At 46.0% G+C, this 576,716-nt stretch overlaps 1 protein-coding gene across 1 annotated transcript; it reads left to right on the forward strand.

Moving 5' to 3' along the window:
- The first annotated feature begins 4,993 nt into the window (after positions 1 to 4,993).
- MRPL3 (mitochondrial ribosomal protein L3) lies at positions 4,994 to 445,954 on the forward strand. Its single transcript, XM_069648722.1, has 10 exons — positions 4,994 to 5,250; positions 45,441 to 45,619; positions 83,986 to 84,077; positions 108,788 to 108,886; positions 139,439 to 139,538; positions 155,558 to 155,618; positions 248,133 to 248,244; positions 292,474 to 292,551; positions 317,806 to 317,883; positions 445,499 to 445,954. Exons 1-10 carry the CDS (start codon positions 5,168 to 5,170, stop codon positions 445,646 to 445,648), a joined length of 1,032 nt encoding a protein of 343 aa, XP_069504823.1. The 5' UTR covers positions 4,994 to 5,167; the 3' UTR covers positions 445,649 to 445,954.
- The last annotated feature ends 130,762 nt before the right edge of the window (positions 445,955 to 576,716 follow it).

Genomic DNA, 576,716 nt, shown 5'->3' on the forward strand with positions numbered 1-576,716 from the left:
GCTTTAATGACCTGGAACTTGATGCACTTGTGTCCTATGTGCGGGCACATAGCCACGAAATCCTGGTGACTGCAGGGTCCAAGACCATAACTGGTCAACGTAAGGCACACTGGCAGACCATCGCCGACCGCATAAGTGCCCTTGGATTTGTGAGGCGCACAGCTGATGATTGCTACAAGCGGTGGAATGACCTGAAACGCAGAGCAAAGAACAAGCTGGCCTGAAATCATGCCGCTACTCTGGTGACTGGCGGTGGATCTCTACCAGAGGGCAACAAACTCAATGAACATGAGTCTGTTGCTGGGGCCTTCGTCACAGGACGGCAGCCTGCCTTTCTGTAGGTGTTCTGGGCTGGTATATGTGCCTGCGGACTGATGGGCATGCAGTCATGATGGCCAACACCTGGTGTAGGCAGCGTGACTGCGTGGCCTGTGACACCCCCCCCCCCACTATAGCAGTTGTCCGCTGAAATGATCCAGTGGCCAAGAAGTGCAGTACATTGAGGACCTTCTCTAGGGGGCTGAGCGCTTGGGAGCACAGGGTGGGTGATGTGAGGTCATCCTCCCACTCACTGACCAGGTCGAGTATTATGTGAAGTGGAAACCTGTACCTCCCATACACCTGGTCACCAGGCATCCCAAAAAGGCTGGTTCTGGGTGTAAAAATTCTGGGCCTGACTATCCTCCTCCTCCTCCTGTGGTATGCCACGACCACTGCTGCTAGGAACGGTATAGTCATCCTGGCGTCTGAGCTTGTTTTTGGTTTGCGCGCACTTTTATGCTGCGCGGGTCCACGTACGCCTGCTTCCTGCTGGCATACGTGTTTCCGGATTAGCGCGTGTTTTTTTGGCGCATGCGTTAGCCCCGTTCGGTTCCATGAATACGTGTTTTGAATGTGCGTGTGGGCGTTCCGCGCATTTGCCTCCTGTACTTCCCCTGTGACGCCCACATTTTTACGCGTTGTTCCCCATTCCGCGTGTCACGCCCCCTGTTCTGCCTACTTTTGTTGTGTGGGCCGCGCAATGTGCGATTTCGCTGTGCGCGTAGCGCACGCTGTTTGAAGACGTGTGCGCCAGTGTACACCACGCAGAATTTTGGCGCAAATCCTGGGATTTACACGTGCACTGACTTCCATGAATCGCTGCGTGCGGGTTTCGCCGCGATTTTTGCACTTGGGCTGCGATTCGCACGCTTTCGCACGCTTGCGCCGAAAATGTCAGCGCACATTAATTCCATGAATCGGCCTGCAAAATTTTATTATAGACCAAGGGGCCCCTTGACTTCTATGACTTCCAACTGTGTGCAAAAACAGTTGGAAGTCATAGAAGACATTGCCTTCATTATGAAACAATTTTTCTGTATCCGTGGACATTCTTTAAATTACAGATTTCTTTAGACTATTTTAGAGGATGTAAACACAGTTTATGGTGATGTTCTGTCATCACAGAGATGTCCGTTGGAGTAGCCATGGCAATATTCTGAAGCAACTCTTTGCTTTACAACAGGAAATAATTATTCCTTGACAAGAAGGGGATGAACACTTCTATCATTCAAGTTATAAATGGGGTAATTGACTTTGCGTTTTAACAGACCTTATAGACCATCTCAATTTATTGTATTTAAAGTTGCAAGAAAGACACAATCTCATCTCGGATATTACAGAAGAGTTTGTTCTTTTGGAATCAAGTTACAATTCATGACAGCTTCGCTGGAAAAAGGCATACCAGCACATTTTTCAGCATGGGACTAGGCGTTGCCTCATGGTAAAAAGTACTTCAAATGGCACCTGACCGAAGTCCAAGTTGTGCTTGGAAATAGATTCACAAAATTCAAACGCCAACGAGCCTCACTTAAACACATTTTCATACCCTTTTCCAGCTGCTGTTGGAAACTTTCCACCTAGTCTTTACCTCGATGTGATTGACTGGCAGTGCTCTAGTGTTCTTAAAAATTAAAACATATAGATGTAACAGTCTCTGAACACCCTTCAATTTCCTAATCTATGCCATTAAATATAGTGTCAATATTTTGCAGCACCTACAACAGATTTATTCTCAAATGAATTTGAATAAATCTAGTCTAAATAAAAAGAATGACTGGCCACCATCTCCATGCTCATTTTAGAGTAGCCACAACTGCACTGGAGCAAGAAATCGAGAAACTGGCATGCAAGAAACACTGAAACATTTATCACTGAACAACTTTTATGTCTTTTTATTGCTCTCTTTCTCAGTCATATATAGCACCTGCATTTCCTAGTCCAGGTGATTCATTGCTCACTTTGTAGCTTAAAGCACTGTAGAGAAGCTAAGCGATTGGCAGATATATATGTAAATCCCAGGTAACATGACCTGTGAAATCCGTTTGCCTGAAGTGTGCTCAATGTGAACGCAATGCCCACTACTGCAACAGAAGACAGGTAAGGATGGCAATATGTTCCTATGAAACAAAGTAGTCTCCCAAGAAATTATAAAAATGCAAAATATGTACTTCAGAATTTCAAGTATATAACAGCAATAAAGACAAGAAGTACAACTCAAAATACACATTCTTTTGTATCTGTTTAGAAATAATGCCTGTGGGCCTTCAAAATGTGCCCCTGCCGGCATCCCCACATTAACAGTCTGGGCCGCTGTCCAAGGTAAATTCAGTCCTGCGGCAAAACCATTAGTACACCGCTGGGATAGGCAGTGGGCAGCCTCTCTCTAGCGCTCCTCTTCTACCGGTTACAGGAGAATGGGGCGGGATGGGGCACCACAACTCATCCTAAACTCTGGATGCATTACTGGGACACTGAAATCCTTACACGGTCTCAAACTTCCAACTCCTCCCCCAGTCTAGAAGCCCTACAAAAATAACTCTGAGGGACAGGGGGTGGAGAACTGAAGCCCCATGCCCCATTTGTCACACCTCATTTTCCATCCGAAGGAAGAGTTTTGTGGTTCCAGTATGAAAGGAGGGACATGGGATGCACCGAGAATAATAGGAAAACCACCCCCTGATTTTAATAGGCCTGGCATCCATGCCCCACCTCGATGAGGGGGGAGGTGGACACAGGGGAGCTGAGGGTTTTCAAGAGACATAGAACTTAGTCACTACAACAGTGGGTTGCAAGCCCTGGGCCTGATGATCCAGCAGATTATTTGACACCTATGTTTGCAAGCTGTTGTTAGCCCTGATCCTACCTAGTTGCCATTAGCCCTGGAAAATGTGCTCTCGTCCAACTGCCCTTTATATTTGAGACCTTCTGATAGGACCAACCACTAAATTAGCCTCATCACACCACCCTTCATTAACCTCCATCTTCTACACACACCATCCCGTGCCCCATCAGACCCACTCTCCAGTGTCCTTTGCAATGCATACACCCCTCCCTCACAAAACACACCCATATGTCCCGCCCTTCCTCCAGACCCACATGTCCTACCTTCCCTCCGACCCATGACCAATGGCCTCCCTACAGACCCCTGCCAAGTTGCCCCCTTGCCCACCCCTCCAGACCTATGCCCAGATGTCCCATACTCTTCCTTCTAGCCCATCCACAGAAGGGCCCTACCTTTCCTCCTGACTCCTGCCCCAATGCCCCTTACCCAACCTCCAGACCGGGTTTCGAAATTGAGATTCAACGAGCAGGAGCTAAAACCAGCTCCTAGGTGTCGGGCATCACCCAGTAGGCAGGAGCTACCAGGGGGAACCAGGAGCTACTAGAGATGCTCCTTTAACTTTTTGTCCATTTTGTATGAACCATTGTGTTTAAATGTGTATCAGATGTGTTCTACTTCTTTATTAACATTCTCAAATACTCAAAGTTAATGTCACATTAACATGTTTGGAAGGCACCAGTTGGCCCTAAGAGCCAAAAGTATCTACTGGTAGCTTTTGATTAATCTAACCAGGCTCTACTATGCTAGAAGCAGGAGAAGCTAAATCAATCCCTGCTCCCCTCAATTTCGAACCTTGCATATGCACTATACTTTTCCTCCTGACCGACCCAGCCCACTACCCTCCCTCCTGACCCATGCCCAGACGTTCCACACATTCATCCGGATGAACTCTCACTCCAGACCCCACTCGCACAATCCCCTCTGCAGAGCCATTCTCTGATGCCCACTTTCATCCAGACCCAGACCGATCCAACCACTTTAAACCCATCCTATTCCTACCCACTTGTTAGTCCACATGAATACACCGTCCAGACTTGCCTACCTTTGAAAATCATAAACCCTGATATTTCTGTCCCCCCCCTCCCAGAAGCGTGCATTCCTCACAACAAGTACTGTACATTCTCCTTTTCCCCACCCTAGGCTAAAAATGGTATATATTACAGGGCTGGCAATAGCGACCCTTTAGTTATGGTGATGGTATTGCATTTATATCAGCATCTCTAATTATTTACAATGGGTAAACCTCAATATTCCCGTTGTATTAATAATGAAAAACAATTGCACAGGTCTATTCTATTTAATTACTATAACATCATGCATTCAGGGAGAACGCAAGACACGGGGTTTTTTTCAAAATTAAAACTCCAAATATAAGGCACAGTGAGAAGTATTTGCCAAGGATCGTTCACTTTTTAAGTGCTGGTGCCAGGATTTGAAATCAACCAGACACTGCTGACAAAACCGTAGAGTCGTACCAAACCTGAGGTTTCGCAGCCATGACCCTCTCCTCAGGTTACACTGGTGATCCCTGTTGTAAACCAGGTCCCATCTGACCACCTGCTTCATTAGCCCGAGGCCCCTTCTACCTTAGCACCGTTGATAGTGTTGCACCACAGTTCAAACTAAACCCGCCACTCTTTGAAATGACGACGCTCAAGTATAAATCTCAGCCGGTCAGGTGCACACTGCAAAGTGTGAACCTTGGCTTCTTTAGGAACGTTCCCCGAAACGAGTGCAATACCAGTGGATGTTTGTCATGTGTAATTGTTAGGTAAGGTGCTGCAGCTAAGTACCAGGGAGAGTGACTTCCCCCTTGCAGATGGTAAAGGAATAGCGTTGAAGCAGATGCTGCGGCAGGCAACGTAACGTGCCGAAAGTCACGTGATCGCGAGGGCACGTCGCTAGGGTCCGTTTTTCTAATGGGAACTTGCTCCGAGTTTCTGGTGCAGCAGCAGCAGCAGGACGGTGCACGCGGAGAAGTGACAGCAGCAAGGTCGGGAGAGCATGGCACGCGCAGGTGGCTGCAGGCTTCTAGCTGGGCTGAGTGCACAGCTGCTGGCCAAGGGCGTACCCGCTGCCACTCAAAGGTACGCGCTCTACACAGCAAATATCTCACGAACCCATAACATATACCTAAGCACAACTCACTGGGGCATCGCTTTTCCAATCCTTTACTTTCTGCAACAGCTCGTCTACTGACGTACTCAATTGAAGTCAACGAAGAGTGTGCACCCACCAGAATCTTTTTGTTGAATGAAAGACCAGGACGGGAAAAGTGGTGTCATCAATCCTATGTTGTTGCATGCAGTCCCCCCCTTTCAGTGTTAGACATTCATTTACAAAATGAACGCATTCTACAAGTTGTCGTTTTCAGTAGCTTCAGTTGTTCGCATGCAGCTTTCTCAACTGGCACTGTTCATTTAAATAAAATAAAAAAAACTACATGTTGGGAAGGGGATCTCCAAATGACAGTGAGGTACCTTCATCCGCGAGATCTGCACGATTTACAAAGTGTAGAAGCCAATGTTGGGCAAGGCTTTTTTTTTTAGATGTATTGCAGTACTGTTGGCAGAAGAGTGGATACACGTGGCTATTCCAGAGCAGGTGTATGATAGGTTGCTCCAAACCTGCAGCAGGATGGTAACCTTTTGATGTATTTGTAATGGAGGTGTGACAGTCTCCAGAGGTGTGGGGTTTAGCGGTCAGGAATGTCTGTGTGTTGTTCAAGACCACTTTCTAGATCACGCAAGCAATTTTGAATAGGATGCTGGCGGGCAGGGAACGCCAGTGAAGCTTGTGCCGGGGTGGAGAGTTGTGGGTGGTGGTGGACAGACTTGAGCGGCCCAGATGTGTGGGTGTGAGCCCATTTAGAAAGGCAGTTTCCCAATCATTGTGGGAGGTCAAAAGAGCCTGAATCACTGCATACAAGTCATACGGGGGAAGGGCAGGCTTGAAGGCTTTGATTTTTGCAAAGTTTGGTGATCTGTAGCCAGGCCGCTTGGTCTTCCTTGGCTATGTATTTTTGAAAGGAGGGGCTGCTATTGACAATGAATTCTAGGAATGGCTGAATCTGACAACTGAAGGTTGAATACTTCCAATTGCATAACATCAAGTCATTTTTTAATGTGCTGTTTATCCTCAGGGTTGCGATGAGTTCCAATTAATTCTCGGTGGGGTGAAGCTTAAGGTAGTTCGGCATCCAGGTTTGGAGGGTGGCTAGGCACTCACAAAGGCGTCTCGTGGGGGCTTTTGACCTTGAGGTACAGCTTGGTGTTTTTGGCATATTGACGAATGGCCATGTTGGGGTCTTTTATTCCCAGGTGTTCTATATAGATGTTTGGGGAGAGGATGGAACCTCGGAGGATCACACATGACACTAAGAGTTGTTTGGATCTGAACAGAACTATCTGTACAGCTTGGTGTCTGCCGAATAGGTAGAAAGCAAACTGTTTTAGGATGGTATTGGGGATGTCCATTATGTCTGTGCAGAAGGCGATTAGTGTCTGTGTGTAGACTGTGTCGAATGCAGCTGAGAGGTCTAAGAGGATTGGGAGGCAGGAGTCGCAATTGGGGCGGACACCAGGTTGGTAGTCACAGGGCTGAGTTATTTAGGTTGTAATAAGGTGACAGAGAGTTCACAAATGTAAGAACAATGATGTGTCGTTTTGAAAGTTAGCCCCATGGAAAGTCTCCAGGCGCTACTTTTTATCATGGCACGGACCGCTTTACAGGCTGAATCATGGAATTATTTGCGCTGAAAAATGGGGATTTGTGCGCCATTCTGCCCGCAAATCCCTGTTTAACAAATGGGGATTTGTGGGCAGAATGGAGCACAAATCCTCGTTTTTCGGCGCAAATAATTCCATGAATCAGCCCTTCAATGTTTATAGAATGAGCACCATGAATTTAAAACCCAACTGCCAACCCGACCTCGCTTCCTGCCTCCTCAACATTGATCACTGGATGACCACAAACAACCTCTGCTAAACCCCTCCAAAACTGAAATCATGGTATGTGGCAACACCGAACTTCTTCCTCACCCGCTACCCTGGCCATCTGCAATTGGCAATTCCCCGACACCCTCAAATTCAGTAAAAAACCTTGGATGCACCCTAGACTCAGACCTAACCCTCTCACTCCAAGTCAACGTCCCTATGTCCTGCCACTACCACCTTAAAACTCTTAGGCGCATTTTTCCATACCTCTCCTTTTCCAACAGACTCTCCGCGGTCCAATCAATTATGTCAAGACTGGACTATGCTAATCCACTCTACCTTGGAGTCCACGCGTACCAACTGACTAAACTACAAAGAGTACAAAACGCTGCAGCCAAACTACTACTAGCACGTAGCCCAAGAGATCACATCTCTCCAGCCCTCAAAACTCTGCACTGGCTTCCAGTTGCCTGAAGGGTGACCTTCAAAACCTCATGCATCTCTCACCGAGCAATGCATAAAATCGAACCTCAATATCTTCAAGACAAACTAAAACCCTACCATCCTCCACCCACTCTGAGATCAAGCTCTGCTGGCCTCCTAGTCATACCAAAAACCAACTCAGCCAGGTTAGGTGGATCATCATTCTCAGCCCTGGCCCCCTCTCTGTTGAATGCAATTTCACCCCACATACGACTCACCGAGGACCTCGTGTCTTTCCGCAAATTACTGAAAACATGGCTCGTCCCCTAAAATCGACTCTTAACTCAAACCGTATAACAGCAATCAATGACCTTAGCCCAAAGCTGCTTTATCATAAATAACATTCCAGCATCATGATCCGAGCGAGAAATCGGAAACTAATAACTGCCAATGTAAATTAAAACGGATAAACTGAATAGAACGAGTGAAGTTGGATGAATATAGTGAAGTAGATGAAGGGGATAAACTGGAGGAAAGCAGTGAAGTGGATAAAATTCAGGAAATGGATGAAACTAATGAAATGGACGAGAGGATTAAAGTGGACGAAAGGATGGAAAGGACAAATACATGATACGGATGGATTGCACAGAATAGATAGAGCATGAAATGGATAGATGGCATGCAATGACAGTGACGGAACAAATGGAATAGATGAATCCAGTGCATGGGACGGATGGAGTGCATGGGACGGATGGAGTGCATGGGACGGATGGAGGGCGTGCAACCGATGATGTGGGTGGAGCGGGTGAAGAGTGCATGGAATAGTTGTAGTGCATGGAATGCATGGAGCATGGAGGCGCTCGATCTCGAGCACCTACTGAAAACCACCATATCACATCTCCACGCTTAATCTCTTCTATACACCACCACTCAACCAGAACACAGCGATACTATGAAAACATTCGGTATAGCTGTTCTCATACTAACACCTGCCACATACCCACCCCCATCATCCTAACTAAAAACACCTGGCTGCACCCCCGCCAGCGTAGGCGTTCTCCTGAGGCTAACACAGCCAGAATCAGTCTGGTTCCCCCTGCCAGAACGAACACATACTCCTGATCTCCCAATGACTACACCTACCGTTAAGAAGCAGCTATCACACGAGTGCCACACCTGCTGCACACAAATCCGGTGCACATACGCACCTTCTCTCTTATATACAAGTCCAGTTTTCGAATGGTGAACCTTATATTTGTCGATATTACACACCTCCCTTCACTCATTCCATTCGGAATCCTCCCTTTCTTCCAAGGATGAAAAACAATCGAACCTTATACTGTGTACGAAGCGTGGGTGTGTTCAGCTCATGAGCAAAATTCAAAGGCGCTGATCTTCACTCCCAATGGGAGCTAATAGACTTTCAGACCATAGTGGCATTTGAAATATTTTTGAAAAACAAATGAATTGTTTGCTGCCATCCACCAATGCCGCGTGAATTTTCTAGTGATTTACATTTTTAAAATGAAAACAGTTGCAGTTAGTTTACTTCTAAATGCCTTATTTTTAATGTCCCTCTGGAGAACTTCACACTCTCCCAGCGACTCGCACAGCCAGCCCACACCACCTGTCAGTTTAGCCCGTCTCCTGTTCACACGGCAAATCACGTAAACATTTTTCGCAAGTAGCGAGTCTCGAGGCCTGACAAAATGTGCTCGTACGAGAGTGTCAGAGCAAGCCCTGCTGCAACCCTCTCCTGCCAAGCCGCGGTCCCCTGAACCCATGACCCATGTTCCCTTTGAACGAATCTGGTTGCCAGACCCTAATGCCGCACCACCTCAACTTCACCTCCCATATACCTAATCAGGATTGGTCATATATTTTGGGAACGCTGACACCTACCCCCACTGCGTTTGAAATTGTAAGACTCTGAGGGCCGCAAATCAAAGATCGGCCCCTGTGATAAGGCATCCGATAGCAACGACCCCTAACACCTGCCCCCATAAAAATATAGGTCAGAATGCACCCATTTCTTACCAACAACCCTCTTTGATGCGTTGTTTTGCTTAGTCAGTAGTTCTTGCGTGTCAAGTATCTTATCTAGCCTAGGCCTCATTCCTTTTGTGGGATGCATATTTATTCAGCTGTTTGGACACGTGTTTGGTAAGGCAACTGAAGAACCCCAAAGCTGCTTCCATTCTGATATCCATCTGATCCTCCCCCCCCCCCGATCAGTGAAGGACCCACAAGAGCTTGACGAAAGCAGGAAGTGTGAAAGCACAGCGTTACACTCTATGGCATCCTCCAAAAGGCACTTCTTTAAAAAGAAATTGATAAAGAGGATACATTTCAGAAGACAATTTGGACGCTTTATTTGGACACTTTTTATATAAACATTGTTAAACAAATAAATAGCTGGTAATCATTTGTACTGGGAAGTGAACTGTTCCTCAAGGTCTGCTTTTGGTGGACAGGGCATGTTGCAATGTTTTGTGGCAATGTATGTGTCCTCGGAACAAAATCATGAGCGATTCCATGAGTATTTGTCCAACACAGTCAAAATGAGATCTTTCACAAAATCAAATTCTATTTCTTGGTATATTGCCTGGACCACCCATTTTTTTTTTCTTCTTTTCGTGAAGGCCATTGTGTAACAAAGCATCCCAAAGTTTACCACAGTCCTCGATTGTTCTCTCCCTACGTTCTCGTCATGCGCTAAAGACCGCTAGTAATGTACTATATTGCATCCCGTCTATGCCGAAATGCAATCTCTTGGGCCTGTATTTTAGGCACCTATTGTGGAACACCTCCAAATCTCCCGTGTGACAGAATTCTGTGAGTCCCTTCAGATCTCTTGATAGTTTTATCAAACACGATCTTCTCAAGAGCTTTGTGTGGAGGTGAAGATGGAACCGACCACTTCTTGCGTTCCTGTTCCTCCGATAAAGGTCCACGTGCACATTGGTGAAAATGTAGGTTTTTTTGTACAAGAGTGAACGTTGGAACAGTGGTGCATTAGTGAGCGCCATTTTCCAAGTAGAATTTCCACAGACCCAACACAAGTTTGGAGCTTGACCAGAGATGGTTGCTGAAAGACTGGGACCACTGTAAAACATTTCAGAACCTTGTTTTTTCCAGCAGCCGTGATTCTTTTATTGATTGATTTGGCAACGTGCCATATATCAAATTGATGGCGAATATTTGGAAACTGCTCTCTCATGATCTTGGCTATTGAAACATGTCTGTCAGTGGCTATTTGCATTCCCCTCGATTGGAGATCTTCCAGGGATTTGATAAAACCATGTTTCTCCATGGCCACTGAGGATTTACATTCGGACATCTGCACGACCACCGAACTCGCAATTTATTTTTAGTTTCCATGTCCTGAAAGTGGTATGTGCAGTACTTTGCTGAAAATCCGGGGCTGTCACACTGTCCAATCGCCAGGTAGCCTGAACCGTATGTCAGAGAATGTCCTTTCAGTTGACATTTGTTCAATTTTCCAAGCTTCACTAATAGCAGGGAATAAATAGTCTCGTTGATATTTGTAGTACTGCGTTTTAGAAAGGAACTGGAGTCCCACAAATTGACAGAAACTGCACACAGTAGATTTCCAGTTGGCACTTTTCCCAGCATCGGTTGAGCGGACCATGAAAATTTAGCATGGAGCAGATCACAGGTGGCTTGTATTTTCAGGTTAGTGCCTTGTGATACACGAGTCGCATTCAACAATGGCTTACTGCATACTTTCCCCCTCCCCCTCACTGGATGGACACATTTCAGCATCAGTATAACCTCTACCAGGCAGCAGTCAAATACAATGTGTTTGGGCTCCTTTATTAGACTATCATCCGGCATGAATGTGGTTTGTAACTCAACTTTGGTGGACATATCGGCCGAACAGGACACACTGAAGTCGAGATCTTTGGCTAGTTCCTCGGTCAATTGCGTTGAGGCTTCAGACTCTGTTATTTCAGCTTGTGTTATTTGAACAGGAATAGGAGAAACCATCAATGTAGATTGTTTGTTGGGTGGCCCATTTTTTGCGGGTGTAGATTGTGTTAAGTGGCCTTTGAGTACTTCAAAAGCATATTCCTTATATTCAGTGTTTTCTTCTTCACCTTGTCTAGTTCTCACATTGTAGCATTGGTCCAAAAACACTTTGCTTGCATTTTCTGGCTATTGGGCATCAGCATCTCGAGTCTGCTTATTGACAGGACTACGCAGCGCCTCAAATAATAGTTGCTCCATGGTGAAATCTGTTTGGCAAGCAGCATCTCTGGTTTCATTTGTTGTCTGTGTCTTCATACTTCGTTTTCTTCTGGGCATCTAGGAGATGGGTTGTAAATACATGTTCAATGTAAATCCAACATACAGTATATAGCACTTTAGATTTAAAAAAAAAAAAAGCAAGTATTGAAGACACCATCCCAAAACACTTTTTGTAATCGAAATTGTTTGTTAGTTTCCCTTGCTTGCTTGATTTTCTGTGAAACTGTGTTCTTCACTGTAACGACTGCACCAGCAAGCTGGTCCGCCACCTCGGATCCACGTGCCTCCTCTTCTATTTCCCGATATTGAATACATCCCTTGAATAGAATATTCATTAAAAAAGTCAATCGTGTTTGAAATCAAATTCTTTCCCCGCACACATGGCTTACATAAATACCCTTGTGCACTGTCTACGTCATTTAGTCAAAATATACATTTCGAATTTCACCTGATTGATGGCTAGTGTACTCGATCAGAGATCACGTATGAAACCAACTGATTGTAATGTTGCACTCAAGCATTGTATTTGGCATTAGGGTAGAAATTGTAACGTTGGAACTGAAATGGTAAAAGTTTGAAAAGATGCTTGTTTATAATAATATCAATGTCTGATAGTATCAGATGTAGGATATACTTTCTTTCGTTCAAGGGAACTGTCGGTACGCATACCTGATGATCTGGACCAGCTCCAAAGGATGATGTAATTGTAGTCGAAGTACCAGCATCCCCCTGTAACACAGTACTTGTTTTAGTATGGTTGAAAAAAATGAAATTGAACAGACCCAGTGGGATGCAGACAATGGTACATATGAATAAAAACCCATAAATGAAACATTATGTAAACAAACGGCTGGATACGTAAACTATTTCAAATTATCTAAAATTCCATGCATAATACATTTCCGTAATCGAATAGCGAAATAAAACTACCTGATAGGCGCTCGAAGTTGTTGTTGACTCCGGCAAAGAAATGGATGCAGAATCCCGCTCCTTCAATATCAGCGCATTGTCACAGAGTTGTAAAGGGAAAATTAGAAATGTGGGAAGGTCCAACTCTGAAGAATATGAATTTCAGCAAGTGTGTATGGCTCACCATTGGTATACTGGACGTGTTGGTGATGTTGTCACTACCGATAGTCTGTGCTTAAGTCAATCTGCTAACCTAAAAAATTGACATGTAAAGCAACCAATTACAAAAAGATTATGCTTATTTCCAAGAGCACCATAGCATAGTTTTCTGTGCCCATAAATAGTTTTCTATGATTCTCCTAAAACCAGGGACAGATGTCTAGCAAAATGATGTGTAGTTATAAAGCAATACAATCTAGTAAATATGCAAAGTTTTGTATGTTTAAACAAAAACACCAATCTGTCCATGTAGTTACCTGTTCAGTAACCCAAGGCCTACAGCTAATTCATGAACCGGGACTCGCCTGAGGCAGCGTGTGCATTGAGTTGCAATTGCATTTGGAAGCAATTTACGAAACGTTCTGAGTCCATGCTTCTTTGTGTACTGCGATACGTTGTAAATATTCGTGGTAAAGTGCAGTCTGCAGATGCGGAATCGATCTCCACTCAAGTCCCCCCAAGACTTCCTGGGCTTGACCTTCTTCAAGCTCGTCCGGCGCAAATCCGCAATATCTGACCTCTTCTCTTATTAAATCTATATTCCTCAGGAATATGTATTATTGTGCCCTTAGGTTTTTTTATGGGTCTTAGAACGGCAACCGTAAACCATACAAGCAGGCATTGTTAAAAAATCTGTAAAAATAAAAAAAATAAAGTCCACATCGTTTAAAAAGTATGTTGCTTGAATGCGTGAGAAAGATGGAATTATATCATAATTTTTCTATGCAATGTTTCTTTTGGTCACAGAGGCAAATTGTGTAACGTAGTCGAATATACACTAGGATAACTTTCATACACAATTGACTGATGTGACACAAATTGTAACGTGTTACTCGTCCATTGAATGTACTTTCATGCATCAAAAGGAAACATGCTTATAGACATGATCCGCGAAGGATGCAATTCTATCCCAATTGACGTTGATGACAATTGCTATATATCGCGAACAGAACAAATTAAACAGATGGTAATGGTAATGGCAATGAGATGAATGAACATTACTCCACTGGCTACATTTGTTCGAAATAGATAGAAATTTAGAGATCAGGAAGAGATGATTAGGTGACCTGCCCTTACCTTGACCAACAAACAGTTAGATTCAGCAAGCAGGATAGTTAGTAGCAGGATAATAGGTAGCGTGATCACGAGCTGACTTCCACTGCTCAGAGATGTTCACAGGTAGCACGATGATGAGTTGATTTTACCAGTGGTCACAGATGTTCTCAGGTAGCGCGATCACAAGTTGACTTGCAGTGCTCACAGATGTTCTCATGATAAATATCAAGGGGTTTATAAAGAATTAGAAATTTCGGTGTGTATGTGAATGAGTGACGTGTATATGGCATGGTCTTTGTGGTTAGCAGGGGCGCGGCCTGCTTCAAGGGGAGCATGCCTGGAGACACTTGGTCTGGCTAGGCCATGTGTTCAATGGCCCCTGCGCGAAAGATAACTTTGAACTTTACATGGTGTTTGGCACCTTGGCCGTTCCCACCCTGAGAGCCCCCTTGGTAGTGCACGAACACAGGTCTGAACTGCTGTTGATAATGGAAGGGGAATGGATGGGCATGAGGTGTGCAGACAAGGCCCGGAACACCGCTGAAGGGAGAGACACACTTATGTGGATTGCAGGGGCACAGTCTGCTTCAGGGGAGCCTGCTTGCAGACACTGGATCTGGGGAGGCCATGTGAACAATGGCCCCTGCGCGGAAGATACCTTTGAAGTGTACATGGTGTTTGGCACCTCGGCTGTTCCCACCCTGAGAGCCCCCTTGGGACGGTAAGGACACAGGTGCGAACAGCCATTGATGGGGAAGGGCGGGATGGACGGCCAAGAGGCATGCAGGAAAGGGCCGGAACACTGCTGAATGGAGACACACTTATGTGGATTGCAGAGGCGCGGCCTGATCAGGGGAGCCTGCCTGGAGACACTGGGGAGGCCATGTGAACAATGGCCCCTGCGCGTTAGATACATTTGAAGTATACATGGTGTTTGGCAGCTCGGCCGTTCCCACCCAGTCAGCCCTGCTAGGACAAGTGAACGTGTCCTTGATTCACTGAAAAATTGACACAACCATTCATTAAAGTTCAGTTGTATTTTATTGCTGATGTTGATCGCACAAATGTACTACACATTATATACTTCGGGTTACAGCACAGTGTGGGAAAATCCCCTGTACTTACCGCTGTCACTGGGGAATGTCTCTCTAATGGCACCAACGACAAACGTCGAACGCGGTGTCCCAGCCTCCTATGAAGCCACCATGTAAACGCACGATAGGCCACCAGCCTGTACCACCTGTGGAAGGGAAAGATACAAACTGTGTTTAAATGAACAAGATAAGTATATCAAACCTTTGTTGAAAATGCAATCTTTTATCCTATGGCATTGTTGCCAGTACAAACGTTGCTTCACTGATCAATCAACTTGGGCTTTAAAGTGTAGACACATTACAGAAGTGAACAACTATGCATTCCATTACATATGGGACACAGAGAAATATTGTTTCTTGGTTGTACGTGAATGAAACATAAGATGACCACTATGATTTCTCCAAAACGCGAGTGATGTATAGAATTGCAAGACTACATTCATTTGGCAGTGATAGATCAAAGTTACGACAATATAGGAGACAAACATGAAATGTTGGTAGCCTAAGTGACATCACATCTAAAGTACACTTACTCGTTACTTGGATTGCGAGGGCGAACTGTTGCGCGAAGTTCGTGCATAAGCATTATTCGACAAAATTAAAATAGATAATAATGATAGTACTAGTATCTGTTCGCACGGGCTACAAGCAATGAAGATGGCTGAACAGAGCAGAAACGAGCCACAGGATACACACAAAAAAAAGACAGTGAAACCATTGGAAAAGCAAATCTGATATTTGTTGAGAATCGGTCTGTTTATACTTATTGAGGAAAGAGGCGTCCTGCCATTTCCATGGAGACACGTCATCAGCTGAATCGCAGACGTGCATTGGCGTTGTGAAATGGGCTGTACACGTCTAGTGATGTCAACCTCAGTGGCGGGGATATAATTTAGTGCCGCCAGGGCAGTTCACCTTAGGGCGATGCGGCAACGGATAAGATTAGCACAAGATGGCCACGCCCTGCTTCCTGATTTTCGCATGTGTAAAAGTGTGGAAAACTATGGTAAGGTGCATAGGAAATGTTTGTATGATCGATCAACGTATGCTTAAAAATACATGCCCGAACGTTCGGGAACAATAATACTTTTGAGCGCACTATTCCTTTTAAATAAACCTTTTGTGGCCAATTTAATGAGAGAGGCAGGAATGGTCAAAACATTACATTATTGAAAGCTTGTGTGTGTGTTTTAATGTGCCGTCATCCGGTTCCAAAGCACTACTCTTTCACATTATTGATGCTCATACCATATTTATTTCTGGACTAAAGCCTTATTTTTTTATTTCTAAATAGTCACAGCAAACCTGAAAGTTCATTGTAAATCCAGAGAATTGGCAAAGTAGTGAGTTAGGAACATACAGCGATGTGTGCTGGGATGCATATCTGGGAAATCCTTTGTTTGTGGTCTCAAGCAGAGCTCTGTTTGTCCCATGTTTGTGTCCGTAGCCCATATAATCATTGTGTTTTCCTTTCTAGTAGGGTATTTACTTGAATAGTTCATTTAGTTTGTTTTGTGTGATTAAACATGGATTATGTAAGTGTCTAGCTTTGTGTCTGTCCATAGAATGATGATGCATGGGATTTGACTGACTGTTTTGGGAGTTAGGTGAGACTTGGGAAGCTATAGGATTCGCATGGTGGGTGTGTGGATATGTGCACACTATAGCTACAATCTGAATTTGTTACTGTTATTAAGAAAGTTCCTTTTCTATAACAGCCTTAAGTCATCATTGAGGAATAGTACCTGCTGATACTAAGTCTACTTGTCCCAAAACGCAAATACATTTGACTTTCTTCTAAACGACATGAGACAGTTAAAATGTGTGCACATCCATGCTTGGAAGATTCAATTTCTAGACATTTCTTGCAGAGTTTGTGATTGCCTTTCACATACGTCTACCTTTTAAACGAGTACGCAGGGAATTTGAGCGAGAACATGACTTGCTCAGCGTACACAGAATCAGCTTAAGTGGGAGATATGTCATATAAACGGACCTCTAATCTGTTACTGAGGTACAAGGGCAGGGTTTTAAATGTAAGTTTTGAGGAGTAGGAGCTAAACCCAGCTCCTGGGTGTTGGGCATCAGCCAATAGGCTGGAGCTACCGCTAGGGGTACCCAAAGTCAGTACAAAGCACACCACAAATCTAACTTCTATAGAAAGGCAAACTCACTTTTCCCATATAGTACACATTTAAACATAATGGATCATACACATAATGTCACATATATATGTTTGTAAGGCACCAGTTGACCTCGGCAGCCAAAAGTGGCTACTGGTAGCTGTTGGTTTCAAGCTACCCAGGCTCTTCTAGGCTGGAGCTAAATTGTTGTCAGCAATTTCGAAACCCGTAGGGAAATTAGGAGCGTTGGGCACCCTATTCAAATCAAGATCCACACTTTGGTGATTTTTTGATAAGGCCAGACTAGACTTGGTGGATGAACTCCAAATTACACAATTGATTAATTGCTTTTCATTTTATAAATCATGTCTCAGTAACTGCGGTGTGATTTCAGAGATGATGAGCACATGTATTCTGTGCACCAAGTTCCAGGACAGCACAGACCTATACGAAGGAAAGCAGAGATCCAGGCTACAGACTGACCCCAATGCGTACTTTTAATGAGCACTTTGGCAGATGGAAACTGCAGATAAGAGTGACGGCTGTGTGTGAGCGTGTCTCTCTGTCTGGCTGTAAATAGTAAGAGGGTGTCAGAATGGTACTAAATGAGTTAGCCCTTCTCTCTTCTGTTGTTCCTCCCTCTGATTTACCCCATCATTTTTCTATTTCATTACTTTTTTACTCACCTTTGCAGTTTTTGATTTTCTTCCTCTTTATTTTGTTCACTTCTCTCATTTATCCACCAGACCCGAGAACATTCTCTTACCCATCTCCCCTAATCTCTTCTCAGCTGCTCTTCTTTTATCTATTCCTTTCTCATGCATCTTGCTTCCCAAATCAATTGTCTTGCCATTTACCTCCCTTCTCTGCCCACATTTACTGAGCTCTACTTTCCGCTCAGACTGCAATGTTCTTAGGTATGATAAGCTTTCATGTGCGCATGCAAAAGGCTAATGTGTGGATGCATATGAAAGGATGTGGAGTGCATGTATGTGAAAGGCTGAGTGTACAAATGTGAATCCTTGGTGCTCATGCATGTAAAAGACATTGGGTTTGTCTGTGTGAAAAGCTATGTGTGAATGGCTGGTTGTGCACATATAAGGCTGAAGTCTGTGTGCATGTGAAAGTCTGCATAGCTCGTGCAAAGCTGCAGTGCCCTGGTATGTGTTGCTGCATTATTTGTACATGTTACCATTCGAGTAGCATCTGCATTCAATGACGGCACCAAAAGCTAAGATTATGGTTACTCCTGCTACTAGCAGGTTCTATAGTCAGAACGAGCGTGCAAAGCATTGAATAGTCTTCGACATGCCATATGGTAGAAACTTGATAGAAAATGTGCATGCTGACATCCGACTTTCATGCCAAACGTGAACTTTAGGTTAAAAGTTGCCAGGTTTTATAATTTGCATGGCTCTGCGAAAGACACAAAACCTCCCTTAATTTGAATATGTATTGAGAACACAGGAACCGATACAGAAAATCACCTCATGTAGTCTTTGTTACTTAACTGGATGATGGTAAATTACATTACAAAGAGTTTATATAGGTAAAACAAGAGATGATTTGCATACTAACAAGTGGCATTATCATTATTATATATGAAGTAATACCTTGAGTGAGCTTTTTGTGTAATGTACATATGTGAGCTGAATAGCTCGTGGGCACTTCTCATTTTGGCAGATAACACACAGTGAAATAAAATGATCTGCCAAGGATCACACTTTAGTTAATTGTAAAGCTGGGATTTGAGACCAGTCTGTAACATGAGGTACATAACCAAATACCTTCTGAGCTTTAGTTGGTAGAAATAGTTGTTTGGTTTTAAATACTCTGTTTTCTTAGAGATTACTTTAAACTTTCAAAAAACCATTACCGAAGCTGACAAATATATAAATACTAGCGGTACCACTCTGCTTTACATGGGTCTGTAGCTAACATGCAAGTAGCGGTCTGCTATAGCCTTGTGTATGTTTCATTGTTATAACGTCCCATTGTTGAAAAATCACAAAATCAGCAATCTCCCAAAATCGCCTATATTGATAGCACAGGGCTGCTCCCCGCCCTCTGCCGGGCGAATGGGTAGGGTTGGTCAGATTTCACTATCGGCAGTACATCCTAGACTGGCATGCCGACCGTGGGCCAACATTTCAGCTCACCAACTGTGGTGCTGGAGCCAACCCCAAACATACACCACACTTCCCAAAATATGTATATATTTTGGGCGGCTTATAACTTCACTCCCCATGGACACAAATCCTCGGCAAACTTTGCAAAAAAAAGTATATGCCCGCTCTGAATTGTTTTGGACAGTTTGGTGAGGTTTCATCAAGTGTGGGGTGGGGGGAATTTATAAGGGGGTCACAAAAAAACTTTTCTCACACCTACAGCCCAAACCGCTTGATGGATTTTCACCAAATCTGCAGCAGGAGCAGCGGCTTGGTCCCGAAATCATGCTTTTATAAATTTGGTTTAAATCTGTCCAGTAGTTTTTATTTTTAAAACAACCAAAAAGTAGGTCCAAAAAAATGTGTGACTTCTGACTCCGCTCCGCGGACCCATTTCTATGTTCGATCTGCGGACAGGCATCTGATTGGTCTATCGGGCCACGTGAAGTCCGTGGGGGGGGGGGGGGGAAGCGTGAAATGCGTCCGTTTTCTGGAGATGCCTGCCAGGTTGGATTCGCAGAGTTTTGCCAGTGTCTGCGGACACCGCGGTAGAAACCCCCCAAAAAAACGCAACATTGAACTTCTCAAACTCAACAATCTATCTCTGGGGAGGTGGGGGGTGATGAGGATGGGATATGGCAATGAGGAGCCAAAAAACAGGTGTTTTTCATCCCCGAAGACCACGAACACTCCAAATTCCCTAGGACAGTCTTGTGGTGTCTCCGGACACTTCACTTTGTCTGCATTACAGGGCTGGTGAAACACAGTTTTTGGATGGCTTATAACTTTGGCGTCACTCAATGACACTGCATGTTATACATATAGATAGATATATATATATATATATATCTATCCAAATAGTATGGTCATAGCTTTATTTTGGCATTCTTGAATGGAAAACTACAAGAATTAGAATGCAAAGTAACGTAAAGCAAAATAAACGTCCTGCGAGTTTGGGAAATTTATGTTCAAGGCTTGGTGTGACACGTCGAACAATACGAGACCAGGAACAGTGGTCTTTCTTTTACTGTGTTTATGTATATAGATTTCCAGCCAACGGTTTAAAATCTTTCATAACCTCTGCATTACTCTGGTACTCTGTCTTTTATTTCCATGTATTTCGGCTTCGAGTTTAATGGGGTTTCTCCTTTCTTAGTATGCCCACGTATATTCCCGTGCTTCATCCAGGTCCTCTTCTCTTGAGTTCTTCAGAGGAAATGAACAACATGATGTTTCCCCAGGCTTTCTTTTTATGTCCCCTTCCTACCCAATCCGCTTCCTGGTTGGGCTAGCAAGAGGAGAGCTGGTGATCCATTTCCTCCTTTCAAGTGTACCATCCTCTTACTAATGAGAGTGTCTCCCTCCCCCAGCTACAGCCCTTCTTGGCTTGCCAGGTCCCCCGGTGTTGTCTCGGGGTCTCAGAGTGCAGGTGAGTGGTTGTTGCTAACAGCCTGCTCAGGCTGTGTTCCTGCTTCCTGGGGTTGCCGTGTTCCTGGGCCGCTGTGACTCACTTTAAAGGTATTGTTTAGTAGGGTCTTGGTTTATCAACATCAAATGCCCAACGCTATTTACAGTGTCGCATGCTAGTGAAGTTACGGAGAATGGTTGCAGCGCCACACAACGATTCCCTCCCCCCCCCCCCAAAAAACAGTGTGGTTATATTTGTATTCCAAAATTTATTGGGTTTGGTGAAATTACTAGATAATTAAATGCCTTTTGTGAGACACGTGTTTCGGCAAATGAATGCCTTTTTCAATCGGGGCTTTAAATCATAATTTACAATAAAGAAAAAAGTACACATATAATGATATAACATTGCTCAATCAGATAGTACATGTCCAACGTGTAGATTTAAACCAGTAGTAAATGAATATTGAAGACAAAACATGGTGAAAAACAAAATCGGTGTTACCCAACAAAAAGCAAAAAAATGTGTCACACAGAGAAACCGGGGGTGGGAGGATTGGGTAGGATTGGTTGGGGAAGAGAAAATGCAAACAAATAAAGGGATGGAGAAAAAAGAATAATGAAAACCGATTACATATGTTGGTCATGAGTATATTCACTGTTTATATAGGTTGCATAATTTACCATTTGTTAATCCTCTAGGTGAATTTACCCAGTCATAGTTTTGAAAATGCTTGCTTTTAATATGAGTATTCACGCATGAATTTACGGGTTTTAATCCCACCTGCAAGGTAATCAGTAAACGTGGAGTACCATTTCCATATTGCAAAGGTAAGTTGCTGACTAATTTTGCATTCATTGTGTGGTGTCAATACCATGCGTTAGTGTGCATGCTTGCTACAATATGTCATATTCCCAATATTAGCACACTGCCATGTATGCAAAATTCCATGCCGTGCTGCATTTCCACAAAAAATAATTATATGTGGAAATGCTCTTTAGAAATATAGTCCGTCTGTCGTGCATGATTTTTGTATTACTCGAAATGGCACATCTTAGGGGCGCAATAACGGTATACACGCATTTCGTCGACCACTTTTTCATCGTGGGACTTTTCATCGCCGACCCTTTCATCGCCAACATTTTTTTGTTTACAATTTTTTTTTGGGGGGGGCTATGATTATTTAAAAAAGGGGGGGCGCAGCCCCCCATAAATAATAAAAAAAATAATAAAAATGTTGGCGATGAAAGGGTCGGCGATGAAAAGTCCCACGATGAAATTTTGTTCGGCGAAATAACATAGAACCGCAATAACCATATGATTACTTATACTTCACAGTTACATCACTGAGCTGGTTCACATAAAAAAATCCGCCTATTGAGCGCCGTTAAGCCACAATGTATATTATATTTCCTAATGTGCGCGTTGCTTGAAAAGCAGATCATGCGCAAGGCTATCTTGTGCTACGTTTCATCTTAATACGAACAGAGTGGTTATGAACGTTGGTAGTAGAAAGTTCATGATTTATATAGTTTTTCAAATTCCATACATTCTTAGGATCACACGGTGCTGACCGCTAGTATTGAATTATCATAGTATGGAAAAAGAGGGGCTTACCATACAGAAAGAACTGTCTGTCTCCTCGCGTCGGCTACTAGACTGCCGCAAACGTGCATTTTTGTTGTGCTAAACGTTACTTGGGTGAAGGTAGTCCTTCTACTATTACCACTATGTTTAGAAGTCAATGGCTGCCATCTTTAAATATGTTTTAGCCATAGCGTTGGTGGTTGTTATATCCTCAGGGACTCACTCTGCCTCTGTGAAATCTGAGGGATAGAGTAAAATATTGTTATTTGGATATTTAAGTTACCTCCCGTTGGTTCAAGCGGTTTATTATGTTACAAAAATCACGTATGTTAAACAGGTAAGTGTCAAGTCTGTTTACTATTTCTATTGCTGTGTATCAATCAGAGTTTTCTAGTCACCTGAAAAATAGGGATTTACAAATACTTGGCTATCAAGTGAAAATTAAAATGATGGTCAGAAACTGCTGCCAGAAAGCGTTAGAAATGCTGATCTATGTCAGTATCTAGTAGAGTGCATGGGTCGGGGAGTGTTAATTATAGTTGTATATGTTGTTTCAAAAGATGAAAATGATGTGAGACACTATCCTTATGTCTCTCAGATCAAGAAAATGCATACAAAAGAATAAGGTGGTGAATGCTTGCATGTGTCATATATTAATACCATTAGGTTAAAAGCTTTTCATTGACCTAATGTGTATTTCAAATGGTCAAAGTCCCTCAGAGGCATGTTCATCAATTTACAGAAACGCCCCCATTTTTGGGCGGCTTATAACTTCACTCCCCCTGGACACAAATCCTCGCAATAGAAATAGTAAACAGACTTGACACTTACCTGTTTAACATACGTTAAACAGGTAAGTTTGGCGAGGAAAAAAGTTACCAGCAGAGGAAAAAAGGATCCAGATAACGTGGTTACAAGACGCAACAACTGGTTTCAGGAAATGTGGTGTATGTACTATGTGCCAGTATTCACATAAACCAACCAATAAATTCAGGGACAAAGATGGAACAATTGCCATTATCAAAGAAAATATTAATTGCAAATCTAAGTATATAATACATGCCATCATCTGTGTATGTGAAAAAATATACATTGGAAGCACAATCCGAGAACTCCGGATACGAGAACACCTATCCTTGATCGCCAGCCAAGATGGAACACTGCCCTTAGCAGTACATTGGCAGACTTTCCACCAAATGGATGACAAGCAAAACATTAGATTCATTGGCCTGAAAAAAGTCATATTAGGCAGACGCAGAGGAAACAGGGAAAATATTTTAAGACAAGAAGAAGCACGGACAATCTGTAAATTCAGATCGACGGTGGTTGGATTGAACACGGACAATGAAATGGGGGTGTTTCTGTAAAGTGATGCCTCTGAGGGACTGTGACCATTTGAAATACAAATTTTCAATGAAAAGCTTTTTACCTGATGGTATTAATATATGACACATGAATGCACTCACTACCTTATTCTTTTGTATGTATTTCCTTTGATCCGAGAGATAGTGTCTCACATAATTTTCATCTTTTGGAACAACGTATACAACTATAATTAACACTCCCCGACCCATGCACTCTACTAGATACTAACCTAGATCAGCATTTCTAACGTTTTCTGGCAACAGTTTCTGAAAATCATTTTAATTTTCACTTGATGGCCAAGTATTTGTAAATCCATATTTTTCAGGTGACTAGAAAAAGCTGATTGATACACAGCAACAGAAATAGTAAAAAAACTTGATACTTACAAAAATCACGTATGTCAAACAGGTAACCTAATAAACCGCTTGAACCAACACAAGATAACTTAAATATCCAAATAACAATAATATTTGACTCTCTCCCTCAGATTCCACAGAGGCAGAGTGAGTATCTGAGGATATAATAACAACCAACGCTATGGCTAACACATCTTTAAAGATGGCAGCCATTGACTTCTAAGCATAGTGGTAATAGTAGAAGGACTACAGTTACCTAGGTAACGTTTAGCACAACAAAAATGTGCGTTCGCGGCAGTCTAGTAGCCGACGCTTTAAAAGAAATCCACCAGTTCCTCTGGGCCAGCCAGGATGACTGGGATGACCTGTCCAGTAAGCCAAGAGAAAAGAAACACCCCAATTGTGATAACAGAATGGCAATTTGTAATTCTGGGCACATAGGCAGAGTCTGTTCACCGGAAAGTTCTACTGCCACCAACTTGCCCAGCACTTCAGGCAGATGCAGTTGCTGCAAGGTGGATTGTGGGGGTCCACAATGCCTGGGGACCAACTCCGTTGGTGACTGCACGGTAAAAATACCTTTAACATTTATGGAACCTCTCTGACTAATCAGATCATTGAGGACTCATTTCCAAATAAACTTGCAGCCACCTGCGCTGCTTACACCAGTGACCCTTAAATTCTCTGGGACCTGAACAAACACAAAGGCAAGCGAGGACCTGTGCAAGTGCTGGGTACCAAAGGTCTGTCCCTCAGAACTAGTCAACCTTCAATTTGATTACTACGGTGGGGAGAGAAAACCAAGAAAAGCTCAGTGAGTAATTACAAGGGCTATGAGATTCCGAACCTATTTGGTGTTACCCCACAAATTGTTATCTTGGTACTGCCTGCAGAGCCTAAGAGACTCCTGGATTCTACAGAATGGGCGGAACTAGATGCTGTGGATGTAATTCCCGAAAACCGACACCATTGTACTGCCACAGCTTAGAAAAATATGTTGGATGTGCACCTTGGGAGCAGCCCCCTGCCTATTTCCACCTTTCAAAGCGCCCCTAGCCCCCCAGGACTATGTACTCTGTTCCCTGTTGAACTAGCTACGAAGGAGGCGCCCATGGATGTAAATGCAAGCAAGTATTGTGTGAATTTGCAGACATAAAGAGGTTGCTTTTGGCCCTGTTGGAATCCCAAGGAAGAGGGGGAGGTGGAGGGGGAGGCATGGGGGTTTTCCACCCTGGCCCCAGGGATGCTATGGGGCTCTATAAACCACCTGAGGAGCCAACAAACTATACCACAAAGGCCCCCCAGCTACAATAAGTACTAGCATGATGGGGCAGGTGCCTAGACTCTCCGTGACTCCCATGTACCAACTGTAAAGCCAGGGATCCGAGTTGAGCAACTCATCCAGCAGTCCATAATCAAGCAAACTGCTAAAAGAGCCAGTACAAGCATAACAAATTTAGGATGACAGTCGCTAATATAGCGGGAAACCATGGCCTCAATATTGTCCACTCCAGGGAATGCAGTCTATATAAAAGGAAAGGTACGACTAGTAGTAAGGTAAATGAGGGCTCTAGGAGGGGCACATTATTCCTGCGTAGGATCCCCAAATGATCTCCTAATCAACGGCAACCAAGGGCCGCTCTCATTAACAAATGCATGCACTGGCTTTGCACCATAAGGGGCTGTCCTCTTGGAACCCGGGAGATATTGAACTGTGCCAGATGGCACTATGAGGGTCATAGTACATGTGACTTTGTGCAGATGGAATTTAGGGACCAGAGAGTGGCCAACAGTGTTCTGTGTACCAACATGTATCCTAGCAGAACCCAAATAGCACAATTGTAACTAGCCCCTATCCTTACTATATTACTGTATTCCCTCCTCCCACAGAACAAACTCACAAGATTCTGTTTTATCTACCACGGACACTATTGTACTGGGAAAAGGTCCACGGTAATCGTAGCGGGCTCCTAATAGATTCGTGAAAAAGACGACTGAGTACAGGGGTTGAGTTGTTATTAGTGAGACTTAGAGACCAAAGTAAATGCCATTATGCTTTATGGAAGGCTGTGCTGTTATTGTAAATTACGTGATTTTTGTTATATCAGGATGTACTTTGATGGCTTCATGGCCGAATAAAGTTATTTGATGATGATGCTGATATTTAGTGTGAAATGTGGCTATCGAAGTTTTACATGGATTAATGCATAACTCGGCTTTTTGCAGTGTCTTCAACACCTCATCTAAATGTTGTAAGTGTCCAGCCCATATCCTGCTGTGCACTACTATATCGTCCAAATATGCAGCTGAAAATCTTTTCTTAGTAGTTTGTCCACAAAGTTCTGAAACGTTGTCGATGCCCCATGTAACCCAAAAAGTAAGATGCTAGATGTAGCAAACGCTGTATTTTCCTAGTCTTTTTTTCTGCAGGAGAATTTGCCAGTATCCTTTTGGTTAGGTCAATTGTAGTTTGGTATCTGGCTTGACCCAAACAATTAACAGGTCCATGATACGCGGCATTGGGTACGCATCGAATAGTGATAAGTTGTTGAAACGGCGGAAATGTATCCAAAATCATATTGGTGCCTCTGGCTTTGGCATTAGAATTCTAGGAGAACATCAGTGACTGGTGGAGGGTTCAATGACTCCTAGTTTTAACATGGATTCTACTTCTTTCTCGACGGCTTGGACTCGGCCTCCGGGATACGGAATGGACGTTGCCGAACAATCTGGTGGGGCTGGGTTTGTATGAAGTGTGATGTTTCTGTGGTTTTTCCGATACGGGCAGATATACAGGTTTTGAATCGACACATTAGGTGCTCCAGCTCCTGGCATTGATGTGCTGTCAATTTCGAATTGATCTGAAACTTGTCAAGGTCAGGGAACATCTCCGACATGTCTTTGTTTTCTGAAGTTATGGGCGCCACCACTGGGTTAGGTACATCCTATTCTTTTTTAAAAAAACAGTTTCACATGATATGTCTGCACTGGGGGTCGCCGTTCATTCTGACACACTTTATATATGACTGGTCCCACCACCTGTTCCACTGAATAGGCTCCATTCCAGGTAGCCAACAGTTTGTCTGAGGTGGGTAGTAGAACAAGCACCTTGTCACCTGGTTGAAATTAGCGCATTCGTGTTCCTTGGCTATGGTATTTATCTTATACCTTTTGGGCATTTTGGAGGTTTTTCTGGGCTATCTCCTGTAATGCCTTGACATCTCTTGCCAGGTGGGCTGCGTATTTGGTCATAGTGATTTCCTGCAAAGGTTGTTCCTCTCAGAGAAGATCTAATAAGGTTTTTGGTCTTCTTGCAAACAATAGTTCAAAAGGTTTGAAACTCAGGGACGATTGTTCTTTAGTGTCTTTAGGATTAAAGGAATCGGCCTACCCTAATCGCGACTGCCGGGATCCAAGGTCTTGCGTAACATTTGCTTGATCATCTGGTTATAGCACTCTACCAGACTGTCCGTTTGAGGGTGGTAAACCGCCGTACTTGGTTGGGCAATGTGAAGGGCTTGACTCACTTGTTGCAAAAGTTTGTATGTAAAGTTAGTGACTTGGTCAGTTACAATCTCTTTTGATATCCCAACTCTTACCATGAACAGTATAAGGACATCACACACTTGGATAGCTGTTGAATACCCTGCTTCAGGGTATCTAGTTGCTTAGTCTACTAGAGGTGTCTAATGGCCCCCACAATGTCCATGCCGATATAGTGTAAGGGTTTACTGGATCAACAGCATCAGTTGTAGAGGTGCTTTTGGGACCTTAGCTCAGTTCTTTAGCTGACATTCTGGACACTTTACAGAACTGGACCATTTCTCTGTATATTCCTGGCCAGTAAAACCTCTAAAGGACTTTCTGAATAGATTTGTCCGCTCCTTGATGTCCTTCCCCCCACTTGGTTATGGATCGCTTCCATCACGGTTTTCCAAAATGGGGACTAACAGCTGACGTACGGGCTCCTTCTCTCTGTCTAATCGAACTCAATATAGGAGTCCCTTTTCCTTAAAGAAATGGCTTCCTTTGGAGTGTGGACACAGACTGGCAGCAGTCTCCCTGACTTGGCAGAGGGTAGGATCTAGTTCTTGGACATCCGAAAGTGGTTCTCTCTGTCTATGCTCCAGTCTATGTTCGTTGGGCACATGATTTTCTCGGTCAGTGGATATTTCTGTCATTTATTTCTCTTGGCTGGACTTTTCCTTGATTCTGTACACCATCCATCCTTCCTCTATCTCCCTAATGATCTCCTTAAAACCATGAACATCGTAACCCAGGACCAGAGGCACGGGTAGGTGGGGCAAGATTGCTGCTTTATAAACCTATGTCTCTAGCCTTGATTTTGATCTATACCCCCTTATAATACAGATTTGTGATACCCTTGGCATCACAGACCTGGCTCTGGACTGGTTGACAACCTTCCTCTCTGACCGACCTTCCCAGGTTCAACTGGGCCCTTTTCCCTACTCCTTCTCCCTCTCCACCTGCAGTGTCCCTCAGGGCTCCATCCTCTCGCCTTGGCTCTTCAATATCTACCTGCCCCTAAAGCCCATTTGATCTCCACCTTCTCCCCCAATGTCCAGTGTTATGCGTATTACGAACAGCTCTCCTTCAAACGTACCTCCTTTGGCGCATCCTCTTCCTCTTTCATTCCTGATTGCCTGTCTGCTATTCAGGTTTGGTACACTGCAAACTATCTCTTCCTTAATGTCAGTAAGACAGACATCCTTCTCATTGGGACCCTGCTCCCTCCTTCCCTCCCACACTCTGGCTGCCCTCCATGGGCCCCCTCCCCTATCCCTCCTATGATGCAAAAAATACTTCGACTCCTCGCTCTCCTTCTCTCCTCACATCATGGACCTTGCCAAAAAGGCCCACTTTCAGATGCACCTCCTCGGAGGTATTATCCCTTTCCTCGCCTTCCCCAAGAAACTCAATTTCTGCAGACCTCTGGTCCTCTCCAGGCTTGACTACTGCAACAGCCTGTTCCTCAATCTGCCCAACTTCTCTTATTGCCCCCTTCAACTAATCCAGAATGTATCTCCCCAGCCCTAAAATCTCTCCACTGGCATCATCCAGAAGGCTTTCTAGGGCCTGGGACCCGCTACATCCAACTCCTTCTCCCTAAATACCTTCCTGTTATAGCCCTTTGGTCTTCTAGCTCCAACTCTCGGCAGATCAGAAACATTGCAAAGCAGAGATATGGGTTAGATCACTCCGCCCGCTTGTGCCTCTGTCTGGAATGACCTCCCTGCCCCTTTCAGACTTGGACCGGATCGCCTTAAGTTGTGGACACTTCTCAACAACTTCCTTTTCTCTTCCTCCTTCCTTCTCCGCCTCCCCAGCTAATCTCTCTGCCTGCCTCTTGAACTGACTGCCTTGTTTCTTCAGATTCTTACAGGGCACCAGACCCTCCTCAACCAGGCAGTCTACCCCCTGCACTTGGTCTCCCCTGGCCCCCCCCCTGCACCCTTTTCAACCTGCACTTGCCCTTCCGACCCCCTCCTCCTGCACTATCCTGGCTGGACCTGCATCCCTTCCACCTTCAACCTGGGCCTTCCACTCTGACTGCACGCCCCGTACCCCTGTGCTTCTTGTTACTGCACTTGCACGATCTGAATGTCACAAGGCACAGTAGGACAATTGTTGTTTGGCATCCCTGTTCCCCACCTGCCATGTTGCGCCTTGAAAGACATCGTGTATAGGCGTATTATAAATGGCCAATAAATAAATTCACATCACCATGTAAACCTACCGAAGGCATATTGTGGGCTGAAGGTACCACCACTCACGGGCGTCTGTACATTTCCAGAATCTATCAAGTCTCTGGTGAGTTGTCCGTCGACCTTGAAGATGTATGGATATTTGGGTTCTTCCCATGCTCCTGTTACCAATTCATTTGGCTTCTCTGCTGCACTTTCAAAGTGTTTGATGTCCATTGGTTCTAGCTTGTACAATTGCGTGCTATATGCCCCCACTCTCCGCAGTCGTAGTATTGCAGGGCCCTGGGAGCAGGACCAAGTCAGGGTTGAATCAGTGCTCCAAGGTGTAGATTGCTCATAGGTTTCTAGGTTTCGCCTTGGGTTGGTACTCGACGTATTTCATGTTGGTGGAGTCCTTGCATTAGTAGGCACTACAAGGTATCTTGATTGATTCACTGATATGGCGGTTAGACAGCCTATCCCGTACTTTTGGTAGGCCGAAGCAATATTGATCGCTTCGACCAAACTGGGTCGATGGTGTTGTTTGACCCAGCATTGGTGTCACGTCCCCCAGTATAGCTGCTCCTCCCTCCTCACACTTACCTGCAAAGTCAGTCACGGCACACACATCAAGGCGGCAACATCCTACCCAACGAGTGAAAACACTAGCATGCAATCCAGGTGTTTTCCGTCCCTCATTTCGTTGGCAGTTGCCATGGAGACTTTCCCACAACTGGAAACGTCCCCGGTCTTTATGATCATCCTGGCGACACATAGAGAGACTCCCACAGCAACCTCGACCATCCTGCATCACGTGATCAAGATCACTTGACAATCCTCACACTGCACGCTTCCGTGATTCACATCACATGACTGCCTCAAACGAGTTCAAAAGCATCCAAAACACGGAAGCAGTGCTTCACAGCTGTTCTCGTGAGGATATTTGGTGTTTCTTGTTTTTCCTTTCAAATCACGTTTACTTTGACCTCGGATTGTTCAACGGACCTGATTTTTCTCTTCTCCTTGGATTTTGGAACTGTATCCTGTACGACCTCGGATTGCCTTACAGACTCTCTTTGTCTACTCCCCGGAATTAGGAACTCCTGTCCTTTATGACCTCGGACTGCTCAACGGACCTGATTTTTTTTGCCCATCCCCTGGATTGCTTCCGAAACTTTGGATCTTTGAATTCTGTATCTTGGAACTGTGCTTTCGGGTCTTTGCCATCTGACCCAGGTGTTATCCTCCTACAAGCCATGCGGAACGCCTGGTCTTCCAGCCCGCGACCTCCTGCTATCCACTACATTCAAGGCACTGCTGTCATACACTGGGGTAAGCCCTATTCCAGTTGGTTTTTCCATTGTATTTCCCTAGTACTGCACCTGTTTAAATAATCACCCATTGCCTTACAGTGGTCTGGGGTTCTTCCGGTGTTCCTGGTTCCTGATTGACGGCTCACAACACCTGTGGCCTCAAAGATTGCACAGGCAGTTTATTTGTCCTGCCTGTGCGGTACTTGGGGACGGAGGTACGATAATCTGCACGATCATCAAGATCAGAACAATTGGATAGGAATCAGTAAAGCCTCTGTATATTGTTCTAGGACTTTTGTCTCAGCTATTTCTACTGAGGTCGCTTGGCTGGACTGTAGCCATTTGTCTGCCAGGTCTTTGAATAACTGTCTAGGGATTTCTCCAGGGTTCAGACGTGTCACTCGAAACTTGATGCAATAAGATTCTTCATCATGTCCCATACGCTGCAGTATGGCTTTTTCTATGTCCATGAAAAGGTTGTCTCCCTTCGGGTTGGCTGCCTGGTCAGCACTTTGCAGTCATGAGTGGGGCGATGTACTGTCCCACTTGTCCTGTGGGCAAGCTGCATTGTGAGCTACCCATTCAAAATTGACAAAAAAGTGGTCTTCTGCAAGCAGTTACTTGGGTTGTTTGTCTCACTGTTGCTGCGTCGATCAACTGTGCCTGCTGGACCTGTAACCTGTGTATCCTGTTGAAAAGCCTGTCTGTCGGCTTGTGCTTGTTGATTCTGTAGGTGCAGGCCCTGCTGCAATTGTTGTTTTCCCTCTGTCAGTTCCTTCAGTAGGTTTACTATGGTGTTTGTCGGTATCCCACCACTGCCACCCTTTGTGACACGTCGTACAATAACACGACCAGAACACTGGTGTTTCTTCTCATGTGTTTATTTATATAGGTTCCGGCCAATGGTTTACAATCTTTCATAACAGTTTTCAGTCTCTGGAGGTCCTCTTCTCTCGAGTTCTGCCCAGAAAATTAACAACATGATGGTTCCCCAGTCTTTCTTTTTATATCCCCAACGCCCTCCTGCTTGGTTAAGGGCTATAACCAATCTGCTTTCTGGGTAGGCTAGAACAAGGAGAGCTGGTGACCCATTTCCTCCTTTCCGGTGTACCATGCTTTTCCTGATGAGAGAGGCCCCCTTCCTCAGTCTGCCTGACCGAGCCCCCGGGTGTTGCCTCAGGGCCACAGAATGAAGGCGAGTGCCTGTTGCTAACAGCCTTCCTGGAGACTCTAGTGGCGGCTCCCCGGCCTCCGTGTACCCACTTTCTGGGGTTGCCGTGTCCCTGGGGCCACTGCGGGAACCCAAGCCATCATGACTTCCTTTGGCGGGTGAACCGTGACCTGGATCGCCAACGCGTCTGGGGCTTTATGTATGTCTCCCCGTGTAAGCACGCTATCCCGGGCCCCTGTGTCTCTACCCAGCGGCAGTGCTGCAACCTGGTCCGCTGCTTCGCCCCACGCTGGCTGGATTGCCTCCTGCGGTAGCACAGCGTCCTGGACTGCTGTCGACTCCCAGGCCTATTTGACCCCTCGCCCTCCCCCCCCCACCTCGTGGGAGTGTGTGCCCCAGTCTGGCTTGAGCCCCTGCTGCATTGCTGCCTCCTGGGCTGTTGATGCTGCGGCGTCACCCTTAGACACACATCAAAAGATATTGTATGATGGGGTCATCTTGTAGTCATTGTTTGACCTAATCCTGCTTATTACATATCATGTGAAGGGAAAGTGAACAATGGTTTGTCAGTGAACCATCACTTATAAGAAGCTTGCCATTTAAATGCTACGTGTATGTTAACTATTTGCGAGGCCTTAGTGGGAAGCCCTGTTGAATTTGCAAGGGTACAGCTGTCCGATCACATGTCCAACCAAAGTAATCCTCTAATCATCGCACCACTGGCAAAGCAAACCTGTAAAGCCCCTAGACCTTCTGCTGCCATACAGGGGACACTTATCTTGCACTGGCCCTGATTGATATATAAAATTTGCTGATCGTATACATTGGATTGCTAATTAAAATATTTGTATTCAGCAGTCTCAACTAATGAACTGTGGAAGACTAATTTATTCCTTGAAGTGACCTCCCCACACTTTGGATCAATTTGTAGAAACGCACAGGACAATGTAAATGTTAAAGCGATTTGTCCCGCGCACCGTCGCCACCAAAGTGGTCCCCAGGCGCTCTGGCGGTTCTGAAAAGGAGAGTGTAGTAAAAAGAGGGGTTTAGTGAAGGGTTCGCAGGGTGTAGTTGGAATAGGAATTATTTTTTTAATATTTATTTTATTGTTTTTTCGTCTCTCTGCCTCTTACGTCTTTGTCCTCATCCTGGGCCATTGATGTTTATGTTAGATGACTCCATTCCCTCTCTACTTACCCTACCCGCCCTGTGTGGTGATCTTACCTAGCTAGGCTTCTTCTGTGGGTTATCTAAGGAACTCTTTGTGGCAACAGTAAAGACAGACACAAGTGATCACAGTTCAAGTGTGTTTATTGAACTATAAATGCAGCGTGGAAAAACGCCTAACCTAAATCTAAGATGGGAGCAAGCTTTGACCATCAAATGAAAGACAGTACTTGTGGTGTTGTGTCAAAATAAAAAGGCTATGCTAAAAAAAAATAAAAAAAAATAAAACTATTGCCAATTCCTCAAAACTAATTACAGAAAGAGTGTGGGATAGGGTTTCAATAAAAGTAGTGTCAGGATGTGATTGCCAGGGGTCTCGCTTTGCCACGTTTTGAGCATGGGACAAAGCGGATCTCCTGGGCACAGCACACGCTCGAGCTTTCCCAGCACGAGCCGACAGTTCCGTACCAGCTATCAGGTTCCTCGGTGGTTAAGTCTCTTTTCAATAAAAAGTCTCTTGCCTTCGACACCGGATGTATCCAACAAACAAACACAAACGGCCCAATTAAAGATCAAGCCAAATCAGCCCTGTCTAACTCCTAATACCTATCCACAACCCATATATTTTATATATCTATCACTCCTTATTTTCCATCAATGTTTCATTAAGCTTCTCAAAAGTTCAAATTAGCTGTTGGCTATTTATTGTTCAACACAGTTTGGTTTCTTATCGGCTCTTCCCTCAACTCAACGGCTTTGATGAACTGCTTGGCTTTCTTCTCCTTCGAGTCAAGCTTGGTACCACAGAGACCCGCGTCTCACCCTAACTTGCTTATCAGCGTAGGAGGGTCTCATCTACCGTAGACCTCTGTTGCAACACACGCTCGCTATTGTTCGTGGACTTTCTGCAGAGGTTTCACAGGCCTTGGTCAGAAAGGGTAAGGTTGCTTCTCTCCTTGTCACCCTTACGGTCTGTGCTGTCTTTCTTCTCCTCTTGAACTGCTGTGTTGAGTTGGCTCTCGCGTCTTTCGGTCTGCTTTGCTCGTATTGTGCTTTCTTGCTCTACCTTTTGTCCCTGCAGAGAAAGGAAAGGGTCGTCGGGTGATTTTGGCCAATTGCCTGACTCTGCCTGGCCCCTGGGTTGGGGCATATCAGATAAACCGCTTTGGACTTAGTCCGTTGTCTGTCGTGGTGTGTGAAGTGCTTGTGCTGGGAAAGTAGGGGAGGTGGTGAGGTATCTGAGTATCCTGCATGGTAAGATGGGGAAAAAGGTATTACAAGACTTGGGCTGGTTGGTTAACTTGGAAGGATGAGATGGATAGGATTTGTGAAACGGACAGGTCTGAGAGTTCGCAACATGAAACAGGACGGGATTGGTGGGGTTTTGTCAACGTAGATTGGGTGTTTTGTAAAGAATAACCATAGGGACGTGTAGAAGAATGATTCGGAATATCCAGGTAGAAGACAGGATAGCAGGTATTCTGGGAGTTGTGGTTTTTGATGGGTTTATCAGATGCAGAGGGGTTGTTGGGATTCTAGTAAGGGAGATTCAATGGGCAGAAGGGAGGTAGATGTAGAGCAGCCTATAAAAGCCATATGGACTTCGTCCTCCTCACCTTCTTCCCCAGTATAATACAGCATTTCACCTTGGATATTCCCCCCAAGTATAACCCTGGGCTTCCCTACCCAGGTGATGCTCCCTCGCTCGTCCACCCCCAGGGTTGGGACTTGAGAGCACCATCCCTTCCCTGGCCACCTGAATAAGGGATTGTTGAGGTCTACTCAGGAGAATATCCTCAGGTTTCTCACAGTTAGCGTTATGGTCGATGGGTGGTCGGGGCGTCCCTTCCGTCTTATGCTTCAGCGAGGAGTTGATTTAGGGGTTGTGATTTTCTCCCTTGGAATCCTGATGGGTCTGTTTCCTAGTCGTTTCCTCTTGTTTCCAGAGCAAAGAGCCAGGTTTTGAGTCGTTTTCTGAATTCCAGGTGATCCTTTGTGTTGCAAATGTTTTTTGGTAGGTGATTCCAGGATTTTGCTGCTAGGTGAAAGAACGATTATCCTCTGAATGTTCTTTTATTGTATGGTTTTGGTTCTAAGCTAATGTCGGTGCTTGATCTGAGTGGTCTTGTTGAATGGTAGACAGTTATTTTCTCCTTTTAGGAACTCTGCTCCTTGGCCATGGATTGCCCTGTGTGTTCTGCACATCATTTTGCACATTATTCAGTGTTTTATTGGAAGCGAGCGTAGCGGTTTCAGCGCTGGGATAATGTGTTCTCTTTGCGGTAGTTTGGGCAGAACTCTGACTGGAGTGTTTTGGATGCACTGCAGTTTTTTTAATAGTCATTCTGGCATTCCTATGTATAGGCTGTTGGCATACTCTATTCTATACATGATGGGTGCGATGATGGTGAGTGGTTTGTGGGTGAAAGAGTGGAATGGTATGATCCTTTTTACTGCGTGTAGGAGGAAGAAACATTTCTTGATTATGGCGTTTATTTTTGGCTTCAGTGTCAGTCCATTGTCCATTAAAACTCCCAAGTTCTTTGCTGTCGTTGAAGGAGTTGGCTCTGATCCCAGTTTCGTCAGCCATGAGATGTAGAGATTGTTTTCCCCCGTTTTTAGATATGATCATTATTTCTGTTTTGTCCGGGTTGAATTAGAGGCTGTTAGTGTTCATCCAGCAATAGAGTTCTTGTAGGCATTCTTCCAGTGTTGTTTCCTTCTTGTGTGTCTTGTATTTTGTAAACGATCTGTGTATCATCAGCGTAATTGTAGCAAGTTAGACCATGCTTTTTATTGAACTTGATTAGAGGCATCGGGTATATATAGAAGAGCGTTGGGGAGAAGGAGGATCCTTGTGGTACTCCACATGTGGATTGCCTTATAGCGGATTTGAAAGGCTTGATCCATACGGTTTCTGTTCTGTTTGCTAAGAAGGATTTAATCCATAGTAGGGCTAGGTTGGTGATTCCTATTTCTTCCAATCTCTTGATCAGGATTTCATGGTTGACTGTTTCAAATGCTGCTGAGAGATCCAGGAGTATTAGAGCTGTGTTTTTGTCAATGTCTGCGTTAGTCTTAAGATCGTCCCAGAATGAAAGCAGCATGGTTTCCGGTCCTCATCGGTCTGAAGCCTACTTGTGCTTGGTCCAGGCTATGAATTATTGTGTTATTCTATAGACTCGTATTTCAACTATCTTCGCTGTGTAGGGGATGCTGGAGATGGGTCTACGGTTGGCGAGGTCCTCCACATATCCTGCTGTGTCCTTCAGGAGTGGTTTGATGAATGCCGATTTGAAGGATTGCAGTACTTTCCCTGTTGAAAGTGATTGGTTGAAGAGGTTTCCTGTAGTATTCCATTGGCTTTCTTTGTTTTGTATGAGGATTGACTTCTGTATGTCCGGGGGGCATGGATCCATGGGGGAGCCTGATTTGTTGCTATTGCTTACCAGCTTGACAAATGTCTCCACTGATATTTGGGTGAATCTTTGGAGTTTGTTCTGGCATTCCTCAGGTGGCTGGATGGGTTGCATGTTGTAGTTGCTTGGTCTGTTTTGTATGATCTTTTGTATGGTGCAGATTTTGTTTTTGAAGTGGTCTGTGAGGTCGTTGCATAGTTTCATCAAGAGTATTGGTGTGTGTTTCCATCCGGGTGGGTTCCTCATTTCATTTATGATATTAAATATTTCTTTTAGGTGTTGGCGGCTTTGGTGATTCTCTAATCATAGTATTTCTTTTTGGCCTTATGGATTGCCTTTTTGTATGAGCGGATTTGTCATTGGAGTTGTAATTTCTTCGCCTGATCGTTATTTTTCCTCCATTCTAGTTCAAGTTTTCTGCTCTTTCTTTCCATGGTGTTGAGTCTGGTTAACCATTTTGCTGTAGCTCATTTGCGCGATGGGATGAACGGTTTTTCCTTGGAGATTTCGACGATTGTTCCAGTGATCCAGTTATGAAGTAGTTCTGTTTTGCTGTGGACGTCTGCTTTGTCCAGGGTCGGTGTAGGAGGTTTGTTGATTTCTAGTTCTGCTGAATTGCTATCTTTGATGGCCCTCCAGCTCCTTTTCAAGGTGGTTGGCAGTTTATCGGTTTGTTTGTCTATCATCGTGGGTAGCGTGATTAGAAAGGGGATGATGAGATGGTAGCTCCAAAGTATCTGTAGTGGAGGCTTCAGGGTGATGAGGTTTTTTTGGCAAAGATTGTGTCTAGCGTGTCTCCCGCCATGTGGGTTGCTCCTGTGACTATCTGGTATAGTTTCATTGTCTTCAGTTGTTTAGCTAGTGATTTTTGTGAGCTAGCCGATTGTTCTTCAAACCAGATGTTGAAGTCTCCTAGGATTATCAGGTTTTCTTGCTCGATGGCGAGATTGGTGATGGCTTTAGTGAAGGCTTCAGTGAAGGCATCGACAAAGGTTGCATTGTATGTTGGTGGTCAGTATACCAGAAAAACAGATTTTTTGTGGGGGTTATTTGGCAGGTGAATGATTAGGGATTCACAGTTTTTGATGTTTAGCGGTTCATCGGTTTTGATTTTTAGGTGTTCCTTGTATGCTGCCGCCAGTCCTCCTCCTCTTTTTTGTGTTTCCTGTTTGCTTGTGACCACTTGAAGTTCAGGGATGCAGGTATATAGTGTGTTTTTGTAATTGTCGTCTAGCCATGTTTCGGTTATGAATAAGATGTTGATACCCCTGTCGGACAGGAGGTCAAAGATCCCTGTGGCATGTTTGGACATTGATCTAGCATTAATTAGGTTGCAATGGATCTTTCCTACGTGGTTGGCATTGTTTCTTTTTTGTTTTGTCTTGTGGTTGTTCTGTTGAAGTTCTTCTGTGATGTCAAAAATTGGTAAGTGGTCTGTGTAACCAACTTCCTCGCTGAAGCGGTCTGTTAGATTGATTCTTCGGTTGATTAATTCTTCAGATTCTTCATTCTTCTGTGTTTTGATGTGGTTGCTGTCGCTGCTCTTGTGTTTTTGTGATATAGGGGGTGAGGGCGTTGGTTTCGTTCCTTTCTGTTCTCTGGAATTCTCTTCTTATTTTTGGGCGGTGGGGTTCTACTGTGTTCTTGGGGTGCCTGGACAAGAGGTTGGTGTTGAGGTGTTGAAGCGGTGAGGCATTTCAAAGATACAGTGTTATCTATAAGGATTTTTCTCATCTTGTGATGTTTGTTCTGTTTGCTGGAGTGTTTTTAGGTGTGTGTTCTGTATTTGTGGGCGTTTCTGCAGGTTGAGGGGGTGTATCCGCTTGGATTGTTCTTGTTCCGTTTCTCTTCATCAGTGTCCATCTCTGTTATGGTGCATCTTGCGGTTCTTTGTGGTTGGACAGTTTTGAAATTTCGGTTACAGGGGCTATAGCCCGCCTGTAGGACCTTGTATGTTTTGGGTGGTGTTGATTCTTATCCTCTTCTGTCTTTTCCGTTGCTTATGATCTAGAGGTGGTGGCGAATGTGGACCTTACATGCTTTGGGTGGTGTTGATTCGTATCCTCTTGCGATGTGATAGTGTAGTGAACTTCTGCGGTCTTCTATCTTGTATGTTGGTTATGATCCGGAGCTGGTGATGAATATTGAGGCTGCTGATGTGGGTTGGCTGAGATGTCTGCGTAAGAATGAGTTTCAGATGTTGGAGTGGTTCTGGTTTGGGTTGTTCTATGCTGCGGGTAGTTCGCTCAGGGTTCCGGGTGTAGGGCAATCAGTGGATTACATTCCTGGCCTTCTTCCGACCGGGGGTGGACGGTCTAAGCCGGGCAGTGTCTATGTACTAATCGTTGGTGTAGAGTAGTGCAGTAGGTATGAACTCTGGGTTTCCTTAGTTGTAGGATGGGTTTGTATTTAACTGGGACAGTGCCTCAGCTGTAGGTAGTTATTTCCAGCAGTTAGCTGGGTGAACCAGGACAGTCGGAGGACTACAACTCCCCCCTCCCCCCACCAAACCCCTGTTTTTTTAACCTTTAAAATGCACCTGAACAAAAGTTAACCCTGTACCCCACCCAAAAATATGCATTTGATGGACATTTTTTTAGATGGAAATGGTTTTCGATGCAAAGACCAGATACCTTGTCTTCGCAGTGCATAATGGTGGTACGAGTTATGGTTGCTTAGCTTACCATAACTAGTGGATTTCAGGGTTTTTTCAGTTTTACTTGTAACCATAACGTCCCTTTTTAACAAAGATTTTTCTGTGAATTTCATGGGTTTTTTAGAATAATTTTCTCCAATTTAGAAAGTTTCACCTTCAACCTCTGCCATTCCCCATGTTTTAGCATCATTTCCAACACTTCTATACACTTTTTGCAACTTTTTCCAGTGTTTTGTTTTTGGACAGTGTGACGGCATGGTGACGGCATGGTGACGTGTTCGCAAACGCACTTTACGAACTGGTCCGTGCTTTGCAAACAGTTCAGAGCTGCATTTTCTGCTAATCTAGGAACTTTTAAGCTCAAAATTATACAGAAAATACTTTGAAGAATATCGGGAAAACTGCTATTTATCTTAAAAATGCTTCAAAAGACAATCAAGAAGACAAGGAAGATGAGGTAGAAATTCCTCCCTCTAACACCCAGAGAGAATCATGGATGTGGCAGTTCTTCACCACTGTTGGAAATGTACCAAATGCTAAAGCTGCCAAGTGAAATGCACGGAGTGTCGTGGACAACATTGGCAGTACTCCTACGGGATCACCTCCGTGCGGCGCCACACCAAATCCGACCACTGCAATGCTCTGAGAAAGGCTGTTCCTTTCTTAGGAAGTAGTAGGCTGTCTTGCTCTACCTCATCTTCCTCAACCAATGCTGTAACCACCAGCCTACTTCTGTGGGACACGAAATCCCACCCGCTACCTTGCAAGCGATCAAAGAGGCTGTTGATCCATATCTTTCAAAAACAACTGTACTGTGTATGTCCTGCAACACACCACTCAGCACGGGGTAGCAATTTCAAAGTGCTTTTGAAGCTGTAATCGAGGAGCATGAGAAACACTGCCAACACGCGTGCAACATCTTCCCCTGTCCACCTGACCCTTCATATGTGTGGTAAGTGCACCTTCCCTCATTTCCATCCCCACCTTACTTTCTGGCGTCTACTACATAAAAAATAAAAAACAAAGAAAATTGAAAAAACGTATAAAAAAAAGGTTCCTTTAGGAACGAATCACAGTTAAAAAAAAAATAGGAAAAAAAGAAGCTTATAGAATCCACCTACCTTTAAATATTTCAGTAAAGTAGTTAGATTCAATAAGATTCTCCAACATTCCCATTAGAATGTCCTACTATGCTAATGGTATACTAGAGAAAAAGAAAAAAACACAGAAACAAATTTCTGTCTGAATTCTTCTGTCTAGTATACATTGAACACCATAATCCATTGTCGTTTATAACTAGCCACGGTTTCTGCATTCCCTTTTATAGCCCATGCCTTATTAGAAAACCGGATTGCACATAAACACCATCACACAAAACAGCCCTTCTACTCTTTTTACTGTTATGTTTGTAACACTCCCTCATTACATGTTTTAAACCATTCACACATATATCCACCAATCACTTAAAAAATCTCTACATATAGCCTATCAACATGTTAAAATTCCAACTGCTACTTAATGTTCCGCACCTCTTTTGCATCTACATTTCCCATACGTATATCAAAAAAACTGTATGTACATAGGGCTCATAAAGGCACATATGCATTGCCAAGTGACAGAAGTGCTTAAATAAAAGGAGCAGTACGGAGGGACAAGTGTTCATGGGAGCCCAGGAGGGAAGTGCCAAGGATCACAAGATGGGAGGCCACTAGTTAACTGCTGGGGCAGAGGAGGCCCAAGGGTGGGGTACATCTTAACCGTAACGTCCCTTTATTTTCTGTCAATTGAATAGGTTTTTATAAGTGAAAATGTTTCATAATGTTACATCACTGTTTATAAGTTATTAATAATTCCTCTTTTAACATATATGAAAGAACTATTAACCTCCTTTAACAAACATATTTCTTGCAATGCATACTTAGTGAGTCGTTATCAGCAGACTATACCCCAATAGGCAAATCAGAGAAGACATTTGTCCTTGCCGAAGGCCAGGCCCTCTGCCCACGGCAGAAAAGTTCTATCACTATTTTTTGTACTTAAGTTTCGACAAGTTAAACATGAGACAGATTTCCAATAGCATCGTTTCAGGAAATTGATGATGCTCCGCTCACAATTTTGCTGCAATCCTCTTCAGCACGCCGGCCCTGCAGCCGTAAGGAGATTTTCTTTTCCCCATTTAAACCTACAGCTTCGGCCATGCCGCATGCCCGCAACTTTGCTGTAAACCCACCCAGCACTCCGGGCTGCAGTCTCGAGCATATTTATTTTTCCCATTTAAACCTACAGCTTCATCCATGCCGCATGCCCCAATAAGTAAATCAAAGTAGGCATTCATCCTTGCCAAAGGTCAAGCCCATTGTCCATTCACCAAACTTATATCACTATTCTTTTGTGCCACTGCCCACGGAAGAAAAGTTATCACTATTTTGTGTACTTGCGTTTCCACACTTTCCAAAAAATAAAACGCAGGACAGATTTGCAAAAGCATACTTTTAGGGTCCTTGCTGATGCTCCTTGCGCAAGTTTACTTCAGTCCTGTCCAGCACTCCGGACTGCAGCCGCAATCAAAATTCCTTTTTCCATTTCAACCTTTTTCCATTTCAAGCTAAAGCTTCAGCCATGCCGCATGCCTCAATAAGTAACACAACATAGGCATTCGTCCTTGCTGAGGGTCAGGTCCCTTGTCCATACACCAAATTTATATCACTATTTTTTGTACTTACATTTGGACACTTTGGAAAAATAAAACACAAAACATATTTGCAAAGCCATGTTTTCAGGTCCTTGATGATGCTCCTCACGCAGGTTTGTTTTCATTCAGTACAGCACTTCAAGCTGTAGCCGCAAGCAAAATATTTCTTCCCATTCAAACCTAGGGTTTGGTCATGCTTTATGCCCCAATAATCAAAGTTCACGATTAATTGCAGTGTTAGGTAATAAAGCCGTCTTCAAAACCATTCTTGATGCAATATTTATTGTTAGAACTCAGCCGACACGTAATTAAGGCATATGGATTGTGGGCCAGTCATTGCTGTGTGGTTGTGGAAGTCCAGCATCCAATCCCAATAAATTGTATCCCTATGGTCGCAAATCAGGGTGATTTCAAGGGGTGGCATGGTGACCGCGTGGTTCGGCGTGCTTGGTAAATCTGCGAGAGTCACAGTGATCTGTTGATGCAATCCTGTGCAGCAATTCAGGCTGTAGTCACGGACAGAATTAATTGTCCCATTCCAACCTATCCCGATTTTCAAAAACCTCATCACATAGCCAGTACCTGGTGGCATGCCCACCTTAACCCCATTGCCAGTCTTTCATGGTTATGGGCAGTAGCCAGATTATCCTAGTCATGGTCATGACTCAGACAATCTGGCCACTGCCCATGGCCACCGGCTATACCTCAGTCACCAATGGTATACCGCTATTTTGTGTACCTACATTATGACACTTAAAAAAAAAAATAAGAGACAGACACATTTGCAAAACCCTGCTTTCAAGTCCCTGCCAATGCTCCTTGCACAACTTTCCTACAAATCCATTCATGTTTTATTTTTTGTAAAGTATCAAAATGTACATGCATAAAATAATCATATAACTTGGCTCCCAGTTGGCAAAACCCATTCAGACTTTGTAGAAGAATTTGAGGTAGGGTCTATAATCTTTCTAAAATCTATTGTGCACATTCGTCAAATGGCAACATAGTTTTAACCCATCTTAAAATGTTAAACCCCCCCTCTAATTTTACCCCTCTAAACAAAATCTTACCAAACTTTGCAAAAACATTCAAATATGGGTGTTAAATCTTTTTGCAAACTTCTGTGCAGATTCATTAAACGGCACCAAATCTATAAGCCTTTCAAATATTTGAGGACCCCCCCCTCTAATTTTGTTAGTTCTTGGCCAAACAGCACCAAACATTGTCTAGCATAATATCACAGTTTCATTTAGTCGCGTCTAAGTTATACGCCATGCCAAAACTGCCTTTCACCAACCCTGTCATGCAAAGATGTGTATGGATGACCACATTACAGAGCTGTCCCCGAACTGTTCGCGGACATCGGAGATGAAAAACAGCTGTTTTTGTGGCTTTTTATGCCCATATCCAATCCCATCCTCATCACCTCTCACGTCTCCAGAGATTGTTTCATTAGTTTGACAATTGCTTTTTAATGTTTATACTGAGCCGTCCGTGGATCTGACATGGCAACCATTTCAAAAATATGACGCACCTCATGCTTTTCACTATCCAATCAGTGGGTGTGTCCAATGTACGCAAACCTCACGCCGCCCTCTGGACCAATCAGAGGCCTGCCCGTGGACCGAACAGGGAAGTAGGTCCACGTACTGAACGCAGATATCCCCAATTTCTTTTTACCTACTTTTTGGCTGCTACTGGACAGATTTACATCAATTTACAAAAGCATGCTTTCCTGCCTCAAATTTAGGGAAAATCCATCCAGCGGTTTGGGCTATAGGCATGAGCAAATTCTTTTTCCATTGCATCTATGTGAAAACCACACATTTTGTGACCCCCCCCTATAACTTTGCCCCCTCCCTCCATGGAACCTCACCAAACTCTGCAGAAACATTCAGACGGGGCCATATACCCTTTCTGCAGAGGTCCGTGAGGATTCATCCAGGGGGAGCAAAGATCTAAGCCTCCCAAAAAGTGCTCTTCCTATGGGTTGAGCAACTTAACCATAACTACACAGCCGCTACCGCAGGCCGTGTAATATATAGGAAAGCCAATTTGAGCCAAGTCACACATTCCACAACGCCACCTAGTAGCCATTGCTAGAAGTTCACCCCTAGTTCTAAGCCACAACAGCAAGGCATTGTGGGTAGGCAAATTAGCTTGTATGCAAACCTTTTTCTCCAGGAAATTGTCTTTGTCTAAGAGGGCAGGGCTACTTTTAATGAACCCAAGATGGACATTTGCAAGAATGCCAGGACAGTTGCATACCTGGCGTCACCCTTATTATGGATCATCAGTGCAGTATAATCCTGACAGCCCTGTGATTGGAGCATTTGACCATGTTTTCACAACACCAAGAAAGTTTATGGTGGGTTTAAAAAGGTTTGAAAAGACCCCTTTCACCTGAAATGTGAAAGTAGAAAAGTACATTTGAGCCAAGTCAAACATTCCACAATGCCACCTAGTAGCCATCGCTGGAAGCTCGCCTCCATTTCTGAGCCACAACAGCAAGGTATTGTGGGTATGCAAATTAGTTCAAATGCCAACTTTTTTTCTCCAGAAATTGTCTTTGTCTTAGAGGGCAGTGCTACTTTATACATAGCGTAATCAACCCAAGACAGACATTTTGCAAGTCTTGAAGTTCAAACCTTTTTAGAGCCACCATAACTTTCTTGGTGTTGTGTGTTTGTGCGTGACTTATATACATATATATTAGATTCTACTGCATCTTGAGAACAGCTAAAGTCTAATTCTCTGTTCATTCCTTTCAAAAATAATGTTACCGTTTTATCAATCCAGTACATTTCGCTTTCATCTAATCTTTGCAAAAGGTCTCCACCTCTCTCTGGGATCTTTACTACTTCTAATAGCACACATTTTAGTTGAGACACTGTACTGCTGCTGGTGCTTTCCCATGTGGATGTTCAAATATTTGACCTGTGTGTCGTCCACCTCTGCTTTTGCTTTCCTAGCATTTTTGCCGATTTGAAAAATACAACAAGGGCATTGTATTCTGTAAATCTAAGATCAAACATTCAAATTGCAACCTACTAGCCGGGCCATAAAAAAGTCGCTTGCAACCTTACTTCTATACATGCACCGAGCACATAATATCTTACTCTCCAAGAGTCAATTATCACTAGCCAGTGGCAAGTGTAAATTATATGTCCATTTGAACACTTGTTTACACTTTATTGAAACTAAGTAATTGTTAATTTGTATTTATCTTTACTTTTCAGGGGCTCATGTGTACTGCTTGTCAGACACGTGCAGACCAGCACGTGGTGGGACGAGCACTTATCAGAAGAGAGCAAAAACTTTCTCAAACAGTGCACAGCAGAAGAATACAGAGCGCTCACAGCCAGTAAACTCAACCCATTGAAGGATGAGTCATGGCCACTTCAGGAGTGGCAGCCAGGTTTGTTTTGAGGAGTTGTCAGACTTTGCCAGTTTTGATATAAACTGTTTTATACTGATTTGGTAACATTCAATCTCATAGAGAATTACTGCCAAGCCCATCTAATTTGTGCCTGCTCTATGCTCACAGAACCGGTGTGGTCTCCATAATATCTCTTGTTTTCTAATTATTGCTCCCATTTCCACCTAAGGCCATTTTATCATGCAGTGAGTGTTCAAAAGAAGACTCTGCGGAGTAGCTAAAATTGCTATGTTTTTACTGTTTTTCTAACCACTGCTGCTGGAAAGCTTTTCCATTTACTTCTATAAGAAAATATTTTCCTCTGTTACCGATCAACCCTGCACCACTTTCCAGTAGTTTATCATGTATTTTTGTTCTAGGACTGCTCTTCGACTAAGACATGTTTGTCTCTTGCCCTGCTGAAACACTTCACATTGCCCATTTCCCTTGAACACCAACCTCCACTAAGCCCTGCGAAGGATTGTCATCTGGCAAGAGTGTAGATGCCCTTCATTTTTTTATTTTTATTAATAATAAAATGATGCAGGTAATTCCTCCCAGAAAAGGTGGTCGGCTAAACAGACACCCCTACAAGAAAGCTCCATGGCAAAATCACAGTGAACTCCTTTCCCTCCATCTCCTGATATGCTTCTCCTGCTCGCCATTGGCATAGAGCAGGTCCAAAACTCGCAGGTGCCCTTTTGACTTCTGTTGTGGTACAACGTCATTGTAGACAAAGTCTGTATTTGAATCTGCACCACTGATACAAAATACATAATCATAAATAATAGGATAATCTCTAATAGTAATCCATAACTGGGTTTTAGTACTGTGACTGATAGTTCACACAATTATTAAAGGCACATCCTATTTGTATCGTACTCGTGTCAGCATGTGTGCTCAGGCAACTATGAAAAGGCTATCTGTATTCTAGCCAGACTGCCTGTCTCTGTTCAGCCAGCAGGACAATAGACAGGAAAGCTGTGTATATTTCTTTGATCTCTTGGGAGGTTGGACCATACATCGCTAGCTGACGAAAGTCTCAGCAGGAGGCCTTGTGGGAACCATGCTTCAAAGTGTCACTCCCATTAAAAAAAAAAAAGGGCCAGCCTCACACTGAGATGAATGTCCTTTGATGCTGCAAGCAGAGGAGCAGCATTAGAGCAGTCCGACTGCAAGCAGGGGAGCAGCATTAGAGTAGTCCGACCGCAAGCAGGCGAGCAGCATTAGAGCAGTCCGACAGAAGAGAAGGAACTGGAGGAAAAGTTCTGTGGATTTCTCTTTCCTTCCTGTCTCCTCCACTTCCTGCAGAGCAAAGAACTTTGGGTATGATGCAAGAAGGCTAAAGACACTTGTCACCTTGCCAGGCGTTGGACCCCTGAAAGCAGGTTTGCTTTTGTTGGACCCCTCAAAGCAGGTTTGCTTTTATCCAATCTCATGTGACCTTTTATAAGGAAGATGTCGCCCACGCTTTCTTTATTCATCTTGGACTCTTAAGGGTTCGTTTGGAACCTGTTGGGAGAGCTGTCCTTTTCAAAGCCCTCTGCCATTGATGAAGATGGGTGTTTCAAGGCAGAGAAAGCTCTGCTCCCTACCCATCCCCACTGAACATTGGGGTTTACTGCTGTTGGACCAAGACCCGCACTCTCTGCCAGCTACACCATTCCCCAGTCTCCTTACTGGATGTAAAGGTTTCCTGCAGGATCCGGCCTCTGGAGACCTGGAGTGAAGAGGAAAATTACTAATCTTGTCCCAGAGCTCCTAGATTGGGACTTGCAGCACCAAAAGGAGCCAAGTAGAAAATTCCTATGTTCTGCATCTTTGAACTGTCCTTGCACGAGTCGACTGTGTTTGTATGCCTTCAAATCACTGGGGCGCTTTGTGCTGCATTTGGCACTCTTTTTGAACTTCTTTGAACTGCTGTTATGTATTTATTGAACCGGCTCAAATTTGCATCGTACGAGCAGAGCACACACCTGTTCAGCTCGAAGACCAGCTTGTCTCTGCCGACGACTTTGAACTATCGCCTCTTTGAACGATGGATCGAACCACAGGGATCACCACATCGAATCACTCCGCACCCTGACTGAAACCTCTGGAAGCATCATGTCAACTCAACCCAGCGATAACCATTGTTTCGAACTGGCTCAACATTTGAACAGACCTTGGTGGGCTCACTGAACTTCATGGCTCAAGTGCCGCCTTTAAACTGCATGGAGCTATGCTTCAAACCCGACTACTCTGATGTAATGATTTTGACTAAAACATATCGCCTATCTGCGCTTTTCACTAAAATATAGCTTGTGTGCAGTGCACCCAGAGCTATAATGGACATTTGCTTCAGGTCTCAGTGGAAGCTGCACTTGATGCAAACTCTTTTCGATTTATTCTATTGGTAAACATGATTTCAGTGCTGTCTAGCGCCAATGTTATTTTGTAATGCTTCAAGGACACGTTAGAGAGAAGCTACATGCATAGACAGCTAAGACTGAGCCTGGTGCTGTCTGGTAATTGATAACGTTGTTGTGGAATGTAGTTATTTTTGCTACTTTCATGAGAAAGGGAAAGCTTTGCCTTTTTGGGTTGCTATGGGTCACTCCGGCCAGGTGCCCATGGAAACTTTTACATCGACAGGGACTTGGAAAAAGCCAGAAAGGTTTGTAAAATGCAATCATGCGTTTAAAATGGCTTAAAAATGGGGGCGCCCAGACAGTCAGACAGAGAAAGCTTTGCTGGTAGATGAACGCACCATGCCAGGCCTGTTGATATCAAGATCTCTCTGCCTGCCCGTGGGGGAGCTTTCCAGTGCAGTTTTTCTGGCGAGATGAAGGCATTCTTTAATGCTGTATCACCGGTGATGTAATTTTTCTAAACTGCTTTTATTACTCCTGATTCTAATTGTTGTTTTTATGCATTCATGCATGCTTTTGATGAATAAGTAGGCCATGTAGGAGCCATAATCTAATTTGAGTGTATCTGTGTGAATAATTGTCTCCCTTGGTGTTATGATTCCCGGCTGGGCGAAGGGCCCTTACGATGAATTAGCGAAAGAATGGCCATTCGGCACTGAGCTGTGCGAGCCATGGGATGAAGCTTCGGGCATGGTAAGGCCTGCAGAGGTAGTGTTTTATCAGGTTCCAGTGGAGAAGGGAAAGGAATGTGCTGCTCTGAGGAGGTGTGGGTGGATTCTGTTGTATGCTTTCAGAAAGAGAAATGGGGAACTGGAGGCAGATGTTTTGCACTTGGAAAAGGAGTTAGCTGCTGAGGAGCACATTTCACTGATGCAACAATTACCATTGAAAATCTGTCATGACAAAGCATAGAAATATAAGGAAGTTGCTGAACAGCCGGCTGTCATTGTTGCTTGATATAAATATAAGAAACTCTGTGGCAGTGTCAACAAAAGGAAAGTTGCGGCCGTGACTTCCACTGCAGGGGCAGATTGAGATCCTGATAAATGGGATGGTGATATTTGAAATTCTACTGACTCTGAGTGAAGCCCAGAGGTAGGAGCAGAATCTGAATAAAAAATGGGATGGAAAGGCTATAACTGCTAAGCCAGTAACTAGGTGCAGGGCTGACTCCAATCCCCATAATCTGGGGTTGGAGGAGGGAGTGTTGTAGATTGGACCACACTGGAAGATTACACACAACAGGAGCTAAGTGAGACTATTACTCATCTGCAGCAGAAGTCTGGGCAACCTCTACTCACTTGGATGGTGCAAATGGATGACAGGGCTGCTGGGGGCCTGTTAGCTGATTTCACATATTCCCCACACTTCCTGCCTCTGTCCAGTGACACTTATCTACAAGAGGCATTGCAGGCTGGGCCTCCTCCAGATGCGAATGGACAAGCTTCACAGGTATCTCTGTTGCACCTCACGGCCCAAGGGTCAACCGCAAATATCCTATCACCATGGATTGGCCCACTGAGGAAAAGAAGTGTTATACATTGAAGGAGGCAGTTAAAACAATCAGATAACATGCTAGGAAGGAAGCAGTTCATGTAGATGAACCGGGACATATGGGGGTGGTGCCATTGGCAGTGTCAACCAGAAATGTGGTCATAAGAACTGCCCCACCCGCATATAAGTGTGTCATTATGACTTTGTTATTGGGCATGACTGGGAAGCCAACTGATGAAGTCGTGGATGCTATTCAGCAATTGTCAGATCTGGGTGAATGGGACAAAGGTGAGGACAGACCGCAAGAGAGAGAGGGGCACAGTGCGAGAAGAACAGAGGGCCGTAGACAAGCTAGTAGAGACTGAGTGTTAAGAAAGGACATGTTATTGGCATTGTTGAAAGATTGTGTGCCAGGGGAGGAGTTTGATGGTATTGAAACCAGGGAAAAGTATGAGTTATACAAAAAGAGAGGACTTTCTCAGAAAGAGCGCTATAAACAAGTTAAGAGAACAGGTGGTGACCAAGCAAAAAAGAGACACTTCACCTTCAGCGCCTCCTGAGGAGGAGCCGGGAGAAAGGTCAATAGGGATCGCTTCCCAGTACTAGCCAACATATGCTGATTTGATAAAAGTGGTGAGTGCAGTGAGAGTGCGAGTCTGGATACACTAATTCCAAATTTGACTAGGATTATGGCCAAGTCACAGCGATTTCAGCTCGTATAAAAGTTGACAGACCTCATGTTAATGTTAAGATATTTTGGAAAACTGGAAACTCACAAGAGGTCTGAGCTTTGATAGACACTGGGGTGGAGGCCTCTTTGATTCATGGAAATTCTTCAAGATTTAAAGGTTGACACTTTACCATTACTGGGCTAGAGGAAAGGAAATGCCTGCAGTACAGACAGGAGTGGAAATGAAGATAGGCAATTTATCAAAGCAGAAATATCAAGTGTTGATTGTCCTGATGCCTGAGTATATAATTGGTTTAAACATTTTGAAGGGTTTGACTTTGGGACTATGAGGTAAAACATATCAATTTGGAGTAAAGGCATTGACTTGTACACCAGTTCCTGTAGACAAATTGAAAATCCCTCCAGTGCATGTGCCTTTGGCCATGAAGCATGTATCTATGAAGCAATACCACATTCCTGGGGGACATAAGGACATTTCAGACACCATTAAGGGATATGTAGAAGCAGGAATGTTACGTCCTGTTACTACTACTTGGAATAATCTGATCTGGCCTCTTCAAAAAGTGGATGGGACCTGGATGATGACGATGGTTTATAGAGAATTGAACAAACGCACTCCTCCTTTGGTCCTGCAAATCCCATACGCTATCGCTTTAATTGAGAACGTACACAAATTTGAGATAACCTGGTATGCAGTGGTTTATTTTAGCCAATGTGGGAGTATCGGGAGCAGTTTTAATTTTCTTCGAATGGGTGTCAGTACACCTTCACGAGGTTGCCTATGGGGTACTTGCACAGTCAAACCATTTGTCACCGACTGGTGGCAGAACATTTGGACAGAATACCATGAAAACCTCGTATACAGATTTCACATTACATTGATGATATTCTGATCCAGGGCAAGGATGAGTGAAGTGTGTGAAATCAGTTGGAAGCCTTCATTGTCGGGTTGAAGAAGGAAGAGTGGGAGATTAAGCCTAACAACATTCAAGGGCTAGCTGAGACTGTGGTATTGCTGGGAATTCAGTGGCATAATGGGCATCGAGAGATGGTGTCGGAACCCTGGCAAAAGATACTTGAGTTTACCACACCTGTGAACAAGAAACAAGCTGAGCAGTTCATAGGGCTGTTTGGGTTTTGGAGACAGCATATCCCACATTTAGGGCAAATATTGGCACCACTTTACAAAGTGACACAAAAAGAAATATGAATTTGAGTGGGTGAGGAGCAGCAAAGGGCATTTAACTCGGCAAAAGACACTGTGCAGCCTGTGCTTGATTTGTGGCCTTTGAAATCAGGAGAAGTGGCATTGACTGTGTCAGTGCAAGAGAATTATGCCAATTGGAGCTGGTGGCAAAACAAAATAAGAAACAGGTTCCTTTTGGAATTTTTGGAGACGTAAATGCTTGCATGTTATTGGGCTCTTGTTGATATTGAGCAAATGACAGTGCGTGATGATGTATTGATCAGGCTCGAAATCCCGATTATGCAGTGAGTGTTGAGCTTTCCTAAAACACAAAGGATAGGACACGCTTAAGAAGCCAATGTAATCAAATGGAAATGTTATGTCCAACAAAGAGCAAAATCAGGAAAGGGTGGAGTTGCCAAATGACATAAGCAAGTGGCTAGTGGGCCCCTGTAGATTATATACCGCAGGAATCGACAGAATGGTGCGAGTCTCCAAGGAAATGTGGCAAGATAAATGGGAAATGCTCTCCCAAAGTGAAGTATACGCACTGCACTACTGACTTATTAGAACGCTGGTTCAATTCTTTTGCAGACGAACGCACCTAGATTTTCTGTGGACGCAGAGGTTCAGGATGACGATTTTGAGGGTTTGGCCAAGTGGGCACACCAGAAATGTGAACACATGGGAGAGAAAACTACTTTTCATGTGGGCACAAGCTCGAGGGATTAGTATCCCTTTTAAAAGCATAGACCTTTCCCTAACATTGTCCATGGTACTTTTCGAAGAGGCAAGTTGCCGGGGCAAATCTGGCAGATAGATTATATCGGTCCTATGCCATTTATGAAAGGTTGCCAGTATGCATGCAAAAATGTGGGCATACATTCTGGATATTTCATGGTATTACCATGTTAGAGAGCCACACAATGGAACACTGTTACATTGTTACATCAGATGACCTTGTGTTACGGCGTTCCATTGCAAATTCAGAGCGACAATGGCTCACACTTTAAAGCAAGTTGATTCAGGAATATTGTCAGGAAAAGAACATTGAGTGGCTCTCTCATGAACCATATCACCCAGAAGAATCGGGTTTGTTAGAAAGAATGAATGGTTTGCTGAAAGAACAGTTGCACAAATCAGGCAATGGCAGCCTGACAGGTTGGCGTGATTGTGTGTTTGATGCTGTACAAATTGTAAACAGACCATTGACTGAAAATTAAACTACCTTAATGTGAATGGTAACACCTGCATTACAGATGCTTTCTCAATCAGCTGTAGAGACTCGATTATACTGGGAGATCACACCAGGTGCTTTATCTTCATACCGTACAACCCCGGAATCTGCAGGGGTAGGCTTATATCCTCACCAAGAGTTCAGAATAGAAACCAGAGGTATACTAGTAATTGGAATCGGAGTACAGATTCCACCAGAACACATGGGATTGATTGCCCCTAGATCTGGATTAGCATTGAAGGGCATCCAAGTACTGAGAGGAGTGATGGATGCTGATTATCAAGCAAAAAAAATGAGTCATTTTAATGAAGAGTAAAGTCTTAATACTACCTATCCATGTGGGAGACAGGATAGCCCAGCTGAGTGTCATACCTGTACAACTATCCATGATCAGAAAGGTGGAGCCTTCTACAGTGTTAACTACTTGTGGGGACCATGGTTTTGACTCATCCAGCTGTGTGGTACTGGGTGCAAAGGTGTGGATAGAGAAGTGGCTCACCCGTATCCACAGATGCCATGGTGTCTGGCAGGGACCAAGTAGTCCTGGTGATTGAGCCTGGCCAAAGGAAGTGGATTTATCAACACTGACGTCCTTTTTCGGATTTTGTGTTTGTTTTGGGATTTTTTTTTGTGTGTGTGTAGAATCTGTGTCTGTCTGGTGTAATTGTGATACTAAATGGACTCCATTTGGAAGGGTGAAATGACACACTGCAACAAGCACAAAATGTGGTATTTGCACAACCGACCAATGTAAGTCTGTGTAACGCTCACCAGGTCTGTGCTGAGGCGTTGGGGCACAATTGCAGCCCTCCCGGGGGTGAGGTCGCTCAGGTCCGACTTCGCCCTCTGCACTTATGTGGTGACTGGTGGTAATAGGTGATGCTGCTTGGGACTGCTCCTGCATGGAGAATAGGGGGCGTGAGTATGCCAGCTTGTGTGCCCGATTCTCCCAAACCGTGCTACCCACGGGATGCGCTGTCTCTGGAAAGCTCACCTGTTGATTAGTTTTGGCGAGCACTCTGTCCTGCTGCTTCTGGCAGGGGCGCTTGTATGATCTGGACCGAGTTCCTTCACTGGTCCCTTGCACGTGGTAGTCCAGTCATGCTGCGACTAAGCCACTATACTTCAGGTAAGTGTTCCTGTTTGCCTTTGTCTTTCCTCGTCTGTTTTTGTTGTATTGTAAAGTTTGTTGTCTTGTATTGCTGTCCGTTTCACTTTTGATGTTTGCTCTTTTGCTTTCTTCCTTTGCAGGTGATGTTGTCGGCCCGGCAGAAGCTGCAGAGCTCGAGGCGGCAGCCAGAGGGAATGAGGAACGAAGCTGCAGCGGTACAGTAGCTGGTAAATTGTTAACTAGGGGGCGCGCAGGGTTCAAATGCGGTGCGGCCCTAGGACGGATGTTCTAACCTTGTCTTTCTTCTTCTTCACAGGGTCAGAACTCGTGGATGCGGAGTGCGGTGCTGCAGTGTCGGGATCAAGGTCACTGGATGTCCAGAGATGAGTCTGCAGATGAAGCGATGAAGCACCGGTTTCCTGGAGGTGAATATGCAGGAGAATGCCTGGTTTCAAAGGTAAGTAAACTGGTCCAAGCAGCGGTGAGCGTCACGTTGCACGCGAGTGCACAGGAACGTGAAACCCCGGCCTTAAGGATGGAGCAGCTTATATAGCTGAGCTTCTGAAGTCACGCTCACCAGGTTCAGCCTGCCTGCCACACCCTGCCACGCCCGATGAGGCATCACATGAAGACCAGGCCTAGGGAGCCACACCCGATGAGTCAGCACATGATGATGTTCTCTGGAATAAAGGCTTTCAGCTCCTGGAAAGTTCTTGTAAAATAAAATCACCCCTGCACTGAAATAGTGTTCCCGCTCACATCTCTATATGAGCCTGGCGCCAAAGGCGCCAGGATTGAGTCCAGCCAGGGCCCCTGTGTTTATGGGTCCCAAAGGGACATAAGTGAGTCAAGTGACCTATTGCCTCCATCAGTAGATGGTGTGGTTTTTGTGCTCTGGGGCCTGTGGCCATGACAGCCTGATGACGATGAGAAATAACGTCCAGAGTCTGCCTGGTGCCGCCACCAATGAACTAGTAGCAGCAGGCATGGAGAACTAGATTAGTAAAGAGTTAAGAATATTCGATAAAAGAGCTAAAAAAAAACTCTGCCAGCTAGACAAGAGACAGCACAGCAAAGGTATTCACCAATGATGGCCCAAACTGGGAACATGTGGGCATATCTCACATAAAGTGTTTTAAACATTTCCAATTTATGTTTGACTGACGTAAACAATGCCGAAGACCTGTTGACCACGTCTAGTAGCGCTGCCAACACCTGCTTCAATTTTAAGAGAGACATTTGGAATTGTGCACAATGATTCTTTGGTGGAGGATTCTGATGTGCAGTAATTATTCTCTGTTTATGAATATTTCAGATTTGGCCAAGAAGGAAAGCAAAAATGGAGAAACCTAATGCAGATAGTGACTTACCATATCACCCAAGGGGGATATCTTTTGAATGATGTCCTGTAACCCTAAAGAGGTTAGCAAATATCAACAATTGAACATTGCCAAACAGGACAACCAAACAGTGTTTGAGAAGCAGTTGTGTTCACATACTTCAAGCACAGGCACCAACATTAACAATACCATGCTATGTAATCATACAGTTATAGCTGCAAGTCATTTCAATCATGTGAAACCTCTGGTAGTATGGCTTTTTATGTCTGGTAACACTACTTACACATACATTCCAGCTAACATTTCTGGAGGACCATGTTCTTTAACACAACTGGGTTTAATGATGTTTCTGTTGCAGCCAGCACTACATGGCATCAAAAGATGATTTTATGACTCTATAGGGTTATCCCCAGACTGTGATTCAAATGTACACCGGTTATCAGAAACCAAAGTCTTAGCCTTTGCTTGTATTAGTGTGATTGTCATGATTATAATTTTGTGCTGTTTTTAATGTATTTCTAACCTAGTTATATTTCGTCGGTGTCCGAGTTATGTTAATCAAATGTTCAAGGGTGGATTGTAATGATTTTGACTAAATCATAGCGTCTATGTGCGCTTTTTACTAAAATATAGCGCTTGTGTGTAGTGCACCCAGAGGTATAATGGACATTTGCTTCAGGCCTCAGTGGAAGCTGCACTTTATGCAAACTCTTTTCATTGTATGCCATTGGTAAACATGATTTCAGTGCTGTCTAGTGCTTGTTATTTTGCAATGCTTCAAGGATACGTTGGAGAGAAGCCGTCACAAACCCCATCCAGAAGACCCCCTGGCAAGCCCATGGGCCAGTAATGGTCTTGACTCGGGTCTCCAGTAAAACCAGGCATCCTTGGCCTAGGCCTTCTTGGGCCAGTCCTGGCGCCTTTGGCCTTTGGCGCCAGGCTCATACTTGATAAACGACTTGTATTGGGAACTACTTTATTAAAGTGCCAATCAACGTGGAGGCATCCACATAGCTTGGCTCCTTGGAACCAAGCTATGCGGTATAGTATTTTTGGGTGTGGTACCATAGGAACTATTTTACCTGGACTACTTTCTTGAAGCTATTTAAACCACACCCGACTGGGATGACACGCTTCGCGTTACTTTGCAATTCTGCAACGTGACGCTCACCGTGTTCAGCTGCACCCGCGATCCTCGGAAGAACAGCATTTGTCAAGGAGGAAAATGACATTGTTAGCAGCAGCAGCTTACCTGTAATTTCATTGTTAGCTGTCCACGGCTCTTCTGATCAGCATCCCGGAACCAGCGCTCCTCCCGAACCGACGGATCTGCAAAAAAGGAAGAAACAAGGCATTGGACATTTTTACAATTTAACGAACTGTGCCGAAAAGCTTACCTCGCAAGCCGCTCCTCGACCAACATCGCCTCAGGAATTCCATGCACCGGGTAAGCACCGCGACCTGTGGGGAAGACAAGACAACAGGTTAGCAAAAGGCAAGGCATCATAGCGCTGTGCTTAGCGCCTACTCACCACATTAAGGCGCTCTAAAAACGCCATTACTTACTGGCGAGACCCAATTCAGTCTATGCCACATATTGGACTTCCGCGCACCTAAGGAAGAGAAAAGGCATTAGTTAAACCAAAAAGGCATGCAAGGTCAACAATATACCACAGCAATAAGACCTACCTGAAAGACTCAAAGCGGGCCGGCATCCGTGAAGTAACTTAATCGCAATCGCCCACCAAGCACAACGCGCCCCTGCCACGAAGGCAGGACTGAGAAGACGCCTGCATTAAAAACAAGGCAGAACCCTCCCGCTGGTCACACCCGGGAACCGCAGAGAAGGATACCAGAGTACCAACTGCTGGGTGGCGTCCCCGTGGAACCAGGTGAGCGTAACAGAACGCGAAGCATGCCAAACCAATCCACCTGGGCGCCATGGAGACCTCGGAATTAGACCAATTGGCCCAATTATACTGCGCGCTGAGGTTCATTCTGCCCGACAGGAGACTAACGCTCTCCGAAGAGATTTAATAGTGACCAAGGAGCGCACTGAAGACATTAGCAGACAATACTTGCAATCACAAGCAGGACAGACACCTCTGCCTGGAAGCAACCCAACGATGCAGAATCCTACCCTGCCATCCACTTCCTCTCCTCTGGTACAAATTATGCTACCAGCAACAGTTCTTTGGCACCGCCGGAGCGGTTTACAGGTGATCCACGGAAATACGCAGCTTTCATGAATCAGTGTCGCCTTTACTTTCTTTGCAGGCCAGGAGCATTCCCAAACAACCAAGCTCGGGTAGCCTTTGTTTTATCACACCTGAGAGGTAGCGCAGCAGATTGGTCTGTACCATTGGTGACCCATGATGATCCTTTATTACATGACTTTGGGGGATTTCAGAGGGAAATGGAGAAACATTTTGCTCGCCATACCCGAGAGCAAGCAGTGGACAATGAACTCCTTTCCCTCCGACCGGGGAATCAGGACTTGTTAACGTACCTTGCTACTTTCAACAGATTGGTTGCCGAAGCTAGGTGGCCTGAAAACAAAAGAACCACGTTTCATCGGGGCTTACAAAGCGAATTAAAAGACGTTCTAGCTCAAGTAGTTGATCCTCCTCGAGACTGTTCTGAGTTCATAATTCTGGTCGTACAACTAGACTACTGGTTGCAAGACCGAAAAGCAGATCATTCTAAAATGGATCCTCGGGCTGTGTATGTTCGGTCTAGAGACAATGTAACCGGAGCACAAGAAAGCACTGTGGAGCCCATGCAAATTGGGGGGAGGGTGCGACCTCCATTAACAAAACAAGAGCGAGATAATGGAAGGCAACAACAGTTATATCTGTATTTTGGAAAACCTGGGCATTTCCTGAAGGACTGCCCGGTGAAACCTCCAAGGAAGATCGTCGGACCACGGAAAAAGATGAAGAGAAGGAAACTAAATTGGAAAACTACCCAGCTCGGCAAACGTAGAGTGAGAGGAAAGAGCCACCGACCTCACACTTTGCAATACCAGTGATCTTACTCAATAACCAACGGTTGTCAAGAATGCATGCTATTGAGGCATACATCGGCAGTGGGGCAGTCGGGAATTATATAGATCAAGACCTGGCTGCAGAGATGGGGCTTCCCTTATGTTCTAAGCCGACTACAGACAAGGTGACTACGGTAGATGGGACAGAAATCGCTTCCACACCCGTAACCCAATGCACAGCCGAGATCACCTTGCTGTGCCAGGACGGGCATCGGGAACTCATCTCGTTCAATCTCATCAAGGCACCTCAATTCCGGCTTATACTAGGGATGCCATGGTTAGTCGCTCACAACCCTTTGATCGACTGGCGGGCCAGGAAATTAACCTTCCCCAGTGACTGCTCTCCAGCCTGTTATTATCAAGAATAGAAACCAGCTTTCAGTATTTCAACAAATCCCGGAGCGACAACATCCACCCTGGGTGTAACTAATACCTTGCTAGAGGAATACTGCAATTTCCAGGATGTATTCCAGAAGGACCAAGCAAACACCCTGCCACCGCACCGGTCTTATGACTGTCAAATCAACCTTGTTCCTGGTGCTCAAGTCCCTTGTGGTAGAATCTATGCTCTTACGGAACCTGAAAATCTTCATCTGAAGTCTTACTTAGACCAATACCTTGCAAATGGATTCATCCATCCATCGAAGTCCCCTGCAGCCTGTCCTTTGTTCTGCGTGCCAAAAAAAGAAGGGGACTTAAGGACCTGTATTGACTACCACGCATTAAACCAGATCACTGTAAAGAACCCTTATCCCTTGCCACTTATCCCAGAAATGCTGGACCAGGTCAAAGATGCTCAGATTTACACCAAATTGGATCTTCGGGGAGCGTACCACCTGGTCCGGGTCAGAAGCGGAGACGAATGGAAAACTGCTTTCCGTACCAAATATGGTTTATTCGAATATCAAGTCATGCCCTTTGGGTTATGCAACGCTCCGGCAGCATTCCAATATTTAATGAATGACGCCTTGAGAGAGTTAATTGATGTCTGTGCCCTAGTGTACATAGATGATATCCTAGTGTACTCAACCTCAAAACAGGATAATATCAAGCACGTCTGTTCATTCCTCGCCAAGTTCCGTGAACATCGTTTATATGCAAAGCTTGAAAAGTGTTTCTTTCACGTAACCGAAGTAGAATTTCTAGGCTTGGGGAAGACAAGACAACAGGTTAGTGTTAGGCAGAAACCTGTGCAGTTCCCTTAGGGAACACTGCAAAAGATTTAGGACTACAGGTGTTAGCAGTAAACCCACTTGGTAGCAGTCTGCACCACCCAGATTTACCTGGTAGCTGTGGCTGAGCAGTCGGACTTCTCTCAAGAAGATAACACAATAGGCACTCAGACACACCAATACAAGCAAACACTGACCAGAGCTTTGGTATCAAAGTATATAATTATTTATTTAAAAACACACTGTTTGAAACACTCCAGCACTCTTCTTGTAAAATATTCTAAACACAGTTACTATTGTAATATATACACCCCTTTTTCCTTATCAGATAAGTCTTAGTAAAACACCACTTATTTTCATACAGAGGTGAGCACTTAACTAGATGGCACTCCAATAAGTTTGTGAAAAAGGGAGGGAAAAAGACAGAATATGGAAAGGTACACCACTCTAAGATTTAGGAACACTGTTAGCAAGGCAGAAGAGCAAAAGTCACTGGTGAGCCAAAGTCCAAAGGCTGGGCCAACTCTTAGAGAGAGCAGAGCACAAATGCGCCCAAGATCACACAGTTACACTAGGCTTAAAGTATTGCAGAGAGTTCAAAAAGAGTTTAGAGAGGCTCAGGAAAGTTTAGCGAGGGTGTCCCAGGCTAACCCAGGTTCGAAAGCCGGGGGCTAAATCTACCCCGTACAGTCGGTGGCAAGGGAAGCCAGGCGGGACACGGTACCTTAAGTGGGAAGGATCCTCCAGCGGTGGCAGTTCCTGGCAGTGAGTGCAAGTCGCGTCGTCGTCCAGGGGAAGAGAAGATCTCTACTTGGAGGAAAGATGGTCGTTGCACTGCCAGGGAAGAAACCAGCCGCTGAGTTTTCCGGTTAAAGGTGGTACCTTTTTTCGCGGCCGTGGTAAAACATGGTATCCCAGTTGCCGGGGTGCTTGGCACAGGCAAGGCGGCCACGAGGTACGTCGGGAAGGCGAAAAGACGGTGAAACTGGTTATCCCCACCAGTCAAAGGAAGAAGAGACTCCGGCGGGAGATCTCTTCTGTCGTTGGGAAAAGTGGTGAGACGGTCCAGCAGGGCTCCACCGGTGGTGTCGTTGTGGCAGGTCGGCTCAGCTTCGCCCTCGTCGGATTCTTAGGTCCTGTGGCGACTTCTGAAGTTCCAGTCCCCAAAGCCCTGCTTTTATGCAGAAAACCCCCAGACACTCAGCCTAGCTGTCACTCAAACATGCTAAGGGGCCAATCGGGATTGAGTGCGACTTGAGTTGCCTAGGCAACTCAGTCCAGGGTGCCTAAATCCCCCTCCACCCCTCCTAAGTACCCCATACAGAGTGGCACCACTTTGGAGGGCTTCTGTGGAGAAGCCTGCCAAAAAGTGGAACAAAGGGCTCGACTTGGGTTGGAGTCACAGAAGAGAACACAAATGCCATTTTAGAATCAAGTTTTGGCAAAAAATACCAACCGGAGAATTTATATTAATTAAATAAACCGGCGGTAGGTTCGAGGCTACCGTAAATAATTAAATAAAGATAGTAGCCTAAAACAATGTGAAATCCCATTGGAAAATATTCGCGGTTGAATATAAAAAGTAGTATCCACTGCCACCAGCCAAAACTCGATCAGGGAGGACAGAGACGTGCCCCCTCGACTAACAGACCCCGGGGCAATTGAATTGCCCCAGCCAGTACGTCCACAATATGATGGTTTGTACTGGTTCTGGTCAGAATTTAAGACTAGTAAAGTCAATGGTGACTTTACATTCCCTGGGAGACAGTAGTCAGTCCCACGGTATGGAGTCTATACTGGGGGGTCACTATGACACCCCTGTGTTATTGCACTGAGGGTGCTGTGTAACACACATCACAAAAACACATGAAGCCCTATGGGGTAAAATACCCCATAGCCCATTAAACACATCTAGATTCAAAGAAACGCACTCAAATCATGCCCAAGAGTGAGGGTAAAAGAGTCTCACTCTTGGCAGGAGAAAAAAATAAACCCCAAAAATCCAGCAAAGCTGCTGGGGGGGACTCACTAGGTTAGGAAATTCAGCCTAAACAGAGAATTCTCCCTAACACTCGCCCCCCCCAGACTAAGGGACAGGAGGATTTAATCCACTCCTGGATGAACCTCATACCTCTAGTCGATGACATACATCCTAGAGTCCATCAGCATTTTGATGCTGACACCCTGACCTGTGCTCAATGGTGAACACCCTTGCAGGCAGATTGACCATCTCAATAGTTTTGGATTTTCTCCCTTCATTTGCATTAACCATCTCAAGGGTTGGTGGTCAGTCTGAATGACAAAAGTAGAACCATACAAGTATGGCCTAAACTTCCTCAGTGCCCACACAATAGCAAAGCATTCTCTTTCAATTGTTGCCCACCTTGTTTCAGGATCCTTCAGCTTACGGCTGATGAAGCAAATGGGGTGCTCCCTACCCTTCTCATTCAGTTGGCTTAGAACTGCACCTATACCTACATTGGAAGCATCAGTTTGTACAATGGAAGTTTGGTGGTAGTCAGGAGCTCTCAGTACTGGAGCTTGGCAAAGAGCTTTCTTCAGTTTTTCAAAGGCCTGATTGCACTCCTCATTCCATTTGACCTTTTTAGGGAATTTTGGAGAGGAGATTACATTCAGTTGAGAAGCTATGGTCCCATAGTTCTCAATGAAATTCCTGTAATACCCAGTGAGGCCTAGGAAGGCTCTTGCTTGGGTTTGAGTAGTAGGTGTTGTCCAATTTTGCACAGCTTCAATCTTGCTGAGCAAAGGCCTTATTTCTCCACCTCCTACCTCATGCCCAAGGTAGACCACCTTACTTTGACCTATCTGGCATTTACTTGCCTTGATAGTCAAATTGGCCTGTCCAAGAGCCTGCAAAACATGCCCTAGGTGGTTCACATGGTCCTCCCAGGAGTGGCTGAAGACTGCAATGTCACCCAAGTATGCCATGCAGAAGTCCTCCATCCCAGCTAGAACTTGGTTCACCATCCTTTGGAATGTAGCAGGTGCATTTTTTAATCCAAAAGGCATGACCTTAAACTAGTACAAGCCAACTGGGGTGGAAAATGCAGTTTTCTCCTTGGATTGGTCTGTCAAGGCTATTTGCCAATAGCCTGACGTAAGGTCAAATGTGCTGAGGTACTTGGCTGCACCAAGTTTATCTACCAACTCATCTGTCCTTGGTAAAGGGTGGGCATCAGTCTTTGTGACTGCATTGAGCTCTATAGTCCACACAGAATCTCAAGTCTTTGGATCCTGCCTTTGGTACTAACACAACTGGGCTAGACCATGGACTAGTAGAGGGTTCTATTACCCCGAGATCAAGCATCTTCTTGACCTCCCCCTTGATATGGGTTCTCACATTTTCTGACATTCTGTATCCTCTGCTTTTGACTGGCAGACAGTCACCAGTGAGTATCTCGTGCTGTCCCCAGGGGGTCAAGCATGGTGAGAGTTAGAACAGGGAGGCAAACTGATTTAACATAGATTTGCACTCCTCTTGTTGCTCAGGTATCAGATCTGAAGAGAGATGGACTCCTTCAATTTTTTCATCTAAAGGTACACCTCGGAGGAGATCAGGGAGAGTCTCACTCTATTCTTCCTCTGCTGCTGAAGCTAGAAGCAAGGCCCCTACTTCAGGTCTGGAGACGTACGCTTTCAGTCGGTTGGTGTGGAAGACTCTAGGAGCTTCCCTGGGTCTGCCCAGATCCACCAGATAGTTGACCTCTCCAAGTTTTCCCACAACTTTGAAGGGTCCCATCCATTTGTCTTGCAAGCCCCTCTGCCTTGTTTGGAGCATAACGAGAACTAGCTGGTCTTGAGTGAACTCAGCCATGTTAGCCTTTTGATCATGCCAATGCTTGACCAAAGCTTGTCCAACTTTCAGGTTATCACTAGCTTCGGCCATCATGTGTGACATTCTCCTCTGGAGACCTATCACATAGTCAGTCACTCTGACTGGCTTGAGGGGAGGAGTACCTTCCAGTCCCTCCTTAATCGGGGCCAATGAACCTCTGACTGGATGGCCATAGAGAAGTTCAAAGGGAGAATAACCTACTCCCTCCTGAGGGACTTCTCTATAAGCAAAGAGAAGGCATGGCAGTAGAAGGTCCCACTTTCTTTTCAGAGGTTCCTCTAAAGCACCTATCATGCTCTTCATGGTTCTTGAAAACCTTTCTACCAACCCATTGGTCTGGGGTGGTATGCGGTTGAGAACTTGTAAGTAACTCCACAGGTTTTCCACATGGCTTTCATGTAGTGGGACATAAAGTTTGACCCCCTGTCGGATATTACTTCCTTAGGAAACCCAACCCTGGTAAAAATACCAAGGAGGGCCTTAGCCACAGCCAGAGCTGTAACAGTCCTCATAGGAATTGCCTCAGGGTATCTAGTAGCATGGTCTACTACAACAAGGATATACCTGTTGCCTGAAAAGGTTGGGGGATCAAGGGGACCAACAATGTCAATCCCTACCCTCTCAAATGGGACTCCCACAACTGGGAGAGGCACTAAAGGTGCCACATTCTTGGAGCCAACCTTACCAGAAGTTTGGCAGGTATGGCAGCTCTTGCAAAACTTATCTACTTCTGCCCCCATTTTTGGCCAATAGAAGTAGAGTGAGAGCCTTTCCTTGGTGGTCTTGAAACTCAAGTGACCAGCCAAAGGAATCTCGTAGGCTAAGTGCAAGAACTGTTGTCTGTTTTCTTGAGGTACTACAAGGCGTTTGTAGTCTCCAGGTTCAGACTCAGTTGGTTCACTGTAGAAGAGGCCATCTTCCCAGTGCAACCTATACTTCCCAGGCTCTTGCCCATCAGCCTGAGCAGCTGCCTGGTGGCGCAGACCCTCCAGAGTTGGACATTCTCTTTGTCCCTTACGGAAAGCTGCCCTGCTGGACCCACCTTCTGCCAGTAAAGACTGCAGCTCAGGATGGTCCTCAGGGTCTAGATCTCCAATAAGTTCTTGGCCTCCCACTAGCTCTTCTTCAGAGTCTAGTCCAACCACACAGGGTTGTACCTCCCTCTCAGCCTCAGCTGGAGGTGGAGTTACAGGTGTAACTGTTGGAAGCACTGGAGTGCTTGCTGCTGACTTTTTCCTAGGAGTCTTGGGTTGCCCCTTTGCTCCTGATCTGGTAGTTACTGCAGTGAGTTGCTCCAGTGGTAAAGGAGTGATCTCTGTCATCATCTCCTGAGATAACCCTCGCAGGGTTTTCTCTCTTGCAGGTTTTGTGAGCTCCTGTAACCTTTTACTAGGTGGTCTGGTGGTATGTGACACAACTCCAAGAGCTTTCAGGTCATTACCCAACAGAACCCTCCCTGGTACTTCACATTGTATACTGACAGGTATCTTTACAGCCATATCATTACACTGGATGAGAACTGGTAACTGAGGACACATCTGCACAGGCCCTCCAGCTAACTTGGTGAGGCATTTGGGTGCCTTAGCAACATCCTCTGCCTTGAAACATGATCCATCAACCACAGTTATGCTGGCCCCAGTGTCTCTAATGGCAGGAGTCTCCTGACCATTCACCTGGACACTGTCGTTATAATACTCTTTAGTATTATCTGGGATAGAATTATACACATCTAAGTTCGGTTGTTCCCACAACCCCAGAGAGACTAAAGATCACTGGCTGAGACACCAATGGGTTCATAGGCAAGCAATAGAAAGTTTCCACTTGCCATTGGGACTTCCTCTTCTGGAGCGAAGGCTAAGGAGGCAAGTTGGATCCCTGAAGGTTTACCCTTGCATCTGTGATCTCCTTTCACATGGTCAGTAGAGCCACAGACAAAGCATTTACCAAATGCCTTCTGGAATGGGGGTTTGTTCTGACCTCCCTCTGGTGTGGCACCAGAGGAGACACTATTCTGCTGTGGTTTCCCTGGTGGCTTACCCTTCTGGTTTTGTTTGGGGCCCTCTTTGGAATTTGCAGTATTAGAATTCTCTTTGGAGTCCTTTTTAGGCTGTTTTCCCCTCATCCTTTTTCTGAGTTACCCCAGAATCCTTGTGAGTGGCCCTGTTGGCAACCCACAAGTCAGCAGCCTTAGCTAGGTTTCGGGAATCTAATTCCTTTGAATCAGCCAAGTGCTCTCTGAGCTCAGGAGAGCAGGTATCATAAATTGACTCCAACATAAAAAGATTCTTCATACCTTCATAAGTGTTCACCTTGTAACCCTTAATCTATCCCTCTAAGTTTTTCAACCCTTCACTCACCCAGGTTGCCCAAGGGGTACTATCATGCTTTTTGAGGGTCCTAAACCTCTTAAGATACTGTGAAGGGGTCTTCCCAAATCTAGCTATCAGAGCTAGTTTCACACATTCATACTCTTTCCTATCCTCCTCCCCCAACTCCATTACCACATCAGTTGCAACAGGGGGAAGCCTAGAGAACAACCAGGTGAGTAAGTCATTTTCTGTGATGTTCTGGAGCCCATGATTATATTCGAACAGAGACAACCAATCCAACACATCCAACTTAGGCTCATACATACCAACCAATTCTTTAGGCATCCGGGGTCTTTTAGGACTGGAACTTCTAGAGGAGCCAGAGAGAAGCATTTTCAAAAGATAATTTCTTCATTTCTAGCTCATGCTTGAGCTCCATTTCCCTTAGCCTTAGTTCTTGATTCAGTTCCTGGTGTCTCTGTTCAGCCTGAGTATTCAGTCTCTTGAACTCTAGTTCAAGTTTCATTTTCTCTAATTCAAGATATTGAGGACTAAGTGTGGGACTTGGCAAAGGCCCAGTAGGTACAGCAGGTATAGCAGACAGAGGCCTAGGGGGGACAGTCACAGCAGCCTCACCCTCCTCTTCTGACTCTTCCTCAAGATTGTCAACATTTTGATCAACATCAATCTCTATCCTGTTATCTACATTTCCTGGCATGGTAGGTTCCTCTGAACCATCATCCAGACTTTGGTTAGCTAACAACCTTTCTATCAATTCCATTTTTTTGCCTTTAGTCAGGAGATTCTTATGCTTACATAGAACTCTTAAACAATCAGCAGTTTTTGTAGCAAGGAACTCTTGACTATAATTTTCATAGTTAACATGTTAGAAAGATTACTTTTTCAGTGCTAAGCTTTGTGGTTAGTTGTATTAAGGTATCCTAAAGCACTCTAAAATGTATACTCGATACAAATCCCACCGCTGCACACCAGTGTTAGGCAGACCCTGTGCAGTTCCCTTAGGGAACACTGCAAAGGATTTAGGACTACAGGTGTTCGCAGTAAACCCACTTGGTCGCAGTCTGTAGCACCCAGATTTACCTGGTAGCTGTGGCTGAGCAGTCGGACTTCTCTCAAGAAGATAACACAATAGGCACTCAGACACACCAATACAAGCAAACACTGACCAGAGCTTTGGTATCAAAGTATATAATTATTTATTTAAAAACACACTGTTTGAAACACTCCAGCACTCTTCTTGTAAAATATTCTAAACACAGTTACTATTGTAATATATACACCCCTTTTTCCTTATCAGATAAGTCTTAGTAAACCACTTATTTTCATACAGAGGTGAGCGCTGAACTAGATGGCACTCCAATAAGTTTGTGAAAAAGGGAGGGAAAAAGACAGAATATGGAAAGGTACACCACTCTAAGATTTAGGAACAATGTTAGCAAGGCAGAAGAGCAAAAGTCACTGGTGAGCCAAAGTCCAAAGGCTGGGCCCACTCTTAGAGAGAGCAGAGCACAAATGCGCCCAAGATCACACAATTACACTAGGCTTAGAAAGTCTTGCAGAGTGTTCAAAAAGAGTTTAGAGAGGCTCAGGAAAGTTTAGCCAGGGTGTCCGAGGCTAACCCAGGTTCGAATGCCGGGGGCTAAATCTACCCCGTACAGTTGGTGGCAGGGGAAGCCAGGCGGGACACGGTACCTTAAGTGGGAAGGATCCTCCAGTGGTGGCAGTTGTTCCTGGCAGTGGGTGCAAGTCGCGTCGTCGTCCAGGGGAAGAGAAGATCTCGACTTGGAGGAAAGATGAAGGTCGTTGCACTGCCAGGGAAGAAACCAGCCGCAGAGTTTTCCGGTTAAAGGTGGTACCTTTTTTCACGGTCGTGGTAAAACGTCGTATCCCGGTTTCTGGGGTGCTTGGCACAGGCAAGGCGGCCACGAGGTATGTCAGGAAGGCGAAAAGATGGTGAAACTGGTTATCCCCACCAGTCAAAGGAAGAAGACTCTCCGGCGGGAGATCTCTCCTGTCGTTGGGAAAAGTGGTGAGACGGTCCAGTAGGGCTCCACCGGTGGTGTCGTCGTGGCTGGTCGGCTCAGCTTCTCCCTCGTCGGATTCTTAGGTCCTGTGGTGACTTCTGAAGTTCCAGTCCCCAAAGCCCTGCTTTTATGCAGAAAACTCCCATTCACTCAGCCTAGCTGTCACTCAAACATGCTTAGTGGTGAGCCGGCCGGCTCACCACTTGGGCCAATCAGGACGGAGTGCGACTTGGGTTGACTAGGCAACTCAGTCCAGGATGTCTAAATCCCCCTCCACCCCTCCTAAGTACCCCAGACAGAGTGGCACCACTTTGGAAGGCTTCTGTGGAGAAGCCCGCCAAAAAGTGTAACAAAGGGCTCGACTTGGGTTGGAGTCACAGAAGAGAACACAAACGCCATTTTAGAATCAAGTTTTGGCAAAAAATACCAACCGGAGAATTAATATTAATTAAATAAACCGGCGGTAGGTTCGAGGCTACCGTAAATAATTAAATAAAGATAGTAGCCTAAAACAATGGGAAATCCCATAGGAAAATATTTGCGGTTGAATATAAAAAGTAGTATCCACTGCCACCAGCCAAAACTCGATCAGGGGGGACGGAGACGTGCCCCCTCGACTAACAGACCCCGGGGCAATTGAATTGCCCCAGCCAGTACGTCCACAATAATGATGGTTTGTACTGGTTCTGTTCAGAATTTAAGACTAGTAAAGTCAATGGTGACTTTACATGCCCTGGAGACAGTAGTCAGTCCCTGGGTATGGAGTTTATACTGGGGGGGTCACTATGACACCCCTGTGTTATTGCACTGAGGGTGCTGTGTAACACACATCACAAAAACACATGAAGCCCTATGGGGTAAAAGACCCCATAGCCCATTAAACACATCTAGATTCAAAGAAACACACTCAAATCATGCCCAAGGGTGAGGGTAAAAGAGTCTCACTCTTGGCAGGAGAAAAAAAATAAACCCCAAAAATCCAGAAAAGCTGCTGGGGGACTCACTAGGTTAGGAAATTCAGCCTAAACAGAGAATTCTCCCTAACAGTTAGCAAAAGGCAAGGCATCATAGTGCTGCGCTTAGCGCCTACTCACCACATTAAGGCGCTCTAAAAACGCCATTACTTACCGGCGAGACCCAAGTAATTCAGTCTAGGCCACATATTGGACTTCCGCGCACCTAAGGAAGAGAAAAGACATTAGTTAAACCAAAAAGGCATGCAAGGACAACAATATACCACAGCAATAAGACTTACCTGAAAGACTCAAAGCTGGCCGGCATCAGTGAAGTAACTTGATCGCATTCGCCCACCAAGCACAACGCGCTCCTGCCACGAAGGCAGGACGGAGAACACTCCTGCATTAAAAACAAGGCAGAACTCTCCCGCTGGTCACACCTGGGAACCGCAGAGAAGGATACCTAAGTCCCAACTGCTGGGTGGTGTCCCCGTGGAACCAGGTGAGGGTAACAGAAGCTACACACAGACGGCTAAGACTGTGCCAGTTTCCATCTGGTAATTGATAACGTTGGCATGGAATGTAGTAATTTTTGCTGCTTTCATGACAAAGGGAAAATCATAGCTTTTTTGGGTTGCTATGGGTCACTCTGGCCGGGAGCCTATGGGAACATTTGAATTGGTATAGACTAGGAAAAAGCCCAAAGGTTTTGGAAACTGCCATCATACATTTCACATGTCTTAAAAAGGGGGTTGCCCAGACAGTCAGACAGAGATAGGTTCGCTGGTAAATGGACGCATCGTGCCAGGCCTGTTATAATGTTAACGATGTGTTATTTATATAGCACCTTAATCCAAAGTGCTTTACATAGCATATATTTACATACAATATCAACCAACCGAAATTGGTACTCCTTTATCGACCTCGGAAGGATGAAAGGCTGAGTTGGCCTTGCTGGGATTTGAACCTGCGACCTGCAGATCACGCTCAGATCGCAGCAGCAAGTGCTCAACCTGCTGAGCCATCGTACCGGCGCCTGTACACAAGTGTTTCTAGACACAAGACAAGGAGGGGGAAGCAAGGGAGGACAAAATAACAATCTTACTAGGCCTTGTGTCATTCAGACCATGTAAGTGCGGGGAAGAGAGAAGGGGTGAAGTGCCAGGGGGGAGTGGGAATGGGAAGTGCAGTTAACTCACAAGTGCAGCCAGCGGGTGTCTAGTCTCATAAGTGTAGGGAGAAGGGACTGGTGGGTTGTAGATACAGACCCTTAAGTGTTGGGGAGACCAGAGACAGTGCAAGGGCAAGTGGACATGCAGGATCCTGGGCCCGAGTTCAGAGGGTGACCAGTGTGTGGAGCAGTCAGGTGCATCGGCCAGGGAGAGAAAGAGACAGCGGAAGTGAAAAGGAAGGTCTTGAGTTGCTTCCAGAACTGGAGGTGGTTCTGCTGAAGTTTGAGAGAGGCAGGGAGGCTGTTCCAGAGGGAGGCCCCAGTCGAGGATATGGATCTGCCCACAACTCTCTACTTGGAGAAGCGTCTGACCCTCAGAGAGTTGGAGGTGGATGAGCGGAGAGAGCAAGAAGGAAGATGTTTTGCAAGAGAAAGTTGGAGGTAGAGCGGATACAGGCCCCATAAACCCTTGTGGACAATGCAGAGGTCTTTAAGTTGATCCTTGTAGCCACAGGGAGCCAGTGAAGAGATTTCAGAGCTGGAGAGATACGATCCCTGGGCTTGAGGCCAAGGGCAAATCTCGCAGTCCTGTTCTGGATAAGTTGTAAAGATCAAAGAGTAGAGGCAAGAAGATTCAGAAAGAGACTGTTGCACTGGTCTAGCCTAGAGGGGACAAGAGCTCTGGAGACTGAGTTTATGGGGTGGAAAGTGAGAAAAGGAAGAATTCCTCTGGGGAGGTGCAGCTGATAGTTTGACTTCTTAGAGATGTCAGAGATCTGAGCAGAGAAAGAGAGGGTGCAGTCTAAGTTGACTCCATGGATCTTAGCCTCACAGGAAGGAGCAGGAAGAGGTCCCACAGTGGGCTGCCAGAGGGAGAGGAAAGGAGGGAGCGGGTGTCCCAATGAAAAGGCTCTCATTCTTACTGGCATTAAGGCAGAGATCATTGGCGGCACACCATTCCTGAATTGCGGGCAGCCAGTCTGGTACGAGAGACGAAGCAGAGGTGGCTGAGGGGAATCTGAAAGAGAGCTCGGTGTCATCCACATAACATTGACAATTTGAGTAGAAAGTAGCGATGCGTTGGACAAGAGGTGCCAGCTAGTGGTTGAAGAGCCAGGAAGAGAGGTTAGAGGTTAGACCCCTGGGACCTCAGAGGGTCGGTCGGTGAGAAAGGAGGTCAACCCGGCCACGGTCTGATCAGTAATACCAAGGTTGTCCCAGAGACGATTGAGCAGCATGGCATGGTTGACTGTGTCAAAAGCAGAGGATAGATCAAGGAGAATGAGGACAGAAGAGAGAATAGAGTCAGGATTGGAGAGCAAGTCTTCACGGGTGTTCAGGAGAGCAGTTTTCGTGCTTCTGGCAGCTCTGAAACCAGACTGGTGGTCATTGAGGCAACCAATATCGCTCTGCCTGCCTGTGGGGGAGCGTTCCAGTGTATTTTTTTTGGCGAGATGAAGGCATTCTTAACGCTGTATCAACGGTGATGTATTTTTTCGAAACATATTTTATTACTTCTTATTCTTGTTTTATTGATGCTTTTGTTGAATAAATAGCCAATTTTAGAGCCATTTTATAATCTGAGTGTGTTTCTCTGTGAATAATTGTCTCCCAGCGTACAACGTGTTTTTCAGTTAGTGTACTGGGGAGAAAAATAAGCAATATATCTGTGCACATTTTGGAAAGCAAATCAGCCGACTCACTGCTTGGTGCAGCACAACTCAACACCTCCAAACCTGGCTGGACCCCCAAAGGCAGCATATCCAAGCCTGGTTCAACATTTTCGAACTGCTCCGGAACAGATTAATGGATTTTGTTGAGGTACAGCTCTGATGCTCCAGATTTGGGACCTTGAATACTGATGAGCAAACCTTTTGGACCATTTCTACCGAGACATATATCCGTTTGAGTGACATTGTTGCCTTTCATCCCTTCTACAGTACTCTGAGTGCTTGCTACATCTACATTCTGCATGCCTATGTTCTTTCGACAGGGGTTGGGTTTGCTAGGGTTTTTTGCGGTTATATTGCATATTGGGGCATAAAAAGGATATATCTTATAGAACCTTGATTATAGATTCCTTTATTTTGGTCAATTGTACTTTTGCTGTTAGGGTTTCTACTGTACTCCTATTCTCACCCTCAAGAGTATAGCCTGCCCTCTGCCCACTTTACCACAAAAGACAAAGGAGGTATATGTCTTGACTGTACCCGTTTCACCTTTATGATTAAGATCACTGTTGGTTTGTAGTAGTGTGAGGGTCAAGTAGGCGGTTTAGCCAATACTCCTCCCTGTACTTGTTCATAGTAGTAGTAATTTTGTCAGAAGACCATTGCTGGTACATGCGTTTCTGCCAGGTTTATGAAGAATGTCTGTATATACAAGCCATACTTGGAGACCGGTTCCCTAAAATGTGTGGGGGAATAGCCACATCCACACAGGCAATCACATTAGTCAAGCTGTGAACCAATCTGAAGCCTCTTAATACAACAGGAAGTTCCTAATCTGATCACAATGCACAGTGCTTCTTTTATCTACCCCGAATGCACTGAATGCAGGACTAAACATTATCATTTGTGCTCAAGCAAGTGTTACTTTTTGAAATGAGTAATAGGGGCAGAGGGAGGGGCAGTTTTGTTGACCATTAGTTCTTATACAACAATCCCCCAAAAAATGAAATAAGTGGCCTAAAATCCCACAAGGAGAAGTACTTCGGAAAAGCGGGGTGTGAGAGTCCGGCACTCTTAAGAAACCTGCAAATCAAGGGATTGCTCTTCCTTTGTAGTTGCAGAGACGGTGATGCCACACAGAACTGGAAATGATAATGGTTCTATTTCTAAAACTGCACTAAAGCCTCGAAAATGTGCAACCTCTACCACAGCACCAACCAGTGGATCCAGGTACCTTCCCAGGCACCAGTGCACCCAGGTTGGCCAGACTGATGTATGCCGTTTTTTCATTCCTGCAGTACAATCAAGTCCAACACATCTTGTAAAGGCCATAGCTGCTGCATGTTTCCCAGATATCCTCTGAGCAAGAATCTGAAAGTGCCTTATTACGGCAGGTTGTGGTGCAATACTCCTGAAGATCTGTGAGGGAGAGGATTAGAAAAAGGTGCTGTCATGGTGAGTTCTGAAAGAGAACCTGTTCTGGATAAAAAGGGATAGATCAAAAATAGTGGCCCCCTATACGTGTTCAATCTAATAAAACTATTAAAAAGTAACAACCTAGCAATGCAGAAACGATTGATTCCTTGCTACATTTCATCACCAGACTAGTACTCCTTTTACAGGCAATATGATTTAAGGCACTTAAAGGTATGATATTGAAGAGACCCAGAGAATATAGCTTGAATACAACTGACAAAAAGGCTTACCCACTTTGTTAAAAGTCTCAGGATTGGTTACTGATGATTAAGGGGAGACTGAATCTACCTCTGAATTGGTGGCACCTCTACTAATACATCCATGGCTCTCTCTGCCATGTGAAAGGTTTGTGCAAATTTCCTTGACATTTCAGGAGACTCTCCTGTTAGTTCTTCAAAGAGCAGTTCAAGCCACTTCGTCTGTCTTAAGTAGAACAGAACATCTATCTGGTCACAGGTCAATTTATGTAATTTGTAAAGGTGTCGAAGAAGGAAGCTGACACAAAGGTGGCATGGTTTTGTAATACACTTTTATTTGTATAAGAAAAATCCTTCACTATCCCTATTTCTAAGAGAGGTTTCTCTGCCTCAAAACTAAAATTAAAGGGTCTTTCAGAATGTCTGTCAAATCAAATATCGCCCTCCTGTGTCATAACCTACTTCTATCCCTCACATTATAACCAAAGGATGGTCTAACAAAAAGTTCCTTCTGAAGGAGAATGTCTCCCTTCTCCTGATGCTTGGACAATATTCAAAAGAATGTTCTCTTACAACAGAAATCTGCCAAGCGGAATGAGTCCCTCTCCCTGGCTTACAGGTTTCAAACAGTCTTTCCAAATCCAGGGGAATGGCTCCATTCTCCTGGTGCAGCTCGGTGCAGTTTCCTATAGAACCAGGGGGAATAATTCCCTTCCACTGGCGTATATCCAACTCTGTTTGGTACAAGGAGAATAACTCCCTTCTCCTGTTATGGCTTAGCACCATTCAGAATAAGGGCGGGGGAATGACTCCCTTTCCCCAGGCATCTTTAGGACGGCTCATAATTCGTAACAAGGACTCCCTTGCCCTGGTCTTCCTTGACACAGTTTACAACAAGTTCAGGCGGAACGGCTTCATTTCCCCTGGCATTTTTAGAATATATTTTAAGAGCTTTGGCACCTTCTCCAGGAGAATGACACCCTTCTCCTATTGTCCCAAAAGTTATTTCTCACAACCCTCAGCTTGATTCACACTTTGCCATTCTATTTGATTGTTAGTCAAGTTCAAAATCCTACTCTGCTGATCACTGGCCTCAATGTCACCAATGCGATGAGGGGATTCTCTTGGCTTGCTCATTTTACTTTTGTTGTGATCCCAGACCCTTCTCTCGTGGTCAGCGGGTAGAATACAGCCACTGCGATGAGGAAGCACTCCTCGCCTGCTTGGTTTATGCTGGTTAAGGTTCCCGCCCCTTCTCTGGTGGTCAGTGGGCATATGATCGGTATTGTGTTGAGGCAGCGCTCCTCTGATGCTTGGCTTTTCAGTTTTGGGTTCCCTGACCCTTCTAGTTTCCACCCCTATGTCTCCTCCAGGTCTCTCGCACTTCCCGTTACCTTCAAAGGGATTTTGGCATGCCACTGGGGCTTCCTGGGACTGGGGTTCTTCTCTTTGCTGCACCAGTGTCCTCTCTTTGATTCCCACAGCACTGCGGCGGCTGCGTGCTCCGGTCTGCTGCTCGGTTCTTCATTCCTGCTTTGCTTTCAGGTCTGCATCATCTGGACCTACAGAGAATTTCTTCATTGCCTCGCCGGCCTCCTCTGCTCTTCTAAGACTCTGGTCTCCCCAAAGCTTTTAAAACTCCTATGTTTCCATGCTTGTTGCCAGTCCCGCCCTGGCGGATTGTAAAAGTCCTTTGTCCTTTGTTCTCAACTTAATCTGCATGCCACCTCTGGGCCACCTCTCACCAGTACTAGCCCAGTCACTGACCTTCATGTCGCCTGTGATCTTCTTTGTCCTAGTACCTTTTGGTTTTGGCTTTATCCCTTCTATTACAGAAGTACATGGGCTTACTTTCTACAATGGTTCGGAACAGTGGGGAATGCTGTGGAATGTTGGGGAGTGATAATATTAAATGGACTGTACCCCAGCTGAGCGTCCATGTCCCCAGAGGGGGAGGCCCTCCCCCATGAGGTCCTCGCGCATTAATCCACCCCTAAAGGGCCTATTGAGTAGCTGCTGCACCTCCCAAGCCTCATGGAAAAGGCTCCCCCTTGGGGAGAAGTGAAGACATCTTGTGAATCGTCATACATGGCACACATCTTGTGGGCAACCATGGGATAAAAGCAAGTCGGCAATGGAGCACTGCAACCTTCTTAATTAATTGTTCCCTGCAATGCGAAAAATGTTATGTTTTCTAAAGAATTCAAACCTCACTTTGCTTTAAATATGGGAGCCAAGCACTGTGCATTCTTTGCACAAATATCAAGATATTCTTCTTGGAATGAGTGCCCCATTGTGGAAACCACCTCTGCAGTTCCCTTCCACACTAGGGACTGAGCAGGGCAACGATCCTGGGGAATTCTCAAATTACATGTGGGGGCATTTTTTGACTCACTTTGGAATAATTCTTTAAGGCGGTGAGTCAGGATGGACCTCATGAGTTTTCAAGAGAGTCTCAGTCAGATTTTGCACCCTCTTGAAAAGCAGGCCTGCCCCCCGGTAAGTGCCTCCTCATGGACAGGGCCTCATCCTCCACATAATCCCCAGGGTCAGCTACCAGGATTAGCTACCATCCATTTGGATCAAGTGTCATCCATTGTATGCAGCATTTGATTCCAAAGAGGGATCCCTGTTGCCTGTGGGTTTCTGCTTTTATCATGGGTGGTATCATGCTTTGTCATGATTGTCACATTTTGTGAATGGTCAGATCTTTCCATTGGTTTATTTAATAGTCTGCGAATACACCCCCCAATCTTTATAGGCGGCTCATAATTTCAATTATGAGAAAGCTGGGGACTGGCCATTTTTTTTTTTAATGCACAATTATTTTTAATCCATATTTCATCAGAGCACCATGCTGTGAAATATGGATTAATGGGATCCCCCCGATCTAGACGGATGTCCATAGTTTTTAATAAAATGATATAAATCATTTTACAAAAATTAGGCAATTCGAATTTGGATTAATTTGATAGAAGTATGTCATGATTGTACTGCATTTTTCCATTTTTGGAGTTTTAAGCAACATTTGTTTTTAAATGCATTAATAGTGTTGATTCAAATAGCCTATAATATTCTTGCAACAGAGTTCCAGCCTTACGTTTCATTTCTTCGCATTGTGAAACACTCAGCCAGCAAGCCTTTCAGTTAATGATTAGTTAGCCCGAACACCACATTACGGCCAATGCTGGAGTTTTAAAATATGTATTAAAAATACTTCTTGAAATTGGCATGGTCTATCTCATTAACTGAGGCCTAATCCAAATGGCCCTTGGTGTTCCTGTGATCCTAATGTGTTTTCATGGTAACGGATAATGCATCTTTCCACTCTAAAAGGCCATGGCAGGCCTCCCGGTACACTTATATCCACCCCGTAGCAGGGCTGAGTTGAACACAAGTTAAGCTTAAAGTCAGCTTACCATGAAGACAGCAAAACCAGCATTTGCAGAGACCGCCAGGAGACGCAGAGCATGTTGGACGTGTGAGACCAGCACTCCTCCACCACCGCAGGGCCTAGCAATCTGAGCCAATCCCCGGCCGGGAGTTTTGAATAAACCCGACGGGAATGTGCACTTCCGCGGCAGCGGCCCAACGAATCGAGCGCTCCTCGGAAAGTGGATATAGCCTGGCCCCGATCTGAGGCCCCGCTCGCCGAGCAACAGAGAGGACACCTTCTCGGAGGCCGGGCAGCGGAGCCACAGAGGGCGTCACCTCTCGCGGTGCCCCAGGCCTCGGCCGGACCTGCCGCGGAACCCAGAGTAGCCGGTCGTCATCTCTGCAGCCGTGGCCCGCGCCCATAACACCGAGGCAGACGCCGGAGCACGCCCCCGCCGTGCGCGGACGCTGAGCGGGCCCTGGAGCTCTGCCCCGGTGGTGTGTGGACATCACACGGGGCCAGGGACGAGTGGGGAGTCCTGGTGGGAGCCCCACACCACCAAGAACCGATCCGGTGCGGACCACCAGCAGCAAATCAGGACTCCGGAAGCCTCCCGACCCATCCCCCGCGCACGGAGGCCTACTTGAAAAGGAGCCCCCAGTGAAGGGGTCTGAGCCCACAATGGACGTGTGGTGGCCCTCGACGGCCCGAAGAAGGTGAGGAGCGCAGGGGGGAGGACTGATACTCGGCAGACTGGGTTTGGCCCCCCCTGGGCACGGACCAGCGCAACTCACCCCATAAAAGCTGGCACGGCCTCCCCCCCACCCTCCTCGGAGCACAGGGGTCCCCCCGGAACATCTCAGCTGTGACGCATCGGGGGAAACAGGCCCCAATCACAATCCTAGCCTCCCTCGTGACGACCGGAGCCATCACCAGGGTCCCCCTCACTCCCACATGCAAGCCTGCCTCCGCGGAAGCGGGGAGGGCCCAAGACGACCAGAGGAAACCACAAGGCATTAAGGCAGGGTGAGAGGCGCCCCCCGCCCCACCCAAAGGGCACCCAGAGACCGGAGCCCTGGAATCAACCCAGCCCACGTGCGCAATCCGCTCCCTCTAACGATTCCGCCGGTCCAACGCACCCCTCGGTGATCCACACAGAGGCACCATGCCTTCAAGTGCCGACCCCCCCCCCCCTGCAGTGCTAATGAAGGATGACCTCAAGGACATCCTCCAGGAGATAAAAGCGATTCGAACGGACATACAAGCCTCTATAGTTGATCTCAGGGGGAGAGTGGAGATGCTCGAGGACAAAATGGAGGGTATGGAAAACAACCACCTCCAAATGGACCTGTTAGACATGAAATACGAAGCGAGGCTAACAGACCTAGAAATCAGAGAGGAGGACATAGCCCTGAAAATGGACGACCTAGAGAATAGAGAACGCTGAAACAACCTGCGCATCATGGGTGTGACTCAACAGAGAGGCGAGACTGCCGCAGACGTGGGGAGAAGGGTTCAGGGCCTCATCAACCAACTCTTCACACTCGAGGGTGGCAAGGAAGTCCAGCTGGAAAGAGCCCACCGAGGGGGAGGTGGAGCGAGGGGCGGCCCAAGGTCCATAGTTGTGCGCTTCCTCCGCTACAGAGATAAAATCGAGGTCCTCGAGAAAGCGAGAAGGCTGGAGAGTTTCTTGTTCGAAGGAGACACAGTGAGGATTTACCAGGACCTCTCGGCTTTCACTCTTACCCGCAGAAGAGAGTGCCGGCCACTCACCCAGTGGCTCACCAGCCAAGACCTAAGATACAGGTGGTCCTTCCCATTCGCCTTGTTTTTCAAACGCTCAGAAGTGGGCTATAGAGTAACCAGCGGAAAGGAGGCATCCCAAGTGCTGCAGATACTCGAGGGGGAGACCCCAGAGGAAGGAAACGAGATGGAGGTGCAAGAGCCTCGGAGCGCTGCGAGGGAGCCGGAGGGCCCCTGGTCCACAAAGAAGATGATAAAGGGCTGAAGGAAATTCAAGAAACTTAACACCCCCACAACGGAAGCCGAAGGGGACTAAGTGGTCAAAGGCTCGCTACTAGTGAAATGGAAAGATTGAATCAAACGGCCTCGCCGGGGACGCTGAGCTTAACAAGGGGACTGCGGTGGATGGTCTTGCATTCACCCTGGTGGCTTGCCCATTGGCAGGCGTCATGATAAAGAGGGGAAGGAAGGGAGGGAGTTGGGGTTGGGGATTTTGGGGACCCACACAGTCTCAAAACTACATTGGAAGGTGGCAGCAAGCACAGATCCGGGAAGACGGTACATACAAGACAAGGACCCAATGGAGGACAATGAGAATAGGGGCCGGGCCGAGTCACTGAGAATTGGCTCACTCAATGTAAAGGGTTTGAACTCCCCAGCAAAGCGCTCCCTCTTGGGGAGGGAATTGAAGAACGCTAAAATAGATATCCTCTTCGTACAGGAAACTAGACGGTTACGGGTGAGGAGAGGGCCATCCCGGGAGCACACATGGGCCAGTCCTTCTGGGCATCCGCTCCCGCGAAACGGAGTGGAGTCGGGATCATCCTGCAGAGAAACCAGAGACTCACAGAGGTAACCAGGTTGGGGAGGGAAGACGGTAGAGCCATGATTATATCAGGTGACGGTTGCACAACTCCAGGGTCTCCCTAGCGGCGATCTATTGCCCTAATGTGGGCCAGGTTGAATTTCTCAAAGAGGTGATGGGAGAGATAATGGCCAGGACAGAGGGGCTCCTTATACTGGGTGGAGACTTTAACATGTGGGCAAATGGGGAACTAGATCATAGTGGAGGGGCCATCCCGCCAGGCAGCCGAGGGGGTAGACCCCAGGGGAAATTCCGGGAGCTGATGTGGGGCTATGGGCTCGTGGACACATGGAGGGAATTGCATCCGGGGGGAAAGAGATACACCTTCTACTCAGCGGTCCATGGCACCAGAGCGAGAATAGATTACCTTTTCATGGGGCACAAGAACATGAGCCGAGTGGAGTCGTGCATCATCTGCCCGGTTAGCTGGTCGGACCACGATATGGTCTGGGCAGAAATTAGTGTATCGGGTCTGAAACCCAGAGAATCCCTGTGGAAATGCAATGACTTCCTGCTAAGGGATGTGGTTTTTAAGGAGGAGATGGAGAAGGCGATCAATGAATATTTTGAACTGAACAACACGGGTGAAGTCAACATGGAGACAGTCTGGGAGGCAGCAAAGGCGACCTGGAGGGGTGTTCTGATTAGAGAGGGGGCTTACAAAAAAAGGACCAGGACTCTCCTAGCTCATAGGCTATGGGCGGAGATAATAGCATTGGAGGGATCTGAAGGAAAGAGGGATGAGGAGAGGGAAAGGGACTTGGGGGAGGCAAGAGAGAAAAGGCAAGAGCTGAGAGCATTGGAGAGGGGGAAAATTGTAGCGGGCCTCCAACACCTGCGCCAAAGGTATTATGAGAAAGGGGATAAGGCTGACACCATGCTGGCGGCCAAACTCCGGGGCCAACGGAGAGATAGATGGGTGTCAAGGATCTCATGCAGGGATGAGGGGACAAAAACGGATCCCGAGGGAATAGTGGAGGAATTTGCGGGGTTCTATGAGACTCTCTACGGGATTGATGTTGTAGGCCGGTACTTCAAGCTCGGCCTCTATACAGATGACATACTGCTCCACCTGAGGGAACCCACTCGGTCCCGGCGGCCGTTCGGGTTATTGAATGGTTTTGCCAATTCTCAGGCTTCAGGATGAACATAGGGAAGTCAATGATCTTCCCCTTTGCCCCAGATGCAGACAGGGACCTTACGGAACTGTCCCCCCTGGGGTTTCAAATTCGTACCGAAGGGATTAAATACCTGGGGATCAACATCGTCCAGCCCCACGAAGATCTAAGCCAGGCAAATTACCCCCCGCTGTTTGACAACTTATTTAAAGATAGGGAGACATGGGGTAAGGGGCAAATCTCGTGGATGGAAAGGATAAACGCTGTAAAGATGAACCTCCTCCCCAGGGTCCTGTATGTTTTCCAGATGCTCCCTTTGGAAGCCCCAGAAGCACTTATTAAAGAAGCCAAAAAACGCATAACGAGATTTATATGGCAAGGCCAGAGACCCAGAATAGGTTATGAAACACTCACCCTCCCCAAGGATAGAGCGGGGGGTCGGCCTCCCAGACTTACGAACTTACCACAGAGCGGCTCAGCTCAGAACCCTGGCCCCCCACCTCAGAGAGGACCCCAACAAAAAATGGGTCTTTCTTGAAAACTCCCTCCTGAGCCCTGTCACAGTGGGTGAGTGGTTATGGTTCCCGATGAAAAAGCTGCCAAGGAGAATCGGGGATCACCCAATACTAGTAACAATGTTGGAGGGTAAGGGACACTGTGAGAAGGTGACCACTTGGCCCTCCCCCATGAGCCACATCTGGTCCACACCAGTTTTAGAGGAAATCCCAGGCCACAAACACGATCAACCCTGGTTTGACGCGGGCCTATGCAGAGTTGGTCAGTTGGTCAGGGAGGAGTCCTTTATAAGTATCCAGGAGCTTGAAGAATCCTTGGGAATAGGTAGGCTCTCCCCACTCCTCTACCTGAGACTTAAGGGAATCCTAATGAAACCAAAACTAAAGCCCAAATTACAAAGAAAACTCACCCCAGTTGAAATTTTTTTAGATGCCCATGTAGAAATGAGAGGCCTCATCTCACTCCTTTCTCCGCCCTTTTAACCCCCCGGGAGGGAACCACCAAAAGTCTCAGGGGGAAATGAGAAAGAGACTTGGGTTGTAGGATCGGAGACGGTCTCTGGGGGCGACTCTGTAGTAGATCATTTAAGACCTCGATCTCCTGCCAATACAAAACCCATGCTGTCAAACTCCTGCACAGATGGCAGTATGACCCGATCACACTTTCTAGGATGTTCCCAGACGTAATCCCCCTTTGCTGGCATGGGTGTGGGGAGAGGGCAAACTATTGGCACATGTGGTGGACATGCGGGAAGGTTCAAACTTATTGGGCCGAAGTCCTTAGCTGGCTGAAAGAGGCGGGAGAAGGTCTGCTCCCACTGGACCCGATGTTGGTACTGTTTGGCCTTCAGCATAAGGATGACCACTGGGAAAAATTACCGGACCTCTCGCACTCCCTACTGTTGGCAGCCAGAGCACGTGGAAGAGGCCCGGCCTCCCCTCGAGGAAAGAATGGGTGATGATTGCCAAAGACATATTCCTTATGGAAAGACTTACTGCGGCTTTACATGGTTCAAGCACCCAAATAGAGACAGACTGGCTGAAATTTCAAGAGGTGTTTGGCAATGCACAGGCCACGTCCTGAGACCCTCAAGTGACCTTGGCCCGGCCCAAAAACAAGCCCCGACATGGAACGAATGCCCTTGGAACTCGGAAAGCCGGTCGACCACTGGCGGAGAAAACCCGGATTGATGCTGCCCTATGCTGCATCATTCCTATAAGCAGACAGCAGCGCTCGAGATACTGTGTGGGGTGGGTGGGAGAGGGCGGGAGGGGAACAAACGCAGGGTATAATGGCTTATAGTTTCAATTGTTGAGGGCGATTGCCCAAATCTTGTAATTTGCGTACCTATGCTGTTGTTTGCCAAAAATCAATAAAAATTGAATTAAAAAAAAACTGCATTTGCTAAAGCCAAGTTAGAGAACCATTGATTCCTGCACTTATACATAATAATGTATTCCCTATTTTAAAATATTGTATTAAAAATTCTTGTGTAATCACCATAGGCTTCTACGTGCATTTATAACGATGTCACTTATCTTTTAGGTATACTTCAAGGAGTAAACTAAGGTTTCACTTGCTGTTGAAAGAATTTAATACACTGTTTACATTGGAACATTGGAGACCCACTCGGACATTTCACATGTTAAGATATCCTATTCCGTGATTTATAAGGAATATGGTGATTATTGATGAAATAGAATGCTGCTCTGCCCTTCACCAACATTTCTTGTTTGCAGATTCCGGTAATAAATTGTTTTAGTGCAACAAAGGCACAGTTTTTCTATAGTGCAACAAGTTCACTGTTTTTCGTGACTGCAGAGTTTCCTTTTTAAATTGGGACTTTCAGGATTTCAGGTTGTAAATTTGCAATCCTTCAGAACTAAGTTTGTGGGCTTTGAACATATTTTTGCCTTCGAATTCGGCAATGTTGCTAATGTGTGGCAGAATCCATGTTTTATGTTGCATGCTGTCCATTAAATGGTCCGATAATGATCTGCTTGTTTTTTCGGCACATGATTTCTCTATACATTTAAATCATATGCACCACCTTTAAAAGAAACAGCACGTTATTTCACAGCATCTCCTGCTTTAGTTGAATACTGTTGGGTTATGTTTTATCCTTTCATCTTTTATTTGTCTTAAACATAAATATCTGCCTTGACACAGATTTCCTGGATGCCTTCTTTCTGGCTTTACATTTCTTCCTCTTGATTGAGTTTCTCACCTCATGAGAAGGAGCGCAGGTCTCTTGATCAGACAGATGCTTGTGTAGTGTTAGGTTTGCTGTGGTACCTCTTATAGCCCTCCTCACTCCATATTATCATTTACTCCTTTTGGAGACTCATGTAGAACTATCCTGGTCAGACCACCACTTACTTATTAATGAATGCTACTGTTCAAACCTATCCACACACAACCAAAATGTAAAGAACCCTAAAATTCTGATAGGATCAATGAATAAAGTCAACAAAAAATGTCTCCCTCCAAAGAACCCCCTAACTACTTTAAAGAATCCCTCCTTATTGGACAATTTGATCAAGGACTGGATGGCCCGGAACATCATTGCCCAAAAGAAGCACCAAAGAAAATAATAAAATCTGGCACCCTAAATAATAATACATGGTTTGATGAGCAATTAGCCTCCTTGAAAAGGAGACACAATCTAGAACATACATGGAGAAAATACAAATCTAATAACATATTGGTTTGTAGAAGAACCACTGAAAGAAAGAACATTGTTTTACTAAAATTGCATTTCAACTACCCGGAAGAAAACTAGTGTGTTTTAAGATTTACAATCTAACAAACCCCCATCAAATAACAAATCACTCTAAACTGCCGGAAGAAATTACTAACATTCTACCAAAGGCCTACCAGGATACCATCACAAAAGTCCAAAGAATCTACAAATCCAGACAAGAACAAATATCACAGTTGCCCTCTTCCAACCACTACATGTAAGGAGGTCAACCTCATCAGACCGGAGAACCTTATCCAAACTACTACGAAATGAAAGGCATCTTCTGAACAATGCAACCCATGTCCAGGCACGCTGATCGAGGGTCACATAGTCACACTAGCCGTACCAATGACAGTATTTTGTGACTCCCTGCTCGCAGCAGGAATTACCACAACCTCCTTTAAAACGGTTATTAATCCCCTGTTAAAAACCGCCAACACTGACCCATATAGTCTTGATAATGTTTACTCCGATTCCAACATCCCCTTCATTCAGAAAGGTAGGCATTTAGTTGAAAAAATGTTTTTTGAAAGCAGTGATGCATTTAGAAGGTGTAGGTTAATGTTTGTCTTTTCCATGTGGAACTTCTCCTTTTAAAATATATATTGACAACTCTGTTTTGTGTTCTGAACGGCAGGTTCCCGTCGAGTTGGCCTTGTTGCAATAAAACTGGGAATGATACCATTGTGGACCAAGGATGGTGAAAAACATGCTGTCACAATTCTCAAGGTAAGGCGCGTCTCCCATTCATTCCGCACGCTGGTATACATCCTTACCCTCTGATCCCCCCCACTGCACGTGCACACATAATCTTATGCAAAAATGACCTGCCCTGCACATATACCCTGTCATGATGTCTTTGACATTGAATTTCCACTCAAAGTTGTGTTTTTTTTAAAGTGTTCCCTGGGTTCGGAATTGCTTGGACCTGGTGGCTATTTAGCTCCTGTTTCTGGTGAGCTTAAAACCAACAGTTACCAGGAGCTAATTTTGACTTCCCTGACCAACTCAGGGTACCTCACAGATATGCACGTTACATTAAATTGAGTGTTTTAGAATGTAAATTAAACCGAAGTAGGACACATTTTTTTAAACTCACTTTTTATTGACATATTCATGTTCTCAGACAGAACTGTGTTACAAATGGTTTATGGTCATAATCTCGAGAAAAAAAAATCTCGGGGAAAAAAAAGGCCGAAAAAAAAGTCGCATTTTTTTTTGGGATGTTTTTTATTCGAAATGGGGGGGGTTTCCCCCCAACCCCCTTTTTTTTAATTGTTTTTGTTTTTACCATTTTTTTTAAATCCCGGACCCCAAAATAAATATATAATTAAAAAGAGAAATTCTACTTTTTTTTTTTTTGGTCTTTTTTTTCGACCTTATTGTTAGTCGAGATTTTTTTTCTCGATATTTTGACTGACCACCGTTACAAATATAAGATTCCCTAGGGTCCACCCTGCAGCTAGGACCGTCACATTGTTCCAGAAGATATGTCTTCCAGTAGACCCACCCTGAGATCATGGCCCATACTAATAATAATTCCACGGTGTGCCCCACAAATTAAGCAAAGTAACAAACAGAACAAAACCCAAATAACCCTTAAACCAGACCTAAACTGTAGATGACCACGCCTAAACCAGGAGTACTCACATTGTATATCACGGCAAAAGGACACATTTAAATATAATGAATCATACATAATGGGCAAAAGGTTTGTGTGCATCTATGTGAAAGTTAGATTTTCAGTGCTGTGAGTACTCCGTTTCCCAGAGTTGTTCCTGCCTTCTGCGTGATGGCTGATACCCAGGAGCTAGTTTTAGCTCCTATTCCTTAAATCTTAATTCAAACCCTGCTTTCGTGAACCTACACGCTCTTTAACCGTTTTCCTGGAAGTCTGGGCCATTGTTTGCCTAATGGTATCTTGGTTTTAGAAATGTAAAGTATAGCATAATACGATTTCAAAAACATGGAGACAATACTGAGTGGAGAAGTTATAATATTGAGGTGAATAAGCTGCTACAGGAGGTGTCCACTGAAGGCACCCTGAACACTGCCTAGTATTTCTTCAGAACCTGTTACAACTGGTTAAAGATATTGAATATATTATATTGAATTGTATCACGTATAGCATACATGCTGTCTCCTAAAGGCCAACAAGCCCTTATAATAAATGACTGAAATCCAGATGAACAACAAATATGTTGACATTTTAACCTAACGCCACACATGTATAGTTATTTATTTAATGTGTTATGGTTTAACATAAACTTTACATATGTAATATAATATGAAATAAAACAAATTATTTTAGAACATAAAGTTTATAGTTCTATGAAGTCCATGCAAGCAACTAGCTCATGCGAAAGGACTACACGATGAATCCTTACCTTTCGCAGAAACATTACTTCATATCAGCCCAACCTGGCGATTACTCGGATCTATATATTTACTAACAGTTTAAGTAACAATGAAACTCCTTACCTCAGTGGCATCACTGGTCAGCTATGTCAGTCAACTCGAACTTTGAATTAAAAGCCTGAAAAAGCTTGCTTAGAACGAAACACACTTTGTCCAGGCAGCCTATATAACCATCCTAAAGAAATAACAATAACCATTATAAGGATTTTCAGCAAAGGTCTTTTCTGTACAATTTGGATGATTTTTTAAATTCTAAAATAATATATCCAGTATCTCTAACCAGCATGAGAGTAGGTCCCCAACCATTAGAATCATTTCAAGAATGACGGACTTTTCGATTTGCGATGAAAAATAATCACACACTAATATTATTTGTTATGCTTTGTGAAATGATCAAGAAATACCTTTTCTGTGCTCTCATTTGTTATTGTTTATTCTTTCTGCAAGGAAATGCATATATACCTTAGCCTGTACAGTATAATTGCCCTTTGAAAACTGGTGAGATGAAAAAGTTGAGTACAGTGCAATGAAACCTTGGCTTACTTATTTCATGATACCGATGTCCTGTTTCTAAACAATGGCGGCTCCGCCTGCATTCTATTTACTACTTATAGCTAGCCTATATGATGACTTCATATATCATGCGTTTCAGCGTCTGTACATTCTTCATGCTTCAGATTTCTGCAGAACCTATTATTGTGTAATCTTCTTTTACTCTTTAAGGTTCACGTGATTCTTTACTTCGCCATTTCTCCTCTAGTATCCACGTAGGCTACAAGAGAGCCGAGTTGTCCTCCTTTTTTGGGGGGCTGTGTGGATGAGGACATATATATGAAAAAGAGACCAATTCCACTGAAACAGCTATCCTTCCTAATACACTTGGGCATAGAACAGCCACATAACGCAGACTTGGAGACCTGTCATACTATATTTAGACAGAGGTACAAAGACTTTAAAAAATATACATATTTTTATCTTTACATACAAAGAATAGCATTCATTGACATACTAAAACACATAAAACACATGAAAATTAATCAGTCTCAATTACAAAAACAACAGCATTGTTACCTCAATTGTATTCATAGAGTTATGAGGATAGAAGTGAGGTTAGTAAAGAAAAAGTGAGAGGTATAGTAATGCATGTATGTTATCTCTCTCAATTATTTCAAAACTCGTGTGTCAACAGTGTGTTTCTGGATCCAACAAGAAGGAACACGTGCTTGAATGGATCTAATTAACCTGTTCTATTGGACCCGTCTGCAGGACACTTCTTAATCATACAACATGGTTGCATCTAGCCTGTTGTTTGACATGACTTCTATTTTCCATAACATATTCTTCAATTTCTTTTCCGCGTGTGCGCAAACATTTCTTGATTTATTATAGCTGCAATTATCCAATTTTAGGCGATTTTTGTAAACTTGATAATCTTTGGTTTGCATTCAATGCTGCCTTCTCGTTCTTTTCACAGTGTTTAGGGGGCAGGCTAATGGTTCCGTCTATTTCATTGCATCATCACTTAGTTTTAGCTGAGACTTTTCTGAGGAGAGGGTCCACGTCCGTATATATTCGGTAAAGCAATTCCATAAGTTTCGCTGTTTTACGGCTGAGGCTAAAGGTGGCCTTATGTTTGTAACTGTTCTGTTTTCAATTTTAGTTCCTTCGCGCCAAGGTTTGCTTGGGAGTAGTTTTGTGTGTATCCACCGCATTTTCACAGACAGGAAACTTCCTCTAGGATCCATACATTTTGTTAATTTAGTGCTTTTGGACGTCGTGCGCTATTTCTTACAACGTCATCAGTGCCTTTTCTTAGCTCTTTTTCATATTTCTTCAGGGAGCTCCTCCTGTAGGCTGTCGGCAACTCGAGGGTACGTTGATATGGTTGTCTCAATGGATACCGTCTTCCATATGCTCACTGTACTATTGGTACAGTAGCTTAGGTTAGACAGGGCATGATCTCATTGATCCAATACAGGGGAGGGAAAGGGGTTGAATCTCCTGTGGATGTGTACGTCTGCTCCTCTACATTCCCCACTCTGGTCGAGTCCTCGATCACCTCCTCGAATTTTCCTGCTTCTTTGAATCTGCTCTTGAAGAAAAGTTTCTTTGGTATCCATATCTTCGTCACACCCTCAGGGTGGCTGCATTTTTAATATGTTCATCCACACTCCAGGTCCTATAACTACATTCTCCACTTGGGGTACAGAAGACCCTACATCCCATGTCATTTTTAGGATCCCTTGGATACAGGAGCTTCGTTCCCTCAGGTGCCACAATACTTGCTTTTATGCAGTCTGATGGTACTTTCAGACTGAGCGTTGTCTTCTGTTTCACCCTTCACATCGATCATGATCTTCATTCCTACTGCTATCTTTGCTGTTTTCTGACATTGTCCAATTATTATGCTTTTAACACAGAATCCAAACATCATCTTCACCAATATTGCTCCAAGGAACTTGATTAAACTCGCCATCCAATCAGAAATCCATGAAAACGGTTATGAGAACCAATCGTCGTCTCCAATAGCCTCTGTCTCCTCCTCCGTTTTCGTGTGCAATTCTGTCAACATGGTTATAGCATCCGTCGGAGTCCTGTTCTCCCCATCATCAGATGGTATGAAGGCCCGACCTTGGCGCAAACACCTTCTGCCATTGCTGAAATCATGTCAAGGACATAACTGTTCTGGAGGGTCTTTAACCTTGTAGCCCTCAATTCTTCTTTTATGGTGTTCAATCCTTTTAGAATGGCATTGGTTGTCTGTAACATCTCCCGCCTGGTAATCTGTAGTCATTTGGCGTTCACTACTCATTGAAAATCAGGCATGAAAATAGATGTCATTATCATAGCAGTCTTGCTGAACAACTTGTGTTCATCAGGAATGTCTTCATAAGCCTTCAATGATTTTGATGAGAAATAGTTCTCTCTTTTCATCCACCATAGTGCAAGCGACCTTCTTTTTAGCAAGTGCTCATCCACTTTTGGAAATCCCTCGATATTCAGGTCACTCTGGGGAATCACCAAGGCTGAAACATAGTGAGTACAATGGAGCACACTTCTCCCCAGTTCCTGGGAAACTTAATATATGCTCTGGATCAACAAGCCCAATATCGATCCATTAGGACAGCAGTCCCTCTCCTCATTCCTGGGATGTCAATTATGCTCTTGCACCCTTTATTTTCTTCAACTTGGACTTTACTACTGCTTTGAACGCACATTGTCACGTTAATCAATGGAACTACTACAGCCATTGGTCCTGATTCGTCTTACACATATGTCAGCAGTTTAGAGTTCTTGGCCCATGACTTTAGGCACTCTTCGTTCACTTTCTGCACCTTGTACGCTGGTTCCTTTCTTAGTAGATGAGCTGCACAGGACATTTCATTTCTTCCATTATCACTTTGTCTTGTCCCATTGACGGATACACAAGCATCTTTTCTGTTAATCCAGGTTTCTTTTCCATTTGTGTTGTCTTGATATAATCATCCTGGTACGTGAATGACGGTCTTGATCGCCATTGCAGGGTTGTTTGGAACTGTCGTCTGTAGTACATGCTGCTAGATGGATGAGCCATTTCGCATCATGTGCCAACATCTCTTTTGAAATGTTCTTACTGTACTCATGACATAGGGGATGAGAACAGACATATCAGCTCTCATCATGCTCGCTCCCCCACCATTTTTATGTGCTGATACCACATATTATTCCCCAAGTGCGCCGAATGATCAAGATGGGTATTTATACCCTGGTTATCTTCTTCTGCATCCCTCCTATGCCGTTTTACATGCCCAAATAGGTGAAAAAAATTATCATCATTTGTACTTATATTGGAAAAGATCACAGGTGTCGTGTTTTGAATTGAACCATCAGCATGATCAAGATTTCGAAATGTAAGATACAGAAAGATAAAGAGAAAGCACACACATGTAGAACAAGCGTAAGAGTCTAGAAAATTATTTTGTGTGCCATGTCATTCCTTTTTTAATTACTAGTCTTCGTTCAACTGCATTTCCTTCCTCCTGAATCATGTTTATTTCAATTTTCTCAATCTCATGCGTAGTTGAACAATCTGCTCAATTATAGCAATTCTCCAGCATGGGGTCTGGCATGGATTCACATGCTCATGAATATTCCCCGTAGTCAGACTGGGAATCCTCGGTAAAGAAAAAATCAGTATCAGTTTCGTTTCTGATCTGTCTTTCATAGTAGTAACCAATCACTGATCTCTGCGTCATACTGACCACAGCCAATGACTGCCCTCTACCTAAGCCCCGCCTCTGGCAGCCATCTTCAGATTTTTACCGCACGTTCAAGTGTTGGGAGTCCTCGTGCTTAGCTCTCGAGCTTTTACTGCGTGTGTCGCGCTTTTTCAGGTGAATTTTCACATTTTTTCGGTTAATCGAGCCTCAAGCTCCACCGTTTCTACTCCCGTTAACGGCTACCCGTTGCGGGATTTTCCTACGCCCCTCAAGGGTGAAGATTTCGTCGAATCAACTTCTTGGAGGATTCCAGAAGATTTGCGGCCTACTTCGAGATGGCCCAGGATGCGAGTTCGTCGCCCGGACCCAAACTATTTCGCAGCTGCCCTGGATGCGAGCTGCAGAATGTGTTTAAGGAAGACGAACATTTGCGATGCCTCTACTGTCTTCATGGGGACAAGACTCATGTAGAGAAGGACTGCCGGTTCTGCAAGAACTTGTCGGAGCGGACCATGAGGGACCGTCGATCCCGTCTCGCCAGCTGGTTGGAGAAGGGCTCAACGGGTGAGAAGAAGAAGAAAGGGTCCGAGCGGGCTTCTAAGTCCTGTGCGGGCGCCCCGGCGACGGGGGCCCAACACCAAACCAAGCGCCGCGAGTCCGCTGGCTCCGGGAGCGCCGAAAGGTCGGGCTCTTCGGTTGCCAGGCAGGGCGCACCTTCCCTGGCACCGTCAACCACGAGCCAGCGCTCCGGTTCGGGGAAGAGGAAGTCCGAGACCCCGGGTAAGCTTCGGGAGAAGCCCCGTCCGATCTCGGAAGAGGGGGAGCGAGGCGTCGCCCCTCCCCCGAAGGAGAAGGCCCGGGACGCACCTAAGGTGGTGAAGGCCCCTACCCAGCAGGCAAAGGCCTCTATCGAGGCGATCGCAGCGACTCTGGCCAAGCCGGCAGAGACCCCGCCAGCGGAGACTGCCTCCGGGACTAGAGTTTCCCTGCCGCCAAGGAGGGAATCCTCTTTTCAGACCATCGTCGTGGCCGCCATGGTGGAAGAAGCGAGGGGGGGCACGGTAGCCTCCTCGAGCTCGGAGTCAGCCTCGGAGGAGGAACTGACCGAGGCCGTGAGGAACCTCGAAGTTCAATTCGAGAAGGTTCGATCCCGTAAGGAAGATCCGCGGGAGCTAACCGAGGAAGACGACGATGGTGAGGAAGAGCAGCCTTCCCTTCCGGCGCGGCCGGAACCTAGGCCTCAGGATGGCTCGGCGGCCATTTTGTCTGCGATCCAGTCCTTATGCTCTGAGATAAGGACGAGATTCCCACGGCCCAGGCCGGAGGACCCGCAACCTGGCCCGTCGGGAAGTTCTCAGAACAAACGACGGAGGACCCAACCCTCTCCTCCGCTCGCCCCCGTAAGGCCTACAGTTCCCTCCTCATCCTCCCACGAGTCGGGAGATGACGGTGCGTTGGGCTCGACGACGGGTTCTGAGGGCGACGACGACGGAACGGGTCTCCCGTCGCACGGGCCTCGCCGCCCGACGAGATTGGCTCATTCCACGCCATGATCGCCAGGGCGTCCGAATTGTTCCAGCTCTGCCCGGAGGAGCAGAAAAAGGAAGGTTCCCTCTATCGGCGCCGGGAGGCCAAGAGGAAGACTGTCATCGCGGTGCCTCTAATCAATGACATCTGGGAGGAGGACCTATCGGTTCTCAAAAACCCCTCCACGGCACCAGCCAAACGGGACCGGTACGAGAAGAAGTACCGGGTCCCCGAAACCGCTCCCCTGTACCTCAGGGCCGAGCCAACGCCAGACTCGGTCGTCTCGGCAGCGGCGAAGAAGAAAGCGGCGGGGTCAGGAGCCTCGACGTCAAATTCCCCGCCGGACGGCGAGGGAAAGAAGTTGGACGCCATGGGGCGGCGGGTCATATCGTCGGCGGCGACGACGATCAAAGCGGCCAACGCCCTGGCGATCGTGGCGCGTTACGACAGGGAGCTCTGGTTTAAGATGGCCCCCATATTGGATTTCCTGCCGGACGACAAGAGGTCCGAGGCCCTGGAAATACTGCAAGAGGGCGAGGTGGCGTCGGACCACGCCATAACGGTGGCAACCGATATTGCCGATACCGGGTTCCGCCAGCTGGGCAACGGTGTTTGCCTACGACGACGGGGTTGGCTCCGGGCGACCGACTTCCGTCAGGACGTCCAGACCAGGGTGTTGGACATGCCGTTCGACGGCAGCAACTTGTTCGGGAAGGCGGTGGACGAATCCCTCCAAGCCATAAAAACGGACACAGAGACGGCCCGCGCCCTAGGAGCCCTTCAGCAACGACGGCCCTTTCGGAGCTCCGGAGGCAGACGGGGTACCTCCAAAGGATCCAGCGGTGGCTCGTCGTCCTACCGCCAGGCGGCACGCTCCTCGTCTCAGGAGGCCTACAGGGGTCGCGGCAAGCAGGGAGCCCCTCGTCGGCAAGGTGGCCAGGGCGGCAAGGCCACCACCTCCAAGCAGGACTGACCCGGCCATGGTCTCGGGCCCCCACCGAAGCACCCTGCTGGGAGGCCGGCTGACGAATTTCGTCGGCGTGTGGAAGTCCATCTCCACCGACCGTTGGGTGCTGGATGCTCTGGCAAGAGGACACTCTATCGAATTCCTGAAGAAGTGCCCTGACGTTCCACCTGTGGCCAGGAAGGAAAGTCACGTCCCGCAACTGCTGTTGGAAGTACGGGCGATGCTCAGGAAAGGCGCCATCAAGCTTGTCCCGAAGAGGCTCTGGGGCTCCGGGGTGTACTCAAGGTACTTCCTCGTCAGGAAGAAGACAGGTGGCTGGCGCCCCATCCTGGACCTTCGTCGTTTGAACAAATACATCAGATTACAAAGGTTCAGGATGGTCACCCTCCATCACGTACTGGGACAGCTGGAGGAAGGCGACTTTCTATCGTCGTTGGACCTGGAGGATGCATACTTCCACGTTCCCATCCCCAAAAGTCACCGAAATTTCCTCAGGTTCGTCGTCCAGGGACGCCACTACCAATTCAGAGCACTGCCGTTCGGATTGAAGTCGGCCCCCAGGGTCTTTACCAAGTGCCTAGCACCAGTGGCGGCGCGGCTGCGCTTGCAGGGGATTCACGTCTACCCCTACCTGGACGACTGGCTCATCCGCTCAAGGACGAGGGAACTCGCCGTCGAACACACTGCGAGGACCGTCCAGCTACTCACAGACCTGGGATTCGCCATAAACTACCCAAAGTCCCACCTGGTGCCGTCGCAGGTGGCCCTGTTTCTGGGAGCGAAGCTCGATACAGTGAGGCGCCTGGCGGCCCCGTCGGAAGAACGGACGAAGACCATTCTAGGCAAAGTGCAGCGCCTGCTAGCCACGGACGTGGCCAGGGTGAGGTCCATCAAGTCCCTCCTGGGGATGATGTCCTCTTGCATCTACCTGGTGCGCCTCTGCAGACTACGGATGCGCCCTCTTCAAGAATTTCTCGACGCCCGTTGGATGCAGGCGACGGGCACCTCCGAAGACAGGGTCCCACTCAACGAGGTGTTCCGGTGGGCGATTCAGTGGTGGGGCGTTCGAGCACACCTCACGGCGGGCAAGGACTTTCAGACGCCGGCGTACCAGGAGACGGTGACGACGGACGCCTCCCTGGAAGGTTGGGGCGCCCACACCGGAGATCTCCATGCAAGAGGCCTCTGGCTCCCGGAGGAGAGGCCTCTGCACATCAACGTCCTGGAACTCCGAGCCGTGTTCTGGGCTCTCAAATCATTCCTCCCGTCGCTCAAGGGCAAGGTGGTGCGGATCTTCACGGACAACACCACGACAATGTTTTACATACGGAAGCAGGGAGGCACCAGATCCCCAGCCCTATCCAAGGAGGCACAGGATCTGTGGCACTGGGCGGTCGCCCAGGGGATGTTCCTGGTTCCCTTCCATCTGGCAAGAGAAAGCAACACCATCGCCGACTCGCTCAGCAGGGAGCTGCGCGCGTGTCACGAGTGGGAACTGCGCCAGGATCAGGTGGATCAACTCTTCCGACGATGGGGCAAACCCCAAATCGACCTGTTCGCAACGGCGACGAACTCGAAGTGCAAGAGGTTCGCCAGCAGGTTTCCGCAGCCGAGAAGCATGGGCGATGCGTTCTCGTTCCCCTGGGACGGCCTATACCTGTATGCGTTCCCTCCGTTGCCATTGCTGCTTCGACTCATCAGCCAACTCGAGAGGTCCCGGTGCAGGATGATCCTCGTCGCACCGGCGTGGCCGAGGCAGATCTGGTTCCCGGACCTTCTGGACTTGTCAACGTCCCCTCCCATCAAGCTGTCGGCGGACGCGGACCTTCTCTCCAGAGAAGTAGGCGCCATCTTCCACCACGACCAGGCGTCGCTGAACCTGCAGGCTTGGCTCCTGCAGCGGTAGAGTTTGGAGGCTACGATATACCGGCCGATTGCAGAGAGGTTCTTGCAAAGGCCAGGGCGTCCTCGACTCTCAAATGCTACGGTCATAAGTGGAAGAGGTTCTCTATCTGGTGCCGAGCACAGAAGATCCAACCCCCTACGGATTACGGCCCCTCAAGTACTGCCGTACCTGCTATCGCTGGCAAAGGCTGGGCTAGCCCATGCCTCCATTAAGATTCATCTGGCGGCGATCTCCAGATATACCAGAACCACAGGACGGACGTCCCTGTGGTCCCATCGACTGGTAAAAGAGTTTATGAAAGGACTGTTCCGGTCGTTCCCGCCGGTGAAGGCCCCGGCCCCGGCGTGGGAACTTAACGTGGTGCTGACCAGGCTCATGGGGCCCCCATTCGAGCCGATGCACTCCGCACCGATGAAGTTTGTGTCATGGAAGACTGCATTCCTGGTGGCCATTACCTCCGCACGACGAGTGGGAGAGTTCCAGGCCCTATCCTGCAAAGCACTGTACTTGACTTTCCATGCCTCGAGGGTGGTGCTTAGGACGCACCCCTCCTTTATGCCTAAGGTGCCGTCGGACTTCCATCTTAACGAGCCCTTGGTGTTACCCGTTTTCTTCCCGTCTCCTTCGTCGCCAGCCGAGAGGACTTTGCACTCGCTGGATGTGGCTAGAGCGCTGAAGTTCTACGTGGACCGCACTAAGAGTTTCCGGAGGACATCACAGCTGTTCGTGAACTTTGGACCTGTGAATCAAGGGAAGGCTCTCTCGAAGTCTTCTATTTCTAGATGGCTCTCCGGCTGCATCATGCACTGCCACCGGTTGGCTAACCGACCGCTGCCAGGCCGTCCGAGAGCCCATTCGACCAGAGCGATCGCTGCTACTGCGGCGTTCTTATCTGGTGTGCCCCTGCTGGACATCTGCAGGGCTGCTACGTGGAGGTCGACGCACACCTTCACGAGATTCTACTGCGTCGATCGGGATTGCAGGGAGGAGTCCAGGGTCGGCCAAGCAGTGCTGCGCAACCTGTTCGCTTAAGGTGAGCCTGGTGAGGAGGTAAGAGATGCTTAATGTTGAGTTTTTTGTATTGCTTAATGTTGAGCCTTTTGCCACCCCCCGTGGTTGCATGTGTGTACTGCTATTTATTCTTATATTCATGAGCATGTGAATCCATGCCAGACCCCATGCTGGAGAAGGAACAAGTTACTTACCTGTAACTGTTGTTCTCCAGCATGGGTCTGGCATGGATTCATGCGAACCCTCCCGCCTACCCCTCTGTGGCTCTTCACTTGGTCATACTGCCTCTTCACGTGCTACCAAATCTGAAGATGGCTGCCAGAGGCGGGGCTTAGGTAGAGGGCTGTCATTGGCTGTGGTCAGTATGACGCAGAGATCAGTGATTGGTTACTACTACGAAAGACAGATCAGAAACGAAACTGATACTGATTTTTTCTTTACCGAGGATTCCCAGCCTGACGACGGGGAATATTCATGAGCATGTGAATCCGTGCCAGACCCATGCTGGAGAACAACAGTTACAGGTAAGTAACTTGTTCCTTAAAAGCCTTCTTATAACTGGGCCGTTCTTTGGGTCATGAAGAAACGTGAGAATATTAAAAGCCTTCTTATAACTGGGCCGTTCTTTGGGTCATGAAGAAACGTGAGAATATTAACATCTCTTCTAACAAGGGTAGGGTATGACTATGGTATAAATACAAAAACTACAACTACAAGCCTGTGTGTGTCACTATCGGCTGGTGTCATGTATTATTCTTAAAATAGATATGGTCCCAGAAATGAATTTGGGTATTGATCTGTCTTCCAGTTTTTAATACGGAATTGGCGCTTGGGCATAGCATCAATATGATTTTATTTTTTTAAAGAATCTCGAAAAAAGTATGTTTAAGCTCTGGAATTCTCTGCAAATCCATGCACGTCTTGCAACATTTTTAATGAGTATCCAATGAATTCTTGTCCACAAGAAATATCTTAGTCGCACACTGTATTATCGTCCTCCTTCCGGGTCATCGAACGAGTCTGCACAAGCAGCAATTCTTCTTGTCTTGCTTCCTGGTCAGCGGGTACTGCCTTTATAGAGGTTTACATCGCCCAAATGTAACGAAGCTCTTGACACCCTAACTGCACTAAGGGAATCATTTTATACACAAAATGGTCCGTTAAATCTTGGCTCATGCCACCTGCGGGTACAGTTCTTAATAAGCACAGGTCACCAACATATAACTTCAGTCTTAGTAATAATTTGCTCTGATTGGTTACTGGACTGTTCTTTTCCTTATTCCCTGACTTCCTTCCTCCAATGCTTGACTTGATCTGAAATGAAAGAAACACTGGTAGTCATACATGTCAAATAATCATGCTTCTCATCACCTAGAGTTTGCGCTACACTCTGGGCATCATTCCTGACACTAGATGGGGGCGTAAGGGGCGTCCTCATGCAGTGCCCTGTTACTAGTTCATGGAACGTAAGGCGATGGTCCGAACCTAGCTGATTTAGAAGGGCATACAAGGCTAACTGTAGGCAATATAGCCATCCTTCATTCAAAGTTAATCTGATGTGTGTGATAAGCAGAAGAAAATATATGCTTTATGCTCAACAGAAGCCCTATTTTTTGAAACCGCTCATTGGCAAAATTTGGCCCATTGTCTGACCTCAATACTGTGCACACACCCTATTTTGGAAATACTTCACACACTAGAAACTTCGCTGCGGAGGTGGCATCAGGATGTGTACAAGGACCGCCTCGTTCCACCGAGAAACCTATACTTATATCCATTACATGTCTGCAGCATATCGACAGTCGATATGCAAATGCTGAAACGGGCCATTTGGGTGGGGTGTTATTCCTCTGATTGTTCTTAGTGTATGCCCAGCCGTGAACTTCTGACACACGATGCAATTCACACTGAACTGTGCAACGTGTTCCAATCAATTGGGAACAAACCAGTTCTCTGCAATGGTGTCTGCAAGACTTTCTCGGGTTATATGCCCGGGGTAATGCAGCTGCTCAAGTGCGACTTTCAGTAATGTCACTGGCATCACTGGCTTTCCAGTGCTTTCCTGTCTCCATAGTGCTTCCGTGGGGGATAGCGAACACCCCCTACGTCTCCATAGCCCCTGCTCTTCTTGTGGAGCTCTACCCTGTATCTCTATTAGTTGCGTAATTCACAGCATATTAAATCCCTCTCATACCAGCATGCTTCTACTCCATACTTCAACATTTTCAGTGTCGAAACTCAAGATTTCTGAGGAATATGCAACTCTTTTGGCTTCTACGTCTGCAGCTTTGTTTCTACGAAAGTCTGTCTGTTTAGTATATGCTGCGCATTTTACGACCGCCGTGGATACTGGGAGTTTTAGTGCCTTAATAAGCCTGTCCAATAAGGATGCATGTTGCACTGGATATCGATAGCCATGCATGTACGGCTGATGTCACATAGGCAGAGTCACTGTACACGGTCACTTCGTAATCGTTATGTTCCCCGAGCTCAACAATAAGCACTACCAATTCTGCCACCTGTGCTGAAAAATGGGATGGTAGTCTTGCACTTGCCACTAACTCAAATTCACCATTTAATGTGTCTTAAAACTGTGGATTCTGAATGCCTTTCCCCGCTAGTTTGGTCAATTTTTGAAGAACCATTAATAAAGAGAATCTCTCCTCTCGCTGAAGCATTTTCTTTCACACGTGGTATATCATCCTACAATTCCACATAATTGGCACATTCATGCACATGGTCACCTTCTTTTACAGGTTCAGCTATAAATGTGGCTGGGTTCACTATTTTACACCTGGATTAGAAATCGTCACTTATGCAGAAGCTCTTTGTGTCGTCAATCTACCTTTTGGGTTTGTCTCAAATGGCAAATAGGACATGCTCCACCTATAACGCCATGGCACAGCCCATGGTAATACTTGTGGGATTCTCAGTTGCGAAGACTGCAGCAGCCAAAGATTGTTCGCATGAAGGGTCTAAAATCCCACTGTAATATGCCAAAGGTTTATACCCTAATTTTGTTCTTTGTGTGAGTACTGCTGTCATTACTGTCCCATTAGTGTGTGAAAACACAATTCTTCACTATAATTGGGGATTCCCAAAATTGGAACTGTACAGATTGCTCTTTTTAATTCCTCAAATCCTTCCTCAATTTCTTCAGTCCATTCTATCTTTTCCTTACCAACTTGTGCTTGCAGCAGCGATTTTGAGTATTTGCTGTATTCAAACACCCAGGCCCTGCAATAATTGCATAAACCCAGAAATTGCTGCATTTGCCTTGCTGTATTTGACTTTGGTGTCTTCATGATAGGCTCAGCTCTCTCAGGTGTCACTTTCTTTCCATCATGTGAAATGTACTGTCCTATGTACAACACCTCTTTCAGGCAATACTTTAATTTCTCTTTATCTACTTATTATCCTTTGTTTGCCAGTATAATCATTAAATGAACAGAGTCCTGCCTACATTCATTCTCCGTTTCACTACAGATTAACATGTCATCTACGTACTGAATCGCAGCTCTTTTGAGCTCAATGTTACCGAAAATCCATCTGTAGGACCCTATTAAAGATTGACAGGGACTCGCAGCACAGTTGAGGTAAACAAGTATGTTTTAGTCTCTTTTGTCTGAATGAAGTAAGGTCTTGTGAGTCTTTGTGCAACGGAATCGAGAAAAGCATTTTTCAAATCGATCACCTTGACGTACTTAGCTTCAACTGGGATGCAACACAATATTCTTGCAGGATTCGGAACTAATGGAAACTCTGCTTCTACTATCGGATTAAGAGGGCGCAAGTCCTGGATAAATCTCCACGACCCTCCTTTAGATTGCTTAATCGGATGCACCACAGTATTGCACGGGGACTCCAATGGCACTAGGATTCCCTGATTCATTAACGCTAAATAGTCTTACATATACCTTAATCAGCTTATCGAGACCTGGGGCACTGGTTGCTCGGGGTAAAATTACTTGTGGCTTAAGTTTTATTTTGACCTCTTCTGTTTCCTTCAATAGGCCTACGTCATATGGGCCTATAGTCAAAAGGACACTTGGCACCTATTCTAGGTCCTCCTGAAAGAACGCTGGTCTTTGCCGCATCAGTGCCATTTGCGGTGGCATTTCCCTTTTCTCAATTCTTATCCAATATGTAATGCTTATTAAAAACACTATCTCATCATCTATACGTTTATCTCTGAACATATCTTCATTGGTTAGGTCAGTCAATCTGTATCCCTCCTCAAGAGCTATCACTGTCCTCCATGCTCTACCTTCGCTATTTATTCCCTCATGCATTGCTATTTCCCCTCCTACAATAGCTGCTTCCAATTCTATAGGAATAGTCTACCCTTCTTCCTCATCCATAGGAACTTGTGGTCTAAATAAAAATTACTCGGGTATCCGCACAATCCTCCCTACTAATCCAGGTAGCCATGTTAATAAAATGCTCACCCCATACATGAAGATTTCTGGTTCTACCGAACTCCTCGTAGAGCCACTTGTCCTGTAAATGCCAGTATAAACTCTACTACACTTAAATAGTGTATTCCTGGAGTAGAGCACACTATTCCTTGATCAGTAAATGAAATCGGCACATTAAGTTTTGTCATTAAATCTCTTCCCAGAGTGGTAACTGGCATTTATCACAAATATAACAAGGGGACAACAATATCACATCCACCTATAGAAACAGGCAGTTTATCAGTAAAAGGAACTAAATTCATAGCTCCAGAGATTGCGCATTCATGGCAATACCTGACATTGAGTATTTTCTCTCCGTTATACAAGAGCGAGTCGCCCCAGTGTCTACAAGAAAAAAACAGATTTGCCAACTATCGTCACATCGACCTTTGGTTCCTCTTGGGGATCTGGTGTTACTGATGGTACTGAACACATGAAGTCACCCTGTGAGCTGTCCTATTGAGGGTACAAATGTATCCCTGTGCATGTAAAAGGGTCCCCTCTTATCACAGTAAGACCCCCTATCTGTGTGTTGGTGTTTGTCCTTTGTTCGCATTCCTTTGTGTCTGCATGATTGCTTGTTGTGATTGCCCATGTGGTGGGTACATTTGCACTGACTCCTGCTGCTATGCCTCTTGTGCTTGTGGCACCTGTGTCTGATAAGATGTGTGATCCTAGGCAAAGCCCTCTCGTGTTTGTGTACTGTATGGCGGTGGATAAGCTGCCCGTTCCCCCTTGAAGATTGTCTATTTTGTTGCATGTTTCCTCTGCTTCTACATACATGCGCAATGTGCCCTATTATCCCACAATTCCAACACGCTGGGGGTGGCCCTCTGGCAAACCCACCATTATATCCTCCCTGAGTATTCGGACTTCCACCCTGGGTGTTCTGAAATCCACCTCGCCTTCCTCTGAGCTTCTGGAACCCCTTCTTCGTGGCCAAGACCAATACCCACTTTGATCCACTGGGTGTACATTTTTCACCTGTGATATACCCATTATTTCTTGCATTCCTCCTCTTTCTCCACTTGTCAAGACTGCCCCTGCTCTAGCTAATTTTGACGATTTCTTCTGAACTAACTTAGCTTCCTCAATTCTTCTATTCTCATCTTTTTTCTGTTCTTCTTTTGTAGTAATCATCAATGATGCACAGTAGTCGACTTTATCTGAGCCCACGACTTCGCTTCCATTCCAACTTGTTTATTTGTTTGTCTCTGTACTTGTTCTGGCAATCCCTGACACAAGATATGATAAAACAGGGCCACTGTCTTTTGCCACAGCTTGCGCATCTCAAGCTGCCATTTCTCTTGAATATCCTGAATATAAGCAATAGGGCCTTTCATTTTACGTGTCATTATTGCACTCATATCCAATGTATCAGGATATTATACCCTGAGGGCCCTCCAAACATCTGCCCTACTGTTATTAAATGGTGCTCCATCATGCGCTGTATTTTGTGCTGTCACACCCGCATATCCCGCTCGTCTTCAAACATCGTCAGCTCTCTCTCCAAGAATAGCTGCCAATAGACCTTTTATATCCCCTATGGCCAAGGATTTCCCCGTGTCATTTTCTTTAATTCATATATCCATTTCCCAGCCCCTGAAGCCGAAATAGGTAACTTGCATTTTAAATTATCCACCTGAGGCCATGGAATATACCGCGGTGTTGCTCCTCCTTCTCTAGCAAGGGGAACTGTGAGAACCCCATCCCGGTGGAGATTCTCCTCTCTCCCTACACAATCATCTTTGGGGAAGTTCGGTATATGGTATAGGATCTGGTGTTCTCTTCTTATGGTGTTCCAGATCTGACCATCTCACTTCTTTATCCATGGTTTGAGTTCCTAAGCGTACCCTCTGCTTGTGTTTTGCAACCTGACCCCCTTTCTTCATCTGACATGGCTCTACCTCAACTGGTGCGACTATCATCTTCTCTGTCTAAATTTAATCTACTCAAAGACATTGCTCTTCGTTCATCACTGAGCATGTTTCCATCCTCATCCCGTGGTTTAGGTATCAGGATCGTTTGCCGCTCCCTTGAGTCCCATACTCACTGTTCTGCCTCATCTGCTGATATATCTTATGTATCCTCTCTCTAATACTCTCTGCATCATATCTTTCCTCTTCTTGTGCTACTTTAGATATTTCTTGAGTTATTTCTCTCATAGGGAAAACATTGCTTACCGTTTCCCATTGCCCCAGTATTTTCTCGCTTGGTCTTATTCTTTCTTTAAGAACGAAAATGGCATCAAGATCTCGCCGCCTTTTGATTCTGTTTTATTTCTTCTTCCATTCGCTTTCTCGCATCCCTTCTTGTTTTCGTGCTTTCCTTCTTACTTTTGTCTTTGTTCGTCTTCCCTTCGTTCTTCTCTCCTCTATAATCTTGTTTCCTTCACTACTTCTTCTCTCTACCTTTCTTTCCTATCCCTTTCTTCTATTTCTTTTTTCCGACTGTCATATTTCCATTGTTTCTCCGCCTGTTTGTCTCTCTTCTTCTTCTCTATATATCTGTTCCCATCGTTCCCTGCTTTTCCTTCCTTGCTCGTCCTCCCTCAACTGCTTTTCTCATTCCCTATACTTCTTTTCTTGGTCGTCTTTGTCATCCTTTTGCCTAACTTCCTCGATACTTTTCCCATCTAACTTGAGTAATATCGGTGTTCCCATTGATTTGTTCTGTACAAGCATTAAATCAATGAACCTATCCTTTTTCTCCTTTCCGTCTCTTAATTTATCTATATCTGTTGATATTAGATCTCTCACCTCGTTCCTCTTTATCTCGTTTGAACTTGCAGACATCTTCCTTCCTTTTACTCTCTTCTAGACTGTCATCACTACTACAAGTGGAGGGTTCATACGTCTGGTTACTATACCCCGCTGTAGCTTTTAATTTTTTTAACAGAAAAAATCCTGTCTCCTCTACATTTAAGCTTTTAGTCTTGGGCAGAGTAAGAGGAGCCGAGGGCTCAATGCCCTCCCCTTTATGCTGATTTAAGCATCCACTCCTCCTGTAATGGATCTTCTTTCTCCTCTTGGTACATTTTCCAAAGTTCTAAAACTGCCAGTCTTTTCTCTAATTTCTTTCCTGTGTATGCAACTGCACATATGTGGTTGTGTTGTAATACTGCCTTTGACAATGATCCCCCCCCTTGTGGCCATGGCATAAAAATGTTATCAGCTGTGCCCTTTACCCATTCTGCATTGTACTCTTTAAGCTTGGGCGCATGTCACGGTCATGTTTTACAAAGGTGCATAAGAGGAGTGTCCGCCATAATGGCAAGTCTCAATTAACTGTCGATACTTACCAGGTCGTTACCTTATTTATATTTCACTCTCTACTTATCTCAAAGCTTATTGCTCAAGACTTTTAATCTTATGAGCAAGCACCATCAATCGCAGCTCAATCCTCTTTTGTCTCAACAACCTATCTGTCTATCTGTCTTCTGACTGGTGCCAATCGTTTACTACACTTAACTCAAACCAACGTTGTTTAAAATTTTCAGTTTCTCTTTTTCAAAACTTTATACATAGCATAACAATTCTAATAATAACACAATACACATGAACACCCCCTGTGATAACCTTCTCTGTACCCTATAATCATTTATAGTAAGAGGTATTCTCTCTTCGTCTCCAATGATATTACCCCATACCAAGTTTAAGACGGCACCTTAGATGGCCCTGACCGTGCATATTCTCTCTTAATATTCCGACTGGAATTTGAGATGTCTTCTTTCATCTCTCTTGAAATAGGATTACCTATGTGTACCTGTATCCACACAAAATTTACCGCTACGCAAAAATATCACAATCCTGCCCCTTTATATTGCCGTTTCCCTTAGTCTTCTTACATCCGTTCAATCAACTCGAGGCAGGGATTTCTTCAAAGTGGGACCTGCCCACCATCTCAATTCTTCTTGCAAGTTTATTTCTGTCGGCCGCTCTCCACAGGAAACTCCTCGATCTTCCAGCTGATGGCGTAGGATGCCCGATCGTTCGAAACTCTGAAGTCAAACTAGTCTAGTTCTGAAACCATCCGCACCGCTACCACATGAGTTTATGGCCCGTGGAACGTGCATCTATTGCTGGATAGAATTACACCAGAGTAATTCTGAGTCAAAATAACCGTACAAACTCCAGAAGATGGCAAGTTGCTGTTTTCCACAAAAAATATAGTTATATACTTCTTTATGCATCAGAGTGACATCACACTACGTGGCAATGGTGAAAAACCTATCAAGGTTTGGGATTGGTTAAGGGACACATCTAGATATACAATCACATAGGAGCTAGGTTTGTTTTTGACTGTTCGATATCGGGTGGACAACTTATGGCTACCTCTTCATACGTGTCATTTAAAAAAAATCAGTTAGTCTTTCATTGGTTTCTTAAGCTATAAGGTCCTTCGTCCTTCGTTCTACGGACTAATTCAATTGGTTTGGCACCCGAGTGCCATGTCTGGAACATTCGGTTCAATTAGCAGCATGTAAGCCAAGACTCAGGTGCAAGTAGATAGGACATGAGACTGCCTTACCACCCAAGTAGCCAATCATCTCTCATCACCCATTCCTTCTGCCATGAAATTCTGTTTGTACTTGACCTTGCAGAGTATTCTCGTCCTGGGAATGCAACGGGAGTGAGGGCATTATCTGGAACTTCAAGTTCAAGCCCTATTTTCATCCTCGACTCAAGTGACAAGAGACCACGATTCTGCTCATTCTGCAGGCTTTTAAATGAATAAAGACTTGGCATCCTTTGTGTTCTTTCTTGCACCTTAACGTGAGAGGATTCATCCTCCGCACACACGTTCCTCTTCAGCATAGATAGCTGATTTTGACTACTCGGTTCTTGACTTCAGGCCAGACAGCCTCCCAATACAGCTTCAATAACCTGCTATTCTACTGCGACATTCATTCTCCTTGATTCTTTGGCTTACTTATTTCTTGATAGCAATGTCCAGGTTCTATATAATGACGGCTCCGCCTGCATTCTATTTACTGTTTATAGCTAGCCTATATGATGACTTGATCTGTCTTGCGTTTCAACGTCTGTACATTCTTCATGCTTCTGATTTCTGCAGAACATTTTACTGTGTAATCCCTCTTCTTTTACACTTTAAGGTTCACATGATTCTTTACTTCGCATTTTGCCTCTAGGATCCATACATTGTGTTCATTTAGTGCTTTAGGAAGTTGTGCTCTCTTTCTTATGATACCATCGGTCAATTTTCTTGGCTCTTTCTGATATACCTTCAGGGAGCTCCTCCTGTAGGCTGTCGTCAACTCGAGGTTACATCCAATTTGGTCGTCTCTATCGATACTGTCTTCCATATACTCGCTGTACTATTGGTACAATAGCTGAAGTTAGACAGGGTATGGTCTCATGGCTCCAATAAAGGGGAGGTAGGGGCGTAGGATCTCTGACAGATATGTACGTCTGCTCCTCTACATTCGTTTTCAGAAGTCTGTTATTTGGTGGCGATAGGCGCATTATTGTTACTACACTACGTTTCATAATGCTCTCTCTGCACTCATCCCGTAATGCACCCTGGTACGACAGTTGATGAGGTTTTAAGCTTAAGACATCATTAACTATTGAGAAAGCACCAACTTTTATTGGCTACCCTTAGCATCAGCTGATCACTCTCTGCAAGGATGACAAAGTCTGTAGGGCATGCCAAAGCTTTTAAAGATGTACAGTCTCTCTATGGAATCTATATCAAAAGAGAATTGATGGGGAAGACATTAATAGATTCTGTCTCTCTTATTAACGGGAATAGCACCAAGGCTTTGACTGTCATAACTTGATTGCAAGTAAGGAACAATGGCATCTGCACAAAGGCCAAAAGATTAAAAAACAATTCTAGCTCTGATTACGTTTACAGGGACTGTTGTGCATCGAAAAGATTGGCCATGTTCTTGATAGTAAGACCTAGCACAGAACCAACACTCTTGGAATTCAAGATCTCTGTCTAGAGTTAAAGCAGACCTATCATTCTAGCAGCTGTTTCCTACAGAAAAATCAGCACAATGCACTGTCCTGCATGCCTTATGTCTGTGTTGGCTGGCAATGAATGCTTAGTTCTTTTGAACATAAATGTATCCCAATGCATGTCCAGATTCCTCCCATAGAGGCTATTCATAAGAAGCACCTCAGCTTTGCACCCCTCGAAGGTTAGAACCTTCTGGTTGGTCAGGCGAAAAACCTTTATCTCAACACTGATCTGCGGGTTCATTGTCACTTTATATCATCTGTTTTTGGAACCAAGAATAGCTAGTTAATTCACCCTCTGTAATGCATCCTTGTCAACCAATTTGCCAGTACAGATGCAGATCTCATGTGGAAAGCCTTATAATGGCCCTATTCGAAATTCAAGATGTTTCAAAATGAGGGTGGATTACAAGCTGCCATACCTAGATCCACGTGGCCCAAATTTGCACTGATATCTTCCATCCAATTAAGCTATTGGTGACATTTACAGATATATTTGATTCAGGCCCTTGTCCACAACACTTTATAGTGTTAAGGGCTCCTTATAAATCTCTATACCCAGTGGGTTTTTAAAATGTGCTTTGTTTCTTATGTTTCTGTCTTTCCGGCCACAGCACACAGTAAAATTGAATTTCTGCTGACACGGGGAAACAGCGCATCAGCTCACCAAGGTTGAGAGATGATGGAGCCCACAGAAGCTAATTTGTTGCCAAGGGAAATCTTTCTCATGGGTGGAAAGCTACAGCCAGAACCCAGGTGCTGTCTTGCACGATAGGTTTCAAGGGCACTGCGCTGGGTACTGAGGGTCTGGCCAGCATATACAATAGTAAAAGAGGATTAAATAGGAGAAATGGAAATTCACCAATGGTTTCCCGCAAATAATTTTCAAACTATAGTTGGCACGATGCAAGGGAAGAGACTGGGAGGGATGGCACATGCACAAGGCGAAGGAGGAGGAGGGGAACCAATCCTGAAACTGGGATATGATGTTCCAGGCGCTGTAACAATGCCGGTGCTCGGTGCAAAACAGGGTCCAATTAGCTTGGAGCTATTATCTATTTGTGTGTCGAACTGTGCCAGCCAATTACAGCTAAGAGTTGTTTTGCTGGTCAGCTTAAGGGATGTAATGAAGGGGCAGGATATTTTACATCATGATGTCATGAAGGGGTCGTAGAGTGTTCTGTTCCAGGAAGTGTTTTCACCAATTAGCATTAAGTAATGTATAGGGTCCCTTAGAGGCTCAGTAATGCTGGCCAAACATTTATTTTGACCGGACCAAACTGCAATTCAGGTTTTGCTGCATAAACGGTGCCTCAGCAATGGGCATGGTTGAGAACCATTCACCCAGTTCATTCACGGGACTGTCTGAACGTATCCTCCCAGCTGTTTGGGGGGGTGGGGGGAGCGGGCAATAAAGGTGTGTTGTTCTTGCACAGTGTGTACTACTCTTCTTGCTAGTACTTTTTGTCCCTTTTGGATTACTTATCAAAAGAAGCCCCACTTTACACCAGGCAAGTTATTCTTACTCCTTGTGACCCATTTCTCTGGTTATCTGCCAGATATTTACAGTGCTTGAATAGGACAATGAAGCTCTAAAAATAAACATTTACATTGACATTAAACTTGAACGTTCTATGTTTATATCAGACATCCATAGGAAGTTGATCTATCTTCAAATCAGGTTTGAAGACATTTGAGAACATTCAGCCAAAAGATACCACATTAAACGCTAACTAATATACCAATTGAATGTTGTAGTGAAGAAATAAATATGTGGCTGTGTGCAGAAATGCAGCAGAATTTTGCTTGAATGTTTCAGCCTTGACTTTTTAAATAAGCCTTATTGACTCGTCCAGATTTTGAAGTGAATCGAGATGACAGAATAACGAATATGTTTGTTATTCGGCTGAAAAAGGTTTCGCTAGTAGGGCATGAGTTTCTAAATCGTTTTTCCAAGCCATTCCTGAGAAAGAAATGATCCCTATGATCACGAGTCAGGTTTTTTTTGTTTTTGTTATTTATACATTTCCCATTTTGCAGGGGAGTACTATCCTCTTCAGAGCCTTAATTAATACATGTTTTTTATTATAAGCCAGGAAAACTTCTGTATAGCCAAGGTTTGCCTTCTATTCTCATATTCAGCCATCAAATGCTTGAAACATCTTAATTTGCATAGGTTCTCTATTTCATGCCCAGTACCACCACCTCACAATGCAGGAAAAGGTTTGTGTAAGAAGGTTCCTCTCACTGATCTTATGTGTACACCAACCTGAGCCTGCTCTCGCACCCAAAGTGCCTGCACTACTGAACGGTTCTGAGCGAAAGGCACATGCAAGACACTCTGCACATTCCAAACAAGGCTGCCACTGGGTCATCTTCTGGCACATGGATGCCAGTGTCTGAAACAAACAGTTCTATGGCCCGTTCCCTGCTTCTTCCCCACTGCTGCCCCTCATTCAAGGCTGTTGGTGTTAGTGGGGTGCACAGAGTGTGTATTACTCATGTGTTTATGTACATGAAAACAAATGTTCTGACAGCCTTTTAGATGATGTTTCCCACACATTAGGTCGGATCTACAGTGCAAGAATATTAGTGCAACACGCCCACTCTGCAAATTCCTAATGTGAATATTTTAGGTTCATAGGTATACTTGGCTGCAGTTCACTTTAACTGTCTGCTGGAGTACTCCTATGATATTAAAACATGTTGTTTAATGTAAATGAAGAATTGTGTATTGATGGAATTTGGTACATCCGAGTAAAAACAGGTAGTTGCAATTAAGAGAACATATCTACATTATGTTACAGGCGTAAAGTGATGCTGGTATGCGAATGTGTCTTGGGATATGAGAAACCGAATTGTGCCTAATGTTTGATCATCAAACAGATGTTTACATGATGTACAAACATTTCACTTTTTTAATCGAAATAAAGCATAATGCAGTTTTGGCTAATATCTTTTTTCCAGGTACAAGACTGTCATGTTATCAGCTACATCCCAAAAGAGGAATCCAAGGAAAGCAGTGCTGTCCTAACAGTCGGAGGAAAAAACGTATCACCATTTTATGTAAGCTCTCTATTTCATTTAGAATGTTTTTCTAGTATTGTTGATGAGGGGAGAGGGGGGAGGGGTATCCTTGTAGCATTTTTACCACCTTGTGTGGCCCTTGCACATTTAAGTGGTAGAAAAAACAAAGTTTGTCAGATGCCACTTCTGCATGTGCACTTGTCTTTACCAGTGCAGTTTTGGCCCTCGTGCGCAATGTCCACGTGCTTCCTCACTGGTTGTTTCCCTTATGTGTAGCCTATCCAGGACATGGTGGGTGAAGGGTAGGTTTCTTTTCAAACCTATGCCTCATGAGCACTGCATACCATAAGCATTGCCCGTTTGCTTTTTTTCTTTTTTCAATTTCTACCCTTAAAAGAGGGTGGAAATGTGTTCAAATGGAATGCAAGACATATGCCCTTACAATGGCCCTCTGTCCCTTGCTCTGCAGAGAGAAGCACCCACACGGTTGGGGGAGGGAGAGGGAGACGGCCGCTTTCTGCGTCAGAAGAGGCATTCGCCAAAATTGAAAAGCTGCATGAAGAGGCATCCATGGAAATGGAAATGTTGCGTGCCTGGCCACACCCCAGGCAATGGCCTTTGAATTGCCCCAGTAGATGAGAATGGCTAAACCATGCAGTGCCCTGTTTACAAGCAGTATTCATGCATAGGGTTTGTTTTTCAATGAGTATTCATACTTTTCTGACTAGATGCAGCGTGCTTCTTTTAAATCCCTGCAGATTCACAATATGCATGATAAATTACATCAATTTAGCATATTTCATTTTAAACATGCAGCTTTCTGAAATGTCATACGTCAATTCTGCAACACAGTGCTATTTCACGTGTGATTTGCGTGATTCAGGGGGTCTGTAAAATATTGCTTTATCATTCACGCATGGAAAATGTTAAAGCATCTTCATCTAGTCTTTGACTGCCAGTCTGGGCTCACAAATGTTACTGCAGACTTTCCTTTTTGTCATCTGACGGGGAAGCATGTGAAATCTTGATAACTAATGTGGCAGCTTGACCAATGTTTGTCCTAAAAATGTTTTCATTTTGAGTTGGCACATGGTCGCTGGGAATTATTAACATACCGATGAAGGTACGTTAGAATATTGTACAGAAAGACGAGCTCAGAGAAAGCATACACGCAAATGAAATAGGGCAAAAAGAGAATTCCTGAATCGATTAAAATTGTGTTAACGTTTGGGTATATTTACATTTTTTGTTCAACATCTGTTAATGTTAGCGCCTCCATACCTGTGGGCTGTAGTGCGCTCTACAAATCCCAAAAATAAATAAATAACATAAATATTAATGGGTTATTGCATACAGTTACAAGTTACTTCATAAAATGAGCCTAACCCCCTTCTCTCATCATCATCATCCTCCTCCATCTCATGCTCACCAACACTCAATACTAATTGCAGCTTTATTTATTTATTTATTTATTTATTTATAGAGCGCACCAAGCCCTGTGGCACCTGGGCTCATCATCACATGAGAATCGTTTACAGGTTACGATAATTAACAAGTGGTTATATGCAGTGAGGGTTACAACAGTATATACATTGAGTTACAAGAAGTGAAAATGAAGTGACTGAAGTTACAAATGTAGGTACATAAGATAGAGTAATACAGTAGAAATTACAATAATACATACATTAAATTAGAACAGTGATGTGTGTGCAGTTGCAAGAGGTTACGTATGATGCAAAGTACAAGAGTAAGGTCATCAGGGTGACAGGTTGGTAATTCTCTTGCGTGGAGAGCCAGATTTTGGCATTTTTTCTGAGTGTGGGAAAGGATAGTTCAGATCTAATCATTAAAGGTAGTGAGTCCCATAGCCTGGTTGCTAATACCGGGAAGCTACTACCTCCTGCCTTCTGCTGTTTGAATCGTGGGATTTTAAGACAGTGTGACTGTGCAGCTCTGGTGGAGCGCTCTGAGATATTTCGAGAGATGTTTTTGGCAAGGTAACTGGGTGCTTTATTAGAGAGACACTTGTGTGTCAAGAATATGGTTTTGAGGGCAATTCTTTGACCGCAAGCCAGTTCAGGTTCTGTCTTGATGAGGAGATGTGTTCTGACCTGGCAATGTTAAGTGCTGATCTGATGGCGTTATTTTGTATTACCTGCATCTTATTCAGATTTTGTTGGTTAGTTCCCAGGTAGAGCGCATTGCAGTAGTCGATCTTGCATAAGACCAGTGCTCTGGCTAGTGTTATGCGGTTGGCAGTCGTGAGATATGATTTGCAGGCTGTAATTTACTTACAGATGTAGGCTGTTGAGGAAGCTATCACATTGGTTTGTCTAGAAAGACTCAGAGTAGAGTCAATGTAGATGCCTAATGTTTGTACAACCTTTGAGACATTGATGTTGTTGCCATCAATGTTAAATTAACTGAACTGATCATTAAGGTTATTAAGTTTGGATGGTGAGCCCAAGATGAGTAGTTCCGTCTTTTCATCATTTAGACAAAGACCATGCTTGGGCATCCAGGCCTGGATGATGCTAGAAATGTTATTCAGAGCTTTAGAGTCAGTAGCATAGTCACAAGTAAGAGGGATGAGTATCTGGGTGTCTTTGGCATAATTAGTGTTGGTGACACCCAAATAGTCAAGATCATCAAACTGTGGTTTCATGAACACATTATAGAGCGTGGGGGAGATGCACAATCTTTGAGGGACTCTGCATGTGACTGGTGCTGGTTGTGCGGAGGCCGAGGGTGTGAAGACCCTCATTGTTCTGTTGTTGAGAAATGATTGGATCCAGCTGTTAGCTTTGTCTGAAACGTGTGCTGCTGAGGTGAGGTGGATGCAGAGGACCTTGTGGTTGACTAAGTCAAATGCAGCTGACAAGTCTAATAGTATAAGGAGGGCTAGTTTGCCTTTGTCCTTGGCCGGTCAGCGCCGTTTTGCCGGATTGCCTATGTCTGAAGTGGTTATTTACTTCTAGGTGATCTTGGATCTGCAGGTAAGCTGCTCTGTCCAAGAGTTTCAGAAGAAACGGCACAGTGGTGATGGGTCTATAGTTTGCAGCTGTTCAATATTTAGCCACACTTAGCAGTCACCTTGATCAAACCATCACAATGTTCGTAGTCTGGTAGGACACATTAGATGAAGGCATTCCTTAATTTCTTCCATAAGAAAGTGAGACCAGATTCCATAAAATATTGCTTCAACTCTTTGAAATACACATGTTATTGATTTTAACGGCAAAGTACCACAACCTCTTCATCAGCGTCATTTTAGATGGAGGATCATGCTTGCGCCATAGCTTGGTAGCTTGGCGATATACCATTTCAATGCTAACAGCAATTTCAATATCTTGTTCAAATCTGGTGCATCATCTAAAGTGTGCTACGCCCCCTCATGCCCTCCGATTCCCAGGAGAAGAAAAGTGGGGGTGATCAGGTATGGGATACTCCACTATGACGTGTATGGCGGACCCAGCCCCCAAGCAGAAATCTTTGAGAGCTGTATACTATCACCAAATGTGGACGTACAACCCCTTTTCATTTTCATTGAAGTCCTTCCAACATTCCCATAATCTAGCTTGAAATATTTTAGGGGAGCACTTCCCCCTAGAACACAAACACGTATAATCTGGGGCAGCTAATCCAAAATGTCAGAAGTGCAAGAGATAAGGTACTGTGTTGGATGTACTGTGTGAAACGGTGAATGCTGGGATCCGGAGTGGGAGAGAGGAGCTATGGAAACGAGGTGAAATCATCCTCCAAGAACCATACAAGCATTGCCACTTAATGAGGCCACATCAAAAAAGTTAGCTGCGAGAGAGCCATGGAGAGAAAATCCAGACACATAAGAGAACCACCATATGGTGCATCATGTGAATGAATTATAGACATTCAGACAAAAGGGCAGTGCATCAAGGCACTTCCTAAAGGAGTCACAGAAAAGGTCGTGAACAAAGAACATCAAGCAGTTATTGAGGCGTTCTAGCCTTTCCAAACAGGAAACCTTTGTATGAAAGGGTTCTTAACATGCTTAACTTAAGCAATCTGGAAGCAAAGGTAAGCCACTAGCTATAGTGTGCTTTCTCATAAGTGCAGCTGCCCAGGCATATGGCTGTTATTGACAAAAGCAGTTGATGAAACAGACTAACAAGACTATAAACATTTGACAACCAGATAGCGGTGAAATAATCCATTCACGTGTAAAGCAAGATTGTGCACGTTTATTTTAACTATGATAAAATGCAAAGGGTATAATAGCATTAATATTGTCAAGTATAGACTACATATTTAATGGTCACTTATTTAAAATGCATTAATTGAATTGGCTAGCTCCCTATTGTGCAGTAATGATGTACAACTGAGGCCAGAGGCAAGTCTGGTGTCAAACGTTCCAATGGTCTCGTACCTACCCGCAAAAACAAATATTCGGATACAAATATTGTATCCTTACTAGAGCTCTATTGGGAAAGGATATATTTACTTGCAGGAAAGGAATATTCGGTTGTGGCAGAGCAGGCCCCATTAGGCAACCACATGAGCTTGATTAAAAAGGAAAACGCATGGCAGGGTAGCATGTCTTGCCTGGTGATTTAAGTCCTGTATATGTCTTGCCTGGTGGTTTAAGTCCAGTGCGAGTTGGTGTGAGTTAAGCAAATGTTAAACTTCAGTTGTCACTCCTGCAACCTAAAAGAAGTCCTTGGGTGCCGTGTTGTTTTACAGGGTTCATAGTAATGATTTCCCCACCCACCCCCAATCACTTTTCATCTAGGAAGGGCACATGGTAGGGCAGCTTGAGTGACTTGCACCCTTTCTTGTTCTTATGCTTGGCAGAGGAAAACACCCTCCATGACTTCAATCACTCTCCCCACCAAGTATGAGATGAATACTTGAACATGAAGAGCAATTGCAATTTTTACCCACTTCTTCATTTAATGCCTTATTCTCTTCCATTCACTTGTTGATGGGCATTGCCCGGGCTAATGTAAGAATTCTGTCATGTGAGAGAATAGGCAAATTTGCAAGACCGTGTGAGGGCCGTAGGGTGGCAAAATGCTGCTCAATGGTTTCACTCTTGTTGATACCTGTAGAATTTGTGCCTCTCCCTGACAGCAGTCATTTGGGAGCAAAATGTTTTTGGATGTAAGCCATTGCTTCATTGTGCACATTAAGTTCCTTTTTAGCACCAGTTAAAATGGGGGGCAAAGTGTGAAACATGCTCCGAGCTTTGGCGGGACGTACTGCATTTTCTGGATTCAATATAGTGTCTTGGCCCCAAGGCAACCATTTAGGTAACAACTTCTTGCTCCCTTTGTTTCCAGGGCTCCCCTGGGTGCGAAAGAAATTTTGGGCAGAGATTCCATCTGATGCTTGGATAATGTGATGGGTGGTGACGAGTGATCACACTGGACACCGTAGTGAAGATATTCAGAGTATTAGTGTGATTGAAATTTGGGTCAAATTACTCCCCTTTCCTTCTTTTGGTTCAAACACTTTATACTTAAGAGATGGTCTACTTATGAACTGCTCTCACAACACCGTGTCACAGTGCCCACCTTTTACTTGGGGAGCACACATGGTCTGTGGTGGAAAGCAGGTCTCTGAGGCATTGGCTCTGCGTGGTAGTGTTGGGTTGCTAGGCAGCCATGCACTGTTTCTTGTCGGGGTGCCAGAAAGCATCTGATGCATATACATCAGACAAAGATGTCTGGGTGCTCAGCACTGCTGCATGGAAAAGCATGCATTGACTCACTACATGGTAGGGCTGATGCGCCAGTCCAAATTAGTTGCCCTCCTTTGGACATTTAGTCACACATGCAAAGTACTCACCCCCAAAGTCCACTGACCGGGCTCCTGGGGGTTGAAACACTCCACATTTAAACATGTCATTCTTTTAACTTGACCGTGTTTTACTGCCAAAATTGTCCAAATTTTTCATTTTAAATTAGCTCGATCTTTGTAGCAGGTCTACCTTTTATTGTCTGTCCATTGATATGGGGTTCTTTTGATGTAGATCAAAAGACATACAGCCATATCTGGCTGCTCAAAGGCAGGCCCCTTTTCCCTATCTTGAGATGGCTGCACGAGAATTCGTCCTTGCGTTAAAAATAAATAACTGAGGCAAGTTACCTGGTGGGCAAATATTAGTATTACTCCCTGGTCACGAATGTCCTTCTCCCCATCCAGCTCACCAGTTACACTAAGGAAAGCCGTCACCGTTGACTGGAGACCCTGTAAATTGAGGATGAAAGGTTACTAGATTTTACTCCTTTCTCTGACAGCCACTCACCTGTTTTCTACTCCCACAGACACTCACCGCGCTCATCACCATTCATTCTCTAGCTTCCTGCTACCCACCTGCTCAGCAGAGTCTGGACATTCCCTTGCACCATTTCTGAAATGTCTGGTGACCTAAGCAAAAACCAGGTAAAATATAGAAAATGCTGCAAGAAGTAAAGCATAATGCAGTATAAAAGGCTATGAGGAGAATGGATCGCCCAAAATGTCTATAAAACACAGATTGCAAGCTCGGAGCTTCAATTAACACAGCTTCATTGGCATCCATTCTTGATAGTATTTAATTAGCACATTCTTTACTTTGAGGCTCTCCGTAATGTCTTGAAATTGGGGCATTTCTGTTTGTGGTGTTCCTGCTTCCATAATAACTTAACCTTTGGCTTACGCTTTTGTATTACTATCTAGTTTTTGTAATGTGTGGAATTTAAAAACAATCCTTTTCAATTTTGTGCCAAGCTAGTTTTGTACCCAGCAGTTGTTGAATCGGGGACTGACCTGGGAGGTAAAATCTGTGGGCAAAGATTGTTTGATTGCTCTCGCATCCCTGCACTTACAGACTGCTGTACTTGAATTGCTGAATTGACCCCATTGTTTTATCATCTGCAAATCCAGCTTGTGTTAGTTGAGGTGGTGCAAAAGAAGACTAACAGCAGAGTGCCTGAATTACAGGTACCAGAAGCCACTGAAATTATGATACTAGGTTTAGCTAATGTTAATCCGGATTCTGGCAAATAAGCGCCGGATATCCATTTTCACCAGCTGGGCTAGTAAACCTAAGAGTAATTCCCTCAGCACAGCAACATAATGACACTCCTCCAAAAGAGAAGCATGATGGCAGCCAACTGAGAAGGTAAATATTAAACCACAATAAATATGCTGCAAGAGAAAGACACATGCATCGGGCAATTATGGTACTCCTCATTGTGTAGTCTCTCATGCACCAAAAACACATAGCTGTAAAACTTGCTTGTTGTAGATCATAAGAGAAAGTCTTCATCTGAAGCTAAACCCATTAAATAATTTGACCTTATAATATGCATAAAGATTTTTTTATCAGAGAGACTTGGAAACATTTAAAGGTTTCTAAATGTACTCTGAGATAAAGCGCGCTTATTTGGGCATAGAATGTTAAAGGCATCCGCTTAACGATGAAAGGGAGTGAGCATGTCGTAATTGTAAAAGGGGCCAGCACACTGACTTAATAAGACATAAATGTGGAGAGTCCGGAGAGCAGCAACAATAGTGGAGGGAAAGATTGCGTGAACGAAAAATGCCAGACATCAAATCCCAATGATGAATGAGGAACACTTGGCAAATCTTATCTAGCAACAAAGGGAAGTAATACATGACACAATAACATAGTAGTTATAGGGGGCCCCTTTTTCCAATGAACATTTGACAGGTCGTAACGCCCCCTTGTTGTCCTTGTTCCTGCCCCCTTTGGATATGGGTTTGATTTCGCTTTGATATGGAATTTGATATCGAAACATTTTGATATCAAAATTAATTGATATCAAATTTTATATTGATTTGATATCCGTTTGATATAAACGGCTACATAAAGTGTTTTTGTGTACTTTGATATGGTTTCATATAATGTTTATATCAAATTGTTTTTAATATGGGAGAGCGCGGTGTGCTGTTGCTTGGTTGAGGGCAAAGTGATTGGTGTGGAGTTAGACAGCGAGTGTTAGGGTTTGGTGACGCGACGATGATGTGGGAGTGGGTGGTGCTGCGTGTGTGATAAGATAAGCTGGACCTCGGGCAGTGTCTTCCTGCTCCGGCCGAGATATCTGCCTTCTGAGTAGGTTTCCAAAGGTCTCCGGCGCCAGCCCTCTCCCGCTCACTGCCTGCCCGGTAAACCGCCTCCCACTGAGAGCAGTGCCTGGGGGGTGGGCTGTCTGTGTTATCTATTCACCTTCACAGGGGTGGCTGCACCTCACACATCAATTTGTGCAAGCCCTGCATTGTAACAATGGTTAAGGAGACCCCTCTTTAATAGAACAAGTAGAAGGGGCTTTGTAGTTCTTTTTCCCCTCATGATACTCATCTGACACCATTAATGATACGTAACTTTTAATGTCCCAAATTGTCGCCTTAGATTGTGTGAGCACTCGATACTCACCCCTGGATCTTTTGGCATTGCCATTTTGTCACGGCTAGTCTAATAGCTATTTAAAGTGTTTATCAGGATCTGTGCAAGTTCGGGGTCCTTGGGCATTATGGTAATGATAATGTTTATTTATATAGCGCCTATACACAGGCAAGTGTTTCAAATCGCTTGATATAATCATAAATTCCCCGTCATTTTAAATATTTGATATTATCTCTTTAGATTGTGTGAGCCCGCAATACTCGACCGTGGGTCTCCTGACATTGTTATTTCGTCACACCTAATTAAAATACTTGGTTAAACCCCTTGGGCATAACAAGAGCCCAGATTCATGGGCTGTCCTCTCAGCCCTGGATCTCTTGACATTGCCTATTCTAATAGCTATTTACATTTCTGGGTTTATCAGGAGATGTACACGTTCAGGGTCCTGGGGCATTATCAAATACTTGGTCAAACCCTCCCGGGCATCTCAAGAGCCCCAATCCACAGGCTGTCCCCAGTCTCCTAAGCTCAAATTCCATGGGGGGGGGGGGAGGAGAGTACGCTGTATTTCAGCTCGGCACAGAAGCATTCAATGAAACATTTTACGAAACACTTGGAGTTTTTTTTATATGAGGGAAAGGCATTGCCTGCAGCCATGCATAGACCTTAGATTTCGTGGGGGGGGGTGGGGGGGGTGTGTGTGTGTGTGTGTCAGTCAGTGTGTCAGAGTCGGCTATTTTCATGTGTCTCACACACACACCCTTCTCCTCAGCCCCACATGTTTTATAAACCCATTTCGTTCTAAAAACAAACATGCCTGTGTTTAAGACAGCACACAAGTTTTACAGGCCCATTTAACTATAGAAACTTTAGAAGCGCTTGAAACACATTGTGTATAGGCGCTATATAAATAAACTATCATATCAAGCGCTCTATAAGGCTCTACTAGCCTATTTTAAAAATAACAAAAGGTCACAATTGCACCCACACATTCACATTTCCCATCAGCGCTGGAACATTACACTTCTTTTGCCAGCTTCTATTTTCAATGGTTTCATGGGCCTTACATACATACATTCCTGGGCATGTCTGCCCCCACCGCAACCCCATGGCGTGCCTAAAACCATTCTTCTTATATTGAATCCAAATAAAAATATGTTGGCGATTTCCCCCTAGAATTATAGTCAAACTCTCTAAAACCCCTATCAAGTCGTGATGTAATTTAGTGCACCAGATTTATATTCATAAAAGTCTTAGCACCGCGTGACGTCGCCCAATCTGCATAGCTTTATATTCCATCGCTATCACTAACCCACACGCAGCACCACCCACTCCTGCATCCCAGCTGCTTCACCAAACCCTAACACTCTCCGTCTTACTCCTCACAACTAACTGTGCTCTCGATCAAGCAACAGTGCACACATGCTCTCCCATATTAAAAACATTTTGATATACACTTTATATCAAACTGTGTCAAAGTACACATACTTTAAATAGATGTTTATATAAAACGGATATCAAATTGAAATACAATTTGATATCGAAACATTTTGATATAAACAATTTATATCAAATTCCATATCAAAAAGAAATCAAACCCATATCAAAAGGGGGTGGGAATAAGGACAACTAGGGGGCGCTCCCACCTGTCAAAAATTTTACATTAGAAAAAAAACAGTCCAGTGCCCCTCCTGTAAGTGTCTCAGCTTGTATACACTTCTCAAAACATTGAAACCTATGAGAGAGAAATGGATTTACAAACCAACGATTTCCTCTTAAGGAGGCATTTTGGTTTCTGGCTTCTCCAAGAACTTCAAACACATTCTATCGCTCTCTCACTTTCACAGGATCCTCAATCCTACGGTTATAGGTCATTAAATCGATGTAAAAAACACCCATAACGTTTAGATGAACAAAGTTTAGACATTTACATCGTATATTGTTTCCCTGGCATGTTCTGCCTTCTACAGCACTTTTATGGCATAACAAGACATTCCGACAATATAAAGAAACTCATTTCCCACACCCATCATTATTAAATGCATCTAATGTATTTCATATTGTTTTTTATTTATGGAGGACACCCCCTTCCCCCAAACTCCTTTTCCTGACCCTTCGGGCCTCCCACCTCTTTAAACAACCCCGAATCCTCCTCTCAACGCCTTGGTATCCAGTCATATTATCGTTGCTAATCACAATATGAAGATGTTTTTTCAAAAGATATTTTAAAAAAACAATATTTTTTACAGGAAATATCACCAGATGAATTTCAATTGAAGAACAAGCAAGGCCTTTTTCCCAAACATACAAGAATCTGACGGCACCCATTCTATCCCGCTACACAAGCCAGCCCGCATAGGCCGGCCTTCTGCCTCACCTTTTTATAGTTCCCAGAAGCTCGACCCCCTCCACCCAGCAATCCTATACCTCTTTGCCTATTTTTTACCTGACGCCATGAGACAATAAACACTTTCATATTTTTACTTGGTTCGTCGTTGACCTATAGTGCACGCCAGTCATCTTGCGGATGACTTCTTCCTCATCCTCCTCAGGGGAGGGTGGCCCAACACCTTCTGACACACATCCACTCTAAGAGAAGGCTCTTGTTATAACTGGATATACGCGGTACAGTGCAAAGTTAGCGGCTGTCACTCAGTGATCCTAAACGTCCCAAAAGTGCTGAGCCTAGCACTCCCTATAGGGCATGATTTAGCATCAGGTCTCAGAATGTGCTGTTGCAATAGACTAGCCCAGGGAATACCTTCAATCAATGTCTGGTAAGATTTACAGAACAATAAAAAAAATAATGGGCTCAGTCCCGGAATTGGCATCACAGAGGCATCCTAAAACAGAATGCACGATAATACAGCATGAAACTTTCCTATTTCACTCATTTATTTTCCCTGCACTCGGTGGACGCAAAGAGATGACATCCCATGTATCACCAATCCTAACCCACAGGCATCACTGTTGGCATGGAGGATTTATAATTGTTTATCCAGTTTCGGCTACAAGTGGTGTCAGCCAGTATTTGGCGGTGCAACTAGACATGGACATAGCAACTGCACGGTGGACTGTTTTGTTAAAGTGCGTGATGCAAAACGAATATTCTTTCTTTAGCGTGCCAAAGGGAAGCCCATCTTGTAGGCAAGCATGTATAGTTTCAAGGTGGAGTCTTCTACCCAACCAGACCAGTGCAGTGTTATATGGCCTAGTGTAAACTAATATAACACCATCATTATTATAGTTTGTCTTTTGAGTTTGTAGCGCTACACATTATATTAGCGTTTTGTTTACAGCACATACACGATTGCTAAGGACTCTGCTGCCTGAATTCCTCTGATAAACTTAAACCAGACAAATCTTGTAAAATCCATTCCGCCTTGGAGCCAGAAAGGGAACACAACCAATAAAACGCAGAAGGTGTGTTCATTGATATACCTCCAGCAGCAGATCGATTTTCCATAATCATAGTGCAAGTCCCTGGACTGAAGGAGTTAAAGATGGAATCGTCTGTCATCAATTCACGAAGCCATGCAATAGATAAATACCACCAGAAAAGGCTCAACGATTAACCCACATCTTTTGTTGATGGCCGGATGGTTGAATTGGCAGATTGGTTGAATTGGAAAACTGTTAGTGGAGACTGTGTACTAGTATCTTTTAACAACCCAAGAGTGGTCGTTTCCTAATAAATAACAACTTGTCAGCAAATATTCATATTTCTAAAGCATTTCTTTTACGATTAAGCTCATATCCACGTGTTTGTTCTAACAAAACGGGTATCCTTTAGCCTCTGCATAAACTGGATAGACCACTGCTGGTCAACTCAGTAATGCTCATACACCTTTTTTCTCATTGAAATTGGTCTGAAATATTGAGCTACTTGGCGGATGTCGATAGACAACAAATACAATTAGGAGGGCACATGGGCCTTTGCACTGATTCTAGATCACTGGCTCCTGATCAATGTATCACATTTGGAGCATGTGAGGCTCCTTTTGAACAGTCAAAGATTATTGCCAATCTAGAAAAGTTTTGGAAGGTTGAGATAGAAGATGCAGTGCTAGAAAAGCCTCTTAATGAGGTGATTGTGGCAATATCGACTGTAGAGTGGTCCACAACTCTATTTAACATAGAGCTCTATTTGAATGGCAGGTGTTAGATCACAAGATTAGTATGTTTTAATTGTCCAAACACTAATATTATGAGAATCAAGTTACTTGGGGCAAGTTCACCATATATCTTTGCAGCTCTTATTCAATTTCTTAAATGATCCATGATAATAAGGAAGAGAAGTTTGCTTGAGATGGACATTTTATAAACTGGACTATTAAATGAGTGGACATTTCTTTTTTGGTACATGCTTTGTCTCGGGAGGATAGCTCAGGGGGCCATGAGCTCGCCTTGGAAACCAGACGATGCAGAGCAACACAGGTCAGCGATTAGAAACCTCTGGATATTAAGCGCGTTATCAATAACCAATTATAATTATGATTTACAGGGGAGAACTGAATTATGTCCTTTTGTATTTTGGGGCGATTATTTTATTGGATATTAATTGTTTTTGTGTGATGAATAATAATGGTGTGATTTTATCCTATGTACATTTATAGGATTGATATTAATTAATCTTTTATAATGCGCTCAATACCCGAAACCAGTTTCTAAATGTGGGACTGCGAATCAAATGTCTTGCTTCCAAGACAAGCGCGTTGCCCCCGACCTATACTCCCGGGCCCGAATATCCCGAATAAAGGATATACTGACTTCTACCATTTTTCTTATTATCCTCAACAGTGTCTGTTGGTGACAGTGTGATCATTACAGTTTTTACATGTTGAGTCGTGGTATAGATTTGTTTTGAATGGGGTTGCAGGGCTTGTTTTCATGTACCATTAATTTTACCATCGATACTTACGTAAAATGGCTGCCAAGAGCTCAGTCGCATGATGAGGGAATAGAATGTGCGCTCACATTTCTTGCATAGGCACTTGCCTGTATACTATAGAGATTCAATTTTGCCATTTTCTTGTGGGGGTTCATCCCCTAGGTGCACTTTATGACTGTTAGCAGGCACAAAATGAGGCTAATGCACTTAACACGTGCACATTTATAGTTTGGGGAAAGGGACCCCGACCGTGATTTAAAATGCATACTCTGCTACTTCAGTTGAATCTGGGCTGGTTGCACACTTGGCCTGTGCCACTTCCATTATCGGGAAAACGTTTCCCCATCGTGATCCTCCACATAATGTACAAATTGCTTTGTGCCTCTTATAACCTTGCACTAAATAGACCTTAGGCAAGGTGGTAGGCTATGCTGAAGGGGTTTTTTGTTTGTCAATGCAGGAGAATCCATATGAAATAGCCCACTGTTAGAAAGTTAACTCCTGGTTTTATTTGCAGTCTCTATAGTTGGCCAAAGCACAGTATGTTTGAGAAAAGAAAAGTAAATTAGACTGAAGATAGCTTGTCGCCACCAGCTCAAAGAATGGCTACACAGCGGTTTTCCAAGTTAGGAGGCTCATTTTAAAGAACAGTTTTATTTTCCTTCTGGCCGACTGATAGATAGATTGGATTATCGAAGTGTGACACTCGTGGCAGGCTTCTAAATGGCTTTCCAGGAACATCCATTTGAGGGAGGAAAATCTCGCCAGACTGCTGGTGATTGATCTATTAGTTTGCATTGGTGAAAGATGCCACCTCTCCAATTTTGGGTTTAAATGTTGCTCTGGGTTTTGTTGCTTGACTTAATTTCAATTGATTAATGTTTAAGATTCATACCCTTCAATTTGCCGAGATGAATAGCATTGTTGAATATTGTAACAATACAGTGTGATTTTCTGCACTGCTCGCTCTGCACATTCTGCATATTCTCTTATATTGAGTGTGATGCAGCCTGTTTTTACATAAAATGCTTTCTAAACTGTAATTGAATGTTTTGAATTTATTGGAACATATTTTTGATCCCTGCTTCATAAACTTGATTTTCTCCCTCGTTTTAATTGTAACAATTTTTTAAATCCCCCGGATATTTGTTCTGTATTTATTAGAAATTTAAGGACCAGTGCTTCTAGCGCAAACTCTTCGCAGTCACAGCACACAGAAAAAAGCATTTGCATGAACAGGAGTTTGCCATTTATAGGGGTAGAAGTCGTAATGGCAAATGGCCCAGGTAATTAAGGAGGAACATTAGTACATATAGTAGGAATTATAAAATAGGGACGTTACGGACTTCTTGATTTTGTCTGTTGCTAAGTAATCTTATAACTTACCATGAAATAACCCGACCTCAATCATCATTGATAACCCAACTCCTAAATTTGAGTTCAACCCGTAAACTGCCATGGGACCCCGCCCCGCCAATGCCTTTTTTTTGTGCTTTCGGTATGTCACCATTCAATTCCCTTGTAACTTTTTTGTTACATGAAATACCTCAACCAAATTGGGCCCCTTTTTTCCCCACATGTAGGCGGTCGTAACGCCACCAAGGAATCCTAGTTTGCTGTAGGAGGTGAGAGAAACAACCAAAAAAGAGAACATTTTGGGTTTTTCAAAAAATGCCAAAAAAATGATGTACAAAGAAGCCTGTGGTTTTTCCTTGTAAGTGCTAGGAACAAATGGTTTGCTGTGCAGAATTCCCCATTTTCCAGGCTTTCAAGAACAGGTTGAGTGGAAACCAAAAAAAACATATTTTGATATGGTTACCGGCCGTTTTGTGAAAGGTAGGGGATTTTGGCCTTTTTTTCCAATAAGACATGTGAGGACGGAATGGAAGAGAGGGTAGGAAAGCTGAATGGGAAGACAGAAAGGCATATATTTCTGAAAAGTAGACAGATTTCCAAGTTTAGGAAGTGGTGAATTACGCAGGTCAGGCAACAACTATGTAGGAAAAAAATTCCATAGTTTGGACAGAAAAAAATGGTATATGGTGGGCATGGTTGACCCGGTAAGGCAATGGCTTCTGTGAATTTTTAGAAAAACACTGCTCCACTACATTCCCCAACTCTTCCAGTTAGGAAACATACATTTTTCGTAATGTTTCACAAAAAAAGCAATACCACAAGCCAAAAACTGAGCCATAGTACACAGGAGTTTTATGCTTACCGCCTAAACAGACATACTTAGCATGTGTAAATAAGGAAAACAAATGTGGTGAGGAAGGGCAAGCATACATTTTTTGAAAGAGCACAGGAAGACCTTTTGGAGGGTAGGTGAATTGTGCAGGTTACAAAAGTGTATGGTGCATAAAGCAGCGACTAAATGTAGGTCACATTGGGGAAATTAGAGCATTGTGTGACAAAGGGCAGCAGCAAATGGGTCGAAACGTTATGAATACCAGGCGAACACAACAAATGCCGTACCTTCCGGCGTTCCCACAGGTGTCCCGACGAAAACGGTACCTCACGTGTGTGGGGGCACCTACACAGGCGCAAAGGGAAACGGTACCTCACATGTGTGGGTGCACCTACCCGGGCGCAAAGGGAAATGGTACCTCACATGTGTGGGTGCACCTACCCGGGCGCAAAGGGAAAAGGCTAAACCACTTGTAACCCCAAGTCTTTTGGTAGAGCAGATTTTGCTCATGTGGACAACCTACAGATTTGGGCCTAGGTTGTCGAAGCCACCAAGGAAAACAGGGAACCCCATGAACTTCCGAAAATAAGACACCCGTGGGCACCTCCCTTTGCACTAAAAACATCCATGGTGGTTTAGTGGCCCCCCCCCCCCACACCCCCTCAAAACACGTTATAATTTTTGTGTATTTTTCTTTTTGTTTTGCCCCTTTCTTAGAGGCAGATGGGGACATTAGTGTGCCCATCTGCCCCCAGGGTGGGTAAAACGTACTTCCCCATGCATTGGGGGGGCCATTCCAATGTTTTATGGTGGACCTCTTCTTCCCCCCACCCCCCCCCCAGGGAGGGCTACATGAGATGCCCCCCATCCATTTGGGGTGGGGGGGAGAGGGCCAACCCCCTTTCCATTAAAAACATCCATGGTGGTTTAGTGCCCCCTCACACCCACCCAAAACAAGTTATAATGATTTTAAAAAAAAAACATTTTTTGCCCCTTTCCTAGGGGCAGAAGGGCACATTAGTGTGCCTATTTGCCCCCAAGGTGGGGAAACGTACTGCCCCAGGCTTGAGGGTGGGGGGCTGTGGCAAGATTTCTGGTGGCCCTCTCCCCCACCCCAAAAGGATGGGTGGGCATCTCATGTAGCCCTCCTTGGGGCCAGATAGGAGCAGATATCTGCCCCCAGGGAGGGCTACTTGAGGTGCCCCCATCCATCTAGGTTGGAGGGAGGAGAGGACCATCCCCCTTTCATGATAAAAAAGAATCCTGGTGGTCTAGTGGCCTTGCCCCCCCCCCCATGCCCCTAACCCCCATCTAAAATCATTTTTTTGTTATTGTTTTGTTTGGGACACCATCTGCCCCCATGGGGCCCAAACCTGCAGCCCGATGCTTGGTGGCAGGGGAGGGGGCTGCACCAACATTTCTGGTGGTGCTCTTCCCCCTCACCCCAAATGGATGGCGGGGCATCTCATGTAGCCCTCCCTGAGGGAAGATGCCACTTCCTAGGGGCAGAAATCTGCCCCCAGGGAGGGCTACATGAGGTGTCCCCCATCAACCTGGTTGGGGGGAGGGAGCCACCCCCCTTTCATCACAAAAACAATCCTGGTGGTCTAGTGGCCCCCCACCTCCCCAAAACAAAACTTGTGTTTATTCATTTTGTTTCCCTAGGGGCAAATGGGCACCCATCTGCCCCCAGGGGGGCCCAAACCTGCAGCCCCATGCTTGGGGGTGGGGGGGCCTGCACCAACATTTCTGGTGTCCGTCTCCCCCCACCCCAAATGGATGGGGGGCATCTCATGTAGCCCTCCCTGGGGGAAGATTGGGGCAGAAATCTGTCCTCTGGGAGGGCTACATGAGGTGCCCCCATCCACTTAGGGTGGGGGGGCACTCCCAACATTTGGCAATAAATTCCTGGTGACTAGTGGCCCCCACCCCCACCCAAAACTTCGTTTATTTTGGCTAGTGGCCCCCACCCAAAACTTAGTTTATTTTTTTACATTTTATTTTTGTTTTGCCACTTCCCTAGGGGCAGATGGGCACATGAGTGTGCCCATCTGCCCCCAGGGGGTGGGGGGAGGCGGTTCTGCCAATGTTTCCAGTGGCCTCTCCCACCACCCCAAATGGAAGGGGGGGCATCTCATGTACCCCTTCCTAGGGGCAGAAATCTGCCCCCAGAGAGGGCTACACGAGTTCCCCCCCATACACTTAGGGTGGGGGGGGAGAGGGCCACCCCCTTTCATTTTTCCCAATAATTCCTGGTGGCTCATGGCCCCCACACCCACCCAAAACCTTTCTTTTTTTTGTTTTCTTTTTTTGTTGTTGATTGTTTGCCCCCTTCCCTGGGGGCAGATGATCACCCATCTGCCCCCAGGGTATTGGCCCTATTTTTAGAGCAAGGGGTGGGGGAGCATAGTAAGCAGCCCCTCCCCCACTTCAGAAACAGATCCCTGGTGGTCTAGTGGGCATTACTGGGCTAAGATCGAGTGCTCTGCACCTGATCCGCACGCAGCAATGCTTCAAAAAAGGTGTTGTTGGAAAGGGGAGAGTCTCCCCTTTCCAACAAAACCTCCCTCGATCTGAACTGCTCAATAGTGCCGCAGATCGAGGGGGTGAAAGGTGGAGACTCACCTTTCATTTTCACCGTGGCACAAAACAGAATGCCAAAAAGGACAAGCTATCTCGTCCTTGGCACTGTGAACGTAATGTCAAGGACGAGATACATCTTCCTTGTCATTTAAAAGGTTAAAGCCTATACTGAATCCAAAATCCGTACCATAATCCTGAAACTAAAACCCACAGCATGCCTAAGGGATACCTGCCCCGTTAGTATACTAAAGGACTCAATGGGGTTACTGCTACCATGGATCACCAAAATGGTTAATATGTCCTTTGCAATCACTGAAAGAGGCATGGATCACCCCTCTGATTAAGAAGAGTACCCTGGACCCAGCTCCCCCAAGAATTACAGACCTATTACCAACGTAATACCAAAAAAGAAATATTACTCACGAAACATGAGACCTACAACAAAAGGATTAACAAAGCTAGTTCAGTCCAAGAAGCTCTTTGTTATCCTTAGAGAGCACCCATCCTCCTGACAGATAACTGTTTGACGGACAAACTCTGGTGTGCCAACATCCAGAATGCTTTAGCCAACAAAATTGCTCTCCTCCAAAACAGAATCGCGGACAAAAGACTGAACCTCCCCAACATAGGTACACATCAGAAAACTCCAGTGCATTCCGCGAAACCACCTCAATGCTTCAAATTCTCGAAAGTTGCTACCCATTCGGTAGAAAACATTATTACTTCCCTCAAACCTTTAAGATGCCAGGGCGATAGTTGCTCTCCTCAGAAAATCAAAGATGCCGCCAGACACCTAGTACCCTTTATCTCAAAATGTATCAATGCCTCTTTTTCAGCTGGTCCTGTCCCTTGTAACCTAAAAGAATCATGGGTCCTAAAAAAATAAAAAAAATAAAAAATAAAAAAAATCCCTGGTCCCTACTATCCCCACAAACTATAGGCAGATTACCACTGTCCCGTTCTTACTAAAGATATTAGACAGGGGTGCCTATCTTCCGATCCAGGAATACCTAGACACCAATCACCTCCTAAGGACTCGACAATCCGGCTTCAAGCCACAATATGGCACTGATTGATCTAAAAACCCAGATCGATGAACTGGAAGACAAAGGGAAAACTGCACTGCTGTTACCAGTAGATTTATCTGCCGCTTTTGACTTGGTGGATCACAAAGTGTTATGTAATCACCTTGCTTCAGCAGCTCATTTCTCCCAAGATGTGATAACCTGTGCCAATCCTTTCTGAGCAATAGAACCATGAGAGTCTTCTCATCTTCTTCAGCAGACCCCATCCCCATAACTTGTGGTTTACCGCAAGGCTCCTGTGTTTCACCAACAATGTACAATATCTTCACGAAGCCTCCGTTAGATGATCTCAACCATCTGGTTGTCACCTACACTATTTATGCACATGACACCCACATCCTCAAACCTCTCGAAGGTGACTATGATACCATTGTGGCTCTAGTGAATAAAATGAATGTAATCATGAAGGCATGGATGGCATCCCATGGCCTCTGCCTGAATGATGATAAAACTGAGCGCCTGATACTAGGCACCCCGGCTAACCTTAACAAACGTAGCAACAAATACGCCTCATTGAACATTGACAGAAATAACATCACAGTAGCAGAAGAGGTGAACATGCTAGGTTTCTACCTAGATTCAGCATTCAACCTAGTCAAACAAGTCAATGCCACGGCCTCTGCAACAGCCTATACCTGCAAGTTGATACGGGCCTGCAAACCCATCCTCGCTAAAGAAAGCTGTATTATCTTAGCCAGAGCCCTCCTCCTTTCAAAACTGGACTATTGCAATGCCCTTTACCAAGGGGCAAGTAAGTTCATTGTCAATAAACTCAAAATTCTCCAAAACAATGCACTCAGAACTGCTCTAAGCATATCCAGGAGAGAACACATTTCATAGACGAGCAGACAGTATAAATGGCTCTCCATCAAAGACAAAATTCAGTTTAAGACAGTCACAAATGTCTCAATTAGCCTGCCCCACTATACCTAACCGAGAAAATGTGCCTAAAATCCTCATCACGTCCTACTAGGTCGGCAAACTCTTTCAGCCTGGTAGTTCCCAGGTACAAACTACAAAAGACAGGGGGGAGCAGCTTCCCTGTCATGGTGGCTCAGCTTTGGAACGCCCTCCCACCCTTCCTAAGATCGGACCACTCCTTCACCAACTTAAGGAGAAATACCATAATTTGGCTCTCGGCTAAGGACCAATGTTTGGCCTAGGCTAGCCTCTTCTGTCAACTACTCTATATTGCTGCTCTACGCTTAACATCAATTGCTGTTATTATGCTTTCTCTATCTTACTGTATTATACTATGCCTCTTCCTTTTATATATGATTCGTATTGTCTGTAACTACCCAAATTTAAATTGTGAATTTATGAACCCATGTAACCATGCCAATGCAGATCTGTAACTCTATGCGATGCGCCCAGATACCTTCGCGTTCGGTGCGCTATATAAATCAATAAACAAACGAACAAACGTCCCATACCTCATCAAGATACTAGACAGAGCAGCCTACATACAGCCACAGACGTTAATAGAGGACGAGAACATCATAGGGTTATTTCAATCCAGATTTAGAACTCCACATGGGACTGAGACTGCTCAAATACAACATTATTGAAATCGTGGGGAAGGGTCACCCGACACTCCTGATGTTGTTGGACCTTTCAGCAGCTTTTGATCTTCTAGACCATGAATTGCTACAAAAGAGAATCGAAGAAATTGCTAACTTCTCCAAGAAAACCACCCAATGGATCATGTCATTTCTAGTTCCAAGAACCCTGAGAGTAGCTGTAGAGGATGCCCAGGCTACTCCCCATTATCACCACATGTGGAGTACCATAGGGCTCATGCCTATCACCCATTATTTTTAACATCTACATCAAGCCCTTCTTTGACCTTCTTGATGGCCTGGGAAATCGCTATGCTAATTATGCTGTCGACACCAAGGTACTCTTGGAATTTTCAGGTGATCACATAGAAGACAACATAGTCCTGAGCGGGGGTATACATGGCTGTACAATCATGGATGGCAACCAATATATTTTTCCCTCAATAGTGGAAAAACGGAACTCCTCATTATAGCTACAGGAGCACGGCTGAAGAAACTAGATCCACTTTACGCTAACTTCTAACTTGTCAATCCTTGGTGATCTTATACCAGTTTCCAAATGCGTCAAAACATTTTCTCGACTCTGAACTCTCCATGAAACACCAAATTTCCCACATACGTTCAACCTGTCGATGCATCAATAAACTACTACACCAGAATAGATCCTTTCTATGCATCAAGAATAGAAATCCTCTGGCTACCGCTATGATAAATTCCCTACTATACTATTGTAATAGTTTATAGATCTGTACATCTCAAGCAAATTTGAATCATCTGCAAACACAGAAAGGTGCAGTCAGAGCGATTTACAGGCTTTATAAACATGAGCATGTTACATCATACAAGAAATCCTTCCATTGGCTACCGATCAAACGGAGAATTATTCACAAGACACTGACCCTCACCTACAAATGTAGGAGCAACACAGCCCCCAATACCTAACTGACCATCTAAATGCCAAGCAATCCGTACATATGCTATGGGACGATGACAACCTCACATTAAGTCAACCTTGCTTTAAACTCACCAAATTTGTCGGAACAAGTTTTAAAACACGTACACGACGTGGATGGAATTGCCTCCCCCTCAACATAGGAACCGCTCCCTCTCTGGCTAACTTTAAAAAGGCTATAAAAACCGTCCTTTTCAACTCCACCGACCAAGCACCTCTCCTTAACCACCTTACCTGACCCTTGTTGTCTATTGTGTTTTATGTGTGCTCTGAGGCCCGTGGGCATGCAGCGCTATATAAACATTTAAACAAATAAAATAAATGTACACTAGTTGCAGGAAATATCCCACTTGGCATTACATTCCAGTGTATTGCTTGCTTCAAACTCCTGAATGTTTCAGATGCTACCTTCTGTACTTTTCTTCACACTTCGTTTCAATCCATCCACCTTGAACAACTGCCTCTGACCAATAGTATAGGCTTCCTCTGTGATACAAGCATGGCATCAAGAGAGACACAGACACAAAAGTATTTATTTTCAAACCTTTATTTACTAAGGTTGCTGGGTTGGTGGAATGCCTGACTGGCCATAACTCTAAAGGGATGTTCCCTTCCCTTCCCTTCACTGATGTTTCCAGTGGCCGTCGCTGTCTAATAGTCCAAAATAAAAGTCTGCCAGGAGGTGGTTTCAGGTGGTCTTCTCATCAGGTGCTATTCGGTCAATGTCACAAAGATGTATTCATTGAACAGGGCGGTTTGCAAGACCTTACAGTGAATTTCAATACATTCAATGTCTTTGAGTTCCTTTTGGATTCCCTTCCCCAAACGTCAACTTGTTAACTTTACTTTCCTCAATGGGCCTCTCAGGGTCTGCTTCCCCAAGCCCAGGCTTCCAGCTCTCAACACAAAACACAGTGTCTACTTTTCTCAATAGGCCTCTCATGGTTCCCTTCCCCAAGCTCAGGCCTCTTCCCGCTTTCAAAACACAAAGCAATATGTATCACAGTCCCTTTTTGATCTCTCAGGGCACCCTTCCTTAAACTTAGGCCCCTCTAGTTTCAAACACCAAATCAGTGGTCCAGGATGTGCCTTTTCCATATATATTCTTTCTGACATGCCATCCTCTCATGGGGTAAAATCAGAGGCTTTCAAAAACGCCAGGCTCTTTGCTTTTCCTCAGTGATCACTCTGACCTTCTTGCCCCTCTTTGCTTTTGTGTGTTCCTTTCCCTTTTGTCGTGCACACCTGCACTGTCCTTTGTTCCGTTTTCTTTGTAGTGCCTCTTGCGCGCTTCTTTCACTCAGTCAAGCACCCCTGCGCTTGTTTCTATCGGTATGACGTTCATTCATAGCCCATTTTCTTCCGCTGCACTTTTTGGCTAAAAAAAAACTTTGAAAAATATGGGGTGAGGGAGGGCATATAAGGGTTAGAGTGGGGTGGTGTTTAGAGAATAAATAATAGGGCAGAGCGTGTTTGGGGGAATTCCCCCAAATAAAATAAAAAATAGAGGATTTATTTTCAGCAAAACATTTGCAGCAAAAAGTGCTGCAAAATCAAAACGGGCGATGAGTGAACATAGAATCGTGTCTATCTTTCCGGGTCAACCGAACCATTTGCATTATCCTTTCCTTTCGTGCCTCATTTCATGGGCTTCTTGCCTCCTTTCCATTCGCATTGCTTCATTGTCCAATCGTATTTTCTTTATGCTTGCACACACGCACGTCTCCCCAGTTTCACGCTCACACTGTACACTGTTACTTGTATCAATGTCTTTATACTCTTGACATCTTCCTATTAACTTCAATTGAACACTCCCACAAATGTGGTCCTCTTTCTTACGCGTTTCCAGTGTTATTATGTATCATGCTCTTCACATCCCGGCTTTTCAATGCTTTCAGACTCACCAGGCTGACTTCTGCACTTTGGCTCCATGGGGTACTTCGTCCGAAGTCGGGGTCTAACCGCCTGCCCCTCAGACACTTCTGGGCTAACTGGCCCAGGGGAACGAGCATCCACCCACACAGGTTCTTCAGGGGACCAACACGCCTCTCAGCTTTCTTACCCAGGCCCTTCTTGGCTCCCTGGAGACACGGCTCCTTCGCCATGCTTCTGCTCTCTCGCGCTGCTGTCTCTCCGCTTTCTCGGCTTCCTGGTTTCTGGCTTCCAGTCCTGGGCAGCTCTGGCGTGTCGGTTCTCCTCTCAGCACGCTCTCCTGCTTGTTCTTCTACTTGCTCATACATCTGTGGCAGATCACACCTTTTATAGTGAAAAGATAAGTCAGGTGTGATTGTTTACTATGAAATGCCTGACCCTGCCTGACTCTATTAATGGGACAACTTGAGGTGCAAGATAAGTTTCCCTTATTTACCCCATGTTATTCCTATGGGTAGTCCTTACTAACGTTAGTCTCCTTCATCGTCTCAGTATTTGTTGGAAATGGGGAGGGGGAGCTGGGGTGAGATTGAAGATACCCCATAAAGGCTGAGGGAGAGTAGGTTGGAGTGTTAGTGGGACTGGGGAAATACCATGTCTCGTCCTTGGGTATCCTCCTCCCAATCCCTCATCACTCCACTCAGGTGACCCTCCCTCGCTTGTCCATCCCCATTGTCGGGATCCAAAAGTGATGGCCCCTCCCTAGCCACCTGAATGGAAGATCCTCAGGGAGTGGGTGTGAGAATACTGTCAGGTTTCTCACTGCTGGAATTGCCTTGTCTTTAGTGTGGTAAAACAACTCTGCTGTTTTCACTCCATTCAGGGGCTATCTTCATTGTACAATCGTGATTTCCTCCCACACCGTGTGGTGGAAATGCACTGTCTGCTGCATGCCGCTAGGTTGTTCTGGTACCAAAAGACCTCTCAAGTGTGTACGTCCTACATTGTAGTGCACTGCTCTACTGTCCATCTACGATTTGGCAACTTCTTATTTTCTTTTTTGTGCTTTCATCAATTTTACTAGACATGTAACTTCCCTTAAGAGGACTAAAAAAAAAAAAAGAGTCCAGCAACAACATGAAGTCATTTAAACTGGGTGCATAGAGTGCAATGCAAACTGGGGAAAAGTGCTCATCAGATTCTTCGTCTCCATCTTCTGCGTGCAACTCGCCTAAATCACTAAAGTCGCTTGTGTACAGGGGGAGTGACAGGCCCGAGGGACAGGCCCTTTGCACAAGGGCCCTTCAATGAATGTCTCTGGTGCATGGTGGACGCTCATTTATGTATTGACCCCTGTATTTACAGGGGTCAGTCCCTTCCTCAACATGGTTACCAGTGTATATTGGCTGTGTAGGCATTTACTTTTCCACTAGGGTTTCAAGTGCATAACTGTAACAAAAAAGGTTGGAACGTTCTTACTCTGCATAAGCATTTCCATGCAGGGCTGAGAAGTGCTGGTACGGGTCTGTACAGATCCCTTTCTGCATAGTACTTGCCCTGTGACCGCCAACAGGGGAGACAACGCGCAAAGGAAACCACCTTGGCTATGTGTTTCCTCGTGTGTGTCGGGGAGATGTTTCTCTGGTGAAGGACACAAGATCTATCCTAACAGTAAGACGGCCTGTACACCAATGATTACTCAAACTCTATAGGTAAAGTAGTTGCAAGAATTCTGGTAAGCAGGCACAACTATGCCAAATAAATTACACAAAATGGGACACTACACAGGTATACTGATAGATACATTTCATGACCTAATCGTTACGTAAATTCAGTTAATTATTTTAGGATCCCTAGTCACCTGTAATAGGCATCACTTAGTCATGTCCAGAAACCACATTACCATTACATGAACCTGTTAGAGGCAGTGAAGGAGTTAAACACAGTGCAACTAATCGCCAGAGGGCCCCCAAAAGTTTAGATACAATTAGTGTAACAGTACTGGGCCTGAACAGGCTCAAGGTCACCCTGGCACCACCAGTGCTTACTATTGCACCATACTATCGTATGGCAGTGGTCTGTCTTTATATCTCCAGGTGTTTTGTACTCCACCTCCCTTTAACACGAGCTGGAATATCAATGGTGAGGGATCATGGGAGTCAAAGCCCAAAACACATGGAGAGCCACAGGTTTCAGACCCTTGCCCTATGGTAATGGAGTGAAATGCAGTGATTTATTATATTTTTTTTTTTTTAATTGTTTTAGCTGACATTAGAACTTCACAATATATTTTTTTTTATACAAATATTCAACACATAGTAAATACATAAGAACAAATTGACACATTAAAACATCCCAACCTTTAGGTTAAATACAACTTAAAAAGGAAAACCACAAACATACTCATACTCGTACACCATTCTTACATTTTCATAAATTCAATTTCATTGATCAGCTGAAGCAGATGGTTTACCAACGTGTAGGAACCTGAATTTTACGTACGCCATACCTAATAAATTGCATGGAAGTACCAAAACGTTTTTGGAAGCCAGTTTCGGTTAACTTTTCAGGAGTTTTAAAGTTGATAAAGTTCCCTATCGCCAAGCCCCAGTTTTGGGTGATGGCTAAGTATGTACCAATCCTACACTGCAGGTGCAGCCAAATGAGCAACCAACCCAAGGGAACATCTGAGGGCACACCCTTCAAGCACTCTACCTCAAGTGTTCACGAAGGTTGGAAGTAGAGCAGGAGGAACACCAAAGAAAATCAATGGTAATACACCCCACTATTTCTGGACTCCGGAGACCACTGATGACTCCAGTGAATATATCAGGACCTGGTGACAAATACCCACATTGGTAGTCGCTGCGTATTCGATCTAGAACAGTGGGAAAATCCAGAAAGTACAGGACTCCTTTATAGATCTGATGAAGTGCTCTGGTGCCAAGGGACTTGAACCACTCGCTCAATAGGGCAGGAGGGGGCAGCCAGCTATCAAATAATTGTTTAACAACAGGACCAATAAATAGAGGCGACCTAGGACATGCCAAGAAGGAGCTGAGGTGGAGTCATAGTGACCCACCACTCGTCCTGGCTAGTGAGACTCCCCACATTGCAGAACTTAGTCCACAGGGATTTCCACCAGAAGATCACATGGGAGTCTGCACTTTCAAGACTGCACTGACATAACAAAGGCATACATACTCTAGGGTGCTGACCACTGGAGTCCCTTTGAACTGAGCGGACATGTGAAGCGCTGCAGTAAGAGTAGCCCGAAGTGTGTGAGAGGGGATCCACCATCTTGAATTTGGGTAAGTAAAATATGTATTACGCGAAAAAAGCGTCTCACTGGGAAGCCAGTATCCAGGCACTATAAAAAAACATCTCAAACAATCTAACACATTACATAACCAAAAGGATAGTATCAACAAATCGTACCATAGTAAAAAAAAAATATAAAACAGGGCAATAACACTGCAGTTTGTGCTAAGATCTAAATTGAAACTTTAGCAGACATCCATAGCGAGAATATATTGTTTAATCTTATATTTAAATGTCAGCAGCGACACACTGTTTTTAATGGATGCTGGCAATTTGTTCCATAGTTGGCATCCAAGGGAGCCCAACATTCTACCTCCATAGCGAGCTGTATTGTACCTGCCCACCACTAGCAGTTCCTTTGGGATTGATCCAAGTGTGCGAATCAGAGCATAGTGCTAAACCGCAGGGGAAAGATACCTTGGCGCTAATCCGCTGTAGAATTTTCCAGATTAGGGCAAGAGCACACATTTGCTTCTTAATCGGTAGCCAATGACCTGCGTGCACATGAGATATGATGAAACTTCTTCAGATTAAAGATCCTGATTCCGCAGTTTTGAACAGCCTCAAGTTTGAGATGTCGTTTTTTGGTTAATCCAAGATATACTACTAGCCAATATTTACTCCAGATACTAATACTCCTTGAACTCCTACTTTTAGGCGTTCCTGCGTTAGCAAGATATTGCACCTACCAAAGGAGTACAAGTAGAAATGTGCACTTTTGGCTACCACATCCACTTGTCTACAGAAATCCATGTGGTTATGCTATCAAATAGTATACCCAAACACCCAGCAGATTCCACAGGATTGGGTTGTGCTCCCAGACAAGACTGGCAGACAAAATGGTAACAGGGACTCGGTTGGGAGACCAAACAGGATTTTTTCGGTCCCTTTTGAGCTGTAGGTAATTTTCCTGTATCCAATGTTCAACCTTAGCTAGACATTCTCCCACCACTCTAACATTGTTAGCAGTACATTGGAGGTCAACCAAGAGTTGGGTGACGCCTGCATAAAGCTGGCAAACAAGATCCATTTTCTCAATCTGCTGGACCAAAGGATACATGTACACCTTAAAAGGAAGGGGAGACAAAGCAGAGACGTGCGGTACTTCGCAGGATAATTGATGCTTGATGAAATAACTGTTCTACTTGTACCCTCTGCAGCATATGTTTGAGAGATGAATTCAAGCATGCCGGTGCTGATCCAGTTATATGCATGGAGGATTCTAAATGTTTGACTGTGCTCGACAGTGTCAAACGCTGCTGGTAGATCTAAAAGGATAAGTGCTGCTGGGTGGCAATTATCCCTTAAGCTAAGCAGTTTTTGCCACATAAACATTACTGTGGTTTCAGTACTATCTAAAGGGCGAAGCCTGATTAGGGACCTGCCAAAACTTTTTTATGTTCCAGGTATTTCAAAAGTTCAGCAGTTACTTCACGTTCCATCATTTTGCTTATGAAGGGGAGATTTGAAATATGCTTACAATTCGATAGATTATTAAAGCCTAGTGATTTGAGCTCCTTTCAGAAAACCAGAAAAATATACCTCTCTGATGCCCTCCCCATTTCCTGTAGGACAAAGCACTCTGGGTATGATGTCAGAAGTCAAACATCACTTGTTGTGACAGGGGATTGGTCCAAAGCAAGCTTGCTGTAAGGGGTCCAATCCAGGCTGTTACATTTAGCCTTCATAAGGAAGGGGGACCCTCCATCTTTTTTTAAAATTCATCTTTGGAGTCTCAAAACAAGAAGGTTTCACTGGACCTCTTTTGAGGATACAGCCTATAGTTCTCCAACAGGGAGGTGAATATAGAAGGGATCCAAGGAAGATGCAAGCTATCTTCCCTAAATACCCCTGGGGAACAGTGGGTGTGACATCCTGTGGACCAAGGGAAGGGGGCATGGACCTTGTCCTGGAAACTCTGGATTGGGCCTTGAAGGAACCCAGAAGCAGTTCCGTCACCCTGAGACATTGTTGATCTGGATTAATCATGCTCAATGCCCTTCGAGCTGCCTCAGGACCAATGGTGCTGCTTTTCGTACTCTATGTAAACTTGGAACCACTTTCTGTATCCCATCAGACTGCGGCTTCACCCCTGGAAGCGGCTGTGACAGAATGCCATCTCGTGAAGGTGATATAGCCCTAGCTTCATTTTTAATAGAAAATGAATGCTGGGAATTCTATTTTTGAAAGCAAGATCTTCTAATCAAACCCCTTTTCATAAATGCTTCATGGCAAATTGGGTGCTTTTGCTGGAACCAATCTCCTGATAGCTATAGCTCCAGCTCTGCAGTGTCACAGAGCAGGTGGAAAGGTCCCATGTGCATCTCTGACAGCAGCTGGAACACAAAGTTTCATAAGCACTGATGGTGTTTTTACATTTTGCACCGCTGTTCTTAATTATAATAATTGTATGCCTTAGCCAGTTTGGGGACACGTACATCTGTAAATAGAAGCCATGCCTGGATGTGGCCCACAATTGTATAGCCACAGCAGGTGGATATCATACTAGTGTCGGCTCTGGAAATGGGCCCAGTTATGACGGTAATAATAGGAGTAATGTATATTGATGCCTGGCCTGACTGTCCTCACAGCTCCTTTGTTGAATAATGGCCAGGATGCTGTCTCTTTAATCCTTATGCAGGAAGAGCAACACTTCCCCTCAGGGCATAGGAACCTAGCTCAAGGTGTCTACTGGAAACCAGTGTTGAAAAGGGTACCACTAACATAACAAAACCACTCTGACACAAGAGTGCTGACCACTGAAGTCTCTTTGAAGTCAGCAGGCATGGGAAGAGGGTGGAGTTGGAGTAGCTGGAGAGGAATGGTCGGCTGAGGAAAGGTGCCACCATCTCGTTTCTCTTAGGGCTCTCTTCCTTTCCCTTTCTCCTGCATTTCCTGCAAACAGGGTACCCTGGGTGTGATGTCATAAGGCACAGATCCTTTGTAACCGAAGCCTGGATTGGACCCCTTACAACGGGCTTGCTTTGGACCAATTCCCTGTGACCTTTTGCTTTTATAAGGAAAGCGGCACCACATCATTCTTTGACTCTTCTTTGGAACATCATGAGAAGGATATACTTTCAAACCTCTGTTTGGAGTGCAGTCCATTCCAAAGTCCTACACCAGTAAAGTGAAGACCTAAGGCAGCAAGGGCAGAGGCGATATATATCCACAGGGAACAGTAGGGACGGAACTGCTGCTGGTCCAAGACCTCTCTGCTGACTTGTACTGGAACAAGGCTCCTGTTCAATTTTTTGTTTAAAACACTAATTTAGAAACCTCTGTGTCTGCTTACAAACCTCTGCATTTTACTCTGCTCGTGGTCTCTCCCTACTTGAGGTACATCCTGTTCATTTTCTTGGGGGATATTTCTAATGCCACAGAGGGGCTCCTACTGAGATCATGAATACACAGTACAGTGGCTATGACAGTGTAACAGACCTCTGGCCGTACAATCACCCATAAGTGCTATCTGTTTGGAAAGGAAGTCTGAAAAATATTTTAGCAATTTATTTGCAATGCAGACTGAGATTGAGGCATCACCCCTTCTGTTTGCCAAAACAAATTAGTCAACACTCTGAACTTGGTAAATTGTAATTCGAAGCGACTTTCATATTAATTACTGTATATTTTTTAATTGCTTTATTGTTGTATGCATTTATATTGTGTTGCTTTTATGGTGCAATGCCAAAATAAAGTATCTATTGAAATATACATTTCTTTGCTGAAATGTTTTGCTCCTATTTTCTAGAGGTCAGAGACTGCGCTGGATCTATATAGAGAGGCTGGAGTGCCACCCAAGCAGAAACTCACCCATTTTAAAGTGTCAGACAATGCTATCCTCAAACCAGGTAATTAATCTAATAAATGTTAATGGGAAAGGGGAGAGGTTCACTGTGAAAAACTGTTCGTGTGAAGCATCACTGGGAGGAACAGTTGTATATTATGGACAAGCTTGGCTCATGTTTCTGTTACACTGCCCCATTCTGAATGTTATATGCAAAACCTGAAGGAGCATCTCTAGGAGCATCTTACTTAACTTCTCTGTTACTTTCTATTGTACAGGAAGCACACAAAGTGCTAACACGTAGTTACTTTTTGATTGTGTAATCTCAGGAAATAGTCTCGTTGCATTTATTTTATCTACCTTGGAGCTTTTGGAACCAAATTGTTGGTTAAAGGAAAATAACTCTGCCCAATTATGCTAAATCCATCTCTTATAACATTTGTATGTGAATGATAGGAGCTCCAGTGAATGAGATCTGCATGAAAGTGAGGACTGCCAAACCGCCTCAGTTTCATAAATGCCCTTTTCCTTAAAATGTTGTGACCGCGGTTTCTATCCAGAACGACCTACCAGCTCATAGGGTGTTTAACTGGATAACTGATACTCGTAGAGAGACTCGCGCACCAGTAGCTATTTGCCAAACTCACCACCTCTCTGGAATTAAAGTACAGACAGTTGCAAAATATACACGTGGCATGCTGAAAGGGTGTCAATGTTCTTTCCTTTACTCACCTACTGCTTGAGAAAAGCAATTCGTTTTCAATTGTCTCCTCTGACCTTAGTAGCACCAAAGCTGTGAATCATACAACGTAAACTATTCATTCAGATGAATGCTTGTCCAAAAACTCTGTCTAAGCATATTGAGGTTTATTTTAAAAGTATAGCCAAATAGTAAAGATATGTTGGAATCACTTTTATTCCGTTACATCTGGTGTCTGTGCACCAGCAGCCTCACAGTTGGATGCTAGGCAGATATAAAGCATCTTAGCTGTCAACGATTTAACTGTGGTCTGTACAGTTACAGTAATTTCTAGCCAATCTGGTTGATATCTTGTGCAAAACCTCTCTGCAGTTGACGTGGGGTTAGTTTACGAATGTGTCATGCTCTGCCTTTTCTTCGCCAGGGAAACATTTCACACCGCGTTCTTATGAGAAGTGGAGATTTTCAAAGATTGGTTAAACCCACAACAGGCCATTAGATTATAGTTACCAGCAGGTGACGTAAGTAAGGCATTTTCACTCAGTCTATTTCTCTAGGGGACAGTAGATGATGGGTCGAGCTTAGTCAGCCTTGGTGCTCCTGGTCAGTAAAGCTCCCTTCCATCATTTTGGATTATTCAACATACTTCGGTTTTTCCCCAAAACAAACCTTATAGAAAGAAGCAATGTACCCTGGCCCATGATGTGAAAGAAGGAGGGTACTCCACTCCCTATGATTCCCATTGATCATAGTAGGGGCCTTGAAATGCACCATTCCACCGCTAGGATTTACTTTTAAATGAAGTTCAGAGCCCAGGACTATGTTTACCTCTTATAGTGTAGCTGAAGATACTTTAGTATCTATTACCAAAGAGGTCAAAATAGCTGCTCCAAGGAAAGAGACCTTTCCTTTAACATCCAGGAACATAACGGACATTGCTAGAAAAGCTTTGGCACTTGGTGACACCGAGAACAAGAGAAGAGGTCACCAGGACTCCATGGGGGTGAGTGTGCCCAGTGGTCCCTCAGCATGCTTCCTTCGTGGTAGAGTCCAACTTGGTGTCTTTCGCTCAAGTAAACCTTCTGAACTCTTAAATCTGATGGCATAAACTGGCACTTGCTTATGCTCACAAATCTACATCTGATTTGAAACCTTTTTCTAGACATTGAGATGTGAGTTTTGGGTTCATTTTATACTCGAGCCGCCTATTGCACTGTGCTGGCTCCAACCACTGCCACAGTGCCGGATGCCGTTGAGCGGTCCTGTTTGTTGGTAGGCACCTCGTATGAAAAGCCAAGGAAACCTGCATGGTGCCGTTGAAATTTTCTAAACAAAGAAACCTGTAGTTTTCATGTGTTCTAGGTGGCATTGCCAGTACCCTGACCCTTTGGGCTTATCCTGCACAATAATAGCTGGTAAGGTCTCATTTCCCTGACTTACTCGAAGACATTCAAGTCATTGCTTTATTTTTGGCGTTTCCCTTTTCTTTCAAGTATTTGCCTATTTTTGATCTCTTCTGCAGTACATTACCCAATTGACCTGCCTTTTGTGTATAGTGTGCTTTGCACTTTTGAGTGATTAGTGTGTTTAGTCATTCTCCTGTTTTTAATAAACACTGCTATTTTTTAAAGCGCCTTGTTTGGACATTTACTACACTGTTGTGTTAGAATCTTCCACTGCAAATCCACTTCCCTGCTCCTGCTCTGGGCCCAAGCCAATATCATACAGACTAAGACGTGATTTGATTTGGGCATGTCATTGATGCTGATGACCAGATAGGTATCTGAGCGCACTTCCACAGTGCATTTTAAGGTGATGGCCAGTAGGAATGGTCAAGGACCGAACCAATCATCTAAGAGGAGAAGATGGAAAATAGAAAAGGCATGTCTTTAGCTTTCATCTGAAAGTAGGAAGATTTTTGGTAAGGCGAATATCAACTGGAAGAGAGTTCTACAGTAAACCAGCCTGAACAAAAAAAGAACATACTATGGCTTGGGAGCAACGAAATATATAACACGTTTATAGGTTTTACCCTCGACCAAAACACCTCTAAGCCAAGGTGACCTACAAGTTTGGGCATAGCACCAAGAAAAATGTTCTTTTCCTTGTACATCTTCTGGTCAGACTAGGATTGTGTTGCAACTGATCTTGCTAAACATGCTCACTTCTGCTCCGTGCACATCTGCGGGGACTTCCAGCCATTATGTTGAAGCGTATTCATGCTCCCAGACTGATAGGGTTGACTAACCAGGGAGTCTTCATTGACCGTCTTTATTGGAATACCAGTCAGCAATGGCTGAGTGTGCAGCCTACATACTGCAGCATGTTTAAAACTGGCTGCTGTTTCTGGTATTATCAGCGAGTGTTGAAAAGCCCAGTAGCCAAAATAGTGAGATACCACAGGAGAACATCAACATCGATTGAATTAGAAAATGTGGAAGGGTACAAAATTCACATGTAGAATTATTAGATCAATGCCAGATGGCTAAAACTGTGTGCACCCAGGACAATCGCAGACCTGCCATTGTGCAAAGTTACATCTAAATTCATGAGTACATGTGCATACCCTCCTAATAATGGAGTTCATTTAAACTTGATAAACCATGATTATTTTAATGATTTGTGTCTCTATTTTTCTTAATCATTGTAGTTCAATCATAAAAGTACAACATTCTTGACCTGTACTTAGGTCCTTCTTTACATTCTTATCACCCTCTCCTGCAGACTATTCACCAAGTGTACAGTCTCTAAAACAACTTTTACCAAATCTTTTCTCTTTTCTTTAGGTTCAGTCTCCTACCATGATCTCTCACTTGTCTCTAGCTTTCTTCCCAGAGTACTTCTTTCTCGCACAGTCCCAAACATGACAGTTGTATTTAGCTCTACCAATGAGACCTAGGAAATCACATGAATGATAATAATGTATTATATAGCTTTTCGCTGAAGTGCTGTACTTCGAATGTGTGATAAGTGTGTAACTTGTTCAAAGTCGGGACTCATTTATTATTTATTAACTTAGAAAGGCTGAGTTGGCCTTGCTGGGATTCCAATCTGCGACCTGCAGATCATGCACAAACACAGCAGAAAGTGCTCAACTCACTGAGCTGTCTTACAGGTTATACATTGCTGATGTTAACCAGCCTCTTCTCTGTATTCTAGTTGCTACAATAATATTTAAATACATCAATAGGTAGCCCCTTTGTATCTTTCTAAGACTTGTGAAACAGCTTTACCAATTCGCACTCTGTATTGTTCGTTTTAAGTTATCTCTCTAACATATTTTCAATATTAATGTAATGGGCAAAACTCCTTTTCCAGTAAGAGAGCTGAGCAAGTTAGGCATTCCAGGCTGATATCTGCAAGTCACAGGGCCAAACCCCAGCAAGGACAACTTATGCTTTGATCCTTCCAAGGTCATTAAACAAATACCAACCTCGATTGGGTACCAATAATCTCATACAAAACAATTTTTATGTAGAGATCTTCTGTGAAAGCACTATATAAATAAGAAGGTATTATTATTGTTATTTAAATTGAAGTTCTCTGACTTTTACATCTTTTCAAGACCACATCTGAAACTAAATTGCTTCTCTTCATGAATAGTGCAAAATGTTGTTGTCACATTTGTTGTCCTGCTCTCATTAAACATTACAAAGGGCATAGTGGCTGATATACTCTAGATGTTCTCGTCTGTTTCAACAGGTAGGTCTTGCATACATTTCCTGACTTGTACAAACTCCTCCAGTGTTTACCTCTTAGAACTATTTAGGATGGTGAACCCAGCAAATAGTCTGAGCTCTGTAAATGTAGGGATTTGAACGTACATTTTTCTTTTATATCTTAACTGGCTGAACTACCCGACTTCCCCCGGGATTTCAATTCTCAGATTTTTAGAATCGCTGATCAGTAAGTCTCACTTCAGTTTCTTCAGCAGTTTCATTGCTTTGTTTTTTAGCAGCACACATTCTCAGATGTAAGTCTTGCTTGAGTTTCTTCAGCAGTTTCATTCCTTCGTTGTTCAGCAGCACTAATTCTCTTAACAGCAAGTTGTGTTTCAGTTTCTACAGCAGTTTTGTTGCTTTGTTTTTAGCAACACAAATTCTTGAGCACTTTCATTGTTCTGTCTGAAAGCATGTTGAATTCTATCAGCTTCATGGTCTTGCGATCTACCTTCTTCAGATTGTTGATAGTGTTTCAGCTTTCAATGTTTTGTTTTGATTCGGGTGGGATTAAATATTGCTCTCTTTGGAAATAACTACAGGAGTCTAGGATAGGCCCCCTGCATCACCGTGCAGCAGATGTATGTTCTTAACTGGAAAACTGATCCATCAAAATCCACCTTTGCTTTTTGAAGCCTATAAGCAATTCAGCATACCCTCTGTCATATAAGGTGCTTCATCAAGGAACTAAAGCATTCTCCACAGCCCTCTTAAATAGTTCCTGGGCACATCTCTGCACAGCCGTCATACCGTCTCGTTTCCTTGTTCATCAAAGGCTAATTACACCAAAACCATGGTCTAACTTAATTCAGTGTGCTCGGCTCTAAATCAATCTCGCTGATCTAAATGAACGGGAATGATATGTGCATTCATGTTAGATGCTTCTCAGTGTTACATAGAACTATCCTGGTTGAGCTGGGGGTCTCAATTCATATGAGTAAGGAACAATTTGGGATACAGGCATTGGAGAGGAGCATAGCAGATGCATAAACCAGAACATTTGGATGCAATAATCTTCACTAACTTCAGCCTGAGGTTAATTCAACATCATTCATCATGATACTCTCCAAAGAATCTACCACACACATTTGGTTATGCTTCAGCTGAACCCTCTGAGATGTTGCCCGGGAGGCTTTTGGAGGGTCTGTAGCGCTGTTTAAAAAATGTTACAGTGCTGTCTGGAGTGCCGTGCCCCAAGGTGTGTTTAGGTTTGGGTACAAAGAAGAGAAGATATTACACCCAAGAGGAGGATGCACCTGTCTTGAAAAGCAAGTAATGTCTCATTGCAACTGGGTTGGGAATGTTCTCAAATGCATATCTGCTCAACTAAACGTTAAGTGAATTGAATATAGCAGCTAATTAGTGGTGGAAACACTGGAATGTGATGCGATCTTAAATGGACTTCTGAACGTGCCAGCGTAAGGAAGGGTTAAGTTGAACTAGATTACAGACTGTATATTTCAGCTGATGAACTGCTTCCTTTATGCGCAGAACACATTCAATATTACGGTGGGTTTGAAAAATGCACTGAAAAAAAACTTCTGCCATGTCATGCTTGAGCAGAATATCCCCTTACAGTTAATTTGCAACTCAGGATTTGTATTCAAACACAGTGTATGCCAATCACTGAATAGCCCGGGGGTAGGAAAAATAATGAAGACAATAAAACAAGCATTGTCAAAGCAATTAGTGTTAGCGTTTATTGCTGTTCTTTGTACTTTTATAGGCCCCAGGTGCAAGGAGGAGAGTGCAATGTTTCAAAGGAGGATCCGATGAAGGGTGTGGGTGTGCAAGCAAATGAGAAGGAAGTAGAATAGAGCAAGGGAGGAAACAATTGACAGAGGGTGCCATCGATGATGAGCAAGAGGAAATATGAGCGAGAAAGGTTGAAAGGGTAAGAAATAAAGCGAGTGTGAGAGAGGAAGGATGAGAGGGGGTAGAGCATGGGGGTGGGTGGTTGTAGGGAGAGTGGGGGTAGAGATTTGTAGAGAGAGAGTGTGAGGGTAGGGTGTTTGGGGATAGAGGGAGGGAGTGGGAGGTAGGGTGGGTGGTTGGGGAAAAGGTGTGGGAGGATAAGGTGGATAGGTGGGGGTACAGTGGATAGGTGGGTTAGAGGCAGTGGAGGTAGGCTGGGCAGAGGTAGGGTGGGTGTGGGTAGGGAGATGTGCGGTAGGTAGGGAGGTTGGGGTTGGAGAGAGTGGGGGTGGGTGGGGTAGGTGGTGGGTACAGTGTGGGGATAGGGTGGGTGGTGGTAGAAAGTGTGGAGATTGGGTGGGCGGGCGGGATGTATATTGTGGGGTAGGGCGGGTTGTGTACAGGGAGTGGGCGTAGGGGTGGGAAGGGATGGACAGAGTGGGGGTAGGGTGGTGGGTGGGTGTAGAGAGTGGAGGTAAGGTGGGTTTGTGGGAGTAGAGAAAGTGAGGGTAGGGTGGGTTTGTGGGAGTGAGGGTAGGGTGGATGAGTACATTTGGGACAGTGGGAGTAGAGAGGGGGAAGTATGGTGGGTGCAGGTAGATGTAGCGGGTGTAGGGTGGAATGCGACTGTAGAGAGAGTGGGGGTAGGGTGGGTGGCCGGGTAAAGTGAGCAGAGGTAGGGTGGGTGGAGGTAGCAAGAGTAGACTCTCTATAGGGCAAGTATCTGATACTGCCTTGTCCGTGTGTTTCTAGAGTACTGGAAAGTCGGCAGAGGCGATAGTACATATTGCTATCGGTGATGTCATCAAGGTAGTTCTGCAAAGTTTGGACTCCATGCAAACAAGCGCTTTGGCACCAAGGGATCTGAAAGGCTAATGCATTTTACAGAAAGTCTCCCCGTCACTGTGACCCTGAGCTTACCAGTTGGTGTTGCCAGATAGATCCAACGAGATGCTGACCATTGAAGGAGGCATAGCCCAAGAGTCTTGCCTCTTTTAGATGCCTATTCATTAGTAATGGTTGTTGCTCTTCATGGGTTGCGTATCTTAAGACTTCCTGAACAAACATGGGTCGCTGATGGTTTTGGTGCATAGCAGTTGAGTACACTGGTCTCTTCAGGTTAGTCACTTTCTTTGTTCGTATTTGAGCTTCCAGGACTATCCAGATTTGTTACTTGAACTTTGTTGAGATGGTCCCATAAAAGAAAGATGAGTAAACAAAAATATGTTATGTCACGTGAGATCCAGGTTGTGGTATTGGACTATTGTGTATGATGGTTTCAGCAGGGTTGGGTTAGGTGAGTTTTCAAAAAACTTTTATTTTTTTAAATGCTTGATGGACTCCTTTCAGTTTTCTTAAACCATTTCATTTAAAATTTTAATTTCATTGCACTTATAATGTAATAGGCAGATATTTTATTGCTTGAAATTTCACTTTTAGAACCCCACAAAACCTCAATGTCAGACTTGCTTTGTTTCTTTGTTGGCTTTGCCATTCACTATACTTATCCGCGTAGGCTCTTTGTGACTAGTGCAAATGCTGTCAAAAACAAATTAGCCATGGTCTGTTTGCTGATGTTGTGTTTTCTGTGCATTTTCTATTTTATACGTTGGAGGGTGGTGTTTGGGGGCAGCGTGTCAAGCGCAATGAAGCATATTGTGGCAGCCATTAGTGATCAAAGACATATTCTATGGTCTACCAAAAAGGGGTCTCCATTACTGGTATAGCCCATCAATCTTGCAAAGTACTTGCAGTTGAGTTCGAGAGTAGTGCTGCATTATAGCGCTACATCCCCAGTGTGCTTCTGGGACACAGTGCATGCAGGAGCATCATCCCTCAGCTTGCCGTGCATGCATTCCCCCCAATATCAAGATGGCTGCCACCGTGACTATAGCTACAGGCAAGATGTCACTTGATACCAACACCAGCTCCCATTGGCTGGAGCCAGCACTAATGATGACTCCCACAATGTGAATCGAGGTCAAATGAGCTCTCTGGAGCTCTCCGCTGCTCGTCGCTGCAGGCACTACCTTGAATTAAGATAGCCGACGCAAAGCCCCCTGATCACAAAGGTAAGACCCATGTGCTTCCTTGCACTGCAGGCGCTTATGTGGAATTTCGTAATGGCGTGGGGTGACTATTTTGCCCAAGACACTCCCCCGTCCCCTGCCCGACTCCCTTTCTCCCACCTGGAGTTGTTTGGCACGGTCAAGCTCAATTTGCACTCCGCAACTGAAGCCCCAGTAAGAGACCTTTAACTACTAGCGCACAGAGCCATTAGCCTTCTCCAAATCCACGGCTCATCCCATGTACCAGAAGTTTGCACTTCTGTTTGGTCATTCCAACCGACTAACATCATTGCAGCACAGGAACTTGCCTTCCACTACGGCCGGCACGCCCCATTATGTCAGTAAGCTTGATAAGCCTACTGCCCTTGCAAATGCCATCATACCAACCTACCGTGATGCACCTAGGTTAGGTGGAGCTAGTGACTGTATCCACAGCATGAGCAGTCTACCTACCTTTCCTCCACCCTTCAGGGGTTTATCACTCCGAGGAAAGAATATCCATACGCTACCATTTCAAGTGAACCCTATTGGTCCAACCTCTAAGGCCACCCCTGAGATTCAGTCCCTGCTCCCTCCTGACGCTCGCCATCCACCTCTTCCAGAACTCTAAGATCAAAAGCTTCCACCATTGTCATAGCCAGAAATGCTGGATTAGGCATGAGGATCAAAAGATTATTCCCTGCACACCTCCCGTCTTTTACACAAGAGGTTTAACCAATTGAGCATTCAAACCTACAACAGATACCCCCCTTCAGCCACCAATACATGTAATACTAATGATGTCCCGAAGTTTTTGCCTATCCCCCCAGTTGAGGAACCCTCACGTATGCAAGGAACCTACCCCCTTCCTCCGCCATCCCACCGAACAGCAGCCGAGTCTGACCCTCTCTCAGCTCTCCTTCTGCCCACAGGTTCACACGGCTAACTTCAGCCTGAAAGGGACTGACCTTCAAATTATAATCTGAATGCAGCCAAGATGCGTGACACACATAGCACACCCTCACCCTCACCCTCCACTAACCAACAAGGACTCCCTCAATGCCATATGCTTCAAGGATCGCTCATCAATGCCAGATCACTGCCAGCACACACTTAGACATCAATTACCTTATCTCGTCTCAACAACTAGACCTACTAGCAATCACAGAAACTTGGCTCTGCCAAGCCGCAGGCCCAGCACTGTCTCTAGCTCTTCCTGAAGGCTATACTATATTAAGATGTGATACATTGGATTCCAGATGTGGAGGAGTGACTCTTCTTTATAAGGAATCGCTCTCAATAAGACCTTTCAATCCTTCTACAGAAGGGCACTGTGAGCACGTTTCCATTAAACTGGCAACCTCCCCCTCAGACTCTATCACTACGCACATCCTATACCGCCTGGGACCATAGCTGGATTGTAAGAAGACCATCCATGCCCCCTCCCACCCCCCCTTGGCTGACTCTCACCCTGACCCAGCCCACTCCAAGCTCCACTCTGCTATCTCCGATAATCTTGATATCCTTGCCCTTGTCATGAGAATCTGCCTGAAGCCCAAAGCCAAGTGCAACTCCTGGTACGACTCAGACCTCGTCACCCTAAAACGAAATTGCAGGGTGGCCGAAAGGAAATGGCGTGCGTCATGTACATCCTCTGACAAACTGACCTGCCGCCTGCTGCAAAGGCAATACCGCTCTCTGTCTTAACCAAGAAGAGAGCTCATATCCAAGCCTGCATCTCTGCGGCATCTAACATCTCGGCCGAACTCTTTCAAATCTGCAAGGAACTGGCCAATCCTGACGCAGTCTCTACCTCTCTTGTCCCTTCCCAGGCTCTCTGTGCGGCACTGGCCTCTCGTCTCGTCTCAAAAACTCAGGACATCCTGTCTGCACTCTCCTCCTATCCTCTCCCTTACCCCTACTCCTCGCTCCTCCTCTGGCCTTTTTACAGCCACCCCTCCTCCCTCCTTCTCTTCCTTTCCCCTTTTCTTCACAGACACGGTTTCTAGACAAGTCCAATCTATGAAAGTCTCGTCAAAACAGGTTTACCCCTGTTCTTCCAAAACTATCAAGGACCACATTGTCTCCCTGGCTCCTGCCCTGGCTGATCTCTGCAACAACTCCTTCCCCACTGGAGTCTTCCCATCCCCCCTGAAGCACTCCCTTGTGCACCCCATTTTTAAGAAACCTTCTGCTGACCCCACTTGCCCGGCTAACTTATCGCCCAATCTCTATCACTCCCTTCCTGGGCAAGCTCCTGGAGAAACTGGCCATCTCCCAGCTGAATCTCCATAGTGAATGTGTTGGTTGTCTTCATGACCATCAGTCTGGCTTCAGAGCTGCCAGAAGCACGGAAACTGCTCTCCTGAGCATCTGTGAAGACCTGCTCTCCAACCTTGATTCTAACACCTCTTGCGTCCTCATCCTGCTTGATCTCTCTTCTGCCTTTGATACTAACCATCATGCTATCCTGATCAACCGTCTCCGTGATAACCTGGGTATCGCTGGTCAGGCTCTGGCGTGGCTGACCTCTTTCCTCTCTGACCGACCCTCCCAGGTCCAACATGGGTCCTTCCTCTCCTCTATCTTCTACTCTACCTGCGGTGTCCCCCAGGGGTCTAACCTCTCTCCCTGGCTTTTCAACCAATACCTGGCACTCCTTGCTCACCACATCGCCACTCTCTGGCCCAACTTCCAATGCTATGCGGATGACACCCAGCTCATTTTCAGGCTACCCTCTGCCTCCTCCTCCCCGTCCCTCATCTCTGACTGTCTGCTATCCAGGAGTGGTGTGCCGCCAATGACCTCTGCCTTAATGCCAGCAAGACTGAGATTCTCCTCATCGGCAAACCGACTCCTTCCTTCCCTGTAGCTCTCTGGCGGGCTTCTCTTGGTCCTCCTCCTGCTCCCACCTTTGAGGCTAAAAACCTCGGGGTCATCTTCGACTCCACACCCTCCTTCTCTCCTCACATCTCTGACGTCTCTAAGAAGTCACACTACCAGCTGCACCTCTTCCTTTCCTCTCCTTCCCCGAGAAGCTCACTGTCTCCAGAGCCCTGGTTCTCTCTAGGCTGGACTATTGTAACAGCCTCTATCTAAATCTGCCTGCCTCTACTCTCTGCCCTCTGCAACTTACCCAGAACAGGACTGCGAGACTTCTCCTTGGCCTCAAGCCCAGGGATCGTATCTCTCCAGGACTGAAATCTCTGCACTGGCTCCAAGTGGCTGCGAGGATTATGTTTGAAACCCTCCGCATTGTCCACAAGGCCTTCTGGGGCCTGGGGCCGCAATACCTTCAACTCTCTCTTCCTAAATACCTTCCTTCCCGAGCCCTTCGCTCATCCGCCTCAAACTCCCTCAGGGTCAGTCGCTTCTCCAAGCAACAAGTTGGTGGTAGATCTCTCTCTTCGGCAGGGGCCCCCCTCTGGAACAGCCTTCCTACCTCCCTGAAACTTGTGGAGAACCATCTCCGGTTCCGGAAGCACCTTCTAACCTTCCTGTGGGCTTCTCCTTTGTCTCCCCCTTTCCCCTGCTGAATTCCTGGGTGAAACTGCACCGGGTACCTAGCCACCCTGCCTGATCTCGGGGCCCAGGCACCGCCAGCTGCACACCTGCACTGCCTCCCTGGCAACCCCTGCACCTGGGGACTGTTTTCTGTATCCCTTCAGTCCCCGTACCAGCACTTATGTCTGCACTTACCTTGCACTTGCCACCTCTGGCTGTTTATTATCTTATTTTTTCTACTACCCCTTGTACTGCAAATTCCCCTCTCCTTTCCCCCACGCACTTTTCCCTTTTCCCCCTTCCCATGCACTTGCGCGATCTGAATGACACCTGGCCTAGTAAGATCGTTGTCTTTCTTCCCGTTGTTCCCCCTCCCTTGCCTCGTCGCGCCTCGAAACACTTGTGTATAGGTGCGTTATAAATGCCATATCATATTATATATCATATATATCACGGTTGGGGATAACATAAAGCCAACTTCGAGAGTTATACTTCTTGGGGACTTCAATCTAGGCCTCTAACCCTATAGACTCGGGAGCCACAGCAATAGCCAATACTCTCTCGGACATCGGATTTAAGCATTGCGTGTCTCCTCTACCCACAATAAAGGCAGAACCTTGGACTGAGTAGCTGACATGAATAGCCATATCTCTATCACGTCTAACACCCCATGTCCTTGGTCTGACCATCACATCTTGGTCTTCAGCTTCCCATCTCAGAAACAAATGGGACCACCTTTGCCCATGCTACCACCTTCACTTGCCCGCAGTTCTCGGAAAATCTCCAAAGAATCGATTTCCCCCTCCTCCTGCCCCTCAGCCCAGCACACCTAGACTATTCCGACCCGTAAATTCTAGTAGAGCTTTACATAAGCACCCTTACGAATGCAATTAACACAGTGGCCCTGCTCCTGACAAGAAAGCTAAGTGGACAGGGCACTCCAACCCTTGGTTCACCCCAGTTCTCCATTCCTTGAGGGCAAAGAAGAGATGAGTGGAGGCCATGTGGAAGAAAGACCCATCTGAACGCCTTAAAAAGGCCTTCAACAAGACTTCGATAGAATACAAACAGGCCATCGTAGCTGCCAAAGCAGAAGTCCACAACATAAGAATCTCCAGAGCTAACTCCAATTCACAAGAAGACCAGACCTGGTGCTCTAATATTCAGACCGCCATGTGAGCAAAAATACTATCACTACAACAAAAAATAGAACATAAACAAGTATTGACCTGCTCATTGCTCTCTTGACCTCCCTCCCATCACTAAAACTCACGCTGCACCCCCTTCCAATTCAGAGAGGTCTCAGAAATAGAAAGTGCTAACCATCTCAGCAAGCCCAAACCTTCGAGATGCAAAGGGGATATATGCCCAGCATCTATCATCAAAGACTGCGCTGAAGAATTACTTCCTTTCATTACAAAGTTTATCAACGCTTCATTTTCCTCTAACTCAGTCCCGGCTAACCTAATAGAATCTTGGGTCCTGCCCCTATTGAAGGAACCCCTACTTGACCCAGCTGCTCCAAATAATTACCATCCCATCACAACGGTATCATTCTTGCTGAGGATCTTGGCTAGAGAAACCTACAACTAGATCAAACACCACCTCGAAACAAATCACATTCTAGGGACACAGCAATCAGGCTTCCGGCCAGGTCATGTCACTGTCGGCCCTATAAGAACTAAAAATCCAACTTGATGCCCTCAGACGAAGGCAAACCAGCACTTCTCCTCTTTCTTGACCTATCGGCCGCCTTTGACTTGTAAATAACAAAACCCTGTACCACCACTTGACCACATTTACCAATTTCTCACTTGAAGCAGCTTCCTGGATATTCTCCTTCCTTGAAGGTAGGACAATGCAAGTCTTCTCAGACATAGCAAGTGCCCCCCCCCATACCCATTCCATGGGGGTCCCACAAGGTTCATGTGTGTCCCCTTCCTTGTACAACATTTTCACCAAACCCTTATTTGACCTCTTGGATAACATCGGCATCTCTCAAACCAACTATGCTGAGGACACCCAAATCATCCTACCCCTGTCAGGCTTTTATGAGGAAGACTTCCGCCTGGTCAACAAAATCTACTCCATAATTCAGGCTTGGATGGCCGCTAACCACCTCTGCTTGAATGACGAAAATACAGTGATCCTGCTGGTTTGCTCACCTGGCACGCTCTGAAAACTCCCCCCTCAATTCACCTTCTCAATTGATGGTACCCCCATCTCTGTCTCAACGTCGGTAAAAACACTAGGCGACCACTGGATGCTGCCCTCTCGCTCACTAAACAAGAAAGCGCAGTCGCTTCCTGTGCAGCTTACACCACCAGGCTGATCAATGCAGCTACAGAATTCCTGACCCCAGAGAGCTGCCTGACTATTGCCAGAGCCATCACTGGCAAAGACTGGATTAATGTAATGTCCTTTTCAACGGGACATCCAATCAGAACATCAACAAATCACAGATAATCCAGAACAATGCTCTCAGGGCAGCACTGAACATTCCCAAAAGAGACCACATCTCAGCTGCGAGGAAGAAGGCTCATTGGCTACCAATCAGGGAAAGGATTGTCTTCAAAACTGTGTCACCCACAAATGCTTGAGTAACACAGCCCCACAATACCTGGCGTAGAAAATTTAAATGGCCAAATTCATCAGACCGGTAAGGTCCTTCTTGCTCATTGTCTGGTCCCGCCTAAAGTAAAAAAAAGCTAAAGGAGGAGTACGTTTCCCTACAGTAGCGGTAAACCATTGGACTGCCCTCCCCAAGACACTAAGAGCAGAAGAATCATATTGGGCCTTCCGGAAAGACCTGAAAATGTGGCTCTTCGCATAAAGGGCGAGGTACCGCACCTTCCATCCTCTGATCACAGCCATCTTTCCCTTGCGTAATTTCATGCTCTATGGTTCCGTCTCCATGTGTGTATTGGTGCGATTTGTCTCCACTGTTATAAGATTGTATCAAGTAACTGGTTGCAACAGCGCCCTGATGCCCCTGGGCTGAGGCGCTTTACAAATAAAATAAATAAATACCATACAGTCCTTGGAAGCAGGATTTGCTTATGTCTGCCAAGTCCAAACGAGTCGCTGTTCTTGGTTTAGCATTCTGTTTCTAAATAGCTGTTGCAACAACTGAGTGCTTGTTTAGTTTGGTTCTCATCCCAAGTAACTCTTGATCCAAATGTCATCTTCTGTGTCCGACTTCTGCCTCTAATTCAGGTTCTAATATCACAGGAACAATTGCACTGAAAATGAAGCAATACAAATAAAGAGGTAAATTACCTAATTTTACAAGTAATGTAAACAGTAAAACATACGAAATTATAAACGATGAATGACAAAAGTTTTTTTTTTTATAAATAAAATCCAGAATTCTGTGCAAATGTGTTTGTTTTAAGAATATTTTTAATTCCTTTTTGATTCAGCTGTACCCGTGAAACCCTATAAGGCATCCCCTCCCTGCTAAACCTATTATCCCAATATTTTCACTTGCAGTATTTCTTTCTATCCCGACATGCCACCCCAAGAATAATTTCAAACCTCATCTACCCTCTGCACCTGATCTAAATCATACTGATCCCAACCCGGAGTGCTTTTCTTTTTCTTTTGAACTTTACATTGTTCTTTTTTAAATATTAAAGTAGTGATATTTGTGGTTCCTTTATTTTTACCTATGTTATTTTCAATACGTTTTTTGATTGTTTTCTGTATTCATTTTTGCAGTTTATTTTTTTTCTGGGTACCATAACTCCTGACATTAGTGGATGTTGGGCTCTGTGTGAACAAGGAAGCATGGGGGCATTGGTAATGAACTTTTAAAGTCTTGGTTCAGAAAATCCTTTGCACGCTTGGGTGTGGACTCTACCTACAGACGTAGGTGGACAAAACACCTTGACACTGTTACCTTCACATTATATTTTCACACAATGCTTTTTTGTGGGAGATTCAGTTTTGTATTGTCCCATAGTGGACCCAGAGTTCTTAGTCGCTTTGTTGACTAGGAGAACTGATTCAAACTGTTGATTCTAAAATAACAGGATGCAAAACGTAATTATCCAGGTTGATACATATGGCTCCATGCCTGTTGCTTTGGTAACCAACAGAACCCAATAGTCACACATGCATCCTTCAAATCAATCTTACACAAACACAGCAACATTTGTTTACAAATATCTAATTTGATACCTTTTTTGTTTTCTAGGAACTCCTCTGTATGCTGCTCACTTCCGTCCAGGACAGTTTGTTGATGTCACTGCAAAAACGTAGGTCCATTTTTTTTATTTTTCTTCTCATGAAATGTCTAGGTTATTTCTTAGCTGCTCACTTTTAAGCAGCACTTATTCTCTGTGCACCATAGATGCAGCATATTTAGGATCTTTGGTACAGTTATAATGTGGGACCCATGAAATGAATGCATTCAAATAAAGAACCTCCTTTTATTACTTGCTCAGTTTGGGGCTCAAGTTGCCAGGGACACTGAGCAGCTTCTGCAGCCATATTTGTGAGTTCTCATATAGTGCTAGAGCAGCGAGGCAAACCAGCAATCTATTACTATTGTTAAAGTATCTCTCTCTTTATCAAGAGCTGCTGCCATATATTTGTATGGTACGCATATATGCATAAAATAGAGACTCTTCATCATGCAAAGGGGGTTGTCTGCACCATTAAGGTGGATCCATATTTGAAACCAGCTGCTGCCATTATTTGTTTTTTGAGCTTTATGAAAAGACATTTTAGTAAATGATGGTTGTGATTATGTTTAATATACAGTTTTATGATTTGTTTCTCAGTTTTTAAGCAGTCTCTTCAGAGCTTGTATACGTTTGGAGACATGATGTGGCATTACAATATGCACACTAATGCAGCAAGAGAACAATTCACAGTACATACTTTCATACACATTAAAGTAAATTGAAAGGCTGAGGACAAGTGATGCAACATTCCCTTTGGAAACCGATTATTATGCAAGAATCTGCCACTCAGTAGTGAACCTTTTTAAACCTAGATTATTTTGTGATGGGTGTAAACATTAGCATGTCCCTCAGAGGCAACAGAATGTGATTCATAGTGCCACTGTGGCACCCATAGTCTATTAAACCATTATACTAAGATTCAAAAAGCAATATATTTAGTTTTCTGTAGTTCCACCTTAAAAAGGAATATGTTTGTCTTATCAAATTCTCTGATCTTAATGCGTAGGTTCTGTCATAATGTCATGTAATGGAATACAAACTACTTCTTAAATTTGTTGTATTGAAACTTCATCATGTGCTCAGTACCAAGCCTGCATCCTTTCTGCACTTGCTACTTCTTTGTCTGCACAAGCATACTGTGAATGCCACACTGTCTGTTTCAGATATTTGCTTGTCAGAGTGTGAGTAAACCTACAGTACACATTATTTTGTTGCTTTTCTAGTAAGAGGTTACTCATATGTGCAATTTCATTTCCATTATACATTTGTCTCCAAAAGGGACTGGAGTACTTGCACTGTGTAATGGCTGCACATGGGAGACTTCAGCTGGAATACATGAGGGGTTATATCCCTGCAGGGCATTCTCTCCACATGTGTCCTCAAACGTTTTCCCTTCTCTCCGGTTTTATCTCACAGGATTTTAATTCTGTCACTGAAGGGGAGGTCTGCTATTCAGACCCCTCTTTCATAAAATTACAAAAACATGGTCTGCATGTGCCATGGTGGCTGCTAGAGTTGCACAATTTTAAAACCACAGCAATTTGATATTGTACTAGTGTCGGCCTTGTGAGCAGGACTGCAGCTATTACAAGACTGATTTGGATTGTCTGACCTAACTGTGGAACAATGTCCAGGATGCTGCCTCTTTGATTCTCTTGCAGAAATGTTAATAACTTCCCCCAAGTTCCCTGAAATACTGCCTAAGGGACCTTTTGGGTACTGATGACTCAAAGGCAGCACAGACATAACAAAGGCACTCTCATACCTGGGTGCTGACTACTGGAGTAACATTGAAATTAGCAGGCATGAGAAGGAGGCAAGGTTGTTGTAGCCAGATGGGAGAGGTGGGCTGAGAGAAGGATCCAACCATCTTGGTTTCTATTGGGACTCTCTTCCTTTTCCTGTACCCCCCATTTCCTGAAGGCAAGTGTGTGATGTCATAAGTCAAAGGGCACTTGTTACAACAACAGGAATTGGACTCCTAACAGCAGGCTTGCGCTGGGCCAATCCCCTGTGTCAATGTGCCTTTAAAATGAGAGGGACATCCCCTAATTGTTAGATTCATCTTTCGACTGTCAAGAGGAGGATACACTTTTGTACCGCTGTTGGTAGTGCAGTGCATTCCAAAGTCCTCTGCCATAGAGATGAAAACAAAAGAAAGGCATCTACGGCAGAGGGGGGAGCTCTGTTACCTAATCATTCCCAGGAAACCGTGGGGGATGACTAATGCTGGACCGCAGAATTTATACTGGCATCCCTCGAACTGGCTCTTTTTCACTGGAAGTGAAGAATCCCCTATAGGTGTAACCCACAGGATACAGAAGGCCTCAGCTTGGAGCCCCTGGATTGAGACTCCAGCTATCCCTGCATCTCTCAGAACCACAATTACGCTTATTTGGGCACCTACAATGCTGTCGAAGCTGCTGCCTGGGAACCACAGGAGTCCTCCCCGACCCTGATGCCCAACTCCCTTCATATCTCAGAGTTATGCATGAATCTGAAGCTTTCCCATCTCCGCATCTGAGACACTCTGAGCCTTCTAGCATCCCCAACTCTACACCACTGCCTGGTCACAAGCTCCTCCCAGCCCGATGATGAGGATGAGGCTGCTGCTGCTGCTGCACCCCGACACTCTGTTGAGCAAGCCAAGCCTGCTTGCTGCCAAAGGCAAGTCCCTGCTCCTCTAGACGGAAGCCATAGAGTGTAATTCCATCGCCACTGACCCGACATGGCCTGCCGTCCCAAGCGTCTGACCTGCTTCCGCTGCTGAAAAGCACTGGATCGTGGGACCCATTGCCGTTTCTTCTGGACTCTACTCCAGCCCAGCACCGAAAATGTCCAGGCTCCCGGGTTCAATGCTGAAAGAAGGTACTCTAAAGAGGCTGGATCTCCCGTCCCACAATTGGGAGCATAGTGACATTTAATCCCTGCGTCGCTACCTTTTTTTCCAAGGCAATTGACATTCTTGCCTATTCTTATTGCCTGAACAACCCTGCTCATCTACCCATAATGCCCTTTCACAAAGGTCTGCATTCTCTGTTTCTTCTGCAAGGGTGGGTTTTCTCAGTGTTTTCTGATTAGTTGTCTGCATTTAATTGTTTAATTAAAGTATGTAAATAATTATAGAGCGTTGATAGGAAATTCTTTTATTTTGGAATCATTGTACTAACATGGTCTAGGTTGCACATCCCTCCTGAAGATAAAAACTGCGTTCCAACAAAAGGTGAAGGAGTTTTACCTTTGGAGCTGTGCCTGTTTAACCTTTGAGTGGAATAACTGCTGGTTTACTAGTAGTATGGGGCTGCTTAGGCTGTATAGCCACTACTCATGCCTTTAATCCTTCAGAGCAGCAGTCATTTCGTCACAACTTGTGTCACACTCTGTATGTTCTGTGTGTCACTTCCATTTAGGGACCTCCAGGCATGTGTGTCACTCGAGGGCCTACTTTAATACATCCACTAGAGTTTCTTGTAGTAAAAGGTGGGTGTGTTATTCATTTGTATTACAGGCACACTCTGCTGGACTGTTTTGCAACATTGGCTGAAGTCAGACAAGACACAATCAATTGTCAAAAACCATTTTCCATCTGGCAGAGGAGAACCCAGAGAGCCCTTTTTTAAGTCTATTTCCAGTAATCTAACTGTGAAGGCCAGGAGCATGCTACCCAGCATGCTACCAGGTCATCCGTCTGCCTTGGCGCATGCAGACTGAGGGACTCCCATTCTTCAGAAGTTTGGTCTTGGTGAAAACATATTTAAATGGCTGGCGTTTACCAGTTAATTTTACACCATGGCTTGCTTCTGTGAGTTTCAATGTTGCAATGCCACTAGACTCGAGTATGAAAACATTTTATTGGGAGGCCTCCCCTCCTACAAATAACCCTAAATGTAGTGAATACTAGTGCTGCCCCCTTTACCTGACCTACACAGTCCGGCAACCCTCAAAGGGCAGAAGTGGGTTGGTTCTATGGGACCAGTAAAAAACAGAGCAAAGCTTTGTTAAGCCCTTAGGTCCCACTGGCAGATAGCACAGTATGCAGTTACGCCAATAGAAACAACACCACACAATCAGAATTCAAAATCTCTTGAAGAGAAAGGTACTCGACTTGCTGCTCAAGCGTCAAAGAAAAAGTAGGAAGATCGATTCTCAGAAGACTATGCGCTTGAGCTGTGGTGTTATTGATGGATTAGACTAGTGACGGAAATCTAAGTAACTTAGTTTGAACTACACGTTATTCCCAGGCATGATAGGATTGATCGTTTATCATGTTTATGTGTAAGTATTGCTGCTTGAGCGTTTTCAGTTTGGTGATTAAAGGATAGTAAAGCAATATGCTCTCGATACAAAATTGTTGTTCTGCTTCATGTTGAAGTCATGGTGTATGATCCCTTCCCTTATTGCTGCATTTGAGTGTGCCCTTCTCCAGTGTTACCTCCTTCTTATTCTTGAACTGGCACTTGTTTGAACCTTTGTGAGGAGGATTATAGCACACCTGCTTATTAGCTTTTAAACGGTAGCTGCAAGTTGAGCGCCAGAGGTTCGCCAGCAAGTTCCTTCAACCGATGATCTTGGGGGACACGTTCTCGTTGCTGTGGGAGGGACCAGTCCTAAACCCCCCCCCTCCGTTTCCAATCCTTTTAAGTGTGATCAACACACTGACTCTGCCACTGCAGGATGATACTCATTGGCCGGGCATGGCCAAGGCAGATCTGGTATCCAGACTTACTACAGCTGTCAGTGGCCTAGTCCATAAAGCTATTGCTGTCCCCGGACCTTCTCGTCAGAGAAGGGGGGGCAATTCTGCATCACGACCCAGAGTCTCTGAACCTGAGGGCATGGCTCCTGCAGCCCTAGAGTTTGGAGGTTATGGTTTACCCGCAGAATGTAAGGACATCCTTGCCAGAGCCATAGCCTCATCAACGTTGAAGTGCTATGGACATATCCAGGTACACCAGGTCCCCGGGCAGACCTTTGCTGTGGTCTCACAGGCTTGCTCGTCAAGGAGTTCCTCAAGGAGCTCTTCAGGACTTTCCCACTGGTGGAGGCTCCTGCCCCGACTTGGGAGCTCAATGTTCTGCTAAATAAGCTCATGGAGGCTCCTTCAAACCTATGCATCAAGCTCCGCTCAAGTTTCTCTCGTGGAAGACTGCTTTCCTCGTGGCAATCAACTCGGCCAGGCATTTTGGGGAGATTCAGGCCCTGTTTTACAAGCAGCCTTACTTGTCTTTCCACGCTTCAATGGTGGTACTGCGTACACAGCCCACCTTTATGCCAAAGGAATTCCACCTCAACGAACCTTTTGTGTTACCCGTCTTCTTTCCGAATCAGTCGTCGCCAACGGAGAGGGGCTTGCATTTCCTGGACGTTACTTGTAATTCTATGTGGCGCGTACAAAGGATTTTCTGAAGACTTCTCAGTTGTTTGTCAACTTTTGACCTGTAAATTGGGGAAAGGTCTTGTCGAAGGGTTCCATCTCCTGGTGGCTCTCCGGCTGCATCATGCACTGTCACCAACTGGCTAGCAGGCCACTGCCTGTCCATCCGAGAGCCCAGTCCACCAGAGCCATCGCAGCAACAACAGCATTTCTCTCTGGTGTGCCCCTGCTTGACATCTGCAGGGCTGCTATGTGGAGGTCCATGCACGCCTTCACGAGATTCTACTGAATCGACAGGATTCCAGAGAGGAGTCCCGAGTCGGCCAAGCGGAGCTACACAACCTGTTTGTTTGAGGTGAGTCTATTCCAGAGGTGAATGTTTATTGCTTCTGTTGAGCCTTGCCACCTCCTGTGGTTGTGTATATGTATTGCTGTATAAATGTTATTAATGAGTATGTGAATCCCTGCCAGACCCCATACAGGAGAATGTTTAGGTTACTTACTTTTAACTATTGTTCTCCAGCATGGGTCTGGCATGGATTTAGATGCAAATCCTCCCTCCTTCCCCTCTGTGGCTCTTCTTGGTTCATAGTGCCACTTTACATATTCTACTAAATCTGAAGATGGCCACCAGGGGTGGGGCCTAGGGAGAGGACTGCCATTGGCTGGAGGCAGTATGACCCAGAAGACAGTGATTGGTTTAGAGGAGAAATACTGTCTTAAACTGAAACTTTTTTTTTTTTTTTCTCCTTCTTTTCTTTTGCCAGGGATCCCCAGCCTGACGATGGGGAATATTCATGAGCATGTGAATCCATGCCAGACCCATGCTGGAGAACAATAGTTACAGGTAAGTAACTCAAACCTTACTTCGGGTATGGGGAATCGCTCAAATGTCCATCACATCCATCTCCATTCCTCTCTCCACGCTGCTCATTGTTGGTACCATCGCCTTCGACGCGGTGTTAACACTTCACCACGCAACGTCCCACACTATATAGGCTTTGCGTTTTGATGATCATTGTTGCCTTGTGCTCTCAGGCAGATCTTATTCTGTACACAACGGACACAGTAGACACAGCGGACCACAGCAGACCGCACTCGTCTGCACACCCAACGCGCGCTTTCCGCAAAGGGGTGATTTTGTAAACGCTGATCAGTAGAAATGAGGGAAATGATAGAAAGACTTAGGTTTTTTTTTCTTTTATCAGCACCAGCAGCAGGTAACTGGTCACTACGGCTGACCACACTCGTCTGCACACACTGCCTTTTAATATCACGCATCATGCCATCAGTGTTCATATTTATATCCTCGTATGTACATTCAATGGACTCTGGCCACAGAGATTTGTTTTCCAATGTGTATATTGTTCTTAGCTGCAAAAGTGCCAATGTTCCACTTCACATTATACTATACCTTTAAAAGGTTTAAGCCAGGGAGTTTCACTTGTACAAAGTTATTTTCCTTCCAAGACATAAATCTCTTTATTTTCCATGCTGTTCTTGGTTGTGAAAAGTGCCTTTCATTTTTTTTAAACCATAGTAAAAATGTTGGCTTCTGATTTTAGCTCTTTGTCACTCCGTTTGCACGGCCCTTTGTGTACTCTTTACTTTCAATGAAAACCTGCATTTTATTGTGTTTTTCAATTTGTAGAAGGACCACTTTTCCATGACCTCTCTGCTTTATAGAAGGACACAGGATTGTGGGCATAACTTGGCCTTTTAGTTAATTTGATCCTGCTGCCATTACACACCACATGAGCACAAAGGAAGGCTAACAAAATTATTCGTACAAAAGTCCTGAATCGTCACAGAGAAGGAATGGGTGATGTATGTGTGATTGCTATTGGCCAGAGCGCCAACATACTTATAAGGGTTCAAGTGTGGATGCAGGTTTTTGCATATTTCCAATCAAATTTAGGACAAAATGAGAGAGGTATGGTGAAAATATGTTCTTGAAAAGAAGCTGTCACCAATGTAGGGTGTAGTACTAGGTTACCTTTGCAAAGACTGGCATTGTGCACGGCAATGGATAAGCAGAGTGCAAACATGTGAGCCCTAAATATACAGAAGCTCATGAAGCATGGTGGTCTGTCAATTCAAGTAATCTGGTATGTGTTCAACACAATAGCTTTTACAAACAACTAACACAAGTTAAAATTCTTAAAACAAATACAATTCTGGATCAAAACACACCTCTAACAGCCACATAGTAGCCTCACCTCCAAACCCCACTACTGGCTCTGTCTATCCATGCTTTTACAGTGTAGCGGGCTACTACAAACACAATCCCCTCACTGGCTGAACTGCTGGTCCACTCTTTGCTTCATTCAAGTGCCTAATACTGGCATTAAGTACAGGTTTCGTCCATTATTCCTCGATGCAGAGGGCATAAATACAGGAAGTAGATAATTGGCTCACTTGTGAGTCCCCAAGCACAATGGAAATTGCACATATCAGATCCGTTTCACCTCCTCACAACCTTGGCTAAAGATAATGTGCCAATACTAAATCTGATCTTAACAGGACCTCTTGTCGGGATTTTGGATTCAGTCTAAGAATGATTCATAACCTCCACAATGTTTAAGTTCCAAATATTTGAAAAGTATCTGAACTTTCACTGCCTTTTCAAATCGTTTATTCGCCATACTCTCATTTGTCAGCTCTCTCATGTCTGCTTTTGTTATAATAACAGGACTATCCCACAAAGGACCCAGCCCTAAGTCAATGAGACCTGGCCAAACCATTCTAAACCAAGATCTTCATATTCTGCTTGGGTGGTGCAGCGCTGTGACAGGTGAACTTTTCTATATTGATGGACTGGAATAGGTTTTGATGCCAGCTCCTCCATTCTAGGTCTAACTCCCAGTTCTTTCTGGGTAAAAGTGGCAGAGGGATGCTTTAGTAAAGATTTCCAGAAAGTCTCAGCGTGACCCCAAAGCTTTCCGGCATACAGGGCTCCAGTTTACAGCTTTAGCTCTGTAAACCTCTAATGGAGGGCTAACAGTGTGGCTACAAAAGCGATGAGAAAAATAGGGTATCCCTCCAGTAACCTGATTTAAGATTGTGTTGCTTTTCTCAACATGGACCTTTCATGATCCAGTACATGAAAATCTAATCCTTAGGTAATCAAATGTTTTAATTTGCTTTGAAGTAACTCCTCAGAGTACTCGGAGCGCAACTGATGTTGCTTTCCTAGTGTCATATCTGTAGTTGTTCCCCATCAATGGTAAGAGCTTTAGATGACAATTCTCTTCAAAGCCCTGATAAAGTTGCCTGAAACCCTGTAGAAGTTGACTGATACCGTTCTCAGGTTGGAAAAGGGTTACGGCATGGCCGCAAAAAGTAAAATCTGAACTAGCGCACCACCAATACTTTGAGGATCCCTGCCTCTGCATTGAAGCCAGCTGACAACGTTGTTAATAAAAATGATTAAATATAGTCTGGGCAAAGATGCAGCTTTACCGCACACCTCTATCGATTACATAGTTTTTCAAAACCATACCCCCACGAACCAGACCGACCTTGCCTCTTGAACCCTGGTGCAGGTCCCTAATTAAATCAAGTGCTAGATCCATGTCTTCTGACCTCCGTTGGTAGTCCTGTTGGCAAGATCAAACACAGCGTTAAGGTCAACAAACCCCATAAATAAGGAGCCCTTTCGAAGAGGCCCATATTTTTTAATTGGGAGCAATAGGTGGAAACTCTTGCTCAATAGTGCCAGCCCCCCCGGCAAAATCCCCCTTGAGCTGGAGTCATGATGTTACTGTTGGACTCCCGCTCCTGAACTCTGGCCAGGACAAGCTTGAAGAAAACCTTTCCCGAAGCATCTGTGCCTGAAGTTTGCAGAATCACATCTATTCCCTTTTTAAGGATTTGTACTATTTCTGGCTTCCAGAAAAGGGGAATTGGCCCTGTTAATAAGAATGAATTGAAGCAGGAGTATACAGTAGGAACCCAGACAATTCAATTGGATTTAAATAAGTTTAAGAATGCTCCATTCAGACTGGGGTCATTTTCCTGGGGCCTGACATTTCAGAGTCTTATTATCCTCCTCTAAAGAGAAGAGAGAGACCGTAAAAGGAACAGCATTGGGAGTACATCCTCCCAGGTTGGCGCTGCATGTTTTGGTAACAGAGTGTAAGAAACTGCTTCTTCCAAGAAACACTGCAGATGTTACTCCCGATACTCGGAATGCAACCCTTCATTCCCCAGGTTTTCAGGGCCCTAAAGGCATGACTATCCTTAGATAAAATCGCCTGGGCCAATTCATCCCAAACCCTTTCCACGCACTGTTTCTTTTTGGAGTGAATGAGCTTTTTCTACTGCCTTCTGATCAAATGCACAGCAGGATAAAATACTTCCTTCCCCTACCTTTTCATCTTCCTGACTACATGGACAATTCTCTTTCTTTACTCCGGCATTCCTTGTCAAACCACAAAGGGGGCCCGAATTCTTACAGGGGCTAGTTGACCAGATCAAAAGCTGAATAATAACATTCAAAACCTTGGACGTTACATTGGGTTTTGCTGATCTGTCAAAGACAAATTCATAATCTTTATTGACGTCATGATGAAAAGAAAGTAAAGTTATTCTCCATTTGCCCCACGTTTCCAAAGATGGATAACTCTTTCCACCACCTTTTGGTGCTGCAATCCTTTTTTATGCCAATAAATTGTAAAATGTTCAATCATTTTGATGTTCATCAGTGTTAGAACTGAATGCTTTACAAGGTGTTGCGAATTTCATGCAAATGTTCATCACTAGGTCTTCAAAGAGAGACTTGTGCTGATAATGTAAATTTGTGAGCAAAGATGTTCCAGTACATACTGTTGGCAAAGCAATTCATGAAGGAGTTGATACTATATGTGAAAGAAACAGTCTAGTCAAAAGATGTAATTGTGCAGTTTACACAGATTCAAGTTTTGCATTTTAAACAATTGTAAAAGCCACTAGGCAGTGAAGAAAGCCTGGGAGAGCAACTTACACAGTTGTGTGGCAAGATTTTCACAAAGACTGATTGTAAAATGTGCCATATCTGTCCAGCCCTTTGTAAATAATTTAATCTGAGTGTCACATGGTGAGGTGGTTGAGTTCCTGGGTGCAGTAAATGTGCATCTGTCTCCATGTTTGACTTGTAGATTACATGCAGGGATACATTTAGTGAAAATAATCTATATATTATATTACGGATGGTCTGATCAAAAGTGTCATCTTAACTACAAATGCATCTGATATGAATACAAATGTGATAGAAATCGTATACTCAGCACAAACTAGGGTCTGAACTTGTAACATGTAACACATCTTGCCATAGTTGGATTTGCATAAAGCCTGCTGCTGTCTAGGGTACCATTTGCCACATACAATGTGATGTTCACAAATGTAACATTAATCGCACTATTTCTAACTATAAAATCGATACTGTAGAGGGCATTCTCAGATGGATTGAAGATGTCAGTGATAATCATCAACATGTTAAGCATGCGTGTTTGTTCCAGAAATCAAGCAGATCATGTCTGCAGGAATTACTTAATAGGTCCACTATGTAGCTTGCACGTCATTGAGATGTGCTAAGGTTAGTTTATTGGTTGTAAGCAGTTGGGAATGTCCATGCTGTCACTGATGGGCGGTTGCTTATATATGAGGAAGCTCTGATGCGGGGACATGTTGGGCTGTTTGAATTAACAATCCATTGCTGATTTTGGAGTAGTTACTTGCTATGGGGTAGAAGGCTCACTCAAGGATCCCTCTCAGCAAACGTGTTTATAGGGAGTGAGATGAGGATTAAGCTAGCAGACACTAAAGGCAGCTCCTGGGTATTTGGCATCTCCCAGTGAGCAGGAGCTACTTCTGTGCAACTAGGAGCAATTATGTTACAGGTCACAAATGTACCTCCCATAAGAGATGCAAACTATAACTTTTTGTCCAATATATATGGCACATTAGGCATTAAATATTTTTTCCAAATGTGTCCTAATACTCATTAATACACCTTTCAAACACAGAGTTAATCCCACAAAGGTATATTTGTATGTCACCAGTTGGCCTAGAGAGCAGGAAGAAGCTGCTGGTCGCTGTTGGTGTCAAGCTAGTGAGGCTCTCCTTGGCTATAACTAGGAGCTAAATGGCTCCTTGCAATTTCAAACCCTTTTTAGGGTCTTCCCTCCATCATCCGACATCGCTGAATAGATTGTAAGAGGTTTTGACAAAATTCCAATTGCATTAGTTGGATTGTCATTGGTGGATCGCAATTGATCAACCTACCCACATCCATGATACGTAGCATTTTTCTTTCGAGCTTCCCACTTATTCAAACCGGTCTTCGCTTAGCAATAGGCAAGCGTTCATCCTTCAAGGTTTCTACAGTTACTTTAGCCCACAAATATAGCAACCATTTTTACTCACAGAATCATTCTATAAGGCCCCTCCTCTGCCCCTGTATCCAGCTGGTTAAAGCAAAACTGCATAAATGATTGCTGTGTTGAGTGGCGGGGGAGGTCTTTGATTAGAATCATATGTTCTGTAACAAGAGTTATTAATATCCAAATATGTACTCATGCTCGAGCCTGTACTATAAGATCTGTATTTTGGCCTTAAATGCATTACGCCATCTATCCTGCATTATCTTAGTATCGATAAATACAAGGGCTACAATAGTCCAAAATAACTGGTGCCTTTGCTAGTATTTAAGCTGCCATTTTCTAAATGTACTCATTTCTGCAACACATCCTCTGCAGTAACTAAACAGATTAATCCTCTTGGTTGAAAGGCATCAATTCACTTAATCCTTTTTATTAGTTTTTTTACCTATAACTCACAAACAGCTGGACAAAGATCAATCACACTATTCTCTGCCCATCTCTGAGTACATAAACAGAAAAATGTTGAACCGTGGCTGATGGTCCAGGGTGCTGGCTGCTCCTAGGAGGCTCCTTGTTCGCTCCAATACACAAACGTTGACATGGTAAGTAGTGCGTGCAGAGGCATTGATACTAATTAGCATTAGTGCAACACAAGCTACCAGTCTAAGCCAGTTGAGAGCATGATCCAAACAAACTTTAAGGAAAGCCACATAAGCATGAAAAGCAAATGTATTTTGTGGAACAAAAGTCAAGTCTAGATCATGACATAGCTAGCAGAAATCAATTGCTGGAATCCTGGAGCTAAAAGATGAATCCAGACGATGAAAACATGGTATGCCCCTGAGATCAATAATTCACTTTATAACACACATTTGTAGTGGCGTAGAATTCTGTTTCACGTTGCAGTCTAATGACCTTGAGAAGGTTGTGTTTCATTGCTATGGACACAGTCCTGGCAACAGTTGGGAGTGAATTCAGAACACCTCGATTGCATGGGAAGTGAGAGGCATCTGGTCTGCCCAACACAGGATTACCTCTCTTCTGTGTAACAGTTGTGACGCATTTGGACAATTTGTCCGTTCTCCCCAGAGGGGGAGCTACCCCTTTGAGACTAGGGAGGAGACTGCTAAGCAAGACCCTCCACAGGAGTCTTGGTAAGTGGAACCTCACTAGGAGTGACTCTCCTCTCAGGGACAAGGACTCCCATTCCGCGATGGACCTACCAGCCCAAACCACCTTGACCTCTTAAATGGATGTTGAGAAGACTTTGACATCTCCTGTAGAGACTATATTCAACAAAGATGCCTCTTTGTTTCTATTAGCTTCAGGTAATGCTGAAGATCATCGTCAAGGAAGACAGGACACAATTCTTGTTGTTACAAGAACGTTTATAAACTGAAGGCGAATTGTGAATGGAGCAGAGGATACTCACATGGAGGGAGAACAACAACCATTACACATAGGCGAGCCCCTGTAGAAATGCCATCACGGAGCCAAATCAAGTCGTGGAGCCAACGGAGGCGTGTGTGCAGGGAGACCCGCTAGCTGGAGGCTGGACGGCAGGGGTTTTGACCGAGAAAGAGGCTCCGGTCAAGGAATGAGATTCAATGGGAAGACGAACAGCTTCTCTGGTGGTGCTACCACTTACAAAGAGTGGTGGGCCTGGGCCTTGCAACGGGTGCCGAGACTAGAGACTGGACTGGAGAGAAGCTTGGATTGCCAATCTCTGCCCGACAAGTGCCTGTTAAAGCCTATGTTGAAGTGAGGACGACAGGAATCCTGAAACGGTTGGTTTTCACAGAGTACTGAAACCAACACAGGTACGGAACACCGTGGCAAGACGTTACGCCAAAAGTATGAGAGTTTAAGCAAGTTTATGGGGCATACAGCACCACAAAAACAAAGCAGCAACGCTTCGAACATTGTATGTCACGGCTGGAAGAGCCATAAAGATTGGGAGATGTTGAGAAAGCTTATCGGGCACAAGAGCCACTGAAAGCAGAGTGAAAGAGATTGGCTATTCCAGCCTTGGAATACAATATTCAATAAGGCTAGTGAATATTGCATTTGTAACATAAATACATCCAGAAGAGGACCACAGGAGTGTGGGGGAATCCCAATACTCGATGGTGGGAAAACGAGTTGTCTTGCCAAGTGATCCTGAAGGGATATGCATATTTGAAAATAAGTCTGAGAAGGAACAGTTTTCTTTAATCAGGGGGAAATGTGAAACCCATTACAAAAGTTAATTATAATAATAAAGACTCTATCTGAACATTGTGAGGACACTGACAATTGTGAGAAATATACTGTTGTACACTCACGAACTTTGAGACAGTGGGCCTCATTACGAGTTTGGAGGTAGCCATGGTGCTATTACCGCCATGGCTGCCTCCAAACTCGGGTCTGGGTAGTTGGAATGGGGACTACCTGGTCATTCCAACCTTGGAGGACCCGTTAAGTCCCCATTCTGAAAATCATTCCTATTCGAGCCCCCATAGAGCTCAATGGGAATGGAGAAGGAGCTAATAACGGGCCCGCAAAAGGACCTCGGAATGCGGCAGTAGGGGGTTAACGGCACCGGCATCCTTACCGGTGCCGTTAACCCCCTACCGCTTTACTCGTAATGAGGACCAGTGTGCTAATATGCTACCAGTGGGCTAGGCAGAAGTGCACACTGAGGCTGTTGTGCTAGCCTCCCCTTTAGTTAGCTTTTTTCAAATGTGGTAGGGCCCGTTAGTGATTGGGTCTCGGACAGGAGACTTTTACTTTGGACTTGACGTGCACACTTCGTTTTGCTTTGGCAGGTAGGGCACTCCCCTCATAGCGATAGGGCTAGTTAGGCATTTTTTTTTTGTATTTTGAATCAAACCCATTGAACATGTCAGTAACAGGTCCGACTCCTTCTTCTGGTTCGCCACACAGTATTAGAAACTCCCATCTTTGGGGCTGATGGGAGATTTTATTTTTGCGGATCATAGTTGCATTTTTAAGCGAACTATGAAGAAGTTATTTTCCCCCTTTATTCTTTATTTAAAAACCAGCAGTGCAGCCACAGGTCCACATGGGGAATATTGAATATTGCTGGGCCTAGGAGCGATTTGAAATCTCTTAAATGTCTGTATTTTCTTCCAATTGGGGAGTGGGGTAGCTTTAGTGCGACATTCTCTAAAAGTATACATGTAAAGCCTTCTGAGAAGTTCGGTAACCGCAGGGTCGTGCAGTTTCTTGTTTTCCTGCCCACTGCACCTCTCACTCTGGCCTCGTTATAAACCTAGCAAAGGTGCGATCTTCTGCTTAGGCTGCAGTATATAGATAACAGGCAGTGCCCTTTCTTGCAAGGCAACTTAAAATAAAGTCTCACTTATATTTACTCCCAAAGTATGTTTTTTTTTTTCTGCGTGTATCACACACTTTGCAGAAGGACCGGTGCTGCAGGCTAGCTTTGAATATTTAAGCAAGGCTGCTTTTTTAATTTCAGGTGGTCTATAGAATTCACATGCTCTACTCAAACTTTTCACAAACTAATATCTGAGCACATATATATCTACCTGCACAATCCCGTCTATCAGCATTCTGACTTTTTAATTGTGGTAGCCTCTCTAAACCCCATATTTCCTTTCTACCCTCCTATGCTCTACTGTTCCCTACACCATAGCCCTGCGTCCCTTTGCTGTTTGTAGGAACTGTTGGTGTTTTGCATGGATTGAGTCATTCGGTCAAGATAATGTGCATTCATGATTTTGTTTGGCGAGCAACGTGCATGCTGCCAATTGAACTTCATTTCGAATGTTTATAGAAGTGTTTTAAAACATTTTGGGCTCATCTGCCCATTTCCCCTCCTAAAGAAATGGAAAAATAATCCGACCTTGCCCCACATGAGCTTGCCCTCCCCCAAACAGAGCTTTAAAAATATTTTTAAAGTTGTGCACCTGAATGTTCCCCAATGTATGATGAAAGATTCTCGATCGCTAGTTGACTTGATTGCATACCAATCGTCTAGGGAGACCCATGAGAATATTAGCAGTTTTAGAGATTTAATCTGGCCTGCCCAAGACATTTAACAATTTTGTTATGTTATGTGTATGGGATTTATACTGCACACTGCTGCCATTTGCATGTTCTCCAGGTGCTCTGGCAGATCTGAAATTAAGAGTTGGTGTGGGCTTTGTTCGTGAGAGGGGAAGGAGAGTGCAAGGGTGTGTTTGCTGTAGTGTTGGTTGGTGCAGTTCTGATAAAAGTTTGCTTATAGGTGGTGTGGGCGTGTAGGTGGTTGAGTCCATGTGTAGGCGATTGAGTCCATACAGGAGTCCTTGTGCCCGTGGTTCAAGGATGCATTGCCCAAGTTGGTATTCTGCAATTTATTGGAGGAGGTGTGTGGAACTCTGCTGTTTCGTGTCAGTGGGGGAGGTGTGTGGCATAGTTGGTTTGTGGGTGGCATGTTTACAAGAGTATGGAGAGCTTTAGTTCAGATTAGTGAGGGTAAGAGGGTGATCCTTATGGCGTAGGACTGAATCAGTCACACGGGTAGCTTGTTGAGTAAACAAACCCATTGTGCTGTGTTTAACTAAGTTTAGCCTCTCTTATACAATGGCCCATGGTTTGACATGTTGAGTCTTGTTTTTACTCTTTTCCTGATGGTCAGCTGTTCCTCTATTGTGTGTAAGCCCTAGGGCAGCGAGATCCAGATTTTCATCAAGATGTTGGAAACAGCTGATTGACTGTATTTCTTTTTGCAATAATGTTTGGTTTCAAGGAGCATGTCATTGATAGACAGAACTTAGAGTTTTGTTTGGTCTGTAGATGTAGACATTTCCTTGCAGGAATTCTTCTGCTTGGCTGTAAATTGTGGTGTGAACAATGCAGAAAATGTAATGGACCCTTTTCATGACTGGTAGACAGTGTAGAGATGGGTTTTCTCTTGCTGAGTTTTAGAGGGAGTCTTGTTGCAGCATTCTAAATCTGTTGTAGATTTTTGGAGAGGTAGACAGACATGCCAAGGTAGATGCTGTTGGCATAGTCGATTTCGGACATGCCAAGTGAGATAATGGCGAGGGTTCTGTGTGGAAAGCAAGGGCAGATCCCTGTGATAGAATGTAGGTCGAACAAACATTTCTTTACGACTGTGTTAACTTGAGATTCCAGTGCTGGCTTGTTGTCCACCAGAGTTCTGAGATTTCTTACCACATTGGAGGGTCCCGGTCTAGTTCCTGTTTTTGTCAGGCATGGTATAGGTGGTCGCATAGATGGGGTGGAGAGGTGTGATGATGATTTCAGTTTTATCTGGGTTGAGTTTAAGATTGTTGTTGCTCACCTATGCATTGATTTGTGAGGGGCAATTGATGAGGGTTTGGTTTTGTCCTTCCTCATGATAATGATGTAGAGGTTACCAGACATTTGGTCGAAAAAAATTGGTCGACCAGACAAATGGTCGAACCAATTTGGTCGAAAAACAAATGGTCGAATGTTTTATTTTTTTTATTTTCACTTTTTTTTTTTTTTTTTTGGGGGGGCCCCCCCACCCCCTTTTTTTCTAAAAACCCATTTTTGTAAAAAACGAAAACCCGAAAAATAAATATATAATTAAAAAAAGAAATCGACCATTTGGTTTTCGACCAAATTGCGTCGACCAAATGTCATTCGACCAGTTTTAGGTCGACCAAATGTCTGGACACCGATGTAGATGGTTTGTGTATCATCTGCGTAGTTTCAGCATTTAAGTCTTTGTCGCGTGATGAGTTTAATGAGTGGAGCCATGTAACTGTTGACGAGTAGTGGTGAGAGGATTTAGCCTTGTGGAACACCACACATAAATATGCATGAGTTTAAGCCGAAACAAAAGGGAGCCAGGTGGTTTCCTTTCTTTCAGTCCGGAAGGATTATATCCATAATAGCGAGATGTTGCTTAACCCTGTTTCTTCTATTATTTTATTTTTATTTATTTGACATTTGTATGGCACCTATACACAGGTGTTTCCAGTCGCCATAAGGCAAGATTGGTAGGTTTGGGGATTAGGGGGTGGGGACATGGGAATCAAAAGATAGAACAACAAAAACCGTTATATTGGCTTTGTGACAGTCCTACCGTGCAAGTGAAGGCAAGGTGATAAGTGCAAGAGGCAGGGGGTAGAGGGAGAAGTGCTGTAGTGGGGTACCCCTGGGGTGGGGGCGGGAAAGTGCTGGGTGAGCCAAGGCAGCAAGTGCCAGGGGAAGAGAGGGGCGGTGAGTGCGGTGAATAGGGAGGACCAGAGTTGGGGTAGTCCGGAAAAGGGAGCCCGAGGGCAAGTGCTGGCAATGGATGCTGTGGGGACTGGTAGGGGTGGTCTGGGCCCTGTATGACTCTGAAGGGACCAGGCACCAGTCACAGTGGCAGATGGAGAGTTTAGCACGGGGGGGGGGGAGAGGGAAGGAAGAGGAGTAAAGGAAAGTCTTGACAAGTTTCCGGGAATTTAAAAAGATTGGACTTAAGTGTGGGGGGGGCGTTCCAGAGGGAGGAGCCAACCGAGGAAAAGGATCTGTGTTTCAGTTCAGATGACATTTGCATGGGTGAGTGTCAAAAGCGGCTGAAGGGTCTAATAGTATCAGGGTCGGGGTAGTTGTGGTGGTGGAGTCTGAATTAATGTTAAGGTCATCCCAGATGGAGAATAGTGCTGATTCAGTCCCTCTCATTGCCTGAAACCGCCTTGCTCCTAGCCCAGAAGGTAGTTGCCCAAATAATGCATTGTCAATTTCCGAATGAATAAATACATGTGCAGTCATGGAGGGAATTCTTGCATACATTGATTTGCATGGATGCCCTTTTCGCGTGTCCTGTTCCATTATAGAACAGTAATTTCACTAAAACCCTCTTGTGGACCCAACTTTTTTAAAATCTAATTTCTTCATAAATCAATATATTTATCTTAGTAAGCCAGATGAAGAAAAATAAGCTATGTCCTTATTTCCCATTAACCTGCAACCTAACGTTCTGGTATATATTTGATGATCTTGCTATTGTCAATTTCTGTATGTTTCCAATGTCGCATAGTACCTCGTAACAGACCTCAGAAAGCAGCAATTTGCATCTTTAACTACGCACGAAGGTAAGAGGGAGCAATGAGTAGTGAGGATAGCAAATGTGAGTAAAAGGTGGCAGAGGATGGTGGATTGTACATCGGGAAGAAGGTCTGAGAAGTTTCATTCCTCGAATGAGCTGGAGTACATGCCCGATGTCGTGACGCTTTTCTTCTTGCGGGCGCCATCATTGGGAGTCTTAGGGGCACCCCTTAGGTGCACTTCCATATAATTAAGGCATAGTTGTATGGGTCCAACATGTCTGCCACCGCCTTTGTAATTTGGGTTTCCACTGAGGACACCAGGGCTCTCTTGAAGCTGGCTGCGAGGGCCAAATCTTGCTCAGGGCACATCCCCTCATCTGACCATTCCTGGCCAGCTTGGGAGCCAGCCTCTGCCATATTGGATCTGCTTCCTGCCTCTTTGCTTTCAATAGCCTTTTTTTTTTTTTTTTTTTTTTGCTTTGGGTTTTTGTTTACTGTGCCTTCTCAGAGCAGTGTGTGTATATATATCTCAAAAGAAGGGAAAAAATATTTCTTCTTTTCCCCCAGAGGGGATGGCACTCCAAACAATGAAATACGCTATATATATATGGTGCGTATATATACGCAGTGAAAAAACTTTGTTAAAGGGACGAAAAACCCCTGAAATTCGTCAGTTATGGTAAGCTAAGCAACCATAACTCGCACCACCACCGTGCACTGCTAAGACTAACACTCAGGACATCAAAGATGACATCACAAATATCATTCATAACATCACTGATGACATCACATGTGCATTTACTTTTCATACAAGGGGTTATGAATGTAATCTTGGCAAAAAAGTATCAGGGATTATCGGGAAATGTGTAATAAACTACATACTTCATTACGCAACGTAGTGTTCTAAAGAACATTCCATTGCAGTGTTCTTTCTAGTACAGGAACCTACTCGTACAGAAATGTAGGTATTGGCTGCAGCATACACCACAGAGGTGCTATATTTGTAATTTTCCAAAGTTATTTAATAAAACGGAGAATGTTTCCTTATCAGACTTCTCCGTACTGTGAAACATGTACTAAGTAGCTAATAATGCATCACTTACTACATATTTCTACTAATACACACACAACATAAATAGACTAAAATGCATACAAATATGGGTCTTATATATGGAGAGTAAAGTAAGCAAACAAGAGGCAGTACCATTAGCAACTGTGTGTAATCTACATGATTGTATTCACGCACAAAAATGATTGCTGTGTTTCAGGCCTGCTTCTTCCCCTATATGTGTACATAATAAGATGTGATTAAATTCTAAGGAAAGTAGTGTAAGAACATGTGAGAATAGCAATATCTATAAATGTAATACCTTTTGAAAGTTTCTGACTGTCAGCAATTACAACCACCTAGCCTAGATATGGCAGTGAACAAAAAAGAAGGGGCTAGACGTGATGTCATCAATGATATTTGTGATGTCATCTTTGATGTCCTGGGTGTTAGTCCAAGCAGTGCACGGTGGTGGCACGAGTTATGGTTGCTTAGCTTGCCAAACTGGCGAATTTCTGGGGTTTTTCGGTTTTACTTGGAACCATAACGTCCCTTTAACAAAGTTTTTTCACTGAATTTCATAGGTTTTTAGTAGCGCAACTTAACCATAATACATACAAACAGCTGACTTCATTGCACACCTTCCGGACGATGCCACATGACCATATGCTGGCGCACAGCATCATGACATGTCTGAAAACCCGTACGCACTTCATAATAAGTTCTGTGCTTGGCGGACAGTGTGGGACTACATTTTCTACTGATGTAGGAACTTGCAACTTAAACATTTCCCTTGCACAGCTCCCACTCAGCCATTAACAACAATCTAGTACACAGTACATGCTTTTAGCAAAACTATTTATTTTAAAATGACATCAGCTAAGGCCATCCCTCCTCCCCAAGAGACGGCACCACTGCTGTAATGAACGAGCATGAGAAACACTGCCCCCTACCTTAGAAATAACACAAGCGCAACATTTTCCCCCATCCACCTGCCCCTCAATATTACTGTTTGGTGCCTCTTCTTTCAGTTAGCTTCGCAACTTTCGTTCTTAGCTCTCCTGCCAAAGAAAACCCATCCATAAACAAAATAAATGTTCCTTTAGGAACCACCTTTCACAGTTAACAAATAGAACTAAAAAAAACTGCACAGACTCCTTCGAAGGGATTGTGTCCTCCGACGTATTCCTTATCTTAGATAGAAATCCTTCAGCTTTGCTGGCCTCGGAAAATTTTTTCGCCAGAGGGCGCTGCGCGTCGATGATCGCCGAGTCGATGACCCTCGACGGCCTCCGTGCCGACGTCGACGTCATCCTGCCTATAAAGGCCGCGCGCAGCGTCCGTTGCTCAGTTCCGTTTTTCCGCGCTTCGTTGTGCCTCGGAACACCGTTGCTCAGTTCTCGTCAAGATAACGTATATAATAACTACTATTTACCTCGATATCGATGGCATCCTCCTCCGACCCGACGACCCCTCGGTCCGGTTTCAAAAAGTGCCGAGACTGCGGGAAGAAAATGTCGTTGACGGACCCTCACAGGGTCTGTTTGTGGTGTCTGGGAATCACGCACCAGAGTTCGGAGTGTGAGGAATGCCTTTCCATGACGGCGAAAGCCTTGAAGGAGCGTAGGGGGAAGCTCGAGAGAGGTAGGTCAACTTTAACTTCCTCGAAAGCTTCTTCGGTAGAGTCGAGACGTTCGTCTCCTCACCATAAAAAACACTCTCGATCTAGATCACGAAGTGGCTCCCACCACTCGTCGACATCGAGACACTCGAAGAAGAGACGTAGGAGATCCCCTTCGTCATCTTCGTCGAGTTCTCCTGAGAGAGTTCATTGCCCCACAAAACGCAGCTCGCAAGCTGAGTGGGAGGAATTCAGGAAAAAGATGCTAAGCGTCTTCGAGAAAGCGGCCTCGTCCCCCTCGAAGACAGCTGAGGGTGATACCCCGGGTAAAAAACCCAAAAAATCTAAACGCCGCGAGTCGCAGTACCCGGCGGAAAAGTCAACCCGAAAGCGCCTCGAGCCATCGGGAGATAAAGCATCATCGACGCCATCGTCGAAAACTCCTTCGAAACAGAGGTCGGCGCCATCGACGCCGTTGTCGAAGGATTCATCGGCGCATCAGTCGATCGAGTCGACGCCGACGTCGACGCCGATATCGACGCCGGTGAAGGAAAGAACCACGGCTACTCCACAGCCAACGGTTAGACAAAAGACCTCCGACTCGACGCCGAGAACGTCGACGTCGTTCTCGAGCAGGACTCCGATCCTTTCGAGTTCTTCGAGGCCTAGTACACATTTCTCGACGCTTTTCACGGCGCCTTCGAGTACTTTCACGTCGGTGTCGACGACATCGACGTTTTCAAGGCCTGTGATGATGGCTCCTTCTGCATTGGAAATGGGGTTTATACCATTCCAAAAACCAATGTATCCCCCTTTAACCTCGATTTTTGAGGAAAGGGAGGATTCAGACCAAGATATTGATTTACAGAGGACCACATCACCAGAGCCAGAGACTTTCGCCTCTGAGGAAGGAAGATTAAAAAATCTTCAGGATGCACTTCAGGAAGCTAGTGGCTTGGACACTTCTCCTGAAGCAGAATTTATCAAACCAGACCCAGGAGAACATGCGGAGACTCCATATAGAGCTCTGATGTCTAGAATCATAGAATTTATGGGTTGGTCTGCACCTTCTCCTGCCTTTCAGCAGGATGACCTCACTGACATACTGGACAAGGGCCCACAGGAGGATCCTGTGGTTCCATTTCACTCTGCTCTACAGAGAAGGATTTTGACAAACTGGGAAACGCCAGAAATTATCCCGGCAGTAAATAAAAAACTGTCAACAAAATACAGGGTGGCTAGTTCTGACCCTGAATATTTGTCAAAACACCCTACTCCTGAGAGCTTGGTTGTACAGGCTGCAACCTCATCAGGCAGCACATCTGCATACCCCACTGCTCCGCAGGATAGGGATGACAAAAAGTATGATGCCATGGCTAAGAAGGTTTTTTCTGCCTGTAGCATGGCGTTAAAGTCTATTAACGCGACCTGTACGCTCGCTAGGTTCAGCCACACCCTTTGGGAGTGCGCTTCATCAGCGGCTGACTGCCTCCAAGAAGGAGAGGAAAGGGACGCATTTTTAAACATCATCAGGGATGGTAAAGATGCGATGTGCGAGACCCTACAAACTGGCCTAGATTCTGCTGACAGTATCAGCAGGGCCATGGCGGCAAGTACCACAATCCGCAGGCATGCGTGGTTGAGGAAGTCTGGTTTTGCCTCTGACGTGCAGACCAGGCTTTTGAATATGCCCTTTGACGGTTCTACCCTCTTTGGAAAGAAGGCGGATGACAGTTTGGAGAAACTGCAAACGTCCAAGGCAGCAGCCAAGTCATTGGGAGCTGCTATCCGTCAGAATACCTTTCGTCCTTCGGGATCATCGTGGAGAGGACGGTCCTTTCGTTACTATTCCTCATATGGAAGGGGCAGGGGACGACCGGCTCAAAGAGGCCAAGGAAGATTTACCCGTGGTGGACGGGGTAGGGGAAAGAAAGCCGCACCCGCAGGAGCAGGAGCCACTTTACCTTCGGCAACTGCATCAGCCGCTTCAAAACCACTCTGAGGTCTCCCCTCACAGAACACCAGTAGGGGGCAGGTTAACTCACCATCTGACGGAATGGCAGGCTATTACGTCAGATGCTTGGGCTCTGGAGACAGTGGCCCAAGGTTACTGCCTGCCCTTCCTACATATCCCTCAGAGTCATCCACCGGGGAACAACCCTTTGAAGCTTCCAGATCCGCTCCTCTTGCAGGAGGTTTTAGACCTGCTAGAGAAAGGTGCCATAGAACTGGTACCTGTAGCGGAAAGGAACAAGGGTTGGTACTCCCCCTACTTCATAATACCGAAGAAGGACGGAGGACTGAGACCCATCTTAGACTTACGGGAATTGAACAAATTCCTCCGAAAGGACAAGTTCAAGATGGTGACTCTCTCTCAGATCCTTCAGGCCCTCCAGCTTCAGGACTGGTTGGTATCTCTAGACCTCCAGGACGCTTATTTCCATGTGCCGATCCATCCCAGGCACAGGAGATACCTGAGGTTCGCAATTGGCAGCTCTCATTATCAATTTCGAGTTCTGCCATTTGGGCTAACCTCCGCCCCGAGGGTCTTTACCAAGCTAATGTCGGTTGTGGCTGCAAGTCTAAGGAGGGAAGGGATTCATGTCTACCCTTACCTAGACGATTGGTTGATCAGAGCTGTATCTTCGGAACAGGCTCAGAGACAACTAGATTATGTTTGCCACTTCCTTCACAAGCTGGGCTTCTCCCTCAATTTAAAGAAGTCACAGATGATACCATCACAGAGACTCCAATTCATTGGAGCAGTCCTGGACACTTCCCTGGGAAAAGCCTTGCCACCAGAGGTGAGGGCTCGAGATATTCTGCAGATGGTCATCAGATTTCAGAATGCCCAATATCTCCCAGCCTACGACTTTCTGAGGTTGCTAGGCCTCATGGCATCCTGCATATTCCTCGTGCCGGAGGCTCGCCTGAGAATGAGATCCCTCCAGTGGGCACTGAGAACTCAGTGGTCACAGTTCTCAGGAAGGATGACAGATCTCCTTCGGATCCCGGTCAAAGTAGCCCGAGACCTTCAGTGGTGGGCCTGTCGGGAGAACATCCTGAAAGGAGAAATGTTTTGGCAACCATGGCCGGAGATAACAGTAGTCACGGATGCCTCACTCACGGGGTGGGGAGCTCACGCCAACGACTTGACCATCAGCGGTCGTTGGTCTCCATCGGAGTCCAGACTACATATCAACCTGTTGGAGCTGAGAGCCATCAGACTAGCGCTGAAGGCTTTTCTGCCGTCTGTACGGGGAAGAAACGTCCTAATAATGACGGACAATACAGTGGCCATGCACTACCTCAACAAAAGAGGAGGCGTAGGCTCACTACCACTGTGCAGAGAGGCGATGCAGCTCTGGTTTTGGGCAATTCAGGAAGGAATCTCTCTATCGGCAATTCACCTAGCCGGAGAGAAGAACTTGACAGCGGACGCTCTGAGCAGGCAGAGCACAGTCTCTCACGAGTGGGAGATAGCTCAGGAAGTCCTTCAAGAGATCTTCGCCCTTTGGGGAACCCCTCAAGTGGATCTGTTCGCCACCAGTATCAACAGGAAGTGCGACAGATTTTGCTCAAGGGAATTTCCCCCGAGAGGAGCTCTAGGAGATGCGTTCGTAGTGGACTGGGAGTTCCCACTTCTGTACGCGTTCCCTCCGGTCCCTGTCATTCCTCAAATGATCAGGAGGTTGAGAAGGTTTCGGAAGACCATGATCCTAATTGCCCCGGATTGGGCCAGGAGAACGTGGTACCCGGACCTTCTAGACATGTCCATCTGCCCTCCAATTCGACTGCCATACAGAGAGGATCTTCTCTCGCAGAAGGAAGGTCAGGTTCTCCATCCAGCCATCAAGACCCTCAACCTTCACGCTTGGTGTCTGAAAGGTTGAGGTACAAGGATTGGGACCTTCCGGATGATGTTATGGAGGTGTTGCTTTCGGCCAGAAGGCCGGCAACTAAAACTCTATACCGCTGCCGTTGGAACAAATTTTGCAGCTGGTGCAGAGAAAAGAATATTGAACCCTTTTCTTGTGGTACACCTATGGTGTTGTCATTCTTACTTTACCTGGCTAATTCAGGCCTACAGGTTGGCACAATTAAGGGCTATCTCGCAGCGCTATCAATCTTTAAGCGCACTGCAGAGGAGCCTTCATACTTCAAAATTCCATTGGTAATACAATACCTAAAAGGATTAACTAATGTTTATCCCCCGAAACCTTTTCAAGTTCCCTTATGGGATTTAAACCTAATTTTAAACTTCCTAAAGGGTGCCCCTTTTGAACCACTACACTCTTGTTCATTGAAGCTTCTCACCCTCAAAACTGTTTTGCTAATAGCATTGACATCTGCTAGAAGGGTTAGCGAGTTGCAAGCCTTATCGTGTAAACCTCCACATACAATCTTTTACAAGGACAAAGTTGTTCTTCAGGTGAAGCCTAACTTCCTCCCGAAGGTAGTCTCGGAGTTTCACATCACTCAGAAGATTATATTACCTTCTTTCTACCCTCCTCCTCATCCGGGGAAGGAGGAAGAGAGACTGCACAGGCTGGACCCTAAGCGAGCCTTGAGCTTCTATATCAGCAGATTGGCTAAGATCAGACAAGCAGACCAACTCTTTGTAGGTTATGCAGGACATAAGTTGGGCCTTCCAATAACAAAACAAACCATCTCCAGATGGATTATTTTAGCCATTCTGGAGTGCTACAAATTGGCAGGAAAGGAGCCTCCTCAAAATCTAAGGGCTCATTCTACCAGGGGTATCGCAACATCCTCAGCCCTTCAAAGAGGGGTGCCAATTCGAGATATATGTGCGGCTGCCACATGGTCGTCCGCACATACATTTACCAAATTCTATAGCCTGGATTCCTCCTCTAGTCAAGAAACTAGATTCGGCAAGGCTGTGTTACACTCTGTCCATTCTGGAAGGGTAACATAACTTTTATTACTCCCGCCTCCAGTCACAATACCACTGCTATGGGAGTCTATCTAAGATAAGGAATACGTCGGAGGACACAATCCCTTCGAAGAACTAGTTACTCTTACCTTGTAACGTTCTTTCGATGGGATGTTCCTCCGACGTATTCCTTATCGACCCTCCCATCCATCCCCGCAGTATGACTTCCTGTGGGTTTGCAGCCTATGCTCCTTCAAGGTGATTAGTCTAATCCAAAAACATTACTGGGGACTACAAAACGGAACTGAGCAACGGACGCTGCGCGCGGCCTTTATAGGCAGGATGACGTCGACGTCGGCACGGAGGCCGTCGAGGGTCATCGACTCGGCGATCATCGACGCGCAGCGCCCTCTGGCGAAAAAATTTTCCGAGGCCAGCAAAGCTGAAGGATTTCTATCTAAGATAAGGAATACGTCGGAGGAACATCCCATCGAAAGAACGTTACAAGGTAAGAGTAACTAGTTCATCTACTTTATATTTCTCAGTAAAGTACATAGACGCAATAAGATTTTCCAACATTTCCATTTGCATTTTGTGTTATGCCAATGGGAATATTGTGGCGTTCAACCTCCGTTCCAGGGACTGGAAAGGTGGCTAAAGGGACAGCAGCTGAAGTTATCAGCCCAATCGCAGTGAGAATGGATAACGAGGTCTCTGGATCATTACCCCCATTCCAGCCCCTAAAATGGGGGATGAATACCATTAGCAATCTAGTTTTCCAAAGCCGTAACCCGGGCTACTATAAAAGAGGATTTTTAGTCCTATACTGGGAGGAAAGGAAATCCTTTTCCAAGATGGCCACCATGGGAAGGGAATGCGGGGGTTTCATACAGAGCCCCTCTTCGCTTTCCATGTCAGCCTGCAAAAGACAAAAACTAAACCCTGTGAGCATATTACCATGAGCACAGTTTTCTCCCGTTTCAAATCTATCCTAATTTCGAATAACTTTACCACAAAGCCAGTCCCAGGTGGCCATGGCCACTTTAATCCTATGTATTGTCCCTTGCGGTCATGGCCAGTAGTCACATTGTCCGGATCATGATATTATACCATGAGTCCGACATTCTGCCCACTGCCCATGGCCACATCCTACCCCTCAGTCACTGAAACTGTACCGCTATTTTTTTTAAAACACTGCCACATTTGCAACACCATGCTTTTCGATCGTTGCCAATAACCCTTACGCAAATGTACTGTAAATCCACCCACGTTTTATTTTTTCAAAACTGTCACAAGAATACACAAATGATTAATCTTAAAAGGTGTACACAAAATCCCTACAAACTTTGTAAACTCATTCGAAATCGCGTCATAAATATCCCACCCATCATCACCCCTCACCTCCCCAAACATTATTTCATAAGTTTCACAAGTGCAGCGTTCAGAAAATATTATAGTCCAGAGAGTTCGACCATGTATTTTTGTACATACGTTGTTCTATCGCAAACATTTCCAATGCACCTTACCTCAGTTTTCCTCTTTTAGAAACATACGAAATCTGACAGCAGGGTGCGTCCATCTTGTGCTATTCTTATCCATGGCTGCATCTCCTTAAGGTAAAATGCTCTGACGTCACTAAATCATATGCTCCGTCCCTGTCCCTCACATAACCAACCCTAGTAGTATTCAACACCTTTCTCTGTGACGTTCCTCTTCAGCGTAGACAAATGCATTCATAATCGCGTACGTGCCGTGACGCAGAACCCGAAAATCAACACACATCGACTAACAACGTAGCATGTCACAATTTCAAATATTAAATCCGTCTTTAAAAGAAAACAATAACACTGTACAATTTGTAAAGTACTTTTATTTCACAATAAACTCTCCGAGAACATCCGACTATTCCCATATTCAATCAAATTGCAAATTTGTTTCTTCGCTCGTGATGGAAAATGTTAATTGTCAGGCACATGTTGTTTTTTTCCCATACACAAAGTGTTCGTTTTCGATAAAGGAACCGCTTGGGTGGCACAGTGAATTCCATGGCGTCGGCATGAACTTGGGCCTAGACCACCATAAAAGATGTAATGTTACTCCTAATCGCTAGGGCAGCGTACGGGCACAAGGGCCCTGGGCGATTGTCCCACAAAACAGTCACAGTGATCCAGCCGTTTACGACTACGTGCACCTGGCGAATGAAGAATCCATCACTTGGCATCTGGAATCCATGACAATCGCGGTAAGGCAGCATGTAGCTATTTGGAAAACATAACAGAAAATACGTATGAATATCCAACCTTTAATAGAATACATCTATTGATTTCTTAAATCCGCATACAGTTTAAACTAACGATTAGCACACACAGCAAACAATCCCAAAAAAGACAAAAAGAACGTGGAAACTGATGCACAAATCGATATGGTCATACATGACATTCCAAATAAATATTAGCGTTGAACCTGGGTCAATGTATGGCCTCATTCCGAGATTGGTGGTAGTCATGTCGCTATTTGCGCCATGACTGCCACCAATAAAGGTTCCGACACTGGTCTAGTTCAATGGGGACTTACCGGTGTAGTCCGATCTTTGCTGGACCGGTAAGTCCCAATTGAAAATGCCATTCCCCATTCCCATTTGAGCCCCCATAGGGCTCAATGGGGAGGGCGCAAATAACCGGCTCGCGTATGTCAAGTCCGTTATTTGCGCCCTGGTCCCTTAACGGGTGCTGTCCATAACGCCTGGTCAGATCAGGTGTTACTGGAGGGAGCCGCTAAGGGACCTTGTAGTAGGGCGGTAAGGGATTACCGGCACCGGTCTCCTTACCGGTGCCCGGTATCCCTTACCGCCCACCTTACAATGACCCCAGTCTACATACACCGAGATTCTGCATTCCCCATAACCACAAAAAAATGACACCCACACAGAAAGACAGTTCTTCAGTTACGTTGCCAAAATTATTGTTCAGATAATAATAAACTTGTTCCGGTGTACAGTCGTCAAAAGCAAACATACATGATATTGACCGTCTCCATTGTCTTCGTGTAACTCAGACTGCAATGCTCAATGTGCTCGCACCAAAGAATCTTCATGAACTGAATTTACATGTGCCTTACAAACTTTTGGAATGCATAACCTTATCAAAAGTTCCTTATTTCCAACCTCCTCTCCCTGCATTCTTACTGAATATTCCCTTTCCGTCAAGGTCAAAACAATTGACCCTTATAGTTTCAGTGCCATGCGTGGGCTTCCTTAGCTCGCAACCAAAAAATCAAAGCTGGTGACCTTCACTCAGAATCCAAATACATTCTCACTTGGCAACAACAAAGCGCAATGCATTAATGAGAACTGGTACTCGCATACACATGCAAAGCCGCTGTTTTATTCAAACACTGCAGGTGCCTACCTCAGAGGCCAAACTCTAGGGGGCGCCAGTCTGACTCCAATATTATTTTAAATGCATTGTAACACAGACACATTAGTTCTTCGCCTGTACTTTACGCACATTATGTTGAGGAACATCTCCAAATGTACCGTATGACTTTCATGACAAAAAAACACCACTTTTTTACTTCTTGCTGCCACATCCCATCCCAGCCTCATCAACCCTCACCTTCCGAGACTGTATTTGATAAGTTTAACAAGTGCAATGTTGTGGTTTTTTATATGGTTTTGCGGCGATGTCCGCAGACACCAAAACACGGATAAAAAATGGTGGGTGCATCGGAAAAATCTGACGCACTTCATGCTCTTCACCATCCAATGAGCGAATGCGGCACATGTCCGCAGACATGACGCGCCCGATTAGCCAATCGTTATCTTGTCCGCGGAGCAAACATGGAAGTGTGACCGCAGAGCGGACACAGATATCACACGTTTTTTCAGACCTACTTTTTGATCATTTAAAAAAAAAAGTACTGGACGAATTTTCACCAAATTTGCAAAAGCACGCTTTCGGGACCATTTGATGAAAATCTGTCCCGCGGTTTGATCTGTAGCCGTGCGCAAAGTTTTTCCCCCAATCAGTCTATAGGGACCCCCCCTATAACTTTTCCCCCGCCTGGACCAAACCTCACCAAACTTTGCAAAAAAATTCAGGAAAGAGACACGTTTAATTCATTCCAGGTTATTCTGCCTTTAGGTTAAAAATAGGACACCAGAGAATAATTAGGGTAGGAGGGTCTCGAGTGGAGTAATGTGAGCCTCTACTAAATTCACTTGCAGCATTTGACGTTTGAAGCATTGAACTACTTGTATCCAGTTAACAAGCAATGAAGATTCACTTCATTCAATTAAACCACAACTGAATCTTCCACATGGGTGCCGCTAGACCCAGTAGAATTGTATCAAATACACTTCAGCCAAATTACACCCCTTCAGTGAGTTTTTGATCCTGTATCACTTCTTTCCTGGCACCTAAGGAAGCAAGCTGTACAATGGGCTTACCATGCCTGGCCTGCAGGGGTGCTCCAACATGCTACCATGGGCCAATATGATCCAGTCTGATGCTGCTGTTACTTTTGCCCAGCGGGACACGCCTATAGTGCTTTGAAATGCGCCATCCCAGACAAAGCTTTTTCATCAATGGCATTTCAAAAATGGTTGCCCACACTGTTCCATAAAACGAAAACATGTGTTCGGTTTCACATTAAATATGACACTCATATCAATGTTCTAGGAAGAAACCATCTTAAATGTTTTGTTTATCCTTTCAAATCTTGGAGAGCACTCCCTTCATGGATTTGTGTTTAAATGGCTATGTTCACACTGCAGTGAGTTTGGGGGAAGCAGTTTTCAACTTTAGAAATGTTGGACAATGTTGTATTGATCTTGTTCTTTTCATTCCTCCTTGGAAGCCACAATCAGAAGCTACAGGAACACTTCTCTTAATAGAGTAGCTATTGATTAAACTGAAAAATGTATTTCAGAGAGAAATGTTTCCATTGATGGTGATATAACTCTGGGTCTGCTGTAAGTTCCCCAGGTGTCCGTATTACAATGACAGATTGTGTGTCTCTGGCGGGCAGCCTAGCCGTTCTGAACATATGTATATATCTACCAAAAGGAGATCTAAAGCGAGAATACATCTTTTTCTAATGTGTGTTCAACTATTTCCTTATCTCCAGGTGCTCCATTTGATTTCACTCCCGATCTCCTCAAATCTCTGCGCTGATGTGTCCTTAAATCATTGTTAGTTGTGCTTCTAATTGAATAGCCTAGTGTGCTATCGAGTCACTGCAAAAGGCTCCACGAGAATCACAATTGCTAAAATGCATGTATGTTATCAAGATAGTGTGCAACCCATTGTTTCCTCTCACTGGGAGTGATTGGACTAATACAGGGTTGAATAGCAAGCACCAGCTTGTCTTTCAAAAGTGTTTTGTTCCCACAATTCCTAAGCATGCAGTATAAGGGTTTACCGTCAATAGCGTTACTACTTGCGCTGTGCGTCACACAGGTTCTCTTTGAGTTAAGACCCCACATGTGATTCGTTCCTTGACTTTAAAGACCAGTGACCACACTGGTGTATCTTTCCTCAATTTGGAACTAGTCAGTTGATGATGTTTTTATTTGAAATGGTTAAAAGAAGTTGCACATTTAAGAGTGTGCTCTACATACAGAATGTCAACCCATTAAACTGGACAATTGAATACTTTTTCCAAATCAAATATAGTTGATCTTTTATAAGCAAAGACATTTTCAAATGGTTCCTCAAATCTTAACATATCCAGAAAATTCACAGTGAATTGTAACCACCTTCTGCAGGGCGGGCCTGTCATTAAAACCTGTGCCACAAGGTTGTAGAGTTCCAAGTCCTCAGAAATTCATATATTTTATGGAGACATGCAATTAAGCGATTAAAAGGACCCAGTACAATATCACTTTTATCATACAATAAAAACTTTTTCTAGATTTATACAAGCTAGCAAACTATATATAGATACACAACCTCTTATTTATTTCAATATCCGAATGGCAGCCATCCGTTATTGATTGAATTTAGATTTTGAAATCATTTTATGAAATTAATATCATAAAATTGAGCTAGTACTTGAAGTTATTCCAAGATTGACGAGTAGAATGTCAAAGCTACTAAGTAGACGCTCTCTTCCAATACTGATCGGCTGGAAACCTATCATCCAATCACATGAAAGCTTCTTTGTCTCCACGAAGTAAGAACTGAATTGTCAAATATCTGCTTCATCTAACACTGCTGTTTGTACGACCCTACACTAGGTCTGGTCATGGAAAAACATTACCAATTACAGTAGAGATGTGCCCACCCACAGACTCTACAGGGTTGGCCGATGTACTCTGTCAACCAGTATTCTGTTTTTCGTTAATTTTTTTCCCAGCAAAACAAAAGTCCAGGTTTTGTCTCCTTTTAATTAACGTGTGTGTGCGAGGAGCAGCGATTTTGTGTTGACAACCCATATAGAATCTAGCCCCTAGCGCTAAAAGGGCACCCCTGTAGTTTATCCGCAGTTGTAATTGATCCAAAATAGTCCTGCCAAAAAAAGAAAGTGAGTCCCTTTATTCTACCTCAGACTGGTCGTCCAATCTATTGAGGTGGACAGCGTGTGTACGGGTGCGTGCAGGACCTACTTGCACAGCTACTTCCCTACTCCTCATCTAACTACCTTTCCCTTGCTCTGTACCTAGCATTGTTTTTTCCTTTGCAGCCTTCCATGCTGGGAATATGCATCAATGCATGGGAGGCATCCTTCGGGACAGGCCACCTAGTTCCTCACTCTAAATGGAGCCTGCAGACTACGGCATGTGTTGTGAGCGCTCAATCTACCACTACACAAAAAGTGAAGACAATATTTTCTATGGTATCATAATCTAATATAAACTTATTCACACATTAACCACCCTAAACGCCCATATGCAACAACTGGACTGATTCTAACTCACTAGCATGAGCTACTTGCATCTGGCACTGAACAACCTGATCTATCGCTTCCCTGCCGTAACTGCTTCAGCTCACTGTTGTTTTTTACTTGCAAGCAATGTATCCCGGCCAAAATTCCACTTAATATTTTCCAAATGGTTTTTATTGGATTTAGTAGTTGATTCCCCGAGTGTTTTTTAACATCTTCTGAACCACTATGACGAGAGATTCAATAGTGATTTCTGTCCTCCCTTTCACTGCTCCTTCTTCGTGCATCTGCAGACAGCACCTGCTCCACTCATTCTCTCAATCCTCACTGCTCTTTTACTTGCTACTCACTGTCTGTCTTTCCCTTGCTTTTTGTTTTATGTATGGGCAGCCTGCTGCTGTCTTGGGGCTTCTTCAAAGTGCTCTGTGACACTTGGTAAAGGGTAGAAATTGAAAACGAGAATAGCGACAATGTAAAACACACAAACAAGGAGTTTGTTTTGTAGGTCGGTGGGCAAAAATGGTCCTGTCATGCTTATTTTGCTAAAGTGTTCTAATGTATCAAAAAAGATTTGAAAGCACATTCAAACATTAATTTCATCATCCAACACAGAGTCAATATGTTGTAATTCAAAAATGGTACAATAGGCATCTAGAGTAAAGTGCACTTGTGTCACTCACTTTTTAATGAAGGATCCCTTGCATGAGTTTGTGTATGTATATATCTAGTTGCAAGTGATATATTGTGCGTTAGAGCCTGTGAATTGTATATGAAGACAGAAGCTGAACATGTGAGCTTATTCCTTACTATCTGGTGACTATGCCATGCAAATGGAAATATTTTGCCATTTCAGTCTCTGCTTGACATATGATATCCAATTTGTGTTGCCTTTAATAAATTCCTCTGCGTCTTTTTCTTAATACTCCATCTATAATTCCCTTAGACTGTTCAGAAACTGGGCAATATCATCTACATTAGTTTTCATTTCTTCTTAAACCACAGGTGTTCTTGTGAATGCATTATTTCCTTTTAAAGTAACTTACCAACTCCCAGATTAATCCTGATGCGGGGACATATCACTGTATTTGTCTCCCCATGAAGCATCATTGACTGGCTCCCCTTCTGAAAATGTTAAGGAGTGAATACTGTATAGTGCATGTCACTCCTAAAATGTATAGTGCTTGTCTCTCTGCAAAATCTGACATTACTTTTTGATAAGCCTTCTATTGATGAAAAGGAATGTTTAATCAGGATAAGAAGGCCCCTTCACAAGAAGGTGGGAGCTGTTGGTTGATTCATTTTGGAATAGTCGATTCCTACTACTGTGACAAATTGACCATGGGATGAACATAACCAGACATGTGCCTCAAGTTCTCACAACACCTTTACTAAAAATTAAATACCAAAAGACAGTGGGGTGGAGGGAAAACAGTTAGACAAACCTAAATGTAAACAGATGTATTTTCTTGCTAATATCAGTCGGTTCCTTCCCTGCACCAGGTGATGCTCCCTAGGGTGTTAGGTTTAAACACTATGTGACTGTGTTTAATACCTCGAAGTTCGACAAGATTCTTGGTCACAAATCTACACCTCTAGATCAAAATGCAACATCAATGCCTTGGGACACTCCTGGGATCAGTTCCTCTTGGTCCTTTGCTTTAGAAACGTTCCAGAATCTAAGAAACTCACAATGTTCACAAACCACAAATAGACCTTCAGGGGCTGCGGTTGGGTAGCAGTGGGTTGGGTGAACTGCTCTTATACCTGTCCTACTTCTTTAAGACAGTAGTCCACCAAGAGTTTTTAATCAAGTAGGAAGAGGTCGCAAATCTGATAACTGGTGAGGCAGACTTCAGTAGCTTTGTGTTGACCTGCCTTTCCACGGGTCCTCATCCCCCGAAGCCTCGCCTTCCCCTTGACCTCTACTCATAAATTAGGGCTATATGCTAATCCTGATCAATATTCTCTGTCTACCTTTCTAGATCCACTTCCTCAAAGCTACACCATGTGCGAGTATCTTCATCCTTTTAAAAGGATACCAGTGGATGTAGGGATCCTCCTTCTTTCTCCACCCCAGCTCTTAGACTCCTTATTCTACACTCTCTCCTTTCTTCTTTTGCTGTTAGTCACATCCTTCCCCTCCCTCTCTACCACACTTTGCTTGTTATCCCTCATCCCTCTCCAGCTGGCACATGGGTCTCCTTTCTCTTCTTCCTACCTTCCCTCCTCTGTAACTTGACCTTTCTCCACCAATTCACCTTCCTGCTTCTCTACTTCCTTCACTTAATGTCATGTTTACCTTTGACCTCTTCCCAACTACCTCTCTCTCTTTACTGGACCTCTTCTCTCTCCCCAAACTCTCTGCCTTCACCTCTTCCTTCTTCTCATGTTTTCCAGCTTTACCTTCTTGCTCTCGCTGCAGATCTTTTCTGCTTCTTCCTCTCTTCACTCTCCCCTCCACCTCCTTTCTTGCTCCAAATCACCCTACCTCGGGTCCACTGTTGTCCTTTTCTCTTGCCTTTGTGTCTGTCTCAAACAACCCACACTGATGGCCTGTTTTCCATTTTACACTTTAGCGTCCCCTCCCCTAAAGCTTAGGGTAATAGTCTGCGGCTTTGTGCCCCGAGTGTCTTATGATTGCTGCAGGTTTAATACTTGTTGGGTTTCCAGCTGTGTCAGAAATTAGTGTATGGAGAACTTGTAAAGGTTGGACAATGGCTTTATAAATCGCGTCTGCTGCTTTGGAATTCCTGCTATGGAGTCATTGTGCTTGTGCGTAAACCCGGAGGCTTCCCGCCGCAGCCTATCTCTTGACCTCTTTAAGGAAACAGGCAGTTTGTTTGCCTGCATGTTGGGGTTATGGAGGGCTTTTATTTGTTCTGAGCAAGATCTGCTCAGTGCTGGAAATCGCAGACTTATTTGTTTGCTCTTTAAGGGTTAGGGCAAAGATTTTGGATCATTTGGCACTCGCCAGCGTCCCGTCTGTAGGGGAAAGAAGGTATTCAGGGAAACCGCCCCATGCCACCCGTGGGTCCACCTCCGCATGGCGGGTTGTGGCACTGTACCACTTTGGCACCCTCTTTCATGTTGGGAACTGCATCAAAAGTCTTTGTTATAAGTAATTCAAATTAAGTAACATCTTCCCAGCTTCTGTAATTGCCTTGAAATAAAGTGTCTGGCGTCTCCCATAGTTTGTATGTTTCGACTAAATCATACACTCTGTGATTTCCAGGTGACAATTGATAGTTAAAATCACCCAATAAAATAGTTTTTCTCCCAATCGCCTAAACTGATCAGTTTTGCCCATGCCTGCCCGACTATCATATTTTTGTGTCATATATTCCATGCCATGTTCATCATGATCCATTTTATTCTATTATGTTCCAGTTGGGATGCTGCTATTAACAGTAAATCAAAATTAGGTTGGAAACGGAAATTGATTGAGCAATGGTCCAACCTCTATGCTCTTTTACAATTTTAAGAAGACCTCCACTCTAGTGTGCTCTTGCTCTTTTTGTTTGGTTTGAGTGAATTAAGTAATATCACCTGATTGATCATATTACCATCAAATTTCCAAACTTGGTCTATCAAATGATAACTCACACCTACTATATCGCAGGCTAACCAACACAGTAACTGCTCTGTCCGTTCATGCTACAGTATGCATGGAACCCCCTGTGAAGGGCCATCTAATGACCTCTGTCTTTTTAGCATGCATTGACTGGCTCGGTGATTTCCATCTTGTGGGAGAGCCCTGTCATAGTGTTTGTCCTGATTCTGTTACCTGTGGGAAGGTGAGTTCTAAGGCAACTCCTCCCGTCTTTATCCACAGAGGTCCTTTTTTATGAATTGTTCATCTCGGGATTGAAATTGACTTCATTATCTTTCCTTCCCACACTTGGTCTTGGTGTAGTGGTGACTGATTCCTTTTACTCTTCGTTGTACCAAGGTGAGGAGTTGAGGTTGATAATTATTTTATAAGACACTAGAAAATGTGCCCCTCCAACCACAAGTCCCCATCTCACATGATGTAACCACAGCAGTACCCAAATAATCAACATTTTTAAATGCACCTGCATTACCAGACTCCAAAAGCACACCATGGAAACTTATTGGAGGCATGAAACAAGTTAACGTCATATAAACCTTTTGAAACTGAGCAGAGGATGATGGATTAAAATGAAGAGGGAAAATGTATGGAATGTTTTAAAGGTATCCAGGCATTGTTTCGAAAAAATAGTTTTGAATGTAAAAGTTTTGAAAAATAATGCATTGAAAAAAAAGCATTTTTTTTTTTTTGCAGGTAAATTTTTTTTTTTTTTAAACTAAAATGGGTGTTAAGGGGTAAAACAAAAAGTGGGTTGGGGACGACCCCCATTAAAAAAAAAAAATACATTTTTTCGATGCAGTTTTTGTCGAAACTTTTGCATTCGAAACTTTTGTAGTCGATACAATCACTATAAACCGTTTTGAATCGAGTGTGATTAATTTCTATACAGCCATTGTCCTTGACCTATTCCATAATAATCCCCAATTGACTTCTGGTGATAAGGTGTTTGGGTAAGGTATTAATGTCGTGTGTCTCCTCTAACAAAATGAAAACATGAATACATTCCATGAGTGCCTTCTCACCAGAAGCCATAACATGCAATTGAGGACTATTATGGAATAGCTCAAGGACTGTGGCTGTATAGAAATGAATCGTCCTCTGCTCAGTTACAAACGCCTATCAAGTGGATCTATGTTATGCCTCCATTTAGCATCCATGGTGTACCTTCGTGGTCTGCATGGGCCATGGCCTCCAATATATGCGTTCTTAGAGGATGCAATCAATTCAAAATGAGTGGTCTGGTCCATGTGTACTTAGTACCTTCACCAGTGCACTATAGACGTGTTCTTTCTTCTTTCTTAAATACTATTAAGGTGTTGTCATCCATTTGGTTTCTTGTTTTTGACAAGAACTTTTTATTACAGTAGGATCTATTGAGGAAAGCTCATTTTCATTTTTGTTTTTCAATTGAATAAAGATGAATGCTAATTTGATCATCCTACTCCATGAACTCAAAACCATTCATTTCAGAGTTTTTTTTTCTTTTTGTTTGTTTCCCCAGTACTTTTATGAGCATGAAGCATGGGAATGTTAAATATTTAGGCAATAAGTCCCGAGATTGCGGTCCATTACCGCATAAGGTAATGCCCCGGGGGCCCATACTTAACAAAGGACACGGGGGCATTACCGTATGCAGTAATGGTCCGCAGTAGAGGGGCTTATTGCCATTAGTACATTTTTTTTCTGCTCTGAAACGCTCTGTCGTAGAAGACTTACCTGATTCCCCGGCGGGGGGAGATGGCGCCCGCCAGCTGTGATGAGGCGCAGGGCAGCCGGATTACCATGTGGTAATGCCCGCATTGTGATCCTCCCCATTGGCTGGGAGGCTGCCACACCCCCTCGCCGGGTACTAATTTAATTTAGGTAACCCATTGTTTTTTTTTTCCTTCGCAAAGTTTTGCAACCTCCTTTTCCCAAGTTGATGCCTCCTGCTTTATTGGCTCATCTTTGTATGAGGTTTGAGCCAATTTTTATTCCATGACATTTGTTGTCATTTATCTAGTACTGGGAAGTAGCTATTTTCCCCACGTTTTATAGTAGTGCATTACCTCTCTAATTTCCCATTGAACAAGTCTCTTCGGTTAGGAGAATCTAACCGAAGAGAGAACCAGGGTTTGGCAACCAATGTTGGCCTTGAAAACTTTCATAGCATCAACAATGCAATATAAAAGCTTTTGAAAAAACTGATGCCTATCTTTCTTGCCATTCATTTATTTTTCTGGTACGTCAGTTTCTTTCCTAATTGATTCCCTTGGGTTTCTGAATGAGTATGACCTCTTTGGCTCCTTCTAGGTGTATGTTTTGAGGCAATTGACTTGCTCAACATAAATAGGAATGTGAGGATTGGAGGGTGCGGGGAGGGGTTGGGGGTCATTGAAGAAATAGCTTGTAGCATGAGAAAATAGAAATATGAATCATTCCAACATTCAGTATTGATTGGTGCTTGATGTTCTCTAGTGTTCAGTATTTTGGATTTTGGACATTGACTAGCCATAGGATTTTCCGTCAAACCAAATGTAATAATGTCATTTTGAATTCTGTTCTTTTTTTCCAATTGTTGGCCAGTCTACATTGTAGCTCCTCCGATCCCAGATTTCACACGCTGCAGCTCCAACCTCTGCTCTCTTGCAATGATGTAACTGCCAGGCACACTTATGGAATAAGCCCTTAAAGCTAGCACCTCTTCAAAACCGCAATTTCCATTCCCTGAAAAGCAATTTGCTCTGCAGTGATAAAATAACAGTACTCATTGTAAGGGGGCTTTTTTTTGTGCACAGTAGAAGTGGAGAGTTTTTAAAAAACTTTTCTAGATGAGCGATAATAAACCCCACGAGTGAAAGTTTTAACCTTGAAAACTAATACGGTGGTTTGATGGGGTCATTGGCCATTACCGTTTTACACTTGGTGAACATTGCTTGCTTCTGGAAAAATCGCTACCTGAATGCTTTAGAATATACTCCAGTAAAGGTATCTATGAATGGAGGGAGTTAAGGTTATGCAATCAACATCGTCTGCAGTCGGAAGGAAGGATGCATTGAATTTAAATGAAACCGCAAAAAGGCTCTGCTCTGCCTTCCTTGCTTAAATGGAGAACCCAATTGCCCTTTAAAAGATCCTGGCGTTTCGCATTTAAGAAAACGGGGCCGTTAAACCACTTGAATCACTGGTACGAGTAAAAAGGATGCAAACGATATCTCTTCTAGTTGAACTTAAAAAAATAATAACTGTGATTGGAAAAAGTAAAAAGTTGAAATGTAATTTCTAAAAAGTGATAGCGAGCGTGAAAGAGAGAGAGCGAATACAGTTGAAACTACCATCTGCCAATGAAAACGTTTCACTCTGAAGCAAGTTTACTGATATTTTACTTTGCAGTCCTGCCCTTGATAGGTCCTCTATGTTCTGTTGTTTACTGCCGTTCTTATTGTGAACGACTGGTACGTAGAAAGTGAGAGGCATTAGTGGCTGAGTTTGGTACTGCAATATATGGAAAAATAGAACGTTGGCAGATGGTTAAGACACAAATAGCCTTGGGCCCTGGTTAGCAGGTCTTCCTTTCCAACTTTCTGATCTGAGGGAAATTCTTTTTGGGTTTGGGATACCTTGTTCACTCACCATTTTCAGCATGTTAGTTCTATTCTATTTGGCAGTGGCGCCCATTTGCCCTTTTCGATCCTTTGGGGGGGCTGCTTTACTTGGATGTTTCATGCCAGAGTTGAATAGTGTACTGCTACACCCCACCCCCTTCCTCCAGACTTGTGGGATATCTGTCCAGACAGGACTGCACAAGAGCGTTTTGCACAACAAACTCCCTCCACTTTCACTGGAGCAAAGCCAGTTTGCATGTGCCGGACCAGGCCCCACCTCACGATGATATGCCCTTGGTCTTGTCCCTTTTCTTTGCACTGAGGGGCTGGACACCTAGTAGAGGTGGGAAACCTTATACTTTCATGTTGCAGATCATGTGAGCGGCTATTCCTGGCTTCTCTTGGATAGCATGTTCAACACCAGACTCACATCCTTAATTTTCACTTGCTCTTTGCAGGTTCTATGAGCGTCAGTTCAAACACATTTTTCATCAAGTTTAGTTTTCTTTTTTTTTTCTTTATTTGAAGCTTACAAATAACAATAAACTAACAGTCATCATGTTCCACCGGTAATTAGGTTACAAGGCATCAGCAGCAACACAGCAATCCTTATAGCGTCAAGGTAAGGATAACTCATTGCAAACCAACATTTCATCCGGGGGTAAAGCTTGAACACCTTTCTAGTCGGCGTGTCTAGTTCACCCATCTTTTGCAATGCTTTCCATCCCCACTATCAGGTTCAGCTGGCATAAATGTATACTCTTCTGTTGTATGTGAAACGAGGTTGCCCAACAGTGCCCATACCCAGCACAGATATATATACACTTAGATTGGGTATCTCGCTATATGGGATGGAAGGCAATGGCTATTGCTCACAGTGGTTTATCATCCGTCACACAGTTCAGTCCTGCATATTCTGTGACATACCACCTGTCAAGTGTGCAATGTGTTCAGTTCAGCTCTGCCCCACTTATACACATCTTTAAGCCAGACTAGTGACCAACTAAAAATCCTGCCTGATTGTTCTTCTTGTTCTTTGAGAAAAAACACCTAAGTATGCTTCAGTTGTCGGTGAAGCATGTTCTATTTCAAGATAGGTCTGCTGATTTTTGACATTTTCCTAATATTGTGAGATTTTTGGGACGTTCCAGAACATATGTATCAAGTCGGCATTTAGCAGCTGACATTTAGGGCAGCAATGAGTGTCCTTAGGGAAAATTTGTGTCAATTTCTTGTGGGTCAAGTACACCCTATGTAACACATTAAATTGTATTAGTAAATCATTGATTTCTGGAAACTGTTTTTGTATAGGTAAGGATTGATTCCTGCTTTTCATCGCCAAAGCCCCGCTGATTCTCAGCTCAGTCTGGGATTCTCCATCTATTAGTGTTTATATATCAGTGTTATGTTCTTCCAGCCGTCACTGCAGCCTAGAGTGTGCAAAGGATGGTATTGTGGGATATCAAAAGTTTATTTGAACACAACTTTTTCTCAGGACCATGCCCTGGTGGTACTCTTCAGTGTCCCTGGCCACAGTAGTGAAACATATGTTCTGTGGCAGCACGGCCCTCCCTTACCAGTGGCAATTTGGAGGATTCCAGTACCGGACTTGCACCAGTACAGGGATCCTTTTATCAGGGATCACTTGGAGGCATTGTATTCGCTGTGTAAGGCAGCACCATAGACTAACTCCGGAGACTGACTCTCCATAGCCATTACACTTGTTATTGGTGTTTACCTCGAAGATCCATGCTCTGGTTCTACCAGTGTGCAAACTGTGGTGCCTAAAACCAGGCACTGGAGAGGTGAATGGGTAATGATTGCATGGCAGTATCAGAGCTCTGTGCAAAATTGCAGTCTGTGCCAATACAGTGCAGTGGTTGTTGAGCACCATTTTAGAGACACACAAGGCTGGCATGTTTGATCCCCTCAGGCCTGTCCAGGGCACAACTGATGGCACTAAGAGTACTTTCCATTCCCCAGTCACATGAAGCTAATGTCTGTTCTTGCGTGGAATCAGATTTTACATGTCAGCAACTACATAGTCACTGGTTAGGACTTCCCTTACTCTGAGTTGACTGGGCTCGCCGCTGCCAGCTAGGTTGGAGATCACCTCACCCAGCATTTCCACATGGCTCAAGTACATAGAGCTGAGGAACAAAGGACTTGAAATGTGGTTCTTCTCTTAAAAGAAGAAACATTTATAGCTCAGTGGATAGATCACTATTCTTCTAATCTCAAAATGAGGACTAAAGCCCAAGTCAGAATGAGATGTTATATTCTAAACCCCCTAGGTTGATTGAGTTGCCATACATTAGGGAATAATTACATTTTAGGGTATGTCAAGGAGGGTATTGTTGCTGCAGTACCAACCCATTTCCTCTTCCAGTTTCACAGCTACCTGTACTCATGCCCTGTTCACCATCACTGCTATGTCAGGAATCACTTCCAGAACTTCCTTCGGTACGCCCCACCGGTGCCTCAACCACCTTCTTCCAAAGCCACAATCTCCTTCAGACTGAATATTGGCGTCTCCACTGGTGATTAAAATGAAATCCTCAGGATGAAGAAAAGGTTCTGTTGTCAGTGCAGACGCTTTATGACCGCAATAGGGCCTGATTGATTGACTTCCTGTGGGGGCTCAAGCTGAAACAGTGGTCGTTCACACATACAAGCAGAATGACTTTTAATGACGTAGATGTCCAGACGATATTGATATGGCATATATCGACTGGTCCCTTTCGAAAAGGTATGCCTAGCAAAGCAATGACAGACGCAATCCTACATAGTGGCAGCATAGTGGCAGCTCTCTTGTTATAGGACAATTTACCGTCCAATTTACTGTCCATCGCTACCTCACCAATATCAGTCCTAAATGAAGCACTAGATGTCCTAAGATTTTAAGCCTACCAATTCCTGGCTCTCACCAGGCATACTCTGCTTGTAACAGGCAACCAATATTTTGAAAGTCCTAAGATAATGATGCTCTTGCTCGTTGTGGTTTAACTGAAGAAAAACTGTCACGATGAAAGCCTCTGTCCTCCAACATGTTCAGCAGACAGTATAGGTGGACAGCTTGGTAGTAGCACTGGAGTTCATTACTGACATGCTGGGCAAAATCCTTGAATTCCCCTTTGCTGGGCTAGATTCGTGGTAGTCAAGAGGGAAGAGCAGGCTTCATACTTGGCAGATTAGGGCAATAACTCCTATGTTTAAAGGACCCGTTGGTGCTTTTATTTTATGGCCATGGCTTTTTGTCTGCAGCTTCCTCACTACCCCTCACTCCCTTCCAAAAGCAATCCACTGCCCCTTTTTCTGGGGTGACTTTGCTCCTCTCTATTGGAGAGATGGGAAGATGTTTGACGCTTGGGCATCAGGTTCTTCTCCAGACTATTTATATTACAGGAATAGTTTTGGAATGTTCTAGGTACTGTCTAGGATCTTTTACCACTAAACCTTTACTTTCCCCAAAAATGGTTCAAGATTCTTGGTGCTGATTTTAGTCGGCCCTTCGTCAGGAAACTGGGTTTGTGCCATGCTTAACTGAAAATTACAATCTGACTGCATTATCCTCTTTTTTTTTTTCCTTCTTTCCGGTCTCACTTGTGAATATTGTGACTACAATACAGACTGACCAGTGCTTCCTATCAAGTAAGCTAGTGATCATAATGCCTATAAATAGGATAGAATTTTGACTACCTAAATACTTACCTTCCATAACATTTAGATACTAGGATAGACATGGTGTACCAGGAAGCATTATCATATGTGCCCTTCATGTTGACCAGAACATAGTGAAGCAGCAGGCTACACTGAAGGACACCTTTGGCTAATCTAGTTCCCAATTGCTTTAAAGTATAGTAAGTCAATCATTCTCTGATATATCAAGAGGCTTTGTAAAGACTTCAGCACAATGACCTGAATTGACCACAGATAGGCTATAGCCACAAGGTCCTTACTACTTTAGTAAGAACATGTTTATCTTTTTTTATTTTTCTCATAATTTTAATGATTAGTGCACAATACCAGTTTGATTTAATGTAAAAACTCATGAGTCCAGAGATCTGGGTGACAACCCACTAAATTATGATTTGAAGTTGGGACAGTAAGGGTAATGGAGACATGTTTGTCATTAACCTAATACAGTATGCATTTTTTTGAAATGTGGAGGCAAGTGCCTTGAGCCACTGAATTATATTATCACAAAAATGTCGAGATTAATCTATGTATGGACGTAATACGGATTGAAATATGTAATTAATATCCGAATATTTTCTTCTTTTATAGAACTTTGTAAGAAAAATGTTTGCCCCTGATGAAGAGTATAAGTAAACTCTAAATGCGCTGGGACTGTCAAACAAAATGTGTTATAACAATAAATACTTGTTTTAGATCAAATTTGAATTGTCATCTACTAATTGTGCTGTTTTTTGAAAATCACTTTGGTGTAATAAGGTCAAACATACAAGAATTGCTAAACAAATTGGCTTCAAACAAAGAGGCAAGGCCTGGACTTCAACTCCATTTGTGGAGACTAGAACAACAGACCCTGCCTCTAACAGTAAAATATATACAGACTTTTGCCTTAGAGATAGTGTGCAGGGGACGTGGGTTTCCGTAATTAGGAAACAATCTTTCCCTTGTTATATTGTCCAGCCTAGGTACCAAGGCTGAGTACCTCTCCCCTGCACCTCAAATAACACTAACCCTACTACTAAACAGATTGAAAAATAACTTTAATCAACTTAACTATTTCTTTGAATAGATGTGCTTGATGGTTTCTAGCCTTGTTCTAATATTGTGACCATTGGCCAGGTCTCGACACTTCTCCCCAAGACATCCTTTCCTCTCTCTCTCCTCCACACCACCTCATTCACTAACAGCTCTGGATCCTCCCTTTGCCTTTCCTCTCTCTCTCCTCCACACCACCTCATTCACTAACAGCTCTGGATCCTCCCTTTGCCTCTCCACCACTTCTCCTCTTTTCTCTCATTCCCGTCCCACCTGATGAGGTCACCAGACAAGTCTGTCCGTTCTATGAAGTCTTCATCCAAACAGGTGGACCCCAGCCACTCCAAAACCATTAAGGACAACATTGACTCTCTCCACCAGACTTGGCTGATCTCTGCAATCTCTCTTTTGCTACTGGAGTTTTCCCAACTTCTCTTAAGCACTCCCTTGTGCACCCTCTACTTAAGAAATCATCTGCCGACCCCTCCATTCCGTAAAACTACCGCCCTATCTCTATCACCCATTTCCTTGGCAAACACCTGGAGAAGCTGACTATCTCTCAGCTCACCCTTAACAGTGAAACTGCTGGTTGCTTCCACAACCATCTGTCTGGTTTTAGAGCATCCAGAGGCACGGAAACTGCTCTTCTGAACACCCGTGAAGACCTGCTCTCAAATCTCAACACTTGCACTCCCTCTGTCCTCATTCTTCTTGACCTCTTGGCTTGGCTTGTCTTGGCTTTGACACGGTAAACCACAACAACCTGATCACACGTCTGCATGACACCCTGGGAATCATTGGTCAGGCTTTGGCATGGTTAACTTCCTTCATTTCCGACTGCCCTCCCAGATGGAGCTTGGGTCCTTTTTCTCTACTATTATTCTTTCAACCTGTGGCGGTCCGCAGGGTTCTAACCTATCCCCCTGGTTTTCAATGTCTACATGGCTGCCCTTGCACATGTTATTGCCACTTTCACCTCTAACTTCCATTGTTCTTCGGATGACACACAACTCTCCTTCAGGCGACCCTCAGCCTCCTCCTCTACCTCACTCATATTCGACTGTCTGCCCGCAATTCAGTCATGGTGCGCTGCAAACCACCTCTGCCTCAATGCCGTTAAGACTGAGATCGTTTGCATTGGGACTCCTGCTCCCTCTTTCCCACTTCCACTCTCCCTCTGGCCGGTCTCCTTTGGCCCTGCGCTCACACCCGCCTGCGAGCTAAAAAACCTTGGGATCATCTTCGGCTCCACTCTCTCCTTCTCCACTCACATTTTGGAAATCTCTAAAAAGTTCAACTACCAGCTACACCTCCTCTCACCTTCCCCCAGCGGCTCACTGTCTCCAGAGCCCTGGTTCTCTCAAGGCTGGGCTACTGCAACAGCCTCTTTCTCAACCTCCAAGCCTCTGCTCTGCACCCTCTGCAACTCATCCAGAACGGAAATGCGAGACTTATCCTTGGCCTTAAGCCCAGGGACCACATCTCTCTGGTGCTGGAATACCTCCACTGGCTCCCTGTGGCTGCAAGGATCAAGTTCGAGACCCTCTGCATTGTCCACAAGGCTTTCTGGGGCCTAGGACCTAGCTATCTGCAACGTTGCCTACCTAAATACTGTCCTTCCCGAGCCCTCCACTCATCTACCTCCAACATTCTGCGAGTGAGCCGGTTCTCCAAGCAAAGATTCAGAGGGAGATCTTTATTCTCCGCAAGGACCTCCCTCTGGAATAGCCTCCCTGCTGCACTCTATCTCGAACCTGATCTCCTTAAATTCCGGAAACTCCTTAACACCTTCCTTTCTCCTCTTCCTTCTCTCTCCCTCTACCCTGCTAACCTTTCTCTCCACTCTATCCCCCTCTCCCTACTTTTCCGCGCAGCATGCTGACTGGCCGCCTGGTGCACCTCAGGGTCTCACAGGTCCCCCGGCACCCTTGCCAGTCCTCCCACACTTACCTCCGGGCCTTGTACTTGCCTCATCGCTACTGCACTTGGTCAGTGACCCATGAGAGTGGCATTTCTCAGCCCCTACCTCAGCTTCTGACTGACTGGGTGCACTTGTTCCTCCCTCCCCTCTCCTGCATCTGTCTGCGCACTTGCACAATCTGAATGCACAATGCCTTTAAGATCGTCTTGTTTTTCCTTTGTCTCCCCTCCTTGCATGGTGGTGCCTCAATGCACTTGGAAAAACTGCATAATCCCATTCGGACCTATTTGCTGTTATCTACACCATTAATTGTAGTATATGCACTTGTTCCATTCACCCACTCTGCCCGTGCAGACTTGTATCGTTCAGAAATTGAAGGGTCTAAATGACTGTTGTTTTTTTCTCTTGTTCCCTCCCTCCTTGAGCGCATTGAAACACTTGCTTTGTGTATAAGCGCTTTACAAATAAACAATATCATACCAATACCAAAGGGGAGCCCTTTCCTATGGGGCTAGGGAGGTGAGACTGCTACCCAATAGTCCCCCTAAGGGTGGTAATGTGCCCTCCTGGGGCCAAGGACATCCACCTGGGGAAAAGCCTCCCTAAAACTCTGCCACATAATCCCATACCCTCATGGCCATCCTTTTCTCTCACCATTGATAGTCGAACCATGTGTTTTTGTAAAACCATGACTGTGACAAATGTAAAACATACTGGGACGAAGAAGAACATGAAAAGCATATGGAATAACCATATGCAAAGTAGCCAAGTACTGTAACAAGATGCCTCACTGGAGGCATGAAGAGTGCCAAAGAGACTTTCCAAGATGGAGGTGACTTTACGTCAGGGCGGAGCCAACAGCAGAAAGTAGAAAGCAAGAACAGACTAAGGAGATCTCGCCTCCGACGCCATGAGTACGCAAGCGAGACCCGGAAAGTTCAAACTCTAAACGCTGCAGCTGAAGTAGTCACATCTTTCCAGGAGGGGGACAAGAAAATGACATTGCTGGAATCCTGGGAGCCAGCCGGGAGCTGACTCACTTGGTGCTGGCTTGACCGCAGAAAGACGGACTGTCCCTCGCGTCCAGAAACAACGCAGAGACCACCAGCCTGCCATGCAAGAAGGAGGAGAGTCCCCCGTGACCCTATGAAGAACTGGAGCCATGCCCCATGATACTTCAGGTAACAGGAATAGTGCGCAGACTGGGTGGGGTCCGGTAACATGCCCAAACTCAAGCAGACTGCATTGGGAGTCACCTCGCTAGTAGCAGTGGGCAATCCAATACCGCTGCTCAAGCAGAGTGCACCAGGAGCCATCTCCCTAGTCGTAGTGGCCAATCCAATACCACTGATCAAGCAGACTGTGTCGGGAGTCATCTCCCTTGTTGCAGTGGTCCACCCAATACTGCTCGCCGAGCGGAAGCCATCTTCCCTCATCACAGGGATTCACCAAATACCTCGGTTGAAACGGAGGGCACCGGGAGTTGTCTTCCTTGTTGTTGTGGCCCAACAAACGTCATTGGAAAGTCTGCAACTTTTGGGAAACAACCCCTTCATTTTGATAAAGAAACCAGTGGAGAGAGGTACAAGAAAGATATAGAGAACCCTGGAAAATGTATGTCATCAGAATGTTAAATGGAAGCCAAATACGGCTATGTGTTTTTATACTTCCTGGAAGGAGTTAGAGACTAATCCAAGTTTTCTGCAAGAGTGCTTAAAGTCCATTGCGGAGAACTTTTATAGAAGGACTAAGGAGACCTTCCCCTGGTCCCTTATTATGGGACATTGAAGGAGTTACTTCTAGTAGAAGACTGAAGCAGCCAGGAGAAGGTAGTCATTCTCCTGGAGAAGGAAACACGAAATGCACTTTAGTTAAATACTTAGGTTTATAGTGGTATGGTTTGATTAGTTGGTTTCTGCCGAAGGACGGAGAACATTTTCTTTTGACGAATATTCTGACTGCTCACTAATGTTTTTGAAGATTGAGGCAGGCAGCCCCTTTAGAGGTAGGTTTTCTTGAGTTGCACAATAAAAGTGCATAGCCCACAAAATGTCCCCTCCTTGTCAGTCTCCTTCTACACCCTCACACAATGTAGAAGTAATACATTATCCTCTGCTTTGGGCTACACGCGTCCACTCCATTTTTAAAGAAACTCCTAGCTAGAGTGCCTGCTCATAACAGGATGCAGGGACATTCAGATACACTCCTATCTGGACTACTCAGTCATTCAGGCATCCGCACCACGTTTAGACAGCCCTGGGCCGGCTGAGCGTGTACCCTTGGCACTGATCATTTCTATTAACAAGAAGTCCTTCATGAAGCTTTCTGAAAGACTGCCCTGCATTGGCGTCTACTCCGAGGCCGACATACATTGGTTTTGTCAGTCACATCAAAATCAAGGTTCTTAATTTTACAGTGCCACACTTTTTTGTCAGGCAATACACCATGGTCTGGTGGTTTTAGGTTCTGCCAGGATTCATAATTTCAGTCTTTACTATAACCCTGCAGCCAGACTGAAGATGCAAAGAGTTAAACTGCATTTAGTGTTAGAATGGAAAGTGCCAACACAGCCTCACACTATGAGCCTTTGCATCCCTTTACACAAATGAGAAGACATTTTTGCAGGATATCGAGATAAAAATGTCACTGTTGGCCCTTTGCTCCGACCCAAATTCAGGCTGTATCAATCACAACGGTCGCTGGCAAGTTTGGCTTCATAGTGTCTCTGGGAAAGCTAGTACTTTATAGTGTCTGGAGCTCTCGGGAATAGAGGAAACATCAATATGCCAGCACTCAAGGGTGTTTTATTAAACCTAAACATCTTTTTTTTCTCATTACCATAGTTGCACTTTTTAGTCTTTAGATTATTGCACAGCAGTTTTGTATATAAACCAGTGGGGGTGCATGCAATACACTAGCGGCTGCAATCTCATGGGGTTCTATGTTGTTACATTGCCAGTTGTTTAGATGATTTTTTTGCTGAATTCGTTTTCTTCAAAAACACTCGGGTCCCCCAAACCCACCTCTCATATTATTTACTCCCGCATTGATAAATATACTGACGATGTAACAACGGTTTACCTCTCATGGTTCAGCTGTGTGTGTCTGCTTCAAGAGCAGGCCGTTCACACCTCTTACCTGAGGGTGCAATAAAATACAAATGGATTTGCTCGGCACTCTATCTCCGGATCTAGTAGGAAGTGGTTCTGTAGTTAGTCCCACACGTTAAATATGTTGTGCTCTGTCAGCCGATAGTTCTAATGTGATGCATCACAACCTGGAGTACCCACTGTGCGCACTTTGGAGCACAGGATATGATGCTGGACTGGAACTGTGATGGCTTCGGTCTTCAGGTCTATACCGTTGGTTCACAAGAGGCATGAGCAGGAGAAACTGTGTTGTGTGCACTGTTCCACACTGATGAAGTTTCTGGTTAACGGACCTCAAGATCCCAGCATCTGTCTGCCATCATGACCAGATCTGTTGCAGCAGTAGGAGGGTCATATGATCCACCTGACCTCGATCACACAGTAAAGCTACTTGGTAACTAAGCAACCGTCACTTGCCCTTTTGGGAATGTCTATTATAAACTAGGCTATTATTGAAGTAACCATTACTTTAGAAATATGACCCTAGCATTCATAGAGAACACCCGTTACTAACCTTTACTTCTAGTGGTTTCTTAGGAAAACAAATATACCTCCAGACACTTAAAATTGCTATTAAAGTAACCTCATAGTCCCTGCCAGGTTTGGGATGGTCTGAGGCAAACCGTGCTAGTTTTTCAAGTTGCCAAAATGCCCTCTAACGGAACCCTATTGCCAAGCTATTGACTGTTCTACATTTTGGTTAAACAGATAAAAGTTTAGGGTTTCAAGCAGACCTGTTTGTGTCCATGGGAGGAGGCCAATTGAATACAGATGGCAGGTTACGCTCTGCGGATCAGTAAAGAAAGACGTTGTTCCCATCACATCCGAACGGGCATTTCTCTAATATTAAAGAAAGGGGACTATGGACCAGGGGTATAGTTACCACTACCTGAATGGCTTATTTTTTCAGTTACTTGTCCAATTTATTTGGGCTTTTTTTCTGACAAGCCAAGGAACTGTACCTTGTTTACCCGCTCAACATTGGGTAGACCGAATAGTGTTTGTCTCTACTATTGCTAAAGCAATCATTAGAGAAACTTCACCTTCTTTAAATACAAGAGACCCCCGAAGATTGTTTGCATCAGCAAGTGTGAAACACGTGTAGGCTCATACTAACGCAAGACTCAGACTTGCTGGATATAATCTAAAAGAAATATTATATGAAGTACAATAATTGATAGTTTGTATATTTTTACCATTGTCTGTCTCTAGGATTGTAAGTATTGTAGTAACCACTTTATTTGACTCTCCTCTTTTGGAAGTACAGACTCTGCAAACTAAAGTTTTCTATTTAATTATTGAAGTGGAACGCTCATAATTGCAAACCTCAGTAAAGAGACTCCTGTGGTAGAGGCTGAATCTTAGAAATTGTGTTCCACAAGTCGCCGTTTAGTATTTATATATGTGGGCCAGTTACTGGTCAAGTTTGTGCGACTGAAAGGCAGTGAGAGGACATTTTATCGTTTATTCATGTGTGCTGTTAGTCAGGGAGTCACTTTTCTAATGTATAATCTGCACTGTCTTTCGTAGTGATTGGCATGCCTTTATAATAGTAACCAACCCAAATGGCATCAAATCAGTAGAACTATAAATCCATCAATAAGAAAGGTTGAATGATCAAAATGACCATTATCAGCCCATTTGTCTGATTGGCGCCCTATATACGTTGTCTGGGAATGTCCTGCTCGAAAGGCTGTGGGCTAGGGTTGCCAAGGAGCAATTGGTCATAGATGTCCAGCGTGGTCTTCTGCCAGAATTCTGGTGCTATCAAAAAAGTGACTTAGCTGCTCATCTGCCTTTGACCATGGTCGCTTGTGGGATGCGATGCATGAGGGAGGGTTTGGATGGCGAGACAATTAACTTTTACGTTTACTTTTACGAAGCCGGCCCACTCTACAAAGGCCCATTTCTAGCGCCCTGATCATTTGTTTTCCTGGCCTCTTTGCTGCGTCCTACTGCCATTGCGCTCTACGCACACATTTCTCTCTGAAATTAGCTGTTCCCTAATCACGCGCTCTATGCCTGATCCTTGCGTTTTCCGCATGCACCATCACTTCTGGATAAGCTGTTTTCCTGAACACGCAGCTTTGAACTACAGCTGCACTCCAGCTTGCAAGTCCAACATTGCCTTTCTGCAGCTACGAAAAACGTTGACTGCAAACTGTTTCCTCATGTACTTTCATACTTGGGCATTATACCTGCCTTGCACCTCCTTATTGTCTGCCATATACTTGTTTGAAGCACGTGCTGCAAACCACGTGTATTTGAAATTCATTGCGCTGCATTTGGGCCGTATTGTGGAAGTTACATGAGGCTATTTGCATTCATGAGGAAACCATCACCCCCCTCCAAGATGGCTGCAGGTCTGTGATGCAGCCTGCATAGCCCTTCACAGACCCCCCTCCATTGGTTTCCTGTGACTACTTAAGCCAATCGGTGGGACCGGGAGGCGGGAGCTGGCCCACTCTACAAAGGCCCACTTTTAAAGCCCCTGTCAGCTACAGTTATGCTCTGGACGCCTGTGTGCTGAATGCCCCCCCTCCCCTTCCCTCTGGTCGCCTCTGTGCTGAATGCCCCCTCCCCTTCCCTCTGGTTGCCTGTGTGCTGAATGCCCCTCCCTCCCCTTCCCTCTGGTCGCCTGTGTGCTGAATGCCCCTCGTCCCCTTACCTCTGGTTGCCTGTGTGGTAAATGCCCCCCTCCCCTTCCCTCTGGTCGCCTGTGTGCTGAATGCCCCCCTTCCCCTTCCCTCTGGTCGCCTGTGTGCTGAATGCCCCCCTTCCCTCTGGTCGCCTGTGTGCTGAATGCCCCCCTTCCCTCTGGTCGCCTGTGTGCTGAATGCCCCCCTCGCCTTCCCTCCGGTCGCCTGTGTGCTGAATGCCCCCCCTCGCCTTCCCTCCGGTCGCCTGTGTGCTGAATGCCCCTCCCTCCCCTTCCCTCTGGTCGCCTGTGTGCTGAATGCCCCTCGTCCCCTTACCTCTGGTTGCCTGTGTGGTAAATGCCCCCCTCCCCTTCCCTCTGGTCGCCTGTGTGCTGAATGCCCCCCTTCCCCTTCCCTCTGGTCGCCTGTGTGCTGAATGCCCCCCTTCCCCTTCCCTCTGGTCGCCTGTGTGCTGAATGCCCCCCTTCCCTCTGGTCGCCTGTGTGCTGAATGCCCCCCTTCCCTCTGGTCGCCTGTGTGCTGAATGCCCCCCTCGCCTTCCCTCTGGTCGCCTGTGTGCTGAATGCCCCCCCTCGCCTTCCCTCCGGTCGCCTGTGTGCTGAATGCCCTTCCTCCCCTTCCCTCTGGTCACCTGTGTGCTGAAGGCCCCCCTCCCCTTCCCTCTGGTCGCCTGTGTGCTGAATGTCCCCCCTCCCCTTCCCTCTGGTCGCCTGTGTGCTGAATGTCCCCCCCCCCCTCCCCTTTCCTCTGGTCGCCTGTGTGCTGAATGCCCCCCTTCCCTCTGGTCACCTGTGTGCTGAATGCCCCCATCCCCTTCCCTGGTGGCCTGTGTGCTGAATGCCCACACCTCCTCTCCCCTTCCCTCTGGTCACCTGTGTGCTGAATGCCCTCCCTCCGATTCCCTCTGGTCACCTGTGTGCTGAATGCCCCCGTCCCCTTCCCTGGTGGCCTGTGGGCTGAATGCCCACCCCTCCCCTTCCCTCTGGTCACCTGTGTGCTGAATGCCCCCCTCCCGTTCCCTCTGGTTGCCTGTGTGCTGAATGCCCCCCTTCCCTCTGGTCACCTGTGTGCTGAATGCCCCCCTCCCCTTCCCTCTGGTCGCCTGTGTGCTGATTGCCCCCCTCCCCTTCCCACTGGTCGCCTGTGTGCTGAATGCTCCCCTCCCCTCTGGTCGCCTGTGTGCTGAATGCTCCCCTCCCCTTCCCTCCGGTTGCCTGTGTGCTGAATGCCCCCATCCCCTCCCCTTCCCTCTGGTCGCCTGTGTGCTGAATGCCCCCCCTCGCCTTCCCTCCGGTCGCTTGTGTGCTGAATGCCCCCCCTCGCCTTCCCTCCGGTCGCTTGTGTGCTGAATGCCTCCCCTTCCCTCTGGTCCCCTGTGTGCTGAATGTCCCCCCCGTCCCCTTCCCTCTGGTCGCCTGTGTGCTGAATGTCCCCCCCTCCCCTTCCCTCTGGTCGCCTGTGTGCTGAATGCCCCCCACCCCTTCCCTCTGGTCACCTGTGTGCTGAATGCACCCATCCCCTTCCCTGGTGGCCTGTGTGCTGAATGCCCACCCCTCCTCTCCCCTTCCCTCTGGTCACCTGTGTGCTGTATGCCGCCCCTCCCCTTCCCTCTGGTTGCCTGTGTGCTAAATGACCCCCCTTCCCTCTGGTCACCTGTGTGCTGAATGCCCCCCCTCCCCTTCCCTCTGGTCGCCTGTGTGCTGAATGCCCCCCCTCCGCTTCCCTCTGGTCGCCTGTGTGCTGAATGCCCCTTCCCCTTCCCTCTGGTCACCTGTTTGCTGAATGCCCCCGTCCCCTTCCCTGGTGGCCTGTGTGCTGAATGCCCACCCCTCCCCTCCCCTTCCCTCTGGTCACCTGTGTGCTGAATGCCCCCCCTCCCGTTCCCTCTGGTTGCCTGTGTGCTGAATGCCCCCCTCCCCTCTGGTCACCTGTGTGCTGAATGCCCCCCTCCCCTTCCCTCTGGTCGCCTGTTTGCTGAATGCTCCCCTCCCCTTCCCTCTGGTCGCCTGTGTGCTGAATGCTCCCCTCCCCTTCCCTCCGGTTGCCTGTGTGCTGAATGCCCCCATCCCCTCCCTTTCCCCTCTCCCTCTGGTCACCTGTGTGCTGAATGCCCCCCTCCCCTTCCCTCTGGTCGCCTGTTTGCTGAATGCTCCCCTCCCCTTCCCTCTGGTCGCCTGTGTGCTGAATGCTCCCCTCCCCTTCCCTCCGGTTGCCTGTGTGCTGAATGCCCCCATCCCCTCCCTTTCCCCTCTCCCTCTGGTCGCCTGTGTGCTGAATGCTCCCCTCCCCTTCCCTCCGGTTGCCTGTGTGCTGAATGCCCCCATCCCCTCCCTTTCCCCTCTCCCTCTGGTCGCCTGTGTGCTGAACATGCCCCTTCCCCTTCTCTCGAAAAATGAGATGTGGGCTATCAGGATTTCACAATAGGTTCTAGGAATATTGTCTTCCTAATGAACTTTCTCATACTTAAAACAAAGATAATGGTTGTGTCTCGCATACATGAGCTAGACCTAGAGAAAGGTTAGTATGTGTCAGTTGGAATATAGTTTATTGGTTTTGTTACCTGGGTGCTATTTTTGCCTTAGGAGGACTCCAAAGCTGTTTTTTTTTTTTTGCCATTCACACCGTTCTGAAGTTTCACAAGGATTTTCCAATCCATATGTACCACACCAGTGTGGTATTCCACTGTGGGATATGCAGCTTGTATTAACTTTCATATGGTGGCACTGTTTCAGCCTTTGCGTTCATGCCATTTGAGGATAATCATCCTTAAGGTGATTTTCCTGATCACCATTGTATCTGCTAGATAGGTGAGTGAACTCCAGGCTATGTTAAGCCTCCATACCTTGTGTTTTCCAAGGACAAGAGGACTCTGAGGAAGAGGCCAACATTCCTTCCTCAAGTGTGTCAGTTTCACATCTCGCAACAGTTTAATCTTCCTGTTTTCTACGCCAAACTCATTTATCTAAGGCAGAGGAGAGGAGTGCCAAGGGGGCTTTAATCTACTATGCCATTTGTACAAGAGACTTTAGAGAGGATGGGCAGTTATTGAGTAGTTACACTGGGGCTCAAACTGACCAGGCTGCTCCCAAACGGACCCTGTCCAGATTAATTGATGCTTGTTACTTGGAGCGACAAGCGCCCTGTTTGCAGTACTCACTGGCAAATTTGCTCGCTCATAACCGCGGGAGCGCTTCATTGACAATTTGTGGCCGGAGTATGTGTTATCTACTACAAAGTCCATTTGGGCTGTTTTTGATTTCTGGCCCAGCCTCCCCTCCAATATGGCTGCTGCCCAGTGCGTGCAACGGAGTGCCTGCACAACACCTCTGCCTCATCGCTGATTGGGCCATCTTCTTTCATCTTGCCGAATCACGGGAGCTGGCAGGCGAATGCCGGCCCCCTCCAAAGCCCACAAGAAGGCCCCTGTCTGTAGCCGGAGGAAGCACCTCTCCCTGCAGCCATTCGGCATCTCTGACCTTGACTCAAAACCCTGACTTCAATTGCCCTGGTAAACAATCATCGATCGCATTGGCCCTCCCTCTTCCCTTGTGCACTATGACTACTCATACTGCTCCTTGCCTAATCTGCTAACTCTAATCTCTGCACCAACAGTTCTACGCATCATGCTGTGCCTCATACCGACTGCTTCTCTTTTAATTCCCTGTTCCATATGAAAGAAGAAAACAAACAACTTTTAACTCTTTTCTGTTTTCTGATGTGCTTCCAACTGTGAATCTACCTCTTTGGGCTGTTTTTGAGTGCTTTCTGGCTAAAATTGATTTTAGGCGTTTACTTACCAAGTTGCTAATGTTCTGTAGACCTGGGCACTTCCAATGTACTCACTGATTTCTGTCTGCTTGGTCGCTTGGTGCGATTCTTTCATTGGCATAGCGCTCTGACCCTCACCCCTGCTATCCTCTGACTCCCCTCAGCCCCCCATCCTTTCGCTGCCCCCATGGTGCTCTGTTTCCTCTGTCTTTTCTAACTGCGTCTCCATCTCTTATCCTCCCTCTCTCTGTCTGGCAGGAAGAAACTAAAAAAGGCACTCCTGAGTTCCAACCCTGGGCTGCCCATCGCAGACACCTACATCAATGCTTCCTCCAGACAGACGATCACTGACATTCTCTTTGCTGTTCCTTCTTCTCACCTATGGACCCCTAATATGGTCTCTGTCCTCTCCCCTTTCTCCTCCTCACCCATCACTGCTGGCACCAGATAAGAAGTGTTTCTGGCTCACTTCACATCTTCCAATTGCACCATCAATGTCTATCATAATGGTACTATCATGGCCCAGGGTTCTCAGCCCAACCTTCTCCTTCTTGACGGGTGTCTTCCTTCTCTCTTCAACTTCTCCCCTCCTTCCACCCCCCACCCCCTTCCTCCATCCCCCCTCACCCCAGCGGTGGCACCGCACCCTTGTGCACCCCTTGCAGATCTTTTAAAGGGTGCAACAAGATTCACTTAGCTACCCTAACTATGCGCTCTGCTATGAAACACTCCTCAGACATCCGTCACCTCCTTGAAGACCTTGACCTTGACATCCTTGCGCTCACTGAGACGTGGTTCAAAGCCAGCTTTGTCACTGCTTTTGACACTCTACTCCCTGAGGGCTACAAGATCCTTTCCAGCCCCAGGACCTCACAATCTGGTGGTGGTGTGGCTCTGATTCCCCCCCACCCCCCGAGTGGGTTCCCGCCTCCATCATCCCCACTCAAACCTACTCATCCTTTGAAAGCCTAGTCTGCATGTTGTCTGTCTCGCCTACTTTCTCTCTTACTCTAGCTAACATCTACAGACCGGCCCGCTGACCTCCCACTTACTGTCAGTGGGCCAACCTGTCCACCTCTCTTCTCACCTCCCTCCCCAAACTTATCCTTCTTGGGAATTTCAATATCCATCTCGACTCTCCTGATGCAGCCACAGTTCTTTTCCGAAACCTCTGCGACATTCATTCACTCACTATCCTCCCCTCTGTCCCAACCCACTCTGCTGGACACATCTGAAATGCTCTCATCTCAACAGACATCCCTCTCTCTAACCATTTCACTAGCCCTCTCTCCTGGTCTGATCACTCTTTCCACCTTGATCTCGCTTGTCTCCTGTCGCTTCAACCCGCACTGGCAGTCTCCTTCTCCGTGTCCAAGCCCCCATCTCTAGTGTTACAAATAACATGGCTGAACTCTTTAAAATCTGCAATTAACTTGTCAATCCTCCTGCAGGCATACTCCTCCTCTCCTCCTCCCTCCCAGGCCCGATCCTCCTCACTGGCTGTCCACTTTTCCTCCAAAACTCTGGACATCCTGTCCTCTCTGTCATCTGCTCCCCTGCCCCCTCCTTCTCCCGCCTCCCTTGCCCCCCCTCTTTTCCCTCCTATACTCTCCTCTTTCTCTCCCATTGCTCCTGATGAGATCTCTAGAGTTGTCCGCTCTGTGAAACAAGTGTTCCCCTGCTCCTTCAGAACCATCAAGGACAACATCTCCTATCTCGCCCCAGCCTTGGCTGACCCCTGCAACCACTCATTTGCCACTGGCTTCTTCTCTCAACTCCTTAAGCACTTTCTTGTGCACCCTCTCTTAAAAAAAAAAAAGGAAAAAGCCTGCGGACCCTTCCTGCCCAGATAACTATCACCCTATCTCTATCACCCCTTTTTTGGGAAAACTCATGGAGAAAGCTGGTCATCCCCCAGCTGACTCTCCACACCGAAATGGCCGGTTGCCTCCATGACCACCAGTATGGTTTCAGGGCAGCCAGAGGCACGGAAACTGCTCTCCTGATCACCTGTGAAGACCTACTCACTAACCTGGACTCGAATACTCCCTCTGTCCTGATCTTCCTTGATCTTTCTTCTGCTTTTGACACAGTCAACCACTCCACCCTCATAAACCGTCTCCAAGATAACCTTGGCATCACGGGCAGGGCATTGGCGTGGCTGACCTCCTTAATGTCTAATTTTCAAGCGCTTTTGAAGCAGCCATAAGACACCAGGTAACAACCCCCCTGAACACAAAAAAAAAAAAAAAAAAAAAACAGAAGGTAAACCTGGAACTCTAATCCCGTCAACTTGACCATACACCCCTGTTTTGACCCAACATTTGCATGATGCCCTCTATTAACAATACGCCGTAACTGCAGCCCAGGGTGAGAAGGCTAGTCAAAAGCTGTTTTAAAAAAAAATATTGATGTGATGCAGTCAGTCATAAAAAGAAATGACTTTTCACATAAAATTACAAAACATTTATACAGAATTTCATAACATTTACTTAATTTACTTTAATTGATATTAAAACAAAACATATGTTCCTAACCATGCCCCTGAGAATATTAGTCGTTTACAATGTACAATTGAAGAGATCAAATTCGTTTAACAAATTGATAATCTCCAGTGCCAAGAGTTTCATGCCAAGAGGACAATCTCAACCAGAATTTCTCAGTTTCCAACCATTCAGCATCGTCCACAATGCGTTTTAGCAACCTTTTCCCAAGTGAAGATGGGTCCTTTTTTTCCCCCTCCACCCCACTCTCTACCTGTGGCATCCCTGCAGGCTCTTCCCCATTGCCTTGGCTCTTTAACATCTACCTGCCACCTGTGGCCCACCTGATCTCCACTCTTTCCCCTCATTTCCAGTGTTACGCAGACAACACATAGCTCTCTTTCAAGCTGCCTTCCCCTACCACCTCCTCATCCCTCATACCTGATTGCCTGGCTGCTATTCAGGCATGGGACTCTGCCGATGATCTCTGCCTGAATGCCCGTAAGACAGAGATCCTTCTCATTGGGACGCCAGCTCCTTGTTCCCCCCCCCCCCACTCGCTGGCCAGTCTCCTTGGGTCCTCTCCCCTCACTCATTTGTTATGTTATTTTGCACTTATATAGCGCCTTATATACCATTGGTATGGTCTGGAGGCGCTGGTAGGTTGAACGCCCTTGGGAACCGAAGTTCAGATCAGTAGAGAGAGTAGGGAGAGTCAAAAGGTGCGTGTGAGCACCAGATGTGTGCAGCTCGTGCGGTACTCGTGTAATAGCTGCTTCTTATCGGTAGGTGTGGTGGTTGAGAGATCAGGAGAATGTGTTTGTTCTGGCAGGATTTATCCGGAACGGATGTGGCTGCGTTAGGCCTGAGGAAAACGCCTGGCTGGGGGTGTGAGACCAGCAGTGTTTACATAGAATGATGTGGAGTAAGCGGCGGATGTTCGTATGAGAACAGTTATACCGAATGTTGTCATAGTATCTCTGTGTTCTAGTTGAGTGGTGATGTAAAGGAGAGAGTAAGCATGGTGGTGAGATATTATGGGTTATATGCTTTTCAGTGTGCAAACTTCTAAATGCAACTTTCCCAGAGAGGCTACTGGGCGAACTTCTAAGTACAATTTTCCACACAGAGGCTATTGGGTACACTTCTAAATTCAATTTATCAGAGAGGCTATTTGGCACACTTCTAAATGTAACTCTCACAGAGGCTATTGGGTACACTTCTAAATGCAATTTTCACAGAGCGTCTACTGGGCACACTTCTAAATTCAAGTTTCCAGAGAGGCTATTGGGCAAACTTCTAAATGCAACTTTCCAGAGTGTCTATTGGATACACTTCTATAATCAACTTTCACAGATGCTATTGGTAGCACTTCTAAATGCAACTTTCCAGAGTGTCTATTGGATACACTTCTATAATCAACTTTCACAGATGCTATTGGTAGCACTTCTAAATGCAACTTTCACAGCGTGGCTGTGAGGCATAAAACCTTGGGATCATCTTTGACTCTTCTCCTACTTTCTCTCCACACATCACCGACCATGCCAAGAAGTCAAAATTTCAGCTTCATCTCCTCAGGGGCATTCTACCATTCCTCACCTTCCTGTAGAAGCTCAATGTCTCCAGAGCCGTGGTTCTCCCTAGGCTTGACTACTGCAATAACCTCTTCCTCAACCTGCCTCTTTCCTCCCTTCAGCCACTTCAACTAATCCAGAATTGGACTGTGAGACTTATCCTTGACCTCAAGCCCAGGGACTGCATCTCTCCAGCTCTAAAATCTCTCCACTGGCTTCCGGTGACCGCAAGGATCAAATTCAAGACCCTTTGCATCCCACTCAATGTTGTCTGGGGCCTGGAACTTCTTTATATCCAACTTTCTCTCCCAAAATACCTCCCGGCCAGAGTCCTTCGGTCTTCTGGCTCCAACTCTCTGCAGGCCAAAGGTTTCTCCAAGCAGAGTGGGAGGTAGATCTCTTTCCTTGGCTGGGTCCTCCCACTCAGACTTGAGCCAGATCTTCTTAAGTTCTGGAAAGCTCTCAAGACCTTACTTTTCTCGTCCTTCCCTCTCCTCCTTCTGTGTTAAACTCTCCTTCTGCCTCTGTGACTGGGGCCTGGTCCTTTCTGGTCATACAGGGACCAGACTACCCTCTACCAATCCCCCCAGCCTCCTGTGCCAGCACTTGCCTTCGGTCTCCCTTTCCTGGCCTAGCCCATCTTGGTCCTCCCCGTCCATCGCACTCACCCACCCTCTTTTTCCCCTGGCACTTGCTGCCTTGACCTGCCTAACACCCTCCCCACTTCTAGGGGTACCCCACTATGGCACTTATCCCTTTACTCCCTCCCCTTGCACTTATCACCTTGTCATGCAATGCACTTGCATGGTAGGATTGTCACAAAGCCAACATAACCGTTTTCTGTTGTTGTACTTTATGATTTCCATGTCCTCCTCCTCTCTCCCCCACTTCATGTCTTGTTGAGCCTGGAAACACCTGTGTATAGGCGCCATACAAATGTCCAATAAATAAATAAATAAATTTCTCCAGCATGTGGTCTGGCATGGATTCATATGCTCATGAATTTTCCCCGTCGTCAGGCCGGGAATCCTTGGTAAAAGAAAGAACAGTTCAACTTTCTCTTACAAACTGTCTTTCTTCTCTGCCTTTGTCTGGCCCGACTCCCCCTCCCATTGGTTGCCTTGGCCTATATAGGCCTATCATAGCAACCGAGAGGCAGGAGCCGGCCCACAATGAAGGCTCCTGTCTGCTCGCTGTCCGCTACCAAAATGCTACCCCTTTGCCCTGCCCCCCATGGTTGCCTGTGGTGTTGTATGTCTTTCCCTTGCCACCCCCCTCTTGTATGCATTTGTTTCCTGCCTTGCTTATTCCTGTCTCCTACCGCCCATTCCCCTTAGCCTTATCCCTCTGCCCCCCTTCATCATTCCACTCCAGGAGTTGTCTTGAAACACTATTGCTCTACCATCACTGTGTTGTTGCAAATGCTTGTCTTGGACTTTATGGACTCGTTTGACCCTTGGTGCTTCTCCAGTCTCTATTCTCATTCCGTACTCCTCTGCATCACGTACTCATGGTGATCCTGTATCATGCTGTGCCCATCTTCTTGAATCCTGTCTTGCAGCTGCTGTTTCACTGCAACACTCTGTGTATTACTGACTCCTGCAGCTGTATTGTCTCTCCCCTCTTGCTTCTCCATTCTTTTCACTGCTTACTCTTGTTCTCTCCTTTCTCCCTTCTTATTTCTCCCTCTCTTCTTCCCCCCTCCATTTCTTACTCTATCAGAGTTATCCTTGTCCCCCCTCTCGTTTTTCCTCCTCTCTCTCCCTCCCTCTCCAGAAATGTCACTAGGCCTAGTATGATAGTCGCTTGTTTTGTCCCTTCTCCTCCCCCTCCCTCTGGCCATCTTCTCTTGTAATCTTCCGGCTCTATCAGAAATGTCATCAGGCCTAATATGTTACTTGCCTGTCTGTTCCAATTCCCTTCCCGTTCACCTCGTCCTTTCTTTTGTGTCTTAGATCTTGCACTATGTGAAATGTCGCCAGGCCGAGTATGATAGTTAATTTCACATTCTTATTGTTCAAGGCCATGTAAGAATGTTCACTTTTCGTATTTTTCCCTTGTTCCCTACCTTGCCTTGAAGGGCTTTGAAACACATTGTGTATAGGCGCTATACAAATAAACTATCATATCAAACCTATCACTGTACTCTGGGTCATACTGCCCCCAGCCAATGACTTCCCTCTCCCTAAGCTCCTTCTCTGGCAGCCATCTTCAGATCTGTACCGCACGTTCAAGTGATGGGAGTCCCTGTGTTTTGCTTCGTGAGCTTTTTCTATGATTTCACGCTTTTTAGATACAAAGTTCTATTTTTGTCAGATAGAGCCTGTGTGCTCTTTCGCTTCTTTAGCCGACAAGCAGGGATCCGTTTGTCGATGAATTTCTATGCCCCTCAATGGTAAGAATCACCCAAGTTTCATTGAAGATTCTAAAAGGGCATCAGGTCTACTCCGCACACCAGATCATGTCGGAGGAGAAGAGAATGGGGGATCTCCCTCTTCAAGCTCTGCTCCAGCTGCGGACTGTGGAACGTGTTTGTAGTGGACAAACACCTCCAGTGCCTCTGTCTTCATCCGGATGACAGGGAAGTGGATTGTGAAATCTGCCTTGGGTTCTCCATGCGAACCGTCAAGGATTGTCACAGTAGACTGGTGGCGTGGTGCAATGCCAAGGCCTCTGCCCCATGCGGCAAGCAGGTGCATGCCTCACTCAGGACCAGCCGGTCCGAGGTGCGGCCTTCTAAGTCCTTTGAGGGTGCTCCATCCGTTGGGGCCCAAGACAAGGCCAAGCACCGCAAGTCTGTTTCCGTTGGGGTCGCCACGCAAGAAGGTCCCGCGACAGGCGCGCTCATCTTCTGCCTCCATCTCCAGCCATCGCTCCAGTTCCTCCTCAAAGAGGAAATTGGCTAACCTGGGGGAAGCTGCGAGAAAAGCCTGAGAAGACAAAGGCGCAGAAAAAGGTGACTGACCTGCCCCAGAAGGCCCAGGCGAAGCGCACTACCAATTCAAGGCCCTCCCATTCGGTCTGAAGTCCAGCGCCCAGGGTGTTTACGAAGTGCCTGGCACCAGTGGCGGTCCATCTGCGTCTACAGGGGATACACGTGTACCCGTACCTCGACGACTCGCTCATCCAGGCCAAGTCGAGAGGAGATGGCCGTCGGACACATGGAGAGGACCGTCCGGCTGCTGACAGATCTGGGGTTCTCTGTCAACTATCCAAAATCCTGCTTGATACCATTGCAGAATGTGCTGTTCCTGGGGGCCAGACTCAACACGGTCTCCTGCCTGGCTGCTCCCTCGGAGGAGCAGATAGCGGCCCTGGTGGGCAAGGTGCAACGGCTGTTGGTACCGAAGAGCACTGCAGTGCGGACCATCAAGTTGCTACTCGGCATGATGTCATTGTGCATCTTCCTGATGCGGCTCTGCAGGTTGCGGATCCAGGTGTCAGGAAGCTTTGCAGACCAGAATGTCCTTGATGAGGAGTTCCATTGAGCGATAAGGTGATGGGGCGTATTCTCCAACATCACCAGGGGCACAAGATTTCAGAGCCTCCTGTGCCAGGAGACGGTGACCACGGATGCTTCCCTGCAGGAGTATAGAGCCCACACTGGACGTCTGCACGCCAGAGACCTGTGGCTGCCAGAGGAGAGGGATCGCCACATCAATATCCTGTAGCTCCAAGCAGTGTTTTGGGCCCTCTAGCCATTCCTCCCATCCCTCAAGGGCAAAATGGTGGGGGTCTTCACGGACAACATCACCTCAATATTCTACATCGGGAAGCAGGGGGGGGCACCAGATCCCCAGCACTCACCAGAGAGACCCCTGGGTTGTCGAACTTGGCTGTCGCCCAAGAGATGTTCCTCATCCCTTTTCAACTGGCAGGAGCCAAGAACACCATTGCTGACTCCCTCAGCAGGGAACTGCACTCCTACCATGAGTGGGAGCTTTTACAGGACCAAGTGGACCACCTCTTCCGCAAGTGGGGCAGACCCCAGATTGATCTGTTTACGAAGGCGACAAACTCCAAATGCCAGCAGCTTCCACTAGCTGAGGAGCATGGGGGAACGTGTTCTCCTTCCTGTGGGAAGGTCTGTTCCTATACGCGGTCCCTCTGTTGCGAGTCATCAGTCAACTGAAACGGTGCTGATGCAGGATGATCTTCGTTGCACCGGCGTGGCAGAGGCAGATTTGGTACCCGGACGTTCTCAGCCTTGCAATGTCACCTCCGGTCAAGCTTTCAGTGGTCACGGATTTGCTCACCAGAGAAGGAGGCACAATCCTGCATCACGACCCAGGATCATTGAACCTGAGGGCTTGGCTCCTGCAGCCTTTAGAGTTCGGAGGGTATGAGTTGCCGGCGTACTGCAAGGAGGTCATTGGCAGTGCCAGAGCGTCCTCGACCCTTAAGTGCTACGGACACAAGTGGAAGTGTTACGCTACGTGGTGCTGGGAGCTGAAGATAACCCTCCGAGGGTCACAGCCCCGCAGATTCTTCTGTACTTGTTGTCCTTGGCCAAGGCGGGGCTGGCACACATCTCTATCAAGGTGCATCTGGCGGCTATCTCCCGCTACACCAGGTCAATGTTCTCTTTGGTCCCACCATCTTGTCAAGGAGATCCTCAAAAGAATGTTTCGATCGTTGCTCCAGGTGAAGGCTCCTGTCTCGGTGTGAGAACTCAACGTGGTGCTGACGAGGCCCATGGGGGGGGGGGAGCCCTTCGAGCCTATGCAGCAGGCTCCTCTCAAGTTCCTATCTTGAAAAATGACTTTCCTCATGGCCGTGCCTCTGCCAGGAGGGTAGGTGCGATCCAAGACCTTTCCTGCAAACACCCATAGCTAACTTTTCATGAATCGAGGGTGGTGCTGTGTACGTACCCCTCCTTCATGCCAAAGGTTTGGTCAGAATTCCACCTCAACAAGCCTTTGGTGTTGCCTGTGTTCTTTCCAAAACCTTTGTCACCGGATGAGAGGGCTTTGCACTCACTGGACGTGGCTCGTGCTCTGAAGTTCTACGTGGCATGCACAAATAGTTTTCGGAAGACGTCTCAACTGTTTGTGAACTTTGCTCCTGTGAACCATGGGAAGGCCTTGTCCAAGGCTTCCATTTCCAGGTGACTCGCCAGATGCATTACACACTGCCCGGCCGTCTTTGAGAGCTCATTCCACCAGAGCGATCGCTGCAACAACGGCATTCCTGTCTGGACCTCTCAACCGGTGACATTGCAGAAGTGTATTGCGTTCAGGAGAATGACCGATTGGCTGAGGCACGTGAATATCTGATATAGATGGACCTTTCCATTTGGTCTTGCCTTTGCGGGGATGGCAAGAACCACAGGGTCATGACGATCGCAGAGGCAACTTCCCTATTGGCTCTACAACCGGTCCCTGAATCAGCAGAGGAGGAAAGCCAATCCTCCTGGTCGACGAGGGGAGGAGGAAGAATCAGTCATGCTGGTCTCCTGTGGCCATCACTTGTGGACCTTTACCTCGGGCAGCCTTTTTCTTCTGCCTTCGCGCTGACCTTCACTAGAGCTGCCGAACTGCGGGGCACAGGGTCATGGCCTTGATGTAGTTTTGGAGGCGGCATTTGAGGTGGCATGGCCCGGAACCGTGCAAGTGAACTTGAGTGGGCTGCAGGGAATGATGCTCTTGGGTGGCGAGGTCTCCGAATGTCAATCATATTACCTATAGGAGTGTCCGGGGGGTGCAACCCGGAAGTGAGAGTGCACTTGATGTCCCCTCTTGGGGGCTGTGGCTCTCTTGGGACGCCCTACGTACGGAGACCTGGTTGGCTCGGTGCGGGGTTATCATCTGGGGAGAGGGGAACCAATTGGGGGGGTGGATATAGGGGGAGGGGTTTGGGAGGGAATTTAGTTGGGGGACTCGTGGGGGGACAATGGCTGCTTGTAATCACAGCATAGAGGAGATGGGCATCAGGATCACAGGTCAGGAGTTGGTAGGAATTTGCACTTGTGGGGCTGGGAGCATGACGGGCACATGTATCGCTCTTAGGATGAACTCAATCATGCATCCTATTCAAGTTCACCTTGATTAATATCAGGGGTCTAAACTCCCGCACAAGAAGCTGAAACTGTTGAAGCTCCTGAAAGACCATGGAGCCCAGATGGTGGTGATTCCAGTTACATCCGTCATAAATCGCTCTTTTTATGAAGGGGCAATTCCCGAAGGTATTAAGGAAGCTTGGATCACCCCCCTTTAAAAAAAGGAAGGGTTAGATCCACAGGATCCCTTAAATTATCGCCCCATAACTAATGTGCCCTTTCCTTAAGATTATGGAAAAAATTGCTTGCACACAATACAACACTTTCATTGAGGAGAAAAGCATCCAGTTTTCGGAAAAACCATGGTACAGAGACTGCACTTATAGATGTTAAATCTATGTTAACTGGAATTGTAGATCATGGCAGAGGAGCTATGCTGCTGTTGTTGGACCTGTCCGCCACATTTGATCTTGTTGATCATGATATATTGACCGTCTCATCGAGGTGGGCAGATGTTCCAAAGCAGCTGTAAACTGGTTCAGATCTTTCTTGGAGTCCAGGAGGGGTAGGGTAGCCCATTGGTAGTTTAGGTCAGATGAGGCTCTCCTTGACTGTGGAGTGCTCCAGTGTGTCTCCATTACTTTACAATATCTATTCTAAGCTCTTCTTTGACCTCCTGGACGGCATGGTTGTCAATTATGCAAATTAAGCAGACTACACCCAGATCTCCCTGGAACTAACAGGTTCCTACAAGGCTGATTCCTTGCTGGTCTCCAGAGTTTTTAATGCTATTAAGACCTGGATGAGAGACAACTGGCGGAGATCCTGATCGTAGGCAGTGCGGCTAAACTTAAATCTTTGGACCCCCAATACAGAGCATATCAGTTTGGAGGGGCCACTGTCCAGTTATCTAGCCATGTCAAGACATTGGGAGTGGTCTTTGACCCCAACCTCAATTTTGATAAACATGTTGCTCATATAAGCTCCAGCTGCACTTAGACAATTCATTTGCTATCGCAGATTCGACCCTATCTCTTAGAAGGGAATCGAGCCCTAATAGCTACAGCGACCGTCAACTCCAAGCTTGATTACTGTAATGGATTACTGGCTGGAACTTCAATGACCAATATAAAGAAATTGCAAACATTCCAGAATGGAGCGGTCAGGGCTGTCTGTGGCATAGGAGGCAGGGTCCATGTGTCCAATGCCGGGAGGAAGCTGCATTGGCTCCCTGTTTCTCAAAGGATCCAGTTTAAAGCTTCCTGCCTGGTTTATAAGTGCCTTGCTGGCACGGCACCCAGGTACTTACAAGCTCATATCAAGAGACTGCCACACAGACGAACCCTTCGTTCCAATGAAAAGGATCTTCTGCTACAACCACGTTTTAAATTAAAGACATATGGTGATCAGAGTTTCAACGCTTGGGGTCCAAGGGTTTGGAATTACCTTCCTTTCTCAATCAGTCAACTGCCGTCTTGCACTCAATTTAGAAGGTCTCTCAAAACCTGCCTGTTTGATGGTGGTGGCAGCTAGATTGATTCCACTGACTTACCCCCTGTAAACCACAGACCTGACAGCATTTTAATCTATTTCTCCCTTCCCTGCTAACGGTTTATCGGTCTGTATTGTCTGTCAGCGCTCATAGGCCTGTGGGTGAGATAGCACTTTACAAAAATTAAATGGAATAGAATAGTTGAAAGTCTGAAATACCTAGGCGTAAGAATTTCGGCCAAGCTGGAAGATCTGTATGACCCTTACATCCCGAGTGCATTCGCCAAATTTAAGGAGGCCCTTCGGTCCTGGCATCACCTCAGCTCGGAAAATATCATTCTGCCTAGGCTTTTATATATTTTCCAAACCCTTCCTGTTTTAGTCCCGGACCAAGTTCTTGTGACTCTCCAAGAGGACATAATGCCTTTAGAATGTCACACAAGGTTCTATACCGGGCTTCGAAGGGGGGCATGGATTGCCATGACCTGGGCTGCTACTGTTTGGCCACCCAGCTGTGCTTCTTAAATTAAGTGGATCTATCCCTGAAATCAATTAGGTGTGGAAGACAATAGAGGAAGATGTAGTGGGGCAGCCTCTGAGGTGGGTCATATGGAGGGCCACAAAGGATAGACCGGTAGCAGTGAGGGAATTACCGGTTTTAGCTACAACTATGCAGATCTGGGATAAAATAGCGACAAGGCGGTGGCTTAACTCGTTCCCTGGGCCGGCCACCCCAATAATGGGGAAACCCTGAATTCTCCCCAGCATATCAAAGTCAGGGGTTTCATAAATTGGAACAGGGCGGATGCGAGTTTGTGGGACATTTGGCAAGGGGCGCAAAGCTGCTCACATTTAAGGAATGCAAGGCATTGTTCGATGTAGATGAAAAGGAATGGGTCAGGTACTGGCAGCTGAGGCATTGCGTGCGCACTGCTGAAATGCGCACGGCGGCTTACCATAACTTCACAGCTTTGAGACGTTGATATACACGGCGTCCTCATCTAAAGCCTTGATCTCAATGATCTATGATATTCATCTAACTCTGTGCACGGCCCAGGAAGCCGCGCATATTCGAGCATGGCAAAGGGACTTTGGGCTGATGCTGAGAAACCTCAGGGTATTCTCCCAAGTAGACCTCGGGAAACACTTTTTCAGGTGGCCAGGGCAGGGTTGGCGCTCACAGATCCCAACCCTGGGGGCGGACAAGCGAGGGAGGATCATCTTGATAAGGGAACCTAGGGTTATACTCGGGGGAGGGCCACAGGTGAGATGCGGTACTATTCCGAGGAAGAAGGGGAGGCTACTTTATAGGCTACAACACATCTGCCTCGCCTTCTCTCATTAAATCTCTTACCTAGATCCAATGACCCCCTCCGTACAGAATCAATTCCCTAAGATGTCAAACCCCCTTTCACCCGAAGATTATCTATCCCAGAATCCCTGTTTCCATGTTCTCTACCCGGCTACTCCCAGTCATTGCCCTTCCCATTCTTCTTCACGTCCCTCTAATTAATGATTCTTTCCCGAAACCCCAGTATACTGCATTGGCAACACACTTCCATTCCCACAATCCCCCCTGTTCAAGTCCCAATAAAAACTTCAATCATTTTTGTTCACTCCCCAACCCTTACCAGTCTCACTCTTCTGAATTTACCAAAACCCCTAGGACGAATGCTAGAATTACATATAACACCTCTTCCCCTTCCTACCACGCAGAATACTCAAACCTTTACTTCTCCCCTGTCTAGACTCGAACACTTTTCCCTGACATAAACCACCATGGACCAATTCGAAAACTGTTTACCTGACATGTCCCGAAATGAGGGTCAGGCAAAGTCAGGCAATTAACTTAAATCACATGCACCTGATGGCCCTTCCTTTTCCCCGCAGGGATAAAAGGTGGAGCAAGAGAGCACAGTACGAGCAAGGCAGACTGCACGACGAGACAGCTATCCAGGTCCGGCAGTTCAAGAGGAGGTGATAGGCGGCGAATATCGAGAGGCTGAAAAGGAGAGACGCAACCTTGCCCTTTCTGACGCAGACCCGTGAAACCGTAAAACCGAGGACAATAGCCCAAGTGTGCTGCAACAGATGTCAATGGTACACAGAGCGTGTCCACGCCGATGAATGAGGGAAACTCCTGCTACCATTGTACCGGCCTTGACTCCAGTTACGAGGAAAGCCAAGCGGTTCATAACAGCTGTTGAGTCGAGGGAAGAGCAGATAAGATCTGGGCTCTGGTAAATGAAAGACGCAAAGTGGCAAGTTGAATTAAGTTTAAAGAACTGAGAGACCAGATGCAGAGGGAACCGGCACCATGTGGGTGCCAACTCCAGAGACTCTGGTCAATCTCCGTCTGAGTGAAACTACAGTTAGCAGATGGCCATAGGGGAGCCGCCAAATTAGGTCAAAGTGGTCATACAGGAGGTCAAGCAAAATCCCTGTACAGTCGAAAGCCTTTGATCTACCAACTGGAGAAAGCAAGGGAAGTAAATTCCGCAAACCATTGTGAATGTGAAGTTGGCAAGAGTGAACCCGACGGAGGGATGCTGATGAGAAGGTGGCAGGTCTAAAGTCTCAAGAATCATTGTGTCGACAAACGTGATCCTGGCCGAGGGATGTCCACTATGAACTGTTCAAAAAGACATTGACGTTTAAGAAGGGTCCGAGCCTGTACGAGGTAGATCCAGGGGTGAATCCATCACCAGAGAAAAGCCAGAGTGGACCCTAGTGGAGGGAGGCTGAAAGTAGAGAAGAGGTCTGTGCCCAGAAGAGGGGCACCCCTAGGGTGAACCCATTACCTGAGAAATTCGTAAAAAAGAACTTTGTGTTTGTTAGGTCGTTTTTCGTATGGTAAACATATTCGACCCTTGGGACCAGGAAACCGTCCACCAAAGGCCTTGACATTCAAAGGAACTGTTTTAGGTTTCAGGTCCGCAAGAGGCAGATCTAAGGGGTCAAAAGCAATCACCCAACACTACGCGGAACAGCGTCAGCGCCCGAAGAGGGGTACCCATTGGTGGAGAGCCCTCTCCCTAAGTAAACCAGGAAACAAACTTTCATTTGTTGAAGAAACTTGTTTATTTTTTGAGTCCTGGAAGCCCTCGAAGACAAGATACTTTCAAGAGAAACGAAACTTAGCCATCGAGGCTCCTGATAAACTGGAACAGAACTGTGGGCTGGCGCTGGAGAATCTCGAGTGTGTGCTGTGCTCCTAGATCCCACCTTACCCTGTGCTCAAAACTTGGGAAAGGAGATGCAAGCCACTGCATCCTGACATATTATAGTTGAACACTTCTTTCTTTTCTTGAAAACCATCCCACACCCTTTTTGTATTAGTTGTAAGATTTGGCAATAGGTTTCTTAGTATAGGCCCTTTTTATTTTACACAACGCCACAAGGACTGCCTTATTTTCATTTGATGGTCGATGATTGCTCCCATCTTAGATTTAGGTTTAGATTAGGCGTTTTTCCAACCTGCATACAGTTTAATAAACACCCCTGAACTGTGATCACTTGTGTCTGTCTTTACTGTTGCCACCATGAGTTAATTATAGGACATTGCATCCTAGGGAACGGGAGCGTGTTTGGAAGAGGCTTCATCACACCACAAACTGCATGCAACACAGGAAACAAGCTTACAAAATGCTATACAGGTGGTACTGGTCCCCACTTGTTATGAGTAAATACTGTAGAGGGTAAGTAGGGCTATGCCGAAGGGAATGCAGAGGCTTGGGCACATTCATACACTCATGATGGAAGTGTCTGAAGCTTATGCCCCTTTAGGAGGAGGTCCTTCGGGAGGGTAGCGAAATTAACCAAGCAGCGATACTGGGTTTGTTGGGTGCTTCATTGGAGATGCCTGGGTTTCCACAGGGCTCAGCTGACAACGTGGGTAAGGCGTTCCTGGCCACCAGGGTGTGACAGACGAGTATGGTAAGGTATGGGACATGGCAATGAATGAAAAATCCTCCCATGCAGTGAGGGCGTATGTATAGTGGTGCCTCTATTTGGAGTCCAATGTTAGAACATGTCAAGAAACGCAACAAAGTCTACACATGTCCCACCAGATTCCATCTTCTGAGGCTTTTCGAAGTTTGGTCTGAGTTCGGACAGAGACTTGCTCTCTGGGGGATACATGAGACGCTGTAAGAGGCTAGGGCACGCTAAGGTTGGAGGGAAGGCATATATTGAAGATGTGCTTGTAGCGGTGACTGCTGAGCAAAAGTTGTGTAGGTGGGGAAGGCAAATGAGGGGGTGTGGATGAAGACAGTGGGGTGGGGGAGGTAAGGTAAGTGGGGAGAGGGGGGTGGGTAAGGGGGTTAACAGAAGTTGTTGCTGTTTCTCTAAGTATGGGCAGTGTAACAAGTGTTTCCGCATATGCGGTATGTTGGTGATATGTTTGAAACCAAAGTGTTAAATACTAACAAAGTTTTCACACAAAAAAAGAAGAGTGATAAAAACTCTGAAACTCAGCCTCCTCGTCCCAGGGAGTGGCCCAAGGTTAAGAAGAGTGGTAAAGATTCTGGGACTCAGACGAATTGTCCCAGTGACTAGTATAAGGTGAAGAAGAGTTATTAATACTCTGGCATTCAGACTACCTGTCCCAGGGTGTAGTCGGAGGTTAAGAAATATTGTGAAGTCCATCCTGCTCATCTCAGTGAAAATAGAACTTGTTGTTTTCTATTAGTGGTAGGACTAGAGCAGATTAGATTTGGACGGAAGATAGACTGTTTACTTATGGACTTCACAAGAGATGAGCACCTTAGTTTGGTTAGGCAAGGAAACCCATGGATTATGGATTGTGAAGACTTTACCGTTTATTATTTTAATAAAGAAAAACATTTGTCTCCTCCTTCTGACCTACCACACCACCCAAATTCCACATAGCCCAAACTCTATCCCATCACACTGAGTGATTGTTTTTCTCCTCTCCCGCGCTCAACACTCTTGAAAATCCACGTGATGTAATGAAAAGATGTTAACAAATAATGAAACTGAAATCAGTGCTAATTTATTAGAAATGTCCTTGATTGACAGGGTTCTTTAGTACACATTATTTTTCTTGTGTTAACAATTGGTGAATTCAACAAAACATTTAAGCATGTTTCACATTCAATGACTTATTGCCTTGAAATTACCTATTGCCGTTTTACACAAAAACATTGAAGCATGTTTCACATTCAGCCAGGCATAAATTCGTTTTCAAAAATTGGTCAGCGGAATTTGCTAATTAACACTTTTTTGATTAGCAAACAAACTTATTTGAGTAGCAATTTTGTACTAACATTTAATTTCACCATAATTAGTTGTACCCCAAGACATAACATTAGCAAGAATGCAGAAATTATTTCTATGTACCTCTGAAGTATAACATTAGTGCAATGGCTGTAAAATGGAAAGGTCTGCTGCATGAATGGACAAACAAATGATAAAGAAAACTCCCAAAAAATGTTCAGTTCAAGGCTCTGCGTGGCTGGGTCATGCAGTCAGTGTTGCAGCACATTGCTGTTTTAACTGGAAAATGAAATGGTCTTGGTAATACTGTTTCTTTGCACCTAGTTATTAATGCACAATAAAAGCTACAGCTTTACTTCTGATCAGGCAGTTATAATAACAGTAGTTTCTTCCTGTGGTACTACTTGCATTACTGGTCCAAACATATCCATGGAGCTGCGTTGGTGAAAGCAGGGGCTGGCACAAGGTCGGTTTCCTATTCTTTCATTGGGAGTTAGTATTTGTACTCTCTATTTTTATTTTTTTGATTATTTGCCTTTCTTTAGGGAGTAAAAGTGGCTGATGCACCCCTTATCTGTAGGGCTGAGGCCACCGATACTGCCTAAGGATAAAATGCACAGTTCTATTCTTGGGTTGGATCAAATGATTTGCCCAGGATCACATACTTTAGTTAAGCAGTGAAGCCAGAATTTGCCAGCAATTTAAGCAACATTACCTGCCACAAACTTCCAAGCTCTAATTAGTACACATTTGTTTTTTAGTTTCAAGAACCACAATGGTCTTGTGTATTTACAAAGTACACTCAAAGCAACCTCCTTGGAGTATTTTCAGCACCCTGAACAAAAGACTACAAATTTCAGAATGCAAAACCATGTTTGACCTCATGGATGAACTCCGCTTTAAAAAAATAGCTTCGAGTCACTTTCTGTGCAAATGTGGTGTTTTAAGGCATCTAGCTTGTTTACACATTGAGAGTCTTCACAGTTAGCTGTAACGTTAAATCAGCATGAATTTGCTGGTCTCCCGTTTCCCCTTGCTTCTAAGCACTATAGTGATGCAAGTGCTAACATCCCTGATCACAAATCAAATATTGCAAGTCGTAGTTGCTGCTGAAAGTTTACAGCAGAAATCACCATGCCTTTATCTGTGCAGCGAGCCAACAGGAAAGAATACATTATTTAGCCTTCTGCAGGCTTTATCAGTGCAGAGCTGCGTGCTAGCAAAGGGCTCTGGGCCTAATATTTCGCCACCCAATGGGGTCAAACAGCCCTGCAGTTTTAACACAGTCTGGTGGCAGAAAGCATTCTAAATATTCTTTCAATTGTGATTTGAAAGAATATTTAGAAGGCTTTCAGCCAGCACTGGCTGTGGTTTTAGTGTGGGGGTGAGTGCAAGCAAGTGGCTGGAATTTATTTCTCCCACCCCCGAATGGGTGGTAGAAAATTAACTCCGAGTGCAGCCACTTGCTAACAGCTATGCAGCAATAACACATCCTGCTTGCAGAAGGCCTTTGAATAGTCTTCCATTCTCGTGATTAAAGCGCTACCTGTGGCACCAAAAACTAAAGATCAATTCTTTAGAATAAGAAGTTAGGCTAGGCTCCTTACCTCTCGGGCCTGTGTTATCAAAGTCACAGTGGGAAGGTCCACTCTGCCAAATCTTCCTCAACAGACAAATTCCAATTCCTACAAAATAGGCAAAAAGCAATTGATTACCCACAGCAATGCACACGTTCATGATGATGATGATGATGGGGGAGGGGAGGAACTCGAGAATCGACAGGACCACCCAGCATCCGCTATGGAATGGAAATAATATTTCTCCCACCTGAACGGGCGGGAGAAATATTATTGCCAGTGCAGCCACCGGCTACCATCCAGCCCTGCATCGGGGACAGCGTCGGGACCTTTCAACCCTTACAAACAAAAGAGGCCTCGATCCTCTGGGGGAGGAGGGCCAGCAACTGCCCCCAATGTTTCCAGTCACTTAAGCAAAGCAAAAAAGTCTCCATTTTCGTTCTGGGACTTAACATATGCACTTTGTAGTGCTTGCATTAAAGCTGTTGCCAGTTTGTAATGCTCCCTGCTGGCTGGCTGCCTGCCTCGTGATGGTCATCAGCTATTAACCTCCCACAGGTGCCTTGCACTGTTTTTGCTCTCAGCAGGGAGGGCCGGGGGACACACATTTTCAGCCGGGCCTGTTTGCACATAACGGCCTGCTCGCAGAAGCCCTTTTGAAAGGCCTTCTGCAAGCAGCAGGCTGTGTTATTACTGCGGGGCTTGGGTGTTAGAAAGTGGCTGGAAATAATATTTCTCACACCCAGCCACTTGCTAACACCCAGCCCCACATTCGGGTAGAGCATCAAGGCCTTTCGACCCTTACAAACAAGAGTTCTCAAGCCTCTGGGGGCCCAGCAACTGCCCCCATGTTTCCAATCTGCAAAGCACAGCAAGTAAAGTCTCCATTTCAATTCTAAGGATGTTAATATGCGCTTTGCAGTGCTTGTATTAAAGTTATGGCCAGTTAGTGTAAAACTTCCCCGCTGGCTCTGACCGCTGCCTGCCTTGTGACAAATTCGGCAGTTAACCTCAAGTGTTCTCCATGGGGTATTGAGTCTTGGCTATGGTAATCCTGACCTGACATGTTTACTGCCCCAATTGTGTGTGGCAAGACTGACTGCATTCTTCTTTTTTATTGACATTGGGCTTGTTTTCGCCAGTTCCTCTCCTTTGCTGAAGGACAAGGATATGGATACTATCACCCTGTGTTAAATAGCCCTATCTGGTTTCCCCACACTTGGGGAGAGAGCTTCTCTAACACGGGTGGCTTGGCAGCAAAACCTGAGGGGTGAAGGACCGCTAAGGGAAAACAATGAAAGACTGCAAACTGCTATGCAGAACCGAGAAGGTGCTTAGTATCGGTATGGAGGAGTGCAAGAGCTTTACCCTCTTCCATTGCATCCAAAATCTGTGCAGCTCGAAGACCGGTGTATTCCTCAAACTATATCAACGCTGCACCTACATGGTTTTATGTTTTTAATGCAATTTTTGGGTTTAAGACTGACGGATGCCTGGATGTGTAATTTAAAAAAATAAAAGTGACACTGTCCGCTGTTTTCGCTCTCAGCTGGCAGGCTCGGACTGTCCTAATAGGGCAATAGGCCCATGGCCGAACTAAAAACACAAAATGCTGGTGTGGTCCAATTTTTGTGGTCAAAGTGGGCCACTGATTTGGCCAGTATGATGAGTTAATTCACTCTGCGGCTAGTCGTTTTGACCAGTGTTGCCGAATACATATTCTTTCAAATGCACACTTTGCATTACAATTGATCAGAAAACTCCCCCTTTGTTATTCAAACAGTGTTACAAAAGCAATACATAGCCATTTGCAACAGTGGGACACTTTTTCATTGGTGCCTGAGACAAGGTGATGGTCCAGTCCGACCCTGGCCGGGGGCCACACTTCTACAGCCGTGCCTTTTCGCTACTTGCAGAAGCCCTTTTAAAAGCACTTCTGCAAGCAGTAGGCTGTGTTATTACTGTGGGGCCTGAGTGTTAGCAGCGACTTGCTAATACCCAGCGCCCACAGTAATAACAGTGTGCTTGCAGAAACCCTTTTGAAAGGCCTACTGCAAGCATATATTTTCAAGTGTAGCTGAATTGTAATGAAATGTAAACACAATGTCTATACTTCATACATAGCTTGTATGCAGAGTCAAGTAACGAAAATAATATTTCAAGATTTCAGGAATCAGTTTCTTAATGTGTATTTATTCAACAGGCAGTGCAATCAACAACGTTGAATTAAGTGGAATTATTTGCAAAAAATTCTATTGGTACAACCATTACAAACACAAATAGGACGTCATCACAGTCTTTGCAAGCAAACCAACAGGTACATTTTTAAAAATGTACAGACTTGTTCAATTTCAAACAAAGTAAGGTACAAAGCGGAAATACCGCTTGATAAAGTCTTTCAGGGCCCCCTCCCCCCGGTTTAACAAACAGGAAATGTAGAATCGTATCTAATCATGAGAGAAGTATTATTACTCCGAAACAAAGAGATGCATCTCTATATAAAACATGAAGTTGGAGATAATTTCTACTTTCTAAACAACCCTCTTTTGTTTCGTCTTTCCTCTCTCCTGACAGGGACACCCCAATTGATTATTATTTGAGCCAAATTTCAAACCTTTTGGATTTTTAATTGTGTATTAATATCAGCCCTGATGATGATCCCAATCGGCCGAAACACATGTCGGCAATAAAGAAATCGCATGGCAAATAAGTAATACAATGTGAAATATGCTAAAATGAATTGTTGAACTTGCTGAGTGTTACCACAAGAAGTTATTGTGTAAAACGGCAATAGGTAATTTCAAGGCAATAAGTCACTGAATGTGAAACATGCTTAAATGTTTTGTTGAATTCGCCAATTGTTAACACAAGAAAAATATTGAGTACTAAATCACCCTGTCAATCAAGGAAATTTCTAATAAATTAGCACTGATTTCATGTAAATTATTTGTTAACATCTTTTCATTACATCACGTGGATTTTCAAGGGTGTTGAGCGCGGCAGAGGAAAAAATCAATCACTCAGTATTATTAGACAGGTGGGTAGGGGTAAGTCACCTTTCTACCTCCACCTCAGTACAAGGACCATATTTAGAGTGTCAAATCACATCGATCTAAACCACAAGTGAGTACCAACGCACTCTGCACTAGGTACCCTGAATATCTTACATCTGTCTCTCCCATCCCATGTTCCACCTCTACATGAAGTCTTGGTAGCCTCCAGGCTTTCCCTAGTCCAAGCAACACAAAATCCAACTTTCTGGACAACGGAAAGGTCTACAACATATCATTATATTGTCTAACTTTAATCTAACAAAACAATTCCCCAAAATGTGTGGTTTGGTGTCCTTTCAGGAGTACTCTCAGAACTAAGGGTTTGCTCTGCTGTTTGGCTTCTTCTCGGCTTCCTGCTGCCTTTTCCACCAGGTGTCACCTCCTTCCTCTCACGGATTCACTGAGGTCTCTGCCACCAGCCTTTTAATCACCCCAAATTGCAGGAGTTTTCCTGTTTCCTTTTCATCAGTTTTTCTCATTCACACATCTTTGGGATTCCCTTGACATCCTTTTGGCCAAGTATCAGAAATCTCAGTATTCCCCAGACGTCTTTGTTTTTTTTGTTTTTTTTTATACCAGGAATCACTTTTGCAAATCTTCAGGTTTTTCCACTGCTTTCTAGTGCATTCATGTAACACGAAGTCCGAGAATGCAACTCCCTTATAGCCTTCCTTTCCAGTCCTCCATTGCAAAACTCTTGTATTCACAAGCTCCAGCAAAATGTCCACCCTTTCCTAGGTGGAATCTACCCCTTCTTTCAGATGCATAGAAGAAGGAACATCCAATTCCTCTGAAGCAGCAACCCTCCACTGCTTCCTTACTTCAGCCGTTAGTCTCCCTTGACCAAGAGATCAAATGACTGCCTGTAGACTCTTTTATACCCATAAGGCTTTGGACTTTCTTGTAAGCTGTTTTTGGTTATATTCTCTTTCCTTCTTCATAATCGGCCCTTGGATAGGGGGACAATAATCCCTTCTCTTGTGATTATTAAATGAATTCTGGGATTGGATGATTGGGGAAACGGGGCCTGCAGGCACTTACTTGCCATGTTTAACGGTGAGATTCTAAAGACACTCACGGTGTTCTGCGCCACCCTTGGAATGCTGTGATGGCATCCTGTGGCACAGCAGCACTCTATGGACACAAGTTGCCTTCTGGTGTAGGCTACTGCAGTGTTTGAAATTGAGGGGAGCTGGGAGGTAATTGGCTCCTGCTTGCAGCCAAGAAGACTCTGGTTAGCTTGACACCCCCACTACCCGGAGCTACATTTGATCCCCAGGCCAACTGATGCAGAATAAACATATCTATGTGAAACTAATGCTGTGTGCTTGGGACGATCCATAAATAGACATTAGGACACCTGTATATGACGCTCAAAGCGTTAAGGGTGATCGTGGACAAAATGTTACATGTGCATCTTATGTAGAAGTTAGATTTGTGGAACACAATGTACCAGCTCCAAGTTCCCCAATGGTAGCTCTTGCTCAGTGGTCTATGCCAGATGCCCAGGAGCTGCTTTCAGCTCCTGCTTATCCAATCTTAATTTGGATCCCTGCTACTGATGAATGGAGGTAGTCTCTGCTGCGTCTATACCTTTCTGATATGCCAACCTTTTCGTTCATGGTTTCTATTGCAGAAATATTGGGATTTGTAGTCCCTTTCAGATATCTCTGGCCAGGGTCTCAGCCTAGTGTTTGGAGCTATTCCGCTACTCACACGTAGTAGGGAACGGACCACCTGAGTCCCCCATGACTAAGTCTCCCTCATATAAACTGTGGTGAGCGCCTCCAACTCGTCGCAATACTCTCCTGTTTACTAAATTAATATTTTGCGTTTTCTGGCAATGTTCAAAATGTGTCTGTGAAATGCTGTATCACGTAGTCCATTGTCATTTTAATACTGCACGCTGCAGCTGTCTGCCAGCTTCATGCCTTCTCGAATTTCACAATCTCTATTCTGCATAAGCACAATGGCTTCTATGAACAGTTAATTTGATAGAATTGTGTGGCCAGAATGTTTTTAATGTTTCTTTGAATTAAATCATAGCAGACTAGAGCCCCTCCTCTCCAGTGACCTATCAAAAAGAATAGTGTATGTCAGATGATGGCACGCCCTATGTAGGTCTTGTCAAGGCCTTCATATAGGTTGTGGGCCTTCCAACAATTATCATCAGTAACTGGAAATAACTTTGCAGCAATGGATTCTGAATGACAGGAAATAACGTTGTAGCTATTGTGTTCTGCAAGTCTTTGAGAGGTTATGTGCTGCAACATCTTCTTGCCACATATTACAACTTCTGTTTTGGAACAAGAGGACTGTGGGCCTCATTACAAGTTTGGCAGTATTTGATATTTGATATGATATGATTTATAACGCGCCTGTACACAGGTGTTTCTAGGCGCAACAAGACAGGGGGTGGGGCTGAGGAAGGACAAAACAATGGTCTTACTAGGACTTGTGTCTGCAGATTGTGCAAGTGCAGGGATATGGAAGGGAAGAGGTGCCAATGGGGACTTAGGGGTGGAGGGGGAGAGAAGTGCAGGTAGTCAAAAAGTGAAGCCAGCCCGTGGCTCAGTGCAGGTAAATCAGAAAGTGCAGCCAACGGGTGGCTCCTAAGTGCAGAGATAAGGAACTGTAGGGTTACAGATACAGACTACCCCTGCTGGGAGAGCTAAGAGGCAGTGCGAGGTGCAACTGGACATGCATGGACCTGGGCCCAGGTTCAGAGGGTGGCCAGTGCGTGTAGCAGACTGGTCATCGGCAGGGGAAGAGGAAGAGAGAAAGCGGAAGCAAAGAGGAAGGTCTTGAGTTGCTTCCGGAAGCAAGGTGGTTCTGCTCAAGTTTGAGAGAGGTAGGGAGGCTGTTCCAGTGGGAGGCCCCAGCCTAAGATAGAGATCTGCCCCCAACTCTCTGCTTGGAAAAGTGACTGGCCCTCAGAGAGTTGGAGGTGGGTGAGCGGACAGCTGGAGTAGGGAGATGTTTTGGAGGTAGTATGGTTCCAGTCTTGTTCTGGATAAGTTGTAGAGGACGGAGAGTAGAGGCAGGAAGCCTGTTGCAATAGTCCAGCCTGGAGAGGACCAGAGCTCTGGCGACAGTGAGCTTCTGGGGGAAAGGGAGGAAAGGAAGAATACCTATGAAGAGGTGCTGCTGATAGTTTGACTTCTAAGAGACGTCAGAGATGTGAGGAGAGAAGGAGAGGGTGGAGTCGAAGAGGACCCCAAGGTTCTTAGCCTCACGAGTAGAAGGAAGAAGAGGGCCGAGAGTGGGCGGCCATAGAGAGAGAGGGAAGGAGGAAGCTGGTGTTCCAATGAGGAGGATCTCTGTCTTACTGGCATTAAGGCAGAGATCATTGGCGGCACACCACTCCTGAACTGCGGACAGAAAGTCTGGAATGAGAGAAGGAGTAGAGGCGGCCAAGAGGAGCCTGAGAGAGATCTGGGTGTCATCTGTATAATACTGAAAGTTAGAGCAGAAAGTAGCGATGCAGTGGGCAAGAGGAGCCAGGTATTGGTTGAACAGCCAGGGAGAAATGAGAAATGAGAGAGAGACAGACAGTCAGACAGACAGACAGACACCCAGACACCACCGGAATACCACCAAAGTACTTTGCCGCCATTATCGCCACTTGGACCCACGGATTTACCCCAGGATTACAAGTGGTGGTAAGTGTAAATTCCTATTTCTTGGAGTCTGCAGATTTTATTTGCCGTAAGGTAGTGTATTTCCCTCCAGCTTTTTGCTGGAGGAAAATCCTCCACCTTACTGCCAGACCTGCAATATGGCGGTGCAGTAATGCAGCGATAGTGGAATTACCGCCACATTAACATTATTTTACTGCACCACTGTACTTTTAAGAAGCCCTGTGTTTTGTATTCACCTACTTTCAGTATGTTCATCACACTTTAAAATGGTATTGTGCTTTTCCAGGACTTTTTGTGTCCTACATTATTTTTGTATGCATCTACATTGCCTTTTTTTTAGTGTGCATCATATGTCTTGTCTGTGAGATATTAAGCGTGTCAAATGAACAATGAAATGTACATTTGACATTTCATGTTTGATTTTGTTCTTGCACCAAGAAGGAGCAGTCAAATATGAATGGACGAATCATAGGTTCTGTTCCTCCACTATTTGCTGTTATTCAAAGCTCTCCGGGCACATGATATGGCACCCGTCCAGCTACAGATGAGCAGAGCTCGGGCTGAGCAGTATGACTTCCTTTTGCAGGGATACTTTTGTCAGATTGTTTTAATGGATTTATGAAGAGGAAATCCTTCTGAAAGGACTTACTATAATTAGATGGATTTTTAAAGAGTGGCAGTGTGGATTTTAATGGTAGTCATACATATTTTAATGAGCTCTCTCCTTTAGAAGCAGCTTTAGAAAATGCCATCAAAGCGAATTTCGAATCCTATCATGCAGTATTGTGTGCAGGAATTAGGTTCCGGTGATCTTGCCAGTGCCTCTGTAAACATGCAAGTTTAGGGACGCTTGATGTGGCAATTCTTCAAGGTTGATGTTGGATGCGAGTGAGTTCCTGATCATTATATTCTTATAAAGCACCAGCAATACCGTCACATTTTTCCTTACTTTGATTCACTGATACTTTTCTCTTAAAGGTATGGTTAGTAGAGGATGGGGATGCCGTATTTGCAAAGAAATGCATGTCTTTATCGAAGATACTTTGATTGTGTAGTTTAGTATTGTGATTATACTTGTATCTCTATCAGCAGCAGTGAGCGAAAATTGGCATTGAAATGATGTAGGTGGCATAGAGTACAAAGTTAACCTTCCTGTTGACAGTCCTCAAATGCAAACCAAATCATGCAAGGAGAGAGGCAATAGTTATGGGAAGTCTTCATTGGATAATAGAACATTAACTAAATTGAGAGGATGTAGAAGGTTTATTGTACTGAGTTTGAGCACACTGACAATGTGTCATTTCAGTCATTTTATGGTAATGTTGTCTTAAATGATAAGCGATTACCCCTTTATACAATGCACATTTGCCTACCATTTAACATGAAAAATAATGGTGTGAAATGAACAATTTTACAACGTACATTCTCCAATTACTTGACTGATTTGACCCTGCAAAATTCATTACAAGCAAGGCGTTATTTATTGTTCATGCTCCCACCCCGCTCCTTCTTTATTTTAATTTTGAAGCGCAGACCTAGCTTGAGAGCTAGGTCTGTATAGCGTGTGGTTAGTCAGAGTTTGGGCTGGCATCTTTTAACACTAGTGCAGTACTGTGAGTTGCAGTCTGTACCTCAGTCTCTGCATTCCTTCTTTTACACAGCGGTGTGTCATTGATAGTGTAGTTCTTTACCACCAACATCAGCCCTGCCCAATCATTCAGGGAGTGGAACTCTACATCTTCAATAATAGATTCCCAGGGAGACACAAATGCCAAGACTTCTGCCAGTCTTCCAACCTTCATGCCAGCCCTCCTCTGTGGGCTGATTGAGTGGCCTCCAGTGAGTGTTCCTGTGCATTTCTGGGTACTACTGGGAATCTGTTATCCTCATCACCAACCCCCTGTCCCAGCAACCCATCTGGTCTTCAGAAGTCTGCTAGAGGAAGCAGACACGAGGACTGTCCTTGAGCCTTTGCTATAGGATGGCGTACTTGGTGGACGTGGTGAATTTGCAGGTATTTTCTGTATGCCTATCTGTGGTGCCTTCTCCCAAGGACCCACCTGCCTGAAAACCTGACAAGATGTGTGGGGCCTGCCATGCCCACCCAGGCTCCCACGCAATAGAAAGGGGCCTCTTCACATCTCCACATCACAATGGGTGAAGATGGGCTTACCTCAAACATCTGATCTGCACTCCTTCTCCCCCAAAACAGACTCCAGAACTCCCTACCGCATAGACTGACTAATCTGTGTACCTAAGGGTGAAAGGACCTTTGCACATTAGGATAGCTCAATGTTCCACTTGTAAAATGCTGAAATGGCGCCTTGCTGTGTTTAAATATGGTGGGACGTTTTCTCTGAACAGAAGGTGTGGTACTTTACTGCACTAAAATATAATGCACTTTACTGAACTCTTCTAACAATAAATATCGAGCCTGTATAAAGCAGCCCAATACTTCCTAAGGACAATATATAATGTCATTGCATAAAAGTAGTGTGGAGCAAAATGGGAGTAGGCAAAAGGACTGGCATTCTGTTGCACACAACCTAGAAATGTTGCCATGTAGTTGCAATGATTGGGCCACATTCTACATTAAACATACAATGTATCCGAATCCTATTCTTATGAAACTGAACATTTAAAAATTGAAATGCATTCAACCTCATAAGTGTATCTCATTCAAAATATGAGCCGAAATGTAATGTTATATAACTAAATACAACATAATTATACACTTCAGTTCAACTCACTTGGAATGAATTGGCTCAGCCAACTAGCAGATGAGAGCCACCCACATTGATTAATTGTAAGATAAATATCCTTAAAAATGCATTGAAATTCATACCCATAGTGCCTAAATGTGGTCATTAGAGCTGATAAGAATCTGTGTTGGTCACATGGTAGGTAGCTTTGTATTTTAGAACTGGAGTTCAAAGGGTAAAATGACTCACTAAAAGTTTGAACTTTGACATTAGCTCCCATGGAAAAACTAGTTTCATGGGAGCTTATAGAAAATTTAACACAGGGACTGTTCATCCACTTATACCAATAATAATAACTTTTAAAAGCAAACAGCAGACTTCACAAAGGGGCCCCTGTCAGCTGCTCACATGATTCATTATGCTGATGAGAATACACTTGATTGTTTAAATTATGCTATTTGGGGCATTAGAAATGATGTCTCTCACTTTCCATTGCTGTGGTTAAGAACAAAAAAGAAAGTGTTCTGAAATCGTGAGTCTCCCCTACAAATGAGACCAAATATGACATATTAATTCTTATTAATAAATGATAAATGATATACATATTAATATTTCAGTCAAATGTCATCGCACAAACGTATGCCGCATATGTATGAATTTGATTTTATCATTGGAATCTACCAACAAAAGCACTGTGAATTGTGTTGTGAATGATAAATGTATGTAATAATATGGAAATACAGGATCAGAGAAACCTTAAGAATAATTCTTTGGGATGAAATTGCACCGATATTATGGTTTGAGACTGAATGTGAATTTGCGTCATGTTTTTTTGGTTCTTGTATTGATACATATTGATGAACAGAGAACATATTACCTGGACAAAGCCCCAGAGGGCCGAATATTAGCACATGCTCTGAGTAAATGTAGGTCTATGACTAAGAGTATGTGCTGTGTTGCCAATAACTGATTTTGACAGTTAAAGGTGTTAATTTATGTGCAATTTCAAGTACCTGATTATTAGTTTTTGCTCAAGAGACTGGAGCTTATTTTTTGTTGTTTGAAAATACAAATGTAATTCTTAAACACATCTAGTGTCTGGTATATTTACTTTTATCCTTATATATAGGTTGCCTTTTAGTGTTGCAACCTCCAAACCAATTGATACTGTGATCTGAGTTTCATGCAATAATACATATATTATATTGAATAAAGTGGGGAAGGTTATAAATTCAGTTAGGAGAGTGCAGTGCCCCTTAACAAACACTGAAATTGTTTTAGATTCCCTGAATGTAAGCCTGTATATTTTGATGCAACCCACCAGTGCTTATATTTTGCTTACATGCATTTGCTAGAAGCCAACCACACCAAATTGCACATGGTAAAACATTGCTAAAAGGAAATGTCTAACAAATGCAGAAATGTGCAAATGCAATTTTCTGTGTAACATTGATCTGATTCCAAAACGTGTTATTTGATATTGAAGATAGTTATGAAGAATTGATATTAATCAAAGCAAAGTGGTTTATGTTGTTCATGAGTAGTGAAACTAGAACCTAAATTAGTCGCCAACGTCATGTGTAAGGATGACATTATTATATTGTGCTGCTTAGAAGTTGAATTGTATTAAGAATTACTATATATATATATATATATATATATATATATATATATATATATATGTGTGTGTATTATTCTGTGTGTTCTAAAATGAGTGAGAATGTTTCAGGCAAGTGTATTTTTGTTCTACAGACAAGCTGTCTAGATTAGTGAATTATACTGTGGTTACTAACGCAGCATGAAGCTATGGGCCACTTTTGACTTTAAATAAAGTAGAGTACAAATTCTAATACGGCCTGTTTCTTGTTTCAGAATGTTGGAATGGGATTGTACAATAGGTGTATTAAATGACAGCATGTATCCTAGCAAAATGAGTATTTAAATCATCCAGAATAACACTAAACATGGTCACCTGTGGAACTGCGAGTTATAGGTCTCAATCTCGGTAGGTCTGATGATTTCCTCCTAAAGTCAATAAATGAGTACCATTAAGTGAGATGATATAACGTGACTTATATTAGACTTTTAGGTTTGCTGTGTAGAGAGGTCATTATTTTCATTGTGTTCATTATTATTAGTAGTATTATTATTCACTTAATCTATAAAACGTGGGCTATATTCTATGAAATATGTTTGTGTTAACCCATTTGTAGGTCTTGTAAGAGAATGCTCTAGTAGAAATCTGGCTTCAGTATGTTGCGCTGCCCTTCTGTGAATCAGCAGGTTGGTGAGGCAGAAAAAAATGCATCGTGGTGTAAGATAAGTTGTAATGTCGCATTTTGTATAAAATTGTGCAGCTTTGTGTTTCGAGAGGGAGTTGTCAAATGTTGCTTTTTACGAGATTTTGTTTGTTTTTACTTGGAGTATTGCTGTTTCTCTACTTGTGTGTTGTATTACACTGTATTTCCGTGATACGTTCTATTCTATGAATCACTACATGATGGTATCGGAGAGAATGAATTCTTTGTGTGTGACCACCTTAAGCTGTAGCATGCAAAAAACATGTTAGTAGATATAATAACTTTCTGCATGATCAAATCATTGGTCGTTGTCTCCACGTGTGTTTTCCTACTGTGTTAGAAATTTTCCCTGTGGCGTGTATTGTAATGATGCATTTTCTTTAAGGGAATAAATCTCAGTGTTGTTGTAGGAGAATAGTTTCATATATAGATAGTTTCCAGGAAGCGTTTTCAAATCTGTTGCGAGGAGTGGGAGTACAAGCTGTGTTGTTAAAACTGTTTCCAATATTTGGTCATTGTATTGAACAAGCTTTTTTTTTGCAAACTGTCTCTATATGTGTAAACGTTAGAGTGCCCTGCTGTTACAGCACTGTCTAGTCAACAAACTCATTCTTTCGTATTGTAATATAATTCACAGGATGACAGTAGCACAATCTAATCCAAACAGGGCTTCATCAAGATGCAATGCAACCTGACTAATTTCTGGAGTGTGCATGATAACGACTGATCTGAGAATTCAAAACACAAATAAGGCTGCCATGAGAACTGTGAGGTCTGGCTTTAGAAATGTAGAGGTATACACGTTTTTCCCTGTGGGGGCATTGCAAACAAATATGATATGATTTGGCATTTATAACGTGCCTATACACAAGTGTTTCAACGCGCAACGAGGCAAGGGAGGGGGAACAGAGGGAAGACCGACAACAATCCTACTAGGCAGGTGTCATTCAGTTCGCGCAAGTGGTGATGGTGGGATTGTAGGGATACAGAAAACAGTCCCCAAGTGCCGGGGCTGCCAGGAGGACAGTGCAGGTGTGCGACTGGCGGAGAAGGGGACCTGGGCCTGAGATCAGAGGGTGGCAGGGTAAACCAGTGCAGTTTCAGTATCAGCCAGGACATTAGCAGGGGAGAGGAGGAGAAAAAGCAGAAGCAAAGAGAAATGTTCTGAGGTGCTTGCGGACCCGGAGATGGTTCTCCTCAAGTTTCAGGGGGGCAGGGAGGCTGTTCCAGAAGGAGGCCCCAGCCGAAGAAAGTGATCTACCACCAACTTGTTGCTTGGAGAAGCGACTGACTCTGAGGGAGTTGGAGGCGGATGAGCGAAGAGCTCGAGAAGGAAGATATTTAGGAAGAGTTGAAGGTATTGAGGCCCAAGGCCTTGTGGACAATGCAGAGGGTTTTGAACTTAATGCTCGCAGCCACTGGGAGCCAGTGCACAGATTTCAGTCCTGGAGAGATACGATCTCTGGGCTTGAGGCCAAGGACAGGTCTCGCAGTCCGGTTCTGGATGAGTTGCAGAGGGCGGAGAGTAGAAGCAGGCAGATTTAGAAAGAGGCTGTTGCAATAGTCCAGCCTAGGGTGAACCAGAGCTCTGGAGACCGTGGGCTTCTGGGGGAAGGAGAGGAAAGGAAGAATACCTCTGAGGAGGTGCAGCTGGTAGTGTGACTACTTAGAGACATCAGAGATGTGAGGAGGGAAGAAGAGTGTGGAGTTGAAGATGACCCCGAGGTTTTTTGCCTCACAGGTGGGAGCAGGGAGAGGGCCAAGAGAAGCTGGCCAGAGAGTGACAGGAAAGGAGGGTGTGGCTGTGCCGATGAGGAGAAACTCGGTCTTGCTGGCATTAAGGCAGAAGTCATTGGCGGCACACCAATGGTGATGGTGGAAAGACAGTACAAGATGAGAGAGGGAGAAGAGGTGGCTGAGGGTAGCCTGAAAATGATCTGAGTGTCATCCGCATAGCACTGGAAGTTGGGGCAGAGCGCAGCAATGCGGTGGGCAAGAAGTGCGAGGTATTGGTTGAACAGCCAGGGAGAGAGGTTATACCCCTGGGGTGCACCGCAGTTAGAGATGGAGATGGAGGAGAGAAAGGACTCTAGTTGAACCTGGGCTGGTCGATTGAGAGAAAAGAAGTCAGCTACACCAGGGCCTGGCCGGTGATTCCCAGGTTATCACAGAGGCGGTTGAGCAGGATGGCATGGTTGACCGTGTCGAATGCAGAAGAGAGATAAAGTAAAATGAGGACACAGGGGGTGTTGGAATCAAGGTTAGAGAGCAGGTCTTGACGGATGTTCAGGAGAGCAGTTTCCGTGCTTCTGTCAGCTCTGAAGTGAGACTGATGGTCATGGATACAACCAACAGATTCAGTGTGAAGATTAAGCTGGGAGATGGCCAGCTTTTCCAGGAGTTTGCCCAGGAAAGGAGTGATGGAGATTGGGCGATAGTTAGCTGGGCAGGAGGGGTCGGCAGAGGGTTTCTTAACTAGAGGGTGCACAAGGGAGTGTTTCAGGGGGGAGGGGAAGACTCCAGTGGCGAAGGAGTGGTTGCAGAAATCAGCCAGGGCAGGAGCCAGGGAGTCAATCTGGTCCTTGATGGTTTGGGAGGCACAGGGGTGAACCTGTTTTGACGAGACTTTCATAGACCAGACTCGTGTAGAAACCTCATCTGGGGAGAACAGGGGAAAGGCAGAGAAAGAGAGTAGAGGTGGCCGCAGAAGGGCCAGGGGAAGAGCAGGGAGTAGAGGGAGAAGAGAGAAAGAGAGTAACACTATGCTTAGAAAGCCAGAGTAATTGGCTTTGGTCATGCTTGTTGTGTATTTTAAATATTCCCAAGACATGTGAATTACCTCACAGCAATGAACTCAAAATAGGACAAAAAACATTTACCTTTTGAATACTTGAGGGATGTTTTTCTTTGGTAAACACAATCACGTTAAAGGTTTTACATTTGTACAGCACTGCTGTAGCACTTTGGGATGAATGGAAATGCATTGCTGCACACAACCGAGTTATCATAAGATTGTGGCCTAGAATGGCATGTGCACTAACAAAGGAATGTCATTGTGTAAAAGTTGTAGAATCAGTGATATCTGTGGAAATTGTCTTCATATCTGAGTCGTATGCATTAATGGCATCTAGGTGTGTTTTCTCCATGGTTGATTCAGTAGCTAGTAAGTGTGGGTGGAGGGGCAGGGGTAAAACATACATTCAACCAGGTGGGCAAGGGATGCAGTAGTGAAGGGAGGGGCCTGTTTCTTTTGGTGAGGGAGTGGTCTCCGTTTCTGAACAGTTTCAAAGGCTCCCTACGGTAATGTGGTTTTCATGGCATTCTAGATTGCAATTAACGTGATCCATTGGGGCACTGGGAGTAAAAATATTGTCATATAATTGCAAGAATGAATTGAAGTATGCTTGGAGGCATATGCAATAAGGTAGTTATACCTCAAATACAGAGGTCTGCTGAGAGCCATGGGCATTTTGACAGCTTCTAATCCGGTTACCCACCTATGCATGGAATTGTACCATCCTTGGTAGTGGTTTGGGACAATATCTTGACGAAAATGAACGCTGACGAATGATGTCCTCCTTGCTTGGTAATTCTTGACCTTTCGGCAGTGTTGGATACGGTGGACCTTAAAATGAATCTGTCCTACTTTAGGTGCCCTGGAGATGTCTTTAGATGGACCAATTAAATAGTTGGAGGCTAAATTCGTTAACATTTTGTGGGAAAATAGTCCATAGAGTGATACCAAGGCCTTTTTACATCTAGCCTATAGTCATTGATGGCGTAGAAGAAAAACATGCAGGAGAGAAAGTGACATAAGAAGCACTACTGCCTGCTTGTAGAAACAGTCACCAACTGAGTCAGAAAAGAATTTGGCTAAAAAAATATCAACCCAAAACCTACTAAACGATGTCAGTATGTTACTGATCGAAGGCAACATGCACAAACCAGCGTCGGCTGGCAGGAGGCTCACAGATGGGGTTGTTTGCGTAGGAAACAATGGGGCCCCAGATGAAGTGCTGATGGGCTTTATCCAAGCGTTTCACATTATCGTAAAAGGAATATCTACATGATCACTGCGCATCAGGAAATTGCGAATCCGAAAATATCGAATCGCAAAATCCCGGTGTGCAGTCATCAGAGATCACTGTACGCCATGCTGCATAACCCCTACTTCTTCCTCCCCCATTTACCTTTTTCAGCAGCACACAAGTGTGCCCTCCAACTCTCCTGTACCCCTGCGGCTTCAGTCCCCCCCACCCCCCCCCCACCACTCCCCCGCCCCACTAACGTGGGTCGGAGGTGGCACTGTAGGTTGCTTTTTGTAATTTTTTTTTTTTTTTTTATTGTCCCCGCTTCCAATGTCATGGAATCGGGGCAAACACACGCAAACCCCCATAGCCCATAATGCTGAACAAGGGGAGCCGGGGACACCCCCGCAATCCCCGCTCCCCCTGTTCAGCATTATGGCGTTCGTTTTTTTTGTTACTGCTGACTGTGCAGTAAAAGCGCATTCGGGTTTTTTTCCGGTAATTTGGGGGAATGGAGATGAATGGAGGTGAGGATACCTCATACGAGCGTGTGTTGGATTGTGGACCTAGAGGCAGGAGGAGGATCTACGATGGACCGTGACATGGCCATGGGCGTGCATATCGCCACACACTTGTAGAGAGCGCTCCGCCTCATCTCGTCCCATTTCACTTATGTCTTTGCTACCTCAAAGCCCAGACTATTGCTATGGGAATGACTTGCAGCGCGTGCCACCCAGTAGCCACACTAGCAAGCCGTATTGACCAGCAGCACTCTAATATTGCCTTTCCAATATAGCGGAGAGCACAGGAATGCAGTATGCGGTTGTGTTGTGCCTAATTTTTGTCTCTGCTTAATAAATAATACAATAATAATAAAATGTTTGGAAAAAACGAATCTTTGGGCAAGTCCCTAAAAGTACATTCCACGTCCATACATACGCACAGTGGTGTAGTGACGGGATGCCTGTTTTGTTCCTCATCTTGCGCTTATAAATGGCATGAGAAAACCTCTAATTGGGCCCTCATTTTTTGTTGTAATTGTTCGTTTTGCTAATATGGCCCCTTTTGCTCTCCTGAGGACCACGTCCATTTTGTGTAATGCGAGTCATCCACTGGACTGCATAGACGTGGTGCATATCACTTTTAAACGCATCACATGTAACACGCATGCTGGCTGCATTGCGATAGAATAGGTAATGGTAAACAGTCTCATGAGGCGACCATTTTATTCAGCTCTGGCCTGGCCCCAGCTCTTAAGGGTCACTTTCATGCAGTCCTGCCTCTTTGGTCGAATGGTACTTGTAAGCTGATGCATTAAATCGCAAACCCCATAATGCAGAGCGCTTTTTGCTAAATGTCCACGGCTGGATGTATGTGGCCCTCGTTGCATAGCCTTAGCTTACAGATGTGATTTGCAGATTTCAGAAACCGCTCCATGATGCTGTTTATATAACGACCAACTGCAGTCGCTAAAGGTTTGCAACCACAGAAGCCAAAACTCAGCACCCTCAAAATGCCAACCCATCTTCTCATATTAGCCAGTAAGATAGCTCAGCGGGTTGAGCTCTCGCTGCTGCGATCTGAGCATGATCTTCAGGTCGCAGGTTCGAATCCCGGCAAGGCCAACTCAGCCTTTCATCCTTCCGAGGTCGATAAATGAGCACCAAATTCGGTTGGGTGATATTGTATGTAAATATGTGCTCTGTAAAACGCTTTGGATTAAGGCGCTATATAAATAACACATCATTATCATTCTTAACTGCCGTTATTTCATGAATAAGAAAAGGGGGCATATTTTCCATCAGGTATGTTTTTTGTAGATTAACAGTTTACATGTGTTATTATTTTCAGGATTGGGAAAGGTTTCCAAGGAGTAATGAAAAGATGGGGATTTAAAGGGCAGCCAGCGACCCATGGACAGACCAAAACCCACAGGAGGCCAGGAGCTATATCTGCCGGAGGCGTAAGTGTTAAACATGTGTTGGATCTTTTGGGAAGCCATCGGTATGCAGAATTTAGCACCACTGAAGCAGATGTTTGGTCTAAATGTTATTTGCATGGTGTATTCTCCACGTGTGTCCCCTCCCCCAGTTTTATTTATTTTCAACATCCTGCACATGTCTTTTCAGTTTGTGTGAGCTACTGGATTTATTGAATACAATATTTGCGATGAGTCGATTCGATGTTACTTAGGGGAGAGATCAATATAAACGGCCGACTACATTTTATTAGTTGGGTTATTTACTTTAGGGATAGAAAGAACAGGGAGCTTTTTTGTCTCCCCTGCGTGGTCTGTGAGCCTGATGCAGTTGATACCAACATGCGTCAGGAGCTACATTTGTTTACTGACCAGGCCGCATCCCCGAGAGATCCGCAGAGCCAAAGCGGAGTCATGGAGAGTGGAGCAAGAGGCCAAGAAATCATTCACTGGGAACGCCAACACCCCAGGAAGAACTGGTGACGTCTCAACCAAGCGCACAGGTAACAACAGTTGCGGGAGACCCTGGGGGAAGGTGAACAAGACATCAGGATTAATCTCCCTCGTCTCAGTAATTGTATCAAGAGCGGCAAGAGTGTGTCAGGGAAAGCATCTCCCTTGCGCAAGTATTAAAAAGAACCAAGAACAAGTTGGACTAGTTTCCTTTGGTTGGATTGTGCAATATTCAGAAAAGCACTGAGAGAAGCTTGGAAGGAGTTGCTAGGGCTTTTAAAAACTTGTTCAGGAAGTGAACTGAGGACCCACTGAACCAGGAGAAGGAACCCTTTCTACTGTTTCTCACTAGGGTTGTTGAATCAGAAGCTAAAGTGAAAGGTTGTTAAGCTATAGCTTGAAGGCTGGAACAGTTAAAGAGGAGAAGGTTATTCTCTTATACCAGAGATTTTTATGTTGAAACAGAACTTGCATAAGGAACTATCAGCCAGAAGCCAGGACAGCGAACTTGTGGAGCCAGGAGAAGGGAGTCATTCTCCTGGTAGAAGCTGAACTATTTTGAAAGACTGCTCCTAGGTCTGGTCCCCATGGAACCAGGAGAAGGGAGTCTTTTTTTCCTGGTGCTGTTATGTTTATCTTGTCTGTTTAGTGGTAGGGCTAGAGTAGGCTAGTTCAGACAGAGGACAGACATCCACCCTGGCGATGAGCACCCCAGTGTGATTTGATTTGATTTTAATTCTTATATCGCACCAGTTATTATTAGTTGGGGTTGGGAAAGCGCTTTAGAGATAGGGAGAGGTAGGACTTTTCTTTATTATTTGAGTAAAGTGCCAGTTAACATGCCATACCTTTGTCCGACTCCTTCCTCCAGCACGCCACATAACCCATGAATATATCATCGAGAGGGTGCACAGAACACCAGTGCCTAAATCCACTAAAGGCGAGTGACCGAGGATAATTTTGCTGAGGTTCTTGATCTGCCAACACAAGCTTGCGGTGATGAAAGCGTACTGAGCAAAAGGAGTGATACAAAGATAGGGATGAACAATACACTTGTTCCATGACTTCTTTGAGGTGGTGTCTAGGCGACACAAAGAATTCAACCTACTGTTCGACGCCTTGAAAGGGTTGGACTGCCACTATAAGCTTACTTTTCCTACTGTGTGGTGCTTGCAACATCAGCAACCATGACACTTGGGGTACGCCTGGCAATTTCTGCAACAACAAAACATAATGATCGTATGCCGGAACTGGTGAACAAAGCCACCCAAAGGGACACCGACCAACAGCCGCAAAAATGCCCAGACTCTTAAAACTGCTGGAAAAAATCCAGACGTAAACCCAGTGGCCCAAACCAGGTTATGGAAAAAAGACCCAGAAGGGGAAACGAGATGTCAACTGTACAAACCTTACACCCACGAAGACGTCGGTCAACTAGACTATCTGCCTGCTGAATACATGCGCTTGAACATTCACCAGCTGATGCTTTGAGGGAACACATCCAGGAACTATTGCTAACTGGCCTGCTTTTATGACCAGGACTACCCATCTCCTTAGCTGCAGTGACAGACCTCCAGATTGCCCTCGGTCCACTCCATAAACAAGTCAACGAAGATGGCCCAAACAGTAATAGTTGCTTACTACACCGAAGGAACCACTGTAGGGCTGCTGCACACAAGGTGTTGCTTGAAACAAATGCTTCCTTTTTTTTTCTCTTTTCTTTTCTATGTTATGTATAAAGTCAACGGGTGTGCTACCAAGGCTTTTTCTTCAGCTCTAGCATTGGTTGCTCTGTTTTTTTTTTTAAAACATATTTTTATTATTTTACAAACAATAAACATCATCGCGAATGTTCTCCCAAACAGTCCTCCCCTCTCCCTCCCCATCCCGCAGAAGAGTATAGGTCCTCTGTGTATTCATTCTTTGGAAACTCTTAGGTGCTATAAATGTCCGATATTTTAATGTTATGGGGACACCATTGGTCCATATAGTCTGATTTCAGGTATTCCAACACTGAACCCCATTCCCTCACAAAGGAGTTGTCCTGGGCCTGGAGACGGTGCGTGATCTTTTCCATGGTCATTTGGGACCACACCTTTTGCAGCCAGGTGTATACCAGTGGTGGGTCTCGTTTCTTGCAGCTTTGGGCTATTGTTTCCCATGCAGCAATGACCAGGCCCATGAAGCTCCTCCATTGTGTTTTGTGAAGTTTTTTGGTATAGGGGTCTTTGAATCCGCATAACCACACCCTCTTCCCCCATTTGACCAGCCTCTGGATATATTTTTGTCATTTCCGTTTGTACTTCCTTCCAGAAGCTATTCACTCCCTGACAATCCAACCAGATGTGTCTCCAGGTTCCTACAACCTGGCACCCTCTCCAACAAAGGTTCGACACTTTCGGGTACATTGACCCAAGCCTCTCTGGGGTATAGTGCCATTGAGTAATTATTTTCAGCCACATTTCTCTGGTTTGGACAGCCCTGGTAAGTTTGGGGATGCCTGTCCACAGTTCCTCCCATTGCTGCTTGGTTATTTCCCCCCCTAATGTGGTTTCCCATCTTCTCATGTATGTCCATTTGATTTCCTCTTCGGGTGTGCAGATGTGGCTGTACAGCGTGGACACCAGCTTTTTGTCTCCTGGGTTGGTTATTAAATACGTCTCAAATGGTGTAAGGTCCCTTGTGGCTGCCTGGAAGACCTCTGGTGTACACAGCCAATGTTTTAGCTGTTCGTATTTATATCTGTCTGCTTCTGTTAGCTTCCACTATTTTTACAGGCCTCAAAAGATTGTATTTCTTTGTCCTGGATCATTTCCCCAATTTTCCTACATCCTGCCTCCTCCCATTTCTCGAAACTACTGGGCGCTTGTCCTGGTGGGAACTGTGGGTTCCTGCAGATCGGCGTAAAGGGAGCCAGTAGGGTGGTCATGATTCCCTTCCTGGTCTGGACATCCCAGGCGTTTAGTGTAGTCCTCATGACTTCGCTCACTCTAAGGTTCCGGTGTCTGTGTTGCTTATTCTTCCACAGTAGGTCTTCCAAGGGGGTCCAGCCATTCCCTCAGAACCCACAGTTGGGCTGCCTGATAGTATTTCTTAAAGTGGGGAAGGGACATTCCGTCGGCCTTTATTGGTGCGGTAAGAACGGCTCTGGCAAATCTCGGAGGTTTCTTGTTCCACACAAATTGTGAAACTGTTTTGGATAGGGCTTTGAAGAAGGGGTCAGGGACTGCAACCGGGAGAGTGTGAAGTAGTATAGCACCCTGGGAAGTATGTTCATTTTGACTGATTGGATTCTTCCCCACCACGAGATCTTAAGCGGGCACCATCTTTCTGGGTTTTTGTTGACTCTGGCCAATAGGGGGGTGTAATTGGTCTTGTATATCTTGTCAACCCTGTGCGTGAGTGTCACTCCCAGATATTTGATGCCCCCTTCTGCTATTTTTTAAACCAAGCTGGCCCGCCAATAGTTCTAAGGACTCCTTGTTCCCGGCTAGCAGCATAACCTCTGATTTATTCCTATTTATCTTCAGGCCTGAAATCTCCCCAAATTCCTCAAGTGTTTCCATGGTTCTTGGCAGTGAGGTCCCTGGGTCCTCTAAGGCAAGCAGCATATCGTCTGCGTACGCCATGACTTTATGTTGACTGCCCGCCATTTCTATTCCCGTTACCTCCTCAAGTTCCCTTATCTTAATTAGAAGGGGTTCCAAAAATATGACGTATAGCAGGGGCGAGAGGGGGCAGCCCTGCTTCGTACCCCTTGAGATCTGCACCCTGTCTGTGACTTCTCCGTTTATAGCTATTCTTACTTCTGGGGAGTTGTAATTCGCCTTTACCATATTTATATACTGATCCCCAAAGCCCATATGCTTCAAAGTTTTGAAGAGGATAGACCATTCGACACGGTCAAAAGCCTTTTCGGCATCCAGGGAAAGTAATATTGCAGGTGTTTGGGAAATGCCTATTTTTTCTATCAGATGGGTGACTCTTCTTAAGTTGTCGTGCGTTTGCCTACCGGGGATGAAGCCTGATTGATCTGTTTTGATCAGGGTTGTGAGAAGAGGTGATAGTCTGGCCGCCAGCACCTTCGTATATATTTTTGCGTCCAGATTGATTAGGGCAATCGGTCGGTATGAGCTTGGGAGAGTTGGGTCTTTACCCGCTTTGTGAAACACTAGGACTTTCGCTTCATTCATGGAGGGAGTAACGTTGCCATTGTTTTTGAATGTATTGAGAAGCCTTGTCAGGATAGGGACTAATATATCAGCAAATTTTTTGTAAAACTGGGCCGTGAAGCCATCCGGGCCAGGTGCCTTTGACGCTGGGAGACTCTTTATCGCTGTGCTGACCTCCTCTTCTGTGATCTTTGCATCCAGGGCCTGCTTGCTCTCTTCTGCTATTGTCGGTATGGCGATAGATTGTAGAAACCTGTCTTGTAGCGCCTCGTCAGGGTGCTCTGTTGCATACAGCTCTTGGTAGTAAGCTTTGAACGCATCCCCTATATCCTTTGTGGTCGTATGTGGCTTTCCATGTGCGTCTTTTATGTTCAGTATCATCATTGTTTTCTGCTTTTCCCCGAGTTGTCTCGCTAGCAATTTGTCTGCCTTATTGGCCCTGATGTAGTACCTTTGTTTTAAGTAGAGGAGCGATTTCTCAGCTTTTTTATTGCGTAGCATCTCTAGCTGTCCCTGTACATGTTTCATTGCTTTCTTGAGGCTCCTCGTGGGATGTATTGTGAGCTCCCCTTGGATCTCTGCCAGTTTTTCCTCGAGTGTTCTTTCCCATCCCTGATGTTTGTCTTTGGCGGCCTTTAGCGCTATTATATGTCCTCTGGTTACTGCCTTAAAGGCCTCCCAAACAAATCCCAGTGGTACTTCTCCATTGTCATTAATCTCAAAGAATTCCTTGATTTTGTTCCTTAATTCCTCCCCCATTACTTGGTCCGTTATGACATCCGGCGGCATTCTCCATCTCCAGAGGCCTCTTCCCCTTCCGCAGGTCTGTATGTCTAGCCATAGGGGGGCATGATCTGATAGAGCTATCGATCCCCTTTCAATCCTGTGGATCTTACCAACCAATCCCACTGATACCCAAAAATAGTCAATCCTCGACATTGTGTTATGCACGTGTGAGTAATACGTGAATCCGCTATCCTGTCCCCTCAATTCTCTCCAGGCATCCCTTAGCGCCATTTGTTCCATCCGTTCTTTAAGTTGTTTGGATGGGGACCCATACCCTTGCGTTCTCCCCTTACTCCTATCCAGATTTGGTTGCCATGCCAGGTTCAGATCGCCACCCAGTATTATCTCCCCTTTTGCAAATTCCTCTATTGTCCCCAGAGTGTCCCTGAGAAATCCATCTTGCCCCGTATTCGGGGAGTAGATTGCCACCAGTGTAAGCCTACGACCATCTATTGATACATTAACAAAGGCATACCTGCCCTCTTTGACCACTCGCGCATCAGTGACGTTTGCCACCAACCCCAATTTAGCTGCAATCATCACTCCCGCTCTTTTTTCACCTGCGTTTGCCTGTGCCCAGATTGTGTACCCTCTGAGATGTACTTTCTTTCTATCCCCTGTCTTAATACGTGTCTCTTTGAGGAGGAGAATGTCCGCCTTTTCCCTTCTCACCAAGGCCTCCATTTTTCTCCTTTTCACCGGTGAGTTCAGCCCCCTTACATTTTGCGAATAGATTCTGATCATCCCCATCCCGTCTGATCTTCTGTTTCTGTTCTCGTTCCCGCCCATTGCGACCTCTTCCCTCTTCCGGAGATTCCGCCCTCCCATCCCACCCCCCAACTATCCAACTCCCCCCCAACTATGAACCAAAACCTAACTTCTATCCTGAGGAGGGCCAGGGCCCCTATGGATGCTTGGTCGTTCCGCGCCTCGCTCCCTGCCCTCTCATGACTCTGGATTAACTGTGCGGGCAGTCCTAAACCCCGCGCCATCCTCTGACCTCCGCGGTGTTGTCCCCTATTGCCCACCGGGCCACTTAGAGCATGGTGTTCCGATAATAGCAGATCTTCTCTCTCTTTAATGACCCTATGACTGGAGTGCCCCCCTATCGTTACTGCGCCTCTATGAAGGGCCCCCAAGGGATTACTCCGCATTCCCCCGTCCTGGTGATTTCTTCTTCTGTCGCACCTCTTCCCATCCTCGTGGCCTTTTATACTGATCCCTTTTCATCCTGTCTGGTCTCGTATCCATTTCGTCTGTATGCACGCCCATTAGTTGGAGGCCTTCTTCACTGGTGGTCACCCTCCTCTGCTTGCCCTCCCACTCAAATAGTAAACCAAAGGGGAATGTCCATTTGTATCTGATTTCTTTCTTCACCAGTTCCCTCACCAACGGGCCCATTTCTCTTCTGAGTGTTGCCGATGCAAATCCTGATACAGATGGATTTCGACCCCATTCATCCTTATGTGATCCAGCAGCCGCGCTATCCTAAGTATCTGTTCCTTTTGTGGGTAGGATGTAATTGCCGCTAGTACGTCCCTTGGTCTCTCCCCTGGAGCTCCAGATCTTTTCGGGCCCACCATGTGAATTCTGTCAATCCCAATGTCCGCTGAATCTTGGGCCCCTATTATGTCTCTGAACACCTCTTGCATCGAAACCTTGAGATCTTTGTCCGACACTGTTTCCGGCACAAACTTGATGCGGATGTTGGATCTGCGAGAACGGTTCTCGAGATCCTCACACTGAATTTCTAGGTTATGGGTGAGTCTAACCAGATGTTCTTGTGTTTCGCTGCTTTGTTTTGCCTCCTCTTCCATGTTTTGTACTATTCTCTCCACGGTGTCTGTCCTTTCCCCAAACTTTCCTGCACCACTTGCTTCATCTCATTTCTCATTGTGGCAAATTGGTCCTGAACTGTGGACATGAACCTGTCCTGTAACTCTGCAAACCAGGATCGCATATCATCCTTTGAGGGGGGAAGAGCGCTTTGATTTGGGGGGTTTGTGTCCGTAGTGGGCTCTTCGCCTGCCCTATCTTTTGAGTTTGCCCCCGTGTCCGAGGACCACATCTGGAGAAGGCTAGTGTCCTGTTTTTGTGAATGCGGGGTAGGCTGTGAGGTGCCCCCCTTCCCCTTCGCCCTTGACATTTTCTCTATTTGTGAGGGGGTGGGGTCCCCGGCTCTTGTGTCTTCCCCTGTTGTGGGGATTGCACAAGTTGATGAAGAGGTTACCTTTATGTCTTATTATGGGGGGGGGCGGCACCCCACCACACCGCAGCCCACACCCCTCTCACGTATGATCTACAGTCCCGGGCCTCAAGTACCTGGGAGGGTGTTGAGGGGGGCGCTGCTAGAGTCGCTCTCACCTCTGGTTCTGGTGTCCTCCGCCACTGGTGCCTTCCTCACCCCTTTGGCGTTGGAGCGGTACCGTCTCCCCCTCCTCTCCCGTATCTCCCCCGACCCACCGGGGGCCGGCTCACCTTGTTACAGCCTGTCTGTGTGCCGATGCCCTGGAGCTCCCACCGTCTCTCTGCTTCCGATGCGGCTCCTCCGGTGGCACGCTGAGTGTCCTTTTCTTTGTCCCCCTGTAGTGACGGGAGACGCGACCCCGTCGGCTGGTGCTCCGCGGTGCTCACTGCCACATCGCTTCCACGCGGCCCCAGGAGGCACGCGTAATCCCCAGTGCTTTTTCCCCTGTGGCGGCGGGTGCCCAATATTGCAGCCGTTCTCCTTGCTGTCTCCCCCGTAGGCCGTGCAGGCCTTCCACGGAGGGGGAGGGGCGGTGCCACTCTCTGCGGGCTGTCTCCCCCAGGAAGCGATGCTGGATATATCTTCGCCCTGCGCCTCTGTAGTGCTTCTTTGCTGTGGGCACACTCCTCCTGCTCCGCCGGTGCCCTGGGACTCCCGCCGCCGCTCTGCTTTCCATGCGGTACCTCTGGAGGCGCGCGAGTTCCCAGCTCGCTGGAGCGTCCTTTTCTTGTCCCCCTGTGGTGACGGGGGATGCGCCCCCCTCGGCAGGTACCCCGCGGTTCACACCGCCGCTTCGTCTCCACTCAGCCCCAGCTAAGGCACGCGAAGTCCCCCGCGCGCCGGGGATGGCTTTCACTATTATCCCCTGTGGCGGCGGGCGCTCGACAATGCGGCCGCTCTCCTGGCTGTCTCCCCTGCTAGGTCGTGCGGACCTTCCTCGGAGGGGGAGGGGCCGTGCCTCTCTCTGCGGGCTATCTCCCCCGGGGAGCGCTGTTGGATCTATCTTCGCCCGGTCCAGAATCTCCACACCTTCGGGGGTAGTTGCCTAAATTCCGGTGCTAAAAAGCTCGGGACTGCGCCTCTGAAGTGATTCTTTGTTGTGGGCCCGGTGGGAGCGCGATCTAAACGCGACCTCCACCGCCGGCGGCCATCTTGGAAAAAACTTGCTCTGTTTTCTTAATGGGGTCCTACTATTACACGTCAAGGTATCCTGGGTTTCTTGTTTAGTTATGGCTGGTTTAAATCTATGAAGCAATGTCTAGGCATATATTGGCCATGGCATGACTTCTGTTATACATACACACTGATGGGTGGCGGAACAAACTAGTAAACATCTGTTATGTCGGAGACAAGTGTGCTGTATTCCTGGTATACATCTTCATAGACCCTGCTACGCTGACATGATTTTGATGGGGAGGAAGGAGTGTAGTGATCAGTGAGTCACGGGGTTGTATGACCGACTTGATCTAAGATTGCAATCCTTACGTGTAGAACGATAAATATACAAGAGATGGGGCACCCGATCAAGAGACGTAGGCTATTCAACAATTTGACAGACAATCAGGAGGATGTAAATGTATGCAAGAGACACACTTGGATAAGACAGAATCAGCTAAGCTACATAAGGGATGGATGGGGCAGGCGTTCAATGTGCCATGCCATAAGAAAAGAGGGTTCTCCATCCTGATACACAAGCGGATCCCCCTAATGGTTCTCAGTATTGCAGCTGATTAAGAGGGAAGATATATCCTAGTACATGGGACACTATATCAACAGGATCCCACCCTCATTAACATAATTAACATATATGGTTCAGAGGATAAGCCCAGCTTTTTTACAAATCTGTGCAGCGTGCGATCCATTATGAGGCAATTAACACTTAAGGGGGGGCATTAATATCACCCTGACTCACGCAATGGATAGGAAGACGACAGCTACTACACCCCAATGTGTGCTCCATAAGAATAGAACGCCTTGCACTGATGAAAGCGCGTCATATAGTGGATGTTTGGAGAACTCTACATAGAGAGATTTTACCTACTAGTCGCATCTCCACCACCACCACCACCACTACTACATCAGATTAGATTATTGGCTTCTCCCAACCAATGCTATCCCCATGATTAGTCCATGTCTCGCACTCCCATTGACACTCGCCGACCATGCCCTGGTACTAATGAGAATCACCTTTCCAAAGGAACCTAAACGATCTCCGACCTGGAGACTGAACCGGACGACGTTGCAATACCCAGTCTTTATACAGCACTTGATTGAGGAAACTGTAAACTTCTTGGCAGAAAATACAAGTGACAATTATAATTCACTCTGATACTGTGATGCATATAAGACCTTCCTCAGCGTGCACTGTATCTCATGGTGGGCCTATAAACTCAAAGTATGGAAAGCTCAGGAATCGAGTCGGACCTCCATGCTATGAACTGCCGAACTCGCGCATAAGAGAACCAAAGATCCTACCGTAATGTCTTGAGTAAGGAAGCTTAGATCGGAAATTAAAAATATCAATGTGGCATATGCACAGACGTTCTTCTTCAAATGGTCCCAAACCATCAATGAAGAAGGTGTCCGGCCCCTGAAGCTGGTGGCTTTGATATTAAAATGCCAACAACGTGCCCACGTCAAAAAGATTTGAGACAAAGTGGGAGAGACACTGACGGGGGATGGGTATATCAATGCACATGTTGCTGAATAATATAGGGAATGATATGTGCTGCACCAACATGCAGGGATACAGACCATAAACAGTCCTTTATACGTATCCCTTTGATCACAACAGAAGAATAGCTATCATTGAACGCTCCAATTACGGAAGTGGAGGTGACCAAAGCTATCGGGAACCAAGCTTCGCAGAAGGCAGCCGGAACCATTGACCTTCCAATTGCTCTCTATAAGCCACTAACCGAGACAATAGGGCCGAGACTGATGGTGGTATATGCAAAAGCATGCGCCTCTGGTCATCTAGTAGTAGCGAATATAGTGGTTTACCATAAACCTGGCAGAGACCCCCTTTAGTGCGCTCACATAGGCCCATATTTCTTAACAATTTGGATGCAAAAATACTGGGCAAATGCTTCGCAAGGCGCTTGCACATTTACCCTGTCTCATACCCCGGATGGGCTTCATATTAAACAGGCACTCTTCTGATAATGAGGCGCATTCTACACATCATATCAGGCCGCCAGAATGATATCCCTCAATGTTGAAAAAGCATTTGATAGTGTAAGGTGAAACTACATGTTCACTGTCCTTAATAAATTTGGCATCGAGGGACGTTTCATCAAACTGAGTTTGTAAACCTTCACCCAATGCTGACAGTAGGCATTAATGGGCACTTGGCTGATACATTCCTACTAAACACAGGTACGCATCAGGGCTGTCCTCTGTCGCCACTCTTGTATGCACTTGCTATAGAAATGGTGGCCTTGAGAATACGATTGGAGGACGAGTTGAGAGGCATCATTAGAGCAAATACAGAACATCGTATATCCCTATATGCCAATAATGTGCTGTTGTACATCAGCAAGTGTTCCTCCTATCTCCCACGCCTGCAAGAATTTGGCACGGTTGCAGGGTATAAAGTCAGTTGGGACAAATCTGAGGTGATGTTGCTGTGAACAGACAGAAAATGGGATCTGGGAGGAGTTGCCCCGCTCGAGCTACAGACACAATCGATTAAGTATTTAGGGATATGGGTGAGTAATAACTTAAATGCTCTGGTTCACATAAACTACCCCTCCTCTAGTGCTCATGATCAAGGGTGGCATGGTCAAATGGAACATCCTGCCATTATCACTCACGGGCAGGATTAATGTGGTGAAAATGAACACCCTACCCAAACTGCTCTACTTACCACAGATGATTCCATTGCTTCCGCCAGCGCCCAAGATTCGGGAGTTGGGGAGACAGGGACAACATGCTGGTCTTGGAAGCTAGACCCATGCAGAACAACTAGAGGTTTGAATCACGGGTCTGCGCTTAGAAACCGAACTTGGATATGGTACATGGCGCCACAAGAGAGTGACCCTCAATATCCAAATACTACAGGCAGCTAAAGGTGAGGGGGGCTTGCGTTTCCATCCGACTGGCCGTACTACCTATTGGCGCAGATATACTGGGTTAAGAAATGGCTCAATCAGGAGGATAACACTAGATGACTACTAAGTGAGCTGGCCCCAATACAACCATTCCTTCTCTCCCCCCCCAAGAGATGCTCGCGATACCGCCTTCAAAGTGGATGAAACATATTAAGAAGCCTCCCATTGTAGAGCCTAAACAAGCCACAGACCTCAAATGCTCAAAATGACAGGGAACCGACGCAAGCTACATCCCACCATTGCTCAGCATAAGGGCATTACTTTCCTTCTGCACAGGCAAACGGACGAAATTAGGGCAAGAAACGAACTGGCACATTGTTTGTATTATGCATATATATAAGACTAGGCCCCTACCATTCTAAGAATTCAGGGAAATGTTGGACTTCACACCTAATGAATGACTTCACAGGGCACTGGTCTCGTCAGTGAAATTACATATCTCAGATGACACACATTACAGGGAACTATTGACGAATCTGATTATTGCAGGGATATCCCTGATTTTCCAAAAGTCAACCATTCTATGTATACTTGTCCTTGGCCTCAAGTTCAGGGATCATATCTCTCCAGGACTGAAATCTCTACACTGGCTCCCAGTGGCTGTGAGGATTAAGTTTAAAACCCTCTGCATTGTCCACAAGGCCTTCTGGGGCTGGGGCCTCAATACCTTCACCTCTCCCTAAATATCTTCCTGCTCGAGCTCTTCGCTCTTCCACCTCCAACTCCCTCAGGGTCAGTTGCTTCTCCAAGCAGCGAGTTGGTGGTAGATTGCTTTCCTTGGCTGAAGCCTCACTCTGGAACAGCCTCCATGCCTCCCTGAAACTTGAGGAAAACCATCTCCGGTTCCGGAAGCACCTCAAGACCTTCATCTTTGCTTCTGCTTTCTCCTCCTCTCCCCTGCTGAACTCCTGGTTGAAACTGTACTGGTCACTTGGCCACCCTCTGGACTTTACCGATTACTACCTTTGTTCATCCTTGCAAGTTATTGGGAACAGATGTGTGTCCAATGTGTGGGGTGGCAAGAGAAACCTTGATACATTTCCTGTTGATCTGTCACAAAACTAAGAATCTCAGACGCGGATATTTGATACCTGTCCTAAATGCAGTAGTGCTGTATTTAGGCCAGCCACACACTTTCCGTGTTGAATATATAACAGCACGATACATTCACAGGGCCTGGATGCAGAGACGGAGGGCGCTGAATCAGAACTAAAGATGTTAGGTTTATTCTCCAAGGATGCAAGCAATGCTCTCCTTGTTGTTTTAACCACATAGTGGCCTACCTCGGACAGATTTGTGGGTTTAAGTTGATCAAATGTCAGATGTATGAATTGATTGTAATTTATATTTTGTGTTACTATGATGCCATTAATATTGCAAATTGTTTGTTGGACTATTTGTAAGAGGAATTGCGGTGCCTAATCTTTTATATGATGCCATAGTTATGAATTGTTTACATTCTATATTTGTATACTGTTGTCGATTTTATGATTTTATACAGAAATAAAGCTGTGTTGACTGATAAATATGAAAGAATGTAGGGTCACTAGTCCGATCCTTTTGTCATGGGAGGCCTCTGTTAGGATTGAGGAAATGGGAATATTGTTGTCAAGATGGAAGAGCTGCATGAGCAGAACTAGACTGTTCATGATGGGGCATAGTCATTGTTGAGGAATGGCTGCAGATAATAAACTGAATTATTTGTATCCATAATGATTCTGATATAGAAACACCATTGTTTACTAGAAAATCAACAAAAAGAAATAAGAATGGAACCATATGTTGCAAACGGTATTCACTGGAAGACTATTTGCTGCTAGCAGTAAAACTGACTAGTTTCCAGAATGAAGCAGTGAAACGATTGAGTACTGCATATTTGTGTAGTTGCCTGCTTGTATCATCCATCATTAAACTGCATTAAAGAAAAAACACCATGTTGGCACATAATTATAAAGCCCATGCTATGTTTCTGTAACTGTCAGTATAAATGTTTGGTATAACATAATGATGCAAAATGTATGAAATACACTACACAAAAAACGGTAACTACTTGCACTTTTAAAGCACATTGTCAATGCCAATATATTAAAAGAAAAACACTAGTCTCTCCTCCCGAGTATTGCCTTTTACTTGCCCACACGCTATATTTCCATGGTCTGAAATTGCTGGGAGCGTTTAAGCCCGTCCGTTTTTGTTTTTTTTACTTGTCACTGTTGGCAGTACGACCCAAGGACATCTCAGCCCTCTCCCTGCACAGATCAATATGGCATAATGGGAGAGATGAAGCTCAAAATAGTAGGGATTTTATTCTCTTACAGAAAGGGGGGGAGATCTATACAGGAGATGTTAATCATGAGGGAATTCCAGTGTTTGGTTGCAAGTGCCGCCAAGGCCTCAAGCATGCATGAGCCTGAGTATATGGAGTGAATTTGATAGGTTAGACCTTAGGACTTGCCGGTGTATATTTTTTATGCAACTCTTGATGTGGCTTTGTCCGTGCATTGACTTGTGAGCTAAGATAAGGAATTTTAATACGTTTCGAGATTTCACAGAAAGACGATGGAGTTTTCTAAGCACAGGAGTAACATTAATATGCCTTGGTGTGTATGATACAATCCATGCATCACTGTTTTGAAGGATTTGAAGATTTACTGCATATTTCAGCAATTGACGGTATAGTGCATTGCAGCAGTCTGCTTTCAAGCCAAGGATAGCTATAACGCTGCAATGTGCCACAGAGAGAATGGTAAGTAATTGTTAGACCACCCTTATGTGAAAATTGCTCCCTCTTTAGCATGTAACTGATGTTTAAGCAGAGCTTTGAAGTGATCCACAGTTTGGCTGGCTTTGATTGTTATGGGCAGTGGGTTCCAGTGGAGCGGGCAGAATAGGGAGAAAGGGTGGAAGCGAAAGGATGCATATGGAGGATTTTGGACAGTGGGGTTAAGTGCAAAGGAGGGTTTGAGGGAATGGGATGTTATGGTGATTTATACCGCTGTCATCAAGGGCAGTACTCAGGTGCTCACGTGGCTCAGCAAGAGAGGAGGGCAGGGTGTGTTGGTGGGGGATACGAGGATAGGATAAGTTGAGAAACAGGAGGAACTGGCATCTGTGAGCATTGTTTTGCATTTGGTAGCTAGTTTGGGAAGCCCTGTGTGTTGTACCTGTATGTGTAGGACTCTGCACCTCGGGTGTGTGCTAGTTTTTGTGTTGGTGTGTGCCGTGTGATGTTAGGGTGGATTGTGGTTATGCACACTGTTAGTTGCATCCACAACAGGGTCACGGGTGGCTGTCCGTGTATGGCTATCTATTGTGTTGGTGTTTATTTATGTAGTTGATGGATTTATGGACTATGTGCCAGGGAGTTCCCTCTAGGTTTGCTTCCAGAATCTTAGAGAGCTGGTGGGAACGGAACATTGGATTGATTCTTGGTGTGTTTATGTTTAGTGTGGCTAGACTCTAGTCAAGTGTAGTGGTGTTGGATATGTTGGAAGAACGGGAAGGGGAAATTGGGTTAGTAAGTCGATCGGTTTGATTGGTTAGTGCTTGAAGGTATCTACCAACGTTCTTGGTTGCGGTTCGTTGGCCCCTCTCACTTCCTCTCTCTAGGTCAGGGCTGACATCCCTGCGGGTTAGGGTGGCAGGTGGGTGGTTGTACCTAGTGTGTCCTGGTTAATCATCCAAGTTAGTCGCGGTCTTTGGGTGTGGACTTGATGTCTGGTTGGTTGCCGAAAAGGTGCACAGACAGTTATAAGGTAGCGTGGGGGGCCTGTCGGGTGGGCAGGTTAGGGTGGCTTTAGTTGTGGGTTGGCAGGTCGTGTGGAGCTTCGGTTTTAATGGTTCACCTATCTGAGTTTCCTTGGTGCATAATTGTGCGTGGTGTTGTCCCTAAATCTGTGTGAAGCAAGAGACCAAGTAGAATACCTAGTCACACAGACGCTCTCTACGTTACCCAACCTGGGTTGTGGTTTTTCAAAATTACTAACAGTTTAGCTTTAAAGTCAAAAATATACTTCAAATTTCAAAAAGATAAACGAAGTTCTGTTTTTCAAAATAGTTTATATCAAAAAAATGATCTAAAAAAATGAGTGGTTACTAATATTTTCTTAGTGAGGAAGAGTTTGCCACAATTCATCAATCAGACCAAATTTACCAATTTGCCAAATAAATTTCCTTCATCAGGGCCAGTCTAAAAATGATACATACATATTCATGAACAAAGGAAACAGTTCAAAACGGTGCATAATTGTATATTGGTGTCATACATCATCGTGGTAAAGTTAAAAACATACCATTCAGTTGAGGTTGCAGTAGTAGATGAGCAAGAAAGAGCAGAAAAAAGAAAAAATGGAAAAGGCCAATGAGTCACTGTTGTATATAGTTAACTATCAGTTAAATGAAAAAGAAGAGCATGTGACAGGTAGGTAGAATGTTGAGTGTGGCGAACTAAAGTGTAGCGGCCATGTGGTGACCGAATTGAACTGCCCGACGGGAATCAGCGCAGTAAAGTAGCCCGCAATGCTATTGCTGGAAACGGAAGAAACCCGTTGTTGAAAGCGGTTCTCATCCGTAGTCATTATTATTTAAAAGTGCGGAAGTCTTACCGTATCGAGAGCGGGAGCGGAGTTGTTCTCCCGGAGCCGGCATGAAGCAGACTGCCGTTGGCGCATCGGAGTGTTGCCGAGGCAACGCTTCCTAAATACGACACGTGACCGTGTCGCGGCCCGAAGGCCATGCCACTCTGGACCACGATCCAACTCTCGCTATCAAACAAAACATAGAAAGTTTATTGGACAAAGCACTTGAACTAGAATGGATCAATGAACATACACATAAGTTCCTGCTCAACAGCCATCCCAGAATCCCGAACTTTTACACATTACCAAAGATCCACAAAGATAGTACAAAACCACCAGGAGAGACCGATAGTAGCAGAGATGGAAAGCATCAACCAACCGCTAGGTATTTACATTGATTTTTTCCTGCAGCCTTTAATTCAAAAAACGTCTACATATACCCGGGACACTACTCATTTTCTGCAAAAACTTAACTCCATAACGTCTCAACAGGATGATTTGATGTTTACCATCGATGTAAGAAGCTTGTACACTTCTATACCTCATGACTTGGGGATTGAATCAGTTGAATGGTGTTAAGACGGATTTCTGAACTCTGTCCTGGTGGCGCAGAAGTTCAGAAGGCCAACCTAATTACTTGGAACAGGGTAACCTCTGGACAAGCCAGACCAATCAAGGTAGCGATCGCGGCGGTCAAGACTAGGTCTCAAGAGGGGTGAGGGTGACTGAAAGCCCGCAGTGAGCACACAAAGCAAGAGCGCTGACAAACTACTCCAAACAGTTGTTATATCAAAAATAGATACACATTTATTTTAAGGCCTTTAAAATAATGACCGTAGCGAGAAAATCACAATATCACAATATTAAACCAACACATACCATATCAACACAATATATATACAAATACACAGTCGCAAGCGTTTAAAGCACGAAATATGTAGTCCACCTGCCAGGGAAGGAAAACAGGCAGTGCGATAATGCTTTCGACTCAGTTCGCCTTCATAGGCACCTAACTAGATGGAAGTCCGAGCCCTACGAAGAGTGGAGCCTTGCGCTCAAAGTACCTGCCACGCCGGTGCCGACGGACACAAGGGGAAGCTCTTCGGAGGAAGTCAGGCGGTTCACGTTAGTGCACAGCAGAAGAAGAACAGGTTCCGCAACTCAAGCGCAGCCTCCACAGCGGGCAGAAGCAGAGCGCGAGCGCGGCAAAAGGGTGCTGTTTTTACACAGCAGGGAAAAGCAATGGGATACTGCAGGAGGGCGACCAGATCCTAGCTATACTACTCACCGGTCCCCGAAGCAAGCAGACCCAGGCTTCTCCACGATAGTTTCAGCAGCTGGCAGGTTCAGAAGAGCAGGGAACGCTTTGTAGTCGTGTAGAGCAAAAAGACGTCCCAATCGACGAAACCGGCACAGTTTTGTTGCCGCACAGGACAACGGAGCGGCCGTGTGTATTCGAGCCAAATGAACCCTCCTCCCTTCAGACCTGGGGACGCCAAGCGTACGAAGCGTGGGAGAGGGACAAGGACTCGCAATACAACACAACCTGGCGGCGGTTGCAGAGCCAAACTCCTTGGTAAGCTGGACAGTCAACTGGATGGCCCAGAGACGCTTCCGAAGGCTTACTTGGCAGGAGATGGTTGAAGATGCCGGGAATAGCTGTTCCTGCTATTCCAAAGGTCGAAGCACCAGTACAGGCCTTCTGGTTCGATCAAAGGAGGACAGGGGCTCTCCGGACGACAGCAGTGCAAAGGAGGATTCCTTCAGCGGGTCACCAGCGATTCCTCGGTCCAGCCTCGTAGTTGCAGGATACTTGGCTCCTGTATTCCTTCGTTCGTGAGAACTCAGGAGATCGACATGGTAGTGGTGTTTCCAGCCCCCTCTTATCCACGGTTCCCTTCGCGCCAAAACGGAGGGGAGCCAATGGGAGATCCGCTCATCAAAACACATACCATACGTGGACCAATCACGGACCACGGTGGTCCCAGGCATTCACACCACCCTAGACTCTCTGGCACCCAGGATGTGTATTGGGACCAGACATCCCAGCCCACACCCTGGAGGCACACAAACGACATGTAGAAGCCCGCGAAAGCAACCACGTTTCGCGGGAAAGTACATGCCCAAATAAGGAAGGCCCCGGGTCGCCGGACCTGGGGAAGGTGAAGGGAGCAAGACGGACAGTGGACAGGACAAAGGAGCCTCGCGGCCTGGCCATTTTGGGAGCCAGGCCACCATTTTGGGTTCAGTGCAAAAACGTGCTCAGAACGCCAAAAGGAGCTCAAAATAAACAAAACGATCGCTGCCACCAGCCCAGTCCCTGAATGACTTGCACCGATCAAATACCATCCTAAAAGAGTATCTAGGGCCTGTAGAAGGCTAGAGACCCAAGAGAGCTGTAACTTAGCTTACAGTGCCCTCTTGTGTCGTGTTGCACTAAAGCTGCGACACGATAAAAGAAACTACGGGAAACCACGTTCCCCGGTACTGACTGTCTTAAGGGCATGTCAGTTTCCCCGTAAGAAAGGAGCGAAAGCCCAGAGAAGTGCGGCAGAAGGCTGTACTTCTCTGGCAAAGTAAACAACAAGGTTAAAAACAATAGCAAAAAGTTTAGGGGTTGCCACATGGAAGGAAAATTCCCTACAATTACGAAATCTTTCCTAACACTGGCTATTATTACAAACATCTGAAATCCGTGCACAGAAAGAATTCATACTAGCTCTTTTACAGTTCATTGCAGAGAATTCTTACTTTCAATACCGCAACCAGTTCTATTTACAAACATCAGGGACATCGATGGGAGCCACCATGGCACCCACATATGCCAACTGTTTTATGTACAAGTTTGAGACGGACAATGTATTGAATAAACAAGAATGGAACAAGGATATTTGTCTATGGACTCGCTACATTGACAATATTTTTGGAGTGAGGAAAGGCACTAGAGCATCCTTTGATGTCTTTTTTGAATACCTCAATAACATCGATCAGCGCATCCAGTTCACGAGAGAGACCTCATATGACACTATTACTTTCCTGGATGTTCTTGTCAAAAAACAAATAAGTGGCTACAGCACTTCTCTATTTCAGAAATCAACGGACCGCAATAACCTTCTACACCGCCTCAGCTTCCACCAACCCCGTCTACTCAGAAACCTCCCATATAGCCAATTGCTGTGAGTCAAAAAGATTGTAAGTGACCCAGAGGACTGCATAGCACAACAATTGGAGATGAAAGAAAAATTTCTAGCACGCGCTTACAAGCAAGATGAACTTGACACAGCATCTGCAAGAGTTAGCACCTTGTCACATGAGACGCTACTGTCTACTCAACCTGGATTCCTGAGTTTTCGCACAGGCTCCCTGTCAAGACCGTATTTTCATAGGAAGTTCGCCATCTGGGGGATAGGGAAAAGTCCAACGTTTCTGGCCCTGTTTTGACTGGGGTATTCCCGAGCCTACTCTCAAGGTTTCCTGTACAGTGACTAAAGGTACTGGGGTTAACCCCAAGGATCTCCGAATAGGGGCTATAATTTAAACCAGCAAGATTGAGGAGCCTCATTTAGGGACTCTGGCTACTGGGTGTGACCCTAGGTCTTCCCACAAAAAATGTTGTGGTCGTACTGATTCTGCTGAGGGGGTCAAATGAGGGCAAATGCCCTAAGTCTTCAAGCACCGGCCCTGCCGAGGTTCCCTCACTGAGGGCTAATTCTTCTGCAGAATCCAAAGGGGCTCAAAAGCACTCTAGATCTGTTAGTACTGGCTCTGCCGAGGTTCCCTGTCACTAGGCTAAAACGGATTAAAAAAAGCCCTGAAAGCCCAGGAAACCCCTGTAGTGACAATGACGTCACTGAAACCTGTGATGCAGATCCCTTAAGGCAGTGTCAAAATGGCGGTTCAACCCGTGCGGTCGGAGGTGGCCAACGTTCTGGGGCTGTGCATCATTTTTTGACGAAATGTGGACAATAGAAACCCTTTCCACCAACAGACTGGCGTGCAAGGTTTCTGCTGCCACGCACGTTCTTGCTACCTCCTGTGTCTGCTTCCTTAGTTTATGTGGATCCATTTGGAGGAGGGCCATCTTGGCACCCAGCCTTATTACAATGCTGGGGGTATGCCCCTCCAGAGTGGCCTCTACCCACTTCTCTGCCAAGACCTTCCTCTGAGGATGCGTTCTTTGGTAAATTCCAGGTCCTTATGCACTCTGACCCGATGAAGGCTTCATTCAAAGTAATTTATCATAAGCCTCTCGGGCCACAGCCTGCACTTCCTACTCCTCGGCAGGTTTCGGTAGTGCCTCCTCCTCCTCCTCCAATGGGGCCTCCTCCTACACTGCCTCAACTTTCACCAGTGCTTAAGATGCAAGTTGCGCAAACAAGTATGCCCACAGTGTCTGAGGTACCACGTGCTGTGGATAAGTTTTCTGTTCCTGCCACAATGGGCGAGAACCAAGCGGACCAGGATAGCGAAGACCTCCCCTCCCCACTCTGTCGGAGCGTTTCATGATCGGGTCTTAGATTTGATGGCGTTGCTGGATATTCCAATACCCGAGCCTCTGAATCCTTTCAGGAGTGTTAACTCTCACTATACCGGAGCGCACAGGCCATTTGCTTCAAAAGGATGTGCTTGCTAGAGCCCGCAAAGACTGGGAAAAACCTCATTCCAGCAGCATGTAAATAGAAAAAATTGACACTTGCTACAATCTACACTCGTCACAGGACATACCTTTTGACTGCATGCCCACTCTCTACATCAACAGTAGTGGCAGCAGCTATGCACCAGTCGAAGCCATCCTCCACGGCTGCCTCTCAGGTCCTGTCCAAGGAGGACTAAATTTGTGACGGCATCAGGAAAGAAGGATTTTCCCATTCTGGTCTTCAGCTGCAGCAGGCGAATACCGAATTCATCCTTGCAGTGGAAAATCTCAAGCTGTGGAAGGAGTTTTCTGAATTTCAGGAATGTATCGCACAGTATAGGCTGGAAGATTTTAAAGAGGGCCTATCCAATGCCCGAACTCTGGCTCCGGACTTGCTGAAGGCTGTGGCCCATCATGTAGGTACTTCTGCTCAGGCCTTATGGTTGGGGTAGACATATCCTACTAAGTGCGGCTGCATGCGACAAAGTTCTCAAAAGAGGTTCAGGACAAAGTATTCGACCTTCCCTTCGAAGGTACAGGGCTGTTCCACTCCTCCACGGATGAGGAACTCAATAAAACAAAGGCAAGCATGCAAACTGCTAAATCTTTGTCGGTCCTTGCAAAACCTCCAGCTAAAGCGGCCTTTGCGCAGAGGTCGGGGACAAAGACAAGTCACTCTCAGGTTTTACAGGGTTCCAATAGCATCGAGCACGCTAGGCAGAAGGCTCCTCTGGTGCCCCACGACGCAAGCAGCGAATGCAACGTTTCCTGTTTTTCTCTGTCATTAGCCTGCTGTTCGGCCAAAGGTGGTCTCGCTGCTGACAAACCATCCAAATGTTTTCCATCGTCACATGAGACTCCGGTTGGAGGACGTATATCGTCTCATCTGGTGGCGTGGCAGACCCTCACAGAAGACCGATGGGTTTAGTATGGCGCCCTAGCGGGCTTCGAATTGCTCTTCCCTCATATCTCACCGTCTCACCCTCCTATTCAGCAGGCTGGGTCTCCCACAGAGCTGAGGTACAGAAACTTCTGATCCTCAGAGCGGTGGAGCCTGTTACCTTGCGCTAGCAAGGGGAGGGCTATTACTCGGTCTGTTTACAGTGCCCAAACCTAACCAGGCTGGCCTGCGCACTTTCCTCAACCTCACCAACTTCAATCTTTTCCTACCCCAAGAGAAATTCAAGATGATCACGCCCAGCCAGATAAGGTCCTCTCTCCGGAAGGGTGATTGGCTCAGTGTGATAGATCTTCAGGACGCTTACATGCACATCCTGATCTGCGGCCCACATCAGAAATACCTTTGGTTTTCCGTGGGAACGGAACACTTCCAATATCGAGCGCTGCCGTTTGGTCTCAGCTCAGCTCTGCGTGTCTTCACGAAGATGATGGCGGTTATCTCCGCATTCCTCAGACTGCAGGGAGTTCATGTCTATCCATATTTGGACGAATAGCTTCTGCGGAGTCCGTGCCCACGGGCTGCAACAGTCAATCTTGAGTCACTCCTCCAGCTGCTGTTCGAACTGGGGCTGTTGGTGAACTGGTGGAAATACTCTATGGCGTCTGCTCAAGACCTGATATTTCTAGGTTTCTGTTTGGATAGTCTGTGCCAGAGTTTTCCTTACGGGGAACAGAATAGCAGGCTTATGGGCCACGTGCCTTCTTTTCCTCCCACATGTCGGTCCGGTGGTTCCAGAGGCTACTGGGCCTCATGGCTTCATGTGCTTTGGCCCTACCTCTTGCAAGACTGAAAATGAGGTGCCCACAGCTAGTGCTTTGGGGCTGCTGGTCCCAGTCCGTGGACCCGGGTTCCAAAGTGATTCCAATACCATCCTCCATAATGGTGGTCAACCTCCAGCACCCTTTCAGTGGGATCCTCCTTCCTGGAGCCCTTCCCACAGATTACGGTTACAACAGACTCCTCCCTCCTAGGGTGGGGAGCGACGTTTGGCCACCTTGTGGTGTACTCTCTGTGGACGCCCCAGGACAGACTATCTCATATCAACTACCTAGAACTCCTGGCAGTTTTTCTGGCATTGAAAGATTTCCAGCCTTCTATCATCAGTGGCGCGAATTTGCACCGACAATTCTGCAGCTATTTTCTACATCAACACGCAGGGAGGCACCAAAGCTCCTCCTCTGCTGGATCTAATTATCCAGATTTGGAATTGGGCAGTCTAACACAATGGACCTCATTACAAGTTTGGCGGTAGCCTTGCCGGTAAAACCAGCAGGCTTCCGTCAAACTTGCAATTTGTTCCGGCACCCGCGAATGGGAAATTACTGGGTCATTACAGCCATGCCGTACCCGGTAATTGCCCATTCGCGGGCGCTGGAATGGAATGCTCCCCATTCCCCTTGAGCCCGATAGAGGTCAATGGAAATGGGGAGGTCGGATGCACCAGCACCATTCAGAGCAGAACTCATAGTTTGACGGTCTGGGAACTACGGTACCGGCAAGCTTACCGGTACCATAGACATAGTTCCTGGACCAGCAAACTTGTATTGAGGTCCAATGTCTGGCTACAGGTCCTGCCCATTCCAAGCCAGTTAAATGTTGCAGCAGATTCCCTGAGTCGTCAATCTATGGCGAATTACGAGTGGGAAAGAAACAGAGCTTCTTACCAAGCTTGCCCAGCAATGGGATTCTCCAACAGTGGACCTTTTTTTACAAAGTCAACCAACAGGAAACTACCACTCTATGCCTCCAGGGATGGTCTTGGTCAGTGTTTGGGAATCTTCCAAAAGTATGGAGGAAAGGGGACGGGCGTCGCACTATAACAAAGTTACTCACCGCAGTGACTACCTTACTCCTAGTCCATCGTCCCCTTTCCACCATATGCCCGCCCGCCGTCCCCTCTAATAAGTATCCTCTATTTTGCTATTGGTTCTTCGACTTTGGCGATTGAAAAGACCTGAGGGGTGATGTATGTGCAAGGCGGAGCTCAGGAATGTGGGACTACAGTCGTGTGCAGTGCCCCCGCATAAAAATAAAAGGACAAACATTTCTGATGCTTTTTAATCTGCTTAGAATCACATGCTGTTCATATGGTCTGACATCCAGTGGTAACCGCTGAGTATTGCATCTTGTCTTTCGGGGTCGAAAGGGGACGTCGGCATACATCGTGACATGTAGTGTACCCAAAATCCCTCGCGCACCGAGGTCCCTCAGATTGTTTTTTTCTGCCCAGATAACTGGTCGCCCCATTGCGGAGCTCTTCATAAGAGACATTGTTTATCCTTGTTTACTGATTTTATTGGTTTATTTCCCTAAATTCACTTAGACAGTGCTTCAAGGTACTACATTGAAGACTGCGGGAAATTTTGACGACTGTGGACCTCGACGCCTCAGATCCGGTGGCAGAGTCTTCCACCTCTGGCCGGCCTACACAGTAGGGAGAGTGGGGTCAGGGTGGTCATATCCTTTGCTATGTCTCTCCTCTTTCCCCCTCTAGGTCTGATCATCATTTTCATTACCTTTCGCTATTGAAACCACACCATCTAGGTTTCGTCCCTCTTGCAGGGTCAGATACTTGTGGAAAGACGAGCACGAAAAGTGCAATAATTGTCTTCCCCTTGACGATGACGAAGTGCGGTGCGCGGCTTGTAGACTCCTTCGACCCAAAACTCTTAAGGAGCACTGCGTTAAGCAGTGGGCTGCCTACGGCATGTTGCGGGCTGGAGATTTTTCCGCCACCATCGCACCCGCTGAAAGTGATGGGGGTACCAGTGATGACCATGCATCCTTACCGGATGCCATTGACCTGATGACGGACCCTCCTAGGTCCGCCACGCCCATCCCCGACCCCTGTAGGCCTGACGCAAGTTACACTACAGGGACAACATCCGGCGACAGGGGCGTTCATAAAACCCACACTAAGCACACCACCCCTTCCCCAATTTCGACGGGTTCGTCGAAACGGATGAAAGTGCCAACAGGGCTGCCGAAATTTCGACTGTTTCCCCTGATCTTGCAGATCAACGGCCTTCCCCGCATCCACAGCAGCATCTTGCGTCTGGGCCTTCAAAAACTAAGGGCACTACCTCAAAATGACATTTGGCCGGTGAAGCGCGCTCATCCGACTCTCCGACGCCCCCCAAGCCACCGGTGGGACAAAGAGCTACCGTTAGGCCGCCTGATCAATCGGTAGGTGAAAATCCTACCGCTAGGCCTCATTTTACCTCTAGGCCTCCTTCTACTGCAAGGCCTACGGCGTGCCCAGATTCGCCAGACATCGGCGAAAGTATCACGAGGATCACTTTGGCAGTGGGGTTGATGCCTAAAGAACCGCCGAAACGCAAGGAGCGTGCCGCAGACACGTCGTAAGACGCGCCACAGCACCCCGATGCTTGCGAAGACTATGAGGATAGTCGGGAGCCTTTGTCTAGCGCTATTGCTAATAAATTTTGGCGCAAAAGGCAGAAAAATTAAGATTTTCCACCTTTTGCACCTTCTACTTCGTTTAAATGGACCAGGGAAAAGTTTGTAGGGTGCATGGACCGCCTTGAAAGGATATTGTCGCTCTCGGAGCACCCTACACCTAAGACACCTCATGTGGATCCTCTTTCGATGTCAACCTTAAGTTTTCCTGAAATTTAGAATCTTCTCCGGACCATCTCATTTCTACCCACCCTGAGGAAGAAATTCAAATGGCCACATACTAAGATATTTATGATGAGGAAGAAGAGAATTCCTTCCTACAAGACTATACTGCAGATGACCAGGCGGATGCCACGGACAATTGGGAGGATTCTCACAAAATTGGACACTCCCTACTCCCAATCAGGACACAGGTGTCCTATGTGTGGACTCCCCTCCTTCCACCCCGGCCCGCCAAGCGTCACCAATAGACGATCAAATGGCCTTTAATACAATGTTAAGGAAAGCAGCTGATCATTTTCAGATCGCCACCCAAGAAGCCATACCTGAACAAGATTTAGTGGAGGACATTCTTGAAGAAAAACCACCCTCCAGGCAAGCCATCCCTCTCCTTCCATTAAGAGGAGACTGGCCCCTTCTCTTGTCGCACCAGCCCAGACCAGGGCAATCAATCCAAGGGTGGAGAAATGATTTCAGCCATCACCTACAGACCCTCAATATATTAAGGGCCACGCCACCCCGATTCCCTAGTGATCACCACCACCTGGAAACAGGCAGGAGTACCCCTTGCTACGGGAGAACCACCTCCCGATAAGGAATCAAAAAGATTAAATGCCTTGGATAAACGTGTTACCACGGCAGCGGCATTTACCACATGCACAGCGAATAACACCACTTTGCTTGCCAGTTATGCTGATGCGCAATGGGACCTTATATAACAAGGTCTCCAGGAAGTGCCTGAACCCGCAAAATCCTATTACTACCCACCGTGGCTGAGGACAGACAAGTCCATCAGAATGTCTTAAAGAACACTCTGGATACTGCGGAGACAGCAGGAAGATCCCTGGCGCAGAACACTCTGCTTAAATGGCAAGCTTGGCTCCGAAACTTGAGCTTCAAACCGGAAACCCAGGCTGCTCTCATAAACAAACCTATCGAAGAATCGAATCTCTTTGGTAAGGCAGTCGACGATGCTTTGGAGACTGACAAAAAAGAGCATGAGACGCTTAAGTCCCTGCAACAGATCACACAGAAACCCTCCCCCCAAAGGGGAAGCGGTTCCCGCCGGTCCTTTTGAGGCCAATCCCGTTCCGGCCAAAACAGCTACAACACGGGGAAAAAACGAACTCAAATCAAGCATCCAGCACCCCCGCCAACTATCCACCTAGAGGTCAGCGACACGGGAAGGGCAGAAGCCCCAACTCCAGGGGTGCTGCAGCCTCCGGTCAGAAATGACCTACAGATCCAGGTCCTCTCCCATGTCACCCCGGTCGAGGGGCACTTAACATCCTTCCTCTCAGCATGGGAGTAGATTACCTCAGACCAGCGGGTTCTAAAGATGGCCGCCCACGGGTACTGCGTGGAATTCGCCCAGCCTCCACAGTTCAGACTGCCCAAGACAAGACGCCTGACGCCAGATCATCTGAGAATCCTGAAGCAAGAGGTGGAAGCACTTCTGGAAAAGGACGCCATAGAAGCCGTCCCTATTCTTCAGGTAAACAAGGGTATTTATTCAGTGTACTTCCTTGTACCCAAAAAGGACCTCACCATGCGCCCTGTACTAGACTTAATTTGTCAAACCTCAAAGGTTTCCTATGGCAACTCTGCAGGAAGTAATTCCACTGTTGAAGAAGGGGGGTTACATGGCAACATTGGACATGAAAGATGCATACATTCATATTTCAATGTTGCCGGCGCACAGAAAATACTTAAGATTCATGATAGAGGACAAGCACCATCAGTTCAAAGTACTCCCCTTCGGCATTACCTCGGCGCCAAGGGTGTTTACGAAGGTCCTGGCAGTGGCAGCAGCACACCTGTGCAGACTATCCGTTCCTGTCTACCTTTACCTTGACGACTGGCTTATAATAAGGGACTTTTAAGAGACATGCCTAAGAAATACTCAGAAGATAATAGACCTCATATTCAGTCTAGGATTCTCCATCAACAAGAAGAAATCCAGCTTAGACACCAGTCAAGCCAAACAGTTCCTGGGTGGTCTGATTCAGACAAAGGAGGTTCTTGTCTTGCCCTCCAATGAGAGGGTTCAGAACATGCTTTCTCAGATCCCTCAATATGTAGCCAATCGGGAAGTGACGGTACGCAAGGCTATGCGCGTGCTAGGTATGATGGCGTCATGCATTTATTTAGTCCCCCACGCGAGGCTGTTAATGCGTTCCATGCAAGAGTGGCTCAACAGCCAGTGGTGTCAGGCCAGCGGACAATGGTCAGATCTGGTAGTTGTCTCGCCAGCCCTCGTTCTCTCTCTGTAGTGGTGTTCGAGGGAAAAAACCTCTTGAAGGGGAAGACCTCCTCCACCCCCGCAGTAGAACCCACTCACGACAAACGCATCTCTCACAGCGTGGGGGGAGGGGGGCTCACCTACTTCAGCAGACAGTGCATGGAGTGTGGTCCCCACAAGTAGCGTCCAACCATATAAATCTGTTAGAGCTACTAGCAATAGTCAAGGCGCTAAGGGGAAGACAGTTCTAGTCCTGACAGACCGCACACAGCCATATATTACCTGAACAAACAAGGGCACACACACTCTCCAGGGCTATCCAAGCTGTCCCAAAACATTTGGATGTGGGCTCTCAAACACAAGATGTTCCTGTTGTCCCAACACATTCGAGGGGAACTCAATCTTCTGACAGACGTGCTCAGCAGAGATTTCCCATGGCGTCTACACGAAGACCTCATCTTCAACGCCTTTGCAGATTGGGGTTTCCCAGAAATAAATCTGTTCGCTACTCAGGAGAATGCCCAATGCCAAGACAACGCCTCCAGGTATTCCCAGAACCGCTCCAAGGGGAACGGACTGGTCCGGGAAATTTGTCTACGCTCCCCCCGCCTCCCCTTCTCAACTAGATAGTGCACAAGATGCACTGGGAACCAGTTACCATGATACTGGTGGCCCCCATGTGAGCCCACCAACCCTGGTTCGTTAATCTAATGGAGATGTCCCTCTCCCCCCAGTAAAACTACCCTGCCTGTACAACATGTTGTCTCACAACGGGGGGGGGTAGGGAGGAGGGTGGTAGACCCTACACCCATGCCCACAAACTCTGAACTTAGCGGCCTGGCTCCTGAGGTGATAGAGTTTGGACACCTTCAGCTCCCTCAGAAACGCATGGACATACTCAGGGAAGCTATAATACCTAACACGCGCTATTGCTATTCCAGTAAATGGAAACGCTTTGTCATCTGGTATAATACCAAGGGCGTCAATCCCATCGATTGCTCACCCAAACACATTGTGCTGTACCTAACCCATTTGTTAGATTTGGGACTGGTCTTCAATTCCCTAAAAGTTCTCTCAGCCTACACTGCGTCACAACAGAAAGTATTGTGGTGGGAAATACCGGTTATTAAGACTTTTATGGAAGGGGTTAAGAGAATCCATCCCCCCCCATTTCTCACCCAGCTCCTGGATGGGATCTAAATGTGGTTTTAACCAGACTCCTGGGCTCTCCCTTTGAGCCAATGCATAAAGCAAGTCTAAAAGACCTTACTTACAAGACGGCCTTCCTACTGGCTATCACTTCTATTAGGAGGGTTAGCGAACTACAGGCCCTTTCAGTCCAAGACCCTTTTGTTACAGTCCACAGGGATAAGGTGGTTCTGCACACTCCTCCCATATTTGCAGATAAGTTCATCTTAAAGTTCCATGTGAACCAGTCAGTCGAACTACCCACTTTCTTCCAGAATCATACTAATATGGCCGAAAGACGCCTACACACACTAGATGTGCACAGAGCAGTCATGTTTTACCTGGAAAAGAACAAAACCACTGAGGAAGACAAACCAGTTTTTCGTTTCAGTGGCAGCTGCTAGAGAAGGGGATCCTGTCTCTAAATCCGCTATCTCAAGGTGGATTGTCAAATGCATCACAAAGTGTTACACTCTTGCTAAGAGAGAACTGCCCTTCAAGCCTAGAGTACACTCTACTTGGGGCACTGAGGCTTCCATAGCATTCATTGCAAATGTTCCCCTAGAGTCCATTTGCAAAATGGCAACCTGGAGTTCTGTACACAACTTTTCAAAACTCTATTGCCTAGATACTCATTCTAGATCTGATTCTCAGGTGGGACAAGCAGTATTGAGACATCTTTTCGAGGGGATTGGGTCCTCCGACATATTCCATATCTATGACATGTAATCACCACAGCTGTGCTGCTTCGGAAACTTTTTTCTGCGTCCTGCGTCGATGAAGTCGATGCGCCGTCGTCGAGGGCCTCCTCCGACGTCATCCGATGTGATAAGTAGGACGCACGACGCCCGTAGCCTCAGTTCCGTTTTTTCCGCGAACGTGTTGCTTCGTGATTCTCGGTTCACGCCTCGACTCTTTGGAGTTCTGTTCTTCTCGGTTCTTCGAACCTGTTCGTTTTGTGCAAATCCTTCGTGTGAAGATGTCTTCTACTTCGTCTTCGACCCCGCGTCCGGGTTTCAAGAAGTGCGGGGAGTGTGGGTCCAAGATGTCGGTGACGGACTCGCACGACGCCTGCCTCTGGTGCCTCGGGGAGGCCCACGACACGGATGACTGTATCGACTGCCAGTCGCTCACGTCCAAAGCCTTACGCGAACGTAAGAAGAAGTTGTCGGTAGGTCGGGTGTCCAAGCCCAGGAAGTCGAAGTCTGCGGGGCTTTCGACGGATGATTCGAGGGGTGACTCTCCGCGTCATCGTCGGAAGTCTTGTGGGTCTCCTTCTAGGAGTCGGTCTCGCCACTCCTCAGCCTCTTCGAGGCGTTCTCGGAAGCGCCGACACCGGTCGTCTTCCAGGTCCTCCTCGGAGGACTCTGCCCGGCACGTCGCTTACCCCACCAGCCGTGCGACGCCGGAGGAATGGGCTTCCTTCGGGAAGAAAATGCTGGCGATTCTTGAGTCGCAGGGTACTAAGCTGTCCGCGCCCCCGAGTGGGGTCAGTCGTGTGAGGTCGAAAGACACCGCTCGCATGAGTGGTCGGCACGAGTCACGGGAGAGGTCCCGTCCGGACAAGGAGTCTCGTTCTCGCCGTACCCGTTCCAGGTCCTCGACGCGTTCGAGACCGTGTGCACCTGTGAAGTCTTCGAGGAAGACATCGACGTCTGAGGCGTCAAGGGCGTCAACAGGCTTTCTCGAGGCTCTGGCTTCGAGGAAGTCGTCGAGGCCGTCGACGCTTGGGTCGTCGAGGGACACGCTCGGGGCTCCGGCCTCGAGGGCTGTGTCGATGCCGCCGATGCTGGAGGCGCTGCGTCTGACGTCGACGCCGATTTCCTCGGCGCCGATCCTCTCGGCGCCGATGCCGGTTCTCTCGACGCCGGCTCTCTCGGCGCCGATTCGCTCGACGCCATCGACGCCTTTCGTGTCGGAGGTACCCCGTGGCACGGGAGAACCCCCTAGGAAGGCTCTGGTTAAGAGCAAGCACTCTCGGGTGCCTTCTTTTCGCCACCTGGACTATATTTCAGAGGCGGATGAGGATTCTGATGGCCTGGTTCCTAGTCAGGTTCCAGATGAAATTGTCTCGGGCCATGGTCAGTTTGACGATTTGAGACAGTCACTGCATGATGCCAGTGGACTGGACACCTCTCCGGAGGTGGAGTTTTGTAGGCCTGAGCCTGGCTCTCATGCCGATTCCTCGTAACGGCGCCTTATGGCTAGGGTTGCTGAGTACTTGGGATGGTCTGCTCTCCCAGGGGAGTTTGTGCAGGATGATCTGATGGACATCCTTGATGTTGGTCCCCCAACTGACCCGGTACTGCCGTTCCATATGGCTTTACAGAGAAGGGGGGCGGCGGCTTGGACTGCTCCGGAGAGTCTCCCGGCGGTGGGCAGATCCTTGTCGCGAAAATACCGTCCAGCCAGTAGCGACCCCTGCTACTTGACCAGGCACCCCACTCCCGAGAGTTTGGTGGTGCAGGCGGCCACGGCCCCGGCAAAGCAGGCGTCGTACCCTACCATCCCTCCTGATAGGGACGACAAACGTTTTGATGGCTGGGCGAAGAAAGTGTTTTCTTCTGGTGGTATGGCGCTTCAGGCGGCCAACTCCATTTGTGCCTTGTCTCGTTTCACACACACTCTGTGGAACTGTTGCGTTGGCGACTGAACATATTCCCGAAGGGGACGAACGGGATGGTTTCCTTGCTATGGTCCAGGATGGTAAGGATGCCATGTGTGAGTCCGTTCAGTCAGGTTTGGATTTAGCTGAATGCGTCAGTAGGTCCATGGCGGCGAGCACCGTGATACGCAGGTTTGCGTGGTTGCGGAAGTCGGGGTTTGCTCCTGATGTGCAGTCCCGGCTCCTCAACATGCCCTTTGACGGTGAACACCTTTTTGGCAGCAAGGCTGACGAGAGCCTTGAGAGGTTGCAGACCTCAAAAGCTGCAGCGAAGTCGTTGGGCGCTGCAGTTCGCCAACCTCCGCCTTTTCGTCCTAGGGGACAGCAGTGGAGGGGTGGTTCCTTTCGCTATTACTCATCCTTCAGTAAAGCGAGAGGAGCTGGCAGTCAAAGAGGCCATCGCAGGGGTACCAGAGGTGGACGACAGGGTACCCGTGGTGCCAAGGCCGCTCGGGCAGTTGCCTCTTTGCCCTCAGGTAACGCCGCAGCCGCTCCCACTCAGTCGTGAGGCCATGTCCCATGGTTCGCCGGTTGGGGGAAGGCTGGCGCAGCATCTTGTAGAGTGGCAAGCCATTACTTCAGATGTGTGGGTTCTGGAGATCATAACCCACGGCTACTGTCTTCCCTTTCGGCACAGGCCTCGCGACAATCCACCGGGGAACCTCTCTTTGCAGAGTCCGGATCCGCTCCTTGCGCAGGAAATTCAAGCCCTGCTGGAGAAAGGCGCCATAGAACTGGTGCCTGTAGCGGAGAGGAACAAGGGATGGTATTCCCCTTATTTTTTGATTTCGAAGAAAGACGGGGGATTGAGACCCATCATGGACTTGCGCGGTTTGAACAAACTCCTCAGGAAGGACAAGTTCAAGATGGTTACTCTCTCTCAAGTCCTCCAGGCCCTTCAGCTTCAGGACTGGTTGGTGTCACTCGACCTCAAGGATGCTTACTTCCATGTGCCGATCCATCCCAAGCACAAGAAGTACCTGAGGTTCGCGGTTGGCGACTCGCACTTTCAGTTTCGGGTCCTGCCGTTCGGATTGACCTCCGCCCCGAGGGTTTTCACCAAGCTCATGGTGGTGGTGGCAGCGCATCTCAGGCAAGGGGGGATTCACGTCTACCCCTACCTGGACGATTGGTTGATCAGGGGGAGCTCTCCCGAGCAAGTCCTGGATCATCTGTCCGTCACCTGCCGCTCCCTTCACAGGCTGGGCTTCTCCCTCAATTTAAAGAAGTCCCATTTGACGCCAACACAGCGGCTCCAGTACATCGGAGCGGTGCTCAACACTTCCCTGGGGCAGTGTTTTCCTCACCAGGTGAGGGCTCTTCACATTCAGCAGATGGTGCACAAGTTTCAGCATGCCCAGACGCTCCCTGCGTTCGAGTTCTTGAGGTTGCTCGGCCTCTTGGCATCCTGCATTCTTCTGGTGCCAGTGGCTCGCCTGCGGATGAGATCTTTGCAGTGGGCACTCAAGACGCAATGGTCGCAGTCCTCCGGCAGGATGTCGGACCCGGTTCAGGTGCCGCCCTCGGTCGCCCGGGATCTTCTGTGGTGGGCCGTCGAAGGCAACTTGATGAAGGGGGCTCCATTTTGGCTTCCCTGGCCGGAGGTGACGATCGTGACGGATGCATCCCTCACGGGATGGGGAGCTCATGCCAACGGGCTGACAGTCAGCGGTCGTTGGTCTCCGTCGGAGTCCAGACTCCATATCAATCTTTTGGAGCTGAGGGCCATCAGGCTAGCCCTGAAGGCTTTTCTGCCGACTGTGCGAGGAAAGAGTGTCCTGATCCTGACGGACAATACAGTGGCCATGCTCTACCTCAACAAAAAGGGGGGGGGCAGGGTCACTTCCTCTGTGCAGGGAGGCGATGCAGCTCGAGTTCTGGGCCATCCAGCAGGAAGTTTCGATCTCGGCAGTTCATCTGGCCGGAGACGAGAACGTGACGGCGGACGCTCTGAGCAGGCAGAGCGCAATCTCTCACGAGTGGGAGGTGGCTCAGGAGATTCTCCTGGAGATCTTCGCCCTTTGGGGGACCCCTCAAGTGGATCTCTTCGCCTCCAGTGTCAACCGGAAGTGCGAAAGGTTTTGCTCGTGGGAATTTCCTCCAAAAGGAGCCTTAGGAGACGCGTTCGTGGTGGAGTGGTCATTCCCGCTGCTGTACGCGTTTCCTCCAGTCCCCGTCATCCCGCAAGTGCTGCGGAGGTTACGGAAGTTCGGTTCCCGGATGATCCTCATTGCCCCGGCGTGGGCTCGGAGGACGTGGTACCCGGACCTTCTCGATTTATCCATCTGCCCTCCACGTCGTCTTCCCTACCAAGACGATCTGCTCTCACGGGAGGGGGGGTCAGGTTCTCCATACAGAGGTCAGATCCCTCAACCTTCACGCTTGGCTTCTGAAAGGTTGAGGTATAAGGATTGGGACCTCCCTGAGGACGTGATGGAGGTGTTGCTTTCGGCTCGAAGGCCAGCAACAAAGTCTCTGTACCGTTGCCGTTGGCGTAAGTTCTGCGACTGGTGCAGAGTTCAGAATGTGGATCCTTTTGCATGTGACATCCCCATGGTTCTGTCCTTTTTACTTTCTTTGGCCCACAGGGGCTTGCAAGTGGGTACCGTTAAAGGTTACCTGGCGGCGCTGTCCATCTTTAAGCGCTCGTCTGAAGAGTGTTCTTACTTTAAAATCCCTTTGATTTCACAGTTTCTGAAAGGGCTCACTAATGTGTTCCCTCCGTCACCTTTCCTGGTGCCCGGTTGGGATTTAAACCTTGTTCTTAAGTTTCTTATGGGTGCTCCGTTTGAGCCTTTACATTCTTGCCCTTTGAGGCTGTTAACTCTGAAAACTGTGTTTTTAGTTGCGGTTACTTCCGCTCGCAGAGTGAGTGAGTTACAGGCACTTTCAGTTAAGCCTCCCTTCACTGTATTTCACAAGGACAGGGTTGTCCTTAGAGTTCGTCCTTCTTTTCTTCCGAAGGTAGTGACGGAATTTCATTTGGCCCAGAAGGTTGTTCTTCCGGCATTCTGTCCTCCTCCGCATCCTGGTAAGGAAGAGGAGAGGCTCCATAGGCTTGATCCTAGGAGAGCTTTAAGCTTTTATGTTTCACGCATGTCCCGGGTCAGAGTGGACGATCAACTCTTTATTGGTTACGCTGGAAAGCGTTTGGGGCAGGCTGTGACGAAACAGACTTTGTCTCGCTGGATTATTTTGGCCATCTCGGAGTGCTACCGCTTGGCGGGTAAGGACCCACCGGCTGGCTTGCGGGCCCATTCTACCAGGGGTATGGCTGCGTCTACTGCCCTGCAGAGGGGTGTTCCTGTTCGCAACATCTGTGATGCAGCCACCTGGGCTTCAGTACATACATTTGTACGTCACTATTCCCTCGATTCCATCCGAGCACAGGATCTGGCCTTTGGCAAGGCGGTCCTTTGCTCTGCTATTTGATGGGCTATTCTAAATCTTGATTCTAAATTCTTTCCCTCCTCCTTGCTCTGGTACTGCTTTGGGAGTCTGTCATAGATATGGAATACGTCGGAGGACCCAATCCCCTCGAAGAACAAGTTACTTTCTTACCTGGTAACGTTCTTTCGATGGGATGGTCCGACAACGTATTCCATATCGCTCCCGCCCTGCCTTCCCCGCTGCAGAATTTCTTTTGCGGTTGCAGCTTACGTTCCGCAAGCCTTTGTGTCTGACTGGCAGTTGACTAGTGTCACACGTTCTGGGGGAAAAAACTACAACTGAGGCTACGTGCGTCGTGCGTCCTACTTATCACATCGGATGACGTCGGAGGAGGCCCTTGATGACGGCGCATCGACGTCATCGACGCAGGACGCAAACGCCGAAAAAAGTTTCCGAAGCAGCACAGCTGTGGTGATTACATGTCATAGATATGGAATATGTCGTCGGACCATCCCATCGAAAGAAAGTTACCAGGTAAGAAAGTAACTTGTTCTTCGAGGGGATTGGGTCCTCCGACGTATTCCATATCTATGACATGTAATCACCACAGCTGTGCTGCTTCGGAAACTTTTTTCGGCGTCTGCGTCCTGCGTCGATGACGTCGATGCGCCGTCGTCGAGGGCCTCCTCCGACGTCCGACGTCATCCGATGTGATAAGTAGGACGCACGACGCCCGTAGCCTCAGTTCCGTTTTTTCCGCGAACCTGTTGCTTCGTGATTCTCGGTTCCTCGACTCTTTGGAGTTCTGTTCTTCTCGGTTCTTCGAACCTGTTCGTTTTGTGTAAATCCTTTGAAGATGTCTTCTACTTCGTCTTCGACCCCGCGTCCGGGTTTCAAGAAGTGCGGGGAGTGTGGGTCCAAGATGTCGGTGACGGACTCGCACGACGCCTGCCTCTGGTGCCTCGGGGAGGCCCACGACACGGATGACTGTATCGACTGCCAGTCGCTCACGTCCAAAGCCTTACGAGAATGTAAGAAGAAATTGTCGGTAGGTCGGGTGTCCAAGCCCAGGAAGTCGAAGTCTGCGGGGCTTTCGACGGATGATTCGAGGGGTGACTCTCCGCGTCATCGTCGGAAGTCTCGTGGGTCTCCTTCTAGGAGTAGGTCTCGCCACTCCTCAGCCTCTTCGAGGCGTTCTCGGAAGCGCCGACACCGGTCGTCTTCCAGGTCCTCCTCGGAGGACTCTGCCCGGCACGTCGCTTACCCCACCAGCCGTGCGACGCCGGAGGAATGGGCTTCCTTCGGGAAGAAAATGCTGGCGATTCTTGAGTCGCAGGGTACTACGCCGTCCGCGCCCCCGAGTGGGGTTGGTCGTGTGAGGTCGAGAGACACCGCTCGCATGAGTGGTCGGCACGAGTCACGGGAGAGGTCCTGTCCGGACAAGGAGACTCGTTCTCGCCGTACCCGTTCCAGGTCCCGGTCCTCGACGCGTTCAAGACCGTGTGCATCTGTGAAGTCTTCGAGGAAGACATCGACGTCTGAGGCGTCGAGGGCGTCGACAGGCTTTCTCGAGGCTCCGGCTTCGAGGAAGTCGTCGAGGCCGTCGACGCTCGGGTCGTCGAGGGACACGCTCGGGGCTCCGGCCTCGAGGGCTGTGTCGACGCCGCCAATGCTGGAGGCGCTGCGTCTGACGTCGACGCCGATTTCCTCGGCGCCGATCCTCTCGGCGCCGATGCCGGTTCTCTCGGCGCCGGCGCCGATTCGCTCGACGCCATCGACGCCTTTCGTGTCGGAGGTACCCCGTGGCACGGGAGAACCCCCTAGCAAGGCTCTGGTTAAGAGCAAGCACTCTCGGGTGCCTTCTTTTCGCCACCTGGACTATATTTCAGAGGCGGATGAGGATTCTGATGGCCTGGTTCCTAGTCTGGTTCCAGATGAAATTGTCTCGGGCCATAGTCAGTTTGACGATTTGAGACAGTCCCTGCATGATGCCAGTGGACTGGACACCTCTCCGGAGGTGGAGTTTTGTAGGCCTGAGCCTGGCTCTCATGCCGATTCTTCGTACCGGCGCCTTATGGCTAGGGTTGCTGAGTACTTGGGATGGTCTGCTCCCCCAGGGGAGTTTGTGCAGGATGATCTGACGGACATCCTTGATGTTGGTCCCCCAACTGACCCGGTACTGCCGTTCCATATGGCTTTGCAGAGAAGGGTGGCGGCGGCTTGGACTGCTCCGGAGAGTCTCCCGGCGGTGGGCAGATCCTTGTCGCGTAAATACCGTCCAGCCAGTAGCGACCCCTGCTACTTGACCAGGCACCCCACTCCGGAGAGTCTGGTGGTGCAGGCGGCCACGGCCCCAGCAAAGCAGGCGTCGTACCCTACCATCCCTCCTGATAGGGACGACAAACGTTTTGATGGCTGGGCGAAGGAAGTGTTTTCTTCTGGTGGTATGGCGCTTCAGGCGGCCAACTCCATTTGTGCCTTGTCTCGTTTCACACACACTCTGTGGAACTGTGTTGCGTTGGCGGCTGAACATGTTCCGGAAGGGGTCGAACGGGATGGTTTCCTTGCTATGGTCCAGGATGGTAAGGATGCCATGTGTGAGTCCGTTCAGTCGGGTTTGGATTTAGCTGAATGCATCAGTAGGTCCATGGCGGCGAGCACCGTGATACGCAGGTTTGCGTGGTTGCGGAAGTCGGGGTTTGCTCCTGATGTGCAGTCCCGGCTCCTCAACATGCCCTTTGACGGTGAACACCTTTTTGGCAGCAAGGCTGACGAGAGCCTTGAGAGGTTGCAGACCTCAAAAGCTGCAGCGAAGTCGTTGGGCGCTGCAGTTCGCCAACCTCCGCCTTTTCGTCCTAGGGGACAGCAGTGGAGGGGTGGTTCCTTTCGCTATTACTCATCCTTCAGTAAAGCGAGAGGAGCTGGCAGTCAAAGAGGCCATCGCAGGGGTACCAGAGGTGGACGACAGGGTACCCGTGGTGCCAAGGCCGCTCGGGCAGTTGCCTCTTTGCCCTCAGGTAACGCCGCAGCCGCTCCCACTCAGTCGTGAGGCCATGTCCCATGGTTCGCCGGTTGGGGGAAGGCTGGCGCAGCATCTTGTAGAGTGGCAAGCCATTACTTCAGATGTGTGGGTTCTGGAGATCATAACCCACGGCTACTGTCTTCCCTTTCGGCACAGGCCTCGCGACAATCCACCGGGGAACCTCTCTTTGCAGAGTCCGGATCCGCTCCTTGCGCAGGAAATTCAAGCCCTGCTGGAGAAAGGCGCCATAGAACTGGTGCCTGTAGCGGAGAGGTACAAGGGATGGTATTCCCCTTATTTTTTGATTTCGAAGAAAGACGGGGGATTGAGACCCATCATGGACTTGCGCGGTTTGAACAAACTCCTCAGGAAGGACAAGTTCAAGATGGTTACTCTCTCTTAAGTCCTCCAGGCCCTTCAGCTTCAGGACTGGTTGGTGTCACTCGACCTCAAGGATGCTTACTTCCATGTGCCGATCCATCCCAAGCACAGGAAGTACCTGAGGTTCGCGGTTGGCGACTCGCACTTTCAGTTTCGGGTCCTGCCGTTCGGATTGACCTCCGCCCCGAGGGTTTTCACCAAGCTCATGGTGGTGGTGGCAGCGCATCTCAGGCAAGGGGGGATTCACGTCTACCCCTACCTGGACGATTGGTTGATCAGGGGGGGCTCTCCCGAGCAAGTCCTGGATCATCTGTCCGTCACCTGCCGCTCCCTTCACAGGCTGGGCTTCTCCCTCAATTTAAAGAAGTCCCATTTGACGCCAACACAGCGGCTCCAGTACATCGGAGCGGTGCTCGACACTTCCCTGGGGCAGTGTTTTCCTCCCCAGGTGAGGGCTCTTCACATTCAGCAGATGGTGCACAAGTTTCAGCATGCCCAGACGCTCCCTGCGTTCGAGTTCTTGAGGTTGCTCGGCCTCATGGCATCCTGCATTCTTCTGGTGCCAGAGGCTCGCCTGCGGATGAGATCTTTGCAGTGGGCACTCAAGACGCAATGGTCGCAGTCCTCCGGCAGGATGTCGGACCCGGTTCAGGTGCCGCCCTCGGTCGCCCGGGATCTTCTGTGGTGGGCCGTCGAAGACAACTTGATGAAGGGGGCTCCATTTTGGCTTCCCTGGCCGGAGGTGACGATCGTGACGGATGCATCCCTCACGGGATGGGGAGCTCATGCCAACGGGCTGACTATCAGCGGTCGTTGGTCTCCGTCGGAGTCCAGACTCCATATCAATCTTTTGGAGCTGAGGGCCATCAGGCTAGCCCTGAAGGCTTTTCTGCCGACTGTGCGAGGAAAGAGTGTCCTGATCCTGACGGACAATACAGTGGCCATGCACTACCTCAACAAAAAGGGGGGGGCAGGGTCACTTCCTCTGTGCAGGGAGGCGATGCAGCTCGAGTTCTGGGCCATCCAGCAGGAAGTTTCGATCTCGGCAGTTCATCTGGCCGGAGTCGAGAACGTGACGGCGGACGCTCTGAGCAGGCAGAGCGCAATCTCTCACGAGTGGGAGGTGGCTCAGGAGATTCTCCTGGAGATCTTCGCCCTTTGGGGGACCCCTCAAGTGGATCTCTTCGCCTCCAGTGTCAACCGGAAGTGCGAAAAGTTTTGCTCGCGGGAATTTCCTCCAAAAGGAGCCTTAGGAGACGCGTTCGTGGTGGAGTGGTCATTCCCGCTGCTGTACGCGTTTCCTCCAGTCCCCGTCATCCCGCAAGTGCTGCGGAGGTTACGGAAGTTCGGTTCCCGGATGATCCTCATTGCCCCGTCGTGGGCTCGGAGGACGTGGTACCCGGACCTTCTCGACTTCTCCATCTGCCCTCCACTTCGTCTTCCCTACCGAGACGATCTGCTCTCACGGGAGGGGGGTCAGGTTCTCCATCCAGAGGTCAGATCCCTCAACCTTCACGCTTGGCTTCTGAAAGGTTGAGGTATAAGGATCGGGACCTCCCTGAGGACGTGATGGAGGTGTTGCTTTCGGCCCGAAGGCCGGCAACAAAGTCTCTGTACCGTTGCCGTTGGCGTAAGTTCTGCGACTGGTGCAGAGTTCAGAATGTGGATCCTTTTGCATGTGACATTCCCATGGTTCTGTCCTTTTTACTTTCTTTGGCCCACAGGGGCTTCCAAGTGGGTACCGTTAAAGGTTACCTGGCGGCGCTGTCCATCTTTAAGCGCTCGTCTGAAGAGTGTTCTTACTTTAAAATCCCTTTGATTTCACCGTTTCTGAAAGGGCTCACTAATGTGTTCCCTCCGTCACCTTTCCTGGTGCCCGGTTGGGATTTAAACCTTGTTCTTAAGTTTCTTATGGGTGCTCCGTTTGAGCCTTTACATTCTTGCCCTTTGAGGCTGTTAACTCTGAAAACTGTGTTTTTAGTTGCGGTTACTTCCGCTCGCAGAGTGAGTGAGTTACAGGCACTTTCAGTTAAGCCTCCCTTCACTGTATTTCACAAGGACAGGGTTGTCCTTAGAGTTCGTCCTTCTTTTCTTCCGAAGGTAGTGACGGAATTTCATTTGGCCCAGAAGGTTGTTCTTCCGGCATTCTATCCTCCTCCGCATCCTGGTAAGGAAGAGGAGAGGCTCCATAGGCTTGATCCTAGAAGAGATTTAAGCTTTTATGTTTCGCGCATGTCCCGGGTCAGAGTGGGCGATCAACTCTTTATTGGTTACGCTGGTAAGCGTTTGGGGCAAGCTGTGACGAAACAGACTTTGTCTCGCTGGATTATTTTGGCCATCTCGGAGTGCTACCGCTTGGCGGGTAAGGACCCACCGGCTGGCTTGCGGGCCCATTCTACCAGGGGTATGGCTGCGTCTACTGCCCTGCAGAGGGGTGTTCCTATTCGCAACATCTGTGATGCAGCCACCTGGGCTTCGGTACATACATTTGTACGTCACTATTCCCTCGATTCCATCCGAGCACAGGATCTGGCCTTTGGCAAGGCGGTCCTTTGCTCTGCTATTTGATTGGCTATTCTAAATCTTTATTCTAAATTCTTTCCCTCCTCCTTGCTCTGGTACTGCTTTGGGAGTCTGTCATAGATATGGAATACGTCGGAGGACCCAATCCCCTCGAAGAACAAGTTATTTTCTTACCTGGTAACGTTCTTTCGATGGGATGGTCCGACGACGTATTCCATATCGCTCCCGCCCTGCCTTCCCCGCTGCAGAATTTCTTTTGCGATTGCAGCTTACGTTCCGCAAGGCTTTGTGTCTGACTGGCAGTTGACTAGTGTCACACGTTCTGGGGGAAAAAACTACAACTGAGGCTACGGGCGTCGTGCGTCCTACTTATCACATCGGATGACGTCGGACGTCGGAGGAGGCCCTCGATGACGGCGCATCAACGTCATCGACGCAGGACGCAGACGCCGAAAAAAGTTTCCGAAGCAGCACAGCTGTGGTGATTACATGTCATAGATATGGAATACGTCGTTGGACCATCCCATCGAAAGAACGTTACCAGGTAAGAAAGTAACTTGTTCTTCTCTACTGTTCCTTTTCACAACCCACCTCCAACTCCGGGTACTGCTCGCTAGTCTATGCACAGCATGTGATTCTAAGCAGAATACAAGCGTCCGAAGACATCCATTACTCACCGTAATAGCATTTCTGATGATTGTTTCTGCTTAGATTCACATGCGCCCTCCCTGCCTCCCCGCTCGGGGTGGAAGGAACATAGACATCTTACTACTTTCTCTCTTTTTATGTACTCGCTCACAATAGCCTGGGGCTCCCACACGGCAGAAAAAATACAATCGGAGGGACCTCGGCGCGTGAGGGATTTTGGGTACATTACACGTCACGATAGGGATAGTGTTACAGACACGCCTATGCCGACGTCCCCTTTTGGTCCCCGAAAGACGAGATGCAATACTATGCGGTTTACCACTGGATGTCGGACCATCTGCACAGCATGTGAATCTAAGCAGATACAATCATCAGAAATGCTATTACGGTGAGTAATGCATGTCTTATTTTTGATGCTTTGAAAGTGCTTTGGTCCAGTCCCGATTGACGGAATGTCCCAAAGGTATGAGGAAAGGGGACTATGGACTAGGAGTATGGTAGTCACTACGGTGAGTAACTTTGTTATTCTTCTACTGGTGACACATATGCCCAGGCAGCCCTAGCGGCCCTGATGTACAATCAGTCTGAAATGCATCTGCCTTAGACTCTGCTATCTCAGATGCAAGTGAAAGCACAGCATGTCATTTTAGAAGTGTCACCAAGAAGACGACCGCATTCCACTTGATTATTATTTTTATTTTTTTAAGTTTGTCTGTAATGCAGTACTGTAGACTACAAAGGAGTGTCATCGGTTAAGTCACACTAATCCTTTCCATACTGCCCCTCAAGTCGATCATCTGCTGGCACCCTTGCTTACCATGTTAGAAGTCCCCAGACCTGGGCCAGGAACTTAGTTTCAGCACTGATTGGGGAATTTCCTCATGATCTAAGATTTTGGGATGGGATTAGATGGAGCCAATTCACATGGGGGCCCTTTCAGGACCACGCGTGTAACCTAAACTGACCTTGTTAAAAAGGAGTGAACTTACAGTGGCCCTGATTGTACCCTTCAAGAGGGTTGAGAAAATGACAGTGAAACGATTTAAATATTTGTTAGTGTTGCAAGCACAGTCTTGAATCTTAGTATTCTTCTGAATAGGTTACCCCTTCTCCCACCCCCCCTGTGCACCGCCCACATGAATCTAGCACGTGCTTCCCACGTAGCCAACCTCTGAAGACTCCATTCTTTGAGTCCCCATTCCATCCTATATTGTCTTTTTTTGAAAATGTGCTAGTTGTGATGCTTTCTGTTGTTAACAATGCATGCCTAAATGTTCTCATGTTATACCTTCAGTCTTGCTTTGGTGCTCTGTTCCACCAAACATCCTAAATCTACTAATGCTATTATATCTTTGTACTTGATGATCAGTCTCAAATATTTCATGTTATCATATGCCTTGCATCTTGTATGATGCTTGGTATTTGCCTGAACATCGTACATGCATCTCTGATACTTTAATGATGTAAATGTATGTATACATGCCCTGGAATGGGACGCTGGGGCACCCACTAGGTTACAGTACCATGGGGCCTTACATGCATTCACTGCTAGCATGTGACACAGCCACACCATACCACTACAGTGCACATAGGAACCCACAGAATTATTTTGCTGACCGGTACCAGTAAGAGATCGCTGTGCTTTTCCTATGCAGTGCAAGCTCACATTGCAGGATTCGGTTATTTAAGGTTATGTCATAAAAACATAAGATATTCTGTAATGTATACTAATTTTCAATGCATATATTTAATGTACTTTTTCTTGTTTTTTAGTGTTGCATTATGGGCCTTGAGGCACCAAAAACCATGCAGCATGTCATAACTACCCACAGTGCAACAAGATCATACAAGTGGTTCTATGCGATATTTCCACATACCGAAGGCCGAATGCAAAAAAATACTTTTTTTTTTCTTCTCTTCCCGGGCTGATTTTGTGAGTCCTTCTGTTGTGGACATATGATGTATCTGGTGGGGGTTTCTCCCCCATCCCTCTCAGAAGCCAACCCCCCTGCTCCCTCACCCCACCCTCTCCTGCGCTTCTTGGATTTTGTAGAAATCGGGGTGTTTGATTCCCCGCCACCCTTTGATTCCACCTTGCCTCCCTTCCTCACCCAAAACATTCCCTGCAGCTCCCACTACAGACACATAAAAACCCTCGCATTTACCTGCTCCTCCGCCCCTTCTATTACCCACCACAAACATTCCCCCCAATGCCCCAAACAGACGCACAAAAATACATACAGACATACGACATACACACACCATTTAACTCAGGAACCCGCAACTTCCTTCTTCTACCTGAATGCGACTTTCCGGCCCTATACACACTTGTCCGTCCAGGGGCATCACCGTTTGATATGAAAAGACTGCTTTTAGTGCTCCCTTAGAGATCTTTCTTTTTTATTTTTGCTTTTAAAAAAAGAGAGATTTTCACTTGGGATCATACCAGAAGCATATCAGCGCTCTACATATGGCTTGTGACAATAAAAGTATTATAAGCGCGTAGTAGTACTCCCACAAGCTACTAACGATTATTTTATTTTTTTACCTTGTCGCTCTAATATACCATAGGATCCCGGTAGAGTGTTTCCTGGAACAAAAATGCCAGGAAGGATGGGCAACATCTATCGGACATCGAAGGGATTGAAGGTTTGTTTTTTCTTTTCTTTAGTTTGCAATCTGAGAAACAAAAATTCAAGGTTTTGCTGTTTTTTATTGTTTAATTTATCATTACTTTGTTTTTTTTTGTTTTTTTTAATTAAAACAGTCTCCATCTTAAGAACAATTAATTGAATGTATATTTAAATCAGGAATTCAGTAACTATTAGTTCATTGAAGCATTAGGCCAGCCGATTTGCTCTAACAGGCACATAATTATGAGGTCACAAGAACACATGTATGTATTACATATTGGCAAATGCTGCCCTTTACTCCCATTCCTATAGTCCCATTATTTTTCAATTTATCGTTCTTATCTCGTCTCCTTTTTTTCCCTTATGCTGGGTCCCTTTGTCCTGGGCACCTGATGTATCCTTGAGTATGTCACTGGTGTTGTCATAAGAATTCTAGCCGGAGGCAGTAGGAGCAAAAGCTGTATGCTAAGTGGCTACCCTTCGCATGCTCCTGGAACCCATCCAGAACCACTTCAAGAGCAACCTTTGTGATTATTCCGGTTACTAGAATAAACTGCTAAGAACTTGAGTTTAAAATAATAGATGTTGCAGGAAAAATAAAACATCATAGCAGATGTTCCGTCTAAAAAAGTGCCTGATGCTGTTGATGAACTGAATGGATGCCATGAACATTGAGTGCAGCATGAGGGTAAACGGATATTCATGGTCTCTGATATGACCGATGTTCGAGGAGATTCAGACCCATCCTGTGAGGGAGGTTGAAATCCTAAATTGGGTTGTAGCATGCATACAAGAAGTTTGGAGGCAGTCCAGTGTAGGAGATGAGAGTTAAGAGTGGCTCTCAGAAGGTAATAGATGAATCAAGCACATAAGGAGGCCTGGTATGGAAGTGGAGCAAACTGATACCCCCGTCTATGTTATTAAAAGTGCCACGATGGCCATCTGACAATCAACCAAGTCTATTGGTGCCCTGGTATAGCTGCAGAGGTTGAGGCACTAACAGCATTTTGTGGAGAGCCTAAAGAGTGGAAAAAACAAAGGCCATGGGTTCAGCCTTTGAGACCAATTGAACTTCTTCTCCTACCATGGGAGCGTGTGGCACTCAGTGGTGTTAGAACAGATCACATCAAGGGAGGGGACATGAAGTTTGTCCTAGAGGCTATGTTTTTTGTAAGTGGGTTGAGGATTACATTTTGGGGTTGGCTGATAGACTGTCAGGTTTTCTCGAATTTCTTTCAAAGTCAAGGGTTTGCTAACCAAATCCTCACTAACAATGGGGTCCAACTGACTTTTGCTAGTATGGAAAGGTTCTTAAAAAAAAAAGAAAAGAATAGTCTTGTGTATGTCTGTGGCATCTGGGAGAAGAGATGGAAAAAAAGATTTTGGCATATGGTTTCCCTCCGCAAGCAATGACTGGGTTAGTCCATTTCAAAGTATTGAGGGCAGGGGTAGAAGCCGAAAACAGAAGCTTGTCCACCATGTTTGGGCAGCATTTAGTATGTAGAAAGGGATACTGAGTCTGAGAAAAAAGGTGCATGAAAACAAAACTGTGATGTGCATCTGGGTTAATCTATGAGGACGAAGAAACCTATGCACACCAAAAAAGGAGGGTTGAGGTTTTGGGATCAACAAGGGGTGAAGGACTGATTCCATACTCACGTTCGATGGGAAGGTTTGATACAAGAGCAAAGTGGTGGTTAACAAAACCATTTCTCCTCGGTGTAAAGGAAAGGTTACATCTTGGAAATTGTTGCCATGCACTACCATTACTAGATTATCACTATTTTCCCATTTATCTTTGTCTTATCCCTCTTCCTTTCTTCTCCCTTTCCTGGGTGCCTTTCTCCTGTGCTACTGTTGGAACGTTGGGTATGTCACTGGTATTTTGTCATACAAGCTGAAGAGAAAGCTGTAGTCTCAGTGGCTGTAATTTGCTTTTTTGTGTGACCCATTAATGCTTTCTTGACAACCATTTGTTGATTGTTCCAGAGACTGTAATAAACTACCACCCAATTGACTGGTGAGTCTGCTGTATCTTTTCTCTTTGTAGGTTGTTTGCACATAATTGTATCATATCAAAAACTAGATTCCTCATTTATGAAGATGGAATTGGTGCCATGCTGGACCAGCCTCATGCCAAATGCCAAATTGTCCTCTTGGAAGTTGTATCTCAAGAAAAACCCTTCAACAATTTGCGTCTGTCGTTGGGGTTTCTATACGTCTAACAAACTCTAGTTTAGGCTTTTAGACATTACATATTTTGAATACTTATTTGTTAAAACTTGCACTGATCTTTTCCATAGCCCAAGCGTGGCTTTTACACAACCACCATGCTCTAATGGTCATTCTTTTTGTGCACAATTTACGGTTTTAGTTGGATGAAAATTGCCTTTTATTTTGAAATGAAAGAGCAGTAAGCGAACATGAAAGGATGAAGTAGTAGTGCCCTCTACGGAGAACAAACCATCCAAATAGTGTGTTCTATGGGATGTTCCCCAGTCTGGATGGTCTGCATTCACTTTCTTACCTCACCATGCCTTACCTGGGGAGAAATATCCATTTGCATATCAGTCTGGTTATGCCCATAAGGACAGTACAGCTCCCAAATGCTAGGTGGGCAGTTTTCCGTGAACAAGAGTACCTCCAGCAAACCCAGACACATGTTTCTCTAATGCGCCTCACCCTACAACAGTTGGAAAGCTATTTAATTTATCTGCATTATCGCACCACTCTACAATTGGAAGGCAGGATTCGCCCTTTTTTGCAGAATGGGAAAGAACAACATTGGATCACTCTGTCCGGCAAATAGTTTCCCAAGGCTGTTGTCTCCCACTGTTTCAAAGACGTCCTTCAAACCCTCTTTGGTTATCAATGTACACGCTGGATGAACTGCCCATGAGTACATTTGTCAGATCTTGGCCAAAGGATGACAACATTGGTTCCAGCTGTGGTGGGATAGGAATAATGCTATTAGTACCTTTTTCATTCTCAAGAAAGAGTGCGGAATGTGGCCTATTCTGGATCAGAGGCTGATTAAATTATCAGAGAAGAGGTGTTCCTCCTCACTTCTTTATGAAGGCCCTTTGGCCCCTGTTCCTGACAACCACCATCCAGGTGGAGATCTCTTCTCTTCCTCCACCTCAGTGTTTCTACCTCCATGAAGGAAAACCAGAATAGCCCAAGCAGATTGGTTAGGCAGTTCACGTGACTGCTGACCTCAACATCCACCCACTTCAGTAAATCCCAGGCCCCCAAATATGGCTCTATGGCCAGATGAAAAACAATGGAATTTGTTCAAACGCAAATCGAAACAGTGGGGCACAGTGTTGCTATGAGTACTTAAGGGCATCTTATTATTCAGTGACTTACTCTGTGTGGCTTTGCACTACTATGCTTCAAGTGTTTAGAAGGAAGATCCATCTTATATGGCTGCTTATAGAGCAATATCACTAATTAACTCCACAGCCAAAATTATGGGAAAGATCCTGCTCATAATAATCAAAACACAGGAAGATGACAATAGCACTCCAGATTTGCAAGGTTCTGTCTGAAATGATATTAATCAATTTGTTTCGGATTGTATCTGGAATTCTGAATACAAATTATTAATAGCGGAAAACTCATTGGGACTCCCGAACAATTCTTCACACATAAGTGTACTCGAGGAACTAGGCTTGAAGAAGATTAGTTCAATGTAGTTTTCAGAGGCTTGGGGTCACTGAAAACGGACACAGGACTCAATTCTCAGATAAGGTTAGCTCGATAAATCTTTAATAGCAGCACTGCAGGTTGAACACACAGAAGCTAACAGTGCACCCTCTCTTTAAGCAATCCAATACTGTGTTACCCTCCTCTTTATCCACAACCTCTAAAGTTGATCAGTACTTCTACTTCAATACAATGAGTAGAAGATTCCAAGACTTCACTAAGCAATCACTTTTGAGCTTCCTGTGTCAGCGGTCTATAGATTTGCAAGGTTCTGGCTAAAATATTATTAACCAAATTGTTTCAGATTGTATCTGCGTTCTGAATATAAATCAATAATAGCGGAAAACTCATTTAGCAAAACTTTATTAGGACTCCCGATCACTTCTTCTCACATAATTGTGCTCGATGATCTAGGCTTGAAGAAAATTAGTAAGAGGGCAGCTTTAAGACGGTTGCTACTGTGGGCAGCGAAAGAAGATACACTTTTTACAAAGTCTACAAACAGCATTTAATGTCCTTGATGGGTGTGTCTAGGTTAGCTTGCGCATTACAGTGGCATTTAGTCAGGCATTGCTATTAGTCAAGCGTGTTCTGCTTTTCACAGATTAGGGTTTATTTGACCCTTTTCTAATGCTACTAGTGATACGTTTCTGACTGTCATTTTCTTTTATCTTGATTTTTACTTCATTGTATTTTTTCTGTGGCTTTTTAGATGTTAGAATATCAATATTTGTCCTTGTTGTTGTATCTATAGTATTAAATTTGTTCTAAACTATTGTTGTGCGCTCAGTTCTTCTTCTGGTTTGAGTATTATAAAGTGTAAAATAATTGTTCTACTCCCTCTAGGCACAGGACTAACTGATGTTACTGAACCTCCAAGACACCTCCAAGACACCTACTTCCATGTGCCAATGAAACCAAAACACAGGAAGTGACTGAGGTTTTGGGTGGAAACACCCATGTACATCTCAAGGTTCTGCTCTGTGGGTCTTCAACGAGCTGTTAGCTGTAGTGTCCGTATGTTTTAGAAGGGACAAGGTTCACTTTGTTCCCAGCCCTCCTGCTTCTTTGTGGTGCCTGAAGGTCAATTGCACATGGGTTTGCTCCAGTGGCTACTTCAGTGGTATCAAAATCAGGGTGGTATGTCTATTACATGTGCCAGACATGGGACCTCCTCTGGTGAGCCCAGTGAGAAAATGTATTGAGGAGAGAGCCTCTACAACACCCTTAGCCTCAGCTGTCAATGGTCAAGGACTTTTTGAAAGACTGGAGCGCTCATCTAGATATTCCAAGTTGAAGAAAGTAGCGTTCCCCTTCCGAGGCGCTTGAACCCACAAAACTACTTGAACTGCAGGCCATCACTCAGGGCCTTGTTGGATATCTTCTCTCTGTGCTAGGCAAGTGCGTCCTGACCTTTACAGACAACAAAGTGGCCATCCATTAACTGAACAAGCGTGGTGGTTTGGGATTGCTGTCTCTGCGAAGGGAAGCAATAAAGCTGTAGTTATGGACTATAGAGAACAACATCTCTGCTGGCTGTCCATCTTGCCTACCATGTTGCCTGCGTGTGGAAAGTAATGGTGAATGCCTTGAGCAGGCTGACTTCAACCTCCCATGAATGGGAGCTCTGGCTGAAAGTTCTGGAGGGGATCTTCATCCTTTGGTGGACCCCTCAAGGAAGTGCGGGCTATTCAGCTCAAGGGGGTTTTCCTTGCAGCAGGGGTCTCTTGGGATGTATTAATTGTCAAGTGGAACTTTCTCTCCTCTATGTTCCCACTGATTCCTGTAATTCCGCTGGTTCTACTGAGTCTGAGGCAGTTTGGGTCTACCTTGATCCTGACTGGGCCTGGATGACATGGTACCCAGAACTTCTGGACATATCCATCTGTCCTCCTTGGCGCCTTCTGGCAAAGATGAACCTGCTCAACCAGTTTGGGTGGGAGGTGCGGAACCTCCGCAGTCTCAACCTTTCATGCTTGGCTTGTTGCAGCCTGAGGTATGAAGCGTGGGATTTGTCAGAAGAACACCTCCCTTTCTCTGTTTTCCATCTTAAACTTAATTCCAGGGCCTGATCTTTCGGGCGACCAAAGTACAGGGAGCTGAAGAAAAGTATTACATCTATTTAACTCTTTTAGTGCCCGGAAAATGGGGAAGACCCACGCTTCAGGCACACTTGATAAGCCAGCAACATGTGCCTCACATCAAACACGCACTGCCAAGACCTATCCTCACCAACATACCCAACCACCCAGTCTGCATCCCACTTACTTGTGCCTCCAACATATGGGCCTTGTCCACATCCCACCCAAAACCCCATGTTCATCAATGCAACATCACCAATCAAACCATACACACTTCATCTCTCTGGCATGTTTTGCCACCGTGTGAAGTTTGACAGTTTAGTATAGCATAAAATAAGGAGTCTGAGCCAATAAGTAGTTGGTGTGAATCACAAGAGAACCCACTTCTTTTATTAACTTCTAAATTTCTTTTCTATATTTACTGGAAAAGGATATGTCTTCTCATCGCCTTGGAGTCTTCATGGGAGGTTTAATTACTGCAGACTAAGATCTTGGGGATCTTAATAGTCTTTATATTATCTCTCCTTTATGGTCTATGTCTCTCTCTCTTTGTTTTCTTCAGAGTATCTTCCACAGAAATTCTTTTCCCTTCCTGTTGTATGCTACCAATCTCCGTATTTCTCCTTCCCTTGCTTTGAAACAACTTGTGAGGAAAAAAGTCTCTTTCCATTTATTTCTTTACTTCTCATATATGGTTGTTTTTGATATCACAGTAGAGCTTCACTGAGGGTTTTGAAGCATAAGGTTTTGTTGGCAACTTGTTTTCTTTATCTACTTTCAAGCTTTTTCGTTCCTCTGCTCTTTACACGAACCTTTTTCTTCAAAGTTCTCTTTCACTCTCACTTTTCGGCAACTCCCTGTCCCTTCACGTTTTCTGCGGGACTTTCGCTCCGACTGCTATTCAGGCACTCTCGCTCGTTTGTTTGATCAAACACGGCCCTTCATCCTTCTCTTAGAAATACATCCTTTCTCCATTGACGTGATTCCGTCGACATGTATCCACATCCTTCACTCTTCTCATGTATACTTTACGGTTTCTGGTCCGACGTAGTTTCTGACTCTTCTTCGCTTCCAACCTCAGCAGAGACTCCGGTCCTGGCTCTCTCCCTCTTCGCTCTGCAACGGCGCTCCTCCTCTTTCTTCGGGATACTCACAACGGTCGTTCCCGTTCTGTTAGCGCAGCGCAGCGGCGCTACTTCAATATTTCTTTATAATGAGCGACAACGGTCGCCTATCTATAGTATTTGTAAACGAGCGCAACAGTGCTACTTTTTTTGATTCACACACGTCGAGCGCAACGGTGCTGCTTTACCTCCTTCATACAGGGTGAGCCCCAACAGCGGTGCTTTTCTCGCTGCTCACTCGGCAACCTCGATCAACTAGACAAACTATTATTGTAATCCGCGCAACGGCGTAGACATTTTTTATATTCCTCCCTCGCGTTGTCAGTTGTTCACCTCAGTACGCCCAGCTGAAACTGTTGGGATTTGCCTCCTCCTCGTCAGCCCCGGTTTCCTAGGATACCAAAACATACAAGTCTCATTAGAGGAAAGTCCATACAGGATTTGCTTCCTGCTTCATATCCAAGCTTTAACAGTGTTTTCCTTCCCCGATACAGAAACATTTAGATGTATGAACAGCCCAGCACATTGTCACACACCGCTTCAAACACAACCCAACTATACTCTTCTGGGCATGTAGCACCAAGCTCGGCGCACTCAACCACACCCTAACTGAGACCACGAATGCCATTGCATCATTGACTCTATTACTAACAATAAAATACGCCCACCACATGGGAACCCACCAACAGCAAGCATGTAATCTGCAGACAAAAAAGGTTCTGGAAAGCAAATCCCACCAATAAGACAGACTCACACAGAGAAGACTTTTCTCTGCTCTCAGGACCACCATAGCCAAATCAAATGTAATACACAACAGCTATCATGTAAGCATAATCCAACAAGATCAGAATGGTCTTCTAAGCACTGCTTCAACCCGGTGTCAAACCCTGAAATACTTCAGTTAACAGGCAAATTGAAACCACCTTGCTACCCTTGGTCCATTTCTGCACCCGTGCCCCGACAAGAAGTCGGAGGTATCTAGCTTTTTAACAAGAAAGGATCTATGCTAAGGCACACAAACCGGCAACACACATTCTGCAGGCCTGTACGAAGGGGTTAGCAGTATACCCTTGCCTGTGATTTTAACATCATTTAATCTTTTGTTGTTCATTGTGCAGGTATAGCAAGTGGGATCCCCACCTGCACAATGAGCCCTTGAATTTCAAAGATATGGATGCTATTTGAGGGATTCTAACATTGTTTTCACGATTTGATTTTAATATTGAAAGTGGGGATTGCAAGCCAACGTCTCCAGAAAATGCACTTACTTTCATTTTTTTTTATTTCAATGATCCCGGGTGGAATTCCACGTGGCAATGTGTTCCAAATTGTTTGGCTGCCTTTCATCAAAAATGCTCCATATGAAGCAATGTGCTAATAAATGGCATTTAAGTACATAGTGGGTTACTGCTCATCAATGATAGAAAATATAGATGTGATAAAGTACCCCCCTGTGACAGAATGACCATCTGCTGAGAGTGGGATAGACCAAGCTTCTTTTTAGTTTTAGTCAATGCAGGTAATACTGTTGCTGAAAGGGAAGTCTGCTAAACGGACACCCTTTTATACCTTAAGTCTGGTTGTATATCAATCTTTATATATAAAGTTGTGAGATGGTGACTGATTAGCATACACAATTATACAGCAACAGCACTGTGTCAGCTCTGTGAGCAGGGCCAACTACGATAGGACTGATTTGAATTTCTGCCTGGCCTGGCTCTCCACTGCAGACATGTGGAACAATAGCCAGGATGCTGCCCCTTTGATTCTTCTGCAAGAAGGCTAGAACCTCCCATCAGGGCACAGGAGCTTCACTCAGGTGGTGTCCTAGCAGCGTTCCTCAGAAGGCAGGTACTGACCTAACAAATGCCCACCTCACAGCAGGTTGCTGACCACTGGAGTCTCTTTGAAGTCATCAGGCATGGGAGGTGGGCAAAGTTAGATTTGCCAGAGAGGACAAATCGGCCTGGAGGAGGTGCCCACCATCTTGATTTAGTTTAGTACTCTCTTCCTTTCTCCTGTCCCCTCCATTTCCTGTGGGCAAAGCACTCTGGGTGTGATGTCATAAGGCAAAGGGAAAATGTTGTAAAAACGGGGATTGGACCCCTTACATCAGGCTTGCTTTGGACCAATCCCATATGACTTTGCCTTTTAAAAGTAGAAATGCATCCCCTCATTATTTGATTCATCTCTGGATTTCCAGAAAGAGCAGAAGAATTAATGTAGACCGCTGTTGGGGATACAGTGTATCCTGAATTTCTCTCCCAGGGAGGTGAAGACGGAAGGGATCCAAGACCGAGGAGCACCCTGTCCCGAAACATCCCCAGGGAATAGTGGGGGGACTGCTATTGGACCAAGGCTTCTATACTGGCTGCACTGTAACCAGGCTCCTGTTCACTGTAGGTCAAGGATTCTCTGTACATGCAACACAATCTCCCTAAGTTGGGAGTACAGAAGGACTCGCATTGTGCTGAAACCCCTGGATTGAGATTCCCAACAACCACAGAAGTGACCCCTTGCTTTCCATGCATCTCTGATCTCCACCAACGCCGGCTTGGGCCCCGTTGATGCGGTGCAAGCTGCTGCACATGAACCACTGGAGTCCTTTCAGACCTTGACACCCAAACGCCTCAGCATCTCCAAGTTTCACTTGAAGGAAACTCAAAACTGCCTTCTCTGACTCTGAAATGCCATTGTCTCTGCTGAGCAGCACTGCATCATTGGTCCTGGTGCTGCCACTCCTCAACTTGACACTGGCCCGACATGGAAAGCACTTGTACAACCCAGTTCAATGCTGAAAAGCCTGGCTCAACACTGTTAAACCCCAAGGACAAGACAGTACTGTGAAGGAGCCCTGTCCACCTGGTCCACTTTTGGGACCAAAGTGACTTTTAATCCCCACCCCCTTCTTTTCCATGTTCTTTAAGAGCTTATCCTTTGTGCAAACCTGGTGCATGAACACCCCTGCTCATCTACCCAGAGTGCCCTTTCAGAAAGGTCTGCATTCTTTGTGTGCATTTACAGGGCTGGGTTTTCTTCATTTCTGATTGCTTGATTGCATTTATATTTTTTGATTGTCCGTATTTTTTATAAAACCTTGATTCCACGTTCCTTTATTTTGGTGCCATTTTACGTAAGTTGGTTGGGTTGCTACTGCTATCAACTCGCTCCCCTTCTGAAGATATAGCCTGCGCTCAACCTGTACTGCCACAGAAGAGGAAGGCGGTTTCACCTTTATAATTGGGATCACAGCTGGTTTAGTAGTTTTGTGGAGTTCAAAAAGGCAGTTTAGCCACTACTCATCCCTGTACTTCTGTAGGGCAGTAGTCCTTTAGTCACACCCCTATTTTACCTTTTAAGGATGTTGCAAGTCACTGAGGAGTTCTGTAACCAAATAGAGGAACAAGGCCAAAGTTTGAGTCCCTTTATTAGGTCATGGAACTTCGAGGTGGGGGATATTCCATTCCTTTATTACTTATTATAACACTGTCATCCCCTTTAATAACTGTCTTCTTGCCTCTTCCAGTTCCTGATGTATAAGTTCAATGTAGAATCTTCTTTGGATTAAAACAAATCATATTCAACTCCTAATGTGTGTTTCAGAACAATTGTTTAAATACTTTAAATAAAAATGCATCAAAAAAGTTTCCATTTGCGCCTCTAAAATAAGTAATAATATGCAGATAGCATCTTTCTCAAATTCAGTGCACACAATAAACCTACTTCCATCAACAGCTCTCTAACATCTATTGGCTGTAAAATGCCACAGTGCCCGATAGTAGAATAATGGAAAGGAATTGAAAAAGCCTGCACGGCTTTGAATGCTGAAATGGCAGTTGTTTCTGCTTTGTGTTGGCTCAAGCAGCAGGCATTGTGACATCACCACCTAACTATAATAACTGACTACAGAGCTGTAGTGATGTCATTTTCTTAAAAATGTCTTTTCAGCCAGTAGTATGGCTTTGAAATCTATCGATGGCAATTGCGCTATAACAAAATTTGGGATTGTGTTTCTATGGCAGCTGAGTATATCGTTGAATGAGAGGAGAATAGAGTGAAGGGTTTATGAATATTGTGAAGGATGGAGAGGTCGCTATGTGTGAGCGTCTCCAGTCAGGTTTGGACTCTGCTGGTAGGTTAACAGAGCCATGGCAGCGAGCATGGTGATGTGAGGTTTGCGTGGTTGAGGAAGTCTGGCTTTGTACCTGAGGAGCAGTCCAGACTACTCTGCATGCCTTTTGATGGCACTCAATTGTTTGGCGGCAAGGGTGCTGACAGCCTTGAAAAATTAGACTACAAAAGCCGGGGCCTAGTCACTCAGTGTAGCTGTCAGACAGCCTCAACCTTCACACCCACTGCACAGGCTTGGAGGTGTAGGTCTTTTTGCTATTATTCCTCATTCGGAAGAGCGAGAAGACTGGATAGTCAATGAGATCCGAGATAATTCCCTCATGGTGGGCAAAGAGGTGCTAAGCCTGCCCACGCATCTGCTGCTTTACCCTCGGCTGCTTCTTTAGCTGCCTCAGACCTACGCTTAGGCCCATTCAGCATCTGGAAGAATGGCAGGGCATTACCTCTGATGCTTCGGCTTTGCAAACAGTGGCCCATGTGTCATGATCTCTGCTTCCAAAAGGTCAGGGTTTTCCCAACTCCCTTGGAAGCAGATCCATAACCCAGGTTCCGAGGGCCAACCAGTCCCAATTGGGACCTTTTGGACCCAGTCCTGGCGCCAGTGGCACCAGGCTCATAAATGTGCCCAGTCCCAGCGCTGGAAGCGCCGGGCTCATGATGCTTGGGTGGACTTACCTGCAGCAGACCATGCTGCTTACTTGCCTGCCAGCTGAGCCTCTGATCCTCTTCTGTTTGGAACTACTTTTCCTGTTGGGTGGGGCAGGAGCCACTCCCTAGATTCAGAACACTGGAACTCTTCTGGAAAGCAGGAACTCTTTTCTTACCTAGGCGTGGCTGTGGAAGGAGACACCTAAGCACTACAGGAGGCTATTTAAACCACACCCGGTGGATGAATCTTGCTTTGCGTTATTCTGCATCCTCTGCAGCAGAACGCTCATCGTGTCTTCTGCATCGGATCCTGGGCCTAAGGAAAAAGGCTTACCATCCTGAATCCAGTCTTCAGCAACACCTATAAAGACAAGAAAGAACAGGTTAGCATTCCGGCATCTGAAAGACAAAGGCTTACCTACTCTTCGTGCGCTCCGGAGGTCTTCACACTGCATTCCGGCATCTGAAAGACAAAAGCTTACCGACTCTTTGCACGCTCCGGAGGCCTTCGGCGCTGCATCCTGCATCTGAAAGACAAAACAAGGTGCGTTTAAAGACATTGGGGAACTTTGATACTCACGTGCCATTACTCCTTTCCACATCAACCCCAGTGGGTATTCCGGCACCCTGCAGCCGCTCCGAACTCGTACCTGCAAAATAAAAGACAGTTAGAGCGCATCGTGAAGCAGGCAACAAGCGCTTACTTACGTGCTTCCAAGCGCTTCTATTCATCATACGGACTCCATCTTCAACTCACTTCAGCCCGTCATCCGCCATCGCCGGAACCTGCAAAACAAGAGACATCATTGCTAAAGACTTTAAAGACAATAGAATTACTCGAAACTTACCGTTCGTGCAGTAAACGACGGACAGCAGTCCTCTGAAGTCAAGAGGCCTGCGCTACCGATCCAGTGAAGAAACTGGTTACAGCACCCTGCCCCGAGGCAGATGGAGAGCTCGGCATTCACTTACCTAAGGTGAGAGCGTTAACCTTTGGGGGTCTACAGGAGAGCAAAAAAGGGAAGAGATGGGGACACCCCAATAACCCCAGTTCATTAATCCCATATTTTCTGTCTGCAGACATCTTACTCTTGAAGTCAGGCATACAGTGCACAGAGGTCCAGCCCAAATAGCCAACCGGGTGCTACACATCACCTTTGAAGATACGGTAGTCGCCCAGTCAAGACCGGCGCCTCTGCGAGAATCAGGTGAGCGTTACACCATGGTTACTGCCTTCCCTTTTTAAGAAGTCCTCCAGATCATCCACGGGGAGTCACTCCCACAAAATCCAGATCAGTTCCTCTTGCAGGAGGTTTCCAGTCTGCTAGAGAAATGTTCTATAGAACCAGTTTCTGTGATGGAGAGGAACAAGGGGTGATACTCCCCTTACTTTTTGATTCCGAAACAAAACGGAGGTTTGAGACCCATTTTGGACTTGAGATACTTGAGCACATTCCGCAGGAAGGACCAGTTCAAAGTGGATGCCCTTTTTCGGGTCCTACAAGCCCTTCAGCTTCGGGATTGGATGGTATCATTGGACCTTAAGGATGCTTATTCCATGTGCCATCTGTGATGCTGGAAATGCATCGGAGGGACAGGGCCTCCGTATCCTTGTCCTTTACTGCTTTTTATCGTGTGTTCTGTCGTGTTTTCCGTGCAGGAGTTCATGTGGGACTCCTGGCGGTGCAGCTCTCTCCTTTGGTTTTGGTGAACAGACCCATGGGATACCCTTATTGCACCCATGGGTAGGAGTGCAACCCTGTGCCCCTAGTGTATGTTTTTGGGCACCTGTGTGTGACCCACAGAGCAGGGTACGGGCTGGTGGCAGCTACGTGCTGAGTTGACTGGTGCCCTGAGCGTCCTCCATTTTGGGTTGCCCAGACCCTGTCATTGGAATCGGTAGATTCCTGATGGAGACAAAATGGCCCCCATGGCCTCTTGCCTTCCATCGCCTGTTACCTTGATCTTCCCGAAGTCCCGGGAAGCTCTGACTCTGTCCCTTCCCCCTGACTGGCTGTTGAGGTGGAAGTTCCATATATGGTAGTGTGTGGAAGTGCTGACCAGACTGGCTGGAGCCTTCCCAACGGCTGTATGTTGTGGGTACGCCTGTGGAAGGGACCTGGGTGAATGGAGTGTGTGACGAATACACATTCTATGTTGTGGGTGTCTAGTATCTGGTGTTTGACACAATGATTGAGACAGCCCTGCCCGAAACCGGTATGAATGCAGTGTGGAGTGTTGAATGGCCGGGTACTTGTCCCAATACACATAACTTGTTGTGAGTGTCTGGAGAGAAGTGAATGGCCTGAATGCACCGTGTGCCTGATTGGCTGTCTGCCTGCATGAATGCCCTTAGTCGTGATTGGATGCTTGAGTATGACTCAGCGGAATGAATGGGAGATCAACAGTATGTCTGGGGACCTCTCAGAAGCTGAAGTCCACTACGACGAGTAACTGAAGCTGGAGCTTGAAGCCCTGCTGGATGAGAAGAATTGCTGTTGCTCTCCTTCACAATCTGAAAGTTGCTGTGCCTCCAAGGACTGACCCAGAGAGGACCTGGTAAGGCGCCCTCTTCCCGAGTTACAAGGGACCATCGTGCACCAGCTGATCTTTGCCAAAGCTCCCTGGTAGACAGACCTTCGACAGGCTGCTGACCGAGACGGGGACCGCCGCGGAATCACAAAGAGAAGAGCCCGGACTGTTGTCCGCCACTGTCGACGACCGCCGTCGCCGACTGGAGCCTCTGTGCTCCCGTTTGCCTAAGAACTTTCAAATCCAAGGATGCTCTCGTCCGCATCGTCGCCGCTGTATCCTGTTGGAGAAGGCCTGACCGTTGACGCACCGAGGAGCATCCGCCGGTGGCTTTCCCGCCACCCAAAGACCACAGAGACGCTGACGACTCGACGCCCTTGCTGGGCCACAGTTCTTCAAACTCTTTGCGGTCCAGATCTATCGACATTGAGGTGCGCCGCACGCCTCTTCCTTGCAGGACGTTTATGCTTCCCGTCAACGAGCACCGCTAGGAACGATGCTGCCACTTCACCGTCGTAGCTCGACCTGTTCTCCGTCGGAAGTTTGACTCGTGACTCCTGCCTTAAAGGGAGGGCACTCAAGAAAGGCAGTCGATTCCCTGACAAGGAACGCTACAACGCCAGGTACTTTGGGGTTGCAGAACTATTGGGAAGTCTAGTGGGAACAATATATGGCCTGGGCTTGTATCTTTATCCTACAGGTTGCCCAGGTGGGGGGGGATCTCAACACAGAGCTATGTTTAACAGTCGTGACCAGTATTCTGCCAGTTGTTCAACCATCTTGCTTTCCTTCCTCTCTCTACTGCTGGTTTCCTCTTTATTGATCTGTGACATTTTGACAGTATAGTTGATGCACTTTAATGAGATCTAATAATCGTTGTGGTACCACTTTAGAACTGTATATATTTACCATTGTTGATTTTCAGAGCACAAAGTGAGTTATTGTGATAGTGTACATAACCTTGAATATTAATTATATAAAGACTGTGTTTTAACCAATACAGTGTGTGGACATTCCTTTGTGGGGGCTTGGGGACTACACTGTGTAATAAGGAAACATACACTGCAGGTAAGTGAAGATCCTTTATTAGTAACCAGCCTGAGCCCAGCAGTGCTCAGCCTACACAACACCTTCACTTCAACTCATCAAAGGCTCCCTGTAGAATGTAGAACCATGAACAGGTGTAAACCTGACATCAGAGCAAGGGTGGAAGGTAGAATTCCACTCAGAGCAAAACACACATTACAACACTTCTCCCCCCTTTACCCAACAACAGACACAAATCCATCCACACGCTCACACAAGCACACACGCTCACACACCAACCGCAGATCCCACCTGAAGAAAATGGAAATATGGAAAAGGCAGAACAAATGCTAACCAACTATGGCTCCCAAGACATAATCTTTGTACTTGGAGGGAACCTTCCTTTCCCTGATAGAACAGGCATTACCCTGGACAGAATCAGCCTCCCCAGTAGCGTACACCCCCCTCATCACATTCACCACCGGACTCTCGGTGGTATCAAGGTCATGAACCGGAATGGAAGGCACCTAGTCCTTCTGGACATCCGTGGGCTGGAAGTCAACTTGCCCCTCACTAGCTTCCCCAATAGAAGAGCAATTTGACGGACCTCCACACACCGCCCAGCATCATTTACACCACAACCGGGATCCCCCGACTCACCACCAGCAGAATCCACTTTGTCCTTATCTACAACTACCACACGCCTGAGACTCCATCTGGACCCATCATCGAGTTTCACGTAACCACGACCACACTTAACGACCACTCGTGGTTGCATATACCTTCTGAGTCCCTTTGCCACAAACCTGGGATTCTTGATCTGCACCCAATCACCAATCCTCACTGGCAAGGGCTTTCTATGGGCCAGTTGCTCCTGCAAAAACTGCTGCTGTCTACCCCGCACTCGATCCAAAACCCCTTGCATATCCACCTGCGACTGGACACCACCACCCAGCGCCGGGACCCTCAACTTGGAGCTGGGTTTCCTCCCCCGCATCAACTCGAAAGGAGAATGACCAGTGGAAACAGACGGAGTCAGACTGTAAGCCTTGAGCGACTCCGACACCACTCTTCCCCAACTGAATGGCCCCTTTGACAAAACGATTCATGCGTTCTACCAGACCATTGGCCTGTGGATTATACAACGCAACTTTATGATGACGTATACCTAGATCATCCAAAAAATGTTGCATGTAATCTGACACAAACTGAGACCCATTATCGGTCACTAAGCCGGCAGGCACACCTTCCCTGTCAAACACCACAGAGAGGAACTCCACAATTTTCTTGGCTGTAACCGTAGACAAGGCAGTGGCCTCGACCCCTCTCGACGTATAGTCCACCATAACCACAACAAACCTCAAACCACCCCCCGAGTCCATGGGCCCCATTATGTCAAGCACCACCTTGGACTATACCTCACGGGGCACCTCCACAGGATAAATAGGTTGGGGAGGAGGAGCTTTGCTTTTATCACTGGCAGAACAGGCCGCACAATCCTTCACCACATCCTCCACATCAGTGTCCTTTCTGGGCCACCAATAATCCTCTCTAAGCCTCCTCTTAGTCATGGACCTGCCTAAATGCCCCTCATGGGCCAAACCGACAAGCTTCCCTCTAAGGGAACGAGGAGGAACTAACCTCAGACCTCTAGCCACACCCCATGTACCTTCAGATAATTCCTGCCACACATGACTATAAAGCTTGGACAATGCTGTACTAACAACACCACTCCTGAGTGCCGTCCTAATTTCAACCAATTCAGGATCAGCCGCACATTCTGCGCTCCATTCTGGTTCCGACACAGTGGGCACTACACTAGCAACCAAGGTACAATCGTCCCCCACCACTCCCTGGACCTCTTCAGCATTACCAGTACTCTGAAAATGCGATAGGCAATCCGCCACCACATTCCTCACACCTGGGACATACTCCACCTTGAAATTGAACTCTGTCATGTCGGCCATCCATCTCATGATCCTTGAAGATGCATGAGACAACCCCTTCGTCGTCAAAACATGTACCAACGGCTTATGGTCAGTACGAAGGGTGTACTCAATTCCCCACAGAAAGGTTCTAAAATATTTACAAGCCCACACAGCAGCAAGAGCTTCCCTCTCTGACGGCATACCTACCCTCAGCTTCTCTGAGCACTCTGGATGCAAAGGCAATGGTCCGAAGTTCGCCATCCACTCTTTGCTCTAACACAGCACCTATGCCATACTCACTCACGTCAACGGTAAGAAAAGTTTTCCTGACCGGAGAAAAAGAACTCAAGGATGGGGCCTGCTCAATCTCCTCTTTCGACCTGAGAAATTCCGTTTGACACTGATCAGACCATGCGAAATGCACACCTTTCCTCAGTAATGACCTCATACCAACAGTTTTGTCGGCATACGAAGGCACAAACCTACTGTAATACTCCGCAAGACCCATGAACGATCTTAACTGGTCTTTGTTTGCTGGGGGCGGTGCGTCATTCAAAGCCTTCACCAATTCACTCTTAGGATGAATACCTTAGACATCCAGAGAATGACCCAGGTAAGTCACGCTGGGAACACCCACTTTACAATTGCTAAGTTTGACAGTCAGACCGCTACCCTTCAAGATATTCATCACCTCAAGAACCCTAGGATCATGCTCAAGTTGAGACTTACCCCACACCAGAATGTCATCTTGGAAACATTCCACCCCTCGAATGCCTGCAAAAAGTTTCTGCATTGTCCTCTGAAAAACTGCTGAAGCAGAGGCCAATCCGAAGGGCATCCTACAAAAACGGAATGCACCAAAAGGGGTAACAAAGGATGTAAGGGGGCGGGATTCAACATGCAGGTCTATCTGATGATAAGCAGACGACAGGTCAAACGTAGAAAAACAGGATGCACCACACTGCTTTTAAGGAAAGCATATCATTGATATTGGGCAAGGGTGTCTGTCAACCCATATGCTTGAATTAAGATCCCTGAGCTCTACGCACATCCTCATGCCCCCATCACCTTTACGTGCCAGAACCACTGGGGCCAGCCATTCCGAGCTCTTCACTTCCTCCATGACCCCAGACTCTTTGAGTTTTGGCAAGCTCTTCCTTTAAAGCATCACAAGCCATAATCGGAACCCTCCTGACTTTATGGACAACAGGCACAGAACCTCTCTTGAGAACTATCTTGTGCGCAAAACCTTTCAACTTGCCCAACTTAGAAGTAAAAACTGAGGGAAACTTGCTTTCCAGAACATCCGTCGTGAGACCCATAGGCAACACAGCACCCTTGTTACCCTTACTCACACTCATCACAGGGACTGGCTTCCCTGGTATTATTTCTAACTCCAGGGCAGCTTGTTATTCCCACCCTACAACAGGGTCACCTTTGTGAGCCACATACAACTTTCCCCTAGCCACCCAGCCCTCAAACTCAATATTGGCCCACTCGAACCCTAGAACCTTGATGGGTACTCGCCCATAAGCACACGAGTTTATATCAGAAGAAGACAGATCAGACACTTTATTGTGGAACTTGGACACATATAGTTCAAGGGATATCATTGTGTATGGAGACCCCGTGTCTACCATCATCTCCATAGGCACACCATTGACCATGAGCGTTGCCCAAGCTCTCTTCTTGCAGTTCCCCACGCTCAGCAATGATCCTTCAGACGTACCACCATTATCCTTGTCTGAACAACCCATGAACCCCACTATTGTCACCTCCTCTTCATCATCATTATGGTCCACCATTTTCACAGACTCCTTAGTGGATGCAGCACCCCTGCACATGCGGGCATAATGTCCCTTGTTTTTGCATCGCCTACATTACACATTGGCAGCAGGACATTCTTTTGCGCCTGCCACATGTCCACGCCAACCGCATCTCCTGCACAGTTCCCTTGACTAGGGCATCGCCCTGCTGTCCTTGTTCCTTGCTTTGGCATCAACAGTTCTGCGGGGAATCGCAGCATGCACAGCTTCCCCCTTATCGGCCATTTCTCTTACACTTCCTGGATTCTTCAATTTCACAGGCTCAATGACCTTTTCCAGGGGTGGATCGTTTTCTATCCATAGTCTCTCCCTGACGCGTACATTACACGTCTGCATCATAACTTGATCACGGATATACTCATCAATGGTACCAGTGAACTTGCATTTTGCTATCAAAGTGCGCAAGGCAGTCACATAAGCATCTATACCCTCGCAGGAGCCCTGAGCTCTCGAGAAGAAATGGTACCTCTCAAGTACAACGTTGGCCCTCTTGCCAAATCGCGTTTCCAACTTGCCCAAAGCTGTTTCATAAGCAAGCACCACTCCTGGTACAGCATCACCACCCTCATTGCCTTCTGCGGGGGCAGCAGGGGCAGCATGCACATTGAGGCCGGGAAGATGCCTGAACAACCTGAGACCTTCAGTTCCCAAACATTTGAGTAAAGCCGCTTCCTTCTCATCATCCGTAAATTTCTCGCCACCTGCAGCCCTGAGGAACACCTTGAAGGTGTCTACCCACAAGTCCCATACAATTGCCGGTTCACCAGGACTGGCCAGAAATGCAGGAGGCGGACGTGCATTGTTGTGCTGCATGTTGAGGGGCTGGGTCAGGGTTTGTAGCTAGCCAACATCCACTTTATAACCTTGCTCCCGTGCTTGGCAAGAAGCAACCAATCCCTGAATGTCACACTTCAAACAAAAACGTGCTATGAGCACTACAGTAAAATGCTGCAGCACCTTGGAGCTCAACACAGTCACAAAACCCCTCGAGTGTTCATACGGGGTTAACTTTCCCGAGGGTCCGGCGACGGGGATGAGGGGCGGTGAGGGGTGGACTCTCCTCGGCTTGTTCGGAGGGCTTCCCGACGGTCCTGGTTCTGGATCCTCCGTCGTGGTCCATGGTAACCTCGTCCTTATCTCAGTACATAAGGATTGGATCGCCAAGAAAATGGCCGCTAAGCTATCCTGGGGCTCGGGCAATGGCTGTGACGGGCGGGATGGCTGCTCCACTGGGCCCTCGTCGCTATCTTCGATCACATCAGCAGGAACCTTCCCCTGGGATCGACCGAGGCTGAATCAGAGTCCGTAATGGCCACCAGCCCCCCCCTCTTTTTCCACCGGGGTCTTCACGGGGGTCTGAACGATGGTCTGGAAAGGAGATTCCCTCCGCGGTGGCAGGGAAATTCGGGGGGCCCCGAGGCCACCTCCACTTGCGTAGTCTCTGCCGGCTTCGCCATTGCCGCTGCGACAACCTCGATAGAGGCCTTTGCTGGGTGGATCAAGGCCCTTACCACCTTAGGTGCATCCTGGGCCTTCACTTTGGGGGGAGGGTCATCGCCTCGCCCCCCCTCGGCTCCCTTCGAGATCGACCGGGGCCTCTCCAGAAGCTTACCCGGGTTCTCGGACTTCCTCTTCCCCGAACCAGAGCGCTGGCTCGTGGTTGATCATACCGGGGAAGTCGCACCCTGCTTGGCAGCCGAAGAGCCTGACCTTTCGGTGCTGACGGTGCCCACGGACTCGCGGTGCTTGGCCTTCTGTTGGGCCCCCGTAGCCGCGGCGCCCTCACAGGACTTAGAAGACCGCTCAGACTTTTTCTTCGCCTTCTCACCTGCTGTGCCCTTCTCCAGCCAGGCGGCGAGGCGGGAACAACGATCTTGTTTGGTCCGTTCTGACAGGTTCTTGCAGAACGCACAGTCCTTCTCCACGTGCGTCTTGTCCTCGTGAAGGCAGTAGAGACATCTCGAATGCTCGTCCTTCAAAACATTTTGCAATCCGCATCCCGGGCAGCTCCTGAACAGCTTGTATCGGGCCTCAAGCTTCCCTTGTCCTGGGCCATGTCCGTTGAGGTAGGCCTCAGATCTTCTGGAATCCTCCAAGAAGCGTAACTCGACGAAAAACTTCACCCTTGAGGGGCGTAGAAGAATTCCGAAACGGGTCCCCGTTATCGGAAGTAGAAACGGTGGAGCTTGAGGCTCAATTAAACCGAAAAAATGAGAAAATCTCCTGAAAAAGCGCAAAAACGCAGAAAAAGCTCGAGCTAACGCACGAGGACTCCCAACACTTGAACGTGCGGTTAAAAATCTGAGGATGGCTGCCAGGGGAGGGGCTTAGGGAGAGGGCAGTCATTGGCTGGGGGCAGCATGACCCAGAGATCAGTGATTGGTTACTACTGAGAAAGACAGATCAGAAACGAAACTGATACTGATTTTTTCTTTACCGAGGATTCCCAGCCTGACGGGGAATATTCATGAGCATGTGAATCCATGCCAGACCCATGCTGGAGAACAACAGTTACAGGTAAGTAACATGTTCCTACCTCAACAAGAGAGGTAGTGTAGGGTCACTACAACTGTGCAGAGAGGCAATGCGGCTCTGGTTCTGGCCAATTCAAAAAGGAATCTCCCTATTGGCAGTTCACGTAGCCGGAGAGAAGAACACGGCGGCAGACGCTCTGAACTTTCAGAGCAGAGTCTCCGACAAGTGGAAGCTAGCTCAGGAAGTCCTTAAAGATATCACCCTTTGGGGAACCCCTCAAGTAGATCTGCTTGTGTCCGGTGTCAACTGGAAGTGTAAACTTCTTGTCCAGGAAATTTCCTCCGAGGGGAGCTCTAGGGGACGCGTTCACAGTGGATTCGGAGTTTGCACTCCTGTATGCGTTTTCTCCACTCGCCGTCATTCCTCATGTGATCAGGAGGTTGCGAAAGTTTGGGAAATCCATGATCCTAATTGCTCCATCTGCCCTCCAATTCATCTTCCACAAAGAGAGGACCTTCTCTCGTAAGAGGTGAGGGTTGGATTCTCCATACAGAGATCACCGCTCTCAACCTTCACGCATGGTTTCTGAGAGGTTGAGATATAAGGATTGGAGCCTACTGGAACACATAATGAAGATTTTGTTTTTGGCCAGAAGACCAGCAACAACATCTCTGTATCGCTGCCGTTGGAACAAGCTCTGCTGCTGGTGCAGAAAGAAGAATGTGGACACCTATGGTGTTATTTCTACTTCATCTGATTAATCTGGGGCTTCAGGTTGGCACAGTCAACGGATACCTGGTTGGCGCTTTCTATTTTTAAGCACACTTCTGAGCAAATATCTTGCGTTAAGATGCAACCGGGAATGCAATTCTTATAAGGGCTCACAAATGTGTTCCCTTCACCCCCTTTTGAGGTTAGTGTTTGGAATTTGAATCTAGTGTTAAAAATTCTTTGTGTGCTCTGTTTGAGCCACTTCACTCTTGCTCATTGAGATTGTTGACATTAAAAACTATATTATTAACGGCTAGAGCTTCTGCACGCATGGTCAGCAAGTTTCAGGCTCCTCTAAGCCACCGTTTACAACTTTCTACAAAGAAACGGTTGTATTAAGAGTTCAACCTACTTTTCTGCCAAAGTTGATTTCGGAATTTCATTTTTACCCTCCACCTCACCCTGGTAAGGAGGCATAAAGGCTTCATTGGCTTTAACCCAAAAGGACGTTAGTTTTTTTATTTCTCGTTTGGCTAGATTGAGGCCAGATGATCAACTTTTTATTGGATTCAGCGGACATAAACTGGGTCCCTCAGTTAAAAAGCAAAACTTATGCCATTGGATAATTTTATGCATTACCGAGTGTTATAGACTAGCACCTCATATCCCCTACCATCCTACCCCTCAGTAGTATTTCCAAGCATTACACCTTTCCTTTCTTGGGCATCTGCTCTCTATGACCTCACAAATGCTGGTCATGCTGTAAGATGGAAGCGAAAAAGCTTGGAGCTGAGCTAAATGGGGCAATGCGTGCTATTTATACTATCGATGACGCCAACCACGAGAGGGGAAGGTGGCCTTCGAGGGACATCGAGTCGACGACGCATGGCGCCCCCTGCCGCAAAACCTTTTTCCGAAGCACAGCTGATGCTGGAAGGAGATATTGTAAGACGAGGAATACATGGGAGCAACATCCAGTCGAAAGAACATTACCTGGGTTAAGTAACTTGTTTGTTATTTGCTCTGAGTGACCCTGCATCCCTTTCGGATAGGTGTGTAGTTGGTATCTGTGTAGTCGACTATATAGGACCTGCTTACTAGCTGTTATTAACTCATTGGCACCCTTGTTAAATGAAGGTTAAACCGTCACATCAACTGATGAGAAACCTTATCGACCTAAAACCAAAAGCCTTTATAGGAACACTCCACCTGATAAGACCTTGCTCCCTGTGAGAACCAAAGGGTGTCTCCCTTGCTGGTCCCTGGGGATTACTCTCTGGGGCGGCCAGGGTCCGCCATCATCTTTGGATCCAGACCCTGGTGGTGGACCAGTGTGGGAGGATCACCTGGGTGGGGGATCTTCAGGGAGTGGGGGTGAGGCAACCAATGGTGAGATGCGGTATCCCACCTTTCCCGTGCCTATACCCCCATCGTATTTTATAGTATTCTCCAACGTTCCAACTCCCCCGCCCCTACACCTTTCTACACAAACACTGGGCCGAGAAGAGGATGACTGAGAATAAAGAGGCTAACACTTGCATATCTCATTGGACATGTCCCGTTAATAAGGTCAGGCAAAGTCAGGCACTTGACCTTAATTACATACATCTGATACCCATTAGCTCCTTCCACAAGGATAAAAGGCAGAACATGGAGACACACTTGGACCAAGGTGAAGCGCGAGAAGGAGCATATTTTCTGGGGCAAAGGCGAACCCACTGGAGAAGGACGACCGATCGAGGGACCTGAGCGAGGGGTAGTGAAACCCTAATGGGTGGTTGTTGCCTCTGGGAAACTGTGAAGGATACACAGAGAAAGCCAAATCCCAGACAAGAAGAAACCTGTGTTGTGTTTCAAGGATGCCAGTGACCCTCCCATGTAAACGGTGGAGCTGGGGTGGCGAGGCCACGCCTGTGGTATCAAGCTTGACTCGTGAATTAAAGCCGCAGAAATCAGAAAGGAATGAACGCAACCAGTGAATTGGCGAAAGACATGAAAGACTGGTTTGTGTCAAGGAAAGATTGAAGCCGCAACAGTATATCGTAAAATTGACGGGTGCGCGTGTGGTGATGAGACGCGAAAGAAAACAAAACAGTAGTGAATTTTTAATTTGCCGATAACTGTGAAGCCAGTGATAGAGTAGCGTAGTGGTCCGGTGAAAGATATAGCTCACTCGAAAGTCTCCACAAAATGTTTGATATTTCGTTATGAAGCGACAAAGTGTGTGAACTCTGAAATGCATAATGGTCAAGACTACTCCTGACGAAAAGGGAATTTAAAAGGTGAATGCTTTAAGAGAAAGATTTCTTTCAACTGATCTGATTGTGTAACTACCAAGACACACGAGACACTTGGGCAAATAACATATGGAAGAGCTGAAGTGGAAAGTGGTCCTGCGGAGGTCTATGAAAAAAACCTTGCACACAGAAAGTCTTCGATATCAGTGAAAGGTCCATTACTGCCAAAAAAAGTGGTTGTAACACAATTACAGCCAACAAATGTACTGCACCTTCAAACTCTGAATGCGAAGGCAGTTGCATGCAGCTCGCACAGGTGAATCACTTAAGCATGTACAAAGGGTCGCCACCTCCAATGTATAATCTTTTGTTTAATGGTTTGTGGGAGAGAGTGCAAGGACTAGAATGTGCTATTCTATATCTGTACAAACTGAGAGCACTGGAGTTCACTATGGAATTCATAAAATAGCTTTGTCGATCAATGGATGAATGCTTTTACTTAATTACTTTCTTCCAAGTTAGGCAATCCTTAAACTCAGTAAGAAGGTATTGTATGCAAAAAGCTGTTTTGACTGGTGTGCGTGGTTTTAACAATCTGGTTAATTTTAGTGTGTTTTTCATACCTGGCGAATGAAACCATTCACAGACTAAATGCCTTTGAATACGAGAATGAGGTTCACTAAATCAGAAAAAAACAATATTTAAGAAATGCAATAATGCCATTCTGTACGGTCTCCTGCAATTTAATTATCATCTGAGAAATAATAATACCGACTGCAAACAAATGAAAATCTCCAGTTCACAAGGTCAGCTCTTCTGAAATATGTGTTTCTGTTGACTCAGGTTTGGAGAATCAACACAAAGCACAACACCATTTATGTAAATGGCTCCGTTCCTGGGCACACAAATTGTTTGGTGAAGGTAAGCTACTTTCTTGTATAGTTGTCATTTTGTTGAATACTAAATTGTGGTATATTGTGCAGCCGTATAAATCACAGGATTGGTCATACTTGCCAGACAACGGACACACCTTTATTTCATAATCCTTTGGAGTTTGCCTCCTCCAAAGTGACTTCTGAAAACTGCGTTGGTGGCACATCGGCTATCAGAGAATTGGACCCTGGTAATGTATAGGAGCCACCATTCTCATTTACTCGCTAGGCATGATACCCCTGACTGAACGCCCCCATTTCTATTTGAAAGGTTGAAGGTGCAATGTTATTGGGCCTCATTACACGGTAGGCGGTGAGCGATGGCGCTATTAGCGCCATGGCTCATGCCGGTAAAATACCGGCACCGCCTTGGTGGAAAGGAGATTTACCGCCCCATTCCAAGGTTGGAGGGGCGCTAAATCCCCCTTCCAACATTGCCCTTCCCCATTTCTGCCCCATAGGGCTCTATGGGAATGGGGAAGGCACTAATTACGGCACCGCAAAAAGCAGGCGTTAAATCCCCCAACCCGCAAAGGGACCTCGTAATAAGGCGGTAAGGATTTACCGGTACCGGTATTTTACTGGTACCGGTAAATCCTTACCGCCATCCGTGTAATGAGGCCCATTGTGTTGTAAAACATCCAAGATTCAGTCCTGGCAATTAAGGGGATGACTCTCTGCCTGAAAATGTGACTGGATTCCAATGATAACCAGCTTTTTGAGCACTTCCCTTATGAAAACATGTCTCTAAATATATCATATTAAATGTTGGAACTTTTCCTTTTGCATCATGGGTTTGCTTTGTAGATTTCATATTTTTTGTCTAAAAAATCAAAAGTCCCTATTCACAAAGAATGCTGAACCATGATGCAACAAGCAAAGATAAAGAGAGCTCAGTGCGTTAGTTATGTAATGAAATTAACTGGCTTTGGTACCCAGCAACTCTGAGTCACAAAGGACCCTAGCATACAGAAGGTGGGTTGTGTTTACAGCCAATGTACAGGGAACCCGCCCACTGTGCTCCCAACATTCACATATGCATTGGTACACTGCACCATTTGAGTTGGGGGCTAAGAGCCATTCCTCTTACCACATGGGTGCATTACCAGTAACTGACATTGCATAACCTGACACTGGCAATGTTATTTCCACTGATGCGCTTTTCTATTGGAGGACAGTAAAGCAGTAAGAGGACTGACCCGTCTTCTCCCCTGCACATGGCCATTGACAGGTTAGACCAGGCATAGGGCAAACTGCCTCTGTGACATGCGCATCCTCATGTGCTGGCATTCAAAGGTCATTGATGCCAGGTGAGAATATTGTGGTAAGCTTGTGTTCCGGGTCAGGCTTAGGCAGTTACAGCACACCAGCCCATCCTTTGGGCTGCATCTGCCAAGCCTTCCCCCTAGCAAAAGGCTTAATGTTATTATCACCCCTGCCTGTCCTATTGGCTGCTACTTCGGCAAAAATGGTGTTGGAGGTGGGCTCTACTGCCTTGTAACAGCCCACCATCCCGCCTGAGGTTCCTGGGATGTTGGGCCAGTACCACGCAGTACAGCCTGCAATTGCCAGGAGTCATTCAAGCTGAGAGAACGGCTTATTTGTTAATAAGAGGGACTTAAAACAAAGGAAGTCACGTGGACATCATGAACCACACATTTTGTGGCATTAGATTGGCGTGTGGAGGTAGGGTAGTAGGAGGGGGCCAGGTGGAAGATAAAGGAGTTTTGACACGATCGGAGAGCGGGCTGAGAGCATAGGAGAAATGGGGGCAATCAGAGCCACCACTACGATTTGCAGTGCCCTGGGCGGTAAAACATGTGTGGGGCCCCCTTATTTGCATCACAGAAACTGATGTCACAGAATGAGTCATTAATATCCGTGGTATCATATAAACTGACTTTCAATATTTGAATTTTAACTGTTGATATTATGTATGTGGCAATATCAGGAGTGAGGCTTATTTTGGAGTCAATAATGTGAGCTAAATCATTTGTAGAGGCGGGTACCTCAAAAGAAAGTACTGTGACGAAGAAGAGCAGGACAAAGAGTAATGAAGATCACTGGTAAGTAATCAAAGCATACCTAATGTGACTGCACATTCCACAGATGTAAGAGCTGACATGTGCCCAGCCTCCTATGCTGCAGCGTTCCCTTAATGTGCAATCAAAGCAAAGTCTATTTACCAGGAAGGTACTGAGGCAGTCTAAGTAAGCCATTTTACAGGTCTTCAAATGTTAGTAATGGAGCTCAAGTCGTAAAATAATTGTGGTGCTCATTAACATAAACATAGGGACAGAACGCATCTTAAAGTGCAATGCCCACATTTAATTCAACTGGCCTTTCCTAATAGAAGAAAAACAGAACACAAATGAGCATTTTCTTTCAAAAACCTAATCGTCAATACCTGAAAAATACCCAGTTAGAGGACATTTTTCTATAACACTGCTGGAAAATTATACAAGGTTCACACCTTTTGAATTCAAAAATCTATATTGAACTATTCCATGGAAAGCAAAATACCAATACAAGACGTGCTTTGAAGACACTTTCATGTGGTTGTATGGGTGCGTGCCCTTAGTGCTTGAGGACCTGTGTTCAAATCCTGGTGGCCGAACACTTGAGCAAACAAGCTTTTCTTTGCATGCGGACCACAAAAACACCCAAGGGGGATGGCGTCTGCACTGTGTAAATAAATGGGTGGATGCTGTCAACCCACATGAACCCTCAACCTACACCGTGAAAATCGGCACAGCACCAGGGAATAACATCTTCAGTCCAGCAACCGCGTCCCACATCCATGGACCTTGTAAATCATCACAACCAACTTGCCCACTGATCCTTTCCCCTCCTCGGCCCAACGTTTGGCTTCCGTTTGGTAATGATGCCAGCTGTTCTCTGGCCACTCACTGTGTAACCTACATAATACCATTTGGCCTCCTAGACTCCTTGGCGTGAACTTTCGCTACTGCCGTTCATTGACTGTCTGCCCATCACACATTATTGTGCTACTCCATACCGTCCGATCTGACTGCCAGCTATGTGCCCTTACAGTAATACAAATGCCTGTAATTTATATCCCCTTACCTGTACGTGCTATACATTCACCCACACAACTGGCAAACATGTTTTTTTACACTGCCATGCTTCCTCATACGTGTACTGTAAGCCTCTCTGCCGTAAGCTCGTAATGCCGCCTTCCTATATGTATTCTATATGCTTCGCATCCTTGAATTACTCCCATTTTAACTTATACATTTGCTTTGGTTGAAATATCGCTAGTCTGCCATTACTCTATTACTTTTGCATGATATCTACGACAATACTGCCTATGTCGCATTTTCTGCAATATCCTGCTAGGCACGGCACATTTTCTGTATGTCACTTATTGTAATACTGCCTACATGATGGCCCATGTGACCCTCTACTGTAGAACAAGAGCTGAACTAACAGCCCACAGTCTTTCTGCTTGTTAGCCACCTCGAACTATAGCCTAATACTAACTGACATACTTTAAAACTACAAGATTAACCAGGCCACTAGACGACCTTAACTCTGTATACACACTAGTTACCTGCTGACCAATCACGCAAAATATATGTGGACAAGCCTCACCATATTACTGGTAGCCACCACATATCCGTATCAGACATTTAACAGACTTGATAAATCAACCTGCCAGTCATGCCTAGGCATTATGCTACTCCCTTCCTTAACCAACCTACTCAAACTACTGTGACACTGGCTACACTAACCACCATACTTCTGTTTGCATCAGCCTTACCTGGTACAACTATTAACTGGACTAATATGCTACCATCTCATGACCTCGACATCCTTCCTAGAAAGATTAATATGACTATATCCATGTCTAATTCACTACCTCTCTATAACTATAGCACGGACTAGCTTCCTACTTTCCTGCTCGCCACCGTCTACCACACCTGATTCTACCATCTCTCCTTCAGCAAATAATTCCAATACCCTCAGACCCATCCAATGGATCTATCGTTACACCACTAAACCAACTCCGAAATTACCATGTTCCCCAACAATCCTTGAACATTCCATCCATTAAGCAGGATGCATTAACCTTGAACATTCCATCCATTAAGCAGCCCCAAGTGTATTCTTGGGTGTGGCTGCTAATGGATTGCCTTCGCACGTGCTCACTCTCTAGGAGTGGCAGGGTGTGGCTGGTGAGCCGGCCCTAATGGGCGTGCCCACGATCTCAGCTGTATAAGCTGCCCCGATCCTCAAGACAGACGCTTCGCGTTATTCTGCACTTGCAGTAAGCGTAACTTTAAAGATCCTGCTTTCTGGACATCCTGCTTCCTGCCAGCATACTTACCAACTGGAGGAAGCTGTTCTTACCTGTACATCTCTTCGGCGAACCAAGTATTCATCTTTACACTTTCCGTAAGGCCGAAATCTTCATCTTGGCACTGCAGCACGACCAGCTGCATCGCCGACGGCATCGCCTGCAAGGAAAAACAGAAGACAACGTTACACATCGAAAAAACAGTAAGTTTAAGGTTGCGCTTTGCCATACTTCACGCTTTCCTTAAACCATTACTTACCTGCTGTCGAACATTGCAGTAGCATCAATCTTCCATCTGGCCGTGTCTCGCGTCTCACAGCTGCATTGAGGTCGCCTTTCCATCTAAGGGAAGAAAACAGAAGAGAGACATTATTGCGGGCATACATAGGAGCAACATATAAAGACATTAAACAGAACGAACAGCATCCCAAGAGCTCAAGAAAGACTTACCAATCATAATGTCATGATGCCTACCCCCAGGCAACCGGCCTAAGTCCATCAGCAGGCATCTAGACATTTAGTAAAACCTCAGCAGCCCCGGCTAGGGCCTATCTGGGTTCAGTCCTGGCGCCCTAGGCGCCAGGCTCATAGTAGGAATCAGTCCTGGCGCCTAAGGCGCGAGGCTCATAGTCATTGCTTACCTCAGGCAGACCATGCTGCAAATGACTCCAATCCAACATGAAGCCTGAAGGGGACTATTTTTCTACAGGGACTATTTTTTACTCGGGTGTGGTTCTAGGGACTTCTTACCTGGGACTACTTTTGAGGCTATTTAAACCACACCCAACCAGCAACACACGCTTTGCATTATCCTGCATCCAGCAGCGTAACACTCACCGTGCCTGCAGCCTGCATCCAGTCTTTTGCCACGCCCGCCTCGAATCCGGAGCTCCTAAAACAAAGAGAAAAGAAAGGGACAAGGTTAGAAAACAAACTTATTTCTATTCCACACCTGATTCTGGATCCATCTTGTCTCCGGACCTGTAAAGAACATCATTTCTGCAAGCGCCGAACCTCCAGCTGCAGCGCCGTACCATACTCGCCAGTCTTCACAGCATCCTTTGGGTCGGCGCTGCCTCCATCATTTCTTCGCCGAACTTCGGCACCTAGGAGACAAAAGAAAACCACAAGGTGAGCCGAGGGAACCAACAAATATAATTCTTACCACCATAGACCTACCTGATTTACCACCGGAGGCATCCTTTTGTGACTCTCCATATTTTCACGTGCCGCATCTGTAAAGAGAGACAAAACACGTTTTCCTCGTGCAACATTTACCGGACAGCGCTGGGTAATACAGACTCTTACCTGAGCGCCACCAGCTGCCACAAGAGCAGCTTTTCATGAGCCAGCTGCAAGACCAGAAAGGAAGGGGGCGGGGGGGAACAAGAGTGAACATCGGACATATTGAACTCTATGAACTTAATACTTACTGGTCATCACCAGGAACCTCAGAGTCAATACTCTCCGGAACTCTCCCGAGCCTTCAAACCAGTGAAGTAACTGGAATTGACGCGCCCCTGCAAATCCATGCAGGATGGAGAGCTCATCTTTCAAGAATATAAGGTGAGATTGCTGTGAGGGCATTTCGGAGGTGATTAGTTGGGGAGGACTGTGGGGGTGCCATCACTTGAATCCACAAGTGGCTAAATCCATCTCTCCACTTGCAGGAGAATATTTCTACGGGTTAAGCAGACAAGATTAGGAGGGCAGATCCAGTCAGTCATCGCTGCACTACGCATCACGTGGCTGGAGACCGCAACTGTCCGGGTCTGACCGACGCCCCTGTGGCAGCCAGGTGAGCGTAACACATAAGGAGAAGCATAGTCGCAGCTTGACTGGACTAATCCTTAACAGGGATCAGTGAAGGTACTAGATCCCATTTGACGCGCCCCTGCCAGAAGTAGCAGGACGGAGAGCTTATCTTCCATAATTCACAGGTGAGCTTTATGGGCCGGCGTATGCTCACAGAAACCGTACTTTGGAGTGAAGGGTTTGAGAGGTACAACGATCACAGATTGGCGCACTCACACACTCTTATCTCCACGCAGGAGCAGTATCCCCACGTACCACCGCTCACAGCTTTTCTACTGAGGGAGAGGCCTGAAGGGGGTGATTCAAGTTCAGGGAAGGCTGCAACCGTGCCCCAACGCCTCTGCAGAGACCAGGTGAGCGTAACAGAACGCGAAGCCTCTAATACTCTGCCTGGGTGTTATGGAAACTTCAGAAACAGATCAGTTAGCCCTCTTACTAGGGGAATTATGGGCTGAAGTACGTGCTTCAAGACAGGAAACCAATGCATTACGGAGGGATCTTATTGTTACTCGAGAAAGAACTGACAAATTGGCAAGACAAATGCTACAAGCACAAGCAGGACGGGTTCCACTGCCTGGAGTGACCCATTCTTCTCATTCGTCCACACCACAACAGTCAACATTGGTTCAGGTGGTTCTTCCAGGAGCAGTGCCTTTAACCCCTCCCGAACGCTTTATCGGCGACCCAAACAAGTTCACTGTATTTATGAACCAATGTCGCCTTCATTTCTTGTGCAGACCAGGAGCTTTTCATAATGACCAAGCCAAAGTGGCGTTTGTACTCTCGTATTTAGGAGGCAGTGCGGCGGACTGGTCTATACCTTTGGGAAATCAAGATGACCCTTTACTCTGGAACTTTGGGAATTTACAACATGATATGGAGAAATTTTTGCCCGTCATACTCAAGGTCAAGCTTTGGACAACGAGTTGTTGCCACTCAGACAAGGGAGTCAAGATCTATTAACCTATATTGCAACCTTCAATCGTCTCATAGCCCAGACCAACTGGCCAGAAGAGAAGAGGACTACCTCTTTTACCAAGGGTCACGTGGAGAACTTAAGGATGTGTTGGCGCAAGTGGTGAATCCCCCTGAGAGGTGTGCGGACTACATAGACCTGATGGTGCAACTCGATCATAGGTTGCAGAATCGGAAAATGGATGGAGCTAGATCAGAGGGATGGTCAGTGTACTTACGACCTCGTGAGAATCGGACTAAACCACATGAACAGTCTGAGCCAATGCAAATTGGTGGATTATGAAGTCCCCTTACCAAAGCAGAAAGGGAAAAAAGAAGACATCTGCTTTGCTTATATTGTGGACAAGCAGGTCACTTCCTCCGTGACTGCCTGGTAAAACCACCCAGGAACACAGTTGGGGCAACAGACAAAACAAAGAAGAAGAACAGAACTCGGGAAACGGCAATGCCCGGCAAGTGTAGGGGTCCGCTTGTCGAGCATGAAAAAGGAATCCGTACAGATCTCACATCTATTCCTTCCAGTGCTTTTGGTGAATCACAAGCAACCATCAAAAATACATGCCTTGGAGGCATATATTGATTGTGGAGCTGTGGGTAACTACATTGACCAAGAGGTGGCTCTCCGAATAGGCCTTCCTCTCTGACAGAAGCAGAAATCGCTAAAACGTCACTGCTGTGGATGCTATGGTTCTCAGCTATCATCCGGCCCAGTGACACAATACACCGAGAAAGTCAAGCTTCTGTGTCAGGACGGGCATCAAGAGGACGTTACTTTCGATCTCATCAGTGCTCCTCAGTTCCAGATGATATTGGGAATGCCCTGGCTGGAGACCCACAATCCTAGGATCGACTGGCGAAAATGAGTTCTGACATTTCCTCATGATTGTGCCGACACATCTTACAAAAAAGATGATGCCAATCAGAAACTGAAGAAAGGAATCGTGTTGGGCCTCATCAGCTCCTTACTGCTTGAATACCAAGATTACCAGGATGTCTTCAAAAAAGAGCAAGCCAACATTCTGCCCCCGCACAGACCCTACGATTGTGAAATAGATCTTGTACCTGGAGCCCAGATCCCTTGTAGCCGAATTTACGCTCTGACAGAACAGGAAAATCGTCATCTTAGAATTTACCTGGATCAGTACCTGGCGAACGGTTTCATTCGCCCATCCAAGTCACCTGCCTCCTCGCCCTTATTCTTCGTGCCTAAAAAGGAGGAGGACTTGAGAACTTGCATCGACTATAGAGCCATCAATGAGATCACAGTAAAAAATGTATATCCTTTACCACTTATACCAGAGCTCCTGGACCAAGTGAAACATGCTCAAATCTATTCAAAACTGGATGTAAGAGGAGCATACCATCTTGTAAGAGTAAAAGAGGGAGACGTGTGGAAAACGGCCTTCCACACGAAGTACGGCCTCTTTGAATACCAGGTCATGCCCTTCAGGCTATGCAATGCCCCAGCAGCGTTCCAAATCTTTATGAATGATGTACTGCGTGAACTACTGGGCGTTTGTGCTCTTGTTTACATTGACGACATTCTTATCTACTCATATTCCATGGAAGAACATGTAGGCCATGTCCGGGCAGTCTTGGAGAAGCTTCGACAACACCAATTGTATGCCAAGTTGGAAAAAAATGTTTCCATGTAACCGAGGTCGAGTTTCTCGGTTTCATGCTCACACCACAAGGCGTACATATTGATACACAAAAGGTGGATGCAATCCTCCAATGGCCCTCACCAACATTCACGAAAGGAGTGCAAAGTGTGCTCGGATTCGCCAAATTTTACTGTCGGTTTATACCTTGGTTTGCACAAATTGTACATCCAATTACCTACTTGTTAAAGAAAAATCAAAAGTTCCATTGGTTGACAGAAGCTGAAGAAGCCTTCCAGAAGTTGAAACTAGCATTCACTACAGCACCAGTCATGCGACACCCACGACCAGATCTACCTTACATAGTTGAGACAGATGCTTCATAAATAGCCATGGGAGCAGTATTGTCACAATGAGACCCTGTAACAGGACAACTACACCCCGTCAAATTCTGGTCCCGCAAATTTTCAGCCCCCGAGTTGAACTACGCAATCACAGATAAGGAATTACTGGCAATTAAAGCAGCATTCAAGGCCTGGAGAAATTACCTTCTTGCGGGGAGCATACAGTCACTGTCATCACAGACCACCGTAACTTGCAATAATTGAAAACCGCCAAAGCACAATCCTCGCGTCAACTAAGTTGGGCTCTCTTTTTCGCGGAATACGATTTTATTATCACTTATAGACCTGGAGTACACGATGGGAAAGCAGATGCTCTATCATGCATGAGTGAAGAAAAAGAGGCTTTTACAGCATCCGACCCCGTGTCCATAATTCCTGAGGAAAGGATTCAAACCAGAATAGCTGCCACCACGTGTGTGGATGACCAAAGAACCAGTTTGCAATCCTGATGGATCAATCAACCCAACAGGAATAGCTGTTAAAAGGTGACCAGTACACCATCGAAGACAATCTACCGTATTTCCAAGGACGATTATATGTCCAAGACCAAGAACTGCAAAAGGAAATCATCTCAAATTACCACGATTCATTAGTGGAAGGACTCCCAGAAATAGCCAAAACTCAGGCTAAGGTAAAACAAAACTACTGGTGGCCAACATGGTGAAAAGACATCGCCCAATTTATTGAAACCTGCGGGGTCTGTGCACAGCACAAGTCTCAGAAACAGGACCCCGCTGGCTTAGTACATCCCCTAACAGTACTGAAAGCACCTTGGCATACCCTGTCGATGGACTTCATCACGGATCTTCCACCCTGCAATGGATACAACACCATATTAGTCGTTCTGGATTTATTCTCCAAAATTGCCCATTTCATCCCTCTGAAGGGACTCCCAACTGCGTCAACTCTCGCTTCTGTGTTCCTAGAGCAGATTGTTTATTGCATGGATTTCCATCAATATTAGTATCTGATTGCTGAACGTAATTGGTTTCTGTCTTTTGGAGAAAGTGTTGTACGATTGCCAAAATCAATTTCCGGTTGTCCACAAGCCATCACCCTCAAACTGATGGGTAAACTGAACAAACCAATCAAACTTTAGAGCAATATCTCGGGTGTATGTTGCAACAGTCTGAGGATTCTTGGAAAAATATACTCTGGATAGCTGAGTATGCATACAACAACTCGGTTCACACAAGCACAGGGCAAATTCCATTCTACAATGTGCACGGAAGACATCCGAGGACATCAGTATTTGATCCACCCGATACCCTGGAAATGGCAGCCATAAAAAACTTGCATAAAACCATCGCTCAGGTTCTTAAGGAGGTGACAGAGCATCTGAACAAGGCTAAGGAAAGACCAAAACTGTTTGCTGATCGACATCGGAAGGAAGCTCCCACCTACCAGATTGGAGAAAAGGCGTGGTTAGCATCCAAATATATTCCCCTGAAGGGGCCAAGAGCTTTCCGCCCAAGATACCCGGGCGCCTATACTATAAAGTCCATAATCCATCCTGTCGCTATGAAATTGGAGTTACCATCTCACATGAAAATACACCCCGTATTTCATGTCTCTCTCCTCAAACCAATGAAGTCCGATACACGGCTTAGTTCTCTGCCAGAGCCCGAAGTAATAGATGGAGAACCAGAATATGAAGTCAAATCCATCCTGGACTCCAAGGTGGTTCGATCAAAATTGTATTACCTAATTGACTGGAAAGGTTACGGACCTCAAGACCGAACTTGGGAACCCAGTGAACACGTCCATGCTTGGCGTTTAATCAGACAGTTCCATCGCAATAATCCCAAAGAGACCTGGGTGGACACTGTCCTGGCGCCTTTGGCACCAGGCGCATGAACAAAAGTAAACAGGAACATCCATTTAACACCAAAAAACTTTTATTATGGACATAACACTTCAGATGCATTAACCTTGAACATGCTCATTTGAGGACCTGAGGCAGTCCCCTCACGATGCTAGTGGGCTGGACACCTCTCCGGAGGTGGTTTTGTAGGCCTGAGCCTGGCACTCATGCCGACTCCTCGTACCGGCGCCTTATGTCGAGGGTTACCGAGTACTTGGGATGGTCTGCTCCCCTGGGGGAGTTTCTTCAGGATGACCTTATGGATAGCCTCGACCTTGGTCCACCAACTGACCCGGTACTGCCGTTTGATATGGCTCTACAGAGGAGGGTGGCGGCGGCTTGGACTGCTCTGGAGAGTCTCCCGGCAGTGGGCAAGTCTTTGCCGTGAAAATACCACCCAGCCAGTAGCGACCCCTGCTACTTGTCCAAGCACCCCACTCCGGAGAGTTTGGTGGTGCAGGCGGCTATGACCCTGGCAAAGCAGGCGCCATATCCTACCATCCCTCCTGATAGGGACGACAAGCGTTTTGACAGCTGGGCAAAGAAAGTGTTTTCTTCAGGGGGTATGGCGCTTCAGGCGGCCAACTCCGTATGTGCCTTGTCACGTTTCACGCACACTCTGTGGAACTGTGTTTCCTTAGCGGCTGAACATATTCCCGAAGGGGACGAACGGGATGGTTTCCTTGCCATGGTTCAGGATGGCAAGGATACTATGTGAGAGGCCTTTCAATCGGGTTTGGACATGGCAGATTGCGCCAGCCGGTCCAAGGCGGCGAGCACCGTGATACGCAGGTTTGCGTGGTTGCAGAAGTCGCGATTTGCTCCTGATGTGCAGGCCCGGCTCCTCAACATGCCCTTTGACGGGCAACATCTCTTTGGCAGCAAGGCTGACGAGAGCCTTGAGAGGTTGCAGACCTCAAAAGCTGCAGCGAAGTTGTTGGGTGCTGCAGTTCGACAACCTCTGCCTTTTCGTCCTAGGGGACAGCAATGGAGGGGAGGTTCCTTTCGTTATTACTCATCCTTTGGTAAAGCGAGAGGTGCTGCCAGTCAAAGGTGCCACCGTAGGAGTGCCAGAGGTGGAAAACAAGGTACTGAAGGTGTCAAGGCCGCTCAGGCAGTTGCCTCTTTGCCCTCAGGCAACGCCGCAGCCGTTTCAGCTCAGTCATGAGACAAATGTGTCCCATGGTTCGCTGGTTGGGGGAAGGCTGGCGCAGCATCTTGCAGAGTGACGCTCCATTACTTCTGATATGTGGGTTCTGGAGATCATAACCCACGGCTACTGTCTTCCTTTCCGGCAGAGGCCTCACTACAATCCACCGGGGAATCTCTCTTGAAGAGTCCGGATCCGCTCCTTGCGCAGGAAATTCAATCCCTGCTGGAGAAAGACGCCATAGAACTGGTGCCTGTAGCGGAGAGGAACAAGGGATGGTATTCCCCTTATTTTTTGATTTCCAAGAAGGACGGGGGATTGAGACCCATCATGGACTTGCGCGGTTTGAACAAACTCCTCAGGAAGGACAAGTTCAAGATGGTTACTCTCTCTCAAGTCCTCCAGGCCCTTCAGCTTCAGGACTGGTTGGTGTCTCTCGACCTCAAGGACGCTTATTTTCATGTGCCGATACATCCAAAGCACAAGAAGTACCTGAGGTTTGCGGTTGGCGACTCGCACTTTCAGTTTCGGGTCCTGCCGTTCGGATTGACCTCCGCCCCGAGGGTCTTCACCAAGCTCATGGTAGTGGTGGCAGCGCACCTCAGGAAAGGGGGATTCACGTCTACCCCTACCTGGACGATTGGTTGATCATGGCGCGCTCTCCCGAGCAAGTCCTGGATCATCTGTCAGTCACCTGCCACTCCCTCCACAAGCTGGGCTTCTCCCTTAACTTAAAGAAGTCCCATTTGACACCAACTCAGAGGCTCCAGTACATCAGAGCAGTGCTCGACACGTCCCTGGGGCAGTATTTTCCTCCCCAGGTGAGGCCTCATCACATTCAGCAGATGGTGTACAAGTTTCAGCTTGCCCAGAGTCTCCCAGCGTTAGAGTTCTTGAGATTGCTCGCCCTCATGGCATCCTGCATTTTTCTGCTGCCAGAGGCCAGGTTGCGGATGAGATCTTTGCAATGGGCACTCAAGCTCCAGTGGTCTCAGTCCTCCGGCAGGATGTCGGACCCTGTCCAGGTGCCGTCCTCGGTCGCCCAGGACCTTCTGTGGTGGGCCGTCGAAGGGAATCTGATGAAGGGGGCTCCATTTTGGCTTCCCCGTCCGCAGGTGACGATCGTGACGGACGCATCCCTCACGGGATGGGGAGCTAATGCCAACGAGTCGAGCCAGCGGTCGTTGGTCTTCGTCGGAGTCCAGGCTCCATATCAATCTGTTAGAGCTGAGGGCCGTCAGGCTAGCCCTGAAGGCTTTTCTGCCGACTGTGCGAGGGAAGAATGTCCTGATCCCGACGGACAACACGGTGGCCATGCACTACCTCAACAAAAAGGGGGGGGCAGGGTCACTTCCTCTCTGCAGGGAGGCGATGCAGCTCTGGTTCTGGGCAATCCAGCAGGAAGTTTCGATCTCGGCAGTTCATCTGGCTGGAGACAAAAACGAGACGGCGGATGCTCTGAGCAGGCAGAGCGCGATCTCTCACGAGTGGGAGTTGGCTCAGGAGATTCTCCTGGAGATCTTCGCCCTTTGGGGGATCCCTAAGGTGGATCTCTTCGGCTCCAGTGTCAACCAGAAGTGCGAGAGGTTCTGCTTGTGGGAATTTCCTCCAAAAGGAGCCTTAGGAGACGCGTTCGTGGTGGAGTGGTCATTCCCACTGCTGTACGCGTTTCTTCCAGTCCCCGTCATCCCGCAAGTACTGCGGAGGTTACGGAGGTTCGGTTCCCGGATGATCCTCATTGCTCTGGCGTGGGCTCGGAGGGCGTGGTACCCGGACCTTCTCGACTTGTCCATCTGCCCTCCACGTCGTCTTCCCAACCGAGATGATCTGCTCTCACGGGAGGGGGGTCAGGTTCCTCAACCTTCACGCTTGGTTTCTGAAAGGTTGAGGTATAAGGATTGGGACCTCCCTGAAGACGTGATGGAGGTGTTGCTCTCGGCCAGACAGCCCGCAACAAAGTCCCTGTACCGTTGGCGTAAGTTCTGCGACTGGTGCAGGGTAAAGAATGTGGATCCTTTTGTATGTGACATTCCCTTGGTTCTATCTTTTTTTTTTTTTTGCTTTCTTTGGCCCATAGGGGCTTGCAAGTGGGTACCGTTAAAGGTTACCTGGCGGCGCTGTCCATCTTTAAGCGCTCGTCTGAAGAGTGTTCCTATTTTTAAATTCCGTTAATTTCTCAGTTTCTGAAAGGGCTCACTAATGTGTTCCCTCCGTCACCTTTCCAGGTGTCCGGTTGGGATTTGAACCTTGTTCTCAAGTTTCTGATGGGTGCTCCATTTGAGCATTTGCATTCATGCCCTTTGAGACTGTTAACTCTTAAAACTGTATTTTTGGTTGCGGTCACTTCCGCTCGCAGAGTGAGTGAGTTACAGGTACTTTCAGTTAAGCAACCCTTCACTGTGTTTCATAAGGGCAGGGTTGTCCTTAGAGTTCGTCCTTCCTTTCTTCCGAAGGTGGTGTCGGAATTTCATTTAGGCCAGAAGGTTGTTCTTCTGGCGTTTTATCCTCCTCCACATCCTGGTAAGGAAGAGGAGAGGCTCCATAGGCTTGATCCTAGGAGAGCGTTAAGCTTTTATATTTCACGCATGTCCCGGGTCAGAGTGGACGATTAACTCTTCATTGGTTAAACTGGAAAGCGTTTGGGACAAGCTGTGACGAAACAGACTGTCTCGCTGGATTATTTTGGCTATCTCTGAGTGTTACCGCTTGGCGGTTAAGGACCCACCGGTCGCTTTACGGGCCATTCTACCAGGGCTATGGCTGCCTCTACTGCCCTACAGAGGGATGTTCCTATTCGTAACATCTGTGATGCAGCCACCTGGGCTTCGGTACATACTTTTGTACGTCACTACTCACTCGATTCAATCCGGGGGCAGGATCTGGCCTTTGGCAAAGCGGTCCTTTACTCTGCAATTTGTTTGGGCATTCTAAATTTCTGTTTTCTAAATTCTTTTCCCACCTCCTTGCATTGGTACTGCTTTAGGAGTCTGTCATAGATATGGAATACGTCGGAGGACCCAATCCACTCGAAGAACAAGTTACTCTTACCTGGTAACGTTCTTTCGATGGGATGGTCCGATGACGTATTCCATATCGCTCCCTCCCTGTCTTCCCTGCTACAGAATTTCTTATGCGATTGCAGCTTACGTTTCCGCAAGGCTTTGTGTGGTCAGACTGGCAGAAGACTGGTGCCACACGTTCTGGGAAAAAACTACAACTGAGGCTACGGGCGTCGTGCGTCCTACTTATAACATCCAGTGACGTCGGCTGTCGGAGGAGGTCCTCGAGGGCGGGGTATCTACGTCATCGACGCAGGACGCAGACGCCGAAAGATTTTCCGAAGCAGCACAACTGTGGTGATTACTGTCATAGATATGGAATAGGTTGTCGGACCATCCCATTGAAAGAACGTTACCAGGTAAGAGAGTAACTTGTTCATTGCACTCTGGAAGTACCATACAGGCCAAATCACATGCAAATCATGCAATAGATACATCCAACACAACAAAGACTGGCATACCACAAACAATCCCTGACACTGGGCCTTACCTCTATGGATACAACAAGCCAGTGCACACAATCAAAATCACTTAGAAAACCGACTTGAACAGGACGGCAGTTCCTCTTGGTTCCTCAAGCATCAACAGAAGAGCACAACATCTAACCCAACCCACCCCATTTCTTACAGAGCCATGTGAGCGCCACAAGATTTTGCAAATGATAGCGGTGCCTAGTATAAGACAACTTAACATAAAAGATAATGTGAATAGGTAAACCAGCGTTTTGCTTCATTTGACCGAGGCATGCTTTGTATTATGCGAGTGAAATGTGAAATTCAACAAAAAAAAAATATTTGACACACCAAAAGCAAACGCAACAAAACTAGAGAAATTGTATTTTTTTGTTAACATATTTTAACTGTCTTTTAAGCCGTCGGTTTGGGCTACAAACTAGTTTTTTTGTAAGTGCTGTCAGAATAAAATCCCCCTTTTGAAAGCCTTGTCCAAAACAATGGCTCTTAACTGGACCATCAATTGTAAAGAGCTTCCACTTTAAAATGCTCTGCTATAACAAAGAGCGTGATAAGTCCTGTGAAGCACCACAGGGACCGATGGGCTGCTGGGAAGGTGGCTCAAGGGGATGGGTGATATTTGTCTAGATGAGTCACGGGGGTGGTAGCAGCTAGTGCGGCCTCACCAAGACGGGCACAGGAAACAGCACTCTGTATAGAATCGCCACAGCCCCTCTTAAAAGTAATGTGTATTACTTTGCATTCCCTTGGCAGCTGGTGGTGGCTGGCAGTGCTTCAGAAAGGACTTGGATGTGGGAGCATTTTACTCCATTTTTAAAGTTGTAGTAAAATGATTTTTAGGGAGTACAAATGTAAATCCAATCCCCAATAGGAGTATTTTTTCATAACTGTGTAAAAATGTTTTGACTGGAAAACGAACATATTTTTGTAATAATTACTTCTTTGCACCTACTTATTAAAATATGTTTATTTCGATCAATTATGTACAAACAAGGGGGGTGCTTGGAGTGTCTCTCTACTGGCCTATATCCCGGGTTAGAGTCTCAACCAGAGTCTTCAGCTCACCATCCTTTCACAGAAGAGAAATTTCCACCACGGTTCAGTCTTTGTCCTGCCCAAGGGCAGTCCAGCACCGAATTGCCTGGCAATTCTCTTCTGAACAAGAGTACCAACAGCAACCCCAGACACGCGTTTCGGCCTGGTTGGCTGCGGGGCCCGGGGCGGCGGCACATACTGGCCATGCCTCGGACCAGCCCTGGGAGAAATCAATAAATGGAACCTGCCGAGTAAGAGTGTTCGATTGGCACGCCACCATGTCCTTGTAGTGCAAATCTGTGCAGAGCATTGGTTTGAGGCAGCAAAATGGAAGTAAAACTAAAAAGTCAATGAGGCCATGGACGTGCATGCCACCCCTTCTGATTCAGCTGGGCGACTCCCGGTCTTGTTAACAAAAACGTTGCTAGTTTTTGCTGCCTCCCTCCCATTTCTCTGAGAGAATCTCCCCCCCCCAGCTGCTGCACAATGTTGGCATGTATACATAGAAATGTCAAGGGCTGGGTGCATAGCCCCTCTTTCATTTCTATGATGTGGTAGTGTCGTGACCAGACAGGAGTGCTCCAACAAGCGTCTGGGAGACTGTTAAATTGTGGCAGGAAGTAGCGGGACTATGGGAACGGAAAGGTAAGTGGTTGAGCAGTGGCATTGGGGTGGGAGGATGCGGACTTAGGCGGCACTCGGGGGCAAGGCCAAGCGATGGTGTTGTGTAGATGGCACCAGCCATCCAGAGTCTATGGCTTGCACAGTACAGGCGTAAAATGGCTTCTGATGGGTTGAAAGTTGGATGCTAACATGCGTGTCGCTTCACCAGCACCACGAAGCTGCAGTTTTCGAACGTCTGAAAATGGCTGCGCAGTTGCACAACCACTTTCACTTTTGTGAATTCTGCCACCCACAAAATGCATTAATTGTCTACTCTTGGCAAATATAACTGGAGGAAAGCGTTTGTAAATCGGCGCTGGTATTTGTGCAGTGGAAGTGGGCCAGTTCAGTTCTGCCAGAGTTTAAATACGTGAGGCAATATAAACACTGCCTTAACCCTCCCATGAGATCACAAATACATCTGTTTTATCTAACACTTCTCTTCTAAGTGTCCTTTTGCAGCCATTCGATAGGGCCTGTGAGAAGCTTATTGGGCTTAACATTGACGAAGACATGGGATGAATAGATCTAAACACTACTGTTTGTGTCCTGCCATTTTCCTGCCACAAACGTGTTCTTTATCCAGATGGATAATTAAGGGTTGGGATGCATGTAATTAGGCCTGCTCGGTTCAACTCGGCGGCGCCTTTTATTTTCAGATGGTGTCGCTTTTAAGACCATAGATTGTAAGCCAGTACAATTAGACTTTAAATGAGGACCTCGTACTTGGAGGATTGGTGGCACGTGTGAAGGTCTGTGTGCTGCAAGGACATTCATTAAACTTGTATTTCCCCAGGTGAAACAATTTAAAATAATTACAAATTCCTGAGTGTGAATGTTCTACCACCCATTTGAGTTCATTTTTTTCTTTCCCCGCCACTTCTTCCCTTTTCTTGGGCACGTGTTGGACAAAGTGAACATTATTTTTAGACATTGTGCTTTTCCGTGTTTATTGCTCTTGTACAGATCTCGTCTTTGGTTTGTATGTTCTATTGTCGGAGTACGGGGGTTAGTAAATCCATCCGCATACTATTATTATTTTCTATTTCTGTACGCCTCCAGTGCTAAGGACGTGACGTGCACGTCTTTACAAATGTATTGTTATGCCGGTCAGATAGCACAGCGAGTAGAGCGCTCGCTTTGACATCTGTGCAGAGCCTGCTGACGCAGGTGCGAATCCCGGCAGGGCCAAACTCAGCCTTTCATCCTTCCGAGGTCGATAAATGAGCACCACATACCGTGGGCAATAAGCAGCGCTCAGATGCTTGAGGGTTCGTAGCGCTATATAAATGCTAAAATAAAATAAATTCTTGTTAGCCTGCAGAAACATGTCTGCAGTGTGAAAGGACTTACATTAGCAATTGTTGCTTTGGTGAGACAGAGGTACACAAATGAGTAGCTTCTAAAAACGAGTGTAAAAAGCTATGTAAAAAGATACACAGGGCACACACATAGATTTGGGGTATGCAAATAAAAGGGGACAGGCAAGCGCATACAGCAATAGGGTAAACAAGAAGGAAGAACAGACAAGGAAAATCAGAACAACAGAACCAAGAGTAAAGGGCAGACCTCAATAGTGAACAAGAAGGGATGGGAACCATAAACTGGACAAACGATGAGGAACACACTATGGGTGTACACACAGGTTGGACTAGAGACTACCCACGACATAAGGGAAGCTCAATGCCTCTGTGCAAGTTACTCTTGCAGGCACCGCATCATGTTGCCCATGGCAGAGGGCAGCAAGTGTGACTTCTGTATCTGGACGCTAAGGAGTGTACTTGCATGAGACAAGCTGGTGCGGGTCCAGCTGGAACATACAGTGGATGCCTTCCGTGGGAGCAGAACTCAACACACTGTTAGATTAAAGCCACTTTTGACTACAACTAAAGCGAGACAAAGGATGGGGCAGAGATTTCCTCCCAGGGTATAGGAGCCAATCTCTGTACAAAGGAATAAACAGAGGCACCATACAACACTTACCAGACTCTAAAAGCCCCAAAAGGGAAACAAGAAGTCAAAACAGAAAATCGCGAACTAGGAAAGCAGAACACTGTAGCACGGAACTGGTGCAAGGTAACAGAGGCAAGGAGCTGGTAGAAGGTAACGGAGCTTTCTTTCAAAAAGCACAAATCCACTTGCAAATACAAATGAAAAACCTTTAAATATATTATGAAAAAAACTACTGTTAAAGTTGCATATCACTTTCATCTTGCGGTAGTGTGACCCAGTATAACACCCTCTTTGAAAAGTATTCAACAACAATTTTCATCTCTAAAATCAATTTCACTTAGCATTAGAAAAAACATCCTAATACAATACACATCATTAATATTCTTCTTTATTATTACAACTCATCTCAACCATCACACATTCACTCTCATTCACGCTTCAGTGCTCAAACTCTGAAAAACATCACCTTTACCTAACATTTTACCATGCTGTTCGGAAAAGGGATTTAAATATCCTCATGCCTGCCCTAGAGGTTTTGTTCTGATTGGCATATGAGCAATCAACAGAACATCCTCAGGGGCTTATTCTTATGCAAATTCAATGGCAGGTCCTTTATCTCCCACACCCAATTCCTACCACTGCTATGTGAATAACATTTCTAATTCAAAAATCCACATTCCCAATCGGAAATACGCCCAGTTTGCAATATTGCACAGTCAAAACCCTTGGGGTTTCCAAATGTACAATTTTACACAGTCCAAATGGCATTTATGATATGGCATTTGTAACGCGCCTATACACAAGTGTTTCAAGGCGCGAAGAGGGATCTTGACTGCCCTCACTCTTGGTTAAGGATTAGTGGACAGCTATCACCACTGCCATCCTAAGTGGGTCCAATTACTCCACTGTCTTGAATTCTAAAAGCAACCCATACAACAACGTTTTAGTTAACTCGCTTGAAGCTCAAATTTTACAAGTCTTCAATTGAAAATAATTCACACAGAGTTAAATCCATGCAATTAACATTGAACTCACACTTCCATAAATCCCTTTTCTCAACACTCTGTTTACTGAATAGTACCTATGCTCGGTGCAAAAATAACAAGTATCTCGGCAGAAGCACCCATATCTTGATATTTCATTTGCATCAAAGCTGGGTAATGCTACGCACCAGAACAACCATGTCCGGATTCATGCTTCAATTTTTCAAAACTCTGCGTGCCAGTATGGCTACTGAAATGCTAATTCAAATGTCTTACCAACTCAATTAAAGTTTACTGCTTAACGCGGAAGTGATAACCATGCTGTGAATCCCAAACGGTCCACTTTCACTCCACGCACTGCAATAGAAATGAAAGAGTGACTGAATTCAAAAATGTAACTTCATTAACCTCATGTCGGCGGCTAATATTCCGCTCTCGTAACTTACCTGCACACTATATTGGGGGTTGCATAGCTTGCTTACTCTCCGCTCGCATTTTCCTAATCGCCATTGTGGTTCATTAAACACTTTGGAAATCAGCCCGTATTTAGGCATGATGATGTCACTCTGGCTACGGTACTTTCTTCTAATTCCGACCGTACATCGTTAAGGAAACCTCTGGAGGCGTTCCTCATGCGAGTGCTTCTCCTGAGTCCCCCAAAAAATGCCAAATCCCTAGGAGCACTCCTTGTGCACGGTCTATATGTTTAATGTGTACTTAGATGGAAGCTTAAATCAATTTGTCTACGAAATTGCACAGTCTCATCTATTTTAATCAGTGTTTCAACCGAAACCACTGAATACTCTAATTTAGCCCATTCTTGTCGCTCTGAGTAAGGAAAATGTAGCTCCTTCCTCAATAACCTTTCTTTATCACTATTTAGATCCCTACTCCTCAATAGTTTATAAATCACTGTCCTACGTAGGTCATTTGGCTTATGGTTGAACTCTACAAAATGGTTCACCAAGGGCGTATCAGTGATTTCATTCCTTATGCATCTCTTATGTTCCATTATCCTTCTAAGTTATACATATTTTCCTTCCGGTCTTACCTATATAACAGCATGGGCACCAAGTTGCATAAATGACCATCTTGGTATTAAAATGTATCAGTGCTCATTGCTGCCATGGAGTTTTCAATCCCAAATCACATACCACGCCTCCCTGTTCACAACATTTGCAATTTCCACACTGTGTCCCACTGCTTTCTCCAGTCCCTACATTTCTGCCAGGCTCTTGGTTCTCTTCTGTGGTAGACCGATATTGCCTTTAGTCAATACATCCTTCAGATTTCGGCTTCTCTTAAATGCACATATTGGGCGAGGGGTAAACTAAATTCTCCTGTCTTAAATACCTTCCAATACTTTAAAAGTATCTTCTTTACACCATTCAACAGGTGCGAAAAAGTGCTCAAAAATGCTGATCAGTACATGTTCTTGTTCTTAGGAGTATATTCTAAGAGTGATTCCCAGTTATTATTAGAAACCCTGTTGTAGGCCTGTTTAGCAAACTCCCTAGGTTACCCTCATTGGATCAGTTTCCCCTTCAATTTCAGTGCTTCTTTTCGAAACAGTTCTATGCTCAAACTGTTCCTCTTTGGCCTTACAAATTGGCCAAATGACAAATTATTCTGCGCATGTCTAGGGTGGAAGCTATCATACCTCAACATTGCATCTTGTCGGTTAACTTGTGATATGGTTTCACCCAGAGTGTATTAGTCGTGGTTTCACAGTAGAACGTCCGAGTTTGCGCAGTGGACACTTGTGAATGCGTGATCGTTGAGATGAGCTGTGATAATAAAGAATATTATGAATGTGTATTGCATAAAGATGTTTTTTTCTATTGATAATGAATTTGATTTTAGATATGAAAATTGTTGAATAGAATTCTTGAGATTGTTATGCTTGGTCACTCTACCACAAGATAAGTCATATGCAACTTTAACAATTGTTTTTCATAATAAATTAAAAGGTTTTACATTTGTATTTTCAAGTGGGTTTTTGTTTTTTTTGAAGGGTTTTCATTCGGGGGCACCCACGAGTTGTAGAGCCCTCGGGTCTCTTTGTGTGTGTTATAAGGTAACAGAGACAAAGTACTGGCACAAGGTAACAGAGGCAAGGAGCTGGTGCAAGGTAACTGTGCAGGGTACTGGTACAAGGTAACTGAGAAGGGTACTGGTACAAGGTAACTGAGCAGGGTACTGGTACAAGGTAACTGAGCAGGGTTCTGGTTCAAGGTAACTGAGCAGGGTACTGGTTCAAGGTAACTGAGCAGGGTACTGGTTCAAGGTAACAGAACAGGGCACTGGTACAAGGTAACAGAACAGGGCACTGGTACAAGGTAACAGAACAGGGCACTGGTACAAGGTAACAGAACAAGGTACTTGTACAAGGTAACAGAACAAGGTACTTGTACAAAGTAACTGAGCAGGATACTCTTACAAGGTAACTCAGCAGGGAACTAGTACAAGGTAACTGAGCAGGAAGCAGAGTGTGAAAGCTGCAGGGACAGAGAACAGGGTCTGGGCCTGGGCGCTACAGGAAATCAGGACAAGACATTGGGGGGATAGTTGCAGTGACACAGCACAAAGGGAAGAAGAAACACATTGGCAGCCAGTGGTATATGTAGGCTTTCTGCTGCCCTAGGCCCAGATAAGTGCATACCCCCCTCCAAACTTTACACCACCTATGCCAGACTCTGCTCCTTCACCAGATTCGCCCCTTAAACAAACTTTGTCTGCGTTGTCCATGCTACGCCCCTTCAACCCCATTTTGTCCCTCATTTTCGCTCCATAATATTGGGACGTTTTTAAATGTTTGCAGGGATTCGAACGGTATTGTTTCCTCGCTATTAATTCAAGCCTGTCATCTTCTATGTTATGTTAGTTGAAAGAGCGTTTTCAGATTTCTGCTGCCCACGATTTGGAGAAGGCAGTTTGTTCTATAGTTGAGTACACTAGTACGGCCAATTGTGAACTTTCGGTTAAGTCTGACACCAATATTTTAGAGGAAGTGATAAGAACACAAGCTGTCTGCCAACTGGATACAAGTGAGAGAAAGTTGGAATGAGAAATTTTGGTTTCAATGGTGATGTCTGGTTTCTCTCAAATTGCCTGCTGTCGCTCTATGAGAAGCACCTAGACTGGTCTGTAATATTAATGCAACACAACAAATTGACGACATCCTGTCTTGTCAAATGGTAAAGTTTACATAAAAAATATAGGCAATTAGCCCCTGGACTAAACAATGTAAAGGTAGCCAGGTGTTTTTTTTATTGATTTAAATGAGTACTGCATGGACAATGGGAAGATGTCGGCTAGGGATTTTCTTATGGCATATTTTGGAAGAGAAAAATTCTAAGAAGGTCACAGAGGAACTAGAAGATCACGTCCAGATGAAAGGTCTAGAGGTAAGTTATTTGTATTTATTTAATTTCTGGGGTTTTTATCAGAAATACTTGGCGATAAATAAAGCTGCCAGAGCAGACCTTCAAACATATGCCTTACATTGCAGTGTTGCACAGTGGATGCTGAACCGGGTAATTATAGGAGTAGGATATAACAGATACTGGGGATGAACACAGATGGACGCTGGCTCTCAGCTGCTATATACAAGTGCCAAAGCTTTATTTGCTCACTTTTGATCCTTTTCTTTATTTCTCATTTCTCCAAGTGTATATGGGGTTGTGGCAGAAGGCCTGCACGTTTTTTTTTTATTTTTAAATACTAAAATGATGCCTTTAATTCTGTTTCAAAAAGGGAGGCCTGCTAATCGGATCCCCATTGCATAATGCATGCTTGGAAAAAACATAGTGCACCCATGTACCTTTACTGTGACATCTCCTGACCTCCACAGCAACTGCCCTGCAGTGACAGCAGGGCAGGTTCACAGGTCACATGCACATTCCTGGACACAACTCTAGAACACAAAGTTCCAAAAGGCAGATGTGGAATTTTAATCATCTGTACCTTTTGGTTCAAAATGAAATCATTTTGTAGTCCAGGCAGGCTGGTGCCAGTTGTTAAATATAATCCTTTCCTGGTTTTGCCATCATGCCTACTAAGATTACATAGTTAGAAAGCCAAGAGTTTTGGACGATCGAAAACGAGGTTACAGTGCCACTTCTCGCTGGCAATCTGAACTCTCACACACTGAATCTGGTTCTGGGAGTGGGAGCTGAATGGGAAGATGGTGGCACAGATGGTCTCTGTGGGGATTCCCCAGATCGACGTGTTCTCTGAAAGCTCCAACAATAAGTGCCAGATCTGCTTTGGGAGTTCACTGTGGGGAGTACCCCGCGGCACGCACTGGTTATTCCCTGTGAGTTATACCTGCTCTGTATGTTCCCTCCATTCCTGCAGGTTCATTTGGTGATAACAAAGGTCAAGCAGAGTGGAACAACAATGAACTTTCTCTCTCTCTCTCTCTCTTTCTCTTTCTCTTTTTTTCTCTCTCTTTTTTTCCCTTTTCCCCTTTTCCCTCCCCCCCCCCCCCTAATGAGGCAGAAACATGTCTGGGGATTCTTGTGGTCTTGTGCAGAAGGGATGTAAACCAGCAGCTGGGCCTGGACTGCCCCTTTCGGGGTGGGGCCAGCCTGATTTGCATATGGTTTTTCCTCTTCTGTAATGGCTTGCCAGACTGAACCATGGTCTGGAGGGTTGCACAGAGCAATGCCAAAGGTTAAGATTAATTCAAAATGTTGTAGCCATCACCTCTTTTGTTTTGCATGAAGTGCTGCTTGGCATCACGTTGGCTGCTGTGCACTGGTGGTTGACCCAAGTTTAAATGTATACTGATACATTTGAGTTCTATGACGGCTCAGAAGGTAGGTCAGTGTGTTAAGCACTTAGTACAGAGCTCTGTGTCAATATGGCAAATCCTAGGTCATTCCGGCAAGGCTGGCTCAGCCTCTCCTCTCTTAGAGATCATCTTGAATGTGTTTGTATACTTTGGTGATAACACCTAATTTGATACAAAACAATGCATGTGCAGAAGATGTCACCAATTAAGAAATCTAAAATAGTACAATCTAACACAGCATAAGTAAGTGCAGGCCAAGAGCTCTGTTCCCCCCAAACGAGGCTTGTAAAACTGGGCAGCCACCCCCAATGGAGAAGTTAAAGGGTTAGTCGGTGGAGGGGAAAAAGATTATGTAGCCAGTTTCTAGTTTCTAGACTGTATAATCAAACAGTTCTGGCTTATATCCTGGTTTGCGACCTGAAAATACAGTGGTCATGGAGGAATTATCGATTCAAAACTGTACAGAGCTGTCTTTTGTGAAAACGTTTGAATTCTCATATGCTGTTGCCATTGTTAAACCCATTGCCTGCTTTTTCTTTTCAAATAGGCAATTTGAGTGGAAGGCAACCTTATTTCTTTTTGTAAATTGAATTGTATTCATTTTTAAGACTCAATAACACTTTTAATGTCACAATTAAATCTCGGGGACAGGCCCTCCAACAACAGTTTTGAGCCTAGTGACTTACCCTTTGAGACTCCCTCCCAACTCATCCCCTGCACCCCGCTCCCCCTCGAAAACTGATCTTATTGCATCCAGGTTTCAAAAACACCAACAATTAACTCCATGTCCAAGTGGTTTCGAGAGCTCAGTACCTAATTTAGCATACTTCAAGTTGTATGTCTTATTTACATAGAATCTGCCCGGGCCAGGTCAGAACGTACAACACCTTTCACCTATCCCTTAGGCCCACTCTTTCTGTGTAGGGAGTGTAGCCCTCCTCCAGTGCCTGGCATACCTTCGTTCCTCTCGAGACCGAAAAGCACCAACATGGGGTCCAACACAGACTCTCTCCCCTCCCCCCGCCTCCTTAATCGAGCCCAATACCTCAGTCAAGAACACTTGCACTCTGGAACAGTCCCACCACATATGCCAGTAGTCTGCCACCAAGCCACAACCGTGCCAACATTGGGGGTTCACTGTGTGACACATTTTGGAGAGACGTGTCCGATCATAATGCCAGCGATGTAATAGATTCACATCGTGGAGCTTATATTGTCAAGATATCTATGTCTTAAACGCTCTCCCACACATCTATTGCGAGAGGTTTTCGTCCAACTCCCTACCCAGATCCCTCTCCCACCTTCAGTGAAGTCCCTGAACCGCACCCCCCTTTGATTCCAACAAGGCCCAATAGCGGCGTGAGATGAGACCTTTCATGTCTGCGTGCCCGTCCAAATCTTCCTTACCGGTGTGAGATCCCTCTGAATCAATTCCTTCCACTTTTCAACTGTGAATATTCCCTTCAATCTAAGGTAGAGTAGCAAGGGTAGTTTTCCTATGCCTAGGGCCTCCTTTACTCTTGAATACTGACAAATGACCCACTCGGTAACTCCGCCCTCGAACCATGCCTGGTACCTCTACACCTCTGGTATGGTCTTCCGCACAGGGGGAGCCCAAATATGACTCATTGAAGAGGGCCACTTGGTGATCCCACCTGTTCCACCACCCATACCCAGTACCTCCCAATGGACCCCAAGAAATGGGTGTTCTCGAATTCTCCTCAGAAACCACCCCTTAGGAACCCAAAGCCACTCCCCCCACCGTTGCCGGGAGCAAATGTTGGTTCTTTAAGTAAACCCACTATTTCTCAGGATCCTCCCTCAAGTGTGGGACCATTGCCCTGAGTTGTGCCGCCCTTTAGTATAGCATAAGGTCTGGGAGTCCAGCCCCTGCATGATTCTTTGGTAAAATTAGCGTTTCATAACCCACCCTGGGCTTCTGGTTCTGCCAGAGAAACCGCAGAATCCGCGATTTACCTACCCTCAGGTAGGCCTCTGGTGCCCAGACCGGCAACATCTGAAACAGGTATAGTACTCTGGGGAGCCGATTCATTTTTACGGCGTTGAGCCTCCCCATCCATGACAACTGGCCCTTGCCCCAAGTCTCTATCTCAACTAATAACTTATCAAAGGGTGGGGGACAATTGGCACCACCCAAATCCTCCCCTGTTTTGGCAATGGTGACGCCGAGGTACCCAATGCAATAAAGCTGTATCTGCAACCCCAGGGGGCCTCAGCACCTCAACATCCCTAAGGTTCTCCATGGAGAAAGGAAAAATCACTGACTTTTCCTTATTGACTTTAAAACCCGAGAACTACCCATACTCCTCAGTTATTGCCATCGCAGCAGGGACGGAGCTGACGCAATTCACCAGGTGCAGTAGCACATCGTCTACATAGAGTACTAATTTAAATTCCGTTTCACCCACCACAATGCCCTCCACCTAAACGCTCAGCCAACACCTCCATCATTAGCGCAAAAAGAAGGGGCACATTTTTGTAACCCTGTCTCGTCCCCCTCTGCAAATCGAAGGACCTCGAGAGCCTCCCATTAACAGTCAGTCGAGCCACTGGGGCGACATAAAGTGCCTGTATCCCTCTCAAGATCCGGTCCCCAAACCCAAATGTCTGCAGGACCCCATCTAGAAAACCACAGTCTACCCGGTCAAAAGAATTATCGGCGTCAAGTACCACCAGCACCGGGTGCACTTCCCTCCTCAGCAAAGCCTCCATCAGGTGCGATGTCTTGCGCAAGGTTTCAGCCCCTTGCCTTCCCTGAATGAACCCCACCTGATCTGAGTGGATTTGTTTTGCATGATTCCCTCCATTCGCGTGGCTAGCACTCTGTTGAAGATTTTCACATCAACATTAAGTAGGGAAATGGGACGATAGAACTTGCAATACTCTGGGTCTCTACTCGCTTTTGTTATTTCGTTTTTAACGCTCTCCTGAAAGGCTGGGGGGCCCTCCCTGTTGTCAGGACATGGTTAAGTAGCTTTGCCAAGTGCCGGGCGAGTGGCCCTGCAAATGTCTTGTAGAACCCAACCGTGTAGCCGTCTTCTCCAAGGGCCTTCCCCAGTTTAAGCCCCCGCAATTGCCTTTAACACCTCCTCCTGGGTGATGTGCCTTTCCATCTCCGCTTTCTCGCGACTTTGAAGACGTGGCAGGGACACCACCCTCAGAGATCTGCCCAGTTCCTCCTGGTCCGTCACCCCTTCCCTGCCATAGAGTTGCTCTTAGAATGTGGAAATCTCCTGCGCCACCTGCCCAGCAAGGGAACATGACTGTCCCTCCCGCCCGCGAGTCCCGGCTACCCACCTCTCAGCCCGTTGACCCCGAAGCCTGGCCGCCTGTAAGGCGTCGGCCTTGACCCCCTTTTCATAATACCTTTGCTTCAAAAATTGCAGGCCGACAATCACCTTCCCCATCTCCAGATCCCTCAGCTCCTGGTGCTTTTCCCTCTCTACTCCTAGGTCCACCTCCTTTTCCCTTTCTTCCTTGCCTTTGGATGTCTTCAGATTGCGAATCTCACCCTTGAGTTTCTCGGCCTGTAGGGTCATAATTCTCTTTTTCGCTGCGCCTTCTCAAATAATGGGGCCCCACCATGTTGCCTTGGCTGCGTCCCATGTCATGCCCAGCTCCACCTCCTCTGTGTCATTCAACTGAAAAAACTCTTCTGTGTCCTTAAACAAGGTATCGGTCCACCGCCACAGTGATTTCTGAGGCCTCAAACCTGATATTGCTATGCTCACTTCCACCATGTCGTGGTCTGACCAGCTAACGGGAGAGTGATCACTACCTATGACCCTGAGGATGTGTTGCTGGAGCAAAAACCAATAGTCAATCCTTGTTCAGCATCCATGAACAGGGGAGAAGAAAGTTTAGCCCCTTTCCACGGGGGGACAGTCCCTCCACACATCCACCAGCCCCTGGTCCCCCCCAAGAGTCCCCCTTCCTGTCGTCCCGCCCCACTGCTTGTTGGGATCTGTTCCCCACTATGATCCATGGCCCGGTCTGCCCACATATTAAAGCCCCCCCCCCCCACAAGCAACAGAGCCACCGTCCGGGCAAGTATCTCTCCCATGGCCTCCCGCAAGAATTGCATCTGTCCTGTATTAGGGCTGTACACCGCGGCTATGCTTAACTGAACACCCTCCAGAGATCAATATCTCCCTCCCGTTAGTCCTCTTTCAGACCAGTGGATTGGCTATTCGCACTCTCCTATTGTAAATAATACCTACTCCCCCTTTCTTAGAAGGCCCGGAGGCCCTGCCCAATGTGCACCCCTGGGATGCGCCGCATGGTTTATAGTCATTCCATTGACAGCCAAAGCATCTAATGCCATACCACCTATAAAAAAAAAAAGCATAAAATGCATTTTTTTTATGGGGGGTCCACCCCAATCACCCCTTTTTTAACCTTAAAACCCCATTTTCATTGAACTAAACCCTCTAAAAAAATGCATTAGATGCTTTTTTTTAGGTGGTTTGGCTGTCGATGCTTTGGTTGTCAATGCAATCACTGGATACCGCGCCACACCGCGCCACCCCCCCCGGTGCAACCATGTTTCTTGCACCAACAATACGTCTAGGTCTCTTCCAAATCTCCCTCCCAAGTAGGGAACGCTTGGTGGGGGAATTCAAGCCTTTAACATTAAGGGTCCCCATCCTAAGGGTCGTGGCCTGGCCTCAGCCCGCGACATCTAGGTACATACTTTTGTGCCCCAAAGGATCCACTCTGTAATACGGAAACCTTCAACCATATGTTCCCCATTAATCCCCTTCCAGTAACCCATCCCCCTCCCCCCCCCCCCTCAGACCCAAGAGTGATCTCCCGACCAAGATACCCACCCTTTGATGGGCCACCAGGGGCAGTTACCCGCCATACACGTCATTCAAATTACCTCCACACCTCCCCCGTTCTCACATTACTCGTGTAACTTAGTCTGCTAGCCTGCCATACCCATGTCGTTTCGTTCCCTCCTCAAGAGTCCCCGGAGTTCTTCTGTGGGGGTTATTAACCTTTTCGAACTTTCTGCCACATAGAATCTTCTTCGTAGTGCTCTGTGGACCCCCCACCCCCGGTCCATGTTTCTCCATCGACGGTACCGGTGCCCCTTCTGAACCTTCAGTCAGATCGTCCCCTTTTAGGACTTCGAGGACTTGTTGTGCTTCCTGACCACTGGTAACACGATAGTCTACCTATCCGTTCTCGAATGACCGTGCGAATGGGAAGGACCAGCGATATCTAATGCCTTGTTCAGTCAACCATTGTGTGAGAGGGCGGCAGTCTCTCTGACGGGTCAGGGTGAGTCCTGACAGATCCTGGAACACCCTGATTGTGTCCCCCTCGTATTGGAAGCTCCCCAAGCGCTTCGCCTTCTCCAGGACCTCCTTTTTTCTCGCTATCTCAGGAAGCAGACAACTATAGATCTTGGACCCCTGCCTCTTCCACCACCTCCTCTATGGGCCCTCTCCAGCTGCACCTCCTTTCCACCTTTCAGGGCGAAAAGCTGATTTATCAGTCCTTCCACCTTCGTACCACCTCCGCTGTCGATTCTCCTTTCTGTTCTCTGACCCCAAGAATGTGTAGGTTGTTGCGACGCTCTGTTTTCCAGGTCATCCAGTTTTAAGAGTGTCTTCTTCTCTCACTTCCTGATCCGTTAGGCGGGATTCATATTTCATGTGATCCGTTAGGCAGGCCTTGTATTTCATGTCCAGGAGGTTCACCTCTAGATGGTTGTTTTCATTCCCTTCTATTTTATCTTCTAATTTGTCCACACGGCCCTTGAGGTCACAGATTGAGCCCTGAATGTCGGTCCGAATTGCTTTAATTTCTTGAAGTATATTTTTGAGATTGTCTCTAGTCGGGGCCGGCACTGGTGTGCTTCCTCCCGCTGCCATCTTGTCTTGGGTTCGATCTTCAACCGGGCTCCTCCGAAAGCGATGAAGTGACTGGATCCCTATCTGCGCTGCCGTTCTATGCCCCAATGGTCCCTGGGTCTCCTCCAGAGTGGCCACAAGTGACGGTCTGCTGAGTCTGGGGCACCAATTGATCACCACAGGGCTCCACGTGGGCACTCTCAGTTCAATATGGGCCTGTGTCTCATTGAAGTGCCCCAGGTCCAAGTGATGGTGTCAGCGTGGGATCCTGCAAACCAGGGTGTTGCTGCGGGGGTCCGTGTCCCTTTGCTCTTTTCCCTAATTGTTGGTCAGCACACAGCTCCAGGGACGCTCACACCTATGGTTCCCCACCTCCTCCCGCACTCCAGCGCTCCACTGGCACTTCAGACCCCCATCCTGCTATCCAATTGGGTACTGTTGTCTCTGTACCTCCTTTTGAGGTATGGTGGGGGGGAGGGAACCTCCCTATTCCAGTGAGGCTGGTATGCCACCTAGTCAAGGGCTGGGGTCCATAGTTTTAGTGTGCTTGATCTTGTTTTTACTTGTACATTTCACCACCTCAGGCCCGGGTTGTCATTAACCATGTTCCCCCTGCCTTTCACACACCTCCGGCCACTTCACAGATGCCCCACTGTCTCTGTTGTTTTTGGATCCAACGCACTGACAAGAAGGGGAGGGACGGCTACGACACTACTAATCTACACACCGCGCAGTGCCGTGCGGGATGTCCCTGCTCCCGCACGGTGAAATCACCAAGCACCTCTGTCGCCCTCCCTCGAACTTGCCGTCATGGGGGGGTCCATCGCTCCCAGGGTGCTCTCCTTACTGCTGCAGATTCGGCAGGGGCTGTGTTGGATGGCCGGTCTCGACTGTCTCCTCTTTCACGTTGCACTGCTTTGGGGCTCCTTCTCCAGCCAAGTTCCAAAGAGCACGGGACAGCTTTAGCTGCCGGCTCCCGCTGACCAAAGGCCCCTTTGCACTGGTGTCTCCACCGGCACTCCCCGAACACCGCCGACTCCCAGACCCCACACCGGGGGACAAATATGCACTGGCGTAGGGGGGGGGGGTCAAGGGGTGCTATATATAGACTAGCACTGCATTTTGGGGAGTGTGGCAAGCTGTGGTGTGAAGGTCTGCTTTACGCATCGATCAGTCTGCGCCCCATGGTGGTCTTGTAGGCAACCTTATTTTAATTCTTGCTGATTTAACACTAAATAAATTGTTGTTTTTTTAAAACAATTTTTCAAATGTTCTTCTGCACATCATGAATAACAATCTGCAATTCTGTCAGTGTGTTGGGTGATTTTTGTCGAGGCTTGTTTTTAAATATTAATTTCACCAATGCACATTGTCTGATTTAAAACCCCTTTTGTACAATCCCACCCCAAAATTCTGGTACCACAAACACCCAGTATTTTAATTTAAACTCTACTTTATTTCGGTAAAAGGTGGAACTCAAAGGTGGTCCCCTAACTGTACACTGGGGAAGTCACCACAATATAATTTACAAATATAGGGCCTCATTACGACCCAGGCATTAACCATGCCGCTATTAGCGCCATGGTTGATGCCGGTACCTTACCGATTCCGCCATGGTGAATGGCGGAATTACCACCCCATTCCAAGGTTGGCGGGGCGGTAAATTCCCCATTCACCATTGGCCCTTCCCCATTCCCATTGTTGCCCCATAGGGCTCAATGGAAATGGGGAAGGCGGTAATTACGGTACCGCAAATTGCGCTACCGTAATTACCTCCAAGGTCCCTTTACGGGTCCCGTCCTTAACTGTTTGTAAAACCAGCTGTTAAGTGAGGACCCACAAAGGGACCTCGGAATTGGGCGGTAAGGGATTACCGGCACCAGTGCCCTTACCGGTACCGGTAATCCCTTACCGCCCGGGTCATAATGAGGCCCATAGACTGCTTGTCTACAGAAGAAAATCAACCTACCTGCAACATTCTCGCCGGTTTGCTATCAAAGACAATTATTCACATGATAGATTCAAATTTGTAGATTTCGAAACCTCTAATCCTAAATATTGCAATGCATCTTCTGAGCAGTACAATATAATGCCATCTTTACGTGCCATTTATCGGCTAACTTAAGTCACACTTTCACTCCTGAGATTTCGGTACAAAGTGTTTTACTTTGATTATCAATTGCTCACAACTCTATTTTCTCGATATCAAGAATTGGCATCAGAGAAATTTTACACAGAAAAATGCATTACACATTTCATGCATTTGCTCAGTATTTAGACTTGTGGGGTGGGCATCACCTTTTTTCATTGAAGAGAATGTACATGTTTGTAAATAAACATTAAAGCAAGATATGGAGGGTATACAGTGTTTATATCATATCTTTTATATAGAAAGAACATATATCAAATTTTTCATATTGAAACCTTTATAATGAATGCGTTTAGGGTTTCAGTAAAGGGTTAAATATTTTTTTGATACGGTCGGGTGGGTTTTTAGGGATGGGAAATGTGGGTTTGGGGAGTGGTGGGCCCAGAAAAAAGTTATTTCTCCATAAAAGTTTTCAATATAAAATATTTGAGATAGTTGCATTCAATATAAAGTATTTCAATAGAAAGACATTTAACCATATGGAGTACTGTAGAGAAAATGTCCCTGGTCGCAGAGCACCAGAACCACATATAGAGAAATACCCATAGTGCCTCTGCAGGTACTTCATGCTCACCAAATTAGCCTCTAAGACCATTCAGCTCATAGTTCAATGAATTTATATACAAAGTGAATACAGGGAGAATATTTTTTCCAAATGAATTCAGTTGAAACGTGTTCGTTGATGATTCAATACAAAATTAATATAAACATGAAAGGTGACGAAAACAGATACAATTAGCCTAGCCTATGCATTTCGGACATAGTCTATCATCCGGGCCAAATCTGTATAATCTCTCACATGACTGGCGATTCTAGTGCAGAATTAGTCTGTCTGTGTGTCGAAGGTGGTGCTGTCAGGTCCTGGTTCTTCCTGGCGCAGAGACAGCACAAACGCCTCCCTCCCCGTTGGGTCTCGGCACCTGGGAGAGGACAACGCAGGCCACCTTGACCCTTCGGAGAAAGAGGGTTAGGGTCTGTAGAGTGGATAGGTAGAAGGAGTTGGGTACACTGGAAAGAGGTTTAGGGAGATGTTGTGGATGGGTTGGGGAGTTTGGGTTTACATGCTCCTTGGCTCCTGCTCCTGGCTCTCTCTGTGGTACTCCGCCCTTGCACTCTTCTCATCCATACAATTCGCCCCAAAGTCTGTAGGGGGCCTTTGTGCTGGAGCCCCTAAGCCAGGACACTGTACATCCTGTACTACTATTTCTCATATATTCTATGCACTTCCTTACATTGCTTCATGCAAGGTTTCTGAGCGTGACCCTTTCTTACTGCTTAACAACTCTGCATTGCCTTCATACAGTTATCCAATGAATATCACATTACCCCATGCAATACCCAAGGTACATAACCCTCAAAACACTTAGCTTCGGTTTTCTGTTCTAGCCAACAAACATCCTTTCAGGTCCCTTTTATGCTGACTCCCCTCGGTGGCACCTCCGGTGTCAAACTCCGCTGAAAGGAGGAATGATAATGTCAGTATAGGAGCGCATACACTAGCGTGATTCTGACTAGGTTAGTGTCTGAACTTCGGATACATGCAACAATTGCACGTCTCTAAGAACACATGCAGCGAGTATCAGTTCCATTCACATGCGGGTTAATTGTATACGCCAAGGTCCCATTCTCATGCGGGGTTAATTCGGGAGAGCCTAGCTTCACCCTTTCATGCTTTCCGCGGGTCTGGAGTGCAGACGACTTCTGGGACTCGGTGTCTAAGACCGGCCCTTTCAAGTTATGGCAGCGGGCTGCGCGCCTTTCAGCAAGCGGCACTTATCTTGATGTGTACGCGGGGCCGGGGTTTCTACAGGCGGCGGGTGGGTGCCCCGCGAAGGCGTGCCACTGGAGCTCTGCTGCCACACGTCCTTCCTCTACGCTGGTCAGAATTGCGAGCCACGTTCTTTGGGCGCGGCTCGCGCATGCATGTTGGTGCGGGCGTGGCTGTCTTCCTCCCAGCATGCTCATTTTGCACACGGCCTGCTGGGAAATGTAGTATCCAGGCTGTTCTCTGTCCCAGGGCTTCAGTTCTGTGAAAGGGATGGAGAACACGCTTGGAATGCTTAGTAGAAGGCTGTATGCACCCTGCAAGGGCGGCTACCACCCTGGTCGTCCTGCCTACTACCCTCCTTGCCCCTGCTCCAGCCTGAACCCTGACAGGCGCAGAACATATTTATGATGATTCAGACTTGCCCCTAATGATGAACTATGCCTGACTAAGAACAGGGGAGAGCCAAGTTTGGGAAACAGAAATGATAGAACAGAAAATGTAATCTAAGGAGGGGCCAGAGATGTGTGATGGGGACAAGAGAGCTAGGAGAGGTTGTAGGAATCCAGTAGTGGGAGAAATGGTCAGGATTTAGGAGTAGATGAGAGATGAAGATTAAAGTCCCCTAGAAAAAAGAAGGGACAGGAAGAATGGATAAGGGCAGATAACTGAGATCCAAGATCATCACAAAATGAGGAAAGAGGGCCAGGAGGACAGTCGATAATAAGAAATGGCAGAGGGTGAGGCTTTGAAAAAGAGATAGTGATGTTCAAATGAGGTAAAGGCAGGGAGAAAAGGGTTGGTATTTAAGGGATATGGTATAGAATAGAACTTCCCCGGTCGAAGCCCGAGGGGAATGCAAAAGGTTGGTAGCAGGGGAGAAAAGTGAAGCAGGGGCGAACAGTCGATAGTGTGATCCAGGTTTCACTAAAACATAGGAAATTGTTAAGACAGAAAAAAGTGACAAGTATAGTGTGATGTTTATTGCATACTGAATGCACATTAAGTAACCCAATGATAATGTGAGGGTGAAAGAGAGGAATGAGGCTTCAGACAAGGAGGGATGGGTATAAGATTGTCGACATTGCACAGCTGATGTGAAATGTTGAACTCTCTTTGACATTCCAGTGATCTTTTTTTTCACAATTGTTCTCAAAAGAGTGTCATGGAAAGAACTCCACTCTGGGTGAGTTGTCGGACACCGAAATCCTGCAAGGGGCGGACATAAACCCCAGCGATACAGCTTCCTGGACTTGATGTGTTCTCATGGGCCGGCCTGGCAACAGAAGCAAACAAACAGCCTGGCCTTCAGAATGAAAACAAGGAGCTCAAAAAAACGAGTGCGTCGTTGCCTTGCTTGGATGAGGGCATCAAGCAGACGCAACTAGTAGGAGAGCCGCATCTCACACCAACAATTTCAGTGGGGGGAGCCAGTGCTGACCTAAGTGATAAAACCAACGTACCTCAAGTGAAGGGTGGAGTCCCTGAGTCTCCACAGAAAGAGAGTCACGCCTTCAGACGAGGGCTATAACCCACTTAAAGAACATCCGAGAGATGGCCCCGAACATACACAAGGCTTGGCCGAGGTAGCAACGCGAAACTGTTATCCCTGATATAAACTTGTCCAAAGAGCTTTCAAGTTCGGACAACAATCGAAAGGCTGCAAGCCCTCTCTGTGGCACTTTTCTTTCGCCAGTAAGAAGGCGAACATCATCAAGACTCGCGGAAACCTTATCTAAGGAAACTCTAGCAAAAAAAAAAAACAGACCTGATGGCAATTATGTCTACAATAACAATTGCGCTAGCCCCTTTTTCTAAACTTTATGAAGCGCTAAATGATACATTGAAGAACCATACCTCTTTGCTGGCCATGATGTATACCAAGCTGACCTTTCTGGAGGGCTTTGTCAGTGCTGCACCTAAAGCAGGAGACCCACTTGGACGTAGCCCTTGACAAAAAAAAAGCTGATTACAAAGTTCTCTTAAAGAATCAAAGCATGGAAACTACAAAATCGGAAACATCTAACAAGAGTTCCCAAACATCTCAGCTGAAAGGAGGGCAAAAGAATATACTAAGGCCTCTCAATAGACAACCGATAGATGATGACTACTCAAAGAAAGGACTACTAGAGGCGGAAAAAAACACTGCAATCCGAGGTCAAAAACAGCCCTGTCGAGCAGACATCCAGGTCCAACACAAAAGCAAGGAGCTGGGAATGGTCAAGTCCTCGAAGCAGCATGTGCCAATGAAGAAATCCTAAAATGGCTGCGTTGTCTTGGATTTGCCCACGGCAATTGAAACAAAGTTTCTTAAAGAACTACAGCCACGAAATCGTCAAACTACTTCAAACCCTACGGAAGATATCTACCAAGTGTTCTCCAATCATTGGGCAGGAACCCGATAGAAAGAAGGAGGGTACTACTTGAAGAAGAACCTCAGCTTGAGGTAAACAAAGGGTCTGAAGAAGAGACGGAGGAGGAAGCAGCCCTTTCTGTGTTAGTTCAAAAGGGTGCCCTCTATACGTTCCTCTCAAGACAAGGCTTCTAGTGCTGAGGCTCTTAATTCCCCAAACCTAGCAACAAGTAAGCGAATTGTGATTGTAGATTCTGGAGAAAAAACGGACTTGATGAATCTATCACAATATTCTACAGAGGAGGCTGATTCTGAGGTCTATTGTACTGAAGAGAATAACCAACAGCGGCAAAACACTTTTATAAACAACATAATTGGTAGCCCCAAAGGTCAATCACCTCCTTTTATGTGACTGGCAGCTAGACGAGAAAAAATAGAAACAGATCGAAGGGGGCTTGCCGACTCTAAGAAACAACAGGGAACGCCGCCGCAGAGAGAAGTAAGAAACCCGCACTCCACCAGCAGATATTCAAGAAAACAGGACGACAAATCTAGAAAAACTCACTCGAGAGATCGAAAAGTTGACAGAGTAATATGGGACAAAAAGCCACAGAAGGGGAAAGAAAATTTGAGACACACAAAAGCCCCTAGAAAATCAGACGAGAGTCAAAAACCGAAAAGAGATGAGTCACTTACAAGGACAAGATAAAAAGCAATAGAAACTTTCGTCTTGAAATAATGGGAAACTCTGATTTAACAATTCTGAATAGAAAAAACGTTTTGATCTTACTTCAATGTATACCCACTATAAGAAAAATGTCTACGGATGATATCAAAATCGTGGAATTCGGAGTGCGTGGATAACTAGATGGTGTCTCCCTTTATATTCCTTCACCACTTGCGAGGGCTGTGATATCACAAGCTGCTGAAAGCTTCCTAATGCTAGGTTATGAATTATCCAACTACTGAGACGCCAACATGATGTTGGAGGTAAAACACAGAGATGGAGCTAGTGAGTTAAAAGCGGGTGAACTCTCAAGGTTTCAACAAACAAAAACCTGAATAGGAGAAAGATCCCAAAACAACAAAAAAGGTGTATCTTGTGAAATCTGTCTAAATGAAAAGCTTATGGAACCAAACCTCATTAAGGAGAAAGGGATGGACGGCCGAGCATACGCACCAAAGGAAAATAAAAAAAAAAAAGACACCCTGCCCTTAACAGCACAGGAAGAAACAAGGCAAACCTTTGAAGATCCATTGGGGGTGGGCCGGTTTCCTAAAGGTCTGTTACCTAAATTAAAGATAACATTCACTCCGGAAGAATCCGAGCCAGAAGATCTGACCTTCCCAGACTACGATAAAGAACAGATGCCTTCAAAAGATGGACAAAAATGGATATGGATTTCAAAGGCCCTGAATCAGACCAAACGAAGTTAGCAAATCCAGAAAGACGGAGCCAAGGATGACTCGTTTAGGGAATTTCCAGGAAACATAACCTCCCTGAAATTTGGCTCAAGGAACACAAGAGGCTTCGTACATCTTCTAAAACCAAGCAATGTATGCTTTGGAGATTTCAATGTACTATGTCTCCAAGAAACTTGGTTAAGAGATAAACCAGCCATGGATGGCTATGAGACATATATCTTGCTCCGGCAGCTAAAGGTGCTTTTGGCTGTCCCTCATTGGGTTTATTGATCATGGTTCGATCAAATAAAGAACTGCGAGTAACCAAGGTAATAGAGGCATCAGGACACTTCCAAGCTTTACATCTAAAGTGGGAAGGGAGTCGGCAAAAACCAATAACAACAAAAGCAGAAGATCTGATAATAGTAAATTCCTATTGGAATCCGCTGATGCTAAGTGATGATCAGTTCCTAAGGCAAACTAACAAAATCATGAATAAAATAGTGTCAGACTATCAACTTTGTCACTTGATTGTACGTGGAGATCTTAATTTGGAATATCCAAAAGTACAACGGAACATCACAAACTCTACTATAAAGACTCCAGCGATGAAAAGAGGTATACAGTGTGCAAAAGTAATGAAAGCAAGAGACTTACACAATCTTCATCTCTTGAAAGAAGACGATGGAAATGTTATACCGACCTGGGAAAATGAACTCCATCTCAGCTATGCTGGACCACATTTTTGTATCACGCAAGTTCCTAATGTATATAACCAAATTTCAGGTTATACGTACGAAGAACAGTGACCATAACCTGCTTGAATTTGACTGGAAAACCCCCCACGAAAGACGCAAAACAATGAGAACGGAGATTGAAGAAGCAGGTGGAAGAATAAGACTCAGAGTCAATGCAGATGAGGTGAGGAGACTAACTGTGACATACACCAAGAGAGCCTCAACCAAAAGGGAGATGCTAGTGGATTACGATCAGTGTCTAAACATCTATCGACATAAGATCAACAACCCAGTGAGGAATCCAAACGGAAACAAAAACATCTATGATAAAATCTTGGTAGAAGAAAGGAAGAAAGTGAGAAAGGCAATGCGAGTAGCAAATAAATCTTGTGACAAAAAGGGCATGGAAGAAGCCCTGCGGATAAAAAAGGTGTATAAGAACTGGTTAAGATCTCACAAGGCCAGCATGAATCAAGCAGATGCAGAAAACATGGTAAGATTAACAAATGGACATAATTCAAGAGAATTCTGGTCAGTGATTAAGTCGTTATCCAGCAGCTCGACTAATGTACTCCATAATTATGTTGGGGAAGATAAGTGGGACGAGCACTTTACAAGGCTCTTTAAAAACCTGAATACAAGAAAACACAGCGCGACTAAAGCACAATGGGAGTTGCCCACTGGTATAACATCTATCATAATGAAAATCAAGAAATTGAACAGCTCAAGAGCCCCTGGGCCGGACTGCTTGACGCACGTCCATTTAAAAGAAGCCCCAGAGGAATGGGCCTTATTCATCAGCAAAGTATTCAGTATCATCACTCAAACTAAAACAATCCCTTGATCTTGGAAAAAAAGCCATTGTAGTCCTGATCTATAAAAAATGGACCAAGAGACCTTCCGAAGAACTACAGGCCAATAGCGCTTTTAGACGGTATTGACAAAGTTTATCGGTCAACTCTTCTGGAGCTGTTTCAAAAGTGTGCCATAGACAAAGACCTAATGGCCCTTTCCAGTCCGGTTATGTAAAAAACGTAGGAACCTTGGCTAATATATTTCTGATCAACATCTTAAAATTGAGGACCAAGGAAGGAAGACCGGGCCTTTATATGGCTTTTATTGACCTGGTCCAAGCTTTTGACCTGGTAAATCGGGAGCTCTTATGGGAGAAACTGGAAGCCAAAGAATGCCCTAGAACCATACAGGAACAAATCCAAGCCTTACACACAGACGTCTGTGTCAGTGCACCTAAACCAGTTAGGCACATTGTCCAAGTTCATCCAAACATCAAGAGGAGTCAAGCAGGGGTGCCCCTTGGCGCGCCCACCCTGTTTAATGCTTACCTTTGGGACTTTAAGGACTCAAGAGAATCTAGTTAGATCATACCCACCTAAATTGAGAGGAGAGATGATTTCTCGTCTGCTTTATGCAGACGATCTAATTCTATTAGACCAAACACTCATAGGTCTAGAAAGACAGCTGAATAATCTGAGCCTGTATATTGGAAAGACCAATTTGGAAATCAACACAACCAAAACAAAGATAATATCTTTCCGAAATAAAAATCACTGGACCAAAATCCGCCTTTATCTGGCATCTGGAAGGTGTGAAACTCCAGATGGTCTCTGAATTTAAATATCTCGGAGTCATCATGAGTAATAATCCATCGGAACAAAAGATGCAAGAACACCTACGGGAGAAAGTTGACATCCCAAGCCAAGGCGATTGAGAGAAAATGTTGCCGGTTTTCATTGAAGGCAATCCTTCAATACTGTTGGGCGTAGGTGATTCCATCATTAACACACGGGGCTGAGGCTTAATTAAACTTACCAGAAGGACTGTGGCTGAAACTGGAAAGTTATTTCTGGAGAGAGCTATTAAACATACCATCTTCTACCCCAATAGCTCTAATAAGAAGGGAACTATGCATTGGATCTTTGCAATCCATTGTCGAGAGGAACAGACTGATGCTCTTTAGAAAGGTGATCATACCAGATTGTGCACCTATCTTCAATACAATACATAAAGAAACCTTCAACGCAAACTCAAAAGCATTAAATGTTTGGTGAGAGAGAATCACTCTGACTCTGGAGGAAATAGGATCCTCAGAAGTTGAATTAATGAACAATCCAACAAAAGTGGCCAGGAAACTGGAAACTCTGGATTGGATTAAGACCCAAGATCTAGCTGAGGTTTATAAGCTGGCTGCTCACATAACACCAGTAAGTAAAAAAATTAAACGATGCAAGGCAATATCTGAAGATGTCCCCAAACAAACAAAATCGTCAAACCTTTATGAGAGCACGCCTCAACATTCTGACCACGAATGAAATAAGAGCAATTAGAGGCACATCAAACACAGACGGATGTAGATTCTGTGAGAGATCTGACTCTAAGGAAACTTTGAGACATCTCCTTTTGAACTGTATAGCCCTCACAAAGGAAAGAACTATCCACATGATCCATCTATTCTAGGACCTTCACTCCTGTGAAGAAGAGGTCTGGTGGAATCGTTTAATGGAGGGCGAAAGGTCAAGCAAAACCATTGCAGTGACTCAATTTCTGCACCATATTGATTTTACCAAACCTTAAATTAAGGATGGTGTAGCTATAATTATGATGCACTGGGCCAATGGTGGATGGTCTGCTCAATGGAGCCCTTGCTTGTCTTTCAGGCTGTCTCTTTCTCCTCCGGTTAACGTCCTTTTCTTTTTCAGACTTTTACTCTTACTATACTTACCTGAAGTCTTTTTTGTTGTGTGGAACATCGGGAGAGTCTGCCTGTTGTGTAATTCTTTTATTTTCGAAATTTACGAGACCATGATGTGATGAGATGGATTTGGAATGTAGACAGAAATTGTAAAAAAATGTGAACATTTTAAATCAATAAAAACATTTTTTTTAAATTACTTTCTACTTCAGTAGGCTCTCATCTTCCCACCTGATGTCATATTTGCATCACGATTTCTTATTGGTGAAATCTCATTCCTCGCAAGTTGACACTCCCAAATATTACACCCCTTAATGTCGTAGGTTGATCGTATTTTTGCATGTGACGGGTATATTTGGAACAATTTGGACTCATCCTATTATCTTCCATTTCTTCTGTAGAAATTGTTCTCATCAGTTAAATGTTTTTTTAGATTCCATGGTAAACCCGAATTCATGAATATACGACAGGAATTTGTGCGATGAAATGTGAATGATTTATTCATATTTATATAATGTATTAATGATTAATAAATATATTGCATTTGGTATCCTTTTGTAGGGGAGCGTCTTGCGGTTTCAGGGCACGTGCTGTTATTCCAAAAAGACCCATGCCTTTTAATGATGTAGCCAAAATTATTTTGAATGCACCAAAGAATGTAATGGAAATAGCCAATCTTTATTCCTGTTGACCTCTGCAAGTTAAGGCCTGTTTTCAGTTAATGATTAGTATTAACAGCTGAAATGCCTCTTTGTTTATATGTTCCATTAGCTCCAGTCTTGGTGTGTTTTATGGGCAGGCAGAATTCAGAGTTGACATTTTAAGTGCACTATGCAGCCTTCAGAAAGCCCAGTTCTAAAAACCCAAAGCTGCCTACCGTGTGACCAACTTGAATTTTTATCAGCTCAGATTATCCCATTTTAGGCTCTACTGCAACGTATTTGATTTGTATTTTCAAGAATATTCCTCTTAAAATGTGCCCATTTGGGTAGGTGCAGCCCAGTACTCGGGCTTTGTTCTGCCAGATGGCTAAACGGGATCCCTGAGCATTCCTCCCCAATAGGAATGTGTTCTCATGTAGGTTGAACATGCATTTAGCTTGTATCAGACTCACTGAAGAACCAGTACAAAAAGTATGGAGCAAGTCAAAATTAGAACTGTTATTTGGCAGTGCAGATTAAACAGTATTGTATTCTGTTTGAGTAATGAGACTACACTGATTATATTAATGAAATCATAGATGGGGGTCACACTTCTTTGCTCATGTCACTCGACTTGTCTGCAGCTTTCAATCTCGTGGACCATTCACTTTTTCTGCAGATGCTCACTGAGCTCACCAGCGACTCTGTTTCAGCCACGGCCTGGAATGGGTCCTTCTTGGGTCCTAGACTGTCTAGGCTGTCAGTTGCAGATTACAAGGCATCACCTGTGTCTGCGTCATGTGGCGTTTCCGCAGGGAACTTGTCTGGCCCCCATGCTTTTCAAACTTTACACTCGTCCATTGTTTGATCTTGACGAGTTGGGGTGAAATATGCTAACTATGCAGATGACATCCAGCAGATTTTTAAATTGACTGTGAATTATGACACAGGTTCCTTGGCAACCAATCACATATACTCTCTAGTAGAGATCTGGATGGCCTTTATCTGGCATTAAATGACAGCAAACCGCAGCTGCTTATAGTTGGATCTGCCAAGCACTTTAAGAATTTGGAGGAAAGGTACGGTCACTTGTTATTGCTGGCTGCAACAACCCAGTGGTTTCATCTATTAAGACAGAGTTCTTAGCTGCACACATTTGTAAAAATATGTAATACTTGATTTCATTTGTTAATTTTAATTTTCACTGAAATTCTTATTTCCTTGTAAGGCCGTTCCCTCTGGCTTGGGGTTGCCTGGCCTCAGGGCAATCCGAGGCTCAGGTCGGGATTGCTGGAGCTCTTTTCTTTTCTTACTGCGCACACTTAGCTCCTGTATTCTGGTTTCACTTTTCATTGGTGGAGCCAGCAAATTGGCTAAGGTAATATGTGCAGGATAACTGCAATGAAGTATTGACTACGCAGCGGTCGGGCAGAGCAGAGGTCTTTCTCCCGCGCAAAAATCTAGCCCGTCCCGGCTAAGGATGGGCAGGGCGGGCTGACTTGCCATGCCATACTTGCTTTAGCGCCAACAGACACGAAATGGCCTCCAATTTTCGATCGTACAAGGAGGCCGGATGTTTCAGCGTTTCCTATGGTAAGTAGCCAATTTACAGCGCTGCTTTTAAACACCAGCTCATTAACAGCTCATTCAGTCTCCATATATGAGCTACTAATTAATTTGGCACCAGATCTTTTATGTCTTACTGAAATGTGGTTCACTGAGGCTTCGGCTTTTGCCTTAAATGCTGCGTTGCCGGACAATTATAGCATTGAACGTTGAGACAGGGCCACACCCCACCCTGGTGGCAGTGGCGGTTAATGCAAAAACGCTTTTGAGTCTAGCTCTAATCCCCATCTCTAATAATATTTTATTTATTTATTGTTCGCTTGTTAGGCACTCATACAGGTAGTAAATACTGTTTCAAAGCGTCCACAGGGTAACAGGGAAGGGGACAAGGGATGAGAAATAATTAAAAAATACATACAAAATATTAAAAACAGTGGGGCAGGGAAAGGACGGACTACTATGCCTTGTGAGTATTCAGAACGTGCAAGTGCTCAAGGGAGAGGGAATGGGATAGGTGCTGGGGTGCTCATGGGTGAACAGGTGAAATGCAATGTAAATTAAGTGTGATCCTCCAGGGGTTGAGGGTGAGCCGAGGCAAGTGCTGATGATAGAGAGAATATGGTGTGGGAGATCAAGGTACTGAGGATGCATAAGGGCCCTGGACACCAAACAAGCAACTGTGAGATTAGCAGAAGAGCGAGGGAAGGAAGGAGGAGGTAAAAAGGAAGGTCTTGAGAATCTTCCAGAATTTAGGAAAGTCCTGCTCAAGACGAAGAGGGAGGGGGAGGCTGTTCCAAAGAAGGGAGCCAGCTGAGGCAAGCGATCAACCTCCTGCCCTCTGTTTAGTGAAGCGCTTTACACACAGAGTTGGTGCCAGAGGAGCGCAGAGGTCTAGAGGGGGAATATTTAGTAAGAGAGAGTTGCAGACAGTGTGGTCCCCGGCCCCAGATAGCCTTGTGGGTAATGCAGGGGGATTGACATTTTTTATCCGTGAAACAACCAGGAGCCAGTAAAGATGGAAGCCCTCTTAGTGGGTGTAAATGGTCCGGATACCATAATTGGTCATTTTCTCTTAATATATCGGCCTCAGGGTACCTGTGCGGTTTTTAATCCATTTTGGGATTGTATAGCTGCCCTGCAACAGAAGTATGCAATCTACTTATATTAGGTGAGTAAATAGTCCCCTGGCAACTGGGCCAGCTCAGCTCCTGGATTTGATGGCATATCTAGTGTTGCAGAAGCTGATCTCTGAACCCAGGCACATACAGGGTGGTATTCTTGATCTGATATTCACTGACAATTTGAATATTCGATCAGATCCTCCGAGGCCAGTAATCCAGTCTGATCACTACCTCATTCAATTTTTCATCATGGATTAGATGCCCCTGGCCCTTGTCCCACTGCTAGTTTGTGTCACAGCTGGTGGGGAGCGGACCACAAGTTAAAGGTGTCCTCTATTATTGAAAGGTGCAACTCTGCCCTAGTGCTTGACCTGCCCTTCCTGTCCCAAACCCTACTGCAAGTTGCAGATACAGCTGGTCCTCTCAAACTTACCTTCCCTCACAAACGCACATGTGCACCTTGGTTCTCTGAAGAGCTGAAAGTAGCCTGTCTAGAACTAAGGCAGGCAGAGAGGAAATGGTGGAGGATGTATGGCACGCAGGAGAAAATGCACTTCCAGAAACTGATCCATAGCTATCAACCTTGCTAAGGAAGTTTCTTTTAATAATAAAGTTATTGTATCAGCTCTTAGTCAAAAGAATGGTTTTCGGTTGTGAAAGCCTTCCTCTACTACTTCCGCCTCACCAAAAATGTTTCCATCTCAGGCATTGTGTGACTATTTGGCTGAATTGTTAATTACAAAGGTCTCTGGTATCATAAGATGGAGGTGCTGGTGGTGGGTTCTCCCTTTAAGTTCTCTCTTTTGGACTTTTTCTTATTGGCCGCATGCTCTGGGGGGATCCTCCTTCCCTGGTGGCCTTAGTGTACAATGTAGGTATTTCTCTTTGTGCCTCACTATCGATGGTAGTTCAAGTAAGTGTAAGCGATATTCAATCAACACTACAGCTAAGTCAATGCCTAGTCTGGGATGCTGAGGAAAACCCTTATTGATGTATTTTTATATCCAGTTCAGTACTCTGGATGACAACCCTTGTATAACACCCCCCCAGCAAGCTTAGAGGAAACAGGTAGGAGTTTGAAACACGGGCCCAAGATGCTTTTTAAATGTGATGGCAATGGATGGGAAAATGTGCCAACTGATTTTAATTCCCTCTAGAGATTCAGGGTGAGTGGGAGATGCGTGTTGGTATTAGTTCAGGTTCACTTTAGCAATGCTCTATGAGTTATTACCAAGTTGCAAACGGATTTAAAAAAAAGAAAGAATGGAGCTGCTATTTTGACAAGTGGAGAACTTGAGCCAAAATCGCAAATCGCGGTAAATTTCGCGAGTGTGTGAATCGCGATTGCGGTACAAGTATAAGGAGTAGGAAGTCGTTCCTAGGTTCGTTGGAAAGCTTAGATTCTGAGCTTTCAGAGGAAATTTCCCCTGCCCGCACGGTTCCACAGATACGGACGATTAAATAAAGGTAGTTTTTCGGATTTAAAGTAAACTCAAAATGACAGGTGACAGCTTGCAGCTGCAGAATTGACAGGTGACAGTTGTGCAGCTTTAAAAATGACAGATGACACGATTTCTAGGAGGCAGTTCTACTTAGGTTAAAATAGTTTGGATTAGATTATTTTAACTAAGAGATTGGTTCTGAACAGTTCTGCTAGGTACTCACAATATAAATTTGAACTAGGCCTCGTCACGGATCTGGTCAACACGTCCGGCTGCGGTTCTGTCTGCTCGGTGGGTCAATCAGGCACCGGTTCTGCTCACAGCGATCTGGGTCAGCTCTGCTCTGCTGGTCTAGCCTCTCTGGATTCTGGATGTAACACTGCTTTCTGGGTACTGCTACAGGTTCTTGCAAAAATTCTCAGCAAAACTTCAAACAGCTCGCCCGGCTGTTGAATAGTTTGGTTAGTTATGAGGCCTGCTGAAGAGGATTCAGCTGGTGGATTCAGGCCTCTCTGCTACAAATTCTGGAGTTAATTTCTGCTACAGGTTCTGGAGATTGATGGATTTGAAGTCTGGATCTCTGGATGTGAAGTCGTCGGTCAGCATGCTCCGCAGCAAATGGAATTGAATGTCTCTACCTGTCCCAGCAGTCTCTTTTTATGTGTTTTGAAAATGGGTGTGTGCGTTGGTCATAACTAAACCTGCCCCTCTCACTTATCATTGGCCAATTCCTCCTCTCTCCCTTGATTGGGGGAAGGAATGGGAGTCAGAGTGATGCTGTAGGTTTTATGGTCCGAGGAACCTCCCCTTATCAGATTGCACACAAATCTATTTCTGACCGAAATACATATTTATCTATATACCATTTTTCTAATATTATAGGTCCAGTTAACATATTTTCTGTAGCACCAAACCATCCGATCCCTGTCTTTGTACGATGTTGTGTCCACTGATGACAGAATTCTCCCCTTTTCATCCAGATAACGACCTCTAAACCTTTCCAGATTTTACACAAATGTGCACCAGGGATATGTGTTACAGGTGATAAAGTGTCAGATTTTTAACATGCATACATTTGGAGTGACAACCTTTTTTTCCGCTACTATCCCCAGGAACATACCCCAGGGTCCTAACACCTCTTAAAATGTTCACAGAAAAATCACAAAAATAATGCTATTACTTATATAATTCTGACAAGGCCACACTATGAGTTATCTATCTTTTTAAAATTATGCCCTGGTCAAAAAGGGGTGTGGCTTCCCACATCACATGGTGGAATAACTGGTTTATCCACTTCCCCCAAGCCAGCTTGTTCAGAGGCACAGCCCCTCCCAGTTTCCCCTAAGAGGAAGCCACTTTACGCCCCCCCCAATATAACATTTGCCTGAGTCCAGGACAGGCCTTTGTTCAACTCCCTGTAGTCCCCAGCTGCCACTCCCCTTTCAATCAACAGGGCCATGTGACCTCGGGATGCAGCCAGGCCTGGCAGCCAGGCCTGGGAACACAGCTGTTGATCCAGTTTCAACTCCTGTCGGGGTAGTTGTTAGGCAGAATTCAGTTTCAGTATGCCAGGTTTCAGCTAAATGTCAATTTTTGTTCCCAGTTTTCTACATTCAAATCAACTGACAATTTTTACCTATACATTAAATAATTACTTCCTTCAAGTCATTTCAGAATATAGTTTTACATTGTATCCACCTCTTAGCAAGTCTTTCCTTGGTCTGGTTTTGTTTCATTTGTTCAGTTTTACACAAGTCTGGTGGTTTTAAAACGCCGGCTTTCTGATAGTGGTGAGTACTGGTAATGCAACCATTTTTGGGATTAAGAAAATGAATTCCCCACAGTTCTGAGTTGCTTTTTGGCAATCAGCATTGCCATTCCCAATTGTTTCAGGCTACTGTGTGTGTAGCCCAATGGTGGTTTTAGGCAGTGCCCTCCTGTGCTCACAACATAGGCAAAAATGGGTGGCAGCCTATTCTTCATGTTTTCCCTGTGCACTCTCTGGGGAGTTCTGGCCATCATGATGTTTTCCATGCCAGTACTGCACAGTTTTATGGTAGGGCTTGTATGCATGGGTAAAAACATCCCACATAAGCACTGTTTGAAAGACAGGTTTTTTCTTACTAAAATGCTCCCTTACTCAGCAGGAACCTTATGCCCCTAAGTGGTGGCCTCATTGATCACTAGTCGCATCGACTATTGTAATGCTCTCTAGCTGGCCCAGCCAAAAGTCCTTGTCCGACATCTCCAACGTTTGCAGAACATGGCAGCAAGGGTAGCCACAGGATCTCCGTACAGAGCCCATATTACTGTTGCTCTGTGCTCTTCATTGGCTGCCTATGGCGAATAGGATTAAGTTTAAGGCCAACTGCCTAGTGCATTGGGCCTACTACCATCTTGGTCCCGAGTTCTTACAGGACAAATGTACTCCCTATATCCCCTCTCGGGCCCTGCGCTCCGAAATGGGCAATCTTGTAATCATCCTGAAAATTCAGAGTCTGACTGGGTGGTTGTGCTTTTTTCGGTCGCTGCAGGGAAACTGTGGAACGAAAGCAATTCAGCTACCTCTGAAATGCAACAGTTCTTCGCTACCACCACCACCTTGGCTGCTTATATTAACCGTCTCGACATTCAGAAAATGTGTGAATTTCATACTCGCCACTCTATGAAAACTCTACTCTCCACCCTCAGAGTTGGCGAACTTCACTACTCCTCAAGCCTAATCTCCTTCCTCTCCGATCCTTTCTCCCTCTAGAAAAAGTCCTCAACTGTGTTGACCCCATTCTCTATAATTTACAAAGCTCAACCCCCACTTCTACTTACCGGCAACATGCCGGTTGGCTCTCCTTGCGGAACCGCTCGCTCCCTTTGCAAGTTCCTTCTCCTAGCCTGCAAAGTTTATCAATGGTTGTGCTCCTCAGTCACTGTCTGTACCTTTTTGTTTTCTCACCATCTTGTTCCCTCTGATCCTCCTCTGCACTCAACCTCATTGCTCCATGCTCCCCTCCACCCCCCGTGCCTCTGCTTCCTTCCATACTTTCTCACTACTCGTCCCGCTTCACTGGAACCCGCTGCCCAACACAATCAAAGACCAACTCCTCTGTGGATTTAAAGCTCGGCTTAAACTTCACTTACTTGCTAAAGAGGGAGCTCTGCCTGCCCTGTACCCCATCCTCCATACCTGGCCCACCTCTGCCTCCAGTGACACATAATGTAGTTTTGTATATTTATGTAGTACTTCTATTGTTTTGTATATGTTTCACATTTTGTACACCCTCTTAAACTTTCTCACTACGTGTTCTCATCTTTGTAGTTTGTACCGGTACCCTTGGGGGGAATGCTACTGCCATCTGTAAATGTGTTACTGGAAGCCATTTCTGATTGAAACTGACATCCTTGTTCCAGCCATTTCACATGCATAAAGCATATGATTACAGCAGTTGAACATAACGGTTATTAACTTAGCAAATGAAAACCAAAACCTATTGGCCCTACCAATACTTGTTTTATTGAAGTCTAGCAAAGCATGTTACGGCTGCACCATAACCCTTCCTCTAAACCAGGTGGGTGCGCAAAGTGTGTTTGTTGTGCGAGTGGACAGTCACGATTTGCAGGCCCGACGTGGGGCCACTGAGAATTGTTCTGAGATTGTAGTGAATGCAAATGTGCGTGTATAACTGTAACTGTAACACTAAACTGAGCTCCAGAAGTCTTGTAGGAAAACTATATAGCAAAAGCAACGCAATCTAAATGCTCGAGTATAGTATAACGTATAAGTATAAACGAGATTGCTGGGAACAGACCTACTTCTGGCGCTCCTGCAGTGCTTTTGCAACACTAAGAAAAGACCTGACAACCTGCATCCAATGGAAAGCGAGTCTTGGGTTGAAGTGGAATCCGCCTGTCCTGCTGGTTTATGGATTTTCGTGCATTTCAGCTAGTTGTGCCAATGCTTATCCTTAGGATTATAGCGAGCTGAAATTGCTGATTGGTGCCACTTTCTGTTCTAAAGAGATTCTCCAAGCACTGGCTTTTTTCTCTTTGTTGTGAGGGTGGTTTTTACAACAAAGGAGCTGATAGCTTAGTACAGGTATACAAGAAAATAATCTGATGGATTGTGACAGCTTCATACAAAGGCATGGACGTGGCAGAGAGGCCACAGGAAACAGCTGAGGCAGCCTCTCGCGCTTTTAAGTCCTTTTTGTTGAGAGGCCTAGACGTGATGAACCACTTTTCTAAACCTTGGATTCTAAATGACAGATATGATGGAAAATTGGTAAGAATTACTCATTGATGCATAAAGGGATGGAGGAAAAGCAATCATCAGCTGACTTCCTTTTGAATACTTCCATCCAGGAGATTGTCTTTTTAAACTTACCTTTTTCATGATTTAAGCCTGTAAAGTTAAGACCATCAGTAGCGTGCTTACAGCACCTAATCGATGCAGTATTTGAATCATAAAATCTACTGTACAAAGGTATGTCATTTTAGCTTCATTTCCGGGTCAGTTTTCACATTTGATTCACATATCTGTGACAATGAGGCCTATATTTTTAAATGGTGAAAGATATGGTTTGTGCTGCCTCCCAGCCAAGTGCTGTCACCACATGAAGTGATTTCACGTTCTACTCTCAGGACGTGCCTGAAGCACAGGTCCCATAGAAATCTTCACAGGGAGTTCTTTAAGGGAAATCCTGCAGTCTTGGAAGGTCACCTAGGAACATTTAGGAATTGTGAAAGGCTAGAACTCCAAATGTAGTGCGTGCGCTCCAAGAGAAGCTCTCCACAATTGATGTTCATTCTATGTGAGCAATGTACCCCACGCTATTCACTGTACCAAATAGATACAGGCTGAAAAGACAAAGCTACGGCTGATTGGATCTAAGTCAAATATCTGATTTATTTGTTTTGGCCTATAGGTGATGGCTTAGCACCCCCTTAGCGGTGCAAAAGTGAATGGTCTGGATAGGGGTAGATGGCAAATGTGTATGAACCCACATCCACCCCAGTGATGAGTCCTTATTCCCTTTGTGTGGAATTGCCATCTGACAAGGGTGTAGAAGCCCTGGCGTTTGTTATTCATAAAATGATGCAGGTAATTCCATCTTGGAAAGGGTGGTTTGCTAAACAGATCCCTCCTTTCATGAGCACCATTCCAAAGGCATGCTGTACAACTGTGCCCTGCTGAATCAGTCTCCTGATCTGCTGCACCTGCTCTCCAGTGGCACAGAGCACGTCCAGGGGTCACAGGTGGCCATGCGACAGCTGCAGTGACAGCTTTGTCACTTCAGCGCAGTGGGTGCATTTGCATGTGCATGTGTCAGCCCTGTGAGCGTAGCTCAACTGTGGAAGGGTTATGTGCCAACAGGATCCTCCAGTGCTGCCTTTGACACTTGCGCGTAGCTCAACTATGGAAGGGTTATGTGCCAACAGGATCCTCCAGTGCTGCCTTTGACACTTGCGCGTAGCTCAACTGTGGAAGGGTTATGTGCCAACAGGATCCTCCAGTGCTGCCTTTGACACTCGGCTGAGCGTCAATCCACTATATTGCACTCTGGAACCAGTGCACTGCTGCACCACGCCAGCTGAGCATGTCATTGCCTCGAACTTGAAGCTCATTACTGTACCTGCCATGTTCAAACCGCTTTTTGAACCGCCAGCAGCTGATCCACGTCTACAGTCGAACTGGCCCTGGTGCCCTCATCGAACTGGTCAACTCAAACTGCGCATCCAGTTACCAGCACTTTTGCCGTCTGGCTGTCGAACTGGCCATGGTGGACTTCATGATCTGCACTTCTTCAAACGCTGCTTCGAACTGCAACGATCTTCACCTCAAGTGTGAGGGTATTGTAGGCGGTTTTGGCCACTACTCATCCTTGTACTCCTGCAGAAGTCATTTCCTCACACCCCCCTTGCATATTTTTCTGGCGTCATTTGTTGAAACCTGAAGTGTCTGTATGTTGCTTAGTTGTGATTGGTTGCCTCTGCAGACATCAAATGGAAGTCAGATATTCAAGGCTTGAACGACTTGTCTGCTTGTATTTGAAGTGTGTGTTATGTTATTTAGTATTCATATAGCGTCTACTGCTGTTATGGCTGAAGGGCTTTCGGAACCCCGTAACCTCTGTGAACATGTAAAAAGGAACAATTCAATGTGTGTGAACCGTAATTGCCGTTCGTTTGTAAGCACAGATGACTAGGGTAAATCATTTTAAATCATGCAGTGTGAATTTCAAGTCATAAGGGAGACTGCTGCGTCAGTGACTGACTGCTGGACTGCATTTTTCTTGGGACTCGGCTGTATTCTAGGGATTGTGGCGCAAGAGTGTCAGGGTATTTTAAGTGGTCTATTAATTCCTAGAGGCAACTGTCTACAGTCGAGGGCTCTGCTATACATTACATGCTCAGCATAGGCACAAATGGCTAGCGTGCAGTCAACCTGCAAATTGCATGCACAGTTGTCAGATAAGACATAGTTATCATCAGCACTGCCTGTACCATCTTTGTTGCAGTGAAAAAATGTAATACATTGTTTCCAAATGCAGTGGTGGCAAGGCTCAGTCACCTATAGAAAAAGAAATACCAGAATCGTAGTTCATGCCGCCGTCTCCAGGACACCCGGTCTTCTTAGAGAGTAGCACTCGTTACCCCCTCGTTGACTCACCCACCTGGTTGCGCCGAGATGACGTCACGGAGAGACTGATCTTAAGAAAAAGTTGTGCTCATAAATGAGAAGCCATACAGAAGACATTGCTACCCACGAGAAGGAGCATATACTTGATTTGTTTCAGTGGAATGGACCGCAGAAGTGGGGCACCAACTCTGAGAAGTAAAGCATCTGGGTTTCATTGTATTGGGCTTGTTTCTGTGTTGCCCCTTCCGATGGTTCAGTGTGTTGGAGAAAGTAAATCTGTAATGTAGATAAGACATTCGTGACCGTGCATAAAAAGGTGTCTACTCATTTGCTTTTAAGTAAAGAGCGTTTCTTTGTCAATTTCATGAACATGTTTGGGTATGTTTCTTGGAAAATGGACAGTAAAATATTTCTAGTTCTTTATAATGTGTTGTGTTTATTTGGGACGCGTGCGTGGAATAATCTGTTGTGACATATGAGAAAAGCTTTTTTATCAATAGCCAATTAAGAAGCTGGCATTTAGCTTGTTGGGCTGTCAGTGTATGTGTCATTTATTGCACAAACCTAGCTGGCAAGCAGTGGCGAGCTCTTCATGGGGTAACTTGTTCCAAAGACAGGGCGCGTGGCAGCAGACCAAGTCCTGTTTTCTGTTTGTTTCCAGTCTGTTTTTAATAAAAAGCAAGTACATGTATGTAACATTATGTGCAATTTGAAGATGAATGGGAAAGTGTGCCTATTTATATTGTGTTTTGAATCGGCTAATCTTTTGTGTGTTCGTGTGCATATAAGGATGTGACTACATCCGAGTTTGTGTGCAATTTTAAAACAGCATGAACTTTGCAATTTACCTAAACCCATTTGGGATGAAATATCAAAAGCGTGTTTTCATGTTCTGGCATTTGTATAGGCTCCGAGATTGACCAATACAAACCTACTAGTCAGTCGCTGGATCCGATAGAAACCATTTGTATTAGTTTGGACACCTTTTGCATTATAGTACAGATAGGGAGGAATGGCATATGAGCAGGGACACAGACTGCAGGTGTTGTTTTGTTATGGGCCCACTCATTGACTGCCCATGGCTGTTCTAATCCCTATGGCCATTCCCGGCCATTCCCACCCATTCCTGCCCCTCCCTGCCCAAAACACTTCCTCAAGCCGGGTGCTACTGTGGAAGAAGCTGCGAAGCTGCAAGGAGCTGAGACCTGTACAGCGAGGGAAAACAGCGCCTTGATTGACACTTTGTTGCAACCCGCCTCCCTTCTCCACGGATTGGCCTGCAATCTTTACTCTCCTATTGGATATTGTATAATAGCCCAAACGCACGCGCATCGCGCGCGCGCATCTCGGGCAAGTACTCGGTTAAGTACCGCTTTGCCGCTTAGACGCGGAGCTGCGGCCAATTTAACTTAACTCAAAGTTTTGAGTGCTACGTTTGTGTATTATTTAGGGACTTTGTTTGTATTTAAATTGCTACTAGTATATTTTTAGCGGCTTCCTTAAGCCTGGACCCTTTATTGATTGCTCTTTTATACTTGCTGGTGCTTGCATATTAATTACCATGACTTTCTACAAACTCACAACAGGCATGCCTCGAGTATCACCTTTGTCTTTTTTACCACTGCCCCTTGAAAGGCAGCCTGCTTTAAATTCTCATGAACCTCTTAAATCGGGAGCACCGCCTCAAACCTTTTTTTCAGCATCTGCAACTACTCCTCAAATTGATTCTAGAGAGCCAAGATTTGCTTTTAACTTTCCCATTTTCAGTTCAGATATTCCACTCCCTGAGTCTCTGGACTCTAGTTTAATAAGTATGAATCATACCTCTTCCCCGCTGATAATTGGGAAAGTACAATCAATTCAGGACTCTCCAATTAGACACGTGAATCCACGACCCATTTCAGACATCACCATGATGGAATCTACTAAAAACTGTTATGGGGGCCTCAATGTTAGGCGTTCCCTTTCGCCCATAGCATTTCCCCAACTTGTTTCTGGAAACATGGCATCCTCAACTCCTGCAAGTAAACATGTATCTGGGCAGCATAGTGAGGGCCTTGAATACATATCTAGTGCCATTTCGGCTCCCTTGGACGAGGTTCACTCGAATATTGTCCCTCTGTTGAAATCATTTGCATTACCAACACCCAGACCAACGCAACCTTATGCTATTGATCCAAGTATACAATCACTACTATTGATTCATCCTGCTCTTGCGGCCATTAATACAGCAGTGTTTAGCCTATGCAAATTATTTGAATCTTTAGATAATAAAGTCATGTGTCAAAATGCTCAATTTGATGACTTAATGAAATGGCTAGCTACACAACAGATGTCTAGAATATCACCAAACAAGGAACACTTTGAGGAATCTGTCATACTGCTTTCTAGACCAAGTGAAGCTGTCCCAACACTTCCGCTTTCTCCATCTGCAATAGCCGTGCCCCCGGTCATTGTGACCCCCTGCCCGCTTCCCTTTATTTCTGGCATCATTGGCCCTGAAACATCATTCATGGAAAAAATTGTATTACCTGAGACAATTGCAATTCCAGTTAATGATGGCTTTCTCAATCAAGTAGTGAAAGCAAATGAACCGGCTACTGGTGTGGTTGGTGAAACACATCTACTTGAACAACAACCGAGAAAACGGAACTGTAAAAATAAGAAGTCTAAATTTACTATGGCAATCAAGAAAACTAAAAACATGATTGGCACTAAAAATCCTAAAAACACGCTTAATGCTTTTTTTTAAAGCTTTGGGGCAAGTCTCTACGACAACTTCAGCACAACAATCAGCTGTTGCGGCCACTAGATCAGCTTATTCGGCACCAGGTGTCGGGGTTGCCCCTCAGGACTTAATGCCCCAACCAGTGTCACAATTGGTCACTCCTGTCCCTAACTCTATTGATCCGGCGTTGGCTGTGGGAGCAAATGTCCAGGATCAACAGTTAAATACAATCAACAAGACAAAAAGTGCTGCTAATTTTTGTTTCCAACCCATGTGTCAACCCCCTGAAATTGCACCATTGGCGCCTGTCCAAACTGTCTTGGTAGAGGACAATAAAGGACTACTGGATCCTGCCCAAATTGTTTTGGTGAAGGATACAGTAAAAAAGCCAATCCAGTTATCCAATGCCATTGTCACTCCTGCTTTCCCAATTCTACTCTCACCACTTACCCAACTGGTCCAAGCCTTATGTGATGTTCAAAAAGCAGCTGCTCCAAAAAAAGACCTAAATGCTTGTAATCTAACATCTGGAATGCAAAATTCTGGTATTTCAGCAGTAGCTTCTGTTAGTGATGATATAATGGCTTCTTTACAGTTGGGTGTGAATCCCCCAAAATCCTCTAACTCAGTGTCCCATCCATCTACATTACCTAAAACAGTTTCATTTGCACCTCTGCCAGATCAAACTAGTTTAATGGACACTGTTATAAAGCAACAATTGACTGAAGAATTGAAGAAAAGAGTAAATGAATATCTTTCTAACAACCTCACTTCAGCAGTTTCGCAAGTAATAGCCCACTCCTCAAGTGATAATTCAGAATCCCGTGGGGCAGGAAGCCAGCTGGAGAGGATTAGACCAACTTGCATAAACGACTCAAGATCAACTCAGAGATTAGAAAGTCTGCAGCGAATTACTTTATCAGATACCAAAGTTGCTCCGAAATTGACCCCCCGTAGATCTGAATCACGCTTGAACTCTCGACACGTACATCCCCAACGTGCCAATTTTCACTCGTTGATATTAAAATGTCGAGAGGGCAACTACCCGATCTATGATCTGAACCGCCAATCTGTTCTTAATATATTTGCTGAAATCGGTGACTTATCGAATATTTCAACATTCGATATTGATCAGATAGAATTTCTAACTGATGCCCCTTTGTCAGTGGTCAGACTCTGGATTCCATCAGGAGTTGTTTGGAGTCTAATTTGGCGCAGTAAAATGCGATTATTCGACATGGGTTTTCTATTAGCGGAAGACCCGCATAATGCACTACTCAAAACGAAAATAACCAACATTACACCCAACATTTATCAGGGCTCCAGACGTGATGTTGAAGAGACCCGGCATCTTGAAAGATCACCACAATAACAATCCAAACCACCGTGCCTATTGCCAGATATAATTAAAATCTTGAGTTGGAATTCTCGAGGTCATAAACATCTTTCCAACGCATTGCGAGAAATGTCTGTTTCTTTTCAAATTGTGGCATTGCAGGAGACATGGTTAATGAGATTGCCTCTATGGGACAATTATGAGCTGTCACTCATTCCAGCAATTCCGACTGGTGGCCGTCCATCATCTGGTCTCCTCATTGCAGTAAACATTAAAGCTGGTTTCTCTATTGCATCATGGGCCTCTGTGGGGATAAACCTGCAGTTAGTTAAGATCTTTTATGGCCAAAGAGTTATCGCTTTACTTAATATATATCGCAATAACGCCAGCTTGTCTGACGAGAAGTTCTTTGATGGCATGTTAGATATGTTACATCTTATTTCGGCGGAAAGATCTATTAGTCATTCCATCATTTTAGGCGACCTGAATCTGAATTGTTGGTCAGATAATTCCTTGAATTCAGTGGCATCAAAGTGGAAGGCACTCATGCTGGAACGTAATTTTTGTATGGTGAATGGGGCAGTAAAGGGAGATATGCCACCACAGCATACATGGCATCGAGGATCTGTCACCAGCATGATTGACTATATATTTGTTGATTTGCCATTGTTTCAAAAGATAGAGTCCTTAATTGTTCAGGAGCATATCTTGAGTGATCACTGTCCACTGATTTTAACCCTTGAATTCGAACACAAACAGCAAAAAATGAGTGCCTTCTATCGAACATCTCTAGAAGCGAACAGTGCTCGCACTCGTGTGAAGTGGAATCATGGTTCACTGTGTAAATTTGAGGAACTAGTCAAGCATAATCTAGACAAAAATCCATATACAGAAGTGTTAACTGCATTTGCTGAAAGAATTATTATTCCGAAAGGAAATGCGGTTAGACATCTCCATACGTATGATGCTACCTTTGTGAAGAAAAGAGCTGAATTCAGGGGGCTAAAAAGGAAAATTCTTGCCTCTGCTTCAGCAACACAATGGCAAGAGTTAAAATCTGCAAAATGCAAATTCAAGAATTGGAGGCGTGACAGGAAAGCAATTGTCTTTCAGCGCGACAGTGAATCTATGGCCCGAGCAATCCAAAATAAAAACTCATCTGGCATGTGGCAATTACTTAACAACCACTCTTGCCACCAACAAGCCGATTCACAATTAAATGGCGTAACAGAACAATTGTGGATTGATCATTTCCTAAAACTATATTCCGATGATCAATACGCTGGTAGTCCCTACCGAAAATATTCGACTTCACACTGGCAACTAGACATAGAACCGGAATCGGTACTCAATATTATTCAACACATCAGTGTCTCTCGGGCGGAAGGCCCTGATGGATTGTCTAACTACATGTTTAAATGTCACCCAGAAATTTGGACAAAAATTTTGTGTATAATATTTTCGAATATATTACTAACATGCACAATACCGTCCTCATGGAAAACATCGATTATTATTCCCATATTTAAAAAAAGTGACAGAACTATCCCAGCAAACTATCGCCCCATAGCTCTGCTTGATGCACCTGGGAAGATCTTTGCTAGGCTAGTTCTGCGTGAATTCAATAATTGGACAAAAATTAATAACTGTCGTGACCCCAATCAAACAGGTTTTATTGCTGGTATGGGGACTAATGTTAATCTACTTACCTTAAATGCTCTTAAATCACAGTGCCAAGAAAACAAGCAACAGGTTTTTTTTGGCTTCATTGATTTGAATGCAGCGTTTGACTCTGTTAGCCGACGCCTTCTCTTATGGAAACTTCAGAGAGATAATTGCCCTTCCACCTTGTATGATATTATTTCTGCACTTCACCATGAAACTTCAGTACGTGTTAGAATCACTGTTGATGGATTACTTTCAAAAAAAATTCCAACCTATCGAGGTCTGAAACAGGGGTGTGCCTTGGCCTCTGCGATATTTAATTATTTTATCTATGATGTTAAAGAACTTTTTTCCAAAATTATATCGGACTCCCCAAGGCTAGACAATGTGCAAATTCAAGCATTAATGTATGCAGACGACCTGGTGCTCATTTCACAAACCCAGATAGGCTTACAACGGCTATTGAATGGTTTCCAAGATTATGTACAGGCAAATGAACTTTCAGTAAACTCCTCTAAAACCCAAATAGTTTATTATTCACCAAAAAGATTAGGCCCACTTTCATATGTGTGGTCAATCACATCGGTTCCCATACAGGTAGTAACGGATTACTGCTACCTGGGCATGATTTTTGATGGCAATGGCAATGGACAGGGACAACTTACTCGGCTGGAGACTAAACTAACATCTGCAATCTCGCAGGCACGCCTTATTATGTATAAATATGGCAAATTCTCGATTCTACCTGCTTGGCATTTTTGGACTAAAAAAATTGTCCCAATAATGCTATATGGGTTAGAGACAATGCCAACTAATTCACCATTTAAATTCAAGCAATGGGAAGCCAAATTTTGGCGATCTGTGCTTCGGCTACCTCAATGTACACCGTGTGCCTGGCTGAGATACGAGTTGGGGCTTATATCTTTACAGGCACATTATAATTGGCGACTTTGCGCTTTCTTTAGGAAATGCCTACTTTCAACAAAGGAGGACATACTGCTAAAAAAATTATCGCAGTACATGTTCTCGGCCAATTACAACTTTGCCAAAATGTGGGTTGAAACAGCTTACCACATTTTGGCTACTGCAGATATTTCTATTGATCTGTTACTAACTAATCCAGATAAAGCAAAATTTAAGTTTTATCAGCTGGACTGGATTAACACTTGTCAACAATGTACCAATTTTCGTGATGGTGATTCCTTACGTTTTCCGCCTAAAAGATCAGGCATTTTACCACCATATCTGATACGTTGTCCCACTCCCATGTACCGAGCAGATATCATACGATTACGCATGAATCTATGGCAGACCAATGATATAAACTCAAGAAGGGGTCTTATAAGTGCAACACAGAATGTATGCAGATTTTGCAGAATTCAAACCATCCCTGAAACATTATGCCATGTATTCACAGAATGTACAACGCTAATGGCAAAACGGAACATTTTCTTTACAAGACATTGTACCCATCTGGGAAGCTTATCGGAAAAACAATGTTGGGCAGTGATTTTGGCCTGTAACAATCTGGCTATTCAAATTGCAGCAGTTAATTTTCTGCATAGTTTAAACCTAGTAAACGAGGTTCCTCTAACAAAAACTTCGGGATACAGCTGAAGTTATTGAAATCACATATTTTTATTCTTTTTTTGTGTTTTTTCTGTGTATTTGTTTCGTTAGTGAATATTTAAAATATGTTTGATACCTGATGCTGATTTTGATGTTGATGTTTATGTTCATGAATCTTGTCTTACATGTATTTGTTTTCTTATTTTTTCTTTTGAAAGGTTGATATATTTCAGCCAAAACAAATAAAAAAAAAAATTAAAAAAAAAAAACACTTCCTCATGGGAACTCTTTAAGCTTGCTTTAATCAACCCTTACCATCAAACGTTGTACTCAGGTGCCTGCCAGTGTTTTTTCAAAGCAGACTGCCGAGAGTTAATAATTTAATTGGAGTTGTAAACTCACCACTGGTGTAATAAAAATGTCTTACCAGGTCTGCCTTCAGCCACTAATTCTAAGAAGTATGCGTGTCCTTCACTGAAGTCCTGTTAAAAACATGTATTGGCAAAGCCAACAGTTTTGTCTTGTGTATAAGTATCTGTCATGGGTACTAGCTTAGGTAGCACTACCAAGTCACCTTCATATTCAATTCATGATGGCAACAGGGGAAAACAGTCAGGAGCACTGTGGGTAAGAGCATGGCGAGCAAGGTTAGGGTTAATATCCATTTCACCCATTGGTACTCCCTACGCCCATAGAATAACATGAGACTTCCTGTTTCCATTAGTATGGATCCTTTAGTGCCAACCCGGAACTAAGTTGAACGCTCTAGTCTTCGGGCGTAGCTCTCTATAAAAGCCACGCCCAATGAACAAGCCGTGCTTCCTGTGCATTCTGTAGCTTCAAGCACACGCTTACCTGGCTCCTGACTCCAGAGACTTCTACTACATTCTAAAGATCTCGCGACCAGCAGGTCAAGCCTCTTCACTGCGGACTCCACGCCTGCAAAGAGAAGAACAGAGACGTTAGCTGACCGGCGTTTTTCTACTCACCTTTTCCAGCAGATGTCCGGAGCTTCCCGCGACTCCCTCTTCCTTTCGCGGACCGACAAGTCACTCCCGCTCGTTTTCTCTGCAAGCGCTTCTGGATTTTCCAACCCCGAGTAACTTCTGGCAACCTGCAAAGAGAAAAAAACAAAGGAAAGGACGGTTAAAACTTGAAGACACATTGTTGGCAAAAAATCCCCATAGACTATACGAACCTGAACATTTCACATGCTCTAACCCAGTGAAGCAACTGGGACTCCAAGGACATATAGCACTTACCTGATCCAATTTTAGAGCTCCAATTGTGCACATCTGCCATTCCGGCAGCACAAAGGGTCCAGTGAGGTAACTGGCCCTGGGAGACACTTCAGGAGCTTCAGAACTCCACTAACCAAATAAACGGTGGTGTGTACATCACAGTACCAGCGCAGCAACCAGCAAAACCAGCACCAAGTCAGCCTGACAGCCAACTGGTCCTGCACCGTAGCGCCCCTGCAGAGGCAAAACGGAGAGCCCACCATTCCAAACTAATTGGTGAGCCCCCTGGACACAGTATTTCAGCCTTCGGGGAGGAGGGTTTTTCGGGGTTACGGTAACATCACTCACTAACCCGTCATTCTCCATACAGGTAGAACTCCCGTATTCCGGGTGAGGAGAAATCAGGGCAGAGGTCGGTGGACTCCATCGCTCCTGCGGAGATTCAGGTGAGCGTGACAGTATTAGGCATTGGCCTGTCACTGCTTTCCGATGGCCAGGTATTCACACCATTTTCTACCTGCTACCATCAATGGGCAGGTAATATCACTACGGTTGTGCCTGGCAAGTACCTTTCCTGTGCCTACACAAGAGCCAAAACTGTTGGCAATGCCAATGCTTGTTTGGCTTCTACCAGATCTCGATGCTGAGAGATTTCTTTTTTTGTAACTCTTGAATTGCTTTGAAGGAAGTTTCTGTGGTGACTTTAGTTTATTGATTGCATTTGTTGGTTAATGATTGTGTTTTCGGTTGCGTATTAGCTGTATACAAATACGTAGTTACTATCTCAAAATCCAAATAGCACAGCTCATTTTAGTAAAAGCCGTGATGGCGTCACTTCAGATCTACCACTCTGGCTGTTCTCACCTCTTCTGCCTCACGTCTTTCCCCTGGCGACAAGGTGGCCTGCAATACATTCCAGTTGACGCTGCACAAATGGTTTCTACTGAATCCAGTTGCTCATTTACAGGATTTTGTAAATCTTCTTCTGCCATCAAGAATGTTACAGGAGTGATTTTATTTTAGCAGGTGAACATGCACAGCTGGGGCAGCAAGAAATGGATGTACCACAAAATAAAAAATATCTTTTGCAACACACAATATAATCCGCCACACCCTGAACACAAAGTGGAGCCGGAGGGGCAAAGCGAAATTTAAAATATACCATGTAATGAAAAGAAAATGGTAATTTCGAAAATACACTTCAGCCAACATACACTCAAAGTAACGTTCGACACAATAGTTATACACAAGAGGCAAACAAGTCCACGCCATGAGAACACTGTTCGACAAGAATACACTCCAAACAATTGCAAAGTAGCATGCATGGACTACAATTCAGCACAGCTCTGCATACATGCCTGCACCCTAGCATTCCATTACCAACAACAACACGCTGAACACGCTGCACTCTGAACAACACGGAGTAAAATTGAGCAACACAGCAATAGACACCATGCAGTGCAGACCGGCCCATACGATGACCAAAATAATAGGCACATGATGCAATTTAGCATAATGGTCAGACACAAAAAGAGGAAATCAGTGGAAATAAAACAAGTGTTTAAAAGAGTAGTGTTACTTTCTATAGAGGTCTAGGCTTCTAGTGAAGTGTAGACCTATTTGGAATGGCAATGTTAAGTCACAAACACTCTTTGCAAATGAAGTATTTTACTAATAAAAGTCCAGCACACTGTGAGGTACCTCTTCTTCACAATAAGTTTTGTGAAGTATAGATGTGGAGCTGGTTAGTGGTCTGCTGTTCTTGCTGCAGATTATCCCTATTGGAGTAGCTCTACAGTGTTTATTGTGACTGGGGGGAGTTGCAGAGCGGGCCTTCTGTGAACACAGTTTAAATACATCAATCACGCGCAGAGCTGGAGAGTAGTCTGCTGTGGTTCGTGGTCACACCAGTAAGTGGACCAAGATATCGATCTTCATACGTGTGTGTGTTCGTTTATCTAGCCAAACTCGTAACTCCTCCTTCGAATGGCTTGTGTCCTCCAACGTATTCATCATCTATGTCCAGCTTTGGCTGCTGCAGAAAGCTTTTTCAGCAGAGGGCGCCCTGCTTCGATGTCGAGGTCCTTCGAAGGCCTCCGTCCAGGGTGATGTCATCGGATGTTATAAGTAGCACGCATGGCGCCCGTTGCCCTCATGTCAGTTTTTCCGCAAACGTGTTTGCTTCGAAACTCGGCACGCCTCATTCAATTCGATTGCGCAGTTACCTCAATTTCGCAGTTAACTTGGATAAATATGTCTTTGTCTTCAACTCTGACGACCCCTCGTTCCGGATTCAAAAAATGCAAGGAGTGCGACTCCAAGTTGTCCATCACGGATCTGCATCGTCTGTCTGTGGTGCCTGGGTGAAGGCCACGACACCAATTCCTGTACCAAGTGTCAAGCTATGACAGGAAAGGCCTTGCGAGAACGAAAGGGGAAGTTGCAGGTAGGCAAGATATCCAAACCCCGTAAAACCCGACCTGATCGTTCTTCGACTGCCGAGTTGAGAGACCGCTCTCCTCGGCATATGAAGGATAAAAAATGTTAAAAGTCCCAAAGTGGCCCCCGCCACTCTTTGTCCTCGACGAAGTGACCAAGGAGGAGGCCACGAGATCCTCTTCGTCCTACTCAGGTGGCACCCCCGAGAGGGTAAGATGCACCTCCCAAAAAGTCAAAGTCGATGGGCGCGGAGTGGGAAGCATTCCGCATAGAGATGGTAAAACATTTTGAGAAGCAGGGTGAGACTCAATCCGCACCTTCTGTAAAAGACGGCAAGGAGCGGGCTCGACCCGAAACTTGCGCGCCCTAGGATGGCGTGATTTGCATCGAAAGGCCTCGAGGCCTCGAATGGACAAGGATCACTCGAGACATGGCGAGCGTTCGAGATCATCAACCTATTCGAAGCCTGTGGAACCCTTGAAGCCAAAACGGTCGAAGGAGCCAGTCGACATTGTCTAGGCCTTCGGCGCCATCAACGCCATTGTCGAAGCCAAAGCCGTCAACGCCAAAGGTACCGATTGTGTCAGCTCAGCCCACAGGGCTTGAGGAAACTCATAAGAAGGCTAAAACCAAATCTACGCCTTTGAAGCCAGTGGGTACTCCTGAAAAAATCTTCACTCCTCTGCCAAAGAAGGATTTTGTCAAATCCCTTTCTTCCATTTTCGAGGCGGAAGAGAAATCGGATGAGGAGGATGCCCCATTTGGGCTTCAGTATGGAACCCCCAATGTGCGGGGATGCCTCATATCAGAAGAGAGCAAGATGGAAGGTCTTTATGGCACCTTGCATAATGCCAGTGGCATTGATACCTCTCCTGAGTTGGAGTTTGGCAGGCCAGAAGGAGGGGAGCACGCTGACTCCTCATACCAGCAACTGATGTCCAGAGTAGTGGAGTACCTAGACTGGGCTAGACCCCTGGTACAGTTTGATCAGGATGATCTGACCGATATTCTAGACCAAGGTCCACCTACAGATCCTATATTACCCTTCCATGTGGCTCTGCAAAAAAGGGTGGCCAGTAATTGGGAGACCTCGGATACCAATCCGGGGGTGGACAAGTCCCTTACAAAGAAACACTGCCCTTCCAGTAGCGACCCTGGCTACCTGTCCAAACACCCCACTCCAGAGAGTCTGGTGGTCCAGGCAGCCACGGCTACCTCGAACAAGACAGCGTACCCTAACATCCCTCCTGATAGGGACGACAAGCCCGTGGATGGATGGGCATGAAAGGTATTTTCAGCTGGGCGTATGGCCCTGAAGTCGGCCAACTCCACATTTGCCTTAGCAAAATTTTCGTACACTCTGTGGGAGTGCATATCCATGTTGGCGGAGCATATGCCAGAAGGGGATGAAGGGGATGAAAGGAACGGCTTCCTGGGTATTAAGGACGGCAAGGAAGCCATGTGCAAGTCCCTTCAGTCTGGATTGGAAACTGCGGATAGCATCAGCAGGTCCATGGCCATGAGCACTGTGATGCACAGATTTGCGTGTTTGTGGAAGTCAGGTTTGGCACCAGATGTGCAGGCTTGTCTTCTCAACATGCCATTTGACGGGTCTCACCTTTTTGGCTGCAAGGATGAGAGCCTTGCGAGTTTACAGACCTCGAAGGCGGCTGTCAGATCTTTAGGGGCCGCTGTTGCAACCTCAGCCTTGACAGGGACAGCGATGGAGGGGGCGATTTTTCTTTTTTTTTAATTTTTTTATTTCATTTTTTTCGCTACTACTCCTCATTTGGAAAGGCAAAAGGAATGGCCAGTCAAAGAGGCCAATGGAAGTTCCCTCGTGGTGGACGAGGTAGAGGTGCCAAGCCAACTCCAGCTGCAGCTACTTTGCCATCAGCAAAGTAAGGACTTTGTCGAGAGGTGGAAAAGCATAGTTGGAAAGGCCATAGACTAGACTAGACCTGTACAGTAGTGCGATCGAGAGAGTACTAAAGAGGAGATTAGGTGCCTAGCAGTGTTGAAGCAAAGATGTCTTATTTTTCTGATGTTGAGGTCGCAGTGGTAGATTTGGAGATGAAGTGCGAGAAGTTGTGAGATGGGTCGAAGATGACATTAATGTTGCGAGCAGAGTAGGGAAGGTAGTTGGAAGAGAAGGATAGAAGAGAGGGAGAGGATGCAATGGCTTGTTTGAATGGGAGGTAGAGAAGGTTGGTCTTGGTGGAGTTCAGCATGAGTGAATGTGATGCCATCCAGTATTTGATGTCAGAAAGACAGTTTGACATTTTTGACCGTAGCCCATCAGATAAGGAGGGAAAGGAGAAGATGTGAATGTCCTCAGCGACGAGTTGATGGGAGAAGCCATAGCAGGAAATCTGGGTGCCAAGAGCAGAGGTATAGAGAGTGAAGAGAAATTGACCCAGGACAGACCCTTGGGGAACACTAACACTAACAGTAAGAGTGGTGGGTGGGGGGAGTAAGGCTGTTCCAGGACAACTGGAAGTGTCTGGGGGTGAGGTACGAAGCAAATCAAGTGAGTGCTTTGTTCCCAATGAGAGAATGTTGAGAGAAGGGCAGAATGGTTGACTGTATTAAAGGCAGCAGAGAGGTTGATAAGAACTCGAATAGATGAACGTTTAGCATGATTAGAAGAACAGATGTATTTGTTGACAATAAGGAGTGCTTACTCGGTAGAGTGCAGAGGTTGGAAGCCAGATTGAAGATGGCTGTCTGTTGAAAACTACACGCTCTAGGATTTTGGAATAGTGAGGTAGAAGAGAGACAGGATGAAAGGTAATTGTAATATTTTATTTATAACGCACTTAATACCCAGATGTTTCTAAGTGCGGACCAGGGGATCGAACCTGTGTTGCTCCGTGTCGTCTTGCTTCCAAGGCGAGCACATTGCCCCTGAGCTATCCTCCCGGACCAAACGTGGCAAGACAGGTAAGATCTAGGCCAGTTTCTTAAGGATAGGCATGACAGTAGCCAGCATGTAGGATGATGGAAAAGTGGCAATGTAAGAGAGGAGTTGAAGATGGAAGTAGGATATGGGGCAACACTGTGAGGAGTTTCACCATGTGTGGGAGAGAGGTCAATGGGGGTACATGAAGGATTGGTCCTTAGGAGTAAGGTCAAGAATCTTGTCACCTTTAGTGGGAGCAAAGGAAGACTTTGCCGCAGGAGAGCAGGGTAGAGAGGTGGTGAGAAAAGTGTGCAGGTGGGGTGGATAGAAGGTCATTTGTGAGAGTATTTTGAATGTTGGAAATGTGTTTATAGCTAGATTGTTAGCAGAAAGTGTAGAGGAGATGGAGAAGGGTTTAGGAGGTGAGCGAATTGAGTGGAGAGATATTTGGAGTCACCTGGGTTGAGAGGATTGATACAAAATGTGAAGGAGATAGAAGTCACGTTTGGCAGAGTTGAGAACAGAGTAGTTTAGAAGAGCAGTCAGGTAGAGTTGGAGATCTGAGGCGTCTCTAGATCTGTGCCAACTGCAAAGATTTTCCCACATTGATTGTTGATGGTAGGTGTAAACCAAGGCCGTGGAGAGGAGAGTTTAGGAGTGAATGTAGTAAGAGGGAAGTGAGAGGAGAAGGGAGCATTAAGAGCCATGTTAAAGTTGGTGAAGGCTTTATCAGTGGATGGTACAGTGAATTTTGCATTGAGGAGAGTGAGTGGTGTAGGTCAGAGAGGTAGATATGGATTTCTGAGGAGGGACACGTGCGCCTGGTAATGGAATTGGTAGATGGAGAGAGTGGAGATTGAGGCATAGACGATGGAATGATAAGAGGGAGAAGGAGTGGTGGAGTTATTAGAGGAGGAGAGTTAAGAGGATATAAGAATAAGGTCAAGGGAGTTACCATTTCAATGGGTGGGCAGAGAGTGGAGAGAAGAGGGGGACTGGGTAGAGAGAATAGGTCTAAAGCCAGTAGATAGAGGAGTGAGAGCGAGGGGAAGTGAATATCACCAGTGACAATGAGGTGATGGGGCAGAAGGAAGCCAATTAGTTGTGAGAGGTTGGTCAATAAATTGACGAGCCGTCGGCTAGAGGGATATAATATAAATGCTGTAGGAAGCAGTGATTGTGGAGATAGTGTATTTTAAAGCACATTTAAGTGAATATTTGCCTTATTCTTCATTGGCTTGTCTATTTTTGTTATACCCTTTTTGCAATACATTTGCTATTTTACCTGTCTACCTATGGTGTTTGTGCAGTCTGTTACTGCATACCTTTCCCTTTTGTGTGCAGTGTTTTGTGTGTTTAGTAAGGGCTCTTATTTGTGTAGAGTCTTGCTTAAACGTTTTATTTAATTTTGTACTAACTGTACTATTACTGTTTGGAAGCTCTGCAGTTGATCTAAATCTCCGAAAACTATAGCCTTCCTTCTGCCTCTGCTACCAATATGTTGGTGAAGGAGGTATACAATTAACTTTCTATCTGTTTTATCTCTGAATGAAATACCACTGAGTAGAGTCGCTGTACAACTTTGTGAATAATGCATATACACCATTGCTTTTCCTTGTAGCGCCTTTACAGACAATAGTAAGAAAGCGAAGCAGTACGCAATTGTGAATGGAAAGCCAGGAAAGAGAATAAAGATGGGGGGGGGGGGAGAGGGTGGAAAAAAAAAGAGAGAGAGAGAGAGAGAGAGAGAGAATATAGCTGAGTTGAATATAGAAGAGCAAGATCGTAAGAGGGAAGACAGATAAGGAGTAGAGAACAATAGTTGGGGAGCAGGTGCACGTGGATCTAGGTCACAAACCCGTACTCAGACAAGAGGTAAGCATGCGCCGACATGTGTTTTCTCCATCTGTGCCCACAGGCCATCACCAAACATCTTCCAACCTCTAGGGCATGGACTCTGCAATGCAGCAACTTCAGTCTCAAGCCCATCAGCACCCCCTCACCATCCACAAAACGGAAGGTGATGCTCGCCAACATCCGCTCAGCTATCACCATGCAGCAGACATCGCCGACCTCATCACTACGCATGACCTAGACGCCATCTTCTTGTTGGCATTGCTTCTAGTTGGCATTGCTTTTTAATTAGGTTGCCGCTTTTCTGTGGACTTTTGCTTGATATCAGATGTAACATTTATACATCATGCCGGCTTTCTCTACTGGCACCATATCTTCTGAAAACCTCCTCACTCCCGTTGGAGCAATTTACACCACTCAGTGTTTGGAATTTGTTTAACAGCCAGTAATGCAACACAATAAGAGAACAGACGGGGCATTGCGTGATGGCTTGCTGTGTTGTGATGTAGGCACAGCCACATGGCTTGTGCTTAGTCACATGTTTGGTCACAGCGTGAACAAAGGGCTGAGCGTCTTCCCACTCGGCAATCTGACCATCGACTCCTGACGGTTACTGCAGCCATTGGCTGCGGCCTGCTTCACGCCACTTTGAAGGCAGGGTGCTTGCCTCACTGTGCCCCTGCAGGGTGCTGGCAACTGCAGCCCCTAACATCAGGATCGCGCCAATCTTTGCAGCCCCACTCTGCAGCAAGACATCCAGGAGTGGGTCCTGTCCTGGGCCATACCCAGGACCCTCATCCCTGTTGCTGGTGTCCCGGCAACATGACAAATGGCGACAAGGTGAAAGATACGTACATACATGCTGCCGGTTGCCCTGGGGCACGTTTGAGGAAGTGCTTGCCCACGGTGCTCCCTGCTGCTGGTCGGGTTTGCCCCCATGACCGATGACTGGTGCTGGAGAGGCCTGTGACACATGGGCTCCCTTCTCCAGAGTCCCCGGAGCAGGCTGGAGGGGCACAGTGCAGTGACTCGCCCCAACACTGTTCTTCCTGTAGGTGGGCCTGTGCTGCCAAAGAGCCTGGAAAAATGTTCTGCACCGACCTGCCGATCCTGGTGGCCCCCCGCTGCTCAGCGCAGGCCAGGAGCAGATCCTGCTTTGTTTGTGCCTGAAAGGGGAAGAAGAAAAGAAATCCTGTCGCCTGGATGGTGAGAGAGTGAATTCCTGTGGTCACTACGATCTCTCTGCGGTGGGTCCTGCTGGAGGCAGTATTTACCTCCCCCTGTTTGGCCACAAGGTTAATTGCTGCCACAACATCGGTATTGCCTTTGTGCTGCCAGCATCATTATGGACTGCCGCTGTCCGAGGACTGAACCCTCAAAGCAGATGTATTTGTATTGTATTGTATTTATTTTATTTATATAGCGTTTTAATCCAAAGCGCTTTACAGTATAACAGAATACATCGAACATGAAACGGGAGAAGCAAATAACAATATGCATGAATAAAACCAACAAAACAGTATGTGGGAAAATTTACATACTAGGATGAAGAAGAGGAGGGAGTGGGGAAGGAAGGAAGGCAGAAGGAGAGACCGTAAGGAGAAAAGTGAGACAGTAGGACTTGGGAGAGAAAGACTTAAGAGTGAAGGGGGAAGAGATATATATATATCTGGGGAATGAAAAAGGAGTGATTTCAAGGAGGCGAGGAATAGGTGGGATGGAGCCGATAGAGAGAGGTAGGTAGTTCCAGTGTAAGGGGGCAAGAAGTTAAAAGGAGCGGAAAGGAGCAAAGGCACAATGGGAAGGGGGAAAAGAAAGTAAGAAGAGATCATCAGAACGAAGAGAGCAAGAAGGGGTATAGAATGAAAGAAGAGAGGAGAGATATGGAGGGTCAAGGTCATCAAGAGATTTAAAGACACAGCAATGAAATTGAAATTTAAGTTGGGAGTGCAAGGGAAGCCAGCCTCGGTAAGAGAGTGAGTTGGAGTCCTGAGGAGTGAGAAGACAGAAGGTGCGGATAGCAGAGTGCTTAAGGGACTTGAGGGGGGCGAGATGGGAAGCAGGGAGACCAAAGAAGAGCGAATAACAATAGAAAAGGCGAGAAAAGATGAGGGAGGAGATTAAAGGTTTGGTGGCATGGAAGGTGAGAGTGAGCGAACTTTACGGATATTGAATAGGTGGTAGCGACAAGTACGAGATGTGAGGGAAATATGATGGGTAAAGGAGAGAGAAGAGTCAAAATGAATACCTAGATTACGAGCATGGGAAGATTAGAAGGGGGGAAATGAATAGAAAGAGAGGGAGGAGGAAATGTGTTAGAAGGAAAGAATAAGACTTCAGTATTGTCAGTGTTGAGTGAGAGGTAGTGAGATGACATCCAGTTTTTAATAGCAGTAAAACAGGAAGAGAGATTTAGGTGTAAGTCAGGGGAGAAGGAAGCAAAGGAGAGAACAGCTGGGTGTCATCAGCATAGAAATGATGAGAAATCCCAAAGGAAGAGATAATGGGGGCAAGGAGTGGAGTGTAAAGAGAGAATAGTAAGGGCCCGAGGACAGAGCCTTGGAACGCCGTAATCCAGAGGGAAAGTAGGGGATATACGACCACCCCAAGAGACAGCAAAAGAGCAGTGGGAAAGGTAGGAGGAAAGCCAGTTGAGGGCAGATCCTTTGAAACCAAAGGAGGAAAGAGTATTGAGAAGTAAGGGGTGATAGTGTATCGAAAGCAGCCGAGAGGTCAAGGAGGATGAGGATAGAGGATTGTTTAGCGTAGCGTGAGGTAAGGAGGGCGTTGAGAACATAAGTAAGGGCAGTCTCAGAGGAGTGTTTAGGGCGAAAACCAGATTGGGAGGGGGGAAAGATAGGGAGATTAGTGAGAAAGATCGAGAGCTGAGAATAGACTAATCGTTCAAGAATTTTAGAGAAAAGGTAAAAGTGAGATAGGACGAAAATTGGAAGCAAGGAGGGGATTGGCAGAAGGCTTCTTCAGTATAGGAATAATAGTGGCGTGCTTGAAAGCAGAAGGGAAGGTGGCAGAGGAGAGACAAGTATTAAAGAAGGAAGTAAGGTAGGGAATGAGAAGGGGGTAAATTTTAGGAATAAGAAGGGTTGGGATGGGATCAGAAAGGGCAGCAGTAGGGTGGGATGTAGTTAGGAGGAGAGAGACATCAGAGGGTGAGATTGGAGAAGAATTCAGCAAAGTTAGGAGGGAGAGGAGATGTTGAAGAGAGATCCGAGTGGGGGGAGAGAGGAGACGAGAAAGGGTTTGAAAAATAAGACGAGGGTGAGCGGCTTGGGATTGAAGAAGATTAAAGAAGTAGGAGCACTTAGTGGAGTTGAGGCAGGAGTCATAAAGAGGGTGATAAGAAAAGTAGGTGGTTTGATTAGAAAGAGTGGGGGATTTGAGCCAACCGCGCTCAAGGCAGCGTATGAGACGACGCATAGAAAGAAGGTGATGGGAGAGCCCGAGTTGGGAAAGACTACGGGTAGGATGGAAAGATGAGAGAGGATAAAGTTGATCAATGCTGGTAGAGAGAGAGGAAGACAGGGATGAAAGGGCAAGATCAGCCGGGAGAGAGAAGTCAGAGAGGGGTGGGAGAGAGGAGGAGCAGGTATCAAGGAAGAGAGAAGGGCTAAAGTTTCTGAGGTCACGTTGAGTAAAAGATATGATGGGGGTGAGGGAGTGGAAGGAGGGAGAGAGGGGGTAAGGTAGAAGGAAAGCAGAGTATTGTCAGATAGATAGTTGGGTAAAGAGGAGACAGGGGCAGAGGAGTAGGATGAGATCAAGAGTGGAACCAGAGGAGTGAGTGGGAGAGGAGAGAGAAGGTAGGAGTCGAGAATGGAGAGAAGAGGTGAGGGATGAGGGTGGTGGGAAGGTGAAGGTTGAAATTGCCAAGTAGAGTGAGGGGAGAGGGGGAGGGAGAGATAAGTGAAAGGAGGTGGTCAAGGTCATCATAAGAGGAGGAGAGGGGGCCAGGCGGTCTATAGATAAGGAAGGAAATGGGGAGAGGGAAAGTAAGTGATTTATATAAGTATTTGATGGAAGGGAAGGTAGGAAGGGACAATGAAGAGGTAGATGAAAGATATTTAGGGTGGAAAAGGAGGCCAAGGCCTCAGCCACGACCAGAGGAACGAGAAACATGAGAGTAGGAGGAGGAAGGAGAGGTGAGAGAGGCAAGGACAGTTGAGTTATGAGGAGGAATCGGAGGAAATGAAGGTTGAGACGGAAGAACATGTCAACAACAGCTGCAATCCTATTACAGAGGGATCTGGCATTCCAAAGAGCAATGTTAATTAGACCAGAGGGTTAGATTGGGGGTAGATAAGGTTAAGGCGGTGAGGAAGGGAAGAGAAGGAAAGGGGTGTACGGGGAGGGAATTGAGCAAGGGAATGGACATGAGGATTAGTGGAAGGGCAAGGAGAAGAGGGAGGGGGCAAAAGGGGACGGGGAAGGGGGCGAGGAGTGAGGTGGATGAGAAGGGAGAGATCTGGCAATATGCTTGTCAAGGAGGGGGAGAGATTGCTGTAGGTAAGAGAGTGGGAGGTAAGGATGAAAGCTGCAGTAAGGTATGACAAAGATAGTGAGGGAGAGGAGGAGATGGAGTGACAGGAGTACTGCTAGGAAGGGGAGTGAGAGGAGGTGGAGGCAATGAGTCACAGACCGGAAGGCTCAGATAGATAGAGCCAGGTGCTGGAGTAGGGAGAGCCCTCGTAAAAGGCTAATAGCAGGGTGGAGAGAAGTAGTAAGATGGAGAAAGAGACAATAAGGAGGCTGGAAGGCTGTATCAGGAGGGTACCAGGAAGCAATAGGAGGTAGGTAGATCTGGAGGCATTGGAGGATGTAGAAAAAAGAGAGGGGGAGGATTAGTAGAGGGGAAGGGAGGGGAGGACAAAGGGGCTTAGTTGGTTAAAAGAGGATGCGATGGGAGTACAAATGGGTAGATGAGTTATGGATAGGAGGTGTCCAATTGGAGAGTAGAAGTGGGAATGCAGGACAAAGGGGGAAAGGATGGTAAAGGTGGCTGCAAGGAGGATGACTACAATGGGGTAGATGGTCGTGAAGCAGATCGAATGGGGGAATGAAGGAGGGAGGAGACAACAGCAGGGAGACCGTAATGAAAGTCCGTTATTGGATGCGTAAAGTCAGGAACCGTGGCGATTGCAGTCAAAGTGTCCAGACCGGAGTGCCAGTCAGGAATCCACTGGAGGCAGGGCAGAAATCAAAGAGAGAGAGGCAAAGAAAGTTTGGTGGACGAAGAAGACAGTCTTCATGTCGCCAGAGGCCAGGACAAACTTAGAACCATGTCCAGAAGCTGAGAAGGGCCAGTGAAGTAGGAAGATCCAAGGGAGGTGAGGCCGTTTGAAGAGGAGGAGAGAGGGCGCACTGATGCAGCAGATGCCAGAGGGTCCCTCCGGAGGAGATGTGAGCCAAAGCAACTGGATCCAAAGAAGCCAGACAGCAAGAGAAGGGCCAGCAGGATGGAGCAGTCCACTGGAGGTGGGTGGCCAGCTGAGTAAGAGAATAGTCTGAGTAGCAGAGAATTCAGGATGCAGAAAGTGCTCACTCAGCAGAAGATGACTGCATGTGGTGAAAAGAACACACCCGCAGAGGCAACGGATCACAAGGCTCAGGAAGCAGCAGACCAGACGGAAGCGGCAGAAGTGTCCTAGTTGATGTGGAGTAGTCGCAAAGGTCCCCCTCTGAGGTGTGGATATCCTGTACCGGAAACCGCCACAGCAGGGCCAAAGAAGACCAGGCCGGAGCAGAGAAAGGGCTGCAAGCCGATAGGAAGAGCCAGCCTAGATAGGAAGAGTAGAAGGCAGAAAACAGTAGCTGGCGAAGGTATCACACACCCATAGAAGGGTTGAGGTCCTGAGCCAGAGAGCCGCAGGACAATTGCCCCAGGCCCCGTGCCATACAGAGTATGACACGATGGAGGGCCTGGGGGGGTTAGGCGCAGGGTGGGGGAGACGAACGGCGGGAAACAAAGAGGGAGGGGCAGCCAAAGCGACGCCCCCACCCTCGGTGTTGCCAGGGGAACGCACCAAAAGGTGCGAAGGAAACAGCAGGGGGGGCAGGAAGAAGCCCGGCCCCCAGCAACACATCAAAGGGGACAGGGAGGATAAATACCCCTGTAAAACCCAAGGAGGCACAAACAGGTCCGGAGCTCACCTCACTCGGGTAGGCTCCCCGGACCTGGGAAAGGGGGAAAAGGAAACGTTTTACCACCCAACCCACCCGGCAAAAGAAGAAGGAACAAGATCAAGAACGCCAAGTACTCTTCATCGGTACATGGTAGAAGAAAAAGTCGTAGGCGGCGGCAGGTGTCCAGGAAGGGATGCCACAGGGCAACGAAAACTAGCCTAAGGGAAGGCTCGGCATCCATAACCCTGGACACGAAGTGCCCAAAAGCGATTGATAAGGATGTTTGGCTGTCATGATTATTGTGTGGCATTATTTCTGTAGAAAATAAAAAGTCCTACGGCCACAATTTTTCCACAAAGCAAGAATATGGTCTGTACTATCATTTCATTATCACAGGTGACAGGTTTCAGGTACAAGAGCAGGGGGGGAGCCCACACTACTCAGCCTAAAAAGACCGGGCAGGAGCCACGAGGAGATGCAGTAGGCCGACGGGGAAGAGCCGGCCCAGGCAGGCGAGCAGGGGGCGGACGACAGAGTCAGGCGGAGGATCCACACACCCGCACAGTCAGCACCAGCCGGATGCCCATGGTCCGAGCCAGCCGAGCGGGGTGCAGAAGACAGCAATAGGTGGAGAATCAACGCACCCACCCAGGGTAGAGCAGGAAGGCCACACCGTTGCAGGCAAGTTCGCGGCTGAGGAGGAGCGGGCACTGGAGAGAGGCACCAGGAGCACCCCGAGCAGCCGCAGGAAAAGGAGGCAAGGAGGAGGCGGCCACAGCAATCGGCAGCACGGGGCACACCTCGAGGAAGGCACCAGCCGGCAGGACAACAAAGAGCTCCCTCCGGAGCGGCGACAGAGGCCTAGGGCGCCTGCAGGTGGCCCCCCGGTAACATGGATGCGGCTTTGTCTGAATGCGGCCTGCTGACACTTTACTCAAGGACTAATAAAGAGGTCACCCTTTTTATGTGCATCTCCCAATGGACAGTGAAGTAGTTTTGGTGCTGTGCTCCCGCCCATCTAGTGGGCTTAAATTGGACTCGGGGGGGGGGGGGGGTGAAAGAAATGTCATTGTTCTTCTCCTTGTAAATTGGTAAATTAGTGGAGTGCATGAATGCAAATTTTGTATACGGCCCGTGTACATAATGGACTGTGTGTAAATTTGTATTTGCCAGTATTTTATTTTATACCCTTGGCATGGGATGTTGTGACGTAGGTACAGCCACAGGGCTCGTGCCTAGTCACATTTTTGTTGACACATGGTCACCCACGTCACAGGGCTAATAACGGGCTGAGCGGCTTCCGGCTTGGTAGTCCGACCATCGACTCCTACCTCCTGACAGTTATTGCATCCATCAGCTGTGGCACACTGCACACCACTTTGGAGGAAGAAGGCCTCACCCACAGTGCCCTGCCCTACAGGGTGCCGGCAACTTCAGCCCCAACCATCCTGATTACGCCTATTATCGCGGCCCCGCTCTGCAGCATGGCGGGCCAGGAGCCGGTACTGCGCTGTGCCATACCCAGCATCCTCGTCACTGTTGCTTTTGCCCCAGCAACATAAGTGTTCTCAACCCGCACTTCCTAGAAAAACGTGTCTTTCAAGGTAAATCACTTCCAGAGGCTGCAGAGCCTCAGTTGTAAATATGTTTAATGTAATGTCCATGCGGGAAAATAAACTACAGTGCGGCGTCTATCACTGCGACAAATGCATGCCCCTCTTCCTGTTGTACTGGTCCCTGGATTGTCTGACCAGCTTCAACAAGGCACCATATAGCTCTATGTACGTGCAACACCTCATGGTCGGGATTCACAGGATATGATGGTCTGCCACAGATCGCCGAACGAGGTCTGTGCTAAATCGGCATAGAAGAATTGGAAACAATGTACATATCATTGACAGAAAGGAGCCACTACCTCGACAGACAGCACCTATCGAGGACAAGGTCGCCCTAAGAACTCGTGGCTAGCAATCTGTGCTATGAGGTGAATGGTTTGAGCTGCCTTGCTATCGGGGGGTTGCTGCTGTTCGGAATTTGTCAGTGTACGTCTACTGAGAGATGCATTACCTTGGACTGCACTTTCTGGTCGCTCTAATGAGCACAATAATAATAATAATATCTTTAATGTGATATAGTTTAAAAATTCAAACTTTACACATGTACATCTTAATTACTTTCAATACAAAATTCAAAACACCATCAACATAAAATTAAAATTAAATAAAAATTCTTCGTAAAATAACACACCATGATTACACATGGGCATGGTTTTGATTCTTTCTTGTCATGTCAGCGGTTAAAATGCATATACTGGTCTGTATTATCCCATGGTTCTATCCAGTGCGATGGCTGGCTCTCCTCATATCGATATACCCAGCTCATCTTCCACTCTTAGCCAAATGGAATAAAGTGCGGCTAGCAGACGCATACTGTTGGTGTTTACACAATGATTCCAGAACAACATGTCTCCAATAGTCTCCCAATTATGTACAAACGTTCTTAAGTGCAGTTTTATGTCAACCATCATACCCTGGCATTCGGTTAGTACATGTTTAGCTGTCTCCAGAGCTTCCTGGTTCTTACACAGGCGACAATAGCGTTGTTCTCTGGGTATCTTTTCCATAATACCAGTGGTCATCTTAATGGGAAGATATTCCATTCTTAATAGAAGTATAAACCTCCTTAATCTTGGGGACGGGCATATCATCAGGTATTTCTGTGGTTTCTTGAATGTATATAATCTAGTTTCCATGAACCTATACCTTTTTAATTTGCGCAGATGTTCATAGTTCTCTAGCCAATCCCATAACTCAACTCGTCTCCCCATACAGGATTGCATAGCCTCCGTAAAAGTCCCTACACGATGATTCCAGCAAATTTCTTTGAGCAGTTGTTCCATTTGTTTTTTGAAATCACTGAGGGTGTTTTCATTATTATTATTCAGGGCAAATGTCGTTAGCAGGGCATTACCCGCGCCATTCACCATTTTTAAGTAAAATCCGGCCCTTTTCTTTAATATCTGTGCTTTTAATGATATCAGACCCAACTCGAGTCTGAGGAGAGCCATAGGGATACATACCGGAAGTCCTAATATCTTCCTCCAGTATTTTCCCTCGATAATTTGTAACCAATTTAGATCCATCTTAATTAATGATTCCAATCCATACACCATCATGGGCGCTAGTACCTGTATATAGAGGTGTCTAGATCCCCATAATGTGTAACCACCCTGTTTAATTGTAAAACTTTTAAATAAGGCAGTAATTTGGGCAGCTCTTATTTTCCGATTGCGTTTACAATTCGTGTAGTCACCTCTGGGTTCAAATTCAATCCCGAGGTATTTATATTCAGGGACATATGAAATTACAACTCTGTCAATGCATAGAGAGACGCGCGCGGACCTTTTACATGTGTATCTCATCACATGTGTTTTTTCAACATTAATTGTAAGTCCATTTTGTTCAGAATATCCCCAGAGCGCTATGGCTGAGCGACGTATACCACTGATTGTGTGGTCAAAGATCACTAAATCATCAGCATATGCAAGTACCAAGCATGGGGTTTTACCAATATTGGGAGGACAGTTTTTTACCAGGGCTAAAGATGCCGGTATGTCATGCACATACAGATTGTATACTAGGGGAGCGGTCACACAACCTTGTTTGACTCCTCTATTTTGTGTGACTTCCTCCGTCATATGACCTGCTTGGTCTAATTTCAATTTAACCTTGGTGTTCTGATGTAGCAATCTTAGATAGTATAGTAAATCATCTGGGCAGCCAAGATTTTGTAACTTCAGCCATAGTTTTTCTCGGGGGATAGAATCAAAGGCCGCTTTAAAATCTATGTAAAGTGCATAGAGGGGTGGTTGTCCGCTTTGCAAGGCTCTAGTTCGTAAGTAGTCCATGACAAAAATGTTATGGCTAGTTGAGTAGTCTTGCCTAAAACCACATTGAAATTTACTTAAGATTCTGGCCCGGTCAACCCATATCTGTAATTTTTCCAGCAGGAGTGACGCAAATATTTTACTTGTACTGTCTAGCATGGAAAGTAATCTATAATTATTAGGGTCTAATCGATTGCCTTTTTTAAATATTGGTATTAATATGGCTGATTGCCACGAGCTCGGCAGTACCCCTGTCCTCAAAATCTTGGAGAACCATACATTCATTAGGGTGGCCCAAAAGATTGGGCTACTTTTTATTACAATATTAGGGAGCCCATCGGGACCAGGTGCCCTGGATGACTTCAACCGTTTAATCATAGAGAGGATGGAGTCATGGGAAATATCTATGTCAGGGTCCGTTGGTATGTTACCCAAAGGGATTATCTCCTCGACTCTGATCGTTGTGTTGCGTTTTTCCAGAAACGCAGTCCATTCCACACTGGAAATAGGGTTAACTAATTGCCGTGTCCTATTCCCTCTTGCTTCATTAAGAAGAGCCCATGTACTGCTAGTTTTACGGGAGCAGATAGTCTGTATTAGCTTTTGCCAAGCTCTATTTCTGTCAGAGCTTCTTTTTGCTTTGATCACCCTCCTATATCTCATCTTTATTTCCTTGGACACAATGTTGTATATATCCCAGGTCATACTTGTTTTCTTTGCTCTTCTTAGTTCCGCCCTCAGAGTTCTTTTAGTATCCCGAATGAATTTGTCATAGGTAGGACATTTCTCCTGCTCACCGAGCATTGTCCCAACCGGAGTTGCGGCATATTGATCGGAGAACAGGTATATCCAGTCCTCTACTCCATCTATGGTCATTTTCTTAAAGTCTTCGACACTGAGATAGCCATACTTATGCAGGGCTTCCTCAGCGCGAGAGATATTCTTATCCGACCAGCGGATACAGGTCCCTGCATGGTTGATTTTCAGATCTCCCGTAGTGCACACTCGATCATTATTCTCCAAGATGTCAAATGAGCACGCCAGAATAGCATGATCACTCCATATGTTTGATATTACCATCATATCATCAATCAGTAACAACAGACTTGGAGACACGAAAATATAATCTAGAGTGCTGTTCGCAATTCCATTGTTCCAAGTATGTTTACCTGAATGATCACTTTTGGTGCGTCCATTTAACATCTCAAATTCCCACCTACTAAAGAAGTGTACCCAATCAAGTCCTTCATCCTCCAATTTATCATGCTCCATAACACATCTAGAACGGAGCTTAGGATTAGCAAAGCTCCTCTCTCCCCCAAGCATATGGGTGTTAAAATCTCCAGCCACACAAACATTACTATTTCCTTCAATGGTTAACCAACTGGCCAGTAGCTCATGTAACCCTTCTTGTATTGATTCTCTGCACATAGCGCCCGGAGGATTATATAAGCACACCACCAAGACTTTCTCGGTGGTATTCTTAATATTGTATATTATTTCAACAGCCAATAGTTGGTCATTTTGGCTCCCAAGAATCCTCCTTGAACTTAGGCTATTAGATACGCCAATCCATAGCCCCCCAAAGGGTCTACCTCTTTCGCCTCGTTTGGCAAATACCTGGTGGCCCTTATATCCATCTAGAAGTAGGGGATTCATTGCAAAAGTTTCTTGTAAGCATATACAGTTGTAATGAGATAATTGAGCTATAGGGCCTGTCTTGTTTAAAAGATGGGCAAAACCCCTACAATTCCACGAAGCCAACGATAATTTTCAATGATTCTCTACCACTTTAGACAATGCCTCCGTCAACCATTTCAGGATGGATTGTACATTATTTTTGTCCATCTTGGTTCCTGATGGCATAATAGGGCAAGCGACCACGGGCCCATCTATAACATTTTCAATTTCAGAGCTGCTAGGCTCATTATAGTTTACTTCAGCATCTAACTCAATGTCAACAGTTTTCAGCTCTGTTTTATAAGTCCTTAATAGTTGGGCAGTCGATGTAAATTTGCAATGCAGGGCTGATACCTTGGGATGGGATCCTGACAAGGGCTCAAGGAATTGAAAGTCTTCCGATTGCAGAACTCTCAATTGAGGTACCGAGTATAGTCTCTTTAAAAATTCGGAGCGAGATAGCCAAGCGCTTGTGCCAGATTGGTATAAATTTCTAATAATACAGGTGCGATTCCCCCACTTCGGATCACACTCTTTTGCCAAATCTGAAGAATTTGTATTATGGAGACAATCAAGCTCATGCGCTGTTTTCAGGGGCTTTTCTAGAGTGCCATCGTCTTCAAGTATAGATTCAATTATTGAATTTTCGAGTTCCTCGGCCCCATCTGGGGCTATAGTGGTCTCCGCAATCAACCAACTAGTTAGACAACCCTCTCCTGCAGCCCTTCGCTTCTTTGCTCGAGCTGCTCTTTTTTTCCCTTTTTTAGAACGAGGGATAGGCTTCTCTAGTTCCAAAGGTAAGAGCTCTTGAGTATTCACTCTGGCCCTGACTAGCGCTGACTTGGCCAACCTCCGCTGCTTACGGGTCATTGGAATGTCTGGTTGAGCTGTTATGTCAGTATGGGGGTCAGGGAGTTGTTGTTCGTGTATCTCGTTTGCTATTATAATAGCTTCAGATAGATTGACCTCCGCATCCTCGGCCTCCTTCCGTCTTTGCTCAATGTCACTCATCAATGTGTTTGTGTTTGCCAATATGCGGCCCGACATCTTCAGCAATATTTTTAATGCAAACTGTAAGGAAGCCACGGAAGCTTGTAATTCTGCAATTTCCTGGGCTACCGGATGAATATTACTGACTGTCTCTCTTCCATTGTCAGATGAAGTATCAATAATTAGGTTAGGTGATGTAGATAGCCTCTCCATTGTTACAGCTTGAGAAAGTCGTTTGCCATGGTTTTCACTCTGGTTCTCCGGTGTGAGAGACTCCAGATCCTCCGAGTGCACCACAATCTGGGGTGTCATGCCTCTCTGTATAGTTAGGCATAAGTCCAGTAAGGAGTTGTTATCAATATCCTCAAAATTTAGTGATCTGTCCAAATTGGAGGTATTGGTCACTTGATTCATGGGCGTCTCGAGGGTTGTGGAATTATTTTCAGCCGGTATATTTATGGGGAAAAAACCCGTTATTTTACCTTGATCTACGGGGGTTCCCTTCTTGGCTTTATTTCTCCTGCCTTTAGACTCTTCCATTATGGGACCCAAGTCTGGTTCGTGTGTCTTTTTCCTTAGGTTATATTTGGAAGGAGCAGGTTTTTTATGGGGAGCCATCCACTCTGGGATAAGTAGGCTACCTGGCACAAGTAGGTAGAACTGGCCGATTACAGGATCAAAGGGTAAGTCCCCGCAGTCTCCAGTTACGTTGGAAATCTACCAGGCTCAACTTCTGATGCCACCAGTCTTTATCAGTAGAGGAACGCAGTTACTGTGATAATTGCGCCAGGGAAAGTATCACCCCACTCACAAAATCTTACAATGGGGAGGTAGTCTCGCTGCGCAGTTTGAGGGGGCACCTTATTCAGCCAGTGACCTGGTCAGGTCTATGCGAGTGCGCCCAGCGCCCAGCGCTACACCCGCAGGCGCCAACACCCCTCTCCGTACCTCTTGCCGTAAGGCCAGTTACCCCCGGGGGGGGAGATCTCGCTCGATTCGTCGCCGGATCACACTGCACCCAGTGCGCCCTCTACGTTCCGTGTGGGCCGCACTATCGGGCGGCGGGCGACGAATCGGGTGTGCACACCCGTCACCACTGGCGGCTCTCCTTTCGGCGAGTGCACAAAAAGCCTCCGTCCTCCTCCGTGCTCCCGACTCCCGACTCCGCTCCGTTCCCAGCACTAGAGCCAGTCCGCCCGAGCCAACCGAGCCAACCGATGGCGCAGTTCGAGGAAAGTTCGAGGAAAGGACCCAGCCGTCTCAAGCCGCACCTCTACGCAACGTACGCAGGAACTGCACGTCGTAAGAGGCTGCCTCCGAGAATCTATTCCTCAATTATAAATAGTTGAGGGCCTTGTTTGCCTCACTGTGTGGTGTTCTCTGCATATTTATCTTGCAGTGTCTTGGGGCCATACATCACTATGAAGGTTACTTATCAACGTGAGGTTTGCATGAAATAGTGGAATGCTCATAAATGATTCCAGGTTTGTCTGAGAGGTGCCAACTTGGTTATGCATCTGCCCTAAGCGGAGTCCTAAGGCCAGGTTTGCTCAGGCCCTTTTGCATAAAAGTGAATGGACACGATGTGCAAAATTCCACTTCCAAAACTAATCACGGGTTTGTGTATTTGAAAGAGTAAAGATTTGTAGCCGAAAAATCAATCCGATTGTTATCTTTCTGGTCTGCTTTACTCAAAATTCCCCTCATCACACGAACAAATCCAGTTGGTATTGACAATCATGAATCCCCTTTGTATTCTTCCCAAATTCTGCCAGCTCTGTCCAAGACAATGGGCCTCAATGGGCTATTAGCGCCATGGTAGCCGCCGGTATTTTACTGTGTCCGCCTTGGTGGATGGCGGAATTACCGCCCTACTCCAAGGTGAGCGGGGGCGGTAATTCCCCATTCACCAAGGCACTTCCCCATTCCCATTTTTGCCCCCATAGGGCTCAATGGGAATGGGGAAGGTGCTAATTACGGTACCGCAAATTGCGGTACCGTAATTGGCACCAAGGTCCCTTTGCGGGCCCGTTCCTTAACGGCTGGTAAAACCAGCCGTTAAGGTAGGGTCCCACAAAGGGACCTCGTAGTAAGGCGGTAAGAGTTTACCGGTGCCCTTACCGGTACCGGTAAACCCTTACCGCCTACCGTGTAATGAGGCCCAATGTCTAATTTCTTATGTTTTAAGTGAAATGTTTGGTGTAGTCATGAGCAAAAGTATCTGTGACATTTCCAGACATGCATGAGGTTGAATTGGTGCTCATGTACAAGAATGCTAATGAAGCAAGATTAACGTAATGCACGTTTTTGTTAAACTGGAAATGGGACTGCGATAAACTGCATGTCCATAAGATCTTGTGAACTGTTATCTTGTTAATATAGTGCTTCATGACTTATCCATATCCTCCCAATCACTGTTATAATAGTTATTACCCAATTCAATGGAACTCATTGTATTGACACGGGAAGGATGAACGACTGAGAAAATCGTGTATGGATTCAGACTTGCAAACTGGCTCCATCCATGTTTGAAGCCAGTGCTACCTTCAGGTTTACTCAATATTTATATCCATATAGATGTGGGAGTGAGTTTGTAGGTTACACTTCGACTTGGTCGGCTCGTCCATAATCGGTAATGGGTCTCGGACCCACCCCCTTTATGGACGAGATAAGCCAGCCCAATAGAAATATTGAGTGCTCCTTTAGCTGCAGCAAGCAGCTGAGGGAGCGCCTCTGTGCTGGTTTTTACTGAACTGTCACAGGGAAACTCGGTCTCCCTTTGACAATTCAGTAGTACCTCAGTACATGCCCAATGAGCCATTAAAAGCATGGGGAGTTTTGCTTCCCCAGACTTTCATCGTCCATTGGAGGTGCTGTCTGCGGTACTGCAAGCCTGAAAGTGTGAGCGGGCACTCGTGTGCCTCCCTGCACATCCACGGAAGGAGGGGCAGTGTGTTGGAATCTCTCCAGCTCCTCTATGCATATGCAGGAACCTGGAAGCACTTGCTTCCTGTTGTAAACTGTGCGGGAGCTGGAGTGCCTTTATTACAGAAGAGAGTGCAAGGCCAGGAACGCCGGAATCCGCGTGCAGCTGCAGGTAAGAAACCATGTGTTTGTGTGTGCATGTATGGAAGGGTGTGCGTTTCTAAGTGGGTGCGTGAATGTGAGAGTGTATGTTGTTTGGGTGCATGTGTTTGTGAGATAATATGAACGCTGGTGTGTGTGAGAATGGGAGCGAGTGAGGAATCAAGGATGTTGTATAAATGCTGATAGAAACGAATGAATGATGTTCTATGAATGATGATGCATGAATCGTAGAGTGAATAAACAATGAATGATGCTTCATGAATGTGATGCATATGTTAGTGCGAGGGAATGGGTGAGTGTACGAATGATGCTGTGAATGTGGAGATTACTTACCAGTCAGCTTCATTACTCCTAATCCAACTCTTTCTCATCGCAGTACTTGTGTCACAATTAAGTACTGGAGCGAGGAAGATGGACGTGGAGGTTATGAAGAATGAATGGTGCCACATGAATGCTGAATGTGTGCGACTGAGAGAATTAATGAAGAATGAATGTTACTGTATGAATGCTGATGCGTGTGACTGAATGGGAGAGTGAATGTGGGGATAACTTACCTAATCTTCATTACTAGTAAGTAATCTCCTAGTCCAACTCTTCTTTGTCACAGTACTTGCATAAGGACTAATCATTGGGACGTGTGATGAAGAATCAGTAATGTATGAAGGCTGGTGTGTGTTTGAATGGGAGAGTGAATAAAGAATTAATTATGGGGGGGGGGGGGGGGGTGTGTGTGTGTGTGTGTGTGTGTGTGTGTGTGTGTGTGTGTGTGTGTGTGTGTGTGTGTGTGTGTGTGTGTGTGTGTGTGTGTGTGTGTGTGTGTGTGTGTGTGTGTGTGTGTGTGTGTGTGTGTGTGTGTGTGTGTGTGTGTGTGTGTGTGTGTGTGTGAGACAGTGAGACACTGAATGTTGTATGAATGATCATTGATTAATGGTGATGCGTGTGTTAGCTGGGAGGCTCAGCTACAGGCCTCATATTGAGTGGTGGTGGAGGAGGGTGGTGGGGCGGCAGCCAAGAGCACTTTTGATGTGCCCAGGTTGGACAAATATTCACAGTTGCATGGCATTTCTTTTACTTGGGATCTATGGGGAAGGCAGGATAATGAGATTTCTTACTGGTACTGGCCTACATTGTTGGATCATGTTGCTTTACTGGTGTTGGGCATTTTTTACTCGGCATCAAGGGTAAAACAGCATGAGTGTTCTTACATGTACTGGCCACATTGGTGGGTCAGGTCTAGACACATCTTTACTCTGGCATGCATTTTTTGATGGACATCCAGATTGAAGGCAGCATGATTGAGTGTTCCTTTGTGATATTGACCCACATTGGTGGGTCCAGTTTCTTTACTCTGCCATGGCATTTGTATTGGGCATCAATAAGTGTTCCTACCTGGTACTGTCCCACATTGGTGGGTCTAGTCTGCACATATTTACTCACTGTTGCATGGCATATGGTTGCAAACTGTTATATATTGGTAAAGCCTGCATGGACATGTATGGGCACAGAAAACATTCAAAGGTTTTTTATACTCACGTATTGTGTGCAAAGGCATCTTGAGCATTTACTTGAAAATTCTCCTGTAAAATGTTGACAACTTGCATCAATTGGAATTCTTCATGTTTTACCCTAGAAAACCAATTACAAATTAGCGTTATACCCAATTTTCAGATAAGTGCTTTGCTATGGTCTGCCTTACCCACATACTTGAGGCAAATATTTACAAATCTCCAGGTAAAAAAGAATTCACCAGCCACCACTGCTCTTAGACACAGTCATATTACCTTGGGAACCAAATAGGAAAAGGTCAGTGGGAAGTCTAATCTGGGACCATATTTATTTTAAGGGCCTGTGTAAAGGCTACTTGGTTAGTCATTATACACAGAATGCAATTTTTCCATAGAAGAGGGCTGTGCATTGAGAAAAAATTACCTATTTTATGGACCTGGCGAAATCCGGGCATAGGAAGCAAAATCTAGTTAGCAGAGTGGGGTTGATAGCGAGATAGATAGTGATGTAGTTCATCAGAAAGAATCAGATGTTTAACACTATGATACTGATTGACAGAATGTTTTCCTATGGCATTGCACCATTATAAAAAGAACTTCCTTGAATCAGGCCCTATATGTTTTATGAAATTCCCCCTACACACAATAGGTGATCAGTGGAATTCTTCAAGAAGAGGAGCAGGCTGAGTAGAAAGAGGCAACCCTAATTCCACACTAGTTATTATTGTCCAGAAGACCAAGTTACAGAGGCTTACCATTGTTGAGTTTAGATGAAACTAGACTAAAAATGAATTAAAGTTCCTGTGGGAGAACAAAACTATTCTTTGTAAAGGATTTTCAAGCTACTTTAGACTGGTCTTATTTGCGGTCCCAGAATGAGAGCATCATTAAAGTGAAAGTTCGAGGGGCAGAGCTGAACGGGCTAAGAGATGGCTCACACCTCAAATGTCAATGAGGTATTCTCCCTTTATATCTATGCAAGGTCAGCAGAAAGAGTGGTGTTGTACTGTTGAGCTTTCTTGTCCAGGGTTCTCGCTGCGTGGTCCATTGTTTACTGTGAGAACAACACTGTGGTTGAGTGGTAACAGAGGCACATCTGCACACATCCCTAGGATTTGACACATGGTGGTGGGCTGCGAAATCCAAAAGGCAAGACTTTAGATGATCCATGTAAGTGAAAGTGAGAGTCCCCAAAAATGCAACCGAGAGTCAATGATGGACTCGCCCCAGGGGGGAATGAGAACAAGACCAAGTGTGGGTGAAGGTAAAAAGTAAGTTTATCCAAAAACCAAAATAGGACAAGCAGAGAACTCTGCAACCCCCAAAAGCGCTCTGCCAAACACCAGAAAGCATCTACATTTTGTTACAAAACCACATCACCTATGACGTGGGAGGTAGGGATTACATGAATCGATGAGATTGGACAAAGGGGAAAAGCAGTATGGACTCTATAAGGTTGAAGCTCCAGGATTGGTGAGGCTCCTCGTCGTGTCATGGTGATGCTTGTAGGTCAGCTGGGCTCATCGGGGTGGAGTGCCGGATCAGGAGATGTCTGGATTGATACATCCTGGCTGCACTAACATTTACTCATTCAGTGTTAACTATAATTCATAATGCCCTGTAAATCCTACAAGTTGTTAATCTAACATCATAAGAGAAAGAAGGGTTGTATACTAATTGACCTTTTTACAATTGACCTCGTGAGAATTGACCTAATTTAGAAGGTCAATTAGGACATATGTGCGGGGGAAACCCCCCGCAAAACCCCACCCAATCCTAAATACCCCACCCAATCCCCTTATATTATTTTTGATCCAAAATCAACCTAATACATATATAAAATAACGAAAATAATACAAAGGTCAATTGTGCAGAAGGTCAATTGGGACCACTATAATTAGGTCAATTGTGCAAAAGGTCAATTGTAAAAGGTCAATTTGGGTAATACTGAAATAACACACCACTTTAGGTGCTCTTATCTCATCAGTGTAAAAAACCAACATACAATAAAGGGACAGCTTCATGAGTTCAGGTGCCTGTCAGGGGGCACATATCAGGGATACTTCTATCATTCTGCTTTGTTAGATCTCTGGGGGAGGAGGGGGCATTCTTTATAGTATGTTAGTACAATAGTAAATATACTGCCACCCTGGCCAGTCGGGGTTGGGGTGAGCTTGGATACTATCTGGTCAGAGGACACATAGCTGGTACATCAAAAGGCAGTGGGATGAGAGGCTTGTTGCCTATATTTCTTTTAACCAAGGTCTCGGGTGTAGAGCAAGTTTTAAGGTGTTATTGTGGGTCTGGGGGCTTAGGGAAGGGCGGATACTTGGTGCAGGCATAGTGGACGGTTGAGAGGTTACAATTACAGTATCACATAGTCAATGAAACAAGGGACTTTAGATGTCAGCCCGAACTGAGGCGGGAGGAAGGTGGGCGCTGAGTATGCGGCACTGCAGAAGAATGGAGAGAGGGCCCTGTGGCCTCTAGCTGGTCTACTTTGCGGGGTTACATGCAAATCATTTCTCCAGCATGGGGTCTGGCATGGATTCACATGCTCATGAATATTCCCCGTCGTCAGGCTGGGAATCCTCGGTAAAGAAAAATCAGTATCAGTTTCGTTTCTGATCTGTCTTTCATAGTAGTAACCAATCACTGATCTCTGCGTCATACTGACCACAGCCAATGACTGCCCTCTCCCTAAGCCCCGCCTCTGGCAGCCATCTTCAGATTTTTACCGCACGTTTAAGTGTTGGGATCCTCGTGCTATTGCTCTCGAGCGTTAGTGCTTTTTTTCGCGTTTTTTCTTAGAAAAATTTCTCTTTTTTCAGTCAAAAGAGCCTCAAGCTCCACCGTTTCTTTATCCGATCAACGGGGACCCGTGTTGGATTCTTCTACGCCCCTCAGGGGTGAAGATTTCGTCGAGCACGCTTTTGGAGGAATCCAGAAGTTTCTCAGGCCCTTCTCGAGCATGGCCCAGGAGAAGGGAAGCTCGACGCCCGGAAAGCTGTTCAGGGTCTGCTCTGGATGCCAGCTTCAGAATGAAGTTTAAGGAGTACGAACACTCCCTTTGCCTTTACTGCCTACATGAGGACAAGACGCACGTGGAGAAGAACTGTGCGTTTTGCGGCAATATGTCGGAGCGGACCATGAAGGACCGCCATCAACGTCTCGCCAACTGGCTGGAAGGAAAGAGCCCGTCAGGCGAGAAAAAGAAGTCGTCCGAGCGGTCTTCTAAGACCTTTGAGGGCGCCCCGGTGACGGGGGTCCAACAGAAGGCCAAGCTCTGCGAGTCCGCTGGCACCGGGAGCGCCGAACGGTCGGGCTCTACGGGCGCCAGGCAGGGCGCATCCTCCCCGGCGCCATCAACCACGAGCCAACGCTCTGGCTCGGCTAATAGGAAGGCCGAGCACCCGGCGAAACTCCTGGAGAGACCCCGGTCGTGCCCTAAGGCCCCATCGGAGGGGGAGCGAGGTGGTGACCCTCCCCCCAAGGAGAAGGCGGTGAGCGCACCTAAGGTGGTGAAAGCCTTGATCCATCCGGCCAAGGCCTCTATCGAGACAGTCGTGGCGGCCCTGGCTCAGCCTGTGGAGGCTACACCAGTGGTGGCGACCTCGGGGCCCAGAATCTCCCTGCCACCGCGGAGGGAGTCCCCTTTATGGCCATCGACAGGACCCCCGTGAAACCTCCGACGGAGAAGAAAAAGGGGGGGCAGGAGGTCGTCGTGGACTCGGCCTCAACCTCTGAGGAGGAGCTGATCGAAGTCTTCGGCCACGGCTCTGGCGTGGAAGAAGGCCAGCCTGTCGGGAGGGACCCCGACGTGGAAGACGACGAGGGCGTCGAGGGTGCCGACGGGGCTCCTGATCGCCCGTCGGAACTCCCTCAACCAGTGCCGCAAGACAACTCGGCGGCCATTTTGTTGGCTATACAGTCCTTATGCTCGGAGATAAGGACGAGACTGCCGTTACCACCAACAGAGGAACCGCTCCCGACGGGGGACCCGGAGCCAGGCCCTTCTGGGGGCCCTCCTCCTAAGAGAAGGATTCATCCTCCACCTCCTTTTCAGCCATCGCGCCCTGCTCAGCCCTCCTCCCCGTCCACGACACGTGGGGATGATACGGGGATTGACACGGCCGCGATGGGTACAGACGACGAGGTTTACGACGAGGATCTCCCGTAGTCACCTCCCACCCGGGCTTCTCCGCCCGACGAGATTGGATCGTTTCACTCCATGATCGCCAGGGCATCCGAGCTTTTCCAGCTCTGCCCGGAAGAGAAGAAGAAGGAAGGTTTCCTTTATCAACGGCGCGAGACCAAGAGGAAGACGGTCCTCGCTGTACCTCTACTAGACGATATTTGGGATGAGGGCCTCGCCCTCCTCAAGAACCCATCCTTGACGCCGGCTAGAAGGGATCTGTACGAGAAGAAGTACCGGGTCCTGGACGCGGCCCCCTTTTGCCTTCGGGCACAGCCGACCCCGGACTCGGTCGTCTCTGCGGCAGCCAGGAAGAAAGTGGGGGGGGGGGGCGCGGTCTCTACGTCAACCTCCCCGTCGGACGGCGAGGGAAAGAAATTAGACACGATGGGACGCAGGGTCATCTTATCGGCAGCGACGACGATTAAGGAGGCCAACGCCTTGGCTATCGTAGCCCGCTACGACAGGGAGTTGTGGTACAAACTGGGCCCCCTGCTGGACTTCCTACCAGACGACAAGAGGGCGGAAGCCCTAGAGATCTTGCAGGAAGGAGAGGTGACGTCGGACCACGCCATTACGATTGCGACAGACATCACTGACACTGGATTTCGCCAGTTGGGCAACGGCATGTGCCTTAGGCGGCGTGGATGGCTCAAGGCTACTGACTTCCGTCAGGACGTGCAGACCAGAGTCTTGGACATGCCGTTCGACGGGAACAACCTGTTTGGGAAAACAGTGGACGATTCCCTTCAAGCCATCAAGGCGGACACGGTGACGGCCCGGGCTTTTGGGGTTCTCCAGCAACGGCGGCCGCCCTTTCGGAGCAGCGGAGGCAAACAGGGTGCCTCCAAAGGTTCCAGCGGCGGATTTTCCACCTACCGTCAAGCGGCCCGTTCGTCGTCACAGGAAGCTTACAGGGGACGAGGCAAGTCAGGCGGACCCCGCCGTCGTCACCAACGAGGACAAGGCGGCAAAGCCTCGTCGAAGCAGGACTGAACCGGCCGTAGGGTCGGGCCCCCACCAAAGCACCCCGGTGGGAGGCCGGCTGGCGAGCTTCGTCAGCGCGTGGGAGTCCATCTCCACCGACCGTTGGGTGCTGGACGCCCTGGCTCAGGGTCACGCGCTCGAGTTTCTAAAGAGGTGCCCGCGCGTCCCCCCTGTGGCCAGGAAAGAACATCACGTGCCTCAACTTCTCTTGGAGGTAAAGGCGATGCTCAAGAAGGGCGCCATCGAGCTCGTCCCAAAGAGGCTTTGGGGCTCCGGAGTTTACTCAAGATACTTCCTCGTGAAGAAGAAGACGGGAGGATGGCGTCCCATCCTGGACCTACGACGACTGAACAAATTCATCAAGGCACAGAAGTTCCGGATGGTCACCCTCCAACACGTCCTGTGTCAACTGGAGGAGGGCGATTTCCTGTCGTCGTTGGATTTGGAGGATGCCTACTTCCATATTCCCATCCTAAAGGGACACCGAAAGTTTCTCAGGTTCATGGTCGAAGGGCGTCACTACCAGTTTAGAGCCCTTCCCTTCAGATTGAGGTCAACACCCAGGGTGTTCACCAAGTGCCTCGCATCGGTGGCGGCGCAGCTGCGCCGAGAGGGGATCCACGTCTACCCCTACCTGGACGACTGGCTCATCCGAGCGAAGACGAAGGAGCTCGCCGCGGAGCACACGGCAAGGACCGTCCAACTACTCACGGACCTGGGATTCTCCATAAACTACGCCAAGTCCCACCTGGTACCCTCTCAAGACGCACTGTTTCTGGGAGCGAGGCTCAACACAGTGTCGCTTCTGGCCTCTCCGTCAAAGGAAAGGACGAGGGCCATCTTGGGCAAGGTGCAGCGCATGCTGGTTGCGGACGCGGCCAGCGTGAGGTCCATCAAGTCCCTCCTCGGAATGATGTCGTCTTGCATTTATCTCATCCGCCTGTGCAGGCTTCGGATGCGCCCGTTGCAGGAGTTCCTGGACGCTCGCTGGATCCAGACGACGGGCGGCTTCGAGGCCAGGATCACACTCGACGAGAGTTTCCGACGAGCGATCCGGTGGTGGGGCACCCGCGCGCATCTGACGACGGGCATGGACTTCCAGACCCCGGGCCACCAGAAGACAGTGACCACGGATGCCTCCCTGGAAGGGTGGGGAGCGCACACCGAAAACCTGCACGCGAGGGGTCTTTGGCTGCCGGCGGAGAGGTCCCCCCATATCAACGTCCTGGAACTCTGTGCAGTGTTTTGGGCCCTCAGGTCATTTCTTCCGTCCCTCAAGGGCAAGGTGGTGAGGATCTTCACCGACAACACCACCACCATGTTCTACATCAGGAAGCAGGGCGGTACCAGATCCCCAGCCCTGTCCAAGGAGGCACAGGACCTGTGGCATTGGGCCGTCGCCCAAGGGATGTTTCTGGTGCCGTTTCATCTGGCAGGAATAAAGGACACCATCGCCGACTCGCTCAGCAGAGAGCTGCGCTCGTGCCACGAGTGGGAACTACGACAGGATCTAGTGGACCGCCTCTTCCGACGGTGGGGCACACCCCAGATCGACCTGTACGCGACGGCGGCGAACTCCAAGTGCCGGAGGTTCGCCAGCAGGTTTCCCCAGCCGAGGAGCATGGGCGATGCTTTCTCGTTCCCCTGGGAGGGCCTGTTTATGCGTTCCCTCCATTGCCGCTGCTGATCCGGCTCATCAACCAGCTCAAGAGGTCACGGTGCAGGATGATCCTCGTCGCACCTGTGTGGCCGAGACAGATATGGTTCCCGGACCTCCTGGACTTGTCAGCGTCCCCGTCAATCAAGCTGCCAGTGGACGCGGATCTTCTCTCCAGGGAAGGAGGCGCCATCCTCCATCACGACCCCAAGTCGCTGAACTTGCAGGCCTGGCTCCTGCAGCGTTAGAGTTTGGAGGCTACGACATACCGGCCGACTGCAGAGAGGTTCTTGCAAAGGCCAGGGCGTCCTCAACTCTTAAATGCTATGGACAGAAATGGAAGAGGTTCTCTGTCTGGTGCCGCGCACAGAAGATTAACCCTCTGCGGATTACGGCTCCCCAGGTACTGCCGTACCTACTGACGCTGGCCAAGGCTGGACTGGTGCACGCGTCCATCAAGATTCATCTTGTTGCGATTTCCCGATACACCAGAACCACGGGGCGGACGTCTTTGTGGTCTCACCGTCTGGTGAAGGAATTCATGAAGGGACTGTTCAGATCGTTCCCGCCGGTGAAGGCTCCGGCCCCGGCGTGGGAGCTCAACGTGGTGCTGACCAAGCTCATGGGACCTCCGTTCGAGCCTCTGCACTCGGCTCCGTTGAAGTTCTTGTCATGGAAAACAGCGTTTCTTGTGGCCATCACCTCCGCACGACGGGTGGGAGAGATCCAGGCCCTTTCCTGCAAGCCCCCGTACTTGACTTTTCACGACACGAGGGTAGTGCTCAGGACGCACCCCTCCTTCATGCCCAAGGTGCCGTCGGACTTCCACCTCAACGAACCCTTGGTATTGCCTGTTTTCTTCCCGTCGCCTTCGTCGCCGGCTGAAAGGACTTTGCACTCGCTGGATGTGGCTAGAGCGCTGAAGTTCTACGTGGACCGCACGAAGTGTTTTCGGAAGACGTCGCAACTTTTTGTGAACTTTGGACCTGTCAATCAGGGGAAGGCTCTCTCGAAGGCCTCCTTTTCCAGATGGCTCTCCGGCTGTATCATGTACTGTCATCGGTTGGCAAACCGACCGCTGCCTGGCCGTCCGAGAGCCCATTCCACCAGAGCGATCGCAGCTACCACGGCGTTCCTATCTGGTGTGTCCTTGCTGGACATCTGCAGGGCTGCTACTTGGAGGTCGACGCACACCTTTACGAAATTCTACTGCGTCGATCGGGATTCCAGGGAGGAGTCCAGGGTCGGCCAAGCAGTGCTGCGCAACCTGTTCGCCTAAGGTGAGCCTGGTGAGGAGGTAAGAATTGCTTAATGTTGAGTTTGATGTAATGCTTAATGTTGAGCCTTTGCCACCTCCAGTGGTTGTGCATGTGTGTACTGCTATGTATTCTTTTATTCATGAGCATGTGAATCCATGCCAGACCCCATGCTGGAGAAGGAACAAGTTACTTACCTGTAACTGTTGTTCTCCAGCATGGGTCTGGCATGGATTCACATGCGAACCCTCCCGCCTACCCCTCTACGGCTCTTCACTTGGTCATACTGCCACTTCACGTGCTACCAAATCTGAAGATGGCTGCCAGAGGCGGGGCTTAGGGAGAGGGCAGTCATTGGCTGTGGTCAGTATGACGCAGAGATCAGTGATTGGTTACTACTACGAAAGACAGATCAGAAACTAAACTGATACTGATTTTTCTTTACCGAGGATTCCCAGCCTGACGACGGGGAATATTCATGAGCATGTGAATCCATGCCAGACCCATGCTGGAGAACAACAGTTACAGGTAAGTAACTTGTTCCTTATAATTCATTGGTAGGATTAGGCCAGTGTGGTTGCAGGTACATCGAGCAATATGCAAGGTTATGAACATTGTATAGGTTACATGTTTACATTTATTATGAGTACCATGTATCAAAGTACATTCTATCTACAACAGTCTTGTAACTTTATCGTCTTGTATTATACACATTTGGACCAGTATGTAAGTTGAGCATATTTTGTGAACACATGTATATTTGAAAAGCCAGTGAACATCTGGGTTGTGTACCTTGTATTATATCGAATGAGTAAATCAACATATCATACATTAGTGCGAGTGTTTTTCAAAAGACAAGATTCGTTCAACAGTATGGGACTTAGACATATGACCAATAGCTTCATGTGCATTAAAAAATAGGTGAGGATCTACTTGTTTCGTTTTCTGAATTTAGCCCCTTAATACGCACCTACATGAGAGGATTTATAACCTTCACAGAGGGATTAGCAGTATGGGTGAACCAGGGTGGCACACAGGCATAGGATCTATATCTGTTACTTCAAAAGGAGAACAAGGTTGGGGGGTTATCCAGTGCATGTCATAAATGTGGGGTCTGCAAGGGGACAGGGCATGTTTGTGGAGATGAATTGTTTTCATTAAACCAAAGCCTTTGCCCGGTCATCCGCAGGTCAGCGATGGACTGCGGAAGGTGGAAGATACAGTGTTTGTCATGTAGCTTGTTTGTGCCTAGTCTCCCATGGCAACAGGCCTTTGCAGGGACACAGAGGGGAGGAGGGTGAGGGATATGACAGGCTCACTGTGCGTGATCTCGAGGGGAGAGCTGCAGGCAGCCTTTCTCTATGAGGCATATGGTACCATGTACAAAATGGAGTCTGGTTCTGGTACAAAATGGAGTCTGGGATCAGCTTTCTGGTCAATGTGTGCATACATACGGGTCGTCCCACAGCCATTCAGCATCCCTAGCCTCAGGCGCATGGGTGGCTGGTGGACAAATCTGCATCGTCATCAACCGCAGGGCCCTTGGCTCCACCTTGATAACCTTAAACCCTTCTTCTATGTCGTTTGCCAGTTGGATCAGCTCCCAGCAGGTGATCTGGAGCCATTTTGCATTAGCCTGCGCTTGGATGCTAGGAATGAGGGACGCAAAGAATGTCTCAGTGGAATTAAACGGCCAAAATCGATCTGGAATCTGCACCAAAAGTTCAGAAGATGCCTTAGAGATATAGTTTAATGATCTCTTTTTTCGTGAGACCGTGCTCTGTATGCTTTCCTCGGATATGGCGTACATGGGAGTTTCTTCAGTTGGCTGCACGGGTTCTCGATTGTTGGCGGACAGCAGATGTTTCTCTCCTTGAATATGGCTTTCAGGTATCACCATCAGAGTGGAATGCAGCGTTGCCAGAGAGCATGTACCCCTCCATGACTGTGGAAGGTGCAGGTACACCTGTTTGCCGCAAACCCAGTATGTGTCCATTAAGACGGCAGTTCCTTTTTCCATGTCTGGGATGATGAGCGTTTTGTTAGTTCTTGTTCGTACCCATATTTAATTTTCCCTCTCCAGGGAAACAAAGTTCATAATTTATCTCTTTTTGCAGCTTGAATGGCTTTTCAAGGGCCGTTACCCACGTTAATTTTGAGATATGTTAATTCCATATCGGGGCGCATGTTCTTTGGATCCATTGTAGTTTCTCTTCCGCCAGCCCTTTTACTTTGCTCTGCATGTTATTTGCTCGTCTTGTCGTTTATTGTCCACATATAATGGTTTCAGCATTTCAGAAGTGACGGTGTGCGCTTGAAAAGTGTTTTTAATTAAGCAATATAACCCGAGCGGTCGGGGCATTACCGACTCAGGTAATGCCCGGGGCCCATAGGTAAGGCCCTGAGCGAAGGGCCGCCGCCATGGAAAGGGAAAACGGAGTCCGTGTTCCCGCGCTGGGAACACTTGTTCCCAGCGTGTCCGCTCCTGAAAAAGGATCAAAAAGAAGGTAAGTGGGGTTGGGGGGGCGGGAGTGGGACGGGGAAGAATAAAAAAACGTACCTGCGTCCCCAGCGGGGAACGAGGGAAGCCTCCAGTCATGTGGAGCTCAGAGTCTCCACACGGCTGGAGGCTTCCCTCGTCCCCCGCCGGGGACGCAGGAACAAGATGGTAAGTTGGGGAGGCGGGTGGTAGGGAGGGAAGGGAATTAAAAATAAATAAATACTTACCCGAGTCCCCTTAACCGGCGAGAGCCAAGCAGAATGCGTGTTGCATTCTGCTTGACTCTCACCGGGTACTAATTCTGCATAGTGCAAGATGAAGGAGACGCTGTGCATCTGCTGCAATAGATGACTCTTGTGGTAACAGTACATTTGGAGTACCAGAGGCATGGGGCATCAGAGAGCACACATAATAACTCTTGTTCGTTGTTTGCTTTATAGTATGACTCATATCTGCATACCATTTATTGGATTGGTGTGGGTGTTGTGGGTCCTCTATCGTATCTAATCCCAACTCGTCATATTCATCGTAGTTTCTCCATCCCGCCCCCCATTTTTCATCTTATTTTCTCTCTTGCGCCCCCAAGTTTTCTTTTCAGCTTGTTGCATTAAGGGCATTAAGGGTACCCCGCCTGCCCCCCCTTTTCCCACTCATTATATAGTGCCATGAATCTTTCACCCGTTTTTTCACCATTATTCACTATGTGCTGGGGCATCTCTTATCGCTCTGTTGTGTCAAGTACAAGGGATACAGTTGCATCGAGAAAATCATTTAACCAGGGAAATTCAGAGGGGTCTGGGTCATTCATTGCAAGTATGATGAACTCAGAGTCATGGGGCAGTGGAGAGCACTGTTATACTAGTGCTGGCTGTACTATTTGCATGATGTATGTCATTCCTCTTCCTCCCGTGTTCCCAGATCTGTTTCACCCCGTCCCAGATGAGATGTGTCCCCTTCTGTACCATGCTTGTTTCATTTCCCACCTCATTTATGTCTATAGATATAAATGCCACGGCCCAATACACTACCAATCCAAACAACATTGAAAAGAATGACTGCGCAGACAGACAAACCGCAACCTTAACTATATCTTAGGTTGAAATTAACATTTCCATTTCTATCTACTCTAATATTGTTGACATCGGGGCCCCTTCCGTTGCCATGGTTGTCCCTGCATAATGATACATAAAGGGTATTAAGCACACACATCTATACATTATTTGCCATTTTTTATAAATAATCTTCTTTCTTATAGTTTCATTTCTGTGCATTTTAAATATCATTTACACTAATTTATATTTAGCCATAATAGAGAGAGAGAGAGAGAGAGAGAGAGATAGAAACCGAGAAACCAATAGAAACCAAGAAAGCATTTCCATCAACTCATTTCATTTCAGTTTCCTTACTATCGTCACTTGCATCATGTATTTTTTTTTATTTACATTACATCGTTCATTTCTTTTCTCAGAGCTCTTCTTTAAGTTTGTGTCACCTCTTCTGCCCTGTCTGCCCCAACTTCTGGTCTTACACGGTCATAAGCTTTTCGTATGTCGGACAAGTGTATCCAGTACCTTAGCCCTTTTACTTTCACAGCGGTTGGTGTACAATACACCACCTCATATGGGCCGTGAAATCTTGGGAGTATTCCACTGATGTACGAAACTCCTTTACATATACCATCTCCCCTGGCCTGAGCTGTCCTGCAGGGCTATCAGTGGCTGGTGTTAGTGTCATTTGCTGCTTCCTGTGTGAATGGGGGTGCAAGCTGTTTGGCAATAATTTGCGCTGCTTTTGTAAGTTTTGTCAAATCCTCATGAAATTCTTCCCCTAGTATTGTTGCACTCCTGTGTGCATCAGACTGCCTTCGTAGGTGGGAAATGTGCTGTGTGCATGCGTCTTCCTATCACTATCTCGTGAGGGGACAAATGGTGGTCCTTACTGGGCTGATTTCTTAACTCAAATAGGGCCAGGGGTAAGCAGTATACCCAATTTCTCTTCATTGTGTAGCATAGTTTTGAGAGTCTGCTTTTCAGGAGTCTATTTATCTTTTCAACAATGCCATTTGATTGCGGGTGATAAATCGTGCACAATTTGTGTGTTATTCCTAACATTGCTGTCACTTCGTTGAACAGATCGTTGATGGGAAATACTTCCCGCACCAAGAACTTTGCTACGCACTTGGCATCTGGGTGGGCACAAGGGCCCGCCTCTACCCACCTTGAAAAGGGACACACTTCCACTATTATGTATCGGGATTCATTGCATCTTTCGCCTATATCAGCATAATCTATGTGTAGTTCCCGAAATGGTCCTATTGGCTTGGGCAGTGTTCCTCGTAATGTTCTCGGTGTCATCCCTGAATTGTATATTTGGCATGTCGTACATTGCATTGCCAGTTTGGGTATTTTTACTTGGAATCCTGGAATGAACCAATCTTCCTGAATCTCTCTTGCTATATGTTTTTTGGCATTGTGAGCTGGGAAATTCAGTTGTTGGAAAGCTATTTCTAGTAGTTTCTGAGGCATTACTACTTTACCTATGTTTGTTTTGCCGCCAGAGAAGATCTGTGGATGACTGGCTACACCTTCTTTTTTCCCATAACTCCTTTTCCTCGGCCGGCGTATCTTCCTGTAACTCCAATATTTGTGACATTGGCATGGAGTTGGATCCCTCCCTCTGCTCTTCTTCTACATGTTTTTGGAAGATGTACTCACCTGTAGCTTCTTTAACTAAATATAATGCTTCTTTTGCGGCAGCGTCCGCTGCTGTGTTCCCTAAGGATATGACGTCATTGTTTGTATGGGCCTGGCATTTCACTAATGCCACAACTGTCGGTTATTTTAGTGCTTCAATTAACTCTACCAATGATTTGGCGCGCTGCACTGGGGATCCATCTGCTCTCCGAAATCCCCTCCTTCCCCAGCGTGCCAATCACCCATGGACTGTTGTGGTCATTATGCTGAGTCAGTGTATATTGTCACTGCACATCCCTTAGGTTAATGCACAGCTCGCACTGAAGCTACCCCGTCAGGGATTATTCTTTTGCCATCCTTAGATATCAGCTGACCCAAATACAACAGCTCTGTTAAACAGTATTGTTGTTTGTCCTTGTCCACTTTGTACCCTTACTGTGCCAAAAGTGTTAATAACATCACAGAATCTTGCCTGCTTTCGACCTCATTCTTCCCACATATCAAAAGATCATCTACGTACTGAATGATTGTGCTCTTTGTTTCTATGTTTCCAAGATCTGCATGTAAGACCCTGTTGAATATGCTTGGGCTCTCACACTACCCCTGGTGCAATCTGCAATGTTCATATCTTTTTCCCCCTATGGTAAATGCTGTCAAATATTGTGATTCGGGGGCCATTGTCACTGAGAAAAATGCATTCTTCAGGTCCACTACTGTGAAACAGGAAGCATCTTTAGGTATACTGCACAGAATTGACGTTGGATTTGAGACAAGTGGGACTTCTTTTTGTATGACGTCATTAAGGGGGCGTAAGTCCTGTATCATCCTCCACGCCCCTCCCTTTTCGATTTTGATAGGGTAGATACATGTGTTGCAGGGTCAATTTGAGTGTACTATAATCCCTTGTTGTAAAAAGGCAGATATTGTTTCTTTTATCCCTTCTTCTGCTTCCTGTGATAGGGAGTACTGTTTCATCCGGGGCAGCAATGCCCCTGGTTTGAGTTTTATTTTCATTGGGGTCACTTCACGCAACAGTCCTAGGTCATGCGGGCCTGTTGTCCACACTTCCTTTGGCACAAGTTGCATGCCGTCATTGAAAAATTTAGGTGGTGCGCCCACCACCCCCATCAGTTGTACGGGCACCTGCCTTGTCTGAATCATTATGTCACAGGGGATTGCTATTTCAATTATTATTTCTTGGTCACTGTCTGAGTCAGTGAACAGTTCCTCGTCAGATAAATCTCTCAGGGGTGTGTTGGCATTGATGCACAACATTGTTCGCCATTCACATCCATGTATGTCTACTCCAATTACTGCTATTCTCTGTGCGGACACCTGTACTCCCTGCAAGTCCAGGGACATCACTATCCCCGGCATTATATCAGGGCATGCCACAGGGCGAAACACAAATTCTGTTGGCACTCTCCATTCTTGGCGTTTTAGTTCAGGTACCACCCGTGCTAGTGTTTTTAGCCCTTGAATGAACATGTCTGATTTAACTGGTCTCCCACACACTTCTGTTGCCGTGGCTCGTGTGTGTATTACTAGCATTGCCCGCATTGGGCAGATCCCGGGGGTAGAACATACTATCCCTCTTTCTGTAAAATAAATGGTCATATTGAGCTTACAAAGGAGGTCCCTCCCCAGCAAATTTATTGGCGATTCATCGTAATACAATAGAGGTGCTCTCACTGTTTTGGTCCCACTGTTACCTCTAATTATTCTGTATATGGAACCTCGACCACCGCCCCAGAGAATCCTTGCGTCTCGAGTTTGAGATTAGATAGCGGAAACCTGCCTTCTCGTAGGCAGGATTTTTCTGCTCCTGAATCTACCATGAAAATAAACTGTTTGTTTCCTATCTCCGCCCCCACCAGTGGTTCCTCTGCTGCATTGAGGGTTGTTGATAGTACGGGACACGCAAGTGCTCTCTGTGGGCTGTCCTATGCTGAATATCTTGTGTTTCCATCATTATCAAAAACATTTCCTGACACCACCGCCACTCCTCCAAAGGGTGTTGGGGCACCATTTGCCGTTGTGACGAAGAGGTTACCTCGAACAGAGGCCATATGGTCTTGTGACTGTAGGTGTTGTACATTCTGTGGGGGTGCTCGGCGATCATCTGTGTACCTCCTAATCCGGTTGCTCTTCCCTTCTCCCACCGCCCCTTAATACATGAGTGGATTTATAACCTTCACAGAGGTATTAGCAGTATGGGTGTACCAGGGTGGCACACAGGCGTAGGATCCATATGTTACTTCAAAAGGAGAACAAGGTTGGGGGGTTATCCACAGTGTATGTCATAAATGTGGGGTCTGCAAGGGGACGGGGCATGTTTGTGGAGATTAATTGTTTTCTTTAAACCCAAGCCTTTGCCCGGTCATCCGCAGATCGATGGACTGCGGAAGGTGAAAGATAGTGTTTGTCATGTAGCTTGTTCGCGCCTAGTCTCCCGTGGGAACAGGCCTTCTGCAGGGACGCAGAGGGGAGGAGGGTGAGGGAGATGACAGGCTCATTGTGCGTGATCTCGAGGGAGAGCTGCAGCTCTTCAGGCAGCCTTTGTCTATGAGGCCTGTGGTACCATGTACAAAATGGAGTCTGGTTGTGGTTCAAAAGGGAGTCTGGGATCAGCTTTCTGGTCAACGATGGGTCGTACCGCAGCCATCCCGCATCCCTGGTCACAGGCGCATGGGTGGCTGGTGGACAAATCATAATCTGCACATGGGGTTTAAATGGAGGGGAGGGGGTCTCAAGGACCTTTCCTCTCATACATTAGTAAGGGATTTCCTACATGGAATTGCCAGCAGCCAAGCCAAATGCTGCAGTAACTTGGTGCCACTTGGAGACGCTGGTAATCTATAAGGGAGACGAGCCTAGCTACTGTAGCAGCTGAGGTAATCGGTCTTCCTTGAAAGGATGGTTTTGTTCAGGAGTGAAGTGAAGAGAGCTGCAGTGGAGAGGGAGCTCTATTCTGTAGATATGGGACGATCATGCATGGGAGTTTCTTTTGACCCTAAGCTGCTTGCTGAGTGAGTGGAAGTACCTGGGCATAAGGAGGAGCTGGATGTGGATCAAGATGTTTGCAGGACTATGGCAAGACTGAAAGCGGGAAATGGCATCACTGGACGCTATTCCCAAGAACATGTATATGCAATTGAGACCTCCAACGTGTCTATATAATGTGGCCTGACATTGTGAAGTTGACCCAACCACAACACAGCAATTTCCAATACTGGGCAACAGACTCCTTTACTCAACTTGAGAGCAGAATAGAGATATTGCAGAGTGGCAATAGAGCGGCAAATGAAAGGGTGTCTAGGCTGCTGCTGCAACTGGAGGACTCATCTGATCCCCTTAACACCATGGAAGAGATTTTGAATCCCAGGGGCAAATCTCAACCTGGGGGTATCATTCTCTGGAGACTATTTTGACTATACCTAGGAGGTCGCAGAGAGGCACACAGGAGGCCATGATATGGCCACATCAAGAGCCCAGGTTTTGAACTGAGGATGCTAGAGTAGGAAGGGGCTCCATGTAAGTGTGGTTGAGTCCCAAAGTTTGCTCTTCCACTCAGTCTTCCCTTTTGTGTTCTTTGAATTGAGATTTAGCCAGTGGCGACCCAAACACATTTCCTCCATTCACTCCTTGAACCAATAGTTGGTGCTTCCCAGACCTTGATCCAAAATAAGAATCATCTGAGTATCATGCACAGTGAAATAGGTCAAATAATAGAGGCACATGGGAAGATCTCTGAAGAACTTCACTGGTCAAAGGTAAAAGAAGGGGATAAAAGCAGGACTGGTTCAGAACTGTTCTATCTGACAGAGCCCATTCTATTAGCATCCCATTGATGACTGCCTCGGACATGTATGATAAAAAGGATAAGTGCAGTGACAATGTTACCATCAGCAGCGAGACGGAGATTACCTTTGGTGCCACAAGAATTGGTTTAGAGGGTGAAAACAGTTCAGAAAAGGATCAAGGAGTGTTTAAGTACTCTAACAATAACCTTATTTGTGCAGTGCCTGTATACTCAATGTATTTTGCAGAAACATTAAGAAGGGATATAGGACAGAAATTGGACAAATTGTGAGGTTCCAGTGACAGGTTTTTAAGTAAATGGTCCAACTTGGCTTTCATCATGTTCTTGGGTATAGAATCTTTACAGAGTAAGTGTGGTTTGCATGCTCTGCACTTCCTTCTCAGGTTCTCAGGTTCTCAGGCTCTTGAAGTTGTTTGTTTTGGCGTTAGTAGTTTGTCAGGCCGAGCACTTCATCTCTGGCAAAACCGCTGCCACCCACTAGTGGTATGGGTCATCTAAATGTGGGCTAGGTGTCAAATACTTTAAGACATTTTGCAAGATTGCTTTGGATCCTGGGGTCGCTGGGCTATTAGGGTACTCCCTGGCTACGACTCCACCAATATAGGAGTATCCTCACAAGCTTGGTTCTCTACCAGCTACCCCTTGTTGCCTTTGTCCTTCGACACCTCACCTTCATTATCACTTCCACTTTCCCTCTTCTAGCTTTTACCTCCTTTTTGTCCTGCGGCTTCTCTGTCCTACTTGATGTTCCACCGAGTTCTGATTTGCTCTGCCTCCACCCCTCCTTTCGTTTCTTATCCTCTGTTCTGAGGGTCCACAGTTCCTCCTCACTGAGCTACTTTGACTTCTTGGATTCTTTACTAACCGGCTTGGTGTCTCCATGGGCTACCGAGAGGCCAAACAAAGGTGACTATGGATGGATTGGTGAGCTTGCGGGATCCTCCATATATCCTACAGGGTCTGCTTCACAAAGTGGGTGTTGGCCTGTGTCCCCCATAGTCACATTTTCTAGCCTAAGACTTGTACTTTGTCACACCTCCCCAAATTGACGATAGTATAAACACAGGTGATCCCTATATAAAATCATAAAACAAGGTGGTGCTTTGCCACATGCTTACAAGATGCTTGACTTCCCGGTGAACTGGGATGCAGACTACTTCTTTCTGGGGATGGGTCATTTATAGTGGATTTAAGGGAGTCAAGCCTGTCAGCAGCACAGGAAATAAGTTTAATTTGATTGAAGAGAGCACTATATTTGAATGTGTATATGAGACAGTGATGGGTAGTATACTTGTGGAAGGTTGAGAGTTCAGTTATAGAAGTGTTATCCAATTAAGATTAACCAGAACACTAGCATTTTGCGCATGGTGGCAAATCAAGTAGTCTGATCTTGATGAAGGAAGTAGGGAATAACGGGCAGTGCGGGTCAGGTTTGTCGAGAGTATCTCGTTCTCCATCTTATCACAATTGAGAGAATCGGGATTAACCACAGTAGTTAGAGACAAAGAATATATTAAATACCACAAAGAAGGAGAGACCAGTATAACAAATGCATTGATGGTTGCTAGAAAAGGCAACTTAGTTAATCGTTTAACATTTCCCTGATCTCCCCATCACTTGGCTCCTTGCCCTGTGTCATGTTCACATAACTTCTTCGCTGCAAATGCTTTATCTATTGGATCCTTGTAAAAAACTCGGGAACTATTCAAACATTTTGCTGCCCAGCGCCGCTAGCGTTGCACCCGCGTTGAACATTTCGCGCTGACTTTCTCTTCTCTTTGATGGTTTCTTTTCACTGCTCTATTCCTCCTTCCCGTCTACGACCCTGTCCTACTGTGGTTAACGCTCACACGTTATTATGAATGTGATTTGTACATGTTTTCGGCTCCACACGCTCTTTTCTCCAAGATGTTGGCCACCATTTTACCTGTAATCTTATTGCCATTAGCCTCTATTTGCACAATTGTACAATTACCATTGTTTACATTGTTTAAACCTGTAGGAATGTTTGCGTTAAGTTGCTTGTTAAGTTTGCTAAACATGCACAGCCCCTTGTCATTACCTTTGCAGTAATACATATCAGCTACCCTGGTTCATGAAACTCTGCATATTAGTACTGGAACTACTTTTTCCTCCGTATACTGTTCTGTTTTGAACCCCCCGATCGCTACCTGCTTTACAGTATTAATGTTGACTAATCCTGAACCGTTGGTTTCCTAACCACTCCCGGATTGCACCGTCCTGCTTCCACCTCCACTTACTTATGTTCCCCTCTTCACCTCTTATGCTCTCAGTAACACGAGGCGAACCTACATTAGCATATTCTCCCTGTTCTAACTATGATGTATCTTGCACCAATGATATCGCTTACAACAATGTTGATCCAGAATGAACCCAGTAGTACTCTACAAAAGGCTAACGCTCCATACTGCCTATCCTTGCTATCTGATTCGACCTACTATGTATTTGATGAAATCCCCCATAAGAGGCGTACAACCATCTTAAAGATCCTCTGTTACTTGATCTAATTTATTATGCACATGTTATTGTTCCCTGCAAGGGCTAACGTACTATACTGCATATCCCGCTAAATTGTTCTGACCCACTATGTACTTGATGAAGTTCCCTATAAGAGCCGAACGACCTTCTTACATATCCTTGCTACCGGATTTGACCTATTATGTATATGCTGAATTTCCCTACAAGAGACAAACGATCTTCGTACATATTCTTGCTACCTGATTTGACTTATTATATACATGCCAAAGTTCCCTATAAGTGGTGAACTTTACATGCTGTATATATCTGCCACCTGCTCTGACCAAATTGTGTGTCAGTTCCTCACTAAAGTAAATGAACCATTTTTGCACAAACCTTTATGTAGACTTATTTGACCTTTGTCGTTGTTAACCCATGTTATGTCATTACCTTTGTACTTGATGACCTGTTTTTAGTTCCCTGTAACTCCTCTGTTGTTTTGCATTCCGCTGTAGGCCTGTATTGCACTTACTGTGACCTGTCATAAGTTAAGTGCTGAGTTGCCTCAGGGCTATGCACGCTATATAAATAATAAACCAAACCAACCTTACGGGTAGATAACAACACTGCTGGAAAAGGGTTGTCACCTCCCAGGAAGCCGGGAACCTCCCCCAGGGGCCAGGGAGAGGTCCGGTGCTCGAAAGGACAGACTCTGCCAGGCCAAGGGATATCGCATCAGGGTGCTAATTGACAGGGATGCATTGATATAAGCAGACAGTTTAGGGGAGCGCAATAGAGTTGCTCAGGAGACGACTTTCCAGTAAGAGAAGTGTTCCACCATCTTGGGAATTCCTAGGGATCCCAAACTTCCTATCCACCTCCTCTTTTCCTGCAGACCAAACACTCTGCGTATGACATCACATCACCAGGCAGAATATTCTGAACACAGCAACCAAGATTACAGAAGGATAGAAGGGAACCAATCCTCTGTGGCTTTTTTTACCAATATAAGGGTGGAGACTATGACCTTTGTTGATTCATCTTCGTTCATCCAACGGTTTTATTTGGGGTGATCCTCTGGCTGGTCTACTGCAGCTGAGACCACTGATACCCAGCGACCTGCTCACTGAAGGGGACAGTACCCTGCAAGTGCCCTCTAAATACCTTCCTGGTTGAGAAGTGCAAAATAAATACTTGCCTTGCCTCTGGATACCCTGGGTGGTGGCCCCCCAAACACAGAAGTCAAGAAACTAATCTGGACCCTTGTTTTTCAGTTTCAATGTTTTCGAGCCAACTCCATAGTTTCAAGGCACTTCTCATACACTTCATGCATCTGGAGTGGCCTTTTCACACTTGCCACTTTTCGTTGCGCTGTCGAGCTGCTGTCCTGACCCATCGCTTGAACTCAAGCTGTTTTGTAGCTGATCCCCACCTAAGAACTGCATTGAACTGTTGGATTTCCTTGAGTCAAATTCACTTGTTTGAAGCCCCCACTACACCAATCAGACCTGCCTATTATTTACCCATTTAGAGCCCATCACTGCCACAGGACAGCATCGCATCATTGGACTGTCTCGAGCCAACTCAACTGTCTCAACATCCACAATCCATTGGTAAAAACCATGACGCCGTCTCAACCCATTGAGAGCACCTAGTGGCCTGGCTCAATGCTTTTGAGCCCCAATAATAAGCATTACAGGAATTTGAGGTGGTTTTGCCGCTGTGGCCTGCTTTACAAGGCCAAAAGTGACTTGTACGACCCCACTCCCCGCCTTTTTTCTAGAAACAACTTCAGTGATTTAAACATTTCTGCTGAAAATATTGCCTGGGCACCGCTGTCTTCAAATGCAGAGTGCTCCTGTTGTTTCAAAGTCTGAATTATATGTTTCCCTTACAAAGGTGGGTGTTAGTATTTTTGATTAGTTGTTTGCTTATTATAGTTCTAAGTTTATAGAACCTTGGTTGGAAATTCCTTTATTTTGGTACCTCAGCACTATTTTTGTCTGGACTACTGTGCTAGCTCACATCCCTCGGGAAAATTACAGCTGGTCCTTGGCCCATCCTACCTTACAGGCGAATGAGACATACCTATCGGGCTGTACCTGTTTCACCTTTGATTGGATCGCTGCTGGACATAGTGTCGGGCTGCATATGAGTTTTATTCATTACTCAGCCATGTAGTATTACAAAATAGTAGTAATTTTGCCAGTGATAATGGCTTGTTTTAATTGGATAGGAACACTGCTCTTTTAAGAGATATTTGTTAACCAGGCCTGTGATTTTGGCTATGATTGAAGGTAGAATTTATACATGAATGACACTGTGCATTGTTCTACCGGAAGGTTGGATCCTTGATTTCCTAGAACTACATTTCCCACTTATTCCTTTGACATAGGCCTGAATGTCAATTGGAGGAGGTGAGCTCAATTTAATGGAGTAAAAGATGGTTGCTGTTTGGATTCCAAGTAGAAAGCCCTTCCAGCGCTGCTAGATTTCGTTGGGAATATTTTGATTGAAATGGGTTTGATCTTGCTTTATAAATATTCCGTTTCCCTTGTTTGGGTAGCAGTGTAGGTCTTCTTAGCCCACTTAATGGCCTTGTTGTAGGTTCTTCTACAGTTTTTTTCATCTGATCTGGTCTGCCTATGCTTAGTTCTGTGTGTGTTATGTGGCAAACCAGAAAAAGGACTTGGGCGATTAGAAGTTATTTTCAGTGAGTTTTATTAAAATAAAAGAACCAAAATGCTTAACTAGCCAAACCTCTATGAGGGAAGTTCCCTACCTAGTAAAACAAAAACTAAGGGTGCATTTTAAAGTCCAAAATAAAGTTTTTCAGTCCGAATCCTATCCAACTAACTGGCCATACCGCTTTAGAAAAAGCATCTAAAAGGGAAAGGGGACATTTGTACAATGGCCTCAGCAGGGGCTCTCCCTGGCCCAATTCATGCTTGGTTTGTTCTTCGGTTTCAAAGTAGCTTTTTTCACAACAGGATATTCTTACCAGTCTTAGTTTCAAGATATGGGTTTCACTTTCTCCTGTTATTAAAGAAAGCTCTCTCTTGTGGTGAAGAGAACAAACAAACAAAAACACTGCCTCCTTTTATGCATTGGGGTTTCTGAAAAGTCCTATTATATTCAGCGAAGTAATTTTCTTTCACCCAAATTGTTTGACATAGGGTGGCTGTCTATCCTGTCCTATAAGATTTCTGTACCTTTCTGTTGCCTTCTTTGACAAATCGCTGGATGTCATCTCTGCTCCCGTCGGGGAGGACCCTTCTCATGTGGCCAGGGCATTGCAGCCACGGTCCAATAATCCCCCCTGTGGGTGGTGCACAGTGGGAGGGTCCTATGGAGCGGGTACACCCTCATGGGATATAGGGTGACACCCTAGGAGAGGTGCGGTGCAATTCCGCCACAATCCCAGCTTCCTCATCCTCTTACGCTCTCCATGGTGCAAGACTCCTCCATACTTTTGTGTATGCTATCGAGGTAAAGGTTTGTCCTCTCAATTATACTGAGACCATGCAGAGCAGTCATGAGATCCTGGAGAATAGTACTGCAACGAAGAAGGTGCACTGAGTGCACAAGAGCACCCTGCAGAACTGCAGTGTTCAGACCAGCCTATTCAATTTTGCAGAACCTGATGAACAAATAAAAAGCAAAGGACGACTTCCAACGAAAACCAGTCCTCCCTGGAGGAGCAGCGAGGAAGAGTACTGTTTGCTGCACCTGGGAAAGACGTTGGGACGCCCAGGGTGAGGTTGATATCTCCAAAGCCATTTCAGAGTTAATTGCTGGTACTGCAGGCTAGCACACGAAAGCGGCAGGCGATCCTGAGGTGTCGGAAGCAAGACAACTTCCTGAAGGAAGGCTAGTGCTGCAGAGCCGCTGCAGACCAAGCAGAGCCTTCACAAGCAGCATGAGCCACGTGGCTGACAGAGGAAGCTGGGAGAAAGCGGGCTCCCTCATGAGCCAAACCCACAGGGACACAAAGGGGCTGGGAACCGCTTGGAAGCAGAAGTAGTTGTGGCAAGCAAAATGGACAGAAAGAATGCCCTGTACCTAGGGTCTGAGACGCCGACGTGCAGAGGTAGTTGTGGCAAGCAAAAAGGGGCAAAGAATACCCTGTATCTAAGGTCTGGCACCATGTTGAGTGGAAGAAGTGGGGGCAAGCCGAAAGGAGAACGGAATACCCTGAACCTACGGTCTGGGACCCTGATAAGGAGAAGAGGTGGTGGCAAGTAAGGCAGCGGGAGAAATACCCTGAACCTGGGGTCTGGGACCCTGAAAGTGATGGCGAAGAAGTTGTTACATCTTTGGTCGTATATGGAAGTGCTTGGCAGGTGAGCAAACTAAGCCTATCCAGAAAGCGGAAGATTGAAGGATATATCCCAGTTGCTCATCTTCATAGTCATAGTACCTGGAAGAAAGGTGAACCAGGTTAGCTGTGCAACAGGTAGTACTTGGCAGGAGAGTACACCAAGCCTACCTAGAAGGAAAACTGTGAAAGCCAGGTGAGTCTGGGCCTTGCACCCATATAAAGGACAGTTGTGGCAGAAGGTAGTGCTTGGCAGGAAAATACACCAGGTCTGCCTGGGAAGACAGTTGTGTTTGTTATGGGACTCGCACCCATATAAGAACAATTGTAACTACTCTTCTTAGTCACCGTACCAGGGAGAAAAGAGTGAACCCGGTTGGCTGTGTAAAAGGAAGAGAAACCTTGGGAAGGGAGACAACCCCTGGGATTGTGAACATTGTGGCAAAGTCAAGAGAAGGCAGACATTCTCTTGACCTCTGTGGACCTTTTTCTTTTTGCACCATTTGGAACTTTGTGTTTGGAACTTTTGAAAAGAACTGTGAAAGATCTACTACGAAGACACTCCTTGGTTAAGTTGTTTGTGTGCGGGCTAGAGTTAGGGTTTTAACATGACAGTGTTTATTTTTGACATCCTGACTGCCCCATTTAAGATTTATGTTGAGGCAGGGAATCCCCTTTTAGTGTTGGGGCTAGCGAGGCCTTTCCCCAACCCTGTTTTATACTTTAATAAAAGTTTGTAGCAACAAAAATGCCACCTATGTGTCGTTCTCTCACTACTGCACCTTCAAATCGCTCAGCCTTAATTCAAATTGTTCATATCTCTTCCTCAATCCCTCTTTGATAGGGTCCTGCACACTCTGGTTTCCCAGGCTCCCATAACCTGGATGGATTTTCCAGTCATTATTCACAATGTTCGTACCTTGGAATGATCTGCTCTCCAGGTTTCTCAGGCCTCCATAAATTTGTCGGCTTTCACTGCGGCTACTTGTCTCTGTACTACGGTCAGACGTGTGCAGAGCTCGGGTGCTCGGGCTCCCTCATACGATCTAGTCTCAGCATCTGTTACTGTCCCACCACCGCTCATTCATGGTCATGCCACCAGATGAGATGTGGGCATTCCCTCTCTGTTCCTTCGCTGACCTCAGCTAGAACATCAACCCTCAGGCTGTCAGCTCGAGGCATGCTCACCCTCCTTGCTGACAATGGCTCTGTGGCCCATCATGGCTCTGTCCCTCCACAGCAACAATAATGCAGAGTCCCACCTCTGCGTAGCAGTTCCCTTTCCTCCATGGGAGTTTCCTCTCTGATGCACGTCACACGAATAAAGCAAACTGCATCCTTCTTCGCTGACCATGATATTCAGGCTGTGTTCAGCATTGCCAGGAGCCAATACATGTAAAGAAGGATCTTTGTAGAATAAAGTAGTTTGCAGAAGGTATTAAAGTCTTTTGCACATCCATATATGCAGACAAGGTGGTTTGAACTGGGAGCTCGGCTCTGCAATGCGAGTCCTTGTCACCAAGAGGGGAGTCCCTCCCAGTGAGGTTCCACTTGCCCTAACCCCTAGGGAGGATCTTGCGAAGCGGGCTCACCTCCCTAGCCTCAAAGGGGGCGACGGGCCCTCCTGTGGGGCAAAGTGTTCAGATTTGTCAGTTACCTCATGTTATTGGCCTTTATTCCTCTTTTAAAATGCTACCTTTACCTGCCAGCCAGTGTCACGTGAGATAGGGGTTTGTGCATTCTAGCAGGGCCACTGGTCCTGTTGAATTTGATGTGGGAATGCATGCGGGTTTCTCTGATTATGTGGAAAAGGGTTGAGGGTGCAATCTGTTTTCCTGGTGAAGGTGGCTTTGAGAATCGTCTGACCAGGTATTTGATTATAATGCAAGAAACCTGTGTCCAACACTTTGTTAGAATATGTAGTCCATTTGAATGCTGAGGTTTGGAGTAAGCTGATCTTCGATCATTCTCATGATGACCTGATCTTCCATGTGGATCGATGATGTGGGAAAGTTGTGTCTGGTATTGCTTGCTTGGTTTGTCAAATTAAAAAGGTGTGTGATCATTTAGGACTGTTTTGTGCTACTATTTGGGGTGATCAGTGGAATAACGTGTTTTATGGCTGACCTTTAAATGCATGTTTTATCCCCTGCCCAAAGTATTTCTATGAATGTTTTCACTGCTGTGTATGTGAATCTTTTTTTTTCAATTTCTTGTACGTCATGAGGTGAGGATATTATATTGAAAGGGTTTGAGGCCTGGTGCTTTGCAGAAGTCCTCCTGGACCCTCTTTTAGGTCAAGATCAGTATTGTAAATGGGCAGGGATGGATGGTGTGAGGCAGGGATGGGCTAGTGTGAGGTGTACAACTGGAGCAGAGCATAGCCAGCAGCCAGAGCTTCAGGTAGCAGTTCGAGTGAGATAATCCTGCAACTCCAAGCCTAAATATTTGGCATTCATTCTATGTTTTTGGAAAACATAATAAATCCATGCTTAATTTTGGAATTCAACGATTCCCATGGCAGCCAAGTGGAAGTCAATAATTGAGTAAAAACACAGGTTGAATGATTCTGCCTTGTTTTTCAGGACCAAGAAGCTATAGGAAGACTAAGTAGCAATTGGAACTATGAAAGTTCCAATCTGACCACGTAGACTATAGGGAGGAACTCTCGAGGACATTTAAGGACAACCAAAATGCCACCAACTTGTTTTATACCAGTGATGCTCTAGACCTAGACATCATATTTAAAGCACTGTTCAATCTGTGGACGTCTTTGTATTACTGTATTTGTAGTTTCTTTATCATAATTGAAGAACTACCTTTGGCCTGCCCTTTTCATCATGAAGCTGATATGGAGGGTGAGCGGAAAGTGTGCAGAATGTTACAGGAGATGAGTTTCACTTCAGTTCAAATTCTTGAAACTCTTGATGTTATCCAATTCATAGCCATGTGTATGTGCAGATACTGCTGAAAACTCTTAAGTCTTTGTGTGCCACAGTGCTATATGAGGCCAACAACTGTAAAGTTAATGATTTTCTTTTTTTTTTTTTTACATTTGTCTATTCCTGCTTAGTTCTTTGGAAGTAGTAAATGAGCTGCAGGGTGATAGTTCTTTCTTCAAGTGTCTCAAGGATTGAGCTGGCCTTTTAATTGTCAAATCCGCCACATCCCCCTTCCTTCTGCTGGTCTCTTGGTCACCTATTCCTCTGACCTCACCCGATTCACCCACATTTCCTGTTTCCTTCCCCCGGCTTATATACCCCGTCCCTGATGAGGGTTGGTTTGCTTTCCTTCACCATTCTACTGACTTCCTCCCCGGGCATGCATGTGTGCTTAAGAGCATGTCTTAACCCTGCCACTTTCTCTGCATGGGCGTATCACCCAGGCAATCTAACGGTGAAGGAACGTCAATTGTAAAGTTCTTATCTGGGGTCGCATTATCGGGGACCCCTAGGGTAAGTCCGTGGAACTATCCCCTGGAAAGTCCATGGTGGTCTAGTGTGTGATTTCCCATTGCAAGACTAACGGCAGCTTTTACTGGTCCCGTTCGTTGTGCGGCCACTCTGGTAGCAATGTGGCTGCTCTGTGCTGCTGCATGGCTTTATTTGGTGTCTCTCTTGTTCTCGGCAACTGCTCTGTTACAATGATCTGGTCCCAGCGGCACTGAAGCTATGTTCGGGCAAGCAATTGCTTCAGTCTCTTCCATCTTCTCTCGTCACTTCCTGGTTTCTTGATTCTCTTGCTTGACAGCATCTGCAGTAGTAAAAGAACACTGGTGCACATGGGCGCTCAGAGGCAAGGCTGGAGACCTGGGTCTGCTCAAAAGCATGCTAGCACAAGGGTTTGTCTTGCTGCCTTTTCCCTGAAGACTAGAGTGGGTTCTGGATTCCACCTTTTCTCCTCCCACTTCTCCTAGATTTGGAGTTAGGTGCTTAACCCCTGTGGAGAAGGGTAAGCATTTGACCTCATCACAACACTAATGCACTTAATAGTGATACACAAACACGACACATGTTTTGCTAAACAAGCTGCTGTGTGCTTACAATTTTTTAGCACCTGCACCTCTTCGCAAACCTACCTTTAGATGCCGGTATCCATATTGTCCCGACACCACAGGGAATACACATCTGGCTCTACGTTCACTGACATGCTAAAGAGAAATGTACTTCATCTTTTGAGAAAAATCCTGCCAAATAACACACACTAGTCTCTTCAAATTTGGTGGGTATTCATTCAGGAGAAATTAGGTGTTTTTTTTTACCATCGTCTACAGTTCTGCTTGTTTGCTAAACAAATATGGGACTGGTGCCTTGCGATAATCCAGAGTAAGAGTCAAAGGAAGCAATGGTACTGTGATGGTGGAAGAGCAAATATATTTCAAAATCTATGCATACTTTGCCTGCCTTTAGCGTTGGGCAACCTGCAGCCCTCCATATGTTGTGGGATACGGCTCATCAGCCATAGCAAACCTAGTCAATGTTAAGGGGTCTTACGCCAAACCATATGGATGGCAGCAGTTGCCCACCAATTCAGACCTTGAATAGAAATGCATATTTCGGTTCACTGTCTGTCCAATGACATATTTCCACTTTGAAGGAGCCCAAAAAGAAATGTGATTTGATAGATTTTCATCTGCTGGTCTGCCGGGGAAACCTTCCCCAGGTTGTTTTCAAAATTTAGGTCAGTTAATTGGATTCTGCATTACATTTTCAGCATCTTATTTACCCTTTTGTTAAACGTTCTATTGGTTGAAAAGTGGTGTTAACTGTTTCTACTAAGCTGGTCGCTATGACAACGTCCCTTATCTGGTTCTTGGGGGAGTGAACTGGATAGGGTGCGGGGGTTCAGGAGGGGCCATGGATTCCATGTTCCATCATGCATTGTAATACTGGGGCCAAGCGAGATCCCCAGTCCTACTCCACCTTGCACAAACGCTTGGCAGTATACCACCACATGGGACCTTCTATTCCCTCTTTCTTTTTGGAGTCTTCAGTGGTAATATGTTGCGTACCTCCCCGCCTGTGCATTATCTAATTCAGATTCCAAACTCAGAATTACAAAACCACTTTTGAGTATGCCGGAGTCTTTGGGAGTCACCCTGATGGCTTCTGCAGGTTTCCCAGTATGGCGGTCAGAGGCACAGGATAACTTGCAAATGGGTGGTCACTGCATGCTTGAAGCAGAATGCTGCCAATACAAAACGGTGGACAAGTCTCAAATAGGCTTAGTCTGCATCCCTGCACTCCGCAGGAAGTGATACGCTGCCCACGGCTGACCTCAATAATGATTCTCCGTGTCATCCACCTTGAGAATCAAACCGTGTTCCCTCAGCTCAATTCTCGAAGTCATGCATCAGAATGAATGTCTAAGAGATTAGTCGACACTGGGTTGTTATCCAAAGCTTCCAAACTGTCCTCTACCTAGTTGACCAAACCTATTAGCTCTGTTAGAGAGGCAGCCTGGATGTCACTTTGAATCTCTTTAATCTCTGTGAGGATGTCCAGGCTTTCTTATTTCATAGGCACATTCTCAGATACTACTGCATTGGAGGGTCCCTGTTCTTGTGTGTCCGCCACAGCTGCTCCATCACGAGATATCTTAAAGCATTGCAAAGACAATAGGTTGCACTCTGAATTTGACTGTCTTAACGTCGACTGTGGCCGATTGTCAAAGGATTCCGGTCTTGCAGGGTCCCTCTGATTTTGCTCTCATACACTCGCACCTCTAATGGGCACTTTTAGAATTTCAGGCAGCCTTAAAGCACACCCAAACAGGAGTGTACCACCCCATTTCAAACTGCGTCGTCTTTGGTATTATTTTTGTCCTGTTTTGGAGATTCCATTTTGCTGCTATCTGAATGTTCGGCTCCAAAAATACCAACTGTCAATCAATGCTTCTTACCAAGCATATTCCTGCCATTGCTCTTCAGGATCCGCCAGTGTATAACTGCCTGTTTCCACGTCATCCATGTGATGCTGGAAATGCATCGGAGGGACATGGCCTCCGTATCCTTGTCCTTTACTGCCTTTTTATCGTGTGTTCTGTTGTGTTTTCCGCGCAGGAGTTCATGTGGGACTCCTGGCGGTGCAGCTCTCTCTTTTTGTTCGGTGAACTGACCCATGGGATACCCTTACAGCACCCATGGGTGGGAGGTACAACCCTGTGCCCCTAGTGTATGTTTTTGGGCACCTGTGGGTCGCCCGCAGAGCAGGGTATGGGCTGGTGGCAGCTCCATGCTGAATTTGACAGGTGCTCTGAGTATCCTCAATTTTGGAATACCCAGGCCCTGCCATTGGAATCAGTTGATTCCTAATAGAAAACATGATGGCCCCTGTGGCCTCTTGCTTTCTATTGCCTGTTACCTTGTTTTCCCAAAGTCCTGGGAAGCCCTGACTCTGTCCCTTCCCCCTGACTGGCTGTTGGGTGGAAGTTCCATATATGGTGGTGTTGTGAAGTCCAGTCCAGACTGGCTGGAGCCTTCCCAGTGACTGTATGTTGTGGGTAGGCCCTGTGGGTGGGACCTGGGTGAATGGAGTGTGTGACCAATATGCACTTCTTGTTGTGGCTGTCTGGTTTCTGGTATAATAGACAAAGACTGAGACAGCCCTGCCCGAAACTGGCCTGAATGCAGTGTGTAGTGTTGAATGGCTGGGTACTTGTCCCAATCCACATTCCTTGTTTTGGAGTGTCTGAGAGGGAGGAGGATGGCCTGGATGCACTGTGTGCCTGATTGGCTGACTAACTGCATGAATGCCCTTCTGTATGATTGGCTGTGGGGCTTGGCCCAGCAGTGTGGATGAGAGACAGGATAGTATATCTGGGGACCTCTCACCACTGGAAATTGTTCAGAAGCTGTGTCTACACTTGAAGAGTAACTGGAGCTGCTGATCCTCGACGCCCAGCTGGAAGAAGAGGACTTGCTGTTGCATTTTCTTCGACCTGATCTGAAAGCTGCCGAATTCGTCGAAGACTGATCCGAGAGAGGACCTGGTAAGGCACCCTCTTCCCGTGCTCCGCGGGACCATCGAGCACCGCTAACCTTCGCCGAAGCTCCCTGGAAGTCAGACCCTCTAAAGGCTGCCTACCCGAGACAGGACCGCTGAGGAGAACGAAGCAAAGCACCCGGACTTCGCTGCTGTCGAAGTCCATTGCCGTCGACCAGGGTTCGCAGGTTTGTGTAACCGCTGGAGGCCCGTCGAAGTTGTGTTGCCCAGCCGTGGGGACCACTTGACGCTGTGTCGCCAACGACCGAGCCGCCCGCTCCTTTGCCTAGGAACATTTGAATCAAAGGACTCCCTTGTCTGCAACGTCGACTGCTTTGTCCCGCCGGAGAAAGTCTAGGACGACCAACACGCTGAGGAGAATCCGCCGGTGGGTTTCCTGCCACCTGAAGGCCACAAAGACTTCGACTCGACGCCCTTGCTGGGCCACCGTTCTTCAGAAACTCTTTGCCGTCCTGAACAATCTATCGCCGAGGTGCCCCGCACACCTCATCCTCGCTGGACGTCACTGACGAGCACCGCCTGGATCGACGTTGTGGTCTCGGCACCCTCGTACTTCTCATCGCCGCCGTCGACGACTAGTTCACCATCTTCGACGCCTCTCGACGATCCGTGGCTCCTGCTTTAAAGGGAGTCACTCAAGAAGGATCCTTCGACGCGGCTTTGAAGAACTCTACTCCACCAGGTACATTGGATGGGTAAATCCTTAATAGGAGGAAATAAGACTAGTGAACAATATATGGACTGAGCTTGTGCTATATATCTTTATTTTACAGGTTGCCCAGGTGGGGGGGGGGGGGATCTCCACACAGAACTGTCTAGTGGTAGGGGCCAGAAATCTGCCTTTTGTTTCAACCATCTTGCGTTCCTTCCTATCTCTATTGCTGGTTTCCTTGTTATTGATCTGTGTGACATTTTAACCGTACAGTTGATGCACTTTAATGAGATTTGATAACATTGGTGGTACAACTTTAGAATTGTATATATTTATCATTGTTGATTTCCCAGTACAAAGTGCGTTATTGTGACTGTGTACATACCTTTGAATATTAATTATATAAAGACGGTGTTTTCAGTAATACAGTGTGTGGATATTCTTTTGTGGGTGTTCGGGGACTACACTGTACTTAAGAACCAGCCCGCATCACCTCCTGAGAAGCTAGGCCTTGATTGCTCGTCCATTGCTACCTTATAGAGATTCTTGGCTGGGGTCAGCTGTGCCTCTCTACCATATAGAGAGCGGAAGTACAGACTGTAGCATAGAAGCTGCTCCAGCATTCGTTATTGGTCTACTTTGGCAGGTATTGGGAACTTGCTCGATTACCACACCAGTTGACAGAACCCATCTCAATATGGGTTCCTGCCCACATCATGCCAGAACAACCAGCAACTGGTCCCCTCAGATCTGTGGGGATGTGTCCTGTGTAGGAACTGAAATTCCTCTTCGGCACCTCCTCCTCATTAGGTCTCTTAATCCTGTGATACAGTCAGGCAGGTGCACAACACATCCCATGTGCACTGTGGCTCCTCTGCTTTTTCCACAGTCCTGGCTCTACCGCGCCACCACTGCTGTCTCCTGTGCCATCCCTTTTTTGCAGATTTGTGCTCATACTCTTCCTTACTTGAAAGCTCTGGGCCATAGTCTCATCCTTAAATTACACATTGCTGTGCCACTGTTGCAACAGATTCTGGGACCAATCACTTCTCCTCCTTTCACATCTATAGCTGTACCTGCCTGGTCTAAGAATGCAAGAGTGGGGGGAAACTGGAATCTGTTGTGATAATGTTGGCTCCCATCTCATGATAAGACAAGGCAATGGTCGGGTCCGGAGGAGCACTGCAGTCAGATGGACCATCTTTAATGTGCATGTTGCCAATAACCTACCTGCACAAGTATCTTGCCTGTCCAGTAGTTATAGGCACAATGATTAAATGAACTGTTAACGTTCTTTTTACAAAATGCTCAGAATATAAAGTATAAATAACAAAAATCATACTCTAAGAAACCTTGAGGCAGTGGAAAAGTCAATTCTCCTTTGGGATTACATAATAAGCAACAGACCGCTGTTAAGATAGCTCACCTCTCTATTGTTACCCCATTACTAATTGGTAACACCCTTATAAGGGCATGTCACTGTACTCTACAGATAATGCACAACACTATGGCCCAGTTTGTCTCAGGCCTTTATAACTGGCAGTTATTAGTGAACATGTTTCTTTATATCATTTCACACAATTATCAATCTGTTTTGGGGATTGGTACAAATATAGCAACACTATGAATATTAACTTTCATGAGTTTTGTCCTAAAAATCCCATTGCCAGTTTCTTTAAATTCTAGCAATTTATTAAATAATGGCCATGCATTAGTATTAGTTTACCTTAAGATCGTTCCTCCAAACCCAGGTGCTTTCGCTAAATTATTTTATTTTGTACTTCTCATTTTCATTACTCACAAGTAAAGTCTGCACAATTTGAGGATGTGACAGCGCATGGGTACTGCACACATACGATGGAGATAGTGTGACAGGAATCCCCCCCCCATCAGTGCCCCTTTTCAAACTCGAAAACAAGGCGCCATGGAACAATTTACACCAACTACTCAATGTTGTCCTATGCAAAGCATGTGATTCCAAGCAGGTCCAAGCCACAGAACGACGGTTACTGGGTAAATAATGTATAATTTACAGTGGGGCTCACCCTCAATAACGGTAAAACTGAACTGATGCTGGTAGGTACTGAGGCCAGAACCCAAAAGATGGGAACGGAGTATTCCCAGTTTCAAATTGACGGTTGTGTCATAAAAACCAAAAATAAAGTGAAAATGATGGGGGTCCTTTTTGATTGTAACCGCAACATGAAGGCACAGGTCGACAGCTTAGTGTCCTCAGCCTCCTACTATATCAAACTGCTGACTCAAGCGCACCCTTTTATCTCGAGAGCAAACAGCAAGATACTAGCCAGGACCATAATTGGTTCCAGGCTTGATTATTGTAGTAGTCTGTTAGCTGGCCTGTCTAAGTTTGATCTAAGTCTGCTTCAGGTTATACAGAATAATGCTGTCAGAACCATCATGGATCTCAAAAGAAGGGATCATGTCTCAGAGACAAGAAGGAGCCTACACTGGCTCCCTACAGAAGCCAGAATTGACTTTCACCTTCTTATAACTCATAAGTGCTTGACAGGATCATCGCCACTATATTTGAGGGAGGTGCTGAAAATAAAATCGAATGTACGCCATCTTAGATCAAATAACACCAATCAACTCAGAATTCCAGCCCATAGGACGACCCAAGTAAAAAAGGGGCATTTTTTCGCAGCAGCACCCACTGCTTGGAAGGCTATTCCTCCAGACATCAGGGAAGAGGGATCGATTGCCTTGTTTAGGAAAAGGCTTAGGACTTTTCTGTTTAGATAGTTACAACAACTGTTCTCCAGCATGGGGTCTGGCATGGATTCACATGCTCATGAATATTCCCCGTCGTCAGGCTGGGAATCCTCGGTAAAGAAAAAACCAGTATCAGTTTCGTTTCTGATCTGTCTTTCGTAGTAATAACCAATCACTGGTCTCTGCGTCATACTGACCACAGCCAATGACTGCCCTCTACCTAAGCACCGCCTCTGGCAGCCATCTTCAGATTTTTACGGCACGTTCATGTGTTGGGATCCTCGTGCTATTGCTCTCGAGCGTTAGTGCTATTTTTTTCACGTTTTTTCTCAAAAACTTCGTTTTTTCGGTCAAAAGAGCCTCAAGCTCCACCGACTCTCCATCCGATCAACGGGGACCCGTGTCGGATTCGTCTGCGCCCCTCAAGGGTGAAGATTTCGTCGAGCTACGCTTTTGGAGGACTCCAGAAGTTTCTCAGGCCCGGTCATGGCCCAGGAGAAGGGAAGCTCGACGCCCGGAAAGCTGTTCAGGGTCTGCCCTGGATGCCAGCTGCAGAACGTCTTCAAGGAGGACGAACACTCTTTTTGTCTTTACTGCCTACATGAGGACAAGACGCACGTGGAGAAGGACTGTGCGTTTTGCGGCAACATGTCGGAGCGGACCATGAAGGACCGCCATCAACGTCTCGCCTACTGGCTGGAAGGGAAGAGCCCGTCCGGCGAGAAGAAGAGGAAGAAATCCGAGCGGTCTTCTAAGACCTTTGAGGACGCCCCGGCGACGGGGGTCCAACATAAGGCCAAGCACCGCGAGTCCGCTGGCACCGGGAGCGCCGAACGGTCGGGCTCTACGGGCGCCAGGCTGGGCGCACCCTCCCCGGCACCGGGAGCGCCGAACGGTCGGGCTCTACGGGCGCCAGGCTGGGCGCACCCTCCCCGGCACCATCAACCACGAGCCAACGCTCTGGGTCGGGTAAGAGGAAGGCCGAGCACCCGGCGAGGCTCCTAGAGAGGCCCCGGTCGAGCTCGAAGGCGGAGGGGGAGCGAGGCACTGTCCCCCCCCTCAAGGATAAGGCGGTGAGCCCACCTAAGGTGGTGAAGGCCTTAATCCATCCGGCCAAGCCCTCTATCGAGTCTGTCGCGGCGGCCCTGGCTCAGCCTGTGGAGGCTACGCCAGTGGTGGCGACCTCGGGGCTCAGAGTCTCCCTGCCACCTCGGAGGGAGTCCTCTTTTGTGCCCATCGATAGGACCCCCGTGAAATCCCCCGTGGGGAAGAAAAAGGGGGGGCAGGGCGTCGTCGTAGATTCGGCCTCAACCTCGGAGGAGGAGCTGGTCGAAGTCTTAAGCCACGGCCTCGGCGTGGAAGAAGACCGGCCCGTCGGGATGGATCCCGACGCAGGTGACGACGACATCGTCGAGGGTACCGACGGGGCCCCTGATCGCCCGTCGGATTCCCCTCTGCCAGCGCCGTGAGCCAGCTCGGCGGCCATTTTGTTGGCTATACAGTCCTTATGCTCAGAGATAAGGACGAGACTACCCTTGCCGACGGAACCTCTCCCGTCGGGGGACCCAGAACCGGGACCTTCTGGGGTTCCCCCTACCAAGAAAAGAAGGATCCACCCTCCTCCTCCTTTTCAGCCGTCGCGCCCCTTCCAGCCCTCCTCCCCGTCCACCCGAGGGGATGATACGGGGACTGACACGGCAGCGACGGGTACGGACGACGAGGTATACGACGAGGATGTACCGTCGTCGCCTCCCACCAGGGCTTCTCCGCCCAACGAGATTGGATCGTTCCACTCCATGATCGCCAGGGCATCCGAGCTTTTCCAACTCTGCCCTGAGGAGAAGAAGGAAGGAAGGTTTCCTTTATCAGCGGCGCGAGGCCAAGAGGAAGACGGTCCTCGCAGTGCCTCTATTGGACGACATTTGGGATGAGGGCCTCACCCTCCTCAAGAACCCTTCCACAACGCCAGCTAGAAGAGACCGGTACGAGAAAAAGTACCGGGTCCCGGACACGGCCCCCCTGTGCCTCTGGGCGCAACCTACCCCGGACTCCGTCGTCTCCGCGGCGGCCAGGAAAAAAGCGGGGGGGGGTGCGGCCTCCACATCGACTTCCCCACCGGACGGCGAGGGAAAGAAATTGGACTCTATGGGACGCAGAGTCATCTCGTCTGCAGCGACGACGATTAAAGCTGCCAACGCCTTGGCTATCGTGGCCCGATACGACAGGGAGCTCTGGTACAAACTGGCTCCCCTGCTGGACTTCTTGCCGGACGACAAGAGGGCAGAGGCCCTGGAGATCCTGCAGGAAGGTGAGGTGGCTTCGGACCACGCCATTACCGTTGCGACGGACATCGCCGACACTGGGTTCCGCCAGTTGGGCAACAGCGTTTGCCTTAGGCGGCGTGGATGGCTCAAGGCTACGGACTTCCGTCAAGACGTTCAGACCAGAGTCCTGGACATGCCCTTCGATGGGAACAACCTGTTTGGGAAAACAGTGGACGATTCCCTTCAGGCCATTAAAGCGGACACCGAGACGGCCCGGGCCCTTGGAGTTCTGCAACGACGACGGACGCCCTTTCGGAGCAGCGGAGGCAAGGGCGCCTCCAAAGGTTCCGGCGGCGGTTTCTCCTCCTACCGTCAAGCGGCCCGCTCGTCGTCTCAGGAGGCCTACAGAGGACGAGGCAAGTCTGGCGGACCCCGCCATCGTCGCCAAGGACAAGGCGGCAAAGCCTCGTCGAAGCAGGATTGAACCGGCCGTGGGGTCGGGCCCCCACCGAAGCACCCCGGTGGGAGGCTGGCTGGCGAGCTTCGTCAGCGTGTGGGAGTCCATCTCCACCGACCGTTGGGTGCTGGACGCCTTGGCCCGGGGCCACGCGCTCGAGTTTCAAAGAAAGTGTCCGCGCGTCCCCCCCGTGGCCAGGAAAGAACTTCACGTCCCTCAACTTCTCCTGGAGGTAAAGGCGATGCTCAGGAAGGGCGCCATCGAACTCGTCCCAAAGAGGCTTCGGGGCTCCGGAGTTTACTCGAGATACTTCCTCGTGAAGAAGAAGACGGGGGGATGGCGCCCCATCCTGGACCTGCGACGTCTGAACAAGTTCATCAAGGCGCAAAAGTTCCGGATGGTCACCCTCCAGCACGTCCTGGGTCAGCTGGAGGAAGGAGACTTCCTGTCGTCGTTGGATTTGGAGGATGCCTACTTCCATATTCCCATCCTGAAGGGGCACTGAAAATTCCTCAGGTTTGTGGTCCAAGGGCGTCATTACCAGTTCAAAGCCCTCCCCTTCGGACTACGGTCGGCACCCAGGGTGTTCACCAAGTGCCTCGCACCGGTGGCGGCGCAGCTGCGCCGCGAAGGGATCCACGTCTACCCCTACCTGGACGACTGGCTCATCCGAGCCAAGACAAGGGAGCTCGCCGTGGTTCACACGGCAAGGACCGTCTAACTTCTCACGGACCTGGGATTCTCCGTGAACTACGCCAAATCCCACCTGGTACCCGCGCAAGACGCTCTGTTTCTGGGAGCGAGGCTCAACACAGTGTCCCTTCTGGCCTCCCCGTCGGAGGAGAGGACCAGGACCATCCTGGGCAAGGTGCAGCGGATGTTGGTGGCCGACGCGGCCAAGGTGAGGTCCATCAAGTCCCTCCTCGGAATGATGTCTTCCTGCATCTACCTCATTCCCATGTGCAGGCTCCAGATGCGCCCGTTGCAGGAGTTCCTGGACGCGCGCTGGATCCAAACGACGGGCAGCTTCGAGGAAAGGGTCACACTCGACGAGAGTTTCCGACGAGCGATCCGGTGGTGGGGCACCCGCGCGCATCTGACGGCGGGCATGGACTTCCAGACCCCAGCCCACCAGGAGACAGTGACCACGGATGCCTCCCTGGAAGGGTGGGGAGCGCACACCGAAAATCTGCACGCAAGAGGCCTTTGGCTCCCGACGGAGAAATCCTTACATATCAACGTCCTGGAGCTCCGTGCAGTGTTTTGGGCCCTCAGGTCCTTCCTTCCGTCCCTCAAGGGCAAGGTGGTGAGGATCTTCACCGACAACACCACCACCATGTTTTACATCAGGAAACCGGGCGGAACCAGGTCCCCAGCACTGTCCAAGGAGGCGCAGGACCTGTGGCATTGGGCAGTCGCCCAAGGGATGTTTCTGGTGCCGTTTCATCTGGCAGGGATAAAAAACACCATCGCCGACTCACTCAGCAGGGAGCTGCGCTCGTGCCACGAGTGGGAACTACGGCAGGATCTAGTGGATCGCCTCTTCCGACGGTGGGGCACACCCCAGATCGACCTGTTCGCGACGGCGACGAACTCCAAGTGCCGGAGGTTCGCCAGCAGGTTTCCCCAGGCGAGGAGCATGGGCGATGCTTTCTCGTTTCCCTGGGAGGGCCTGTTCCTCTACGCGTTCCCTCCTTTGCCACTGCTAATCCGGCTCGTCAACCAGCTCAAGAGGTCACAGTGCAGGATGATCCTCGTCGCACCTGCGTGGCCGAGGCAGATATGGTTCCCGGACCTTCTGGACTTGTCAGCGTCCCCGCAAATCAAGCTGCCGGTGGACGCGGATCTGCTCTCCAGGGAAGGAGGCGCCATCCTCCACCACGACCCGAAATCGCTGAACTTGCAGGCCTGGCTCCTGCAGCGCTAGAGTTTGGAGGATACGACATACCGGCCGACTGCAGAGAGGTTCTTGCAAAGGCCAGGGCGTCCTCGACTCTTAAATGCTACGGACACAAATGGAAGAGGTTCTCTGTCTGGTGCCACGCACAGAAGATTAACCCTCTACGGATTACGGCTCCCCAAGTACTGCCGTACCTGCTGACGCTGGCCAAAGCTGGGCTGGCACACGCGTCCATCAAGATTCATCTTGCTGCGATCTCCCGATACACCAGAACCACGGGGCGGACGTCCTTGTGGTCTCATCGTCTGGTGAAAGAGTTCATGAAGGGACTGTTCAGATCGTTCCCGCCGGTGAAGGCTCCGGCCCCGGCGTGGGAGCTCAACGTGGTGCTGACCAAGCTCATGGGACCTCCGTTCGAGCCTCTGCACTCGGCCCCGTTGAAGTTTCTGTCGTGGAAAACAGCGTTTCTTGTGGCCATCACCTCCGCACGACGGGTGGGAGAGATCCAGGCCCTTTCCTGCAAGGCCCCGTACTTGACTTTTCACGACACGAGGGTAGTGCTCAGGACGCACCCCTCCTTCATGCCCAAGGTACCGTCGGACTTCCACCTCAACGAACCCTTGGTGTTGCCTGTATTCTTCCCGTCGCCTTCGTCGCCGGCTGAGAGAACTTTGCACTCGCTGGATGTGGCTAGAGCGCTGAAGTTCTACGTGGACCGCATGAAGTGTTTTCGGAAGACGTCACAACTCTTTGTGAATTTTGGACCTGTCAATCAGGGGAAGGCTCTCTCGAAGGCTTCCATTTCCAGATGGCTCTCCGGCTGTATCATGTACTGTCATCGGTTGGCAAACCGACCGCTGCCTGGCCGTCCGAGAGCCCATTCCACCAGAGCGATCGCAGCTACCACGTCGTTCTTTTCTGGTGTGCCCCTGCTGGACATATGCAGGGCTGCTACGTGGAGGTCGACGCACACCTTCACGAAGTTCTACTGCGTCGATCGGGATTCCAGGGAGGAGTCCAGGGTCGGCCAAGCAGTGCTGCGCAACCTGTTCGCCTGAGGTGAGCCTGGTAGGGAGGTAAGATGCTTAATGTTGAGTTTGATGCAATGCTTAATGTTGAGCCTTTGCCACCTCCCGTGGTTGTGCATGTGTGTACTGCTATGTATTCTTTATTCATGAGCATGTGAATCCATGCCAGACCCCATGCTGGAGAAGGAACAAGTTACTTACCTGTAACTGTTGTTCTCCAGCATGGGTCTGGCATGGATTCACATGCGAACCCTCCCGCCTACCCCTCTGCGGCTCTTCACTTGGTCATACTGCCACTTCACGTGCTTCCAAATCTGAAGATGGCTGCCAGAGGCGGTGCTTAGGTAGAGGGCAGTCATTGGCTGTGGTCAGTATGACGCAGAGACCAGTGATTGGTTATTACTACGAAAGACAGATCAGAAACGAAACTGATACTGGTTTTTTCTTTACCGAGGATTCCCAGCCTGACGACGGGGAATATTCATGAGCATGTGAATCCATGCCAGACCCATGCTGGAGAACAACAGTTACAGGTAAGTAACTTGTTCCTACTGTCCTCTGACCAATCAGCCCCTCACAAATGCTTTGGGATTACCCTAGGACTCGGCCTTGTGTCTGTTCCTTTTTTTGTCTGTTTGTTATTTTGGATTCCATTAAGCCTCTGGGTCAGTGGTACGCGGTATAACTATAATAAAGTAAAGTAAATGGGTACTCAATTAGCCTGGCAGCGGTTTGATTTCTTTTTTCTTTTAGCAGACACATATTCCTTCTGCTTGTTAACCTGAAGATATGCACACAATTAAAAGCATTGATTTTACTGCAGTGAGTCATTTGTTTTGGTTTGATCTATGGATCTGATCAGCAGATTTTTTGGCTAAGTTGCAGTTGTAATTGTATCTGTTCACTTTCTTTCCACCTATTCAAATTCTATTTTTTTATTATTTTTTGTATTGTTTTTGTGCATCTGTGCTCCATTTCTGGTCAATGATTATTACATAGACTAGAATAAAGCACTAATTATAGCTATAACAGCAGTGTAAACCTTTTTGAAAAATAATTCACTGTTGAAGCATACATTTTTAAAACATGCAATTAATTTGTTAACACCTTCACCTTTTTCTTTCATCTTCCATATCAGGTTAAAGATTCAGACTTGGTTGCTCATCGAAACTCAACTGAAGGTCTTCCATTCCCCACATATTTTGCTGATGGCGATGAAGAGTTATCTGAAGAATTGTTTGATGACAACCTCTTCCAGTTCAACGAGCCTCCAATCATATATTCTTAATGCCATCACCATTATTTGTGCTAAAGTGTCATGTTTTATGGCTCGGAGCAGAAGAATCATGATTGTCCCAGATTGATAATCAAAGTCGGCTTCAAATCTTGTCCAAAAGTGTAATGGCAAAGAATCAATGGGGGCATTTTAACTGAGGACCTTCAGCTGTTCCACTTGACCTTATTTGAAGCTTACCTATAGTTCTATCGGTATCCCTCTTAATTGTGATATTCGTATTTAAAAGAGCTATATTGGCCAGTGGATACAATGTGTGACTTTTCCTTTTTTATACCTATTAAAGTGGGCATAAAAACAGATGTGGCCTCTTTTCGTGATCGAGCAAATCCCTTCTTTAGGCAGGCAAAATTTGTGCCTTTGTTTCTCTGTGTAATAACAATTTTTTAAGATGTTTGACGTGCAACACATTGTTGTCATGGCTTTCGTAAAAAGCTCATTCTTTAAACCGTCAGTGGATCATGAGAGAATGTGTATACCCTAGATTAATATTATTTGGGCCAATGTATTCAATAAATATCACGCATTTTGTGCATTATGTTAAACAAGTATTTAATAGTTTTTTCAACAAGTGAGATCTATGAATGCTCAACGACAATATGATTAAATTAAACAGTTTCTTTTCCTAAAATGGACAAAGCATGTAGCACACATCATGCAACAAAACCTTACAAAATCATCAGAAACACAGTGACGTGAATCTTTGGGGTTTCTGAATATTTATTCTAGGACAATGTGCCAAACGTGCTTGAACCAACATATAAACTAATAAAACTCAAACATTTGAACAACAAAAATAGTCTATAAATAAAATATGGACACAGAATTACAAAATAGATTAGGAGAGACTGTCAATTTTCACTCAACAAAATCATCCTTGAATGATGTGACGAAATGCGACCTTACGTCATGGCAAATCATACAAAATGTACTGTAATAGTAGTCGGTGACTAAAAAAAAAACACCTGGATGCCAACTGCATTCCTCAGATTATGCACATGTATAGTTGTTTTATTTAAAATTCTAGCATGCAAAGCCAATTAATTTAAATCACTCCTCACTTGCAATGATGCAAGTTTTAATTTGCCAAGCAAATACAATACAAGCAAAATGTACAACAGAAATGGCAACCCTTTTGCAGATTAAAGATATCAACAAGTAAAAGTAATGAACACATAAATGTCATCTTTGCAGAAGAGCTGGAATTAAAAGAGAAACCGTTTCAACATAACACATGTGACTAGGAACAAGAAAGGGATGTAATGAGAAATGTTACTGTGCGCATTGACCATCTCCAGCTTGAACATCGCCCGCATGTTTCAATACAGAAGCTTCCTTTCTGTGAACCTAAAATAAAATGGAGAAGTGATTCAAGAAATTCCTTTTTACAGGACGTCGGAAAGTTAAACAAAAATGTGCGGGACAAATGAACAATCATAAAGAATGGAAACAGAACAAGGCAGTGACAATCCAATGCAAGCAGATAACATCAGAGATTGGTATAATAACCAGAGCATGGGGATGATGAGCACATGTGAAATGGCTAATACTCAACATACAGGTGCGTATCACATCTGGGACTATATACTTACGCTATTGGAAACCTCTGTACTAGAAAAGTGCTTGGTGTTCTCCCACAACCAGAACCAAATGATACACAACTAAAGACACGTTTTTTAAGTTTAGTAGGAAACTAAAGCAAACTGTGTGCTACTACATAGTTTCATAAGCTACCAGTGTCAGTGCAACATGCATTTAGATATTCATGCTGATCCCATGTACTGAAGAAATACTAAAATAACTTGAAATGTTTTGTTCACTCTTGCAAAGATAGTGGTTTCAAGCCACGATCGCACTTCACTTGAACCATGACTTAGTCATTCGTATTGCTACCTTCTGCGAGTCATTACTCAAAAGTTTAATCTTTTACAGAATCAAAACGGGGCTTGCTGAAGTTCCATTGTAGAATAGACAGCACAGCAAAGAAAGATGTATTGTCACTTTCAAACCATAAGAGAACCAACAACTTATAATGAATTAAGCGTTTGGGAGGAGGCAGGGGGAAATATCGAACTCATGAATAGACGCCATTTTGTGTGCTTAAGAATCAGAGACTCAAACCGGAAGACTTGGCCAACTGTCCCTTCATCATGCATGTGTAAAGTACCTCGGCAAGTAATTTGAGAGCGCTTTTGCCATTGTCATATGTGGCTTCAAGAGTACACTAATTCTTGGAAAAGGTTCAAGGGTTTTTATTAGCAAATTAAAGGGGTTTCACCAAATGGTTGTCCCTCTCTCATTCACTGTGCTCATGAACAATCAGAGATATCCAGTGACTCATGGGGAATAATCCTCCAAATGTGTATTTAATGAATACAAAAAGATTAAAGGAAAATATGAATTCTCTAAATGAAATACTTGAAGATACAATACAATTCTGTCATGTTCAAAAAATGTAGTTTTACACAAACACATTTCTAAATAAGTAATCTTACTTCTCCAGCATGGGGTCTGGCATGGATTCACATGCTCATGAATATTCCCCGTCGTCAGGCCGGGAATCCTCGGTATAGAAAAAATCAGTATCAGTTTCGTTTCTGATCTGTCTTTCTCAGTAGTAACCAATCACTGGTCTCTGGGTCATACTGCCCCCAGCCAATGACTGCCCTTTCCCTAAACCTCACCCCTGGCAGCCATCCTCAGATTTTTACGGCACGTTCAAGTGTTGAGAGTCCTCGTGCTTAGCTCTCGAGCTTTTGCTGCGTTTTAGCGCTTTTTTCAGGAGATTTTTTCGGTTAAAAGAGCCTCAAGCTCCACCGTTTCTACTCCGATCAATGCGGATCCATTTCGGAGTTTTCTACGACCCTCAAGGGTGAAGATTTCGTCGAGTTACGCTTTTGGAGGATTCCAGAAGTTCCGAGGCCTACACCGGACATGGCCCAGGAGAAAGGGAGCTCGACGCCCGGGAAGCTTTTCAGGACCTGCCCTGGATGCCAGCTTCAGAACGTTTTCAAGGAGGGCGAGCATTCGTTATGCCTCTACTGTCTCCATGAGGACAAGACACACAAGGAAAAGGACTGCGCGTTTTGTGGAAACATGTCGGAGCGGACCATGAAGGATCGCCTCCTCCGTCTCGCCAACTGGCTGGAAGGTAAGAGCCTGCCAGGCGAGAAGAAGAAGAAGAAGTCCAAGCGGTCTAAGTCCTGTGAGGGTGCCCCGGCGACGGGGGCCCAACAAAAGGCTAAGTACCGCGAGTCCGCGGGCACTGGGAGCGCCGAACGGTCGGGCTCCTCGGCTGCCAGGCAGGGCGCACCCTCCCCGGCGCCATCGACCACGAGCCAACGCTCTGGCTCGGGTAAGAGGAAGTCCGAGAACCCGGCGAAGCTTCTGGAGAGGCCCCAGTCGATCACGAAGACTGAGGCAGAGGGGGAGCGAGGCTCGGACCCTCCCCCGAAGGTGAAGGCCCCAGGCGTACAGAAGGTGATGTTGGCCGTGATTCACCCTGCTAGGACCTCGATTGAGGATGTCGCTGCGGCCCTGGCTCAGCCTGTGGAGGCTACACCAGTGGAGGCACCCTCAGGTACCAGTCTCCCTGCCACCGCAGAGGGAGTCGTCTTTCCGGCCCATCGAGAAGACCCCGACAAAGTCCTCGTTGGAAAAATGGGAGGAGGGGGTGGTGGCCGTCGTGGATACGGGCACGACCTCTGAAGAGGAGCTCATCCAAATCATGGAGGAGACCCAGCCCATCGGGAGGGATCCCGACGAGGGCGACGACGAGGGCGACAGTGACGCAGACGAGGCTCCTCAAGAGCCCCCACGCCCGTCGTTTCCGGCGCCGCAGGACACCTCGGCGGCCATTTTGTCAGCCATCCAGTCCTTCTGCTCGGAGATAAGGACTTGGTTGCCCCTTCCCCCGACGGAGGAGCCTGAGCCAGACCCGACGGAGGATCTGGAGCCAGGACCTTCGGGGAGCCCACCGCCTAAGAGGAGGAGGACGCATCCTAGGCCTCCTCTCCCGCCTCTGCGGCCTTCTCTGCCTTCCCCCCGGTCCACCCACGGGGATGATACAGGCATGGACATGACTACGACGTGTACGGATGACGACGGAGGCGATGACGGGACGTGCCCCCCGTCTCCCCCTGCCCGGGCGTCCCCGCCCGACGAGATTGGATCCTTCCAATCAATGATCTCCAGGGCATCCAAGCTCTTCCAGCTCTGCCCCAAGGAAAAGGAGGGGTTCCTCTACCAGCGGCGCGAGGCTAAAAGGAAGACGGTCCTTGCCGTACCCCTTCTAGATGATATCTGGGATGAGGGGCTCGCCCTCCTCAAGAACCCTGCCACGGCTCCTGCGAAGAGGGACCGGTACGAGAAGAAGTACCGTGTCCCTGACGCTCCCCCCTTGTGCCTTGGGGCACAACCAACCCCGGAATCGGTCGTTTCGGCAGCGGCCAAGAAGAAAGCAGGGGGGGGATCGGCCTCGACGTCAACCTCCCCTCTGGACGGTGAGGGTAGGAAACTGGATGCGATGGGACGACGGGTCATCTCATCTGCAGCGACGACCATCAAGACGGCCAATGCCCTGGCCATCGTAGCCCGCTACGACAGGGAGTTGTAGTTCAAGATTGCCCCGCTGTTGGACTTCCTTCCGGATGCCAAGAGGGCCGAGGCCCTGGAAATCTTGCAGGAAGGTGAGATTGCCTCAGACCACGCCATTACGGTGGCCACGGACATCGCTGACACTGGTTTCCGTCAGTTGGGCAACAGCGTTTGCCTGAGACGACGAGGATGGCTCAGGGCGACGGATTTCCGCCAAGACCTTCAGACCAAGGTTTTGGACATGCCCTTCGATGGGAACAACCTTTTTGGCAAGGCGGTTGATGAATCCCTTCAGGCGATCAAGACGGAGACGGCCCGTGCACTGGGTGTCCTCCAACAACGACGGCCATCCTTTCGGAGTTCCGGAGGCAGACAGGGTGCCTCCAAGGGAGCCGGCAGCAGCGCCTCTACTTACCGTCAAGCGGCAAGGTCTTCGTCGCAGGAGGCCTATAGGGGATGCGGCAAGTCATGTGGATCCCGCCGTCGTCGCCAAGGTGGTCAAGGAGGCAAAGTGGCCTCCAAGCAGGATTGAACCGTCCGTCGGGTCGGGCCCCCGCCAAAGCACCCCGGTGGGAGGCTGGCTGACGAAGTTCGTCGGCGTGTGGGAGTCCATCTCCACCGACCGTTGGGTGCTGGACGCCCTGGCCCTGGGGCACGCCCTCTAGTTCCAGAGGAGGTGCCCCCGCATTCCTCCCGTGGCCAGGAAGGAAAATCACGTCCCTCAACTGCTGTTGGAAGTACAGGCGATGCTCAGGAAAGGTGCCATCGAGCTCGTCCCAAAGAGTCTTCGGGGCTCCGGAGTTTACTGAAGATACTTCCTCGTAAGGAAAAAGACAGGAGGATGGCGTCCCATCCTGGACCTATGACTAAACAAATACATCAAGGCACAGAAGTTCCGGATGGTCACCCTCCAGCACGTGCTGGGACAACTGGAGGAGGGCGACTTCCTGTCGTCGTTGGACTTGGAGGTTGCGTACTTCCACATTCTAAAGAGACACCGAAAGTTCCTCAGGCTCGTGGTCCAAGGGCGGCACTACCAGTTCAAGGCCCTCCCGTTCGGATTAAAATCGGCGCCCAGGGTGTTCACCAAGTGCCTAGCACCGGTGGCGGCGCGGCTGCGCCTGCAGGGGATCCACGTATACCCCTACCTGGAAGACTGGCTCATACGGGCAAGGACAAGGGAGCTCGCCGTGGAACACACTGCGAAGACCGTCCAGCTGCTCACGGACCTGGGGTTCTCTATCAACTTTCCAAAATCCCACCAGGTCCCGTCGCAAGTCGCCCTGTTTCTGGGAACACAGCTCGACACAGTGGCATGGCGGGCCTCACCGTTGGAGGAAAGGATAAGGACCATCCTAGGAAAGGTGCAATGTCTACTGGCCACGGACGTGGCCAGAGTGAGGTCTATCAAGTCCCTCCTCGGAATGATGTCCTCCTGCATTTATCTGGTGCCCCATTGCAGACTTCGGATGCGGCCCTTGCAAGAATTCCTCGATGCCCACTGGATCCAGACGACGGGCAGCTTCGAGGACAGGATCTCGCTCGACGAAACGTTCCGCCAGGCGATACGATGGTGGGGTGTCCGCGCTCATCTGACGGCAGGAACAGGCTTCCTACCCCTGGCCCACCAGGTGACGGTGACGACGGATGCCTCCCTGGAAGGTTGGGGAGCTCACACCGGGAGCCTCCACGCGAGAGGCCTTTGGTGCTCGGAGGGGAAGACTCTCCACATCAACATCTTGGAGCTCCGCGAAGTTTTCTGGGCCCTCTGGTCCTTCCTTCCGTCCCTCAAGGGCAAGGTGGTGAGGATCTTCACCGACAACACCACCACGATGTTTTACATTCGGAAGCAGGGCGGAACCAGATCCCCTGCCCTGTCCAAGGAAGCCCAGGATCTGTGGCATTGGGCCATCGCACAAGGCATGTTTCTGGTACCCTTTCATCTGGCAGGGATAAAAAACACCATCGCTGACTCACTCAGCAGGGAGCTGTGCTCGTGCCACGAGTGGGAACTGCGCCAGGATCAAGTGGACCGACTCTTCCGACAATGGGGCGAACCCCAGATCGATCTCTTCGCGACAGTGGCGAACTCCAAGTGCCGGAGGTTCGCCAGCAGGTTTCCCCAACCGAGGAGCATGGGCGATGCTTTCTCGTTCCCCTGGGACGGCCTGTTCCTTTATGCATTCCCGCCGTTGCCGTTGCTACTCCGGCTCGTCAACCAGCTCAAGAGGTCCCGGTGCAGGATGATCCTCGTCGCACCGGCGTGGCCGAGGCAGATCTGGTTCCCGGACCTTCTGGACTTGTCAGTGTCCACACCAGTCAAGCTACCGATGGACGCGGATCTTCTCTCCAGAGAAGGAGGCGCCATTCTTCACCACGACCCAGAGTCGCTGAACTTGCAGGCCTGGCTCCTGCAGCGCTAGAGTTTGGAGGATACGACATCCCGGCTGATTGCAGAGAGGTTCTTGCAAAGGCCAGGGCTTCCTCAACTCTCAAGTGCTACGGACACAAATGGAAGAGGTTCTCTATCTGGTGCCGGGCACAGAAGATTAACCCTCTGCGGATTACGTCCCCTCAAGTATTGCCGTACCTACTGTCCTTGGCCAAGGCGGGCCTATCTCACGCTTCCATCAAGGTACATCTGGCTGCCGTCTCACGTTAGACCAGAACTACAGGATGGGCGTCCTTGTGGTCTCATCGTCTGGTGAAGGAATTTATGAAAGGACTGTTCCGATCATTCCCGCCGGTGAAGGCCCCTGCCCCGGCGTGGGAGCTCAACGTGGTACTAACTAGGCTCATGGGGGGCCCCATTCGAAACCTATGCATTCAGTGCCGTTGAAGTTTCTGTCGTGGAAGACAGCATTCCTCGTGGCCATCACCTCTGCACGACGAGTGGGAGAGATCCAGGCCCTGTCCTGCAAGCCTCCATACTTGACTTTTCACAACAAGAGGGTGGTGCTGAGGACGCACCCCTCCTTCATGCCCAAGGTGCAGTCGGACTTCCACCTCAACAAGCCCTTGGTGTTGCCAGTTTTCTTCCCGTCGCCTTCGTCACCGGCTGAGAGGACTCTGCACACGCTAGACGTAGCTAGAGCGCTGAAGTTCTACGTGGACCGCACAAAGAGTTTCCGGAAGACATCACAGCTGTTTGTGAACTTTGGACCTGTGAATCAAGGGAAGGCTCTCTCGAAGTCTTCCATTTCCAGATGGCTCTCCGGCTGCATCATGCACTGTCACCGGTTGGCAAACCGACCGCTGCCCGGCCGTCCGAGAGCCCATTCGACCAGAGTGATCGCTGCTACTACGGCGTTCCTGTCTGGTGTGCCCCTGCTCGACATCTGCAGGGCTGCTACGTGGAGGTCGACGCACACCTTCACGAGATTCTACTGCGTCGACCGGGATTCCAGGGAGGAGGGCAGAGTCGGCCAGGCAGTGCGGCGCAACCTGTTCGCCTAAGGTGAGCCTGCTGAGGAGGTAAGAGTTGCTTAATGTTGAGTTGTTGTATTGCTTGATATTGAGCCTTGTGCCACCTCCCGTGGTTGTGCATGTGTATACTGCTATGTATTCTTATATTCATGAGCATGTGAATCCATGCCAGACCCCATGCTGGAGAAGGAACAAGTTACTTACCTGTAACTGTTGTTCTCCTGCATGGGTCTGGCATGGATTCACATGCGAACCCTCCCGCCTACCCCTCTGCAGCTTTTCACTTGGTCATACTGCCACTTCACGTGCTACCAAATCTGAGGATGGCTGCCTGACGACGGGGAATATTCATGAGCATGTGAATCCATGCCAGACCCATGCTGGAGAACAACAGTTACAGGTAAGTAACTTGTTCCATAATAAATGTCATGCATTGAACCCCTGTAAATGGGGATCTGAACCTCAATATGATCAAAAACATCAAACCACTTTTTTGCAGACAATATTACAATATAAGGTGCATGAACAGTTCAAAATCTAACAAGAGGGTTTGAATTTCTCCCATAACCACTATGCGTTTCGGGACCATCTGTCCCTTCATCAGGTAGAAATATTGTCTTTTTTTTAAGTCTGTCTTCTTAAACCAATCTTAAAACAATCTAATGGACAAAAGGGAAATAATCCATATAGAATGACGTACCAGTGAATAATAAGAAACAATATATATGTCAATGTTTCCACTAATCTGTAATGTTATCCACTGTAAAGGGGCTAAAAGCAAAAATAATTCTATCATCTCAAACGAACCTGTCAGCTAATGTCAAGAAATAATAAACACAATACAATTGTACAGAAATGGCAATCAGCACTGACCTTCCTCTTCATAGAAAAGCTCCAATATGAAGAAGCTGAAAACAAATTCAGAAACACGTGCTTATTACTCATCCTATTTCTTGAGCAAAAATTTAGTCTTGTACGGGATCTGCTCATCCAAATACACAAATAACTTGAAACATTTCCCATTGACTGTTTAACACAATTCCATTGTTCATTCATTCCACCACAACAAATTCGACAAGTATGTGGAAAAATTAAAACACATCCAACATGATCTAAAGGTCCGCCAAATGAAAAAGGCTAGATGATCTAGTCAAACTGTATTTGAACTCACCTGTAACAATTCTTTCATCGTGCTTGAATCGGGAAGCGGCTGTAAAAACATCCTGATGTTCTGCACTCGCAATTTAAACTGCGATAATCACGTTAGTCTCACATACTGTGTGATTTCACGGTCCCAAGCCTTTAAATCCATAGTGTGTTCTAACAGTTCGGCCATCTTAACATCGTATAGAGCGAGGCACAGGAGACTAGCAGCTACTGGGAAACATGCTGGCTAATCTAAAAGGAGTATGTTCAAGACCTGGTTAAATGTTCATGCCGCCAAAACTACAACAATAAATATCAATGCAGAAGTACATAATTACTGCAAAGAATGCTCTCACAGGAGAAATATATATTAATAATCCCTACTCTTAAAGGTACTTGAAATACAAATGTGTATGATCATACTCCACTATTTGTAATACAATGTGTATTAATCCCTCTCTCCCATCTCATGCGCTTTAACCTCCCCAGCCAGACTTCCCTAATCCTCAAGATAGTCACTAGAGATATGTAACCTACTACCTATTGTATGGATGGATAACGATGAGGGCCTAAAGGCAACAGCCTTATCTATCGGATTCCCTCTGGGGTCAACTAGGTGGAGCATAGCCTCCAAACTCTTCCAAAATAAACCACTGCAGAAGACACGTCTGCAAATCCTAGAGTCCTGTTATTTGGGTCACATTGTGGGTGCTTATTCTCTGAGCTAAATTATCTAATTTCCATAAGATCATGGCCTATGAGGGAATCGGATTGCCCTTTTGCCTGTTTTGCATCCAGGCATTTGCACAGGCAAACCGTCCTGTGCATATACTGCATTTGGTACGTGGTGCATGGGCCCTGTGCATCCCTTTGGGTATGCATTAAAAAAGAGAGCACAGGATACTGCTACGGGGGCTGTATGCTGTTAGTCTGCAACATCATGTGGGAAGTAGGTTCCTGACTGCCTTCACAACAGTACTTGATTGCTTCTTTTTGATCCTCATCAGAGCTGCATTGACAACATTGTGGGCCACAACCAAACGCAACATTTAAAATATGGTGCAACGATGCTAATGCCGATGAGAGCAGCATTGTTTTTTCATTATAGGGAGGAATTTGCATGGCTTTTCTTGGGGCAGCATATGTGCATCACACCAGGTGCAGCCCAGGGCTTGGATAATGTGGCCACAGGAAGGATAAGTTAATGAAACTAATGAAACTGCAAAACAAGCCTCTAAATTAAAGATTAAAGAGAGATCTGTTGCGAAATGATTACATAAAGAGCTCCAGGAAAGGAAAAGTACAGGATGCTAAAAGTGATTGATTGTTTATGCACAGTTGATATTTATAGAATAGGTTATCAAACACAAATATGAAAATATTCTTCAAGAGATTCTGAAGAGTAAATTGTACTTGCCTAACAATGGGGTGATGCTTGCCCAATGTTTTGTTAGGTAGGATTTCTAGTGAACTGTACTTTACAGAGATGTTCAATAAAGTGGATGCAGGCATCAATGTCTTAAGTATAACGAAGGCCCTCCTAAATTAAAGCAAGTACCTCTACAGTATAGCTTATCCGACATGGAAATAAGAGCCGGTGACGAGCAGTTCAATGTACGGCACTAATCTTGGATAGAAGATAGCAACCCCATCTATAGTTCCTGAAGCCCTTCGACTTCCAATAGTTGTCTTGCTTGCTTTGTCAATTCTCTAATTGAGTTACCCATTGAAATGTATAGCTCTAATGTGCCAGCCACAAAGATCTTTTTTTGGCATCATGCAGCACTCTGCAACCGGCCTTCGTTCAGGTTTCAATGTCCACAAGGCAGGTACTGCCCACCCACTTTCAGTATGTGAATGACATTTACCACTGTATGCATACACATGATAAATGGTGTGGAGGGCTGTTGGATGTTGTAAGTTAAGTTTCCTAACATCTCCTTGACCTTGGAGCTCTATTGCCTGTGTTGTGTAGACCACGTCTAAGACGAGGAATCCTGCATGCAAATTCTATCATTAATATATCATCCTATTATACTCCTTTGTTCGGCATTTATTCTGGATTATAAAATAATGGAAATGGAAAAACCATGTATTTGAAAAATCAAACAATCTTGTTGTGATGATTTACATTGTTGAGATGCGTTTGTGTTGAGAAAAAAGCTGACCATGTGCATGTTGTTTCTTTGGTAAGATTCAATAGATTTTTCAAGTATCTCAATCAACCACATATAGTTCACACAATCATCACATGTTTGGGTGATCCTTCAATTAAGCAATAGGCCGCAGGTAATGCCCCGGGGCCCATACTTACCTGAAGTGGTAATGCCCCCCCATGCGAGGGGCCTGTAGCTATTAGTACCCCAGCCCGTAACACCGGGGTACTAAGAGCAGTGTTTTTCTGTTCGGAAATGCTCCAGCGTATTGGAACAGGAAAAAAGAAATGGCCGCCAGGGAAGGGAAAACAGAGTCTGTCTTCCCTTTCCATGGCGGCCATTCAAAATTAATGGAAAAAGGGTAAACAAACAAAATGGCCACCATGGTAAGGGAGAAGGGACTACAAGTGTCCCTTCTCCCTTTCCAAGGCGGCCATTCAAAATGAATGAAAAAAGGGTAAACAAAAAAAACGGCCACCATGGAAAGGGAGAAGGGACTACAAGGCGGCCATTCAAAAAAATAGGGAAAATGTTAACAAAGAAAATGGCTGCCATGGAAAGGAGAGAAGGGAACGTTAGGAGAGGGATTCCCGGTCGGGTAACGCCCCAGCGAGGGCCAATGAGATTGCATGTTACAATCTCATGTTCCCTCGCTGGCTACTAATTACATTTAAACATTTTGTGCTCCTCAAGTTAACACGTTTCATGCAATAGGCCCTTTCTCAGGACTCTCCATGCAGGCGTAATGTGTGTACTAGTATCAAAAATGTAGGGCATGTCTATTTTTAAATATGCGATAAAAATCTAGGGTTAGTCAAATGTGGTCCTTGTACCATAGCTACTGAAATCTAGCTAGAGAAGGTGGTATGTTAAATAGTTTAACGCATGCTGCAAGTCTCGTATAGAGGTTAAGCTACCAAACAGACGTCCTGAGTGCATTTCGAGGAGCGGGGAAATGAAGTTGCACTTTAGAAGAGATAAAATATCACACAAGTGACTAGCCAGTTTCCTACTTTCAAGGTACTATAACAGCACCCTGCTGGACTTTGAATTAATTGTTCACTGTGCTTTTGATATGCAATGTATTTTCTTTAGTGTGTTGGAGTCTTGTATTTGGTTCTTGGTGTGGCAAGTAGTGCAAGTGAAAACAAATGAATGTGTACAGCGCAGCACATAAGAACATTTGTGACCATGAAAGACTACGGTACAATGTGGTAATGCTAGATTTATTTTGGTTCTTTTCCTTGGCCCACTTTTCTGATTTCAGCTAGTATTCTAGTCATGTAGTACAACCAAAATGCTTCACGTTTCTGCAAAAATATGATTCATGACCCTCATACCTGCACCTGGAGTGAATAGCGAAGGCCCCTTTTCGAATAGATTCCTTCCTAACACAGATTCCTCATCTGTGATATCCATGTCCCAGCTCAGCTGTTCTCGGGAAAAGAATTCTGCCGCCAGGAGGTTCTGCCTGGCTCCACGTCTGGTCCATCCGATATCTCTACGCCCTACGCCAGAAATGACTTTGGGGCCAGTATAAGTAGCAGCATTGCACCCCATGACCTCAGTTCCACCTTTTTTCCCTAGCATGCCTGAGGGACTGTAGAACCTATGGTGTACTAGCTTCCAGCAAGAGGACCAAGTAGGGGGGTCGTTGAGGAATCTGTAGCAGAAACATCCATCAGAAAGAACATTACAGAGTGGAAAGTAAGTCGTTCTAACGGATTCTTTCCTGCCACGGATTCCTCATCTATGAAAGACTCCCAAAGCAGTACATAATCTGGAGGTGGGAGGAAAGCAAGGAAACCACCTAAACCAGAACACTCTGAAGGACTGCTCAACCAAAACGCCCACGTTGCCACCTGTCAAATGTCCAGGACAGGGACCCCCCACTGCAGGGCAGAGATGACAGCCACTGTGGTCGAATGAGCCCCGAGACCGTCGGGCACAGTCTTCCCAGCCAGATCATAGCATTCTTAGATGCAGAGAATGATCCACCTGGACAGGGTCTGTTTGTTGGCAGCCTTGCCAACACGAGCACCAGGATAGCCAACAATAAGCTGGTTATCCTTCCTAGCCTTTCTAATACGAGTGACATATAACTTAATGGACTGTACCGGTTGCAGTCAATTAAATCCTTCTCCCATGCTGCACAATGCAAAACGTTCTTCCCTTTCTTTTATCACTTTCTTCAAGTATGACCATGAAGCAACCTGTTAAAGGGGTGGCAGGAATTTTTATCACAAGTTGCCCATATCCTGCTTCAGTGCATAGCGTTGCAAGTGACGGTACCTTCACCAATCTCTAGTGATTTTTTTTTGATTTTTTTTTTTCTTGGTTTTCGCATCTCTTGAGGGTTCCTGTGTTCTTTGATCACATTTCTTTAGTCTGTGATCCCATCCAAAAAAAATCACGTATTGCTTTTTGTGCTCAATGTTTAGGATACAAAGAAACATTTAGGTAAGGGTAGAAGTTTAAGTAGGCCCCATTACAGATTTGTTTCCGGCCTTAGTGCTAAATCACTTTCCTCTTTGGAGCATTTTCTGTAAAACTGACCGTTCATTATCCTTTAAATATCTGTAAATGGCTAAAAGTAACCTTCTTTTAAATACCCTTTGGCATCATTATGGAATTTAAATATGCGTTTTACAAGACTAAGGCAAATCATATTGAACGTACAGATGCGTGTAGATGCACAAAATATTCCACAGAGTAAAGGTGAGTGGAAGCAGTCAACTTTGGGAGCAAAACATTTGCCAAATATTATTTGAGCATCAGCTGCTCCTTAATGCTATTGTTGCCAACATAATAATAAATGCTTACTGTCCACTCTGCAGACAGTCTACAAAAATCCTATCCAGTCATTCTGTCGAATGCAAAGTTTCGAAGAAAAAATTTTGAATGCATTTTTTTCATGTTTTTGGTTATATTTTAGTTTCATATAGAAAAAAAAGTTTGTTTTAAAAAGAAAACGTGTGGTTGGGGGGGGGGACCCCCAGTAAAAAATGTGTTTTTACAAAAATGCATTCGACTTTTTTTTCGATGCTTTTGTGTCGAAACTTTTGTATTTCGAAACTGTGACTGTCAAAAATCACTATGAACCTACAAACATCCCCTTTGTTGTCTGTCCCCAGGGTTCTATCCTTTCCCCCTGGCTTTTTAACATCTACCGTACTCTGCTTTCACGCCTCATCTCCTCCTTCTCTTCCAACTTCCAGTGTTAGGCTGGCGACACACAGCTCGTTTTCAAACTCCCCTCCGACCCACTTGCACCCTCCATCATGCCAGACTGCCTATCTGCCATCCAGTCCTGGTGCACCGCCAACAATCTCTGCCTCAACGCCTGTAAAACTGAGATCCTTCCCATCAGGACGCCTGCTCCCTCCTCCTTCCTCTTTAGATTCTCCCCCTGTGCTCTCCTTTGAAGCCAGAAACCTTGGAGTCATCTTTGATTCTTCTCTCTCCTTCCTCCATCACACTCAGGACATTGCCAAGAAGTCCCACTTTCAGCTCTTCCTTCTCAAAGCAATTCTACCTTTTCTTACTTTCCCCCCGAGGCTAAATGTGACCTAAGCCCTGGTTCTCTCTAGGCTTCACTAGGGCAATAGCCTACTCCTGAATCTACCATCTTCCACTATGCAACTCCTCTAAATAATCCAGAATAGGGCAGCAAAACGTATCCTTCGCCTTAAGTCTAGGGACTGCATCTCTCCTGCACTAAACGTCTTCACTGGCTCCGGTTTCTCCTCGGATTAAATTCAAATCCCTATGCATCATCCACAAGGCGGTCTTGGCACGGGGACTACACAATCTTCAACTTTATTTATGGCATTTGTTATGTGCCCAGGCCCTGGGGTATCACGGCGTAGGTTACAGAAGTCTTACATCTCTGGTTACAAAAGAGAAAAGTTACATGCAGGGTACAGTACATGCAGGGTAATACAATTGGGTCGCAGATTGCAGAGAAATGCATAGACCTAGTTGCATTTAACAATTAGGACAATGTAATAGGTCATAGGTACAGAGTTCTAGGAATAGACGTGGGATAGACAGTACTAGGTTGTGCGATTAGTCAGATAAGCAATGTAATTATTGCTGGTTAGTATCTGTTGAAAAGCCAGGTTTTTTGTGATTACTTAAATTGCTAGTGGGAGGGTTCATTTCTGGTAAGGAGTGGAAGGGAGTTCCAGGTTTTGGGCGCCATCACTGGAAAGCTAGTTCCTCCTGCTCTAGTGGATTTGAAACGGTGGACGAAGAGTTTGGAGCTGTTGTTGGATCTCAGTGTTCTGGTGGCCATTGTATAGGTGATGCGTTGCTGAGGTAGGAGGGCACGGTCTTGGTCAGGCCCTTGTGAGTAATACTGAGAGGTTTGAAGATGATTCTACCTTTCACGGGAAGCCAGTGTACTTCCCTCCTCGTAATGGAGATGTGGTCAAACTTGTTTTATGCAGAGGGTGGCTCGCAATGCTTTGTTTCGCAGTAATTGGAGCTTAGCTAGATTGGTATTGGAGGTTCCTAGCAATAGTACATTACAATAGTCTAATTTAGACAAAATGAGCGCACAGGCAAGTGTAATGCAGTTTTGTGGAGTTAGGACTTGCCGACTTAAAGCTATTACTTTAGCTGTATAGGAGGTGGCTGATGAGGGCATTGATCTGTTTGGTCATTGTAAGGTTGGTATCTAAGTAGATGCCCAGCGTTTTAACCTGTTTGAGGACCTTTATATGTGAGCCCATGATGAGAATCTCTGTCTTCATCGTTGAGACATACAACTTTATCTTACTAAATACTCTCCCTCTAGACCTTTACGCTCCTCTGGCTCCAACACTCTGTGTATAGCATTTTGCTAAACCGAGGGAGGACAGCTGGCTCCCCCCTATGGAGCAGCCTCCCCCTCCCTTTGCATCTTAAAACTCTCCGTTTTACTTCCTCCTTCCCTTCCTCTCTCCCCTACTAATCCCACAGTTGCTGTGATTGGTGTCCTGGGCCCTTATGCATCCTCGGAGCCCTGACCTCCCGCACCCATTTGGCCCAGCTCCTGTCTGTCCTCTGCACTTGCACTTACACCTGCCGCACTGGAGGCTTGCACTTATACCCCTTGCGGGCTCCAAGCTGTGTAGCACTCAACATTCCTTGCACTTCATCTGTGGCTCACCCACGCGCTCAGACTCCTCAGCACTTCCAGGTTTTTTTAATTAGATGCATAACAGAGTTTTTAAAATAGTTGAATGTATTACTAATTCATACATTTGCTATATCCCTTTCTATATACATGTGAGTCTTTTTTTTTCTACTGTCTAAATATGTATCTGTTTTCTTAAACAGACCAAGGGTTCAAACTTTAAAGCCAGAGATGGGTTTCCCATATGTCCTCTAAAGGCATTGTTTTGTGCAGCACATTTTTAAACAGGCTTTTGTTATATCTGTTTACTCTCTGGTTTTGCCTATACATATTCTCTTGACCCTTTGATCAATAAAGACATCTGCTGTTATGAACAAAGGATAATTTTAATAGGCTGCTTAATGGGACAGACACAAAAAAAAGCTCTCACCTGTGCAAACAACCCTTTCACAATGCAAACTTAGTTGATCATTTCAAGGTTGCATGTAAAAGGAAGACGCTCTGTGTCGTTTTTACAGGTAACGGTGATACATTAAAGTGTAGGCCTCACGGCAGATTTAACTCCATCCATCTATCTGATGATTTGTAATATATATTTTGTCTACCATTGTCTTAAAGAATCTTTATCAGGTTTTCCATGCAACATAGCAGCACACATGCAAAAGCACATTTTTCTTTAAAGCCTGCAACATTGCGTGTGTTCCTGTAACTTTGTATTATTTACAAAACATTAATAACTTGATTTTTCAGTGCAAAGCTGAAGTGTGTATTATTTTAATCAAATACGTAACACTCCGGCAGCTTCCTGTGCTGATTCCAAGACTCTGACTCTCCTACACAACACCGCATGATTCCCTGGCAGCACCACTTATGACGGAGCGGGCAGCGTATAAAAATGCACCTCTCATAAAGTCCCAACAGGGGAGGCAAAATAAGACTTTCGCCACTCAAGAGTCTACAGCCTGGTAAGCTTATTGAGTTAAGCTGCTGCCTACAGGCCAAGCCTAAAATTAACACACCACTATTAACTTCGAGTAAAACTATAAAACACTATGTGTCTCATTATGACATTGCTGTTGCGGAACTACCATGCCAGCATTACCCCATACCGGCACGTTTCCACACCGGCAAAGGTTTGCTGGTGAGGTGGAGGACTTACCAACTAAAGTCTGGAGGTAATTCCGACAGCCTAGCAGCAAAAAATAGCCGGTGCCATTAATACCGGCAAATCCCTCAGAGTCCTTTGGTACTTGGGGTGGGGGGGTGGGGATTTACCTCCCTTACCGGGACTCATAATCCAGCGGTAATTCCGCCGGACTGAATGCTTGTAACAGTAATACAGTTTGCTGGCATCCTGGTGGACTTACCCCCAGGATACCGGCAAACTTGTAATGAGGCCCTATGTATTGCAAGATCTTATACGGTCTCCTGATGCTACTATTACTTGAATCCATTGTACTTGATTGTATCAACTTCTAAACTATGACGGGGTGATTGAGTCCGCCCACTCTCCAGCTGAAGGCCACAAGAGGGTCCTCTGTGAACACCAGTCGGAAAGTAATAACCTCATCCCAGCAACAACAGAGACAAAAATCAGAACACCAACCACTGATGGACTAAGTGATCAGGTGACAAGAGCGTGTGTCATTACTTCAAGTTTGTGGCTTCACTTTCTGTCTGCAACATCTTTCCCTGTGGCCATCTTCGATCAGTGACCTCACTTCCTGTGGCCATCTTGAATCGGTGACCTCACTTCCTGTTGCAACAGATGGTAGGGAGATTCAGAGAAATCGGGATCATTAAATGTCCGTATTCGATTGCATTGGGGTTAGAATTATTTAGGAGGGAGGCAGTACAAAATCAACGTTTTTGTTAACTAAATCAGGAGTCTCCCACCTAAATTGGAAGGGTTGGCATGTATGATCTTGAGCCGGCCCACTCTCCAGCTGATGGCCACATGAGATTCCGCTGGGAACACCAATCGGCAATTAATCGCCTCATTCCAGCAACACAAGGGACAAAATCAGAAGACCAACCGCTGATGGACTAGGCCATCAGGTGACAAGAGTGTGTGTCATCACTTCTGGTTTGTGGCTGCACTGTCTGTAACCTCACTTCCTGCTGCAATCTTGGATCATGTAAATCACTTCCTGCAGCCATGTTCAATCATTGACATTATTTTCTGCGGCCATCTTCGATCAGGCAAATCACTTCCTTTGGCCATCTTGGGTTGGGGACATCACTTCCTGCTGCCATCTTGGATTGGTGACAACAATTCTGTACTCCATGGGCATCCCAGTGAAGAGTGAATACCAGCCATTTGCTTTTGCCTTCCTCCCTGCTGCACCTGTGAGTACGCCTAGCTTGCTAATTACTGTGCCGTCTCATCACTCTGTGGAACTCACCTATAGCGCATTCAATCTTGTTCTTCCTGCTACTCGCCTCTGCCTGCGCATTCTCCAATCACGCTACAACTTCCTCATTTCCTATTCCTATCATAAAACACACATCTCAAAACTCTCACTAGTCCATCTCTCTTGCACTTCCTATTTCCAACAAACAAAAATGATGCACTAACCATACCTCCCCTAACACCTATCCACCTCTCCTCTCTTCCTCAACTTCTCTACTCTTCCTTACTTCATCAACTGAACATGGAACTCTGGAATGCTCAGTATGTATGCTACAAAACCACCTTTATCGCTGCCTACTTTCACGCCAGCTCTCATCTCCTAGACCGTCTTGCTTTTACTGAAACAACTCCAACCTATCCTTCATTCACTCTCCTCATATGACTGACAGAGGTGGAGGCATCAGACACCTACTCTCTTCCTGCCTCTACGCCTCACAAATCTCCAATGCCACATCCTCTTCTACATCTTTTGAATTCACGATCTCTCCTATTGCTCCGCCCCACTTGGTTCACATCATCCTCTTCTATAGCCCTCCTGGTTCCACTGGACCAATCGTTGATGAACACGGGCAACTCCTTGATACTCTCCACTAAACATCACCTCATTCTCTTAGTGACCTTCCCTCCCCAACCACTTTTAGGAAATCTGAACTTCCGTCATTTCTTAGTGGTCGCGCTCTCTACTGTAACCATAACCTGCCTACCCACAGTGTAACTCTTTGGATCTCTTATTCATCTCCACCTCTCTCCCAGCCACTAATACTGCTGTCATATCAGCCCTATCTGATCACTCCATTGTTTACACCACCATATCCTTTTCACTCTCTGACCTCTCCTCGCCACTTGCTTCACCTTGCTAAAAGTCAATTTAAACCCTCTGCCATTCCCCCCTTTTTATCAGACCTAAAGATCTCCCTTTTCTTCACACCTGATGCTTCTTCCACTAACACTGCCTTCTCCAGCTTCCAATCCCTACTCTATGACTCAGTTCTCTCTCACTTCCCACTGCTAACTTTCACCCCTGAGTCTCAGCATGCTCAACCATGGGTCACCGCATTCATACGCTCTCTGGATAGACCTGCATCGGCTGCTGCACAGATGGAGCTGTACCCACTCGCCTGAGGACCTGCAACTCTACCTCTCTGCCTTGAACTCTCTCAAGTCCTCTCATGATGCAGTGAAAAGGGAATTCTAACTCGCCCTCATTGACTCTCACTCCAACCATCCTGCTACAGTGCACCCTAAACTCACTCCTCCTAAACCTGAATATCAACTCCACTCTCACAGCTAATGACCTAGCTGAATACTTCGCTGCAAAAATGTCAAAAATTTGAGAATTTCTCCTGACCTTCCTCATACTCCCTGTTTATGGTTTGGTGTATGTAGGTTTTATGAGATATGCTCAAAGTAAATTTATATTGAATGATTGCAGTGGTCTCTGGGATTCAATCCTCCCTAGTAACAGTAGTCATCATATAATCACACGTGTGGCACACTCAGTTACTGCCATGGAGTGAATTTTCCTCCTTCAAAATAATTATAAGACTTACGCAACTAGTAATTTACCTTATCACAAAGACCTGGCATACTTATTTTCAGCCACTGAATGTAATCTCCTCCTACAGCCAAAGAATTCAAAGATTATCTCTTCACAATTAGTATTTTTCTTGTCTATCACAAACATTTTCTACTTCTCCCTCAACTAAATCCTATTTTCATTGTCTTCCTCTTATTCAACTACAGACTATTTTTAATTAGAACCTCTCGTTCACTTAAAGTGAATTAACATTTGTTTTATGTCTCTCCATAAATTAAAGCTTATAAATGTTCTACCTCTCCCTCAACTAAAGACTATTCCTTCAAATCCACTAGTAGCCTTCTGCTAAAAGTCTGATTCGGAAATTGAATAATGCATGCCTTGTAACATTGTAGCCTACACTCAACTATTTTCCTGAATCCCTGATAAATTCCAGAAAAGCATGAATATACTGAAACTAATATTCTGGTGATTCAGAATTTGCCAATGAAGTCCACCCATTATGATGATGAGATAATTGAGTGCATGAGGAGTTGGAGCAATAGAGCGAGAGTCTGATCATGAAGGTAGGCCCAGTTGTCACTAGACAAGTGTTAGAGGGCGTGGTGGCAAGCAGATAGCAGGGAGAATACCCCAGGTTTGAAGAGGACAAGGTGACTGAGACCAGGAACCTCAGAGGAAAAGGTAGGAAGATCCATCTGACTCAGCATCTAGGGAGGCAAGTAAACCCTTCATAGTGGCTTCACCAATTCCAAGGGAGCTAGCTTCGACAGGAAGGCAACATTCCGGAGGAGGAACTGGACACTTCTCTAAACCAGGAACCCTGACTCTACCTCTCATTCCTTCAGGTGGGCCAGAAACATGCAAGCCAGAGGTCTGACTCTACCTCTCCCTCCTTACGGTGAGCCGCAAACCTGCAAGCCAGAGGCGGCCCTTCATGGCAACCTTAGGAAGGGTGCATGGAAATTGTCAAATGCAAGACTAACTGTGAGAAGGGTTCAGGTACCCCTGGAATCCCTCAGCACTAGGATTTGGAATCTCCTGGAAACCCACACTGGAGGACTAAGAGAAAACCCTCTCCCAAGAGAAAAACCTGTCCCCAACTAATCAGGACCTTTTATTTAAATATTTCACTTCCATGAGACACACTATTCTAATGTTTAAGCTCTTAAGTCAATATCCGGCCCCTGTATAGAATATCCATCCTGATTATTTTGTTTTGGGGAAGATCAGCTTTGTTGGTTTGGTTACGCTTTGTTCATGTAACCATAATAAATTATTGCTTGAGAGACTAATGATCTGTTGGTCACTTGATACCCAGACATGATACGTACCAAGTATTGAACCAAATCACTATGAAAAAAGTTCCTCCATCATTAATCTCAGTCCTCTTGGATCAGGTTAAGCTAGAGAACATCGACACTAGGCTTGACTTACAAGACACCTACTATCACGAGTAAGTGAAGGGGAGAGCGGAAAATTATATTCAAGCCCAAATTGGACTGGTTTGACTATCAAGTCATGCTATTTGAATCATGCAGTGCCCAACATCATTTACAAAATGGTTAGAAAAATCTTGTGGAGAATTAGTTTAGTTTATTATTTGTATAGCGCAGACAGAGCCCGGGGGCATCTGGCCGCTAATCATACAGGTTACAATAGGACACAATAGCTATAATACAGTAAAGGGATATACAATAATTACAACCAGAGTTTTCAGATGTACATCAGTCACAGTGAAATGTACAAAGAAAGGTAGCATAGAAAGAATAACGTGCAATATCTGAGGTATACATCAATAGTAGTGAGCTAGCAGCAGTTACATATATACATTAGGACAAATTGCAGCCAAATGGCTTATCTGTTCATACGACCATATTGAGGTCTTGCTCAAAGAGCCAATTTTTAACCTTTTTCCGAAATAGTAGGAATGAAGGTTCCTCTCATAGTGATACTGGTAGTGCATTCCATTTCCTAGCAGCAAGGACTGGGAAGCTAACCCTGCCTATGCGTTGTTGCTTTAATGGTGGAATAGGAATGCAGTGCGACTCGGCTGTTCTATTGGGTCGCGAGGATGAGTGACGAGCAATGGTATTGGCAAGGTAAGTGGGGGCCTAGTTGCATAAGCACTTGTGGGTGAGGGACAGTGTCGTAAGGTCGATCCTTTCCTTGATATAAAGCCATTTTATTGTGTGTTGCTGAGATATGTTGCTTCCTAGGAATGTTTAGGGCGGCTCTGATGGCATTATTTTGCATAATTACTCAATAGCTTCTTTTGTATATATCTATGCCATTCTCATTTGTTCTGTCTAATAATCCACTGCAACTCCAACTATTTGCTAAATTGTAAAAACAGCTCTTGACACATAACTGCAATAGATTTTTGGGTTTAACTCTTACTAAGATCAGTTTGACGATGGACTCTGCTATGTTGTATGCTGTTCTGCAGTTGCTTTGTACATCTTGCATCAAGAACGCTGACTTTCCTTGAAACTGCTTGATGAAACTGCACAAAACACATGTCTGCCATGTGACGAATCCAGGAAGTTCGTCTCCTCTCCCTAAGGGGGTGCCAGACACTTTGGAACTAGAGAGGTGTGTCTGCTAGACTTAATACCCTCTTGGGGACACACTAAGCAGGATTCTTCTGGAGGCTACTCCTCCTTACAGGTCAGAGACCCTGATAGGGCTACATAACACCTTCATTGTGTATCTAGGGACTAGGGTTTACAATGATCGCATGCAACTATGTGTAATGGCTGACTTTGCTACTGACGAGACCTGTGTCCAATCTCCGGTGTAGACAGAGGAGAAACAAGTGACAGTCACAGGATGTCCTTAACAAATTTAAACTGTGCTTAAAGACCCAGACGAGGTGTGGCTGGAAAGAAAGGAGGAATGCCAGTGTTGTGGGCGAAGCCTCAGAGGCGCAGCAGGGGAGTGTGGCAAGATGCAGCTGCAGGCCAGGCGCAGCAGCTCCGAAAGGCTATAAGAACAAGGAGGCAGAACCTCAGAAAGCCGATACGGAGCCCAGCTGAGAAGAAACGTAAGTGACTCCTGTGACGGCAGGAGAACCAAAGAGATCCGACGCCCCTTCCGAGGAGCACCACTCAATTCAAACAGGAACACAGTGGCTCAGCTGGAGCAGGAGGAAAGCGACAGCGAGCGAAAGAAGGAAAGGAAAACGGAGTGTGGAAAGAGGAGGAATACCGCAGAGGAGAAGAGTAAGATCGAGAAACATGCCAAAGTGGGGAGTAAAGAAGAAGACCCCAGAGTGGGGAGTGAAAGATAGAAATGGCCAAGAGTAGGGAGAGAATGGAAAGAAGAGCCCCAGATTGGGTGACTGTATGAGAGAACCTTGAAAAACTTGTGTATAGGCGCGTTATAAATGCCATATCATATCATATCATATAACCTCTGGGTGGTGAGAGAGAAAGGCAGACACAATCCCAAAGATGGGACAAGAGACAAAGAAAGAGGCCTGGGCATTGGACCTCTGGACTGCAGTCCAGCCCACCAAGAAGCGGCTATTGTTTTGAAATAGAAATATGGGCATGAAGCATTATTAAAACAGGGTTGGGGGCCATTAGCCAACCGTACCACTCCATAATTCCCCTTTATGCCGCTTTTGGTTGTTATATTCTGTTGAAAGATAGGGGAAGTGCGTAGATTGGAATAAGATTCTGGACAGAGCACATGTGTATTTTCATTTGACATCCTGGCGAGTACCGTTGTGACTTTCTTTTATAGAGTAGGACTTAAGCTTAGGGAAAGATTATTTGGTTGGACAAAACAAAGACCTGTAAAAAAATGTTTGGTAGTCAGAGTCCTGTTTCTGACTTGCCATGTGTGTGTGTGCTATCAGAAGTGGGATTTGAACAACTTGATCCAGGGCTGATCCACATGCTAGTCAAAAGACTGGATCCTAGGTTCATAGGGTTTGACCTCTTTCTCCTGCTAGAGGTAGAAATACCAGCTTGGTAAAGGAGGTTAATCTTGACATTTCTCTACTGAAAGAGACCTATGTTCGTTTGGCAGCTAAGTCAGGGGCGGCTTGAAAATATTCTCTGGATGTATCCACGGGGGAGATCACCCCAGATTATGGGGGGAAGTGAAGGTAGTGTTACATAATGCTGGATCCCAGAGCTATAAAATCAAACCTGGAGACCTCCTAGTTTAGGATTACTTGGAGCAGGCCTTGCCCTCTCAGGAAGTCAAAAGTCTGTCTTTCACAGAGAGGCATAAGTTAGGTTTTAAACAAGCTGATTCACCCTTGTACCCGAAGTAGATCTGGAGGATGGCATTAGCCTACCAGATCTGGGCTTTGCCCAGAGGAACAAGAGTGTGGGTGAAGCTTTTCACCCGGCTATTGCCATAGATAAAGGGGCAAAGCAGACGGGACCTTTCTTTTTTTTTTATTTTTTTTTTACAAGAAATGGCCTCTTATACTGAGAATATTTAGGGGAAGACGGGACCAGGAGTAATCAACTGGTGATCCCAAGGAGTCACCAGGAAATTGTGATGGAACTAGCCCACTCTCCTCCAACAATTGGGATTCGGGGGATAGGGAAAACTCATGACCAGGTCCTTGACAAGTTGTTTTGGCCCAGAGCTTATGTGGATGTCAAAACATATCTGGAATTGTGCAAAATCTACCAAAAGTCGTCAAATACTCGGGTACCATGAGCCCCCTTACAGCCCCTCCCCATTATAGAAGTTTGCTTTTCAAGGATTGCAATGGGCATTGTGGGGCCACTTGAACCTTCCAAATTGGGAAACAAATGCATACTAGCAATCCTTGAGTATGCTATCCGGTACCCTGAAGCTTTCCCACAAGAAACAACACTACCCAGCATATCCTAAAACATCTGAATCCCTTTCTGTCTAAGGTGGTGTCTCCAAAAGAAATTGTTACTAAACAAGGAAGAACTTTCATGTCCCGACAATTAGGATCTTGTTTGCTTTTTGTGAATATTGATTTGTAATTATTCCTAAGGATTTTGCCGATTTTTTAACAAATCATACATACATTTGCGGCCATTATATTGTCATGATAAAATTTAACTTATGAATTTTTAAACACTTTGTTACATTTTCTGCAGAAATGATTTTTTCTCTATATATCATACAAGTTGGTCTCCTCACTGACGCTAGCAGGTCTGTTACTTCAACTTTCCAATTGGAGTGACTTCCCTCCCTACTCTGAGCATGGTGAAACTGTTCCATATATGGAAAACATGGCATTTGCAACCGTTTGGACAACACTCTGATAAGAGGGAGGCCTTTGGTTACTGAATGCACGTCATGTTTGCGTTCTGACTTCTCACATGCAAAGTATGTTAGTTGTATCCTTCCTAGATATTAGAATGAAATGAAATGATATTTTATTTATATCGCGCTCGTACACAAGTGTTTCAGAGCGCGACCAGGCAGAAAGGGAGGGGAACAAAGAAAAAACAGAAAACAGCGATATTTCTAGGCCCACTGACATTTAAGAAAGCGCAAGGGAAAGGAAAATGGGGGAGAAGTGCAGGGGGAGGGGGAGTGGAAAGTGCGAAGCAGAGGAGAGGAAACATAAATAAATATTGAATAGAATAAATAATAAATAAGGGCTTTAAACCATGGTAGTGCAGCCAGCAAGTGGCAGGTGAAAGTTAGTCAGAAAGGTATATCTGATAATGGAGAAGAAACGTGGGAGGGGGACTGTATGGGTACAGATACAGAACTCTAGTGCAGATGGCGGCCTGGAGGAAGTGCAGGAGGGTGGCAGGATGAGCAGATACCTGGGCCCGAAAGAACAGAGGGTGGCAAGGTGCACAATGCCATGAGAAGAAACAGATCAACAGGGGAGAAGGGGGGCAAAGGCAGAGGCAAAGAGGAAGGTCTTGAGAAGTTTCTGGAACCAAAGATGTTTTTCCTCAAGTTTCAAGGTGGCCGGGAGGCTGTTCCAAAGGGAGGCCCCAACCGAAGACAGAGATCTACCCCCAGCTCGTTTTTTTGCAAAACGACTAACCCTGAGGGAGTTTGAAGTAGGGGAGCGAAGGGCTCGAGAGGGGAGGTATTTACGGAGGGATAGTTGAAGGTATTTTTGGACCCAGGCCCCAGAAAGCCTTGTGGACAATGCAGAGGGTTTTACATTTAATCCTTGCATCCACTGGGAGCCAATGAAGGGATTTCAAGGCTGGAGAGATACGATCCCAGGGCTTGAGGCCAAGGACAAGTCTTGCAGTCCTGTTCTGGATTAGTTGTAGAGGGGTGAGAGTGGAGACAGGTAGATTTAGGAAGAGGCTGTTACAGTAATCCAGTCTGGAAAGAACCAGAGCTTGGGAGACAGTGAGCTTTTGAGGGAAGGAGAGGAAAGTTAGAGTACCTCTAAGGAGGTGGAGTAAAGTTAGATTTTTTGGAGACATCAGAGATGTGTGCGGAGAAGGAAACTGTAGAGTCAAAGATAACCCCAAGGTTCTTAGCCGCGCAAATGGGGGTGGGAGGAGGGCCAAGGGAGGCCGGCCAGAGAGTGAGAGGAAAGGATGGAGATGGTGTACCAATAAGAAGGATCTCAGTCTTGTTGGCATTTAGACATAGATCATTGGCGGCACACCAATTTTGAATGGCGATTAGACAATCGGAGATGAGGGAAGGAGGCTGAAGGAAGCCTGAAAATGAATTGGGTGTTGTCAGCATAGCACTGGAAAGTTGAGCAGAACATTGAGATGCAGTAAGCGAGAGTTGCCAGGTATTGGTTGAAAAGCCAGGGCGAGAGGATAGACCCCTGGGGAACACCACATGTGGAGAGGGAGATAGAAGATAGGAAGGACCTAAGTTGTACCTGGGAGGGTCTATCAGAGAGAAAAGAGGTCAACCAATCCAGAGCCTGATCAGTGATGCCAAGGTTGTCGCAAAGACGATTGCGTAGGGTGGTATGGTTGACCTCTCCGTATCAAACGCAGAGGAGAGGTCAAGTAGGATGAGGACAGAGGTAATATTAGAATTGAGGTTGGAGAGCAGGTTTTCACGGATGTTCAGGAGAGCAGTTTCCGTATTTCTGGCAGCTCTGAAGCCAGATTGGTGGTCATGGAGGGAGCCAACAGAGTCAGAATGGAGATTAAGCTGAGAGATGGCCAGCTTTTCCAGGAGCTTGCCCAAAAAGGGAGGAATGGAAATTGGGCAGTAGTTTGCCGGACATGACAGATATTGAATATTCAATTTAAGACCCAGGTAATGGCTAATCGAATATCTGCACTTACTTAGATACTCCATCTTTAGAAGATTCAATCTTGAACTGAGGGTGATAAAATTGATGCTCCTAAGTATTTCCAATCTATACCCAATTACATTCACTCGGAAGTACAATTTGCATGCTGTATATAGCTTGAATCATTGCTTTTCTTGGTATTGAAGTATTTCTATTGTGGATTAGTTTCATTTACATTTTTATAGCATTTCGAAAAGAAGTTGGAACTCTCCTCTCAATGCGTTTTCATTGATACTCACTAATTACTGTAGAAAATCTAACATAAGTGTATTCAGGAGATGTCATGTCAACATTATGTATTCTTAATGCTGTTGTAAATGTTAGAGGATGCCTAACTTTTTCATGAGCTTTTGGAATCTCTGTTGAATTACTCATACCCTATATTTCTATGGTGTGTGAAAGAGTATTTGTTTTAAAATGTTCTTATGTTATTTCTCGAGTATGTTTAACATTAGTTTTTTTTAAAAGATGCATTCCAATTTAAATATATTTTAAATATTAATTTCAATATTTTCTGATTGTGTGCCCTATTATAAAGATTAAGCAAGATATTTTGTACAAAAGTGTTCTTGGGGTTCCTGATGCAAGTGCAGTATTGTTTACACTAATTATTTTCGTTAAAAATATAAAAATGGTCTTCTAACGCACATGACTTCCTGTACAGGAACCCTCAGCTGTGCAGTGACTGAACTCTGAGACAATATATTATCAGAATATAAACAACTGAGAGGTGCCCGAGCTTCGCACAGTAATTCCTAGGGCTGAAGCGTGTAAGTTTGAAGTGCTGTACCCGTATGTGTATGGCTGAAGCATGTAAGCTTTGTACCGTTGAGGTGGCATGCATTAATCAACTTCCATGGGAAATTAAGTTCCTGTAATTATCAGACACTATTGAAGAGACACGCACTGTTTCCTGTCACCCGCATTACTCCAAAAGCACCTTTTTGTGTCACCCGCTTTACTCCAAAAGTGAGTGCCGCTAATATCAGCTAGAATGCTGATAGTGTGGAAAGGTTAGGGACAATGAATCAATGAAGTTTCCATGAACTGCTGATCTTTAGGAACAATACATAGAACTACTGCAGGACTACGGTGAGAAGGGCAATATGGCAGAGGCAAGCATTGCAGACCGCTTAAAAAAATAAATTAGAAACATGTACATTTTACAATGTTTACATTGTCTACACCATGGAACCTACCGACATGCCAAATTCCAGGTTTGTAGCATGGTGGGAAGTATGCTTAACATTGTGAACAGACACATCAAATCGCTTATATTTCCCATATATATATATATATATTCATATATATATATATATATATATATATATATATATATATATATATATATATATATATATATATATATATATATATATATATGAGAGAGTGAGATAATGATGATGATGTCCTTTTTCTGATGGCCATGCTTGCAACATATCCTAGAATGTGTACCAAGATCCCAAGATATTGGCAGCCCCAAATTGCTCTTCAGGAGCTTTCCCAATGGAATGATGTAAGAGGTAATCACAGGTGAAAAAAAGCTCAGTTGAGCAGGGTAACTGGAACACATCTCGAGCCCATCACCAAGGAGTTTTCATTTTACGTGACTACTAATTTGCCAGGTCCGGTGGCGCTTATGTCCAAAAGGTCTCCTCAATGCAATTTAGTTCATTTACAAAACGGAGTGGAAATGCAAAGAGTAAAAGGAAGGTGAATTTGCCTTCACTCTTCACATTACCAATCTGTTGTGGCAACAGTCTAAAGGCCTCGAGCAAATGACACTTTGTACCCATATACTGACACTGGCTCACGAGCGCCCACTCATCCGGGCAGTAAGTGGGATGGTACTGGAAACTGGCGCAAAAGCAAAGCGGCTTCGCGAAGCAGGAGGGGCGGAGACTGGCAAGGCTCCAGTTGGGGCGAGTGGGTTGTTTGCAGTTCGCTACCCCCCATTTGCACTTTTCGAAAGGGCAGAATAAGTTACCTTTGACATGGGGTGATGGGTATTGTGGGCTGGACCGCTGTCCTTTGTGGATCTATGCGGCCTTCTTGGACTCTTTGACCCACCAAGTTGAAGCTATTGGTGTTCGAAAATTCCGATAAATACAAGAGGATCCCTCAAAGCATTTGAACTCCCTCCCATCATTGCAGTGTGGGCACTTATATTGGCCTCTGAACTCTGACGCGTGAGTTCTGCTGTTTATGGTGCCCTCTCTCTCCTCAGCTTGCACCTCTCATGCTGCACATCCCTTTACTATTTCAAGTTGAAGCCTCTCTTATAGGCTCGTCTTGTGAAAGGCTTTAGTGTCTGCTTCCGCGTGCAGGGTCGGACTGGGACAAGAAATTGGCCCGTCACCCAAAAAAGTGGCCCACCCCTCGCCCCATGACCCTCGACCTCTGATGACATCACCAGAAGTGATGTCCCGGGAAGTGATGAAACGCGACCTTTCACCCCTTGACAAAACAGGAAGTGGCATCAAATAGCATTGTCCCTAAGTACACTAAATTACTGTGGTTCCAAGCAGACGTCCAAGACCAAATGGTAATGTTAATGTATAGCACTTACGCTTTAGCTCTTTTTTACAGAACAAATATGGATACAATATCACCCAACCTGTGTTAGTGCTCTGATTACTTACCGGTAATCTTCATTACTCCTAGTCATACTCGTCCTCGTCACAGTACATACCTCACTGCCTCTGACACAGGACCTTCTTCTATTTCTTTAAATCCCTATAACTCCTCCCCCACATCCAAGTCACTCAGTTACATATTAACAAGCCGGAGCATGGGACCTTCCCCGCAGGGAGTGTGAGGAGGGTCGTCAGTACTGTGACGAGGAAGAGTAGGACTAGGAGTAATGATTACCGCTAAATAATCCGATCATTACCCCACATTCACTCTTCCTCGTCCCAGTACTTACCTCATGAGGTATACCAAAGCAGAAATGGGGAAAAGGTCCCAATGAGGCACAGAGCCAAAAACAGTGCAGCAAAACGCACACCCACAATAACTCTTAATTCACATCCCCACAGACAAAAATCCAACCACGAAAGAACCAACCCCCGAGTGGGAGAAACTCAACCCATAGCGGTTGATGAAAATGCCCAGACCAGCCAAGGCGGCAGCCATATAAATCTCCTGTAGAAAAAACCCTCCTTGCATCGGCCCAGGAAGCTGCCAAACCCCTGGCGGGCCGCTCCTGCTCGTGCGCAGGCACAGGCAGGCCAGAAGCCACATAGGCCCTGGAGATCACAACCCGGTACCACCGGAAAATGGAAACCACAGATGCGTTATGCCCAGCCCCAGCCGGACCACAAGCAATCGGAAGACTATCAGATTGGTGGAAAAAACCAAACCTAGCCAAATACTCCAACATGTCCCGCCGGACATAATGTTAAGCCAAGCCACCTCCTCAGGCGTTCTCGGATCATGAAAGAAGTCAGGGAGAACCGGATCCTGAGAGGTGTGAAAACCGAGATACAACTTAAGGGAGGAACTTCGGACCACACCTCAGCAGCACCAAGTCTGGCAGCACCCTCAGGAAAGGAGGATGACATAAGAGAGCCCCAATCTCCCCAAGCCTACCGGCAGAAGCGAGGGCAATAAGAAAAGCAGATTTCAGTGTAAGATGTTTGATATCAATTCCGGAAAAGGGATCAAAAAGAGGCCCTTGAAGGAATCGTAATACAAGAGGGAGATCCCTTTATCAGCACAAGGATGGGAAGAAGAAAAACCCTGGAGCAACATCCCCACCAACACCTCCCCATCCAAGTGACCATCCGTGTCCCACAAAAGGAATTTCATGGAGGCCCACCGAGAGCGAAGCCTGGAAAAAAAACTGCCAGGCCCCTGTCAAAACCCCTCCTGGAGGAATCGAAGGATGGCAGAGAGGCCAGAACGCAGGGGAGGGATCCCAGACCGCCCATACCAGTCTCGGAAATGGCCCCAATGACTGCCAAACACCTTCAGAGTGGAGGGTCTAAGAGCATCAATAATGGACTCAACTACAGTATCTGAGAACCTCTGAAATATCAACCTAGACTGAGCAATAGCCACACTGCCCATTGCATCCGTTGGACTTCCAACCGCAGATCCCCTTGAAGGGGACACGGCCACCTCAGAACCAGCCAAGGTTCTTAGGACCGAAGCTCCAACAGAGAGGGGAGCCAACTCTGGCGTGACTAGAACGTAGCTATCAACAACACAGTCACCCTGGACACTCTGATAGGCCAAACCACCCGAGGCAGAAGGGGAATAGGCGGAAAGGCATAAAGGAAAACCCCAGGGCCACTGTACAGAGAGGGCGTCCATCCCCCAATCCCCTCGGCCTGAAACTGAGAGCAGAAGAGGGGAACTTCTGCTGAGGCCGGGGATGCAAACCGGTCTAGAACCGGGGGCCCTAATCTGACACAGGTGACCGCAAAGACCAGGGCCGACAGGACCAGTTCCGCTGGCGAGTGAAACTGGCGTCTGAGAAGATCCGCTTGAACATTGTCCACCCCTTTGATACGTGAGGCCACCAGAGACACCAGATGAGATTCCTCCCAGGTGCCTATCAGCGCTGCCAGAGTATTCAAGGAGCGGCCGGAACTCCTTTTGCAGTTGACATATGCCAAGGCCGTCGTATTGTCCGATCGGACCAAAACTGCAGACCGTCCAGCAACTCCTCGAAGTACACCAGAGCTTGGATAATGGCACAACTCTTGCCAATTGGATGATCGCCGGCTCTCCCCAGATCTCACAACCCTTGTGCTGAGAGGACCCCCAATGTAGATCCCCCAACCCATTCTGCTGGCGTCGGTAGTAAGAGATGCCACAGGAGGAAGGACCATGCACACCCCAGCCTGTAGACCTGGAACCCCCCGCCACCATAGCAGGGAGACTCGCAATGCTGGGGACACTGAAAACAAAACTACAAAAGCCGAGACGTCGGGACCCAGTGGGAGAGAGTATAAGACACCAGGGGACGTAACTGAAGACGGGCTCAAGGAACTGGAACACACGCAAGACACCACGTGCCCTGTAACTTCAGCAACAGGCGAGCCGAGACATACTTCCTTCTGAGAACCCAGCCCAGCACAGCCAGCAAGCGCCCCCCGTGCACAACATCCAGAGTACGTTCCGCAAAGCCCCAACGTTGAAGCGTTCAGTCCGGACAAGCAGTGCAGGGCCTTGAGACCCATAAGCATGTGACACATCCTAGAAGGCATAGGGACCAGGAACACCCGCAAGTAGAAAACTTGACCCTGAACAGGGAGAGGAACTGGCAAGACGGTAACCCACAACAACCATTCGGAGAGAACGGATCCCATGGCCAACTACTTGGACCATGAGCTGGGTACCAAAGTCCTAACCATGCAAACGTGGACAGGAGGAGACCGGAACAGCAACTGATACCCCCTCCCCCCCTCCGGAAGGAGCCCCTTACCCAGGAAGCCGAACCCCACCGGTCCCATACACCTCCAAGAAGATAGAGACGAGGAGCCAGGGAAAACCGCCAGTCACTGCACTTGCACCAGAGGAAAATCACAGGACGTTGAAGCAGGCCTGCGCCACAATATAACAGCATGCTTGTCAGCCCACAAATAGATCCGACCTATCAAAAGGAAGATACAGGACAGCCCAGAAGTCCAGCAGACCATGGCCCCCTCAGCCGACAGAGGAGCCACCAGGCTGGCGTCAAAAGGGCAGGGTACTGTCTCAAAGCGGGGCAAAGCAATCCATCCTGGATAGCAGACATCAAAGGCAACCCCCTACCTGGGGTATGCCTATACTGGAAAAACCCACTGAAGTGACATCCCCCTTCACCGGCACTAGGGGCTCTGAGAAACCCTCTAAGCACAGACATGTGCCACCATGTGCCATATCGCTTCCCACAAGTCTGAGAGGAGGCGTGAAAGCAACAAGTCGGCACCGGAGGACCTAGGCCCTAAAAGAAGAGACACTGGGAACCCCCTGCATGGCCATTACTTCCATGATGCATTTTCTATAATTCCATGCCGGACAAGGGAAAAGAAAATCATCTCCTTTGACCTTCCCTCGCGCAGTTCAGAGGAAGAGGACAGGACAAGGTGTCTGCGTCCATAGCTAGCACAGACCCAAACACACCACCAACTTGCCACATGACTGAGAGGTGGCTTGAGCTTTGTATCCAGTAGCTGGTAGCCCTATTCTCTAAATTGTTCCATGCGTCGGTCTAGGAAGGATGAAGGGCTGAGTCAACACCGCTGAGACTCGAACTTGAAGTGTAGACTATGCCATGCTGGTACCCTTCCAGCCGCTTGCCGATGTGTCCAAATCTGCGCCGTTTTCACATGCTGCACGCAAAGAATGCAGCCAACATCCGGTGCATCCTGGGCTGTGTGTGTCTGAGGAGCGGGTGGTATGTGACATGCCTGTGACAGAACAGAGCCCCCGCACTTTCAAAGACTCTCTGCTACTGTCACCCCACGACAAGAAACAGAGAGGCCTCACAAGAAAAGGGAATGCTAGCCCATACTGCCAAGTGCTTGCCATCATTTCCAATAAAGATGTGTACACAGAGCACGAGGAAACGGCCTGTCGAAGGAGTCAAGATGGCCATACCAGCAAGAGAGGGGAAAACATCAAGCAGAGTCCTCCCCTCTCCTTACCTTCCCTCAGAAAATGCAGCTAACATCGATGCATCCTGGGCTGTGTGTGTCTGAGGAGCGGGTGGTATGTGACATGCCTGCGACAGAACAGGGCCCCCGCACTTTCAAATACTCTCTGCCACTGTCACCCCACGACAAGAAGCAGAGAGGCCTCACAACTAAAGGGAAGGCCCACACTGCCAAGTGCTTGCTATCATTTCCAGTAAAGAGCATGAGGAAATGGCCTGTCGAATCAAGATGGCCAAAACAGGAGGAGAGGGGAAAAACAACAAGCCCAGTCCTCTCCTTACCTTCCCCCGGGCCGTGCAGGACCCGGGACACAATGCTCACGCTGCGGTCCGGAGCCCAGCAAAGAACTGAGCGAGGCAATCCGGCTCAACTGTGACCCCAAGCCCCCGCAGGGGGCCCAGGAGCAGTGCCGCACCTGAGGGAGCCGATGGCCCCGCCACACAGCCCCCACCCCAGGGGGCCAGCAATCGGCCAGCAATCGGTGCTCCCCAGTGCCTCGCACCGGGAAGAAAAAGTCCAACCGGAGGCAGGAAAAATTAAACTGATTGACATGGATGTGGGGGAGGAGTTATAGGGATTTAAAGAAATAGAAGAAGGTTCTGTGTCGGAGGCAGGGGCCTCATGAGGTAAGTACTGGGACGAGGAAGAGTGGACGTGGAGGTAATACTCATTTATCGACCTAAGAAGGATGAACTTTTTTTCTTTTCATTTTTTTTCTTTCAAACCAGCACAGGCATGGCCAGAAACGAGTCCCCACTCCCCAGGTACGATTTCGGCCCGGTCACGGGCCGAAAGGCCGAGGGGCTGATCCAACCCTGTCTGCATGGTTCAAATGCTCAAAGAATAAATAAATGGGCAAGATAGGCAGAGGCAGGAGAGCGAGATGTTCACCAACGGGCCCATAGGTCAGTGCTCACCCTCTAGTACTTGTAAGACAAGATAGCTGCACCATGTGAGGGATGGGGGTGCAGGATTCACTTACTCCAACACGACTCAATAATGGGGACTCAGTAATTTGGCAAAGGGAAGTCAGTTTAATGACAAGTACATCAAACAGGGAAGCAGTTGGGAATTAGCATCGTTGCGACCACCTGTCTCGCTCCGACTTCCTCGAACTTCAGTTGCATCATTGACGTCTTATTCTAAAAAAACTTGTCATGCAATATAATTGGTTAGGAAAGGTAACTTAAATATAGGTGCTATATCTGTATATGATAATGGAGCATGCGGATTGGATAACTCTTATCGGGTGGGCGTCTACACCCCTCCCTCTACATCACACGTGATAGACGTCACTATAATTACGATGTCTCATTGGTTCTATGATCTATAGGACCCTAGATAACTTGGTCCATTGTGATTGGGCAGGTTACACCCCTAGACATAAATCTCCACTTTTAATAAGCAGCATGCAGAATGGACACTCAGGTGCCTGGTGTCCCAATTTTCACCCTGCCTCCCTTCCATTAATCAGTATCTTGGGCTATGTGTCAATTAGTTGGCTGGGTATGGTCTCGAAACTGTAGCCTCTTATCAGGAAAAGTTATGGCATCCTCGGTTCTGGCTGACATCAGGCGGTGGAACCTCTTCGCGCCTGGCTCATCACGTGTTAGTTCACCATGAATCTGCTTCACTTTCCAGCTTTTCGTGTATTTGTTCTTCTTTAGCCTCGCCACCTGCCTGGGCCTCCCTTATCTTGACCTTCACGGGGCAGGCTGATATGCTCTAAAGTTTGAGTCTTGTTAGATGATGCTCTCCTCTCTTTCTCTGGATGACCTCGATTTCCTAGGCATGAGCCGCTCTTTGTTGAGTTTCGATTCCGCTCCTTCTCTTGACTCTGGCTGGGTTATGAAACTTGTCCTGTTAGGCCTCTGGCAGCCTGGGTACATTTCTGCTTTACAAAATGGAGTTGCACTGTTATAATGTGCCTTGTTGAGGTAGATATATGGTTGGCGCTTGCTTCTCTGCTCTTCTACTAAGCATTGCAAGCAGTATTATTTTCTTTAGCTTCTTGCTTTCCAAGCCTATTTATACACGTTTAACTGGTTGGTTGCTTCCATCTTGTCTCGTAGCAACGTTTCCTTAAGTTTTAACATCGTCTCTTTCCTGTGTCCATTAAATCTATTTTCATAACTGCTTGTACTGGCGTGCTGTCTTCAATAGCCGTTTTTGTTCACTCACGAGTCTGTCCAGGCCCTTGTGTCATTTCCACTGGCCTTCCATTAAGGCTCTTTGGGTCTCTTCATGGACCGTCTGTAGGTCCTCGTCATTTCGTCTCAGCGGCTGGTACGGCTGTCTGATAGGGTACTGTGCTGCCCAGGGTTGTCTGGTTATGGGCTCTTCTACAGGTATTGATCTTCTGATGTACACTGGGCAGAGTCCCAGTGCAGCTTTCTGTTGGTTCATTTGTTCCTCATACGTCACATACCTTGGCGAGTATGTTCCTGGTACTTCAAAATGGGGGGCTGGGGTGCAGGCCATGCCTGGGACCTCCTCTACACTCCCCCCTCTGGTCGGTTCATCGACCACTTCTGCGATCTCTTTTGCATTTATTTCCTTTGATTCTTCAGTGCCGTGCTCATCGTCTTCAGGGTTTGTACATGATGGTGTGAATGTGTGAGTTTTCGGGGTCCATATTTTTAGCACCCCTCTCAAACTCCCTGCTGTTTTCACATGCTCATATTTGTTCCAGGTCATTAGCTGGTATTGTCCATTTGGGCTGCAGTAGATCAATTTTCCTTCATACCTTCGTCGTTTCTTGGTATATGTGAACTTTGTTCTTTCTGGCGCAAATTTGCTTGCCCTCACAAAGTCTCTTCTTTCTTCATCAGTCAGGTCTCTGGGCTTCCACCCTTGGTTGAAATCAACCATTATTTTCATCCCTATGGCTTTCTTTGCAGTTTTCTGGCACTGTGTAATGATTATCTTGATAACACAGAATCCTAGCAGTACCATTCCTAGTAAAGCTCCCAGAAAATTGAATATATCTGCCATCCATTGTGGGACCCACAAGAATAGGTCTCCAAACCAGCTGTCATCGTCCACTACATCACTTTCATCGATCATCTGGTTTTTCAAGTTTGTCAACATACTTATGGCCTCTGTTAGGGTTCCGTTTTCTTCATCGTGCGATGGTACAAAAGTGCAATATGATTCTCCGATTTTTGCACAAACACCTCCATCCATTGCCGTGATCATGTCAAGCACATATCTGTTCTGGAGGGTCATCAGTCTAATTGCTCTCAGTTCTTCTTTGATCACGTTAAATTCTTTTATAGTGGTATTGATGGTTTGCAGTAACTCCCATCTGGTTATCTGCAACCATTTAGCATTAACTCCAATTTGGATGTGTGGCAAGAGCATCATGGTGAACACTGTTGAGGTGAGGCTGAACAGCCTGTATTTGTATGGGATTGCATGGAATGCCTCTTCTGATTTGGCAGAAAAGTAATTTTCTCTCTTCATCCTGGATACCAATTCTACAGATCTCCTTCTCCTTAGATGAGCATCTGCTTTCGGGAAAGTCTCCAAATTCAGGTCATTCTTAGGGATCACTAGCGCGGGAACGTGGATGTTCACCAGTGTGCATATGCCTCCCCAGGTTTTCAGCAGGGACGTCATTTGGGGGTCGCCAGAGGTCGCAAGAGCGACCGCTGGCGATTGGCCAGCGACCCCTGTCAATCTCTTGCGACCTCTGGCCATTGACCAATCAGAGGAGGAGGGGGCGTGGCCACAGCGTGCTGCGACGCTTGTGTTGGCCTCCATTTTATTTATTGCACGTGCGAAATCGTCTCGCTGCTGAGGCTGAGTTTGTTGTGTCCAGGCGGACCAGGCAGGCTGCAGTGCATCCACGTCGATCCATCCCTGAAGAGGAGGCCAGGCCAGTGACTTCGTTCGAGCAGGTGAGTCAGTGAGTCGAGTGGTGGTCGCCGCCGACGGCAGGCAGCACCAAATTCATTTCACTGACGTGCAAATATTTGCCGGCGGCGGCTTGCAAGCTGCCGCCGGCACATATTCGCAATGTAGTAAAATTAATTCAGTGCCGTCGTGCCGACGGCAGGCAGCACCAAATTAATTTTACTAACGTGCAAATATGTGCCGGTGGCAGCTTGCACGCTGCCGCCGGCACATATTTGCACGTTAGTAAAATTAATTTGGTGCCGACGGCAGCCGCAGCACCAAAGCGGTCTGTGCTTCGCCGTCCTCCCCAGGGCCTGAGCCACTGGCATCGCTGTGGTGCCTTGCCGCACCTCTCTCCCCCAAGCAGGAGGGCACTGTGATGTGGCAGGGCCAGGGCGTCTCTGTTTTTTTCTCCCCCGGAGGAGCAGCCTTTCGTTCTCCGAACAAAAAAAGAAGAAACAAAGAAATCGGGAGTCCTGATTTCTTTGTTTCTTCTTTTTATGTTTTGCATGTGCGGTGGGACCACCTGCCGCACACATTCTATGTCCCATCGACACTTATCTCTGTATTATATCTGTGCCTAGCAAATCATTTAAAAAATATTCATTCTTAAAGCTGAAAGCATGTCTGTTCATGCACTCACTCATGTATCCATGCACGAAATGCATGCATTCAATCATCCGTTCACACACGCATGCTTGAATACACCCATTAATTATTTCTCAAAATTCACACACATCACTATATCCTGGTGCGCGACCTGTTCTTAGAGCTCAGCCGCCCTGATGCGCAAATGTGACACAGCAGAAGGACTTTACCATGGACCCTTCACGGGGATGTCTCATTTGACAGGTGGCTGGGACCCTTTCCAGTGACTGCTGGCCCAAAGGGCATTCATTCGGTGCTTGCAGTTTTACTTTTTTTTTAGTAGACAAAACAAAAACGTTTTTTTAAAGCTTTTTCTTCGTGAAAAGTTGCACAGGACTGTTTAGAGACCATTTCTTCACTAGCATTTGAAAAAACAAGTTAGCTATTCAAAAAACATATATAAAACTATTCAGAAGAAACATTAAAACGTGCCACTTTTGGCACAAGTTCAACGTTTTAAATGTCATTGGAGGTGGGAGTTTTCATATAATGAGAATTGTGCGCAGAAGTGATGCCGCTCTCCATTCGCCTTCCGGTGATGAAAAGATCAATGAAATGGGGAATTTGCACTTTAATGACTGTGTTGGATGGCAATGCTATCTCTACAGTTTCAGTGACAGCTGATAGACACTGCCCACCTTTGCGGTTGTGCTCGCAGCGATGACACATCTCGGAGCGATGACAGATCATGTGAGTGACAACGCCGTCTAAGTGACGGGCATGGAAAAGTTTCAGTAAGTTTCCGTAACACAGCTTATTTACGCTGTTGGTACTCTTGATCAGAGGAGAATTGCCTAGCATTTCGGTGCTGGACTGCCCCATTGCAGGACAAAGACTGATATGTTTGGGATATTTCTTCTCTGTGAAAGATAGTGAGCTAAAGACTCTGGGTAAGGCTCTTGTAACCAGGACTCATGTCTGACAGAGAGTCTCCCAGGACCCCCCTTGTTATCTGCATATTTAAAGTAACTTTGGGTCTCACCCTAAGTTACTAGGGGAATCCAGACGTGGACCCCTTGCTCACTATTCTTAGAGAGGCACAGCTACACCCTACTGATGAGGTTCAACCAGACCGAAACACGTGTCTGGGGTTGCTGTTGGTACTCTTGTTCAGAGGAGAATTGCCTAGCATTTCGGTGCTGGACTGCCCCAGGGCAGGACAAAGACTGATATGTTTGGGATATTTCTCCTCTGTGAAAGATGGTGAGCTAAAGAATCTGGGTAAGTCTCTCACAACCAGGACTAATGTCTGGCAGAGGGACTCCTAGGACCCCCTTGTTTTTTGCATATTTAAGTACCTTTCGGTCTCACCCTAAGTTACTAGGGGAATCCAGACTTGGACCCCTTGCTCACTATTCTTAGAGAGGCACAGCTCCACCCTAATGATGAGGTCCAACCATACACGTGTCTGGGGTTGCTGTTGGTACTCTTGTTCAGAGGAGAATTGCCTAGCATTTCCTGCTGGACTGCCCCAGGGCAGGGCATAGACTGACATGTTTTAGATATTTCTCCTGTGTGAAAGATAGTGGGCAAGGCTGCCTTACCAGGACTAATGTCTAGCAGATGATTCCCAGGAACTCCCTTGTTTTTTGCATCAATTGGGGTGTTTCATGTGTGGACCGGCAGAACGGAGTGTAAATTCTCCATTCTTACCACATTTTTCGGACTTTTTTAAATTTAAAAAAACACAAAAAGCATGATTTCAACCCATTATTATAAACAAATACTAAGGGGGAAGCACTACCCAAAACATTATTGGATTAATGCAGGTGCTCTCCCTCAGGTCAATCCAAGGAGAGGCTTCACTCCAGCCACTTTAGAAATGCCATACATACTCCCCCTCCCCCTTCTAAGATATACCCTCCCCTGTGCGTCATAAGGGCAGCAACTGAGGCTTGCAGACAAAGACAGGGCGCCTTGGGCTAAGTCAGTTAAGAGCCCAGGTCGTCAGGTCCCCTATGTGACATTTCATTGTTACTTGCCTCACCACCGAGCAGTCTCGTTTGAACACCTGGGCTTTCAAGAGTTTCCGGAAGGTCAGGTGTATTGGTCGTCCCTTCGATTGGACGCTGAGAGCTATTGGGGGTCTGATCCTCAGAGAACAAACTCCCTCGTAGAGAGAGTAAGCCTGACGAGCATAGATAAGAGACATGAGCTCACTGTGTGGGCAGGCCGACGGCGTGCAACATGAGCTCCTTTCGGTCCCCGCCCAGCGCAGCGCTTAGAAGAGCCCTGCATGAAGCGCTACGTAAATGGCCAACAGTAACATGAAGCAGTGAGAGAGAGGGGTGTGTGTTCAGTATACTTCGTTCAAGCCATTGATATCCTTTTAAGTACGTGCATCCGTTAGCAAATGCACACGGTATGATGTGATTGGTTATTTATAACGCACTTAACACCCGAGGTTTCTAAGCGCGGACCCGGGATCGAAGCTCTGGTGCTCCTTGTTGTCTTGCTTCCAAGGCGAGCAAGTTGCCCCTGGTATGTTGTTATTGTGGGCGTTTTCTCTTCGCTGGGTGTATCGGTACAAATAGTGCAGCTCTTGATCTCGTAGGCTCGTATCATGAAAGAAGGTTCGCTTTCTCTGCGATGCAGCTTAGCTATGCGAGTAATGACCCGATGGGCGGACGATATAACAGATTAATGACACTGGAATGTTGCCAAACAAGTGTAAAGACTGGAGTGTTGCTCCTACCTGGACAAGAACGTGCACAGCGCAGCTCTTAACTTGCCAAACCTATAAGGAGGATCCTACAGCGAGACGATGCTGGCCCACTAGGGGCCTTCCTTGCCGGAGGAGCCAGCCGTTGTCGGCGTCGGCTGCCCTCATTCCGTCTCGGTGCTGTGCCTGAAGTGCAAGCTCACACATCTTCCAGGGTCGGATAATTGGGGAATCGGCCGTTCGGCCCGTGGCCGAAACAATTGGAGGCTCTGGAGGCCCTGGCTGGGCCGGTTTCATTAGTCACCTGGGGCCGGTTTTGAGGTGTATACTGTAACTCGTGTTACTTTCAGCACGTTACGCACATTGTTTCACTGTCTGCAGGCTGCGGCCCTCCAGCAGCCAGGTCGCAGAGCGGATGGATTCATCAAAGAAAGTTAACACCTAAGTGTTACCTTTCCTTTGATGAATGCTTCATAGCTAGGTTGTGCTGGTACTGGCAGTGCCCCAGCCATCCGCTGCGCCAGCGCCAACGTGGTGCCAATCAGGATGCCGAGGCAGCGGCTCCTATTGGTTTTCACATCATTATAATAGTAACAGGTGCACTTGCAACAAATTGTTCTGGGCAGGGGGTAGGGGTGGGTCTGGGCCGGTGCTGAGGTTAGTGAGGCAGGCTGAGCTTGTGCCTCTCGCTCTCTCAGCTCGTGCTGATCAAGTAAGTTTGCTGCTTTGGGTTGAGAGGGTTCTCCTGAGGCTGACCCTTGGGGCTGGAGCAGGGGCCCAGGGCTTGCCTCTTACCTGTTGTTTCTAGGCCACTACCGCAGGCTGCTGCGGAAGCCAGTCATGCGCCTAGCCGGCCTTGACGCAGCACCAAATGTCCAGTCATGCACATGGTGTGGGGTGAGCCTGGGGCTTGGGATTCGGCCACTTGAAGTCACACAACCCACCCAGCACGAGGCAGAAGCAAGGACACAAGGAGTGGTGACTTAAGACAAGAGCAGATTGTGTCACTCACTGGACATGTGATATTGCACTGTTTCTATATATACCTTACTTACTAATTCTGAGGTGCTTGGTTTTCTTCACATTATGGCAGCAGGGGCCCATTTTCCTCATTGAAAGCATCCCCTACAATCACAACATATGTGGCTCTTTGCTACAAAACGGTGATGTCTTCAGTCTGCTTTGACTCACCACCAATGAGGTGCATGGCAATGATGAGTTACAATTTTTTGATCTGCTGCTTTAACTATTATAGTTTAGCTAAATTTGAGGCACTTTGCTCTTGTTTTTACAGTGCTACTTGTGGTAATTAATCCTGTTTCTGAACACACTCTTTCTGGGGCCAGTTCGCTACATTAGGCTTCCCATTGCCACTCAAATAACGGAGAAACTGAATGTACACTTTCCTTCTCACCATTTTTGAGCGTGCATAGCATAGGCTAGCAGCTGTAGCTGTTTCAATTTAGGAGTTCCAATAGGTCCCCTTAGAGTTTGGCAGACTATATGATAATGATGCCAGCCTCAGTTTTTAACTGATGTGTTTTTTAACACTTGTTACGTCAGTAATAATGTCTTAGAGTGTACTTATAAGTTGCAAAAAGCACAGCGCAATAAAGCCACATGACAACATGTAAATACTTATAGCAATGTTAAGCCAAAATAATATTATTTTGGCTTTCATTTTCACATCCTGAACGATGAACTATGAGTCCCAGAATGCAAGATAATGCCAACCTGAAAAATCTAGTTATCTTCACTGTGTTTTCAGTGATTTAAAACATGCAATGAATGAAGCTGTGTAATAACAAAGATAGATGTGCAAATTATTTGTCCCAAACTTCCAGCTTCTTGTTATACATGATGTTGAAACAACTTGATTAGCAACTTTATAGTTTTGCATATTAAGAAAGTAGACATCATGGATATAACATCTTTTTGAATGGGTGCTAGGAACAGAAACCTAGGCATATAAAGAGTGTTGGTGAGTGTGGGAGTAATGCAAAATGGAGCCAGGATTTTTTCCCCCATAAAATATGGGGAATGGACTGATGAGGCTTTTGGTACTGAAGTTTGTATCACTCGGTAATGCACTGTATGTCTTGAACACATTTTGAACTAATCTTTTGGCAGCCAAAGTAACACAAGCAAAAGTCATTAAAAACTGAGGATGCCATACATGTTTTCTGGTGAAATATTCTCCCTCTCCCCTTTTATCCTGGCTTTCCCCTATCCCTGTGCCCGCCTATCCGTCCCTGTCCCCCCAGAATGTGATTTCGCTCTGTAGTCCTGTTGAAATAACAGGGCAGATCCACATAAAGAGGGGGTTGGGGTTCATACACTTCACGTGGCAACACGGACCTTGACACTGCTACATATGATGATCCATTCTTGTATGAAATGTCACAATACACTGATATTGTAACCATTTTTTTCTTAATGCACTGAGGGATAATGCTTTATGAGGCCACTTCCTGTGATGTCATGGTGGGGGCATGGTCTAATGACATCACTTCCTGTTGGGGGTGTGCTCTAATGACATCACTTCCTGTGGGGGTGTGGTCAAATGACATCACTTCCTGTGATGTCACTCTTGGGGGTGTGGCACTGTGATGTCACTTCCGCTACCCCTGGCATTTTGGTGAAATGACGTCCCTGGTTTTCAGCAGTCTTATGTATGCCTTGGATCTACATGCCCAGTAATGGTCCATAATAACTGCGGTTCCTTGTGTCATTCCTGGGGCTTCAAAGATTTGTCTGCAGTTTACATTCTCTCCCATCTTCCTCGTGCCATTACTTCTGAAGTATAGTTTTGGGCTTTCCAGTGGTACTCTCTGCAGGGGTCCTCCTCTGTCTTCGACCCATGTTAGCAGCTTTAACAGTTTTGGCCATAGAGGTTTGCATAACCTCTGCAAATTCTCTATTGCTTCTTGGCAGTCTCCAAAGACCATCCAAGCTTGGCAGATTACTACTCCTTCTTCCCATCCATTTGGGGGAAACCACTGTTCCCCAAATCTGCATTTGGCCTCTGTTCTTCCATATTTGATCCTCTTCTGCAGTTTTTCCTTGAACGTTCAATCTTGGGTTTATTACCCAACGTGTTTCTGATCCTTTGATGTCAGGATTCTCGTATCTGATCATGTGATTCTTTGTGTGCGCCCTGTTTCTTTTTTTAATGTCCTGGACGTAGCCATCTTCATCTGGGTTATCCTTTTCGTTAGACCATATCAACGAGGTGTCTCTTCCCATAAATTGTCCTCTGATGTTGCACATTGCTACATGTGACATACAGTGTGCTGTGGGTACATCAATTTCTACAGCCACGAAGATCTTGGATTTTCCCATGCTGTACGGTAGAAGAGCACAGATGAAGAATTCTCCTTCAGACTGCCTTTGTCCTACTTCCTTCATGTGCTGGTACCATATGCTATTTCCGAGATGTCCAGGTAATCGTTGAGCTCATTGTCATCTTCATGCCGGCTTCTCTTGATTCTCAGCGTTCTTTTGTAGTTTGCTATTACTATGTCCTTAAAAGCATCTGTGCTGCTTTTCCACACTGTGCGTCCTGGTAGAGCAGGCTGCCTTGGCTGTATCGTAGTGGTAGGAGAAGGTTTTTCATTTCTTTTCCTTTCCTTTTGTAATCTTCCATAGAGGTTCTCTAACCGCCGTTGGCTCATCAACTCCCCAACGCATGGCTGTGTCGTAGGTCTGGTGCTTGTTCCTTGCATCTGAGCTGGCCTGCTTACTGTTATAGTCTCTGTAGTTCTATTTTTCAGCTCCTCGTGCAGTTTCTTTGCTCTGACTATGAATGGGAACAAATAATCTATCATACTTGTGTTTTCTTTGCGAGTTCCTTTGTGGCTACTTCTGTTCTTTTGAGGAATGTTGCTATGCCCTCTTTCATTGGTTTCTCACTTGTTTCTCCTTGGTTACTTCCACTATTTTCTGGAACTGATTGTTCATCAGGCAGTCTCCCCTTCTCTGCTACCCTCGTTGGAGGCCCTGTAGCCATAGACACCTGTGTGTGGGTGCGTGCAGTGGTCAGTGCCGCATTTTCATTCATTCCGTGCTGACCCTGTCTCTAGCTTTTCTCGTCATTTGTTACCTCATGTGTGTCTGAATCACTACTAATTATATTTCATTTTAGTTCGTTAACTTTGCCATCAGGTTTTCTTGGGACTGGGATGACTAGGGTCTGGGTGCTTTCGTAGGCCCCAGACGTTCATTATCTGGTGGGTGCACTGAGATTGGGACACTTCGTGCACCAATAAAGAAAGCAGTTCTGATAGGCAATGACAGAAAGACAATGATAATTACTACGCATATACACATGATAGACTTGTAGGACATCTGGCAGCATTTCCTTCCCGGGAAGCAGGGGCGCCCCTGTGCTGGTGGTAAAACCAGGTTACTGTTCTGTGCCCCCATTTGAAACAAGCCCATAGTCCGTTATTGATTCCTTTTCTTGCTCTGATCTCGAAGCTCAAGAGTTCATTACTACTAAAGTGACGAGTGCTTTTCAAGTGTCCCTCCTCTTGCGGGTGCTGTCGGTAAACTCTGGGTATGCAGTACAGTTCCTGTGCAAGACTATGGAAAAGGGTTAGGCTAGCAACTTTGGTACATCACATTCATAATGCATATTTACAGTAGGTAAATTCCCAGTGCATTCCTCGAATTTGCCTTGGTTCTGAGGACATGCTGGAACCTGTTCAAGGTGAAGGAATGAAAAGATGGAACTGCTAAAAATCACACAAAAATAAACTATTGTAAAAATAAAAATAAAAATGAAGGTGAACATAAAAAAAATAAAAATAAGAAGAAATAGAGGAAAAAGTAAGGAGAAAAAGTAAGATGGTGTAGTTCTTGTCCCTGCTCTCCTCGATCTGTCCTGTGGTGGAAAACTGAAGAACTGTATCTCTGTCCTCAATTTGTCCCACGGTGAAAAGATAAAGCACTGTCTCTCTGTCTCCACGATCTGTCCCACGGCAGAAAGTCTCACTGGAACCTCCTAAGGTATTCTCGCTGGAAGTTAGATGGCTCCACCTGGAGCATTATGGCGTGGAGGAGTGTGCCCATGTGTGGGACGTTGGCTGGATCTCTAAGGAAGGTGATGACGTCAACATCTGCAGGCCTCCCCACCATTTCCGGATAGTCTGTGACTAGTCTAAGCAGGACGTTGTGCGCCAGCCGGGTGTCCTCGGGCGATAGGGACATTTGTCCTGTTTGGCTGGATCCTGGCCATGAGCTTTTCTTTTGATTTGCACAGTCTCTGCACCTTCCTGTTGCGTGGACTGCCACGAGGTGATTTAGTTTAGTCCACAACTGGTTCAATTGAGCTAGGTTTCTTGGGTCTCTGATGAAAGTACGTGTGTCAGTTGTTCTCCCGACGAGTCCTGGGCATTTCTCGATGATTTGAAAGAACAAAGTGAATGTGAGTTCATCAATGTCTACCGGCGGTGGAAGCATTTGTGTCCTCTTCGCTGTGCTCGGGTAGCTCGGCAAAGGCTTCCGTGATGACAGTCAGCAGTTGCCACATTATTTTCTCGTTCGCAGGATCTTGAATAAAGTCTGTGACACTGCTTTCTCTCCCTATGAGTGACGGATATGATATTACCACCAGCTGAAAGTAGGTTAGCACATCCCACTTGAGGTCTCTGCTGGGAGATACCATAAATTCTGTAAACAAAGTCTTGACACTGGTTGCTTTCAGGACGCTGTGTTACGCTCTCAGGGAATGTCTTTTCTTTTTTATTTCAGTCTATCAGAGTCTTGATTCTTTATACTACTTGAGCGTGACGCTATTTCCAAAGTTCGTTTTATCAGCGTTGTTATGGCCTTCTGTATGTAGTTCTCTTCTTTACCCTGCAACTGTGGTGCACAGAGTGTCCGTATTATTGACTTTATCACCTTTCTCTGGTTTGGGGAAATGTTCTATTTAAAAGTCACAAATTTAACCAGAGTTCTTTGTATTGTTTTGCTGCTCATGCATCGTTCTTCCTCGCCATGGATCTTGTCTGCATGTGCTGAGGTTCTTCCCCGTTGTCTGTGGTTTCTTTGTGTTTGGTTGCAGCTGGAGGGCTTTCTCCTATATAAGGTTTAATGTCATTCAGGAAGAGCTATGCCCTTCTGCCCTGGACTTTGACCGCTGAAGGAGTGCAGTCCTCTACAATGAAAGGGCCATTGAATCGTGGCTCATCCCACTTCTTCCTTGTAAAGTTCCTTATAAGAACAGCATCCCCAAGGGAGATGAGAGGTGCACATAAACCTTGCACAGCGTCTGTTTCAGCATTTCCTGCTGTATTTTGTACTGTGCTGCACCCTTTTCGGCGTCGCTGCAGCTGGCCTGAAATGACAGAGACGCTGGATATCATACAATTCAAGTACTCCTGCATCTCTGTCCCCAAGACCTCACTTGTTCACTGGGCATCACATCTAGCTCTATCTCAGGAGGGGTGGGGTAAGAGGGGTCCTCATCCTTCTGTCTCGTGCGATGATGGTCGGAGCCTGGTTGGTTCGGAAGTGCACACAATGCCAGTGGTAGACAGTGGAGCCATCCCTTTTTTAATGTGAGTTTCAGCTTGGTTATCCTCTCCTTTAACAAGCCGTTGAGCCGCTCACATATGCCATTCCCCTCCAGATGATACGCAGATGAGAACTTGTGCTTTATACCAAGCAACAAGCTGATCTGCTTGAAAACTGCATTAATAAAGTGAGCCCCATTGTCTGACCTCATTACCTCGCACACGCACCATCTAGGGAACACTTCCCTCACTAGAAATTTGGCAGCACAGGTAGAGTCTGGGCATGCACAGGGACCTGCTTCTATCCATCTAGAATATGGACATACCTCCACAATTAAATACCTGTACCCATTCCACACTTGAATCATGTCGACGTAGTCAATATGCAAATGCTGGAATGGCCAATTTGGCCGGGGGATAACTCCTCTTACTACTTTTAGTGTGCGCCCAGTGGTGAATTGCTGGCAGATTATGCAGTTCACCATAAACAACGTAACATGCTCTGATAAATTCGGTGTAAACCAGTCTTCTGCGAGCGTTGCAGCAAGATTTTCTTTTGACATATGTATAGGGTAGTGTAACTGCTCCAAGGAACACCCTCAACGCTTCCACAAATGGTTCTCCTCCTGAGGTGCCTCCCCTTGGAGTTCCATTAGCTGAGTCTGTCCCATGTTGCTATAGGCCTCTGGTGTGGCTCATGCTACCATCATACGCTCAAGGGTACGTGCCATCTCCACATCCATGTTTGTTTCACTCTTGGATGCCATACGCTTGGCTTCCGTGTCTGCTTCATGATTTCCACGTGACACGATATCTGTCCCTTTGGTGTGGGCGGCGCATTTCACGACCGCTATGCCCACTGGGAGCTGTAGTGCTTTTATCAACCTGTCCAATAAGGCTGCATGTTGCACTGCCGTCCGCTCGGAGGTAGCACCTCCTTTTCCAGCGTGCTAAGCCTGCGTGCACGGTAGATGTCACATAGGCAGAGTCACTGTACACCGTTATTTCCTGGTCTGCATGATTCTCAACGAGTATCAGCGCCAATAGTTCTGCAGCTTGCGCCGAATAGTGAGATGGTATTCGTGCACTGAAGAGTACCTGGAACTCTCCATTCGCTAGGTGTTTTATCACGGCCACGCCTGTGTATCTTTGTCCATCTTCTTGGTCGATTCTTGATGAGCCATCAGTAAACACAATCTCACCACCTGCGAGGGCATTTTCCTTTACCCTGGGGATTTCATAGAATTCCTCAAAATTTGCGCAGTCATGTACGGGTTTTCCCTCTGTGACCGGCTCAGCTATGAACGTAGCTGAATTCACAGTTTTACATTGCACTATTTTGATCGATGGGTTAGATATAATCAATTCATATGCGGATGCTCTCTGAGATGTCAGCGTGCCCTTTGGCTTCTCTAATATGGCGAATAAAGAGTGCTCGACATACAATGTCATGGAGCACCCCATCACAATGGATGACGCCTTTTCAATGGCGAACGCGGCAGCAGCTAGATTTTGTTCGCAAGGGAAGTGGCCCTTCCTGACTGGGTCCAGACTCCCCCTGTAATATGCTAGGGGCGTGTACCCCAGTGAGGATTGCTGTGCAAGCACTGCCGTCATAAAATTACCATCAGTGTGTGAGAACAGGTAGAATTCCTCTGCATAATTAGGAATCCCGAGAACTGGGGCCTTACAAATCGCCCCCTTGAGTTCTGCAAACCCCTTTTCCATTGCCTCAGTCCATTTGATTTTTTCCCTTGTCGCCTGGGCCTTCTTTAGGGCCTGAAGCAAGGGCTTGGTAGCTGTAGTTGAAGACCCATGCTCTGACATAATTGCACAGGCCTAAGAAGCTTTGCATTTGTTTTATCATGAGCGGTTTAGCTGTATTCATAATGGCCTCAGCCCTTTCTGGGGTTACCTTTTTCCCTTCATGTGAGATTAGCCTTCCTATGTACAGCACCTCTCTCTGACAGTATTGTAGCTTTTCCTTATCAACTTATATATCCTTTCTCAGCCAGGATAGTCAATAGCTGGACAGAGTCGCGTCTGCATTGTTCCTCAGTGACGCTGCTGATCAGAATGTCGTCCACATACTGCAAAACGACACTGTCTGCTGCAATATTTAATATTGCTTAGGTCCATCTGCAGGACTCTGTTGAAAATAGATGGAGACTCACAGTACCCCAGTGACAGCCTCATGCTTTTCAGGCGCATTTGCCTGAAAGTAAATGACGTCAGGTCTTGTGAGTCACGGTGCAATGGGATTGAGAAAAATGCATTTTCAAGTCAATCACCATGAAATATTTTGCCTCAGTGGGTATGTTGCATAGAATTGTGGATGGATTAGGGACTAGAGGGAACTCGGCTTCAACTATATTGTTTAATGCTCTTAAATCTTGGATTAAACGCCAAGACCCTCCCTTTGATTTCTTGACAGGGTAAATCACTGTGTTGCAAGGTGATTCTGACATCACTAGGATGCCCTGTTCCATCAAGGCAGAAATTGTCTTCGCGATCCCTTCATCTGCCTTCTGGACATAGGATATTGTTGTGCTCTTGGTAAAAGTGCTCCTGGTTTCAGTTTAATTTTCACTTCACCTGCCCCCTTCAGGAGGCCTACGTCATAGGGCCCTGTAGTCCATACCGTGGCAGGCACTTGGGCCATGTCGTCATCAAAGTATTCTGGACGTTTCAGCGCCAACATCATTCTCTGTGGCACCTCCCGTTTGATTATTTTGACCCAAAATACGAGACTCACTTCCACCCTTGTCTCTTCTAGGTCAGGGTGTTCTTCGAACAGATAGTCATCGGTGATGTCAGTCACTCGATACCCTTCTTCGATGGCGATAATCGCATACCATTGTCTGCCTTCGTCATCATCTTCTTCGACCAATACCACCTTCCCTCGCACTGCAGCAGATTGTATCATTAAGGGAAATACTTCTCCCTCTTCTTCATGCATAGGTATTCTTGGTCTGAATAGAAACTCATCAGGTGCCCTCATAGTTCTATCTGCAAGGCCTGGCAATCCCGCAATGAGCACCTGAACGCCATATGCGAAGACTTCTGGCACTAATGGTATAGCTGTCATGGCTGTACGTCCGGAGTATGCTCTGATAATTTCGCACACGTTTGAATAATGCATTCCTGGAGTGGAGCATACTATACCATTCTCGGTAAACGAGATTGTCATATTCAACTTAGTCATTAAGTCCCGACCCAGGATGTTTACTGGGGTCTGACGTGAATATAATAAGGGTACGTTCATTTCGCGTTCTCCCACAGAGACTGGGAGCGCGTCTGTAAAGGGAACTCTACTGTGAGCTCCCGTGAAACTCTTGAGTATCTATGGCCTCGCCGGACAAGGAAAACTTGCCTTCTCCTATGCACGAGCGCGTCGCACCTGTGTCAACTAAGAAGGAATATTCTTTACCCCCTATGACGACATTCACCCTAGGTTCCCTATTAGGGTCTGGTGTCACTGATAGGATAGAACACATCGGAGTCCCCCGTGAGCTGTCCTATTTCATATATAAGTTTGGCCTACTGTATACTTGCTGATTTCCCCCATTTCCAGGATTGACTCCCCCTCCGGAGCTTGTGTCCTGCGACATTTGGGGCGGTGCCTGCTGGGATTGTCCTTGCGGTATGTTCCCCATGTGCGAGGATTGAACCACTTGCTGTGCACCTTGCTGCAAGCCTGACACCTGCTGCTGCACTGTGTGATTTTGGGCTCTGCCCTGGTGTGGGACGGCAGGCTGATTCACCATGCCTGTTCCTATTCCTTGGCCGTTTTGCCACATGCCTTGGCTTCCGCACATGCGCGCCACATGTCCTGTCATTCCACACAGCCAACATACTGGCGGTGGTCGGGCCATCTGTCCATCTGGCATAGCTGGACTGCCCATCTGTGCGTTCTGAAAGCCACCTTGATTATTCTGAAAGCCTCCTTGGTTACCTCGAAACCCATCCCGATTACTCTGCCATCCTCTTCTTCCAAAACCCCTTCCCCTCGGGTAAAATCCCACGCTACCCTGATTATTCAGTGATGGGTTAGTTGCTTGCTGTGCTCGCGTTTCAGCTGGGCTTGTCAGCATGGCTCCCTCGAGAGCACACTTTGAAAGTTTCTTTTGCACCAGCTTCGCCTCCTCACCCTTACGCGTTACCTCCTTTTTCCGATTCTTTTCTTGCAACAATCTACAGTAATGTGCAATTGTCAACTGTATTTCAGCCCGTGGTTTGGCTTCTATTCCTACCAATTTCTTGAGCTGTTTTTGCACTGGCTCAGGCAACCCTTGGCTTAATATGTGGTAGAATACAGCGATAGATTTTGTCCAAGACTCATGTGTTTCGAGCACCCATGCGTCTTGAAAATTCTGGATATAAATCAACGGATCCTCTGACTCTTTCATTTTCTGAGTCATTATTTATTTGTTTGTTTGTTTATTTTATTTCTATAGCGCTCCAGACCCGGGAGTAAAAGGGCGCTTAGTACAAGTTACAAGGCACAGTACATGGTAATAAGCAGTGATAGTTGAACAACAGATATATGCACAATATACAGACAGTGGAAGTGATAGCAACCAATAATGACAAATGAAACATGTGCAATATGTACAGTTTATAGCTAGGTCTAACTTAAAGGTTGTCTTTTTGTCAGAAGCCACCCAATGGCAAGTTTCCTGAATGACTGCAAGGATTTGGAAGGCTTAATATTCAGTGGCAGGGCGTTCCAGAGTTGGGAGGCGAGGACCGTGAAGCTCGAGCCTCCGGCTCTTTTAGAGGTAAATCTAGGTACTGTGAGACATAAGGTGTTGGAAGATCTCGTGGTTCTGATGGAAGATTTCATGGTGAATTTGTAAATGAGGTAGGGGGGCCTAGATGGTTGAGAGCTTTGTAAGTGAGGCAGAGGGTTTTTAGATCGATTTTATGTTGGATGGTGAGCCATTTGCATGTAGTTCTAGTGGCAGAGATGTGCTCACGCCTGGGAATGTTTAGCGCTGCCCGTAGCACATTATTTTGAAGGACGTGGAGTTTACTAATTATCACTTGGTTGGCCCCTAAGTAGAGGCTGTTGCAGTAGTCTAACTTAGATTGTATAAGAGCTCTAGCTAGCGTGAGGCAACTGTTAGAGGAAAGAAATGGTCTACAGGCTCTAATTAGTTTTCCTGTATAGGCAGTGGCTGAAGCGGTCGAGTTGACTTGCTTAGTGAGGTTAATATTGGCATTGAGATAGAAGCCAAGTGTTTTCACGTTTTGTGCCATCAATTATGATATTGGAGTAGTTGGGACTTAGTTTTTGTAAGTTGTTCGGTGAACCAACAATGAGCAGTTCAGTCTTCTCGTCATTCAGGCAGAGGCCATGTGTGGCCATCCATGCCTGAATGACAGAGAAGATTTCGTTGATCCTGGCTACATCAGTATTGTAATTGCCCGAGATGGTGAGGAGTATCTGGGTTGTTTGTGTAGGTGGCACCCAGACGGTCCAGTTTATCAAAGAGGGACTTTGTAAAGATATTGTATAGGGTGGGGAAAACACATGAGCCTTGTGGGACACCGTAAGTGATATGGATGGGGTCTGCTGCTGCCGCCGGAGAGAAGACTCTCATGGTTCTATTGGCCAGGAAAGACTGTATCCACCTGACAGCAGAGGAGAGGTGGTTGCAGAGTATTTCATGGTCGACCAGGTCGAAGGCTGCTGAGAGATCTAAGAGGAGTATGATGGCAGCCTTGCCCTTATCTTTAATTTTGTCAATCTGACTTTTAAGATCAACAAGGGCAGTTTCTGTTCCATGTTGAGGCCGGAAGCCAGACTGACGCAATCCAAGTAATTGGTTGGACTCTAGGTAATGCTGAATTTGCAGGTAAGCAACTCTGTCAAGGATTTTTAACAGGAAGGGAACGGTTGTGATAGGCCTGGAATTAGTGGGATGGCTGGGTCCAAGGTCTGTGTTTTTAGTAGCGGGAGGACACATGACTGTTTCAAATTATTGGGTACCGAATTGGTGGAGAATGACATGTTTATGAGCTTAGAAATGAAGGAGACAAGGTCTCTTGCTGCATCTTTTAGAATCTGTGCGGGGCAACTGTCCCCTTTGCAGTTTGACGGTTTGAGGGAGGTTATGATTTTTTGCACTTCTAGTACGGTTACTTTTTTGAAGGTGAAGCCATGGTTAGTGTTGGGGGTGGTGGGTGAGCTAGGGATAGGGGGGTAGGGGTGGGGCTACTATTGGAAAGTTGTAGTCTTTTACTTTCAATTTTTGTTTGTAGGCCAGTGATTTTGTTCGCAAGGGCATCTTGGATACTAGTGCACCAGAGTTGGTCCTTCACGGACATGTCCGTAGGTGGATTGGGGTTTTCTAACTCCTTCAGGGTGGTGAATAATTCTTTGGTACTGGAACTTGCATTACTTATTCTTATATTGTAGGCTTCCTTTTTGGTGCGATTATTTCTTTTTTATAAAGGGAGGATGCATTTGTGAGATTGATTTTGTGTTCCTCTGATGGGTTCATTTTCCCTAGGGTTTCCATTTTGGATTTTTTATTTCTTAGTATTTTAAGTTCTGGTGTGTACCAGGAGTTAAGATGTGCTTTGGGTTTACCTTTACGTAGCTTTCGAGGGGCAATAACGTCGATAGCTTTGGTCATGGCGTTATTGTAGGTGTCTACTAGTAAGTTGAGGTCCGATGTGTTGAGGACCATGTTTAGGGTGGGTAGAACCAGTGGGATGAAGGCTTCAGCGGTGATGTTCCGCTTATTTCTCGTCAGACATGCTGGTGCGGGTGAGCACTGTGTGTGGTGTGGGTTATTAGTGCTAATGTCAAATGAAAGTAGGAAGTGGTCGGTCCATATAAGTGGTTGGGGGTCCTTGCAGATAATGTTAGTTGTGTGCAGCGAGCCAGTCCAAGGTTCTGCCTTTCTGATGTGTAGGAAGGGTGTTAAGTTGAATGTAGTTCAGTTCGCAAAGTGCATTAGCAAGGGAGGATGCTGGAGTGTCGTGAGGATCATTATATCCCAAGTTAAAGTCACCTAGAATAATATTCTGTGATAAAGGTTTAGATTTTTCAGCTATGCGGGAAGTTATATCTTCCTCGAAGGAACCTATGAGACCAGGGGGTCTGTATATTAGTTCCAGGGTGATAGTATTCTTAGGGGTGGTTTGTATTTTAATGGATAGGTGTTCGCAGGAATTTAGAGGAAGGGAGGTCACAGATCTAATGTCAAGCGAGGATGTGAATATAAGTGCTACACCTCTTCCACGGGCATTAGGTCTGTCGTGCCTGAGGATGGAGTAGTTGTCTGGAACCGCGAGGGTTAGAGAGGGACCTGCTGCGGCATGAAGCCAGGTTTCTGTGGTGGCGAGGAAATCCAAGTCTGCTGAGCGGATGATGTCGGCAATTTCCGTAGGGTGGGCCACAGGGGATCTAACATTAAGTAAGGCTCCTTTGAGTGGCATAGTGTTTGCAATGGTGTTTTTATTAGTGACTTTAGTTGTAGGATTGTTGGTCATTTTGCTAGGTAAAATGGGGAGTCTACAGCCTAGTCTGTTGTTACGGGTCATGAGGTTAGGGTAGGCTGTAGGGCGATGTTCTAGCATATTGCGTGAGTTCTGGATATTGTCAGAATGGTCATCTGTGGCGAGGTTAGGTGGAGGGTTACCTAAAGTAACGCTGATTTTAGTACTGTGGTCTGTAGGTGCCCAGTGGGGGAAAGGAGGCAGGGAAGGCAAGAAAGGTGTGGGGCAGGGAACGGGGTGGTATCTAGGACAGCCAAGCTTGGCGAGTCCATTACTGAATGGGATATAACTATTTCTGCTACATGGCGTGCAATCGGGCATAATGCAGAAAGGGAACATGAATGCTAGCCAGGCTGGCATAGTTCAGATATGGATTTGGGGCGGGATACTAGAGGGGTGGTGGATGTTGTTAGCTGCGATGGTGCTTGGAAGCCCTGGGGCAGACAGGCTAGTTAAAGGTAGCGCTGGATTCGGAGTTGAAGCACACTTGCAAAATGGCTTGTAAATGGCGCGACTAACAGGCAAGTTTAAGGTAGCAGCTAGCTAGTGACCATAAGGCGTAACACAATCAAATGTGGTTTGTTAGTGACCATAAAGCACAACACAAGTCAAATGTGGCCTGTTAGCGACCATGAGGCACAGCACAAATCAAATGTGGTCTGTAATCGACCATAAGGCACAACACAATCAAATGTGGTTTGTTAGCACCATAAGGCACAACACAATCAAATGTGGTCTGTTAGCGACCATGAGGCACAACACAGGTCAAATGTGGTCTGTTAGCGACCATAAGGCACAACAAAAATCAAATGTGGTCTGTTAGCGACCATAAGGCACACAAAAATTGGGCTCTGCAGGTACACTGACGCTTGCGTCAAATATAAGTGGAGCAGGTAAGGAACAAGGCAGCGTGGATAGGGTGAGATATAGCGGGCTGAGTATTGCACGGCACACATTAGCAGGCAGAGGCAAAGTAACATGCAGGTATTGAGCACATTCTGGGGTAATTTACAGCGATGAATACCAGATCTAGGCACATCTAAATTCGAATGGAGCCTTAATGGCAAGATAGGAAGTGGTCAGGTCAATATTGGGTTTGAATCTGGCTAACCATGATAAGGCAGCCCACGCCGCTACTAGGGGTACTGTGGTTGTATGTTAGGCCATCGGTAATTAAGACAGTGCAGCAGAATACTAGCAGCAGACAGTTTCTAGGATACAATACAATCATTGCAAAAAGATAGATAGGCAAAGTGTAGCATATTCGTGGTGGGGCAGCTGCAGGCAATGGGCCTGAGTGGCAAATTGTGCAGGTAGCGTGGAGATCATAGCATGGTAGGCGCAGTAATAATACAGAGCAGGTCACTTGTCAGCTTAGATATAGGTCAGGGTAGAGTGCGGGGTATAGGTGCGCTCCATAGATCTTATTGAAACAGAACAGACAATAGATGATAACAATGCGATTAGATGTGGCCGAGACAGATGTGACGGTAACTGGGTAGCGTCTTTGTGGAGTTAGTTGTACTGCGGGAGCGAATACTTATGGCGGTGAGCAGAGCGGTGGGGTATTTCAATAAAGAGGCCTGAGACAGGTGGGTAGCAGCAGTAACGTACTTACAGGTGCTGTAGGGTCAGTCGACCAGGGGGTCTGGCCCACGGCCCGGCAGGCAGTGGACAGGCTCAGGACAGGAGCTATCCTTCGACGTGGTCCTTGGACGGTGGTCCGGCTACGCCTACCGGCGTAAGATTGGTGCTAATGTTGGCTCACTCAGCCAATCCGGGGCTGGAGGACGAGAAAGTGTGTAGCTGCATTTCAGAGGCAGCAAGGCAAGATATAGGCGGCCATCTTGGCGTGTGGCTGCCCTCGTGGTAAACAATGGCGAGGAGTTGCACTCAGTGGTGGATGGCGGGTTATTGGAGTTTCTGCGGCATCTCCTCTGGAGATAGCGTCTGGTGCACTTGGAGTCACGTTAGTAGGACATTGGTGGCAGAAGATCAGATCGGATGGAATAGCAATAAGCCTCAGGCTTACCTAAAGCCGCTCCAGATTCGTGGGAGGGCTACCACTGCTCCTGCAGGGAGAGGGAGCTGCTTCTGCAGCAGAGTGGCGCTCCTACGGGCTTGCGTGGTGTATTATAGCTCCCATATCGGAAGTGTCTGGATATATAGCGTTCGCAGCGCTTTCCACACTGCTGCTCTACAATTATTAAATGGCGCTCTGTCATGGGAGGTGTTAATTAGGGTTACCCTAGGGTAGCCTGCCCATTTCCATACATCGTCTGCTCTTTCACCAAGTATGGCAATTAGGAGGCCCTTAATGTCCCCTATAGCTAAGGTAACAACCCCCGTCATTTACCCTAACTCATGTATCCACTTCTCGGCTCCCGATGTCAGCATTGGAAGCTTATTTTTTAGGTTCTCTCGGTCCATGTGTGGCCATGGAATATATTGTGGTATTGCTCCCCCTTTTCTAGCAGCAGGAATTGGAATGCGCAGTCTTCCTTTTCTTTCCCCATAGCTCTCCGGTCTACCGCTGGGGTGGCATTCCCACCTTGCCGTCTCCCTGGCAATGCCCTTAATCGATCTGCATAGGCAGGTGCTGCCGCCCCCCTCTGACCGTGGGGTGTTCCTTCATGTCGGCCAGACTGCGTGGCAGACTTCGGTGTCCTACTTGCGGACTCGCTAGCGTCTGACCATCGTACCCCTCGGTCCCCTGGGAGCCGTTTTTTGCACCGTCTCCCTTCCTCGTGTGCCTCATCCTCCGTTTCCCCACCGGAGTCAGATTCTGAATACTCCCAGTTTACACAACTCCTTGCATCTTCTTCGTCCTGCCCAATCTCCAGTCTGTCTAGGGACAGTCCCCTGTTCCCACTACTTCGGGTGACATCCTCTGTGTCATATAGCTGAGTGCTCTCCAGGCGCTCATCTTCCCTTCCCCCATGGGATCTCTGTTCTATCCCATCTCATCGTATATCTTATCAATCGTTTCCCCGATGCTTCTGGTGTCAGAGTCATCCTCAATATTTGTCCCACTCGTACCTGGTACCGTGTCATGTGCAGGAAAGAATTCTTTTATGTCTTCCCATTCTACAACAGGATTGGGTTTTTTAACTTCCTTCTCCAAATATTCAAGATCTCATGCCCTCTGTCTGCGCTTACGTTCTGTTTCCTCATCTATTTCCTTGCGCTTCCTCGCTTCTTCTCTTGCCTTGTCTACTTCCCTCATCCTTTTGTTTCTACGTTCCTTTGCCCTTCCAATTTCCTCATCTTCTCTTCTCTTCATTCTCTTCTCTCCTCTCGTACCCTTTGCTCTTCTTCCAACCTTTGCTTATTCTCTTTGCACTGGTCGTAGGCTGCCTTCTGTTTGTGATCGAGCTGTTTCTCTTGCTCTTCGCGATATAGTTGTTCTCGCTTCAGCCTATCCTTCCTTTTTGTCCTTTCATCCCTTATTTCCTTTTCCTCTTCTCTCTCTCTCCTTGGCGTCTCATCAGACCTCTCTCTTGGCCTTTCATCATCACTTCCTTTTTCATCTAGTTTCAGCAATATCTGGCCTGCCATCCATTCGTCTTTTGCAACTGTTATCTCATCAGTTCTACCTTTGTTTCCCCTTCGTTTCTTTACCTCTCTCTCCTTAACGAGGGATGCACAACTCTCTGCCTAATCCTTTCCTTCGTCAATGCGTCTCTCCTTGTCCCTCGCAACTGTGGAGGCAAGATTAATGTTCTGGTCCTTGTCGTTGTTACTATACGTAGGCGACTCATATGCAGGGTTGCTATACCCCGTGGCTGCCTTTAGTTCTCTTAATGGGTAGAGCCCCTCTGTCTTACTTCCCTCGATGGCTGGCTTAGGTGGGGCTGGTGGCGGGTAGGTGTCTCACCCCCTCCGTGCATACGATTAATTTCCAATCTGCAGGAGGCTCTTCCTTCTTCGTCTGCTCAAACATCTTCCATAGTTCTAAAACAGCAAGACGTTTCTCTAGCTTCTTGCCTGTATATGTGGCATGTAGATAAGTTGTCATGTGTTGTAAGACGGCTTTTGATAGAGACCCATTCTATGGCCAAGGCATGAACATCTTGTGGGCGGTACCCTTAACCCACTCTGTGCTATACTTTTTTAATTTAGGTGCATGCTTAGGTAGTTGCTTCCATAGATGCGTAAGTGGGGTGACCTCCTCCATTTCAATTCCGTTACCAACAATATTTATACAGTTCCCTATCCTTCAACTAGTATGAGCGAGCACCAGATACGCGAGCTCCAATCCAATCTTTTCCCGCCAAAATGTATACTATCAATTAACTCAAAACCATCAATTCATTGGCGATTCCCTCTTCTTCACAGAATCGCATAAAATCAAATTTCCTCTAACACAATCAACAATACAGTTCTCTTAAATTCAACATACAACAGAACACATAGGACAGACACTTGACAGACTAGACGGACACCAGCTGGTCATACATATACCTGTCTTTAATCAATACCCTGTCATGGAGTTTAAACAAACTCCTTTACTGCGTCTTTAAACGTCATCGTAGTCTAATTGTCCCTTATTATATGGGCTATGAGTTCACGTTTCTTCTGACCGCTGTATTAAAGCGCAGGAACAAAGCGAATCCTTACGTTTTTCTCTCGGGTGTCCCCTGGTAACCTTACGTTTTTCTCTCGGGTGCCTCCCGGTAACTTTACGTTTTTCTCTTTTATACTCGAGTTATTAACCCCTTTATATATATATATATATATATATACATACATATACAGTCTTCTCTACTTCTGCCTATTTTATTTGTTCTCACCACCCTCTGTTACCTTTCCCTTGCTTGTTCTAATGCCTACAAGACATTTGCCAAAGGAACGAGTTTGTTGTTTCACTCACCGATCGCATCTTTTCCTCTCTGGAGCTTCGGGATCACCGCCCCTTCCTCTTCAGCCTCTTGCAGTCTTTTCGTCCGATTGGCTGCCCGTGGGAATGAGAACGGTTATGCTTGGAAAGGCGGGTTCCTTCAGACCCACTGCAGATTTTTTATGACTTACACTATCATTGTCCACGGGAAGCTTCTCAGCCGAAATGGCGAAAGGACTTGTGATATTGCCGAAGGCCTAGAGTTACTTTGTGCCGTCGTTCTATAGGTGTCTTATAACTATATTAATCTATAATCGATGGCCGAAACCATCCTCACACTACCAAGTGTACAGGAGAGCGAGATGTTCACCAACGGGCCCAAAGGTCAGTGCAAACCCTCTAGTACTTGGGTGCAGGATTCACTTACTCCAACACGACTCAATAATAAGGAGTAATTTGGCAAAGGGAAGTCAGTTTAATGACAAGTACATCAAACAGGGAAGCAGTTGGGAATCAGCATCGTTGCGACCACATGTCTCGCTCTGACTTCCTCGAACTTTAGTTGAACAGCAATTTTTATACACAAAACACATCATCATTGACATCTGATTCTAAAAATAACTCGTCATGCAATATAATTGGTTAGGAAAGGTAACTTAAATATAGCTGCTATATCTGTATATGATAATGGAGCATGCGGATTGGATAACTCTTATCGGGTGGCCGTCTACACCCCTCCCTCTACATCACACGTGATAGACATCACTACAATTACGTCGTCTCATTGGTTCTACGATCTATAGGACCCTAGATAACTTGGTCCATTGTGATTGGGCAGGTTACACCCATAGACATAAATCTCCACTTTTAATTAGCAGCATGCAGAATGGACACCCAGGTGCCTGGTATACCAAGTTTCACCCTGCCTCCCTTCCATCAATCAGTATCTTGGGCTATGTGTCAATTAGTTGGCTGGATATGGCCTCGAAACTGTAGCCTCTTATCAGGAAAAGTTATGGCATCCTCGGGTTCTGGGTGACATCAGGTGGTGGTACATCTTCGCGCCTGGCTGATCACGTGTTAGTTCACCATGAATCTGCTTCAGTTTCCAGCTTTTCGTGTATTTGTTCTTCTTTAGCCTCGCCACCTGCCTGGGCCTCCCTTATCTTGACCTTCGCTGTGCAGGCTGGTATGCTCTGAAGTTTGAGTCTTGTTAGCTGACGCTCTCCTCCCTTTCTCTGGATGACCTCGATTTCCTAGGCATGAGCCGCTCTTTGTTGAGTTTCGATTATGCTACTTCTCTTGACTCTGGCTGGGTTATGAAACTTGGCCTGTTAGACCTCTGGCAGCCTGGGTACATTTCTGCTTTACAAAATGGAGTCGCACTGTTATAATGTGCCTTGTTGAGGTAGATATATGGTTGGCGCTTGCCGCTCTACTTTTCTACTGAGCATTGCAAGCAGTATCGTTTTCTGTAGCTTCTTGCGTTCCAAGCCTATTTATACACGTTTAACTGGTTGGTTGCTTCCATCTTGTCTCGTTGCAACGTTTCCTTACGTTTTAACATCGTCTCTTTCCTGTGTCCATTACATCTATTTTCATAACTTCTTGCACTGGTGTGCTACGATAGCCGTTTTTGTTCACTCATGAGTCTGTCCAGGCCCTTGTGTCATTTCCACTGGCCTTCCATTAAGGTTCTTTGGGTCTCTTCATGGACCGCCTGTAGGTACTCTTCATTTCGTCTCAGCGGCTGGTACGGCTGTCTGATAGGGTACCGTGCTGCCCAGGGTTGTCTGGTTATGGGCGCTTCTACAGGTATGGATCTTCTGCTGTACACTGGGCAGAGTCCCAGTGCAGCTCTCTGTTGGTTAATTTGTTCCTCATACGTCACATACCTTGGCGAGTATGTGCCTGGTACTTCAAAATGGGGGGGCTGGGGTGCAGGGTATGCCTGGAACCTCCTCTACACTGCCATTTGTGGCGTAATCTGGATATGCGCACAAACAGTTTGGAGCTAATGTTCTATGAGCTTGTGACGTAAATGGGAGACGCCATAGCATTGCGTAAGGCTTTTATGCCTTCCATTCGCAACACTGCTCATTCTTCTTAATTTGCGTTGCTGACAGGAGGGGTGGAACACAACTTATGATTGCACTGCTCACTTCCTCTCGTACATACTAATACCACAGCATTCTCACCGGCATGCACTTTCATGCTGCTGCAATTACTGTGAATTCCTATGTAGGACGGCTCGTTTTTCACAAGCAAATAGCAAGAGGAATCCATAGGGATCCATTGTAAAAGCTCTGCCTGAGATGCACACCTGGCAGGCGGAGTTTACTTCGTTTGCATATAAAAGTGCAAAAGGGCATTGTACAAGCATGTACGCTGCCCTTATACCCTCCCCTTTTGAGCTCTGCCATGCAAATGAGCAGAATAAGGCAGAGGAAACCTGTGTACACGTAACAGGTCCCCACTTCCTTTTAACAGGGACTTAAAAAGTGACCCCCTTAATGTCTGAGTAGTGGTTTGTGTTCCTGAATACATGGCCAACCCCTAGAAGGTGGCACAATATTTTGCACCAGTGGCCAGAAATAGTAAAGGGTGGGCACATTTTTTTTTTTACACTATTGAGGAGTAGTCTGATTTTAGCCACGACACACAACTGTTGTACCACAAGCGGTAATGCAGCTTCAATTCCACCCACACTGGTGTCTTGTTTGAGTGTTGTAATGATCTGCTTACGCCAGGTACGGTGAATCAAGGTAGGTAGATGCATTAACGCTGCTCCTGCAACTCCCTGGAAGCCACCAGACACTACACAGGACATTCTGTCCCTTGGGTGGCTGGCAGCATTCCATGCACGACAAATCCTCATGCCATCACATTCACTGGTGCTATGCACCAGTGACACCAAATCAGACTTGCACAAACCCCACAGCGAACGTGACACAACAAATCCATCACCTCCTTGTTTTTGCTTTAGTCACCCCGAGTGGGACGGGTATTCCCAGACGTGGGTCCTGTGCCTGCTGGACCTAGGGACCCAAGCTACTCCTCACCGATGAGGCCCAACAAGGCTGAAACATGTCTGGGGATGCTTGTCCTGTCGTGCAGAAGGGATGTAATCTAGCAGTTCAGGCTGAGCTGCCCCTTTTGGGGTGGGACCAAGCCTTCTTTGCATATGGTTTTTCCTCTTCTGTAATGGCTTGGCATGTGAAGAACGATGGTCTGGAGGGTGCCCAGAGCAATGCCAGTGGTTAAGATTCATTCTAAACCTTCCAGCCATCACCTCTTTATTATTACATCAAATTCTGATGGCAATGGTCCTATGCATCACTGACACAAATTAGCAAATACAGCAAGAGATATTGGCAACAAAATGATGGGAGTGTTTGCATTTCTAATGGGTCCGCCTGACCAGCCTGGCCAGTATGAATTCCAGCATCAGATAGAAGAGTTTATCCTGCTTGGAAACGTTCTGTTTGTTCTGGAGACTGTAAATGCACACGTGTGGAACATTGAGCTGGGTGCACAACAGGATACTTCATCCCAGTGCTGCTTTTTTCTTCTCCCATTCCTCCTGTGGACTAAAAAGCAGTATCTGGCATTTATTTTCTGGTGCATTTAATCACCTGAACACAGACTGTCTTGTAGATGCTCCTTTGCCTTCCTTTAAGCATGCAGTCCTCCTGCTCCATCTTTCCAGATTATTAATGAGAGCGGGTGGCATGCACCCAGGGGGAGTAAGACGTGCCTTGATGGGACAGCATGAGACGCATCTGAGGTACAGACTCTGATGCTAAAGGTGACCGCCCAAGTCTATGCAGTGACAGCTGAAGCCTATCCTGGTGACAGCTCAGGTTCAGTTTAGGTGATGTGAGTAGGTACTGTTATTCTTTAATCTCTGTCTGCTCAGAAATGGAATCCGGATACACACACATCTTCAAACACTGACAGTCTTTACTTGTTGGAAAGCTTAAGAGAATATAGAGTATGAAGTGTCAATTTACCAGTCCTGTGCAACTATGTGTGTCAATGGAATAGTCAGCTAATTCACAGAAATATAATGGTTTGATGAAGGGACAACACTTCATCCATAAGATATCAATGTGTACTTTGCTAGAGGTGGAAAAGAAATCCTTGCACCATCCCTGGAGGCAAGGGTTCCACGTGTTAAAAACTCGCAAAAATGGCCGTTTACACCAAAAATCACGGCAAAAAGGCTGTGGTTTTGCCACAGCAATCCATGTAAAGGATGCCGGGGACATCCCCGCAACCCCTAGACCCATTACACCGGCAACCACTGCTCCCCTTAAATGGTATAATGGGATACACCTTTACCAGGTCAAAGCACAGCATTTTTGCAGCGATTTTATTACTGCATACTGAGGCAAGCTAGCCCATTGGTAAAGCAAAGGCACTTTGGAGCTGGGAACCAAGAGGACAGATCTGCATGCACAAAGATCAGTTGGGGCCAAGCCTGATTTGCATATGGTCTATCCCCTTCTGTAGTGGCTTGGCAAGCTGAAAAACCATGCTCTGGAGGATTGCACAGAGCCGAGCCCGTGGTTATGATTTATTCAAAATATTCCAGCCATCAACTTTTGGTTTTGCTTTAGTCACCCAGAGTGGGACGGGTATGTCCAGACATGGGTCCCGAGCCTCCTGGGCCTAGATACCAAATCTACTTGTCACTTATGAGGCCCAACATGGCCGAAAACATGTCTGGGGATGCTTGTAGTCTCCTGCAGAAGGGAGGTGACCAAGCAGTTCTGGCTAGACTTCCCCTTTTGGGGTGCGGCCAAACCTGATTTGCATATGATTTTTCTCCATTCTGTGGTGAGTTGGCAGGCTTAAAAACGATGGTGTGGAGGGATGTCCAGAGCTTAGCCCGTGGTTATTATTTATACAAAACCTTCCAAACATCAACGTTTGGTTTTTCATCAGTTTCAGCCATCTTACATTTGAAGGGAAGTGTAGCAAGGTATTCCACGGGAGTTCTAAATCACCAACCTGATGAGAAAATAAAACGACCCCAGTCTAGAGATTAGTAGCTATCTTGGGGTAAATCCTTCTGTCATGATAGACCCCAATCAGCTTCAGCTATTTATGATTAAACTGGAGCCCAAAAGAAATGTATTGGATTACATGTGCCCCTATATATAATGAAAAGAGTTGGCAGAGAGGGACTAATTGAGAACCAGCACACTGACTAAAAGTTGGTGTGTTGATGGGCTGCAGGTAAAAGCAAGATGGGGGTTGCCTGCCAAGTTACCCACAGAGATATACAAAACAGAAAGAGGTTGTTTGCTTCCACTCTGCGCACTCGGACAACAAAAGAAATGAACGTTATGCACAGTTTAATTGAGGATCAGGCAGCCTGACACGTGTTTCGAGCTGTAAGGCTCTTCATATGAGGCTGCATAACAATTGTACAATAGCAATGCAAGAATACAAGTGGTAATTCGTGCCATATGTCCAAAGCACAAAACACAGCAGGGCACAATGGTGGTTTTTAGAGACCATTAATCAATCAGAAAAAATAATAAATGATAGGCATCCAACAGTTCAAATAGCATTGCACCAGAGAACCAATTCAACAAAGGATATTAGTTAGCCAATCAGAGTTGTTGAATTTCCAATACGATGTAGGTGCAATGAGCGGAAAGAAAGGAAAAGGGAACAAAATAAAGGGAATGCTAGTTTAGCATATGATCCAATACTGGTCTTGCATGTGCACTAATACTCAACTCTTTTCCCTTCTTTCCGCTCATTGCACTTACATCGTATTGGAAATTCGACAACTCTGATTGGCTAACTAATATCCTTTGTTGAATTGGTTCTCTGGTGCAATGCTATTTGAACTGTTGGATGCCTATCATTTATTATTTTTTCTGATTGATTAATGGTCTCTAAAAACCACCATTGTGCCCTGCTGTGTTTTGTGCTTTGGACATATGGCACGAATTACCACTTGTATTCTTGCATTGCTATTGTACAATTGTTATGCAGCCTCATATGAAGAGCCTTACAGCTCGAAACACGTGCCAGGCTGCCTGATCCTCAATTAAACTGTGCAAAACTTGCATTTCTTTTGTTGTCCGAGTACGCAGAAGGGAAGCAAACAATCTCTTTCTGCTTTGTATTCCCATATATATATATATATATATATATATGTTGTTGTTAGGATGGCCTTAACTTGGTAGGAGCACTGGAGATTTGTGAGGTAGGTAGGGGGCATGTTGGCCATAGCTTGACTGGGGCAATGTTGAATGTTGGAGGTTAGGGAAGGGGTAGGATGTCAACATCTGGGCAGATGCCCACAGTTGGGAATAGTGTATACAGGTACTTTTGGAGAGTAAGGGGTGATGTAGGATGGCCACAGCCAGGTACGGTCACTAGAGAATGTTAGGGTTAGAGAGTTGGTAGAATGGACATAGCAGAGCATGGGTGGTGGTGAGGTTGGGGCTTTTGGGGGGGATTAGATGGCCAGAGATGGGCATAGATACTTGTAAGTTTTGGGTAATGGGATGGATGCAGAATGGGCACAGGTGTGCAGGGGCACGGGGGAATGTTTGTGAGGATTTAATATGGGGATAGCTGGGTACGGGCAGTGGAGAACTCTGGTGTTTAGGGAAAGGTAGGATGGCAACAGCTGGCGGGGTAATTAGGAATGTTGAGGTTGGGGAGGATGTAGCATGATCACTGCTGGACAGGAGCACTTGGAATGTTGTGATCAGGGAATAGGAGGTTTATCATGAACAGGCAGAAGACCTGGGGGCTGTGATATGATGGCCACAGTGGGGGCATTTTTGTGTTAGGGTGGAGGTAGAATAAGCACACTTGGGCATAACTGGGCATGATTGGTATCAGGTACTGTTTATATTGGATACAGCTGGGCAGGTGCAAAGGTGATGGTTGAAGGTTGCTCCAGTACCCCCTACAGCTTTGTGGTGATACTGGGAAACACTGGGGTATGTGGGTAGGAGTACATTATGGAATTTTGAGGATAGTGAGAGGTTGTATGGTCACTGAGGAGCATTATGTTTATGAAGGGTGTAATGTTGGGGTTATGAACAACTGGTACAGGAACAGCTGGGCAATGGTGCTAACTGCAATAAGTGATTAGATGGTCACAATTGGGTAGGGGTAATGTTGGGATTAGTTTTAAAGTTGATTACCAATGATGGGCACTAGGGAATGTTGGGTTATGGAGGGCAAATGGTGGCTTGAGCTGGGCAGCAGCACTGGGGAGTGCTGGTGTTAGGGAGGAGGTAAGATGTGAGCATCTGGGCAGAGGTAGATTGGAATGTTGCAGTTAGGAAGAGGTAGGATATTCATCCTGGACAGCGATACTTGTATTGAGGCTGGAGAGTAGGTAGATTGGCCACAACTGGGCACGGGCTCTTGGGAATGTTGAGGCCAAGTAATGGGAAGGGGTTGGGTGTCCACAGCTGCGATGGGGCACTGTAGTAATTCGGAGTTAGACAGGACATATTTTAGCCACTCGGTGATAGGCGGTGCCCTCACATGGCAATGAGTATAACATCTTTTATCAGCTCCATGTGGCTTGAACTCCTGCATCATTACTCAAGGTCTCGGTGGATGGCCACTATCATCGGTGGGTCTATGGGGAACGCAATTGTTCAGGTGTCAATGTGTACGCATGCATGTGAATCCACCTGACTTTGCTCTATCAAACATTTACATTTGTAATCACAATTCTGTGTGGTATAGGACCAACTGCACATCGGAGACATGTGAGAATTTACACTTTTCATGCTAATGACAGACTGAAGGACCCCTGAATGCAGATTTCACCCCCTATAGCACTGGGACTTTTTCAGTTTAATGTAATAAAACTTTCAGAGTACTTAACTTTGGTTAAAAACGAAAGCACAGGCAAACACTCACCACATACAGAAATAGTGACCACAAACCGGAACTAGAGACTGTTTGACATATCTCAAAAAAGAAGCTCCTGGAGACGAGAATTTGTCAAGAAAGTAACTTAGGAGAAGCAGAGACCGAGAGACACTTTCTCCTTCATTGTGCTGCATAACATTCTGGTTACTGATTTCCCAACATTCTATGAGAATATGGAATCCTTTCTGAGTAAAGCGGGACAAGCGAAACCCTGCATCAAACACACACTGGAATCCATGTAGAGAACAGCAAAATATGTCTATGCATATCTGCAATATGGCCCTTTACGGAAAAGCAGAAAAACAAAATGATTCAGGCTTCCCTCTGCCGCCTCTTCCTCTCCTCTGCCTTTGACACAGTCAACCACGCCATCCTGCTCAACCTACTCTGTGATAATCTGGGTATCATTGATCAGGCCCTGGCCTGGCTGACATCTTTCCTTTCTGACCGACCCTACCAAGTCCAACTTGGGTCCTTCCTCTCCTCTATCTCTCTCTCCACTTGTGGTGTTCCCCATGGGTCTAACCTTTCTCCCCGGTTGTTCAACCAATACCCGGCACCTCTCGCCCACCGCATTGCTGCTCTCTGCCCCCACTTCCAGTGCTATGTGGATGATACCCAGCTCGCCTTCAGGCTCCCCTCTGCTGCCTCTTCTCCTTCTCTAATCCCTGACTGTATGTCTGCAGTCCAGGAGTGGTGCACCGCCAATGATCTCGGCCTGAATGCCAGTAAAACAGATATCCTCCCCCCACCCCCCACTCTCTGGACAGCCTCCCCTGGCTCTCTTCCCCTTCCCACTTGTGAGGATAAGAACATCAGAGTTCTTTGACTCCACACTTTCCTTCTCTCCTCACATTTCCAATGTCTCTAAGAAGTCAAATTACCAACTGCACCTCCTCTGAGGTATTCTCCATTTCCTCTCCTTCCCCCAGAAGCTCACTGTCTGCAGAGTTCTGCTTCTGTCTAAACTTGTCTACTGAAACAGCCTCTTTTTAAGTCTACCCACCTCTACTCTCCACCCTTTGCAACTCATCCAGAACAGGACTTGTCCTTTGCCTTAAGCCCAGGGATTGTATCTCTCCAGCACTGAAATCTCTCCATTGGCTCCCAGTGGCTGCAAGGATCAAATTCAAGACCCTTTGCATTGTCCACAATGCCCTCTGGGTCCTGGGACAACTATTTCTCCAGTATCTTTCTTCTCAAACTCTTTGCTCCTCCACCTCTAACTCCCTGAGAGTCATGCGCTTTTCTAAGCAGCGAGCTGGTTGCGCATCTCTCGCGTCTACCGGCTTCTCCCTCTGAAACAGCCTCCCTGCTTCTCTGAAACTTAAGCAGACTCATCTCCAGTTCTGGCAGCAGCTCAAGGCCTTCCTCTTTGCTTCTGGATTCCAGCTTCCACCTGGTCTACCTGCCTACCCTCTGAATCATGGGCCCAGGTCCCTGCCCTCCCACTTGCACTCGCGCACTGCCTCTGGCACTCCTGCACTAGGGCTGGACCTGCAACCCTACAGCCCCCTACCTGCACTTACATAACCCTGGCTGTCTGCAGTTATCCCACCTTGCACTTCCACTTGTTGGCCGCCCTACTTGTTTTGTCTTCTCTTATGTCTCGCACTCCCCCCACCCCTCCCTTCCCCTGGCACTTTTTCCCCTTCCCTCTGCCCTGCACTTGCACATTCTCAATGTCACTTGTCCTAGTAAAATCATTGTCTTGTCCCCCCCTTGCCTTACCATATATGTCTACTTTGCGATTTTTTGCTTAACCCTTAATGCCAATAAAGTAACGCCCACATCCTTGCTTAATTTCGAAAACGTGGGGTTTCACCCTAAGCAACCCAGGGTAATCCATGCGTGGACCCCATGCTCACTGTGATTTAGAGAGGCTCAGCTTCACCTCACTAAGGAGGCCCAAAAAGGCCAAAATACGTGTCTGGGTTTGCTGATTGTACTCTTGTTCAGAGGAGAAATGCCTAGCGTTTCAGCGCTGGACTGACCTTGTGGGTGGAATCAGACTGATATGCAAATGGATATTTCTCCTCTGTGAATGGTGCAGTGCGCTAAAACGTGGTTCTAGACGCTCTTGAGTGGTAGAAATACCATATAATAGGGAATTTGTTCGTTCTCAGTAGAGGGGCTCCCACACCCTTGTTTAATGTGTATTGTATTATGTCTAAGTAACACCCCAGTGGGCGCAAGCACCACAGCTGCAAAGTCCGCTTTTGCATTGTAGTATCCTCAGACATGGCTGTGTCAATGCAGTTGGCAGAGTCATTCTCTCCCTCTACGCCACAGTAATTTTCTTGGATGTCTACACCCACTGCTTCATTTGTGGATGTTTTGCACATTCACCGGCCTTTGTGTGTGTGGGTGGCAGAAGCAAGTATATTGCAGGCATATCCAGTGGTAAGAGTCTTTCCTGTCCCTGTCACCCTCCCTGAAAATCTCAGTCTAAGACATCCTATGAGGATGCGTTGTTTCACACATCAGGCATCTTAATTTGGTTCCTTGACGTGTAGCGTTGCCTATGTGTTTCCGGGGGGCAGTCTGTCTCTGTTCAAGGAAACACTGCCTCCTGGCTGGGACACACTTGCCTTTCTACAGTTACCTGCATCTGCACTTGCATGCTTACAGTTCTCTCGATAAACATGCATGTGAAGAGTGTTCTTGCATGCATCCTGTTATATGCTTCACACGTTATTGGGTCATCTTTTGGATGAGCAGAAGCTGAATGTGTGTGTCCATCAATGCCAGGGGTATTTTCCCTCTATATTTGCCCGATGCAGCAGATTCGTCTGTTGTCACCGCTAGATGGAGCTGTTGCCTTAGGATATGCTGTGGCCCTACGGTGTCAATGAAAACCTGCACTTGTACGTGTACACGGGCTTTTACACGTCAATATCCCTAATCAGTTGGGCATGGCATAGCAGGCTGGCAAACCCTTTCCAGTCGCTCCCTGCTCCCCCATACGCATGTGTGTGGTGTGGCGATGCACGCCTGGTGGCACCGCATCCGGGCCTCTACTACCTTGTGTAAGAGGATGCTGCACATTCCCTGGGGTATGCCGGCACATGATGTGCCTCTGTACACTTAGCACCCAGCGCATAAAGCACAGTGATCTTGCATAGCACACCTCTGCCATATTTGTGGCAGGTGGCGGTGAGTTCTGTTAGGGGATCTGGCCTTTCTTAACTGGGTTGTGCGGGTGATGTCCGCCTCTATCTCATCTTGGAGGTTACGCATTATTTCTGGTGGGTAACGGTCGAGGGTATAACTCTGACCCCTGGTCAGTACTAAAGATGCCCATCCTGCTCCTTTCTTGACTCCATCTTCTGCATGCCCACTGCCCATCCTGCCCCTTTCTTGACTCCATCTTCTGCATGCCCACTGCACACCATGCCACTGCTCTGCATTGCTGCTCTCTATCGCATCTGTCAAGGGAGGACAACGAGGTGTGTGGCTTTGGTCTTCTTCTCATTTTCAATACACAGCTCCTACTGATAAATAATTGGTCCTCGCAGTATTACCCGCTAGAGAACACGGGCGTGGAACGACTGGGTCTTACTTTTCAGATCTGTTCCGGTCCGGTCCTATTTTGTTTGGTATTTATGTCTACCACCTAGATCAGGGTGCTTTTGTAGTGTACCGTACCATTTATAGGTGTTTCTGCTGGTGGTATGCTGACCAATAGAGTTCTTTGACTGGGTCTGTTTTTCCACCCATTCCAGATGGTATCTCCACTCCATTTTGGATACCTTTATGTCACTAGTAGATTTTAGTGGTTTTCATAGGCTGTATTTTTAAAGCATTTTGTGTAATATGGCCCCTTATTCTAGCATCCTGTACTGTAATAATCATAAAAAGCCCTCTTGTTCCTTTACATAATTTTCCAATATATTACATGGCCACGCTAGTGGCCATGTAATAGTTATGGTTAAGTTGCTGTTTCCATAGGAAGAGCACTTTTTGGGCGGCTTATAACTCTGCTCCCCCTGGACGAACCCTCACCAAACTTTGCAAAAAAAGTATATGGGCCATTTAAACTTGTAAAGTTTGGTGAGAAATCGTCCAGGTGGAGGAGAGTTATAGGGGGGTACCGAAACTTCTTTTTTCCCCATAGACTGAATGGGGGAAAAACTTTGCGCACGGCTACAGGTGAAACCGCTGGACGGATTTTGACGAAATCTGCAGCAGGTACAGGGGCTTGGTCTAGAAAGCGTGCTTTTGTACATTTTGTCACCATACATGCAGTATGTTCATTTATAATTATGACAAAGTAGGTCTGAAATAATTAGTGATATCTATGTTTGCTCTGCGGCCACACTTCCCTGTTCGGTCGACGAACAAGAAACCGATTGGCTAAGGGGCTGCCGTCATGACCGCGTACACACAACGTCTCTGCCCATTGGCTACTGCGAGACGTCTTCTGCGTCAGATGGTTTGGATGCGCCCGACATCTTGGATCCGCGGAAAGCGGAGTAACAAACAGCGTGCACATGCTTTTTTCATTGCCCTATTTTGCTGTGGCACAGAACATTGGGAAAGGTTTACATAGTAAGAAATGGGTGATGTATGCATTTGTTCCTCAACCGTCATGATGTCATTTCTATGGACACCTTGTAAGTACAGTAAATGTGGGGGATAGTAACGATAGCACTTCAGTCCATATAGTGGGCAGGAAATTTGTAACTCTTGAAAGCACACGGTTATAGGAAGGCAACATTGAAAATGACAACATGCCGTGACCGTATTATTTTTCGTAATGCCTATTGTTAGAATCATTAGTACGCTGCCATGGGTGGCACATGCTACGGTGGTAGTGGGCAGGGGCTACAGTGTTCACATATGGGTGATTAATGCACTTGTGCTGAGCGTCGGTCGTCATGAACTAATGTGCATGGACATCTTGTACGCACAGTACACTTAAAGCTACTTAATGACGTATGCTCTACGGCCTCCATGTACGCAGAGAAAAGGAGGAGTCCAATAAGGGCTGTATTTGAGGCCGTGTATTGCATGGGGGAGTTGTTACATATGTACGGACACCTCTGGTGTCAGGGAACATTGAAATTGTGTCCATGCTGTGAATACATTACTGTTTCCAATGACTATTATTATATTCATTAGTACGATGCCATAGTTGGCACATGCTACCGTGGTTGTGGCCAGGGCCTAGAGTCTTGGATGCATGGCCGTCGGCCAAAGGCCAAAGGCCTTACTTCCAAGTCTCTAGGCCCTGGCCACAACCACCACCACATCTGCCAAACATGCATACAGCCCTTGTGTTGCATTTTTATTGGGAAGTTGTGGGGGAGTGCGTGCAGTGTCGGGTCCATGGCCGATGCCCATGACCCAACAAGAAAGTGGTAAGTACTACACTTGGAAGACACTGCACACCCATTCCATGTAAGATCTACAGACACACACTTAGGAGGGAAGCCTCTGGGCAGAGGTGCAGCAGGATAACACACTTATAGAATAACCCCCACTACCACACATCACCGGGGTGGTTGTTGGGGACACCCTGCAGTCTTGGGTGCATGGCGAAAGCCCATGCATGCAATACTGAAGTCATAAGCAGTGGAGTTCCAAGTTAATATGGATGTGGTAGATTCTGGTCATTGTTTTAATACCCTAGTTTCTTCACTTCATGGCTGCAGACGATGGTCCGAAAAGTCAATTTATAAGCATCTACTTTACAAGGACCATGTTTCAAATATGCATTGCTGGTTGTGGATAGGACCTGTACTCCTTGCAACTTGTTTGTAAGGCGTAGGTGGTAGGTTACTCACCGCAGACGAAAGGCCAGCCTACAGGCACTCCAGCATATTACTACCACACATTAGGCAAGTACATTCCCATGTGTAGAAAATGCCTGCCAATATACTTACTCCTTACTTTGTTCAGAATACAGAAACATTTTTTTCTGTTTGGTTTTCGTAATTGGTGGAAGTATCACTTTCCCCATTTCTGTGATGAAAGAAAAAGGTGTGTTAAAGTTTGCAGATTTTCCACATTTACCACATTGCTTGATAGACAGTTACTTTTTTTTAGACCCTAATTTTTACTTTACAAACCAGTGTACTGTGCATTGTGCTCAGTTTCTGTGTTTGCTATTCTAATCCATGGGTCTGGGAAAAAAAATCCTTGTCAGATTAAAAAAAAACTTCATTTCTTATGCAACTAAGTACTTCATTTTTTCCTTTCAGTGCTTTCTTCATTTTTCTGATCAATTATATATTTGTTGCCTTCCTGCCCATTTCTATCACCAGTTAGATACCTGTAGGCGTATTCAAACTGTGCATTTGTTCCTACAGATTTCCAAGATTAATTCATTTGTGTCGTTGTTACATCCTGTTTCCCATTAATGTTTACTTTGTTGCCTTCCTGCTGATTTTTAACAACACTTAGATACCTATAGGCATATCCTACCTGTGAATTTGTTTCCAACGATCTGTGATCATTTATTTCTGTCATTCTTCCATGTTCAGTAGTTAGATACCTGTAGGCGTATTCTAACTGTGCATGTGTTTCTACATATTTGTGATACTCATTCATTTGTGTCGTTGACATATCCTGTTTCCTGTATCTTCCTCATTAATGTTTTCTTTGTTAACTTCCTGCCCATTTTCAACTACAGTTGGCTACGTGTAGGCATATTCTGCCTGTACAATGGTTTCCAACATTCTGTAATAATAATTTATTAGTGTCATTTTTCCATCCTGTTGGGTAGTTAGATACCTGTGGGCGTATTCTAACTGTGTGTAGTCTTTCACTTACTTTGTTCACAATTTTGAAGTGCACATCATTTCATACATTTTGGCTTCAAGAACACTAAATACGCATTTGTTAGGTTAGCTGGCAACCTCTGCTTTAGAGTAATGGAGCTATCATTACATTCAAACCATCCACAATTCTTTTTAATGTATGCAGTGTAGTGATCTGCATTGGTTGTAGCTCCTGCATGGTAGATTATTCCTACTGTTGTAAAGGTTTTCTTTCCAAGAGACACTGGACCGTGTGTAAATCCAGTTAGCTTGCAGTTGTTTTTGGTGCCATCTGCATTATAACGTAGAAGCATAAGTATTATGTAGTCATTATGTGATTGTATCAGTAAGGTAGGGCGATTGTCTGCATTGCAAATGCTACATAATCTGCCATGGTTTGCATTTTGTACAAGTTGCTGAAAAGGAATGCTCTCACAATTTGGTATGGAAATATACACAAATCGCTCATTTGGGATTTCTTCCTGTATCACTTAGTTACAGAGAGTGCATGTATGTTTCCACATGTACGAAATTTGGAAGATTTAGTTTACAGGTATACTTTTGTTTTCCAATACTAATAGTATGTACATTAGAAACTCTTGTGGATCTTCTTGTGAGTTCACAGTGAATCTCACCATTCCAGCACAGTCATCCAATTGTTGCCTTACTCCATAAACACTGTATGTGTTTTCAGGATTGCTTGTTGCATTGTGTTTGAAAATGTTAGTATTGCACACTATGCTGTACTAACATTTGCAAACACAATTGGTCTGTGCTGTGCAGGTAAATATTGTTAACAATTGGTGGCAATTGAAATCGAATATTCATTGCTACATTTGCATAGCAATTTATCCCACTTTCATTTGTAAATTTGAATGGGCCAGCAAGTTCTGTACCTGAGTGCATTTTTCAATTTTTCTGTTGCTTCTTTGCCGACGTGCCTGGTTCACATTCACGAATAGGTTCTTCTATGTTTGCGGCAATTGATGAAACTTTAGCTTCTTTTCTTTTTCTTGCAGAATTTCCTGTTGCATTCTGTTGCATTTCTGTTTCATTTACTTTTCTTTCACCACGTTTCACTTTATCTGGAACAGGGTATTGTTTCAGATGAGGGTTGTATAGTGAACGCATTCTATTGTATTCTAGAATGCAAGGAATATCAGCTTTCACTTTACTTGAATCAAAGTTAATTAACAAAAGACCGTCAAGTGTACGCAAGCGTGACAATGCTACGTAGCTCATGCCTTCCTTAAACACTGTCTTTCCTACATCTATCAATGCTTTATCTAGGGTAAGTCCTTGGGATTTATGAATGGTAACTGCATATGCAAGAGTTAGAGAAAATTGCTCTCTACGTACATACATGTCTTTGAAGAGAAGGAATCGAGCCATTGAGCGCCCTATCCTTTTTACTTCTGAAACTTTATCAAAGCGAATATTTACAAACTGAATGCTGTTATCACGTGGGTATGATTGAAAGCCAACAACTGTGCCCAGTGCTCCATTAACTAGCCCTTGCTCAACGTCAAGGTTACGTTTAAGCATTACTCTACAATTTAATGATAATTTCAATACTTTTTCCAACCCAGCTGTGTTGGAGATTGAATGTTCTAAACTATTTAGTCTTGTTGTGGCTTGCTCACACATGGGTGCTGTCAAACCATGTACGTCTAGTTTGTCTGTGGCCCTAATCTCTATTATTGCTTGCATTTCTTTCTTTAGCATCGTTTCATTGAATTTGAAACAGCTTGCAAGAGTTGGCATTAAGGCCATACAATTGACATTTGTGTGCGCTATTTGTTCCATAACATCAGTTGCGCATGCATTATCACTATAAAGTGCATGTATATGCCGCTTTTTCAATAGAGCTTGTGCTTCTTGCGATAATATACCAACTCTAATACTTTTTAAGATGTTGGCATAAGTGAGATCTGCAGATTGCCGTATGTTCTCAGTTAATTCTCTGTATTGGAAATGTTGCCAAAGGTTAACATTACCTATGCTACCAATAGTTTTCCGGCAGATGGCCTAAGGTTTTAAAAATCGGTTCACCTTTTACTGGTGTCAATTGTAGAAGATCTCCGAAAACGACAATGTGTTTCCCAGCAAAGAGTTATTCCTTATTACTTTTAAGTACTTCTTGCAATCTGAGATGAATCAAAGCCAACATTAGATTGGAGACCATGCTCATTTCAGTTATTAATCGCATTTCCGTTTGCTTCAATAGTCTCTGTAATTCCATTGCTGCTTCTGCAGAAAGTTTGTAGTACTCTAATTTATTTTGATGCTCTACTGGAAGTAGTAGCAATCGGTTTAAAGTCACACCGCCTATGTTGTAGGCAGCTAAACCTGTGGGGGCTGTTACAACAGCTGACAGTTTGTTGTTTGTCAATTGCTGCAAGAACTTGCTAATAATTTTGATTAGAAATGTTTTCCCTGATCCAGCTTCCCCACTGACATACAGCAGTATAGGTTTGATATTTTGGCAGGTACATTCTTTATTCTCGTGCTGTATGTCATGTGCAATTTGTTTTGTTACTCTTCAAAAAATAGTGCGCTGATCATTAAGTTTTCCTTGTTGCACAGTTAAGTCCTCTGTATCTTCTTGATACTGATACATGGTGGTTTCTACTTCTGCCATATCAACCTCAGCCTCATTTGCTATTAATGGTTGTCCTAATGGCTCTTGACTTCCTGTTACAGAAGGTTGACTACTGTCGGAAGAGTCTTTATCTAGTTGGGCCTGAATTTCTTCTTGTTGCTGCTCATATTGTAACATTGTTTTGTACTGCGTAAAGTTAACATTGGTGATAGTGCTTTCATTTGCTTTGAAAGCATCTTCATAGCACTCATAATTACCTAGTATGTCTTCCTCTTTTCTCCATGGTTTGAAAAGTTGTAAAAGAGGCATGTAATATAGTTCTTTCTGTTGAGGAGTTTTCAGTGACAACTTCACATGATTAATTAAACTTCGTTTGTTCAGTTTCACTAAGCTCTCTTCACAATCGGTCACTCTATATCTACGTTTACTTTCATCAGGTTTTACATTATTTTTGTATGCAAAGTTTTGAGCTATGTGGTACAGACACATGCTTTCCAGAGTGGTACTCCTGTTCGGGTAGTATGTGTCCAGTAAATTGTTTTTTCAGAATGTCTTGGCTGTTGGGATCATTTCTGACGATAGTTTATATGTCCTCATATGATTTTAGCACTCTTTTTCTAGATTTTGCAGGACCAAGACTGAGCCATTCTATGTTGTCTGATTTTCTGTACAAAGCAGTGCCGGTTAAACGATCTGCTGCTTCATAGGCCCCACATTCTCTGAGAGAGCATTTTTATGGCTAGACTGTGCAATTTCTGTGATAATGTTTTGTCTGATGCTAGGTCATCCCAGAGGTCTTGAAGCTCTGTTTCTTCTGCTTTTGTTAAGTAGGCTGTAACATATCGTGCAACAGCAGTTGAATTGTCTGCAATGTACTGCACATCTATGTTTGCATTCCATAATAGGGCAATGATTGCATTGTAATCATTGATATATTTTGATTCTTCCCTTCTTTTTATGTAATACGTGTTTTTAGGTGATTTACCTTTAACACTATGTTGAACTGAAGACATGAAGTTGTTTACTTCACCTGTTTCTGTAACTGGTCTGGGGAAACCAAAGCGACATTTGGTGTAGTATTCATCTTTGTTTTTGTATTTACGGCGACATTATTTGCCACATTTGTGTCTTTGAAATTGTAAAATCTGCCCATGCAGCTCACTATGACTCTGTTGTGAAGGGATTTTGCATGTGACATATTTTTGGATAAACTGCAAAACAGTGCTATCACTGTCTTGCCCAAATTTTGGTGCACCTTTGATCCATAACAGCATGTGAATATGTGGTGCTCCTCTCGCTTGATATTCTTTTCTCCAAAAGAAGTGTTGCACTTCTCCAAGGGGAGGAACACTTTTATTGCAAATAAAGTGTAGCATTGAAACAATGATGGAAATATCTTGAGACATTAACTGGATATAGAGAGCAAAGTTCTCCAGGTGTTAATATATCTGTTTTTGTTGCTGTTTGCTATGCGTAGGAACTCATGCAAATCTTCCCATGCGTATTCTGCACAACTTAGCGTAACAAACTAGGTTTGTGGTCCAAGGTTTCTGATCACCGTGCCGTCTAAACCAGATAGATAGCTCTCACTTCCAAAATACTTTTTCTGAATACGGTCCATTTCCTCTTGTAAGAATTTGGGTGTACCATGCAGAAGAGTGGTATTTAAATTGCCTAATTCTGAAGCTGGACTTTTTGCACAATATATTTTATACACTAAATTTCTTACTTTAGAATGATGTACTGATAATCTTTTGATATCATGGAAGGTACTTTTGCAAATAGGCCCAGAAATGCAGGCTAGTGAATGTCCTTTTAGTCCTGTGTGTTTTCACACTACACGAATATCCATATTTTGCAGCACTTTGATTTTATTTTTATTTTTACCTTTTACATATTGATTGAGAAACACACGTAAAGATTTGAAAGCTTTATTTGGAATGGCACACATTGATGTGCACGGCCATTTGTATGCTGGACGGTGTGGTTCTGCTGAATCGAGAGGTAATTCTGAGTTTTTAGAAGACAATTTTGTAAGCTGTGTTTCTTGTTCCATGATGGTAGTATTGATTTTCTCATACCCACGTCCACTGCTATGGATGGCAATTGTTTGTTTGATTTTGTTTATATGCTTCCTCATTGAAATATGGCTCTGTGGTTGTTGTGTGACTCCATTCACCACCACAAACATGCAAAACATTATTTTGTTCACTTTCCGTTTATTGCTCAGTTTCATTAGTAGTTTGATATTTAATTTTGTTAGTGCTTTCATCCTTTTTAACACTAATGTGAACAACTTCCTTTTGAGAATGATTGCACTGTCCACGAGTGCTTGCAGAATTAACTTTCTAAGGTACATTTTAAGGGGTGAGGATAACTTTGGTCCTCTTCTTAGTAGATTCTGAAGGACTCTGTGACGAAACATTTTTGCTAAAATATTTTCTTTACTATGGGTTCTTCTTACACAATCGGGATTATTAGGAACATTGTTATCTGTACTGGCAGCCGTTTCTTTGCATCATTTCTCTGTTTTGTCATACTTTTTGATGGAGGATGTACAGTTTTGGTAGTTGAGACTTCTTTTATTATGTTACCCAATTGCATTAGGTGGTTTGTACCAAGATTCTTTCCTAACTCTACAACAGGTGGATGCTTACATTGGGTAGTGAACAAAGCAATTAGAGAGCTAAGGAGTCCTCTTTATTAGGGGGCTTTGTGGCTGAGGACCAAGTACAAGCATATATATAGAAAAATGCCACTGAAAACAGCTACCCGCCTACACACATACTAGGTGTGTCTAGTTGCAACAAGTGCTATCAATCATGTCAGTCAATTGATCAAGACAGGAAAAATGGAGATGAACGTATTTTAATTTGTAAATATAAAAAAACACTCAAAACATTTCTATAAAACAAACAACAATGCATTATGTTTACACAAAACATCACATAAAAAGCATTTTGTGAAAGTCGATATTTTCAAAAAACCAAAACAAACACAGTCGCCATGTTTGGACAATGTTGTGAGGTTAGTAACGGTTTGAGGTAGACATATTGTTGTTTTGTATATCCTCCATGTATCATTGACTTGTCCTTGACTCTGTCGACACAGAGAAATGTGTTTCTGGGTACCAGCAGCTATTTGTACAAAACAAAACACTCTATAGCTGATTTAAAATGCTATGGGATGTGCGCTGGACCCGTCTTCAGGACGTTAAATAGTGACACCATAAATTGGATGTCAGAAACAAGTTCATTAGTTGACCTTTCACATTATGGCAATCTAAAAACCAAAACAAAAAGAGCGTATTGGTGGCATGGTTAAAACCTAAATGAAGGTGTCATATCTCTATAAATATGCACATGCAACTATTGACACTAAGCTTTTTATTACTTCTTTAGCGTGTGTGGCATCGAATGAGGTGGACACATATATATATTTTAATCAGCGTGTTCTAATTTACCAAAACGTTTTCACTGATATTAACAAATTATCATACACTGTTACTTTATAAAACAAATTCATTTTTTGGTATCAGTTCAATAAACTCTACTAATTTGGAATTACACAAAATACATTCTACGTTCTAGACATACATAAAAACATTTACAATTCCTTGGGTTATAACATTACGCAGCATTCTTGCCAGTCTATAAAAACTGCACATATTTGAAACCTTTTTTTAGGAGTCATTTTGAACTCCCTTGAGTGCTAAAGAAGGTGTAAATACCATGCGTAAAACGTTCAACGAAATCTATGTTTTAGTCTCCCCTTGACAAAATGGAATGCGCTAATGGCAGCCTCTGGTTTTGATACAGGCATCAATGCGCAGATTCAAAGCTGGTGGATTCCATAGGAATACATGTTGAATGTCTGTAGCCATGTTTAAATGGCAGGAGGCATTTACGCTTGTTTGTTCTACAAGGTGCAAATAATGCATGTAAATCAGCATCTGCTCGGATTTGAATGCATTTTTTGCACTTTGTTGTGCAAAGAAGGAACATTGCAATGCAGCGCACGTACGTGCCGCGTTCTTTCTGGCGCTCTGTAAAGTAAGACAGTATAGTGTGTGTTTGTGTGTCAATCGGAAATGGAGAAGTGGGCTTTTTTGGGCATCTTTAATATTTAATCATAAACTCTCTTAGTAGTGGAAAATAACCAACAATGAATCTGTTGGTAACTCACATGTGTTATCTCTAAAAGGAAATCAAGCATTTAAACTCTTTGCAAGTATCCTCAGAGGAGATGTTTTCTGGGGCTGAAAATCATTCCTAGAAAGAAACTAAACCTTGCATTTTCTTTCCAAAGGCTGCACAGCAACATCCTCTAGCGAACCAGCAGGACTTATCTTTCCCAGTAAAGCTAAATATGCAATGCAGGGAACTCTTTCGGGACTCTCATTTTAGAATAAGCTGACACTTGCTTCACGTCCTAGGCCTACTCGGTCTAGACTGACAACATATTATATTTATGCGTTACCATAAATGTAATATTTGCAGTCAGTTTTCGTGCGTATGCACATTTACAGATTAGCGAGCTGGGCAGAAGGCAAATTGTAATTTCCCTGTTTGCATTCTTGCACGTTCAGCATTTTAAGATGAGCTACATGTTTAGAGGGTCTGGTTCCGAAATCCAGGTGCTGATGGAACAGACATACAGCACGCATCAGCAAATTTGACAGCGCGGTTATCAAGATATTGTTTTTGGGGCTGAGGTGTTGCTAATGGGGTGGGTGGGTGCTATAGCCCCGGGTCTTTTGTTGTAGACCCGGATAGAAGCTCATGTGCTACAACCAAAATGCTACCTAGCCCCAAGTCCAGACATTAGCTTAGCCCCTGATCTTTTCCAGACCTAGCAACATCCCTGTTTTTGGGTAATATTACAGATAGGCCAGGACGTTATTAGAGGTCACCAAAGGTTTTAAAATGCGCTCCCTTGTGCTTCCATTGCATCCTGTTGTGGTGCTCCGCCCCCCCCCCCGCCACCTGCGTGAACCAATGCACTGATGGCCGGACATCATGTGGCACAGGAGCCGATGGGAGGTGCTCCTCCCCTGCAACAGCTATCCGTGTCTCATGAGTCTGTTGCATGATCAAGTTATTTATTCGTTTTTTCTTTAATGTATGATTTATCTATTTCATGCTCAAAGCCTGTAAGTTATCTTGGTCGAAGGTCACTTCCAGTCATGTTATCTGAGGTGGGGGCGGGGGGGTCGAGGGTAAATCCACGTAATGTCCATTTCACAAATTCCATGATTGCCCATAAAATCATGGCAGGATTCCTAGGCCAGTCATGATGCTCCTTTGCTTTGCCTGCTCTTGACTCACAAGCTCGCCTATCTCCAATTCTAACAATCAATCTCCCTTCAGGCCCCCCCCCCCACTTAGTGAGCCCATTGCTTGGTTCCTGGTGTCTCCCACCAAGAAGAGGTCTGCAAAGTCCCACATGCTAGTATGTAAATCCTACAGCTAGACCAGCACCAACTGTGCTACCTTTGATGGGACCTTTGCTTTCATGTTCATCAATAATTGCAGGAAATCATTAAAGGCATAGCAGTGCATTTCTACTCTGACTTTAGTTCTGTTAGTATCTATCAATGTCTGAAATATGCTCTTCCAATGATCTCTTGGGGCATATATGTGACGATCCCTTATGCAACGCATGTGGAAAACCTATCCTATTTGAAATGGTGCATGTGATTGTTTTTGGTAAATATAATTTGGAATACATTCACAGCAAACTGATGAGGTTGTACTGTCCAATGAGCACAAATAAATTGAAACTGCCCCAATTAACCGCCTGAGCATGACAACAGCCACTGTGGCCACATCATGGGATTAAGTGCCACATTACGTTTGGGGAATGGAGGACAAATTAAGTATTGTGGCATAGCAAGTCCATTCCTCTTTAAACAATAATAGCCCCTTATCTTATTTAAATTGGTACAGTGTAAGGATCTGGTCTTATCCTGCATCCTAACGGAATCTGGAGTGAGTGTCATGATTGACAATGGAATGTTAGTGGTTAGAATGTTTGAGTGACTGGTGTTCTCTTAGAGAGTTGAGAGATGTAGCTTGAGAGAGAGGATGCTGCTGCTTGTTTATGAGAACTGGACTTTATCATTTGATGGATAATGACTCTAGAAACTGGATGTTACACTTGGAAACTGATTAAAGAAGTTACTCATCCACACCTTGATGTTGGAGTCATTTTGCTAAAACACAGAACTCCACATACAGCTTACATTTCATTAGAATTTTTAGGATGGGAAAAAACTAAAATAAACTGTAGAGGAGGAAAGAAAAAGAAAATGAGTAGGAAAAAAACAAAGTGTTTTTGGAAGTCATAGATTTCTTGTCCCGAAGGAGACCATTTTAGATGTGATCTTCCATGTACAGGGGAGGAGAGGGGGCACTTTCACACCTGGCATGGACACTGGGATCAAATTCACGCATTTCAGATATCTGAAAGATCTTTTAATTCAAGTCAATTCATTAAAAAGCTAAATGAGATAACCAAATATGCCTGATCGTGTCTTGGCCCTGGCCTGAAAACCAACGGGTAGTTTTTTAAGCAGTCTTATTTAATGATATTTGCATGTCAGGAATGTCATGGTTTAGAAAAGTATCCTTAATGTGGCACATGTTCCACCGGTGTGTCATTTGCAGAAACATTCCCAATGTCTAGAGATTTTGGATTCGCAATGACATACCCACAGTTCTATGACGTACTAGTTAAATGTACCCCTTCTGCAATAGGCATGGTTCCCGAATCCCGTAATCATGGATAGGCATCTCCACAGCCCCTGTAATCATAGATGTGCCCCTCTACCAAGACAGCAACTTAAAAAGATGTTTGTGAGTTGGGATGGCCGTTCTCTTGAAAGTGGTGACCCACCAGAGTATTCTAATTCTTAGGCCATCATAAATCTATTTTTTCTATTGACGGATTCATCACTGCAGCGGGTAAGGGGTCCGGCCACTCTGCTTTCTGTTTACCCGCTGAACCAGAAGCTCAACTGAACCAGGCAGAGTCAGAGAAAAAAACAGGCACAGAGTTTGTGCAGTCTGGTCCAACAGTTTCTTGGAAAATGACACTAATAAAACTCTGAAAACAGGGACCAGTGTTTTACCAACCAAAACCGTACACGCTCGCACTGTGCACAGGTGTATCTTTATTTTGTAGATCACTTACAGTGACACAGAGCAGGTGCTTTTAAAGTGGTATCTGCAAAGGAAAGTATGGCTTACCTCCTAAAATGCAAAAAGGGGAAACGAAAATCAGGGGTTATTAACAAATACTGGTGAGGAACCACATGCTTCCAGTGTTGTTATATTGAGTACACTTTATCTGGATGATAATAACGCCTATTATCACAGCACTTAGAAACAAGAGTAATCCACCCTAAAGCATTATATAAAAATGTGATATTATTGTCAAGGCCTAAACTTTATTGTGCTATATTGATCATGCAGCTGTGCGCACCAGTCAGGGTGTGCATGCACCCATCATCATCTGTTTGAGGCAGTCACTGTACACTTACTACATGACATATGTGTGTGTGGGTGTGTGTGTGTGTCTGTGTGCCTGTCACCATGCATGTGTATGAGCAACTCAATAACTCAAGGAGGGATTGAATTCAATGACAAAAGAACACAAGTGTTCCTCAGGACAAATGTAGAACGGGAGAAAGATAATATACATAATTGCGAGGAATTCGACCATCTGTTTTTTTAAAAAATTTGAAATGAAATTGAATGATGGTAGATCAACCTCTGGAACATGTGTGGGGCTAATCCACACCCATTTTCCTATGCTTACCACATGACATACACATAGACCCATGTGGACACAGCCTACAGGCGCCACCCCCCCTCATATTTAGTTGTAATATGAAAGCCAAGAATACATCAAGGCATTTCAGAAGGGGAAAGGCAAAACCTTCCTCCTGTCATGGCCATCCTAATTAACTAACAAAGGCTCCATGGTTCTCCCCTTTCTTTTGTTAGCTGGTGGTGGCAGCATTGCATACTAATCAGAGTTAATTCAAACAGGCCCATGGGAGGCCTGGTTGCAGGACTAACAAAGGACAGGATAACCTCACCAACTTTTGATATGCACTGTGTCAACCTAAAGTCAGCTCCCGCCTCTCAATGTCAAGGGCAGCGACATGTCATGTCTGGAACTATGTATTTACACTAGTCTTCTCTGCAGGGGGACCCCATTCAGAAGGTACGAGTATGTGGTTTGGCGGTGACCAAAAGTCTGTTCTCGCCGTAACTTCAAGGGAGACCTGCCACTTTAATCAGGAACCACGGAGAGCTCTGTTAACTAGAGAGACCCTTTGACCCCCAACAGACAGGAAGATGGGTGGGACCTAGTATTACATGTTTTCACCTCTTTACCTTGGTTATGACCTCACGCATACAGGAGATTGTTGGTGGGGACCCAGGATTGGTTCATTAAGGTATGCTTAGCGTACACCAATCGCTGTGACACATTTCACTTTAAAATAGGGTTTGGGCACATCATCTGAAGACTTTGCAAGTAGTAACAAGAAGAACTCATTTGGACCCTGGCTGAAGGTAGAGTCTTCCTGTGGCTGACGGTTAAAAAAATGTCAGTTGGTATCGGGAATCCATGACAACCGCAGAAAGTCAAGATGTAGCTGTTTAAAAAAAATTAACAGAAATGTGTCTCAGTAACCGATCTTATTACAGTTTATCATTTTAACCATTAATTTGGGCCCCTGTTGGGCCCCTGTTACAACTATTGATAAACACGGACGTCAAACAATGATAACTCAAACAAAAAAATGTGCAAAGTACTCTTCAGTTTGCTATACAAGTTACTGCTACAGATTATGGTCAGCTCGAAATGGGATGCTAAAGCTGACGCTGCAATCAGAGAGCTAAATACAACACATACATGAAATTTTAATTAAATATTAACGTTCAGTTACGCGTTTGTGAACCTAGGGAAACAACTACTGAACTACACCCATCTCGATGCTGCAATGCCCATGTGCCCACAACAAAACAAACTACACACACAACCTGTAATTGCGTGTCTTTGCAACATACCACACACAACAAAAATTACAATTTACCCCACCAATAATGTCACCGAATGATAATTTGACTAGTTTGTGTATAAAATCGTCCAAAGTAAAACTTACATAATATTCAGCATTTCCATTCTATTGGCGTAAAAAACACACTCCGTTCACTTCAACGAATTTTCGTAAAATGAAATTACATGTCCCTTTGTCCAATTTTTGAATGGTCAACATTATCATATTTGAAAGTCTTACATTCCTCCCTTGATGCATTCCGTTCGCAATCCTCCCTTTGTTTCAAGGTAAAAAAACAATGGAACCTTATACTGTGTGCCATGCGTGGGTTTGCTCAGCTGGGAAACAAAAATTCAACAGCGCTGACCTTCACTCAGAATCGGAACCTATAGCACTTCACACCACAGTAGCATTACAAATATTTTTGAAAAACATATAAATTGTTTGCTACCATTCACCAATGCGGACAACATTTGTACAGATGTATTTTGTTCCTCTGGAGAACTTTGCACTCTCCCAGCAACTCCACAGTCAGGCCACACCACCTGTCGCCTCATCGCATCTCCTCTTCACACGGCAACTCACGTAAACATTTCTGAAAGAAGCAATTCTTGAGCCCTGACAAAAAGTGGTCATATAAGAATGTCCGAACAAACCCTGCTACAACCCCGACACCGCCACCCCTGAGCCCAATGACCGCACTTACATATTAACGGCCTATAATTTGCACACGTGTGTTTGTACTATCCCACTTTCGGTCACTAGTGAAATGAACGGTGTGGGCGTCTTACCACCTTACAAATACAGACACTTAGTAAATACATAACAGTAATGCTTTCACGTTAGAATGCAAATGGTACCAAAAAGAACTGCAAGCTAACTGGATTTACAAATAGTAAACTATCACTTTGTAAAAAAAAAACCTTCACACCATTCGGTATATTCTACCACGCACCACCCACTACACTGCATATATAGAAAAGAATTGTGGATGGGTCAAATATAATGATACCAACATTACTGTAAAACAGAGAATAAGATGTTCTGCCACCAAACAATAAACCACACCCTACATCTTGTTCTTTCCACCTGCTGAGCACAAAAAACAAAACTATTGTCCTATATTGCCCTAGGTACTAAACCAGAAAAAATAACCTTGACATTTGGAATAATTTTCTTTACTGCCTGAACCAAATATTCAAAATCTGCCAACAAAGTAGGGGCACTGATATACCCCAAATACAAAGCACCACAGTGCAAAACAACTACATGTGCAATGTTTGCCCTGCCCATATCTCCACAAACTTGCCCAATTCCCTGCACATTAAAACCAGGCATAGTGCTCCACACCACCTCCATTCCTTTAACATCAAAATGTTTTGCCACATTCCTACATTTAGCATACCACTCCAAACCATGCACAAACATATCTCCAACCACCAACACCCTGCTTTTCTCCACCTCTACCATCTTCACTACACACAGACTCTTTCAACACAAACCACAACCTCAACATCTGATTGGCTCATCCCTACAGTCTCCTTTACATGCTGCATTTGCTGAGAAACCCCAGATGTAGCACACTCTGCCCGCGGACACCCACAATCTTCGAGGAGCGCGTAACACTGGGGCAACCCTTCTACCTTTTCCACTTCACTCTCTGCACCATTTCCTCATTGGCTACTGTTAAACAGTCACACAATCATCTACCAATCACATCCAAGAACTCAAAATCTAACTCTATCATCACACATCAGCACTTTAGATGTACTGTTGATCATTCTCAGTATAATTCTGATGTCACTGCAACAGACCTACAGCAACAACTACTATAAAACTGTCCAATATTTCTACTTGCAGATTCATGCACATCCACATGCATGAACACAGACTAAAGGCATGAATATTTTCAACACAGTACATGTACAGCTCTTCTAAGAATACATATAAACAGAGTAGCTTCCACTTACCCTGTATAAACTGTAAAATGACCTTACTTCATTTATCCCATCTGGTATAATGAAGTATCAATTGCAAACCTTTCTCCTCTCCAAAGTTTTGTTTACTCACAGAGCTATCTAAAAAAAATTGTATTTCATATTAAAAGATGGGAGAAATAACAGTATAATTATGAAAAAGACTGTCCAGTGTGTTATAAAATTACACACAGCCAGGATGAGTACAGGCATGTTCATTCAAGCAGACACACAGACAATATAATTAAAAGGCTCCCAGCTCAAACAACACACTGCCTCTATATGAAATCCTACTCCTTTATTTCCCACACCTTCACAAATGCATACATTGCATTCTTCTCTGTACAATCTCTGCCATTTACCCTGTAAAAATAGCAAAAAATGCTTGATTGTTTTTTTCCACCTTTTACCATCCAATATTATCACATTAAAAAAACAAGTGTGCTCTATATGTTTACTATTGTACTCATTTGTAAAACATATTCAACTAACAGATTCTAAATAAAATATACAAAATGCACATAGACAAAGGAAAGTGGATATGCATACTATGCTCACTTGTAACAAAACACTACTACTACAACAACAAAAAATAAAACAATGTCTACATTAATAAAAGTGCTATAAACACACATATTCACGAACTTCTTTCTTATACAATTGCAGTGAAGACCACTCTCCTGAAAAGCAGCAGCGTCTAAAGTATGAACAACAACTTCGAAGAAACCTACTCTTTCCATATAAAAAAAAGTAAGTACACTACTTACATAATTTCTAACTGTTACTCAAACACACTAGGATTTTACTGTTGTAGAACAAAGAAGTGTATTAGCCCTTTCCCATAAAATGTATTATTACAGCTTCCCCTTACCAGTTGCATACTTTATATTGTCATCTTAAGCCCAGTATACTAACTGTCAAGACTTGATGGTCGTGTAGCCGATGAAAACTCCGTCCCCAAGTACCACTCGAGCAAACAAGAAATTACTGCCCGAGCAGTATTTGAGGCCACAGGTGGTGTTCTTCGTCAGCCGCAACCAGGAATGCCTGAGGATGCCGGAAGATGCCCCCTATGACCACTTTAAGGTAAACACGAAGTTAGGTCAAAAACACAGAACCCCAGACTTGTATATGAATATGTAATAAGTCTAGAATAAGGCTTACTCTTAGGAGTTGGTCGGGACTTAATAATGGTGTAAAGATGTTTGTCGGAGGCAGCCGGCAAGGGTGACGACCAGATGACAGGTTGGTAAAGCACTTAGTATGAATGAAATCACCACCTTACGTAGAAGCCAGAAAACGTAAGTCAATCAGTTGAAAAGTGCGTAATCCAAGAACATAGTTCATAACAAAAGGGCAATCCAAATAGCAATCCAGGGACAGAAATGTGGTCGAATCCAGTAGAAAATAGTTCCAAAACAATGGTACCGTGAAGGAAGAAGCCAAAATCAGAGTCCAAAATCAATCCGAGGTCAGTGGTAGTAATCTGAGTCCGTAGTCCGTAATGCGCCCAACAGGATCAGCTGTGAAGCGCTGAAGGGCAGTCAGCGCGTCTCTTTTGAACGCTAACTAATGATCACATGACTCTCATCATCCGTCACGTGATCGAACGTGCTGAAGGAGGAGCTCTCAGGTGCCGGCAACAGAGACGTTGTAGAATGCCCGTGGCGCGTCTCCATGGCAACTGCCACCGCCGGAATGGAAACCAACGCTGAGATGGCAAGAACCGGCATCGTTGACCTTGTCCCATTCCTTGCCGGCAGGCCTGCAGGGGAGAGTGTTTTTTGGCATGTATTTTGGTGGAGATAGTCGGAGCTGTATTGTGAGATGTGTTCATGGAACGTAGGGGCGTGACACTAACACACAAATACAAGAATAACCTTCCCAATTTAATATAGCTGCCCATTGCACAATCACACACCTCCACAATCATCCTTACCATCGTACTCAGACACTCATGCACAAAGCATGCATACACTGCACAAAAACCCAACCCACACTTTTTTTTTCTCCAACATACCCCAAAGAATGCCTACCAAAAAGCAACTCTGTAGAAAGCAACACAGAATTAGAGCAAATCAAAATAAGTGTCCAAAATAATCATCCATCTCTACCAGATTTTGTACAAAAAGTTCAAACAAAACAGCTAATACAGTCATTATGCAAAACAAAACAAGCTTCCACTCCTATCAAAATGTAAAATGAAACAAAAAGTGATTAACAAGACTTTACTTACCACCACTACTACTAACGCTGCACCTATAAATCTTGATATAGTAGCAACTAACCATACCAAAAGAAATATTTTACAAAAAATGTCCTGCCAAAGACTTCTTCAAAACCTTATAAAAACAGGAGAGAAATCATAGACAACCCTTAAAACCTACCATAGAAAAGTAATCCTAAAAGCTCTCAGAAACAGTGCAATCCTTGTTCACCACAGACTCCTTCAGAACCTTATAAAAACAGGAGAGAAATCATGGACAACCCTTAAAACCTACCATAGAAAAGTAATCCTAAAAGCTCTCAGAAACAGTGCAATCCTTCTGAAAAGGAAGTTATTTATTTTATTTTAATCAGAATGAAACCACTAACAAAACTAACTACTAAATTACAAAAACACTTCTCAATAAACTGAATATAAACAAAAATAACTCCTTAAACATCTATGGAGGTGAATAGAGTCACACCACGATCACAGAACCATATTTTCATGAAGAAGCATATAAACAAAAGCAAACACACCCAATTGCCATACATAGCAGTGGATGAAAGTATGAAAAACATAATAACACCATTATGAAACAAGAAACTCTGCTCACAAAAATATCCCCAAAAAACTCAGTATCAAAATGTCCAGTCTACAATTGGCTGTGCACATCAATGTGTAACATTGCCAAAAAATCTTTCAAATCTTTAAGCCACTTCCTCAATTAGTATGTAAAAAGCAAAGACAAAATCAAAATGAAACTACTACAGAATATGGATACCTGTCCAGTGCTTACATATGCACCTCAATGTGTACCATTGCCATAAAATCTTTCATATCTTTACGCCACTTCCTCAATCAGTATGTAAAAAGCAAAGACAAAATCTTTTCCAGATTGCCAGGTGCCTCAGAAACATGGCATGGATCAACGATCCCAGGAAGAAATCGACGATAAAGGAAAACTGGGACTGCAAGTACTTCAATGCACCTGGGACCAATGGAAACAATCCGGCCTGGGGCAGGAGGAACAGGCTCATTGCCCAAATGGAAATGGTCTGGGCAACCTCAAAGGAACACCAAACACCCACCCAATGAACCCCAGGTGTGATGTAGGGGAGAAGTGGAGCCACAGTGGGGAAAATGCGAACTTGCCAGGGCCGACACAGGAACAGGGGCTCACTATGGCAAGTGAGACAATTAGACTGTAGTGGTACCCTGGCTATAGTGGAGCTTGGAACAAGCTATGGTGCAATAGGGAGCTGGGAGCCTGGGCTAGGGAGGTGGGAGCCCCCTTCAAGGTTGAGGAAAAGGGTATAGGGACCACCCTTAGTTTGGGAATCCCAATTGTTTTGTATACTGAATTGAAGAATAAAAGTTTACACGTTTTTGTGGTGTCTTGGGACTAAGTGAGTACCTTTTCACAAGTGGTGCCATCGTGGGATTGTTTAGTTCCGAGGCAAACGACAAGGGGAGACCAGTGTTACACATCTCATGTAGAGAAAAGAAGGACGGTTATTCAGAAGCAGAGGAATCCTGAGTCACAGCTTCTACTGGACCCATTGACACAGACGTTTGGGGACTTGACATGGGGCTTCAGCTTCTCAGCCGATGCACTCCTGGAGGTCATTGTTTACAGAGAGACCCTTACCATGATGGAGGACTTAGAGGAGAAAACAGCCCTGGCAGAAAATCCTAAATGCACGCTGTTGGAAGAGATTAGGCAGGTCTCAGAATGCTCAAGAGAGCTGGAGAAGGCCACAGCCAGAAGTGGTCTCCAACCAAACCCAGGCACGTCTGCCTTGCAGCAGTGGAGATAGGCCAGCGTCAGTGACGTGCAGGAAGAAGAGTTAGAGATCCCATAAGCAGCCAAAGACGAGAACCCTAATCCAATGAACATCTATTTCTTCTTTACTCTCGCTCTTTTGTTTATATATTTTTAAATAAAATTGAATGCAGTGAATGCATTGAAAAAGGCCTAGCCCCGAACCACTTGTTGGCAGGCAATTCACAATAAATTACAATGGACAAGTCATAATTCATGACTGATATTCTTTTCATATTTTTGGACTCCTAGATGAATACTCAACAATTTATTAGACTTGTATGATATAATAGCGCTGTACTGTATACGATCACCTATTTTGCCTTTCCCACACATATCACAAATGTCCCCTCTTACCCTCCGACTTGACGAAACTCTCTTCCTTCATCCTGCCACAAATGATATAAATGCTCCCCATCTACATCCTCACACATATGATGAAGCTTGTCACTTTCTCTCACATGTGCTGCTTTGCTCAATACCAGTTCTCAGATTATCACAAAGTGGCCCTTCCTTGCACACTTAAATACAATAAGAAAAACTGTGTTAGGGACAGGCCCCCTGGTCCAGCCGAGCCGCTCTGGGAGTCCGCAGGTGCGAGCCAGTGGAAGGCTTAAATCCTTCCCTTTTCCCAATCAAGAACGCCAGGTCCACACAAGAGGAAAGGAATTACTGCAGGTTATTACAGCCAAGGCACCACAGGGATCACATACATGGAAGAACATCCACACATCTCTCAATGGACCCTGGCTCACAGGCCAGTTTTGATGGCATCTGGCATCAAGACTAGCGTCATTCTCGGGAACGTCTCGGGATAGGCTGTTGAGTAGTAAGTCCCATATAGAAACTTATGGAGGTGCTGTGTTATTGGCCAATGTAGTGTCAGATGGTATGCTTGCCCATTCCCAACAAGTTGTTACTTGAAATTTGTTACAGTGAGAAAGCCCTGTGATTGGTCGGTGACCCCCACTCTCCACCCCTAGGGGCCTTGGCTCTGATTGGATGAGCCACAAGCCCCGAAGCCTGCACCTACTCTTTTCCCAGCACGCGTATCACCTGTGAATGGTTCCTTGTGCCATGGTTATCTGCAAGGTGCAACTGTGTGTCAGCGTCATAACGGCGTGTAGCCCATAGTTGCCATGAGCGCACTCTGGTTCCCAACACAGAAATGTAATGTGACTGTAACAACTTTGTTGCAGCTATTGTCTGGATGGCGGAACAGGTTGGTCTTCTCAGACAGCAATCTTGGCAGATCCTCAGCTCGGCCAGATCACGTGCTTGGAGACCACGTTGTGAGTTCAGGAGCTCTCAATTATTTTGTATTTTGTTGGAGAGCACACCTCTCCTGCAGCCGGTGTTACTTTGATTCAGAGTGAAGAGTGTCATTTGCAACATTGCAACCTTGATGGCGGCTTCACTCCTGCTACAATGGTTCTGCTTGCAGGGCATTCTGTTTGGCTCAGGGTCCCTTTCTGGTCGGGGAGTGTTTCAGGGTGCTCAATAGGAGGCAACATCAGAGTAATTCCCTAACACCTACACCTTTTAACACTTTTACATCAACACTCAACAATCGCAGAACCCTGTGCATGCGATAAAAGAGAAATGTTAAGACAGTGTTCCTTATAGTCAGTAGTACTAACTGTGCGTGCAGAATGGCAAGTTAAAACATGTTGCTACCATATGATGTCTTTGTATATTCCACATTAAGGCAGTGAGTATCATATAGGTTTATGGGTGAGGACTACTTCAACTTAGGTAACTGAATGTCCTGGAGGTGGGGCAGTGTTCATTACTGGTCAATCTATACCAGTATTGCTGTGTGAGGCTCATTTACTTGACAACATCTGAGCATAGCATGCCCAATTGTCTTTGGGTCATTAGGGTCTGGTGTGTGTGGGTTGTCGTACTGGTCGTTTGTTAATGCAACGTTGGTTTTGTCGAGTTCTGCAACTGCAAGTTTGGGTGAGACCGATGGAATATAAAGTTTTATATCATGCAAGTGATTTCAAAGTGACTTGCCCTGTAGTTTTATTGTTCTGTCCATCACTTCTTCCACAAGGTGGAGCCCGGTGAAGTGAGGCGCGTTCCAACGTCTGAAAAATATTTTGTAAGAGTACCCTGTCACCTATGAATAGGTGCTTCTTTCTGTGTGTCCGTGTTGCTGGTGTCCTCTTGCGTGTCTTCTTCTGGCTTTCCCTTTGTCTGGTGTATCTGGTGAGAGATGAAAGAAATGCTAGTAACACGTGAAGTTCTGTAAGCATATAGTTCTTGTCCCAACATCTCTGCTGTGTTTTGGCAATCCCTCAGAGCCCTGTGGGTGGAGCTAACGGGAGGTGCATTATGCGTCCTGTGACCACCTCATGGGGCGTTAAATGGTGGTCGGACCCTGGCTTATTTCGTAATTCGAACAAAGAAAGAGGTAGACAGTTGAGCCCGTTCTTCTTTTTGCGATACTCTCCTTCAGGCGACCATTGAGGCATTCACACATCCCGTTTGCTTGCGGTGGTACACACAGGCGAATTTGTGTTTTATGCATAGCAGGGTATTAATGTGTTGAAACAGTTCATTGGCGAAGTGAGGCCCTTTGTCAGACCGCAGGACTTTACAAACACCCCATCTTGGGAATACTTCTCTTACTAGGAATTGTTCTGCTCTGAGGGTGTCGGCATGGGAACATGGCCCAGCCTGTACACACCTGGAGAAGGGACAGCCCACCACAATCATGTAGCAGTACTCTTGACATACCTGGATCATATCCACATAGTCAACATGCAGGTGCAGGAACGGGCCTAGGGGTCTGGGTATAGTTCCTGTTATTTCTCTTTGTGTGGCCAGCAGTAAACTGGTGGCACGTCAAGCAATTACTAACAAAGTTTGCCACATGGCCATTTAGGGCGGGGCAGAACCATGGTTCTCCAATGCGTGCTGCAATGACCTCGCTCCCCGTATGCGCTGGGTAGTGCAGTTGCTGTAATTCTGTTTTTAATAGCGCAAGTGGCATGACCACTTTCCCTGTGTCCCCTCTCTTCACCCAAAGTTCCTTCTCATCTCTTGATGCAGCTGCCTGCAATTCCATTATCTGTGTTTCCATTAAGTGGGTGTATCCATACTTCAATAACTTCTGTCTCACCCCTCCCCTTTGCCTTTGATCCTCCTTCAAGTCCCATAATTCTCCAAAATATGATACGTGTTTTGCCTGATAGTCTGCTGCTTCATTTCCTCTTGATATTGGATCTTCTCCATTTGTGTGCGCTTGGCAGTTCACTATTGCGACTTCCTCGGGGTATGTTATGACGTTTATTAATTCTCCTAGGAGCAGGGCATGCGGCACTGGGGTCCCATCTGCCCTTCTGAATCCCCTTCTGAGCCACCTTGCCAACTCTGAATGTAATGTGGAGGAGACATAAGCACTATCTGAATAAATTGTCACTCTTTTCCCCACACTATTTTGTAATGCCACAATTAATGCCACTAATTCTGCAGCTTGTGCTGAGTAATGAGGGGGTAAACGAACACTGTATACTACTTCACTTGTGCATTCTTCCTTCAGCCTTACCACTACTGCTCCAGTTCTCCTAACCCTGTTAGTTTGGTCGATTGTTGAGGACCCGTCAATGTACAGCACCTCTCGCCCCCTCAAGTGCATCTTCCTCTAACTTGCGTGTTTCTGTGAACAACTCAATGTTTTTTGTGCAATCATGAGCCCATTCTCCTGGTTGTTGAACACCTGCTATGAATTGTACTGGATTGACATTTTTACACCTGACTATTTTTAATTCCGGCATTGATAATATTTCTTTTTTTGAAATTAGTAACAAGATTAATCTAATATGGTGCCTTGCTCCCTTGAGGCATTGATGTTAGATATCAAGTGGATAGCAGTTGGTATTCTTAGATTGAATGAGATGGCTGCCCTTTGAGTTTCATTTCATGATATGATAGTAGAGGGATATTAAAGTATACATCCACATGTGCAGTATAATACCTCAAACTGACGATGTGACATTGTATCATTAGATCATTCGGCGATTGAGCGGGATCAATATCATTGATGGTGCTATTTCAGCGACTATCAAATTTAAACTTTTTTCTGGTTGATCTAACCATATTATTGACCCCCTTTAGTCTGGAACATCGGGGTTCCATTATGACAGTCCACGTTATTTGGCTCCTTAATTTTTATTATTACCATCAGCTAGTTGAGACAAGAATTGTTCGCCCTATTTTTCAATGTCCTTCTATGGCAAGATTGGGGAGTTCAGGAGAGGGACCCCAGCACTTATTATGACTAGAATAATATACTCGTTTTTTTGCAACCTGGTCTGCACTTGGTAAGGTTGGTGGACATAACTGCACTGCGCTTCTCGTTTTTAATGTTCTGAACCCTTCGTCATTGACTGGTACTTGATACACAGACGTTCTAGCATTCTTTATGGGATGCCAGTTATATCTCTGCGACTCAATCAATGAAGATTCCAGAAAAAACAGCTATGTTTACATATGACGTCACACGCGTCTGAGCATGGTGACGTCACTCTTATACGCCGCTATTTGCCAGTGGCCATTTTGAATAATTAACCAAATGCTGTCTGCAGCGGTCCCACTGCTCACGGAATTATTCAATTTACCCGAACAAAATTTTGTCTGTAAGTATTCCAACTTTGACAACTTTCCAAACTGGTTTTTACCACCAGCTTTAACATTATGCTTATAGGTGTCCTTATTTACTCATCTGTTTAGGTAGTGCGGATACGATGCGCGTACGCGCAGCACTTAAATAATCCCTGATGCTCCACGTAGTGACATGAACCAGTGATACTGGTTCCAACAGGAAGTTCCATCTTGAACTTGTTTATCTTGTAAGTAACTATCCTTTTTTCCTGTTAGTTTAAAAGTACCCGCTTCATCCCCATTCATTCGGGTAATTAGTCAACCTTTTTTCATAGTGAACATCTTTGCACATAGCGGCAAGTGAGGCACGGTGCCTTTTCACTGCAGTACTTACCTGAACAGATTCAGCAGCAGTCTACTAGCAAGAAAGTCTTATGGTAAGACTTATTTAAAGTCGATTTGGCATTTTTACAAGCTTTTACTATTTGTGCTCTTATACAAATAACAAATATGGTCATTTAGCTTTTGTTCATCCTATACAAAGCACACAGTATATCTGCAGGAAAAGCAGGTTATATGGTGATTCCTTGTAGAGAAAAGTGTACTTGGTCCCATGGAATATTGGGGACACAATATGAGTTTTGAATTTTTTTTAATGTAACAACATGTGTATAGACACTAGTATACCTTAACACTGGCCGATCAAGGTAATTCTTCTTTATTTAGGTTTACCTCAACAGCACTGACAGGCATCCAAAAGGTTTAGGACTTGAGATCCACCTAAAACAACATAAGCAAACCAAACGTTATAGAATTAACACCCAAGAGTGACCATGACTGGTGGAGAGTCCAAGCATGTGAATATTGAGCAATAACGATTAATTGTTTATTCTTGAATTCAAGATATATTACCATTGTGAATGTTATATATTTATGTTACAAATTGACTTCTAAAACTTATGTTATCTTTGTTTATATTTCTTTGTAGAAATCTTGTGATTAGGAGCACCTAATGAAGAGTATAACTCGAAATGCGTTGGGCATTTGTCCATTAAATTCATGTATTGTTTGACTATTGAATTGTTAATTTGAAGATTGTTTAAGCACAATTTATTTTCCTTAACCTTGTATAAGTTGCATATCAATTGACTGTACTTTATCAAATCAATAAGTAGCAAGTTTGGTTCTTCATTAGAAACCACTTGCCACTTACTATTAATTACTCGCCTTACTTAGGTTATAGGATAGTGTGCAGGCGACGTGAGTTCCCTAATAGGGAACCTTTTCTTTATCAATATTATGTCATACCCTGTTGCTCTTTCTGATGTTAGTATGCTCTTTGGTTTGTGCAGTATCGCAAAGAGGGCATGCTCCACGTAAAGCGTTATTGTGCATCCCATAGTTATTGATGAAGCATTTTCTACTGCAACTGCTGAAGCAGCCAAATGTTGTTTGCACGGGAAGTGTCCTTTCATTACTGGGTCCAATTGTGCACTGTAATATGCAACCGGCTTATGGCCCATACTTATCTTCTGGGTCATAACTGCTTTCATAAATAACCACGCCATCAACGTGTGAAAACAGGAAACCTTATTTTTTGTAATATGGGGTGCTAACACTGGTGCTGTGCTTATAGCTTCTTTCAATTCATTGAAAGCAAGCATCACTCATTTCTCTCGCCCAACCCAGTGGCTTTGCCTCTCTCTGTGCTTCCTTGATATCCGTTAGAAGTGGACATGTATAAGTGCTCTATTCGAACACTCATGCTCTACAATAATTACATAATTCGAGGAACTGCTGCAGCTCCCTTACTGTTTTAGGTTGTGGAGTGTTTTGTATTGTTTGTGCTCTTTTCGGGGCTATGTGTCTCCCATATTTGGATATTATCTGCCCAATGTATAATACTTCCTTTTGGCAGTACTGAAGTTTAGCTTTGTCTACTTTGTACCCCTTGTCTGCCAACACCGTAAATTTGTTGTCCTACACTCTCTCTCGGTTTCACTAAAATGATTGTCATCTACAAACTGTAGTACTGTACTTTGTTTTTGGATATTTGCTAGGTCCATCTGTATTGCTCTGTTGAAAATGAATGGCGACTCACAGTACACTTGTGGCAACCTAGTATGTTTCCACTTCTGATTGCGGTACATAAAATTGGTCAAATGTTGTGAGTCCGGGTGCAATGCTATTGAATGAAACACATTTTTGAGATCTATAACAGTGAAGTATGTAGCTTCTGCTGGAATTCCACACAGGTTTGTTGTGGGGTTTGCTGCTACAGGATATTCTGCTTCTACAATGTGGTTTGTGGGATGTTTTAACCCACTAGGCTCTGCCCTGCGACATCCCTGTGTGCTGGTGGCACCAAAATCAGCAAAATGGCTGCAAAAACGGCATGCATGCCAAAACCCATGTAAATTGCGCTTTGAAACACGGAAAGATGGCTGCCAAATCTACTTTGCCTGTTGTCAGTAGTGGGAAGGAGACCTCACTGCTGGAACCTGTTACTGGGCTGCCTACCAAGTAAAAATGGAAACTGCATGAAAGGCAGTGCTTTATAGCAAAGAAAACAGAAATTGCTCCTAAATCCCTTTTTCTTGGTTGCTGAAAATACAGAACACCGGATCAAAACACCACAAAACATCCAATATCTTTGCTGGGTGTAACCCGCCACTTCATTTAAGGAATCAATATGAACCCACAATGTCAGGAAAAGTGGAATCTACATCCAAATATCCACAGTAAAAAGTGTGCTTGCCTGTGAAAATCTGTCAAAATATGGGTGCAGTACCAGCGGCCGCCTGTGACTGTTTCAAAAGCCTGCATTTAAACTGCAAAGTTGCACCATTAAGATCTAATGTCTTAAATCTAAGTGACCTGTCATTAAGAGGAACATAGGTATTAACTATTTATTCTCCATGATTTAGAGACTGGAATCAGAGTTCTAGCTGCTTGATTAAAGATTGCAAGTTTTATTTTAAATTAAGAACAATGTTATCATTTGACAGTGGATTTAGCTGAACTCAGAGTCACCAAAACAGTTTTCCCCAACAAAAGGCATTTCTCCTGCTTCCCACCAAAGGTCAGGAACTCACATTCAGGTGTTGATTAAGAGGGGAGGAGATTTGGGTTACTGCTCCTGGAGGAGACAATGAACCTTCCTTGGCTGAAAGAATATGCAGATTGTAAGTGTCAACAGTGGCCTCTGCCAGAGGAAGAAGGTGGGGATTGCTCTTGAGTTACAAGAAAACTTTGGAGGTGGGGATAGACATTTTTGTAGATTCACAATGGACAGAAAGCATATTTTTGGAAAAGACAGACAAAGGACAGTGCGAATTTGTAAACATTGTAAAATTACAGTATTGTTAATGTGATTTTTTTTTTGTGCATATTTTAAAAGGACCCAGAACTCTGTGCGATATTCTGAGAAGGCGTAGTGAAAATTCTGGTTTTGTAGCAATTGTATTCATGTCAGAAGCATGAGATTTCATACGATTATGCCCAGATATCATGCGCAGATATGTACAAAATTGTGGACAAATCAGATGTTGTGTCCCGGATAAAAAGTGCGATAAATTGTCAAATCCAGACCCAAGACCTCACAGCTACGGGGCTTGGAAGAATATTTGCTCCACAAAATATGTGATCTATGTATATTATTGGTATAAATATTGTACACATGTAAAGATGTATATATCAAAAAATAGATTTTATGTGCAAAAGGAAAAAGGGAGGTTTTCCCTGCCTCATAAACCGCATCATCATGATGACACTCTGTTTTCCCCTCCAATCAAGGGAGAGAGCAGACTTTAGCCAATGGACTACCTAGGGGGTGCGCCTAGGATAATTCAGCTTACCCACCCCTTTATGAAAGACATAAATAGAGACAGCTGAGGACCTAGAGACACACTGATCCACCCACCATCCCGAATTCGGCGAAGCACTTTGAAGGAGATCCATCCATACTCCTTGTTCCAGACTCTAAAAACTTTGCAAGCAGAAAGGCTCAGAGCATAGCTGAAGCACTCTCTGCTCGGCCTAACCTCCAGAACCCATCCCTCAACTTAAAGGGGAAATCCAAGAAGCAGCCAGGCTGTGCTGTAACTGCTTGCCTGCCGAAGAATTATCTTCATAATCAGAAGGGCAGATTAAATCCCAGTCTGGTGCTGTGCTGTGCAGACCAGAGAGCCATTGCAGATCCAGTCCTGCCGTGCGGTGTCCAGAGGACCTTGCTGACCGCTGACCCATCCAGTCCGGTGTGCCCAGCAGTCTGTCCCAGAAATCTTTGACCAGAATCCCTGACGGTTCCATTCAAAACATTGGTAGTGTGTATCCATAGTATAGGATTGTCACTAGCCTATGTACTGTCCACAGTCATCCCTATCCAAATCAAATCTATCTCATATCCAGAACTGTATTGCTTTAAATTATTTTCGTCTTGCCTAAACTCTCTCTCTTATCCTATAATCCTTCTGTCATAATATTGTTAAAATCATCTTTGCGCTGATATAGTTCATCTGAAGAGGGCAAGCATCTCAGCAGGCAAAAACCTGATCGGTGACGTCCAGATCTGTTGGCTGTGCTGTTGTGTAGTTTGTTTCTTCATAATCCATCCCTAGTGAAAAGAAACCTTGTTTGTATTTTAAAAGCGCATCCTTGTTTTACAATTCTGCCTCTTTCTGAAAAAACGTCCTCCACGAAAACATCCATAACGTCTACATACTTTCATGCTATAAACGAAATCTAACATCCTAAGCTTTCCAATGAACCCAAAACCGCATCTCAACTCCTTATAGTTATTCTACAATCGCGCTTACCACACGCGGAAAAGTTTGCTGCAAATTTTTCATTTGGCTCAAATCTATAACGTGTGAAATAGCTTTTCATTGCACCCGACCTTAAAATTAAGTTTTCTACTTGCTTATTACTCTATAGTCATTGCTAGTGCTTGTCTGAAACCATAAAAAGCGGCTCCCATTAGAATTTCAACAATTTCAGTGAATTAACCCATTTCAGTGTTTTACCCATTTCATTCAAAGCCAACTTTAAAACCAATTTGCCAAGTTTGCAATCATTCCTGTTCCTCTCTTGTTTGATGGGGGGAAATTGGGATTGATATATTGCATTGATATTGTATTTAAGTTCTGCATTCCTGAAACCTGTTCTCTCTCTCTCTCTATCTCTTTATATTGCATATTGGGGGGATTGAGGGGTTTGCAGGGGGAAATATTAACCACATCGCCATTTGATTGAACAAACCCACAAAAATATTATTTCTGTGCTGCATTATTTTTTCCCATCTTTGCTCCTTGTGATTAAAAAGATTGTTAGTGTGACATCACCCTATTGGTGATCATTTTATACTCATTAAAATAGTGTGATATATATATTGTGAAATCTGTAAAAATAAATATTTGTAACTTTGCAAACCAGCCCGATTCCTGGTTCAGTGTGACCTGGGGGGGGGGGGTTAAAAGAAAGGGGCGTGATATAAGTGGTACATCGTTCAGAAATAAAATAACTTATAGACACAAATAATTAATTAAGGGTTTCAGCTGTGCATCACACGCTAGGCATTGACTTAGGAGAAGTGCCGGGTTGAAATCACTTACAAAATTGGGGCCTCGTCACAGGATTTCCGAATTAGACATACCACTTGTGACAGTCTAATACAGTGTTCTAACTAACGGGGAACATAAACCCTGTTGGGCTACCACGCTGTGTTACACTGTGAAAAGCACCCCTCAATAGGAACACTCTAAGGAATTGGTCTGTTTGCAAAAATAAAATAACTCCTGTAAGTCAGAAAGGAAATTAATATTTCCTGAATGGCGACCTTGATAGAAATCAATATGGCAAAAGAACACCCACTGCACACATTTTTTTGTCAGGGGTAAATGGACAGAGCAGGATCAGAATGTGTGGTTGCAGGAAATCAAGGAACGGGCCACTGCAACCGGGTTAAATATATGGCAAGTTCAGGGTCCATTACATATGGCGCTGAGTGAATTGTATATGGCCCCTATGGTAAAAGAATAGCAAAGTAAGATTGCCAAAATAGCAGCGTATCTGTACCTCCCCATTGAAGCAATACAGGACAAATATGCCGAAAACCTAGATCTGGCAAACAAGCAACTACAATCATTAGAAAAAGCCCAAACTGATCTGGACTTGGCAGAGCAAAGGCTACAAAAGAGCCATGAATCAGAAAATGAAACCAGGCAGTACCTGAAAAAAATAAAAGAAGATATGGATATGCTGCAGCAGGAGAAGGTAGAGCAGGATACCAAAGTGCTGGCACTGCAGAAGGAGTGCCAAGAAAGTTTGGACTCTCTACTACAGAGCCAGAAAAAGCTGGAACAGCAAATACATTTTAACCGAGCATGCGCAACTGTCACGACTCGCTCCCTTCGCTCCCGTTCCCACCATTTGGGGGCATGATTTGGGGTTTATTCCCTACTGGACTTTTCCTCCGAACTTTATGCTACAGTGCTGTGATGATTTGGGAGCGCTAAATCCCTATTTTCCCAGCTACTTCCCTTCCAGATCCATTCCAGGTTTTTGGCAGCCAGCATGCTTCTTTAACCAAATGACTATGCTTCCCAGAATGCCTGGCCCACTGCTCCACCTCCACCCTTGCAACACAAGGTTGGGTGGAGGATAGGTAACAGCTGTGGCGGCAGGTGCAGCAATCAGCACACCCGAGGCGTGTGCTCGTTAAGCAGCTTTAAAAGCCTCAGTCTTACTTCAGTCCAGCGCTGGTCATCGTTTGCAGTGTTCCTGTTTTTGACTAGTCCCTGGTTCCTGGTTCCTTGCCTTTGTACCTACTTCCTTGTTCCTGTTTTCTTGTTTCCTCCGCCCTGAATTTCGGATTCATGCGCTAATTGATTTCTGCTCCCTTGATTTCCCTTTTTGTCTTCCTCTGTTTGCAGGCAGCAATTCTCAGTGCTTTCCCCTTTTAGATGCAGCCCAGTTTGTCTGTGTTCTATATTTCTTTGACTCTGTCCTTTGCTGCTGTTACCCATTTGCCTTAGCCTTCCTCTTAGTTTAGTTTCCTGTCTTTTCCTTGGAGGGGTAGGGAGAAGTTTGCATAGGTTATTTTGTTTTTCCCTGCTCCTGATCCTTACTTTCTAGAGGATCCATTCCATGTTTTCCACTGCACTTCTGCATTTATTTTCCCTTTGATTATTAGGTGTGGTGTGCGGTAGTAGCTAGCTCCTGTGTGAATGCTTATGTTTTCCTCACTATTTTGTAAACACTATTCCCACTTAGGTATTTAGTTTTCCTTCCATTGCTGTACTAGCCTTTCGGGGTCCCAGTTTCTTCAACAGGATTCGTGGGATAGCTGACATTCAAGAGGTTTATCTCGTCCTCGTGAGTACAGTTCTTAAGTTCCCTTATGTAATACCATCAAGAGTGTTAGTACACAGATCCTGTCATTGCTTGCCCTCCACGTGGGTTTAGCGCTGTCAGTACCTGTAACAGCAATTGGGGGTAAGGCGCTTGCCGACTTTCCTCGCGGTCAGGTGCTTACCCCACATCCCTTTTCATATATTGGTTTTGATGTCACACTCTATTTGCACTCCTGGGTTCTAGCATACCTGAGTCGTAGTTCCTGGGTGCACATTTCCCTTGCCATATTCGCTGCCTTTGTACTCGCCTGACTAATCTTGACAGTATGACCAGCCCAAAATTCCCATTGAATATGGCAAGTTTAAGAAAGAAAGGCAGCAAGGCCTCTAACAAGTTTGTACAGAAAGCTTCCCCTACATTTACCTGTGACAATCAAATCACTAGTCCTGACTCCAATGAACTCCTTGTCACGAATGGGCATTTACGTGCAAAGTATTTTTCCCATAGGATGGCACATCCTACATGGCCTGATCCTAGTTCTATCTTTGGTTTTGATCCCGATTCTATGTCAGCACAAGCCTTAGCCGCAGAAAACAACACACTGTTAGACTTATTATACGAGAGTACCTCTGTTGTTGAACCCCATGATTCCAGTTGTGCTTCACCTCAGATAGAACAGTTTCATGATACCAACATAAAGAATGGAGGGGTTTCTTGCATAACTTCTGTTTTCTACCCTCAGTCTAACGCATACTCCGTTGCACAGGTACATACTGTAGTCCCTAATGCCAAGAGGTCTAATGTCAATAGTTTGTTTAAGGGAAACACAGACCAAGTTGGAAAGATAAACTATAAATCACAGAACCTGCAAGCAGTAGAGGACAATGTACAATTGATGCACATCCAGATTGCTAGTGCAGGATCCAGCCCTGATGCCACTATGCTTCCCCCTGTGCCTACTGATAGTGATGTACAGTTAATGCAGGGCATGCTAAGAGCTAAACTTGAGGAGTTAAGACAAGAACTCATTTCTGCACAAGAGGAAAATAAAACCTTACACTCTTTACTGAATACACCTCAGACTTTATCTGTTGATGTGGAGGAAGTGAACACTGTTCAGCCCCTGAGTGCAGAGACTTTGGTAAACCATGATATTTGTCTATATGTTAGATCTATTGGGAGTGAAGGTCTTTCGTCTAGCACAGCGCTTAGACAGGTTCTAACAATTGTTCTGCTGTTTATCAGGGATTGCAGTTAGCTGAAGAGTTACAAGCCACTCCTTTACCAAAAATACCCTGTGTAGCAGTTTGTCATAATTCTGAGCTAGCACACATACATGCTTCCGATTTCCAAACACAATCCACAATGGTGGCATACACAGATTCAGTCACTACCGTAGGCTTAGGCCCTGCTCTTGATACAGCTGCTGAGACTGAAGTAGATGTTAAAGCTGATGTGGAAAACAATGTTACCTCTGGGTTCACTCTTCCTTCTGCCACTTCTGATCAATACGAACAGTCAGAGACAGTACAGATTTCATGTTCTGATGGACTCATTCCACAGTATACTGAACCAAAGAACCGTCAGGCGGTTCCTGAACTGTTGATTGATAATCTGCCTCTTTCAGAAGCTAAAACAGAGGAATGGACAATAGACGAAATCCTGATTAACAGAGACTTTACTATGGTGATTCCACTGATTGATTTTGACATCTACAAAGAAAAAGACTCTGTGTCACCCACTAAAGAAAGGGACTGCAAGGGTACAGCTCAGTCTTTGGTTACTGGTGCCAAGGAGTCTACTGCCCTAAAGGTGCCCTTCATTCCTGAGCCACCGATGGGTCTGTCAACTTCTGAGACTTCTGTCTGTCCTCCTACAACCATTGACTCTTCTATGATTCAATCCACAGCCCTGCAGTCATCTTTGGCACACCTGTCTTCAACCAATGAACCGCTGCCATGTCTGCCATTTACTCAAGAGCCAGTCCCAAAGACCTGGACATGTTTGTATCCAGCAACCAAGATTGCTCCAGCTTGCATGCCTTCAGCCTCAAGGTTTCCCCTGACCTGCCTGTCTTCAGCTACAGTGACTCATCCTGCAGATCATCCTTCAACTTTAGAGCCTCCGGTAGTCCATCAAAAGAGCATGTCTTCAGTCCCGGAGTATACTGAGTATTTGCCTTCAGTTCATAAGACGCCTGTATCCTGCATAGCCTCGCTGCCAATATCAGAGGTATACCTGTCTACACCATCAGATTCTGCTGTATTTTCTTCTGCTCCAGCGATTCCTCCTGAATCCCAACCATTTACAGTCGATGAACGTCTAGCCTGCCTTTCTTTTGCTTCAGGAGGAGCACCAGAATGCCTGCCTTTTCCACAAGACGATTCTCCCAACTGCTTCACTTTAGCATCAGAGCCTCCTAAAGATGCAGCATCAGAGTTTGAGACTTTTGCCAGCTCCCGCTTCAGAGTCATCAAGCTGGACCAAGTGGTGAGTCAGAACCACTCACTTGGGTGTGCACAAGGGGTGGTGCAGACCGGCGTATTACCTACAGGACTTGTGCAACAGAATTCCGCCAAGAAGCACCAGTCGGGTGCTAGTAGCCAAAGGAAGGGAATGACTGCTGCAGTTCAAGATGTGTCTGTTATTGCTCCTTCTGCGAGTCTGCCTGAAATACCAAGTACTGCGTCTATCACTCCTATCAGTATGCAAAACATCCCTGCTGTTGTATCCCACGTGAAACAAAGTGGCTACACGACTGTCACCAGGAGTACTAGCCTTGTACAACCCATTGGACTTTCAGGTCTCCAAGGCGTAGAACATGTGCAGTCAAACCTTAGTCACTTTCAACCACAAGCCTTTTCCCAGATGGATGACAGAAGGAAATCTGAACCTCTACCTCAGCCACCACCTTCTCTAATGGCTGAGCATAAACCTTTCCTGAAGCCAGCATTTTCCTCACCTCCCGCATGTCCACTCTCGGCAGAAAGGCTAACAGAGCTTCTACCATTGCCTAAGGCATGTTGCACCAGCCTGCCTCCCTCCTCAAAGACTTATAAGGGTCCACTCCCAGTGACTGAGCTTCCTGGACCTTCCAACTCTGCTTCTGGTCCTGCAAGTCCTTCATGCCTTTCTTCGAACCATGAGTCTCTTCCTCACCAGAAGCCACCGTTTCCATCAGTACCACCTCCAAAGACAAAGCACTCCTATCATGGAAGTCCATCTGCCTTTGCCCACAGGCCACCATTTCCATCAGTGCCACCTCCAAAGAAAAAGCACTCCCATCATGGAAAGAAGATGTCTCGTGCGGGTGGCGGGCACCCAAAGCCGGCCGTAGGAGGGGGTATACTGTCACGACTCGCTCCCTTCGCTCCCGTTCCCACCATTTGGGGGCATGATTTGGGGTTTATGCCCTACTGGACTTTTCCTCCGAACTTTATGCTACAGTGCTGTGATGATTTGGGAGCGCTAAATCCCTATTTTCCCAGCTACTTCCCTTCCAGATCCATTCCAGGTTTTTGGCAGCCAGCATGCTTCTTTAACCAAATGACTATGCTTCCCAGAATGCCTGGCCCACTGCTCCACCTCCACCCTTGCAACACAAGGTTGGGTGGAGGATAGGTAACAGCTGTGGCGGCAGGTGCAGCAATCAGCACACCCGAGGCGTGTGCTCGTTAAGCAGCTTTAAAAGCCTCAGTCTTACTTCAGTCCAGCGCTGGTCATCGTTTGCAGTGTTCCTGTTTTTGACTAGTCCCTGGTTCCTGGTTCCTTGCCTTTGTACCTACTTCCTTGTTCCTGTTTTCTTGTTTCCTCCGCCCTGAATTTCGGATTCATGCGCTAATTGATTTCTGCTCCCTTGATTTCCCTTTTTGTCTTCCTCTGTTTGCAGGCAGCAATTCTCAGTGCTTTCCCCTTTTAGATGCAGCCCAGTTTGTCTGTGTTCTATATTTCTTTGACTCTGTCCTTTGCTGCTGTTACCCATTTGCCTTAGCCTTCCTCTTAGTTTAGTTTCCTGTCTTTTCCTTGGAGGGGTAGGGAGAAGTTTGCATAGGTTATTTCGTTTTTCCCTGCTCCTGATCCTTACTTTCTAGAGGATCCATTCCATGTTTTCCACTGCACTTCTGCATTTATTTTCCCTTTGATTATTAGGTGTGGTGTGCGGTAGTAGCTAGCTCCTGTGTGAATGCTTATGTTTTCCTCACTATTTTGTAAACACTATTCCCACTTAGGTATTTAGTTTTCCTTCCATTGCTGTACTAGCCTTTCGGGGTCCCAGTTTCTTCAACAGGATTCGTGGGCTAGCTGACATTCAAGAGGTTTATCTCGTCCTCGTGAGTACAGTTCTTAAGTTCCCTTATGTAATACCATCAAGAGTGTTAGTACACAGATCCTGTCATTGCTTGCCCTCCACGTGGGTTTAGCGCTGTCAGTACCTGTAACAGCAATTGGGGGTAAGGCGCTTGCCGACTTTCCTCGCGGTCAGGTGCTTACCCCACATCCCTTTTCATATATTGGTTTTGATGTCACACTCTATTTGCACTCCTGGGTTCTAGCATACCTGAGTCGTAGTTCCTGGGTGCACATTTCCCTTGCCATATTCGCTGCCTTTGTACTCGCCTGACTAATCTTGACAGCAGAGCAGGTAGTCACCTTGCAAAACCGCCTAGACCAAGAAAAAGAAGAAAATAATAAATGAATTATCAAAGATCTGGACACCCAGACAGAATTCGATGAGGAGTGCCAGAAAGCTGGTGCACTCCAAAAGCAAAGGGATGACATGGCTGTACAGAGGGGTACTCTTATTCAGGAAAGGGACACCTTAGGCCAGGAGGTCAGTTATTTAAAAGATAAGATGGAAGAAATTCACCTGGCCCTCCAGAGACTGGGTGAGCTCAAAAAAGATGACACAAAACTGTTAGAGCACTCCAGGAGGATGGAAGATGCTCTGGCAAAGAGTGACCCGACCAGTAAGGACAGGACTCAGGAGGTAACCCTCCTGCAGCAAAAATTGGCCCAATATTCAAAGATTACATAGGAAGCACAGAGAGACAATGAGGCTCTCTGTGAGCAAAATGACAGGCTCCACAGACAGGTAGCTATGCAGGAACAACTGATAGAGACTAGCAAGGCCATGATAGAGGAACAGAAAGGCCAGGTTCTTGCATGGCAACAGGGAGCATGGGCTGAGAGAAATGAGGTCCGCTGGGAAAGGGAAACACCTGAGCATAACCTCAGGAACCCTGGCACCATAGGCCTTTATCTCTTCCACTCCATGGATTCTGCCACCCCCATGTCCACTGGCGCACGTGAGCCAAGGGCCAAGGGATGGCAGACTTCAATCCAGTGCGGAATATGGGGCTCATAGATCAGCACCTCCCAGGAATGGAAGGGCGGGTATCTGGGTATGGGTGCCCAAGTGCTTGGGCCATATTCTCTGATCAGGGAGACTCCAATGAGGGGAGGGTCAGAGAAATGGATTCTCAAAAATACCATTTACCCAGAGACCAGATGGTAAAATTTAGCGGAGAACTCCATGAGAGTAGGCCCACTAAGGGCATCCTGAAAACCTGTGCACAGCTAGCACAGTGGGGAGGGGGGTACTGAGCAAATCCTGGGAGGAAGGAGGAATCAGAAGACTCCTCTGAGTGCCACAGGACTCAAGAAACTAGGCCCTCACATTCTGCCAGCCATTCCCAAGTTCACAGAATCTGGGAGAGCATAGAAGACGAGACAGGCACCTCTGGTAGCAGTGCCTCTGAGTCAGAGGATGAGTGGACCAGGGTCACCCGAACCAAAAAAGCCAACAAGGTCAAGAGGGCCTTGCTCAAGGATCCCCTAAAACAAATAAAGGCCATTAGGAGCATCATCATGCCCTATCATGAGAATGCAAAGTATTCGGTTTGGGAGCACCTTGAGCTCTTTGAACAAATGATGGAAACTTTCCATTTCAAGGACAGCCAAAGCTGTATTCAATATGTAAAGTGGACCTTCTCTCCCGAGTACTCCAGCTTCTTTGCGGGGCTGAAGGATCAGAATCATTCCAGATGGTCCACCTATAGGGCGGCCATCTTGAAACACTTTTCTGTGCACAGGAATCCTCAGGAGGCTCGCAAGGCGGCCTATAACTTGCAATGTTGGGAAGATCAGGCCCCACAAGAATTTGTTCAAGAATTAAAGCATGCCTTTGCGCAGACCAGTGCTTAAAGTGGGCCGGGGCCTGCCGGGGCCGGGCCCCGGCAGTCTCCAAAGGGTGGGACTGAGCAGGGGCCCTTCCGGGGCCCCCGTCCTACCGCAACATTGGCGGGATGCATTATCCCGTCGCAGCCACAGCTGCGACGGGAGATGCGCCTGCCATGAAGTAAGGCGAGCTGACAGAAGTGGCAGCCAACCACAGCGACGCTGTGACTGGCTGCCACTTCCGTCAGTCATAGTAACTGCATCTGGTGACCCCTCGCGCGAGAGGTCACCAGAGGCAGTTAATGTCCCTTTGTTTCCCCAGGTCGCCGAGGTGTCTTTAACCCTCGGCGAACCTGGGGATTCCTCGACATATTTCGAGATTTATAAAAGATGGCTTTGAAAGTACACATTTCAAGCCAGCTTTTATAAAGCTTTGCCGACGGACACGTTTGTCTGTAGTCAAAGCTTTATAAAAGATGGCTTGAATTGTGTACTTTCAAAGCCATCTTTTATAAACCTGAAATGTTTAAAAAAGATGGCCTGAAAACTAGGCAAACCGTAGGGTATGCACACACATATATATACATGTTACATATCTGTGTGTGTACCTTGCCATGGTTTGTGTACTTTGCAAGACATCTTTTATAAACGTAGAAATATGTTACATATTTCTATGTTTAGAAAAGATGTCTTGCATAGTACACAAACCATAGTAAGGTACGCACACAAATATATAACATTTGTATATATTTGTGTGTATACCCTACGATTTGCGTTCTTTTTAGGCCACGTCCCTCCCATAAGCCACGTCGCCAAATGAGGGTGCCCCCTCGATTTCTTACCCCACTTAAAGCCCTGGAGCAGACCACCAGAAGGGTGCGCACTGACAGCAAAGAGTTTGTAAATACTTTCTTCCACGCTCTCCCTAAGTACATCATGACCCAGCTAGTGAGGGACTTTCACAAGAAAAGATCACTAGACTGGGTCATTGAACAAGCCACACGCATTTATGAGGTGCAAAAGACAGTGGAAAACAAAAATAATCCCAAAAGCCCCATGACAACCAACACCCCTGCTGCTGCTGAAGTGGCGGAGGTTATGTGTGGACTCCTCCAGCCCAAGTGGGGGGATCCAACCAGACAGCAGCTAACCCAGGGAACTTCCCTCCTCACTTCCCCCAGGAGGGCAGTAATCCCCCAAATACCGGACAGAATTTCTTCCCAAGGTACCTGCAAAATTTCAACCCACAAAACAATCCATCCTTCTTTCCCCAATTTCCTGAGCCCAGACAGCCCAATCCAGGAGAGGGGAGGCCATGGATGGAGGGGTACCCAAACTTCCCTAACCCAGAGTATTTTGGGAGAAGGGATAGCTACCCTTCCCGGGATCGGCCCAGGGGAGACATGAGGACCCCGTACCAGCCAGAGTTGGTGTCCCAACTAGAGCGCCAGGTCCAAAACATGGCACAAGATCTGGGTCGCATGCTAAGGGCCAACAGAACCCTCAGATGAGCATGGCAGCGCAGAATGCCTCAAACCCAGGACCTGGTGCTCCAGAGCAATGACAGGGGAAAAACCCAGACAACCCACCGGTTTCCAGGGAGGAGGCAAAAGGGGGAGGGGGGTGTAAAGCCTTGGTGGAAGCTTCCTTCCCCACTTGTAGAAAGCCCGTGGAAACCCAGGAACCGGAACCAAATTCTCTTGCCCCTGAAAGTCTGCAACCCAAGGAGCAGAGGGGGGTAGGAGAAATAAAGAGCCCAAAAAGACCAATTTTGAGGAGAAGGTACACATCTTTCAGTTTGAGGGAGAGGGATCCTCAAAGGATCCTGGAAAAAGGATCTTCTCTTTCAGAGATGGGGGAACTCATCCCAAAGAAAAATGGGTCCCAAAGGATCCAAATCCAGACTGGGTAGATGTGGGGTCTGAGTTAGCACCGCCCATCATCAATCCCCAGAATCATCAGCATGAAAATCCCCTGGTTCAAACCCATCCTGGTGACTGCCTCCAAAAATGGGGGGCCAGCCCAGAACCAGGGGAACCCACAACCTCCCCCACATCTAGCTGTCACCTTTTTCTTTCATATTCTCAAGACTCCAAACAGAACCCTGCCCAAATCATCTTCCTGTCAGTGTCCAAAACCAAGAAACTAACCCACCAGTTATCCAAAAATAAACATTATCTTTGCCACCTTGAGCAAAAAGGAAGGAAGATTCTATGCCCCTTTCCAGATACAGGGGCAGTGTACAATTTTGGCACTGGTGGACACTGGATCCCAAGCTACCCTTCTGTCAAAAAGGGCCTTTGATCAACTGAATTTGGGAAGGGGGAGAAATAACAAATTCCTCTCACCCCTCTTCGTAGACAACTTCAGAACTTCAATGGGAAGGAAATTCCCGTTGAGGGGACTGCGGATTTGGATATTAAAATTGGGCGACACAAGGTGAAGCACCCGGTCATAGTTGTGACTCCAGAGGGCACACTTTGTTTACTAGGGAATGACATCCTGCAAAGGTTGTCACCCCTAATAGATTGTGTAAACAAGGCCCTCTGGACCCAGACTAGCCGACCCATAAATTTAAAACAGAGTGTCAACCATGTTAGTTTAAATGGCACATGCCACATGGTTGAACAAAAACCAAATAGGATTTCACTTCCAGAATAATCAAATCCCAGACGTGACAGTAATAGCAGTAGGACAACAAACTGGTGATGGGGGGGGTCCTCTCTATTTCTGAAAATCAACCTTCCCTCCAGTCTAATGTGGCATTCCACACTTGAAGGAAACACTCTGGAATTCTTTACAAATTCACAATCGGAAAATCCCACTCCTATAGTCCAGAAAGATGAAAAATCAGCTCAGAGCCTCACCCGAGTGTGTGTGAACAACGGTAAGAGCTTCATCAGCGAAGCCATGTTCCGCAAACTCCCAAACGATCCAGCCATTCCCACATTTAAACTGATAGACAAATGGGAAATTGACCTGGAAACACCAAATTCCAAACATCTCCTGCCTAGCAGGTGTATGCTCAAATTTCCATAGGCAACAAGAGCATAGTCCATAATTGTTGGGTCGTGCGAGATGTCCCTGCCCCATTTTACTTAGGCAGTGACATTCTCAATCGGTTTGCCATTAGTTTGGACCTAATAAACTTCAAAGCTTGGTTCCGATTAGCGGGTAATCCCATGGGCTTTGATGACCCAGAGAAAGCATTTAGGTCAGCTCAACTGCTGCCTTATGCAGTTGAAATTCAGATTGGAGAGGAAGTCACTATCCCAGAAAGGACCTGACAATTCTCCCTGGAAGTGAAAGTTAAAAGAGGACAGAAACTGAAAAACCCTGACGCCTATGTTCATCTTAATGCCCACTTCCAACAGCAAGGGTTGGGGGTGAACCCAACACCACTAGTCAACATAGAACACAGCACCATTCCAATAGAAGTAGATAACAGCGACTTAAAGAGTATCACTCTAGCCGCAGGCACCATTATTGGAATGGCGGTTGATGACCGACATTTTTCCATAGATTTAGGTAATGAACTGTTAGGACCAATCCCCAAAGACTGTTTTGACAGTGATAGTGATGATGGCACAACACCAGACAGGATCTTCAACTGGCATGGGGGGAATTTCCTGGTGTACACTTCCTGCCCTTATGGTAAGGAAGATGTGAACTGTGACTTCAGGAGGGATGAGGTGATATTCCAAGTCTGCGAGGACTGCCTTCCCCACCTGAAGCCATCAGTCCAAATCAGCACTTTGACCAGGGACTTCTCCACCCAGCTGGAGGAGGGCGCTGAGATAGCAAAACCGGAAGTCTTTCCAGGATTCAGGCAGATGGTTGAAAAGAGAGTCAACCTAGCTGATGCCTGTGAGACTCTGCAGCGGAAGCAAAAATTGAAACAAGTTTTCTTAGATTTTCAGGATCTCTTTGCGGTGAACTCATATGACTGTGGTTGCACCGACATCCACACAACAATTCCCACGGACCCTGACATGACTCCAGTGTTTGTGAAGTAATACAGCTTGCCTCTCGCATCAATGGAGTCCCATACAGAAATAATTAAGAACCTTGAGTCCCGTGGGATAATCCGTCCAGCCCAGAGCACCTTCAATAATCCGGTGCTGGGGATTTTGAAGCCAAACGGCCAGTGGAGACTCTGTGCCGATCTTAGGGAGCTCAACAAATGGGTCCATACTTCCCGATGGCCTCTTCCCTACATTGACCAAGGGCGGGCCCAGATCCAGGGGTCAAAGGTATTCACTGCCATTGACCTGACCAATGGGTACTGGACTGTACCTGTCAGTAGGGATTACCAATACAAACTGGCTTTCACCTTCGGGGGGCAGCAGTACACATGGACCCGGACTCCCTTCGGATACATGAACTCCGGCAATGAATTTAACATTTTTCTACATAAGGCCATGCCCGACCTGGGTGAAAGGGGTAACCTGGCCTATGTAGATGATGTTTTAGTCAAAAGCTCAACTGTGGAGGAACACATAGCGGAGATCCGTTATGTTCTGACACAGTTGAGGGCTTCCGGAGCAAAACTCTCCTTTCAAAAGGCACAGTGGTGTAGAACCCGTGTCAATTTCTTGGGGCATGAGATTACTCCCCAGGGTCTCTGTCCCCAGGAAAAGAAACTGGAACCACTCCAGAAATTAAAAGACCCCACACCTCTGCGGGAACTAAGGAGCCTCCTTGGACTGACTAATTACAGCAGAAGTTCATTGAGGACTGCGCAGATATCACAAGACCCCTGATCCATCTCTTGAAAGGGGGCGTCAAGTGGGAGTTGGGTCCAGAACAAGCCGAGGCATTAGGACAACTCAAAAGAAGCCTCTCACAAGCGCCTTGCCTAGCTTACCCTGTCAAAAACAAGCAGTTCTTCTTGGAGACAGGGTTCTCAAATACATGCTTGACTGCTGTATTATATCAAAAGCATGACATGGTCAATAAAGTAATCTCCTATGTGAGGAAGACTTTATCCTCTGTGTAGGAAAAATTCAACGATTGTGAGAAGGCACTCCTGGCAACAGTGTGGGCATTGAAGAATTACTGCCCGTTTATCCAGGGGGAACACATCATAGTGGAGACTCCACACCAGCCTCTGCAATATCTCCAAAGAGATAGAATCCGGGCCGGAAATGTGAGTAATTCCCGAATTACTTCCTGGATTCTGTCAATGCAGGGCTTTCCTCTGGAGGTCAGATATGGCCAAAACAAGAAGTCCCCTCGCGCAAGGTCTGGCTGACATGCATGATTGTGCCAGAGAAAACTGTCTCGAGGACGAAAGTCTTAAAATCAAGGACTACATGGAGGCATACCTTAATTGCCCACACAAAGTCTATGAAGAAGACAAGTGTGAGGGAATGCCCACTGTCTATGTGGATGGATGCTCCTACCATGTTGACAACAATGGGGAAAAATAACGTGTGGCCGGCGTAGGGAATGCCTGGGTGAATGATGCCCGAGAAAAAATCGATCCCCGAAGTAGTCAAGTGGCAGAGTTGATGGCTGTGCATCAAGCCATCTTCACTGCTGTCCAACCCAACTCCACAAACTGGTCATAATCACAGATTCGGATTATGTACGGAACGGGTTCGTGGAGCACCTGGTTAACTGGAAAACCAGAGGCATGCTATGTGCTAAAAACAAACCATTGAAACATGGGAAATTAATGCACAATATTGATGATCTGGTTACCTCGAATGGGATGACCATCTACTGGAAAAAGATCAAGGGTCATTCTAAGGTAGAGGGACCAGACAAAACTGGAAATGACCTAGCTGATCAGCTGGCCAAAACCAGAGCCATCCAAGGGGATCTACTTGAGATTGAGTCTCTGTTGGGGAAAATCCAGGTCGCTGCTATCACTAGGTCCCAGACAAATGCTCACAATGAACTCTCAATTGCACAATGGAGTAAGGAGACCCCAGATTCTGATTTGATTATGCTCAAAAAGGGGATCCAATAATTGGTAAGTTTTATCAGCACATTGAGGACCCTGAGAACTTTCCCCTGACGGATGCTGATTACATTGGGAAAGAGGACCTCAGAGTGTTGATGAAATGTCCAAAAATGTTCCAAATCCAAGACGGTTTGTTGGTGAGGAGATCCCTAGCTGGCCATTATCAGTGGGTGGTCCCTACCTCATTCCGAAGCCTGATGCTAAGTCATGCCCATGATGCGGCCACAGTCAGTCATATAGGGTTTCATACAACACTTGAAATCTTAAGAGAGGTTGCATACTGGCCACACATGGGGCAGGACCTTGACTAATACTTGAAGGGGTGTCTTGTGTGTGCACAATTTCAGCCAACATCCCTCACACACCGCACCGCTCTCCAATGGACTACCTAGAGGGTGCGCCTAGGATAATTCAGCTTACCCACCCCTTTATGAAACACATAAATAGAGACAGCTGAGGACCTAGAGACACACTGATCCACCCACCATCCCGAATTTGAAGGGGATCCATCCATACTCCTTGTTCCAGACTCCAAAAACTTTGCAAGCAGAAAGGCTCAGAGCAAAGCTGAACCACTTTCAGCTGGGCCTAACCTCCAGAACACATCCCTCAATTTAAAGGGGAAAACCAAGAAGCAGCCAGGCTGTGCTGTAACTGCTTGCCTGCCAAAGAATCATCTTCATAACCAGACGGCAGATTAAACCCTATCTGGTGCCGTGCTGTGCAGACCAGAGAGCCATTGCAGATCCAGTCCAGTCGTGCTGTGCAGTGTAGACCAGAGCGCCTTGCTGTCCAGTACTGCCATGCGGTGTCCACAGGGCCTTGCTGATCGCTGACCCACCCAGTCCGGTGTACCCAGCAGTCTGTCCCAGAAATCTTTGAGCAGAATCCCTGATGTTCCATTCAAAACATTGATAGTGAGTATCCATAGTATAGGATTGTCACTAGCCTATGTACTGTCCATAGTCATCCCTATCCAAATCAAATCTATCTCATATCCAGAACTGTGTTGCTAGAAATTATTTTTGTCTTGCTTGAACTCTCTCTCTCTTATCCTATAATCCTTCTGTCATAATATTGTTAAAATCATCTTTGCGCTGATATATTTCATCTGAAGAGGGCAAGCGTGTCGGCAGGCAAAAACCTGATCGGTGACATCCTGATCTGTTGGCTGTGCTATTGTGTAGTTTGTTTCTTCATAATCCATCCCTAGTGTAAAGAAACCTTGTTTGTATTTTAAAAGCGCATCCTTGTTTTACAATTCTGCCTCTTTCTGAAAAAACGACCTCCACAAAAACATCCATAACTTCTTCACACTTTCATGCTAGAAATGAAATTTAAGTGTCTACTTGAAGCTCACATCCTAAGCTTTCCAATGAACCCAAAACCGCATCTCATATCTTTATAGTCTTCCGCAATCACGCTTACCAAGCGCGGAAAAGTTTGCCGCAATATTTTCGTTTGTCTCAAATCTATAACGTGTGAAATAGCCTTTCATTGCACCCAACCTCAAAATTAAGTTTTCTACTTGCTTATTACTCTCTAATCATTGCTGGTGCTTGTCTGAAACCATATAAAGCGGCTCCCATTAGAATTTCAACAAATTCAGTGAATTAACCCATTTCAGTGTTTTCCCCATTTCATTCAAAGCCTTTAAAACCAATTTGACAAGTTTGCAATCATTCCTGTTTCTCTATTGTTTGCTGGGGGGAAATTGGATTGATATATTGTATTGACATTGTATTTGAGTTCTGCATTCCTGAAACCTGTTCTCTCTCTCTATCTCTTTATATTGCATATCGGGGGGATTGAGGAGTGTGCAGGGGGAAATATTGACCACATTTCCATTTGACTGAACAAACCCACAAAGTATTATTTCTGTGCTGCATTATTTTTTCCCATCATTGCTCCTTATGATTAAAGAGATTGTTAGTGTGACATCACCCCATTGGTGTGTGATTGTTAGTGTGATATATATATATATATATATAGATATATATATATAGTGAAATCTATAAAATACATATTTTTAACTTTGCAAACCAGCCTGATTCCTGGTTCAGTGTGAATGGGGGGGTTAAAAGTGAGGGGAGTGATATAAGTGGTACATCATTCAGAAATAAAAGAACTTATAGACACAAATAATTAATTAAGGGTTTCAGCTGTGCATCACACGCTAGGCATTGACTTAGGTGAAGTGCCAGGTTGAAATCACTTACAGGTTAAATGGTTGTAGATCTTGAATAAAACACCATGACCCCTCATCCACCTTGCACACAGTGTACACTGCCGTGTTGCATGGAGATTCTGATGGTACCAGGATGCCTCTTTGGATGAGGGCGTTGATTGTCTCATAAATGCCCTCATCTGCCTCTTTCTTTCTGGGGGTATTGCTTCACTCTAGGTAGTATTGCACCAGGTTTCAGTTTTATTTTCACTCCCCCTATGATGTACCCCACATCATAGGGACTTGTGGTCCATAAGTCGCTGGGTACCTTGCCCAGATCCTTCTAAAATAATGGGGGCGGAGCCGTCAGTGCCATTGCCATTTTCTCTGCTACTTCCCTATATGTGATATCTAGCCAAAAGCGCACATTAATTTATAAAATCATTTCTGTCTCCCCTCTGTCTTCTGAAAACAGCTCCTCCTCTGTCACCTGAGTCAATATGCATCCTTCCGATGCTGCAATTATTGCCCTCCATGCTTTCCCTTGATCATCCACGACATGTACTGCGATCCACTCTTGTCGTTCCACAATCCCTTCAATGTCTATAGCTACTGCTGTTCCTTCTTCCTCATCTGATGGTGTTTCTGGTCTGAATAGGTAATCACCTGGTCTTCTCCAAACCTTCCCTGCAATCCCTGGCAACCTTGCAAGGGATATGTCTGTTCCGTACTGGAAAAGTTCTGGGTTTGCTGGCTCCCCCCTCTGCACTGTTTTCCCACAATACGCCTGGCCAAGTTGTCTCACAGTGACCATGTGTATTCCTGGCATTGAGCATATAATGCCTTTGTCTGTGAATGAGATGGTCATGTTGAGACTGCTCATTATGTCTCGACCTAAGATACAGGTGCCTGTTTGGAGTAAAGTAAGGGTAGGATTAGGTTGTGCTCCCCAATAGATAAGGAGACGTTATCAGGAAATGGAAGCACATCTTGAGTCCTAGAAAATCCTTGTGTGTTCCAGGCATCGCCTGACAAAGTAAAAGTCCCTTCCTCAATACATGACCTAGTCGCCCCTGTGTGAACAAGAAAGGAAAACGTTTTGTCACCTATAGTCACCCTTATACGATTAGGTGTGACCGACGGGATGGGACACAGCAAGTTCGTCTGTGGGCTGTCCTATTGGGGATAATTTGTTTCCTGTGTAGGGGTTGTTTCCTACTATAGTTACCCCTCCCATTTTCTGTATTGGTACCATTGCTGTTGTATCCATGGGCTCTGGGCAGTGGGTATATACTTGTGCTAGTTGCTGGGCTGGTATTGACACCTGAGGCACCATCGCTTGGGTTGGTGCTGTGGTTGAGGGTGCTTGTGGGGGTAGTGCCTGTTGGGGTAGCTGTGTCTGCTGCTGAACGTTTTGCATCTGTCCATGTTGTTGTATATCTGGGATGTAGTAGTCATTGTGCCCTCCCTGATATCTCTGTTCTCCTCATCCTGCTTGCGCCCCCCCTATTCTGGCATGCTCTGGAAATGTGCCCTACGTGCCCAAAGGCCCAGTACTGTGGTGGCTCTCTTGCCTGCCAAGGGAATCCTCCTTCTCCCCCACATGGTCCCTGTGACATTTGCTGGGTGTAGCCCCAAAACCCTCCTCCATATTGGTGCAAAAATGGCCCAACCCTCCATCCTCTCTGAAAGTCTCCCCTCCCTCTGAAGATCTGTGGGTAGCCGGCTCCCCCGTGTATCCCCCACCCATGGACAGTGTGTATGCTTGCAGGGTGATGTATGGCTGTTGTGGTTGGAGCTGAGGTTGTGGTTGAGAGGCGCTCATTATTAGTGCTCCCTCTAATGCATACTTGGACAATTCTTTCTGTACTAACTTTGCTTCATCTGCCTTCCTCTCTTCTGCCTTTTGTTTCATCTTTTGTTGCCACAACCTGCAATGATGCACTATGGTAGTTGTATTTCTGGCCGGGCCAGGCCTTTGCCTCCATTCCTACTAATTTCTTCAAGTTTTTCTGTACTGGCTCTGGTAACCCTTGCACCAAGATATGATAGAATATTGCTATTGTTTTGTCCTGCGGCTCTCGAGTTTCAAGGCGCCAAAGTTGTTGAATCTCCTGAATATAATGAACAGGGCCCTCATCATCACGCATGTTGCATGACGTGATGGCCCCTATGTCTCATGTGTTCGGGCATTGCGTCCGCAGTGCCTGCCATAGTGCTGCCCTACAGTTTGCAAATGGTGCTGCGTTGTGTGTTGTGTTCTGAGTGGTCACCCCCGGGAGCCCTGCCCTCTTCCAGATGTCATCAGCTGCGGCACCCAGTATGGTGACAAACAGCCCCTTAACATCACCTACTGCCAGCCTGTGTCCCACCATTAACTTTTCAATTTCATAAATCCATTTCCCAGCTCCTCCATTTAATGAGGGTAATCTGCACTTGATGTGTTCCTTATCTGTGTGTTTCCAGGGTACGTATTGTGGTCTCATCCCTCCCCTCACCAATAACGGCATCTGAAAATGCAGCCCTCTCTTCCAGTGTTTGTCCATACTGCCTTACCTCTCTCGTCTTCTATTTCTGCACCTATGCCTACAGGTTCTATTGCTTGTGTCTGCTGTTGAGTGTTGTGAGCCCCTACCAGTTGCCCTCTGGAACAGGAATGTCCCCTTGATTGTCTGATCATTGCCCCATCCCTCCTGTGCCCGGGGAGGTCCCTGATCCTGCTGCTGTACGGTGCTTGAGGGGCTCCCTCCTCTGCTGTGTCTTGTGTAGATCTGTCATGCTGTCTACACCTCTGTTCATGTGTCCTACACTCCCAAGAGTTCCCTCCATTAGGCGTTGTGAGATAGAGCTTCGTAGGCCCATCCCTCTCATCGTCCCTATGGTCATTGTTGTTGTCAGATTCATCATCCATGTTGCTATAGAAACTAGTTGAGAAGTTCAATTTTCGTGTTACTAGGCTGGGGTTGTGCGGTACATTAAGATTGATGTCTGTTAATTTACATATGTCCTCCTCCTCCCACACTCCCAAGCATGCTGCGCCTTGTCCCTTTGGCCCCCCATTGTATTCACCTATGATTTCCTCTTCCTTTTGTTTGTCCTCTTCTCGCCTTTTCCTCACTAATTCTATTTTAATTTTGTCACTTACCTTTTCTAACACCTGTGCTTTCTCATCCTTCCTACTTTTTCCCTCTCCCACCTTTCCATCATCAATTGCTTCAGTCGCTTCTCCTCGTACTTACGTGATTCCTGCAATAATATTTTCTTCCTACACAATGCCATCTCCATCTCCTTTTCTTCTTCCACCATCTTCTCTATTTCTTCCCACTTACTTCCCATCTCCTCCCTTTGTTTTTCTTCCTTCACCTCTCTCTCTACTATGTCCTTTAATTTCTTCTCTAATATTGCCAAATGCTCTCTCCGACTCTGCTCCCGCAGTTGCAGCTCATTGGCCAATTCTCACTTTCGCACTTTATCCTGCTTTTGTAACCTTGCTTCTTCTTACTCTTGAGGCTGTTCCTTTCCGTCTTCCTCTAACTGCTCTGTCCTACCACGACACCGGTGTCCCAGCTCCGAACCTTCTATTGCCTTTATTGCACTCTCTGCTTCCCCCGTTGTGCCCCCCTTTGATTTCAATAGTATATATGCAGCTATCCACTCTTCTGGTCCTATACCTGCAAACTAGTTTTTCGTGCGCCACAGCCCCTCCTCGTCGGGGCTGTCGGCCTCTCTCCCTGTCCCCTGCAATTGTTCTGTTTGAGCATAAGGGGGTGGTTGATATGTGGGCTTCGAATATTCCTCTGCTGCTTTTAATTTCCTTAATGGATATAAACCCTCTGCCTCCTCTGCATCATCAGATATTACACTCGGCCTGCGCGAGGCAGAGCGGAGTGATCCGATCCCTCCTCCTTCATTTCCCGTAAACTCATCATCCATGGCCTGTGTTCTTGGAACATTCGCCACAGTTCAAATATTTCCATGCCTTTAGCTAACTTTTTCCCTTTGTACATACTCTGTAAATGGGTCAAAAGTGATTGCAGCACGTCTTTGGAGAAACTGCCGTTGGGCGGCCATGGCCTCGCTATTTTCCCTTCTGTGCTTTCAGACCATTGTATGCTGTATTTTACTATCTTGTCTTGATATCTTTATATGGGGGCAGTGTCTTGCAAAGATGCTGTATGGGGGTTACCGCACGGCTAAAAATGATCCCCCGTCCCACCATACGAATACATAGCAACCCTTTTACCTGACCTCTAGTCGAGGTTTTCGATATCCGGTGTCAAAGGAGGGAAAAGGTTATGGTACACTGTTTATAAATGTTTTCCACTATGAGTGTACCTGCAACTTACACAGCGGGCTCCATACTCCCCCCCCTTCACCAGCGCTGCCGTTGTCCAGCACACCACCTCAACTGTGCGCAGGCACCTTCCACGCAATGCCACTTGTTCACCTGTCCTCCAATCAAAATTTCATAACACCAACTTCTCGCCTTCCTAACACGCCAACCTATGCATCAACCTATGGGTGATGTCACCAAGCTAGAGTTCTAACAAGTGAAGAGACAATTGTGGGCTCAAGATGAATGCCGGTTTTCCCCACACCCAAAATAAGACACCCCAAACCCAAAATAACCCCACATATCTGGGAGGCTTAACCAGATAAAACACCTTCCACAATCTAGGATAGCCCCAGCTAGCCGTTACAAGGATCAGTCATCTACGCGCCGAAATAAAACGTCCAACACATAGGAATACCACATATATACATGTTTTCACAGTCCGAGCCTACTGAGTCCACAATCCTTGCTCATCATCAGAGCCCTTCGCCACGGTACTCGAACAAACACAGAAAAGGGACTTCTACCTGCGCCCAGGTCCCTACCACTATGCGCATGTCAAAACAACTCCAGCACCAACATTAATTCCAAACTACACTTCCCTCCTCCCGCATACATGAAACCCACCCACATAACACATTGCCTGTTATGTGGACCACACTTACATTCTTTTCTGTCCGTCGATGCTGCTTGGCTGCTGGCTTCCGGTTAACCGCTTGTCTTGCCCCTCTGAACTGCATGGACATCTTGCCGACTGCGGGCGGGATAGATTTCTCAAGGCAGCTCCCAACAGCCTATTTCCGGTTGCGCTGTCTGGTTATCTTGCAAGTCCTGCAAGGGTCCTGCAGCCATCTGTATCTGACAGCTAAGGAGGCTTCTGGCTGGGCTGGCATCACAACAGATCTCGGTGGGACCTCCAACTTGTTAGGGGCGGGCCCCTTAGTCCGGCTGAGCCACTCTGGGAGCCCAAGGCCTAACTCCTTCCCTTTACCCAATCAAGAACGCCAGGTCCACACAAGAGGCAAGGAATTACTGTGGTTTATTATAGCAAAAGCACCACAGAGATCACATACATGGGAGAACGTCCATGCATCTCTCAAGGGGCCCTTGCTCGCAGGCCAGTTTTAATGGCATCTGACATCACAATTAGCATAATTCTCAGGGACTGTCTCAAAAACCTATCTTAACTCGGGATAGGCTGTTGAGTAGTAGGTCCAGTGGTCGAAGTGGGTGGGAGTGGTCGGGACGGGAGCGGTGCTCCTCTACTTCTTTTAATAAGGTTTTACTGTTCCTATACTTTTATTTTAAAAAGAAACCGTTCTGCAGTGGACGTTCCCTTAAACAGCAGGCGCATGTGTTTGGGGGTTTCTATGTGCATGGGCGGGGCCGTGGCGATGGGATTTTTTGGGAGCGGTGCAGACCAGTAGGGAACATAGTTCCACTATTTCTTTTCGTACACTTCGACCACTGAGTAGGTCCCATACAGAAACCTATGGATGTGCTGTGTTATTGGACAATGTAGTGTCAGGTGGTATGCTTGGCCATTCCCAAAAAGTTGTTACTTGAAATTTGTTACAGTGAGCAAGCCTTGTGATTGGTCAGTGACCCCCACTGTCCACCCCTAGGGTCCTTGGCTATGATTGGATGAACCACAAGCCTCCAAGCCTGGGACTAACTCTGTTCCCAGCCCGCAGATCACCTGTGAATGGTGCTTTGTGCAATTATGTATCTGTAAGGTGCAACTATGTGTCAGCGTCATAACGGTGTGTAGCACATAGCTGCCATGAGCGCGCTCCATTTTCCAAAGCAGAACTGTAACAACTTTGTTGCAGCTATTGTCTGGACGGCAGAACAGCATGCTCTTCTCAGACAGAAATCTTGGCAGCTCCTCAGCTCGGCCAGATCACATGCTTGTAGACCACGTTTGGGAACTCAGGAGCTCTGAATTATTCTTTATTTTGTCGGATCGCGCACCTCTCCTGCAGCTGGTGTTACTTTGCTTCAGAGTGAGGAATGTGCACATCTTCTTATAGTCTGTAGGTTAGTACGTTAAGGCTGTCAGGTCTCGTGAGTGCTCCTGCCACACCATGGGTTTATTTGCATATGAGCGTCTGCAAGCATTTACTCGAACTCTTCTTACTTCTTGCGTTACTGTGGTGCTGTAGCAGGCCTAATGGCAAAATAGTAAATGCGCAGACAGTATGTATACGTCACTGTCCTCTAACTATAGAGCTGTGTGCCTGTGTTCTTCATGTAGTTGATTATGTGTGTGGGTCAAGGATGTGCGGATAGCATGTGTGCTTCATGTCTGACGTAGCTAAATCATCATGGTGTCTTAGTGCTTAGACAAGTCTGTTCATGTAACCGTCTCCAGATCCGTATTGTGCCTCCTCATTCACTCTGGGTAAAATCCACACTCTGCTGGGAGGGTATCTCTCATGATAATTATCCATCGTGGGAGCAGTGGGAATGGATGCAAATTCATATGAGCAACGTCCATATTGTCACAGATTTTTCTTCCTGTTGAAGGGTGGCCCGGGACGGAGGGCACGTTCTGATTCTCCCTCTTCAACTGCCTACCTGCACTGTCTGACACATGACAAAGCGTGCCCTTTTATACTCTCACCAATGGTGATGAAGCTTCCCCCCTTCACAATTGCATATGGCAATGAAGCTTTACTGCTTTGCCCGCTCTTATACGATGACAACGCTCACCTCCTACACCTCCTTACATACACTGTTCCTCTCCTTATACTAAGGTGCACATCTCTGCTCAGTACTACTCCCTACCAAGATAAAGCATCCCTTCTTTGCCCTTTGTATATGATGACGAAACTCCTTTCCTGCACTGCTTTCCTCTGTCCACATAACTTTAGTACCATCAATGCTGCTCTAAAAGCTGTCGAATGGAGAAGACCTGGCAGCCTTCTTTGTAAGCTTCGACAGACAGCTGTTGGGCTCGCTACTTACCTGGTTTATTACAGCAAGGCTCAATAGGCTTTCCAGGCCCTGAATGCCAAAAGGAATACGCCATGTGCTGAAATGAAAAGCTGCATCCTAGACAGGAGAAGCATGACCAGGAACATTATCGAATGCGAATGAGGAATCGGAAATGACGTCTCGGGGAAACACCTGGACAGCTGTCCTACTGAGTTTGAGATATGATGAGCAAATGGCTGGGGCTGTAGAACTTCGACCAACCTAAAGTGATGTTGATATTGGAGCAACTCACTGATTATTTGCCCCCGTAGCTACAGTAGCTGGTGTACAAGCTCTATGAACCAACATTGACATTGTCCACTCAAATGGCTGACGGCTACCATCGAGCCATGTGACAGCAAACACCCTCTATGGGCTCTAGGGAACCAGGCGAGGTGAGATCCCAGCCACGGGTTAAAGAAGGAAGTCCTACATTTTGGGTGCCCAGCCTGCTATGAATCACAACCAAGAAGAAGTAGTAGACAGAGTTACTCACCCAAAAGGACACGGGCAGACCTCGTCTAGTCCCCTGGGCAGAAGATGGGAATGCACTTTTATGCCTGTGGAAAGCGTAGCCACGTTCCCAGATTCTGCCCAGAACAACAGAAGTTGGAACCAATAGAAACAGGGCTGTTACAAAGAAAGCCCAACAATGAGTATCCTGCAGAGGAAGACCCGGAGCTGGACAGAGAAGGAGGCGAGTAAGGATACCTTCCTAATCTGTGCCTTGAGGAGAAGGAGCCTTTAACACAGTCATATAAGCCAAAGAACATGTCCTAAGGCAGTTAAATCAGACCCAGAGTCCAGCTCATGGAACTAGGATGGGAAGGGAGACTCATTTGAAAGGATGGAGATATGTGAAAGGTATCCGGCTCCCAAGTGTACCCCAAACTATATATGGACATTGGTGCCCTTTTCCCTAACTCAATGGTCAACAACCTCTGCCCTGGCCAGCTCTCTGTCTCAACTCTTTAAGAGAATATGATGACCAGCACGCACCAGACTCCCCAGAAACCTGGTGTGGATCCCGGGAAAAGTTCAATGTAAATGGAAACTAGAACTGCAAGTACCACAGTGCACCTGAACCCAGCCGACAAGCCCCACAGCAGGAGACACAGACGCATTGCCAAATGGGAATGGACTGGGTTTTCACCTTCCAAAGCTGAATGGAACACCAAACACCCACCCAACGAATCCTAAACAGGCTTTGGGGGAGCAGTGGGGCCACTGCAGGAAAACAAACGGGACCTTGCAAGGAACTACATAGCTGAGCTATCACAGACGTATGCATCATGTCTCAAAGCTGGTTTTCACATTGGTGAAGAGCAAGTGGGATCATGTGGGATCCACAGATTACGTGGTCACTGATGGTATGTAGCCCACACCGAATCACCCATTTGTGTGGGGTGTGTGAGTGGCGTAAATTGGTATATCTGGTCATTTTCATGACCCTAATCGAGTTGGGCATGTCATAGCAGCCTCAGAAACGCGTCCTAGTCACTCTGTTCTCCCATGTCCATGGTATGGTCATACATTGGATGATCATACGTGCCTGTTAACACTATATTAGGCCCTTTACTGCCTTGTGGAACAGGATGCTGTACATGATGTGGCATATGCCAGCACTCTGTCCCTCTGTACTCTGTTAGCACCCACCATTCAGCATGTAAGGCATGGCGCGCCTCTGCCATTTTTGTGATCAGTTAAATTAGGGGGTGTGGCCTTTCCTTTCTGTGCGGTACATGTCATTTCAGCCTCTATCTCTCCTAGGGGGTCAAGGATTGTTTCTGGGTGGCAATGACTGAAGGTAGGTACAAGACCCCCGGGGTGCCACATATGTCTAGCCTGCTCTTTTCTTTCCTCGCCCTCTTCACCAAGCTCATTTCACACATGTCCAAAAAAAAGCCTATCTCTGGCTTGCATTGCTGCTCTCTGTTGTTTCTCTCTTTGGTTTGTTGTTGTGGTACCCTTTTCATTTTTAGTGCACATCTTTGTCTGATAATGGTTGGTCCTCCCAGTACTCAACTGATAGGTTGAACGTGTTTGGTATTTCTTGGTTTTACCTTTTAGAGTTGGTCATGTCTGGTCTTTTTTTTTCCAAGGCATTTAGCAACCAGATCTGGTCGCGCATGTACGGTTCTAGGTTCATTTATTGAGGTTCATTTATTGAGGGTCATTTTTTCAATGGGCTTTTTAGCCGAATTTTCTTCTTCGAAAAAACTCATGGAAAACATGTTTTTTTCTTTTTCGGGGGTTGCTCCACCCACCTCCTCCCCTATTAATTTAACACCCACTGCCGCCACTCCTTATGCACCCTTCCCCACCCCCTGTTTTTGGATGGGTGTTCCCCACTCCTTATGCAACCTTCCCCACCCCCTGTTTTTTGATGGGTGTTTTTGAGAAAACAAATGTTAGCAAAAACCCATCAAAAAAATTACTGTTAGTAAAGAAATTTCACACCGCATGTATTAGTAAAATGATGTAACAGGTGATCCCCCAGGGTTTGGACGTTTAACAAATGTAATAAATACAAAATACATAACTATGTAGGTGTTTGGAGATTTTCTGACAGCGCCGATTCATTTCCCACTGTTATCATGTGATTTGCTGTTGAGTGAGAAATCTATGTTTCTACCTCCCACCTCGGCCTGCCAGAATGGAATGCACGTATGGCAACATCTGGTTCTGATGCCGGCATCAATGCATTGCACATACTAAAAGTTGGTGGATTCAATAGGAATACATGTTGACATCCTCCTGCATGCGTTTACACTGTAAAGCGCAAATAATGCATGTAAACAAGGATCTGCTCGGGTATGCCGGCATTTACTGTAGTGTGTTGTGAGAACAAGGAAAATGCAGCAAACAAAAGTGTGCACGTTGTCGACAACTCCATGCAATTTGCACCAAATCAAAAAATACCCACTTTGTGTTATCACACCTTATGGAAGAGATTGAGAAACGGTCATTAGTCAGTCAATAAACGTATGTATTTTTCACACACAGACACATGCATGACTGCCATGTGGCCGGCCCTGTGTCATGGGAGTCACCTTTACTCAGTTTTTTAAATCAAACTTTGCATGATGTGACTCGTAGGCCCATGCCTTTAACGTGATAAACAAAACAGCTAGATTGACTAAAGCCGCAAATAACGTGACCTCTTGGCATTTATGCACTCAGATATCACCAGAACTGGAACACTGCAGCTTTCTTTCTAGCGCTTTGAAAAATAAGATTGATTATTGAAGGCACCCACCGTGTTTTTGTGTCAATCAGAAAATGGAGAAGTGGACATAGTTGGGCATCTTTCATGTTTTATTGAAAGCTTGTTTTATTAGAGCAAAATAACAGACATACATCTGTGGGGAACTCACATGAGTTCTCTCTAAAAGCATATTAAGTATTAAAGCTCTTTGCAAGTATCCTCAGAGGAGATTTTTTTTTCTAGGACTGAAAATCATTCCTAGAAAGAAAGTAAACCTTGCATTTTTCTTTAAAAAAAAAAACTGCACAGCACCACAACTTCACAAGATAAACTATCCAGCTCAACAGCAGCACTTTTCTGACCTGCTAAAATAAAATATGCAAATTGGGGAGCGCTTTCGGGACTCTCATTTTAGAATAAGCTGACACTTGCATGGCCTACTTACTCTAGACTGACAACATATTATATTTATGCGTTACTTTTCTATATTTAATATTTGGAGGTGTTTTTTTTGCTTTTTTACACTGTCAGAATTTTAAGATTCATCCAAGGTTAAAGACGATCATACTAAAAACATGTTATGTATGATTCTACCGTGTGCCAATGGAACGGAAACGCCGCAAGCATCCGTAAATTCGACACTGTAATTGTTTTAATTTATATTTTTGGTAATCTCAAAGATTGGCTAGGATGTAATATGAGATCACCAAAGGTTAGAAAGTGCGCCCCCTTGTGCCCTCATTGCAACCTGTTGTGGCCAGAAGTGCTCAGTTCTCCCCCTGTGGGAGCCATGCAGTGATGGCCAGACATTATGTGGCACGTGAAGCGTTCATAAGTGCACCAACCTCATATTGGTGTCTCAATATTTTTCTATTCTTTTGCTTTTAGTGCATGATTTACATACCTTTTATGATTCCATCATGGTCAAAGACTGCGGCATATCTTGTGCGGTTATTGGAGTCCAAGGTCACTTCCTGTCATGTCATCAAGGGGGTAAATTACATGTAATGTCCATTTCACGGCTTGCATGATTTTCCATCAAATCCTGGCAGGATTGCGAGGCCAGTAACAATGCACCTTTGCTTTGACTACCCTTGACTCACAAGCTGATTTGTGTCCAGTTTTAACAATCAATCTCTCTTCGGGACACCCCACTTAGTGACCACATTGCCTTTTACCTGGAGTCTCGCACCAGTAGGAGGTCTGCAAAGCCAGACGTGCTGGAGTGCATATCCAACCACTACGCCAGCACCAACTGCGTCACCTAGGAGGGTAGGCTATGCCTTTATATTCATCAATTGGCGTTATATTGGAGAATGTTTAATATAGCAAAGAGGTTAGTATCTTTTCATGTCTCGAATATGTACTTGAAATGATTGAAAAAACAATTGCTTAGTTAATTAATTTAGTTACATTGGGGAGATAACAAGCTGTTACAAGCAGACTTACTAAATTACATTAGCTACATGAATACACAACGGGGAGGTAACAAGCTGTTACAAGCAGACTTATT

This window comes from Ambystoma mexicanum, chromosome 2q (genome assembly GCF_040938575.1).
Source record: "Ambystoma mexicanum isolate Mex_15411 chromosome 2q, UKY_AmexF1_1, whole genome shotgun sequence".
Classification (NCBI taxonomy): Eukaryota; Metazoa; Chordata; class Amphibia; order Caudata; family Ambystomatidae; genus Ambystoma; species Ambystoma mexicanum.

Excerpts from the sequence above, each read along its gene's own strand:
- MRPL3 (XM_069648722.1), top strand. The coding sequence starts at position 5,168 with ATGGCACGCGCAGGTGGCTGCAGGCTTCTAGCTGGGCTGAGTGCACAG. Across the intron at positions 5,251-45,440 it reads GTACCCGCTGCCACTCAAAG|GGGCTCATGTGTACTGCTTG; the intron begins GTACGCGCTCTA and ends TTTACTTTTCAG. Across the intron at positions 108,887-139,438 it reads AAAACGTATCACCATTTTAT|AGGTCAGAGACTGCGCTGGA; the intron begins GTAAGCTCTCTA and ends CCTATTTTCTAG.